The 505,747-nt window shown below is 40.4% G+C and overlaps 3 protein-coding genes and 3 long non-coding RNA genes across 41 annotated transcripts; 3 read left to right on the plus strand and 3 right to left on the minus strand.

The window, feature by feature from the left end:
* Positions 1–2,776: 2,776 nt before the first annotated feature.
* ARID1B (AT-rich interaction domain 1B) lies at positions 2,777–312,620 on the plus strand. Of its 25 annotated transcripts, none has more exons than XM_015858262.3 (22): positions 2,777–4,563; positions 30,867–31,061; positions 76,749–76,889; positions 94,724–94,834; positions 171,177–171,218; positions 214,537–214,780; positions 230,436–230,525; positions 246,662–246,841; positions 253,276–253,603; positions 271,434–271,585; positions 279,430–279,539; positions 280,274–280,432; positions 286,311–286,520; positions 289,973–290,177; positions 296,492–296,630; positions 297,487–297,659; positions 299,393–299,543; positions 300,527–300,643; positions 302,137–302,233; positions 305,623–306,412; positions 307,295–307,425; positions 309,393–312,620. In XM_015858262.3, the coding sequence occupies exons 1-22, from the start codon at positions 2,866–2,868 to the stop codon at positions 311,103–311,105; spliced, it is 7,176 nt and encodes a 2,391-aa protein (XP_015713748.2). In that variant the 5' UTR covers positions 2,777–2,865; the 3' UTR covers positions 311,106–312,620. The 25 variants fall into 25 exon arrangements, with proteins under 25 accessions (XP_015713748.2, XP_015713753.2, XP_085397673.1 ...); XM_015858263.3 differs by having other exon boundaries at positions 2,778–4,563; positions 271,434–271,579; XM_085541553.1 differs by lacking the exon at positions 2,777–4,563 and adding an exon at positions 5,091–5,337.
* Positions 139,710–141,700, minus strand: LOC146761392 (uncharacterized). Its single transcript, XR_014944027.1, has 2 exons — positions 141,435–141,700; positions 139,710–139,865 (listed from the first exon to the last, which is right to left on the minus strand). It is a non-coding gene; the product is annotated as an uncharacterized LOC146761392 (long non-coding RNA).
* Positions 285,086–290,671, minus strand: LOC107311611 (uncharacterized). The gene is made up of 2 exons (XR_001554164.3): positions 290,534–290,671; positions 285,086–285,367 (listed from the first exon to the last, which is right to left on the minus strand). It is a non-coding gene; the product is annotated as an uncharacterized LOC107311611 (long non-coding RNA).
* A 53,321-nt stretch (positions 312,621–365,941) lies between the features above and the next one.
* Positions 365,942–384,593, minus strand: TMEM242 (transmembrane protein 242). 4 transcript variants are annotated; one of them, XM_085543491.1, is made up of 5 exons: positions 384,433–384,593; positions 383,688–383,788; positions 380,230–380,367; positions 369,089–369,201; positions 365,942–367,058 (listed from the first exon to the last, which is right to left on the minus strand). In XM_085543491.1, exons 1-4 carry the CDS (start codon positions 384,542–384,544, stop codon positions 369,118–369,120), a joined length of 435 nt encoding a protein of 144 aa, XP_085399617.1. In that variant the 5' UTR covers positions 384,545–384,593; the 3' UTR covers positions 365,942–367,058; positions 369,089–369,117. The 4 variants fall into 4 exon arrangements, with proteins under 4 accessions (XP_085399617.1, XP_015713757.2, XP_015713758.2 ...); XM_015858271.3 differs by lacking the exon at positions 369,089–369,201; XM_015858272.3 differs by lacking the exon at positions 369,089–369,201 and having other exon boundaries at positions 383,951–384,593.
* Positions 384,594–384,668: 75 nt separating this feature from the next.
* LOC146761393 (uncharacterized) lies at positions 384,669–397,959 on the plus strand. The gene is made up of 4 exons (XR_014944797.1): positions 384,669–385,537; positions 388,619–388,803; positions 394,071–394,159; positions 397,668–397,959. It is a non-coding gene; the product is annotated as an uncharacterized LOC146761393 (long non-coding RNA).
* Positions 397,960–402,905: 4,946 nt separating this feature from the next.
* ZDHHC14 (zDHHC palmitoyltransferase 14) lies at positions 402,906–497,652 on the plus strand. Of its 9 annotated transcripts, none has more exons than XM_085543488.1 (10): positions 402,906–403,239; positions 404,006–404,510; positions 456,886–457,058; positions 465,040–465,198; positions 477,021–477,158; positions 480,965–481,013; positions 484,982–485,084; positions 486,775–486,884; positions 487,698–487,800; positions 496,439–497,652. In XM_085543488.1, the coding sequence occupies exons 2-10, from the start codon at positions 404,260–404,262 to the stop codon at positions 496,793–496,795; spliced, it is 1,443 nt and encodes a 480-aa protein (XP_085399614.1). In that variant the 5' UTR covers positions 402,906–403,239; positions 404,006–404,259; the 3' UTR covers positions 496,796–497,652. The 9 variants fall into 9 exon arrangements, with proteins under 9 accessions (XP_085399614.1, XP_015713811.1, XP_085399615.1 ...); XM_015858325.3 differs by having other exon boundaries at positions 402,945–403,239; positions 496,394–497,652; XM_085543489.1 differs by having other exon boundaries at positions 403,100–403,239; positions 456,886–457,046.
* Positions 497,653–505,747: the final 8,095 nt, after the last annotated feature.

The raw sequence follows: 505,747 nt of genomic DNA on the forward strand, positions 1-505,747 counted from the left end.
AATGCAATCATTTTGCAGTAGGTAATATACATGGCAATTAGCTTTCTTACATTATATTATAATCAATTCATAATTCGTGCATACAAGGAGAGCTTTTGGAAAGGAGGATCTGAATTTAACAAACACTACCACTCATCATCTGGGCAAAGATGGCAAAAGGAATTTCAACATTATTTGTGATGTACAAAACCGAACCATTGCTGCTTTGTGTTGTGCTTCCCGTGCACAGACTGCAGTGCCTTCTGTCTGCTTGAGGGTGTGGCATCTGCCATTGGGGAGGAAAACTGGCATGTGTTGCCTTTTATAGCAGCCTGATTGCATTGTGCTGGGGGCCTCTATTTCAGAGGCTCTTGGTTCCAATCCCGCAGCCGACTTGCTGAAACACATGGAAGGAACAAGAGCAGTACCAACTCCTTGGTTTAAAGCATCACCTTTTTTTTTTGTTGTTGTTTTTCACAGAGAAAACATTTCAAATGAAATCTCTGTTAAACTTTGTGGGTTATTTTCCTGATCATGAGTTGTGGAGAACATTGGGAAGTTCTGAGGTGCTGCCGAGGTGCTGTCAGCAGATGCTATCTGGGTTTAAACGTCTATATTTTTGCTCAGATAAAATGTGTACAAAAGTGTAGTCGATCTTATGTTTTATTTTAGAGCACACGTGTAAATAAACACACACAAGTAGACATCTATATTTGTATTTGCATATGAAAGGCTAGAAAAAAATCAATGTACGCTATTTAATGTGTATAATTAGCGAGCATTTGAATGTAAAAAAGAAGAAAATCCAGGAGAAAATGTCAAAAAGGCTCACTAACAAAGATGTAGTATTCTCTTGGCAAAAGCTGATGAATGATTTGGCATGAATTCATCGTACAGTTCTGTTGTTCTCTCTCCCACAAAGATGATATACCCCATTCGAGCAGTCTGCATAGAACTGCAATCTGTTGTTGTTACCGGCCGTAATGACCCCTGGGTACACACCTGATTCCCCCTGCTAGACTCACTCACCATTTTTGTGCCACTCTTCTTTCTAGTAGCCGTGTAACATCTCGGCACTTGCAAACAGTACCAAAAGAAAGAGAAAAATGCGGTTCTAATGTAAGCGATGTGTTTGATGACCAGTGAGACTTTTCAAACCTGGCTCCATAATGGAGTATTTCTGAGTACTTCTGACTTTTCAGACAGAACTGAAATTAATAAGGGACTGGAACTGCTCTGTTCGCACTGGATCAATAATTATGGCATGGAACTCAATGTCAGGGCATGACGCTTCTGTTCTTTAATGCTTTCACAATGGGAATGATTAAGTCCACCTGCAGTCCACCTGGCCGTGACAGCATCTCCCATGACATGCTGCATTTCTCTCTACCAGAATCATTGAATTTCCTATTTATCTATTGTGAAATTTGAAAATGTGGTGATCATTAACAGCACGCATAGAAATATTCATTTAAAACCGTGTATGTAGGCCCTTACTACAATGAAGACGTTTGCTAACATCTCAGTTTGCTAGCTGCTTCCTTAGCAGAGTATTTGACCTCCAGATGCTTTATTAGTTTAATGTAGTGTGTAATGCTTACTTTTTCTTATGCTTGGGTACCATTTGTATCGGAGTAGTCATACAAAAACACTCCAAAAAAAACCCCCTCCATTCTGAGGGATGGTTTAAAAATGTAGGTCACCAGTAACAGCTTTCCACGTGCTATTTGGATGACATGTTTTGACTTTTGTTCTGGTATCGCACAGTGTCCTGTGCCCACTGGAAACTACATTGTTTGGGGAAACAATTACAAGACTACATGCCTCTCTCTTCTTGATCAGCTCCCATTATCTGCAAATAAGTACAGAGAACATATTGAGAACAGCCCTATATATAAAAGCATCATCAGCGCAAATGACCATTAGAATTTGGAGACAGCTGGGCAATGTGGACAATGGCACCGATGGTACGGCTTCAGAATTTAAGTTACGTTTTATAGCTGTCAGCACTGAAAATACAGATTTCGGGGGGGAGGAATAGGAAAAAAAAGGGGGGGAAGGAGGGGAGAAAAAAGAAAAGAAAAAAAAAAGAAGAAAGAGAAGAGAAAGTCGTGTTTTTCCGCGAAACATCCTGCATCCCCCGCCAGAGGAACGGAACGGAGCTCCTTTCCACACCTCCGAACTCTGCCCGCCGCCTGCGGAGCCCCGAGGCCGCCCGCTCCTTTCCTCCCTTCCCTCGGGACAGCGACCGCGGCCCGACCGCTCCGCCGCCGGCCCCGTCCCCGCAGCGCCGAGCGGGCGCGGGGCATCGCGATCCGCCGCCCCTTGACGCTCCACGTCCCGGAGCGGGCGGCGAGCGCCGGTGCCGGCGGATTCCAGTCCGCGTTTTGCGAGTGCGCGGGGCGCGGAGGGGGCGATGGCTGCCGGGGCTCGCCCGCCCGCCCGCTCGCTGCTGCCATGCTGGGCCAGCGCGGCTGAGGCAGACGTGCGCGTCCCCATATCCGGGTTAGGGAGGAAAGGAGGAAAAAAAAAAAAAGTTTCATTTAAAGCCGAACAAAAAAGTTCCAACATGAAGTCACAGCGCGGCGGCGGGCGCGCACCGTGAGGCGCTGTGCTCCGCTCCGCTCCGCTCGTAGCACTTCTCGGCCGCGGACCGAGAAGGGGATTTGTGCGGCCCGCAGGGACGGCCCGGCCCGGCCGAGCCCTGTCGCCCCGCTCCTCATCCCCCACCCCCCCCTACACCTCCCCCCTCCCCGGCTCACCCCCCTCGCTGAGCGCGGGGGCCGAACTCCCGTCTTGTTGTTTTGTTTTGTTTTTTTTTTGCCCGATTTTTAGTCTTTTCGGTCCCGGCGCCGGTCCCTCCGACCTCGCGATGTGGCGGTGATCATGGCCGCGCAAGTGGCGGCGGCTCCGGCGGGGGCGAACAACGGGCAGGGCAAGGCGCCGGGCCCGCCGGAGCGCGGCCCCGGTGGGGGCCCCTCGGCCGAGCAGCAGCACCCCGCGCCGGCCCGGCGGCAGCACGGCGAGCCGGCCATGGCCCACCGCGCCGCTCCCAACGGCGGCAGCGCGGCCGGCGGCCCCTCCTCGGAGCCGGCGCTGAAGGAGGCCGGCGGCGGCTCCGCGGCGCGCTCCTCGTCGTCCTCGCCGCCTTCCTCCTCCTCCTCCTCCTCCTCCTCCTCCTCCTCCACCCCGGGCTCGGCCATGGAGACGGGGCTGCTCCCCAACCACAAGCTGAAGAGCGTCGGAGGCGATCACCCCGCCGCGCCGCCCCACCACCACCACCGTGCCCACCACCCGCACCACCGTGCCCACCACCACCACCATGCCCACCGCCCGCACCACCGCCACCACGCTCCGCCGCAGCCGCTGAACCCCTTCCCGCCGCCGCCGCCGCAGCAGCCGCCGCCTCAGCACCATCCCGCGCAGAATAGCGGCGGCAGCCTCGGCGGCGGCGGCGGCGGCAACAACAACGGCGGCGGCGGTGGCGGCGCTGCGCAGCCCGGCGCAGACATGGAGCAGCAGCAACATGGAGGAAAAGACGGCGTCCTGGGCGCTCCGGCCGAGCCGCCGCAGCAGCCGCCGCAGCAGATGCTGAATAAAGGCGCCGACGAGGAGGAGATGCCCGGCAAAATGGGCGAGCCCATCGGCGGCCGCTACGAGCACCCCGGCTTGGGACCCCTGGGCGGACAGCAGCAGCCCCAGCAGCCGCCCCCGAGCGCCGGGAGCGGCGGCGGCCTCGGCGGCGGCGGCGGTGGCGGCGGGGGAGGCGGCGGCGGCGGCCCCTCCGCGGTGGGTGTCTCGGAGTTCAACAGCTATTATGGCAACGCTGCCCCCGCCGCCGCCGGCAGCGCTACGGCGAGCCGCGCCGGGCCTTGCTTTGATCAACATGGCGGACAACAAAGCCCCGGGATGGGGATAATGCACCCCGCGGCGGCCCCCAACAGCATGGACCCCCTGCAGAACTCGCACGAAGGGTACCCCAACAGCCAGTACAACCACTACCCGCCCTACGGCCGCGGGCCCGGCGGCGGCGGCGGCACGGGCACGGGCGCGGGCGGCGGCGGCGCGGGAGCCGTGGCGGCGGCGGGAGCCGTGGCGGGCGGCGGCGGCGGCGGAGGCTACGGGGGCTCGGCGGCGGGCTACGGGGTGCTGGGTTCGCCCCGGCAGCCGGGCGGCGGCATGATGATGGGCCCCGGCGGCGGGGCCGGCCTCGGCAAGGCTGCCTCCGGCGCGGCGGCGGCGGCGGCGGCGGCCGGCGGCTTCGCGCGGTTCTCCGGGCAGAACCAGCACCCGTCCGGGGCCACCCCGACCCTCAACCAGCTGCTCACGTCTCCCAGCCCCATGATGCGGAGCTACGGCGGCGGATACCCCGACTACGGCGGCCCCGGCGCCCCGCCGCAGCCCCAGCCCCAGCCCCAGGCGGCGCCGGCCGCCCCGGGCGGCCAGCAGGCAGCGGGCATGGGCATGGGCAAGGACATGGGCGCTCAGTACGGGGCGGCCAGCCCGGCCTGGGCAGCGGCGCAACAAAGGAACCACCCGGCGATGAGCCCCGGCAGCACCGCGCAGCCCATCGGCAGGACGCAGGTAAGCCCCGCGGCGCCCGCTAAGGGGCCCGCGCGCCGCTCGCGGGTCCCCGCGCCGCTTTTTGTTTTCTTTATTTTTATTCAGATTTTATTTGCCCTTTCCCCCCCACACTTCATCCCATCCCCCCCCATCCCCCGCGTGGGTCGCTCCCTCCGCTCGCTGCCCCCTCTCGACACCCGCCGTGCTGCGGGCACGGGCTCCGGCTGGGCCTCACGGCGCCGCGTTGCTGCTGGGAGCAGCGGCCGAGGGCCCGGCCCGGCCGATGGGGCGCCGTGCGGCCGCGCTGTGTGTGTGCGGGTCGGTGCGTTCCCTTGGGGCTTCCCGTGGCGCTTCTCTCTTTTGCTAACAGTTCGGGCTGTATTTTTCTATCCGCACACAGCGAGTTGTCCGCGCTAATTAGTTTGTCTCTAACGCGGAGTTACCGCAGTGCACGCCGCTCAGCGCAGCTCGCCTGTTAGTTTTTTATTCGTGTTTTTTTTTTTTTTTTTTTTTCTTTCTTTTTTTTTTTTCCCCTCTCTCCCTCTGTGGGAAGAGCGCGTGTGTGCGCGTCGCTGTGCGCCTGACTCACGGCGCCGCTCCGGCCCCAGCGCCGCGCTTCGCCCCTCGCATCCGCAGGGGCCGGGCCCGTCCCGGCGGGTCGTGGCCCGGGGGGGGCGTTAAGGCTCGGGGCGCCGCCGAGAGCCGCCCCTCCGCGCTCGTTCCGGCCGGGAACCGCCGCTTGTCGCCGTGGCGGCCGGAGCCCGTAGTCGAGGAGCGGCTCCGCTTCTCCGCAAGGTTTGGAATTTGAATTGTGGAGGTAAACGGGCTGCAACAGTCTCCAGACAGCTGCCTCCGAGTTGACATCTAATCTGCCATCTGATTGGCTCCCTGCTCGCCATTGGGCACTTCGCGCCGCTGATGTAAATAGCAGCGCCGAGCGGCGATGCCGGCACCCACGGCCCCGCCGACACCGAGCGGCCGGGTGGGGGTGGGGGGGTGCGGCTGCGCGGGAGCCAGCGAGGAGGGGGCGGCCGGGGGCGGCCGGGGGCGAGGACGGCTCTCATGCCTTCCTGCCTTCCTGCCCTCTCTCGTCCTCCTCGCTGCCGGCCCCACGCTGGTGTCGGTGGTGGTCGGGCTCCGCGCTAACGGGACGTGCCGGGAAGGCGGCTTTTGAGAGCCGCTCTCGAGTTGCGCGCGTGGAACCTTTTGTGCTCCTCCCGAAGCGCTTCGTTATGCGGGTGTTATGCAAGGGGTGTGAGGGCCGTGCGAAAACAGAATGCCTGCTTTGGTTTTATACGTCTGGATGGGGATTCAAACCCCACCGTAAACTTGAGGCCGTCGGTGTGGGCTCGCTCCTCGCTCAGCCTCCCGCGGCACCCCTCGCCGTGCACTGCGCTGCCGGGAGCGGACGGCGGGCGCCGTACAAAGGAGCGAGCAGAGTGGGGCAGGAGAGCTGCGGGAACGGCGGGAGGAGCCCCGCGTGCTGCTCCGGTGGGAGCCTGCGCTCCGCTCCCCTGCAGGACGGCGAGCGCTGTGAGGCGGAGCAGCGCGCTAGGACGGCGCGCCTCGCTTTTCCCTTCAGCGAGTCCTTGCAGTTACAGAGCTGTTAAATCCGGTAATAGCTTTTAGCAGTGAGCGCCGGCAAGAACGAACGCGGGCGTACATGTTTGGGCGCTCCCACGGCGGGGTGTGCCCGTACAGTGCGTTCTGAAAGCAACAAAACCCGGAGAAAAGACGGGGTGACACTGTGGGGGAGGCGTGGAGCGTGAAAAATAGGAGCAGAAGCCCGGGCTGTGTCTGCCCGCTGCCTACAGGGCTCTCCTTCGGGTCTGTGGGTCTCATTCCGCCTCCTTTATTTCTTCCACGGAAGTGAGATTCCTTTTGAGCGTCGATTTTTCCCTTTCTAATTTTGCCCTGCTATCGGGGTCCCTGGGAGCCACAGGGTAATAAGGCTCCTCGCGTGCACCCTATTGTAATTCATGTAAGGACACCGCGTTTTTTCGCTTGCGTTTGAACACGGGCAGTTTGGAATCCATTGCTTCTAAAGCTGGGAAAATCGTGCTCCGAGAGGCACAGCACGGCACATGGTTCTTCAGAGCGCTATTTCTCATGGCACGAATTGTTAAAAGTATTTTATTTTTATTGGCACGAGAGTAAATTCATTATGTCCTCAGTATGACCCTTAGAAATACTTCCTTATATTTATGGGTTTGTGTCCTCTCTCACAGATCTTTTTTTCCCCTGGTACCGTAAGGAAATAAGATGCAGCTCACAAAGAGCAGACTGCCAAGGGTGCTATTCTTTAATCTTTTTATTTGTCATTTTTTTCTCAAAATAATAGTAATAAAGGCAGCTCGTCACTGTCCTTCATAGTGAGATTTCTCCATCTAAGCATTTGGGTTGAGATAAGAATTTTTCTTAGCTTTCAAATGAACGTTTTTAACATAGAAAATGGGTTGCATCAAATATTAAAAAAACCAAAAGGAAATACTTGCCGTTAGCTTACAGAACACAGTTATTTCTGTGTGCTGCCTTTTAATTCCCAAGCGTCCATCTCCAGGTGCACTTGATCAGTAGGTAGAGAAATGGAGGCTTTTAAGAGAGCAGAAGGTAAGATCCAGTCCAGCAGCTGAGCACGAGGCTTCTCTTAGTTTTTTTTAATAGTCACCTGTGCGTAAGCTGTGTGTGTGTACACGGGCATTAGAATACACTCAGTTGTCATGTGTCTTTGCAAAGCAGGAGATGATTGGCCCCCACGCCTATAGGAACTGCTGAGCTGTGAGCAGAGAGCCGAGATGCTCATGCAGGGGGTTCCTGCCTCAGTGGGCAGCTTGGAGGCCGTGGAAGCCCGTTCTGTGTTTGTACAGCCTGTTAAATTATTCAAGGAAATTTTGCTTCAGTTTCATTTAATCTCCGTTCCGATAGTGAAAGGAAGTGTCAGCTGAAAAAAGAGGCCTCTTGTTTTCAAAGAAACATGCATTTCCAAAGTAGATTGATACTGTTCATGCTGCTGCGTGCTGCAGCTGTGGAGGGGTTTTGTGGTACCAGCGCAATGCCTGGTGACCCCACTATTCAACTTGCTAGTGGACTCCAATAGGACTGTCCTGAGGCTCCTTTCATTCTCCTGCTCTGATCTACACTGCAGCAGCTGAGCACATCGGGCTGTCTATGCCATACGTACCTGTCTATGCCATACATACCTCTCCTCCTTTGTGCACGTGTGTGACGTTTCTGCGCACCTCCACACACACACACACACAACACGTGGGTCTCTCTGGGAATGCCTGCAGGGCACAGGATGCTGACCGGGTGTTGGAGAAAATCTGCTGAGCTGCTCCAAGTTGGTGTGCACATGGCTCAGCCGTCTGGTTTGCAACAGGGAAACTGAGTATGCCCCATTCTGTAGCTCTCTTTGTGCCAGACTGGCTGGGAGCTCTGGTTAAGGGCTGCAGAGCCCCGACCTGTGTGTGTCCGAGGGCCGTTAGCAGCTGGTGGTGTGGCAAATAGATTCTTGATGTCTCAGTGGGAGAGTAAAATGCATTCTTCCCTGTGCTTTTTTGAATAAACAGCTTACTAGACACATAGCCTCCATTTAGAAGCTGCAAATGGTTTTCTCAGTCAGTAGCATCTATATATATATTACGACTATGGATTTGACACGTTGCGGTTTGGTGCTCGGTCCTGGGTTTCTGTAGTAGTGCTTGTGCCTACACGTCAAACAGCGGGACCCTGTGTGCAAGGTACGGTGAGGGAAGAGGGATGCAGGCCTGCCTGCTGTCCTACCAGCTCTGCCATGTGGCGGTTCTGCCACCAAGTTGGCAACAGGCTTTTGGCATTCTGATCCAAATCCACTGGGAGGGAAACTAATGCATTTGATCTGCCGTTATCTCTTCCAGTTACACGTATAAAATAAAATCTTCAAAATTACTCAGCATAGTCTATGAGGTGATTGTGCTTCATGCTGAAATACCGTCTTACCTAAAACTAGATGAAATTCACGCAATGAAAACAAGTTATAGCTGCTGTTAGATCTTTTTCTTCCTTACATTTGCGCCTCAAACGTTTTATCATAGGTACTTGAGATTCCCATTGCTGGTGTGAGGATGGCAGCCGTTTATTTATCGTTGTGTCCTTAGGATTGTACCCGTGTCCTAGCAAGTTACATTTCATTACTTCTTCAAAACGTGCCATTTATCAGGAGGCTTGGAGGATTCTCTGTGGATATGTAAAGCAGTGTTGCCACACTGACTGTGCATGCATGCTCAAGGCTTTCCAATCTCATGTGTTTGTGGTAGCTTTGCTTGCTGGAATGTATTTTAGAATTGTGATTATTAAGGTACTTGGGAAAAAAAAACCTTTTTTTTTTTTTTTTCTTTCAATTTTGGGGCTATTTACACTGTGCTAAATACATGTTTTGGTAGGATTGAATGAGGACTTTAATTAAACTTAAATTAAAAGTATACCTTAGTGGTTTCCGAATTTGTTTTGAAAACCAGTTGTGGAGAAGTGGTATTGAGCAGCATTGTTCTGATATTGTAGAGAGAGGCAAATACATTTAATACATGAAAATCTTGGGGAGACAATCAGATCTGGATAAAATCCATTTTGCCTGTATTAAATGTACTTGTTTTTCTGTAAAGCTGGGAAGTTTCTGTCCATCAGATTTGTCTTTTGGTGATCTGATCGTAATGTTACCCTCTGAATTTCTGCAGTGTGTCCTGCTGCCTAATGGTGCGCATCCTCATTCAGCATTATAGGGCAGGGCTGACACGCTGCTGTGGTGCAGGAGGTGCAGGTGAGCTGGGGGTTGATTTCCTTCTTCCAGTTCTGAAGCTGTGACCCTCTGGGAGCTTGTTGGCTCCAGAAGATCCCATCTGCTTGGGGTGATGTTCCCCAGCTGCCATGGCGTCCTCAGGAGCTGGCTTGTCTCGGGATACCCGAGCAGTACTGGACACAGGAGACCCCTGGTGCTTGCAGAACTGCTCTCAGCTGACTTTGGTTCCTCAGTAACTGTGGGTCCTGCGTGACCCGCTGTGCATGGTGGCACAACATGCTGCTCCGTGTGCAGGGTGGGACATGGGGCCGTGCAATATGTGCTTTCAGGTGGGTGGGCAAACCTCGGTGCACCTGCGGGCTGGGCTAAACAGGGCCTTAGTGCCATGAGAATTAGTGTTGGGTACATGCAGTCTTGCTGCAGTTGCATTCTGTTCTGGGATAATGTCAGCATTACAGGCATTCATGTAGTTTCTGTGTACAGAGGGCTAAAAAAGGCTGAGCGAAGCTGAGGATTGGCCTGTTGTATCAGCACAGGCTCCCCTTCAACCAGGCACTGCTACCTGAAGCGCTGGCATTCCTCATGTTCAGAACCCTACAACAGTACAGTGTCATTTCAGTAAAGCCACTGGATTTCTCACAGGATCTCTAAGCAAAATGAGGTTGAGCACATGCTGGGTGTGGGGCAGGCACTGCAGAGAGTGGCTCCGATGAGTGCAGTGTGAAGACACCCCATGCTGGGCTGTGGGGTGCGTGGGGCTTCCCCTGCCACCAGGCCTGCCTGCTTTCCCACAGACAGACTGCCCTCCTTAAAGGGAGTAGTCCCAGGAGAGAGTGTTTGGGATGTGGTGAACGCACAGCACAAGAATGTGACAAGCAACTTCTCAAAGCAAAGCTGCACTTTATCAGGGGTGCTGCTAATCTTCTGACTGGGAAATTATGAGAAACCGAACCAAGGTGTCCTCCTGTGCCGAGAAAAGAGAAATTCTGCTGACTGTGTCTATAGAAGAAGCTTGTGTTTTCAGCCCTGTCTTGTGGGGGACAACCAAGTGTCTGTTTATACCCCTCCTTATCTTTCAGAAGAGGCAGGGTTTTGTTCACAGATGAGTTTCTATGTCTTGCCTAAGGATTGCATTTCACCTGGGAATTGTCCTTCCTGTGAAGGTGGAGTACGTTTTAGCTGCCCCTATGTACACAGCTTCACCTGGAGGGCCCTTGCATCTATTCGGAACATAGTGTATTGGAGGATCGTTATCCTGACGTTAGTATCAAAACGTCTCATCTATGTGTTGATCAGAACAGATGTGGAATCTGTGTAAAGGTGTTGAGCGTGTGTGGTTTGGAAGAGTACTGATACACAGGGCATTTGTGCTCCTAGTTCATTCTGTGACAACTACTGTGCCACGTTGTGGGGCTGCAGTTTCTGAATGGCAGCAGCCCATTTGTGGGTCTTTGGCTGGCAGCACAGCCCTCCCATTTGGGCTTCCCATTGGGGTGCTGGCTCTGCCCTTGGTCATATCTGGTAGCAGGGAGTCGGTGTGCTGAGATGCTCGCTGCCATGTGGGTGAAGTGTTCAAACACATGATGCATGTGGGGGCCGTGGGTGTCCTGCTGCCTGCCCTCTGTCTGGGTGGGATCTGGAAGTGCCCACTGGTGAGCTGGTACTGGGGTGTCAGCTCTGAGCATCTCCTTGGGCTGCTTTATTTCCAGCCTTTGATTTGGACACAATGTAAATTCTGTCCTTATTTCTTTTTCCTGCATTGCGATTTGAGTTGTGAATATTCTGGATATTTTCTTTAGATGAAACACTGATATCGATACTTGTTTTCGGGTATCACGCTAAATAGCCGTGCCTTTGCGATATGTATAAACTCACCGTGCTGCAGTTACTTGAAATTTCTCCGTCCAGAAGAAGGACCCGCTGAGCACAAGGCGGACCCGGACAAACGCGGGGGGCGGGGCGGGGCGGGGCGCGGCGCTGTGCAGCGGGCGGGGACGGGACTCGAGGCGGCCGCTGCGGTCCGTGTGGGTCCATGTCGGTCCATGTCGGTCCGTGCCCTTCGTCCCTCGGGAGCGCTGCCGGGCGGGTTGCGCTGCTCCTCCTCCGCGGGAGATGAGGCCGCTGTGCGGAGCCGGTTATAAACGCGGTATTTGTGGCGTCTGTACAAGTTTCACGCACGCAGCAAACAAGTTCGCTTGCGCCGAGTCACATGATGAAAATATTTTCCCCCCGGTCGCTGCCAGCAGCGATCTATCGCCGCTCCACCATCGCGCTGCCGGGCTCTCCCCGGCACCCGTGCCCAGGTGACCGCGGCAGGTGCAGGCTGGAGGCGCTGCCCGTTGTCTGCGAGGGGTGCCGCTTCCTCACCTTGAACCTCCCCATACTTCGCACCGTGCTTCGATTGATAGTGCATGTATTTGCTGCAGTCGGGAACCTGTCGTGTATCACCTGCCGACCCCCTCCCTGGCACAGCGGCAGTTTTCCCGCGAGTGAATGCTCAGAGCTGCTATTTCCGTGCTAGCTCTGGAATTTTGTCTTTCTGTGAAATGCTGGTTGTTGTTGTTGTTGAACATGTGGTATGCAAATACAGGGAAGGAGCGCTGCAAAGTATTTTGTTGTGGTTCTTTTAAGTATTAAAAACACATTTTGCTTTTCTAATAAACCCCGTAACCAGACCTTTTAATGTTTTGATATAAATAGCAATTACACTAACTAAGATCCAACCACAGGGAGAAAGAAGACATTTAAAATCATTCAGAAGAAAAATTCCTGTCTTAATTGAGCTCTTCCTTTGACTAGGAGGGACCAATGGCACATCTGTAGCGAGCTCTCCAGTGTTTTGGAGCAGCGTCCTTCAAGTTCTCCACATGTTGCTGTGCTCTCCAGTATTGCAATAGAAAAAAAACCATTCAGCAAATTAGGAAGGGCTCTGAGTGTGCTGCAGCCCACACTGTCAGGAGTGAGGGTGACGGAGCACTGGAACAGGCTGCCCAGGGAGGTGGTGGAGTCTCCTTCTCTGGAGATATTCAAGACCCGCCTGGACGCCTACCTGTGTCACATGGTGTAGGGAGCCTGCTTTGGCAGGGGGGTTGGACTCGATGATCTCTAGAGGTCCCTTCCAACCCCTACAATTCTGTGATTCTGTGATTCTGTGAGTAAGGGCTGCTGAGAGCTTGAGCCTCCCTTAGGCCCTCAACGAGGCTGAGGTTCAGGTGCACAGGTCAGTTGGCTCATAGGATAGGGGTGGGGTTGTACTTACATTGCCCCTGTTCCTCCGTTTAATTCTTCAGGGCCCATTTCTCCTAGTGGAGGGCGGAGGGCCAGAGAGGGCCTGGATGTGCTGCTGGTCAGGAGGCTGTGGGCAGCAGCAGGGCCCACCTGTTCTTCCCTTCTGCTGAGGATGCCACACTGCTTTATGTCAGCTGCGTGGTAGAATACTGTTGCTCAAGGCTTTTCCTGCTTTCTGTTCTGCAGGGAGAGTGAAGTTATTTGTCAGGTACTTTCTTCTGTCACATTTCTTTCCTTACCAAAGTTCTGCTGATCTCTTTTGTCTGAACATTTTGATTTTTTGTTGTTGTTCCTTTGTCTCGTTTGATACTCCTTTTAAAAAGTAATGTTTACTCTGAATTCATCTTTTTCACTTTCTATCCCATCGGGGTGATGGAGAAGCTTCCCATTGGAAGTCTTATCCCATTTTATGGTTGTGTGAGAGCAAGCAATGTGAGCACACATCTCAATAGAGGTGGATTTTGAGTGGCCCTGTTACCCACAGCCACCTGTGACTCCATTCTCCAGGGGATCTCTCACAAATGTTGCTAGGGAAGGTGTGTGCCAGGCAGCTCTCCTGGCAGGTTTTGTGGTTTTGGGGGAAAAAACCCCAAACCCTAATAGGATTAGAACAAATCATACACCTGAAGGTTAGGGCGTAGAAAGAAGCAAGGTGCTGGTGCTGTTTGTCTGTTATTCCCCCATGCCATATTTTCTCAGGGGATGCGGCTCGTTAAGTTGATGAATGAAGCCTGTGTAAAAGTTAGTTAAGGTGCCACTGTTCTCCTAGGAAAATACTTTAATGATTCAGATAGAAGGAGAGGCCAGTTACTCCTTGTGTGGTGGTTTCTAAGTTCTGCTTTGCCCCTAAAATACTGAGCTATATCTTTACAGCACTTGCTGTTTGTTAGAAAGATCTCAGGTTTGACTGGGATAGTTAACTGGCCTTCTGGCTTTTTCAAGCTGAGCCTGACTCATCCTGTTTGCTCCTGCTCTGCGCTCCTGCTTCAGTTTGGCTTTTTTCTTTGCTTTGGGTCGATGCATTCCCTTGAAGTGCTGGAGAAAGGAAAGTAGACACTTTCTGTTTAGGACTGCGGCTGGTCGTGGCGTTGTAACAGAAGATCTAAGCAGTTCTGATTTCAGATGGTGCATTTCCTTTTTAGAAGTCCTTGAACTCACATACGGTTGATCTACTGTAGCAAGTTGCCTCAGACAGGGTGCCAGGAGTAGGTAGAACAGTAATTATTCTTGAAAATAGAAGAGTTATATCTAACTTTTTAGATGAGGGAGAGAATGTAATGTTTATTCGGTTTTTGTTTTTTCTTTTTCCCCTCCAAATACACATCTGATCTAGAGCGTTCAGTGGCACGGTTTGCCCATCACTTTAGATTCATGCTTGGGAATAAGCAAGGAATTTTTCTTTTTAATAGAGTTCAATCTTTAGATACTTATCAGAAGACCCAGTGGATATTCCTCTAAAAGAAGGCTTTTTGTTCCTTTTGACTTTCGAGGATTAGGGGCTGAAAGTAAGAGCAAATAAGCAGATGAAAGGTTGAAGCACATAAGTGTATTGAACAAAACAGGCATGTGCCTTTTGTGTGGATATCAAGCCCGAATTTAGTGGTTTTTTTTTGTTTGTTTTGTTTTGGTTGGTTGGTTTTTTGTTTGTTCGTTTTGTTTTTTTTCCCCCAAAGATGGGAATTGGAGAGAATGTGTTGACTGTAGTGGCTGAACGAGCATTCAATATCTTTGAAAAAGCCAGTGTCCAGGGGTGACGGAGCACTGGAACAGGCTGCCCAGGGGGGGTTGTGGAGTCTCCTTCTCTGGAGATATTCAAGACCCTCCTGGACACCCACCTGTGTGACGTGGTGTAGGGAACCTGCTTTGGCAGGGGGGTTGGTCTCAGTCTCTGGAGGCTCCTTCCAACCCCTACGGTTCTGTGATTCATCTGACTGTATGTACCGCAGGCATTTATACCTGATCTTATTGTTGGGGCTTGTCTTGTCTTAGGTGTAGAGAAACAGTCATTTCTGGGTAAGAATCATCTTGTCTTAAAGCACACATGGCATACAGGTCTGATGAGTTGCACCCTTAATTTCTGCCTTTTCCCACTTGCTGTAAAGAAAGTGTTGGGCACACAGGCTTAGGTGTTGGTGTCAAAGGACGGGTGAAATTAATTCCTTCCACTGTTTGTGGTGTTTTCAAATCATACAGAACCCAGGTTTCTGTTTGGAGTTCTGGACTAACGTTTCCCATCGTCCTGGTAAAAGTGTTGTTTTAATAGCAATTTCTTGTTAAGCTTGCTGAGATACATTTGTTCTTTTTTTGTAATACCTGATTGGAGGTTTTGTTGTTGGTTATTTTTAATGTTGCTTTTCTTATGTTAGTTACATTTTTTCATAAAAAAATTGTCAGCGCTTCTTTCAAAGCATATTTGTAGACAGGAGTCATACTGGCTCATCTGAAAACAGTGGAATGAATTTTCAGAGTAGTTGACCTGAACGCTTAGGGATGCTATTCCTGTGCATAGATGCAGGCTTTGGAAGATGGATCTTATCGTGCAGGTATTGCTCCATGATCCATTGTAAAGCTCTGTGTGGTCACAGTTAGACGGCTCCTTCTCTGCAGGCACTGCCTGTGTTGGTGCTCCTGCTCTCCAGCCCTTCCATCAGAACTCCATTTTTAAGGGATCTTTCTGTTAAAGGGACAACTTATTTGTTTTAAACTTGTGTGGTTTTCTGTTGTGTTTTTTTTTTTTTTTTGCTGTTGTTTTTTTTCGAGCTCTGTATCCTCTGAAAAGTTGAATATTTTCGAAAAAGGCTTTTATAGTTTGAAGTTCAACTGGTGTCATGCCTTTTTAGATGTACTTTCTTCCCTCTCCCATGAATCATGCAATCATAAATGGCCTAGGTTGAAAAGGACTACAATGATCATCTAGTTTCAACCCCCCTGCTATATGCAGGGTTGCCAACTACTAGACCAGGCTGCCCTGAGTGAGGGTAGGAGGAAGCGTGGCCTCCTCAAGGTTGGATGAAATGTTTTAGCTTCTGTAGCAAGGAAGGTGAGAACGGAATTGTCCAAAGAATGGGACTACACTTCTGAAATGCTGACTGTTTAAATTAGGTTTAATATGCTATAAAAGGCATGATTCTAAACAGTTAGATGTGTGAACAGCACCATGTTCTCTACTTGGACCTGATTTCTTACCACTCGCTTTATGTTATGGGAGCCGGAATCAGTATGGGAGAGATCACAGCCATTCTCAAAGCGTTAGTTTACGATGCCTCCGCCAGAAGAATAATCTGTCACCATATAGGATAGTAGAGAGAGAGGCACTTGCAAGGAAGATTAATTGAAGTAATTCATCACTTTGAAATGAAGATGGTTCATCAGACAAAAATAAAAGCTAAGTATTTCATGTGCCTCTATTGGAATTTGATAACCATTTGTTTTGCTACTAAATGTATGTGAACTGGGCACCTAGCGCTTGTCTACAGAAGGAAATTTACCAGTACAACTATGTGCTATAATTATATGCTATAATTATACCAATATAACTCCCTACGGAGACCCTCTTATACCAGAATAAGAGTTTTTGTGGTGTATCTCATTCTGCTTCCAAAGCACGTAGGCTTCAGTGGAAAAGGGTACTCTTACACCGGAGTAAGTTTCCACTCTGAGTTAGTTATATTGATATAATTATGCATTTTCTTTCTTCGGTGTAGACAAGCCCCTAGTGTCTTTTCAGCTTTGAACTTTAGTTAAGAATTTCTTGGTCGTGATAAGTGTCTAAGCATTTTCTTAGTACGATTTTGTGATGGGGGCTTGGGTTTTTAAACCAATTACTTAGGCCAATTAACAGGTTCCTGGGTCGTGGATAACAATAGGATGTGAAAAGGGATCAAAATTCATGTTCCGAGCTGCTTGGATATATCTGCAGCTTTTTCCCCTTCTGTGGTTTTACATGTACTCGTTGTACAGCACAACAGGTGGAGTAGTCTGTGGCTGAATAATGAGTTCTGCGTTGGACACTTTTTGTCTCCTGTTCCTCATTATTCTTTGAGCTCTGTTGTGCTGCGCCTCTAATTGCATGCATCTCTGTGGATCTCTGAAAGTGGCTTCCTTGATGAAGTTGAAAAAAAAATGCTACCAAAAATGTTAATTGTTTGGAGAATTAGTGAAATTTACTGATCTTCACACAAGGCAGATTGGACCATAATTGATGCGCTGGGCACAAGCTGTGCAAGGAGCCCCCCAGACTGGATGCAGAAGAAAAGCAGGGTGTAGCTACTCTTCTGTATGTGATGCATTCCAGGGAAGGGTGGAGATGTCCAGAAGATGTCTGATAGAGTTGGTCTCTCTGTAGAAGCAGGTACATAGAGCTGGGCACTGATGTGGCTACCACTTTGACATTACTCATGTGTTCTGGTTCTCTTCTGCCAGTGTTTCCTTTGCTGCCTTGAACGCAGCTCACTCATCCTCATCTGCACACCTCCCTCAGAACAGAATAATGGAACTCTTCTGATTTAAGCAGTTTCTGCAAACAGCAACGTCAGTGTTTTAGAAGCGTTTTTAAAAATCTTTTTTACTTCTTATGAAATAACTGGTTTGAAAACATACTTTGTTGTTGTGCCCTTAACTTTCTTTTATCAGTATTTCTAGAATGCTGGTAGTGTTATAAATTCCATGTTGTCTCATTATGCCAGAAGTTGAAATTTACGACTTCAAATGAAAAGCAAATTGCAGAAGCAGGAGAAGCCTTAAAATAAAGATGATGTAATAATCACCAAATCATAGAATGGCATGACTGGAAGGGACATGAAGAGGTCATTTAATCCATCCCTCCGCTCCGAGGCAGAATGAGGCAGACGTAAACCGTTCATGACAGATGTTGCTGTATCCTGTTGTCATGCAGTAGTAAAGCGCTGATCAAAAAGCAATGCTGAAAGTTATTTATACATATGTATTTACCTCCTCGAAGCTCAGTGTGAGATGAACTTGGCATAGAATTAGTGTGAGAGGATATGGAGATTCATACAGGATTATTTTAAGTATCTGAGTTGTTTTTCTGGCTTTTGAAAACAATTCTTTCTGTCAGAATAGTCTAATTATGTTTGTGTAGTGTCGAATGTAATACCCATTTCTAAAAATAACTGCTGCTCTGCTTCTCAGGTGTATTTCTTCCTGAAATTGCTCTTGTTCTGTGTTGGCTTTAACTGGTGTCTCATCTCCTTGGGCACTAGGAGATTTACTTTAAAAATGCATAACATTTTCTTTTCATATTTGACAGTACTTCTGGTGTATAATTAGTTTTGGTTTTCCTTTTTTTATTCAATTTCTTGTGTGAAAGAGATGAAGAAAAAACCCCAACAACTTGGGGTGGGAGTGTAATGGGAGTGAAGGGAAAGAGGTGGGCTTAGCTAGAATGCCAGGTTAGATATGAAGTGGATAATGTGGCTTTAAGAAACATTTCTTTATTTTTCTTTGAAGGAAAAATAGGATGTACATTTCAGGATTTTACACATGGTATCTGTATCCCTTTAATCCCAAATTGAAGTTTGTAAATGAGTGTCAGATGAATAACGTCTTTGTAAATTGAACAATACATAAAATTGGAATTGCAGATACCCTGTTGATAAAATGATTCTTCGGGCTTGTTTGCTCTGTGTTTCCTTCCAGTTATATCGTCTGAGAAACATCTGTCTTTGCTGCTAAATGACCTGCTCTGACTAGGCCAAGTGGTTCTGACAGAATGAGCCGTCTCCAGCCCTCATCAGCTGCAGGAGGAGATGGCTGTATGTTGTAGCCTTGGAGAAGGGAGGAAGATTAGATGTAAATACACTAAAATTGCAGTTCCCCTCAGAAACTGCTTACTCAGACACACAGGAGAGATTCTCTGCACATGTACTGCCTCGGTGTTTTGAAAGCAGTCATTTCTTTCTCTGTTTGAGATTTGGTAGTTTTTAGGAAGCTGCACATACTTTATCTTGGGTTGTGGCCGAACGGGACTCGTTAGCTCTGGGTATCCTCTCTGGCAAGCAAAGGGCTTTCTCTGAAGTGCCAATAGGAAATCTGCGTTGGTATTTTCACACGATGGCTGCTGTGGGCTCTCTTAAGGACTGGGAAATAAGAGATGGGCATGGAGATGGACAGAAGCCAAGAGTTTTCAGGCAGACAGAATCTGTAAATAATGGTTTCTGCTTTGGGATGGAGGAGGAAATCCTATCAACATGGTTTATTCAGATTTCCTTCTAAGGTTTTTTTTTAATGACAAATACTGGAGAAGCCTTTTCTGCTTTAATACTTCTCAGACCAGATATGACTTGAGTGTTGATTTTTCATGTAATGGTGTGATATTAAAAGTAGATGATGTTTTGGAAAATACATCATTTTTGTACATACCAGATTTGATTTTTTTATATAATAGGTACGCTAAAACCATGCGTTTAATTTGGATCATCTGGAATCACTTACTGCAGAGTTGTTCATATCTGTGATGAATCCCACTTCCCTGGTTCCACTCTTATCCATACGCACGTGCTGTATGTGTGTGTTTCCTTGTGCTGAGGTGCTCTAAATGATTTTGTAGTCTGCTCGTGGTTGTGAAGGAATCTGTCCCTTCTTGAGAGATGACAAAAAGAGCACTGAGTACCTGGTTTGGATGAGCGGCCTGTGAAGTCACCGGGCTTAAAGCAGAGTTTGGTCTCTCTTAAACCCAGCTCAGATTCCAGAGTAAGCCACAGGGAACTTAATGTTAATATGCAAATATGTTTTTGGAGGTCTGTTCTGCACAGTTCTCTGGAAGAGCTTCTCAAACCTCTGAGAATATTTTAAGTTCGAAACCTGTGAGTTTTGGAGCTGATAATGCTTTCAACCAGCAAAGATTTTTTTCTTTTTTTTCTTCTTTATTTTGCTTACAAAGTATGTTTCAGCAAATACATCTGCATTGATCTAAAGGTCTGTGTTTTGTTGTTTTTGTTTTGTTGTTTTTGTCCTTGAAGAATTCAAAGTTTAAGTCTGTAAACAGATCCATTCAATTTGTGACTTGCCTTGTGCATCTTGGTAGGGCCGCCACATGCGAGTTGTGCTCTTCTTTCAGTTCAGAATTACCCTGTTGCAGGCAGTTCTCCCACCACCACCTTTGAAGGGAAATTTATAACTCCTCTAATATCTGTCCTTTTAATTCTAAAATCCAGATGAAGCGTAATCCCAGGAGTGCCGTTTCCCTGTTGCAATGTAATCTTTTTCAGATGATACATGATTTACTTGGAAACAAATTAGCAGCTATGCATGCCTAAAGAAAGCAATTTAATAAACAAGATTTTTGTAAGACCTAATCAGAATTGTAAAATGATACTTGGGAATCAGTTACATTATACAAAAGAGCTGGTGTGAATTCATGGTTTCCAATCACATTGTTCTCTTAAGTAGCACAGAGGCTTTGACCTTCATTCAGCTGTTTCGTCTGATTTATTACTTAACTATTAAATGTTTTCAATCAATGATGAAAACTTCCGCTCATAACTGTAGTTTGTTCTGGTGATTGATTTTTATTTATTTATTTATTTATTTTTAAGCTACTGAAAAGAGCTATTTCCTTTTCTAATGATTTAAATCACCTGCTGCTGCTGGTGAATGTGTTTGTTCTGCTCCTTCACAGAAAGTTAGTTCCATGCTCCTGATGGTGCCCGCGTTGATGAGGAAGAGGATTATAAATGCAAACTAGTCACAGGCAGGACTGAGCAGAATGGCATTGCTGCAGCCCCGCAGTTAGGGTGCCTGGCCCCAGGCTCGCTGTCTCTGGCTGACCCTTGGACTGAGCTGCTGGCATGTCTGTGCTTGGGACAGGGATTTTGTGGTGTTCCACCAGTGCAATACAGATCCACTGTGGCACAAAAGGTTTTTTAAAAAACAGAACCGGTTAGTTTCCAGGTAATTATTAATGTTTTGTGCTATTTACAACAAGTTTTTCCAGTCTCTGCAGGAAGCAGTTTTAACATAGAAAATATGTTACAGGAGCAAGGAACAGTTTCTTGGCAGTTGGAGAAGTGACAGGGCTTCTGTTATAGAACCGAATTTGCCTTCCAATTATCCCCATCCTAAATATATCCTTTAGGAATTTTGTGTGTATTGGCTCTGGCTAGGGGTTTCCCCCTGTTTTCTTACTTAATTAAAACCATTTCTTACATAATGGTAAAAAAGAAAAGCCTTGAGAAGAGAAAAAGCTAGCTTAATATTTAAGCTACCTACTAAAAGGCTAGAAACAAGTCAGTGCATTATAGTTCTTTTTAACATCTCGGTCTATCAATGCAAGCCAGGCAGCTGATTTTTCTCCTTTTTCTGATCTTCTCTTCCTGGTGTGTCAGTGGAATGTAACTCTGTGGTAACCAATTCTCAGTGGGGGCAGAACTTTCAGAACTTCCTCTAGCTGCAATCGCACCTTACTGCTGTGAACAAGGAGCCGAAACTTACTGCTCTGTTTGCCTGGAAGAGTTCTCCATTCTGTTATCCCATGGTGCCTCTTCATCCCGATATCCTTTCTATTTTGCAAATTTGATATTGGTTTTGTTTGTTTTTCTTTATTTCTTTCATTCATCATGTACCCAGAGATCTGCAAAAAGAGATGGGAATTGCATCATTCTGTTTGTACCAAAGCAACCTGCACTGTGTGCGTGGCAGGGCACTGCAGAGAGCTGTGCCAGGTGATCTTTGGCAGCAGTCAGGGATAAGAGTAGGAGCTTGGGGGAATGTGTTGAGTTTTCTGGAATATCCCCTAGATTCCAGTGTTACCTAGTCTGTTGCTTATCCTGGTGAAGTCCATTGCAAAAGCCAGCCAGAGGTACAGTTCATTTCTGAAGAGCTGTCATTTGCTTTTTTCTAATACTGTAGTCTCAGAGCATGGCCTTCTTACATTTTACATTTGTTTTGTTGAGGAATACTTGAAGCAATCTAGTGCATAAGGTTGAATCGGAGAAGTTGAGGAGCTTATTTTTGGAGTTATCTCAGAAATGGCTGTGTATCTCAAAAGCTTTAATAGTGTCCTGGGTGAAGCTTAAGGTTTGTTTATTTAATAGAGGTTTTCAGAGACCTTTTTCCCTTTTGGAAGTACCTTTCTGAAAGTCCCATAGCCTACCCATTCCTGACTCCTAAGCCTGTTTCTTGTTGACGATAACTGACATCAGCCTCTTCAAAATCTTAGAAATCTTCACATCTTGTTCCTTGTTAAGAGTGCATATAGTACTTGCTATAACGAGAGTGCAAACCCAGTCACAGAAAGGTGAAGTTGTGCCTGTGTTTGCATAGCAGGTCAGCTGCTGAGCCAGGAATAGCAGCCCAGTCTCATGACTCAGTGCCCCAGCCGCTGGCCTGCACAGCCGCCCCACAGCAGCAGCCTTCTCCAGGAATGCAGCCCTATGGGTGAAGACGGGTCTGTGGTGAAGGCAGGAGCCGTGCTTCCAGCTCCTGCAGGGTTTCAGGCCTCCTGGATAAACTAAAATACTAAGGGAGGAAAAAAACAACAACAACGAAATGCTGTACTGGAGGCCCTAGATAAGAAGCTCTGTAAGGTATGGTTTGTTTTGCTCCATTCAGAAGCACAACAACATCTAGCTGAAAATAACTTTCCAGAAGGTTGTGGATGGGGAAGAAGTTCCACGCGTTTCAAAGTCAAACTCTGTTCCATAAACAACCTTGGAGTGGCATGTGATTAAATCTCTTGTATATTCAACAACAAACTCATTTTATGCAACCACAACTATGATAAAATTGAATTAAATGGACCTGCTTCTAAGAAAAGAGACTGAATAGCTGAGTGCTGCATTATTCAATGAATGGAAAACGAGGAGGCTGTCTGAAACTCATAGGAAACGGTTTTAACATTCTATCAGGCTAAAGAGCAATTCGGTGAAATCACTGTATTTGTTTCCCCCCCCCTCCCCCCCACCTCCCCGCCCTCAATTTTTAAATAGCAGTGCTCTTCATACTGTCAGAATTCCGTGTTGTGACACCCCTACTCAAAAGTTATGACAGCAGTGTAATGACAGCTACTGCCTCTTGAGAATCAATCAGGCAATTAATTTTGTAAATGAAATGCTGATTATACAAAGCTTCACATGAGAGGCCCAGTGATTAAAATCAATTTAACAAATTGTTTCAGGTGGGACTTGATTAATAATTTGCCATAAATGCTGAGGATATATGACCAGCATACCTTTCTTGTATGTGTGCTAATATAGAACTATATATAATGCTCAGAGCAGAAGAAACAGCCGGCACCTACCTGCAGTAAGTACTTCTGCCTTCTGACCTACTTGCTACGGGCTGCACATTTTTGTGAGTCCGCTGTTTCCCCCAGTGTTGGTAATGTCACTTTCTCAGCTAGTGCTCTCCCCAGCAATTAAATGCATCTAACCTGTAATTATTATTATTATTTTTACTGATAAGACCAAGTAACTGAGAAAGTCTATTCAAACCCACTTGAATATTTATTAAGCTTAGGAAGATTTTTCCTTAAAATCTGAAGCTGATGTGGATTTATGGTATTTTTTCCCTTCTGTCACTTACAGGACTTTGCTTTTTCCCCTCCTACTCCAGGACATCTCTGCAGGGAGCCTTCCATTCGAGGCTGCTTGCTGTTCCTTGCCTGACAGACACTATTTTTAGTACATCCTTTTCTGTCCATCTAACCCTGTGTTTGTGTAAGAGCTGTACAAAGTAGGTAAGGGAATATTTTTATTTTTTTGAGTTCCAGATGGCAGCACAGCCATCACAGTGAGTGAAGGTGTTTACTTGTCTAGGAAGCTGAGAACCTCATTGCCAGACAAAATAGAAGGAACTGGTATTCTGGGTGGAGTTCTGCTTTTTTTAACCAACAATTTTCTGGGTTTATGAATGGATTTCCTCTTCCCCGTCGAGTTGCAGCGTTGGCTGCTGAGGAGGCCTTAGGGCTGTGATGCGTCCTCTGATGAATCGAGCCTGAAAACTTCAAGATACCGTTTCTCCTGGCTGTCTGCCTTGCTCTCCTGCCAAGGGTTGCGATTTCAATAGTAGAAATGTTAGAATGAGAAGTGTACCCATATCTCATGTGCACTGGTGCCAAAGCTGTTGATTTGGTGCAAGCCCGCCATCTGATGATGGCTTTAAATTCAAATGCTGGACGTGAATGGAAGTGGCTAACACCTGGCCATGAGCTGGCAACAGATGGGACAGGCAGTCGGAAGTGATGGTGTGTTGGGTGGTTGCAGACGGCTTTGCTGAAAGACATCTGTGAAGCCTTGTAGGTTCTGCTGCACTAGAAATTAGTGATATCTTGCTGTAGAGTGCTTTTACAGTAGGAAGTGAGAGCTTCTGTGTGCCTGAAGGAAGGTGGGCTCCATTTAGGAGCATTCCAGGGAGGTGGGTTGAGGGGGGTCAGGGAAGTGGGAAAATAATTCCCAAATCCTTGTAGAACAAGTTGGGAATTAGGAAAGTAGGTTACAGAGCAGGTTGAGGCTGCAGGCATGGTGGGGTAGGATGATGCATCTTCAGTTGACTTGTGAGCAATCAGGGTATTATTACCTGTCTGTCAGTATCTGGCAGTGACAAAATAGAGTTGAAGGGCAGCAATTCTGAGTTGTATAACAGAATCACAGGATCATCAAGGTTGGAAAAGGCCTACAAGATCATCCAGTCCAACCATCCAATCCACATAACCATGTGAACTTGTCAGTGACATGGGATTGTTTTGGTCTTCAGGTGCGATAAACGCGTATAATTACTTTTTGATGTTGTCTTAACCTTTGTTTGCCCTCATAGTGGCAAATTGAGGAGGTTGTTATTCATTAAAAACAGACTTCTTTGCCTTGTTTGTTGAGACTTGTTCTTTCAGTCATCATTTTAGGTTTATCTGTCTACAAAATAATAACCAGAGGATGGTTGTCTCTTTGACCTTTCAGTTTTTAGGTTAAGGGGAGCCGAGAGGAAAGCTGGATAGCAAGCATACCTGTGTCCTTCTTCCTAGCCATGCAGAGACACTCGAGTATGTTAATTTTTCTTGTAAAAGTTGTAGTGGAGAAGTAGTTGATTTTTGGTGGGGTGTAACTTTACTTTTCTCCTCTACCTCTTTTTAATTATGTATTTTCTGTTCTGAGTTTTTGAATTCTTTCTGATGTCTCCCTGCATCTGAAATAGTACGCAGCACCTTGGAGACGATGGCAAATTTTTTGTTAAACGTCTGCTAGTAAATGCTTCTCCATTCACTGGATTTGTCTTGTTCCTTGCTGCATTTGTGCAACTGACTTCTTTTGTTCTAAAGTTTTATTAAGGCACAGTTAGTATGCTTTCTATTTGAAAATGAAACAGGATACATATCTGCCAGTCACCTCTCAGGTTTTAATAAGAACATAAGGCAGATTTTAATAGCGCTCATTCATACTTTTTTAAACACTTGTTTGCATCTTTTTTTAAGTAGTTATTTGAAATACGTAACAAGAGTTGTGTTCTGATACTCAGCTTTTGTTGTGTAAAAATGTTGGCTGAGGAGTCCTTGTACGTGTTCATACAAATGATGGCATTATCTAGGAATGGATTATCTTTTCCCCAGTTGCGACCTCATGCCAGCTGTGTCATTGTATTATGGTGAATACTCGTGATTATCTCTAGCGATAAATTTGTAACTTGGTGCCTGACCTAGAGCTGTGAGCTCCATGCCCATCTTTCTTGGAATGTTGGTAGCTGATTGTCAGCTGTCTTCATTATGAGGTTTCAAAGCGTCAGTATTAAAAAAGCCTCTCTATTATTTATTTATTTTGTAACGCAGAGGCAGAAGCTTTGGCTGTTGATCAGTGAATAAACAAAGAGTTATTGTATTCAGTAGCTCTAGGAGTTTGAGGGCAAGCTTATTTGAAAGTGTTGAGTTTGTGTCAGACACAAATGATGTAGCACTAGTTGTTGGGATGCAGTGTGGCTTATAGGCTCTTTAAGTTGCTGTATTTGCTGTTGTCAGCCAAACCAGTGCTTCTTTCACTTTTATTTGTTTAAACAAAAAATAAAGCACTCCTTCTTTCTGCAGAGTAGTTGCAGCTCATGTGAATACTCTCATCCTGCAGTGAACTGCTGTATCTTCTGAATGTGACCTTTGTAATGTCTCCTGCTCTTCCCTGCCCTAAGACTTCACTGGCGGGGTTCTTTGTGGCATCTTTTAATAGTTAAGTTCTATTTTGGGACTGTGACCAATGTTGTTCATATTTGTAAATATCTTTCAAATGACGATTGTGGCATTAGAAGTGAAACATACAGTGGTAACTCAGTAGTATATTTAATGTGTAATGTGAAAGAAAGTGCCAGTGTGTCTTGATCAACCAGCTGCTGAAGTTACTCTAGTGTGCACCATGCTTTAGATCTGAGCTGAGCTGAGATATCCGGGAAGACGCTGGTTAAATGACAAGAGAGAATAGTAACTTTTTCTTTTATTTTAGAAGAGGTAAAACTGAATCCCCAGATACCTTGCAGAGAAGGAGATATATTTGATGTGTTTTGCCTAGGAGGTGAGTGGAAGTGGTGGTAGTACTGAGTTTACAACTGCAGATACTAATTTTTCCACTTGTGCTTACAGCAGTGATGCTGAGTTGATGCTTTCCTTTGTTCAAAACATTGAAAGAAGGAGCATGTAACAGAAAAGGTTTGTTGGTTACTGTCTGTAGGCAGTGTAGGCTTTTCTTCTTGTCTTACTGGTGGTGCTATTAATCTGAAGAGCAGGAATGAAACCTTGGCCCTGTTGAAATCATTAGTAAACCTTCTGTTGGGTGTTTTAGTGTGCTCACAAGGCACGCAATGGACAAGGTTTCTTATGAAATGCTTTGTTTTTACAAAGCCTGATAGTATGTGTGCAAGTGAATTTGAGAGTGATAAAAGATAGGCACTGCAGTAAAGAAGGTACAAATTATATTACTGCAGTCTGAAGCAAAGAACAAAGTTGAGGTGTTTTGAGGAACTACAGATCTGTGCAAAGCTTAAATGAAATGCAGCAAGTTGAAGAGGAGGTGCAGAGTCAAAGAAAATGCCAAGTCCACTCATGCTTGTAAGGCAGAATATGGCAGTAAAAATTAGGGTGAGCAAACTAAATTGGCAACAGGTTATTGTCAGGGAAATAAGTGGATATTGATGGTTGCAATGGCACTAAAATAATTATATTAAATGCTATATTTTAGTTCTAATTTCTTCTCAGTTTTAAGTAAATGCGTGGAAGATGAGGAGAAAATAAGCATCCGTTCAGGATGATCAAAGTCCAGTGGGATGTAGGAAAATTCAGTGAAGTCATAGCAGCACTCTGTGGGAGTGGGGGAGTTGGTTGTTGATCCCTGGAACGTGCAGAGATTGACGCTTTCATCACGATTCTGTCACCCCAAACTTGTCTTTGAAAGCTTTTGAAGAAGTAAATATTTAAACTTAACAAACGCTAAAGGAACCTTCACGTAGGATTGTAATATGTATTTCTGAAGTAAGAACTCTTAACTTTTCAAAACGTTGTGAGAAAAAGCTCTTTCTGCAAAGGCGAAACTTGAAAAGAATGTTGAAGCTGAAAACTGTGCGTGTGGTAAAGTTAGGAAAAGTTATAATTAAATTTCTCCCTCCACCGTACAGTACACTCAGTACTCAGTGAGCACCATTTCTTTTGTTAAGTGTATGGCTCCAGGTCTTTCTTACCATACGATGTTCTGAAGACAAAATCTGCTCTTTATTGAGAGTTTTGTATGGTATTGATCACTGTCATATTAAATTTTAAAATCACCTCTCCAGTGAAGATGTACTGATTTTTTATTTTTTTATTTTTTTCATGTTTGCAGTTAAGAAACTGAGGCATTACAGTAGGAAGTTTGAGCAGTCTGCCTGTGATCTGCCTGTGGTGGCTGTAGGTCAAATTTTGCTGCAACGTGTAACTTTACAAAACGTCTCCAAATCACATCAAGTACAAAAGTAGTTCAGTTGGTAAATATGAAGCGTTTCTGCATGTTAAATCTGATGACTTCAAGGCAGGGAATGAGGGATGCCTTAAACTGATGTATGTTGAAAATCCGTTGTTTTAGTAATTTGTTCAGCTTTAGGTGAAAACCATGGGAGATGGAGGGTAGGATGCCTCCTCCATAGGGACCATCCAGCGCACGGAGTGACTTGTGTCTTCAGTGGGTTACGTGTAGCAGTTCTCTGATGCTTTGCTCACGCTTAGGTTTCACTCTAGGTTATGTTTTTTTGTGTGTGTGTGTGGTATTTCCAATAATGTGTTCCCCACCTGTGGGCCAGGCCTTCCTGTCTGTGCCTGAGCATGCCCAGGTGTGTACAATGCTGAGTTGGTCTTAGCGTTGCTGTTATGACCGTCTGCCTCCTTGAGCTTCTCAGGACAAGAAAACAAGAGGGCTAAGATGGACCGTCCTTCTCTTCCATGGCTTTGAATCCTGTTACTTAGTAGCAGAGTCTTACTCTTCCACCTAATGATGATGATCCAGAGGACTTTATTATACTACTTCTTACTGTTTACAGGAGACTATGAAGGGAACAAGCAGCATTAGTAGCAAAGGCAGATCTCTCTGGCTTGTCCTGCCCTTTGATTCTGCTGTATCTCTGGCAGTGTCCAGAGCAAGCTCTGAGTGTGCCCAGGTTACTCCTCGCTCAGGTCCTTGTTACTTGCATCTGGTGACTACAGTATGGCACAGGTCACCTACAGGCCCCAGTGACTGGAGCTCTTTCTGAGTTGTTATCTCACCAGAGGAAAGGAGGATAGGCTCTCCAGAGTAGGACAGGGAGGGGTGAGAACTGAAGAGAGACGGAGGGCTGGGGAGAAGAAAGGAGAGAAAAGGGTGGAATGTCAGAGAAGCTCACTCCCAGACCACCTAATGGACAAGCAGAAAACCTCCACTGCTTGGAGGTCACTGGTTCCGGTGGATGAAGACTATCCAGCCTGTATTAATTTAACCTCCTGACCTTGTTTCTCCTCTTCAGCTCTTTCTGCCCCAGTTCTGTCTTCACTGCTTTTTTTTTTTTCTTTCTTTCTTTCTTTTTTTTTTTTTTAAAACTGTTGTCCTTTCTTTGTCTAGTGAATTTCAAGCCACCTCTTTATACCTCTTATCTCCTTTTATCTGGTCTCACTGTGCTCTGCAGCTTGCACTCTGTTTTTCCTCCCCTCCTAAGAAGCCATGAAGTTCAGGGATTCTTACAGGGGGTACATATCTTGTATTTCTCTAAAATCCAGTGTTACCCTGGCAAATTAAAATCCTCTGTCCCAAAGCATGGTATTCAAGTGGTATTTTTAAGTATTTTATGTAAGAACATAAATGATGTATTCTTCTGTGACCTCATTCTAAGACATAGCTGAACAGTTTCAGTTGAATTTTCCAGAGAATTTCAGCCTCAGGCATACATATGGCCTGGAAAATTTCAGCCTAAATGCTTGAAGATTGGCAAGGTTTATGTGCACCTGAAAATAGTCTTCCTAATGGAAAGTATCAAACTGTTTTAGCTGTAATTATCTGCATTGTTTTGTAGTTCTGTTTAAGTATCAGGTGTGGAGCAGAAAATATTACACTCAAAACTAATGAGAATTTGAGTAGATGCTGTTACAGGAAGTGAGACAGAGAAACAGTGTCCAGGGTCAGAAGATGGTTGCAATAAGCAGCACTGTTAGGCTTTGTGAGCATCTTATGAAGGAAACCCAAAACTTTCATTAAGCAAGGATTTATGTGTGAGGAGAGGAATACAACAGGTGATATGCTAGAGTGAACATTAAAACGCAGAAATAAACACACGTTGAGTATATTGGCCTGCAGAAAGGAAATATAACTTGTTCCCTGGGAGCCTATAAGAAGGCATCTCTGGTTCATCTTCCGAGCCCTTACATGGGTCTGTTTTCAGTTCAGAGTCATGAGTGGTGCATGATGGTCAAAGAAAAGCCGAGTGTGTTGCTAGGGATCAGGTGGCCTAAAGTGGTTTGGGAACCATTGATTTTTAAAAGTGTGAAATATAAATAGTAAATTACCCAGGGATGTTTAGTGGTGAAAAATAGAAACTTCAAATCCGGCCACAAAAAAAAAAAAAAGGCCAAATAATAAAGGGAAAATTGCTGAGTAATAGTTAGCCAAAATTAGAACTGAATGTGCAGTTTGCTGTGGTGGCAAAAAAAAAAAAAAAAAAAAAAGAGCAGTCCACTTCTGAAATGAATGGAGCTGTCATATGAGAATGAGGTTACGGTTTCCACCAACGCAGATGTAGTGTGACTGCATTTGGAAAACTGCTTTTTTTGGTCACGTTGCTCACAAATAGGTATTTGTAGAGATGGGGGAAAAGGGTGAAAAAAGCGAGAAGTTTTGAGGTCTTCACTTTCAAGGAAGAAGTAGTAAGAACAACATGTTGTTTGTTGAGTGTGACTAGCTTAGAGGGGATATACCTGTCTGTATTGGGAGGAATTAAGAAACAGTGGCCATATAAACAACGCAGTGCTTCTGCAGTTGAAGAAGTTTGGTGTTTTTTTCTGGTTCAGTTAGTTCTCAGTAATAAAACAGGAGAGTAATTGCACACACTGGTTGACACCCATCTTGAAACTGTTAAGGTGCTTGGTAAGTCTGGCCAAAAAGTCTAAAAATAAAACTTCCCCTCGCCCTCCGTAAGTGATTTCAGTTCGGATTCTCTGAAGTCTATTAAAAAGGCAAATAAACGTCCATGTAAATTGTGGGTTATGACTTACCTTATGATCTGGAAACTTACTAATGCACATGCTAGCGATATGAGAGCACTGAAATACAGCATTCTGTATGCATTGCACTTTTTGGGAAGTTCCTTTTCTTTACGTTTTCCCTTTTCCTCAAGGAAAGCAAACAGACACTTTCACAAGTTTGAATTACTTGCCCATTAGTTATATCTCTCTTGACAGACATTCTTTTATGTATGTTTACACACTGAAGTCAGTGTACAACAGGCTACTTAATTGTTTTGTAAGCTGGAATTTATTGGGTAATTACTAGACCCGTCTTTTTGGATGTGAGAGATAAGGTCTCAATTTGACTCTGTAGTTCATTTTATTTATTTTTAAATGTAACAGAAGTCCCAGACTCACGATTCAGAAACTCATCCAATTAATGGAAGCCATAGTATGGTACTTCGCCTGTTTATATGTCAAATCTGTTTTTGATGTATTTGAAAGAAGGATATAAAAGCATTGAGAAAATGCTTGCATTATTTTGTCGCAGCGAGCATGACTGTTCTGACCTGTTTCTTCCAGCGTTTCTAAACTAGTTTTTTTGCTTGTGTTCGTTAACAGGGCAGCCCAATGGATCCAATGGTCATGAAGAGACCCCAGCTATATGGCATGGGCAATAACCCTCACTCCCAGGCGCAGCAGAGCAGCCCCTACCCCGGGCAGTCCTACGGCCCTCCTGGCCCCCAGCGCTACCCAGTGGGGATGCAGGGACGAGCCCCAGCAGCCATGGGAGGAATGCAGTATCCGCAGCAACAGGTTTGTGGAAGGCTTTTCTCTGCTCCTTTCATTTCTCTGCTTTCAGACTTTGTGGTAGTACCGAGGGGTGCAAGGACAACATTCAGAGATAAGCACGTCTCCTCCAGAAGGAGGGTGAGAGGCTGTTTTAAAAGTAAATATCTTGTGTTGATGGTGGAAATGTTTTCTGAAACTCCATACAGTCACATAAGATCTTAGTGTCTTGCTAGTATCTTTTTGGAGAGAGCAATGTGTCAAACACCATCCATTTTCTTTTTTCTCAGTTGACGTCACGTAGCCTTGTGTATTTACTTTATATATTTTTAATTCTCTCTGGTTCAGGTTTATTTATCTGTAAGATGAAAACCTAGAACTGACATTAGCACAGTGAGGCTAGTGTCCAGAGCATACACATTTATGTCAACATATTTGCATATTGATATCAACAGGTTTTTTTTCTTTTTTCTTTTTTTCCCTTCTTCCTTTTGGTAGCAGTTTTCTTTATGTTTTCCTGTTTTTTTTCCCCTGATCAACTCCCGGAGGTCAGCCTGCTTATTGGGTATCAGAGGACATGAGAATATTCTCCAATTCCAGTGGATATCCTTGTTAAGCTGCTTGGGTTTCACTGCTGATGACTTTTAAAACAAAGTCAGTTACAGTGTTCATAATGTGTATACAAAGTAAAATACAGTAGTTGTCTAGAAAGGAAAGAAATGTATCCAGAAGTGGTGTTGTCAGATTTCTACAGTTTTTTTTATTTAGGGTTGTGAGTGTTGGCAATGGGAGTTACAGACTGTTGTGAGCATTGCGAGCTATTACCTTGATGATGGATGGGAAGCAGCATTTTGTTTTGTGCTACAGAATAACTGCAGATCAGTTTATTTTTATGTCATTTGTTGTCAACTGTAGAGAAGAAAATTATGGAGTCCCAGACAGATAGGTGCTTGACTAATTGTAATTACTACTCACCCTCTTGTACAGGATCTTCATCAAGTGATTAGTTAACTAACAGTTTCAAATAGTTGAGCAAATAGTGCCTTTGTCAACAGTTTCCAGTTTTGATCTTTTCTGTTGTTAAATGTTTTCTTGCGAGGAAGAGGTCGTTTCGTTAAGAAATATCAAATGATAGATTTGGTTGCTATCTGAACACAGCGCAGTATTTTATCAGTCGTACGGGAGGAAAAACTGGAAGAAGACGGTTTTCTGTGTGGCTGCAGCCAAATAAAGTTATTAAAACATATTTTTAATTTTAAAATGAGTTATTCTGTGCTCTGTGGAGATGAGTGTTGAATTTTCACTTCATTTGCTAATTGCTTGATAATTGTAAATTATCCATCAGCAGGCAGTGACCTGGCATAGCGATTGGCTGCCGGCCCTATCTGTCTTCTAACAGCATTAATGTAATTGGCTGAGCAGCGGCACAGTTCTGAGCACTAATGCTCTTTGGGGAAAAAGTGAGAGGATAATTATGACATTGAATTTTTATTGAACGGACATCACCACCTAGGCATGATTTTGTTTTGGACTGCCTCCAAAGACTCGCGTGTTCGGTTTGTGAACCTCTAATGATCTGAATCCAGCTCTTTTCATATTGCTCATACATTACCACCTTTCTACAAAGGATAAAAATGCAGGAATGCAGGTTTGTAAATTGAATTGCCAACTTACCAGCTGAGTGGTAAGTTGTCTTTGGCACAGGATGCCACAGTTTGATTCCTGGCTGGATTTTTACTCCTGTGACATGAATATTAAATAAGGAGAGCCTAGCTATGCTTGTTAAAATCGTCTGCGTAGCACGTGCCTACTTCTAGATGTAATATATACAAAAGAAATAATATTGCAAAAGTTTCTGAAGATGAATCTCAGCACATTTTGAAAACTGTTGTCCTTTAAGGTCTCGCAATGAGTTAATGAAAACCACAAGGGACTTATGAAAAAGTGATTTGTTAAAAAAAAATACTGGGCCCTTAAAATATATCTTTTTATTTATTTTATTTTTTTTAACTGAAGTATCATGCCAAAAGGGCATTGGGTAGGTGGATTATGAGAGCGGAAGTGTCACACTGTAGGAAGGCAGGGAAACATTTATGAGGGAGGTTGTTCTTATTTTAAGCTGTACGTTGCTGTTGCCCAAAGATAGCTGGGGTTGTCAGTTCCGTTTCCTTGGATGAAACTAGCAGGCTCTTTGTTAGGCTGTGAAGATATCTGCATTTTCAAGACTTTTAAAATGTTAGTCTGGCTCTTTGTCAGTCAGTGCCAGTGCTTGAGGTGAGAGCTGTGGAACTTGATGGATTTTAACTTGGAGGCACTGCTGCAGGACAGTGCAAATGGAGAAGCAGATGAAAAACAACACCATAGTGATCCATCTAAAATTAAGGAAATGTTGGGAATGAAGATAATTGCCCAGATGAAGGTAGCTGGTGTATGTCATGCTGCAGCAGGGAATGGTGTATTCCTGTTGGAAGCCTAGTGCTGCAGCCCAGAAGTGCAGGAGAGACTCATGAAGAAGGGAGGCCTCTGGCAAAGAACAATTAAATAGATGAGGAAAAGGTGAAGCGTTGTCAGGTGCAGCCATCCTGTCTGCCTGCAGTATGGGTGTTAGCATAGCCTGCTAACCTGTTGAAAAAGCCATCTCTGCGTAGTGCTGTAAGCATTCTCCTAGGACTTCTTCTTTGTCTCCTAATGGTAGAATCATACAATTGTTAAGGTTGGAGAAGACCGCAAAGGTCATCTACTCCAACTGTCACCTCATCATTACTGTACCCACTAAACTATGTTCTAGGCATGCTCAATACTAAACAAGAAGGTGCAAGCAAGACCCAAATTTCCTTAGAATTCTGTGTCAGGGTGTTGAAGAAAGTGTGGAAAGTATAGGCTATGTTCTATGCAGTGGCTACAAACAGTGCTATGAAGAGAGAAAAAAGATCTTCTAAAGCTTTTCAACTTGGAATGAATCTCTCAGGAGTTAATGAATAGAATCCACATAACAAAACACTGCATTTTTTGCATTATTAATCTAACTAAGGATAAAAGGCTGGTGTGTGTGTGTGTACACATACAGGAAAGAAAAGTAGAGCTGTTACAACGACTTGGTTACCTCTTTCTTCCTAACACTTGACAGCAAGGATCCAGAATGAGCATGTGAAGATGCATGATAGCCTGTTGCAACACAATGCTTAGCAATTTGGAGTGCCACAGGGTTCTGTCAGATGTTAAGGGCACATCCAGTTAATTCAGTATCAGTAAATATGTAAGGCATTTGGACTGATTTCTGTAAAATTGTCTCAATGGCTAAGGAGATTAAAAATGAAATGATTTTCTAAGAGTATGTGCATATAGGCTAGTATAAGAAAGGAAGCTATTACTGGAAGAATAATACATTTTATTTATAGGATACAGACTTGACAGCATGTCTCTCTTTTGGCAGTAGGTGATATTTGTGGTCAATGAATTACTTAACAAATGCGACTTCTTAATGCTATTGGAAAGCGTAGTTTTTCTTTTCTTCCCTCTCTATTCATTGAGTGGAGAGGGGAAGGGGGAGGCAAGGAAGAGCTGGCAGCAAGTTCACCTGTGTCTATGTTGTCGGTTTTCAACATGATAGAAGCACAAGTTGTAACAAGGCCAGAGTTGGCTTCTCAGGGTTTTAAAATGCTGGTTTTGTGTTTAAATCTCAGTATTGCTACCTCATGTACTCTTTCTCCTGTTTTGCATCGGAGGAATGTGGTTTTTAGGATTCACAGCACTCCTTTCCCAGGACATGAGGGAGATAACAGTACAGAGATAACAACAGAAAACAAAAACATCCTTTCAGGTTTAACTTCTAAACTTTAATGTGTTTCTTGGCATTGTAAAGAGGTGATGTGAAAATTAAGAGTGTGCAGGAATACTTAGCACCAGCTTACTGAAGGTGTAGTTTTGCACTGTATTTCGTTCCAGAGTGAATAACAAGGTCTAAGTATAAAGACAGTAATTTCCTTTTCATTCATATTCCCCACCTTTTGTATCTTCAGCCAAGCCAGTTGTGATGCCCTAATTATTTGGCTCTCCATTTTTTAAATTCTGATGCCCTTTGAAAGTGTTTCTGAGCTCCTGTGCTGTGCTTGGGGAAGTTTCCTGACATTTCATAGAAACATTTGCGCTGAGTAAAAATACCAAAGTCTATCTATAAAAAGAAAGGTTTTCAGCTGTCAATAGCAGGTAACACTTCGGTTTGTGCCGAATTTCATTAAGGTTAAAAATCAGCTCCTTGAAATATGAATGGACAGGTTTTGGATGTTTGCAGCAAAGTGTGAAGGCTTGGATTTAAGAATGTGTTTGAAAGAATTGAGTAGCATGGTTGTGTCTGTTTGATCAGATGATTGTTGCCTAATTGATTTTATTTTTGTTTAGGATGCATTAAAAATTCTTGTGTACGTGATGGACTGGAACAACTCAGTGTGTAAATAGGATTGTGCTGCTATAACACATAGTAAATTCCTTTATGAAGGATAGTTGCATGGATTTGTACAATAGCCATTCCTAATAGCTATTTAAAATACAGTATTTCAATACTTCTTCATTTCATTACTGGCTATGTGCTAGTCGGAGAGGTCTGAGCCTGATTGCCCTGAGGGTTGAGCATCAGTCTGTTTTTTCTTTTTCACTGTATAAACACTGTAGAGACAAAGCGTGCTACTTTATTTGTCCTTTCACATTTCTGGTGTTCTTGGTTTGCAGAATGTAAGCCTGTTTTTATTTATTTTTGAGGATGAAGTCTGGAAAACTTGCTGCTGCTTCTTGTTGGTGGTGTTTGGGTTTTTTTTTGATGTCTTATATGACAGGTTTCAACTTGGAGTAACTTTTTTTTTGAAGGTACGGGGAAGTTTTATAAAACCTCCGGGAATGTGCCGCAAGGATTTATTGTAATGGAAACTGCAAGTCAACCAGAACTATAGCAGCACCAATGTGATTACCTCATTTAGGAATGGGTTTACAGTCCTCATATTGGGTAATGTCCCAGATTGGAAATGTCGACTTTACGCCAAGGAAATCAATTGACTGTTGGCTTGGCAGGTAGTTTTAAAGCTAGCAAGCACAAATGTGTTTACTGTTTGGTGGCTGGTTGTATGTGTTACTTTCTGAAATCGTTTTTATTCCTGAAGATTGAAATATGCCAAGAAAATGCGTCTGACTGTTTCGCAGTGAACTGGTAACGTAAATGTAGTGCGTGTGTACAGTGAATGCTAGTCAAGTGATACATTTGTTGTCTTGTGTGTGTAACTGCCTTCATGGGCTAAATGTAAAGAATACTGAATAGATTGCAGTTTTTTGTGCTCCTAAGCAGCTTTTAGCACGGATGATGTCGGTATTGGTTAAGGGAGCAGATATACAATATAAGCAGGATTTTAGTTCCTTAGCCTATTTATTTTGCAGAGATGGAGAATGAACCAATGTGATTGGATATCAAAAACAACCAGCAGAGGACAAAATACTAAGATGCATTGTCTTTTTTGCGGTCTGATAGCTGCATTTCATACATGTACATAAGAAGAGTTTGTAAAGCTTTGATCATCACGTACTTCAGAATGTTCTCCCCCTTTCCCCCCCCCCCCCAAGTATTTTTGTTCAATTTGCTGTAGGTGTGATTATATTGTTTTATTTTGTTTTGCTTTTTCTCTTGGATATTAAGTTGAGGCTCTCATTAATAGCCTATGGGCCTTCTTAGTAATTCCTGGAAAGCAGAGTCTGAAACTCTTAACGGTGAATCTTCTTCCACTATCTTCTATTAATAACACGTAAATATTTTGAGTTCGTAATAATTTCTCGTAGCATTTTTTTCAGGGATGTCTCTGCTGTTCTGTCAGATAAACTGGCAGCAAAAAAAACAACAACTAAAAAACAACTAAATAAAGCGACTCCTTCCTTTAATAAATCGGAGAAAGGAACAAGTAGACAAGAAGTCACAGCTATTTGTCTTCCTTGTAAGGAACGGGGCTTGTAATGATCAGGTGTTAATAATGGCAAAGAACAGTTGGTCTTCTTTATCGTGTAATGAAATGGGGCTTTACAGTTTTAGATTTCAGAAAATGCTAAATACTATTGCCTGTGCAGACTGCAGGAAAATGTTTAGTGTGGTTCTTTCTTTTGGATATACTAAGCCTCATTGACTAAATTGAAAAAAAAGGCTGCCGCTTTAGTTTGCGGCAGCGTAAGGCTTTATGTTGTATTGTCTCCATTAGAATTATCCCTTCCATTGAGTGCGATTCCCTCTGTAGAGGGAGGTGAGCACAGATTACAGATAATCACAGAATCAAATTTGACATAAGTTTCATGTCTTTCTGGTAGCTTAACTCTTCATCTTAATGCTGGTCATCTGAGATTGTTTACCGAAGAAAATCCCTGAAGTAGCGGAATTGCATTATTATGGTAAATAGAAACATTTCAGCAGCTTCTATCATTTCTTTGAAATGGTTCTGAAAAAACATAGGTCGAAAAGTAAAAAAAAGAACTGATCCTTCATCTGCTGATAGACTGCCTGGAAATGAGACAGGGTCAATGCTTTTGTCTGCTCACTTACTGATGTTCAGTAAATGCTAATTTTTACATCTGTCCTGTAGTAAATGGCCGTGTTTCGTCTACATTTATATAGAAAGCGTGTCACAATCATCAGCACACTACGGCAAATAGAAAGATATTTTTGTTACTGCTAAATGATTGTACTTCATGTTGAATACTTAATAGCTGTAATCGCATTTGCTGTTCTGCTTGGAAGTGGGGCCACGAGTGAGGGGAAGAAGCAAAGCCTGTGGGTTGGTCCTTTGAAAACAGTTGCTGTTATGGAAGCAGTGGTTATTTTGTTGTTGAGACATTTGCTTACTGAAAGTATTAACTGTCAGCCTAAATTGGATTTAGAGAGGGAATAAATTTTGGTCATCAGAAGTGAGAGAACAGAGTGGGTGTTTGCTGTTGCACCAGCAAGATACGAAACCATTTACTTGTGAACATTTCATTTTACATGGCAGCACCAGACATGAGTTTATTTACATTTGAAATAAAAAAAGCATTATGCTTTAAGAAGAGTCTGCTGCATTACTCTATTCAACAGCTGCCATGCACAGACTGTGCCAGGAGGAGTAATTAACTGTTACTCTTAATAGTATATTCATAGTAGTTTTCTGTTAATAGTATTCATCAAATAATACACAAATAATCATCAAATAATAGTTTGCATTCCAAACTACCAAAATTTACACCCAAACCCATCACGCACACATGAGGATTTTTGCAACCATACTTTCTGTAGCGTCCCTGGGGGGGCAACTCAGCATTTCTTGGGAAGTCTTGATATAAGTTTCTCAGAAGATAATATCAGTTGCCCATAAATTTGATCTTGGCTTAGAGGATGCAAGGGAGGCAGTAGAATTTCTTTTTTAAAAACAGGGAGTATGTTTCCCACTGCTGAAAACAGGGCTAAAGATAAGAAGGTGGAGCCTGCCTGAAGTCAGTGGGAAGCTTCCTGTGACTTCAGCAGAGCCATTATTTCCTCAGATTCTACATAGTTGGAGTTATTGGGTGAACAGTCTTGGGTTGATAGCAGCATAGGCAGAATCAACCACATAAACACTGCAAACACTTAACCCTGTGTTTCACAATGAAACACAGGTCAGCATCCTTCGCTCTGGTGACTGTGGGATGGAAGCAGGTAACTTTCTTCTTGGGAGAACAGACCTTTCAAAAATACCTGATGTTTCAGGAGTTCAAAATCAAACTCGGTGCTACCAGCTATGCTAGTTTTGCTTTTTTTATAAACTGAAATTTGTTACATTTACCATCAGATAAAAGTATGTTAAAGGCTGTTGTAAATGTACCGTTTTCTTAAGTGTCATGAAAAACTGAAAGCATTTTTCATGCCTTTTTTTTTTGTGTGTCCATTTTAAATAACATGGATCTCATGTTCATGTTAGTATAATCAAAGCTTGCTCATTAACATGCTTCAGTGTTTTATCACCTAAAGCATTAAGCTTTTTGTGGGGACAGCTGAACTATAAAATCTATTATAAAGAAAAAAATCTTCAAAAAGCTTAAACTACTAACATACTCCTTAGGTCACTTTTTCTAAAGCCAATTGTATTGCCTCTTATGATAGTACTAACTAGAGGCATATAAAGATCCTTGTGTAAATACTTTAATCTTTTGGTCTTTCACTGTTTTTCAAGAACAATGAAAGAAGGGTTTAAGAACTTAAGGAATAACTTAAAGCTACAGCTCGTTCCATTTCTGTAGGCTTTTATTCCTCTCTTACCTTGTGTGACCCCATTTTTGGGTGCTTCTCTGGTATTCGGGCTTTTTATTCCTTGCTTTGCTTGGAATAGAAAAACGTGTTAAATGCTCGCATTGTTAAATGCTCACATTCGAGCTGGTAAGTGTTTGATCTCTGAAGCTTATAATGCATTTTGGAGGTGTGGAAAAGGAGTGAGGAGGAAATCAGTGTCTTCTATTTTTTGTGAGCTTGATCCTTTTCCTCTTCTGAGTATTGTTACCTAATGCCTTTTGCATTCATGTGTTAAGAGCAAGCGCATAACATAGTAATTTAGCGAGCGAGCAATATTAAAAAGCATATTTGCATCTTATGTTCAAACATGCCTTTGGGAAAGTGTGTGAATTTGGCTTTGTAGCGTATGTCAAAGGGACAAATTACACTTGGTATTAGTATGTTTCACAAAGCAATGATGAAGAGATTTCTGCTTATTTCTTGGCAAACTGTAATATAGCTTGTCTTTTGAGACACAAATCCAATCAAAATAAACAAGGTTTATATAGCCACTTAGGAAGATGTTGTTTTAATTACAGAAGAGACATTACTTATCTTGAGTCTACGTACATGTTTGTTTTACAGGCCTGAATGCATGCTTTAGAGTACAGGTTAACAAAACTGCCTTGTTCTTTGCACTGGGTCACCTCTATCTCTAAACTCTGTTCTTCTGTGCAAGTGGTGTTCAGTAAAAATAAGGAGGTGAGAATTGATGCCAAAAACACTTCGAATGTGTGTGTGGAGGAAGAAGCATGGAGTTCCTCAGGAAGCATTTCTGCTGCTTGAAGCAGTTCAGGAATGCCACTGTGTCTCTGTGCTCCTGCTCCTGACTTTCTCATCTGGCAGAACAGAATTTGGTGTTTTCTAACTCTTCCAGCTTACTGGAGAGTATTTAAATGATGTGTATTGACTGGCTGATATTTTTTCTCATTGGTTTTGTTTTATTACTGGTTGGCAAAACTGAAGAGTATCAGAGGCCAAAGTATCCCTCCACAGATTTGGGAAGTGTGTACTTAATAGATTTATGGTCCTTTTATGTTTGAAAAGTTGTAGAGAGGAAACTATCGTTTTAAAAATCAGCCTTAAGTTTTGCAGAAAAATATACTTGAGACCTTGTGGAAAACCTTCTTGATGTTAGGAGAGCAGGCAGGTGGTTTTTCAGTCCTTTGGGGTGATGCTGGGAGAAATCCCACATATCCTTCTCAAACGGAAGATTGTTTTATGACCTGAGTAAATGGTGAAGAGTAGATTCAGTAAATGCCAAGTCTGTGTGGATACTTGGCCTTCCTTTTTTCACATTACAGGAGACGTAATGTTTTCTAATGTCACTTTAGGCCCATAACTCAGGAGTTACAAGCGGAATATAACCGCAAAAAGTAATTTAAAAATAACCGGGACAAGATTATATATTCTTTGGGTGTAGGCTTTTCTTTGTTCTTTCTCTTTCTGGTTCTGTCATCTCGTTTTTATCTTTCATATATGTAAGTGTCTATAAATATGCCCCTTTCCTTGGCATGCATTCTGAACCTGTAGAACAAAATAAAAACCTGACTAAATATCACAGCCCGGTGTTCGTATGAGTTGCTGCTTTGTTGTTTTTCTTTAACTGGAGTTGCCTTAGATTTGTAGGAGCTCTGAAACTTCTGCGCTCTGTCAAACTGGTTTAAAAAAAAATAGCCCAGAGGATAAAAATTAGTTATTGTTACGAAACCTTGTTGTAAGGCTGTTGTTTATAAGAACATGGGAAGATGCACACTCCGCGCAGTGTTTTGCTTAGTGTGGAAAACATGTTTTTACTTGAGAAGTATTTCTTATACATGGGCTTGATCTCATGTGTTCAGCTTGCGGCCGTAGGCAGAAATGGTTGTGCCCCAAATCCTTGCATGTAATAAAGTTGTGCCCTCAAGATTTATAAAATATTTGCTGAAAGAAAGGATGAAACCTTTTGGCACTTGTTAATCCTGTAGTAATAAAATGCTATCGATAGCTTTTTACTGAGTTGTGGTTTTACCGAGCACTTTTTATTGTCTGTGAGAGGCAAAATTTCGCTAGATAGTACCGGGAATCTCTGAAGTAGACGGTGCTAAGTCTTAACTAGCGGACTTGGGTGAAAATCAAAAGGGGGAGGGGGCCAGTGGGTAAGTGGTGTCAGCAGCACTAGCACCGATTATGTAAGGAATGATCACCCGCTCTGTGCGCGTGTGTTAATAAAAATGCAGGAGAGCACCTTTCTTGACACAGAGGTTGCTGAAACATCACTGCTGTCTCTTTTTGTAATACTCCTGTGGATGTTTTTGCACAAAGTGGTATCTGTCAGAGCTTGAAATGCTCTTGCGCAGCTCCCTTTGAACAGGTAGCGCAGGACAAGTTCCAGCACATCGTTACCTGACATTGGGCCGCCTACTGCAGGGCTGAGCTGGTGTGCTGAGAGCTTTGCCCGACACTTTGCCATGCGCTTACTGGGCTGCTCATAATTACTGAACTACCATTTTGAATTACAGCTTTCTTCTTTTCTTCCTTCTCTGTTATAGGGAGACAATAGTGGTGGGAAATATCGAGGGTGCTGGAAGAGTTTGTGATTAGCCTGGGGATATTTTTGCACTGAATAATGAGATAAATCTGTACGTTTTCATTGCCATGCTGTCTTTGTTTTTGAAATGCGCTATTTGTTGTTTCCAGTAGTAAGTACTGTTAATCTAGTAATGCACGTGGTGTGGAGTATGTCAAATTACAGATGTTGGGAGTGACGCATCTAAAGGATGCAGTAGGAGTATTATGACTGAGTATTTTTCATCAGAGATACGCTTTATTTGCTATGTTCATGCATTGGGTAAAAGATAGTAGCTAGTGTTGGAATGGTGACTGAATGAAGCGTGGTCTTGTTTTAGCTCAGTTGTGGAGTTCTTTATCTCTGCTGTTATCATCTTGTTTTGCAAATTGAGATATTCAGATTCTGGAACGTGATATTCTGTGAAGATCCTGGTTGTGTTGAAAAAGTAAGAATGAATTGGGTGACAGAGACACCTGAAAGGATGTCCCATAGTTTTTCCTACAGCTGAAGTCAGCATAACTGCTTATTAGAGCGAGGCACAATGGCATATTCGTGTGCCATTACCTTGATGTTTTTTTCTCATCCTTTTTTTTTCCAAGTTACTCTGACCTGGGACAACTTTCTCCATTTAGCTTCAGGTGTGATTAGCCTTGCAAATCTATCAGCTGAGGCAGAGGTTTACTTATTTACCTTTATTGCAATGTTTATATTGTTAGTTACGCTATTTACTTGTGGAGGAAAATATAAGCGAATCCTGAAAGTCTGCAACTAGCTTCTGCACAGAGTTGTGGGCACTTGTTGGTGCTGTGCTTGTTCTCCCCTCTGGGTGAGGAATGGTGATTGCTGGGGGGCAGGGGAGAATAACCCCAGTGCTGCCTGTGAAGCCCTCATTGTGCTGGGGAATGCCACCCCTCGCCCCTTGGTTTCCATAGCTTCAAGTGAAATTTGCCTAAGGTTTTGTGATTCCTGTCAGTTTTGCCTCTGTCACTATGATACAGCCAGTTGCACTGGACTCTTTCTGTGTTAACAGGCAATGGGGTAGAGGTTGCCAGTGCCTAGGCTTCTTGTGGCAAGCTGCTTTGGGGGTTACTTGGTGAAAGCGCCGTGTTTGTTGTTAGCTGATGCATCCCAAAGGGCCACACGTCCCCTTCTGTGTGTGGCAGTCTAGGTAATGTGGTGACAGTAAGCTGTGAGAAAAACATAAGCCTGCCTTACAAGAAATGCATCACCGTGCAAAGATAGAATGGCAGTCATTTTGATGGAGCTGCACCTTGATAGCTATTCAGACAAAGGACTACTGTATGGAGATAAGTGTGGAAGTATAGATCTTAGAGAAAACAATAATCCTTCTCCTGAACAAAGCTGGTGACAGCACGTGCCTGTCTGGACACTGAAGTTCATTCTCTCCATCTGGACTTGGCTCCTTGTCCCATCTTCAGCTGTACTGCTGATGTAGAGTATTACCACGCAGAGTATCGAGGCTGTGACTTCTTATTCCTGGTACAGAAAAGTGGTGGAGTACTTCAGACAGTTTTCAAGGCAGAAGAAATAAGTGGATGAAATCCATGTGGAGGGATTACAGGGCTTTGTAGGAGCTGAACTGCTTTCAAATTGCCCCATCGAGCAGAAAATACACCTAGACAGGCTTTTTCTGACTTAAGGAGAGGAAAGTACAGTTCACACTCTGGAGAACTGGTGGGATTTTGAGAAGATTATGTTCAAGGGACATTCCCGAGTCTCAGAATGTCACATGAAATGGAAGAAAATCAACTTCTCCCCATAGGTAGAAGAAACATAAGCAGCAACCCTAATCCCCATCTTCAAAAGACACTTTTGATGGTCAAGTCTGTCAACTGTTTGGATGAATTCACATCAGTAAGATAGGTTTGTGGTGCTAGCTGTCAGGATGCAGAAGGTTTTTTTTTTTTAAGAGACTTTATCCAATTGGTGTGCTTGAAAAACCTTTTAAGCAGAGCAGAAACCAAGATGAAAGATTCTGGAATTGACCCACTGGTGGGGTGAACCATGCAGCTGAGGAACCGTGGGGGTTTTGGAGAAGCTGGTTATCAACTGTAAAGAGAAGGGAGCTTGCTGGTCTGGGATCCTCCTGGAGGCAAAGGGGCTGTTTGCAGACACCACAGCAGGTGGAAGAACTCCAGACTGGAGCAGAAGGGTGGAGGGTAAAACTAAAGCAAAGGTAGAAAAACGCGCTTTTGCTTTGTGAGCGAAAGTGATCGAGATACTCAGACATGACAGGGAGGGAGAAAACGTACTTAATTGCCTGTACTCTAATGCTGGCAGCCAGGGTAATAAACAAGGGGAGCTGAAATTTCTCATTTGCGATTATAAATTTCATCTACTTGGTATTACTTGAAATCTAGTGGGAAGGTTCACAGGATTGGAATGTTAAAATAAATGGTTATAACCTATTTAGAGAGAATTGAATGAGTAGAAGCGGACGGAAAGTGGTACTCTATATCCAGAGTGATATTATGTATTTCTGAATCACTGAGTACTCAAAAGCAAATGATCTTAAATGTGTCTGAGTTATTGTCCAGGCAGAGAAGGCCTGAGATCAGAGTGCTGGCTGCTAGACACACCTGCAATACAGCAGAAGCTGGATGACCAGAGTTGTGCTGGGGAGGGCAGGGGGAGCAGAGACTGAACCCCTTCTGCTGTCACTATTGAAGCCTTAACTGATTTCTTATAAGAACTGTGTATGTAAAGGCAGGTGACAACTTACCTTGAAATACTGCTTTCAGTGCTGAAGGGCTTAAAGTCAGATGAAGAACTTGATACAGAGCTTCCTTAATTAAGAACCACAGCTTAATTCAACTGTGTTGTATTCAGAAAGATTTGAGCTCAAAAAGGCAAAAATAAATAAATGAAAAAGCAACAATCACGGTTGCGTGTAGATTGGTAGATATATTCTGTACACATGCCAACATGTCTATTAGTTTCAGAGCTTTAGTTACACAAAGATGAGAAATACAAGCTGTTAATGAGCTGAATCAGTTGGGAGAAAGTTTTTTTGTTCAAATTCTATAGGCATCGCTTGGAAATGGCTTAGAAGTATTTTACTAAAAAGAATAATTGAGGAAAAACTTAATTTTTTCCCGCTGTTTCGGTCTCCAGTGTTTGGCAGAACTTAAAAACTGGTAGGAAAAAATACTGTCAGTCCTTGAAGCTATTTCTTGTTTTGTTTAATGATATTTTGAATGTGGATCGAGTTTATTTTAAAGTGGTTTCTTTAGTAATGAAGATCCGTTTTTAAAGAGAGTCAAATTGCTTCAACTATGAATGAGCAGTAATTGTGAATGAAAAAAACGACCTGCTAAGAAATGCTATGTTTACCATTTTTCTAATGTAATAAGTGTGTTAAACTTAAGATCTGAATAAATATTTGTCTTAGTGCATAATTGCTTAAATAAGTGTGTGTGGACACTTAAATGTGTTTTTCTGGTTAGCAAAAAAGCCTGCTGAGCATAGTGGAAAAGCTATAGCTAATAACAAAACAAAATCCAATATTTACCAACCAGTGCTACTAAAGCTTTCTTTAAAAGAGTAACAACAACAAAAAAGGCAAAACGAGATTAGAATATATGACTCATGCCAGATTTTCCTGCTTGCCAATTTAAATAAGGCTGGACTGATACCCAGTACCTTGATTTGAATCAGCACTCTGTGATCTAGGAACTGAACTACAGGTCTCGCTTACAGGATATCTCTTCTGGAAAGCAGTGGCAGAGAAAGCTTTGAAGGTCGTGGTAGATAACCTGTCGAATGCAGGTTTCTTCTTGTGCAATCCTGCAGTTTAAAAGCATTAATATGATATTTGGCTGAGTAAAAGAAAGTGATACTGGAAAACTGAATCTGGTTTTGGGTCCTTCCTAGTGGCTTTTGGAGGTGGAACGTAGACAGAGAGCTACAATGGCTTCAGTGAACTGGGCGACATTGTCCATCATTATGAGATCCCAATAACTAAATATCCGTCTAGTCTGGGAAATGAGTGATTCAGATCTGTTGACCTGAATCTTCATATATCTAAATCTGTGGAACAAGTTTAAAAATAATTATTCAGTCCAGCTTTCAAGCATGGACTTTGCTTTCACAGGCAAGGAAAACACACTGACTGGAAAACTATGGCCACATGCAGGAGCTGTGTGAGGCATGCTGTCTCCTTCAGATATAACAGGATATCTCCATATGATCAAAAATAGCTCCAGAAGACCTGAAAATAAGCTTGGTCTACAAAGTGTGAAGTGATGTATATGTGAAATCACTTTCTTACTACATTATTGCAGTCAGAGTATTCGTTCTTCTCTCTAGTAAATCTCACATTCCAGTAGTGTGGTCAGTTTATTAAATGTGCAACACGCTGTTACGCCTTCAGAAACCAGGAACTTTAATCACTGAAAATAACATAAAGTGGTTCTTAGTTTTACGGAGGAAAAGGGAGTACTTTTTGCGGAGTCTGCCTCTCTATGCCTGTGATGTTTGCCATCAGGCAAGGATTTCATTTTAAAATGCACGTAGATGGTCTGAAAATCCTGGTTAATGGATACACTTTTACTTCTTTTAAAATACTCTAGGCAAATAACAAGAGTTTAGAAGGCATAGAAATGCTGTTTTGTGGCTCGCTTGAAATCATGAGCAGATTAATATCTGCATCATCAAGGAGAAAAAGCAGCTGGATATTCTCTCTGCTTGGTAAGCTGGGGAGAGAAACATACACACAACAAAGGATTAACACAAGTTAACTTTACCAGAGGTGTATTTAAGAATGTACGCAGACATGCGCGTGCTGAGTATTCCTCTGTAGCTGTTCTTATCTGTTGTTGCGTACACTGGAGTAGTTCACTTAATACTGTTTGAGCGACAGTTTACTTTCCAGAGCTGACCACAAGGAAGCAAGTTAAACAAATTCATAGAACTATACAGTAGATTAAACTATGATTTAATCATATCAGTTTAGTCTGGCTCTATTAATAGCTAATAAATGGTTTTATGTTTTTTTAGTGCCTGGGAGCTATGTTACAATATACTCAAGTTATTATTTCAGATAATAACCTCTAGTTTTAGTAGGCAGTGAATAGACAGTTATTACTGTTTTTTACATTAAAAGTAATTCTTCATTTTAGAACTTTTTTTTTTCCCCCAGTATTTTAGAGAATAAATTAAGTGTAATGCTCAGTTTATTACAAATTTACATGTAAGTTTTGTTTTTAGCAGTTCAGTTTTCTTTCAAATGTCTGTAAACCTAATAAAAATGTAACTGTAGTTATATATTTATGATAATTTCATTTGCCTGTGCTTTTAGAGATGCATGTATACTAAATACTAATGAGCAAATGAGGTAACGCATTAGAGCTGGAATATAGAAAGAATCCTGGTAATTAGGATGCTTGGGTACAAATTTTGACTCTGCCGCTGAACTGTTATGCTAATTTATTACAGAATGCATGATACTTGCAAATAAATGATGAAATAGCTACCTGGTGCTGCATATTCAGTAACATTTTATTCAAATAATGTTTACTGAGCAAAAATCATGTTCTCGCAAAACATGGAACTGAAATACAACTTCAGAGCTTGCTGGAATTCTACCACACTCTGTGTGTGCGTCTTGCCTTGAACTCTTCTCAGTCTCAGGTGATGTGATGGTTATAAACGTGCCTTGTTCCTGACAACAGGAACTGGCCCTGTCCAGCACCAAAGTTCTGCATTGGCTTTCAGAGCAGCTTGGTTTTGCTGTGCTGCATTCAAGTTCATCCTTAAAGTCATAGCGGTTAAGGAGGGTGTCTGGAGATGAGCTGGGGAGACCTTGTAAGATGCATGCATGTGCTTGTAATGTGTTAGAGCAGTGTGTGTAACAAGAAGTTTTACGAGGTTTGTTTGGTTAAGTAGTGCCGTTTGTTTTTATGGCTGTTTAAGGAAGGAAAAAACCACAAAACACTCTGAGAAATGAAAGGGTGGTTTGAGCATAAAACTTTCCAATTAGTTGTCAGCAGTAAGTTATTCACGCACCTTTTGAATAGGTGGTAATCCTAAAAGCTGGCAAGCAGAAAACAGTCTTGGAAAGCAGGATAGATAGGAAAACATTGGAGGGAGAGGGAGAGAGGGAGGGAGAGGGCACCTCCTTCAAGCAGTTCTGTTGATTAGTAGAACCCTAAGAACAATTTATCAGGTATTTCTGTCTTATCACCTGATGACGGTTTTGCTACTTTTTGTCTTTAACATTACATTGTAACAGCACTGGCTGTTCTTGGCTCTGCATCAGGCTGGGTGATGCTTTAAATCAGGGATTTGCTGTCACAATTAAATACAGACTGTGTATAGCTCACAAATCCACCTCTTCCATAACCTCGGATATTGATTTATTTGATGGGACAGTTGGGGAATGATTCAGCATTTTCTGTGCAGCCGGCAGTATTTTGAAATCAGTCGTTATTAGCGTTGAAATGATTTATTGCTTCTTATCTTCAAAATCGTTTGGAGTTTGAGGGTGCCTCTGACATTGCATAAATCTCTGGGTAGCGGTGGGTGTTTAAACAAATTTTATGCAGCCTGCTTATTCACTTTAAATTTTCAAAACAAGTGTTCAAAAGCTGCTTCATTCGGAAGGACGGAGCAGAGTTTTCACAGCTCACCAGGCTGAGGATTTAATACCGATGAGCTTCAGAGAGGCTTTTGCCAGGACAAGTGCCTGCATCTTTGCATTCTTACACAGTTTGATGGTTTAGCTTAGGAATAAATTGTAAATGTCAGATCTGAAGAAGGGTTCGTGTGACTGTAAATGTGTGCGTGTGGTTTTTTTCCCAGCTACTTGGGTTAGCCTAGTAAGACATCTCTCCCTACACACGCTTTGCTTTATTTATTCCATGTGTGCTGTTATTTGTTTATTTATGTGTTTATTTTTAAGTATCGTTTGTATTCCGGTCTAAATGTGCTTGGAAATTACCATCTGCTCCCCTGCTATTTAGATAGGGCATACTGCAACCGAGGTGAAGAGCTGTCACATCAAATATTTTCACTGTAGCTTTCACACCTTTGATATCTGGTTATGCGTCTGCAGAGCAGGATGGTTTCCAGGGATTCCTTATTTCCTTTTTAACCCTCCCCTGCCTCCCCCAAGTCTTCGCTGGGTTTTGCTGCCTTTTTCCAGTGAGGATGCATGTCTCTTCCTGCAAGTCTGAGGGTGGCAGATGCTGGGGGCTCCGAGTGCAGCCCCTCTGCTTCTGGTGACAGGCTGAAACTCAGCAGGATAAGCAGGAATAGAAGAACAGAGTGTGTCTGTTTATGGTAAAAAATGTTTATGTGCAAATAAAATATTCTAGATTGGAGTGATGTATGTGGCATTTTTGTTTGTTGGTTTGTTCCCTCCCATCCCCCCCCCCCCTTAATTCTTCTTCCTAAAGTAACATAGAGCTGTTCCATTAAACACCATGTGCTGGATGCGTTGTCTGTAATGCCAAGGTGAGGCTGCTCATGTTTCTTTCAGTTGTGAGTTTTGTTACTCTTCTGAGTTCAAACAGGAGGGGAGGTGGGAATTACTGCCAGCACTAGATTATTATAAAAATGAACAGATCATCTGTATTCATGCTGACAGTCGCTTTGGGTGGAATTGGAATAAGCTGACAGAAGACGGTGTTTGGAAATGAAACATGATGGAGAGCAGTTAGCATAAACTGCCCAATAATTTCTCATAGTCAGGAAAAGAACACCATTAGAAAGCGGGGCTTGTGCCAATAAAAAGGCAGTAAGGTAAATTAATGACCGTACAGTACGGAGCAGTAAGGTCGGAGCGCGTCATCGGTTGTCCTCCTTCCTTCCCACCCCCTGGCTGACTCTGCAGTACCATACTGTGCTTGTAACTATTTAATAGGCACAGACCTGAGAGAAAGTAAGCAGCCGGTGCGTGAGCTCCAACTTGTAGGTATTTTTCTCCTGGACAGAAGAGTTTATTTTTACAGTGTTTTGGTGCTGTGTTTTCCAGATGCTGCACATCTATCTTGTAGGGCCTGCTGGCGCTCTGTCGGTCAGCTTTATTCTGTAGGAGCATAGTGGCCATCCAGTGCTATACCCCTGTGTCCTGAGGCTGCTGTGTCAATGCCATGTGCAGTTGTGTTCAGGGCATTGCTGGAATCTGTGCCCAGAGCGGTTATATATTTGCAGTACCACCTTGAGATTGTTCTTTCACAGGAAAACAAAAGCATTATTCAGCCTCTCTCGGCTGATTAATTCTGTTTTCCTACAAGAGGAACTGAGCGTGGGGAAAACACGTGCCTAACCACTAGAAGCCAGGACTGTTGCCTTAAATCCAATCCTCCTCCTCCCAGCAAGGACTCAGTGCTTGTGGTAATGGAATGGGCTGCAGGGTACATCGGGAGTTGTAGTCTTTCAGTGTTCGGTGCTCTGAAGATTAATAATCTTGCAGCCCTCTGAGGGAGATAAAGAGAAGATGTTCTCTGACAAATTGTTATCTTGTATTTCAGAAATGTGCTTTGAGCACAGAGCGTACCTTCAATTCATCCCTTCAGTTTTTACCTTGATATCCTTAGCAATGGCAATATATTAAACATCCAAGCTTGTCTTCCTCCTTCGTTCCTCCTTGTTTTCTGCCACTGCTGTGGATTGTTTTGGAAACATTTTCACCGACAAGACAGTTGCATCTTTCACAAAACCGCTCTTGAAATACAAAATGTTAGGGGAAAATGTTACGCATGTTGCTCAGTTTTGTAACCGTGCAGACACACGGGGCTCAGATTGGATAAATTACACATCAGCCTTTTATTTCTGAAGGCAATATCCCAGTTGAAGGGTTTCAAAAAACAATTTCTCTCTGGCTTTCAGATCGTTTTTTGCTTTCCTCTGCCTGTGGTTTCGGTAGGCTTTTGTTAGGAAGTTTTTGGGTTGGTTACATTGTCAGGTTTAGTTCAGTTGCTGGAATAAGCTGTCGCTGATGCTGACCCAATGCCCGAGTTCAGGGAGCAGCCAGGAGGTGACCATTGGGCTTCCTTGGCTGCAGGGCTGCGGAGATTTGCTGAGCTTACAGGAAAGCTACAAATTCTTTATTGCTTCTGTGCTTTAAATACATACTTAAAAGCGTCTAGGAATGCATACAAGTACTTGGTACAGTGTAACTTCAGGCTGGTTGGCTGAACCAAAAGCTCTTACAGCCTTATTTGTTTTTCTTAACACCTTTCACATCCATTAAGGCACTTTATAACTTATATGTGTCCATCGACCACTTAAGTGCATCAAAAACTACTGTGTGCTAGGTATGCTGCAGTGTATTTGGAAGAAAGGAAATGGGGGAAAAATATTTAGTAAACTACATCAGTAGAAAATGAACAGGCAAGATGTAATAAATAAAAATAATACAATAACATAATAAAAAACAGGGAGAGCTTGTTCTTTAGCATTTGGAGTAAGGGTCAGGTTCCGTAGCTCTGCCATAGGTTTCAAGGCAAAATCTATCATGTTGTCTTTGGAGGCACTAACACTTGCTTCACCATTATGCTTTGTATTTTGTTATGCATTGCTGAAGATTTTACAGATGAAGGACTAATCATTAACAAAATAATATGAGGATGTTTGTGTTAAGTACGTGTGTGTGCATATAATATTTAATATATCTTGGATATTGGAGTAATTTTTTGTTTCTGAGATTTTCTTATGCGTCTTGTGCTTTGCATGATGCAAAGTACAGTGTGCTCCAGTCACATCGCTGTTGCGTGGCATTTTGATGGCGTTACTAATCTGACTCAGAGTCTGGGTGCTATGGGAAGCAGCTTCCTATACTTTGGACAGCTTTTTCTTCCGTACTGCACACGTTGATTCAGTTTGGATCTCTTGCCTTCCATGTGGATGATGCATAGAGGTACAGTGCCTAATTTGAGTGAAGTTTAACACTTCTTTGCTGAACTGACAGGAGACTTGGCTTTCTTGGTGGGGAAGGAAGGGAGGAGGTTCAGCTTTCTGCTGGTTATGCATGCTGAAATGGCACAGAAAGTTGGAGAGGGAGGTGAGCCTGTGGCACCTGGCAGTCAGATCAGTGTGCTCTGCTGCATTGCCACAGTCTGAACAATTGGAAAGAAGCAGTAACTTTGCTAGTTAAAGTTCAAGTCCTTGTGTAAGGCTGCGGCTGGGTCTGCCAAAGCTGTGCGGTGATGCTGTGTGTTCTTCTGTCCAGAAATTCCATTCTGGACCTAATGAATGTTTAAAAGAAATTGATGTGTTTCTGTTATTTTTTTTTTACGTTCTTACAGAACAGCATTTTGTAAAGTTATTTTGACCGTCCTCAGACCAGATGTATTCAGAAGGACGACGACTGTCTGATAGCTATTATGAAATACATTAGCATGGGACTTTTGTTTGACAGTCCCGTTTCAGAAGCAGTGAGGTCACTGCAGAGTTTTGGCTATAATTTGGCATGTTTTGGCAGGCTGCTATGGAAGTATTCTTTAGATGGGCATTCCTTGCAGTTAGACTAGTAGATTTCCTTTGTGTCGTCTGTGCACTCTCATGTTTCAGTAACTGAAGCAAAACTCAGCTTGCAAACCTGTCTCTGTACAAGAGATCCACTTATAAACTTTCTGCCCCATCTGCCTATTTGAAATGTTTTTCTTTCCTTAATTCTGAGAAGAATCCTTGGAACATTGATCAGAGAAATAAAATAACAAGAGTAAAAATCCTAACAGTTGGCTCACTTGCTGCTGACTTTGTAGATAATTAGTGGCTATTCTACATCGAAAGGATAAACTTTTGACCTCATGCTAAGTGGGCAGGTCCTCCATCAGCACACAGTCTGCTGTCTGTAACAGAAGCAGGCAAATGAAGTTCTTAAAGATCATGTATGTATTCATTTTCTCATCATGCGCAACATGTGCTACCATATTAAGTTTCTCAAGACTGTTGGGAAAGAAAACTTGATTCCTTTTTAATGCATTTCCTAAATAATAATAATGAATCTAAACATCAAGCAGACTGTTATCTGACGTGAATTTGTTGTCATATTCCATATCTGCCTTGGACTACAGCAGAATCGACTTCATAAAATCTCTTCATACTTCTCATTTCTCTCTTTTTAAATGGCACCCCATCAAATGTTGTCCAAAATCTGACTCACTGCTGAAGAAAGTCTTCAAAAAAGACAGATGGAGAAAGCAAATGTTGTTAAAAATGTTGCCTGCAGTATTATAGCTGTGCTAATAGTCATTTTTTTGTCATAATTGGTGCATGGTTTTTTAAAATCTGCTTCTTGTTCCTCACTGTTCCTTAGGGGAGAGGTAGCATATAGCTCTGCAGTACTATTGTTATGGCCATGCTATAGCCAATACGTTGTCGTGGGAATTCTTAGTTAACCAATATAAAATGAGAGATTCCGCATCACAGGAGAACAGATGTAAAACATTTCTTCAAAGAGAGATTGCAGTTTGCCTCCTAGAGCTTTTAGTGTTCTTCTTTTTAAACTGCCAGCCTGGAATGAAATTTGTGGATATCTTTAAACATCTAAAAATTCTTAATTAGAGTATCTCATAGATGTACCCTGCGTGATCTCTTATTAAATTCGCAGTACTGTGGGGAAATGTATGATTGAGATGTAAAGTGTGTATGTGTGTGTGTGGGGGGGGGGTGGAAGTGGTAACACTTTTGTTGTGTTGCATTTAGTTTATTAGTTTCTACAAATTCTGCACATCTGTCTTGCTCTATTGATTTTTAAAAGAACAACAGTAGGATCTTTCTTTTATCCACACAGAGTGTTTTCAGCCAGGAGTATTTCTCCACTGTGATGCTCTTTTCAATTATAAAATAGTACCCTGCTTTTATAGCTGAGCATTAAATAAATTTAAAAATAGGATCAGCGTGACTGAAATAAGATCTTTTTGTCTAGATTTATGTGCGTGCATACAGAAATACTGCATTTCTGAGTATGGGAAGTATTTCAAATCAGAGCCACAGAATCAGAATGTAGATGGATCCCTGCAGTGTGTGTATTTCACTGTTACTTTCCCAGTGACTTCTCTTTCACATAGATTGACATAAAGACAAATATGTACTTTGCTGTAGATATCAAACCCACTATCTCACCTGCAAGGGACTGTAAAATTATCTCTCTTAAAAAGAGGAGACATCAATCTACAAAAAAATTGCATTTTCAAGACAAGGTCTTCCTTATTTCTTTTTTCTTAAGCATATTCAGAAACAAAAAGAAAGATGAAGATTTAAGTCAGTCTGAAGATGGCATCAAATACCAGAAGTCCTTTAATTTTGCTGTGCAGTCATGTAGTGTTTCCACTCTTATCACTGTTTTCCACTCTTATTTGGCCCATACAATAAAGAGACATTTGTTTCATAAGTGTCTGTTCAACTACTCTTTTTTGTTTCTCTTTCTTAAAGAACCAACATCATTGTTTTTTACCACAAATTTAAAAAGATGTGAAGGTTTCTGTGATACCATATTTTATTAAATAATGGGTAGAAGAAGCAGCTTCTAACATTGGGTCTTTTGTGTGGGGAAAAATGTTTAACTTGAAGACGTAGCTAGTGGTTTTAAATTTACAGCTATTCTAGTAAGGGTTTATATAGTCAAGTAACTATGCATAACTGAGGTTTACATAACTGAAGTAACTCAGTGCAAACTTAATAGGCAGTGACTGCCATCTACTCATGGTTTTGTGTGTGTGTGTTTGTTTGTTTTGTCTTGTTGTTTTGTTTTTTTATTAAACAAATGAAGTCTATCAAACCAACTCACCACCTCGCCTACATTTGCAGTACAGCCTAATGCCTGGAACATTTCTTGTGCTGGCTGAATACCTAGGACTGACTTAGTTTTCCAGTGATACCCTTAATCTAGAAAAGGTTTTGTGGCTTAATATTACAGTTTTGTATCAATGAAATAGCATTTTTGAGGTGCAGGCACTGTTGCCTTCTCACTGACTCCATATTCCCGCACCATTGGAGCCGTTTTCTTTCTTTCATACCATGAATGTAAGCAAGGTCACTGGATGGATGGCAGTGGTGACTCTGGTGTGTCTCAGTTGGGTTAGGTATACACTGAGGACAGCCATTCCCTTCTACAGCTGCTCACTGCAGTGGAGCTCTTACTGGCCAAGCCCATTGCACAGACTGGGTTGGGGAGAATACAGGGATGTCTGGATATTGTCCTTACAGCTTGAAATCCTTCTGTGTATAGGTGTCTGTGGATTAGAAGCACCATGTCTGAGTACTGTAACACCTGCTTGGTCAGGAATTCAGGGGATATTCTGGAGGGGGTTTTGAGGCTGTGGAGTGGGAGAAACAGTGGCTTTTGAGGCTTTGTTCTGCTCAGTGCTCACAATTCAGCTGAAATCTCCTCTGTGAAATACCCATGTGTCAGGCTGCGTGATTTCTGATCTGAAAACAGTTTCACCAGTGCCATTCAAGGCTTGCCTTTGATTTCAGAGTATTTTTGGGCAGAGAGGGTGCCAGATACTGTAATGTAATCATAACTTGGTTTCCATCAAGTTTGTGAGAATGATTCCTTCAATTAATGTTACTGAGGTCTAAGTGCTTGAAATCAAGAGAAATGGAGTTAGAACAAACAGGCCTATGATCATTGTGGAGCTGCTGTAGACAGGAATGGCATTTTCCCATGATGAAATTGTAACAGCAAGAAAGTTATGTTCCACTCTGACTCAGTTCATTGTCTGTCTGCGGGTTTACAGAGACACTGTTACACTACTGTGAGGTCTATAAATTTAAGTCACTGTGATTGGTTTTGTGCCACTTGCTGTGTATCATAAGCCCATATTAATTTTATCTGTATTAAGTGCTTATTCATTTTGAATATAGCTGAATTTTACCAAAGTATGATGGTGTACAGCTGTGCATCAGATGGAATGCCCATAAACTGCTGTAAAGATTTGGACAGTTCATTTTCTGCCAGACAACATTTTTTTTTTTTTTTTGGTCAAATTACCTTTGAAAGAAAATTTTTTTTAAGAAGAAATATTTTGGAGTGGAAGGAAGTAGAAAAAAATTTTTTGATGTTGTTTTCAGAACATTTTTTTTGTGATTCTTTTCAGTCATAATGTATAAGTTGTTTGTTCTTGACAATTATGGTCAAATCTAAACATTATTGTTTTTCTAACTTGTTCGGATTTTTTATTTCCTTTTTTTGGGGGGGGTAGGAGGGGAAGACTTTATGTGTTTCTGTGTCTATACCTGGAATTTGTATTCATTTCTGTTTGAAATCTTCCCAAAACTCCCTTTGTAATTTCTGCCATGCTTTCACAATGCACATTAGAAAAACAAAAACAAACAACCCTTGGGAGTTTTCACATCTGCACATCAGACACTGAAATCTGCATCCATCTAACTTCAAATTTGAACTTCTAGGAAAAGTGTTACTTGCATCCCTATTTTTTCAGTTTTGTTGTGTCAGAGATTTCTTTCACCTCTACTCCCATCCCCTATTTGTCATGCACTTCATGTAGCTATGAAGGTATTATTAGTTTTCAGTGTTATTCTTTGCATTTCCTAAGCCTTTGTGAAAGCTCCTGCATTTTTGAATTGGGATTCCTATATCTGTTTGCCAACTTTCTTTAATGTGGTCGAGTGGGGAGAGAGAATGGCAAAAGGAGAGTGGCTCTGCCTACAGCTCATAGGGTTTCTCTACAGTAGCTGTGCTGCATTTCCCTGCTTGTCTGAGGCAAGGCAGGATGTCGTAGATCTGCTAATATGAGCTAATATGAGCATCATCTTCCAACACAGAGCATGGGAATGGATTAGTCTAGAGGGTACAAGAGTAATTCTTTGAGACATTATTTTGAGGAGAACATGGTTTGCAATTCTCCGTCGTATTCAGTACTCTTGTGTTTTGCCACTGGTATTTGTATTTGGATCTTTAAAACAATTTCCTTCCTTTAGATGTTAAAAATAACTTAAAAATACATTTATTCATCTTTGATTCATTCACTCTTAATCTAATCCTTTCAGATGATGTACCGCCTGCTTGTATGAAAAGCAATTAGGAAGCAATTTAGATGGATTTGTTTGGGCTTTTTCCCTGAGTCAGAGAAGCTTTTTTCTTGTATTTTGGTGTCCATAGTTCTGAAATAAATTCTTAGTAATTAACTACAAGAAGAAGGCAGGAGGATAGCAACTGTATGTCTTCAACTGGGAGTTCTGCTAGAATACGAAGTTCTGAGGCAAAACAAATTCAGAAGTAAAAAGACACCACTGGAACAGAGCTTAGTCTGTAGTAAAGCTTACAGAGGTCTTGAAGTGCTTGGAGACATTAAAAAGAAATAAAAGGTGGGAGATTGTAGTGTCGTGCTGGAATTCTTAAGGAAAAAAAAAAGGTTTAGTTTGTTTTTTTTTTACTGAAAATACTTTATTACCATAAAAAGTATTAGATTTTTTTAAAAAGAAAGAAAAACAAAGCAACTTTTAGATAGTGAAGTGCAAATTCTGTTACTTAAAACGTAAATGATGTGTGATTAAATAAATCTTTATAAGCAAAGCATGTTATGAATTGCTGCTCTTTCTGGGTAGTTATTTCTCAGTGGGGAAGAAATTGACACTGACTGAGCTGCAGTTGCTGATCGGGACCCTTGACCCAGCAGCTATTTTGAATGGCTGCCTAATGATAATCTCCCTGCCTTGTTGGGACTATTGTTGCAGAAGTCTGCAGATCCCAGGGAAGTCTTCTAAGTATTTTTATTTATTTATTTATATATGTGTGTGTGCACATATATATATATATATATTTAATTCATAAACATGAAAATAGGAGGGTAACACAAATGACAAAAGGAAAACATGATACCAGAGAAGCTGTGGATGCCCATCCCTGGAGTCTCTCAAGGCCAGGTTGGACTGGGCTCTGGGCAGCCTGAGCTGGTGAAGGGTAGCCTTGCCCATGTCAGAGCGCTGGAACTGGATGGTCTTTTAAGACCTAAGCTGTTCTGTGAGTGTAAAATAAATTGAAAGAGACCATGTCCAGAGAGACCTGCAGTGACAACAGAGCAAAGAGACAAGGAGAGGAGCTGTGTGGGCAGCTTCTATCCCAGCTGTGCCCTGCCTTGATGGGCTGCAGCTGGATGGTGGCATGCAGTGTTCTGGGTCAGGCCAGCACTCTTCAGGCCCAGCAACGGGGATCTTCTGTCTGGGTGTCCATCAGCTGAAGTCTGCAGGAGGAAGATAGACTTCCTTGGCTCCTGTGCCTCTTCTCCATGTTAGCTTGTGGCTGTACCTACCACACTGCCAGACATGCACTGGGGAGGCCGAGTGGCCCCTCATGGAGCAGCCCTGCTGCAGCCATAGATGAGCTGCCTATAGAGAGGGGCCCATGCCCTCTGTGTGCGCTCCCCCAGAGCTCTCTGGCATTCTCAGTTCTTCTTGTTGGGATTTAGGTCGGCATTGTTCGGTGTAACTCCTTTCCCCTTCAAGAAGCACAATAAAAGCCTTGCTTTTGTTAATATTTCTGAGGTGTTTTAGTGCACTGGCGGCAGTGGTTACAAGACTACTGTGTTTTGGCTAACAAATGCAATAAATGTGATGAAAATTCCCCCGTGTTTTACATTTTGCTGCATAACGTGTTTATATAACATGTTAAACACTTCTGTCTAAAGAATAGCTTTCCACAAAGGTAAAACGTATTTTCCATGGTGCCTTTTAGAATTACTGTGGGAAGCGGTAATTCCTCCTCGCTTCTCTTTCTCTCTGTGTATCTAAATCTCCATTTTCCAGTATTTCAAAATACACGTTTCTTTATTCTGCCATCTCCTTTTGAAGTATGGTATTTCAGTGTCTCTGGGTTTTACGAGGTGCGAGGCCTTTGCCCAGAGGATACGGCATTCACAGCACCAGGCGATTGCAAACGCAGTGGGCCGAGCGCGCTGCGTGCGGTTGTGCGAGCGCTAATTTGGCTTTTTGTATTCTTGTCCTGTCCTGTTTGTGGTATTTAATGCTCCAACATCTCTCTGGTTGGGTGAGCCCATATGTCATTCAGATGGGAACCTGTGCGCTGCCATTGGCCTGACATCCAGTCAGCCATGGAGTACAATGATAAAATTATGAAAACTGTGTCTCTGTTCATCGGACCGGGGGAATTTACAAGCGTTTTTTCCTAGATGTGCCTAAACACTGTATGGCCAGACCTTGGCTCACGTGGTGATTTTTTCTGGATTATAAGCCTTGCTAATAGTATGAAAGCTCACTTATGTCTTCCCCAGCCTCCTCCTTCTTTTTCCTCTTTATTTATAGATTCATACTCCTTATAGAGGAAATCAAAAGTCAGCTGCCAGAATTCTTTGATGGTTACAAAATTAGCAGTTTTGTTTATATATTTAAAATAAAAGTGGGGATATTTTTACGACAAGCGTCATTTTGCTGCTGCTTGTTTCTGTCAGTGTATTTAACAGTCAATATGAGAAATGTTATTTATACACTGTTTACTTCACCATTTTTTACAGAGCAGTTCTGTGTGATGATAAAGCCATGTCTGTAAGGTCATGTTTTGCTTCTTGTCTTCCTTCTTGTGGTATGGTACACATTACACATACATAATTCAAACATTAATGTTATTTGACATAAGGGAATAAAACTATTTTCAGCTCATGAAAAAAAATCCCTTTACTATGAACTTGAAAAGCTATTTCTCAAAATCACTGCTGTAAAACTCATAGAAAATTTCTGCTGTAGTGTGGCTTTACTTTCTTGCTTGTGCTCAAATGTTGTGTTAATAATCAATTCAGCTTCTAAAAGTTGCTGATATGCTTGCATATATGTGGCAGTCAAACTGAAGTTGACAATCCTCATGTATTAGCAAGGTATATTGCTTTGATTTTTGTTTCCGTGTACCTTGCTTGCTTTGTGAACCTCATTATTGGTTCAGGTTAGAAATCCATGACCAGAGTGCCAATAATTATCAAGACAGAGTTTGCTGTGCTTTCTTTAAATGAGGAATGAACTGGAAATGGTATTGAATGTCTACTGCAGTATATATGCTGAAATTTCAGGAAAAAAAAATAAAAATCCAACATTGCTTTGTTGCTTATTTCTCAAATAGCGCTTCTGTGATGTTTTCACTCCTTGTATTAAATTATTTAATTCTTGTTCTGGGCTTTCTCCGATACCTCTTGGGCTTGCTGGTAGGAGTGTAATGGTGGCTTTCTTTCACATTCATGATCTGTGAATATTTTAAAACTGAAATCTTTGTTACTGTGCTCTTTGCTGACAGAATCATGTGCTTCTTTGTGAAATGTAAACAACTCCATATCCCTTGCCCCAAGGATATTGCAGCATAAATCCTCAGTTCATACGTTTGCGTGTGCATCACCAGTTGTGCTAGTATTATGGGTACCATTGAGCTCCATAGCACTTTTAGTACGATTAAAACTTAAAAATGTATAGCAGTTTGTTGAATAACATGTAATGAAAATAAGTGAGGATGTGGGTGTCAGAGATGTATAGGAAAGGTTTTAGGTGCAGCTGAGTTCATAGGGCTTCTTTCGAAACCTATGCATTTCAACAGGGATTTGCTTATGATTTTCTTTATGTTGTAAACTTTAATAAATTGTAAGACCTGTGTAGTGACTACTTTGAATTCACTTGTTTTGTGAATCCATCTGTAATGTGCCTTGTGCAGTTCAGCAAAGCGCTGCACTACCTTGTGTGCCTGCCCTGTTGATGTACTGAATTTCTTTCCCACTCCTTTTATATTACTGCACTTGAGAGAATTTTCACTTGCTTGTTGGAACAGAAGCTGAAGGGGATCTTTAGGAAAGCACAGTCAAGCAGACATAATAAATTTTGAAAGGCATAAAAACCTGCCTCCCAATTGAGGGAGGTAAGGATTTACAGTACATCATAGAAGTACTTTTTTTGTTGTTGTTGTTAGAGCAAAAATTTCTGACTTTGCAAAGCTTTTCTTGTAGAAAGCCACTGGAAGAGCCACTCACAATGTTGCAAGTTGCTTTCTTTTTTGACTTGAGGATGAAATAAGATTATTTTCAGATCAGTCACAAGCAACGAAGTGCTTTTAAATTGGTGCCCCTCTTGTACTCAGAACGGTTGCATTGGTTGCTAATTATTTGATTGTATTTCTTTCCTTATGAAAAGATGCGGCGTTAAATCATCTTGTCTTTTCTCAAGTGAGCAGATCCACAGTGAAGCACTCCTCAGGAAGAAGGAAAACATTGGAGCAACTAAACTCACTGCCGTTTTGTTTAAGATGGCATCTATTAGCATTTTCCTTATGCGGGGAGACTGTAAATTTGAGTCATGTTTAAGAGTCCTCAGTTGATAACTAACTTAAAAAGAACAAACAAACAAGAAAAGCTCCCTCAAAACGTTAAGAATGGTTTTTCTTAATCTTTGCCCATTTCTAATCGAAGCGGAGCACAGATATTTTAAGTTTGAAGTCAGCTTCTTTTCATAGATTTATAACTTAAGGATATTCATCAATCGCTAATCAGAACTGTTGAGAGAATTGGATTATAAAGACTTGTAGATCACTTTTAACAACTTAGACTTAATTTATTTTACCTTTCTAACATTCCTGTTCATTTTAAAGAGCTATTATATTTTATCATAAAGCATTCCTGCTTCCACTGCAGAAGTGTATTTATTGCTACTTCTCTGTGGTGACATCATCTTTTCCCATCTATTTTAGATGTAGTAAAACGGATACATTTTGCAGGCGCGGTGCTACTGTATGTGAAGAGATGAAAAAAAAAAAAATGTTGTCATAAACATAAATATATAGATCTGTAGTAGTTTCTTATGCAATAGAGACTTCCCTTACTGCTCTGTTAATGTATTGTAGCACAGAAACGTAGTTGTCTCATCTAAGTAAAAATCTCCAGTTTCACCTTCTAGATCCCCAATTAAAATTCTTCTAAAATTCTTCTAATGTTATTCCTTGATACTCGTATTTTTCTGGACCACCAAAGGCATTCGTGTTTATTGTATTTGTGGATTGGTTCGGTTATTTGGTTGTTATGTTGTCCTTGGTTTTGAACCCCAGTTTTACATGTTTCTTAGCTTTTTGTTCTCCTCAGATATCATGACCTTGGTGAGTAAATAGTAGCACACGTCATAGATTTTTACTTCTATCTGTTCTTTTTTAAATTGTAGCATGTGAAAGACTCTAGATAGTTTTAAACAGAGGAGATTTCATTTCATCTTTTGTTTCACCTATTGAGAGCACAAAAGCTGAAAAACTAGACTGCAAAAAAGCACAGGCTTAGTTGTGTTATTTGTTGGGGTTTTGTTGTTGTTGTTGTTTATTTGTCTTTGTTTTTAAATTGCCGGTGCTCCTATTCCTCTCCCTTTCAATTTGCTGCTCAGTCCTTGCCTCCCCCCAGCTTCTGTGCTGAGTTTTTAAACCACAGGTCAGTTCAGCTCCATGCGTTGTTTAAAATACACTGCAACAGGACTGTTAAATGAAACGATGGTATCAGCATAAAATGCACAGAGTGTATTCGGTCTGAGAGGATGGGAGTGAGCATAGGTTATCAACAAATACTGAAATCAAAGTGAGCTTTCTCTATAGATGTACTTTTTCATAGTGAAATAACAGTGGTTTTGAGCTCCAGTCCCCTTCTCATCACAGAGTAATGATCCCAGTTTACGCTGTTTGTGTTTTCTCCTTTTCTTTCTTCCAACTCCCATAGCACAGCTTTTTCAATCCAGCATTCACTGCACATGTTCCAGTCATGAGGTTACAAAGCTGACATTGCAGTCTCAGCAGAGGTTATCTCTTTAAAATTCCCTAAAATTCCCCTTTGGCACATCCAGTTTGGCAGCTGGGTTTCTGTAGGAAACTGATGGAGCCACCCCCTCCCCTTATGTCCTTTATAAAAATAGAAATCTATTAAATCTCTGGCCAGAAGGGCAGATGGGTAAGTACTCCCTCCAAAACAGACAGTCCTTCTTCCTCAGCTTTTCTCCCTGGTTTTATACTCTCAAAAATGAACTTTACGTATTTCAGAGCCAGCAAAGTAGCGAAAATACCTGCTTTTAAAATTGAAATGCAGCTTGCGTCTTATTGTTCAGAGCATGTGAACTCTGCTCTGAAGCTGTGTACAGCCACTGAGAAATACTGGCCTGTTGTTTGAAATGTTTTGAATAGGTGTGCAGTGTCAAAACCAGAAGCTTGATTTAAACTTACATACTCATTCCTGAACAGTATTGTAGCCAATAAGGGAAAACGTTGCTGAACCAAATGATATCTATATCTTTAACTGCCAACATACAGTGGTGATCGCTGACCTAATAATATACAAAAACTAATTAAAACAGGTATTATCCACTCAGATTTTTAAAGCGGCTTTATTGTCCTGATAAAAATGTCCCTGAAATGCATTCATTGTTTGTTTCTGCTTCTTGCAAGGCAGGAGAGAAGAGTTATGTGTGCGTGTCCCTCCCCTTGGGTGCCATCCTTGGTGAGAGCTGCAGTGACTGCTTTGCTGCATAAAATGGGCTGTATTTTATGGCAGAATGGCTGTGTCTGAGTTTAGGAGACCTGAAAAGCCAGTGTCCTTCCTGAAAGCCAAGAAAAGACATTTCTCCTGTAGCTTAGCTTTGGGCTGCAATGTTCTTGTGGCATGGTATTGCTCTCCTGGGTTCTGGGAGATGTTATGTTGTGCTTGTTTGGAAAGTGAAAATTCTGGATTTAGATGCACAGGATCAGGAGAGCGCAGGAAAACAAAAACCGAGGACTTTGTTGTTCAATAGCAACCAAAACCAGCCCAGCTGGTAGCTGCAGTGCCACTTCTCTTGTGTTGCCTCTGGGTCTATCAGACCATGTTGAGTTGTCTCTGTGCTCTAAGCCAGCAAAGCAGAAGGCTGTCCATAACCTTTCCACTCAAAGCTGTAACTGTGATATTGTGATTTGGTAGAGGATTGGATAAATTCTAGGGCCACGGGAGGCTGATGGGCTGGGAAAAAAAGAAGAAAAGATGACAGCAGGCCCTCTGGAGCTGCAGTTGGGTTAGTCTGATGCCGTAGGCCAAGTGTCTCAATGTCTGCGGTCTCTGATGTGCTGTACAAAAGGTGAACAACCCTTACTGCCTCTTGCTGTCTTTCCAGAAGAGGCAGTCCTGCATTTTGTGGTGCCACCTCTCCTGTCAGGGAACACCTTTCTGCCCTGGGCCACCGTGCAGGCAGGACGTGTTCCTGAGACAGGAACTCAGGCTGTAAGGAGGGTGGGCAGCTCAGGGGCATTTCTGCATCCAGCTGTTTCCTGTGCTGTGGCTTTGAATAGCTCTCTCCTCAGAATGTGTGCTTTTTCCATTACCTCTGGAAGAGTTTACCACCCTGACCATGAGAAGAACTGCAAGAGCAACCTGTATTTTGACTGGTGCTTGGGACTGTGGCCTTACTGTAGGCTCTCCCCATCATTTTGGTGATACATCTTCTGTATGATTTGTGCAGAGTGCTGATTTTTTTTTCTCTGTAGGTTGCCAGGTGTATTTTCTTCTTCTCACTAAGGAATAGTTTTGCTAACGTGGCTCAACCGCATCATCTTGCAGTCAACCTGAAGCTCTTTTCTTTGTATGTTACTCTTCAATGCAGTGAAGTACCTACTTAATAGTTATATTTGCCATTTTTATCATTCCAAGTTTTCCAACCTCTTACTTCTTAAGAACTTGATACTATGTTTGTCATTGGAAACAACTAAAATCATGTTGTCTCTATCTTCCCCTCTGTTCTTGGGAGTTTGTATCTTAAAAAGAAAACAAGTGAACTAGAATTCCTAGAGTAAAGTAAACAGTGCAGGGATTTGCACATTTAAATCGATCTGGATGAAAAAGCGTATTACATCATGTCAGCACTTGCAGTGCAGATCTGTGCAAAGTCATATGGGTTAACATAGATTTCCTTTCCTTACCACGTATGCAGAGAAATGCATTTATGCAACAAACAGAAAGTCACCTCCTGCAGCCTTTTTATTTTTTAATTCTTTTATTTTTTAATAAGCTTCTTTAACATATTCAAAGAATATATGGGGGCATTAAGATTATTTTGGGAGTGAAATGGGGGAAATGTAGAGTGCTCACTGAAATGGTACAGACATCCTTAGTCACCTTATTGAACCAGCTTAGTCTGGGTCCCTTTTGTAGCGAGCAATATAAGACAGAGGATACCTGGGACATTTTGCTATACAAAAGAAAATGAACTACTTGGTTTCCTGCTTGGCTATTACTTTTGATGAAATGCACTGCACCAGCCAGCTCCCACCGTTCCTTATGGTCTAGATGTGTTGGAGTAAAAAGCCAAAGTTGTTTTAGTTTCTTTGTTTTTAACTGAAAAAGTTGCCCTTGATGCAGCTGTTTTGACAGAAGACACTGTTTTGGATGTTGTAGTTTGGAGATGTTGACTGCTCCTGATAAATCTGTTAAAATGTTTAAAAGTACATAATTGGGGCACTTGAGCATAAAACTACAATTATACACTCGTGTATTAATTTCGTTTACGGATAGATGTGACTTCAGCCTGGTCATAAATGAGAAGAAGTATTTTAGTTTTCATGTAAGAATGCATATTGTTGGTGCTCAAAAACAAAAGTAGGTGTTTAGATACTGCCACAAAAAGACCAGACTTGCTTGGGGATTTTTAAGCTTCCAAGAAAGGGAAAGAGCATGTGTAGATACACTGGTGATGCTTGATGTGTTGAAAATATAGTAGATATTGTAAAGATTGACTGATAAAATGTAACATTTGAGTTGAGATTAATTAAGGGGAAAAAAATAAGAGAATTTAGTTAGCTTGGCGCAGTGAATAAATGAACTGGATGGTAGATTCTTAAGTTCGTAAGAGGGCAGTTTTCATTCTGTCAGAACACTTTTGTGAGTGATGTTAGAGTTACAAAGTTTCTTGTTTGTTTTTCTGTTCCATTTTGAGGACAATGTTGCATGAATTGGATTATCTGTAGTCAGATACTTATGTCTAGCAGACTTGCGGTAACAGATAGGAGGAATAATTTGCAGTAATCATCTTATTCTGAGTATAATAAAAATGTAATTATTTAAAGAATTATTATGTGCTATATGGTTTCAACTGTGAATTTATAAGATTGGTGTCTTTGATGTTTCTGTCAGGGTTCTTTTGATGTTTTCCAGTGCTAAGTAATAGGTCAAATTAAATAATAGAAGTAGAATAATTCAAATATCTGAACTCTTTGAGCACAGGGAAGAGGCTGAAAAATTTTCTTTTAAAAATACTTCCAGCAATATTTGAAGTCACAGCTGTATTATAATTGTAAGATACAGCGTTCAGCCCATTATGTAAGTGATCTTATTTAAGAGACTGACTTGTTTTTTGTCTGTTCCCAATAGAAGGGGGAGGAGGGTGGAGAAAAGCACAAAGATGTGCATCTTTGAATCTTCCTCTGAATATGAAGGGTTTGGGATTGAGGCTTTTTTTTTTCTTGCTTTCTTTCTTTTTTTCTTTTTCCCAAGCAAGCAGAAGTACTTCAGAGTTTTTGCCAGTATTGGTAGGAATACTGGTGATAGGGAATAGTACTGTGGGAATGAAATTCTGATCTTAGGTAGTTAATTTATTATCATCCAGCAGAGCATTGTACCGGGCTGATTGAGACTTAATCAAATTTTCTTTTCCAGTTGGTTCAGCCAATCATTTTGTTTGCCTCAGAATTCCTTGCTGTGGGGAATTTGTAGTGTTCAGTTGACAAGTTTGATTTTGATCTTGCTTTAGTGGAGGAACTTGCAGAACTTGGACTGGACAAATAACTACATTTGTCACAGAAATTGCTAAAACTGAATTATAGCTTTGGGACGTTATGTTTTTCATGTTGACCTCCTTTGCTGTGGACACAATTTGGGGATTGATATCCATAATGAGAACAAAAAGAGCTGTAAATCTTTCCTCCTACTGCTTGGACATAGCAAGTTTTTTATGTTTAGAAGGGAGATATCCCATAGAAAAGTGAACTGACAATGACTTGCATAACAACAACCTTCTGCTCCACTGGTTCAGAGCCTGGCCCAGGAGACAGAGCAAACCCAAATGTGTCAATCTCATTAAAAGTGTCTGGGCCAAAACCAGGGGATTCTCTGTTCAACACCAAAACCAGGATGTGTCCTTTGGCTGTGAATTTCATACCAGTACACTAAATTGAGGTATGTGAAGAGCAGCTTCACATCATTGAAACAGAATCTTAGAGTGGTTGAGGTAGAAGAGGGTCTCTGAAGGTCATTTGGTCAGACAGCCCTGCAGGGTCACTTAGAACAGGATGGAGACTCAACAAAGTTTCCTGGGCAACCTGCTGTAGTTCTCAGCAACTCACACAGTAAATATGTATTCCCTGATGTTCAGGGGGAGCCGCCTGTGTATCAGTTTGTGTCAACTACCACTTGCCCTGGCACTGGACATCACTGAAAAGAGACTTACTGTATTGTCTTTACATCTTTGTGTCAGATACTTACGTACACTGATGAGCTGATCTTCTAGCCTTCTCTTCCCCAGACTGAACAGTCTCAAGTAGAGTCTTTTCATAATTCTTATGGCCCACTGTTGGTCTCTTTCTACTACTTCTTTGTCACTTACACTGAGGAGCCCAAAACTGGTGTGATATCACCTGTGATAAATAGATGGAACATGGAATCACAGACTGGTTGAGATAGAAAGAAGCTTCTATGTCTGTTTGGTTCCATCTCTGCTCAAACAGGGCTACTCAGAGCAGAGCGCCCAGAACCATATCCAATTGACTTTTGATATCTGGAAGGGTGAAGATTCTGTAACATCTCTGGACAGCTTGTACCAGTGATCTGTCATCCGCACAGTATAGAAGTGTTTCCCAGAACAGATCTGTGGGTTTTTAATGTTACATTTAACTTCTCAAGGAACTTGGAGCCCCGGGAGGATGGAAATTGAAGTTCTGGAACACTGAAAGTGAGATACTAGAATAAGCAAACACGTCCATCAACATAGATCTGCTCACATGGACCAGGGTGGAGAAGAGGAGTAGAGAGATAATAAACAGCTATAGGAGTGTGAGTGCATGCACTGTGAAGGTCCATGACACCCCATAATCTAGTGAAACTTGACAAGTTTGGGTAAGAAAAGAAGAAGGGCATGAGTTGCTGAAGATTACACTGCATCACTCCCCTGTGGGAAACATTTTATATGCTTCTCTTGCTGTTTTTAAGAGGTACAGTGAAGGGCTCTAAATGATTTCAGATGATTTAGCTCTGATAGCCATTGAACTTCAATATGGTGAGGACAGTATTCATCAAGATGGAGAAGCACGTAAGTGAATTAGAAAGCACTCTCCTTCAATCTTGAAAGAGACGGGAAGAAAGAAAGAAAACTCGAGGGTGTGCAAGATACTGGGGAAGCAGTGGTAAACAGGGCGTGTGTGTTTCTCTTTTCTTCACTGGTGCAATTAAATAATAATATTTGCATCTCTTTCAGCTACCAAGATTGTATGCAAGACAAAATATAGAAAGAAAGAGATTTTTCAGTCTCCGGTACTTGTGTCAGGCCTCCTTATATATGTATAAAAATGGAAAATTACTCATGCAGTTAGATTACCTGCTATTCAGATTCAACACATACCTCTCATTTGCGTTCCTTGCTTTAGAAGGTTTGAATGGCACTGCACAGCTTGTTTGAAGAAAAATTTTGATGCGTGTGTATTTTTTTAAACTCATTTATTTAACCATCATTTATGAAATAGTGGTCAAGCTGTTGCCGCACTACTGCCTGCACAATAAATGGCAAATACAGGATTTGGGAACGAAAGATTGCTGGGTAGTTTGTAGATGCACAAGAAGTTCCACGTGATAAATTATTCTGTATATGATTAGAAATGAGGTTAAACACAAGCTTTTGTGTTTTTCTTTAGCTAATGGCTGACATTTCATAGGTGAGTTTCATGTTATTAATACTGTGAGGGATAAGGTTTCTTGTATGCTTTTTAATGAAGCGCCGTTGGAGTCACTGTAGAGATGAGGAAAGCTGGCACTGGTTGTGGCACTTCTGATGTGCTTTTTTCTGTTGGTTTGTAAAATAGAAACTTAAGCAGATTACATGGTCTCTTTTGTTTTTATCATTAAAAAAAAAAATAGGAAAGAAGGGAAAGCAGAGTATAAGAATAGATATGTGACTCAGTTAAGTGTGTGTGTATATATATATAGGCGCTATGATTTCTCTGTACTTTTAATACAACATACCAAAATAGCTCTTCAGGAAGAAAAAAAAGAAATACTGCCAAGTTTTAATATTCTCTGTGGTATTGGTCTGAAGGGATGGATATAATGATATGGAGTTCTGTTGCTAGAGATTATCATATTTTCTTCTCTTCCTTTAAAAAAAAGGACCAAATGCTGTATTAGTACCAACTAAAGCAGTGTACAAATCAGCAATACCAGTCTCTTAAGTAGGAAAAAAAATCTTCCTGTTGTTTTTAGATTCAGCTGCTGCTTCTCCCTTGAAACTAATTTTAGCTCATCTAAAACGTGCAGATTTTTTTATTATTATTATTTTTGTTTGTTTGCTGTTTTTAGAGGAAGGTGGGAGCAGGAGCTGGTTCTGATAGTGGCATAGATTTAGCATTTACAGCAGAGGTAGTTTTCATCAATTTCTGACAAGGGAATCAAAGTGTTCTTTTTTGGAAGGCGAGATATTGCTTTTCCTTATAAATGATTGACTATTTTGTGGTGGTAGTCTTTATTTATTTGGCTCTCATCGTGAAGAATAGTGAACTTATTCAAAACCTCAGTACATCAAAAATATGTCAATACATAAAACATAAGTACTTTTCCATACTATGGTCTATGCAAAAAACTATGTTAATAAGATGTGAAGGTTGCACAGATAAGAAGTCAGAAAACATAAATGATAAGATTCCAGCGGCCACATTAACTGAGCCACATTTCACATCCTCTGTATTTTATGAAATGCCTTTGACAACATAAATCAGAAATAGAAGGTGCTATATATGTGCAGCATGGCTCAGTTAATGTTGCTTTTGGAACCTTAACTTCCGTATTTTCTGACTGGAGAATTTTTTTAATCATGTAATCTTAGTAGTTTTTTATATTCTCTTGGTTGGGTTTTGTTGTTGTTGTTGTCGTTTTGTATTTTTTTATATAGTTTCTCTTTTTTTTTTTTTTTTGATAGAGAGGAAAATTTGCTGTACTAATAATGGATTAGCTCTTGTTGCTTTTATTTAAACTGCAGTTAAAGATGGTATATAGAAAACACCTCATGACAGGTATGTATTTGATGGCGTGTACATTGCTCTGACAGCTGGTGTAATCACATGCTGCTGTGCACCTTATGAGGAAAAGGGAGCCGTAGACATGTGTTTGAAGTCCTGTCCTTTCTGTCCTGCACATTACAGTAGTGCAGGCTATGACTGCATTGCAGACTGCAGCGCAGTGTGAAGATAGTCGAGCTACCTTTTTAAACTAACTGGCTTGTGTACAAGAAGCATCCTGTCTACAAGAGCATGATCCTCCATGTGACCCATTTCACCCTTCTGCTGAACAAGGTGAATTAACATAGCGTGGATTTTGGTGTAGGCTTCTTCCTATGTCTGAGCTGGTTTGCAGATCGTTGTACTGCACTGCAGTCTTCGACATAGATTTACATTTAATGACTCTGCAAAATCTGCTCCCTTGCATGTTCTGGAGTCAGGATTATTGTGCTGTGACATAAATGTGATTTCTCCCCCTTTGTTTTGTGCTTTTGGGTCAGGGTGCGCCCGTATCAGGCCCAATGTTAATATTTTGAAGTCTCTTAATAAGATTAAGTTCACACAGAAATGTGAAGGCAGGTAGTCTAGGAAAGGCAGTGACGTAGGTGAGTGTTGTAACCAATGTCTTGTCAAAAGGTCAAAGATACAAGCGATAAGTCGTAATAAAATTTGCAGATTGTATGAATAAATACCTTAGCATCAGGGTTTCTGATATATTTCTCATTAATAATCTCAACATTAACACAGCTTTTTACTTGATTTGCTTTTAGATTTATTTATTTATTTATTTGCCATTGTGAGAAAGATGTGTACGTGCTCAAGCACACTGGGGTTGGTGCAGTTCCACAGTGTACTGACCGTGATAGAGTCTTCACTGCCACTGAATGTGTGCTGAAGGATTTTCCTATGCTGCAAGTGTGTTATATTTTCCTCTTACTGTAATGCAGCTAAATGCTCTACTCAAGCCTTGCACTTATGTGAACTTGAAAGTTCTAGGTATGAACTGGATTTTTATAAGTATGTGAAAGGGTAATTTTCCCATATGCCTATTCCTATTCAAATGTAAGGAAAAATGCCTGGTTTAAATGTATGGGGGAAAATTCTTACGTTTTGGTGGATGCTTGACTTTGGGCATTTAAGATTGAGGGGGCAGACGTTGGGAATTGTGTAACAGCTGCTTTATAGTTAATACTGAAATCACCCCTGTAAAATTAAAATAGTTTAAATTATTTTTGAATAATGGTGTTTTCTTGGCTGCATGAATGCACTGCCTCAGTTCTTAGAATTATCAGGTATACCTCCCTGGGAATCCCAATTGCTATACATTTTGTATTTTAATTTCTATGTGATTACAGTGTTACAGTTAATAGGAAAATGGAATGTTACTGATGACTGCTGCTGAAAACAGTACTTATTTCACAGTATTGGAGTTTGTTTCACTGTTTCTCAGCAAAGTATACGTTGTTGCATCAGGTACAGTTGCTACAGTTGCCCTTTCCTCTGACTATCTCCCCTGCCATTGGAGTTACCTTTCTGGAAATGTGGTTTAGTGCCACCCCTTGTTCGGGTTTTTATGTTATGGCTGTATCCCTCAAGACTTCTGAGCTGTTCTGATGCCTGCTTCTGAAGTTGAGCAGGGCCTGCCTTCTGATTTTGAGCACCAGAGAGACTGCAAGTAAAAGAGTTGCAATGGCCAATGCTGCCAGTGCTGTTTCCTTGTTATGCGTATCTCGTGCTGACAGATGAACATTCAGGAGAGACCTGAAGTGGCTTGGTGGAACTTTTTGTCACAGGGAACATATGAAGTCCCTTCCGTTATTGACTGGACCTAGCCATTAGGATGGTTTAAAAGTGCAGTAGCTGCATATTGCTGGTGTTATTAGTGTACCTGTGCTAACACACTAATTCTGTTACATTTTAATTTTAAAAGTTACGATGACTGTAATGTTGTCTAATGATCCTTCTCCTTTGACATTAGCTATGGATTATGCATGCAAAAATTGCTTAAAACTTCCATTATTATCAAGGCATTTCCTGGACAAAGAATGTCTTTCGTAAGACCCCTTCTGCAAGCAAGAATTAAAGATAATGGGATAAGTTATAGGTTTAATTGGATTTCTCTCACCTCTTCATTCTGTCTGCCACTTTTATCCTTCTTTTCTTCTATTCCTTTCTTTCTTGACCATCAGAGTAGCTTAATCACAGTGGTCAGTCGTACTTCTCCCAGAATAATGCTGTTTGTGCTCTGCAAATCAGATAGGTTGGAAAGCAATTATTGCAGTTTCTGTGCTTGCACAGAAATATATTCAAACTCGTTCTCACTGTACTGTCCCAAGAACGTATATCTTACCACAGGTATGCTGAAGCTTCCCAAATCCTGGTCTGCTGTGTTGTGTACATCATAACAGATGTGGGCGTAAGGCAGAAAGGGAGGGAACTATTATTACCTTAAGAAGAAAGATGATGCTTGGGTCATTCACTCCAGGCATTGTAAGTAATTGGCTTCAGATTTGTTTTGTTCTGGGGAGATCTTAATTAAGCTTCTTTATATGCTGTTTAATAAACATTTGTCCATAAGCGGTATCTTGTGATCCACATCAATAAAGCAGGAGGATTAATTTGCATGCTGTTGTTTGTTATTTATTTAAATAGCCACAGAAATTATACTGAGTATTCTGCTAAGGCAGTGATGATGGGTCACTGCACTGTCTGTGTGACATCCAGAGTACCAGGATTACCATGTGTGAGTTTTTTGTTGTTGTTGTTGTTGTATTCTTACAAAGCAAACAAACAAAAACAACACAAAAACCAGCTTAGATTGAAAGAACATGGAGGAAAAATCTAACGTAAGTAACTGATACCTAAGGTCAGAGGAAGAGCCCAGTACCCTCTTTGATACTGCTGTCTGGAAGCAGAACACTCGAGAAAATATTTAAGAACTTGGAGCGGTCCCCCAGCTGTTGGCAGTGAAGGTGTTATTTCCCCTTTCAGGTTACTTAATTTATTACTGAGGTATCCTGCAGGTCAACGTTCCCTTGCTTTTCTCCCTTGCAGGAGAGAAACATGCTTTGCAAAGAGACCGTTAGAACATGGGGATGGCTGCACTGGGTCAGATCAAGGTTTCATGTAGCCTGTATCCCATCTCCAGCAGACGCTTTAATTGGATGCCCGGAGAAGAGTTGGAACAAAGCAAGCATATGATACTTCCCCCAGCACTCTCCAAGCCTTCAGCTGTTTTCAGCTCAGAGTCTTCCTGAGCCAGATGTGGCTCTGTATATTTGGTAACCCTCCGAGGATGTATCTTCTCTGAAATTGTCCAGTCTTTGCTTTAGTCCACATAAACTTTTATCTTTCAAAACATTGTTTGGCAAGGAGTTTAAAATGTCAGCTACTTCTGTGATGAGAGAACCTGCCTGTTTCTCAGTTTGAAGTTTGCTTTTTCTAGCTTCATCTAATGCCTTCTAGTTGTGTTGGATGCAATGACTGTGTAACTTTCCATTATATTCTCATTTCCTGCTGTCTTTTCTAGACTTGAAGGGTTCTAGTTTATGTACCCCTTGTTCCATATCTTTGATCATTCTCACTGCATTTCTCAGAACCTTTGCATTTGGCCCTTTCTAATAAATCTAATAAGTCTGAAGAGAGGGATTCTTCCTTTGGAAGTCCATGTTTGTTAATTAGCATCTTCATTCTTGCTTGTACTGGATAAATGAGCACAAGCCATCAGTTCTTTGCAGCCTTCCACTCCTCAATTTTCTTTTAAAACTGTACTTAATTTCTTGCATACCAAAGCATCTCTGAGTTAGAGGTTACATACCACCATTCATAATTCAGATATTTTGTTCATGAGTCCATTTAGATCTATGGATTGTTTCATCTTTAGCATGACTTACTGTTTGTTCGTCAGTTTGCTCCATGATTAGTTCCATCATACTCAGACATATTCTTAGAGTCACTCATGAAGAGGGATGCCAGTGACTCCCAAGGTTTTTCCATAGTGCATGCAATAAGCTTTTCTCTGAATCTCCTTATATACCTTGATCATCATTTGGCACTTCAGACTCTGAAGGACCTTCTGCTCCTGATGTATTTGAAGAAATGACTCCTTGCTCATTTGTTTCCCTTTCCTAGCTGTTCTTCCAATTCCTTCTGTTCTGCCTTACTACATTTGAACTGCCAGAGTTTATAGGTTGTTGGTTTTTTTTTTTGTTTTGTTTTTTACATTTGGGCTTGGTGTTGACTTATCCAAGGCTGCCTCATTGATTGTGGAAACCAACTATAAGCCATGCTGATGTCCCTTTGCTCTTCTCAGGTCTTTAGTAGGTGGTGAATATTGGTTCTCTGCTTTCCATGTGGTTGTTGTTAAGCAGCTTTGATGCTGCCAGTCAGATTTTATTTCTCCTAGCTGTCTGTTTGAGCTTCCTTTTAACAAGCTTTCTCCTTTTTATGTAGGTAGACTCTTTGAAGTTAAGAACAACAACAGGAGACTCCTGGGTTTTCATTGTTCCTGTAGGGATGCTCAATTTAGCTGTGTTGCGGTCACTGATACATTGTGGTTCTGCAGCTGTAGGCTTGGAACAAGATGATTCCTGCAGCTCAGGACTCAGCCAAAGGCATTGGCTCTTCGTGCGGCCTTTCTTAGCTGCAGCTCTGTGGAACAGCCTTCAGCAGTGATCTGATACTCTGGACTCTGCACTGTATCCCACTTGCCCAGTCTACAGGCAAGAAGTTGAAATCTTCCATTTGTCTATGACCCTTTATAGCACACTGTTGTCAGTGTAGCCATATTCTGTCCATGCCAGGCAGTCCAAACACATGTTCCTCCTGATGAGAACAAACTCCAGACTCTTGCTACTTCAAGAGTTGGAGTTCTGTTTTCCTTTAAGTCTTACTTTGTCATCAGCTGTCTTTCATTTGTATTTGTTTCCTGGGATGACGCAAAAGTGTCTGCTAATTGACTTCATCTATGGGATTTGTCATAGGACTTCTGTTGGTGCTTTAGTCTGAGGCTTGATATTCCAGTTATCCAGTTTCTCTACTACTTTCACCCTTTGTGTAGAAGGCAATTTATTGTTGGGTTTACTACCTGTCACCCTGATCAATCTGCAGCCTGTATGCTTGTTTTCATTATTTCATTCTTCTCATCAGCTTCACTCAATAACCCAGAATCTCCACGTCTTCATTTGCAGTGGCATGGTTCATGCTTTTGAACCATGTAGTCTTCTCAACACATCCCTTCAGTCTACAAATGTTCATTAAAGAAGGTAAATGTGGTAACACAAACATATCTGTAAAGTAGTGCTGAAGGAAACTAATGTGCAAGGAAGAAAAGTGCCAAAGTAGATTTCAAGTGTTGACTTAAGGAGCTAGCAAGATGTAGGACTACCAGCTCCTGGTGAAAGTAGTAGAAACAGATGAAGTTGTGATAGTTCAAAAAAACCAAACAGCTAAACATGTGTTTAAATTTGACTTTATATTATTGTTATTGCCTAGTAAATAGCACTGTATTGTTGAGTGAATATGGTAAGCTAACTTCAGGTAGAGTAGGCATGTGTCTGTGTGTTGAGTAAACAGATTTATCAGAGTATCTGAGACTCAGTGGGAACAAATACGAGATCAAAGCATTTCAGAGGTACTCAGGTATCCGAGATATTTGCTTAGGGCAGAGATGTTCAGGACAAATCGGAGATCTATTTCAGGTGGGAGAAATTCTATGTTGCACGTAGCATTCATGTAAAATATTATAAATAATACTGGTGTCTGTGGGAGAAAACTGATACCTAAATTGGGTAATACAGACAGAATTGGGCTTGTTGCATGTCTGCTCTGTTAAATATCTCAAGAAATGCCAGCTTATAGAAGGCTTACCACCCAACTGCTACAGAAATTCGTATGACAAAATGTAGTTGACTTGGTTTTGTTTATGACTTTAATTTTCAGTGTGTGGGGAGGATTTCTCGGTGTATGATACATGCACCTTTGTCCATTCATAGGACTTTTAATGGTTCATTTTATGCTGTGCTCTTTTTGGTTTGTTTGTTGTTGAACATGACTTATCGTAGTAGATGTAGGAGAAAGAGATTGAACTTTATAGAAACTATGTGTCTTCAAACCATGAGTTTTTCATGTAAAGCTTAAATGCACTTGCACATATGAAGACTACAAACTTGAGGGTTATGGACAAAAAAAAAATAATCACAAAGCCGAGTACTTTCTTGCTTTGGAAAAAATTGGTATTTCTCTTTCAGTGTCTATTTTAAAGTTGTGCCGCTACATCCAGTTCTGATTTTGGGTCATTGCAGCAGAGTGATTCTTCTGTAGATGTGCCTATGGAGAGCAAACATTTAAAATAACTGCCTGCGTATTTTAAGCCTGGGCATTTTGGGATTCTGATGTTCAGAAGGATGGCATTTTCCTTAGAAGTCCTCCCTGAAAAGGGAGACTAGAGAGAGTGCTCTAGCTTGCTCCTCTTGCTCAGGCAGGAGGATCTGAGAGCTTATGTTGGCTGTTGAGTATGAGATCAGCAGGATGGGGGGTGCGGGCTGTAGCTGAGGATATTGCCACCAGGCTCGTTAGCCTACAGATGTAACTGAACTCAGCTTTGTGTCTCTACTCACTGCCTGCTTTGCTTGACTCCCCTAACAGATACCGCCGCAGTATGGTCAGCAAGGCGTGAGTGGCTACTGCCAGCAGGGCCAGCAGCCGTACTACAACCAGCAGCCGCAGCACCTGCCACCCCAGGCACAGTATCTGTCACAGGCCCAGCAGAGATACCAGGCCCAGCAGGTAAGCACTGTCCTGGAGCATGAAACATTCTATGCAAGGTGAACAAAGCCTGCCCGACCTCTTTTCAGGATGATGCTGGTGCAAACAAAATGAAATACTTGGAGTCTCCTTCTCTGGAGATAAATTTAAGACCCGCCTGGATGCCTACCTGTGTGACATGGTGTAGGGAGCCTGCTTTGGCAGGGGGGTTGGACTCGATGATCTCTAGAGGTCCCTTCCAACCCCTACAATTCTGTGATTCTGTGAGTCAGTCAACATCCTTCTGAAAAGTCTCAGAGGATATGCACATGCACACACACTTTCAGGATTTCTTTTATATCACCTTTTTTGAATGTGGCTGATATTTGTACCTCAGAAGCTACTAATTCTGTATTTAAAAACAAGTATGGATCAGATGTTGGTGGACCTCAAGGGTTTTCTTTCGTTTTGTTTTGTTTTCCCCACACAAAACATTTCAAGAGCTCCCGCACCCAATATGGTCAGTGTTATTTTGTTTTTAGTGTTGGTTCATTTTTTAGGACAGATGATTTAAGGGCATTTTGTAGCTGCATTGTCGTGAGAGCTTTCTAAGATATTTTTATAATTGATATTACAGCTTTTACTTTGATTATTTACTTTGCCCAACCTGTTAGTAAAGATGTGTAATTCAATATGCTTTTCAGTTCTCAGATTGTATTTTATGTGCTGGCTATTAAAGTTCATTTTAAATGATTCTGTTTTTAACTAAGATCAGAAGTGATAGTGTCCGAGAGCTTGAGAAATACATGGATGTTAGATACTGAACAAAATGGATGCTTGTAGCTGATAAAGCTGCATGTGTAAGCTAAGTTGTGTGCAGCCTCAGCTCTGTGAATCACATAGAGCTGGCCTGGAAGTGGAATGATGAAGCTAAAGCTTGTTCACCATCCTGGGAAACCTAACAAAAGTGAGCTGTGCTCAAGACTGGTATTAGTGAAAGCATCAGCACTTGCTTCAGATCACTGGGGAATTCTGTCAGGTGTGGATATCAGTTGGGATAATGCTGGTACAGTGTAGAAATCTCGGTTTGGAATAAAAATAGTGTACAAAGTAAACTTAACGAAAGATGTTGTTAGTAGCAGTGATGCAGGAGATTCTTTTGACTTTAAAATTAAGCTGTGCTGATTTCACTGTGTAATTACATGTTAATTTTTCTTCATCTACTTTTTAAAATTCCATTGAGAGTGTTAACATTTTTCATTAAAATGCTGGATCATTTATTGAATAGATTTTTTAATTGTATTTGTGTTATTCTTGTAAATGTCAAATTTTTCCATCTCTAGTTATAGATGAAGTCAGCTTATAGGTATACAGTTATAGGTAACTGACTTCAGAAATTGCACTTGACTTCAATTTTCTCCGTTCTTATTTTGGCATTAAATGCTTGGATTGTCTATAACTTGAAAGTAGTGTTCATAAGCATCTTGGTAAAATCTTAGCAGATGAATGCTTAGTAATACAGCTATGAGGGAGAAGAAACACAGCTCTTCCAGTGTCTACATATCGCAGTCTGTGAAATTGAAATGGGTTTTGCTGCCTTGAACACCTCTTCATATTTTGAATACTGTCAGTTGAATGGATTGAGTATTTTAGTTTAAAAATACAGAGGACATGCTCACTCTGCAGGACTTAGGAAATAACAAGATACTGATTTATCTGCTGATATTCATTCCAATTACTTCTTTTTTGTTGTTGTTGTCATAGCTAATAAAGTGGAAATCTGTAAAGTGGAGGGTATCGTAGAAGAGTGGGAATCATCAGAGGATGATAAAGGCAAAATGGGAGTAAAACCTACCATATATTACAGACTTCAGAGCAATTAGATGAAGAAGAAGTCTGGGAGAGACTCACGGGTAGAAGACAGTAGCCTTGTTGTATCCAAACTACTACTTTGAAGATCTGGTTATCTAAATCCAGGCACCAAGCATGAAACTATGGTCTCAAGATAAACAGACATCTTTGCCTGAATCTGCAGATGCAGATTGTTGGTGAGGAGTAATGTACACAGCCTTGCATTTGGTAACCTTTAGGTCTGGGAATTACACCTGAAATTTTTCATGGCACTGAAGTCAGTACTTTTGATGCTTCACCACCAGTGCTTTTTCTCTGTTGATGATGCATAATAGAGTTACTGTGAAGTACAATATGTAAATTAACCCTAGGATAACAAAATGTTGGGAGTGTATGTCAAGTTTGACTTCTTAAACAAGGACTTCTAAAACTGTGCTTACTTAAGCACATATGCCTCTGCTTACTTATGATTGATTAACTTTTGAAAAATTATTTGAAAATGAGAGTTTAGTTGACTGAAATTTTAGCAAGTGAAATAGGAGTAGACATTCATCGAGTTCTAGGAATTTTAAGGGCAGAGTTCACTGAATTTGATCTTACTGCTGTTCACAACCATCTACTGGGGGTATGGAGTGGAGTATAAAGTTAAATTTACCTCAGAGGTACACATTGGAGGGACTAGGGGCAATGGACATAGGTAGGGAGAAGGGAGGTTTCAGCTCCAGAAGGGATTCTGGGAGATTTTAATATTATTTTTATATATTCTAATTTAAAAATAAACCATAAAACCATGCAATGTCTGTTGCACCAGTTAGCATATCTTGATTTCTGTCCCCACTCTTAAAACACCATTATCTCAATCTTACAAGGACTAGTTCTGTCATCCTTAGTTCTGCTCTTCTTTTTGGCCTGCAAGTGAATTCAGTTCATGTCTTCTGTACTCTGTTAATCATTTCTTTAAAAATCTTGACTTTTGTTGCTTATTGTGCTCAAAATTGTCATTAACAAATACTGCTATTTAATTGAACGGACTCTGAGGAATGTGTGAGTTGATACTTGTAGCCTTGTTGGCCTAGAGAAGAGAAGGAGGCCTCTGGAGACATTTTTGCTATGTAGTGGCTAGTCAGAATCATAGGTAAGCTTCATAATACTGAAACCAAGTATTCTTCCTAGAGAGCGTGGCCTAGAGATCATTCTAATAATAATGAAGAAGTCTCTGGGAGCCTCAGCTGTGGCTCAGTACTTTATTATCCTATGTATTCTACAAGTATGTAGCAAATAACAAGAAAGGTAGTCTTTGCCTCCAAAACATTTACAGCTTAAATATGAAATGTGGCAAGATATGAAGTTATATCAGTAAGGAGGTATAAATAAAAGGACAGTGCTGTTCAAGGTAGCTAGCAACATGGAAGGCATTCATTTAGTTGCTTGGATATTCCTTTTATTCTACTGCTACAGCGGAAAACTGCATTTGAAGACTGTTGGTTCATTATCTATATACCTTGAATGACGGCCAAATGCTCGTTAGATTTAAAATGAGGTATTATTTTCTTTCCTGGTTCTGGAAAATGCTGACTATGCTTCCCTGCCTTCTTGACAAGGGAAATCGTTTTGAAGAGGAAAAACAAACAAACAAACAAAAAAGGGGTATTAACTTAGAAAAAAGAATACAGTCACTGTGGATGATTATTGAAGTTTGGGTGGCACAAAGCAGGTAGCAAAAATTATTTCTCGGGTTTATGGCCAGGGAGACAGAAGATTTGTTTGCTTGTAGATACTGAGGTAGGAGAAAATGCCTAAGAGAAAATCCTTCTCATTCGCTTTTGCTGTCAGGAAAAAATATAGTTGCACACTCTCCTCGAGACTTCTAATATAGATTGACTGAGCTGATTAGAAAATTCAATTACGAAACATTTAAAAAGTCTTAACTGATATTAAGGGGTTCTCATATGTAAATAAGAGTATGTCCTGTGCAATTTGATCAGCTTTCCTGACTCAGTCTGTGTAGGCATCTGTGAAATCCTATTCAGTTCCTTACAGACTGGAAGCTGAACTTGTAATGGGAGCAGTTGTGAGTTGCAGAAGTTTAATGTCCTGTTTTAGGGTAAATAAGCCATTGCCATGACTGCATTCTTTGTGATGGAAGTGTAATTCAACAGGTTTTGCTTCCAGATAACAGAGAGTCCAGACGAGAGAAATGGAACTGCTCAGTAATTTGCCTTCTTTTTCCTATTATAATTTCTGTGTTTTGGAGATTATCAAACTGGAAGTAGGGTTTATTCTGGGTTGATGGTGGGCTTTTATGTGCCACCAGTTTCATTTTATGTGAAATCCTACAGTGTGTTGTATTGACTATTTTATTATGTGAAGAAAACTGATACCAAGTTTCATACAGATAATGTTGTATTTTTGCACTGTTAGAATGTGAGTGAGCTTCTTCAGTCAAGTATAATTCCTAGTGCTGCGCCTTTGAATTGGTTCTCATCTCCATTTCTCACGTATTGTGGATGTATGAGGCCATTGCTCCTTTTCTTTGACTCACTTGGATGCAATATGCAATCTTGTCGATAAAAGTAAACAGATAAAATAATTTCTGGGTCTGCTCCAGCGACTAGTGGCTTCTCATTCTTGAAATAAATATAGAGAGGAAGAAGGAGAATGGAATTTATTTGAACGTTTAAATTGTAAGTTGTTTAGATCTTTGTAAAATGGATTGCTTGGTGGAAGAAAGGAAGTTTCTTAAGGGGTGATTTGATACTAATATTGGCATAGTTTACTACAGAGCTGTATTGTAAGCCAGACTCAGTCATCTCCTCCTCAAATCGGGAGCCTGCTGTGTAAAATCCATTAAAGAAAGAGCTTTATTTTTAAGCATATTTATTGAAGGAGCATCAGATTCATTGATCATTAGATATTGCCAGTAGATGTAGATATCTCCGTGTTTTTAATACTTTTTTTTTTTTATTTTTTTTTTTAACCTTTACTGATCTTTAAAAGAAAAAAAAAAGAGAAGGATGTGTTATACTACTGGAGTGTTGCCCTTGGCATAGTTTTTCATCTTGAAATGGCATATAAATGAATAAACGCATCAGTTGCTTTTGCAGTTCTAAATCTTTTGCCATAACTAGTAGTGATATTTTTTCTCGAGAATGTAATGTAATTGCAAACTTAAACTGTCATCATTAAACATTATTTTGTTAAGATAGTTCGATGTATATTTGGGGTTATTATACTTTCCAAGTAGCTTTGAAACATCCGTGTAATATTTTGTTTTACGTAGCGTGTGTTTGTATTGAGAGAGAATCATACCCTCGAGATTTAATGTGTTATTATATGAGTTGGGAACCTATCATTTTTTTTCTGACAGATAAAGCAGAACTGAAAAAAATAATTACGATCTCAACCTTGTTAAAACAAAAATGATGATTTTATTCTACACCCGTTACTGTTATCCTGAAGTCATCTTTTGTTTAAAGCATTCCTGGAATCTTTCTTCTCACAGATTTCCAGGTTGGGGCAAAATTCTGCTAATCCTTGTTCTCAAAGGCAACTATGAGACTGAAAGGAGAAAAAGGTGTGGCAGATCCTTGATGTGGATCTGGTGCTTGCATCTTTCTGGGGCATTGCTCTTCCTGGTTAAGTGTGCACAAAGAGTTTTTTGTATGTAGTTTTAAACCATTCCCTTGTGGTGACCGTGACTTTTTAAAGAATGCCTTAAAGGAACAGCCAGGTCCTTCAGGCTCCTTTTAAATAAAAGGATAAAATGTTTTATAAACAAGCAAACAAACAAGATGCCCTTGCTAATATATTTCATTTAAATGAGTTTTAAAAGCTGACCCAAACCCTAGAGCTTACAGTGGAAGACCATCTTTCCCATCTGTGGTATCTTAATGTTCACGTCCACCGAACAAGGGGGAGAGGAATCATAGAACTGCAGAATGATTTGGGCTGGAAGGGACTTTAAAGTCCACCCAGTCCCAACCCCTGCCATGGGCAGTGCTGCCCAGGGCCCATCCAACCTGGCCTTGAGCACCTCCAGGGATGGGGCACCACAGCTTCTTTGGGCAGCCTGTGCAGGTGCCTCACTGCCCTCTGAGGAAAGAATTTGCTCTTAACATCTAACCTAAATAGAATAATAGAATGGCCTGGCTTGAAAAGGACTGCAATGATCATGTCGTTTCAACCCCTGCTGTGTGCAGGGTCGTCAACCACCAGACCAGGCTGCCCAGAGCCACATCCAGCCTGGCCTTGAATGTCTGCAGGGATGGGGCATCCACAGCCTCCTTGGGCAACCTGTGCCAATGCGTCACCACCCTCTGTGTGAAAAACTTCCTCCTAATATCTAACCTAAACTTCTGCTGTCTCAGTTTAAGACCATTCCCCCTTGTCCAGTCATTGTTATGTTCTCTTCAGGTCTCCCCTGTCTTACTTTAAAGCCATTCTCCCTTGCCCTATCACTGTTTGCCCATGTACATGCATTAGCACACACGGGCCTTGCTTGGGCACTGCCCCAAAGACCCTCTAGAAGGAAGCTCTATCCTCTGGGGATCAGCAGATCCTTCCAGTGCCCTACAGACAGCTTTCTGCAGTTGGAGAGCAGGGGTCAGAGCAAGATGGGGGCTGCTTTCTCCTGCTGAGGCCTGCAGGTGACAGACGTGTGCAGTTCAGGAGTAACTCTGTGCAGAGAGCCCTGGCTTGGGGCCACTGGGGTGGGAAAGCAGTGCTGCTCTGAAGGCTGAGGAGAGTTAAGAGCGGCCGTACATTGAACATGTCTCCTGTAGGAGCCAGTTGTTCTTCATAAAATGTTTGTTTCGTACTAATAACTGGAATAAATTGATTTGGTTCTGTTCAGGGGGCTCTGAGTGGCCATAAATTTCAGGTCTGTTTCTGAACTGGCAGCTCGGTTTGAGCTGGTCTCAGTCAGCAGCCTGAGACTGTTGTGGGAATGTTCCCTGCGGACATCTGTTTGTAGCGCTGAGTCAGTGCAAGGTGGGACACAGACAGCATTACCCCCATTTGAAACAGTCTTTGAAAATGTGAACAAAATGTGAAACTAATTAATCTGTTTTCATGTCCAAGCTGTATGACTGTCATGAAAACAGAACAAACTGTATTGTGGCAAAATGCGTCAAATTATTGAAGTGATTTTGGTACCATGAGGATGAAGTTTTGTTTTCCAATTTCACGCGAGCTGCTAAAGTTCCTTTAGCAGTGAAATAAGCAGCACATTAATTAATGCTGGCAAGCTGTTTGGGGGTGTAATAGTACAAAAAATGCTGCTGTTGTAAGTTGGGAACAATAGCGTAGCATGCAGATATCGAAATACATTAGTAACACAGATAATTCTCAGTGAGTCCAAATTAAAGCTTTATACCTAAACTCAGTTATTCTTTTTAATAAAATTCCCGCTCTTTTATTAGAAACTGGTGCAGAATTAGCATTCGATGGTACCATAGTTCAGTCTTAACTCCTGCAGAACTTAAACATGGGGCTTACAAGTAACGTGCAGCTGCCCAAAGCGTAAAGGTATAATAAGGATTGTTTGTCCTCCTGTCCTCTAACTCTTGTGTTGTGCTCATGTACTCATTGTGAGTGGCTGCTCTTAGCATTCGTTGTATTATGAACCACAGGAAATCTGGAAAAAAAACACGCCTGTGTGTTAAACTGATGTTTGCTGCCAGCCATATAGGAAGGCATTCTTTGTGAATGTTGGCTATTATAGTTATATGAGAACCCATAAGCAAGCTTAATGTTCGGAAGAGATTGGTGCCTGCCATCCTCAGCAGCAAGTGGCAACTGCTACTTGTGCACCATAAATCCTTCAAGGCTTCCGTTCTCTTCACAGCAGAGGTGTCTAGTGCCTCTTTGCATGCTGTTCTGAAATGCTGGGCTTATTTTCTGTTTAAAAGTAATTATTTTCTTGCCAAGGTAAAGAAGTACAAAGGAGAGGTTATTCCTTTAAACCATTCAACCCCAAATTTGGAGCTTAAGAACTCTTAACTGCTGTTGTATGCACCTTGGTTGGCTTGTACAAGGCAGATTTGAGAGTATGTAGCAAGCAGAGAAATCTCTGACAAGAAAATGGCCAGGTGAAAGTCATCACACATAACTATTCTGTAACTACTGCTCCCAGCTTTTCCAGCCTCCTTTCCGTGGGGCCTGAATTTGGGGTCATGGAAAAAAAAACAACACAGTATGCCTTTTTTTTCTTTTTTAATGAAGACATCTGTCTTGGTACTCTGAGCACTTTGTTGCTAACCTGCTTCAGGGATATCAGACATATCAAAAATCAGGGTACAGCCTTGATTTTTGTATCTGTAATGAAGCTTGGATAGACTTGTGGGGAGGAAGCGAAGGCTTCCAAACTCACACACCAGCATTCAAATCTTGGCTGATAGGCAAGCCACCAATGGCCAGAACCTCTCAAAAAAAAAAGGAGTTTCCCTGCCTTGCTACACGCTGCTGTGGTTTAAAAATAAATAAGTAAATAAATACATAAAGTCAAAAATTTAAGAACTGTGCTTGTACATAAAGTTAATTTATACTTCTTTTTTTTTTTTTTCTTTTTTTTTCTTTCTTAAGTGTGTAATGTTTTCAGAAATGGCAAATGATGTTTGAACTGGTATACATTCAGTGAATGCTTATAGCTGGTCAAAGTCTTTGCCAGCTAGTCTAATTTCTGCTTTTCTAAAGTCTCATCTTGTAAGCATGATGCTGTAGTAACACCAAGTTAGCACTGAGCCTGGGTCTGTTTATCTCTGTGGCTGAGGTTGCTTAATCAGCTCAGGAGTTTGCTGAAACTGTGACTCCTGTTGCGCTACATCTTCTCCCAGCAGTGGGAATAGCTGCTTGTTGTTCATCTGGGGAAAGTGCTGTCTGTTCAGCACTGTTTGTATCATTCAAGGAAGTGTGTCAAAACCCTCTCTTTTTTTGTATCTCGATTTATCATAGGTGTTAATTTTTCAGACTTGGAGAGTTTTTTTGTTTTTTTATAGTTCTAAACCTGGTAAGAATGTATCCCATCTCATTGGCTTTTAAGATGAACTATGTGGAGGCCCTAATCCTGATGAAATTAGTGCGCAGTGTCATCAAGAACCACCGGTAATACGAGCCCCTTCTTTGCTAAAGTGGGAAAAGAGCAAATTGGTCTGGGGGAAGAGGGAAGTCTTAACTCCTGTCTGCCAGTTCTTTGTAAGCAGCCAATTGTTTGCATGCGGTGAGTTTGTAGGTTCAGTGAACAGTAACAAAAAATCTCTGCAGCTCAAAAGCAGCTCCTATTTTTTACCAACTCAAGAAAATGGTATTTATAAGTAAATAATCCCGAACGGGAAGACTTCTTGCCTCAACTACAAACACTGTGTGAAATCTGTCATGGATTCGGTGTGTTCTGTGTAGAAAAGTGTGTTCTGTCTTTTTCAAGGTTACAAATGTGTAAATGTGCTTTTCAGTGTTCTCAGATCAGTTAGTGGCTTGGCTTTGATCCACAGAATGGCAGTAGTGTTGTTGTTACAGTGGTATTGTTTAAAGTTTCTAAATTCTGATTTCTTTCAGTATTTAAATCACAGAAGGTTAATTAAAGCAGTTCTTTATTCTACAACTGCTTGGGAATATTAACCTCACAAAGCCTGCATTAAATCACTGAAGTGATAGAATTGCATTTGCTTTATAAAATAACCTTACGAGAGCAAAGACAAAGCCATTTATAGTTCAGTGCCATTAATTGCTTGGCATTTAGATATTAGTGTAGGAGTCTATTAATTAACTTGATAGTAAAACTCTTGGAATGCAGACCGATTAAAAGAAACTATTTTGTTTTAGGAGATGAGTGATCATAACTAGTGTTGTTCCTCTTACCACTCTCCTTATTATTAAATGAGTATTTTACTCTTATTCTGAGATCAGAATTAATATCCCGGAAGTAACTGTATCTGTACCTTTGAAATTTAGCTGTAAGTTAACCAGAATAGTAGGTTTTTCGAAAGATACCGGATCACATAATAATCATTTAACTTACAATCCATTAACCCAGTGGGTGCTCATAGACAAGTGTGTGTATGCAAATATTTTACAATCTAAGTGCACAAATCTTGTTCTAAGGAAAAAAAAAAATAAAATGAGATGTGATTGAGACAGCCCAGTGAATTAAGTGGTGAAATTGTGAAGTCTGAAAAGTGTTAATAAATCTGTAAGATTTATTTTTCTATGAGTGGTATATATCCTAAATTCTAGTGGTCTTGTAAATTATACCTTATGGTCAGTTGCAATGCAGCAGCGTTCTTTTATGGCCTTTAAATTAACGCACATTATTTTCCTCAGAGGCGGGGAAAATAAGCATGTTACTATTTCCTGGCATAAAACTTACCACCGTATTTCTTCACTGCTTATATTTTCTTTAGTATTCAAATCTGTTTGCTGTATGTACATTCAGTTTTATTTTCTGCATTTTGAGTTGGGATTCTGCTGCTAAGAAGATGTTATCTCAATGTAGGTCGGCATTTATGTTACGTATAGTCACAGGGAAGGAAGTCTTTTCCTGTACTGCCCTTTTACTGCATTTCTGTCCTACCATAGTGCAATTTAGAACAGCTTTTGGAATGCTGTTGCTCAGTAATCAGGCTACGGAAAAGTCCAGCCTCTTCCTCTCACTTCTCCCTGATGGCTGAGTACTCGTCTACAACCTATCTTTTGTGTATGTATTTTTAGATAAAAAATGAAATGTAGGTATAAAGGCTTTATGTTTTCTGGCTCTCTGCCTACGGAGTTCACAAAGGTCTTGCTCTGTAATCTTCATGAAGAAAGAGAGGTTTCTTGTTCCTTTATTTCCTAGAAATCCTTTACCAACATTTAGTGAGTGTCGCAGTTTTGGTTTGATTTGTTTTGTTTTGCACTGATGTGTTGAAGACCAGTGGTCTGGTCACAGAAGAGGTTTAAGTTTTCACTATTTGCTCTCCACACCCTCCCATTCTGAGCTACTCCCAACAGCTGCCCAGTTGGGAATACTTTGTATTGAAAACATTGTGGTTGTGGTGATGGTGTTGAAGGCTTTTCTATCACAAAGATGAAAGAAATAGTTTCCTTGTGTTGGCTTGTACTGTTGTGTTGTGCAATCCATTGAATTGCTTCTGCTGCTGGGTGCTTCCACCTGTAAATGGTTGTTCTCTTTCTCAAACTTTCTGCACACTTTCTATTCATTGGAGTAGAATTGTTCCATGTGGTGGCTGGATTTAATGGTTCCTGTGCTCTTATGGTGCTCTTTTTCCACAGACTGCAGAGCTAGAGAGGACACTAACACAGCTAATGCTCTGCCTCCGGCAGCCCCAAATGTGCCACAGTAACCCCCTCGCATTTCAGCAATTTAAGTTAACCCAGGTAGTAGGGTTGGGCTGAGAAAACCCTCCATGCCAAAATTATGACAGATTTTTCTTCATCTTAATTTCACTTCCATTTCTTAGGATTCTCCTGTTGTTGAACAGTAGTCAAACCTCATGTCAGTCGTTTCTTCTTAGATGCTCTGTGTGGTGGAGTACTAGGGGAAAACCTGATGGGTGTCTGAACTGTTATAGGTGTTGTCTGTAACATAATATAGCTGTATATTTAGGGAAGGAAAACAAACAAAAGAACAAACAAATAACCAAAGCCCCTCATCACTACCTGTTTGATGTGACCACACTGTAATGTTCTGAGTGCTGCTTGCAGCTCCTCCTTACAGTAGCAGGTTTTCATGAGCCTTTGGGTGAAATCTTGGCTCATAAAGATGGCCCTAAAGAAAATGCTGCAAAGATGTTTCTCAGCCTCAAGCACGGAAGTCCTGTCTCTAGGTCCCTTGCTCTGTTTGCCTGGAGGTAGCAGCTGCCCTCAGTGCAGCTTTTCTCTTTATTCCTTAAATTGGCTGCAGGGTTTCAGCACCCAGTAAGCTGCAGGCAGTCTCCTGACCTGGTTTCTGCCAGCCAGCCATATGCTCCCAGAGCCTCCTCCACCCCAGTGGGCATCTGGGTACAGCTCTTGCCCCTCTGGGGCCACCAACTTGGAGGAGATGGCGTTTGAAGTTCTGCTCCATTTCAGCCCTCCATTGCTTTCAGCTCACAGTGCTCCCCTGGGACTGGCAGCCCCCCTCAGTGCCTTTGGGCTGCTGGAGATCTCAGAGCTGTAGGAAGGCAGGGCAGGACACTGAGTGGCACAAGACCTCTACATCATCATGCTCATGTGGTGGTTTGCCCTGAAAGACAGAATAGGACACGTGAGAGCTACCGCTCTCTTTTCTTTGTTCGTTCTTCTTTTAAATATAGCTTTGTCACTTAAAGGATGGGCAGGGAAAGGAAATAGTGGGCGTAGAAAATGGAAGTGTGGTTGCATGGCCTGGCCTTGTAGGGTTTTTTAGGAAAAGTTCAGAAAGCTTTGTAAAAATGGGAAGATTTGTGGAAATAAAACACTTGCTTTACCCCTCACTTCCAAGTTATATTTGTATTTCCCAGATTACATCTTCAGGTTTGCTCTCATCTCTTTATTCACACTTGAATGTTTCATCTGTAGAACAAAGGGAAGCTATACTGGTGGGGTTTTTTTGCCTGTAAATTAAGAATTGACAGCCATTTATCGGCTGCGCAGTGTGAAAGTCACATTTTAATTCAAACATCAAACTTGCATTTTTATTTTTTCATGTGGAATGTTACAAGTGTGGGAGAAGAAAACTAGAGGAAATGTCTTGTTTCTGATTAAATCCACTACTGATATGCTCTGTGATCCGTAGAATGCACCAGTGGGGGAAGGAGAATAGCAAGATAAGGGTTTCAGAGAATGATTTCATCTTTGAGCTCTTCCTGCATCACCAGCTTAATGTGGCTCCTGGAGGCCATATAGACAAGACGTATGCAAAAATGGACTAGAATGTTTAGGAAGAGGGACTCATCTTTCATGTTAGTTGTCTCAGATTACCTGATATGTGACTTAAACTAATCTGTCGAAACAAATAACTTCCTTCCTCTAGGATGAGGGACGCTATTTTTGACCCTGTGCGCATTTTCAGTGTATTCTGCTGGGAAAGAAACCCTCTGTAGATACGTAATCTGAGTTTCTAATAACTTCTTGAGTATTTTGATGGTTTATGGACTTAGCCTTAAATCATGTATTTGCTTAATTAAGGTAACTATAATTTGTAACAGCTAGCAGTTGAGGGAAGAATTACTTTGTTTTATTTTCCCTCCTGTGTCTTGAGACTTAGATTGGTTGTCATTCTGCAGTAACAGGGATCATGAAGGGAAAAAAAAAAACAAAACAAAACGGTATTCCCATTGTATATTATATTTAAATTAGCTTTAAAAGGTGATATAGGAAACAGTAAGTTGTTAGAGTGAAAGTGTTCTCGTCCTTTGTAGACCGTTCCCCACAGGACTGCATTCTGTTACCTGCTTCCATGAACATCAGTGTTGCTTGTGCCCCAGGCATAACATTTTTTCCTGAGTGCATCCTTACCTGCAATGTTCCTCTTAACAGTTTGGCTGCTTTTCTTATGCTGTCAAGCCATGAACAACTTGGGAGTTGATGTCTCAGGTACAAGGATTGAGCTCAAAGTTGGTTGTATAGGGATATACTTCCATTTAGGTAAGGAATATTTTTTTTATTGTAGCTTTTTGAATGAGAGGGTGAAAAGAAAGATAAATGTCTTGGTCTGTATTTAATGACACAGCACACAAAGATAGTTTGCTAAGTGATAACAAGGTGTGTCTTTCTATAGCCATTAACACATAACTTGCCTTTTTTTTCTATTCCATAGTATCCCTTCAGAGATGAGTAAAATGATCTTGTGTAGTAGAGCTGTATATTTATCTTGACTGTTTAACTGGGACCTGACCTCCATTCTCAAGTGGTGTAGGGAAAAAAATGAACGTTTGGTTTCAATTCTGCTGTTGTCACGTTGCTGTAGAATTCAGTGCTCTCATAGTTGAAGTCTTCTAAGGGATAAACTAACTAAAACAAGGATGCAAGCACTAAAATAGTTTTTAATGGACTTTTCAAATGTAAGAGTAGTATATTATTTTCCATAAATAATTTTGCTTCAATTTAACCATCGCGGTACTTACCATCCTGAGTGATCATGTTATCCCTCTGCAATTTGCTGCAACAGAAGCGGATAAAGCCTGAGTGATATTTCTCACTCGGCCTTCCTTTAAATGTGGTTTCCCTAAAACATTAATGATTTTACTATGTTTTCATTACCCATTTAAAAAAAAAATAAAATCGTGCTGTATCATAATTAGATCTTCTTTAGCAGAACTTAAAACAAGAGCATGTTTTCATCTGCATGGCTTTGTGCATTACTAGTGCTGCATTCATTCAATTTTGCAGAGAAAACATGAATGTGGATAGACTTGCTTGTTTTAAACTAAGTCCATGTAGGGATCAGGAGCATGACGCTAGTTTTGCTCATCACAAAGGAAAAGGTTGTCTATCTGTGGTTGGCTCCAGAATGGTTGCTGTGCAGTTGACTTGAGCTGCAATTTAGTGATGGGTAGAAACACCCAACCTTTCCCAGTCCAGTCCTGCTCAATGAACAAAGCTGGGAGGCAGGGATTTAGTCTTTGGCAAGCTTTAAGTTGCGCCTTTTTACAGAGTGGTCATGTGAAGACCCAGCACAGTATGATGTTGGTACCCAGCTACAAGAGTGGGGGAGGTAAGAACAAGGAGCCTTTGATGTCCCTGCAGCCCTGTTTTTTCACTTGAAACCTCTGGGTTAGTGACACTCCATACCAGAATTAAAGACAAAAGGTTTGTAAAATACATACAGTATCAGAGAGCAAGAGCTAAGAAAATACCTTCCTCTTTCTTCCTCAGACTACACCTCATGAGCTCCATGTGCCAGCACAAATTGTAATTGTAGCGCAAGCTAAAAATATACACCCAGGAGGTAAATAACTGGCTCTGTGGATGATAAGCAGTTGGTTATTGTTATTGTCCATAATAATACAATAATTGTTAATGACGGATGTCTGGACAACTTAACCAATATGTAGATTTTAGACTGTGTATACATCGGCATGTTAATTTTTTTTTAGTTTACCTATTTCACAGAATAAAGATATTTTTTTAAAGCAGGTTATACTTCAGATATTCAGAGTACATGTTTATGACTTGCTGATTATTTCTCCAAGCGCCTTTTATAAAATCTGATGGGGGAAACCCTGCTTTTAGTTATTTTACAACTTTGTTGACAGTTTGTGCTATACCAGCTATGATATGATTGGATTTGTGCCAATTTGGGAAGTTCTGAGTGGAAACTTGTAGCCTTCTGTTTATGAAAGCTTGGATTCCTCTGTGTTGTACTCACATACTTGTCTTCTATGGGCGGAAGGGTTTTCTGTGATTCATAAAAAATCACAGCTTTGAAAGATGGTATCGCTGTTGGATGAAATACTGGAAATCAAAGGAAAACAATCAGGGATCTTGGGAGAAGACTGAGCTCTGATATCAGTGGGGGACTTGTGGCCATGTCTGTAGCATACACGTAGCTATATGTTTCCTTTTCCCTTAATTCCCTCCCATCATTTCCTGATAAATCCATCCCTCGACGCTAGAAAGAAATATGACCTATCAAAACGGAAAGTGAGAATGTGCATTTCTTCAGTGATGGACAATTTACCCTAATACCTCTGTCCTTATGTTTTATTTCTTTCTCAAAATCCATTTTATCTATCCAGTAATACACTGTATGTTAACAACATTTCCAACATGAAGAACTGAAGGAAGACTATAGGGATTTTCTCTCTCCTGTTTTTTCAGGGAGAGTGAAATTAAGCACCACATTGGTTATGAAACCAACCTCTTAGGGTAACGTGCTATGATTTAACGGTCACCATGTTTATTATGTAGGTTGACGGTTTTGTTGGACAGCACATATGTATAAACATAGAAAACTGTACACACAATCCCATGCACTCTTCCTCAGGAAGATTCCTGTGCCTCAAACTTAGAGGTACTTACTCTCTTAAGAAAAAAGGAGTAATTGTGTTTCTAGGATGATGTCTCCCAAGCAAATATTCCATTTACCTTTTTTCTTTTTAACCACTTTGTCATTTCTGGATAATTTTTGCTTTTGTTTCTGTTGCTTTTCCTACAAATGGTTCTTGTTTGGTATTTTTTCCATCTGTAAAGAATTAGAGAAGCACACAGAGAGGTAACCTGGGAGCCTGGATCTCGGTGGCGGGGTTTGTTACAGGCATCTGCACAGGAACAACAGCTGTGTGCGTGTGCGCGAGTGCGCGTGTGTTTTGAAATGAGGGGGAAAGCAGAGGTTTGCTCATTTGTTTGCCTATTGTGAAGCTGTCCTGCACCTTTCTCCTCCTTTGTGGCAGGGTGAAGGCTGCTGAATGGTGGCCTTGTGCCGTTTGTTGGTTTTAAACCTCGCCACTAATCCACAGGAACCTGCTGGTGCGCGCAGCAGGAGAGCTGTGTGACAAGTGGAGGTCTGGGCGGAGGGCGTGCGGGGGGTCACAGGGGATAATCATCATTCAGCCATCAGCCTTTGTCACCCCTAAGCCTAATTGTTACCCTCTGCTGGTAACCACATTGAAGTGCTGGCCTTTTAAGTGCTTCTTGATTTGGCTTGGCACAGGCTTGTGGATCGGATCTCTCATCATTGGGTTTACATCCGACCAGCTTTGCCGGGTTTTGTTTTACGAGCCTCCCTGAGTTTTCTGAATCCCTTGAAGTAACTCAGGAGAGCCCAAAGCAATGGAAGGAGCTGAATGGAAGCAGTGTGGCTGTTAACAAATGTCTCTCTTAGCAGCAGGGCTCAAAATGAGGCAGAACACTTTCCTGCTCTGCAAGGCGACTGGTCTGTGCAGGCTGCGTGCGAGCAATAACTTGTGTGGATACGGACACTTGACTGCAAGAGCAGCCTCTGCAAGCAGCATCAGTGTGATCGCACAGTGCAGGTGGGGGTGGCACAGGGAAGGCTCCTTGTCCCACCCTGTCCTCCCTTGCCTGGCCCCTTGCAGGCATTGATGGAAGCATTAGATGCAAAGGGATGACTGGAGCAAATTCACCTCCAGTATGCTTGGGAAGGGGAAAAGAGAATGGAACAACTTAGAAACAACAAAGAAAAAACCTTTAAGGTGTGATATCTTTTTCCAGCAGTCAAGAACTGGTTTTTCAGCTTTCCTTGCCAGTTACCCATGCTGAAGGAGGTATTGCGCTTTCTGTTGTTTTCCTTGCTGAGTTAGTGTAGGGGCTGCTAATGTGAAGTATAGCAGCTACAGTGAAGCCTGAATCTAGGGCTTTGTAATAGGCAAGTACATTGCTCGTCAAGTAAGTTTGTGCTGTGGGATATGGGGTGGGAGAGGGTTGTTTGGCCCCACTGGCCCCTTTGCAGTGGGGCTGGTGCCAGGCCATTACCTAAGACTGCTTGGGCTTGCACGGGGAGGGAAATCCCTCGGTTGCTAGTACAGGTTTTGGAGCGACTTTCAATTAAATATTTCCTTCCAAGCTATTGGATGCAACACATCTCCAGCAGATGTGATCTTTACCACCATTTGATAGGCAACTTTTGAAAGCCATGTCAGTCACAGTGATGGTAAATCCAGGCTTGTTACAGGCATCTGATGACACAGCAGTGCTACAACTTTATTTGCAGACTAGTCCTTCTCCCTCGCTCAGTATTTTATCAGAAGGCTTGGTAACTCATCTAAGAGTAGGATGAAAGTTTTGACTACTTGGTGTTCATTTCTTTTTTGTGGTACAGGGGGTCATTGGCGGAGCAGGTTTGTTGTTGTTGTTTGTTGGCATGTGTTGATCTGTCTACTGGTGGCCTGATTCAATGCCATCTACACATCTGTCTACAAATCTACCACAGGGATTTCTTCAAGAACTCTGTCAGTCGTAGGGGTGCCTATGGATATTTTCCAAGGAGGTTTAACTAGCAAAAACTTGGTGTTTATTTTTTAGCTTTTTAATTGCAGTCGTTATATTTTTACCCTTATTTGAATTTAATTGTAATTACTCAGTCAAGTTAATTGTTACAACTGTTTTTGCAGGACATGTCTCAGGAAGGCTATGGAACCAGATCTCAACCCCCTATGGCCCCAGGAAAGCCTAACCATGAAGACTTGAACCTAATCCAGCAAGAAAGACCATCGAGCTTACCAGTAAGAAGTTAATGTTTTTCTTAGTGTGCGACATTTTTAAATAATAAAGAAGGCTGTTCACAGGCTGATGAGAGCCTGTATATGAGTGGTGGACGTAGCTTAGGGGTTGTGCTGTTCAAAATGTCACTATCCACATCCATGTTTTGTATTTGTGCACGTTGAAATTTGCATAGAGGAAATAGATAGATATTTCTTTTGGGCTTTAGGAATTCTGTACTTGCACAAAACAATCTGATGAGGAGGAGGCTTTTTTCTGTGCCGTTTTCCATGAATTTCAGTGTATTTTGATTTAGAATGCTGACATCATGAGTTATTTGATCCAAACCTTAAGCATAAATAATGAGTTTGACATGTTAATTCTGTGGTGGTCTACTACTACAGACAGAAGTGTAGTAGAGGGAATGGCAGTTATACTCAGACTAGGTTGATTATTTGATTGGGAGATTATTTTGGAGTAACCTTTCTTTGTTTTTGGAGCTCTCTGCTTTCTGCTGTGGGGGAAACAGCACGTGTTAATACACTTTGCAAAGATATTGCAGGTACTTGTGTTATTGAAGGTCTTATTTTACTGTAATTGCCAAAGTACTCCTTGGCTTTGCCTCTGTGTGCTGTTGCTGGTTTGGAGATTTTCTTGTTTGCTGGTAGAGCAACAGCCAGAATTTCAACCAACATGAATATGTTACATTGAGCTTGAAAGGCAGAACTGTTTATATGCTTTGTGACGTTTAGCTCAGAATAATGTACTGCAAACCTATAGAACGTTTCCACCAGATTACTGGGCATTAATTTCCAGGTAGCAGAGAGATTCTTCTGAAAAGTTTACCTACCAAAACACCAAATGTATGTGTGAAGTCTGGCAGTTTGTTGTATACTTTCCCTCTGACACATGGCAATATTGTCAGTTCTTAAAAGTAGGGTAATAAACATCTTCGCAGCATTTAAAGTTATATCTTAGGCCCCCAGGAGAGTACATATGCCACAAATTCTTTACATGATGTTTGAGACATGCCTGCTTCAGGAGAAGCTATGAAAACTGGTGTGAGAAGACCTATCTGTTTACTTTGAACCAGTGTTAATTTGACAGGAAACCTTTTTTAAGACCAGCTTCTCTGAACAGGTCTCAGAAATGAGTGCTGGCAATTACTTTAAAAACAGGAGGCAACTGCTATTTAAACTCTTTAAGCAACAACTATTGAAAAAAAAAAACAAACAGTTTTATTAAAATGGACTTGTTACCTCAATTTCTCATGAGCAGTGTTTATTAGGATAGATAGAACTAGTTATTTATTAAATAATGTTTTAATTTGCCAGTGTTTTTTCTTAAACAATCGTCCTACTTTTAATCCATGTTCTGTCCTACCTCCATCACCATAGTATCTAAGCAGACTGTTGGGTATTATCTGTGTCCCTAAGTGTTCGGTATATTTAGTAGCTCATTATTATTCGAGATATGAGTAAGCTGATGGTATTAACAGTGAATGTTAACCATTTTGGCGGTGTAGCTTATACAGTAGGTTTGTTGTACGTGCTGTTATTCAGAGCCCTCACTTCTGGAAAGCTTACATACCGAGCACCCCAACCTCCATTTGGGTAGGGAGGAAAATGGGAGGAATTATGGCTAGCCAAATTTAAAAACAACTGGAACCCTTCATATATTGAGACATTGTGTTTTTGGTACTGTGAGCAAACTCACTTACTTCCAAAGCAAATGTCTTAGAACTGAGGAATAGTCCATGCATTAAGAGTATGGGGAGAGTGAATGTAACTTGAATACAATACCTATTACTGGGGATAAGGATGGCTTGACCATATAAACAGTATTTTTCCCCATGAGCAAGAGGCCTGCATTCAGTTTTCCGCTGGTTATGAAATTCAGTGATCACTATTCCTCATTTAGTATTCCTAGTTACAGTGTCATTTTGGGATGCTAAATGTGGCTTCTTAAGCTTGTTTTCAAGATAATGCAGTTCTCGAGGGTAGTCAGTAAGTCTTTGTATATTAAAGCTTGAAATGAGAGCAGTGGTGTTACGCTTTTAATAAAATTTGGGTATGTTTTGTTTCATGGTATTCTGATATTTATACAATTTGCCCGTTATCTTTTTATTTCTTAAGGGCATTGTGTAAAATCACAGCAGCTACATAGCAAGCTTATACCAATCTCTAAAAACAACAAAAGAGATGTAATGCTAAATGCTGAATGGTGCTCTCTGATGTGGCTTAGAAAAAAAGAGTTTCCCTTTGATGGGTTTGAAGAGGAGCTGGCCACTTTTTGCAGCACTGAATGCTGACTTGTGTCATCCTTTTAGAGTTTTTTCAGTAGGTTCGTGTCACAGTAAGCACAGCTAAACAGCTCAATGGTTGTTCCGTTTCCTTCACACGTTGTATATAAAAGTCCTGGCATGAACGTTCCCATAAAGTTCAAAGCAGACAAATTTGTAATGTGGGTTGGTAACAAATGGCTACAAACAAAATATGGCTTTATTAGCTACTTCTAATGGCCTGACAGATTCTATACAATGCTTGCTTTCCTTCTCCTAAATGCTCTGATATCTGAAGGGTTTGACCCAGAGGTCTTTTACCATGTGGAGTCACCGAGAGCCCAAATGAAAAGTTGCACAGAATAGTGCTCTGAGCACTTTTGTTGGGGTCACAATTAGAAGGAAATCTCAAGCTTTTGAGAAAACATGGGAGTTAGGTACTCTGTGAAGGAAAGGAAGTAATAAACAGAAACTGTTCCCTATTAGAGTGGAAGAATAAAGGGGGAGAAGCCTGAATGCAATTGTCTGGAGAACAGCTACTACAGAATATATTTACTGAGATTTAAGGGATAATACAAAATACACACTTCTGCTATTGTGGGAAAGATAGAGCAGACTTGTAGGAAAAGCCTTCCAGATGATATATCTGCAAATTTGCTGTTGCAAGAAAGGAGCTTATGTCAGCATTGGCTGTGTGTGTGCGTCTGCAAAGACAAATGCTTTGTTTTGCCGTAATAAGTAATTTGGTCCATGTTCATGTTGCACTGTGTTGGTAGAATGAAGGGCAGAAAATGTGAATGAATTTTATTATTACTGGCATCATTGGGAAAGTCATTTTAGACAGATATTGGGGTTTTTTAGTTTGTTCTGTTTTAATATAGTCCTTTTTTCCCTTCAGTGCTAGTTGTGCTTGTTTGAGGTGTGAGGTCAAATGGCCTACCCAAGGTTGGTAAGCTTTTGAAACCAGTGTTTGTGCTGATTTCTTTTGGTCACTGCCTATAGGTGAGGTCCTACAGCTGCTTGGCTCTGCTGTAAGGTTGGTTGCAGCCCTGCCGTGTGCCCACAGTGTGTGATCTGTGCCTTCTCACATCTTCCACTGTCACTGCTGTGACTCAGGGAACTGATCTAGCTCAGAAATAATTCTTTTTATTTCTGGGTTAGTTTGTGGCTGAATCACTGTGTAACTGATCATGTTCTATGTGATGCTGAAGGCAGAAAGTTGTATCTGAAGTGGAGGGAACTGGTTCTTTCCTAGTTCACTCAGACTTGGAGTGTTCGCACCTTAGTTCTATGCCGTCACTTCTTCACTAGGCTTCATAAGAATTTCCATGTGAAGCAAAACAGTAGCTGGCACAGAGGTAGAATGCTCTTTGTATCTTATGCAGTACTATGAGTTGTTAAGTTTGGTTCTAGTTGGCTCTAGTTTGGTGTACAACCTTCAAAGTAAGGTGGGCCTCAAATAGTACATACTGTTGTTCAGACAGGTAAACCTTTTAAGATGTCTTGTTTCATTATGCTTGGTACTGTGGAAAACTGTACTTCAGCAATTCCTTCCTGACTTTGTTAGCTACTTCACAGTTGTGTTTTACCTCATTTTCAGAGGGCCTGTGTAGGATGTGTAGAGTGCTGGATGTTCATTCTTCTGCGTGGCATACTTTTCTCATTGTAGATTTCAGAAGGCCTCTGTTGAGAACTAGTGGTGTGCTATAAATACAAGACTAGATATACTTGGCTCATGGATCAGCATCATTTTGGATGTATCTTAATAGTTTCTGGCTGTGAGGAAATGCATGGGATGGTTTGGGAATTCACATTCCTCATGTAGCTTCTAGAATACGAAGTAACCTGGAAAATCATCTCCAGTGAGTGGAGAATTCTCGCTGAACAAGTGCTATTGATGGTTGAAGTCTTAAGCCAGGAAAAGAATTCCCAGCATAGTTTGAGAAACTGTAGTTGATAGTTAGGGAATACCTCTTCTCTTTATAGAGGTTAAACTCCTGGGACAAGCGACTCCGGTGACATTCATGAAAAGCTTAGCTCAGTAATCCCTGATCATGGTTGAGGGTGTGGGCACAACCACAGTGTAAATATTAATTAGGACTGTAACCCCTTCAGTAAGGAAAAATGTGTATTAAAGGAGAGAAGGTGTAGCAGCCCTCTCATTTTATAGACAGCGTTGGATTCTTTGCAGGTAAGAAATTAGAAAATTGAAACTTAAGGTGTTTTAAAATTTAGGATGTTGTTTCCAATTTAAGAAAAAAATAAAAAGGAGGTTTGTGTGGAGATGGAAACCTTTAAATGAATTCCTGGTAATTCTTGGGCAGTTCATAGATGTATGTGTAAGTACATAGTAACAGCTCTGTCCTGTAGTTACTTGCTTCTGTGCATGTCTCCATCTGAAAATAACTTGGTTAGAGTATGAACAAGAAGGAAATGCAAGTAATACTTGTGAATTAAATTTTCCATTGTTTTTGCATCAAGTAGGATAGGACTGGTGTGCCTCTTCCCCACTTGCTTTTCTTCTTCTGCAGTGTTGTAAAATAACTGAATGATCTTGTTTTCCTTTGTTTGGGTCAAGAAATTTTAGCTGAAAATTGTTACTCTCTGAAAGAAGATTATTGACTCAACAAGCCTTCAATTTTCAGTGAATAACACTCCCACCCTCTAGCTTCAGGAACATGTGGTGCATGCATTCTATTTTAAAGTACAGACTGTAATTTAAGACTGAGGCAGTTTGATGCCCCACTGAACTTTGTTTAAGCCTGAAATAAAAGGAAAAAAGCTTCAAGTTGCAAAGAAGCGACTAAGCTTTCTCAAATGCTTTTCTTATGCCATTATGCATAGAGTTGGAAAAAGTCGCAGTTTTATCCAAGTCATTTTAATTCTGGATCAAGTGCAGTTGCTAACTTGTCTCTTCATTCCTCTTGTCGTTCCATGTAATAAACCTGTAGCTCAGATAAGTTTTGTGCAACTCGTGTGTACAGAGGTATCGAGTGTATGTATTTCTGAGGTGCAAAGCATTGGTTGGTACTTGTGTTCATACAGATTCTGTATGTGACAACCTGTTTATGGCCTGGAGTGGGTCTGCATAGCAGGTCGGATCCTGTATGAGCCACTGAAGCTCCTCTGGAATAATATCCCCTCTGTGATATCAATGGAAGAACGAATTTACACTTAGTGTTGTAGTATTGAAGATCCTGGCCCACCCAACAGCCATGTATTTTTACATTTGATTTCTGTGTGGTCAGATTTTCATGTAGGTGATCATATGGATTCACTGAGAGAACCAAGTTTTACATTCATTTTCGGGCAAAAGTGTGATTAAAGTAGTGCAGAACAGCCCTGAGCACATGCTGTGTTTGTAGGGGTAAACTGACACGCTGAACCAAAGCTGTTGATTCTTGAACTATTGAACTGTCTTGCTATTCAACTTTGTAATGTGAAAAGAAAGTCCTGTTGTTAATCACTTGTGTTTTGAGCTTTACAGAATTGCTTGGTTTTCCCTGTTAGAATGATGACATTATTTATATTTAAAATGGTGTTAAGGCTGGTACTGATACATTACAACTGATTTTATTAGATACTGTTTAAAAAATAATAATAAATGCTTGGTTATTCCATAAAGTTTCCCATTTTCAGAATACTTTGGAGTGTTTTTAGTACACTTGTAATACAAAATCACTCATTTAGGATCTAGAAAAAATTAGAAATGTGAAAAGGAATACTTAGCTTGACCTCTACGTGAAACTTACTTGGGAAACCTGATAAGGAATTATAGATCCCAGTAGTGGATAATGTTACAAAAACTTGTGTTTAAATAGGCCAATATTGTCTTGGGTGGAATATTAAAGTCTTAGTAGTTTTTTCCTGCAATGTTTTTTGAAGCCATTAGCAATTGCCTCACTGTACTTTGCAGCTCCATATACCAAAATAGTACTAGTGTGGACTTGAGAACTGAAGAAACAAGATTGAATTTGGGTGGTTGAAGCATTTTTCCCCTTTAGCTATTCCCTCTCTGGAGGCTGCTGTCCCCACAGCAGGGGCAACCGACTGTGCTTGTGGTGGCCCCATGCCACTGGAGCCTGCAGCGTGATACAGGGCTTGAGCTGAAGCCCCCCACATTGCTAAAGAATGCAAGACCTGAAACCGCAGCAGTGGAGCTGCTTCTGCATGCACAGCTCACAGATGTGCCTGCTGCAGGGACAGCGACTGCATTTAGCTATCCTTGTAGTCTGCCTCCATTTCCAAGTCAACGCTTTTAGGTTACGCATTTGGGAACCTAGTTCTAAACACGGTTCAGACTTCTGAATTCCTGGAGGATGGTTGAGTTGTTTTTTATTATTATTATTTGGGAAATATATATATATATTTTTTTTTTTGAACATTTTACGCACAATGTGTAGGAACATACAGCATTTAAAAAGGCTCGTAAGCCTCACTACGGGTTTGGCTGTTTGTAAAGTTTGAGTTGATAGCACAGCGTACCATAAATTGCAAAATGTGATATATTCACTGGTCCATATCTTTGTTCATGTCTGTTGGAACCTTGGGGTCCTTTGGCACACGAAGTAAGACAAAAGAGTATTATTTACTCGGATACCATTTCAGGAAGTACTTGAGACACTGTAAATGTTTTCTCTTTCCTTTATTTTTACCTCAAGTATTCCTGTGAGATAGGATATTATTTTTCCCCAGAATGACTCCCTTACATGGGCACAGCAGCCATCCTGAGGGGTGACCTCGATTTCATAATCCTGACTAAAGACAGCACCTCCTTCCAACCAGCAACATCTGAAGCCTAGCAGTAGATGCCTTCTTTTGTCTTCTAGTCTCCACTCCTGCTTGCTTGGGGAGGTGCTGGCTTCCAGTGCTATTATTGCAACTTTCCCTTTTTAAAAGAACACAAAAAAAAAAATAAAAACAAAAACAAAAACAAAAAACCAAGAGCACGATTAACCTTTATTAGAAACTGGCTTCTGAGTGGTCCTGTTGCTGTGTAAGCAGATATCCATGCGGTCACGGCTCATAGCATTAAGCTTAGTCCAGGTTTCAGGATGCTTTGTCTGATTGTTTATGGTCCATCCATAATTGCTAGTGGTTCAGTACCATCATTGCTCAAGTGCGAGGTGTCTGTAGTGTATTGCTTGTTCTGTAGCGCTGTGCTGGAATCACAGTGAAGTCAGGCCTGTAGTGTGGGAGGCTGTTCTGGTTTTCCTTTCCTGAAGTTTGAAACAGTTTCAAAAATCTCTCTCAGATGTTAGATTTCAAGAAAACATCTTCTGTAATGCTTAATTCTCTGCAACCTTCCTTCCCTGGCTAGAGCTGTGTGTTAGATTCACTGTGAAGTCTTCCCTTGAAGAAGACAAATCATGATGGCTTTTGTAGAATCTGTGCATGTGAAAAGTGCTTCTGATGTGTGTTTGTTACATGTAAATAGGTTACCGCTATCAGTTTACCTTGAACAAATATAGGCAGATAAAAACACCAAGCAAAGGCCTTCCTCTTCATTTGTCTTTGTTAACACCATAACTCACCGCATTGGTTTTCCTGAACGCCGTGCAAATTAATATGTGCCATTTCCTCCATAATGCCAATACGGTTCCAGTCTCACAGGGCTTGATAAAACAGGGTCTTGTTTTAATTGGGGATGTAATTTCAGGGGGTGAAGCATCGTACTGGGTTGAAATCAAGATAGAAAAGCTGGCAACATCAGGAAAAGGCTACTTGCAGCGCCCCAGTGTTTAGACTTTTGATCTCTTTCCTTCCAAGCTAACAATTGCAGCTGACCCTTTTAATCATCTCAGCCTATGAAACGAGACCTACTGTGCTAAATTAGAATTAGGGCCTGAATTTTGAGGCACATTTGAAGAACTGCATTAGTATAGGAAAATATGTCATTCTGGATCATTTATTTCACGTCTTAGTTAAGTGGAATGAATTTATAAATGAACATGCTTCTTTTTTCCCCCCTCGACAGAGAAATTCACTTCATAGCGCGTATTCCACCATGTTATTTTAAAGCCATCATTTTGGGAAGTAGTATAAAGATAAGCAAACATGAGAGTATAAGTTGATATGTTTGCATGTAGTAATACTTCATGCATCCGTAAGCTTTAGTACGGTTTGCTGAATGCACAGTTGTGGACCTAGTTAGGAGAACAAAGCTTGTTTCATGTCAGAGCACTAGAAAGCGGGTGCTCGCATTTACATTTATAGTATCATAGATGACAAATCTTGCCAACGCGCGTTGTGCTAAAGGTAATGAAAGATGTTTAAAACAATCTTACTGTTATTTAACTGCAAACGAGAGTGTGACCAGCGCTTGTTTTCAGGAAATATGGGAATAAAGGAACTGCAAGCATAGATTTACTTGTAAAATCACAATAACTTCGTAAGATTATATAGGTAAATGGTGTATGGGTTAAGTGCAGATGTTAGCCTTAGTGAACTAATTCATTATGATATGGAAGAAAGCTTAATTCCAAATGTTACCTTTCCATTTTGACTTTTATAATGAACTAAAAGCCTTACCAGCTTTTCATAGAATACAGCAGTGGAGACAGAAGAAAAACTCCAGATTCTTTCTTTCCCTCGTTTAATTTACAGTCCGTGTCAGGATTTTAATAATAGTGCTTAATGAAAACTTCATAAAAGCTTTGTTGTTTTTTTTTTCCCCTCATCCCCTTTGTTTATTGTATCATTAGATGCTTACATGAAAGTGGGGGAAAAAAACGGGAAGTTGTTCAGTGCAATTTTCAGCACAGTTCTTCAGGATTTATTGAAACAGGGCTATAAAATTTTAGGATCTGTGTTTTGTTTTGTTTTTTTTAATAACATCTCATAGTTGCTGCTCCACTTGGATTGTCTTATAGTCCATTTTTCCTCCGTCTTTGCTCTTTCCCTTTGTTTTGTTTGTGCTTTTAAAGAAGGCTTAGGAAGGCTGCATACACGCCATACTGTTGTTTTTAAATGACTGCTGATTCTTCCGGCATGGCTCGTTAGACATTTTGTCTTGCTGGAAATCACAGTAACAGCCTTTTTGTTCCTATTCTGAGGTATGACAAAGTACAGAATATTTTTGGCTCAGAGTCTTCATCTGCCTCTGGCCAGAGGGCTCTTTGGTGCTCAGTCAGCAGCTGGGAAGTGCAAGTGGCCATTTGGGCTGCCAATGGAGCGATCTTCCTTGTTTGCAAGGAGACAGAGGCTGCATACCAGATCCCATGAAAGGCACATCTTGCATACACTTCAGCTCTTCTGTTTTTACTGGTTAGTTTACAGAAGAACCTGTCAAACAAACAAACCAACCAACAAAAAAACCCCACGTGTGCTTGCTTTTTAATGCCTATTTTCACAGCAGTACAGGCCAGACTGAAATAATCCTGCAGAACCTTTACCTTATTTTTGCCAGAAAAACGAACTTTCACCTCTTGTATAATAATGTTGATTGCTTGACCTCCATTTCCATGGAGATGTGGTCAGAGGGCTGCAGTCAGCTGGCCATGCCGGGTGAGCGCCTTCTTCTGTCATTTACAGTCTGCAGTGACACTACAGGTTTGAAGAGTCATTAAGAGCATCTATAGAGTGATGTTCTTTATTTTTCTCACCACCCACATCCATGTAAAGTGTAATTTGGAAACGAAACACCATCAGCTATATGTTAAAGTTTAAAAAAACAAAACAAAAGCAAACAAGCAAAACCCCAGCCCTATTTATACCTGGTCTTTAAAAAGAATTGTTTTTCTAGCAGTTTAAAACATTATGCGTACCCTTGGTGTGTACCTGAATAGATGGCATGAGCTGAGTTTTGTCAAAAGCTGGATTTTGTAGCCCACAACCCACAACCCACATGCATTTGTGTTCAGCCAAGGCTGATCAGGCCCCTGCTGCTCCTCCAAACTCAGTTGGGTAATTGGTTAGTCTCAAGCACTGCACCCAGCTCAAGCATGTGTGTGTCCCAGCCTTGAAGGGGTGGGTGACAAAAGCCAACAGCAAGCGCTGCCTTGGATTGTGCCTCGGCTGGGAAGAGGGTGGCTTAGCTACTCAGTGTGCTGTGCTCCAGTGGCAAAAAGGAGCAAGCGTGCTCCTTATGGTGCTGTTGGGGATGTGGATGACAGAACAGGGCCCTGTCAGGGAATGTGCCTTTCTGGTGAGGGCAGGAACTTCAGGGTGATGGAGAGGGAAGCAAAGGGGCTGACTGCTGTGTGCCCTGGTTGAGGCGAGCAGCAGCAGCTCCAGGGGAAGCGGGCCCAGGGACAAGAGCTGTGCCACCCCATGAAGGGCAGCAAGGCGTGCTGGCAGCAGCCATAATCAAGCTGGTGGCTGCTGGGCAGCCTGCCCTCCTGCTGCTGGGCTGCAGGGCTGCTCCACGCGTTGATTTCCAAACGTGCAGTTGTGTCGTGCTTGGTCAGAGCGTGCTGATGAGGCAAGAGTGCATAAGTTGTGACAGTCCCTCTGTCTTACTGTTAGTCTGTACTGCTGGGATCTGCGCAGCGGCAAAATCTGAACGCCAGCTTCCTCCTTCCCTGCGACAGTTCTCTCCGAATCGGTCTTGCACGTATCCCTGTTCTTTTAAGCTAGAACAAAAAAGCGAAGGCTACTTTCCTTCTCCCTCTCTGACTCGCCGCTAACCCTCAGGACGGCGGAACGGCCCGCAGAGCCGCCCGGGTATTTTTGTCGCTGGGGCCGCCCGGGCAGGTCCCCTCACCGCTCCGTCTGGCTGCTGGCAGGCTGACATTACAGCCGTGCCTTTGAAGTCGGGCGCACTGTTAGCGTCGCCATGACGACGGGGCGGGTAATGGCCTCCGCTGAGCCGGGCTGGTATGTAGCGCCCGGCAGCAGCAGCAGGAGCGGGCCGCGCCTCGGGGGCCGCGGGGCAGAACCCGGGCGGGCAGCGGAACGGGCCGCGCTGCTGCGGGGTGTCGCGGATTGATAGGCACGGCTCGGTGCGTGTGAACTGCGGGGATAAAGCGCCATTAAACAGGGGGCTCCCCCCCTCTCTTTGGTTTATGCATTATTAACACGAGCTTTCCTGTTTTGCTTGTAACATTTTATAGGCTTTTTCAGACATGTAGTCAGATTTGCTGCTGCTCTTTTATTCTTTAGGGTTAACCCTTTCTCTCCTCCATCTTCAAGTAACTTGGAGGGAAGCCTTGAGCGCTTCCCACAGCTCCCATTTCAAATTGTAACAACTGAAAGAGGCTTTATTTATTTTTTACTTATTTATTTATTCATTTGTAACTGTTTCTTGAAGAATTCTGTGTTTTTGAGGCATTCTAGAACGCAGCACAGCTTGCTGTGCCATCATGTCACTGAAGCAAATACCAAAGTCAGCACGTGAGCTGTGGTACAGCTGCAAAGGTTTTGAGTCAAGGACGTATTGTGGGATCGCGTTTTAATGTGCATGCCCATGTTATCTTCTCCTCTCAGTGGTGTCGGCCCGTTCTCTGCACACACAGAGTTTTGTTAGCAGCCTTACAACGAGGTGCACCTCCAGGACAGATAAATCTGGAACAATCCTGAGGATACAGAGTTTACCCCCATCACCTTCTGCTTTAATGCAGAGCTGCTGAAGTACATCTAGATAGGTAGAAATATTATTATAAACACAAGCTGCGGGCTTTGTTTTGCTTTTCCAGAGCTGTAAAATATAGCTTTCATTTTAGCTTCTAGTAGGAGGCATATATCCAAGTGCCGTCAAGTGCTGTGGATACAGGGATTCAGTCATCCCTGCAGACACAGTCTCTGTATAAAAACTCGAAGGCTAATAAGCAAACATAGCACTGATAATTCCCCCTAACGCCCTTGGTCTTAGGTTTTGCAGTTGTGGATTTGTTGTTCTGAGAGGTACTTACTAGTACCTAAGGAACTTACTTTGTTCCTCTGAATTTAGCACAAATCCTGCTTGCCCAAGCACTTCCAAACACATCTCAGGAAAAGGCAGTCCTCAGTTTTTGTCCCTTTTTGAGGTGATGTTGGTGTAAACGATACCTCCGCCTTCAGTGCTCAGTGTCTCAAAGCACAGCATTGGTTGCCACGTTTGTTGGCATTCAGCTGTGTGAAGCCAGCAGGCAACTTCAATAAATACTGCTGGATGGAAAAATTCAAGCAAAATACATTCCCTAACTCAGGGGGGCAGTGGGAGAGATGAAGGATGGATGGTCAGCCTGGCTCCTCTTCGCCCTCATCCAGCACAAAGCCTGTCCCCACTCTTGGCCTACAGCAGCTGTGGGCTGTGTTGTGGCACAGCTTGGAATTAATGTTTTGAAGTGTTGAAGAATGTGGCAGTAACATGTTTTTAAAAGCTTTTCTTTTATATACATGGGTTTGTTTTTGTTTTGTTTTGTTTTGTTTTAAATCTTTTAAATCTACTCCATGTGGCTATTTTATTGTACAACTGCATACAAAAATTAGGCTGGACTAGATTTGTACTCTCATTTCCAGGTATTGTAAAGATGAAGTTCATCCTTTGAGTTACGTTTTCCTTGAATGTGCAAATTTTAGGAAAACTGTAGAAAACAGTTTACATTCCATTAAGAAGAAATTACTAATTGCTTATAAAACAGGCGTATCTTTATCTGCACAGGGCTTTTCAAAGTTGCTGCTTAATCTTTTTTCTATTTTAATCACTAAACAAACATGTCTCAGCAGTTGCTGCATGTGAAACCAAAACCTGGACGTGGACAAAAAGCAAACACACTATGCTCATTTTCATTAGCATGTCCTATCTCCTAGAACATTTATTTTTTGAACTCCCTGTAAATTGATTTTTCACATGCTTGTGACTGATATTTGAACCATGTGTTTGTAGTGAGTGCTAGGTGCTGGGTCTCCCAACATGAATATATTATGGAAGTGACCTGGCGAATCCATAATGGAGGCTGCGTAGAGATTTCACTTACAGCAATGTTTAAATCCCTTAATTAAACATTAAGACTCGCTCAGATTCTCAAACATGGACTGTTTCAATAAAGAGGATAAACTTTAATTATTTTGGTACTCAGTGTTCTTCTTAGTGCTGTATTTGCAGAAGTCAGAACAACTTAAAATTATTCCTGCCTCAGACTTTTCCAGAGTTCCTAGTATTGTCATTTGCTTTGTTCTCTTAACTCTTTTGGCTAAGACTCTAATTGATACAAGTTTTCATATCTTTGCTGACTTCATGGAACTGTAACAGTTTACCTAAAATTACTTAAATAAAGCTGGATTATTTTTAATTATAATAACTCGCAGTATGGAAAAATGTGTGGACTATATGAGAACAGCATATTGGTTATCTGTAACTGATACTGGCCTTTGAGACCTACTGGTTTGGAGTCAAAAGAACAGACTGGGGAGCCTGTTTAAAAGAGAAATACCATGTGGAATCAAGATCCAGACTTGTGCTTAAAATAATTATTTCCAATCCAGCCAACAAACAACAGCTGTAGTATTACCAAACTGGTGTACGCTTCCCTCTTCTTTCCTCTATCTACTTATTCCTTGAGGTCCCAGTTCTTATGGTGCTCCTCTGCATTAACATCTATTCTGGGCCTGTTTCTTTGGACAGGGTCTGTCTGTCTCTGTGCATGTTATACCTGTAGTGACCAGCAAATGCAGCTCCCATTCATTCTTAACACTTGCAGCCTTCTGGCTGAGCTGTAATTGCACTCTTCAGCGCATGTGGAAGTCCTGCTGCAAACAGTATATTTTCAAACCATTCGTAAATGAAAAAGTCCTTTAGAGGACTTATTGCCTATATTACCTATATAGGTAGTGTCTGTATTCAGACTCCTTAGCCTCCAGCAATTCTTCTAACTAGCTGGAAGCACAGACAAAATGGAGAGGAGAAAGCACTGCTCATTAGCTTACAGTCTGTGGGAAGATTTTTAAGTCTTTTAGGCCAAGATATCTGTTTTCCCATCATTTTTAGCTCACTGCCACTGTGGTTGCATATGCTTATTAGTTCAGGTCTCCTGTCCATTAAAACACCGCAGCTGGTTATTTTTGAACAAATTCTTGCCCTGTTACCAGCAGCAAATATGTTCTGCAAAAACACTTGAGAAAAAACTGTTTCAGAGAGTGTGTTAGGTCTTGAATTTTGGAAAATGCAAGTGCTGTATTGTGAGATTTCTCACCAGTACCATAAAAAATACAGAATTATGTACCAAGTTGAAGCATTTCTTATTACTTCAGGCACTAGACGAAGAGTGAAATTAGCAGGAAGTGCTTGTTGTCTTCAGTGTATGAGTAGATTCTCAAGCTCCTCCGGAGTAGGGATTGAAGTGTTGGAAGTGAAGAGGGCTGCAGATTGCAAGGTTTGTGTAGAAAGGCAAGTGAAAGAAGGTGCTGGGCCTGAAATATTCCTGCTGTTCACTGACTCTTCTGTGTGCGAGTAGTCTGAAACAAAGCATGTAGGAGAAGGATGCGTGAGGGCACCTACAACTGAAATAATGGGGATACTCTTAATTTTTATGGCTTAGAATGCTTGGCAATGTTTCTGTATCAGCTCTGTTAGCCCGTGCGCGTTCTTCTCATCCTTTTGAGGCAGGGGATGTTTAAAATTGGATCCAAGCACAGTGTGTGCTTTGTGAGAGCAAGGGGTTAAAGAGACGTAATTATGCATTCTTCAGGAAGTGCTCTGCAGTCAGCAATACAGCAAGGATTTTATAGAAGCTTTAAAAAAATAAAAAGAAAAGAGATGACGGAGGGAGAATGTGGAGAGAAGGTCAGATCCAAGGATTCTCCTAGGGTTTTCTCATGTTTGCTCTTCCTTTGCGCCTCATTATGCTCTCTCCTGGTAGAAGCAGAAGAAAGCATTATGGCCTGTTGGTTCCTCCTACTGATAATGTACATTTGATCTTTTTGCTTTGTGACAGTGGTGGAGGTGAATTTATGGATTTAGTTTTTGAAGGAGTTCTGAGCCATCCTGGTGCCTGCCATGGTCCTTTGTATATTCCACAGCTCTTTTTTATCGTAAGAAGAGCATTACAGTCCTGTGAACACCGAATGTTTCAACAGACATTATTTTTTGGCTGTGATTTCCCCATTTTTAGAGGATTTGATTTCCAGCAAATCTGTCTACTGGCAACAGTTTGTTTTGCGCTCTTTGGGGGTGATTCAGCTGGATGAATGGGAGTTCTTGCAGTCAGTATTTCACACTGACCTGGCTGGGGAAGGTAAGCTTTCATTACTGATGACTAAGCCTTTGAGGTTCTGTGGTTAAGAATTTTTTTTTTCCTATAGTCCACGACTGTGCTGTTACTCTTCCAGGTGGAACAGGAGGTTGTGGGTTGTTCTGGAATAGTTGAAGCAGCAAAGCTGCACAGTACTCAGAGCAGGCAGGACAGGGCACTCGGGACGTGGGCTGCCTCGCACTCCATCCTGGGAGCCAGCCCGAGCTCTGGTGTGCTGAGTCACACTCAGTGCACCAGATCCTTCCTTCATATTGAACTAACTTGATTTGCAGTTGGATTTCAACATAGCAGGAAGGCCTTTCTGTGTGGTATTTGTGTGTATTTGGTTAAACGGTTGTCTGACAGACTTTCCTTTTTTTTTTTTTCCCTTTTACTTAATGCATTTTTTTCCCCCTCTTTGTGTACTTTTCCCATTTAATTTTATGGGGAGAACTGCAAACAATTAAATGAATAGGATTTCTTGCCTCATCCTTCCCTGAGAAAAAAAGGAAAACCTAACAACCTCCCCAAAACAGCTGCTCTTTCTGGTTAAGGAGCCATAGACTTGCCATTGACCCTTATTGGGTTGGGCCTTCCTTGAGTCCTCCTTTGTGAGGGCAAGGAGAGTTTGTAAGAGTGTGGAGTGCCTGGCAGTGAGAGCTGCTAGGTTAAGTTAGTTGCAAGGAACTTCTGCAGCCTAACATTAGCAGTCGACCCTTAACAACAAAGGGAACTCTTCTTCCCACCCTTGTTAAATGCTGGTTTAAAGCCATCGATTTCTTTCCCCTAGAAAAATAAAAGTTAACTCTCATCTCACGCTCTTCCTCTCCTGTGCCTTTATCATTTTAACACTTCAAAATTCTGAAAAGATTGCTGTGAGGAGGAAGGATAGCCTGATAAGTGTATTTTGTAAAGCTTTTGGTCTTTCAAGGCTTCTCTTATGGTAAGGTTGAACCGTGCCTACATCTTGGATTGAGACGACAGGGGAGTAGTGTGTAATACTTTCTGCTTCCGATAGCTCTTTGTTGATCTAAGAGAGAGCACTTAGAGAGTGGTAGGTCATTTATGTGATTATGAAGAGCACTTGGTTCTCTCTTATTCAAGATGGAAAAATAATAGTTTTTGAATAAGAGGTCGCTGTCAAGATGACATTGAATGTGACTTCCCTTCCCTCTTCATTCCCTCCCCCGCTAAAAGAAAAGCAATGCTGAGCAGTGCTCAGGGTAGGGCTAGATTTTTCTAATTCTTTGTATCTTTTTGCTTTTCTTATGTTCTCGTTTCATTTTATTCCTTACCATTTCCTCTGTGTATTATATTTGTACTTTTTGGTGCCTGGATATTTATGGGAACTAGAAATACAAAAATAAATGTAACGCATGTAAGATTTTATGTGTTGTTATAAGTCTTGTTTTTCCACATGCGGAATTAAGCTGTGAATGTGTGATGTGGTATCTGCTCGGGTGACAGATGTCCATTCCTGAATGATGCTGTGTTCCCTTTGTGCTTTATTTATGGAGTAATTTGCTTCTAAAATAATCTCTTAATCTTTTCCAAACTACATTTCTGTATATGCTCTTTTTACATATGCCATCATTTAGGATAACAGGCTGAAAACTGAAATTACTTCTAAATGCTTCATTTCTAAGCTAATAATAGTGATATAACATTGTCATTTTGGTTTGATGTGTCCATTCAGAAGTAGGTTAAGTGTGTAGTTTGGTTTTGCTTTGGTGTTTTTTGTGCATTTGTTTGCTCTAGCACTGCCATAATGAAATTGTATTTTAATTTCATTCGGTTACCAGATGAAAAGACAACACTAATTTGGCTCTTTTTCATGTTAGTTTTGCTTTTATACCTCAGAAAAGAAGCTGTAACCCCAAATTAGGATGAAATTGCTCAGAGTACAGAACAAAATAGATATTTTATGAAACTGATTAACAGTTACTCTAGGGTTCATTTACTTAAGCAGGTGTTGAACATCTGTAAGTGTTCCATTTCAGCACAGATTTCCTTTTAGTAACATTTATGAAACGTGGTTTAAGCTTGGAGGAGGGCTTTGCGTGAAAGACCTTTTTACTTTCTCTTATTTGCAGCCTAAAATCAGCCTGCATACAGTGTATTGAGATGTTTGTCTGTTGGCACAACAAAGAGAACTCAGCTGTATTTATGAAATTCTGTATGTTGGAAAGCCAGATCAGTTTTGGAGCCAGTCTGGTGAAAGACAGCACTGGGTACTTCCTTACGTTTTCTTTCGGAGCAAATACTTTTGCGTAGCGTATTTTTTGAACAAATGCAGGCATTAGAAATGAAACACAACCTGAATTTCTGATCAAGGCATGTCAGTTAAATGAGAAACGCCAAGAACATTATTGATCTTAGTCAAAAATCAGAAAGTTGCAGGAAATTGTGTACAAGCCTGAAGAACAAGAGTGGTGCCGTTGATGTTGAGTTACTAGACCGTAAAAACTTCTGAAGGCTGGGCTTGGCATCTCACAGACAGTAACTTCACTTTAGTTCAGACTGAGAGTTAGGGTTTTTCTGGATAGCTGTGCTCCGTGTTGTCTTTGTTATGTATGGAATGTTGGTGCTGGCTTCACATGGCTGGTATCGAGCTATGGGCATCGAACAGGCTGCATGTCACTTCTTCCTGGACTGCTGGCTGCGCTGCAGAGGCTGAAATGAGACATCTTGTTTGCAGTATTTCTGGAAATCTGTTTGGTTCCTTAAGGACCTTCCTTCCCAGAAGCTGGCCTTGCCGTGTCAGTGATGGCTGGATCTGTTTGATTTGCGTTGGTGCTAGAGTGCAGCAGGAGTGCAGCAGGATGAGCCTCTCACTTGTATCAGAGCAGGCTTTTGAAGAGGCTCTCTCAGTTGAGCCCCGCTACCAGCCATCAATCTGTTTAAATCAGCTGGCCTGGTGCGCATCTAATTCTTTCTGGATGAAACAAAACTGCAAGAACATGCCCAGGAGCCTTCCTAGCATGCTGTGGGTGCTCAGTCCTAAGACCTATGCCAGGGCCCCAGGGATGGTGTGGGTAGCATCCCCTCCACAGCAAGCGTGGCACGGCCTTCCCTCTGTACCAGAGGTGCAGTCAGGCTGCTGCTCAGCATTTCACCTCGCGTCTGGATCCAAGTCCTTTGAAGTTTTTGAGTGACTTGCCTTGACTTTAATCGGTTTTGTGGCAGGCCCTAATGATTTGGTTGTGATCTGAAAAGGGATGTGTGGAGGCTTTCACAGAATGAGAAAATGTTACTTCTAAAGAGCCGGGTTCAAACAGGCTGATTGGTTCTCGAGTGGAAGTGAGCTCCTTCCTGTCTCCTGAAATCCTTTTGTCCCTTTCAAAAAGGAGTCAGAAAATTAGTACTCATTTCGCAAGTAAGGTCCAGGGTTGGAATTAGTGGAGGAGGTTTAAGTCGTGGGTTGAACAGTGCTGACAAGCAGTGGAGAGATTTGCACAGTACAACTGTGTGTGGATTGCAAAATTGTGTGGTAAGCCCCTCAATCTCATGAGCGGTCGCTTTGTTCACAGTTTTGAAGTGAAAAGGCAGGAGAGAGGAAGGAAATAGCTGTGCTGAACGTTCATTCGCAGTAATGCTGTTCTGAGATAAGTGATGCCATAGGACTAAACATTGTGACATTAAAAATCACAAGTTTGTCTTTAGAGGAGAGGATGAAACGGAAGACGTTTCTCTGCCTTGCTAACCCTGTAACAAGAATACCCCCTCTTTCCGTTCGCTGCATCTCACACATACTTCAGTTTCCTCTTTTCAAGAAAAGCTTCTCAAATTATTTTGTGTGCAACTACATTTTATTAATGTAAGGTATTCCATTTGATCAATAACCAGAAAAGCTTTCCATTCAGCTTCCTTGGAATCCTTTCATGTGAGCTAGGAAATCAATGTATGGCTCTAATGAATGTGGGCAGGTTGGAGCTGCTGAACTTCAGTTTCTTTATTTACTGTATTTTGTTTATGAAATCTTTGTGTCCTCTGAATTAAAAGACCTGTACTTTCTGTTGTAATCACATTCAAACAATCTAACAGTAAATGGTTGGGAACAAAGTGTGGCTCCCTTTGGCCATCGGGCAGAGAGATCGAGTGAAATGTGTATTTACAATTACGTGCAATTGTGTGTGTCTTCCTATAATGTTCTGTCTTTATATTTTTGTTTGTACATGTTCTGAGGCATGGAAGAGTTCCTCTGTATTTGCTCTGGGACTGATTTATTGCAGTGATCATCCTTGTTTTACATCTGTGTAATTGCTTTGAAATCACTGAACTTATGCTGATACAAAATTGCAGGAGTGGTGAATTAGGGTGGCTCTTTTGATGGTGCCTTTTATTCTGGTTGAAATGTTTTACGGATCCAGGTGAGGATGAAATGTTGTACTGAGCTGCAAGACATTTTCCTGATTGGATTCATGCTGCTTATCTGTCAGCACTTCCGTTCTTAGAAGCTGTATTTAATGCAGTTGTTGCTGCGTGCCTTGGAAATGCAAAGGGGAGGGAAGTTAAATCAAGATCCCTTGGTTTTCTAACATTTATGCCCTAGCCGTAGCTAAACTAGCAGGTCCTGCCCTGTGTTTTTTGATGGAGGTATTTTTCCATCCTGCATCTGGAATACAGTGGTGAGATAACTTTAATAACATAAAAAGCCAGAGACCTTTGTTAGACTCCTCTCATTTTCCCCGTGTCTTGAAGTCATGAATTAGCTTGTTAATAGGAAGGTATCAGCAAGTATTATCAGAAGGTGGAGAGGGGCACTCAGAATGAGTAAATGCGCTGTGTGCACAGGAAATGGGGAGTCTGGGCTGTGTTTCTCTTGCCCTTGAACCTTGATGGAAGGAGGCTGGCTGCCAGCACTGAGCCAGCCCTGCCGCCCTGCACATGGCCATGCAGGCCCAGGCTGCATTGCTGGGTGCTGTGGCCTGGTGCTGTGGAGGCCTAGTAGAAGGGCTGCCAGCTCCAGGCAGGGCCTCTGGCTGCTGGGCCCCAGGGGGCTGCTAGGCCAGCCTTCCCCCCTCCGCCAGGCCCAGGAAAGCTGGTGCTGAGTCTCATTGGCAGAATTTATTGTTGGCTCTTGCCGGCGCTTTAGAGACCACTCTGCTTACCCACCTAATAGCCAAATGTGAGCTAATAGTCTGTACAGGCCATTGAAGCCTAAAATCCTTCTAATTCCTTCCTCTAATGAATAATCCTCGATCTCTGTGTGTGCCTTGACTGCAGAAGGGCTGATTATGAAATTCATTGTAAGGAAAACTTGGAACTCATGCTTTCCATGTCTGGGGTTTATAAAGTAAATAATGTCTGTGTATGTACAGTGTACAAAGTATAGCATTTGCATGAAAAGTTAAATATCCCAAAAGATACTCAATGAAAATAAGTGGGATTGTGTTGCTCTTCATTGTTTACTGATGAATTGTTCCTAGTTTAGGGAACAGGCTGGAAGTTCTGTCCACAAAGGTCACTTGTCCTAACCCTGAGGAGAAACATTGGACCTGCTGCTGAGCAAATGTATGGATACCTCTGGAGAGCAAAGCTGGTGAGCATGGGGATTCTGAGCAGGACTTGGGGAGCCCCTTCTCTGATTTCGGAGGGCTTCTGTTCTCCTCTGTGGATTATTCAGAACAGATGTTACCATGGCATGTTTGAAAGTCCAAGAGGATGGTGAATCTGGTTCTTAAGGAATGCTTCTAAGAAACAGTGATTTTCATTTGAGTGTTAGAAATGGGAAGAAATTATCTAAGCAACAAACGTATTGGGATAGAGTTATTGCATAAATTATAATGAGCACCAGAGGACACAGGATGTGCTCATTCCCAAGCTGCATGATTATTTCGTGTTGCGAAGGGTTAGCTTTTCAATTGCAAAGCTTAATCACTTTTCAAATGAATATTTCATAACAGTTATTTTTTCATCAAATATACAACGACATGCTTATTTTGTGCCTCATGTGGTAGACATTAAGTTTCTGCAGCTTTAAATTCCTTTTATTTCCCCTTTCTTGTTTCCAGCCATGGATGGGCTGAAAACTGTTCTTTAATATGACCTGACGAGTGGCCAGTCTTACGGCTAGCAGATAGGAAGAGCCCAGGAAACAACAATTCTTAAGAATTCTAATGTAATTGGTGCTGAGGGCAGCTTTTGTGACTGATATAAAATATTTTAAACTTAATTTAAAATGAAAACACAACTGTTGGAGACCTCTGCTTCTACTGGTAAATGCTGTTCAGTGATACAGCACAGCTGTAGTACTCATTAGCTTTTGTTCCTGGACGATGAAAGTTATAAAAAGACAAGAGGCTGATAACTGTTAGTACAGCAGCATCTTTCTAGAGGAGCTGCACGAAAGGGGTCTATATGATGAAGTGTATCCATCTGTAATGGTCTGTGGGGGTGTTTGAGAATTGTCCTGGTTTAGGGCCTATTTTGGATAGCAAAGCAGTGCTGTGCTTGCTCCACGACATTTCCTTTACACACAGACTGGAGTTTCTGTAGCGGTGTTACGTTGTCTGGTGGCTGCTTTCTAGACCTCCTGAGTGCTTTGGCAGATAGGTGAAAATTAAATAAACTTGTTTTAAATCATACTAATGGGTCGAGCTGGCTCGAAAATAGGAGATATGCAAAGCTGACCTTAAGGCACCCTCACTGCTTTTTTTATTCCTCTATTCAAGAATTCTTTGGTACTCACCTGTCCAGCCTGCTGCTGAAAATGAAAATGTGTTTTTCTTTGAAGTACGCAATAAAAGAAATATTTATAAAAATATCAAGTGTTGTTTTGACTAGACGGAATACTTATTCTTTTTGTCTAGCTATTTTATTCGCATACCTTACAGTGTATTTCATCGTGCACTTTGAAGCGTAGAAAATAAAGTGTTCCTGGTTCTTCCTTCAAAACAGAAAGAATAAAACAGGCTTACTGTATCATTTATATAAGGGATAAGATAGCCTGGAGTGAAGAGTAGTGCAGTGCTCTGCGTCTGCACCCATGTATACTGAAACCAGTGGCCTGAATATAAGACTTGAAGCCCTCAAACCTGCACTCGGTTGGTGTTCTTTATGGAAAGGGGATTTTCCACTGGTCTGTATGGAGCAGTTATGTTTAAAATTGAATTGGATGGTCTATTTGATGGCTGTCATGTCAGAGTTGTCTTCCTGTACTTCCTTGAGTTTTGCCTCCTTCCCCTTCACACACAATGGAGTTAGTCTTTAGACTAGTGCAGAACCTATAAACTCATAGCGAAGTCACTCTGTTCTGTGTTCCTGTAAGTAGGAAGCACGTCCTTCTGTCCACATGGCTGAAGTTGTCAGTGGGACCATCTTAAAAAGCAGTTATGGTTGTTGTTTTTTTTTCTGTTCAGTGCTCAGTTAATATATAAACCTGTGAAAACTGGCTACTTTTTTATTAGTTTGTAGCCCATACTATTAAACTTAGTTGCTATTGGCCTGCTTTAGAAAAACTTCTTTCACTTTTCTGTTATTTTTGAATTGTGTGTTATTTTTGGTGGTGTATATACTTAAACATTTTCTCTATGTGAAATAAGTAACTTTTAGATGCCACAGATGCAAATACTTTTCCAGTCGGGCACACAGGTATCTGATAAAGGCTTAAGAATTACTGTCTCTTTTAGGTTTGCGTTATGTGTTCGATAGTCGTAAGCTCAAGTACATAATGTACCCTTACTGTACATTGTCGTGTAATTAATTCCGGTTTCTTTAGAATTTCAGGTTCCTCAGTGTATAAAACAATCTGTAAAATAGCTGCCCTGCTGTTAGGAATTAGTGTTGTTAGTGCTCTGGTACTGTAAAAAAAAGTAGACAGTAATGTGTATGGCCTAAGAGGTGAGGAGCTGGCCTCACAAGCACTAGTGAATTTCTTCTCACAACAGTTCTGGGAGGTAGGAACTTGTATTATTATGTCTGCTATTACCAGCCCTGCTGAGTATCTATGGGACAAAAAGATGAACTGTTTTGCACAAGGCCAAAGAGGAAGCCTGAGGCAGAGGTGGAATTGTATCGAGATACTTCCCATCCCGATCAGACGCCTGAATCACACGCCTGTGACTGCGATTGTTCGGCTGGCTGTCTTGTGGTGGGTCTGAAAGCCTCATTCTGCCTCAGTGCAATCCTTACCCAGTGTGTGCTTCGTCCTGAATGGAGACACAGTAAAAAATGGTTTTTAGGGGCCCCGGGTTTAAGTGTAGTCTGTTCTTTTATATATATGGCTGCTAAAATTATAGGTAGCCGTGCTTTGTTTCACTGAGTAAGTCAGACTGCTGAACATGCAATATAAGCAAAATAGATATTTTTTTTAATTAATATATTTCCTCCCCAGTGTTTCTGTGGGAGAGAATTCATCATAATAAATGATTAAACTGTCAAAAGAATATTAGCTGCTAGTGGCCAGCTGATCCATTATGTGCCTTCATGTGCTCAGCGTCATTGTGCTCCGCGGCAAGCAGGGGATGCGGCTGTCCGAGGGGAGCACCACAGTGACCATTAGCAGCTGATTAAAAGGGAAGCGTATGCAGCGAGGAGCTGCTCATAAATTGTTGTTCCAGCTGGAGTTTATCTGTGTAACAGGGCTGCCAGCATCCTTATTTGTTCATTTGGCACCTGAAAATGTGTACGTAGTGAAAAGCACTCAGTCATGCTCTGTAATAAATGGCCGCGTACACGCTCACCTTGCATACACTGTGCGTATATGCGCTGCTTATGAGGAGCCCCATCCCTCAGTGAGTCCTGGGAGACCAGCACGCAGAGCAGCTGCATGCAAGCACATATCTTGGCTTGCCCCAAGCTCTGACTGTTCGTGGGCTCAAAGAAGAGGCTTGGTCTTTCCTGTCCAGGCAGTGAGTGATTTGGCTGTGGGGAAATCTGCATGAAGGCTTTGCAGCTCATGGTCAAAGTAGGTTTTCAATCACTAGCTTAAGGCACGCGCTTAATATATGAAGGGCCTTGATGTGGTGCCCTGCTTTGCCACAGACGCTTTTGAACCTCAAAGAAATCTCCTAACGCTCTAGATGATAGAGAACAATAATGTTGAATGATTTTTTTTTCCCTTCATTCAGTATTTGTATTCAGTTTCCCTTTAGACTAAAAAGAAAGGACTGAAAAGTTACATGAAGTGAATTCCAGTCAAAGGTGCTTAACGTATGTGAAGGAAATGAAGCTTAGATTTCAAGCAGTGATCAATGAAGTATAGTATTGTATGATCATTACCAAGCAATAAAGCAGGGAAGGAATTATCACAAGGATGTATGTGCCATTCATCATACCTTTTTAATACCTCTTCTTCTTGCTTGCTTTCTTTTTATTGTCTCCTGTGTTTCATATTCTTTGATCCTATATTTGGTACCAAGTTCCCTCCTCCTTTCTGACATTTTCACCTACTGTTACACAATGCAAGCTCAGAAAGGTACTTATGGGTAGAGAGTCTATATATACTATGTGCTTTAAAACTTTGGATAGAATTAAAATGCCTTACACTTCAGGTTTTGCAAATTTTATGAGGCGTACTGCTGTGCTGCCTTTATTCTGTGTGCTGTCAGAAAGTTAGTAGCTTTGCTGAAGAACAAACGTATTGAAAACAATAAAATGTCAGCATCATATGGTTGCTCTAGATTTGCCGTAAGTGAAAAATTACATGGTGTCAAAACATATTGTACCTTATTTGCTATGGAAGGACAGTGGAGGGATGCATCAGGGTTTCTTTAATTCTGTTTTCCAGCTTTTTCACTGCAGTTCTTAGTGCCAAGATAGCCTAATGTTTATCGCTGTATATCATGTGAAAGTTGTTTGGAGCTGTGTGTGTAAAGAGGCTTGAGAGCTTGAGATGAAAAAACGGATGCTATAATGTCCTTCTATGACCTCATAGGCCAGAATTCCCCAGAGATTTATTTTGGCACGCTTCTCTCAGATCTGATGCCGGTATCGTCCATCATTGGTCAGTATCATGGCAACCCTTCTGCAGAGGCTGTGTAGCTGATAGTCATCAATTTAGGGCTTGCAGCATAATCTTACACAGTGCAAACTATAAGAAACGTGAATTATTCAGCTTTGTTTGACAATGAGTAAATGCACAGACCTGTTCTGAGAAGGAGTGGTGACTCAGCCATATTCGTGAATTGATGTATCAGACTTCAGTGACATCCTCAAATTTGACAGCAGGTGTATTAAGGAGAAAAAACAGTGATTTCTCATTTCTGAGATAAATTAGTAGTTAGAGTTATAACCTAGAAGTTTTTCCTTCTGGTAAATAACATTTAAAAGATATTTACAGCATCATTTCAAATGAACAGAACTTGGAAGAATCTGTCTTGAAATGTGCTTAATTAAGATGCTGAGAAATTTATCTCAGCGCACTGTTGTAGATATTAATCAGCGTAGGTGGAAAATGGGAGCATACGTGATTAGTGATAGTATTTTACCTTTAAACCTTGAAAACTGCTTAAAACGAAACAGTATTAAATCCCTTGTCACTCCCAAACAATATAACACACCATTTTGACTCTCTAATTAACAAGCCTAATTTGTTAATTTCAAAGGGGAACAGAGCAACCTATAAAGGCTCGCAGTACTCTTTTGAAAAGAGCAGCGTGGTATAATTAAAATGATCAAGTGGATCTAATTCTATTTGGGGGGGAGATGTCTTCCCTCGTAAGGTTACTTCAAATTGAATTGGAGTTGGCATATATAGCCTTTAATGAGGTAACATCCCCAGATAAAACATCTGACTTGCTGTTTATTTTAGTCTACGTTTATTTGCAGGCTTTTATAACTAAAAGGGCTCTGGCTAATGGTCCTACCAACCTGAGTGCTGTTTCCAGTTCAACAGTTGGCCTGCTGCATGGCTTTGGGAGAGCATTACGTTCTCAATTGTAAAATTGGTTTATGTACATTTCAGATGCATCCATCACTGTGGCAGTTACGCTCAGATAAAAAGCTGAATGCTGAAGGAATGCTCCCTGTGTCCCATTTTTTTGGGCAGTGAAGGCTTTGAGCAGGGCACATCCTTCTACTGTTGCCTTCACCGAGTCACTGCCTAGTAACCAGAGTGAAGCTTCAGTCAGATTTGGAACAGTCTTTTCTGTAGTAAATTTTTTCCAACCCTATTTTTGGGGGGCTAATGTAAATTTGATTTCTGGTGAACAGCCATCTGACAAAGCGTTGCTGTTCATTTAGGAGCTGATAGTACCTGGCTGGGGGTGGGCTTTGAGGGCTGGCATATTGGCTCCATCTATATGAATTCTCAGCTTATTATTCATTTTCCTTAGTGTGTCACAAAGGAAGCATTAAAGAGACTAGCATTTTAAAGTGAAACATTGGGTGAAAAGGCTGAAGTTTCTCTTGTAAGAAGTCCTCGTGATCAGTGTACTCAGCAGGCTGGCAGGGAGATTGGGGTGAACAGCAGTGTCCCTTTGTTCCCAGGTGGAACTTCACGCCTGCCAACCTGCCCATATACAGGCACCATATTGGTCTGTCTGCTGGTGGAGCAGGTGGGCTGGAACTAAGAGAGCTGAGTCCTGATGAGGCAGCAGCAAGGACGCGACAGAGTCTGCCTTTCTAGCTCAGTGGTTGTTTTGTACAGCGCTAATGCTGCGACTGGTTGGTATCACCTGGGAGAGCAGAGGTTAATGTTTCAAAGGAGGAGGAAGAGCTGTTTGTATGCAAGTGACATTGAAAGGAGATATGAATATTTTAATAGCCATGGTCAAGGCCAGCAGGTTACACTATACGCACGTGTTCCATTTTGGCTGGACCGCTTCTGAGCTGCAGTTGTCTGAATGGTGGAGACGTAGCAGAGGCCTACGTTAACACACACATCATAATGCTCCTTGCTTCCTTTTCACGTGTGCATAGTAAAACTTGCATGAGAAAAGGGGCAAGGAAGAATTTGATACAAAGATAGATGGCCTTTTACTGTAAGCATCTTAGTGAGAGATTGATGCCTGTGGTGTCTGAAAGGGTGGTAAACCAACACTGTGCAGCTGAGATGGGCTGCCAAATGCCTGTCCTTGGAACTGCCAGCATCTCTAAAGGCTTCAGGGTTGTTCCTAATATTTTTGTTTCTGTTGATCTTAAACAACGTTAGCAGCATTTATGACAGAAAACAAATCAAGAGTAAGCATGAAATGGTCCGTTCCTGCTTATGTGCTGTTTTTCTTTCCTAGCTTGTTTTTATTGTATTGCACTCAAGAAAGACACATTTAGCAAAGCAATGATTCTGTCTACAGCATTCTGAAATAATTACTTCCACCGCTCAGTAAAAAGGTGAAATAGGTAGCTCCAGTAAAACAAAAATAAGTGGGAGAATATTAGTAAACATATCTAATGTGCCCGTCTGCATCCATCAGCCACTTATTAGAAGCCTTGATGTCCAGCGTTTTCCGAATTATTCATGTAAAATGTTTGAAAGGAAAAGGACAACAGTTGAACGGAGATGGAAAGTGCAAATTGTGAGACAGAAAAGTATTTTAAAAAAGCATATAAATTAGAGATAATGTGTAGTGGATTTATAATACAGTTATAGATGTGTAATTCAGTGTAATGTAATTAGTTGTGCATTCTGTATTTTTTTCCATTTATTGCGTGCAAATGGATGTAGATAATAACAAAAGTAACGTTCAGAACTCTACTACTTAACAGCGTAAAGCCTGCATGTGGTGGTAGGAAAAATGTGGTGTAAAAAAGTGGATTACGCAAATGTTGGAAATCTTTTTTTGTTTCTTTAACATGTCTGGCAACTACTGAGCCAACTGTGTGGAAGCCTTTACCCTCCTAGGTCAGATTCCAGCAATGTCTTGTTGCTTTTATAGAATAATGCCATACGGCAAACTGACTCAGCTTTAAGCTCCGCATATGGTCCCGAGGGGAGAAATTACCCATCCAAATGATGGGTGGATGGCAGGCAGGCAAGTTGGGATGTAGCTGCAGCGTGCTCATACTCTGTTTCACTAGGGTTGCAAACATTCAAAGCAGCTACTCAGTGTGTTTGAATTTGATCCTAATAACAGTAAGGAGCATAAGGGGACTAGAAATAAAATAAGAACAATAGCTATTTATCTTTACACTGCTTCTGTGAAGTACTTTTGATACGTTAAAGAGAATGAATGTATTTTGGCATGGTTTATTTCATTTTCCAGAGTGAATCTGGTGAGTGAGTGAGAATCAAATGCAATTATAATAGACTAGTTCTCTTTCCCAAATAAAGTTTGGTTTGCTCATATTAACTCAGATGTCAGTAGTTGCGTAGCTCACATGAGTCAAAGTCAGTTTACAGCAGCAAGGAATTGGACTTTATTTTCTCGTACTCAAGATTTTCTTGGGAATCTACACAGCTGTGAAGAATTACAGTTGAATTTTAGTCTACGTTAAATGAGTAGGCTAGCGGAAAGTGAATTTACATCTTCTGTGCTTTTAAAAGAGACAGGATGTAAATCATGAGCATTAAAAGATGTGTTCTGTTTAGGAGATGTTTGGGGGGAAAAATCTGTTGATTTCACGTTTCTGTAATACAGATTTTAACTGCTGTGAAATCATGAGTCAAGCCTGTAGTGTTGTTGGATCAGTTTGTTAGCTGAAGCACATACATGGTGTACATGGTGTCTGCTCTGCAGTCTCAGTGTTCAAACACCATTGCTTGTCCTGCCCATAGGTTTATTTAAAAATAACTATTGGACCTTCTACATGTATGCTTACAATTTGGGTGAGTAAACAAGGAGATTGTTGGGCTATGGGCTACTAGGCTTCAGCCAGCAGCAGTCAATGCAGGACTGCTGTGGGAGACAGGGCTGAAGCCTTAGTTGCAATCTGTTCATCACCAAGAAGGTGATGAAGGTTTATCATCATTCTTCATCACCAGATGATGATGAAGCTCCTCCAGGAGAGCTGCCATTTGCTCTCCTCTGTCTAATTGGGGTGGCTTTTCCCTCTCTATTTTATCCTCTGTAGCCCTGCACTCACGTCTCATTCCCTGTGGTAAACCTTCATGAGGCCACGAGACAGACTGTGCTTGGTTTCCTCCTGTCGCAGGCACAGCTACAGCTTCCAACTGGTCTCAGCTTTGGGGAGCAGTTTATTGTAGAAATGATAGGTTGTTTTGTTTTAATTGCAAGTGTTTTAATTTCCCGCTCGTCCAGTTTTGATTGTTATAACCAGGCATAGTGACAAGTGAAATCCTTGGTTTTAGTTGCACAGATAGCAACGTTGACTCCTCCCAAAATCTTGGAAAGTGTAAAAGCTGCAGAGCACTGTCTATACTATTTCAGGTTTCTAAGAATTTCTCTGCGTGTGACAGTAGTGCTGAAATACTGGAGTTTGCATCATCCAAATCTACTGCAGGACAATAAATAACGTGCTATTTATATTACCTTGGTTTTTAGCTAGAAAAAGGCTTTTTGTGTGTTACATGTGACATGGCAAATCCTAGAACTAACTGAGAATGAAGATATTTCAGTTTGCAAAGGTTTGTACAGAAATGGGATGTTTGGAGATATTACAGGGAGTAGCACAGGTTTTAGTGCAACCTGAGCTGTTACTGTGTTCATAGTCTTGATGTAGTAGCTGAACCATGCTGGGAACTTGGTGAATAAGTGGATCTAACTGGAAAAAAAATTAAAGATGATACATCTGGACAGAGTTTCTGTTCTCACTGTTTATGAAGGTAACAAATGTTTCCCAAATTTCATTTGCTGCAATTGCTGCAAAATGAGCAGATTTCTGAAATAATTTCATTGTGTGCAAAATAGATTTTTAAGTGATTCTGTTCAGGCTGTGATAATCATTTAATACCCTTTTCCCACCCCTGCTGATTGCTGTTTAGTTCTTGCAAGCGCTAATGGTATTTATTATTGCAACTGCAAAGTTTTCAGGTTCTGTCTGCATCTGTTCTTGAACAGACCTCCTGTATCATCCGTACTTGTTCTTCCTTTGAGAAAAAAAAAATACTCAGTTCTCCAGTTTCAGTATAGCACTAGCTTGAAGTAGTGTATTTTCTGCTTACTGAAGTAAGGCTAAAAGCTGATAAGAGAAGTCTTTAAAATCCTATTTTAGACAGAGTACTAGATTATATGCTTGAAAGGAAGTGAATAGGTATCTTTTACTGATGACAACCAGGACAGATGGAATTCACTTTCTGGGCTAACCTAGCTTTTCAGGTTGCATTCAAAACGCATTGCACTTGCAGTCATTCACATATCCCTGACCAAATCCGTGCAAGGGAAAATAATTTGTATAAAAAGTGACAATAAGAAGTTACTGTTTATGTATATGTATATGTATGTATGTATGTATGTATGCATATATATATATATATATATGTGATATTAAGTATTTATTTTTCTCCTTTTCATTTTCTTGAATTTGACTTCATTTACTGCTTCAGCTTGAGTCACTGGTACCTGAGAACATTCTAGACTGATGTGTGCTTTTGATTATTCCATTTAAATTTAAACTGATAGTGGAGGGAGAGGAGCGGGGCTGTCTGTATAAATTGCAGAATGAGACAGACGAATTGGGTAGTTCTGGTGTAAGATCTGCATTGAATATCTGCATGTTTTAACTTCCGAGCACCTTAGAGTTCTGTTAGCTTACTGGATGCTTTTGCATCTTCAGAGAGTGCTTATTTTGCATTTATCCAATGGTCACCATGTCCAATGGGGGCATTCTGACTTCTTCCTCTCCCACCCTGAAAGCAGATTTGTAGTATCAGAGCTTTTGGTCTGCATGTTCATATTTTCAGTCGTGAGAAGCTGTGAGATAAAAGCCAGTTCTAGCTGGATTCAACAGCAGCTGGGAGAGAGGAGTGAGAAATGTGAGAGAAAGCCTTGCAGACACCAAGGTCAGCACAGAATGAGGGCAGACAGGAGGTGCTCCAGGCACTCCCTACAGCCTGATGTCTTTTGGTGGGTGGTGGGTCTACCCTATTTCTATTCTACCTTACACGACTTATTACTTCCCTATTTTCAAGGTGTTTACACAAATGCTGAGCAGTTGTCAGATCTCCATCAGATGACTTTACATAAAGTCTTTTGTTTCCTGTTAGTAGAAGGCTTGTTTATTACTAGTACTAGTGTTTGCCTTTTGTGCAAGCGTTATGGCTGTTGGCTAAATCACGGACACAATGTTCTAGTCCCTTACTCATGAGTTTTCTGAGTTGGTGCTTCATGTGGATACCTCGTACCTTTGTCCCACTGTTACCATGAGGAATGTGGAATAGCTTCTGCTGACTTCCAGAACTGAGTTCTTTGCAACAGTTATGGTTAGCTAGGAATATATTTTCATGTAAAATGACTTCCTAGCAGTAGGGCACCTTTAAAGGTGTTTCCAGTGCATATGGTTTACATTCAGCTGACCACAGATTTCAGTTTGAGTGCCTGAAGAGTTGTGGTGTTTCTTAAGCATATCAGGAATCCCTGCCTTGACATTTGCAAGCTCAGTGCTACTCAAAGGATCTTCCTCACCTTGAAGTACAGATTGCATAAACACCCTGCCTTGCTCTGCAGAGTAGTAGTGTCTATGCAGGTACGCCAAACAGGAGTCTGGGAACATCTTTCCTGAACTGGGTTGCTTCTCTGTACTGGACAAATTTGAACCTTCCTGTTCCAAGAAAGGAATCAATAGAATCAAATTAGGTAATTATCTGTTTGAAAATATACTTGTTCAGATGGTAATGTGTTTGGAAGAGCCAAGAAAAAAAAACAACCTAATTTGCCTGTCTCCTAAATGGAAGTCATGTGGTCTTAAGCACTGTCCGTATTTCCATTGGCACAGTATGTAACTTGGCTCTTGAACTTGTTTATGGATGCAGAAAGGTGAAGGGCCAGGACTGCCAGTAAAGTCATTTTCTTTATTTTGACACTTGGGAAGAAAGGAGTTGTGAACACTGTTTAATTTCAATGAAAAGACCATCTTTCGGTGCTGTGTTGTCTTCTTAAAGAAGAGCTCTGACACCATCCTGTGTGGATAGGCCCCATAAGGCCAATTTAACTAGAATAGCTGAATCTACTTCACTTCCCTTAGGCTGAAAAAAGAAAGGCAGTATTAGTATGAAAATTAGAAAAGCAAAACAAAACACCTAAATTCACTGTCTCTGAGGATTGGTCTGTGTGTATATTGTATGAAATCTTGTTAGTGCTGACACTTGGCTATGTGAATACTTTATGTGAACATTGTGCAGAGGCCAGCAGCTGACTTTCGTGTCCTGTAGGTTGGTACATTTTAGCTGTTCTCTTCAAACTTAAATTTTTAAGACAGGAGGAGGAGCATTACTGTCCTCGAGTCTTCTGGCCATTGTTTTTACTGTGCAGCTAAAAAGGTTTGTAAGAGTTGGATGTAATCCACATAGCTTCTTTGTCATCCTCGGGCTCTGTATTTTTAGACCATGGTTGTCTGTACATTCCATTCAGTCAGTATCATTGAGAGGTAGGGCACCAGTGGAAACCTTCTCACCAGTTACTTTTTTCTTCAGTCTTCCATCTGTGGAAGGACCCTTTTTATTATTGCCAGCAAAACATTGTGAACATGCACTACCAGTTGCTGTGTCATTTGTGTTTCAAGGTTTTAAGCTGTAGAGTATTTCTGGAGTGAAGAGCTGTAGGCAAGAGTTTGTCTCCCATTTAGCATATGGTTTCATTAAATTACGGATTCATTCATTAGATTACAGATTTACCATCAGAAAAGGTAGGGCTGTTGGGTCACTACTAATATTCTTCAGTTTGGAAATAAAAATGACAACAAGGAGAAAGAAATCTGAGATTTCTGAGTTGTGACAATGTACGTAACAAAATTTAAGCTTAAGGAATGTGAGGAAACACATGTTTTCATGAAGACAATATAAACCTTAGAAGCAGCAGAAGTAAATCTTTGAAGTGTAATTGCAAGGCAGTCTTATCCCACTTAATTGATATTTAAGCATTGGGTAACGTGGATCTTTGCCATTTAACTGACATTAATGACCTCAGTTAACTTTTGGTTTTGAGCTTTTTATTTTATTGCCCTAGTTTATTTGCTTTATGTTAATTTCACTTTAGTGCTTGGATTCTTGTAAAATAGGTTTTTTCTCTCTCCAAAAACAAACATCAAACATCCAGAATATCTGTTTTGTTTTAATATTTAAACATTTACACACATCCTGGGCATAATTTTACATGCATTTTATAGCATGAAAAAGCGAACCATACTGATTGTAAATCTTAAACATCTGCATTGCAAACTAAAACCGTACTTTTGCTGTGCACCTTGCTTTTTCTGAGTTTTTCTTCTCATCATACTTTAAATACTCAATTTTTTTGTTAAATAATTGCTGGTGTTGCTTTTGGCCATCACACGCCTTTTTTATTATCTTATTCCTTTAAACCTTTTCTCTCCATCTGTTCCTCGGCATTGATCCCTTCTTTGGAATAAACAAACCTTAAAACAGATTTTTTTTGCACACAGTTCTGTTGCTGATGGAGTTGTGCAATTGCAGTGAGCAGCTTGCAGCAGCTGAGGATGCTTCTAGTTGGGCTGAGCGGCCTATTCAGCGTCTGGACCCTCCCTGGTCCCACATGGAGACACACCGAGTTACCATGAGGCAACTGAGGGCAAGAACTTGTGACTGGTTCCCAATCTGTAGTCCCCACTGGCAAAAGATTGACCCCTAACATGAGTTTGTATTTCAGTTTTTCTGTATAGCAATCCAGATATTTACTTTTTCTGGTTTCAGCAAGGTTTAGGATTGCCCCAGTATTTTAAGTAGCTGAGAAAGTGTTCACTACAAAGGAAATGGATGCACACAAAGCCTGTTCAATCAGGTTAGCTGGCTCAAAACAGCAGTAACATCCTGGTGCCTTGCTTTGTTCAAGGAAAACGGTGGTCCAAAGTTTGCTAGGAACTAAACACAACCTCATTTGTTCTGTATTTATCCAGTCAACATCTTCTCTGTTGGTTGAGGTGATCCGTCAGTGACAGCAATTGTGGTTGAATTGCTGATGATGCAATTGTATTTTTATATTACCTGTTCCTCACCTTTAGTTTTTGGAGCTTTGCTTCTGCTGATAATATGTATGGATTTTTGTATGTAGCTGTAGCTGTCAGCCACAGTGACCTACAGCAGGAGAGAGGACATCAGAGCGCTGCCACTGCTCATTTAACATATGGGTTAGGTTATGATGGAATATCACATGAAGTTGCCACACAATGGAGCAGCTTTAGTACTGCCTAAAGAGATTTCATTATCTGTCATTTCTCCTTCTTTCCTAGTGCAAGCTTCTGCAAGCTTAGTCTATTACTGAAAACGACATAAAAGCCTGTTTTGAACCACTTAGACAGCCAGGCATGAGGACATCACGTTCAGACATGCTGTACTAGCTGCTGCAGCAGAAGAGTGGTAGGAACCAGGGACCACTGTAGGCAGCTTCACAAACTGGTTGAGCTCCATCTTAAATCTGATATCCTTCTTGCACCTGCTCTGCTCTGTTTGGATAGCTGCTCCAATATTTGCCAAAACTGTCTTCTGTGTTTTTGCTTTTCTTTCCCTGCATTTGTCTTTGAAGTAGACTCGACTGAGCTGTCTGCAGCCTTCACTGTGAGCTATTGTCTGTCAGCACTAATTAGGCCTCTGTAACAAGAATTAGAGAGCATCTGGACTTCGAACATTGTAAGTGATGCAACTGTGTGGGTCAGTTCTGGATGTTTGATGTGTCAGTGGCAGAGAACTACTATCTTTTATGTTGTTGCTCAGTTCTTTCGTCATGAAAGCTGCGTGTCCCTCCTCTGCCGCATTTGTTGGCTGTGTTTCTTAGTGTTGCTGTCAGACGTAACTAGGTCAGTGTACTACAAACAAACATTACAGGGCATGAAATGTGGACAGACAGCAGTCTCCAGCACTTACAGACAATCACTTGCACCACAAAAGAAAAAGGAAAAAAAAAAACACAATCAAAAATAAGGAGAACCCACCCCAAACTCTTCCATTTGAAGTTATTTGCTTAGCAGTCCTCATGAATTCCTCTGTTGCAAAATTAGAAAGAAAAAAAAGAGAGAGAGAGAGAGAATGGCCAACAACTACAAATAATGTGTCTTGAAAGCACCCATGTCTTTGGATACTTTGCATCAGGAAATACATATGCAGAGCAATGAGGTGATGAAAAGTTTGGGGAGAAGACAGCTGTTCAAATCTTATGCTTTTGTTTTTAGGTGATGAGCACTTTATTCTGTTCAGAACAACTCCTGAAAGACTTTATAAATGCTGCATTTTCAAACGTCGTTTCCATATGCTTTACATGTCTCTGAGTGTATTTGTGCCCACACTGGCTTTCATGGCTATGAGAAATATTCAGATGTTGATTTAAACTTAGCAATATTTAAGCTCAATAAAACATAGTTTTAAATAGATAATAAATACACATTTTTGTGTGGGAATATAGCAGATCTATTAAATCTCCCTTCAAGTGTTCCTTCTGGTTGTGAACATACCCTGAGACATCAAGTTGCTATAAATTCCTTTTTCTTCTTTACCTTGAATTGTTTTCCTAACTGAGCAATAGGTTTTATTTTTCAGGAGATACCTTGTAAGATTCTGTATCAGTGTTTCAGTAATTTGCTGAAGCAGCGTTGATCTGTCTCCAGAAGGGCTGGTTCTGTTTAAAGAGTTCGTCACTCATTGCCTAAGTAAATCCATAGTCTTGTTTCCTATGTACTGAAGACAGTTAATTTTTGGAGAACGCGTCCAAAGGAAGTTATAATTAGTCTGAATATGCATTAACTGATTGGGAACTGTATTTTTGGGATCTTTGTGGGCAGAAATGGAGCACTGATGTGGAGAATTCTTGGTTGTTAGAAGGTTGGGTTGGAGTTCTAACAGAAATTTATGTGTGGAGGTAAAAATTAATGTTGATACTTCTCACAAGTATGCAAGTGTAACTTGGATAAGCAATATCTTCAATCCTTTGTTTGCTCAAAGGTAGATGGCTTTTTTTGAGTTGCAAGACTTTTTCTTAGGTGAAGCAGCTTTGGTTAGGTTGGATGTGCCTTTCTGTGATGCTCATTCACAGAGTGAGAGACAGAGAATTTACATACCAGGCTGGCAAACTGCAGCATTTTTCTTCTAAATATTGTTCACGTTTCTGCTTGTGAGAAACAGAAGTGAACTGTGAAGGCTCACATGATGTACTATGAGAGAAATTATATATATGGATGTATAATGCCTGGTTGGTTATAGCATCCCTACAAATACATGCAAAGGCTGCTGTCATCTCCACTGAGCTTTTACCTGGCTATACAGCAATGTGTTGAGAGTTTCTTAAGTAATTGTGATGTGATTTCCCTATTTTGTACTGCTGTGTGTAAGTGTAGCATGTACTTGAATGTGGCACAGCCACTGGGAATGTTATTTTCTCTGACAGTTAATAGGTATTTTCCCTTTAGTCAGTTTTCTATTTCTGAGATTTTACAACATTTTTAAGTTTCACGAATACAAATAGCAACAACAGAAACTTGTCAGAGTTCTTGGACAAGTTGGAACACTTTGTCTCAGGTATACTACCAAATAACTAAACACGTATTTGATGGTGTCTGGTTCATACAGAAGTGCCAATTTCTGCTCAGTAGAGCTGAGGTACTCAGTTTTAAATCATCTGTAACTTTTATATGTAGGGACACCCCAGGAGAAAATAAGTTAGCATGAGCCCATCTCCACAGTTTCTTTGCCTGCCACAGTGCAAGGCCCTTCCGCACAGCAGGCCAGCATGGGGCCTTCACAATGGGTGCCCATTTGTCGGTGCTGGTGGAAGCTGGCTTGGAGGGCTGCTGATCTGTTTGTTCCAGCTTTGGGGCTCAGAGACTGTGGGGCTTGGCTGTGGGCCTGTGGCCTTTCTATTAGATCTGCAAAGAAGCATCATGTCAAATGCTTGCAGCCCAGTCAAGGGGCTGGTGCAACAGCCCCACGGTGCTGTGCTGACACAGAGCCAGTGTCTCCCATTGTAACTGGGCTTTTGTGCCTTCTCTGACAACTGTCTTTTCACAGTTAAAGTGATTGCTGCAGACAGGAAAAATTATTACTGTGTTGCTTGGAAAGGAATTGTAAAGCCCAGAGATATTTTGCTCACACAACATTACACAATTAGCTGCTGGAACATCGTGGTGGCACTGACAACCATGAGACCTTCTTCCTTCAGCTGCAAGAGGTATAGCACTTCACAGACTCTCATCCTGTTGGGAGATTTCAGTCAGCTGGATGTCTGTTGGGAAAATGACATGGTGAGCTGAAAGCGATCCAGGAGACTCCTGGAGACCATCAGCAATAACTTTCTGGTTCAGGTACTAGACAGATCAGCCAGAGGTGAAGCACTGCTGGACCTGATGCTCACCAGTGTGGAGGAGGTCATTAAAGACATAAAGATCAGAGGCAGCCTGAGCTGCAGCAACCAAGCCCTGGTTGACTTCTTGACCTCAAGGAATGTGGACCTGGCAAAGAGCAGAGTCAGGACCATGAACTGGGAGAGCAAACTTCAGGCTGTTTAAGGAATTATTGGATGAGATCTTCTGAGAAGCTGCACTCAGAGACCAAGGAGTGGAGGAAAGCTGGATACTCAGAGATACCTTTCTGAGAGCTCAAGAGCTGTCTGTCCCCCAGTACAGGAAAACAGGCAGAGGAGGCAGGAAGTCACCACAGCTTGATAAGGTGACCTGCTGGTCAAACTGAAGGAAAAGAAGGGCAGTTACAGGCAGTGGAAACAAGGAGGTGTCACCTGAGAAGAATATAGGGATGCTATCAGGACATGCAGAGATGGGATTAGGAAAACCAAGGCATAGAGAGAACTGAACCTGGTGAGGGTTGTTAAAATCAAGAAGGGGTTCTATAGGTACATTGGTCAGAAGAGACAGGCCAAAGAGAGTATACCTCCTCTGATAAATGAGAAAGGAGAACTGGCTACAGCCGATATGGAGAAGGCTGAGGGACTCAATTTGTGCTTTGCTTCAGTTTTCACTCGCAGCCAGGGTTATATTTCTCACATCCCTGGAAGTCTTGGTGGGGTACTGGGGAAGTGCCGGTTGAGTTTACCAGAGTCTCAGACCGATGATGGGCCTAAATTGCAACAAACACCTTTGGGGTAGTCCAGAAGCGAACTGGACACACTGCTGCTGCTTGATTTGATTCCCCAGTTGATGCCTGACATGACGTTGAGTGCGTATGACATGTTAGAAGATGCAGGACACAGCAATTTAAACTGACATAGAAGATGCAGCATAAACAAAAACAAACAAAGACTGCTCAGAGCTGTGTCATAAGCTTTATACACCAAAGGTTTGTGGCAGAAAGTTGTAGGGGCTACCAGAAAAGCAATCTCATGTTCAAAACCATCTTCATTTGAACCGAGAGGTAGCTCATCTTCACAGATGAATTGCTTTAAAACTGTATTTAGATGAATATGTATACAAAGACACAGAGTAAATGGATTTTGTTCTCTCTTTTTGTGGTGAGATCGCTCTTGAGAAAGTATATTTTAAATTAATCATTGTATTGAAGTCATCAGAAAGGAAGATTCAACTGCACAAAAAAACATAAGTGGAACAAGCAATTCAGAATCTGAGAGCAAGCTAGGTAAGGAAAATCATGTTCACTGAACTCCATTTTTTTAATAGCACTACAATGAGCCCAGCTCTGATTTGTTTGAAATGCGGAAATCTACCTGAAGTAGCTACACTGAAGTCAAGACTTATATGAACAGTTACGCTCTCAGTACCTTAAGTACACTGTGGAAACGCGGATAGATGAAAGTGAATGTTAGATAAAATTGGATTTGGCATAGTAAATTTATATAGACTTTTTAGGTCTGTGCTATTTCTGTGGGATGCTGTTCTGTTTTGAATCTAATTTTAGTGTGGAGAACTCATTTGATTTCCTTTTTCACATCCATATGTGCTCATATGGTGAATTTATAGTCTTTTTACTAGGTTTTCATTATGTTAACTCTAATTATTATAGCGCTGTTGAAGCAATGCCATAGTTCATATTGAGATATAAGTTCTTCTGTTTAGTCAGTGAAAGTATTTTTATTTTTAGTTAAACATTACATTATCAGGAATGATGAGTTGAAAACGGTGTTGTTTTTTATTAATGGAAACGGATGCCGGAGGAAGGCGTGGGTCCAGTTTTTTTTTCTAGATGAATCAAATAATTAAGGATGTACTAAAATTTACTGAAATTTAAACCCAGCTCTTAAATAGAATTAACATGCTCTGCAGATGTTGAGAGACACTATTTAAGTGATAGAGAATTTAAAAACAGCTGCAAATAACATCTTCAAAGTACATGGCCCTCTCTTCCCTACTGCTGTTTTGATGGCTCACATTACAGCTTTTCATACAGGTGTATGATGCCTTCCTGCTTGGGTCTTTCTGTGATGGACATCCATATTCCTTCTTGTTGTTCTCTTCTGTCTTTAGGTTGAGACTGGAGTGAGAGCTGCAGCTCTGACAGTGTGCTTGACTTAGATCTCAAAGCTAAGGATTGCATTTCAAGTGCTCATTGAAATGTGGTGTTCTGTGGAGAGTCTGTTACAACAAGTGCGGGATGTATACAAATGCACTCACGTGTTTCTCTGAAAATACTGGCTGCCTTTTTTCTCCTTCTGTGATCTTGGTGTTGCCCTTCCAGAGATGTCAGGTCTCACTGTGCAAAATGCCATGTCCAGGCCTCACAGATCTTCCAAGAGACAACAAAATGGGAAGCAGCCCTCACAGAAGCACACAGAGGTGGGATCAGCATGGAGAAGGGGTGGGTGCCTGTGTGTGGAGAGGACAAGGGAGGATGGCAGCGTTTGGGGCTTTGAGGGAGGAACTTCTGGGAAGAGGTTGAGTTGAAATCAAACAGCAGAAAAAAAGCTTGTATAGAACAAAAGGAGGGTGAAAATGTCGGTGAGGACATGGAAAGTCATTGTGAAAGCGTGCTTGCTGATGAATGAGAGTTGTGAAGTGAGGTGCTAGCTGATTAGGTTGCCTGGTAATTTTATTTGTTCTTCATGTTTCAGGAGAATATATCGCCTGTCTGTTGTGAGGACTCCTGTACAATTTCTTTCTAATATTGGATAATTCTTCTTTGTGGTCTCTGGCCTCACAGATATATCTGTGAAATCTCTCCCAACTGTATTGCTGCTGGTGCTTGCATTCTGGCGTTTTTATTGAATCGTTTTGTGACTTGCCGTAAACAGGCCACGTGGTATGATGGTAATAATGTCCAAGTGCTGCCTGTGCCAGAACTCCTGTCACACGGAGCATAATGAAGGCAGGTTTTAATAAGGAAGTGGCAATGCGCTGGCAGACTGTGTCAAGATAGTGTGTGTCACATATTTTATAGCGGTGTTTTGATACCCCAGCGGTCTGTGTGTTTGTATATTTTTATAGCTAAACACTGGGATAAGCTATAGACGAGCATTCCTATTTAGGGTACTTCTGGGCCACCACAGCAATCTTTTTTGGCCTTGCAGTTGCTTCTTCCTCAGCAATATATGAAAGAAAAAAAGTCTTTATCATCAGCTTTGCTTTTGCAGTGAAGAATTAGGTGCAAGGAAATGAAACATAATTGCATAATTTGCTGGACAGGCTTTGACCTGAGCTTAAAGGTTTAAATGACTAGAAAAAAAACCTGTGTGTGTTTGTTTTTTAATTAAAAACATGCGAATGGAACATATATCCTCTACTGCTGCATAATCAACAAAATATGCTTAGCCTGAAGTGCAGTAGAACATAAATGGATGAACAGAAAGAGAAACATCAGCTCTTGCAAAGAAGTCACTGAGGGCTTCTGTTGTTTCTTGTGTAAAAGGAAACTGGTACAGTAGAAATAGATTAATTTTTATTCCGAGGCTGATCTTTTTACCATTCAGAACTTTTTAACAGGATCCTTTTGTGTTGGCAGCTTGCCTCTGAGGAAGGACAAATAGAATAAAGTCGGATGTATCGTTATAACATGAATTAAAAAACAAAATTTATTTTGTCTGCAGAAGCATGGGCAACCATATTCTGTTCTTGAAATAATACATGTAATTCAGGTTGTACGATGTCAAGTTTGCTTGAAATGTTTTCTTAGTTTGTTTCCCTGTGCTCTTCTCTCACCCACTTCCTTCACCTTCCACCTCTTTTCCCACCCCCTGCAAAAAGGGGAAGAGAGAGCAGGAGGAAGAGACTGAAAATAAGTTTCTGCTATGTCAGACATGCTCCCTATCCACGTGGATCTTTAAGCTGGACTCATGTAAGGCCAGAGAAGATCCTTTCACTTGGATCTGCACATAGTACACTGTGTTCATGCAGAACATGGAGCTTCTTGAGTTCATTGCTGTGACTGGAAGATGGCTCCATTACTTTGGGACTTTTTGCTCACTTCCAGCTTAAATGCAGCTCTGATTGGGAGTTAATTCTCATTTCTTCTTGTGCCTTTCTCTTATTTAACTTATCTTCCCTGTTGTATTTATTTCCTGATGTATTTGCCAGACATGATTTTAATTTAGGTAGTTCATTTCACTGTAAGTTTTTTTTCACGGGTATGCTTCATTTGTAACAAGCGAGGTACATAAAAAATAGCAGCCTAATTTTTCTGCGGATTAGGAGTAGCTCTCTGTACAGTAATAGTTTTGGAAACCATTCGAAGCACAACATCCATTATTTCAGAGCCGCTCAACTTCTGACATCCTTTTTGCTGTCCATGGTTATTATGTTGTTATTTATAGCATCTGAATTCCAAACTGTTAAAATTTATTATACCTTGAGAAGTCATGTGGATTAAATGTGAAGAAATATATTTTTATATATATAATCTTTTCTCTTCCCCTGCAGTGATACTGTGCACGCCAATTGTATCACCGGAGACCCAAGATTTTGCCTCTTAGGTTTTCAGAGTACATACAGTGTCACATACACAGGTCTGGCACACCAGTATCAAAAGTACATTTTGACCTCCTCCTTTTTTTTATTATTTCATTAGAGTACCTTCATATAAATAGGAAATAGTTTCCTGGTGTTACGTTGCTTTATAGATAATTTTCATGAATTACCTAAAACAGAAATTTCATTGACCTGAAGAGGAAAGCAGATTCTATTTTTTCAGAAAAACTAAGCACTGCAATTCACAAGTTCAAGCTCAGGATAGTGACCTGGCTGCTCTGATTCTTGGCCTTTGAGGTAAACGGCTGGTTTATGTCTTCTGATCTTGTGGTTTCTGGTTTCATACAGCTGTGAGAGCATCCCACAGATGCTTTTTTTTGTCTTAATGCGGGCAAGACCATTTCTAATTCCAAACTCTCTTTGTCTGCTACAGTGAGCTGCTTAACTAAGCTGTTCTTATCTTGGGAATTTAGTCTTCCTCATTTCATGTGAGCAAATGCTTGATGAAGGACTCTTCCAGCCTTCCTACAATAGTGTTTTATGTCTTAACAGCTGGAAGTATGAAGATGAGTGCAAACAACCAATAGCTTAACTTCAACCCAAGCTTTGAAGGTCATTGTAGAGAGGGGATTCAGTGGCTCAAAGGTCTTTGTGTGGCAGGATAGATTTTAGGCTATGTTTTGTTTGTCTTGGCTTCCTGACTTTTTTTCCTGCTGACACAGTTCTGCTAAGTCCTTCTGAGCCATGTAGCTTCATAAACGGATGTGGAACCTAAAATCCTGGATTTACACTGTTTTATGCTTTGTGAGGAATGGTTCCCTTGGTATGTGAAGACTTCTCGGCTCATGACAATTGGTCCATCTCTCAGTAAAGAAGCCTTTTCCTCAGGACTAGACAGCCCTAACATTGGAAACAGTTCCTCTCTGCCTGGTTAAGGTCTGTTGTGACAGATACTGCATTTGTAACTAAGGAACACATATTGGCTCTGAGCATGCGAGGCTGAGGGAGTGGAATTTCTTACTCCTGTCCTTGATGGCAGGATCATGTGAAATGAACAAGCATTTCTAGCTCATTTTAAAGAGGATCTTGTTTGTGTGGTGATAGATAAAATCACCCCTATGTGCTCTCTTTCAGTTCTTTTGGCCTACCTTGCAAGCCACAAGAATGTTTCTTCTCTCACGTAACTGTGAAGGTGACCTTCCTTTTGCAGGTACCTTTTCCGGGGAGGTGGAAGAAATCCCAGGAGCTGCTGCAGACTGTTCCAGGCCATGTCCTTGCTGGGCAGCGTGGTCCTGTGCCCGTTTTGCAGTTTCTACACGGGGTGTTTTTGAATTCTGCCTAACTGCCGCTGTGCAACACGTAGCCAGGCTGTTTGCTTCCACTGCCAGGGCCCCTCCTCACATCCACCATGTCTGAAGGTGCTTTTTCACTTACTGGCAAAAGCATCTCAGTCCATAGGGATGCTTGTAGCAAATAATGAGATCATACCCATGTAGAAACAGTTGGATGTTTTAAAGGCTCTTACAAGATTGCCAGGGTGAATCCCCTGCCGCCATGTCAGAGAACTCAAGCTACTTTTGTGCCCCCACTGAACCACACCACCAGTTCTCATTTCTTACAAGACCCCTTTGGGCACTCTGCCCAAAACGTCATGGAGCTTAGATTTAAAGGCTAAAATGTTGTGCTGGGAGGGAAGGCCACAGTAGGTCTTTACCTGAAAGTCTCATTGACCACTTCTGACTGTGTGAACATGCATGGGGATTTCTCCTGGACCTCTCCACTTACACCCTTTATAAATGTAATGATGGGCTTGAAAACAGATAAACTTCTGTTACCTGGAGATCTTTACAGCACATAGCCCACATGAGCATTCACTTTTTGCATTCCTATTCCTTTCCCTTCCCTCTGCTACCTGACAGTTCTTTGGAAACTCCTGCATTGCAGTGGGATCAGAATCCACATTGGCACGGAGCGTGCCCTGTCCCACAGGCACAGGGAGGAACCATGGGGGATGACATATTGATGTGCCAGACAGGAACAGTGACAGGGTGCATCTGGACCTGCTGTGGGAGAGTTCCTGTGAGCTGTGCATATCAAAGGTCTGAAATTGCTATATATATCCTTTCTTTTCCTCATGAAATCGCTCTTCGTTGTTTCCAGTTATTTTCAGGGAAGTTTCGCCATGCTCAGGTTTTAAGTTCGGGCAAATCTATCATCGATGGTTAAAAAGTTGGACTGATTTTAAAACAAGGTTCCCTCTTGTTCAGAAACACGCCGTCCCATTTATTCTTAACATGCCCAGCCATGTTCATAAGCTTTGCTCATGTTCTTCTAAATGAAAATGTCACACTTCCTTTTCCAGCAAACTTGTGAAACTGGTCAAACTAGCCTGACACAGCAGCATAATACTGCACTCGATTCTTTGGCTTTGTAGACAAAATGCAACCCTTACAATGCCTGTGTCTGGCTCCAGTAGATTAAAGCCTGTGCTTTCTTGTAGGATAAATGATGTGGAAATCTAACTCACCTTGATGTGTCCTTTCTGTTTTTTTTCTTTCTCTATTTTCCTCTCTCCCTCTCTTCTTTTTCCACTGCCCCTATCTCTTTTGAAAATAGTGGAGAGAAGTTCAAAGCGATGAGGCTCGCTGTTCCGCCTTGTGGAGTGAATACGGAGTGATAGCTGGGGGAGTGGGGAGAGACGAACATGGCTGAAGTGCTGACGTTGAGATGGTGGCTCTCTCTTCCCTAGGCTTTTTGAGCCTGCAAAAGATGGGAGGAGATAGCTCATTTGAAGGGGGGGAAATCTAACATGGGTCACTTGAAAGCCGGCGTGTTGTGGAGTAGTTTAGGATCTTCAGATCTGCTGCATTCTTACTAGTGCTATTTACACAATTTTCCTTTTTGACTGCATAGCCCAGGAAGGTGAAGGTCAGAGGAGTGATTACCATCTGCAGCCCCCTCATTTCCCATTTATAAGACAGAACAGCTTCTGGGTTTTGGAAGCTGACTCCAAACCACTTCCAACCATATCTAATGAATTTCTTTATAACTCGCCTGTTGTCTTCCACTCTCTCCAGCATACTTTCTCAATGCGCCTTTATGTTCCCCTTTGTCCTTGTCCGCCCAGCAATATGTACCTGATGTGCTCGTTTCTGTAGTGCAGCAGTAAGCTGGAAACAAGTATTAATGATGCAATGATAAAATGAGCTGAGATGTCACTTCTAATTACAAATATCCTATGCAATGTAAATGCTCAAGAATGTTAGAAATTGCTTACTTAGCTGAAGTTCATAGGAGTATAAGCATTAATGTTAACCGTGTTAAAGAAATGGAGGCAGGGAAGAAGTAAAAATAAACATGCAGTTCTGAGGTCAGAATCTAGAACAAGTTGCACAAAACAGCAGCATCTTCTTACATGCGGTGGTCAAAACAGTGATGGCAGTGATGCTTTTAATTGCCCAATTTACAAAGTGAAGAATGACCATGACAAATAGCTTCTGGGATTATGCAGCTTACTGTAGATACCTTCCTCTTGTACATAAAAACAACAAAAAAGCGGTTTTCTGCCTAGTTCCAGGCTATTTAAAAAAAAAAAAGAAAAAGAAAGAAAGAAAAAAAGGTGGGTAGATATAAAGAGTATTGAATTGCAAATATGGTACATTCATGTATTTGAAGTTTATGCAAAAAATAATGCTGTATTCTCCCCTTTATTTTCACTTCGGGGTAATAGTAAATAAGAAATCAGGCCTTCAGTCCTATGTTGTAGTTCATGAAAATTTATAAAAGCTAAATACTGTTTCTTGCTGTTTGTTTCATGTTCCCAGAGCTGGTTTGTTTATCCCCAGGAAGAGGTGGGAGTGTCTCTAGGGATGCTGGCCTCACAGCCTGAGTCTGGGAACAAATTCATCTAACACAGCACTCCGAAATTAAAAGAAGAGTTACTGGTTGGTGGTTATGGAAATCTGTTTTGGTAACGTTACACCACAAAATCCAAAAGTAATTTGGAAATAACATGGGCAGGTGCAATAGTGCTAATATTCAGGGTATCTGACGTTTCCTATTGTGTGAGCTCGGTTTAAGCTGCTTACAGAGGTATTTTTTTTAAGCATCAAAAATTTCAAATCAACAGCTCAGCTTTTCTTAAAAATGACTTTAAAGAAAAATCTGTTTAGACATGGTATTTTTAAAAAGCCAGACATAACAACAACAAACCCCACAACCCCGTCTCTTCAATTCTCCAAATGTCATTTTTTTCAGCAAAAGATGTAAAACAAGAACAGAAAAAAACACCTCTGTGCCTGTGGTCAGTGCACGGGACAGAGCGCTTACCGTTGCTGTGAATTTGCCTGTAAGGTGTGTTGGTTCATGCCAGCGCTGCTGCTGAATTCCTCATAGAGGCTCTGAGCACGACCCTTCTGTGCGAGCAGCCGCGGGCCTGCGGATAGAGAATGCTCCTACAGCGGGGCTGAGGAGCAAGGCCTGAGCTGAGCATGAGGCTGCAGGGAGGGCAGGAAGGGCGGCAGCTGGCAGGAGGAAGGGGCAGAGGTAGGAGAAAGAAAGCCAAGATCTGATGAGCGGCCGAGGATGTGAGCAAATAGGAGGCAACGGGGAAATAAGACCTTATCTGAGTTGATATCAGCAACCTTGACTTTCATGTCTTAACTTCTGATCCTGTTCTGGTAACCTAATGCAGTGTTCTAACAGACAGGGCTCTGTGTATGTGTGGGCAGCCTATTTCATGAAGTACATATTGGGCATCCATGGCCTCCAGTCGTATTCTGAACAGTTGCGATGCATCTTGATTTGTGATTTTGTGTTTTTTGAGAAGGAAGACTTTAGAGAAATAATCTGACTTACGTGTCTGAGATTTTCCCTTATGAGAGGGGATCAGCAGCATCTTTCTATTGTAGAACTTTCTATTGTAGAACTTCAGGTTTGTTTGGTGTGTCTGTGGTGTTGCTTGTGAAGTGATGTAGTGGCTTGAGTTGCAGTGAATGTGGATATCAAGATGCTTTTTGGAGATGGGAAAGCTCTGTTAAATGTGATTATTAGACTTACTGGTACCTCTTCCCAAGCAAGTTATGAATCCTACTTTATACCACACTTCTCCAGCTTTCAGTATGACTTTGGCACATAAAGAATCCTTTTGTAAAAGAGGTAGGATTTCACACTGGCTTTTTTTCCTTTCTTCCAAATGTTAATATAGTTCCTTTCACCTCTTAATAAAGAATTTAAATATCTTAACCATTCTGCTGATAGGCTGTTATTCACACTAGGAGCCAAAATAATCTGCGCTCCTGAAAGCTCACAGAAGCAAATAAATACTTTTATCAGGAATGAGTTTGGACTTGAGAGTTGACTGCTGTCTGTGCTAACACCTGTTATGTCGTGCAAAGGGAGAAAACCTGATCAATTTTGACTACAGCCTTTTATGCAGCAAAAAATGTTCTGCCTTTTTACAGTTTTTCTTCTCTTTTACCCTTAAAGTACCTGAGTTTAAAGGGGATATCTGAATGTCTCTCCATGGAGACTTAAAACAGCCTTTGTGCAGGTATGTTGAGCAGTGTTAATAACAATGGTTCCTGGCAATTGTGAGGTGGGATCTGACCAATTTTAGTAAAATGGTGGCACTGAACCCACAGAGCTTGCTTTTGAAATAGTGTTTCAGTTGGAAGTGAATTGAAGTGATGTTTTATGAACAGTTTCACACCTTGCTATAAATGATAGACAGCTGCTAGAGGAGGTAATAATCTGTCTTCATGTTTGATGCCTTCTTTTATCAGGCTGAGGCTTTTGACTGAGTCAGATCTATTGATTAGCATTAGTTTACTACCCAGGCAGCCTGCTTTGCATGGAAATGTCATGGGCTGGGGATAGTAAATGCATGCCAAGCAAGAGCTTGAACTCTGTCTAATGCTGCCTGGCAAATTACATGTTTGCGGAATGTTTAGTGAGGGTAATAGCTTTGCAACCCCAAAAATGTTAAATGGGGTCATTTTTATCTCCTGTGAACAAATATTGGGGGAGTAAATAACAGGGTCACATGGAAGATATCCTGTGCTTCTCTTTGCGTTATGGAGTATAAGTATATGCAGTGACAGCGTGGCTGGAAGACCAGAAAGTTTGGGCTGAAATCTGCTTCACAGCAACGGTTGTGTGTATGGTAGAAAGAATGAAAATGGAAGAGTGGGAGGAGGAAGGTGATCTGCATCATTACTAGTAATGAAATTAAGCTGCCTCTTCAGGAAAAAAAAATAGTTGTAAATGAAAGAACACAGAAACAACTTGGGGAGACAAGAATTTGGTTGAATGCAGTGTTGATCTAAAATACTGGGGGGCTTGTTTTGATATTCCTGTTGTGCTTGCAGGGTTCCAGGTGCAACCCTGTATACATGTATGGTCACTTTGAAAGCAGAAGCTTCAATCTAGTGCTGCTCAGTAATTATGTTAACTGCATTGATGGAAGTTAGCAGAATGCTAATTGTAACCTTGGGGAGGAGGAAAATACTCTGGATATATTTAGCAAAACTTTCACCAATGCAGTATTTTACATTAATTTTAACATTTTGAAATATATGTATTAAAAATCAGAACTTTTAAAACCAAAATCGGAAAAGAACAAACTCTGGATATTTTACTGTCAGAAAGGCTGTAGTGTTAAGGTTAATAGTTTGATTTAATCTCATGCTCTTCTACTTCATTGTAATTGTGTATTTTCAGGCAGCTCCCCCCCCACACACACTGTGCTCCCTTTATGTGCTTTCATGTGTTTCTCTAGCTTCTGTTTCCATACAAGGTTAATACTTCTCCATACCGTTCTGAACCTTCACAGATTGAATCAATGCCTAATGCATGCTTTTTCTGCCACTTACAAATAAAACTAACGTTTCTTTTAACACTGTAATTTCTTTTATGCTGTAGAAAATATGTTTTGTTTAGCCGGTCATTACAAAAGACTTAGGATGCACAGTAGGTGATAATCATTCCTTGAAGTTTCTGGTATTCTCATTCCACATACACCCCTTCAAATAGCAGCATTACTATTAGAAACAATTCAGAATATAATTTGGGTTCAAAAGAAAAGAAAAGGGGGGGGGGCAGGCAATTTAATGTAAGGATATTGTTTATTTTAAAGTCTCAGCATCCTGTGGGTGTGTGGTTTTTCTGTTTGAGCAGTGTTTTTAGCCATTTCTGAGAACAATGCTGCGTGTTGCACAAACATGTCGTGATTGCTTATAAAAAAAGGTTGCTTTATTTCATACTTAATTTTAAACAATAAAGGACATAGTGTTGTTTAACTCACAGATAACATCATCTGAGAAAGGTGGCTATTAATTCCGAAGACCGAATGTGATCGAAATAGGAGAGGAAATGTTGTGGGGGGGGAGCATCTCATGATGGTTTGTGAAAGAAGCTGCAGCCTAGTCTGTATATCTGTGGAGAAAACAATCTGCAAATGCAGAAATTTGCTAACAGTTTGAAAGTGGAGCTAATGTGTGGCATGCCTTGGCAAGCTCTATCTTGCCAATTTTTCTTCATCCCCTCAAGCATATGCCTTGCTTGCATAACCGGTTTGTAGCCACATGGATTCAGCGTTCCATGCTGCACGGAGGCTGTGCAAATTTATTGCTAATACTAAAAGAACATTCATGTGAGGCTGTTGTGAACAGCAAACGAGATCTAAAAACTCTCAGGTATTACTTCTTAAAATAAACAGATGACCTGGTGAGCACTGCATGTGTATGTCACATGGCTCTGCACACCCCAGTACTGCACTCCATAGGAGGAGGGGAGATCTCTTTGTTATGAGCAAAATCCCCCTGCATGAACTACCCCTAAATGGTCTTCAGCTTGGCCAGAATGTAGAAGGCCATAGAGCCCCAGAACGTTCTGTTAATACTTTTCCAGATGCCAGTAGAAGCCTTTCTTTCCAGCAGTGCCACTATCTTGCCTGAATAAAATGAAATTTTAGTTCCATGAAAGAAAATGTTACCAGTGTTCTTAGCAGCTGTGAGAATTGTGCTATGCTGATTAGATGTGACACACGGAAGAAAAACTGCTCGAGCAAGTACAGCTGCCTCTGGCCCTGGCCTTGGGAGGAGATGTAAAACTGAAGTCAGGCCACCTGTAGTCAGGATGGGTTCCATAGCAAACCAGCAGCAGAAGAAAGGAGGTTGTCCCAGCTTGCGGCTGTGATTTCTGTGCAGCCGCTCCCCCGGCTCAGCCTGCAGACCAGAGCTTCTCCCGCACCTGGCAGGACAAGAACTATTCCGATAGCCCTTTCTCATTGTGTTACAAACAGCAGTAGGCTGCATAAACTGAAGGATTTTCAGACTGTTCTTTGAAGTGCCATTAGACTCTGGTTTGTTTGTGCTCTGTTTGTTTTGATTTTGTTTTCTGGCTGGAAAATGCTAAGTGTCAGCATGCTGCTAGTTGTGAGATGCTCAGAAGATGTGCACTGAAGTGCAATTGGTAGCCTCTGCAGAATGGCAAAGGACAGCTGAAGTATGGATTATATAGGAAGCTATTCATCTTCCTTCAGAATACAATACGCAATCAGGAATTTTTCTGAAAGTTGAGTAAATGTGCTTACTGTATGGTCAAGAAGGAAAGGCCAGTACGGGTTCAAAAGGCAAATATAATAGCAAGGGGATTCGGTATTCTTACAGAAGATTATACTGTTACATATTACAGCACTCGAGTATCTCAAAGATTAAAGCTTATTTTATTACATTCAATACAGAGTATATGTGACTTACCACCAGTCTGTAAAAGTCTCTTTAGAAATGTAGTTTAGTCGTGTCGCAAAGAAAGCATCAGGCTTGTACATGAATCTTCAAGGAGATTCCTCCTTTCTCTCCCCAGCCTCGAACCACTGAACTGCTCCTGCCAGTGGAGGATGGGTGGATTCTGTCCCATCATTGTTTTTTCAGCTAGGCTTAAATCCAGAGGGCAATGCAAAAAAGCACTTAATGAGCTGGGAATTTTTTGTTTTTTACTATTATTATTTTTGTAATATTTAATTGCAGAAACTTAACTGGATTTTAACATTTAGCATCTTATTACTTACTATATGTGTAATGGTGAGTGATCTCCTGAGCTCTGGTTCCATGGACATGGAGATTTTTCAGACAGATTTCACATGTAACTTCTGACAAATGTAATAAGATGTTCATTTTTTGCTGATTTGACTAAAAGGAAGGCATGGAAAGAGCAAACAAGTGGAGGGAGAGGGGGGGGTGAAAGAGATGAACGATGCTCTCTTATGAACCAAAACACAGTTAAATGGATGTACTCCTGTGTGAATTAAGTTCTGTTTATTAAAATCTAGGAAAGGAAAATGTTGCATGGAGTCAAAGTGTGTCCTTTTGCTGCTCCCACTTGCTTGCATCCTGGTTTATTTCCATGGTCGCGGTGTTGTTTCCTAGCAGGAGACCAAATAGAAGCATGGCCGCTCTTCCCAGATCAGTCTGAAGTCCTAAACTGCTGCCCAATTCCGCACAACATGCATGCAGCACCCACCCTCCTGTCCACGTGAATAACCATGTATTTCAGATGCAGCCCAGCTTCCCGTCAGTTTAGTTAAAGCAGCTCGTGCAAATGTATCTAAACCAGGCGCGTGGATAAGCGTGTGCATGTGTGAAAATGAAAAATCTTGTCTGTGCGCAGCTAATCCTCAGTGGTGGGGGACTGAGCACGATTGCTGGTCGTTTTTCTGTGAGAAATAATCAGTGGTGTTTCCCTATAGGCCATTTTCCAAATGCTGGGGAAGAAAGGAAACATCATATTCCTTTCCCCACTGTCTCTTCTTTTCTAGCATATTGTTATTGCTGCTGCTAACAAGTACAAATAACAGTGTTACATTATTTGGCTGCTTTGGCTTTTTAGGAAATCTACAAATGATGGATAATCTCTGTTCTTCGGTATTAAAAAGTAACCAACAATAAGAAAAATCCAAACCCCGAAGAAGCAAACAAAGCATTCAGCCTGGTTACCTGCTAATTGCTCTCTGTTTTTTCTACAGCCTGCAGAAGGCCCCAAGGCTAACATGCCACTTACCAGAGCTGGCTTTCAACTTGCAATATATCTTACAAGCCTGTCTTCCTATTCTCTTTTCATTTTCTTGCCTCTTTGCTGATGCAACACAACTGCTGAGCTTCTTTGGGGGCTGTGGTTGGGGAGACACCATATGAGATTTTTGTTTTGTTTTTAAGGTAGTCTGTTTTGTTGTTGCTTTTTTCGTAAAGTTACCAGAGTAAGGAATAAAAGCTGACAGCTCAGATCTAACATGGCTATTCTGTTAATTCCAAAGACAAACAGCTATCCAATAGCCTGTCATTTTGCATGGAAACATAAATATTTAGTGCTCTTCTGAGTGGAATTAAGTATATAACTTCTAATGTATTACTGCTTCTGGGAATATCTTTCCTCTACCAAATGCTGTTGAAAAGTGAATATGAGTAAGTTGCAATTTTCCATTAAGCTCGTCTCTCCGTTTCCCTTATTTCATTCATGGGCTGTTGAATTGGGTGCCGTGTGCTGGTCACTGAAGTGCATCAGCTGGGGAGCATGAAATGAAAACTGGATCATTAGCAGAACTTTCCCTTCTTTAGCTCTTCTGGGTGTTCGTGTAAAATGGGAATGGGGGTAAAAGGAACTTTCATCAGGCTTGATTCACTAAAACCTTGTAAGTGTCCAAGTACCATCCATCAGGAGAAGAGGCTCTGTGTGTGTATGCAGAAAACTGGAGGACACGGAAAACTCTGACTGCATCTTGCAAAACCGCATTCAATTACTTTAATACATTCCAAAGCAAAAAACAAACAAACAAACCAAAAAAGCAGTGCAGGTGTTAAGAGATTTAGTTACATGCGTGTTTTGCATCTCATTCTGAGGTTTTCTTAAAGAGCTTTAGTGAACTGTACGATCAATTTCTCCTGTTTTTACAACCAAAGGAGGACTCAATTATATGGAGTCTTTCGTAGTAGCTGGATATACTTTTTTTTTCCTTCTGTTATGCAAACAAAAACTGTTTTTACACAAGTTTACACTAAGACCAGAACACACAAACTCAACAAAAAAGAGCAGTGTTTACTTGCTGATATTTGCAAAATGCAGGAGGTTTAAGACAGCCATCCCTGTTTTACCCTATGGAAGTGCGCTGTGGAGCGCTGTGCTGAAACAGGCACACACGGCAAGCTACAGCTCATTATTACATATGGTGCTGTCTACACTGTTAGAACCATGGATCTCAATTTGCTTGCTTGTGGTTTTGAGATTTTGCTTTTGTGACACACAAGTCTGGATAGTTTTTCAGTAAGGGAACGGGGACTTACATGATTATTGCTAAGAAAGAACAAAAGTTATAGTTCCATAGAAGCGAAGGTTTGTACATCATGTTAACTGAGATCTGTGGAAGAGAACTACATCGAGGGGCATGTGGTATATATACACAAAGCTATTTTACCAGGAACGTAATGTTCTCTGTTCTTTGCGTTCTGGCTGATGTCAGAATTTGCATTGAAGCACGGATGCAACAAGGCTAGGGAGCAAAATCTAATCGGGCCAAATGGAGCTGATTCCCATAACTGAGACTCAGAAAGGCTTTATTTGTAATGTTAATGTCAGCTGCCTCTTGTGAAGACAAGTAAATTATGTGCCCAGTACAACAAAGATGATTTTCCACTGCAAGGTAGTTTGTAAGATCCAAAGCCAAATTCTTTGTAAATCTGCTACACCTTTGCTGTCACCATCCTTCTCTACCTAAAATAACTTCCAACTCATGTAGTGCTTTGAACAGTAGCTTCTGTTAAAGAATTGCATGAAGAAATTATTTTTATACACACATATATATATAGATACATAGCTGCTAATGCTGTGGAGGTGAGAAGACATCTGCCTGATAGCTCTGAGCTGTCATAGCTGGCTTTGAATTAACACTGTTTCAGTAGTAGAAGTTGCCATGTATTTTACTTCTGTTTTGAAGAGTTTGTCTTCATTATTATCCCAAGAACTCTGACCACATCATGCAGTAGTTACTTGACCAATTTAAAATGGGATTAGACTTGTTGCCTTCATATTCAGCAAGCCTCATGGAAGACAAGCAACATGAGGAAAAGCCAGAGCAAGTTGTCCTTTCCTGCTGCTTAACATGAGCTATCAACTGAAAAAGCTATTGTAGTTGTTCCTGATAAAACTGTAACATGGGGGAGGAGGGAGTCGAGATGAAAGAAAAAATGATGGCTGTTAACTTTATAATGACTTGCTCATTGCTTCAGCCTATCTCAAGTGATAGAATGATAAACCTTTTTCTTTTGGGGGGATGTAGATGGCTTTGATTTGCCTGCATTTACTTTTTCTTCAAGATTAAAGAAAAGAAATGTCTCTTGAAAAGGGACGAAATACTGGCAGTCATTCCCAAATTTCTGCTGATACCTTAAGAGTGATTTACCTCACCTTACAAGTAATGCTGACTACATGTTTTAAGAATTAGGTACATCAACACATGGTAAACTGTATTCCACATTTAGTCAGTAAGGTAAGTGCAAATTAGAGAATGTAACAAGTTAAAATAATTACTCACTTCTTCTCTTAAGGCAAAGGGTGAGAAAATGTTGTTTTATCTCGAATACCAAAGTGACTTAACCTTTCAAAGTATGTTTTCCAATATGGAAAACCTGGCTTTTCAGGAAGAGTCTTCCTGTACACAGACTGTGTCCAACAGTGCCTTTTAGGACAATATAATGTTCACTTGCCATCCCCCCCCCCACACACAAATGGCATGTGTTTTGGGCACTCTTAGCTCGCAATAGCAACAGCAGAGTGTCGTGGCATCAGTCATCAGTTTCGCTGTTTGCAGTTTGTTGCTCTGGCCCATCTTAGTAACAAAAATAAGTGGCAGTAGCAGGAACTGTGCAGCACTGGAAAACCTCTGATTCCAGCTTGAGATCTTCACAGGAACATGTACCCTGCTTGTCAAAGATGCATTTATATGTATATGTACACATACATATATGTGTTGCATCTGTATTTGGGTGACTGGCTTGTAGGGGATCTTTCTGGGGAAAGGATGTCTACTGCTTTTGGATTCACATTTGCATTCTGATACTAAATGTGTGCATGGAAAATCGTATGCTGAGGTGCCATTTCAGAAACACCTGCAAATTCCAGGTACCTTCTAAAGCAAGGTAGCACACTGAAAGGAAATGAGAGTTCTTTCTATCGAATGTCCAGTTAAGCTGTAGATGTCTGCTGCAGAATGTTGCAGATGCTGGAAACAAATATGTGGGATCAAAATAAATACTGGACAAATTGGTGGAAGAAAACTTTCATCAGATATTACTTAGTGCAAAGGTGTGACCTCTGGTTCAGAAAGTCTTGAGTCAAAAATCACTAAAGATAGGAAATATATCTGAAATGGATGAATATAGCTGAATAAACCACACTTCAAGCTTGGTGGGTGGCTGAAGTTGTGAGTGAACCCATATGCATGCAATGAAAGCCAGAAAAATGTATTCCCTCAGCAGTATCTGCAGAGGAACAAAACAAACATGACCCCTGGTTTAGGTTGCTCTGCCCAGTATTGCGGATTACTTGCTTGAGCTGCAGAGAAGAGGGGCTCTGTAAATTAAGTTTGCTCAGGTTGCGCATGCTCTCCCGCTCTGCCTAGAACTCCCAAGTAGCGATTTCTTGGTGCGAACTCTTCCCACCCCGCAGAGATCTGTGAAGGATCCGTGCTCTGTTTTCTGAGTCGCTCCTTCAGTGAAATGTCAGTATCATCCTTAACGTTCTGGATTGCTCATCTATTACAGCCAGCGTCCACCTACCCTCTCTGCTATTTTTATAAAGAAACCAATGGTCTTCATCATGGCTATATCATTTTGGCCAAAAGGAAGAGTAGAGATCAGGATCTTACAAGGAACCATTATTTACTTTCTAGGACGAAGTAAATTCTAGGACATGAGCTAAGTTTTTCCCTAAGGCAGTGTCACAACTCCGCTTGAGTCCCAGGGGTTTCTGTGTTCATGTTTTCATCCAGGGGTCTGAGGCTTCCTTTATTTCCTGCATGTTTTGTAATCAAGACAAAAATTATATCAAGAGGACTCCAGCAGCTTTCTGGATCTGTGACTAGAATATCTTAGTGCTTGGTGTTCTGAACTCAGGGGCTGTCACTGGTTAAATGATGTGGTAAGGATAGGGTCAGTTACAAAAGGCACATGATGACCCAAGCGTGTTTCACCACAACTCAGGCAACACCAGCAGATTTTCTTCCTCAAGTTGTAGAGATATTACCCAGATTTTATTTTTTTTTTTCATATATTTACCAAGCAATACACACTGTTGGAGCCTCAGTGACTGATGCCAGTTTTGGGTTAGCAGAGCTTCCATCTCTCATGGACTTTTCGGCCTTCCGTTAGGTTAATGGTATTTGGTGAGAACTGCAACTTGGAGCTTACATGAGGAGGTATCTGAAAGGAGAAGAGTAGTTTACTCACAGCCTATTCTGTTTGTGAGCCGTGTTACTGTCACAAACCATCCTGCTATTTCTCTCCTAGGAGTGCCTTAGAAAAAAAAATGCTCGATTAGGAATGGAAGAGGAGGAGCAGCCACCATCAGTGGTTGTAGCAGTATGCAGGGCACGTGGAGGGGGTCATGTTTGTCTTCTTCCACTGCAGATACTGCTGAGATAATAAAATTCTTGGTCTTTCTGTGCTCACATTTGGTTTCACTCACAATGAGAATGTACACATAGGCAGTATGTATACAAGAACAGTTACCTGTAACTGTAAAATACGCAATTAAGAACAATTATTGAAAAATTTTATGCTTGAGCATTTTCAAACAAAAGCCATGTTTATGAAAGGTTGTGGGGAACCTAATGAAAGATATTTCATTCTAATGGAATAAATTAGCTTTGTTACAGGTTTCTTGTTTCAGAAATTGGTCCCACTGTGCTATGGAGCATGCAGAGCTCTGTTTGTAAATCTCCTGATGCGTGGTGAAAGATGAGAACTTCAGTAGGTTGTTGAATCACCAAGCCGAGGCTTCTTCGGCTTTGCTCGTATCCATTTGGGTGCCTAACTTCTGTACAGTGATCATGAATTCTCACTGCTGTCTGCATCTGCTACAATGGATTTCTTTTCAGAAAGACCCTCTTAGAGAATCTGTGTAGTCCATATGAAGATTTTTCTTGTATACAGCAGATTGCTGCGATCAGCAAGTAAATGGCTTGTTTGTGTTTTGGAGTGTTTCCCCCCTGATGTGAACACTGATGATGGCATTATTTAAAAGGGTGGGGGGAGGTGGGAGGAGAGAGGGGAAGAAAATAACCAGGACCGGTGGCAGTTCATCACAAAGTTAGGCTCTTAAATTTTAAGAGTACAAGATTGTAGTCTCCTAACCTATCTACTTCTTTACTGCACATAATTAATTGCTGAAGAACTCTGAGGTGCTTAAACTGAGTTATAAATAATGCATTTCAGTATTGTTCTCATGTTTCTTCTTTACCAGTGCCTTCACGGAATGTAGATTTTCAGTGTTCTGTGTGGTGAAGCAATTATCTTGGCTATTTTTTTTTTTCCTTCAGGAATGGTTGCCTGGTAGTTACCTAGGTAGCTCCTCCACTAGAAGCACAATGGCTTTCAAACATTTTTCTTCTGATAAGGGTAGCATTTGGAGGACTGCATTAACTGGCTTAGTCTTCTGTTTCAATCTTGCTTTATCAAGTTGATGATATTGGGACTGACGCTTTGCTAATGACAATTTCATTTAGTGGTAAAAGGAAGGGGCTGGAAGGCAGCACTCATCTAATCATGCAGGCATTTGTCTGCATTGGCTCCTTTCACGTGTTCTGTATTTTCCTAAGTTTTAAGAGGATTGGACCAGTATGTCAAATATTTATGCATATATACCTTATTTTCTCTCTCAAGTGTTCATTCCAAAGCATGGGAAGAGATGTGAATAATTCCTGGGAGGCAACAGAGTCTTAGAACTTTTATTTAAAAGGAATTCTCTTTGTTTCAGAGCTTTGTGATGGTGTGTTAAATGTTCAACCTTGAGATTCTGTGACTCCGTGATTGTACGTTGCTATTGGATTTTGGAAGATGTAGTTGCCAGCAAGGGAATTTTCTTTTCTAGAGCTTTGGAAACCTGATTTTCAAGGAAAGCGGGGTCCCTTTCTGTTTAACAGGCACTGAAGATGGGATGGCATTTATTTCTCCATCGGTTGTTTTTTATTGTTGAGTTTTTTTAAGCTTTCCATCTTGTAATGCTCTTGTTGGCAGTTACAGATAGTCATACATACAAAGAATTAGTGTTTTCATTTGAAAGGGTTGTAAGGCAATACAGACTATGTAATAGGTGGCTGCCTTTCCTCATATAAACAGGCCATTTGCTTTCTGTGAGCTGTAATGCAAGATTTTTAGTTGTTATTGACTTGTTTCAGTACAAGACTGAAAAAAAAGCATCTTCTGTCCTATTTTAAAAAGTCACATCTGCTGCTTACAAGTTACTGTGGCTGAGTTTATTCTTGTCCCTGTTAAAGTTCTGATGAAGTGTAGGTATTCTTTTCAAAAGACGGTGGATGTTCTTTTGTGATTTTTCCCCTACCTCAGAGTATGAGATTTTTTTTTTTACTCTGTGTTTTTCTGTTCCTGAAGCCGTCCTGGGTTTTGGTTTTGTTTTTCCCTAGCCCTCAATGCTGGCCGTTAGTTCAGATAGTCTGAGAGAGCCTGCAGAGACATATAAAGTGACAGATCATTCTTGTAGTGCTTCCCACAGCTGCTGGGGGTAAAACAAGTAGGGTGGATGGGATTGGGCAGTGTGCCTGTAAGGGCTGGCCATCAAAGAGCACCATTCTAAGCAAGACAAGTATGAGATATTTAATTTGGGCTTTTCAAGCAATTTAGAAGGTCAAGGTAACCCTTAGATTTCTCGAAGGAATTTCAGCTTTGTTAGATGATTAAAAAAGTACACGGTGGTGGCTAGTTTTACCTTGCGTTGGCCTTCCTGAACGGCAGCTCGCAGCTGGCCCTTGCTAGCCACCGTCCCTGGCTGCGGGAACGCTGGGTCAGCATTCCCAAAGGAAGCATGCAAAATTGTCTCCTGCAGTCTGCGAGCCCAAAGGCCTCTTAACAGCAAGGAGCTGTAGTACTCTTTAGCCACTGCAGCATATTTCTCCCTGCACAGATGACCTAGAGGAAGCCAGATAAGGCCTACGGGTCCCATCAGGGGGCAGGTTCCCATTTTCTGGTGAGCGTGGCAGCCGGCATGGCCGCCGGCAGCGTCCCAGATGGGCTGAGGCAGAGGCAGGAGCCCGCCTCCTCTGGGAGACCTCGGCTGCCTGCTCCCTGCGCCTCTTGGCTTGGGAAGCTGCTGAAGGGTTTTCATTTCAGGGCAGAGGGGAACAGATGAGGACAGAACAGGGACTGGATTTTTCTTTCTTTGATAATTTGAAAACAAAAACAACACCAAAAAAAAAAAAAAAAAAAAAAAAGGAAAAGCTCTTCAAGCCTCAGCATTCCAGTGCTTGTAGGGGGGCATTTTTTAGCTCTTGTAAAATGGAGGGGGAGGGATGTGAAAATAATCATCTAAGTACCTATTTACAGGTTCAGGAGCTGCACAAGACAGAATCCGAAGTCATTTCCAAAAAGCTCCAGGTTTTGTAAAGCTTTTCATTTTCCTTGTTCTGAGCCCAAACTCAGGATTTTTGAGTGCTTCCACTCGGTGGTAACATTGACTCCAGTTTTGGCAGCAGGCAAGAAACATGATTATTTTGGGCATTTCTCAAGAATCTTTTTTTCCGCTATTTCTAATACAAGACTTTAGAGTCACCCCTGTGCCTTGCCCGAGCTCATAGAAAAGTTCATTTCAAATGGTGGGAAAACAGCCCTGGTCCAGCTACAAGTAACAAGGGCATCCGATGATTGCGGCGAGGTACACGCGCAGTCCTTAACCAGTCTGCCTTCCCTCCTCTTTAAAGCAGAGGAGGTATTCTTTTCTTGAATTCCTTTGTGGGAAAACGTGCATTAAGTGTGATTAATATGGCCAAAGGTTTTGGGTCAGTCCCGACAATTTGTAAATGAGGGCTTTGTTTTCTGTGGGGTGGGGGTTGTTTATATTAACCTTTTCCACAGTAATAACTGGAACCAGTCTAAGTAACAAAATCAAGTGGAGCTTTGAATGTATTTTTTTTTCCACGTAATTGTCATGTGGTTTCTGTGGCATTGGACACCATCACCCAATAAATACATCCCTTTCTAATCACTTTGTATTGAACATTAAGTAATTACGGCAGTATTTGGATGCGTAGTAGTAGTTGTAAGGTGGTTTTTTGCTGTTTCAGAGGTAGCACCGGAATCTTCAAACCCAGGTCAAATGTGGATACATGGTGGCCTGATTTTCAGAGAAGTGAACTTAATTGAAAATGCGAGTGCTGATCATTTCTGAAAATCAGGCCAAATTATTTCGGTGACTACGTATGAGCGCAGGTATCTGATAGCAGACAGTCCTGCTTGAGCATCGGTAACGTTAACGCTTGTATGCGGGAATCAATGCTGTGCTTGTCCATCGCCATCTCAAGTGCCAAACATGAGTGAAATTAATTTGTTACGGTGTGCGCACAGGAAAAACGTTTGGACACTTTAATGTCCCGTGGCTGTTTAGTTTTAAAGTTTTACCTGACACTTTTAGTATCGGAACAAAGAGCAGCAAACGTTACTTTCATCTCCCACCTTTGCCTATTAGAGTCAATTAATACTTTATTTACTGGACCTAACAGGCGGCTTCCTGTGCGCCTTATCTACCCTTCGTTCTTCTGTCCTGGTCGGAACGGCGCAGCTCCCCCCGTTCGGTGTGTGTTTATCAGGGCTCCGTAGGGCGGCTCACGTTGCTGTCTCCGAGCCCCTGACCCCCGCACGGCGCAGGACGCAGCCGGCGGAGCCTCCCCGCGCGGGCCCCCCGGCCTCCCCGCCCCGCCGGGCGCTCGCTCCCCCTTCTCCTCTTTCCCGGAGTTAATCGCTGGGCAGCACGAGGATTTATCTATTTTTACGGGTTGCCAGGGCCGGGCTCCGCGCGAGGGCTCGGCAACTGGGACGGAGAAACGCCGGCCCCCGGCCCGCCGCGCTCATCCCGTCGCAGCGCTATCGGGCTGGAGATGTGCCGGCCGCAATGCCCGGCGTTAACCGTTTGCCTCTCAGCGCCGTGCGGCGGGGACGGTTTTCGGGGGGAAAAGCCTTAGAGCGACACGACTGGTGGCGGCGGGGCGTTCCCCCCCGCGTCGGCACAGCGAAAAGGGACTTTGGGCCGAGGCGGGAGCGCGGGGCCTCGCGGTACAAAGGCCGCATTTAAACGACGCCCGCCGCAAACCGGACGGCGATTGCGACACGGCGGGCAGCGCCGGGCCGGGCCCTTCCCGGCAGGCCCCGCGCCGCCCCACCCCTCCCCCGCGCCCCCCGAGGCTCCGCTGCGGCGCGGCCTCTCCTCCCCCCGCCGCCGCGCTCCCCTCCCCCGCACGTAGGCGCTTGGAAGGCAGGAAAAAAAAATCCCTCTCCTCTCCCGGCCCGACTAGAAAATCAGCCTTGTTTCCTCAGAAACCGCAGCTGCTGCGAGCGGCGAACACGTCAGGCGGCCCTCCGGCACGCACAGATGTGCCTTTGTGCAGCCGGCCCTGAGCCGCCCCTCGCAGCGCTGTGCCCGGGCACTGACGGGCCGCTCCCGCCCCGCGCGGCTCCAGCGGGGGCTGCGGAGCCACGGGGCTGACAGTGCCGGCAACTCGGAAACTGGAGCCGGGGCGGCGGGACGAGCCCGGGGTACCGCTGCCCTCGGGGGTCCCGCCGACCCCGGGAAGGCTTGAAATAAAGCGCTGCCTTAACACTGAGGCCCCACGCCGGTTTCGCCCCCACTCTCGCCGCTTCGCCCCTTCCTCGCGCTCCCCCTCGCTCCTTTAACACGACTTTTGGGGCTGGACGTAGTTCTGCTGTCGCGAGTCGCGACTCGCTCTGCGTAATTAAAACGAGCGGCCGATTGCAGCGCGGGGATGGAAAGCAGGCCGGGGGAGGGGGGGAGAGAGGAAGCGGCTGGGCCGCGCTGCTGAGGCAGACAAAAACAGGGCTGGTCGCAACGCGGGGGAGGGGCGCTTGGGCCGCCATTGGAGCGAGGCGAGAGGAGAGCGGGCGCAGCTGCGGGAGCGGGCGCGGGGCGGCAGTTGTGCGCGGAGCGAAGCGGCCATTGCTCTGTCGGGCGGCCGCGCGGGAAGCGCAGCTCGGGGCCTTCAGTTACACACAAACGAGGAGAGCAAAGCAGCTCCCCCCCACACACACACACTCTTCCCCCCCCCCAAGCTCGTGTTGTTTACTTCCCTCTCTTAACAATGGCTTTACAGAACTGTTAGACATTATTTTGGTACTTCCTGCAAATCTGCCCGTGATGGCTCACTCGGAAAAATATTTCTTCACTTTAATGAAATCTGGTGTATCCCAGAGAGTGCGAGTTGTGCACAGAAAGCCCGGTTGCATGTGATGGTTCTGACAGTTCAGTTGTGAGGTGGCACAAGTGACCTTTCCTGCTTACAAAAAAAATTAAGTCCGGTTCTTCCTTTCCCAGAGCCTGCCAGGAATAAGCTCCTACCATCCCTATAACCACAGCCAGTGGCTTATTTCCCGGGCACTGACGGGCCGCTCTGACACGTGGCTGGTGTCCCTTCATGGCGTTGACGAGGAGACCTGTGCTTTCACCTGGCCTGCTGTCACCTCCCCACCCTCGGTGTGGCAGGGCACCCCGCTCCCAACTCAAGGTGCCTCATCATGCACCTCATTAGGCCCCGCACTGCCACGGGTGTTTGTTGGGCTCATTTGTTTCTTTGTGAGTGGAAATAAAGGATCTCTGCGTTTTGGACACTGGCACAGCTCTTGCTTTCAGGAAGCCATTGTTTGCTGGTAGAGAAATAAGTTTTCAAGTCGATCTCTGCCACATAGACATCTTATTTTTCCCTCCAGTAAACCTGAACACCAGGTAGAAAACACTGGGGTCTTTCCTTTTCTTACTCCCCATGTGCTTCCCTGCCCCCAGTCATGTAATATGTAGGAGGGACGCAAGCAGTGACAGGGCAGGTACTGATTAGCTGCTGTCAGTCTGCACAGATTAACGCCTATTTTTAGGTTTTTGAACCTCTTGAGTAATAGTAGTTAAATTGGCACAGGTTAATAAGTTGGGGTCCGCAGAGCCTCTTAACTGTTCGCTGTGAAATGTGAATTAAAGAGACAGTCCCAGTTTCTCGGAGCAATGAGAGAGGTTTACGTGCCTGACATGTACTGCCTGTCTGCGTTTGTGTGCATGTGTTCGTACACAGCACGCATAGGGCTGGAAAACAAAAACTGAAATCAGACACTTTGGGCATGCAGACGCAAACACACACGGAGTTAGAGGCTCCCCACAGAATACGCCACTGGTGAAACATTTTCTCTGCTCATCTTTACATATATGTGGCATTTCACAATGAAGCTTCATCTACATTTCTTCTTGCTTTTTTCTCCCCTTCCCCCCCAATCCCCCCCCTCCAACCCCCCCGTTATATCATTACACTGTAACACTGACACCCACTGGTAAAAGTTGATCTGAGATCATGGGTGTAAACCGAGCTTGTTGATGAAAGGACAGCTATTATTCCTGAACAAAAAAATAAGGACGGAAGAATTGCTCCTTTCCTTCTCCCTTCGAAAAAGGCTGTGGAATTAAGGCCATTCATTTTTATGTGGTTTTATTTTGTGAGGAGTAGGTGTGTGGGCACCACAGATGTAAGAGAGGAGGCCTCAGTATTTTTCTCTAAAAATGCAAGAGATTAGTGCACTAACTAGAAGCAGTTTTCCTGTATGTTTTGGGACAGACAACAGGGTGGCATAGAGGAGAGAAGAAAAAAAAATAATCATATGTTAGTGGCTGTGTTTAACACCATTTCCCAGGGAAAACAACTTGAAGGAAAACAGAAATAATAGCCACGCAAGCAATATATTTGTGCAGGCACTGACCTGATTGTATCAAAGCAGAGATGAATGCCAGTGCTGTGCAAGTCTTATTTCGTCTGTTAGCCATTTAATTCCAAGTTGTCAGTGGTCTTGAAAGCCACTTGTGTTGGAGAAACAAGGCTCATTTTATTGAAATCCACCACTGCACCAAAATCTGGTTTGCAGTTCCATAGCCCTGCCTAGCACAAGAACAATACCGTGCAATTACACTGTTTTGGGCTCTGAAATAGGCTTTCTTCCAAAGCGGCCTCCCCTTATATTGTGAGATGTGTTCCTGTTAATGCAGTGATTGATTGAAAATCTTCCCGTGTTTACGCAGTTTGAGCGGCAGTAGCTTGGATTTCCCCTCTGCTCTAAAATTGTATCTAGTGGAGATGCCGGGGACAGCTGTTTGTAAACTCTGAGCGGGACATCAGAGGTGAGCTGGGGCAGAAGCTGTCAGTGTCGTAAATGCAGTGGTACCTTCTTTGTTCAGCGAGGAAGGGGAACCTCAGCAGAACTACGTACAGAAAGAAACAAAATGGACTCCACAGAGCTCGAACGTTAGAAGAGACCTGCCAGGGCTGTGCAGTTCAGGAATTAGAACTCCAGCCTTTCACCTTTGAGATTACAGTTCAAGCTTTTCTTTAGGTTCCAAGCAAAATGAGCTTAAATAATTATAAAAACCAGCCTCCAGGGTTGCAAACTAACTGTTAACAATTGGTGCAGATGCTGTAATTGGAAAGCAGTTCGTTGGGAGAAATTGCAGGAAGAACTGTTGGTCAGATTGTTGCTGTATCTTAGTCTGTTCCATTAACCTGTGTGAGAAGAAACCTTCACAAAAATGACTGTTGAAGTTTAAGATTTATGCAACGTTCTCATGCTTGAACATGTACCAATGCACAAGATATTGCCTTATGTGCACGCTGCCATCCAGAAATGCTAAGTTTAGAAAGCTGCGTGAGGCTGTTAGCAATTGATTTGTTTTGCTGCTTTACCTTGAATAATAGTACAAGCATGAATAGGGGGGTTACGTAGAAATCGAGGCAAGCCGGAAAAAAAACGCTTGTATCCTGTAATTATCCAGAAACACCCTTGTAGACCCAGAACAAAACTCACCAACAGGCACAGAGCACAATGAAGAGTCAGAGTTTGTGAGGAGGTGGAGTGTCAGTAGCCTGCCACGGCCTCTCTCCTCTGCTCTGTCCCTCAGCGTCACGCTTGTTCTGCCAGCATGAAGGAACGGCAGCAAACAAATGAGAAAGAAGGGAGGTGGGAGCAGGAAAAACAGCATTTTTAGTTCCTATTACAGCATTCAAATAAAACATCGAAAATGCTATAAACTGTTTTATAGTCGTTGTTTATGGACTTGAGAATTTTTAATATTTGAATGTAACTAAATTCTGAAGCCAAGGTTCTGCAATTAATCAGGCTTTTATAAGCGAGCTGCTGTTGGCTAGAGGTAACTTCAGGAAGAATTTCATTTCTTTGTTTTGTGGGCATATCGAAGATGTGAAATGCTGAAGTGTTGTGCAGGGTCGCGCATTGTGCGCTCGCTCGCTTGGCTGAGCAAAAGTCCCAATTTGTGCAAGTAGTTCAGGCATTTGGGAAACCTAATTGTTTGATTCATGTATGCAAATTCAGGCTTTGTGTATGTGAATTGTGGAACGTGTGTTTTTGGAGGACGTGTTTTCAGCGCCGTGTTCAGTTTTCCCTACTAGAGTGAATAGAGAACTTGAGTAAAATGGAGTAAGAACACAAACAGTTTGTCCGTTTATCTAGGCTCTTATTATGCTGGGCCCTGCTTAGGGCTGAAGTGACTCCTAGGAATGTTTTTATTTTTGCCTGCCCCATTGAAATGTTCAGCACGGGGCCGGGCTGAAGCTGAGAGCTTTTTTTTTTGCGTTCATTTCTGAGGCAGCGTTTCGCTGTTCAGAGCACAGAGGAGTTATGGCAGCGACTGGAGTACTTGCTTTCCTTCCCAGTAAACTCCTAAATCCTGATACGAGAAGGGTCAAAAACTGGCCAGCTGTGACATCTGAATATTTTTTAAAGCAGTTAATCCAGCCAAAGTACTTATCAATCTTTGTACCTTGTGGGGAGGCGACGAGGGTGCAGCTTAAAACAATTGAAGAAAAAAGCTCAGATCACTGGCAGAAATAATTCAGTGCCTCTGAGTCCCGTTGCGCAGATTTACCCTTTCAAGTTAGAGTGTGAAATACGGAGCACGGCCCAGGGGATGCCTCCTGTGTGACTCTCTGGCAGGTGTGTTGATACTTTGTTGTGGAAACCATCCCTTCCAAACCTGCGCCCTCGGTCTGACGATGCCCAGATGATGCCCGAGTGAATTTCCCAGATGCTGTCGGCATTAGCCACCCTCTATATATGGTCAGATATTGATACGGAGGAGCGGACCGTTGGGAAGAGCTTGCTGCTGGGTGGTGAGGTTGGGATTGCCTTCTCAGGGCTGGTGACATCGCTGCTGGCGGTTGCCTGGGCCGCGTTCCCTGTGGTTTACAATGACGCATCCGCCTTGATTCTCGGTCACCTCACAGTCCTGTATCAGGCATCTTTTTAGGGCGTTCTAATGATCTTCAAAGAAATACGGTTCGGCCTTTTTTGTGTGAAGGTGGAGGCTTCTCTTGCTTTTAATTGCTATTCGTCTTCCTTCTTATCTGTTCCGATTTTTCTTTTCAAATGAAATGCAAAGGGTCATTTTGGTGTTAACCAGTTTTCTCAGAATCACACTTTGGAAAGTTCTGATTTATCGGTCCTACAAGAGAAAGTGGAGAGAGGGGGCATGGGGGCGTAATAAAGAACCACTTTCTTTTCCTGACTCAGAATTAGGTTGTGAGCAAGTAGAACCTCGTATGATCCAGAAAGAAAATTAATAAGAACATAAGTTTTATTTAGGGTAGGTCCTCTGGTGACAAGTTTTGCCTCAGTGTGATTTTTTTTGTGTATTCGTTTTAATTCTCAAGAAGTACATTTTCTTATTCCTTTTTTTTCCTTCCAGATAAAGCAAAAGGGAAAACCGAGGCAGTGCTTGTAGGGCAGGAGTTGAAAGTACTGCAGAGATTGTGCTAAATTACAAAAAGATGCTTAAGAAGGTGTTCTTTTCCTGTTATTTTTGAGATTCAGCTGGGTTGTGTAAGTCACCCATTCCATTAGAAGCAGGAATAAAGAATTTAATTTACAGTTGGAATCGGTTGTGAGATGCAGCAAAGGTTTTGAAGTTAAAGCCACGTTTCTGAAGCAGAGCGCTCTCTACATTGTGTTACCTCCGCGCCTAAAAAAGTCTTTTTAACCCGCATACCCAAAATAATGTTGTCTAAGGTGCAGGGAAGCTTTTTCTCCTGAGCACAATAGGAATGTGTTGAATCTTTTGAAAACAGTTTCTGTTTTTCAAACACCTTTTCTTTTTCAGCATAGATAATTAACGCCTTCTTCACAGTGCTGGGTGCCCTTGATACATCTGTTACCTTTGACAGATCCTTTCTGTTTGCCACCTCTTCCTAACATGCTTCCAATATTTTCAGCACAAAATAGCTTAGCGTCTTTGATGTTGGGTGTATACTGGCTCAATTAAATGAGAAAGCTACTGACAGAATGGTGCAGAGTCGAAACTTAAAGCTTTGTTTCTGTGAAGATTTTGTCCTTGGTCACTTATCTCCAGTTATTGCTGCAAACAGTTGAGGCCTCGCACAGGCGAGGCTGTTGTTTCAGACGTGCGGTTTTACCTAGGACTTGTATTCACCCTCACATTTCTAGGTGGTGTGTACAGATGTCCAGAGAGGCAGGTTGGGGAGCAGGGAGTGCAGCTCTTGCAGCCTTACGAAGCAGAGGCCCTCCCTGCGGGTGAGGGTGGCACTGAAACATGCCTTGGGGGAACTTTATGGGATTCCTAAAAACATGTCGGCACCGCAGCTGTTCATGGCCACCCCCTGGGTGCTGGTGGAGGGCATCTCCTGTTTGCACAGAGCAACCTGACTGAGTCTGAAAAGGGTTGTTGGGGCGTGTTTGGGTGCGGAGTGGAACCTCCCGCCTTGCAGGGTGAGGCAGCTGTGCTTTAACCATTTCTGGTGCTTTCTATGGCTTGTTGCTCTGCAGGCTGATGGTGTCATCGTGCATGTACAGGCTGCCCGTATGTACCTGTGCAGTGGGCTTTGGGAGCTGAGGCTTTTGTGGTTCACAGTTTTAGAAGTGCTGAATTAAAAGGAAGTAACGGGATTCAACAAAGAGTAAGAAATACAAACGGGTTAGCAAAGAAGCAGATGCAATACCTTAAAAAAGGCTTAACGCTTGCAGTAATTGATACTGCTCGTGTCATATGGCACTGTGACAGTTTTCAGGATTTTCCACATATCAGAATGCTTTCAGGTGAAAGGTTGGATTTTATGTTTAATAACATCTACTACCCTTTTCTTAAGATAATTTAAATAGCGACTGCTCCTGGATTTCAATCTGAGTACAAAAATCATTTTGATCTCTACACTGTCAAACAAATAAATATCAAAAGGTAGCATTCCGTGCAGTTGCACTGTTTCGTGCAGTATTCTGCTCTGTGAGAACTAATTGCATGTTACATATCTTTGCATATACACGAAAAACGGTGTCTGACCAAAAAAAAAAAAAAAAAAGGAAAAGATTTGAACTGTAAATATGCTAATAACAGATTCCGTGTGTGTGGGTATGGCTGTGTATGTACCTTGACTGTTACATCTTCCAACTGCAAGCGCGGGTGGATGTGTTACTGCCGTGAATTTGCTGCTCATCAGCTGTCTGTGGTAACTGTGGAGCAATAAGTGACCGCAGGACTGGGAGGGAGAAGAGCACGCTCACAGATAGTCCTCATAGGTCCCCTGCAGCCACTTGGGAGCGTGCACAGATTGTACATGTACACAATCTCTGCTGTCTATCCGGCATTTGTAATGGCTGTTACCCAGTGCTGATCTCTGTCTCTTTCTGTCTTTTTGAGGTGACAGGAATTGTCTCATTCCCCTGTGATCCATATTTTTTTCTTCTCTCCAGTTACTTCTGATAGATACAGTGCTGTGGTAAATATCATATCCCACAAGGCTGATGGCTATTGCTTTTAGTCAGCTAATATCTAGAGTCTGTTTTTTTGCTTCTTAGGGGTTGGCCTTGTTCCCAGGATTCTGCAAAATATTTGCACTGGGAGACTGAAACAGCAGGTTAGTCAGTGTCATGGCCAAGAAAGTGTATTAGTCGCAATGCTGAAGATGTGAATGATTTTGATTTTAGTTTTGATTGGCTTTTTTTTTTTTTCTTTTAATTTATTATTGTACACCGGCTTCCACAAAAAACCTTGACATTTAAAAACAAAAACAAAACAAAAAGGTTTCAAAATAGGAGGAGGGCAGATCTGCTCCACTGTGTGGCTTTGAAGAACATGAGGCATCATTGTGCTTTATCTCTAACGCCGGCTGACCAAGCACAGAGCTGCTTCAGCGAGCTGTGTCCTTGAGCCACTGTGTTGTCTGTACATGCTAATAAGGAGAATGAGGAGAATTAATAAGCAAGTTTAAAATGCAGCATACTTTCTGAAAAACCTTTCAGACCTTTTTAGCACAGAATAGCACACAGTTGCTCTGTCGTTTAGAAAGAGACCATTTTGTTGTTTAATGTGCATTTCTGGCGGTAGACATTGCGGCTGCAGAAATTTGAACGCTGATCTTTATCATTTTTAGGCTTGGTGAACCAGGAGATAAATGATTGATCCCACAAAGAACGGGCAAAAGAGAAAGGGCAAGCTTAAGAAAAAGTAGGTGTGAGATTTAAAGAATAATTTTCCTGAACTGGGTCAGGTTTTATCCAATTTTTGCACAGGTCAGACTGTAAGGACATGGCATTTGCTTAACCAAAGGGCCTTGACTAAGTAGTTTCAATGGACTTTGTATGAAAATTGAGGAAATCTCATCTCTCCTTAATTCATGGGGTTGATACTGTGCGACCGTCCTGGCTTTGTTTCAGACACAGATACAGGGTTACAGCAAACGTGTCTTTGTACATTTGTTTCAGGGACTGCTCAGGGAACGGGCCCATCCTCCCTTATGCCAGGAACCTATCTTAAAATACGTGCATGATAATTATGAAAAATAAACTTGTGGCAGTTAGCAGAGGAAAGGGGAAGGAAAGGCTGTCTCAGTTACCAGTGTTTATTACTGCACAGTCCTGCGTGTGTTTGAAGCAGTGTACACCTCAGTGAGTCCTTGAAGAACTGCCAAAAACTAGTGTGGGTCCTACAGGTTTGTTCCTGCTCCTGTGAGAAGCTTGGCGACCATATTTTACAACTGTTGAATCCTAAATTGCTTTAAAAGGCAGGCAACAAATGCAGACGTTACAGCTATGCAGGCTGGATTTCTGAAAGATATGAACGGCTGTAGCAGTATTCATCTTTGAGAGAATCTTCTAATGACTTTCAGAAACAAAAGCAGGATTTTATGTGTGTCCCTGTTGTTTAAAAAAAGGTGAGATCAGGAGGGGATTCCACAGTAATTCAGGAGACAACCCTGTGTCTCCTCCTCCTGTTACGATTTTGTTGTCACGGGAAGAGTCCTTGCTGATCTGCTTGATCTCTACAATACAGTGAATAGAAAAATATTACAAAATACCATTTACATGCACATTTATTTTGTTTTGAACACATTTTAGAAGTGCCAGAGGCATGCCTTTATAGTAAGCAGACACTTGGCAAAACCCCTCTAGGTATCAGAGAGGCCACGAGCTATAATTTTTCTAGAGTAATAGTGTCAGAAAAATGACAGTAGAAAGCAGTGAAATTTGCAGCCAGCTGGGCAAATTCTCATCTGTGCCCAGCAGAAACTGCAAGTGCGTTCTGTGTAGAGTATTTTGGCGGGCTCGGGGTGGCACCAGCCTGCATGTTCCTTGCTGTAACGAGTAGTGACGTGGTTGGGCTCGGGCTCTTCAGAGAGACTGAAAACAGCTCTAAGTGTGCCTTGGACCAGCAGGTTTTGCCTGGGCAGATGAATGTAGGTTGAAGATCCTTTACAGCAGTAACAGTAACAAGATACTGTATGGGAATCCACATATGCCTGAAATGTCTGTTAGTGCTCATTTTCAGGTTTCAGAAGGAAAAAAGAATACAGAGAGGAATTCTTTGACCCACATTTTCTGTGTTAGTTATTTTGTCCACAAGCACTTGCCACTTCACATTCTCTTGTTTGTATAACAGTGAGTATTAAGCTTAGCCGTCATTCTTTTTTTGTTAATGCCATTCCACTTCCTGTGGCTCTTACTCAGTTTCTACTAATCCTAACTCAAACAGAGCCTTGATGGGTTAGAAGGGAGTTGGAGAGAATCGAGGTGCAAATCACTGCTGAGTTTGGCTCCGAAGATGGCCATGTTGTTGTAATTCCTTGTGTCATCTAATCACAAGGCTGTAGAACTGTTTCAGAGCGGTATTTTGTTTAGCATTGCTCCTCAAGGTTTTGGTCTGTTACAAATCCTTTTCTCTGTGCATGATTTATTTTAAATCATGATGCAGTGCAGTTTCTCAGACTGAGGACACTGTGAGTCCTGTAAGAGCAAAATAAAAATACTTAATGTCATTTATTTGAATAAAAAGAGACTCGAGGCTGCTCTCAACTTGCTGTAGGGTACTCCAGGTATATTCATGCTCATGTGATCCTAGAGGATCTCTATCAATTCAACAAGTTCTTCCATCTTGTAATTAGCAAGTGTTAGATGCTACTGTTTTCTGCTCTGAACACCTAGAATGTTACATAAGCACTAGTGGACTTGGCCACATCTGTCCTGGTCACCCATTGCAGACACTGGGTGGATTGTGCAGGTGGGATGCTGGTCATGTATGCGGGTTGGGCTGCTCTGAAAATGATTCCTTCTATTTTATGATGTTGGCCCACAACGTCAGAGATGAATGTTGATGGGTGTGAGACAGCAAAGGATGAACTTTTACACCAATATTCCGCTACGTTTTGTTGCCACGTGACAGACAGCAGCAGAGGGGCAGTCTGACAAAATGGCATTTGACATGGAAGTGTGTATGAAATAAAGGTGTGCCGCTGAATTCCTCCATGCAGAACAGATGACACCCATTGGCATTCATTGGCACTTTCTGAAGATATATGGAGACCAAACAGTGAATGTGAGCACAGTGAGGCAGTGGGTGGTGCATTTCAGCAGTGGGGTCTGTGACGGTGGGTCATTTCCACTCCTGCAGATGTTTATGAGCATGGTGTGCAGGCTCTTGGTCAGCACTGTTGAAAATGCATAGCTCACGGTGATGCTTGTTGAAAAATAGAGAATTTGCTCTTTCAAATAGTGTTATTGTGCTTTTTGTATCGTTTCCATAACAGGAGGTAATACTTCTGGAGCGATCTAGTGAAATACTTGTACGTCTACATAATATACATTTTGAATGTATATAATGTAGATATATTTTAGAAATACACATATGTATGCAAATATAAAACTGACGGGAAGCTTCTCTTGTTAAGTGCTGGAAGAGCTGTGGTACTGCCCAGAGCAGCTCTCTGCTCCCTGGGGTTGGCTATGGGAGGAGTGGGATACCCAGGCAGGACAGGGATGGTCCAGTAGTTAGATACTCCTGCTTGAATATGAGGCAGGCTGGCAAACGCATGTGACTGTAGCACTGACAGAAGCGGACCATGTGGAGCTGTTGGATGGTGTTCAGCAAAGGTCTGCACCTTCGCTGCAGCACCAGGTGAAGTGTTTTGGTATCTGGTGCAGGCACATGGAACCAGCTGCGCATCATTTGGGAACCGAGCCCACTTTTTTTTTTTACAATGCAGTGAAATGTTTCACCATACAAGGAAAACAACCCTTCTCCCAGGATTGTGTATTTACATATTTACAGTCAGGTAACTCAAATGGGAAATGTTTAACTGCCACAAATAAGTCTTTAATCAGAAGTTCTTAATGACTGATTCTCTGGAAACAATAATGAATCTGTAGTTTGTTGGTATGATTTCTTTTATTATTATTTTTGAACAAAAATGATATATTTCGGAGAAGATTAAGAGAAAAGATGGTACTTAGTTAATTCTTAGGGGCACATTTTCTGTTCCTTCTGGTAATGTGGGTGTTGCTTGAAGTACACTGCGATTCCCACTAGAGGGGGGTCCTCTCAAGCTGGGTTGTAACGCATTTTGTGGGTTGTTTGTTTGTTTGTTTTATTTTGTTTTCCTGAAACTCGGCATGTGAAAAACATTGCAGTGTTCCACACAGCTTGTTTCAATGCTTTACGTTGTGTATCTTACGGTGTCAGCAGTTACTTGTCTCACTGCATTTTATATGGAGGCGAAAACCAAAATGAACGGATCAGTGTGGTAATACCGGAGTAAACATAGTAGTAACTAAGAATACAGAGGGTGTTTTATTGCACCATCCTCAACATGAGATTTTATCGCAGAAATGGTGTTATTGCTCTTGGAAAAACAGAAGTGGTATTATCAGGCTGTTCAATAACAGTTTTTGTTAGAATTACCATCTATACCAGTAGCTGCACTCTGAACCATTTTATTGTCTCTGTGAGCCTTACATTCCCGAGCATTAAAGACAAAAAATCCAATCTATAAAAGAGAGCACAGAAACACAGACTTGTGTTCTGCTGTTTGATGCCAGCTTGTTCCTCTTCACAACCCCCTGGTGAAAGGAAGAGACCCGACTTTGGTAAACTTGCTGTGTTAATTTTTGCATTTTAAACCATTTGCTCATCATTGAGCGATCAGGAGCTTGATTAGCACAGCCCATGTGCTGACAGCGTCACTTCCCTGTGTGGTGACATCTCCATCCAGTGAGGTGTCCTCCCCACAGCTTGGACAAAGTGTGAATACCCAAGAAAGACCACTTGGGTTGATCTTTGCAGGAGTTTTGTGCCATCTGTGCTGTGTTCCAACAGCACAGAGTGGAGCAGCTCTGGGGAGTTTCTGTGAGCCATTGGCCCAGCTGAGGCTGCAGGAGGAGCAGGGGAGAAGGGAAGGACTGCAGGGCAAAGGAAACAGAATGAGCTGGGGTCATCAGCGTAGCTGGATACAAGGAGGGACCCAAGAAGGAGCCATTGGCACAGGGAAGGCTCCAGTTTCACTAGTGAGTCTCCATGATAAAAAAAATTGGAACCAGTGCAGTAGGGTGGCATAATATGAAGAACAGCACAGTATGGGGTAGAGATAACTGAGTAGATACTGAACGAGGTTGTTCAAGTTTTCCTGTGTATGTAGTTACTGTAGTAAGATGTTATACCAAAGCAGCCCGGTGACACTGAACACTTGGTTTAGATAGGTATCATGTTAACTCTAGGTGGACTGCTTCTGACACTGCAATTACCTTTTTTTCAGGAGCAACTTTGAGGAACTGAATTGGGCGTAGTACACAAACAGGCGGTCATTCTGCTACTTGCAATCCAGTGTCTGATTATTCTCTTTTTGGCCCTGGGCAAGTCACTTAACCCTCTGTTTCTTCATCTGTAAAATATATTATGGATATTTATCAGTCTCACCAGGACTGATTGTTTAATATTTATAAAGTGCCTAAAGGATTAGAAGCTTAATATAAGTAGCTATTACATATCATTTCAGATTGGTTTTATTTACTTGGATGGGTTTTTTTCCGCCTCCTATTCAGTGAGATCTTGTTTTGTAGCCTCTTACTGCCTTTCCTAATCAGTTGGACAGGTCACAATTAGGCAACTTCAGGTTTATTTTCTTCTTTTTATTCTTAGTTCCTATAAATGCTTCTCTTCTTCTCCTCCCCCCCACTCCCTTTTCCTCCCTTTTCTAATTTAGAGATGAAGAGATACCATATGTTACTAGATCATGACATAAATATATTTAAGTGCTGCCATCATTGTTAGTTTATCAGCCTTTCCATTATAAACCCTCTTGTTCAGGGGTTTATAACTCTGGCATTATAATGTGCTTGGGGCTGAAACTTGACATTCATTTTTTCTGTCTTGATTTGCTTTAAATCCTTCACTCTTCTTAAGTTAAACTGGAGATTAGATACATTAGTTATAGTTATACTAGTTATATAAATTATAATGCAGCAGTAGGCATTTTAAATAGGATGTAAATCAGAGAAATAGAGAATTTCCTAGTTGTTAAACTATAAGCCTGGGAGTAGAAATCTGGGATCCTTTTCCTGAGTCACGTCCCTTGTTTGGCACATGACTGCTAAGAAATTATTTAACCTCTTTCTGCCTCGCTCTGCTTTCTGCATATTGGGATGATGACATTTTCCTGCCTCACTGGTGTATTGGGAAGCTTAATTAATTAGAATTTGTAAAAGCACTGAGGTTCTCAGGTGAAAGGTGCTGAAGTGTGAAGTATTTTTAAGGAGACTAATGAAAAATCAGTGTGCCTGTTTTTCTGCATCTGTTGTCCCAGATTAATGCATATCAGCTCTTGGAACAGTGGCTACATGGCAACCAGCAAGGTGTGTTGGATTTGGGGCACCGTTAGGTCACCTCACAGCTTGTGGTCCTCAAGCTTTCAGACACTTGCTGTAACGTGCTCCTGGGTAGTCTTAGCCTCGGAGCAGTTCATCTTCATGAATGCTTCAGTTCTTAAAGAATTTGCTTTGCTGAAGGCAGGGAAGGAGCCCGCGAGTGAGGCCTGGGCCAGTGAGCTTCCAACTGGAGCAGTTCCACTCAGTGCTGATGCAGGTGCACTAGGCCTTGTCAGGTGGTAATGTGAAGAGCTCAGCTGTTGCCAGTCTTTAATTTTAGAGGGAGTTGTCACAGCAGGTGGTGCAGGTTGTGCTCAGGCAGCTTTTTGGTGTAACCAGAAGGCACTTGGAGAGAAGTGTTCCTGTTGCACTTCGTTACGTGTTGGGGTACTGACAGATAGGTTGAGTTTCTGTTTCCTCTCTTTTGAGGTTTTGTTAGCAGCTGCTAATTCAGCATATCCTGCTCTATGTAGACCTTCCTTGGGCTCATCCAAGCTGATGTCTTTTGTGGAAAACTCTGCTCTGCCTGGACTACGGTGCTGTGCTCAGGAGAGGTTGCTGGTAGTGGCTACGTTTGAAATGATCTTTTTCCTTATAATTGCAGGTTGAAGTCTTGGCCTCCGAGGATGCTACATTTGGACACAAGGTCTGTAGTTCAATGCAGTTTTGCTCTGTAGGTCCCGTCTTTTTTAATTGCTGGATGTGGTGTCAAGGAAGATGGCAGTTTTTAGTCTAAGAATTGAGAATCCTGTGTCTTATATCCACTGGTCTGAAGACCTTCCCCTAGGTGTGGCGTTGTAAGGCAGACACGTTGGCTCTGTTACTCTGTATAGAACACTTGTGTAGATACTACCTGGGGAAGGCCATGTGGAAACAGGGAACTTTTAAGTTGTCTTGTTGCTGGGTTTGTTTGCATTCCATAGATTTGCACTCAAAAATCCCAGCTGTTACCTGCTTTGAAGTCTGTTGAGTAAGCCTCTTTGTTCACGGTCCTTTTTCACAGTGCATCGCAAATGGAAAGTAGAGTGTTGAACAGCTGGATCACCCTGTGTGCAGTTGTAGATCAGTGTATGGCATACAGCACGCGTGTTGGAGAGAACACTTGAAACCTGCTCTGCGAAGTGGGTGGGCAGTACCGTAGTTATTGCCTGAATTTCTTTGGCCAGTGAGCCTCATGGCAACAAGTGTGGTTTTAATTGAATGTTATTAGCAGATGATTTTAGGAAAAGGCAGATTGTGTGTAGGCAATATCTGTTTAACTAGGAAGAGAGTGGGTATGGGAAGGGAAGGAGGAGATGAGAGAAACAGTAGGCTAAAGCATGACATCGAAGAGTTTCCTGCTGCCGAATGTCCCCATGCTGTGGTACTACAGCAGGTGAGAAAATAACAATGCTGTTACTTAATGTCAAGGTGGAAAAAAAAATAAGCAAAAAATGAAATAAATTTTCCAAGTTTTTACAAGAATACTGTAGACAAAATTAACCCACGGGGGGAAAAAAAACAAAAAGCTGTAAAAGCATTTAAATATTTATGGTGCCAGAATTTAGAGTTGTGTCTGTACTGCACTTTTTATGTTGATATGTGATGAAGTGATTTAAAAGAATTATTATGAACTGCGCTGCTCTGGTATTATTTGAAGTATTTAACATATAATATTCTGCAGCATTTTCTGGTTTTTGTTTTATTTTTTATTATTATTTAATACTCAGCATGCACACAGAATATTTGTTGAATATTTAATAAACCTCGAGAGTCAGCACTTGTGCAGTTATCTCCACAGTCTTTCGTACTAAGTGGGTAAACAGCAGTATTACTGGAGGTGATTGTAGCCAGTGACTCCTAAAACTGGAACACTGTGGATGGGGCTTCTTGCTGGATTTTGTTTTGGTTTTTTTTTGGTTAAACTTGCAGGGTGTTTTTCAATCTTCCAGTTGTCTTCATTGTTTGAAGCTGTTTCTTACTACCAAAGGCAATAAGAATGTTCTGTTGCTAAGCTTTAGTTTTACAAAACCAAACCAATCCTATTGCTGACTCTTGACATCATCTTCCGGAGTCCCAAGGAAATCATCTGTGCGATTCAGTTTCAGAACCAACTGGGTCATTTTACTCTCTTAAGGAAGTATTCTTACACTCTGTAATAAACTAGATATATCTAGGAACTTTGTCTATTTATTTTTTTCTTCTAAAACAAGAAAAAGGTCAATGTATCATTCCAAATTCATTAATCTTGGAATTTATCTTAGCTCTCTACTTAGGCATTCTGTGAAAGCCTCCTCTCCCTTAAAAAACACTTCCTCTACTGTCTGTCACAAGGAGACATCAGCATTAGTAACTCTGTTATGTTGGTATGCCCACGGAGAATGCATATAAACACAATTTTTAAAAGAAAAAAATATTTTTTTAAGTCAGGAGACAAATTAGTATGGAAGATGTCATGCAGCATAGCTGAGGAATATGTAAGGCCCTAGTTTGCATTTAATAACTCTTTCTTTGATACAAGCTTTTAGCCTGGATTTCTTTTCCAGGTCTAACATAGGCAGTTGGGGGGCTTATCTTGACAGTTTTGAGTGGAGCATCTGTCCCAGCAGCTAACATTAAAAGTCCAGTCTGTATGCACATGCAGAAACATTGTTTGTGGCAGAGGATGTCTGATCTCTTGACTATACTCATTCCACCAATCTATGAATGCTTATAACTTAGTTTTAGGGATGTCAATAGGCTGTGTTTCCTGTAGATGTTGGGATACCATGTTTGAAAAGGAGTATTTCTGAAATGCAGAAAGAGCTTACAACGTTATCTTTTAGTCTTACATTTTCCTTCACTGCTTGCTGGCAGTGAATGGGGCCATTTCCCAGGAACACATGCTGGATGAGACAGCACAACATTGTTCAGCCTCACCGTAGTTGTTGGCTGCGAAGGGAAGATCTGGATGACGTAGTCTTTTGAGCCATCGATAATCAGGAGGATAAGCACGCGTAGAAATCGGCTACAGGGTGTATTTGATGTAGGGTATGTGTTTTGATTGGACAGAATAGTCTTTTATTTTTGCAAAGAAAATTGAAACAAAAGCTATTGTTTCGCACTGTAAATAAGCCCAGGGAAGAGGTACCTTGAATTGCCAAGCCTTGTTTTCACTCTGTAAACACAGAACAGGTGCAAACTGCAGTCCGCTAGTAATCGTCCTTCAGAACGTTCCCTCCATCTCACCATTTTAATAAGAAAGCAATCTTCCCAAAACAAAGGTAGAATATAAGGCATTGATTGGACCCTTTTTCTTCTGTGCATAAGGAAGTTCAGTACTCTTTTACAGATCACAGAAGTTTAAGCTATGGAAATAAAAAGTGATGTTTGCTAAGTATGAATATGCACAAATTTGGTAGTGTTGCTGTCCTTTGGTTGGATGGTAGAGAAGTTTTGGTTTGGTTTGGTTTTTTGTTTTGCTAATTTTGGTAAGCTGTCAGCTTGCCGTAGTAGCATTTTTGAAGGTGGCATATGGGGTGTTTGGTTTTACTTATACACGCATCTTTTGTGTGTGTTTGTACGCACGCGTGTATCCTAAAGAAAAAAAAACTCCAGCTTTTGGCTGATCTTTCAATATTTAAAATGGTTGTGATGTTTGTAGTTGTTGATGCAGAGATGTGGGTGAAATGACCACCCAGCAAATCAAGAGCAGCTGATGGGTGATGTGGGACAGACAACTGCCAGTTGTGCACAGCGCATCCAATCCTGCTGAGTATAAGCTTACGTATACAGTGTGTTCCTTTGGAACTGTACTTGTGGAGAACCTCATATAGAGTGACTGGATAGAGCGGTGTCTGCCTGAGTCTGCAGTCAGCACACAAGAATGCATTTACAAGTTGGAAGTTCTTTCAGCCCTGTTAATCTTATTAAAGCCTAATGATGACATGTAAAATACTAACAGTACCAATTTATTTTGTGCTGATTTTAGCTGGAATAGGAAGATAGATTTTGGCAGATGGGACCAGCACTCCCAGATGGTGGAGAAAATTAGGAGGGGTATGAAGACATGAAAAAGGATTAAGGTGTGTAGAGCAGTAATAGGAGGTGAAAGGTTTAACCATTTTGAGTGATGCTGATTTTAAACACCAAGGCAGTGAACAAATAAAAGTAATGGTGTCTGTCTGAGGTTTTTAAATCCCAGGAGATTTAGATGCTCAATTATTGTTAGAATTGAACTTACTACTCTGAAAGGTTGGTTACTGTGTAAAGATTTAACCAATGTTCTGTTGCTGCGTGAGGTTGGTGTTTGTTGGCATTATGGTGTAGAAATCAGTGGTAAATACTTCAGATAGGTTGAAAACTGCGTTTGGCCCTGTGAAGAGAATGAGATGCTTGGCTTCTTTCCTTTTTGTGCTCGATTTTCCATCCCCAAGTCCCCTCCCTTCCCCAGGGCCCGTGCTGCCAACTCCAACCTGACCCAAATACAGTGGTGGAGGTGGCTGCACCCGGCGGAGCAGGCCGGGATCTGCTCGCCCACGCAGCCGTCTGGTGGCAGCCATTGGGTGCCGTGCACTCAGGGCCAGCCGCGTGGTGCTCACACAGACCTGTGCTCGTGGCAACTGGCGGCTGCGTGTCGGTGGGGAAAAAGACGCTTGTGTCCCCACAGTGGGGGGGCTCGCTTAGAACAGGGCTCTCCTGCTCGGGAGCCAGCTTTAATCCTCCCATTGTGTGTACTTTTAAGCTGTGTTGTGATGTAATTGGCTTAATCATTACTATTATGTCGCTTTGCACAAGTAAAGATTGTAATTTGACATATGGAAATAAACGGCAACTGGATTAGTGATGTGCAGGTGTCACTTGGAAATGGGGCAGGCGAGAGCCCCACGGTGTTTGGCAGGGGTGCTGGTAGCTCACCAAAGCACGTTCCCACAGCGCAGTGCTTGGTATTGAGAACAGCCGCACCTGGGGGCCGTGTTGCTGGTGCTGAGGGACCGATGCTCAGCCCCGAGGAATGTGCTCGCTGCTGGGTGACCTTGTGTTTCCTTGGGGAGGAGAAGTACAGCAGGAAGGATTACTCTTCGGTGGGGGAATCAGAGCGTTGCAGCTCTGGTAAAGAAGTGCCTTGGGGGTGGCGTTTCTGGTGCGGCTCTGTCAGCCCAGTGGAGCTTCCGGTGGTGTTGGTGGAAGCGGCCGCGGTGTTGTTTTGTGGCACAGCGTGAAGTGGTGACCTCATCGCCGTAACTTAATCATTCTGCAACTTATTGACGGAGTCTATGCCTAAGACTTTGTAAATGTCTGCCGCTGGGTTGCGTCTTTTTTTTTTAATGCTCTTTCTCTGACACAGGATATAGGGTTTTAAGAATCGATGGTGCTCGGGACTAAAATCTCTTTTTCCTCCCACCCCTGCTGCTTTTACTCAAGCTTACTAAGGTTTTGTTTTGCTTTAGTTCACCTTGCAACTGCTGCTTTATTCCAGTACTCAGTGCATTACAGTGCATTTCTGCAGCCTGCTTGCTTTCACACTCCAGGTACTAGAAGTTCAGATCCTGAGAGAAAACACAGCTGCACGGTGTAGCTGTGTGTCTGCTCCCTGATTTGAAGTGTAGGACACCAAAGAGAATACATTTGGTGGCTGAGTCTGAGTTATGACTGTGCAAATCCAGAAGGAAACTGTTCTGACGGTATCCATAATACGGAAGCCTTGAGCTGCGAGATGGAGTAGAGATGCCATTTGAGAAAACATCTTCTCAGGAGGCTGTTGTGTTTGTTAATTGTATTTTTTGGAGATGTTTATTAGGTTGATTGGCACAAAATAATACTTCTTGGAAAGCAGGAGGAGAGAAGCCACGCAAGAAGAAAAGTAAGCATAAAAATTGTTTTCTTTTAATGTATGCCTTTTTAAAACGGCTTTCTTTTGTTGGAGGCTCTCATAGCCTCTGCTTCTGCCATCTGGTGGTTGCTTACAACAGTTGCATCTTCAAAGTCAAGTAAAATTGTTCTGAAGTTAATCCTGTTCAGGAAGAGGATGTTTTCAAGTGTCTGAATTAGCTCTGTCTTGATATGTTGACACTTGGAATGCGTATGTGTGTCTTTAGTATGTAGGAATGTATAGAGAAATGAGCCCTAATTTAGATCCGTGCACTGTTGACTTAGGAATCTGGAGGGTTATAAATAAGTTCTTGGATTTGCTGCAGCTTAAAAAGAATAGATATTCATATTAGCCTCCAGTAACTTCTGTTTCACTGCTCAGAGCAGAATTAGGATTACATGTTTCACCGGCTCTGTTGTTGCTGTTTTCTTTGTGGAGTTGTTTTATCTGAGGTGTTCAGAGACGTCTAAAAGGATTTTCCAGCCTTCTTTCTTTGAGTCGTTTTTAAAGCTGTGTTTTAGGATTGCTGAAGTCTTCTGAGTGCCTTCTGTGCTGGCTGTTTGCTAAGAGCAGCGAGGAAGGCATTCTTTTGATGTGCTCTTTTAGGGTTCTCAGCAGGGCTTAGGGACGCCGCACAGATGTGTTGGAGCATTTTTGCACTAGTGAGTAGCAGCGACTTTAGCATGTTTTGCCTGGGCCTATTCAGATCACTGCTTGGTATTCAGGACAAGCAAACACAGAACTGAACAGCTGTGATAATGTTTTAGAAGAATTTCACCTACGTAACCAATAGTTCTTTACATTGGGTAATTTCAGTTTCAGCAAATCTAATTTTCTGATTAGTTTTATAGAAATTAAGAGGCAATACCAGCAGATTAGATGGGCGGAGAGGAACTTGGAGCTCTAGTTGTACTCTGGCTCTGTCCTGAGGGCTGCTGAGTAGTGTATCTGACCACCTGTAGGATGACATCAGACCAGGAGTGTGGTGCCCCATCAAAACCTACTCCCCAAGCACCTGCTGGTCACAGTGCCCTCCCAGCTCCTTCCTACTTGTACTGCTGGACTTCCCTCCAGTGACCCAAAGTGCTGGTAAATACATGTTTAATGCACTTTTCAGTGTGAAGCAGCTTGTGGTGCTAGACAAATAAATACTGCAGGCCTCAGGGTTAGGCTTGGGGACTGGGCCTGGGGAGCAGTTGTTTCCAGAGTTGTTGAGCATTGTGGAGGGCTGGTGTGAGCAGAGGGGGGAATGTCACATCTGCCTCTCAGCCCTTGAAACTTGCAGGCTCACAGTTCCCAGTCAGATGGGATCAGCAAGTGCAGCCTTTAATCACAGAATTGTAGGGGTTGGAAGGGACCTCTAGAGATCATCGAGTCCAACCCCCCTGCCAAAGCAGGCTCCCTACACCATGTTGCTCAGGTAGGCGTCCAGGTGGGTCTTGAATATCTCCAGAGAAGGAGACTCTACCAAATAATAATACTGGTTTTGTGATGGCAGCACACATCAGCTTGAGGATCTGATGGAACTCTCCATTTCACACCAATTGCTACGATGCAGTATGAATTACCACACACACACACACAGAATTATTTTCTCAGTCTTTCTTTTGTTGCCCTATTCTTGTAATTGGCGATGGTGCCGAGGCCTTGCAGCCCTGCATTTCTGTGTAGGTTAGCCAGTATCAGGCTCAGCCTTCTGTTAATGGTTGTCTCCAGCTGAACTTCAGGCTGTTAAAGTGTAACCAGGATGCTGTTCTGCAGTGCTGTGGGTCCTTTACAGTTCTGTGTGGCCCGTTTGATTTATACAGTTGTTTTGAACTTGGAGGGCATATCAGATTTGCTGAGAACTCATCTGACAACTGGAACGCAGCGGCTGCTTGTAAATACCTGCACATTTTAAGTGTTTAGGCAGGTGGTCTCTTTGTTTGGGGGTGGGAAGAGGGCAGGACCGAAGGCTTGCAAATAGTTTGCTGTTCTTTCTTGATTGGGAGAGCAGGTTAGACCTGCTTTCTTTTTCTGCTGCAAGTTGTACCTGGCTGTGCAACTGGTGCGACCAGAACCACCGCCTGGGGCCAGAGCCCCACCTAGCGCAGGAAGCAGGAGCCCATTCACACTGCGCCTCAAAACAACGACAACAAAGGAACCGCAGCTTTTCAAATTTCCCTCCTGTTTATTCCTTTGCTTTTTTGGATATTACTTCTTTCTAACAACACAAGCCAGGAATGCACACGTAGAACAACACTGAGCTTTTTGCAGCGTGGCTGCTTAAACACCGCGTGGTCAGCTTGTTAGAACTAATGCTGGTTTGAAGAATGGAAATTGAAGGGGAAAACGAGAAAGTTGTTGGGCAGAAGGGGCCTTAGTTCCCTTTTTTTTTCTGAGGCAGGGTGAGGTGTGTACCATGCATGGCTTCAGACCGTGCTTTGTGAGAAAAAGTGGGTTTCAAGGGGAAAAAAAACAAGGCCAGTAGCCTAGAAGCTGGGGATTTACTGGATGCACACATCTATTGCAAAAGGGTTATCTTGTAACTTGAAATCCTCAATTATTCAGTTCTTTTCCTTTTTTTTTTTTTTTTTTTTTAAGGGAATTCTTCGTATGAGATGAGTTTTCTATTGAATTGGGGATTTTGATGGATAATTGTGTTGGATTAGAATGACACCGGAAAATTTTGTTTTTCAAGGTCATTTCTTCGATTTTTCTCTGTGAGCAGTTAATTATTCTGTATCATATTTTAGGAGGAAGATGAAAATTACATGTGGTTTTGGCATAATTTCTGTACTATCCCAGTGCTTTTAATCGCTTAATATGATGCGCACACAACTGTGATATATTTCTAGTGCAGTGGTGTTGTGATTCTATTACAGAGTCCCTGGTATTACCTGGAATGGAAAGCAGACAGATTTATAATCTCTGCTGTAAAACTTGCCTTAATGTTTTAATCTGGAGCAAAACAAGCACCACAGCTCAGCGTCAGTGTAACGTGACTGTTTTCATTCCACCAGCTGATTCCCTTCCCCTCCCCCCCACCTTCTCTCTTTTTCAAGATCTATTTGAATCTTCCCGAGCCTTCTGTGATACGTTCTTGCAGCGCTATTCCTTGTGTCAGAACAGATGTACTGATTACCTCGTAAATGTAACCTATATCTGAGGCAGTTTTACAGCTCTAATCCTTGTGCAAGGGTTGTGCTCTGGTGGAGGGATACACGCCCTCAAAGTGCTTGTGAGAACAACGCAGAATACATACTAATTTAAAAATTAATAAAGAGATTTTGAGGAATGTGTAGCTGCTGTTTATGAAGGAAAGCAGTGAAGTGAATCGTGTGGAACTGGCTTTTGTAGCATCTAAGTGACTTAATATCATTATAACACATATGATTGCGTGCAGAAGCTTTACAGTAGTATAGCTGTGAGTGGTTATTATAATATGGTTATTAACTCCTAGTTTTTAGCTCTGGTTTGTGCAGAATGCTGCCAAGGTCAGAGTTGTTAAGCTGCCCCAAATAGTGCTGAGGAAGGAGTTATGTGAGCTAAAGCCTGCGTTTGTTTTGTTTTAAGCAATTCTATTATATATATGTGTGTGTGTGTGTTTTACCAGCTGCATTATGGAAGAGGATCTTGAAGGAGAAATACAGGGATTCCAGGCTTGGAAATGGCATGAAATTAAGGGAATTAAATAGCATTAGAATTGGTTTCCATGGTGGAACAAATGTGACAGATATTGATGATATTCTTTGGATCCTGGGTGCTACCAGGCTTAGTTATACAAAGGTTTGAAAGCGAGAAGTTGTAGTTTAAACTTGATACAGTGAGCAAGGGAAAGCTAATGGAGCACATTAAAAATGCAAGCTGACCTAGATATACAGCTGAATGGTGCCATGTGGTGTGCAGCTCTGTCTGGAAGGCTGCAGTGTCTTGTTGACCAGAGAAAATGTTAAAAAAAAAAAAAAAAAATTAGCTGAAAATACAGCAAGGGTTACAAATACAAAGGGAAGGTTTAAGAACTGGGCCTTTCTATTCTGGTTTACGTGTGATGTCAGGGAAAAAGCATTGTTAGGGCTTTTTACTATGAAAGCTGCTATTGATTTCTGTTAAGTGTATGCCATGTGTGTTTAAAAAATAATCTACAGAAATTATTTCCAGGGAATGATTAATGTGTGTGTCCCATTGCCACGAGCGTGTGTACTTTCTGCTCTCTTCTATCTAGACTATGTGTACGCAGAATCCTGAAAGATGCAAGAAAAACAAGTACCATGTTAGGTGCTGGTTGATTACAGCTAAGTGCTGAAATTCTTTCTTTCTGGAATACAGTGATGTTCAGTATGTGAAAGGAAAGCAGAATCAGAATTAGTTCTGCAGTACTTTTAATTTCGTATTAACTTTGGAAACTATTGAAGAGATGTCAAAGTATCAGAAAATGTTAATATGATTATTTTTTTTTTAGATAATGAATATTAAAATAGCTTTTAGCTGCTGTTTGAAACTTGATGGGAAGTCATTCCTTTGGTATTTAGACAGCTTCAACTGCAAATGATTACCTTAGCTTATTGATAAATAGCAAATAAAGGTTATAGAGAAAAGGCTGACCTTCCCTCCCCACTCCCCTTTGCATTCGTCTTCCTCAGCCTGCACTGGAACTGCATGAATGCAAGCAGAGATGATTGGGATAGTACGTATTTTTGTAAGATTAGAAGGTTTAAAACGGAGATATATTTTTTTTTCTAGCTCTGTAAGTTATAACGTGTTTTCAGTTGGAACAATAATAATAAAAAAGGCTTGCGTGTACCTGTGATGCATTTGATTCCTCCCTGCAGTGACTCATTGTGGATCTCTCTTACAGCTAAGTGCTTGTTCCTTGTGATCAGAGGAAAATGCTACACACCTTCTGCTTCGTGCCTATTAAATTCAAGTTTCTATTGTAGGCAGCATTACACAGCTATCCTGGAGAATTAAAGGAGGGGAAAAAAAAATCAAGAACAGTAACTGAATTGGAAATTTCAAAAGCCACATTGTTCCCCCTCAGCCCTAATATTGATTTCTGCTGCATTTCTGTTTACGTGCTTTCTTCTTCCAAATTTACAAAGTGTTCTTCATTCTTGTCCAGAAGAACCTTTTTTTCCTACCCTGTTGAAATTAGTGAACGTAATGATGACTGTTTTTCTTCTCTCCAGTGGAACCTGAATGATGGATACCAGCCATTTTAATCTCATTATATTAAACAGAGCATATAGTTCCTTTATGCAGACTGGTATTTCTAGCTGAAGAGGGGACTGTTTTCTCCTTTTTGTTACCTTTTTCCCCCTCGACTGTTTCGCTCCCTTGGGGAATGATCTGGAGAACAAAGTGTCCATGTTCCCTGAAATAGAAATAGAACGATCCATTCATTATTTAGTGATCTATTTCTGTTTGGCAAAGTTAAGCACACGCTTAACTTCAGGTCTGTGATTAAATCTCACTGACTTCAGTCTGACTTAAATGCTTCGCAAAACTGTGGCTTTTATTCCCATGTCCCCATCGCACCATTGCTCTTTTTTCTTTTTTTTTTTTTTTTTCCCTTTTCCCCTCCTCTGCCACGCTGCAAGTTGACTATGCTTAGTGTCAGCAGTTTATGTTCTGCATGTTTAATGAAGGCCACGGCTCAGCTCAGCGTAGCCCTTCCCCTTACGCTAACAGAATTTTGATAAATGAGATTTCCTTGCGTGGAAAGCAGAGAATGGGCTTTGACAGGAAAAGGCAGGGCATGAAATCAGCAGGTGTCAGGGTGTGCAAATTACCGCCGTTTTAAAACAAAAACAAAATAAAGAGTTTGCTATGACCAGCCGCCTTCAAAACGTATATTGTGCTATGAAGCACAAAGGAAGATGTAAGTAACATCCTAGCAAAGCAAAAGCAAATTTGCTAAGCAGTAATCCGAATCAACGCATTTCTGCCTTCATTTTGCTCCATATTCCCCGTGCCTGCCTCCTTAATAGTCAGAGTATGCTGTACAAGCAATTGGATGGCAGTAATCATTGCTGAATTTAGCACGTGGAAATCCATTTTGTGTCATATATCCCACATTGATCTAAACTATTAGATATTTTCTGTTTTGTGCCCACTCCGGTTTTTGATTGTGGTAGATTAACTAGTAGGACCGGTAAAAAGAAACAGCCAGCAGATATTACTAGAAACCTGTTCAACAAAGGTAGATTCCTGTTGTCCTTCTTCCTTTTTTGCTTCTGCTTTCATTTTCCTGATACCACAAACTGCATCCCCCTACCCCGCCCCGCAGTTCGTTTGGTCTTTCTCCTTCATGCAGATTTATCTCGTTCCGTGACTGATCTGTGGTAGTCAGAGTCTATTGCTGTGTAATTGGAAAATAAATAAATAAATCTGGTGGTGTGCTTGCGTGTGCCAGTGAGGCACTGCATTGTTTGAGTAACGCAGACCTCTTTCCTGGAGATTATAATCTGACACGAATGATTGAGGGCCAGAACCGGATACCACGGACCTAAAGCTGGAGCTATTTTATTACCTTATGTAACATTTCATAAAAGTTTCTGCAGCTGGTGTGGATTAGGGATGAATTGTTTTTATTGGAGAGATAAAGAGAAGGGACAGTTGGTTTGCTTATAATAATTAATAAATAGCACAGTTAATTACTGTGCTGGCTCGCCAGTATGCTCAGAGGTTAATTTAAATCAATTTGTGCTCATTTCTATTAAAACACTCGGAACTGTATTTTTACACAAATACATGAATGTATATATGCAGAGCTGTGTATTTCCGTACACATATCTGTGTATAATTTTAACCTGTGCGTTTATATTTAACCTTATAGTTTCCTTTTTTTGGCAGGATTTTTGAATGGACTGAAAGCAGGGATAATTGCTGATCTCATCTTGTTTTCTCTGGCTGGTTCATGCCATACTGGACCCTCCCATAAGGTACACAGGGAGTTTCTCAGGGTCTTCAGCTTGCTGCCCTGTTCTGATGGGGGCCTACGCAGATGTGGGGCCCCCAGCAAGAGAGGTTTCTTTTTTAACAAAAACTCAGTCTCCCTCCTGTCTAAGCCACAGTAGCTGAGGCCAAAGCTTTCTCTCTTCTCCTGAGAACCACAGGTTTCCTGCAGGCTGCCAGGCAGAACCACATCTTCAGTCCAGGAGAGAAGCATTTCACAAGTCTGCAGTGTGTTCTTTTTGCAGGGATCCCTGGAATATCAGATTACCTTGTGATATAATTGCAAGTAATTAAGAACAATATTACATGCTGTCATCTGGTGCCTTTTCTCATTTTTTCCTGCTGTAGCTATTGCTCATCATTTCTTTACTGAGCACAGGGCAGAGTTGAGGCCTGTGGGACACCCCCCAGGCCCTGCCCAGCCCCAAGGTACTCAGTGCTCTGTGTGGGCAGCATTCAGCCATTGTGAGGAGGCAGGGATTTGTCTCGCATTGTTGAGCCAGTCAGATGCTTTTGTTACTACTTTGCAGAGCTTGCACTTCTGATTATTATTATTTTATTTTTTAGGAGGATTTCTGACCTGTTGGTTTCTTACATCCTTAGCTGACCATTTTTTCCTCTTTGTAGGCTTCCGTGGTTTTTATCTGATGAGTGGCTAGCATATCTAGCTCATGTCAGTGCTTTGGGCCTTCATTTTCTTCTTCAAACAGCCTCAAAGCTGTGTGCTCATACTTAGCCAAAAAACCAGCAGCTCTCAGTCAGAGGGATTTTTCAAATGCCAAAAGTTATGGGGATCCAGAAGTCTTTCTAGACTTGGGGCCACAGCAGGCCAAATTTGAAACAGACCTTTGGTGAGGCCCAGGTGATTGCTGTGCTTACAAGAAAAGAAAAATTAGCATTCTGTTTTTTTCTACTGGCTCATATTTAAGGTAACAAAAAAAGCTTCTGCAATCTGCACAGACTTCCAGATCTTTCTCCTGGTTAAAAATGTCTCTTCTTATTTTAGTCTTTCACTTCCAGTTTTACTCTGCAAAGCTATTTGAGTCCAGTGTGTTCTAATTTAGAAGTGAAAGATGGCTTTTGCTACACTGAAATACGTGTGATCAAATGAGTGCAGTCTCCTTGCATACCTCAGCAGGCTTGGTCAGTCTCACTCAGGGCTTGTTTCCCTTAAGGCTCATTTCTTCTGCAGGTTTTGGTAAGGAGGTGTGAGGTACAGAGAAGGGCTGGCTGATGTTTGATACAAGTCTGTCGTCTTGATCTTTGATTTACGCCCTTATCTAGGTGTAGTATTTCTTATGCATCAGTATTTTACTGATGTAAAGGAAAGAGCTGTGAAATAATATGTTTTCCCAAATTTAATTTTTCAAATGCCAACAAGCTTTGTACATTCTGGGACATGCAACCTCAATCACAGAGAGTCTGAGTGAGCCACTTGCCTATGTAAATTGATCAAACACCAGTCAGTGGATTGAAGAGTACATATTTGCATATGTACACTTGTATATGACACTTGGACTAAAAGAGAGAGTGGATTTGCTTTGCTGGAAAGACATTTAGTGAAAGTGAACGTGACTGTTTTGACATCTGGGCTAATCAATTTAAGAGCAGGTTGCCTTGTTTCTGTAATTGTTCTTGCCCCCTTCTCGTTTTATTGTCAAAAAGTGTATATAAAAAAAGGAAGAGGCACCTCCAAATAACGAGGAAAACAGTTTTAAATCAATGTTGTCTGTTAGAGCTCTCCACTGTATACTGTAGAACTTGGAAAAGCTGAGTTGGTTTCTGTCAGTTTTCTGACTTTGTTATATGTATATCCAAAATTTTCATGCTTCCATTGGGAAAGTCTTAGAAAAGGCTTAGGTGTATAAGTTCTTTCTGAGTATTTGTAGAGCTGTATATTTGCAACCTAAAGTAACCCAATCTAAGATTTTTTTGTATACTTTGAGTTCATTTTGTACGCACCGGTATGGTGGATGGCAGCAGTATTAAATTCTAAAGTGAAAATAAAGAAGCTCATGAGATTGTCGCTGTAGATTGCCTGCAGAGCTGCTTGTTGCTTATGTGTCATTGCTGAGCTTAAACAAGTAGCGCAGTCAATTTAGGAGGAGCATTTTGGGTGCCAGCCCCGAGAGTTTCAGAAAGGCCATGCAGTGTTTTGGTGTGTGTCTTGATCTCAAAGCTGGCACCTACTATAGAGGTGTAGGGAAGAAAGGCTCTCAGTTTCAAGGCATTGTGCAACAACTGAAAGGTGGCTTCTTTTAAATGCAGTTTGAATGTGAGTTTGGTGTTTGGAGTATATTCAAAATCAGCACGTAGTATTTCTGGGTTTCAAAATGCTTTACTTTATAATAATTATTATAAATATCTCTAGAACATTCCCATCAAGGAAGTACTGCTAAAGGGCTTACAAATGGTTTATGTTCTTAAATGAATATCATCTTGCAAATCAGAAAGCAAGCGATATTTTAAAAGGAGGTTTTAAAAGGGGCCTGTGTTATTATTTTTATTCCATAGCTGTATATCATCTTCGCTAACTCAAAAATGTTTGATTACACGTGGAACCAGCCTGTGAGGGAATTATAAGGTAACCCATATGATGAGCAGGCATCTAATTCCAAAATATTATCATCCAAAATAACATCATCAGGGCTTTGGGATGTCTTTCAGAGAAGAGTTAGTGAGCAGTTCTTAACAGTTTCATCCAGAGAAAGCATTTGTTGTGACAGTTCCCCAAATGCAGTTACCTTATTGATCTTCCTATTTCAGTTAATGTCGTTATAGAAGAAAACAATAGTAATTTTGCTAAAATTTCTTTAAGATTATACAATTTATTAAATAATATGAATTTTGAAAGCTCTAGATAGCCAAAAATTATATCATTTCCTTGATAATGAAATAACCCTGTGTCTGCTTTCCCATTTCGTTCATGCGCGTGTAGAAAGGGGATGAGAAGGTCTATGTGTGGGATTGATTGCTTGGCATGTATTTAGAGCAATTCTTGTGATAAGGGGAGCTCTAATCCTGTTTTGGAAACCATCTAAGTTTTTTCTTAAAATCTTCTGAGCTGTAACTAAAGTGTGTAGTGTTTCATCCTTCAGTAGGACCTCAAAACAACTTGATTTTGTCTTGGATGGAAATTGCTGTTAATTTTGAGGCATTGGTATCCCCATGTCGTAGGTGTGGTTGTGCTGAAAGAGCTATGGAAAAAATGAGGCATCTTTTCTGGTAATGGTAGAATACAGCTAGCTCAAAAGTCCTTCTAAATAGCAGAAGGATCCTGTTGTTTCCAACCTTCTCATATTTGAGGATTTGGGGGCTGGAACAGAACTGCGTGTTTTGCCTGCTCTGCCCCTCTCCTCCCAGAGTAAGGAGGAGCAGAAACGTTAGCTTAATTCACAGTGGGAAAACAAAATCTTAGCAGAGGAATTTATACTCCCAGCTTTGCCTCGCTGGTTCTGTTTCACTCCGGGAAAGCAATGGCTGAGTGTTGCAACGACGTTACATCTATGCAATTTATCAAAGCTTATGGGAATTTTACTTGGGTTACAGAAGGCTCATTAGTTGTCAAGTCAATTGAACATAGGTCATAATTATTACACTATTAGAGTATTCTTGAAAAAGATAAATAAGCATTACGGTTGTAAAATCTGTTAGAATAAAAGGAAGAAAAGTATTTTAATAAAAACGTCAGTATTTTAACATTTCTCAAGTCTATGAAACAAATGCAAACCTGACTTTCAAATAAATTATAGCGCTACAACGATCATAAAAGTTCAGTGATAAAGAGATACTGCTGTCTCACTTGTTATACATAAGCCAGTGCAGTTGTGAAGCAGGCAGCGTGTTTCTTTTGTGTTTCTCTACAACCATCCATAGTGAGGACATGAAGAGTTTGTGCCTGGGAGAGAATTGCTGTGTTATTAAACACCTTTGCAAATCCATATGCTTTACTAGTCTTTAAGTTCTAGTGTGAATCATAGGTTATAATTCTCTAATGAACACTTCAAAGAGTACATCTTCCCATCAGCTCCTGGATTCATTTTTCTTGCTTTCTCTGCAGACCAGTCTTTAGCACTCAAACACCATAGTGGTGCTTATTACCACAACAGTGTTCTGAGAAGCAAAGACTCATACAGGATTCCCTGGCATTGCTGCGGAGCTGAGATGGGTGATACACTCTCCACTCCTCCTTTCCCCCACCCCCACCCAAGCTTGCTTCTCTGACTACAGTACTGCATAGCTTATGTCTCTCTGTTTTTATAGTCTGGCAGACAGGCATTGTCCAAAAGTACGAGAATGTATCTCATAATGTGCAAGGCAGCTGCAACATGTCACATTTGCACTTTCTAAACCTCAACACAGAAATTCCCTTGCTGGATAGAAATTTGCATGCATCTTGAAGGCATTAAAATGCTGCGTCCCTAGGAAATAGAGGTGGAACTTGATCTATTTGTTGCTTTCAGAATCATGGTCTTGGATGAAAGGAAACATGGCTTCCAAAGTTCAGTTGTTGGTTGTCCAAATAATAGAGATTTGGAAACTTATTTTTAAGGAGTTTTTCATTCCAGCTGTTGTTGGAAGGATTTCCATAGCATGCTTGCTGTCTGTCTGAAGTTCTTGCCTTAGAAGCTACTATTTCCAGAGCCTTTATTATTTCAGATTCTTCTTATTATTATCTATTATTTATATTTATTATTTATTTGCTCATGGCTTGGGAAGTTGTCATGAGGTGATTTAACCCTTTATCAGAAATATGACATACGATGATGGCATTAAGTAGGTGACACGCGGAGCTTAGGGTAACATGGTGATGATGTAATGAGCCTCCTTTTGTGCACTTCTTACAGTGAGCCAACATCAGTCAGTGTAACGCAGTGTTGGTGAGTGTGAGTTCTGTGGTTTGGAGGCTCTGTGTGTTTTTTAGATCAGGTGCCTACCGGGAGGTGTTTTGACAAATGTTATGGCACAAGTGCAGGGTGTTACCACCCTTAGCTACTGACGGCGGAAAGCTGCCAAACTTATGACAGATGGAGATATGCTGCAGTAGTCCAGAGAATCACAAATCAGAGCTTGAAACATGGATTTGTTTTGGGTTCGAGCACATCAGGGGCACATTTTCATTCTCTTCTAGTGATTTTTCTGTAAAAGCAGCAAAGTGATGAGGTAGATAAGTAGAACTGCCCAAAACTGTCCCAGCTGGATCTGTCCTAACTTTTGTGAGGCACAGGAACGGGGCTGCTTGCACCTCAAAATACCTCATTGGCTCATAAGAAAACTTCCTGTCATGAGCTACCAAATCCCACACTTTTTTTTCCCCACATACGTCTATTTAGTGATTCTTCTGACATGCTTCTGCAAAACTGTATTTGGTCTCTTAGTGGGTTTCTTCGCAGCGAAGTTGTTAATTTCATAAAACTGAATGTTGATCTTCAGGTTATCAGGAAGATGAAAGGAAAAACAGGAACAGAGAAGGTGCCTTTCTTTGCACAGAGGGATGTGAAGGGCAGTGTTGGCAAAGCTTGTTGGGTGATGCTCTGCTTTTCTTACATGAGAGAAATGAAGAGACCTCTTCTCAGTAGCAATTGAACACATTTTATGAGCAGTAAATACACCGTAGAAATAAAAAGCAATGTCTGTGGGCCTTTATCAAGGTTCCTGTAACAGCATCTAACTCAGGTGGGTTGGTTTTTTTGACATAACACATTATTAACTAGTTCACTGGGTTTCATACAGAAGAGAAGTGAAATCAGCAATCACAGAGAGGGGAAAATATATATATGTATTTTAAGTTTTCTGTCAGTTCAAAGCCAATTTTTAATGGCTTTGTTTTTTCCTTTTTTTTTTTTTTTTTTAAATTTTTCATTGATTGGCTTCTCCCCAGGTCTCATCATTTTCAGTGAATCTGTTGAGAGTAGCATAGTGCCTGACATAAGGGGTAATAAGTTGGAGCCTGAAAGAATCATCTCCCTATTTGTATAAAAGTAAGCAGACTTGGAGATGTAACAGAGTAACGCTGGGACTTCAAAAAAAAAAAACAGTGAGAATTGTGTTTGTATAGCAACCCTATGCTTATTTTTAAGCAAAAATGAGAATAAGAAGAACTTGAGATGATAGGAGTTGGAACGGTACAGCTTGTATGCCTTTTGCTCTTCAGCACTTAGCAGAAGAGACAGGCATCGGCCCTGGGAGGCTCCTCGGTGGCACAAAAGAAAGAAGCAGATCTGAAAGCTGAGTAATTGCCTCATCTTCATGGACACTCATCTCCATCGAGGGGGAGGAATCAGAGAATCCTCCACCAGCATTTCCATAATGTCAGACAGCTGCAAGCCTCTTCGCCCCCCCCCCCCCTCCTCCCCCACTCTTGCTGTGCACTGTAGCTGCAGCAGGCTGTGTATGGCAAGGTGTTGCTCTATAGGTTGGGCTTTATGGAAGATGCATGTGTGGTAAGGAGGGTCTTTGTCCTAAAAATACACAAGCTTTTGTTCTTCGCTCCCTGGTGTTGCAGCAGTAGTTCAGTACCAAACTGTTTGCCTGGCTTCCCCGCATGGCAGTGCTGGCACGCAGAGCTGTATGATGAGACATTGCACAAGATGAGATGTTCTTTAAAAAAAGAAAAAAAAGTCCTTGTCTTATTCAGCTCTATTTTGGGAAGCAGCAACGGGGCTGTCACCACTGATCAAGTGTATTTGCTGCAGTTCTGTAGGTTACAAAGAAGTTGCAACAAGGTAAGGGGGAGTTCTGAATGTTATTTTTAACCTCTTTTCCCCCCATAACTAGGGGTAGAAAATGAAGCAGTGAAGGCTATATTCATATTACAGCATTGTGCTCTAGCTGAACTATAGGTGGAAGCAACTCCTTCCCTTTTGACTGAAACAACCCTGGGCAGCCTGATGCAGTAGGTGGCAACCCTGCCCACCAGCAGTGGGTTGGAACTGTATGATTAAGGTCCCTTCCATCTCAAACCATTCTGTGGTTCCATGAAACAGGTACATGACTTGCCTAAACCTTGCTTCTAGAAAGTCTTTTCCTTGTTTAGATGCACTTAACCTTATAGTAGTAGAACTGGTGGTTACACTTAATCTTGTGCAGGCAGCAGGAACACACTGCACTGCACAGCTTTAAGTCTCCTTGCCCTTTTTTTTCCAGCAGCATTTCATTCTGCATTTGGTAAATGACAGGTAAATCATCTAAATATGCACAATCAAAATGTGCTACCACTGATGCCAACAGCATGCATTTAATAAATCTCACCTAGAATTTCAAAGAAGAGATTCTGGCCATTGGATTCCAGGCAGCTTTCCCCACCTTTGCAACACATTTGAAAATTTCAGCTGTCCCGAGGAAGTATTATCAAAAACTCTTCTGAATGCATGCCCTGATTTCCCTGAGTTCTTTATGTGCTTGAAGCTTCCTTCCACCCAGGGGACCCTGGGCCGCGTGGGGCTGGCAGAGAGCAATGCCAAAGAGCACACATGGGGTTTGGGCAGTGCCACCCCACTGCCATGGCTATGAGTGTTGACGCACCCATTGGCTCATACTGAGCACACAGCAATTTGATGTTAATTTACTCATGTTTATTTGTTTAACAAATGAAGCATTTGTTTTATGTTCTAAGCTAGGTGTTTTAAACAGGCAACAAATAAAAATGATGCTTTGTGGGCATCTTGCTAGCACAGGAAAACAGGAGGCTACTGTCTGCAGTAAGCAGTGCCATCTAAAGCAGTGCCTAGCCGTGTTAGATCTACTAAAACCTTTATACTTAAAGGAAAAGAAATGCTGCTTGCTCTAACATGAAATGTAAAAGTTTTCACCTCAAGCAACAAACCCATCTGTCAAAGCTAGTCTGTAAAGCAGAGCCCGCCTGGATGATCTGAAGGGCAGAAAATAGGCGCTCTGTGTTACAAGCTTGCATTTGTTAGCAGACAGCGTTTTGGTAATTTTTATCAACCTGCGTGGCCCTCCTTTAAGGGAAACCACATGAGTTGTGTGTGTATGTGCTGCGAAGTTTAGCCCTGAAAAATAAGTTTTAAAAGGCAGAGGGAAATGGAGACCTGCCAAGCTTGTTGGCTGGAGTCATGGACAAGAGCAAGGCCTGTCTGAACTGCCACTCAGTTTTTATTCTGCGAGTTTGCAGGGTTGGTGATTAGAGTGGCTTTCGCCCAATTATGCTGTGATTATTCCGCTGCACTGTAATTGACTGGGGAGATATGCTAATACCTGTCATTTGGGATGATAAAAGATGAGCGGAGGACGCAATGCATTATTTAGCTGGCTGTGTGATAGATGAGGGATGCGCAGAGTGCTTTAATTGCTGAGAAGAGAGGTTAAGCTGAACGAACGGATGAATTAGAAATGAGGTTTTTTATGGCTTGTGGAAAAGTGAAATAAAGGAAAATGTGCTTTAAAACTGTAGCAGCTGATAGAAGGAAACACAACACGACGAGATCTTCCACCCAGCTTGCTTCCTTCATTTAAATATATAAGACAAAGCACAGTTAGTGTTCAGTAAATAATATTAGTAGTAATGATTAGAAATCTCTAAGAGTTCATATCCTTGCAAAAAAAAAAAAAAAAAAAGAGGAAAAAAAAGAAAAGAAAAAACAACCAAAAAATGTTGTTAAAGAGCTGTTTTTATCTGAGGTGATTTTTGGTAATTTGGAACCATTTCAGTTTCTCCTGCAGTTCCTTATTTCTGAGGGCTGCCATAGCACTGCTGAATACTGTGTTTTGTGCACACAGGTCTGATTCGGATTTACATAAACAAATAACATTGCGCACACATATATGTATGTGCACATGTAAAATCTCTTGGGTATATGTGCTATGCAGTTAATAAGTGCACACAGAGGAGTGAGATAAAATGAATATTCATAATGAGCGGAGGAGTGCAGCAATACAATTAGCAAGAGTATACAAATAACTCACGAGTGATAAAGCTCTTACCCTTTGGGTGGGAAGGTCATTAGGAACTGAATCTTCCTCTAAAAAAAAATTACCTTGTGAAAAACAGGGAACTGTAGCAATTATTTTGTTTGTGGCATTCTTTCCATGTAGAAGGCCGGGATGCAGGCTCATGATTTAGAAAAACATTTGTATTCCATTCTACGAATGCATGTGGTGCAATACAGGGTTTTGAGAAGGGCTTCAAATTTGCAGCCTTGTGTGTGCATCTTGTTAGCAGACACTTCGTCATCATCATCCAAAATGCAGTCAAAAGAATGACTTCCTAAGTTCCATGGAGATGGATGGAGGCTCTGTAGAAGCAGTGAGGCTTCCAGTACTGGGGGGGGGGGGGGGGGGAATCTTAAAAAGTATATTCATGGAAAATGTAACCCCATAATTAACCCATTGTGTTTCAGTAGTGATGTTCTAAGAAATATAAGGCATGTGATACTTCATAAAGTGGAGCATTGTGCCCATGGAGATGGGTGCCAATGTTAGATGGACTCATTGCTCTGCTGCTGAGGCAGAGACTGCGGGGCCTGGTCTCCCCTCCCCTCCTCCAGGTGCAATCATCACCTCGTCTTCTACTTTCTACAGTTCACCAAAATTCCTTTATGGCTGCTTTTGATCATCTTAGTCAGGGATTGGCAACTTACTTTACAGCTGTGCAGCCTATTGTTAACTTAATTTTCTTTTTTTTGTTAAGTTGATTTTAAAAGAGCAGTTTATAAGGCAGTGTGCCGCTTTTATGGAGCGATTTATATTGCTATGTGCTGCTTAATATAATTTTTGTAAAATGACCACTCGGATTTCGAAACGCGAGCGCTTCTGGTTGCGCCTTGGCTCCTTTCCATTAGTTGAATGGATGCAGCTCTCAGGAAAGCTGTGTATCTTTGAAGAAAGAAGTAGTAAAACGTTCTAATGTTATTGTTTTATGGAGTGTTATATAGAAAAATCTAACTTTTTAAAATCCCTTATTAGCCATTTTTAAAGATGTTATAAGAGAAAGTTTATTCTACACGACTTGGTTTGTAATAGCATGTGTAATGTAAGCAGGGCCTTTTTCATCCAGAAAGCGTTGCCTGAGGCACAGTGCCCGGCCATTGGGAGCGCCGCAGCAGAGCTGTCTGAAAGCAGGGCCTGCTCAGGATCTGGCAGCTTCTAACACAGTAAATAACGCTTTGGGGGTGGGGGAGGCTGAATCCTTTTGCCCTTTTTGTGGGTTTGCGGTCTTTCACGTTGGCTGTAGCAGCCTGGGTAGCTGTGGGGCCCCATCCTGCTCCCCTGTCAGTTGTGCCTGCAGCCCCTGAGGTGACCCTGTCTGTGTGTAGTGAGAGGTTTGTGTGCTTCCCCATCACTGTGTGGAGATATAACTGGGCAGGGCTTCTAATTTTCCTTGCCACCCCAAATTTGGTGAGAAGCATTATTTTCACTTGCTGCATTATGCTGTGTTCAAAGCATCAGAGGACTTGCAGCATGTTATAACTGTGAAGTTAGCATGCGCTATAAAGGATTTTCATACTGACTGAACAGTAACTTTTAACTTACACAATAAAACAAGAATCATGGTACAGCAGCAAAGCTGCAAATGACAAATTTTTCAGTACCCAGCTCTGCCAATTAAAAGATGTGTCACTGTTACATGTGTAGGCTGCTCTGAAAGTAGTGCCTCTTGCATTATTATGTTGGCCCATGATGTCAGAGACAGGTGTTGGTGATATGGTAGTAGAGGCTGAGTCTTCCCACCAATATCTCATCACAGTTTGTTGTCTGTTGTGACAGATGGCAGCAGAAGGGTAGTCTGGCAAATGGCATCGGACATGAAAATGCATATGAAGTAAAGGTGTGGAACAGAATTTCACCTTGCAGTAAAACATAGCATTCATTGACACTTGCTGAACACTGATGGAGACCAAACAGTGGATGTGAGCACAGTGAGGCAGTAGGGGATACATTTCAGTGGTGGCTGCAGGTAACGTTAAAGACAAGTCATGTTCCAGATGGACATGAAGATTTTTGAGTGTAGCATGCAGGCTCTTGTTCATCGCTGACAAAAATGCACAGCTGATGGTGATGATTGTTGGAAAAATAGCATTTTGTAGCTGGAATTTGCTCTATCAGATAGAACTATTGCGAGGTACCTACCACAAGTATGGATGGGTAGTTAAACTAGAAACAAAGAATACTTGAACTAAACACCTTGCTTGTGATGAGCTGAAATTAATTATAGGAAAGAACATGATGTTAGTTCATAATAGTCTTTGTTGTTTTTGCAGTACATTATTAGGTCAACTGGAAAACGTTAGTCCTATGTTGTTGCCTTGCATAGTGTTATTTCTCTACATTTAAGTATCTATAATTCAGATTCCATGGCAAAAATAACTTCGTTTCTGATAGAAGATGAAACATGTTTGACTGACGTTGGAAGTAAGCAATAAGAAACTTTTAACAGTTCTATCAATCAAAACAGTGGTTTTATTTCTTGTGTTATTAGTTCCCAGGGCTTTGCTGCGGTACATGGGAGATAATTTCTTACTGTAGGCTTTTCTTACTGTGCACTAGATATACTTCTGGGGTGGGCGGTGAAAGCTGTACATTTTATTTTGTTTTCAGTGTTTCAGTCATAAGGTTTTGATGATCTCAGCTTGTTCCTTTAGTAGTTATGTCTGGGTATGATCTGAGGAATCTTCAGAACTCACTAAGGCAATAAGAAACAGAGGTCATGAGAGAACAGAGTAATTTTTTAGGCTTAAAAACATTGGAGGAATGGGGAGGGAGCAGGGCTGATCTTATAATACTTTATAAAAGCAAACCAACAGCAAGTCTTGAGAATTTCAAAGCATCTTTTCCTTTTCATCGTTTTCCATCAGGGCTCTATATACATTTTATGGCACGGCTGTAGGCTCCATTTGTGAAGTGCATTCCGAATTATGTGAGTTATACTTGCATTTGTTTTTGATCCCTAGATCAATCCCAGTTGTGGGAGTTTATTCAAGCCTCTAGTGAGTGAAATGCAGGACAAGGAAGCTGGAACTGCTTTGATTATGCCTAGGTAGCTAATTAGAAGAGGTAGCAGTGCCATCCGGAAGAAGTTATGTAGGAACCACTGGGTACAGAACTGGAGAGAGCACTTTCTGTGAGTCATCTAATGAACATGGACTTTGTGTAGGTTTTTCTTTCAAGAGAGGGGGAATTCCTCACCCACCCTTTTTTTTTTTTTTCCTTCTTTTTTTTTTTTTTTTTCCTTTAATAATTCCAAAAAGCTTTGGCTCAGATCCGTCCTATTTTGAATTGGAAATTATTTAGCTATATTAAAATGGACAGTGCTGTGTCGAAAGCCAGACTCACAATTCCAGATCCTTGGTTTGCAGAACAGGAGCACTGCATTCTGGACCCCTTCTCCTACATGGTTCTGTTGATCCTTTCGTATAGTTCCAACCATGTTTACCACATAGCATAGACTACAAAGTGTAATCAAAGTAATTTCAGTAGAGTAGGTTTTTCTACATATTTTAAAGCGTATAAAGCGTATAATGTGAATGTTGAGATTTTTAAGCACAATAGAACTTTCTCATGTCAGTGTCCAGCTGTTTCTCCATTCTTAATTTCTTGTTAAAGTGAACTTGAATTCTACTGGAGATTGGAAGCCGATGTTTGCCTCTTCTCATTACTAACCAAAGCCAACCAAATGTTAGTCTGACATTATACTAGAATTTATGGTTTTGTTAATGTAATGCTGTGAAACGTATATAAGTGAAAACAGAAGGATTTCCATACCTGCAATGGAAAAGGGCTTTTGAGTTTGCAGAAAGACAAAACCAGTATACAGTGTAAAACACCAAATCCAAGGTTTGGGCCAGATATGTTATACTTTAGGAACCGATATACAGAGAGAGTGAAAAATTACTATTTGCCTGAGTTAAACATACTTCAGAGGTTACTCAGTGGTTTGGTATGTAGTGAATAACGTTTCTCAGAAGTAGTTGCTGAGTCATGGTACAAAGTTGGTATGTTGGTGGGGGATTGAAGGGGAATTTGAACACGCTGTATTTGCAGCTTGGAAAAATGTTCCTGCAATTCTCACCAGACAGCCTCTGGTGAACAGAAAATGCTGTTGTTTGGAGGTCTGAAATTCTGAGTTCTCATTTATTTTAAATGTTTCATTGGTAATAAAACACTTTCTAGTAGTCTAAATGAGATGTAATGAATTTGATTTTAGGGGGAAGGGAATTTATTTCTGTGGTTGTTGCTTAATCAACATCTATTCTGCCACTTCACATCAGTTTCTGTTCTTTCCAAGTGAATTAGTTCTTTGGGCAGCATGTTAAAAGGAAGTGTATTGTTCTTGGCAGGGCGCTTGAATTTCTAATTACCAGATTCCTGCCTTAATTGCAATTACCTGGACACCCAGGCAGGGTGAACTTTTGGAAAAGAATGTAATTAGTGCAGAAGAAACCTTGCTGCCAACTGTTTGTCCGGATGTCTACACGAAGGAGAGCCATGATAAGTTCACATCTCCACAGACAAGCTGTCAATCCGCAGAGAAGATGCCCAAGTGCTATACAAGCTTGTTGTAACATGTATGATGGCTGCATGGCTTCAGACCTGGAGTGGAGAAAAAGGAAACAATTTTCTATTCTCTTCCCACCTCGACTGAAGAACCAAGGGGGACTTGTATGCGGGCAGTGTCTGTGGTTTCTCTGTTGTGTGGGCTCAACAATATGGTTCATCAGGTGCACAATTTGTTTAAATAAATGGCTATAGTAAATTGTTGTCTGCGTGAGATAAACAAGGTGCACACAGAGTAATTTAATTCCAGTAAAAACAAATTAGGTCATTTCTTTCCGATAATGCTTGTAGCGTGCCATTCTTTGCATGCGACTACAAAAGCAAAATGTTACCAGCCCCCAAGAAAAAACACAAAGCCAAACGTAAGAGCAGAAATGATAGTATGGGTGTTTCTGAGTACAGGTTGTATCCTGATTGTAAGCTGCAATTGCTTGGCTTAAGGGCCTGCAGACCCTTGTATTGTATATTGTTACGCACCAGGGCTTGAGTGGTTTAGGGAGGTGATTTATCCATTTTTGTTAATTTAGAAATAAAAACAAACAATAATGTGCTTGATTCCTGTGAGATCAGTGTTGGATGGGCTGTGGAGGTTGTAGTGAGCCAGTGTCACTTACTGTTGGACTGAAAATAAGAGAAGGCATCAGATGAGTGCCTTCTGTTTTTATAGAGAAGAGTTATAAAGCTGCTTTGTTCTTTCAGAGAAGTGGTTAAGAGCACTTCAAATGAGTTGCTCAAATGCTAGGCTCCCCAAGCTCCTATAACGTGAAGGGGTTGTTATGGGAGGAGTGGTGGTGTAAAACTATTGCAACTGCTTTTAAACAGTGCAGGGGTGGAGAAAGTGGGTTGATAGAGCAAAATGTGTGGTTACCTGGTTTAAATTCAATCACCGTGTTCAAATCGCTAACGAGTACATCAATATGGCTTTTATTAACAGAAGGTTTCCTGTCACATATGGAACGGTTGGCAGCAAGGCCTTATTCTCAGCCAGCCCAGTCACATATACAAAACCCATTCAATTAGATTCCAGTGTTTGTTGCCCATTCCTCTGTTTTGCCAAAACAGGAGTGAAAATGGTAAATGATTAAGGAGATAATTCATGAGATTCAAGGTCAGTGAGCCTGCTGGGCGGGTTCAGGGCATTTTATGTAACTTCTAAGGTATTTATATGTGAATAGGAGGTGCTTTGGAAAGTTGGGATGTTGCATTGTTTTCATTATCTCTCTGCTCCCAGTCTGAATTTGCTCTTACTGTTCTTTCTTTCTTTCTTTCTTTCTCCCTGAGACTATGTCTAGAAAAAAAAAGAAGCATATTAGAAAGGTGTTGGGTTGGATTTTTTTTGTCTCTCTCTCTTTTAGTCACAAATTTATAAGCTTCATGTTCTAGAAGATAACAGGAAGTAATACTTGTGCACAAGGAGAACGTTTAAGAATAAGTTTTCAGATTTTCAGCTACTGATGCTGAAACTATGGATAAGTTCTTTTTTTGGGGGGGCTTCTTGGAATGTCAAAGGTTTCCTACAGGATCTCAATCATCATTCCGTTTGAAAAGTCTTAGCAAGAATTACAGTTAACAAACACTTAATATCAAACACCGGATAAACTGTATTTCCAGTTTTTTAAATGGTCAGGGAGGGAAAATGTAAGTGTGTAAAAGACAGGTATAAAAAAAGAAGGCATCTTGTCACTATGGAATTTCTTCTATGTCTTTATGTTTTGTTCTTATAACTGTAACACTGAAAGAGTTGCATGTGCAGCTACAGCTACCCTTTCTTGTTGTTACATGCAATCTGCATTTACTAGATTTACTACCTCTAAAGATTGGGATCAACCAGGCTGTTCACTGTAGCATTGCCCGATTGCTTCATGAAGGCTTTTGGGCAGTGAAGATCTTCATAAGAGTCACTTTATTTATTTTTTATTTATTTTTAGCTTGCATGTTTGGTGGTAGGAAGGGGCATAATTCTCTTTGTTTCTCCCATCTTTCATTAGGAACAAACACACACTATCTTTGATATTCTTCGTTGTTCATATTTCTGTGCCTTTATTGCATCTCCTCTTGTACTGCTAAATCTACTTCCTCATGCATTTCTTATATTAAAAAAAAGAAAAGAAAAATAAACCACACATTGTGAATTTCACTGTTGAGGACCACTGCAAAAAAATATTTGTAATGTGTGTCTGTTTTAATGTCTGCCAGGAAATGGATGGATAAAGCAGCAGTACTTGTAAGTGATAATTTTGTTCTTTCCTATAAAGGTAAATTAGGGCACAGATTCAAAACAGTAAAAATGGAATGACATCTGGGTGGTCTTTTACTTTTTAGTATGTCAAGTCTTAATATTTCCAGCTAGATTCACCAGGTGTGCATTATTGAAGTTCTAAGATACAGCAAAAGCTTGTTAGCAATCAAGTAGTGAATCCTTTCCACTTCCCAGTTGCTAAAAGTGATAGAAAGGCCATATCGTCTGAGAATGAGCTGGGATTGTTTGTTCGGGGATGATTGCTGGTTCTGCACCTAGGCTAAAATAAATCTCTAACGTTTGTATCTGTGTGCTGCTGAAGTGAGCAGGGTGGACATTATGATTTGCACTTTGCTTCCTTTTGTTTTGAATTCAAAGGCCACCCCTAATTGATGGAGGTTTCCTTTACGATGCACTTATTCTCAAATCCATCATGCAGTGCTTGTGCTGCCCCTTGTCTTCATGGATGCACTGGTCTTTGACCCAGAACTGGTAAATGAACCCTGCAGGAAAATCATTAGAGAATTGGAATGGTTGTGGTGGAGGGACCAAGGGTCAAACCATTACCTCCCCGCAGGACCGTCGACTTAAATTGGACTTCTTGCTTTTCTGAAGCAGGTCAAGTGTCAGGGACAGCTGGAGTGGTCAGATACAAACCAATACAGATCATGGATACAGCTCAGGGTTTTTTTGTTGGTGGTTTTTGTCTTTTTTCTAGCTTAAAAAATTAAGGTAGGTGAAACAGACCTCAGCTTCTCTCCTCTTTCTGCCCTTTAAAAAGTAGAATTAAATTCCTGAGTAGTCAACAGGAGCCCACGCTGTGACACTAATGTGCTGTTTGTGATCTTTTGGCACATTCATAATTTCTTAGAGTGGCTGGTTCACCTTTTTAGTCTGTCCTTGCCGTTTTCTTTGGAAAAACAACAAATGATATTTGGTAACAAGAAAATACCTCCATAATTTTTGTAAGAAATATACCTCTGCTCCTTTTTCACTTTCTCAATTGTTCTTTGCATAATTTTTTCACTCTTAAACTCAACAGGAATTTAAAACGACCTTTTCCAGAGTGTACGTAATAAATATTTTCTGTGTCCAGAGAAAAAACTCCCCAGTAGAGCGTATACGGCAATGAAATATAACATTTAACACGAGGAAGTATTTAATGATTTCATTTATAAATCTGTAGCCCTTGAAATGTGTTGTATTTTTTTCTACCAGCAAAATTCAAAGCATGGTAAACTTAAAAGTAAAACAAGCATAAAATACTAAAAGTGTCAAAAAGCTCTGAGTGTCACACTACTGAAATGTGACCACAAACACTGAAGAACAAACCAGTTTGTACCAGAGATAGAAAAAAAAAAATAAGAAGAAAAAAAGGGAAAAGAAAGGAATAAAAAGAAGATTAATCTGTAAGACCTGAAGTTCTTTTCACTGACTTCAAAGTGCTCTCTCTGCAGCCATGAGCTGCTGTGCAGGATGATTCAGAGCCCGCACTGGGTTCCTGCCTTCAATAGCTCCTGCAGAGGGGAAATTTCCCTCTGCTGATTAGAAAGTGGTCCCTGTGTGCCTGCAATTACCGGGTGGAGAGAGATCCTGCGCTTATGCTCTGGACTTGGGAGGCTGAAGCCACTCCCATACTTCTTGTGTATGGGGTTCTTCCCTTCTGGAATAATGTATGAGGCAGGAAAGAATTAGCACTACCGCGCATCTGAGTTAGTGGACCAAAACCTAGCTCTTGTGTTGAAATCAGTGGCAGACTGATTTCTAGAGACGTAAACACGTCTTGATCAGAGGAGATGAATGACTTGCAGCGTGACTGACAGGTAAATGCTTTAAAATATTAATGAGGAAAAAATCAAGGAAAAAATGTAGGTGCTGTTTCATTAGGGTATCCCACCCAGCCCTGAGAGGCACATGCTTGAGACCTGCAAGACAGAGAGATGCAGGGCTCAGCTGTGGCCGTGCCAATCCTGGCCACGCATTCCTGCCATGTGCCTTCACAGCAGGGCTGTACTCTCAGCAAGGGCTCCTCGTTAAGGCTAGTGCCTTTGAATATTATGAGCTTTTTTTCCCCTTAGATTACACATTCATCTTTTGTTATGTGGAGGGTTCTTGTAGTTATGGCTAATCATTAAGAAGGCAAAGAGAAAATCTGAGTGACTAGGAGACTGTGGGTTCAAGCCCCAGCTAGGCCAGGCCTGCAACCAGCGGTGCTATGGGCACAGTCATGCAAGAGCTGCCTTGGGGAGCTGTGCCCTGGGAGCAGGGCAGTGCTGGAGGGCTTGGGGCAGGATTCTGGGGAGCCTTTGAAGAGAAGGGTCTGGGAATGAAAGAGCATCTCTGTTTCCATGCTTGCAGAAAGGATTACAGCGCATCCTGTGCTCTGGCAGCACCTTGTCTGGTGATAGAGGGAGGCTAAGAAATAACCAGCTGGAATCAATTATCTTTTATTCCAGCTTCTTTCACTTCCAGCAGCTCTCTTCTCTCCAGCAGACTAGAGCTGAGAGTACACAATTGCCGGTGTGCAGAAAGAAATCTGCTGTTGTAACACCTCCGGTATTGTGTCTGGTGGAAGCCAGCTTTAAAGGGTAAGCAATCTGGAAAATAGCTCCTCGCACCGCAGCGTGTGGGAGGGCAAGGCCTGCCCCGCTCGGGTGGGCCGGAGTGACTGCTGGGGGAGTGCGGAGCTGCTTGGAGTGCTGGTGGGAGGAGGGCGGCCTGCCGGCAGGCTGTGAAAGTAAATATGGAGAATTTCCACTTGCAGGAGCTGCTCTGGCTTTTGATGTTTATGATGATGAATGGTGTGTAATGAACGGCCGCACAGCTGAGAGGAGCAGTTCTTTGAACGCGGCTTTTCCGTTGTAACACATTGGTACTAACAGCCCAGCTTCCTTTGATAGGAGACAGTGGGGCAGGAAGCAAGCTGGAAGGAAAATTATTTTCCTCAGCTCCTCTCAGAAAGTGTACGGAGCATCAAGCCTTTATCTTGTCAGTCGTGCAATTTGTTTTGAAAGGTGAGGATTTGAGATAGCACAGGTGGTAGTATCAGTCACGTTGGTCAAATTTTAGCCTGCTGGTACGATAGTTGTGCCTGTTTCATTATGTCCAGGGAAGATGAAGCACATGTTAGCGTTTGGTGCTATGCACAGAGGAAGCAGTGCTCTGGTTTCCCCAGCAGGTGGGTAATTATGACCTCTAGCACTTCCTGTGCTGGAAGGGACTGTGACCGAGTGGAGCTCTGCCTGTTGTTGGGTATCCCAAGCTACCTGCTCTGTAACCCTTGAGCAGACAGGCAGTGCATACAGCCTGTTATTTTACGTAATGGTGCTATTTCCAAAGCTGTGAACTTTTAGGCTTTCTTCAAGTCTTCAGAATTATATCCCAGTATAATAAATAGAAAATAAATATTCTCAAGACAGCACTGCGGACATCCACATTTAACATAATATTCTGAGAAGCTCTAAGTATGCATCTTAAAATCAGTATGCATTACATTACAGCATTAATTTATTTAAATTATATCTAGTTTTTACACACATCTTTCTGTTCAGCCTTGTAAGTGTGTATATATACAGACAGGTATGTATGTATGTATATGGAAGAGTTAAGATGCTTTCACCTGGTTCTTTGTTGCCTTCTGACAGGAGACGAAGGACTAGCGTTTGAAACATTAAGAACTTTTAGCTTCCCTCTTTGCATGTTCATAACCCTAGAATTATGGATGCTGTCCTCTCTCTGCTTTAAAATTGAGCAACAAAAGAAAGTTAACACTAAATGTCATTTTATAATTGCAGTAATGATCACACAGCTGTGCTTTCCTCGTTTTATAATGCACGTCAGGATCAGTTTAGGAGCTCAGCCTCATTTCCTGCCCAGACGTAATTCGAGTGACCATTATTACAGTAAGAAAGTTCTTCTCGTTCATTATGGCTGAAGTCAGACGAATGCCTGGGCAGTGTGAGGAAGGTTGCTGCACTTCTGGGCTGACTCTTAGCTTTCAGTCAGTTTGGGAAGCATGCATATGGGTGTATGGACAGTGTGGCTATAGGAAGCTCAGCCATTTGTGCCTCCGTGTGCCTGAAAAATAGTAATAGAATAAAAACCAACTTGGTTGTGTTATTCTTTCATGAGTTAAGAAATGTTTTCATTATTTATGAGTATGTGAAATTCTGAGGAGGAGCTATTACACTTAAATGAACCTGTGAGCAGCCCATAGAAAAGCAAGTGCCTACAGCGCTAATAATGAGAACTGACAAGGCAATCCTGCTGTGTTTATTTATGACCTTCTGCCTTTGTTAGCTCTTGTGAGAAATTCCTTTCTAACCATAACAATATTGCTGGAGTTTGGCACTGTGCTGAGAAATCCTACGGAGCCCTGAGGCCCACTAACTGGCAGTGGTACAGCTCCTAACAGATTGGCACTATGGTTGAAATGTTCATACGTTGTTTTTTTCCTTTATTTATTTCTTTACTTAATTCATAAAATTGTTGGTTTTTTTTCCTTTAGAACATTCGTTCAGTCTGACAAGCCCATTCAGAATTATTTCAGGACTTTATGGAGATCTCAAATTACTGATGTGGGTTTTTTTCCCCATTTCTGGTGGTCTGTCTGGTGAATAGCTCAGAAGATGAAAAACTTCATTTGGTAGTTCATCAATTAGATCTCGGAAGTCATGAGATGGATGGTGTTGTGTTTTGTTTTTACAGAATGACGTCAGCGTAGAAATGATGCCTCTATCTATAGTCTTTACTATGTGGAAGAGCATGAATGGAGGACTGGAGTGAGTGCTGCAACTGAGTAGCATGGAACTCACAAGGCACATGAAAAACTAAGAGCCATACTCTTCTCAGACCATCACATGATGTTCTTGGCTCCCTCTCCAACTTCCTGTCACACACGTGCCCCCATTGACCACTCAGCCCTGTTCCCTAAGCTGTATTATAGTGCTCAAATAGATTTGAAAGTTAGAGCATCAGCAAGAGATAGGGCGGCAGCCTGAAGTTCTTGCAGGGCTGAATGAAGTCTGTCCTTCCTTCATCTTGCAACAACTCGGATGTGGCTGTGGACAAGAACAGTCATTCAGCAGTTTACTGTATGCAACATGGGGGTTTCCAAGTGGAAACACCAACAGAGGAAGGGAAATGACCGCTGCCTTACAAGGCCCTGGTGGGCCGTCTTTTGGAAGAGTTTCCAGTGCAGCCTGTTATTTCCACTTTGACACAGTAGCTGGCATGTTATTTCCTGTGTATGAGCGCCTTCAAAATTCATTGAGGCTAGAATAGAGATCGGATGGGAAGAAGTCCTCTGTTACTCTGTTTGAAAATATTTCATACTAGTAACTTCCAGATGTGGGCTTTGTGGTACTACAGTGGTGCTTGCTGGAGGAAACCACAGCAGTTCTGCAGCCTGGAAGATGTGTTGGAGAACTGCCATGACAGGTCAAGGGCTGGGTAACGTGCAGTATCCACTCATGGCAAGTCCATGGAGCAGCAGCCACATTGTGTCTGATGCAATACAGTGCACATCCTACTCTTGCTTTCTTGGAGTGTTTTCATTGCATGTTTATTAGAACTACAGTACTCCTCCCTCAAGCCAACAAAAATTCTGGAGGAGCAATCTAATTGGAAGCTTTATCTAGAAGATCTGAGGCCCCCTGTATTTCCTATGAGGAGAACAAGCTGCAACTTTCCAGCATGCTGAGACAATCAAAAACTCAGAAAAACCTGTCTTCTGCAATTCACTGTGGAAGTCTTTTCTTTCTGTAATCTACTAATTAAGAAACTGTAGTAATTGGTATATGGCTTTTTCTGTAGTCTGCAGTCTGTATGGTTTAAGGCATCTGTGGGGACTTTCCATTTTTTCTCTTCAGTTGTTGGAATTTACAAACCTGCTGCTGGAGAGGGGTTAGCTTAATGCACTCAAAGATCAGGACGATGATTGTGTTATCTTAGCCTCAAGAAAAACCTTTCCACACCCAAAACAAAGTTTGTACACCATTGCTTGGACAGCATGCTTAACAGGAGTTGGGATGGGGGGGATATTGGCATTTGAGATTTTTTTCTTATAGCTTAATTGAAGGAAGCATGACAAGCTGTCCTTCCTACTGGTGTAATCGGGATACCATTTCAAAAGAAATCTGAGGCCGAGACACCTTTCTTAGATTTCAAAAGCCTTTTGAAATTTATACAGAGGTTTCTGAAACAGAAGTTTTACCCAAGTCTGTTAAAGCCATATCATCTCAAAATATCATGTTCCCTTGCAGCTCAATTATTTTGCACAATAGTGTGCCCAGCCAGTACTGAATTACTGTGAGGAGATGTGAACTCTGGAATTTGGGGTGATTAGTGAATCTAGTTCTAGCTAGTGTGTGTGAGAAAAGAACTGAAGGTTTATTTTCTGCTTTATTACTGCCTTGGATTTCATTTCCCATCTTTTTCCCAGGTTACTTGGAATTGAAAAGGTAGGAGGGGTGAGTGAACAGCTCTTGAAGCATAATCATTTGATTTTGCTGCTATGGCCCATAAACCTCAGAAAGGAGAAAGCAGTTTGTGTACACATGGGTGTGGGCGAAGCAAAGCAGTCAGAATAATCACAGCCTTGTTTGTTTGCGCTTTACTGGATGTTGAACTGTGCACTGCTGGAGTCGTGCTAGGTTCAAAAAAATGAAAGAAAACCCAAGAGGGAGGAGGATGAGAGAGTCCTGCATGATTCTGGAGTGGCAAATGTAGCTGAATTTATTGCAGCAAACATTGTGGCACTCGTTCCTGTTCGCTCCCCCAGTATAACAGCGTATCTGGGTTTCTTAAATACGGCTTTGTTCGTGCTGTTCTTTGGGGCAAGTCTCCTTACTTGATCTCTTACAAAACAGGTATTTCTAACATATGCCTCTATTCCAGGCATATACGTTTTTCTCTTTCTTTTAGCATGTGATTAAGGAGAAAGAGATAGAAAGTTATTGAGGCACCTGTGTTCTTGAAGTTTAAGATGTGTCTGTGACTTGTTTACCACCTCATGTAATTGTGGTATTTGGTTACACAGATTTGTGGGGGAGAGAGAGAAGCAGCACAATATGATGCATGCACAATCCCTGAGCTAATGAAAAACTGTGTTTTGTAGGTCTTTATTCTCACGCTAACCTGCTGGGGCATCTCCTTTATCAAACCATGCCTGCCTCAGAGGGTATTAATATGCCAAATGAAAGACAAGCACTGTAGAACGAGAGCTTTGAAAGCTTAGGTGTACTGATTCATTGGTTGGTTTTGCCCTTTCTTGTGGTCTGTGTGTAGCTTTGGGCTATCAGAACAACTAGTTATCAACTTGCCTAGTTTACTGTGGGAAGAAAAGATCTGTTTCCAGTGATGAGAAGGCAACTGGTTGTTGGTCCAACACTTTTTCTGTTTTTTCCACTCCAGGCACAAAATCAAGTAGTATTGTAGATGAAAACTTTTGTTAGCAGCCTGCCTGATGCCTTCTGAATGCAGTATGGGGTAATCTGAGAAGCACATATGGAAAGCCATTAGCTTTTAATTGCAAGATGGATGTGTTGAAACTCAGTAGGAAACAGTAGTAGTAAACAGTGAGGTATGTTGAACTGTGTGAGATTGTGTGGCTATAATTAAAGAGCTTCTCCTACATGAGTTACTCTTCATAGACCAGTTGAGAACCTCTGCACTGCAATCAAGTGTAGACATACTGCATCACAGACATATTGTGAATTTTACCACATTCCATTTTATGGTATCCTGAAGAGATGTTTGCTTCTTGCTTGAGCTGCACCCGTGAAATCTCAGGTTTTTGAACATGTTGCTCAGGCCTGCTTCTGACTGCACGTGTACTGCGTTTCCACAAGTATGGAAGCTGAAATAAACGCAGTAAAGGGAGTAAGGAGTAATTTCTAGTTTATACTGCTGCTGCTCCTGCTGAAGTTGTAGGTGTTTTTCGAACCTACTGACCCATGCATTCTTTTTGGAATGTCTTGTTCTTCTCTTACCCTCTTGACCAAATTTGTATTTGTCCATCTTGTGATTCAATACTCCTCCTCTTGCATACTTGGTCAGATTTCTTTCAAAATTGGTTACAAAAACAGAAAAAAGTAGGCAATGTGAGAGGAAGAAGGTGGTGTGATGTGTTTTCCTTGTGGCTTTGTGGCACTCAATTCAGCGTAGACTGACTGTTGCAGTCAGAAACACATCAAGAGGAGCAGATTGGACCGACCAGCAGTGAGTTGTCTGATGGCCATGCAAATTCTAAGCGTCCTGAAGAAATGAAAAAGGATGGTGGTCTCCAAAATAGTTGGCTCTTGAGAGCTTGAAAGGTTCTAGACTAACGTGTATTTACCTTCAATCTTATTCCTTTCTGTTTTATGCTGCTGATTCAGTCTGTCTTCTCCTCAGGGAAGTAGCATGTTGTCTGGAAAATGGCTGTATTCCAAAGAGGTCCAACAGAAGGAGGTTCTTTTGTTTTATTTCATTGCTCTCTAAATGAGAAAACTTACCTTTAGTGGAAGGGATTTCACATTTGTGTTATTATTGACAGCGAGGAAACTGACTGAGTAGTAGTATGAGCAAGACTAGATTTTCTTTGGTTGCTGTTGGGCAAATACAACTTTTCTTCCCTAGACTCGGGGGCAGTTTGTTGTGTTTTCCTTTGGTTTGGTTGTTTTAAATGTTGATAGTTTATATGCTGTAGCTGCAAGAGTTGTTGGCGGAGAATTTTTCTTTGCTACGGTACTGAGGAAACAAATGGCTCCTAAGGGTTCCTGGCTTTCTGTTTTATTCCCAGAAATTCTACGTGCTAAGCATTCTGCTTCGGAGGTAAACAGTGAAGTTTGTATCCTGAGAGATGCAATGGTACTGTTTTCCTGTTCTGGAGATTTACTGTTTACTTCCGACATAAAAAAGTATTGCTGCCACACAAGCTCTGTGTCTTACCTGTTTACAGTCTTTGCTAGACTTTGTCAGTGTACTCTAATAGCACATGGGTCATTAGTATTTATTGTTTTATGCACGGGAGTCCATGTTTGTGAAGTATCAACTTTTTTATGCCATTAGGAGATTTCTTGATGCAGCTTGAGACCCGGGACTCCCCTTCCCATTACCTGTCGGGGAATTGCAGGCCATGTAACGACTGGCATTCAGCTCTGTCAGCAAGGAGCAGAGCTGTTGGTTTTTTCATGTGTTTTTTGAGGCTACTGAGTCAGTTTTGAATTTCTAGTTCTCCTAAGTTGTTTCTGTTGTAGAGCTCTTGTCTGGACTAGCAAGTAAGATCCCATAGTGGAGCAAGTGCAAGCACAGAAGTATACCTATATCTGTCATAGCAACTTCTAATCTCATGTCTGACAGGTATGGATTTATCTGATTAGATCGCAGTGGTGTGGTTCTTGATGGATTTGTGTGGGTTTGGATGTGCTGGAACCACAAGGTTATAAACCAGTCATATGTCATCTGAAAAAACTGAGAGAAATTATCAACATAGTTTAAAATAGCTGAAAATATGCAAACATAAGCTTTGTCCTGAATATACACGGTGTTATGCTAGGATTAATTCCTTGAAAAATAATGGACTTCTTGAAATCTTAATGCTTTTCCTAAAAACAATGTTTTCTGTACAGCTTTAATCCGAGGGTTGTTTTTTTTTTTAAGACTGGGGATGAATTTCATATCCAAATGAAAAGAAAGAACTGTCCGAAGTAGTCACTTGCTTAGTGATTAGCAAAGTGATTAGTGAGCTGTGACTTGAATCTGGTTTTGCAGGTTGTCTTTTTGTGGATAATTTCTTGAATACCGATGTGATTCCAGAATCCCACCAGTTTAGAAGACAGAAGGCAGAGCTCTGGCACTGCATTATTTGCTTATACTTTTTCTCAGTTGTTTGAGCCTTTTAGGAGAGATTTTGCATCCTAGGTGGCTTACCAGTGTCACTTCTCGGGGGAGTTATTGGGTGCTGATAGGAGCTCTTTCCACAAACATCAGTAACTGGGAAAGAAGGTACTGATGCTGAAGAAGCACGTGAGGTCCTTTCCTTACTCATGTCTCAGTAAGCACCAGTGTCTAAGGATGTGCGTGAAGCAGGACTGCTGTGCCTGGCTGAGGTCTGCAGCATCTTAGTGTGGGAGGAGGCAGCGGGGGCTGCTGGGCACAAAGGGGTTTCCCTGGCACTCCCAGTGCCTGCGCCTTCTCCCAATGGAGGCTGTTAGCTCAGTGTTGTCTAGACAATGTGACCAGCAGGTCCTTTGGAAGGCTTCTTGAAACGTGCTATTATAGGCCGCTTTGTGATGAAAAGAGGCCTTACAAATATCTTCAAATTTAAGCAGCGCCATTGTGGGATTTTTCTTTGTGTGCGGGTGTGTGTTTGTCAGCCAAATCATTTGTTCAAAGTTAATCTCAGTTACAGAGTGTATTGTTCGCAATCCCCCACGGTCCCAAAACAATAGCAGAATGGATGTCTACTTGAATGTATATTTACATACTTAAATGTAAAATATGTTGTTGTGTATATATAATTTCACTTTCAAAGTGGTGATTTGTTTTGAGGAGATGGATATTTCCTGCGGGATTCTGTCTCGTCAGCAGTGCTGTCCTCCAGCCCAACAGTCCAGCATGGAGATCCGAGCCAGGTGGCAGCAGCTCTGACCCCACAGGCAGCCCTCTGGTACAGCTCTGTGCTGGGATCTGTGCTGCTATGAAACTGAGGGTTGGCAGGCCGTGATCCTCAGCTTATTTGAGACCATGGGGGCTGTGCGTTTTTACTTGTAGTATCTGCAGAATACCTTGGCTTTCCTTCTGCTCCCTCCCAGGAAGTTGAGGTAGTTCCCAGGTTGTACACACTGTGTAGGAACCCCCCCAGACCATAGCAACCTGTCAGTGAATTTAGCTATCATTTAGCAGCATAGGACCTTACTTTGTGAGGTGATGCTCAGTGTCTGCTGGATCTGTTGTACACTTCTCTGTTTCGCTGACCTCGCAGAAGGTTCTCATCATTTTTCAGCTGTAGGTATCAAGCAGGGGATTCCTTTAGTAAAGTCTCATTTATGTTTTATGGCTGCTGGGACACTCTTGAGCAAAACCAGCAGCTGCACAAGATGTTGGCAGTGTACATTTTTTTGCTTCACAGCGAGTGCTCTTTTCCTGTCACGCTGTGTAAAATCATGGTGTTGTTCCTTCTTACTGTAGTCTCCTTTTTGCTGTTTATTGAATCTAGGACTATTTCTTGGGTAAGTTACCGTATTGTATTATTACATGGAACTTTCTGTGTTTTCCTTGTGCTCTGCTTGTCAGTAACTTTGGGTTAACTTCCTTCTACTCCTTACTGGCTGCGTTACCAGTGAGTAAATTGGTGTGCTGTTGCAAGTGGCTCTCTTGTCAGGCTGATAAGATCACACCACCAGGAAGGCATCGCATTATAATCCTGAGCACAATGAGATCCTGTTCATTTTAGCTCTTGTACTTGTCACAAGGACAAGAATAAAGGTTGTGTATGGGTGGAAGGTGAGGCTAGAAGTGAAGATAGTGGAAGATAAAGCACTTATCTGAAAGAGAGAAATCCTGCGCTGGGACATTATGGTTTCTAATCAAAGTATTATCTAGAAATGAACTTTGAAAGCTGGTTGGGATGTCCTGATTAATACAGAGCATAACACTGAGAATACAGAATGTTGGTAAGGGTTTGTGACAGAGCGGGGTAGAAAATATGTCCTCTATTTTTCCTTAGATTCGATGTCAACGTTTGAAAATACAGTCATATCAACAGGCAAAAGTACTAAGATTATTCTACAAGAAATAGGTCTGTATAACAAGTGGTTTCTGGTAATTCCAGACTTGCTATATTTTACTCTAAGAAACTAGTGCTTTCTAGATAGAACCTCTGAAAAGAGGAAAATTTAAGACTTGCCTTAGGGTACAGGGACTTCAGCCCCTTAAAAGAATCCCTGCAATTACCTTACCTGCCAACTTTCCAAGAAGATAAATGGAGGCACTGTAGCTTGAAGGTGCCTTGGTTTGAATGAGATGCAGTAAGTAAGGTCTCTCTGTTCTTTACAGGAATCATAGATCTGATAGTACTTATAAAAGAAGAATAGAGTTGGTGCCCTGCTGACTAAATTGTCCTCTAGAGGAGTATTAGTTACAGAGCTTCTTTGTTAACTAGGCTGTATGGTTAAACCACTGTGAATTTCTCTTATTAGCAGGCTTTTTAATAGCTTTACATATGGACATGCTAAGTAAATGCAGGTATATCTGTATAATTTACGCATATGATGTGTACGTGTACAATGCCTTCTATGTAAATAAAAGTTTGTGAAGTGGAAATTGCACAATTTCATTACTGTTCTGCTACACTAAAGAAAAACACAAGCATTAAAATACTGATAATAGGAGAACAGTAAGCCAACCTCTGCTCTTTTGGTCTGGGTGCTTCCCATAAAGTCTTTCTTCTTCTCTTTAATTTCCCAATTAGCTCTTGTGCATAACAGAGGTGTTTCTAAAGCCTTTGTATGCTGGAAATTCCCCAGTTGCTCGCCTGTTTGTACTTGTACCTTGAAAGATGAAGTAAGCCTATGAAGTGCCTGTTTGTAAAGAGTACACAATAATGGTTTGCAAACCATCCTGGACAGAATGGCTGATAATTTTCATTTACCCCGTGGCAACACAAAGTAAATGTTGCATAGTATAGCCCAGGCACTTAAATGGACAGCAGACCTTTCGTACGGTCCTGGGAGCAACCTTATTATCAGCTGTCACAGTTGATGTGATCAATACCGTTGCTATGATAACCTCCTCGGCAGAGGAGCTGGATGGATGTTGACGTGCTCTCCCCAGCCACAAAAGGACATCCTGCTGCACGCGTGCATGCAGCACAACAGGGCCTGTGTTCATTGCAGGAGGGTGGCACAGCCCCGTGCTGGCGTCCTGTGAGCTTCCTTCTTTCTTTTCTGCTTTTATGAATGAGTTGCGTCAGGTTTGCAAGGAAATCCCTTGAAGGCATGCACTTGAGGAAATGCCTGGGACGTGTCAGTCACTCCACCCCCACAGGAGATTAGCAAAATGAGAAGTCATAATGCGACCTGATGGAAAAATGAACTTAGTTCTTGTCCCCACGTTCTTCCACACGCACACTCAGCGTGTCAGGAAGGTGCTGGGGGGCAACTGTCAAGTTGTGCCTTGATCTCTGCTTGGCTGATAATTTCATTGCGGACACTTCTAACTGCTTCATGGTTTTTCTCATTTTGGTTTGTTTGTTTTTCATGTACTTTGCGGCTTACCGAAGCAAATGAAAGCTTTAATCCAAACACCATTTAGAAAACTTAGTTATTCTAAACACAAAGCCATATGTTTTCTATATCTTTTATCAGCTGGGTGCCTATCTACTTTTTTTACACAGAATTTGTATTTGTTCTGAATAGGCCCTTTTTTGCTGCATTTGGCTTTTGGAGTTTGATTATATGCTTTTCAGCAGCGTTTGTTTTATCAGCACTTCCTGCAGCATTCGTTCCACATTATGGCAGCAGAGATTTGGTTCCTTTTAAAAGAATACCGTGTGATGTATGGAAAAGAAGTAATTGCTTACCTGTTTGTCAGATGAGTTCTACCGCGAACACTTCCGGCGTCACTCTGTGTAGTATCAAGCAGTGTTATTTCTTGTTTACGTTTTCTGCAGTAAACAGATTCAAAAAGGAAACAGTGAAAATAGTTTATTTGCCAGCATCACATCACAATCAAATTTCCATTTATAGGGACTTGGAACTGTTCTCTGGTGAATGCTGAGTTCACACATAAATTAAGTTTGAAAACTTCAGCCTTTGTTTTCCGTATGCCTAATGAAATACAAGTACAATTTTGTGCTGGTCAGAAAAAGCAAAATTAACTCGTAGTGAGATTTGTGCCTGGAGTGTTGTGTTTAATGCACATTTGGGAGTAGGGGCTGTGAGGTGTCCTGTAGAGAGCTAAGTTGGGCCAGTTGTTTTTATGTACACCTTTATGCATGAGGAGGAATAACATGTAACATTCTAGGTGGCTTTTTATGAATGTTACTGGTGCTTGAAGTGCTAATCCTACTATTTCCGTGCCTTGGAAGACTGACTGTCTATTAGGGGAGGCTAGCTGTGAGCCTCTTGTGATGGAGATCAGGCAGCATTCTTACTGTGAATGCACCACTTTGACTTTTGTCCAAGTTCTGTAATTTCTAAAAATAACTTTATTTTTGTTATGAAAATTAGACAGCAGTTAGTCCTTGCTTCTTGAGTGAGCTCTTTGCCCAGGCAGAGCTCAGCTGTCTTTGTGTTCCTCAGATGCCTGGCCCCGTTGTCTCCAGAGGAAATGCTGGCATGAGTCAGACAAATGAAATCACTGTCAACCAGAGTAGCATGCTCTGTGTCATCCCAATTATTTGAAGCCCCAAAGGTCAATTCATGACTTGTTTTATATGTGAAATAGCTCTCTGCCTTAATTCACTAATAGAAATAGCAGTGTGCTCCTTGGCTTGTGTCTTGCCAAGTAGTGACAGAAGCACAGCTACTTTTATCGTGCGATCTTCTTGTCATGCTTAGGAATTAACATTCTTTCCTGAAAGTTAGAGGACACGTCACAGCATTCCTGTTTTTTCACATCTGATTTTACAGTGATTTAAAACCAAACTACTCCCACAGATCCAAAGGTCTGTGTAACCAGCTTTATGAGATATGCCCAGCAACTTGTAGTTAGAATTCGGAAGTGCATTGACCAGTGGAGGAAATTCCTCATCAAAAACATTGAAAAATACAACAGTTTTAAGTGAAATGGAGCAGCTGTTTTGCAGTACACTCAGATAAAATTGGAGAGAAACTTTGAACTGGGTGCTGGTCAAACTTGTGTTGAATGGAAATACAGAAGCAGCCTTCCTTACTCTCAGGTGGCAGATGGGTTGTGGGTTGCTGGTGAGGGCAGGGCGTTGTTGTTTTCCCTCGCCTGCAAAGTGAAGGAGCTCAACGCAAATATTATGAGGGCTGCGTATTTTATACTCTTCTTCTGTCATTTTGATGATGGTTTAAAGAGTGAAGTATATAAACTGTGATTCTAATGGGAACAATCCCAAACATGAAATACCGTGTGGAAGTGAAATTGATAACTCATTTTTATTAGCCTTCATAGGCTCGGGTAGAATTTGTGGGATTAATTCTGAAAGCATAATCCAGATGGAAAAGGTTAAATTCAGTGCTGAGGGAATTTGGTTCCGATTCATTTGTTACCGTTGCTTGTTCGTTTTCTCATAAGAATTAGAGATTAAATGGAGAATTGTGCATACTATCCTAATTTACTGACATCATTTAACTACATGAACCAGCACTAAAGAAAACCTCTTAGTTTTCTACTGTAGTAAGTAAACAAGGAGACGTGGTCACCATGCTAGTTTTTATGTCTTATGGTTTGTGTATTAGTTCTGGCAACTAATGTACTTCTTCCATTTTTCCTCAGGATTTGTCTGGATCCATTGATGATTTGCCGACTGGAACTGAAGCAACACTGAGCTCAGCTGTTAGTGCATCAGGCTCTACAAGTAGCCAAGGGGAGCAGAGCAACCCTGCACAGTCTCCATTCTCCCCTCATGCTTCACCACATCTCTCTGGCATCCCCGGGGGCCCATCACCTTCCCCTGTAGGCTCTCCTGTTGGAAGCAACCAGTCTAGGTCTGGTCCCATTTCTCCAGCAAGTATTCCAGGTAAGCTTGTTCTAACAAATACAGTTAATAGATGTATAATTATATACTAAAAATACTTCTAGGTGGATAGTTCATAATTCTAGGAGAATTCTGTGTTTTTAGTGTCATCTTCTCTTAAGAACTGCATAAATAAATAAGGGATCATTTCAGCTTCCAAGTCTGTCCTCAGAGCTCTCAAAATTCTGAACTTGACTCCACGAGTGTTTTTGTTAAGTGTCTTTTTCATGGCCCAGTTCAGACAACTAATACTATTTTTATGTGTTTGGTTCACATGTCATTTATCTATCACATATTTACAGGATCCCTTTTCTGTTTTTACTGTGTATTTTTGTTGTCTTTTGCTCTTGGAGTTGTATGATGACTTGTGACCCTTAGCACACGGCGTAGATTTTTCAGCTTTGTGTTATGAAAGTGGAATTTAGGAAATGAGTGTGAAATTTCTTATGAGATTTTAATTAATATTTGCAAAGATCAACACATTACTAGGAATCCAGCCCCAGTAGTACTTTAAATGATGGTGTTTGCCACTCAATCTCCTTTGACACTGTTGGTACGATATCACCTGTGTATATTCAGAAAATTGTGAAAATTTTCTAAGGTACTCAAGAAAAACAAAAAGGATATTTGGTATTTCACATGGATTTGTTCTCTTTCTGATTCTCAATTCTTTTATTGTTTTCTGACATTCAGAATGCTAGAGAAACTCCAGGTAGTTGGACAGTTCTGGCATTACTCTGAGGTGACATCAGTTGCTGACAAAAGCACAACAAATCAGTATGAAGCTCAGTTAAAAGGAAGAGAAATTGCCACGTTTTATCGTTAGATGTGCTGTAGACCAAACGCAAGTTAAGATGCAGTGAGCAGTATGTGTTTTGGTATTCCATACAGAGGTTAAACCAGGGAAATGTACATGCCTATCTGTATACGGAGGTCAAACTAGATAAGCAAAGGCAAGTAAGCTCAGTGCACTCATGCTGGTTGCATCTGAAATGAGTGTGTCAAACCCTGATGCAGCATGCATGCCCTGTAGTCATTTCTTTTTCCCTCCAGTCTCTCTTGCTGGCAGCATGTGCTCAGGTGGGGCAGGAACAGCAGGAAAAGAGACAAGACAGAAGCCTCTGCATTACAGGCAGGATGGTGACCTTGTATTTGTTGTGCATCTCCCACTGTGCAGTATAGAAACCCTTCCCTGTTACTAAGTGAAGTCAAACAGTCCACCTAGCTGGAAAGGTAGCTGCTCCCACAGTCTAAGCCAATCCTTGCTCTTCATAGTCAGGACCCTCTTAGGTGGCTTTACGGGAAATCTTGACTTCCTTCCTGTCCTTAGTTTGTAAACTGAGGTTCTGATTTCTTGGAATGCTCTCAGCTTGATTCAGTTTTGACTATCTCTGGACAGTCAGATTTGGGCAAATAAATTGATTGATATTTTAGCTGCCTGATTGCTGAGTAGAAGAGGAGCATTGTGAAGGTGAAAATAGCTTTGTTGTAGCCATGACAGAAAAGGGTGTGAGCAGGATGATTTGTAATAACTTTTATCAAACCAGTTAATTTCTTTGGGGTAAAAATAGAAGAGGTGTGGGCTGGAAGGTCAGAATCAAAGTCACTTCTCTTCATCTGAGCCCAGATTTTAGTTTCTATTGCTGACCTAATGATAAGTGTTAGCTCTTCATAGAAACTGTGTCACCAGTTTGAATGCAAATTTTCTAGTCTGTTGTAGTAACACAAAAGACATCTTAGGAAGTATTTTTATGAACGGCACTAAATCAAAATTACCTGTCACTGATCCTCTGTCTTGGGTAACCTTCCTCCCTATATGTTTTGATAAAGGTGAGCTCTCAGTTGTCAGCTAGGACACTGTTGTCTTCTGAGGAAAACCAGGCAGCTTCGTTAGTTCTGTTGCTTTTCTCAAGCTACAAAATAGAATGAGTAAAACTGCTATTTAAAACCCAGTGACTAGTGGGATGCTGCTGGATGCTCGGGTTTCCAGGCCAAGTGAACTCCACTGCGCTCATCGTTTCTCCCCATTTACCTAACTGCTCTCCCACCATTGTGCTTCATTACTAGGATTTTTTATGCTTCTTCATCTGCTGTATTCACAGGACACTGGCAAAAAGCAATACAGAGCTTGTTTGCATTTCGCTGGGCTGCTTGCAGTGGTCAGGTTGTGGCTGTTTTTGAATGTACACTGTGTAATCTAGCGTCTCTCCTTTAATAATTTTGTTCCACTCCTATTTTCCTCTTTCTTCTCACCCTACCCTTGTTTGTTCTGACCTCATTCCTCTCCTATTACCTCCTGCAATGTTGTGCCACAGCTTCTCCGTGTGACATAGATTGGCTCTTTCAATCATTCTCTCTCCAGCAAGTCATTGTAAAATGAGCAGCTGTTGTGTTGCTGATAGCTATGGCTTGGGAAAGCCAAAATGTTGCAGGGGGTTCTTGGTGGGAAGGTCTTTAAAATAAAGGTGTTGCTTTCCCAGGGTTTACTGGAAGAGCAGCATCCTTTTCCTGATGCCTCCTTCATTGCAACAAAATTGACGACTAATTTAACATCAAAAGGGCAAGAAAACAGACAGCCCCTTATTAAACCTCCCAAATGGCTGATTCGGTTCCACTGCCTGTTTAAGCTGCCCACTACAAATCTGTCTTGCCGTACTGCTTTCTGTCACGTTGTGAATTTCATGGGAATGGACTGGCACAGGCAACACTGGCATTGGCACATCTCTATCTCAGTGGGCATTTCCTTCCTGTACTCTGAAATACCAGACAGATACTTCATGCAGTAAGTGGCACGCGTATACGGCTTTTGTCTCCTTTTCCATTACTGGAATATAAACCTCTAAGAGCAGAAAAAGTAACTTTGGCTTGTTTTGTTTTGAGAGAGTTTTACCTCGAAAGGGTTAACACTTCTCTTTCTGACACACTTCTGTTTTAGGACTGAAATCTTACTCCTTTACAATTTTTAATGATGTAAAATGGTATTCTGATGTCCTCATAAGTGATTCACTATTCCGCTTTGCCAGAATTCCTGATCTCTTTATTTTGTAGCCATCTTCATAATTAGGGTTCGTGTTCTTCCAAAAAAACAAGATGTGATGCCCTGTACTGCTTTAGGTCTCTTTAGCCGTGCCTGATTCAACCCTAAACCATTAGTGGAAGCTGACACAGCACATCATCAAAATGCACCGCTGTTGCCAGAAGACCTAGTGGATGTTAATTTCACTTCATTTTATTTTTTTATTTTAGCTTCCTGCCCAACCATTCCGGTTTACCTACAAAGCAAAAATGTAAATACACTAAACTCCACTTTCTCCCCCTCTCACATCCCCAGTTTTGATCTCGGTGGCCAAAGGCTTTTGTCAGCTCTTTCTCCCTTGTGGTGTAAGCAGCAAACATTTTTAATATTAAGAGTTGTGCTGAAGATTGCTGATAAGCCAGGGATCGCTTAACATGTGACGGATGAGCAGATTTTGTGTGAGTTAATAGATTATATTATTTTTAAACCTCTGCAGTAATTTTTATTTGTCTAGAAAATAAGAGTATGCTATACTAATAATCAACAGCAAGTGCTACCTTCAGAAATTACAGTGCATAAGTATTTTTTTTACATACATCAGTATCTTGACGTACACTTTCAATATATTTTAGGTTACTGTTGAGCTTATTTTCACTCTGCAAAGCATAACTGCTCTGCAGTTTTTACTGTTAAAATTATACCAATGTCATCTTTTATAAAGGAGTTGGAATTTTCAGGAAGAAGTCCATGTGTGGATACTCTCACTTAGGAATGCCATTGTCAATCTTCTTGATTTATACTGACCAGTGGTCAGCACCCTCCTCTGATTAAAATTACCCCAGCTCCTTAATTCTGGTAATTATATATAAGGCAGTGGGTGTGTTCCATTCTGCGATCAGCTCTCTTCAAACCGGGGGTTTTTCCTTCCTAAAGTGCTCAGAATTACAGTAGCACTACAGGAGAAAATGGAGGAAAAGGGATATGGGAGTGTCCAGAGAGTGCTTTAACAAGAATTCTTCTTTCAGTGTATGTGTAAGTCGGTATGTGGGCAGACTAATGGTGTAAATGGTCACAGAAGAAAAAAAAGTTATGGTTAAACTATTGTAGTCTTAAAGTTAGTGCTAAAATCGGAGTGGGGCAGTGGTTTATTTCATGCTATGTAAAAGGAGAAACCATAGGTTTGTACTGTTTGCAGGAGGGGCTGCAGCAAGACAAGTTGATAGCACCGGTTGTGCTTTAAACAAGAATCTGGAAAATTTTGTCTTGGCACGGAGCTATTCCACATGCTTGCTCCATTGACCGCCACTCCTGGTATATCATAGAGCACGGACCCTTTTCAAAGATTGAGGGAGAGAAGAGTACCATACAAAAGTGCATTTGTAATGCTGAAGTTTTACAGATACCTCCACATAATTGCAAAACAAGAAAGAGGATTAAATCCTTTTGAAATGGACATGGTCCCCCTGTCTAGAAGGATTATTTTAACACATACATCAATATTTTCCCTCTCGGCTTCTCCGGAGGCAAAAACCTTGCAACAAGCTGTTGCAAGGAAGATGCATGCTGTTCGTTGGCATCCACACCAGGAAAAATACAAAACAAAAAATGCCATTGACGTAGCTGTGTTCTTAATCACTGCTGCTGCACGAAGTATCTATTCAGCAGTTTTGCAAATCTAAAATGCTTACGAATGAAATACATGAACGGCTCATATAAAAATCACTTAAACCTCTTTCTTTGAAGAGTTTTGACAATATTTCTGATTTTTCCTTCTTTGTTTTTTTTTTTTAGGAGGAAGCAAAATAGGTTAATTGTAGGCCCCTCTTTCTGGAGGAAATTTTGATTCTGGGATATGAAGCAGCTGACTTATGTTGTCTATTAGAATTCAGCCTGGGTCACCACTGATTAACAATCTGTTGTCCCAGGGCATTGTGAAATAAGCAAATAGTCTCAGTGAAGTTTCCTGAGGAGAGCCCATGCTCCAGAAGGCGCTATGAGAGCTGCTCTCCTGCTGCAGCCTGGCCAGAGAGATCAGGGAGGGAGGGGGGCCTCTCTGCAGAGGTGTTCTTCCCAGAACAGGTGCAGGAAATGAAACAAGACACAGACATGCTGTTCAAGTTCCTCCTGTTGTATTTTCTTTACGACAGAGGGTATTGTATTCCAGAACCACCAACCTGCTGTTTTTCATCATCTTGGAGTTAAGCTTTGGATAGAAAATCAACAAACAAAAAGATTACCAAACCCATCATGCCCTGGGTGGTGGCTTTTAGGGATAGTTTTTATTTTTCTTATTTTGTTATGTTTTCATTTGTTTAATACCCCACCTATCAGCATTTGTATTTCATAGTCAGACATCTCAGTGTTGGGTTATAATCACTATGCGAGAGAGTAATGATAAACCAAGGCCCCATCGATGGATCATGCTACAGACCCACGGGGCACAGCATCCAGCACCCTACAAACCCTTCATGTGAACGTGTCCCCAAGGGCCGCGCATCCCATGGCCGTGCTTTGTCCCTTGTGCTGTTTGTCTCTCTTTGGCCCTGGTGGGGCTGTTTCCACTACCCTGGCCATGTGCCCTGGCAGGGGCAGGCTGCCTCCTGCAGCCCCATTCGTGCTGTGCTTATGCATATCCACGTGGAGAAAGGTGGCTGTTGAATCTGAATTAAAATCTTTGCATAATTATGCATGTGTTCTGGTTCACAAAGTAAAATAATACCATTCTTAGCAGAACTGATAGAATTTGACAGGTAAACTTGGTTTTAATTTTGGATGCATACTTTAAGGCCATCATTGGTTTATTTTTGTTTAATTTAATGTACATGCATTTATTTTTTTGTGAGACCCACTTAGATTTTTGTCAAGAGATTTAAGATAATATGTATTGGGCTCTTAAAGTTTGATTTTTTTCTTTTTCTGTGGTTGTTAATTGACTACACGTAGATCCTCTTTACCTCTTTTCCTGTGTTGCAAATAGTGCCTTGAGTACTATCATAAGTGAACAAGTTGTCTTTCACTGCCTCACCCGTTGCAATATTTAGCAGTGACTGATGAATAAATGGGAAAAGCCTCTCACGTTTTGTTCATGTTCACAGACAGTTGTTATGCTCAGGTAAAATGCAGCATAAATGCAGTCTGCCCTGTGGTGAGGTGGGTTTCTAGAGCTTTTGGTGTTGGTGCGGACAGTGTATTGCTGCCCTCAGACGTATGTACAGCAACCTTTATCCTTCAGTGTCAGGGTCAGAACTGCCTGTACGGGTACATGGCACAGCCCTCCTTAGAGAAGGAACCTCAGCAACAGCAAAGGCAGCTTGAGTTACTATCAGCTACAGAAGAGAGGTTTAGCTTCAAAAGGAGAACATTGCCAATACTTGCGGGTAATATTTTAAAAAGATTAATGAAAAGCAAGGCATTCTCTCTCTAGGGACAGAGTTTGTGCAGGTTGAGCTGTGGAGAGCTTCAAACAGCTCTGTAAGAGCTCCACCCTGCAGGTAGATGCTGAGCATGAAATGCCAAGTGGGCCTTCACAAAGTAAACAGAGAACATCAGCGGTCCGTGAGTGCAAACATTCCTGTTTGCTCCCCATCTCCAGATAGCAGTGGACTCAAATTATTGTGATGTGTTGATTGATTACAGCAGTTAAGTTTCTTAGTAATCAGTTTCATCACTTATTCTCAATTCACACTTGCACCTTTGATTTCTCTTCCACAACAGGGTGATGTGGGTTGTCGTTGACTAATGAAGAACAGAATTGGTTTCGGCATGAGACAAACGGAATGCCGACACCAATCCCAAAATGCATTAATCTTTAATAATCCACATCTGCATGTTTATAAATGATAGAACCAGGGGTTGCTAATGCTGATCGTCCTCCTTCCAAACAGAAAGTGACACAGCAGCAGTGGCTGCGGGCTGGGTGCTCGGCTGCCAGCCGCCTGCCTGACCTTGCAGAACCACAGGGAAGTTGTGAGCTGTTGAGATGCATGATGAGTTGCTTCCATTTTGGTGTGCAGAGCTCCTTGCTGCTGGGCAGGCCAAAGTGTGGCAGGATGGATCTTGTCTGTGGGGAGAGCAGCCCCAGCATTGGTGGAGGCAGGTTGCCTCCAGGTGCCTTCAGTCTTTGTGCGCGCACATCGCCATTTTCTTCCCCAAGAGCAGCGCTGGCTGTGCAGCGTGCATTTTAATGCAGAAGGAAGAAGTACAGATCAGCCGAGGAGGGTTTTTTTCCTTTCGAGGGCAGCATTAATGAGAGCGCATGCATTTTACTACTAAAATGCCTGTTAATCACAGGTGATGGAGTAGTACAAGAGGTAGCAGGCAGGCCTAGCAAAACAGCTCATTGCCGCATACCAGCTCTGCTCTACTTTCCACCTACCTGCCTGAACTTGAGAGGCTCGGGAGCAGGGAGGAGTGAAACGCATCAGAGCCAACACCACCAGATGATTAATATTGATCTTGAACAGTTCTTACACGGAGCTGGGTCAAGGAAAAAGGAATACAGATAAGAAACAGCAATTTCATTTCCTATTTACCTTTTCTTTGATATCTTGCATGATTTTACACTGGAAATACTATAAATGAAAGTTGAGAAACAGTTCTGTTAAAATTTGGCAATATTAAAATTAGGAGTGAAGGTTTCTATCAGATGGCAGGTACTGGAAGTGTATGTCTGCTACATATCTCCTGCTTCTCAGGCTCTACAAGAAGCAGACGCTACTATGAGGAATGGTTTGGAGAAGAATTCTCTTTGTAGTTATGGCTGCAGTGCAAAGAATGAACACTGATAATGGAAAATTATTTCTTTGGGAACTTGGATTTATTTCCCAAATTGAATTATTATGTTTTTAAGTTTCAGGTGCGTGACAAGATAGGTTTCATTTCTGGAAGAAATGAGCAAAATATAGTGAGGAAATGTACCCTGTCCTTTGTTGAGAGCTTTTGGTTATTTAGCACTTGTATCAATAGCAATTTAATATTCTGGTTAATTGACATTTTATAAAGAAATTGAGAGTGTTTTTTTTCTAGCTGAAGCATATGCTTTTTGCATTAACAAACACGTAATGTCACATCCCGAGTAATTACCAATGACTAAATCCAAGCAGTCGTTCAGTCTAAATGCAAGCTAAGCTATCATTTTTGTGAAAGACTTAAAGGGACAGCGTAAAAAATACAGTATGTTTACAGGATTTGGATCATTCGCTGAAGAACACAAGCACTTTTTCTTGATGTTTTACACAAATTTCAGAGAAAAGGACACCCCAAAAATCCTGGGGTCTACAGAGATGGGAGAGAATGTACTTGGCAAGCTGCTGCCTTTGCCCATGTGGCCCCTCCTGCCCCAATTTGCTCCTTGCTCTGGAGGGAGGTGGTGGCACAGAGTGCAAAACATGTGGTGGGGCAGTTGAATGAGACTTGGGGAAAAAAATGAAGTCAGTGGCTGAGCTTTGAAGAGGTTTCTCTAGTGAGGAGCAGTGAGTGAGTGGGGAAAAAAGGAGCGAGCGCCTCATCTAATCTTTCTCATGGGGACCCAAGTGGACAAATTGGCAACCCTGTTCACAGCCCTCCCCCTCTCTCCTTTGTACCGTAAGAACTGCTAATCGGATCCATGCTGCTGCAACTGTGGTTAGTTATTAACAGAATAAAAGCAGATTTCTTCAAAAGAACGGGTTGGGGAAAACGGCTATACAAAATTGCAAGGTTGTTAGAATCTTAAATGCACAGCGGTCGATTTTTTCCTATTCTGAATTATACGATGAATACAGTCTTTCATCTGTCACTGTGCCCGTTTCTTCAGAAGGCAGCCAAACATTAAGCTTCTCAAACAAAAAAAAAAGTGTTTGAAAGAGGAAAAATATTGGGGAGGTGGAAGAATAGGGAAACGAGGAGGAGAAATCAGGTTTTGTTTTTATTAATTTGGCCTAGTGAGAGAAATAGGAGTTTGCTGCTGCTATTCAGCTCCCTCGCCTCAGCCTCCATCACCCACCATTTCTGAATGCAGGGATTAGGGAAGACTTAACTGGTTGCTATCCTGGGCTGTGCGGTTCTGGATTGGCCTCCAGCAGAAACATAGTGTGCTGCGAGCTCTCCTGAGCTTAATGGAAATAATGCATCAAATGAGTGTGGAGTTAGGCAGAAAGGTGAGAGCCGAAAGAATTTGATCCCCTGAAATGAAACTTCTCATAACTGTAAAGCGAAATAAAAGGGCGAGGGTGGGTGTTATTGAGGATAGGGAAGCCGTGATCCCTGGGTTTAGGCTGACTTATGCCTTCACTTATATAAATAAATAAATGCGCTGTCCTTAATTTTGCGGGGCTCTAGTGCCTTCCTGGTTTGCAGCAGGATTTGGGGATTTGTTGGAGAGGAATCCTTGTTGTTGGGCAGACAGGTGCACTCTGTGGCACACTTAAAATCCGTTTGTGTTTGGATGAATCACGCTCTTCTGAAAATTTCCATCGACAGCCAACTTTGGGCTTCTGGCCAAAATCTCAGGGAAAAATAATCTGTGATGCAGCAGGACGGTGCTCCGGTCCAAACGCCAAGGTAGCTGCTGGACAGGACACAGATGAAATGGGGCCTGTTGCCACTGCTGCTGCTGCTCCCCTCCCTCCCAAGCAAAAGATGCCTTTGCTTGTAGGGCAGTATGTGCTTTCCTGCAACTTGGCACTCAGCACGTTGTCAGCTCAGGCAGTGCTAACAATCATTTCACTTCATACTAGGGTGTTTCTTACATGTCTTCATACCTTGAGTACTCAGGGGTTACACGGCCTGAGAATAGTACTTGGATGTCCGGTTTGCCAGATGCCATCTTCTGCCACTTACTTCTCTCTCCTTATGTTTTTTCCTGTAATAAAACACAAAGGTCCATAATACAATGAATTATTCTGTAGTGAGGGTGACATTTGGATGGTGTTCCATAAGTAATACCTTGGGACCACACGCTGAATAATGAGGATGAAACAAGATATCAAATAGCTACCTCATCCTGTCAGTGTCATCTTTGTTTTAGAATTGAATGTTATATCGTGTCAAACAAGTAGCTTCTGATATTGAAATAAAGATGTTTATGCCATTGCATATATGCAAAGTAAAATTGGAGCTGAGGTTCAGAAGGCCACCTTAACTCAGTGTTGCACATTTTTAAATGCAGATTTTAGAAGAATTTAGATCTGTGGTTACAGTGACCTTGTGGAACGTGCTCAGAACCCAATTCTTGATATTGTTGCACATAATACAAATAAGCAAGGTAATGTAGAGAGTAAATTCTAAGGATAGAAGTCAGAAAATTGTGCATTTAAAGAACAGGACTTTTTGGGTGATTTTATTTTGCGTGGCTTGTGTGTGATACTGGTGTATGTTACCTTGTCCAGTGTCTTTGGAGAATGATGCGTTTGTAAAGAGACACTATGGCAAATCAGGACCTGGCCTAATAGTATCTTCAGTAACTTAGCAGTGCAGAGCATCCATAGATTTGGCTTGACAGTACTCACACTGAAAGCATCTTTGCATCACTGCAGAAGAGCAAAGCAACTGCTTGTGGTCTCACTTTTAGAAAGCAGTGCATCCTGTGGCCAAAACCATCCCAAGGCTGGAGGGCCCTGGGCTTGTCTGAACTTTCAGGTCTCAGAAAATGCCTGAGTGAGAAGGCGGCAGAGAATTACCAGAGCTGCTATTGCTTGCAAGGGCTGTTAGCTGCAGGGCCAGTAGGCTTGGTTCACACACTCAGAGGCCTGCATTGCCCTCTGAGGTGGTCAGCAATGCCCCAGCTGTTTGGGTAGCCAGAGTATGGGCCTGAAAATCTGAATGGGACCCTGTGCTGCTAGCTTTCCAAAGTATCTCTTACCGTGTGGAAATGAGGAGAGTGTTAATGTTTCGTGCATCTTAATTTGAGGGATATTCAGACAACCATTGTTTATTATTCAGATGAGTAAGTTGCTTTAAAAATACTGCTGGTACAACAGGAAGCTTGGTTACAATGCATAAATTAAGGGAGAAAATAATCTTTCTTCTTTAGGGGTCATAGGCTTTGTAAGATGAAAGAGATAACACAAACCACATGACCAGCCTGCCTTTATGCTGCCCATAGAAGAACTTCTTTCCTTTGGGGTCATTTGCACCTCACTTCCAATTTCCTGAAAAGCCCGTTTAAAACAATCCCATACAGAAGCCTATTTATGATCTTTCAATTCTGATGTAGGGATCTGAAATCGAGTGTCCCTTCCGGCCTTTGAGCCTCTGCTGTCACATTAACTGTGATATAATCCCATTATTTTATCAGATTTCATCTTAGTACTCACTAGGTTTCCTGGACCTCATTATTCCTAAGAGGAAGTTGTTTCAAATTCCAGTAATGGTCTGATTATCATCCTAAACGCTGTGTTCTTTTTCTTCCCTGATATTTAGCCACAGATATATTTTTAAAACAAAGTCACAACATTGCAGCTTTACTTTTTGCTGTGCTAAATAATATGCATTCCTTTGGTCTCCTGTCATGCGCATAGATATTCTCAGTTCCCATTCCAGTTAGTGTTAGGCCTTTTTGGTTTGCACAGAATCACCAGGGTTGGGAAAGACCTCCAAGTTCATCTGGTCCAAGTTTTGTGTGCTTGGAGGCTCATTAGCAGCACACTGGTTTCCTTACCTCTACTGGAAATAATTCTAGTTCATCCTACTAATAGATTTGCTTGATTCAGCGTCACAGCAAATGTTTACTTGTAACCATCAATAAATATGCTCAGGTTTTTTATGTTTGCCTTTTCCCATTTCTAATTGAATATCCTATAGCTTTTCAGTTAGAAAGTGCCTCTTTCTGATCCGTAAGTACAGATTTTTGCATTTTTGTTACTCCAACATCAAACTTGTTCCAGTTTCCTAGGCAGTATTTTGGCCATCTATTGTATTGACTACACTTGCCTATTTTGTAGTTAACCAATGTCGCTAATACAGTTCTAGGGCTTAATTCCTAAATTAGATTGAGAATTGCCCCAAAGACAGCCCACAAGACCTTTAACTACTGACTTTCCTGCAGCCCGAGCCTGTTGTTCCCCTTCCAGCACAGTCTGTTTCTGTGATCAGTCCCCCTGATCCCCATTTCCCAGTTCCTCACGCATCTTGAAATTCCTGTACTGATATCCATCCTTTCCTCCTTAACCAGTAATTTCCCAGGGGGAACCTGTTATCACTGAAGTGCTTTCTTGATTCAATTGTTCAGGCACAATTCCGTGAGGTATTGTCCAGAGCAGTACAGAGTACCGCTGCTGAGCATCCTCCAGTGTCATTACAATGATGGAAGCAGAGAGCCCTCAGCATGTTTCAAAACGTTACTGATTTGGGCAGTAATTCATCACAAGGACCCCTCCTCAGCAGGATATCAAAGGTCTGCTCTTTCTTGCTATGTTGGCTCTAAGGAATTTACTTTTTACACTTTAACTGCAGATTTCATGGCTATAGTCATAATGCAATCATCATTTAGTACTTTTCACGGACCACCTTTTTCCAGGAGTACAATGCAGTCTCTTCTATTTCAAGCATAGGTTTTTAAAGTCTCATACAAAATGTTTAAAAGCATTTCTAATGTGAATTCAGAAATAGAAAAACAGCTTAAAACTGGGTTATTAAGTAGTTTAGATTCTCTCACCTCTTTAACTGACTTTGTTTAAAAAATGTATATATATATATAGATACATAAGATAAGCTCCTGGCTCCAACAACTAATTTTAAGATAGCTATATACATTCTGAAATCATTTATCACCACTCTTATGTTAAATCTAGGTAAATGAACAAGTGTGGCATTGCGTATCCTTTTAACATGCATTTGCTGTGATTTTGCATAATGAAGATACTATGAAATAAATGTTGTGTTTGCTTTGAGTAAGTTTTAGCAGGTGGGTTATCTCACCACTGTGGCAACAGCACTATACAAAAAATGGGAAAAGGTCATTCCTGTTTTAACTTGTGTCTCTGTGTTATAGGGTCAAAGGAGGCAGTAGTCTGTCAGTGAAAAAGAAAATGTATTGTTTTTTAATTCTCTTAAAAAGCTGTAGAATTCATGTTTAAAAAGAAAAGAGGTTGTTTTCTTTTGTAGAAGTTTTCCTTCCCTAATAAAATACAAAAGTCTGTTCATGTATTATTTAAAGCAACTTCCAAGGATACCAACTACAATACTAGTTGAAAGGAGGGAGGATTAATATCATTTAAAGGAAAGAAATGAAAAATCTTTAAGGTCATTTCTTCTCTTGACAAAGAAACTTAAAAAGCGTGGCAGACAGGATCTTCAAAGGTTTTTAAAGTCCTGTCATCCTCTTCCAATCAATAGGAGTTAGATACCCAAATTAAGAGTTCAGTTCAAGCCTTCAAAGGTATTTAGGTGCTTAACATCCTTTTACCTTTCACATCACTTCTAAGGATAAAATGGCAGGTTCTCTGAAAAAAAAATGTTGTGCAATGCTTGGCATGTCCAGCATCTGGATATTTTGTAGCAGCCCCCGATAGTTAGCATAACCGCCACTTCTGTTGTGTTTTCTTTTGTGAAATAATAAAACTTTGGCCTCTGGTTTCTTTCAATTAAGGAAAAAAAAAAAGAAAAGAAGGTCAAAATGAAAACTTTAAAAAGTGAACTGAAAAAGAGCATGAATATTTACAGAGGCTGTAGACAATTTCAGTGAATTTGCAGAACAGCTGGGTGTGTATTCCAGCGGTTGCAGATGGAAATGATTACTCTAATGATTTCTCTGTAGTATGTCATATATGCTCCTCTCTTGAGCTTGACTTTCCCTGTTGGTGCTTGCACATCTGCATGTGTAGGATAGGGTTCCTGCCACGTAATTGAACTTACTACCAATGTAAAAAAATGAAAACTTGCTATAAATGTATTTGGAGTGTGTTGCCTAGTATAGATCTTATTATATTAATGCCTCCCAGGGTTGGACAAGCCACCACTGGGCAGGATCCCCCTGGGAGCTGTGAGGTGCAGTCAGGAGTGCCTCTGCCAGTAATATTAAGTATTCTAAAAATCTTCAGTGGTTCTAAGGGAAAAAGATGAAGAAAACATAGTAGAGATTTTCTCTCAGCGCTCTCCCTGGTAGCGGTGCCGTGGGCATGGCAGCAGCAGTGCATTTCCTGGTCCACAGACACATCAGCCGGGCAGTGGTTACACAGCCACATTTCATGGGTTTTCCTTTTGTTCACTAACTGCACCTTGCTCTTTTCTTTGGTGTCAGTGTGCAGGCTGGCCATAGGTGGTGGCCAGGACACTGGAAGCAAGCCCGGTAGGGCAGGCATGGCCCCTTTCCTCAGTTCACTTCCAGCTTCAGGCCTTCATAGCTCTAAAGAAAGAGCAACCCCTGCTGGCTCTTCTTCAGCTGGTCTCCCAGCTCCAGTTATAACCACAGGAACCTCGCCTCAGCCATTAAAAAAGGGTGGCTGCTAAGCACGAGGAAATGATTCTCAGCAGGCACAAATCTATTTCATGTGTTTTTATTCTTTCCATTTCTTTTAAACGGAAAACAATCTGAGCAGTTTCTGAGGATGAGGGATATAAATCTGTCTGCTGCTATTTATAACATGCTCGTCACTGCAGTGGCTAAGTGCTTAAAATATATATTTGTTGCCTAACCTGAGGTGGTCTTCAAGTGGCTTTGGCTATTGAAAGCAGCCGCATCTCAAATCAGGATCCCAGGAGCCATCCTGCTCCCAGTCTTCCCCCTGCCCAGGCTGCAGCAAGATGGATACTGGGTGAGATAGCACTGTCGGTGTGGGGGCCACAGAAGCAGGGTTCGATGAAGACCCAAAGAGGTGACTGCAGTCTCTTTCACTAGGGCAGTGAGCACCACATTAAGCACCAGGTAGACATATTGAAAGGGGAGATTTAGTGTCCTTCATCTCACAGACAGCACTGTGGGTACCATTCTTTCTCTATGGGTGGATGGACATCCATGGGTAAACTGTGAGTGTCTTCTGAACAAGGCCATAGAAATGAGTCTGTCTGTTCTGGGTGGATATTTCAGTAAACAAATATATTTCCTTTGCCTTTATCTGAATAATAAGATGCTCCTTTTCTGTCTGATCCCTTTCAAATATGCTTCACATTCACCAGATGCACCTGTGTGTTGTTACTCTTTATTCCCAAGTTCTACGTGGACATTCACATAATATTAAAACCACTGATTCACTGAAATACTTTTTAAACTGTTGTTAGTCATTTTCGTATTGACTGAATTTTGGGTTGGTAATATTGTTGGCAGCAGGCCATGTCTGCCTGGCAGGAGGCCAGTTTAAACTCGGCAGGATGAGCCCTATTGTTCAGCAGACTTGAATTTTCTTAAACTCTCTAACAGAAATATGTGTCAGGAGATTTGCAGCTATAAATTGGATCATGTCGGTGAGGTTGGGAACTTGCTCAATACAAAATTGTACATTTCACCATGCCTGTTGCTTAATATGTTTATGCGTGTTTTCTCCTTGGGTTTCTAGAAGAAAGAAAGAGTAAAGTGTCCTGAAAAAAGCCAGACCTGTAAGACTCTGTCTTCAGTTCGTACAGCTGGTACTTCGTTGTTGAGCGGTTCAAAATGCATCTAGACTTCATTTAGTGCACTGTAATGTTAAAAGCAAGTCTATTTTCCCTTTTTCTCTCTGTGTGTTACAGGCAGTCAGATGCCACCGCAGCCTCCTGGCAGCCAGTCAGAATCCAGCTCCCACCCTGCTTTGAGCCAGTCACCAATGCCACAGGACCGAGGTTTGTTAGGTGTTTGGGGTCTTTTTTATAGTTGGTGCCAAATGTAGCTTTCATTTCAAATTGCACATTAACAGTGTGAGATTTGCTGGTATTTATGTTCCTTTACCCAGTGAAAATAATGGCAATCCTTATCGTCTGATTGTTTTCTTCTATGGGCAAAGAGCAGTTGAATATCAGGTTTTACCAAAACACAATTGGAAGCAAGGCTTTCTTAAAATACAGTGAATACTTAAGAGTATAAAATGAGTTTGCTGTAGATGCATGATTTATGTCCTAGAAAATTCACCTTTTTGTTGTCTGTCTTGTAATTGAGATCTATAGAAAGTATTGTAGAACTAGTAGTAGCTGCAAGCACTGTGGTTTGATCCTGTTCTTATAATTCTCTAATGTCTTTGCACGGTCATGATAGCTAGTCCTCTAGGCCAGTTCTAGAAATAAAAATATCTTTAAACATGAAGGGAAATCAGCTATTTAGGTCAAATGGTTCAAGGATTTGAAATTTCCAAAGAAAAACCTTGCAGGCAACAGCACCGTTCTAAAGTGTTACTTCCTAGTAAGAGCTCACCAAAATAAACAGAGGGTTATTTTCTCTTAATATCACTGTTTATAAACTTCAAACCTTTTTCCTTTTGCCTTCTTCCTTCCTAGCTCATGAAAAGAGAATTATCACAGCTTTCTCATATGGCCATATGATTAACTGCTGTAAACTGGGCATCTTGTCCATGCAGTGGTTAACATGTGCCAACAATAAGCTTGCAAAACAGACACATGATAACTGTGATAAACATGGAGTTATTTATGAAATGCCCCTCCTAAAATGTCTTGCTACCAGAAATATTCCAAGTAGCACCATATGGGGATGCCATAAATACTAGAAGTTTTCTCACAGTGAAGCAAGTTGAACTCACAGAATGACAAATTTCTGGGACAGCATCCAGGAAGAACTAAGAAGATTCGCAAATAGGAGGAAAGAGTCCTGATTTTTGCTGTTACTCTGTGTTGGATGTCACCTCCTCCAGGAGTGCTGATTAATGAGAACACTGAATAGAAAATTCCACACTCAACTCATTTGCTTTATTTCATTTTCAGGTCATTCTTCATACGCGGTTATTAGTGCAGGAACTGATTTTGCCCTTAAAATTGTTTTAGAGCAACGTGTACAGTTAGTGGAAATAGAATGACCTCAGTACTCGATGCAAATGTGTTATGTTTTGTAGGACAGAATGTCACAAGGCAGTGGGAGTGGATCAGCTTGAGGCTTTGAAGACCCAAGCACTTTAGAAAGATGCGTGCGTTTCTTGGCATGATTGGGTCTTGGCACAAAATGTGTTGCTGTTCAGTAATAGTGAGGAACAGCGTTGTGTTCTTCACCTGGTTCTGGTGGATGGGTTAGGTGTATCTGACAAAGCTGTAAAGTTCGGCTGAACTTTGTGATTGCTGTTACAGAACAAAACTGGGTGTTGGCTGTACAGTTGGAGAAGACAGAAAAGATAGCTACCGTAACTGGGAAGTCAATCAAGTAAATAACAGTGAAGGAAAATAAAATTTACAGGTTGATACAGTCTTGTATCAGTCATCTTTGGGGGGGGAAGGATTCTGGGTATGTCCTTAGAGGAAATTTTTGTACCTTTCATATGTAAAATCAGGTGTATTACATATGATCCTTGTGACCCAGCTTGTACAAGAAATCTATTTGTTTCATGCAAAAGATATGAAATTTGTAACTAGCTAGCTCATATTGATTTTGCAGAACGTGTTCCCCAAAGCTTCTTTCTGTAAAGTCTGTGCTGTGCGCACATAAACATGCGTGCATTCCCTTTTGCGCCCTGTCATTGATTAGAGGCTCCTTTGAAATGGAAAACTTCACCTTTTAAAAAGGCTGTTACATTAGTTGATTCCTTTGCTTGCTTGAACTGGTTTCCACTGAACTTGAAGAAAGGAAGGAGGGGGAGTGATGGAGACTCAAAGGAAAGGTGCTTGTCATTTACTGATAAAAACCTGAGCAGAAAATCGTTTCTGCTAAGGACATCTGATCCATAGGCATCTGTTACAGTAATTTAAACTCGTGGCTTACTGATATACTTTCTACCAAAAAGAGAAAAAAAAAAATAAAAGAAAATGAAAACAAAAAGCCTAGAGACCCTCCATATGATAAGGTAAAGTCGTTTGGTTTAGTACTTTGTATAACATTTCTTTCCTTATTTAGAGATAACTGAATGAGCTAATCGTTTCCTGAATAGAATCCTTTGCTCTCATTACTTATCTTATTTATCGGCTATTGTGAAATTTGATTATCAGGTGGAGTCTGAGCTGTAGCACTTCTGGATGCTAAACCTCTACTTTAAACCGTTAGGTTTACACACCTTTATTTTATTATTTAAGTATTTGATTATATTTTGTCCTACTTTCCATGGTTACTCAGCACCCAGCTGGGATCTTTTATGTTTGCCTGCCTAAGGCTATACATCCCTGTCATACAGTGCACTATGAATCAGTGAATGTATTTTAACATGTGCATTCTGTGTGAGGGAAGGAGGAGGAGTGGTAACATACATATATATGTATAGTAATAAGAATTTCTTGGGAGTCTGGACTGAATTTTCTGTTCTCTTCCACGTATTTATTATATAGCTTGTTTTATGCTCTTCATAATGATAACATAATGCTTACATATAAAAATTGATCTAAAATTTTTCGTGTTGGGTCAAGTTAGTTTAGATCTGGAACATGCTGCTGTAGGAATCCTAGTTCTCATGACAGTAGCAGTTTCCAGTCACTGATATTTGATGTCCAGTAAACAAAACTTGTTCACTTCTACCAACATCCTTTATCTATGTAAGCAGTAAGAAATTCTTAGTATTTTTGTGTATAACCTACATCTCAACTCACAAGTCTTTGAATGGACTGATACTTGAAGTAAGTCCCATATAACTTAACTGTTGGGAGTTGGAGAGCTGTGGAGATGGAAGGAGCAGGCTGTGCTGGATGGGAGTCAGGCATCTCTTGGAGAGGCTGGTGAGCACTGCCAGCTCACCTACTTGTGCATTTAACTGCTTCTGAATCCCAGCAGCTACCATTACTTAGGGATAATGTGAAAATCTGGTCAAAAGCAGAGTTTTTATTTTTGAATTTCATGAAGTCGAAGCCCTTTATAAACTTTAGTTACAGAAACTACAGGTAAGGAAGCAGTGATACCTCAGTTGTCATATCAACTTGGAGAATTGTTTATTGAAGTATGTAGGTCACTCCAAAAGTAATGCCTCCTATTTATTTCCATGGAAACTACAACAGATGCAAAGAGCACAGGAATGCTATTTGATAGAGCAAATTCTCAGCTACAAAACACTGTTTTTTAGTATAGTCTCTATCATTAGCTAGTATTTTTACCAGCAATAAACAAGAGCTTGCATGCTGCACTTGTAATAGTCCGCACCAGTGGAGGTGACCTGCTCTTTCACTGTTGCTGTGGTGGCATTGATGTTAAGAAAATATTGCCCAGTCTATTTTCCTTCAGCCTAAACAGATGGAAGTCAGAAGGTGCCATATCTGAACTATGTGGTGGGTGTGGTAGGATAGTCCAGCCAAGATTGCCGGCGTGCTTCACAATCTTCAAACTAGCACGAGGGCCTGGTGTTACTGTGTCATAAGAGAAAGGTTGTCTCCTTCTCTGTCCTGACTCTGGAAGGTTGAGCCTTCGGGAAGTTGGCCTCATGCTGTAGCACTGAGAGTTGATGGTTTGTCCAAGTTCCAAGAAATCCAGAATAGTCACCTCTTTCCTATCCCAAAAAACAGCCTGAATTGCTTTACCTGCTTAAAGCTGCATCTTGAACTTTTACTTTGATGTGGAATTCACATCACCACGCCATGGACTGCTGTTTTGATTGTGGCTCACAGTGGTGACACCTCATCGCACCACTGGTGATGATGCAATCCAGCATACTGCCATCTGGCACACAGCAGCAGAATGTGATGGAATACTGGTGGGAAGGTTCAGCCTCTAGTGCCCTATCACCAGCATCCACCCCTGACATCCCGGGCCAACAAAAGAAAAATAGGAGGCATTACTTTTGGAGCAACCCTTCATAAGTAGTCACTTGAGTTCCTTGTTTTTGACTGTACCGACCTATGTCATCTGTTTGGGCTTTGAAAGCTACAGTTTGATAGTGTCTTCAGTAGCCAAAACTGCTTTGTGGGCTAAAAGAGTATGGATGAAATAGAAACTAGCATTTCTAAATTATGGTGCTGAACTAGTTTTTTTCCTGAAGCTCTTAGGTGAAAAAGAATTCTTCCATCCTGACCATTAGCTTATACTCACACTCCGATGCTTGCAGGCCAATGGAGATGCATATTGGCAGTCACAGATGGAAACACTAACAGAAGAAAACATGTCCCAATAGTGTTGAAACAGACACATTCACACCTGGAGAACTGAATGATTCCATACCTAGTTTAGGGAAAGCTTCACAAATGTACCAATTTAAAGTAACATTTTTCATACTTGCATGTGTACACATCATGTTTCAGTCTTACATTAAAACAGTGAATTGGGAGCTCCTGAAAACCATTGAATTTAATGGAAACAGTTAATGACTTCGTGTTATTACTCCGGCAAGCACCCTCATAATGGGGATACTTAAAGAAGCCTTATTTATTAGTGCAAATGTATATGGGTCAGAATTAATTTTTAAAAAATCTTTAATTGTTTTCCCCTTATAATTTTCACAGCGGTATGTAGTTAAATATTCATGATAATGCTGATGATATGCTAAAGGTCTGAAATAGATCTGGAGCCTCAAAATCAACACAGGTTATTTAACCCTTTTCATCTAATGCACCGTTGGGGACTTGCTCAGTGAAATCCCAGAGCACTGGAATAATTAGAAGATAGTAATGAGGATTTAATTAGTCCTTGAGATATACTGAAATAGGACCACTGAGAACTTTTCTGTTTGGACATGGATTGCAAGCAGAATTGATGCCGTTGCAGCTGCTGTGATGTGCTGGAAAATGTATTCCATTGCTGGAGGCAGTTTCATGGCACCATTCTGTGCTTGTCAGATCTGTGTAGAAAGTGCCCAGAGTAAGCACCTCCAAAATTGTTGAATAGTAGCCTTCCCCCACTCCATCACTTCCTCACAGTACCTTTTGGGGTTTTTTTTCTTTTTGTTTTTTTTCTTTTTTTTTTTTTCTTTTTTTTTTTTTTTTTTGGCCATCCTTTCCATTCCTTCTTTCTGTTGTTGACATGATGCAGCTTGTGAGGATTGTTGTACAGTTATATGCTCTATTAAAAATCTATCACAAACATGGATGGGGGAGTAAGAAACTACAGGCTGGTAGGAGCACAAACGTTATACTAAGCAAAACTAGAATATTTTTTATACAAATGCTTGTAAGCTTTATCCTTAGATCTAGACCTTATTTCGTATTAGATCTTCAGTGGAGTGATATTTATCAGTAGCTATGATGTAGTAAATTTAAATAGCTTTTTTGGCAGCTGAGATGTTATCCAGGAAGAGGTAGTAACAGATGGGATGCGATCAGGCATTTTGATGTTCTCTTTGTGCTTCCCTATAAACGATGAGTAGCAACTGAATTTCTGTAACTACAATTTCCTAATTTGCCCATTAGATTTCCTATAGGTTTTTTTTATCCCCTTTAACTGTTTTGTGGGCATGTTTATATGTACATGGTTATCACATAAATTCCACCATCGTATATTTTCTTCTAACAAAACATAAACATTTTTGCTTGCATGGAGGATGCAAAATACCAGTCTGGTATTTTGCCCCAATTCCTGATCAGGTTTTCATTTTATTACTGCCATTTGATGTAGAGATTCTTTTCCCCGAAATCTATTTTCTTCTTTAAAAAAGAAACCCGAAGGAAGAAAATAGATCAAACTATTATTATTACAACAGGAAAGTTACTACAAATTGCTTTTAGATCTTAAGAAGACTTTTTCCCTAAGAATACATTTTTTGCTCTCATCTGGGGATTTGGGATCTATTCAGAGCACTGAGGAGCTAGAGAATAAAATGATTCTTGTCATTAAAATTCTTCTGCTTGCCATGTTAACGATGACACCACTTAAGGTTAAATCAGACTTGGTAATAAGTTTACTTGACATAGACTGAAGTGTTTCAGGCTCTTAAAGAAAGGTGCTTGAGACATGCACTGAGTGCAAAGCCACAGGTATGTTTGAGTGCCTCTTTTTGCACGTAGTGTTCTCCAAGTGGGTCAGCGCAGGGAAGCCGAGTTCCAGCTGGTATGTAGGAACATTCTGGCAGACTGGGAGAAAATCTCGTGCCCAAAAAACTAGAGCTAGGAGAATTGTGCCCTGAACAGCCAGAAGAGTGCTTCACGTTAGGAGGAAAAGCAGGCTGCAGTTGAAGCTGTCACACGTCTTTAGAAGGAATTATTTCATTACAAGGTTAGCTGTGTAAAACATCTCTTTAATTACAAATGACGTGACAGGCCAAATCAGCACTCCCATCCCCACTTCTGCTAAGGGGTGCACAGAAACATACAGAGTAGATCTCTCTCTGAAGGCCACTCACTGAGCCGTGAGTTTCAGTGTCTCAAAAAGTTATGTTCTCAGTTCAGCGAGCAATAAATTTATCAACAGTCTTCAAAAGGATCTGGCCATCATAGTTGGTTTTTTTTTTGTTTGTTTGTTTGTTTTTACTGCTGTTCTTTATTTTTTAGTTTGATTGTAAACATTGATGCCTTAAGTTGGATATAAAAATGTAATTTAATTTTCCTTTGATTCAAAAAGTTGTGTTGGTCTGATGAGCAGGGTTTGGTGGTTTTGTTTGTTTGTTTGTTTTTACTGTAAACACACAATTCTTCCTTGCTATTTTTGTTGCAGTAGCACCCAGGAGCCCCATTTTTGTACCTGTTTTAATGTACTGTGCCATCGTGCAGCAGAAAGCTTACAATACATCTGCCTTACGATGACTAATGGAGATCTTTCAAATAAAAGGTTACTGATTCTCACAGTGAGCTATGGGAGAGAATAGTTTAGTGCCAGTTTGTCTAGTGTGCACTGGAGGAAGGCACACATTTCTTGCTTGAAAAGTATTTGAAATTATACAAGTTATATATATGTGCCAAACTAGGTTAATTCTTAAAGGAATCACTTGCCATTTGAGGATGTTGGTTGTAGTCTATACTTGGATTTCAGGCATACACCAGCCAGAGTCAGCTTGGGGTTGATCTGATTAGTTGTGGCGTGCACTAAATATGCAGCAGCGTTGGCCATCTGCACGAAAAGCTGCAAGAGGATGGGTATGATTTACATGTGATAAGCCACTCTGGGAGAAAGCAAAACTGCAGAAGTAGTATTCGAAGGAGATAATATCTGTACAATCAAAACCCGGAGTCAGGTCTCTGAAGTAAATTTTGTATACTAGCAGCTGGTCATTGCTTTCTTCTTGCTGATGTTAAATCTTGTTATACTTGGAGATGATCTTTATTTCATTTTTTAAACTAAATTGGAGATTCTCTTTTTGAGTTTAGGGAGTAGAATTGAATCATTCTGAGGGAGTTTATGCAGTTGCTGGCACAGAGACTTCTCAATAGAAAAGTTTCCACTGACTTCATTTGATAGAGTTCAGATTCCCTGCCTCTGGGCTTAGGGACTGAAATAAGCTGCAAGCAGTCATTGATGGAGAACTTGACAAAGTGTCACTCAATGTTCCAGTCACCAGGTTCGCTGTGAAGTTGTGAGTGCAGTCCCTGTCCCAGGGACAGCTTCCCATCACAGCATATAAATTCCAAGCTCAGGCTGCTCAATGGCGTCATCACTTCAAGGACGCTCTGCTCCCTCAGCAACTAAGTTAACCTTTTTATGAAGCTTCTCTAAAAATAAAGAACTTCTGATCTAAGGTCCTTTATGCCTTTTAAAGTTCACATGTAGGGCAGTGAGATGAAATCTATATTGTAATGTGTGTATTAATAGCTAGAACTAGATAGTTCTTTCCATCCCAAAGGATCCCAAAAGGCTGCAGAATAAACACTCATCAGGGAACAGCTGCAAATCAAGGCAGGGAAGAATCAGTTGAATCATAACTCATGGTAAAATAAAACTGAGACAAAGACATTTGGGACTGAGGACAACATGCTGATTTTGTATTTTTGAAAAATATTATGATTTATTTTACTAGCATACAAGACAGAAATGAGACATTGTGTATATTTTAGTTCTGTCCACAGCATCCGTATATATCCCGTGGTATTCAGTGTATTTACTTCACAAAAAGGAAGATCTGAGTTGAGCTGTGGAACCTTTGAACAGGAGTCTCAGGGGAGGTTAAATTTTTCAAACCTGAAATTTAGACCATTAAGCCTGCAGGCCTTGCGCATTACACATTGAAAAATGCTGTTCCTTCTTTGCTCTCCTCCGTGATTTTCATAAGCATGCATGTTATTAGGGAAACTTAGACAAATGTTGATTGTACAAAGCAGGCAGGCTCCTCAGGTTTTTCACGTTGCTGCTCAGATTAATTCCAGCAGCCCAAGCTACCCAATGAAACTGAGGATTTGCTTCAAGTCCAGATGGGGATGGAGGAGGAGCTGGAAGGGTGGTGCTTTTGTACTGCAGTTCACGATTACCCTGAGTTTCCAAGCACCATAGTAAAAGCATCTTGCAGAAGACGTACTTCAGTAATAAATTATGTGTAAGATAGTAGATGAGCAATGTGTCTTTGCTCTGTTTATCAACTCCTCCACAAATGTATTTCCTTCTCTGCACTTAAAATTTACATCAGAGAACATTAGGCAAGGTTTGCATTAGGAAAGGTTAGTTGTTTCTTCTCTAGCTACCATATGGGTAATCCGTCTGATTCTTCCACAGATTCTAATTTATCAGTAATAGATTATATGCATTCCAAGGTTAGACAGTAGCCGAGGGAGGTTTAGGGGTGGGAAAAATTTAAAAATTATTGCATGCTATACATAGAGAGGGTTTTGTAATATCAGAGAGCGAGAGGGGAGAGATTCAGCCAGTTAACCTAATAGCACAGCTGGTAAAACACTAGGGGGTCTGGGTTAAAACCTTAGCTAGGTCATTAGTTTCCATCTTCCCCAAAGCTATTCGCATTGTAAAGAGAAGCAGTCAGACAAATAAACAGTAAAGAGACTGTGAGATAGATAGTATGGCATAATAAGAAATTTTTTAAAAGTAAGTAAAGCCAAGCCAGTGCTTTTTCTTAAATAGAATATCAGTACTTCGGTGAAAAGGAGAAATAACCCCAGTACTCTTTGCGGGAAGCTGTGATTTTGCTAAAGTGATGCTTTCCATAATATGTACGGAAAATAACCATCTTTGTGGAATAGCTGAGAGGAAACGTGGCAGTCATTCTGCAGATACTGGCTGATCCCAATGTGTCCAGGTACCATAGAGAAGCCACGTAGCTGTTCTGGTCCAGAGAACCTCAGATGTTTTTATGAGAAGGGAAAGAAGTTGTTTCCTGAAGAAACTACTCAGTGTGGAAATCAAGATTTTGTTCACAGTAAATCAGGACATTGCAATGAAAAGACGTTTGGGATTCTTTATAAAATAGGTTGTGATGGGGGAAAGATGTGAGGATTTTAAAATCTTTTCTAGCTTTTATGAAAGTAGAACAACAAACAATCAAGAAAATTGTTAGCCTTGTTGTTTGAGGCTGAAGAATAAGTACTGAAATTTCTCCTGTGTCGGTGTCTGTTTGCATTCTTTAATACTGCTGCCCTTCAGTTGAATGAGTTGCTTTCCACCAGAAGTGTTCACTCAGTAGCTGGGGTACTAGCAGAGGAGCAATGTAGTCATTACCTGTGTATTACCCATGTCAGTGTTGCTGCTTGGAACTTGGCTAACAGTCCCGTACCAGAGCCATCCAAAGATATTTTATTGGTGGCATGCTGTAACTCAGCTGTGCTAAATGGGGTCAAAGTCTTGTTTGCCATCTGTTTGTGAAGGTGTTTTATCGTTGTTGGTTTTTTTAATCAGCCTATTAACAGGACAGAAATACTGAGAATTAGTATTTACATCATCTAAATGAGGTTCCACTGCACAAGCTAATCTCACCCCATTGTGCACGTTACTAAGCAGTAGGTTCCAGGCACGACAAGTGTAGGTTTCATATGTGGTGTTGCTAGTACCTTGTTTTAATAAGGCTGTCTTCAAGAAAGGGAGAATAAGAGCTGAGAAAAGTATCTCATCTTTAATGTGAAGAAATTTTTTACCTGCTTGCTCTGGAGGCCAGTTATGCCATCCATGTGATTACACTGGATTTACTTGGGCTGAATTCTGGTACACTGGTCAAACCTTTTCCGGCTTTTTCATTGCTGTTATTTGTTTAGGCTGGAATACGACTTTTTACTGCTTGGATTTTTTTTTCTGTTGTCTAAGTGTCCCTCACTGTGTCCGTTCCAGTGACCACTCACTCATAGCGGTGCCATCATCTGTTTGTGCAGACAACTGGTTTTGTATTCAGGGTCCTGGTATCTTTGTAACAAATTCTTTTTGTTACTGAAACTCTTTGTTAGTGTTTGAAATATGCCCCATTGGATGTTTCGTGATGGTGTTCTCAGGTGTGGACCTGTTTGTCTGAGTGCTAACCCAGACATGGTTCACCAGTCCGAAGACCTCCACAGCTGGGGTGCCATTTGAGGTGGGCATGTTAAGGTGTTTCAAGCTAGGTGTGTATTCCTGAACATCCTGCCTTGTTGACAGTTTGTTGCATTTTATTTTATTCATTGCACAGAAGAGTCTTTCTTGTTTGTTCAGCTCCCTCCTAAGTTCCAATGTAGAGTTGTTTATCTACGGACAATCTGCAGTTAGTAGTTGCTGCTTTAGATCATCTCAATTCTGTTGTAGTCTCTGATGGAAATCCTGGGATAGTGAATTCAACCCATATGGCTGCCTGAGGAAGGAATGTCTACCAGAAACTATGTCATGGGTGTGCAAACATTTACTCTCTTTTTCTCCAGGGTACTGGACTGTACCTTGTTAACATGTCAAACATCAGAAATTTGTGTGATTTCTTCCCTGCGCTTCCTGAAAGTTTTTCCTCATAGATAGCAAAAAACAGCTCTCTTTTTACACTTAGTTCTTTTGAGCTGTCTTGTAGGAATATTGACGAATGGAAAATACATACATGTTTCTTCTTTTCTCACTCCATGATTTCCAGAGTGATAAGCAAGTCTAGCTCCTTCTTTAGAGTCTGCCCTTGAACAAGAGGAGCTTTCCTGTTCCCTACCCTGAAGAATTGCTGAATGGTTTTTTTGGTCCAATACTCTTCCACCAGCCATTCCTTTCTAAAAAGACCATTAGCCTGGTGTATTTTTTCTCACATAAGCTCTTATTTTTTTTTTTTTTTTTTTGTAAAGTACCACGGCAAGTTGTATCTTTCCTTATCTTTTATTTATCAAATGTGTAATTTAATGATGACCTGCTGTTGCTGTAAACACCAAATTTTTTTTGAGCTTAAAATGATTAAGTGTTCTGCGTGTTTTCAGGTTTGATTCATTCATAAAAATCAATGAAGTACTCCTGGCTAAATCAAAAGACCTCTCATCGACTGTGGGTTAAGTGTGTGCCAGTAGATAGTTACTGTCTATCAGCTGATATGCAATAACTCCTTACTTTGCAGTCACTCCCTTTGTATTTGAGCTCCTGCTTTCCTGGAAGGGTTTTTTCATATTCAAACCAAGATGAAAATATCGGGAGAATGCATTTCAGACTTTAAAGCATCAGCCAGCACATTGTGTAGGGTATTATTGTGGTTAAAGGTAAAGAGATAATATTCAGCAAATTTTTTGTATTGGTCATTGTGCAGATGGAATTGAGAGCTTTGGTTCGTGATTCTCTTTTAAATAAGTGTATGCATAAGGAAAAAAAAAAAAGATTTTAGGTGGTTTACAAAGGCATCATATGTTATATTAGCTGTAAGGTGTTAGTAATGTAAGTTACAATGGGAAGTTCATGTTTGGCTTTTTATCAAGGGAGAAAAAACACTTTCATCACAGATAGAATAATTGTTACTTATTTTGTATTATATCCCCGTGTTTTGCTACAAAAGAAAAAAATATGATGCCGCCAGACTTTTTGGAATATTTGCGTGTGTGCTGTGTTGGAATGTGGGAGCACGTGGTCGTTGTAGTAGTGAGCTAATTGTTAATAGTATGCTACTGTCACTAAAAAAATGTATGAAGATGATGTTACAATTTCAATTGGGTTTCAATAAAAGAGATCATTCTTCAGCTGTATAAATATAGTACAAAAATAGCAAAAACACAAGAGTACTTTTGGAAGGCTCAGTATATTCATCTATTCCTGAAATAGCTTAGTTTGCTGAATTCCACTCAAGTGTTTTCTCAGTAAGTAATCTCTTGTTGTGATGGCAAGTAAAGCATCATCTGTACCTCTTTTATCACTAATATTAGAGGAAGGGTGTAGGTTTGTTCAGTGATGATCATGTTGTCATTGCAATTTTTAAAGTCTTAACTCACGGCTGTTTCCTAGCAATTTATTTAGAAAAAAAGCAACAACAAAAAACCACCCTGTTGTCATAGGGGCTGACATGTCAGATGCAGACTGGCTGTTTAATCATTCCACTGTCTTTACTCCAGTGCATTTCTAATGCAATCCTACTTCCCTTTTTTACAAAAGCAAGCTTTATCTTACATCTAATTTTCTGGAAAGAAAATTTATTTCTGTTTGTATCGGTTATAAAATGAAGTTGAACACTGGGGAAAATGTGTGTAAATAAAGAAAAATGAATGCATGCCAGCTGCTCCCTTTCGTTTCTGATCAAATTTATAGAATTGATGTTGTTTTCTCTTTCTGATGAAAGCATGTTAATGTCTTGACAAGGAAACCTCTTCCTCTCTAAGGCATCTGAACGTTCTGCAAATGCTTGAAGCACTTCAGACTTACGTACTGATCTCTGAAAGATGCAAGCTGCTCTCACTGAGATAGATAAGGTTAAACTCATCTTTGTTTTAAGGGAATTTCCATCACATTGAGACCTGATCTCACCACCTTCTCCATATCACAGCTGTAGTTGAAATGACTCCTTTCTGGAAAGAAGTTGGAACATATCCTATTTTAAAGCTATGTTTCAACACACCATACAGACAATAATAGAAGATAGTATGGCACAGATATTCTTCCTACATATCAGACTTCCTTCTTCCTTAATTTTTGTTCATGCTTAGGATATGGCAAAGCCAACATTATTTGGGAGCAATCTGACACCCTTTGGGGTGATGGCATTGGTGCTTCATGTCAGAAGCTGTTAAGCAGTCTGTTCATTTCTTGAGTTAAGCCAAAACCCAGAGCTTACCTGCTGCACGTCTGTTGTAACATCTGTGTAAACTGAAGTCAGAAGATGAGTTCAGCTACTGTCACGCAGTTATCTTCACTGTGTAATTTCTGGCATGGTCCAGGGCATGGTTTTGTCCAGTGCTGATGAGCGCTCCAAGTGCCACAGCCCAGGCATGGGTGTGGCAGCACAAGGGAATGCTACAAGAGATGTGGGTAAGATTGCCAAAACAGTAGGAAGGGTTAGCTGGATGAACACAAGTGTCCCACACCGCTCTATGCCAGGGAATGGTCCTGGCATGTTTTATTCACATGGTGAATACCATGCTGTACACATGGCCAGACAGTTCATCACCACAGCATCAGAAACAGATAAGAAACTTCCCAAAGAAGGGATCATTTGGGTGGAAATATTCGTTTCACTTCTTGCTCCAGTCCGCTTAGGAGCTGCTCTGACAGCAGCAGATCTGGCCAAAACTGTTGTCCATGTTCTCTACTAAACTCAATAACCAGCAATTCCTCAGCATCATGACTGGAAATCATTACAACTCATGCAAGCAGCGGCTTGTTAACATGTCATCTACCTTTGTGGTGTTAAGGAAAGTATGGCCTGTGATAAAAACTGGGCTGAAAACTCTTTGTGTCTAGAACAATGTTTGCAGAGTTGTCTAGAGATTAAAAGGCCCATGATGAACGGAAGACCCTCAGTTCTCACTAGATGCAGGTCTGAGTTTGCCATCTTTGCAATAAAAAACTTAGTGTGACCGGTACAAAATGTTTCATTTAAATGGATCCCACGAGTGTGATATATATGGGTGTATGTGTGTGTCTGGAATGCAAGCATTTATTTCACACAGACGTACGATTGTATTAGGTTTTTAAATTAGTTACAGTACTGTCAGAAGCAGACAGAGACTTTGTAATAAGATTTGTGTGAGAGTGGAACTAGTTTAAAAATAGAGGGGTCTGTCTCAAAATCTAGCTAAATGGAGAATTTCTTATGAGCTTTTCTTGCACCAGGTTGGGTTTCCCAGCCAATATCTGCTAGATCTTGAGCTACCATTCCTCATTCAGTTACTCAGCTTGCTGCATCCCAGTGCATGCGGTCGGGCTTCCTCCAGAGCAGGTGTCAAGCAAGGACTTAATAGTTCTAGTCTGATCAAGTCAGCTGCCTTAAAGCCCCCACAAGGGTCAGGATAACTCTGTGCATATTCTGCTAAAACTTACAGTTAGAGTTTTAGGATGTTATGGGCTGAACTGTTTATAGTTTGAAAGAACTGGGAACCAGGGAGTGTGAGACCATCTTAGTGCTTGTTTTTTTCTTTACAACCTACTGCATTGAGCTTATTGTCTCTTCGATGGGGTTTTGGCGGATAGAGAAATACATTACGGATCAAAGATTTATTGAGGGCTCAAAAGCTTTTTATATTTCTTTGGAGTCAAAGCCTGATTCCTAGTCATGCACTCACTGCTTTTCATTTGTACAACTGTCTATTCCCATTCATAAAGCGCTTTGCTGCTGGTTTACATACAGGGAAGAGGCAATGTGGAGAAATTGGTAAAAATGCATTTCAGCCCTCCACAGTCACAAAGCTGCATGCCTGGACAAGCCAGGAGGCTGCCAAAAGGCAGATTTGCTCCTGCACATTTTCCTGCCTGGCAGCAGTGCGTCGTATCTCATGCATCCCCAGGCAAGGGTGAGCTGCTGGCTGCTGCACCCACTGTCAGGAGGCTGTTGTGGTGCCACCTGCAGCCTCAGTATTGTCCCTCAGTATAGCCAGATTTTGCTCCACAGTAATAGATGAAATTTAATGTGTGTAGAGAACAGAAAACAGTCTTCCTCAAATCAGAAAATAATTTGCTGTCTTTCTAGTACATCCTCTTCAGCACTGAAAGCAGTACTAAAACATCTCAGAGCAAAGTATTACAAAACCAGCATCCCTCTGTATGTGGTTAGTGGGCAGGATTTTGCAGCATTATTCTCATTTAATGAAAGCTTAAAAAAGAAAAAAACTTAACAACAACAAAAAAAAAAAACATAAAACCTTTCTTCTACCTCCCATTTAATAGGCTTGGTTCTATTTCTTTATATGAAGCCTCCAAATTTTATAGCATTTTACTAGATCTCTTTCTGCAGCTTTTGAACCTTAAGTTAAATTGAGATTAATTAATACATGTATGAAAGGGGAAAAAGAGAGAAGTCAGCACAGACGTACTGGTGACAGAGTGATAGAAGGACCCAGAGCACAGATGAGAACCAAAGTGACCTTTTTTTGTCTCTGGCTTGTTTGGCTAGTCTAAGCATAAAGGGAAATTCAAGCTCCTGAGAGTGTGCAGACTATAGGAGTATTTACAGTGGGCTTTTATATGCCAAATGTGTACGTTTTAGTAGCAACATATAATTTTGGAAGTCGTAATACTTCTACAGTCCATCATCAGGCAAATTCATGGCTATTTTTTAGTTAGTCCAGATGATTGCCATTAATGTTTTTTTTTCTAAGGATCATTTTAGTTTTAAAATCAGCGGCCATTTTAACTAAGCATGACTCCCCATCTTTCTTTTCCAAGTGAAAGCCTGTGAACCTTCTATGCAGGTGGTGGATTTTGAGACAGCTTTGCTGACTTTAAGGTGCCTTTACTTCTCTTATGTGAACAATACCAGTTTTCCAGGTATCTTTAGTATGCAAAAAGATAAGGAAGTTTTGGTGTTTTTTGTTTGTTTGTGTTTTTTTGGGGGTTGGTTGGTTTTTATGTTGAATGTCAGAGATTTCTTAAATAAAGAACAGTAATCTGTATATAAATTTTCCTTTGATGCTTTTTTTCCCTTCAGGTTTTATGGCAGGCATACAGAGGAACCCCCAAATGTCACAGTATGGACCTCAACAAACTGGACCTTCCATGTCACCACACCCCTCACCTGGTGGCCAAGTGCATCCTGGAATTGGTAGCTTTCAGCAGAGTAATTCAAGTGGTACTTATGGGCCTCAGATGAGCCAGTATGGACCACAAGGTAAAATTCTTGTTAATACATCTATATATATACACAGCCATCTATATATATGTAAATTTAAAAATGTATATGTATTGCATATGTAAATAAGCAAATAGACAGGTATGTGACTTCTTGAAATAAAAAAGACATAGATAACCCACACACAAACACCCACATGTCCTCCTCTAAAAAAATTACAGATGAAACTAGTTCAGAGGTGGAGCTACACCTTGTGGAAGAGGTTGCTTTTATTATTGGCACTTTCGTGTAAAAATAGTGATCATATATTGGGCAAGGAAAGTAAAAATCTGTTGGATGGCCAGAATCATTGTTCAGGAGGCCAAGGATGTGTTATCTGCAGTGACGCTGAGTTTGGCCAAGCATGGAAGAAGGGTCACAACTCTGATCTCAAAATTGGACTTACATTCTTAGATGGAATCCCAAAGCCAGTGTGAGATTGCAGAGTGACTGCAAGGGTTAAAGTCTCCTAACAAGCATAATGATACAGTGGCTACTGTGGGAATATAATACTGAGCACTCATGCATACGGTTTGTGAATTTTAACCAACCTTTCTGACTGAGAAAGACGGTTCCTTTTATTATGCCATTTGACAGAACTGTTGGAGAACTAAAACAAAAATAGGAGTAACAGTTTCTGCCCCTGGACATTCAATGCATACAACCTTGAACTTGTCTGTTGTTTTGTCTTTAATGGATAACCTTTATAAAGCATGCATGTGTTTAGGGGTTTAATGAACTTAAAGTCAGAGTATATGAAGGACAGTATTTCTTTAAACATACATCAATAAGCTCTTCTATTTCAGCACTTCCTACTAATGCTTTCTTACTTAAAATCCTCAAAAAGGATTGGAGCCAGCTGTGGGAAATTCTGTAAGGGCTCATTGGCTTGCACACGCTAGCAAGGATGGTTATTTTAGTCTCCAGGGTTTCTGAGAACTAGTTCTGTTGTTTGTTTGAAGGGAGTCTTGCTGCCCTATGCAGTGTTCCTTTCTTTTTCATCTCTGGGTCACATTTGTTTTAGTTGTCTGAGCACAGGGCTACAAGCCAAGATCTCCTGCTTTGTAATTTTGGCTCTGCCTTTTACTCCATCTTTCAGCCTAGGCAAGTAGATTCGTTTCTCCGCTTTGCTTTCCTTAACTGTAAGGAGCTAGTAATGCCTTATAGCCATGTGTGAAGATTAATTACCTAACTCCAGTTGACTGGCGCTTTCCTTTTATTTGAAAAGCATTTTGTGGCCATAAAATGCTGTCCAAGTACTTATTTTTATCTGCACAGAGAGCAACTAGCTTAACTGGTAAAAATCCAGTGGATTTATGATGTGCTATCCTGACTTCCAGCTGTACTGCTGCTGCTGAGATTCCAAACCATGGGAATAGTGGGTGTCAAGTGCAGTAAAACATTAGCCATCCACACTGATTGAGTGGGGAAGTTTTTGTACTAAATCAATGCATTTAAGTAACATGCCGAATACTACTTTATTTTTTGTTTGAGTTCAGCAGTTCTTTCCCTCTCACTGTAGATGAAAGTGCCTATGTAATGATTTTATGGGTCGCGGTCAGGAAGAAACAGCTATTAAAAAGTGAACTTAAGGGGCAGGAAGAAAATGAGCATCATTGTCATTAACAGGCCATTTCAGAGGGGTCTGCTGAATAGTGTGATGGATGAAAAACATGTTCTTCTGCCAGCTCTCAGAGAGTACTGGTGATCCCATGCACTGGTCATGATAAAATTAGCGCCCTGCAGTATTTAAGCTCCACAGGTAACAAATAGAGCAGAAGGATACTGCTTTTTCACTGGGCTAATGTGACCATTAATAACATACTGGGATGAATACGGTGATATTTCAAAGTCATGTATTTACTTGGATTTAAGATTTTAATGGCGTTTTTCATTTTTTATGAAAGTAATCTGTAATTGCATCTCTTAACATACCGTCTTACAAAGCACAATTACATGCCAGCAATGATGAATATATAATAATGTTACTCCATTTGCCTTTTATTGCCGAAATAACAAATATATTAAAAATCACCTGGGATGCAAACTAGTTCTTACATTATTAAACTACAGTAATTGTCAAGGATTCATTTGCTTTTCTCACTTTGTTCACATAAGCCTTCCTCTAGAATATTGTTAAGCAGTGGCTACAGTGGACAGGACCGCTTGCATTTTTGTATTTGTTGAATTATTCTGTGACATTAAGCTTACATGTGGAGTTTAAACATAGCCTAAATATTATGTTTCACTGCATGCTCAATGCTGTAAGCCTTTGCTCAAGGCCAGTAGTGTCTTTCTTTGCAATGGAACTACTCACTGTGGTAAAGATTACACTGGTATTTTTGGGCTGGAGGAATTAGCCCAGAGTTTGCAGGAGCAGAATGATCCATCGAATGCATATAGTTGATTTGTTTTTCATATGTTTACGTGACACTTACAGATCTGTAAGAGTAAAACGTATTTGTCCAGGAAACAATTCCGTACTGGGGACCTGGGGCAATGCTGCGAAAGCATTTCCCAGAAAAATATAAAATGATGTTGGCTGCACATTTCTGTATGTCTGTGATATAAACCAGGAGCATACAGCACAGAACAGTAATTTTAGTTTTTTGTTAACCCCTGGCATTTTCCTGTCCTCAAGAATAAAGAGAAAGAGAGTGAGCTTAGGAGCTGTTTTTGAAGCAGTCTTTCTGTTTTGTATTTGGGAAACATCTAACTGGTGAGCTAACAAAGCAACTCTGGTCTGTGACCCAAGCATGGAAGTGCAGAATGGCCCTTAAGCGCTCTCTCTGGAGAACAGTCAGCTGCATTCAGTTGGGTCTTTTAAGACTGGGGCAGAGAAAAACTCGCTGCAAATCACCAAAAGGTGTCAGAAACACATCCTAAATCCCTAACTTTTCCTACTGAATTCAGCAGTAACACTTCTGTTTGAGTATAACAGAAAGTTGAACTACTACTGAATACATTTGAACCCCAACCCCAACACTTCACAGAAAGTTAAACCCCGTCATGTTTGTAGAAAAGATAAGTGTTTGTGCTTTATAACCCTTAACGTTGGAATTAAACTTGTTTCGCAGAAGCACTCTGGTGTCTTGCTCCCCTGATTTCAGGAGTCTAGGTTTTAAATGGTAGCACCTTAAGGATGAGATCCCCTAAGTGTGCTGAGAGTCTGGGCCTCAAGAGTCCAGTCCCACCTGTGCTACAGTATGTGGGGTGAAGAAGTGAAGAATTAAATACTAACCATGCCTACTAAATGAGAGTTTCAGAGGAATTCAGTACAATGTATTTAAATCATCTGTATCTGCAAGGGGGGGAAGGGGGAAGGGGATGACTTAATGGATGACTTAATGGTTAAGTGAACATGTAAACAATTTTAAAATGTCTTTAAGATAATATTTTTAATACCACAAATCTGACCTGTGTCCCTAAAGCAGAGAATAAAACTAGCAAGCAGTTCTCACATTTCCTTCTTTTTGGCTTGCTTAGAAATGGCAAGGCATCAGAGCACTTTGTTCAGCAAACGTGGACAAAATGGACTGAAGTTCAGCAGTAAGCATGAACATCTGTCTTTGGCAGGTTGTTAGTAGGTTTTTTATATTACATCCTTGCAACACTTGTTGGGTTTTGGTTTTTTTTTTCCCCTGATTCCAGTTACCATTGTTGTTTTTTTTTCTAATGGATTTGAGACACCATGTCTGTGGGTACAGTTCTGCTCTGCCTGGGGGGAGCTGGAATCAAAAATCCCTTGGATACGGAGGGGAGGAGTTGTTCAGTGGTATTGTGCAGCCGCTGCTGCCAGGCCTGTACCCACTTGAAAAGTGTGGGCTCTTGGACTTGGCTGCCTGACACGTCCAGCTGATGTGGGCTGGCCTAGCATCTGCTGCATTCATTGTGTTTAATGCTGCATCCATCTGTTTTCTGTCAAAGCCAGTGCCAACAAATTACTAATCTATTAGAGAAACACGGAAATAAGATTGCACTCCTCATTCCTGGCAATTCCTCTTGTATTTCGCTTGGCTTTTATTTTGCCTTTTTTTGTGATCAGGGAAAGGTATACGAATAGCGAGTACTTGAGGGATTGAGGAAACGCTTAGGAAAAAAGTACATGGATACATGAAAAAACATTGGAACTTGTTTTCCACACTGAGAAAATAGCACTTCCCTGTTCTCTTGGACGTGTATCCCTGGAGATGAATGATTAGGAGCTATTTTAACTCAGCCACATATTTTTGTGGAGAAGATTCCACTGTTGGTTTTTTTTTTGTTTTTTTTTTTTTTTTTCCTGTGTTGTGCTTATGCTGGAGAAGCCAAAACATGAAAGAAGAGATTTTTTTTGTCCCAATTCAAAATAGCATCAAAACAGTAATAGTATTTAGCATTGGTGCTTGCTTCTCCAAGTGTGCTGCTGAACCATACTTTGTAGAGCCGAACTGACAAAACAAATTGGCTTTATGTAAATGGGACTGACAGTAGCTCCCAGTGATTATGGATATCAGGTCTGCTAGTGCAGGGAGTGAATTCGCTTCACTTTGGAAGCAGTGTTTCTAATAGCACGTCCATAAGTGTGCTATCTGGCTGGGTGCAGTCCTTGAGCCTACATGCACTCCATCTTGCTGCATTGCCCTTTTTCTGCAGAGAGAACTGGAAAACAAGCAACGTCTGAGTTCTGTGTTGCAGTTTTAACGCTGAGCAGAGGAACATGAAACCAGTGAGCCCTTCAGTTACTGGGCACAGCTGCTGGGTTGGAGGTGTGGCTGGAATAGGTCTCAGCAGATGAAACTGTGGCTGCGAGCTGTGGCTCTCTGAATGGAAAATGGTCAGTAGGCAGCAGCCTCCGAGCCTGGAGGAGGGGGAGGAGAAATGACAGGGCGGTCTGAAGGCAGCAAACAGCTGAGTCTGAAGCCTTTCATCCCTGTTAAACCACGTATCAGGGATCCTTCTGTGAAAAAGCCGCATGCACAATTTGGGTTTCTAAAACAGAAGTGAAGTATTGTTCCATTTCCTTGGAAAGCATAGGTCACACATGTTTTTGCTGAAAAGAACTTGTACCAGAGTGAGTCAGTTGCTGGGTGGGGAGGAGGGGAGAATTCGCCAAAGCACAGCAGCAGGAGCGTATGAATTAATTATGCGTGTGTTCAAATGCCAAATGCATATATTTACTTTAAATATAAACAGGAGTTGCATGCCAGCAACTCCTCTGCCTGGTAGCTCCGGCCTGAGGAGAGATGAGGCTGATTTCCACGCTCAGGAAGTCTGTTGCCTGCTGCCTTCACATGAGCGTGGGAATAGCTGGGAGCACTCAGGAAACTGCTCAGCAGCATCCCGCAGGGGGGAATGGGTCGTGTTTCCACTAAGCTGGATGAGATGGAAATAAAGACAAGTCAGAACTGATGACTGAAGCAGTGTAATACAATCCATTTCTTAAAATACTTTTCAGTCATATCTATGCTTTTTTTTTTTTTTTTTTTTCCCTTTCTCATGCTGTTCGAGTTTGTTTCTAAAGCAGAATGCCAAACACTGCTTTTTCTTAGCTTTCAATACTTAGGAAAGTCAGTATTCACATTATTTAAGCTGCTGCTGCGAGTGGTGAAGTTTGTTTCTGTAACAATAGAGATTGGGCTCAAGCAGGTTTTCATGTCATCCTCCATAGTGGAGTACCTGTTTATATGATCAGCTTTGAGATATTGATGATTACTTTTATAACACTGCCTTTCCCAGAAGAGGTGCGCAGCGAGCTAACCCACCTCCTGGTGGCAGAGCCAGGCTTTGCACTTAACAGGGTAGGGAGAAAGAGGGAATGTTTCTAGGGGTTTGGCAAGTGGTCAATCTGAAGTATCTCTGGCAGAAACGGACAGAATGACTAGGTGCAAGGATCCAATGAGAATAACCCATTGCAGAAATTGCAGGAAGATGAAGAATGAGAACACGAAATTACAAAAATACAGTTCTCTCTTGAGCTTTTGTAATGGGTTCTTACAAGCCACACATCTCTGCTGCACAAAGCATTTTTTACTTTGTGCTGTGTTGTTAAACCTCTGGAGGCTGTGGTGTTCTGTAGTTGCTGTTATCCCATGACGTTTATTAAGCAGAAAATGCTTGAGGGTACATGAAAGCCGGGGTCATGGGATAATTCAGGCTGGAAGGGCGCTCAGGAGATTTTCTAGGCCAACCTTGTATTCAAATTAGGGTCAGACATAAGATCAGAGCAGGTTACTCCGTGCTTTATCCTGCTCTTGAAAGCCATCAAGGAGGAAGTCTGAACAACCTCTTTGGGTTGCTTGTTCCGTTGCGTGCCTGTCCTCACAGTGAAGAAGCTGTCCTGTGTGGTTCACTTCAATTCACATGTGTAACTTTTACATCTACTATCTTCCTTAATAGAAATAGTTGCTCAAAAGTTTAATGCTATTCTCTGTATTTTTTATCATTTTGTTTAGGAAACTACTCCAGACCACCAACATACAGTGGCGTTCCCAACACAAGCTACAGTGGCCCTGGACCCGGCATGGGTATAAATGCCAACAGCCAGATGCATGGACAGGGCCCAAGCCAGCCCTGCGGTACCATGCCCCTCGGACGGATGCCATCAGCTGGGATGCAGAGCAGACCATTTCCTGGAAACATGAGCAGCATGACCCCCAACTCTCCTGGCATGTCTCAGCAGGGAGGCCCTGGGATGGGCCCACCCATGCCAACTGTGAACCGTAAGGCACAGGAGGCAGCTGCTGCAGTGATGCAGGCTGCTGCAAACTCCGCTCAAAGCAGGTATGCAACCAGGTGAAAGGAGCTGAAATGAATGGCAATGTTTTTCTCGCCATTTCTGAAGTAACTGCTGTAGAGGTGCATGCATATGCATTTATAAATGTCCTGTCTGTGCCCAACTCTGGGAGGAGTAGGTGTATGGGAAGAACACTTTTCTTTAAATGCAAGGGGAAAGCATGCTATTGTGCAGTTGAATTAACCTCTCAAAAAACAGCTGTGACAGTTAAAATGACAACGACTTCCATGTTGGTTCTTGGCACAGTGGGCTTACAGAAAACCCACAAGGTTATGGTGACATAAGGAGTTGAAAACAAGTCCTGTAACAACCTGAAATTGATGAGCTGTGTTTTTGTATTTGATCTCTGGTGGGGAGAGGTCAGCATTTCCTCTGTAGTTACCTGGAGTTGGTCACTGCCATTTATGCTTCCATAAAAGAGAGCCCATACTTTTAGTCTTCTGGAGATTGGAGCCACCATCTGGCTTCTGGTCTCCCTTTCACACAGCATTAACTGCATGTTGCTGCTTGTGCATGGATTTTGGCAAAGGCATTTTTCTGTCCATGGCTATTCTTAAGATGACTGAATACTTGTGAAATCATATTTTCTGGGAAATTTTTCAGATGAAGTAATTTCCGCATTTCACTGGAATGAAATAATTCTTGGTGTATTTTTTATCTTTTTTTTTTTTTTCCCCCCCATTAAGAGAAGTTCCATTACATTTGAGAATTACACAAAGCTGGTTCCATTGTTCTGGTATAGAGGGCCTACATGAAAGGTGGGGAGAGACTTTTTATAAGGTTTTTTTAATAGTTTTGGAGGTAGCAACAGCATGAGGAGAAGTGGCATTAAAATGGAAAAGATGGATTTAGACTAGATATTAGAAATTCTTTACTCTGAGGGTGGTGAGACACTGGAACTGGTTGTCCAGAGAGGTCATGAATGCCCCCTCCCTGTAAGCATTCAAGGTCAGATGGGACGGGGCTCTAAGCAACCTGGTCTAGAGGGAGGTGTCCCTGCCTATAGCAGAGGATTGTAACTAGATGATCTTAAAGGTCCCTTCCAACTCAAACCGTTTTATGTTTCTGTGATTTATCAATCAAGGCTGCTGTTTTTGGACACAGGAAAACAGGAGTTTATGTGATTCTAGGACACAATGTAGAAACAAGAATAGGAAGCTAATGTGTGCCCCTATCTGTTGCTTTCTTGTTTTGTAAGTTTGGAAGGCAGGTGGCTTCCACTGATAAGCAATAGCAAACTTCTAAAGTGCTAACAGTAAATTGAGCATACCTCGTATTCTTCTTCAGTAAGCATCACGCTCCCTTAAAAGAGACACTGCGCCTGTAGATACCTGTGAAGCAAAAGGTATCTTTGGCTCATGTTGGCTCTTTCAGTGAATCTGCCTAGTCGAGTTTACAGAACTCTGCTTCTGGACGGCCTGTTAGGCTGCAAACTGATAGGTCAGGCAGGAAGGAATAAATGGGCCATCACTTCAGCTGCAGGGAAGCGTTCTCTATAATCACATGATGAAAGGAAAAGGACACGTCTTTACAAGACTTGGTTTGTTCTAAGTGTAAGGTGTTCAGTTGTGATTCAGCTTACACGGAGCGTAGCGTGTGGTGTTTGATCAAAAACTAAATTAACAGATCACTGCACCTATCTCATATCTTCATCCCACATCAGTTTTGTAAAGATGTTTTTGGATTCTAGCGTTGTCTGGGCAAAAATGCACCATGATGAGCCGTGTCATCACATAATGCCCATTCCAGTGATCCAGCACTTGTTAGTGGACTGCAGTCATCAAATATCTATTGCAAATACTGGCAAAAGGGTTATTTGTAAACTGCAAATTGAGTGAAGTCCCTCCGATGCCACAAGCTTGTAGATACAATGTTTTCTCCTTGATTTCTAGTCAAATGTAGGGGAGAAAGCAATAAAGGCGTCAGCTGCTCCTGGAAGTCCTTCTTCCATTGTCTCTGGAAGGAATGTACTTGACAGCAATCCATATTTCTGATACTGAGTAAATCCGAAGAGGATGTTTTTTGTTCTGCTTTAGGCCACTATACAATATGTTGTTTGCTTACTCCAGCCAGTCTGGAGCTGGCAGATGCCCCATGTTTTCTTCACAGCATCCCAATGATAACTATGCTCAGATTCCCTCGAGGCAACTGCCTGACCAGTACAGACAGGTGGTCATGTAAACTGGACATGCTACGCATGGACTTCACCATCTTCATGTTGCTTCAGTTGCTGGTTTCCTAGGAAATGTCTGATATCCAACCTACTGCTGCCTTCATGGTTATCGACAAGTTTTAATCGCCAGTATTTTATAGCTGCTTTTATTTGTGTGACTTTTTTTTTCATTAATAACATTGTTCAAATATGTGCACGTAAAAAACTGAAAAGCAAAACAAAAAATTAGAACAGAAATCTACTGGTTCTTTGCTTTAGAAAGCAAAAATCAGTGAAATGGGGAAAACTTGCACCATACTATTTGCTTGTATTGGAAAGATGTCTAGTTTTATATGCCAAAAAACATGTCTTGTGTTGATAAGATTCAGCTGTGAAGTTCACAAACTGATGAGATGTTACTACCATAAAACATACCCATCTATGTACACTTGAGGGGAAGATTAAATGATTGTGTCTGAGTGATGGTTACACTGCAGTATTTCTGTACAAGTTGGTTGTGATCCCTTTCAGGGTCAAGCTGTTGAATCAGTAGCCAAGTATCAATAAGGGAAAGTAGTTTATCTTCAGCTGCTAATCCACAAATCTATCCTATACCAACACAGGATTCTCATGTAGACACAGAAAGCTGGTTTACCTCTGCATTGCCAAGCCACATTAAGTGGCTGGGTAGAATGGATTTAAATGGCATGCATCAGAATGAAATCACTTTCACTGGAGCTGAAAATCACTGTTATTTAACCAGGGCTAAATGGTCAAGATGTGCGTCAACTGGTTGTACCTAAGGTATCATTCTCTGCAGGCTGCCACCAATTTAATTAGGGAAGATAAAAACATGAAAATAGAAGCAGTGGCTGTGGAAGATAGTAGGTTTACACCATTTGAGTTACCCTTTGACCTCATCAGAAGATCAGTTGTATGTTAAGCTTGGATTGCTTCCTGCAGCTACAGAATACCTTTCGTGTAGCCTAAAATCTTACAATGTACTAGTATACACAGGCTAGCATTTCCAAATGAGATTTCACTTATCAGGCTAAAAGAAGTCTTTCTTTCAGAAATCTCTTTGTTGAACCATTACTATCTGTGGCATCACGGTGCCAAAGATACTTAGGCTCAGTCTAGCTAACAGTTTACATCAGGAAATGCAAAATAAATAATACACTGTGTTTAAATTCTTATTTTTCAAGAAGACAGACGAACTGTAAGGTAGTGTTTTCCATATTGTATCTGTCTTAGTCACAACACACGTTGACTGATAAGGACTGTATGCTGAAAGCATAATATATCCACTGAACTCCAAGGAGAGACTTTTGTTAGCTTATGTGAGCACTGCCCAGAACACCAGGGCTGGTTCTGCTGCTGGAGGTTATGGCTCAGTAGAGATCTTTGAAGACTAGATGGTATCAAAATAAATATCAAAAAAAATCAAAATACCATCAAAAAATGTTCTTGCAACAATAGATGTATTTATAGCAATAGATATTTTTGTGTGTACAGATCTGCAACACAGCGAGTCTTCGGTAAAAATAAGCAATTTTAAGCAAACAAGATAGCATTTTCCCTGCTAATGGGGATGTGAAAGGCAGCGAAATTATCCTATATCTTAACTAAATTTGAGCCAGTTTTGAGTTCCTCACTTTGTGGATACCCATCTTTAAACTTTTGGGGACTTTGTGTTCACTGTCTGTGAGCTTTTGTTTTACTACAACAGTGCAGACTTCAGAGAATGATTAGGTTAACACTTGAAGTCAGTAGAAATTTTTGGAGCTATACGCTTGTCATCATCATTTTCACTATCTGTCGCCAGCAAGGAGTGTCATTCAGAGCATGTTTTCTTAGCGGTTGACGATGTGACAGTTGCATATGGAAATACAGAAACATAATTGTGAAACAGCAGTGCAGCTTTAGGGAGTTCTGTACTAGCTTACACATTCAACTAGATGGGTAAATGAACCTTTTGCTGGTGCAGCTATCAGTTACCAGTGCCTGAACTAAATGAAGTTTTGATGTGCCTACAAGAGGAGCAATCCTGTCTTTGAATGAAGTATCTGTGAACTCAGTGTGCTCTGCCTTAATATGCTTCTTGGGATTGCATATTCCAATTTTGTAAATTAAAGCAATTTTTTAATTTTTTTTTTAAGATCAAATTTAGAATTCAATTTCATTGATTTTAGAGGATACAATTTAGACAGAATAGTTTATTAAACTGAGGGATTGGGACTAAGCTTGGATATTTGCAACCTCCGGCCATTTAAAATCCTGGTCTCCAAGCTGCTAAATCTGAGGCACATACTTACATTATTGTTTGCTGCTTCCTGTGCCACCTGAGAGATGGTGTTCAGTTTCTGTAGTAATGTATGGTGTAACATTGCTTTGACATATTTTTAGGCACTTTAAAATGTGGTTCTGTCGTAACTGCTCAGCAGCTGTTTCAGCATAATGTGAGCAAAGTGGGTTACAGAGGGGTGAGTAATCATAGGCAATACACATACGTGTGTGTGTTTTCTGTGATTCTGAAACATAAAAACTCTGAAGTTCCAGGGTAGCTGTAGGGAAGCAAAATTTATAGCTTTCAGAGTTTTAGTTCACCTGTTGCTTTCCCAGACAAATCCTTAGAAATATAAAAGCCTGGAGAGTCTGCTACTCTGAGGCTTCCAGAGGCACAGGACTGGCTCTGACTTGAGCTGTTCTCCCAAATTCAGGAAGAACAAAAGCTTTAGGATCATACTAGCTACAATCTGTAGAGAGCTTGCATCGTAAGGGAAGAGGTATTTGGGGCTTTCTCATAAGGAGTGTGTGCAGCTGTGTATGAGAATAGGTTTTATATCCATCTTTTTATAAAATGAAACCTTAATATATTTAAGTTGCTGGTAAATATACAGATGAAGTATATTGAGTTAAGAATATTTTTTCTCCAGTGAAAAAGATAGGCTGTTTTGTCCTTTGTTAACTGATAATCAAGCCCATAGTTTCTACATTTGCTAGAGAATGACTAGTTCCCAGTACATGTTCAGGTCAGTGAAAATAGCTACTACAGCCTCATCATGGTGAAGTTAAAAGAATATGGGTTAAGTTTGCCTATAACTGTCCCTAAACTGATCTGAAACAGCTACGATGATATTAGAGGATTTCTGTTGTACAGGGAAACGTTTAAAACTAGCATAAATGAGATAAAACACATATTTTATGTTTTCTTTTTAGCCTGTGTGTGTGCGTATGCGTATTCACATTTGCACGCATACAGAGACTAACCTTCCATCAGCGTTTCTCTACTGCTGTGTATGTATAATTCATACTCCATGTTGCTGGTGCCAGCAAAGCACTTTTTCCATATTATTTTCTCCAGTAGCAGGGTAATGCAGCACTTCTGATGGACTAGGAGGTACTGGTGAGGAAATATAGTAATGGACGTGGTGCATTAAAATGTCAAAAGGAAAAAGAACGAGGCAGAAATTGCGAATAAATTTTTTAAAAAGAATAATAATATAAATAAAAGACCGAACTCTTTCAGGTATTTTACATCCTAGATCCTGTCAACTCCTATGCAGCGTTTTCCAGTCTAGCCTTTTTGATCTTGATACTTTGGGTTTAAAATTCTAATTGTGATTTTAAAAAGCTGTAGTTATGTAGCAGGAAGGCTTGAAGTGCTACAGTAAAACTTCGTGTCTTTAATCCCTGGAGAGAGCATATATTTTCTATTGTTTTCTCTCTTCCCCTTAAACTCTGAGGTGCTGTTCTCTGCTGGGAAGTGCAGTGGAGTGCAGGAAGGTTAAGTACTCATTCAGGTCTCTTTGCTTATTCAAACCAGGCTACTTCTAGATGAAAGGCTGCCAACTGTGAAATCCCCAAAGTAAACGAGGCTGAGATAGGACTGGGAGGCATAATTGGAGCCAATGCTGGGGTGCGTTATCTGTTGCCTTTGAAATAAGCCCCTAGCAGAAAGGCTCTTTCTGCCCAGTCTTTTATTTAGCATTCCTATACAGTTACCTAGAAGGAAGATTCACTCCTGTTCAAATTCAGCCAGTTCCCAATTCTCAAGTCTCAAAATGTGGGTTATTTCTCCCCAACACCTCACCCTTCCAAAGAGCTCTGAAGTCTTTTAGGGATCCTGACAGATCACAGTGAAATGAGCCCTTGCTTTCCGTACGGTTTCAGCTGGATGAAGCAGTGGTGCTTCTTGGCTAGAGTGACTGCATGGTGATGCTGTGAGCTCTGCGTAGCTGCCGTGCTCACGCCACCTGAGTCTGGCTACATTTCAGCAGCCAGCAGAATATTTTCTTCCAATGCCAAGTTTGTGAGATCTGAGAGATTAAAGTCCAGATATCAACGGTTCCTTTAATTGCAATTTCTGAGGGGGTCATTAACCGGTATTGACATTTTTTCTTCAAAGAATCCTGTGCCTCTTCCCTCATACTGAGAAATAGTCATTTGTATTAAGCTGGTGGGTTTTTTGTTTGGTTGGTTGTTGTTTTTTGTGTTTGTTTATTTTTTTAAGGGACTTCTTTTCTTCATGTTTTCCTTTTCAGAACAGGATTTTTTTCTGAAATGTATTAGGAGGAGTGAAGTACAACTTACCTTGTGTGCATTTGCTGCATGAAAAGAAGAGCTGGAAACTACTCTTTCACTGTTATTATTATTGTTATTTATTTTAACGGAGATGCATTTTGTAGATCAGTTCGAAACTGCTGATAAAATTCGGTAAGGATAGGAAGAGTCTTTACATGCTGAGCTCACCAAAGCCATTTCTTGTGGGAGTCTGAGAGAAACATGTTTTTATCTGGAATTTTGTTTGACTAGAAGGTAAATCCATCATTTTGGAGCCCTGGATGTCACCATGTTGCAAAGCTCATGCAGGCAACCAGTGATTTGGGAATATGTTTTTTTTTTCTTTTTTGGTTTCTCATCAATCAAGTGGACTGCTGTGTGCTGTTCATGCCATTAGAGGTTAACCAGAGACCTCAAGCCCTACTCCTTTCCTCCCCTGGAAAGTAACAGTTCTTAATTTGTGGAAGGAGGGCTGATTTTCAGAATCACAAATGAGAGTTTTCGGTCATCTGAAGACTATTCTAATTTGATTATTATTGTGTCGTGATTATTTTTTGCTTGATTTGGTTATTTAGGAGAGCTGTCCGGCTCTCCTAAGAAGTAGTACTGTTTTGCAACAAAGTTGTGCAGTAGTTTATTGACATTCTGCCTTAGAATCCAGATGCTACATAGGAATTCTGAACTTCAAAATGTGATCTTTATGGTGGTAAGAGTGCAGCACTTCATTAATTGATGGGTTTTTTTTTTCAATATAAAAATAAAGAACAAAGGAGGACTTCAGATTGAGTGCTCGTTTTAGGCTGGCAAGGAATGTTTAAGGTTAAAAAGCCAGATTTTCACTTTTGTTTATTGGCCAGAAGATCTACTAGTTTAAATAGCTGAAGTAGACAGAAGAAAACAGGAGAATAGCCATCTGTTTCATGGGACTCATGAAGAAAGCCAGTGCCATGACCGCCGTGTGTGATTTGGCGTGTATATTGCTAAAAGTACAGGACTGTGACTGAACAGACTTGGATTCTTGTGAAAGTGAGAGACATAAAAAATGTCAGGCAGATTTTGGCTTTTACAGCAGTTTTAAGCTTTTGTGCTGTTTTACAATAGTGATAGTTGAGAGAAAATTAAATAATTTTAGCAGTTCTGCATGGGGAAATATGAATGGAAAAAGCCCTTAACTCTAGTAATGGAGCTCAGATGGGAGCATCTGTTCTAACAGGACATATAAGTAACATTCTAAGAGCCATTTTAAACAGTAACAGTGGTTTGTTGTTTGTTTTTTTTAATGAGAGCCACCGCTGCCTCTAACACATTAATTAAATACCTGTTGCAGTTGTCACGGTAGGTTTCAGGCATCTCCTGAGCCAAAAATGAAGAAAAGAGCCAGCTGAAACTATACTGACATATGCACCACTCTGCTGCTGTGAAACTGTCTGGAGTGCCAAAATGCCGAGACTGACGGTAATAGTGGTAGTAATAATATTGATAAACATGTAATAGCTCCAGGCTATTGGGCAAAGATAGGTAAGTGAAAATGTGTCTGCTGGGAAATCCCTTTGGAGAACTTCCTCTCCATGCTGCTGCACATGCACAGTTGCGTTCAGCATGCTGTCAGCCAGATGACATTTACTATGAAAAGATACATTGAGGAGCTGCCATGAAATGATCAGGATTTTATTAGATTTTCAGCTGATTGCCAGCACAGTGAGCTCAGTGGAGCTGAGTGGTGCTCAAAAGCAGCGCGAGAATGTGACTGAGCATTGCAAGGAGGGAGGTGAGAGGCAGCGAGAGAATTGCATCCCCAGATGAAAGAGCAGGGAGCACTGGAGTCAGGCCACACCCAAGGAAATTGGATCGATGAGATACACACTGTCCTTTGCTTCCTGCAGCTTTTTAGCACCACACTTTGGTGACCTCTGGGCTATGAGTGTACTGGGAACATACTTACCCACTTTCAAGTCATCATTCTAGGAGAGAGTTCATAGGGCCTTCCGACTTTTTAATAAAGCTATTTATAACGTGCACAAAAATAGAAGGTACATAGTGAGAGAGTCATATGAGTCATTCCTAACTTTGCTATCAAGTCACACCAGGCTAAAGCACCCTTTGCAGTCCTCTCATTCAGCTTGGCTGCATTATGCTGTACAGGACAATTATTATTTATTTTTTTTTCTAGAAACCCAGTTAATACATGCTTTTGCTTGCTGTACACATCCCTCTTTTACCCAACAGACACTCCTCTTGGACTCAGAAACTTATCTCCTTTTAGTGCTGAGATATTCTATCTGATGGGGACGGCGTGCCAGCCACTGCCCTGAGAGCTGCTGTTTAAATCTGCATTGTCAGGCAGGTAGGCAGGGGTCACTAAGGGCAGAGCTTCAGTGGGATTACAAGCCATTTAACTTGGCCCACTTTGCAGTTGTCCTGTGTTTTCTGTCACACAGGATTATATTGCATTTATCTAGCACAGGTTGCACTGACTACAGAGGACTTAAGCTGTTCTTATACAAATAAATTCAAGTGTGGAGGTCTGACTGCAATTGTAAGAATACTGTCTAATAGAGGCATTTCAGGGAATCTCTCTAGGTTTGAAGGCTAGTGATCAAATGCTGTGGTCACTGTGAAATTTGCACCACAAGGACTTTAATTAATGCAGAAGGAACTTATAAAAACAAAGGGGAATATCTGCTAAATTAAACATAATAATTTTTAGAAAAAGAATATCACATTATTTCTCTTAAAATCCTTCATGACTTTCAAGCACACACTAATATGAGGTATGGGATCATATCAGAGGATCACAGAATTATAGGGGTTGGAAGGGACTTCAAGAGATCCTCAAGTTCAGCCCCCCTGCTAAAACAGATTCCCTGCAGCAGGTTGCACAGGTAGGCATTCATGCAGGTTTTGAATGTCTCCATAGAAGGAGACTCCACAACCTCTCTGGGCAACCTGTTCCTGTGCTCCATTACTCTTACTTTAAAGAAGTTCTTCCACGTGTTAGTACAGAACTTCCTATGTTCAACTTTGACCTATTGCTACACACCACCAAGAAGAGCCTGGCCTCCTCCATTTGCCTCCACCTCTCTTTAGATATTTATAAACATTTATCGGATCCCCTCTCAGTCTTCTGCTTCCCAGGCTGAACAGACCCAGGTTACTCAGCTTTTCCTCATATCAGAGATGCTCCAGGCCCTTTATCATCTTTGTGGCCCTGCACTGGACTCCTTCTAGGAGATTCCTGTCTTTTTTGAACTGGGGAGCCAAGAACTAAATACAGTAGTCTAAATGTGGCCTCACCAGTGCAGAGCAGAGGGGGCGGATCACCTCCCTTGGCCTGCTGAATGAAGTTAAGGATTTATTTCTGCAGGCTTGTGCTGTTTTTCTCCTTGTATTCAACTACTTTATTATTCTTTTTGCCTTATTTTAGATCACTACTAATCTTGTATTTCTTCCTCAGTTTTTGTTGTCTATAAAATGGGATAGAGACATTTATAATGATTTCAACCTGCGTTCAGCGCTACAGATGTTGTGTGGCCATGTTGTATTAGCACCAGCATTCATGAATTACATATGCCTATAGTGTTGCTCTTCCCATGTTTGGTGTTGGGCACATGTTTTCATTGCAAAAATATTTAACATGATGATAATAGCACAAGGTTTTGTGTCTGCTTTTCTGGGGGGCTGAGCAGGCTGATAGGAGCAATTGATTTTTGAGTTTCTCCTCTCTCCTTGGTAGATTTTTAGTAAAATATATGTAATGGTGATGATGCTAAAGGCACAAGTATTTATGTAATCAGAAGAAAAAATGGGTGTATTTAGAAAAGCAATTTATGTTATTCTTCCATAAAAGTATGCCATGTAATAATCTTTAGATCAGTCAGACCAACAGAACAGGCAGTGTACTTGGTCAGATTGCAGTGGATTGCAAGGTGATGTGCACTATCGTGTAATTATGATGCTAGAAAATTATTCCCCATTTCAGCATTGCCTCTTGGGCCTGGTTGATGCACAGAACAGTCCAGTGCTCAATCTGTGTGCTGAGTGTCAGCAGACACACACACACAGACCACAAATCTGGATGATTTTTCATTTTTGTTTCATGGTTTTTTTCAGCATCATGTGCATTGCAGGGCCTTGGCTGCTCTTCCCACACATGCACGCACATAGGTGTAACATTCTCTTTCCCCTTCTGAAAAATGGATTTCATCAAAGGCTTCATGGCAGAGCGAACACCTGCCACATCACCATGGTAGCTTGTCTAAAACTTGGTTACTGTGAATCGTGAGCTTCCCTGCCCAACAAAGGGAGGAAATGGAAATTCAGGTTAGCACATCGATAGCAGTAGCTAACATGTGAGGGAGGTACTTTGCCTGCATACATAGCAATTTTGAATTTGTGTTATTTGCATGGGAATTGCCTTTAATGCCTTCTTGTAGTTTTTCAAGCCAGTATTTGGATTTTGTGTGTACTGGCCTTTACTAACAGTGATGACTCACTGATGAACTTCCCATCAGAGCAAAACAAGTGATGTTGCTGTGTACTTTCCCTTGCTTTCTTCTCCCTCCTCCAGTTCTCCCATGTCCGCTGATGACAGAAACGATTTCTCCAGGGAAGCTCATAGTATTATAGTACTAAGGAAAACCCATAACAAAAGATCATATGTATCTTCATGCACATGTTTATGTGTGAATTCTCCAGGGAGAAGGCATTTGCAGGTCTCAGTTCTGAATTACTCTCATTATAATAATCCATTTGGTGTCAAAGTATGACAGATTATAAGTGCTTAAGGCTAGTCCCAGCTCAAGACAGATTTAAATAAAGTACTTCTGGTTATTGTGCAGGTCAGTGTGTTTAAATAACAACCCCCCAAATCATATTCTGACATTTAAAAGAGAGAGGAAATACTGTCATGCTGCAGACCTGGCACAGATAAGCACAGGGCAATTTGGTCAGTGTGCTGTGATTTGTGAGTGCAGGCTAACGCAGTCATTTTCACAGTTTGCAGTCAGGTAGCCACCTTAGCAGTGTGTCAGCATTAGAAAAAAAAAAACACATTCCTTTTAAAATGTTTACACAAATTGCTCCCCGGAGATGCTACAGTGCATTTACTGCAAAACTGATGTAGGTTAAAGATCTGCAGTGAGAATGGCAAACTTCCACAAGCTCCTGTTGTGGGCCTTTTTTAAATGTCCTCCACCAGCCCATCGCTCCAGTGGTCAGGTCGTGGTGATGGGATAATTTTTCAGGTCCGATCCCTAGGGCTGGATACCTGGGAGAAATCCCTGCCTTAATGGAAGACATCATGAAGCAGAATGCAGAAGCATCTGGATAATAATAGGTGCAAGCTTGCGACTACCAGGATATGTGTGACACTGTGACAGTTCTTGCTGACCTGAGCGCACACCTGCAGATCTCCCTGGTGTTGTCCCCTGCCTGCCCGTCATGGAGGCTGGGACAAGAATCACTCATCCTCATTTTCACCATCCATTCCCTGCTCTGCCAAAGCACTGTCAGCTTCACAGAGACCACAGCCATATCTTTCCAACCCTCCATGGCTGCAGAAGCAATTCCGGCCCCCATGTTCCTCCAGCACCTCTCTTCTGTCACATGCTGCCAGCTTGGGTCTTGCTGTGCTGGGGTCCCAAGCTGTGGAGCTGCAGGAAGGCACACCTCTTAGCACCTGGCTTTTGAGATTCCGCTCTGAACCCTTCTTGTCCTGTGGGCAGACCTGTCTGAGAGGCCCTACATCTGCTGGAGGACCCTCTCCTGCATTCACTCTGGGAATGACAGTTCTCTGTCAGAGACTGTTCCTCTTTCTGTGACTCCATTTCTTCTTCTTCTGGTGCATCCACCACCCTCCCCTCCCTAACAGCCTTTTGGCGTCTCATAACAACACTCCCAATCCTCGTGGTTCATTCTTCTTTTCCTGCCTACTCTGTTTCCATCTTCTGTGTTCCAAACTCCTTGCCTCCAGCCCACCTAAACCCTCCACCTCTCAGGCCTTCAGCTGTACCCTACATATCTTTAGTGCTTGACATCCCTTGTATTCTGGCTGCCGCAGGGCGTGTTTCAGGAGCTGGATCGGTTTTTCTGACTGCGTGAAGGGCTTTGCTCCACTCTTACAGGTTTAGATTGAGAGGAGAGTGCAGAGTTCCTAATTCATGCCAGAAAATTTACATAAAGTCAGAGAACTTGATCCCTCTGCTCACAGCAAAATCTTGGGCTTGGATGTTTTTCCATGCCAAAAGTTGTGTCTTCATTTCTTCTGAGAAACCTAGTCCACTTTCATTGTTGTGCACAACTAAACCAGACTCACCTCTGAATTTCATTTTGTAGTCAATTGTCTGTTCAAATCTGAGGAAGACAGCAATAAAAACTTTCATCAGATGGCAGCTCTGAGGGGGACCTAAATCACATGCCAGCAAGTACACAACACAAGGTCTCAGCACTGCGGAGTGACTTCTTTGTAGCAGTCATAGACAACACAGTAACCTACTGGTGACTTCAGATCCAATTAAAGAAAGACATCTCCATATAAGAGACACTGCTTAGCAGCTGTGATCACTTGTGTGCTTCTTTGTACTGTCAGTGCTCTTTTTTCTCTTTATTTCTTTGTTCTGCTTTTTAATGATGACCAGATCTTGCATGTCATCCCCTCTTTTCAAATATGTGGACTTCTGCATTAGCTCAGAAGACACAATTAGATCTGATGCTACTTATTTTGCAGAGAAAAGAGATTACATGCAAATTAAGCTTTGTGTAGATTGCAGATGAAGGAAAACAAAAGAGCAGAACATGACCTTCTTAAAAGGGAATGTTTTTAATTTGACCAGTTTCATTTTGGACCTGATAGTGGATCAGACCATCAACAGCTCAGTGAAGGTATAGTTTAGGATCACAGGGTCCTTCATGCTGGAAAGGACTTCAGTACATCTCTGGTCTGATCTCTTCTTCACTGCAGGCTCACATGAGAGTTCAGAATTTTTTCCATTTGGATCTTGAAAACTTCTAGGGACAGAGAGACCTCACCAGATTATTTATTTCACTGGAAAAATGGTTTCCTTACATCCAGCCTGCTCTTCTCGCATGTAAGCTATTGCCTGTTGGCTTGCATCCTCCCACCCTGCCCCACTCTGAACAACACATCTCTGTCTTCTTGCTGACCTGTTATAGGTGCTGGGGAACTGCTGTTAGGTCTCCCAAAGCCATATCTTCTTGAGGTACCTCAGCCCCTCCAGAGCAAATACTCCATCCATCTTAAGGACTCTCTGTGAACATTACTCCAGTTAATCATTCTCTCCCATACTGGGGGTCCTAAATAGGATGTGATACCCTAGATGCTAATGAATGCTGACTGAAGGAGGTGATCATTTTGCTCAGTCTCTGGTTGTGCTCCAGGTCACACAGCCCAGGATGTTGTTTGCTCTCTTTGCTGCCAGGGCACACTACTGGCTCCTGCTCAGCACCCTGTGTGCCAGCACCCCTAGAGCCTTTTCAGCAAAGCTGCTCCACCCAGTCAAGCCCCAGCCACTTTGCTGCAGGAGCCTCACTCTTCTCTGCATAGTGTACCTGTTATTGAATTTCATAAGGTTCCCATCAGCACTTTCCTGTAGCCTTTCTGGGTCTCCCTGGGTGGCACACGTTTCCTTGAGCATATCAACTGGCTCTGACATTATGCTAGGGCTGTAAATTAGTGCATTCTCAACAGAGTAGTAAGCAGATTCCTCCCCTTCCCATTTATAATCTCTTCCATTTGCAGAATACTTGGAGCTGTGCTTGTAACAGCAGGGCAGAACAAAGATGTATGCTTAAGTGTAGTGTTTAAACTGATAGCATAATCCTAAATTTGTATTACCTAGCCGTTTTTTCTTCTAAATGCAGAAAAATATATGGTCTGGAATCACTGTATAAGACAAGTTACAGCTGGAAAATATCTGACAGGTCATCTGGTTCATATATAACACAGGATTTCTCTTATCACAGCGTTTTCTGATGTGTTGTGTTGTGTGTGTGCACGCGTGCATACATGTCAGGTACCGGAATTTCATTCTCTCCCTTGGAGGGCAACTGCATCTCACCATTAAGACGCTTTTCGTCCTACTCAACATAAATGTTTCTTTTCTTTATTTCTTATTATTCCTAATTATCACTTGTTTCATCTGCAAGCAACTCAACTACTGGTGTTTGTATGGTAAATATGGGCTCTGAGTAATGTGATCTAGCTGTAGGCGTCCATATTCATTGGGGGGGAGTTGTACTAGATGGCCTTTAAAGGTCCCTTCCAACTCAGATGATTCTATGATTCTATGATACTGTGAAATCATATACTTAACTGTAGTAAGTAAGCCATAGAATTCATAGGCAGTCACTTGAATTTTTGCCATTAGATGTCACTACATGTACAGAAGACAGTTTTTGAAAGTATTTATTTTTGTTTAGCGTCCCAGAAAAATGGGGGAGGGAATTTGGAGATGTAGGAGAGAGTATAGTAGTATGTTTTTGAGATAACTACTTCTTAAATAGTACATCGGATATTCCTTTACTTAAAAGCAGCACAGAAGGAAACATAAGATTTTTGACTTAACTCCAACAACCAACAGATGATGCTGTGACCTTAAGCATATATAAATATGTTTAGCAGCTGCTATGTAACATATTTATAAGTGTTTAGTGACCTGGAGGTTAATCAAAATGAATTTGGTGATCTCAGCTCAGTTCTTAATGGACTCCACTTCATATTACAGCACTGATGCAGCACAATTTGTCACAGTCGGCAATCTTTACTCAAAGGAGGCCCACTGTGGAATGAGAATTAAAGGCTGAAGTAATACCTGATTATTTCTCCCTTAGGAAACTTTCCATTCCAGGCCATCATAGAGCAGAATAATATGTGTAGAAGTTCCATACTGCACACTGCATTTAATCTCAGAATAAAACAACTTTTACAGGATGTGACCTTTCGAAGTTGCTGAGTTAACTCCTGCATACTCTAGGTTCGTGCTTTCATGGAGAGGGGGAAAGAGCAGAGTTGTGCAAGGATAGTTCTGAGTCCGTCACTTGCTGGGCTCTTTCCAGATACAGAGTGGTACCCCTTCTAAGTATGACATTACGTGGGAGGATGACAAGGAAAGGCATTGCCTGTCTAGATAAAATTTTAAAATGGCATTCTGCCATTCAGAGCTTTCAAGGTGCAGGAGCAATTTTGTAGACTTTGGTTGTTTTCTTGCTGTCCTGGTCAAAGCTAGTATATCCCTTTCATTTAATTTCCACTGTGTCTCAATTGGAAATAGTATCCTACTTTTTGATTTAAAGCTGTTGTGCAGCAGAGTGCTTTCATGAACTACAATTGAGATTGATGTCCAAAGTGGGTAACATGAAATAGGTTGTACCTCAGTTTGAGACAATGAACAGACCCACAGCTTAGAAGATATACATGCTATCGGACATAATAGTGTCGAAATATTAGTAGATGGAGACCAGTTTCAGCCTACCTGCAAGGTACAAGACTCCTGTGTATTTTTTAAGCAAATGAAGGACTTTGGAGAGGCAGATACCTGTAGAGATGTCTGTCTTTTCCAGAATCCCATCTTCACTCCATAAAAGAACCCTTTAAGATGTATTATTCCTTTTTTAAAATGTAAAAATGCACATATACACTTTCTTCATCTTCGTTCATAACTTTGCCCAGTAATGGGAAGAATCTCACTTATCCAGCATGGAAAGAACTTTTCAATTCACAAGCATTTATTGAGATACAGAATTTTTTTACTAAATTAAAAGGGGGAGGAGGGTGTTAAGATACAATATTTACATAATAAAAGCTTGCTTGTATGACTGAAATCTCTTAAAGCTGTTGCCAAATGGTCCTGCTCTTCTCTTTTCCCTTTGTAATTTTCCCTTGGAGCATTGTACCACTGTGCATTTTAAATCTTTTCCCTCTGCTATGCATTACCAGCTTCATCGGGGAAATGACATTGTATGGCAGTTGTCTCCTTCATATCAAAAGAAAGCCTTTGCCTCTTCGCAAGAGTGAAGAAAAGTTTGTCTTCAGAGAGCAAAGGACAGAACTGACTTGGAAAAATATGCTTTATTTAGATAACACGCTCTCTTTTCCTTTGAAGAAATTCACAGTGTGTCATGAAAAATTAGGCCAAATATTGCTTTAATGGTCTTCCTCCTCTTCCTCATAAAAAAAAGCTGATTTCAACCAATTATGTTAAGAATCTGCCATGAGTTTTGGGATGACAAGAAGCCGTTGAAGTTATTCAAGGTTGTTGGCTTGGGTTTTTGTATGTTTTGATTGAAATAGTTTTGAAAGATTTGACCTAAACAGCATGTGCAACAAAATGGACATTTTGTCCAATGCTGCAGTCACGTCTTTGGTCACATTAATGGTATTTGATAAGTAACTACAACTTTGTGCCCAAAATCAATACTGGAAACAGGAACATCTGTTGCATGATTAAAAAAAAGAAACACAAAGCAAAAACATCCACACACAAAGTCTGTTTTGAAGGAAAAGCAAAGCAGGAAGTTAGATTTAAATGATTTCATTGGGACTTCTGTGAATGCTACTTTTGGTCATGAATCACATTCAAGACATATGCTCGCGTGCAGTTGGTTTTGAACCCTGACTCTGGAAGTGTTTACAGGAAACAAGGTGTGTTTGATAATGTCAGACAAACAAATCTGAAACAGATTCCATGGAACTTATTTTTCTCCTGGTCATTTCCCTGTGTTCCAAGCTGTGGTAGGTGAGGTCTTGTATTACATGGTCAAATTTTTTGTTCACTGTGAAATTTCTTTGTGCCAAACCTAGGCAAGATAAATAACATGACCTGTACTTTTGTGCTGATAGATTGTGACTATAAAAACATATTTTTATATTTTCAATTTCTTGAAATTTGTGTTCCATCCAGTTCTGTCTTACATGTACAGTAACTGATTCAAGACTAATAGCTCCCCATGTAGGTAAGGTGAACTAATTGCATGCCTTCTACTTAGCTATTTGCAAACATTAGGAGATGTACTTTTTGACAAACCATAGCATATTCTGCAATGAGGTACGTAACGAGACACTCTGTGTGTGCTTTTTCTTTTTGTAGGCAAGGCAATTTTCCTGCCATGAATCAGAGTGGTATTATGGGTTCCAGCTCCCCCTACACTCAGCCGATGAACAACAGCTCGGGCTTGATGAACCCACAGGCTCCTCCATACAGCATGGCACCTAACATGGTGAACAGTTCAACAGGTAATGGTGGGTAACCTTTCAGGAGTGGCCTTCCTCCAAAAATCTATTTAAAGTTATCAGCCCTGAGCTGATGGCAGAGGATGGCATTTTTTATTTGATTCACCCCCATCTGGGGTAGTTTGGAGTGATTCGAAACTAGGCTAAGATAGTCACTTTTTTTTGTACCAGAACACATACATTTTTCATGAAGTCCTTTTGCACAGCATGTAGATGAGGACAATGTTTTGAAAGTTACAGCAGCACTCGGACCCGGTTTGACATAGGTGTTGACTCGCAAGTAAATGTGCATTTCTGTGCGTGTCTGCAAGAGAGGGATAGAGAAGAAAAACCTCATCTTTGAAGAGGCTGCTATTTGCTTTTCAGTGTCTTTCTTCCTAAGGTTGCAATTTCAGATATTTAATGTGATGCTGGTTTAAAGAAACAATGTGCACCTGCTCTGACTCGAAGACGCTGTAAGTTGGACACTTAAAATAATTACTCTGTTCTGGAAAAATAGGCCATATTTACTGTGTTCCCTGAACTTGTATAACTGTCTATAGGGTTTCTTCATTTACTTATTTAAACATCAGTGTTGAAATTTAATCATAGCTTCCTTCTGCAAACAAAGCATATTTAACATAGCTGTTGGGTTTATCTTTCACATTGTGACTTGTGAATTTGGAGTTCCGTGCAGATTTGTGTGCAAGTTCAAAGACAAGTGAATACAATTCTGTGCAAATACGCTTTATAATCCATATTCAGCTTGACATCCTAACAATTATCTTCCAGTCTCCAGTAAAGACCAGTTGTTTCACTTGGAGGGTTCAGGTGTGGTTTCAGTACTCTAAAGTGGATCTTCCAAAATACTTAGTGCGATCATGAAGGTTTTGCGCATGCTTTAACTGATTGCATTAGATCTTTTTGAAAACTGTGTTTAGTGTTTTGTTTTGTTTTTCTGGGGGGGAAGTTGAATTTCTACTTTTTGCTTTTGTTTAGTTTATTTCTTTCTTTAAAGATGCCTTAATATTTAAATTGTATCTTACTGCTTAGCCTGTTTCATTCCTACATCTTTTGCCTTCTTCTCTGCTTTCCCTTCTTGTCAATTTTATGTCCCCCTGATTCTCAGGCAGAAAATGAGCATGTGAAATTCTAGTGTCCAGTATGACCAGAGCATTTCTTTGCTGTATATAGGAGCCCCTGAGATACTTAGGAGTGTCTTATCTTTCCAGAGTACTCTTGCAGTTTGTTAGCTGAAGAAACTGAGTAGAAGTTGTACATCAGTAAGTGTTAAAAATATATATATTAAATAAAAAAAAAGAAAAAGAAAAAAAACCCTTTAAAAAAAAAAAAAAGGAAAAGAAAAAACCAAAAACAGGCCTTTTCCAGTCTGTCTGAAAGCTCTTGGTTAATCCAGACAGCACACTTCTACCATCCGAATGAAGAGGGAAAAGCTATTGAAAAGACCATTAGATAATAGCTTGCTCTTCCCCCACCAGAGCTGTCCCAGGTAATATTATGTTTTGTTTGTGTAGTTATGTGTTTTGTCTGGCTTGCTGAAATAAAATTACTTCTGAGCATTGAAACTGTGCTATAAATTCTGTTTTGCTATTAGCAGAAGTAATTTTTCCCCCTTTTCCTTCGGCCCCCAGAGCTGCAAAAATAACCAACAGCAAACAGATGGCACAGTGCCCTGCCTAAGAAGATTTATGTATTCCTAAGGAATAACCAGTTTAAAGGAAGATTCACAGAGGTTTTTTTGTTCAGATAATTCAGCCATTCGTTATTTCATACAGTGGAAATCTGTTCAATGCAAGGCCATTTATCCTAGCAGTCTTTTGTATGGGGTAGTCATACTCTTTTTATTGTGTTATGCATTCTGAAATATTGGATTTTTAATAATTTAAACATTTATCAGGGTTTTTTTTTTTCTTCTGCCAGTGCATTTGTGAGGTTTTCTTTTGTTCCACTTTTATTAATTCAAAGGTTACCCAATAGAAAGTAAGCACAAGATGAACTGGAGGAGCTCAGCGCACCTCTTTTCCTCTGTGTGTGAGCATCCAGATTATACTCTGTCACTTTTGCAGCCACCAATAGCACACAGAATGCATTGGTGCAGGGGAAGAAAGAGAAAATGGGGCATGACTACACTACTGGGGCACATGCAGTGGGAATACTGCCATTACCCATGTGCTGACACGTTCTGCCTGGGCCAAAGAAATGAAGGGCTGAGCTTAAGATAAGTTTCAATACCACACTTCAGATAGATTTGGCTTGAGCTGGGGGGCACTGCTGGGTCTGCTCTCATCCAGGTACTGCATGCAATGAGGTGAACATAAAGATGGTGCCTGTATACAGGTTAAAAATTGTATTATCTGTGACACAAAGAGCAACTCCACTGCCTGGCTACTGAGCCTTTCTCCCACTAGTATAAAGCCATGTCAGTCAGAAAAAAACAGGGTTCAGTCAGTGTGTAGGGCCAAAAAAAAGCAATTAAGTAGCTGCTGATGGAGTCAAGTGAGAGGGTTGACTTGCTGGCATGCACCGAGCATGGATACCTGTTGTTTCAATTACAGGTCAATGCAAAAATAAGGTAAGCAACAGGGAGCGATTGCTTTCTTGTTGGTTTTCTGGGTTTTGAGAGTGCAGTTGCCTGTTTTGGGGATGGAAGGTAGATTTTGATTTATTTATTATAGTGAAATGCAGTTGTAGGTTTTGCTCTGTGAAGTAGAAGAAGATGAGAATATTGTTTGGAATTGTTTTTAAATGGTTGCAGAGCTTCCATACAGCTGCATATAGCATTTCTTCCCACCTGTTTTTATTAGTGTTTGTAACTCCTTATTACCAGTTGTTGGTGTTTTTGTTGTTTGGTTTTTTTTTTTTTAATTATTTTGCTGTCTTTTTGTTTGTTCGTTTGTTTTAATATAACAATCAAAAGGAATATCGTGTTGCAGTTCTGCATCCTGATATTTCAGGAGCAGCTGTTGGTCAAACAGCACAGCAGCAGGTTTTGCTGATACGGAGCAGTTTCAGAGCATGGAAATTATGAGGTTAATGTAGCTCAGCCCATCTAGTTGAGCATCCCACCCATAACACCTAAAGCTTCAAGCCAAGATCCCTTCACAATTACAGAACAAACTGCCATACAAAAAAAAAAAAAAAAAAAAAAAAGTGGTAGAAACCTCCACTGTCCTTGTGTTTTATGAGGATTCACATTCCCATATTTATTTTACATCCTTTTCCCCTCAATTTTTCTAATTCAGGCTTTAAAAAAATATATTATAAGGGAACTTACAAATCCAAGATCAATTGAAAAAAAAGTCATGCTGTGAACCATGGTAATTCAAGTGAAAACTAGCTTGAAAGAGAAGTACTATGCAGTCCGCATCTCATGGATTTCAATATTGTACTCATACCCTCTTCTACCACTGCAAGGTGAACAAAACAGTCCAAAGGTGTTCATCTCCTCACTGCCACCACCTCCGCTGTACTGAAACCTTTCATTTTTCTGAGTTTTGTTATTCCCAACGAATCTCTAATGTAGGAATACTTAACATAACACATGATCTTCTAGAAAAAGTTATTTGCGCTGAAGAAATTAAAAGGATGCTCTTAAAAGTAGATCGAACACTTACATTTTCATATATAATATGTTTTTGACTTTGTGTTTGTTTGGCTGGACCTGTGAGAGCGAAAGCAATTATATTTATAAATGTGAAGCATTTTTTACAGGCGTAAATTGTTTTTTTCTGTTTTGTAGCTTGGTTGGTTTTCATTTTTCAGGCTAATGAAGACCTCCATTTATTTTCCTTTTTCTTTCTTTTTTGCCCTAATGTATGCCTTCATGTGAGCAATTATTTAAAACCCACTTAAATAAAATTTTCAGAGGGCATCAGCAGTTGGCAACACCTGAAGTAATGCATCCCCTGGACTCCAAACAGGCGATGAACATAACCGGGTGGTCAGCATGACTGCAAATCAGCCAGCTCTTGGAGTTCATTTCCCTACTTCCCCAGCCACGTGCCCGGATCACCCCACAGTCAGAAGGTTGGGTAGGCACGTGGAAAGCGCAGGGCTGACATCCTGGCTGCCCAAATGCCTGTCTCAGAAAACAGAGCCCAAGTGTCCCAGGCTGCGCTTTGACCCACAGGGGAATGGCCATTCATGGGAGGATATGAGGCAATGCTGTTGTCCCTGTTCTGTTTTTTTGTGGGTATTAAAGCAGTGGGGATTCTTTTGCCAGCTTCACATGAGTCATACATTTTCTGCTTTTCTTTTTTCTTGTTCTTTTTTTTTCTTTTTCTTTTTGGAGGGAGAGCGGTAGGGGCAGGAGGGAGGGAGGAATGTCTTACAAAGGATGTAATATTCTGTTTTGTAGAGTGTGATTTGTTATTGCGCTAGCAATAAAGAGAAAAACAATGTTTGTGTATTGCTGCTCTTACAGTATTTCATCATCTTCTGGGACTGATAGCACAGCCTTTAGCAAAAAAAGAATACTTTGCTGCAGTTTCACTCATGTCAATATATGCCTTTGAGTACATTAAATTCAGTGTGGAATAGTTAATTCAGGACCTTGACCCATACTTGCTTTTTGAAACCATGCTAGCTCTTAAATTCTTATAATAAGCCAGAGGCTAGTACTTGAAACCTATTCACAGTACACTACAGCACTTTCTGAGTCAAGGTTTTCCTCTTACCCTCTTCTCTGAAATGTTTTCTCTTTCGGTCTGCACTTCACACACAGAATTATCAGCGCCCATGTAGAAAGAGAGCGTGTCTTAATTTAGCAGTTTCGTGACAATAACAGTATTTCGCTGCTCAGAAAGGGTCAAAACAATGTTCTGGCTGTACTGCTCTGCTGAAAAGTGAAGGAGTGTCTGTTTGCAAATCACTGGAGAGTACATTTGCAAGAAGTTATGAAACAGCATTTCAGCAGTAGATGGAAAGTAGCTGTGGAAACATGTTAGGTAAAAGCTATAGGGAGACCTTACTGTTTGGTAGTCAAGCCCCTGCAGTTCTCCTCTTTAAGGTAGAAGCAAATTACATTCATGAAGCAAGTCGTTTAGAACACAAAGTGAAAAAGAATTTGGAAAGCTTCATTTGTCTTTTGTTCGTAATTGTCTCCAGCTCCTGATAGTTGGAGACCAAATTATATATGCATATGCCACACAACAAGTAATCTGCAGTGCACGAATTGAGTTGGTGTTTTTATAATCCCAAATAGAACTAATACAGTCAGGATGTGTTTTCTTATAGCCTAGAGTTCTTGCCCTTTACATGAGATCTTATTTGAAACCTCATTGGAAAAGAGATTTTGTAAAGGAGCTCTGGTGGAAATAGGGCTGCCAGGAATAGGCCGAAATATTTTGTTCTTTGTAACAGAAAAGTAACGCACCAGTGTCATAACAGGGAGAGACCAGCAGAGAATTTGGCCGTGCTGAATTCCAGTGAAGAAGCACGATTTTTAATGTTACTTTGTTTGACCTTTCTAAAATTGCTTTAGAGGGGAAGGGTCATTTTTGGTTTGCTTTTAACTAAAACTGAGATGTCTTCTTCAGTGCTTTCACAGCGTGAAATGTGTTAAAAAGGATTTCATATAACAGTTTTGCATCCCAGTTCGAAACCAGACTGTGGCATATATTTGACTGTTTTGTATGTGTATTTAAAAATGTATCTGAAAGAAAAGTAACTTTTTTAAAACTCTAGAACTCAAAACTAAAATGTTTTAAGCTGCCATCCTTCACTCCGTAATACCCCAGTTCTTCAAGCACTATAAGGGCAAAATGCATGCAAATCACACAGTTAGTGGATGCTGGCTTCCCAGTATAATATTGCTTGGCTGTTTTGTTGAGGTTTTGCACACATACATAAAAATAACAGCATTTTTAGCTGATCCCAATAAATTTTCTCTGCAGCTGCATCACTTGAAAAAGCTTTTTGTTCCAATTCTTGAAATCTTAAGTATTGAAAGTAAATTTTTTTTAAAAATCTTGATTGTGATTTATGTGTAGTGATGACTTTAAGGATTTGACTGGGCTACAAATGTACTGTAAAAAAAAGCAAGAAATTGTGCCCATGAAAAACACCGGCCGTTCAAAGATGAATATTGAGCATACAGTTGTAAACTCACATGGCACATGGCTGGGTAGGTTTTTTTGGCAGACCCGTAGTCTCAACCTGCAGTGATGCTAAAGATATTAGCAAATTAGCACTGCAAAGCTTGCCAGCGTATTCACCAGAGTCCTGCTCATGCTCTCACTGCTGTAATTAAAACTAATTATTTTCTAAAACATAGTAATACATGAATATGTGCAATAATCATTTTGTAGTGGGCAATCTGTGAAGCATTTTAAAGCTTCTTTTCCCCCTCCTCTCTTTGGCTTGCTATGCAGCATGCCTGCTGCCTAGTGTGAGCCAGCATTGTCATTTTGCAGAGGCACACCAGTCTGGTAGTGATCACATTCTGATTTTCTCCCTTTTTTTTTTTTCTTTTTTTTTTTTTAATAAATTATTCTTTGCTGATTCTTAAAATTTGTGAGTTTGGGACATGTATTTTTTTCCTTTTTCATTGTTCTATAGGTTATTCGAGCCTATCTTTTTATTTATCTCAGATCCCTCTTTGAAAGCAGGGCATGAGGAGAGGAAGAAAAAGAGGGAGAGGGAGGGAAGACAATCCAGTCTTTCACAAATGCTGAGTACATGGGGTTATTGTTGTTGGTTTGGGTTTTTTTTGTTGGTTTTTTTTTCAGAAAAGAAGTGCCTGGTGTCTTGCTGTTGTTCTTTGGTTATTTGCATTGATTCAGTGCCATGGCACGTCCTAGCACCTGCACTGCCCAGTATTTTCTGTGTATTTATCTGAATGTTTCTTACTGCATCTTTCTAGAAATCCAGGAAGCCAGCAGCAATAACACTATGCTTAGCACTTGAAATGAAAAAAACAAAACCTTAAGCGCCTCACACCCCTAAGAAGTAACTACTTTCCACTGTCAGAGCAAGACATTCATGTGTTCGTTACAGTTCCACCTCATTTTGGCACAACTTGAATGCCACTTCTCCAGCAGAGCAGAGTTTGCAGCTCATAATTCTTTAGTTCAGGCTCACAAGGCTGAGTGATGCACTCTGAGGATAGGGACAGTGATTATCTCATGGACACTTGTTTTAATACAGAATTATAATTGGGAAATTAGTAGGACAAGCAGAAATGGTTTTAAGTTGAAAGTGTGAAGATTTAGGTTGGATGTTAGGGGGAAGTTCTTTACTAGGAGAGTGGTTAGGCCCTGGAACAGGCTGCCCAGGGAGGTTGTGGATGCCCCGTCCTTGGAGGTGTTCAAGGCCAGGTTGGACGGGGCCCTGGGCAACCTGATCTAGTAAAGGTGTATGTTTGGTGGCCCTGCCAGGCAGGGGGGTTGGAACTACATGATCCTTGAGGTCCCTTCCAACCCGGGTCATTCTGTGATTCTGTGAAATTCAGCCTTTGCCTCAGATCAAAATTGCAAGCAAATTCTGCATTGTTTTTGTCTGTGTTAGTCTATTGCTAAAGGAAAAGCGGAGTAGTTAGTAGAGTAGATTGTTGCTCTGGTAAAACATAGTGGTCAGATCCATGGACAGCTGCAGACCACCAGTGGTGTGAAAAATGATTTTCTGCATAAAGTGTTTTTTATTGCTGTTGTGTGGCGCTTGCATTCTTTCCTTGTTCATTTCTTTTGTTTCCTCGCTTCAACTGAAGAGGTGTCCAAGTTTCCGAATGCCAGAATGAAAGGACAGAGGTGGGATAACCTCTGCTTCACATGTCACCACAGTCTGGCAGCGGGAAGCATTTTTTCCTAGCAAGCCAAACACAGTCATGCTTAACTGTTTCTCCTGTTTTCGATTAGCACCTATGGGTCTTGCAGATATGATGACATCTGGTGAGTCCAAACTACCCCTTCCTCTCAAAGCAGATGGCAAAGAAGAAGGAGCCCCTCAACCTGAGAGCAAGTCAAAGGTATTTACCACTCCGCACGTGGTGTTGGTTGAGCCCGCAGGAGTCTGCTGTGTTGTTGTCTGTCTTCTGGTTTTGGCCTACCCACTTCTGTTCTTTCCTGCATGCGTTTCCATTCACGTGCAATTTCTTTGTTTGTTTCTTTTTTTTTTTTTTCCTTTTTTCCTTCATTGTGTGGATCTGAAAGTTACTAGTTCTTACGGCATTTTAACTTGCGGGGGCAAAGCTACCCAAGCCAAAAGTTGCGTGGGGATTCAGCTGTGCCATGTGGGTGGGGAAGAAGGGTCTTGCCTGATTTCAATACTTGCAGCCATTTTTCTCTGCCTTCGGTTATGGCTTCCTGTTTTGGCCGGCTCAGCAGCAGCAGCATACTTTAATATTTTGCTTTCTTGCCTTATTTGATAAAATAAGGTGAACAGCTTGTTTTTCTTTCTTTCATAAGGGGAAACCCATGCTTAGCATTCCATGTGAGCTTGAAATAAGCATGGTGGCTTAGTGACTTTAGCCAAGCATCCAGCAAACTTTCCAAATTATACTAATTAACAATGTTGTTTTAATACTTTATATATATACATAAATATATTTATATGTGTGTGTTTTCTGTATGTGTCTCTCTGTTTATATATATTTTATATATAAAAAATCGGTCACTCTGTTAAACTGGATGTAATTTTTTTGTTTTTAATACAGTTTTCCCTGCCTTTGTCATATTATTTTTTTTTATTCCTCTACCACAGGATAGCTACAGCTCTCAGGGTATTTCTCAGCCCCCAACCCCAGGCAACCTGCCAGTCCCTTCCCCAATGTCCCCAAGCTCTGCTAGCATCTCCTCATTTCATGGAGATGAAAGTGATAGCATTAGCAGCCCAGGCTGGCCAAAGACTCCATCAAGCCCTGTAAGTGGCTCTGATTTTTTTGGTTTTTGTTTATTTTTTTGTAATTAATTCTATTATAATGCTTGCTTGTTTGTTTTATAAATTCCTTTTCTTCATTATTTATCCACTAAACAGTTTTCTTTCTTTATAACACTGGGTACAAATTCTGCTCTTGGACACATGGCTGTAAGTTCCACCGCCTGGCTTCAGTGGGGCCTGAGCATGCTTATCCAAGGGCAAAATTTGTCCCAACAGTACTTGGAAATAAGAAAGAGTAAAATCGCGTGCATCATGCAAATGTGCTGTCTGGTAATAAAGCAGTTGTTGTGAAGAAAACATCCTGTAATGCATCAGCTTCCAAGCATGCCGACTGTGTTGTTAAGGACAATTCCATTTCTGTTCCTGGGCCCAAACTCCTTCACACAACTGATTTCACTCTGGTTGCTGCACTTGTCATTGCTAGTGTTATTTAAGAGGGGGAAGGGAACAACAAAAAAAGCAAAAAGCAAAAAAAAAACAACCACACAACAAAAGCTAAGATACAGCAACATTTGAATTGTAGCCTTAGCGCCACAAAAAAGCTGCCATGTGTATTTTTGAAGCATTTTTAATTTGGAATTGTGTATTTGGAAATACGATGATTGAGTTCTCAGGGCACAATCTAAAACAAAATTGTTTCTGATTTGCTTCATTCAGTTGTTTTGAAATCACCCAGATTGTGGGTAGGAAAAGAAATGATTTGTGTAAGTTTTTAGAGAACTATTTTTAGGTGAATCATGTTTAGTCATTCTAGTCCAGGAAAAACCTGAGAGAGATGCATGGAGCTAAAATATAAGCGGCATGTATTTATATACGCGTGTAGAAATATCTGTGTACATGTATATGCGTAGAGAAAAAAAAGAGAATGCAGAATATGTGGCCTTTGGGGAGCAAGTGTCCACTTGGCCATTTTTGCTTTGTTTTTGCATTTTTTTTTAATCAGGAAAATGTTTGTTGTTCCTCTTCTTTCTACTAAAAATAATAATTATAGTTTCTCACTTGAGAAAAATGTTGCAACAGATTTTTGTGAGGAATATCAAGTTTTTTTCTGCCATTGTTAACATGCACTTAAAATACCAACAATTCCTTGGTAACAACTTAATTTTTATGAAGTTTTATGTTGAAGGGTGTGTCTTGGAAAATAGAGGAAGGCCGATTGGAGGAAAGACATTACCAAATGCCCTGAGCAGAGGGGCAGCATGGCATGAAGTGCACCACCTGGATGTTTTGATGTTTATTTGGCAGCAACTTTGAGTCTCAGAAGGCAGCTGATGTTACTTGTTCTCACAAAATCTCATCTTGTTCTTAACAGCATTTGTAAGAGGGCGGGATGCAAAAAAATGGGGTTAGTTTTGTTTACGTAGTAATGTTTTGACCATCGCTTGTCTGGAGGAAAACATGAAGGCTACTGCATAAGTTGTCTAACCCATCAAATTCTTCTACAGCACATTCCTGAGCTCACTGTATGAACTACATAATAAATCCTAGAGCCACCATGGAGCCTTTTTCCATGTAAATATAGCAAGTATACCGTTGGAAAAAACAAATAGACAAAGTTTGTGCTTTCAATGTAAAACTTTCTCTTCTGAATGCCCTTCTGTTCAAGTGCTGCTACATCTTTAGCTTGACTTACCTTCTTGGTGCACAGGTTGGGATAAATACAGTGCTTTAGAGTGATGGAAAAATAAGTGCTGTAAATTAGCCGATCTCTCTTTACCTATGAAAGCCAGTGTATTGGATAACTTCATCGACCTTAACAGCAGCCTGACATAGACTGGAAGATTGATTGCAGTCGTTTTGTTACACTTGGAAACAGACCAGCTTTGTTCATTAAGTCCCAAAGTTGCTTCTTGTGCTACAAGTTCTTCTTTCCAGCAGAGGGTAAAAGCAAGGGTGAATGGTCTCCTGGTGTACCTGTGATCCTACAGAGTGAGTCCTCTCTTTGAGTAGTTCTGTGTGGAACTGAGGCATGTGTAGAGAAGGAATTGTTCACCATTAGATTGTAAGGGCTCTTAAGTGTTGAGATAGAAGCTCGCATTTCCTGTGTGAATTTTATATGTAGCCTGTGTCCCTTACAGTGGCTAAGTGTCTAACATTCTTTCAAAGAGAATTTGAAAATGAGAATGCACTGTGCATGGTCACTGCAATGTGAGTAAAACAGTAGGTTATGAAAATCCCATTAAGTGCAGTTCACTGTTTGTAGTTACATGTGAATATGGCAGTAGAGACACCTGAGTAGCACAGTGTCTCTGCGGTGCTATCTTTGAGGGGTCTGCAGAGTCCTTCAGGATGTGTCTTGGCAGAGGATTGTGTGCAACAGCCTCTGCCTGAGATTGGCCTACAGCAGGTTTTGCTGCCTGTGTATGCACGTTGTTCTGTAGTGAAGAGGACTGTGTAGTGTTTGTAAATGCTTCCTTGAAGTGGGGGAAGTGAACTGCAGATAGTTCTGTAAATGCAGGTAGCTTGGGAGATGTGCAGAAACAACTGCCACTGCCTTAATGTGAAAATTGCAGATTAAGAAATTTTTGTTGCTCTGAAGGATTAAGTAGCTTCACCATGCCACAGTCTGTATTAAAGCTGCACAACTTTAATGAGGGACAGGTGTATTGAAAATAAAGTATGGGGTTAGGCAAATTTAACGGGGGAATTGGCTTTGGCATCTACATTCTTTGTTGTTGTTGGGTTTTTGTTGTTGTTTTGTTGTGGGTTTTTTTATCATCCATTTAAAGATGGGTAGTAACATCTGTAGAATGATGGGAATTGAGGGCAGAGTAGGATACAGCTAAGTTAATGAAGGAATATACAACAAGATTGCACCAGTGTTTTTTACCACCAAAATTGTGAACAAAACATTTGTGGAAGAAAAATTCATGATCTTTTTTCTTCCAGCATTGCCTTGCTTGGACTCACTTCAGCTAAGGATCTGTTAATGGCATCATCTTGTAATAAACCTGTATTTTCTGGGAGTTAACATTGACCTATAGGCAGATCTAGGCTTCCAGCTAAATGCACCCTTGTTGGTCTGAAGTTTGTGTGTAGACTAGTTTGCACACATCTGTCATTTTTATATGTTTACATTTATTAAAGAAGGAGCAGAGAAAAAGATCTTTACTCTTGAGGAATAACATTTTTCCCACCAGTGCATTCTTCTAAAGTTAACATTTCATTTTAGAAGAAAATTGTGCCCATTTTACAAAGCCTGACAACCTGAAAGCTAACACAGTAAGAAACACTTCTTACCTTCTGTAAGCTGTGAAAAGTTTTCAGATTATACTGTCATTTTAGAGCCTGCTGCCACATTGCTGAATAGCAGCATTATTTGAGACATACAGTGGAAGAACCCAGAATGAAAAATTCTATACTCATTTCCTTTCTGCTCTGAGTCTGATTTGAAGAAGAGAATCTTACCGTATAAAAACCAAAACATAAAACTGGTAAATCTGAATGTCCTTTATGGTGAGCTACCATAAATTTGAAATAGAAACTTCCTTGTTGCCTTGCATGTTAAAATAGAAGGGCATACAGTATTTCCTGGGTAAAAGATGAAATTTCCTACCCTGATTTTTACTGGAGTTCCATGGCTTCCTAAGTGTGAATTAAAATTACTGATAATGCCGATGGACAGTAAAGTAGATTTGTTATTACTGCAGTTGGTAGAGGAGTAGCATTGGTTTTCTCTGCTGAAAATCATCTGTCTGCCGACGTTACAAAATCATACTAGCTGCAATATGACTTGCCTACTGCCCTCACTACACCCTCCTCCAAAAAAAAAAAAATCTTTGACAAAGTATATTTATTGAAAAAAGTTAATTCTCTTAAACAACTGAATACATGGCAAGTGATGTTTTGAGAAAGGTGGTTGCCATTACAGGACCAATTTGTGCTTCCACTGCATATTCAAAATCTGCAGGACATGTCAGAATATTCTCCTGACAGCCTCTTAATATTAGTAAAACTAATTCAGCCTTGACTTTACTAGGATTTGTAATACAACTGAATCTGACTGAAGTAATTTCAAGGCAGTGTCTTGTTTCTAAGTGAAGAAGGTAATATTATCTGACTGTAGAAAGGACTACTGCAAGAGAGTTGCAATATCAGGAAGTAAAGCAAAAAACTTTACGGGAGGCTATTTATTTAATTAAAGTGAATATCCATTCACTGGAAAGAACAGCAATGGCTCATGGAACTGTTGGATCACACTCTCTTGGCTTCATGTTCTTTTTCTCCTGGCTCTCCTCCAGTATTGCCAAGTTTCAGCTGGAGGGAGATACAGAGCCTGTCATATTTTCCAGGCTAATGTGCAAGATGAATGGTGGCAATGCTTTTAAAATCGTTGGCAGTGGAATGCTACTATGCTGCATCTTTCATGGTGTCAAGTGCCAGCGTTCACCATCACAGTGTGGGGGCATGTACAAGTGGCTGGTGCTGTAGCACCCATGGGGTACTTCTAGAGTCTTGTTTAGAAGTGTTCGACTAGAATTAAGGTGTTGTTTCCTTTAGAGCAGTACTGTCTCCTGTTCAAAGTAAGGAAAGGCAAAGGAGGAAAAGAGTGATTGACTAGATGATTTTGACGCGCCTACTGCAGTCAATAAGCAAGTTTAGGATTTTACTATACAAAGAGTATGTTTCCCTTCATCTATTTGGCTCCTTTCCTAAAGCTTTATATCAGTCTTTCTCTCTTGTGTTTAATTCTAAGCCACTCCATCTTCCAGTGCAGGGCAAATCACTTCACCCTGTGCAAGTGGGAGGGTCTGCCATCAGAGGTAACAGCTTCTCTCTGCTGTCCGATCAGGGGCCTTAGACGGTGTGTGGTCCATCCACACATGGCACACAGCCCAGCTTTCAGTTGCAAAAAGAGGATATGGTGAGAAGTTACGTGTTCCAGCTTGTGTAGGAGCCTCAGTGCTTTCTCTGTCCCTAGAAAAAAGAAGAAAAGGTTGTCGAGATAGCCTGAGCTTTTGTTAGCTGTCATCAGAATAGCAGCAAGAGAAAGGGTTCAGGCCTGCACTTTTGCTCTTTCCACTTCTTTCACTTTTCTTGATGGTACTTCAGTTCTGATTGCTGTGAATCCCATTTTTGCTCAGGTCACAATGCACATTCTCTTCCCAAGGCAAGATATGTGAAATGACCATCTTCTGTTGTCTTTTAAGTGAGGAGAGTGTTACCTACTCCTGAGCATTTTTGACTCAGGCAGCTGATTCACGGTTCTCAAAGAGCAGTGCCACCAATGTCCTTGTACTGTAGGCACTCTTAATCATCTTTCTCTAGGCCAGCAATGATATGAACAGACAGTAAAGCATCACCATTTATGACTCTCTAAATTGGGTACCACTCCCCAGTGTACTAGATTTTTGTACTTCGTGTATTAGGCTATCTTTGTGCTATTGCTGTTCCGTTGAAACACTTCTAGGTCTTCTAGCCCTTTTTAGGGTAGAAAGAAAGAGCGTTGATCAGTTGGTTTTAGTTTATGCTGTGTGGGACAAACTTATTTTCAATTTTGCTTAAATTACTGCTTGCAAAGCACTTTGAGATAAGTGGATGAGAAGCACTATGTGAGAGATACCTGTTATTAAAATGAAATGAGGCAACATCAGAAACTTGCCTTCTGGGATCCAAAGTTCAAATTGGTTAAAGAAACATGAGAATGGGGAGTTTGGGCCCTTTTAATTAAAAAGCTGAATTTTCAGTATATGGACAGAATGTACTGTTTGTGCCTGAACTAGTAGCCTTCATTCCTGACTGTTGTGTGATAGCTTTAGTTTGTTTGACATCTTCTCTTTTTCAATGTTGTGAGTTTCTTACTTTCTTCTCCCTCCCCTTCCCACCCTTCCCCCAACTCTTGTTTCTTTTTGCCATGCAGAAATCAAGTTCCACTACCACAACTGGAGAGAAGATCACAAAAGTCTATGAACTTGGAAATGAACCAGAGCGCAAGATGTGGGTAGACCGGTATCTGACATTCATGGAGGAGAGGGGCACGCCTGTGGCTAGTCTGCCAGCTGTGGGCAAGAAGCCTTTGGACCTGTTCAGGCTGTACGTCTGCGTCAAAGAGATTGGAGGTTTAGCGCAGGTGAGAGGTGCCTCACAGCAAATTTTCGGAGAAGTCAGATCACCATTTTCTAGAATATTTCCTGCTGGTTAGACAATCACTTTTACAGCCCTGAAAACAGAATTAAGTAGAGTTTGATCATATTTGTGCTTTTATATTTGTCTGGAGTTCATCTTGGGCTGCATGATTGCTCTAAAAGTCTGCAGTTTGAAAGAAAATCGATCATTGGTGTGGACAGTTCATTGTTGTTGCAGGTTCAGGGTATTCCAGTAATACTGCTAAGAGAAGGGGAAAGGAAAAGGCCATTGCATCAAATTCACATGTAGAAAGCAGATGATAGAGCTTTAAGGAAATAGCTGGAAGAAAAGAGATTTAGAAACCAACCTTCCCAGATAGATGTACTGCCTCTGGGGCAAATCATTTCATTTCTCCAGAGAAGTGGTAGACTGATTCTTGAAAATGTAGTCCTTCATCCCAAGTCTTTTATTTTCATTTGTCTCTATACAGTGCACTTGTGTTTTAGACACAGACTGTGCTTTTCCTGTCTTTGGAAAACACAGGATACTTTGGTTTACAGTACAAATATAATCATTACAAAGAAAAGATGAATTTCTTAGTTGAGAAGAAGGGGAACGAAAGTAGGAAGAGCTGAGAATAAAAAAGTGCTACATTAGAATAGAGAATGTACAGTATCTGTGACCTTGTTCTCCCTGAGCACACTTGCTATGCCACAGATGGAAGAAGATTTCGTTTGTGGTTCTCACCAGTTAACTGGAACTTTAGCAAAGGAATGCGTGGAAATGACATACATAGGGTTCTGTATGACTGACCTCCACAGAGCAAAACAATGTTTCCTTGTCTGGCAATATCAAAAGTTAGTGAATTTTTGGTATCTGCAAATTTAGGTTTTGTATTTGATATTAGCTCTCCTTTCCTAGTGCTTACAAAGACAAAGCATCGTTTTCATCTACAGGGTCAGTCTGGCCAGGTGCTAGAAGCTACTGTGATATGCTGAGATCTTTATTTTCTGTGAATTCAAGAGCATTTCTGCATATTCAATGCTTTGCAAATCTAGGACTTAAAGATAGGGGTATAGATAGATATCTATGCAGTATTTAATATTTAAATATATATCATTTTACAATAATTAGAAAATATTATCTCAAAAATATAGCAAGTCAAATTAGCTCCTTAGAAAATGAGCACATTTTAATGATCTGTCTGGTTAGCTCAAGAAAGAAACTTCCAACATTAATTAATACCATTATTACTGCTGTTATTAATAGTACGCTTCACAACACAGGACTTGACTGCTGAATTAAATCACTGACCCAAGTCCAGAAATGTTAGCTATTCCTGTTATTAGAGGAAGGCAGAGAAACCTAATACACTTCACCTCGCCTGTTGTTAAATGCTATATATGGGCAAGAGATGGTATCCTGACATTTTTAGTGATCAGCTCATGCCCCCCAGCATCATAAAGATTTGATTACTTTTAGCTGAGAAACTTTATTACAGGTAAATCGTATCATGCAGCTGCTCTGCCTCATACAGCCTGATTGTGCCCACAGCATGACTCTTAGAATGAAAAATAAAGCAGGGGGGACAAATGGGGTGTTCTAGAGAGTTGTTAGTGTTTGCTTATTACATGGAAATTTGTTTTATTTTGGGGCACTCAGTGTTAATTTGCAATGACAGACATAATATGCTTTGCCAAAGAGTAGATGCTGTTCACTTAGACTGGTTTTTGAAGGATCTCAAGTTACAAAATTGTGTGCTACGGAACTGATAAGAATTGACACTGAAAGTAAGGTCTCCTGGTTTTGCTGGTATGCCCACATGAATGATCACTACGTTTATCTGTTTGGGCCTACTGTGAGGCAGAGTGCTTTGCTTGATGAGATTTATTTAAATGCTTCTGAGTGACACTCTCCTAAAAAGTTGTTACTCCAGCTGCTACGCTGCACATCTCCTGATTCTGCCCAGAGAGTGACAGGGAACGTCGCTGTGCAGCAGCAGTACATGCTCTCCAAATACGTGCTTTTGATGGGGTCCCAACATGAGCAGACCAGCTGCTGGCAGCCTTCTTTTAAATGGCAATGCAGTGGGCATTTAGGCTTGTATATTTCTGTTTGCATTATGCAGTGTGTTCATTATGTACCACTTAGCTGTACGTCAGTAGGCACAAAGGGCTGTCTAGCTGGATTTCAAGCCTTGGCAGGGGCAATTTATGGAAAATATCTTCTTTAACTCTTGGGTTCTTGCGGGATCTACCAGAGAAATAAAAACACTTTGCGTAACCATGCCAATCTGCCTGCTATTTAATCCTCAGAAGTCTGGCAGCAGTACTGATGTTATTAAATACAGAGAGAAATTTAAGAAATATTTCTTTTGCTAGCAGAAGGGCATAGGAACTGTATAACTAATGATAATCTTTGTGGCTAGTGAAGTTAAGTTGGAATCATAAAATCTCAGGCCTCAGGACAAGTACAAAGCATCATGGCACGCAAGAATCAGGATTCTTCCTCAACAAAGGCCCAGATGCTCAAAGCCCATTTATGTCAGTGTTCCCTCCCATCCTTGGACCATACCTAACAATTGCACAACTGGTCGAATGAACTTCAGAGCATCAGATGGTACAGCAAAAACAATACCCTGTCTGATGCAGGTGCATGAGCCAGTGGCAACATCCAGGATGATAAAAGAACTAAGCTGTTACTACAGATCAGCTGTGTTTGAGGAACTCAGGAAGAGGATCTTTGGATATTCTCAGCCTTGCATTGCAAACAAGACTCACAGCAGAGTTGTGCAGTCAGCACTGCAGTACAGGGTGTTGCTGGACTAGCCCTGTGTGTTTGAAGTCTGCCAAAATTAATTAAAGGGCCTCGCTCCACTCTGCATCTCATCTAGCCAAAGGATCATTGATCTGTCCCTGCAAGACGCTGTGAAGTGAAAGGACTCAAACCAGGAATTATAGGCTAAACTGTCTGACAGCTGGTAGCTATTCTGGAGAAAAAAATATTTTTCATATCAGTGCTCAAACGCTTAAATTGCAGAATAATGCTGTTATTGCTTTTTAAATTAGTTTTCAGAAGCTGCTTTTTAATTAGAATGGGGTGGGTGTGGGTGGGTGTCAGAGTGAGAGTGAGTGTGCATTTGCTTGGAGATAAATTGCTAACTGAAGAGCAGAGGCCCTGGAAGAGTGCAAAGCATTTAAAAGATGCACCATGCAGAAGACTTTGTACAAGCAAAGCTTTTTATGTAGCTATCAGCAGGTTCCTTAATGGTTTTATAACTGTAAATGCTGTCTATGCATTACTGCATGTGGGCGTAATGAGCATTAGTTAGAAGAGGAAAATAAAAAAAGTAAACCAAGATGTTAAGTACTTTTTTTTTATTTTTTTTTTCTGTCTCCTTACTTTTAAACAAACCACTTTGCTGCAAACCAATGATTCTGCCATTTATTGTGCTAGGTTAATAAAAACAAGAAGTGGCGTGAGCTTGCAACAACATTGAACGTTGGCACTTCGAGCAGTGCAGCCAGCTCCCTGAAAAAACAGTATATTCAGTACTTGTTTGCCTTCGAGTGCAAGATCGAGAGAGGGGAGGAGCCCCCTCCAGAAGTGTTCAGCACTGGAGATACTAAGAAACAACCTAAGATTCAGCCGCCATCTCCTGGTAAGTGAAAAAAATGCAGCCTCTTACACAACCATTTTTTAAACGCAGATGATATTCACTAGGTTGCAGTTTATATCTTCAGAAGCGTGTCTTGCTAATATTAGACAGACTGTAAGAACAAATACATTGTTTTTAAACTTTATCTAGCTCCTGAACTGAGTCAGATCAGATATGTGAACCACAGTTATATATCTGATCGCTGCTCAAGATGTGTCTGCCAACATACCCTTTAAGGTTCAAAAGAGTTACGTTGTTTTAGTCAAAATGAAGGAATTCTCAAGGATGTGCTTGTGCTGTGTGAGGTGAGGCAGCCAGCACTAGGATTGTCCACTTATCTAAAGATGAGATCCTCTTACCTGCACATCGATTACCACGACTCTGAAGCTGCATTTTCAGCGTGGCTGTTGTTCAGCACAACTTCAGTTGGAGGCAGGATGGCAGATGCTGGGCTAATGAGTGGATCTCAGATGGTTGCTCTGATGTGGCTTGTGTTGAATGTATGGCAGATGGAGAGAGCTGAGAGCGTGGTGTATCCCCACTGCCAGACATTGTAGTCTGGAGGCACACGCTCTTTCTTCTATTGTTGTTAATCCTGTATGCCAGATAAGTTGTTAGCATTACTGTTTTCATCTTTGTAAAATCAAAACTGGAAGTGATTAATTTTGGCTGATCTTTTTACTCGTACGGTGTGATGTTTGGAACCACACAGTTTTCTTTCTAAATCAATTTAATTTAAGACTCAAAAGATTTGATAGCCATGAGTGATATTCAAGGAAAAATCTTCAGCAGCAACAAATTTAAGCACTTAAGAAAAGGTGTAGTAAGTATTATTCTATTACACTGACATCTGGACTGGATTTGCTGGTTATTGGACTTTTCTGAGCAACAGAATAATTCTGCTAATACTTACCTTCAGAAGTACTGTTAGGCAGATCACCTTGTGTTAATGCCAGGAGAACGTAATTCCTGGAATGTTTACAGCAGTTCCCTGTGGAAGGCAATAACAGAAAAGTATTTGATAACTTCTGTTATTTCACTTCACTGGTAGAAAATGGGAAGTTGAGAGTCAGGGACGCAGCAACCTCTCCAGGTGGTTTGCAGGCTTCATTTTGTACTACTGCTGGTGATAAGGGTTAGATCTTTTTCTGTATTTTTCAGCATAAGGATTTGGGAAAGTGTTTAGTTAAAATCTTCCTAGCTACATTTCCTTGTGTAAATCCATAAATAATTCCTCTCCCTCATTAACATTTAGGCTTATCAGGTACCCCAGTGCTGATTGCCTAATACATAAGTAGGTGACTTTGTAAAGTGAGTTTAGAAGATGGAGAAGTACACTCAGTAGAAGAAGTGAAACCTGTAGCCCAAATGTTTATCGGTCTGAAATGTGCATAGCATATCTAGAATATTTCCCAGTGCAAAAATTAGAAGGTGTTGTGTTTCCCTGTCATTCCCGAAAAGACAATTGAGGCTGACAAAGGAGGGTGAGGAGAAAATTCATCTCTTTCTAAAACTGAGCAGCAGTACTGAAAATGAAAGGATGCTGTGCTTTGCTGTATCTGCCCTTGCCCATCCCCCTCCAGCACAGCTCCCAGCAGTTTGTTCAGGGACAATCACTGTGAATCAGCTGAAGTTTGAGTTAAAGAATCCTTATTTAACTACACAGACAGGAAACAAAGAAACAGAAATACCAGATGTAGCATTTTACTGAGTCCTTTGTATCAGGGCACTAGGGATGAAAATGACAAAGTCTGAGTTTAAATTTATCATAACATTGAAGGAAGCTGCCTATGAGGGGAACTGAAACTATTTTTCTAAAATAAAAACACAGCAGGACATAGAAACTAGTAGAGGAGGAAGCAAGCAAAGATCTCAAGATTTGTTTTGTTGGCTAGAAAAGAACTCGTGTCACTGAATGGACTGCACTTCTCTACAGAGAAAGGCTTTCCCAGTGTGTTTCAGCTTCAGTACATGAAATCCCGCTGAGGTATAGATGCTGCAGAGAGTACAGGCCTGTTCTCTCTAATACTCAGCTTCTTTTCTCGCTCCTTTTCCTTCAGTATATGCCAACATTAGCTGCACAAAAGAAGTAGAGTTGTGGATCTATTTTAGATAATCTGTTACTCTTTGGCATTCAGAGGAAAGAGGAGCCCAATACAACAAGAAACAGTAGCCTCAGAGGGTCCTTGCTGTAACCATTCACGTCTGTTGTGCAGCTAGCTCAGAGTAGGCAGAGCAGCTTTGAAGCTAAATCCATGTGCAGAGAGCCAGCGGCAGTGTTAGTGCTTTGGGCATTTTGGTTTTAAAAAAAAAGAAGGAGGGAGAATTGCCTCAGAGAGGGGCTGTTGTATTTTGTTAGTTGTACAGCTGATGCTACGAGATCTGGGTCATGAGAGTTTAAGAACCAGCTGATCTTCATAACGTTTTTGAAAATAAATATTTCAGATGCTCTGTGATGAGCAACCTTCTTGGTACAGAGGAGAATCAAGTCCCCACTTAGTGTAGGTGCTCAGGAAGGTACAAGCAGAAGCACAGGGTCAGAGCAAGTCGGTTCTTTTGGATGTCCCTCGTTCAAAGGGTGGCTGTGTGGCTGCCTCAACTACCCTTTGAATGTGGGGCATTAGAGTGGGCACGCTAGGAAACACAGTGTGACAACTGGAGCAAGCGGGTCCCAGTGGGAGGACCCTGCCCCCTCAGGGGAAAGATGTGATGTGCAAGTTGAACTTAGGGGACTGCAATGCAGTGGTCTGGGTTCATGTGTTAGTTCTTGTAGCACTATGGTTGGGATTTCCCATCACTACTGAGAGCTGCAGATGTACTGTAAATCTTTGGCTGCAGTTAGCTTAGTGTGTGTGACTCAAAAAATGCAGACTGAGGTATTTACCCTGTGCCAAAGGAGCAGGATGGGCACTAAGGCACAGCTGGGAGGGATGCTCCTGAGTAACACACAGCTGCCGGCCCTGATGTCAGCAGAGACTGAGTCACAATAGACCTGGAGAACATGTGCCTGTTCTGGGAGGAGAGCAAGGGAGCGTTTCCTTGGCAGCAGAGAAACAAGACTTGGGGAGGGGACAGCGGGGGGGGACGCGGCACTCCACAGCCGTTTGATGAACGCCTCTGTAACCAAACCCATCTGTCTTGGCTGACTGACTGAAGTGCTATTCTTAGCAGACAGGTGATGTCATGCAGCGACGAGGCCAGCCAGGGAATCCCCACGGAAGATGGATGGGTGAGGGGTTGGAGGAGGAGGGCAGGCAGAGGCACCCCGCTCCCGCCGGGGGTGGGGGGGTGAGGGGGATTGGGCTACACCATAGCCAGTGCACCCAGCAGGCCAGAGTGGGGCACTGGGTTTGTGCCGTGTAAATTATCCTCCCAGCGTGGCAGCTGGCTGCTGGGCTGGAGAGTGTGAATGTGCTTAACCTTCAGTAACCTTTCCATTGTTTACTTTAGAGTATACATTTGTAGCTTCTGGCAAAAGGTAGGGATATCCTAGAGAGCATGTCAGGCCTCATATTAATGGCATTTCAAGAGGTTGCTGGGTTGTGTTTTTTTTTCTTTTTTTCCTAGAGGAAAAAAATTGCTGGCAAGAAAACGCTTCTTTTAATGATTTTTGGTTTGGTTTTTTTGTTTGGTTTTTTTTTTCTGTGTCTTTTTGTTCTGGTAAATAAAGGGTATTTCCTGAAAGCAGCTTTGCAGGCTTTGCAAGAAAAAGGCCAAGCAGTGCTGTGATTCTGCCATTGAGTGAGCTGAGTGTAGGACGTCACTTCTCACTGATGGCCTCTGTTTGTGCCACAGTCTTCAGTCAGACTCAGACTCCGTGTTGTTTTTTTTTCTTGGTCTTCATTACAACTGTATATGAGGTCTTTAAAATAATAAACCAACCTTTGCAGTAGCCACTGAAGAAAAAAAGGAGTGTGATTCCCATTCTACTAGGTTGTAGATGAGCTACTCAGTGGCCTATGAGCATATGACATATATATATATTTGTCCTCACTTTGGCTCTTCGTGGTGGTTGATGACCTAATCCAGAGATTAGCAGTCCCTTCTCCGTAGTATTGTGCCTGACCCAACAGAGGCCTACAGCAAAGTACGTTAACTAAACAGTACCAGAAACTTTGCACCTTTTATAAATAGTATTTGCCTTCAATTTTTCATATGTTTAAAAGCAGTCATTTAGAAAAGAGTCAAGGTGGAAGGGAACAGCTATAACTACCGCCCAGCAGATAGAAAGGTAGCTTGCCGGTTCCCAGTTGGATATCTTCTTATTGTTCTTAAAACTTTCCTTGTAAAAAAGGCATCTAAAAATTACGTTTTTATTTGTAGGAAAGATTCTGTATATTCACACAGCTCATAAATAGTGAGGAATATTTTACTTGTTTTATTTAGATTTACTTTAGATATGAATTAATTTCTTTGCTGAGGTAGAATAGGGAAGAACTTAATTGCTGCTTAAAAGCCAATCATCAGAGAAATGTGCAGGGAGATGCAATATCATTTTTTTACAGCAAGTATATGGGTAGACTAAGATGTTTTCTTACATGGTTCTAATATAACAAGATGATGGTGTGTGACAACTCAGAAATGCTTTCAAGCTTTTTAGAAGTAATCCAGCATTGTGTTTAAAGTGCAGGAGACCTTAGGATACAAAAAGGCAGGAAAATGATCCTGTCTCACCCAGGGGTCAAAATACAAAAGGCTCATTTTATGTGAACGTGATGATTTTCTTTATTGTTTTACATGTATGTTTTATTACTGCACCAAAGCCCTCAGTCAAATGTAGCTTTAGCTGTTACACATGTTGTTGTAACTGTGTCAGTGCTAACAAAGAGCTTTTCTTGAACTCTTTTTGAACCTCATTACAATGTGAGTATAATCCAAACACACCTTAGAAAGTTAAGAACAGGAACAGTGTGGTCTACAAAATGTGCATTTTACATATGCTGTTGCTACTGAGACTGATTTCCAGATAGTGGAACATGTGTTACAGATATAAATGAAACACATAAAACGGGTGTTCTTCAGTTAAAAACAAGCTCTGCCTGTCAGGGTGATGTGTGTTCTAGGATTCTGAGGCAATTATAAACTACTCTCTCTTTCACATAGAGAAGAACAGCCCCTATGCTGCTTCCAGTTTTTCCTCTAACAGTAATTTCTAAAGTTTTGTTAATTGTTGGACAACAATAGTAAGGTACTTAAAAATGATAACACAAAGGTATCCTACAAGTTCTCTTCTACGAGTAAGAATTCCTGTTTCAGGCACCAAAGCAGACAAGGGCAAACTGATGCAAAGCTTAGGCAATGTTACCAATGCCCATCTACCACCTTCTAAATCAGAAAAATGCCACATCATATGTCAGAAGACCTTTTCAGTATTCGTATGAAAATAGAAACTGCACTGTCTACTTTAAAAGACTATTCTGAATGTAATCTATCATTAGCTTACATGATATATTCATTTAATGTCCTTATTACTGCTCAGTCTCTTTAGAGTAGAACATTACATGCTTCTCTCCATTCATCGTCACATCAAAAATGTAGCTATTTTCAGCTTGGGATATTCTATGATTCTATTCGCCATGGTTAAGGAGGACAGTAGTGCAGGTACTCTATTGCTGTCTGAGATCTCAACATAAAAATTTTTGCAGAACTGACCTGCTCTTGTTACACATGCTCTACAGTCATCCTAACTGCATTTTGTTAAGTTGTCCATTGCTATTATTACAGTGCTATGCTTTCTTCTTAACCCAGATGGCCTAAATTTCTTGAGTTCGGTCTTTTGCCACATTGTCTCAAAGATGGCATAGCGTAACGTTGTGCCCCTAACCATTAGCCACGTTTCATCTCAGAAACGTCTTCCTTTTAGTAGTAAATTAGATTATGTTCTTATATTAATACAGTGGTTTAAATTTGTAGGAAAAGCTCCTGGCTGAAATTTGCTTTATAAATATCAGTATTGTGGCAGTGATTATATATATAAAGAAGCTGTGCCAAAGAACAGCTTTTCATTTACTCTGTTGTAAACTATAGACAATTAACTTTGTACCTCTGACCTCTGATTTAAATGATCCTTCATCTAGATGATTTCTATTTGTGTTGCTTCAGGCAGTGGTTTAAATTCATGATTCTAGGAAAGATGATGGCTATTACCTCACAGCATATCCTGATCTCAGAGGATTTTATGGAGGTTACAAAGTATTGAGATGCATGGTGTAAGCAGGCTCATGAGGGAAACAACCAGTTTCTCTCGCTGATTATTATTATTTCTGCAGTAATTTGGCTACTGCCTTCTAATATTTCCTTTTTCTCTAATCTTCCAGCTAATTCTGGTTCCTTGCAAGGCCCACAGACTCCGCAGTCTACTGGCAGTAATTCCATGACAGAAGTGCCAGGCGATCTGAAGCCTCCAACACCAGCATCAACACCTCACGGACAGATGACACCTATGCAGGGTGGCAGGTATGAAATGGGCTTTGCTTCATTTTCTCTTATGCTGTTGCTCTACAGCAGTTAAAGCCAGTCTTTCCCAACTATACAGGCACTCATCTGATTCTGTGGTGAGCCAACCCAGTCTTAGAAGTGGCAGAAAATCATCTTTTTCTGGAGGGAAGAGAAGGAAGGGGAGGAAGGATTAGGAGCTACATTAGCAGAGAAGAATCAAACGAGCACTAGTGCAAGCTAGAGCATGTGAATATGTGAAGATTGGGGTGGGAGGTTGAACCCAGTAGCAGCATGTTAGAATGCAGCCTTCCTTCTTGGGTGCACAGATTGAGAGTATTATCTCTATTATGTTAGTATTGTATGAGAGTATTATCTCTAATATGTTAGTATTACACTAACAGTGAGATAGCGGAGGATTCAGCTGGATGGACCAAGAGATCCCTTTCAGAAATGATGTTAGGAAGGTAATCAAGTAGTTGTTTAGTCTGTAGGGGGAGAGCAAGGGAAAGCTTGGTAAATTTGAAAGGTAATACATATGAAACTGATAAAAAGTAATGCTAATTTGACACAGCATATGAAGCTTTTGTGTTTGTGAGGAACACAGCTTTGTGAAATTTCCTAAAAGTTTAGATTTTTACATGGCTAATAGGAACATACACAGGTGAAAAACCCTGATTGTTAAGGTAAGTATCCAGATAAGCTTGGGAAAATGAAAGGGTGGATTTTTTAATGATTGTGAAAGTTGTTTGCTTCTTCCTCAGATGTATCCTGTGCCGATCACTGACAAATGCAGCAGTGTTTTATAGTCTGGTCTGTTTTCACAGCTCTTATGAATACACGATGATGGTAATGCCTCCTTTTTCTCATCTGCTAGAAACAGCGCAGTTAGCGTGCATGATCCCTTTTCTGATGTAAGTGATTCAGCATTCCCGAAGCGAAACTCCATGACGCCAAATGCACCATACCAGCAGGGAATAAACATGCCAGATATGATGGGGAGGATGCCATACGAGCCGAATAAAGATCCTTTTGGTGGAATGAGAAAAGGTATTTTCTTTGTATCATCTTCTTCCCTACTGACATAGATGTTATCAGGACACCTTAGTCATCAGAATGAGCTGTACATGTAGCTGATTCTGCTGTTGACAAAGTGGTGTTCTTGTAGCAAAAAGGGAGATGCAGTGCAATTGTTTCATTCTACCCTGGTCATATTTTCCCTTCTCAGGGTCATGCTGTGTATTTGAGGCTTAACTGATTCCTAAAACTGCTTCTAGGAGCAAATTTCAGGAACAATGGCATAAATTGCTAGGGATAGATTTTATGCAATGCAGTATGCTTTATGAATATGGGTAGCAACTCTGCATGTCAGATGCTGAACTTCGATGTTAGAAGATGAATCTGTGAAGAAACAGGCCTGACTGTGGAAGAGCTGAACAGTGTGTGCAACTGAGCAAGTCTCCTAATGCTCTCTGTCTTAATTTACATATTTTTCAACATAGGAAAGCTTAACTCTCTTCTCATTTGGACACCCCCTGACAAAAGGTTTAAAACACACCATTTGTAGAAAGCAAAAACCAAATCTAATGTCAGGCCTGACTCGTGTCCCTTGGGGCAATTAACTTACAGATATTTATGTGGATATTGTAAATTGTGCTTAAAGTGAATCAATCTTGTATACCGTGTATGTAGGAAAGGGTGAAGTCAGAACTTCAGCAGGACTCACAGTGGCTGCAAAGAGAGGAGCAGATGAAGGAGGTGAAATTGAGAAGTGGAAATTGAAAGAGAGCAAAAGGGAGAAACAGGAAGAAGTCCAGAAATCAAAGGAAGAAGGAAACATACCAGATGAGACCAGACCAGATTAGAGTAGACTGAACTAGACTAGACTTAGAACAGTTCATTTGGAAGGGACCTACCAAGGTCGAGCTGCCTCATATGTGTTGCAGTGAGGAGATAGTTTAAGACAGCCAGCTATTCTGATACAATTATTTTAAATCTTTCCTTTAAATCATGTTACCTGGATTGTAGTCACTAGTACAACACGTTTGGAATAAGAGGAAGGTCCTCTCTGTCTTAGATTCATTTTAATTATTGCATCCACATGAGATTAAGTGTGTTTATTGCACTTTGTCGTATGTATCATATTTACCTTAAGTCAAAAAAGAAATGTCTGTTTAGTATCTACAAGTAAGGACTAAAGAATAGAGTCACTTTCTGTCTGCTTGGAGAACTATGTGAAATATAGTATTGTATGTGCCTTTTCTTGGACCTTTCAAATATGCCCATCCTGCTCAAGAAGCTACCTTAGGATACAGTAACCTTTCTGTAAGCAAGTCTATATAGAGAGAGTGCTTTATGGGAAAAAGAAGAGCCTGATTCCTGCGGATTTATAATCCAATCCAAACTATGAGACTTAAGTTTATCTGTTTTGTAAGGTTTATGTTTGAATTCATATTTAGCATTCTTGGGGGTGAAAAGAGCAAGAGCAAGTTCATCTTCAGCTATAAAGACCTCAGGGAAGAAGCTGCCTCAGTGCCTGATGAGCTTGGTTTGGTATGATAAGATTATTCTCTTCACTTGCAGCTCCTATATATTATTATAACCATCATCGTGGTAGTGGTAGTACTTCATGAGTTTTCATCAGGCCCTGGAGAGCTTGTCAGACACAGCTAATTCTCCTTGGCAGTGTTAGAGATCTGAACATTATTTTAAAATATATCATTTAATAGAAAGATATCTTCAAACACCCAGAATAATATATTTAATTTCCTTTGCTGTTGCAGTGCCTGGAAGCAATGAGCCTTTCATGACCCCTGGACAAATGCCTAACAGTGGAATACAGGATATGTATAACCAGAGTCCATCTGGAGCAATGTCCAACATGAGCATGAGCCAGCGACAGCAGTTCTCTTATGGAAGTGGCTATGACAGGAGGTGAGTTTTTCTTCAGGAAAAAGCGAAGACCGTTAGTGAAAACCATCATCTCCCTTCTCATTTTCCCATCTCACATTGTAGAGAACATGGCAGCCTGTATTTCCTACAGCATCATACTAAGTCACTGGGAGTTAAACCATTAGTAATGACTGCATCTAGCTGTTCACAGGAATTAATAAGGAGGAATTGTTAAACCTTCTAAGTCACTTAAGCTGCAGCAGATCAGCAAGTGGGTGTGTTTGACAGCTGCCTGCAGCTGGCTGCTGTGCTGGGCTGTGGCAGCAAGTAGCACTCAAGTCGTCTTGCAGTGTTTTCACCTAAACAGTTGTTGGTGGGCTTTTTCTGGAAAACAAAATGCACAGCCTTTGTTTGGTTTGTGGTCTGTTAGTGAATTATCTTTGGAGAGTCTGGAGTCTGTTGTCTGAGCTGTAGGGGCGCTAGTATTTCAGTGTGTCTGTCAGGACCCTCAGAAGTTTGCCTTCCGTGAAGTAAGCAGAAATAAATTTGGTTCTCTTTGTTTATCCTGGGAAAGCCTTTGGAATTAAAAAGGAAAAAAAAAAAAAAAAAAGGAATAGTGAAACATCTGACAACTGAACACTGTTATAGCAAGCAGAGACGATGGAGAATGTTTGAATTATATTAAGTATTTGAGTAGTTTTTGCATCTCTGGCAATATTCCCACTTTTACTTTCATTAGCTTGTGTACTCTAGCTTCCCTTTTTTTTTTCCTGGTGGCAGCCAAAGTTATGCAGTGTGAGTCTTTTAAGTGCAGCAGTGGAGCAGAGTTTTTTCTCATAGTCCGAAGCAGTAGGTGTGTGGAGTGACACAACTGTAACGTTGCTCAACAGGTCATATGCTGGGAAGTCTGATTGAAGTGGAAGATGATAAGTCAAGAGAATGTTTTCTTTAAGGGATATGTTTTGTTGCCAATTTTGGAGAATAAGTACTTTTTACGGAATGGGGTTTCCTTTGTCATTTTTTAGGTCGGATCATGGGCTGGGTCCTGAAGGCAGTATGGGACCACCTGGTCAAAGCAACATGGTGCCTTCAAACAGTGACCCAAGCATGTACTCTCCTAATCGTTACCCTGGCCAGCAAAGGTGAACATTGATTTCTCTGTTTGTAACATCTTCAATAACCAGCTAATGAGTGCTAGCAGACTCTGTGAGGTCACGTAGAATATGCGACCTCTTGGTGTTGCTTATGCTTTGCCTGCTCTTACTTAGGTTTTTACCATTGGTTCAGTTTCTGGAGAGTAACAGAGGCCTGGGAAAATTGGTTGACTTTGTGTAGCTATAGAATCACAGGTGTTAGAAAAGGAGCATGCATACTACCTTGTGCATCTCCTTGCCTATGCTGAACTGAATGTACAGGCCAGAGTTCTTCAGTGTAGCACTGAATGACACCCATTCTGAAGCTTCCATAGTTTCTCTTGGGTTATTGTTATCCTGTTCCTAACCAAACTAACATTTAGAAAGTGTTTCCTTTTATATATGTATATAAAATATATACTTTGCCCAGTTTCATCTAACTGCACATCCAATCTTGGATGATTGTAAGCAATTCCTGTCAGGTGTGTGGTCTGTTTAACTGTTGTTAGGTATTTTCTCTCCATCTACATCAACATTTTAGGAGATACTGAAAAACTGTTGCTTTCACTCTCATCTCTGCTCTTGGAAAAGCCATGTCTCATCAGTTCATTTAACATATCAGGTTCCCTAATCCTATTTTGTTTCTCAGACTCTCTGTGGTATATTATTTCCATTATTATACTCAAATTGATAAGTTCTTACTGGTTATGTACAGTGTGTAATTACTGGTCTGCAAGACAGCATTAATGTTATAGTCTTAAGACTTTCCAAGTACTTCATTTCCGCAAACGAATTTTTATTGAGATGTGCTAAAAATGCTGAAGTTGCACTGCAGTGCCCCTCAGAGGTTATAAGGGGCCGCAGGTAAGTTTCCAAGTACAGCTCAGCTCTGCCTCTTGTGTATGCCTCATTATGTAGCTTTAGTTAAAAAATTACATGAATCTTAGCAAAATTGTAAAAGCACTGCTTTTACTCGGTAAAGATGTGTTTAAATGCTACGTATTATAGTGTATCACAGTTTAGAATCTTAGAATTTCTCTTCAAATTAGCAGTTAGGCATTGATTGTGTACTTAACATATACGCCTATACATTTATTACATTCTTAGTCCAGAAAGTAGTCTTCTTGTAAACCTACACTGTAAAAAAAATAGAATCTTGACATGCTCAGCCTTTGAACTATATACATCAGGAATTTATCCTGCTATGACTGGTTCCTAGTGTCACTGCAGCTGCCTTTCTTACCTCTTTGCTGACCGTACACTATTCCCATTCCTAATACTACTCCTAAATCTCTCCACTGCATCTTTATTGCTTCTCTTTCCTTTATCTGCTTTGCCTTCTTCCTTCTCTTGGTGGTCTCTGGACCCTCCCACACCATGTCTTCACCTTGATTCCAGATGGCGAGTATCTTCAAGGTGCAAGATTGTGAGAGCAGCGTCCTTTCACTGTTGTCTTAGAAACTCCAGCAGCTCTAAGTGTTGATTTGAATGCTTCATTTTAGGCACGAACCATATGGGCAGCAGTATCCAGGACAAGGACCTCCCTCAGGACAGCCACCATATGGAGGACATCAACCTGGAATGTATCCACAGCAGCAGGTAGGAGAAAGGAAAACAGCCATATTCATAGTTGTGGTTTTTTTTAAGAAATGCCACTCAAAAATTCTGTATACACTCAAAACTTTGTTGATGAGATATATGTCTTGTAGCACAGAGGAGCACTGTAATTTGGGTCAGAATCACAGCCCATAAGGATAAGCAGCATATATGCTTCTATTGGAGATTATGTTCATTACACCTGGAAGGACATATACTTTAACAGAAGTTCTAGAAGTTTTGTGGCTTTGAATGTGTATCAAATGAATGTCTCAAGCTTATAATCAGCACAGGGGGAAAATATAATTAATAGACTAGTAAAGTGGTGCTGCCTCACCTTCAGAGGCAAATTGGAAAATATTGCTTGACTGGCAGATGGACTCAAATTATGTCACGTAGCCAGGGAACCCAACAGAAAACCAGAACAGTGTAAAACAAGCAGTACTCACAGTTATTTAGAATGCTGTGGTGGGTCACCTGAGTTACTTATCTTTAATATATATCAGATGGCATTTTCCCTGTGTCTTCTCTCTAGCAGTCGTTACAAATACATGAGAAAAATGTTTTATTATTAATCATATTTTAAATATTTGTACTTTTCAGTCTCTGTTTATAAAATCTTTGTAAATACAGATGATACTAATAATTAAGGTTTTTGTAAGATGTATCATTACTGCTTTGTGGGTAAAATAACATCTTGTAAGTTAATGACAAAATTCCACTTGCTTCAACAAGGTTGTAGTTTCATTCTGCATGTTATGAAGTCAGTTCTAGTCACACAGTAATTGAAGCTAGCTTCCAAAATAGAAGGCATTTCCTTGTGATATAATTACAAAAATACACCCGTTTTCAGCTATTTACAGATAGTTGTTTTCTGTCGGGGATAGCATTCCACTTCTCTGAGACAGTGGTCAGCTGCTGGAACGGGCTGCCCAGGGAGGTGGTGGGATCACTTCCCCTGGAGGTGCTCAAGAAACGTTTAGTTGTCGTACTGAGGGCTATGGTGTAGTGGGAAATATTGGTGACAGGAGGATGGTTGGACTGGATGATCTTAGGGCCCTTTTCCAACCTCGATGATGCTATGATTCACTAGGAAATTCAGACTTGAAAAAAAAAAGAAAAAAATGGAGATCTTAGGTTACACTGTACTAAAAATGTGTACAAAGTTTGATTTCATGCTGAATCATAGGATTTCTGAGATAGTGTAATCAAGAAACTGCTTTGTTGTTCTTCATGATGAACATATATGTCAAGGTGATTTAGTGGGGAAATAGAGAAGATTCATTATAGAAGAGTTTGTGATATTCCATGCTAAAATATGTAGGTTGTATGTGAACTACATATTCATTAAAGCAAGGAGGCAACTGGAATTTGTGAAAATATACATTGTGCCCTGTCTCTGTTGTTGTTTATATGCTTAGGTGTGAAGAGCATATAATGGCTCTTGAATGCATAATGCATTCAAGTATGAATGCAAAATAACATAGAAGAGTGAATCCTGGCCTTGTCCCCCTCTCCCCCCTCCACCCCTCTCAAAGAGGGGGCACCCACTCCCAGAGCATTCCCCTTTTCCATTTTCCACCTAGCTAAAGACCAGGTTGCCCTGACCATATGCTTTCAGTTTCCTAGGTTTCACCCTGTAGTGGTTCAGGAATGTGAAAAATAACCCTTTCGGAGTTTTATCCATAGCCTGAAGGCTAGGGAATGACTGCAAAGGAGGTGCTTTGTGCATGAACCCCTGGGGCTAATAAAGCACTTTGAGCCAGGTTTTTCAATTCTTGTATGAATGCTTACAGGCCACGAGTTATTACGCAGCAGGTTACCAGTGTTAGTGTGCTTTTGTCTTCTGTAAGGTCTCACAACTCCCCTTTCCCAGTGGGGAGAAACACATTGTGCAGCCTTGGACACTTGCTGAACCCTTACACAGGAGTGGGAATTGAGGTGCATCACTGTCCTCAGTACTTGGTTGCCATTAAGCGTCTAGCCACTGCATAGACGAGAACTCTGAACTGCCTTGAGAAAGGCACATGCTTCATTCCCAGGTGTCTGCTTTAAGCATGTGGAATCCCTGTAGCAAAACAAGCACCTTCTTTTTAGGTGCGGCAACTACTGAGTCAGTTCTTAATGTATGAGTTGGCCCAAAGCGTGGAATTTACCACAGCAAGTAGTTTATGTAAGACTGAAAATAGGTTTTTCTTGAGTAGCCAGGCAGCTCTATAGCAGGTTAAAAATACATATACTTTCAAGCAATTCAGCAGTTGCAGTTTTATGTGCACCAAATTTGGAAGATGAGTTTATGAATCCCCGAGCCGTTTTAACTGACCCATATAGAATACATACAGAATTTTATCTATATGTAGATATAGATACCTTGGGAACCATAACTTTGAATTTAACACACATCATATATTCAGAAACTGCCAATTTAATTCAAATGTTTTTTGCTTGAGAGCACTCGGTGTAGTTTGAACTGTGCATCAGACTCCCTGAGGATATAAGCACCCCTCAAACTTTACCACTTACTTTCTTCCTCAAAACACAACCCATCTTTTTTTGTCTTGCTGTCTTAAATTCAGACAAGCTTGTATGATTTATAAGCAGCTCAGCTCCCCTGACTATATAACAGCTTACCTCACACAGTGTTCCCCAATTGAGAAGGTGAAAAACAAGAAGGAAACGTTGCTTCATTCATTACTGATCAGCAGCATAAGAACCTGCATGAGGCAGAATAGGACATTTCGATGTGAGCAGTTGCTACAATGATCTCACAATAAATTAAATGTGATTAGGATGGTTTGGGAAGGAGGGCTGGTAGCCCAAGCAGGACTGTGCTTCAGAAAATTATGCAAAGGCAGGGGAACGTTTTCTCCTACTAGTAAATATATTGTGTGTTTCTTATGCTCTGTCATAATATCCAGCATTCAGACATGCATGCTTGCAGCGTATCTTGATATTTTAAGAGTTTGTCCCTGGAAGAGATTAAATCATTGATTGGTTTTGACTTTTTTAAAGATTTGTCTTCTTAGCAGGCTAAGCATAAAAAAGGAATGAAAATATGTTGTTGGTGAGGAATGTTGCCTTTTCATGCATGTCTTAAGTGGCCAATGGAATTTCATCTGACAGACAGGATAGGAAAGGGAAAGGGGGGAAAGCAAGAGCAAGCATAAGAAAATTTAGCCCAGGGATAAGTTTCCTTTTAAAATTAAGTTACAAATGCAGCACAACAGAGGCTAAAACAGAAAGCCTCGATCACAGCGCTGTGTGTCTGACTGGAATCAGCACAAGCCCTCCAGAACTAGGAGCCTTCAGCTTTTTAGATGAGCTCACAGCCAATCTCTATTATTGTGTATGTAGTAAAAGTGACAAAGTTTATTTCTGATTTTTCTTTTCAGAACTATAAGCGACACATGGATGGCATGTATGGGCCTCCAGCCAAACGCCACGAAGGGGATATGTATAACATGCAGTATGGCAACCAGCAACAAGAAATGTATAACCAGTACAGCAATGCTTACTCTGGGCCTGATAGGAGGCCTATGCAGGGACAATATCCGTATCCGTATAACAGGGAGAGGATGCAGGGCCCAGGACAAATGCAGCAGCATGGAATACCTCCCCAGATGATTGGTGGCCCCATGCAGTCATCATCCTCCAGTGAAGGTCCTCAGCAGAACATGTGGCCAACACGAAACGATATGCCTTACCCTTACCAGAATAGGCAAGGTCCAGGAGGCCCTGCACAGGCCCCACCGTATCCAGGGATGAATCGCACTGATGATATGATGGTACCTGACCAGAGGATAAACCACGAGAGTCAGTGGCCTTCTCATGTCAACCAACGTCAGCCTTCTTATATGTCATCTTCAGCCTCCATGCAGCCTATCACTAGGCCTCCTCAGTCATCCTACCAGACACCACCCTCTATGCCAAATCACATCTCTAGAGCTCCAAGTCCAGCATCTTTCCAGCGCTCTTTGGAAAACCGTATGTCTCCAAGCAAGTCTCCTTTCCTACCCTCCATGAAGATGCAAAAGGTTATACCCACAGTTCCAGTGTCACAGGTCACAGGACCTCCACCCCAACCACCACCGATTAGGCGAGAAATTACCTTCCCCCCAGGCTCTGTAGAAGCGTCACAACCAGTCTTAAAACCAAGGCGAAAGATTACCTCAAAAGATATTGGTAAGTACAGAAACAAAAGCGAAATGCTTTTGGGAGCAAGGTTGGGAGAAAGGATCTTTGATTTTTGTTTTCCTTTACTTGTTAAGACTGCTTTGACAAGTAATTAACTTTGGTAGCTATTATGTGTTCACTAAAAATGCAATAGAATATGAATCAGTGAGGATGACAAATCTCATACCAGCAAGTTCAACACCATATGAAATCAGTTTTCTGTATGGAGACCTGAGTTCTCAAAAAGTGCAATATTACATTAAAAGTAAAGCTTGTCTGGGCTTCCAAATGCTATTTGTTGAAAGATCCACCAGAATGTCTGTTAAATCACTGGTGCAGTGTTTAGGTGAGCAAAGATTTCCACATTCTTGTTCCATGGAAGCTTACAACAGAGCTATTGCTCTGTGCCCTTACAGTGTCTGCCTAAGTAAGGCGGAATAGCCCGTTTTTTCATGCCATATTATTTGCCACTTCTGTTTCTCTCCAAATTCTTTCCTAAGTATCTTCTTATCTTGAATTCCTGTTATATTTCACACGTTCCAGTTCCCATAGCTCAGGTTCCCATATTCATGACAGAATATTCTACTTGCATTTATGTATTGTTTGTTATAGCCAGCTTCTTAAAAGTTTGTAAGATGATTTCTGCAGCAGGGTCAAGAAGAATGGCCCCATTAAAATGCTCTCCAGAATTAGCACTAAGTAAGAGAGAAAAACATAACGGAGCTAAGTGGTGAAACCAGGGTCTTAAGTGTTTCAGTAATTATTCAGTAACTATTTCCTATATATTTTGCATCCTCAGAACATCACAGTTTATTCTTTCAAAACATCGCAAGTCTTCAACTCTCATAGGTTGCACTAATACTGTTTTATGCTTATCTTTTCTTTCTCCAGTAACTCCTGAGGCCTGGAGAGTGATGATGTCTCTTAAATCTGGTCTTTTGGCTGAAAGTACCTGGGCGCTAGACACTATTAATATTCTTCTATATGATGATAGCACTGTTGCTACTTTCAACCTCTCTCAGGTAGGTGGGAAAGCAGAGTACCTCTAAGCTTTCCAAGGAAAGAAAACACTAAGAAAATAGATATGAAAATGCTGAAGTCTCTTAAAATATGTTAACGTAAGTCAGAATATTGCAAAACTTCAATTTGTAATTTGATAACAGTGAGTAACAAAATGTACTTAAGGGTGGAATTGGGGAAATAATAAGCTTAAAAGGAGAGCAGCTTTTGTGGAAAGGGATACATAGGAATGTAAGAGTGTTAACACTGACAGAAGACTAATGTGTAAATTCACATTTGTTGTTGAACAAGGATAATCCCAGAAAATAGCATTGTTAGTAATTTCGCCTAAAAAACATTCCAAAAAAGTCATTGCAGAATGATGTTAGATTTGAGACTGTCGTTCAGTTGCTATTTGTCTTATTCACTAGTCCTTATACTCGGCTGTGAGATATTTTGTTGGGGTTTTTTTGTTCCTTCTACCCACAAAGTAAGCTTGTACAAAACTAGTAGGTTTATCAAACAATTAAAAGGCTAAAATCCACTGTCTGCACACAGGATAGTAGCATACAGTTTAACAGTGTATGCTTTTGCCTCTCTCCCTCCCAGCATTTTTCAGCCCTGCTCTACCTATCAGCCTGTTAGATGGTTGTTATAGATGGCGTTCTGGTAATGCCATCTAATGGAGTTTCTCTGCTCCACTCACTCCCTGGCTACTAATAGTGTAACTCATCTTTTTTAAAATATAATGACCTTTTTTTTTTAAAAAAAAAAAAAAAAAAAAAGGCACAGATTATACGTTTCATCCCACCTAACTTTAGAACTAGGGATATCTGTAGCATAATTCATCTCATCCTAAAGTAGAGATCTAAAATAGGTCAGATGAATCATACCCTGGAAATGGCCTTGAAAAGATCACTGATAATAAAAAGAATCTAGATGATTAGGTTAGGCTTGTAACTGTTGCAGGTGTTTGGAATTAAGGGAGATGAATCTCCTGAATTCTGTAGAGACTGCATTAATACACCTTGTGCAAATTGCACAGAATACCAGATCATTTTAGATTTTAGAGGTTGCTTTTGCTTTGAACTTGATTTCTAGTGTCAGTCAGGACTCCATATGACAATCGATAATTCCCACTGTTTATAAGCATCTGTTTGTTCTCATTTCTTTGGGATTTTTGGCAATGGTAAGAATACAGAATGGGCGAAAGGATGCATTTTGCAAAATATCTATTAGCCCACAATTAAAACAACCATTAAAAGGCAGACAATTGGGCTGAATGTATCATATCAGTAAAGAGATTTTAATAATAAAGCAACTGAGGGTAAATTAGTATCGAGTCCAACTACTGCCTTTCTGTGAGAAAGTGATTACCAGTTAATTAAGAGGATTAAAGCTAAATGAAAACTGTTTCTGAAGGATGACTTACACCACTGGGCTCTAATGACAATTTTGAAATACCATCAGGCAAAAAGAGAGTCATACCAGTAGAGATGGATTACTAATCTGGGATATCAGTACCTCGAACCTGAACTGCGTATTCTAACAGAACAGATGGTTTTAGAGACTGAGAGACAAAGGAAGAGATAAAGAATTGTCAACTTCCAGAGTCTAATAAATGTACAATTCAGAAAAGCAAAGAGGCTTAGAAACTTCAGTACTCTGAAGAAACAATAAAGTATATTAGGCACATCCCACGATGGAACAGCTAGGCTAAAAAGTAGCTAAGGTGCTAGTGCATAAGAAGAAAAGTACTGTACTTTTCATAGCTGTTAGGTTTTAAGCAAATGGAATCGTGGTGGTCTGGTGTTACATACTGATTGGACAGACAGTAGAAAAATTTCATTTGATTAGCTTCTGCCATGCAGGGACCTAGCCACAAGTCCACAGCAAAAGGCAGGAAGTTGTACACTTTAGTGTTCCGTATGAAATTTCATGCAGTCAAAAATATTTGGTTTTTATGTTGTTTTTTTTTTTCTCCCCTTAGTTGTCTGGATTTCTTGAGCTTTTAGTAGAATATTTTAGAAAATGCCTGATTGACATTTTTGGAATCCTCATGGAATATGAAGTGGGAGATCCAGGTCACAAAGCACTTGATCACAAATCAGCCAAGAAAGATGATAGCCAGTCCTTGGCAGAGGATACTGGAAAAGAGGAGAGTGACGAATGTATTGACTGTTTCGATGAAGAGGAGGAGGAGGGGGAGGATGAAAACGTAGAAGGAGAAGAAAAGAGCATTGTTTTTTCCACTCCTGGTGCCATTGCTGATCCAAGTGAAAGGCCAAAACAAGCCAGTAAATTTGACAAGCTGCCAATAAAGATTGTAAAGAAAAATAATCTATTTGTTGTTGACCGATCTGACAAACTTGGACGCGTTCAGGAATTTGATAGTGGACTTCTCCACTGGCAGCTTGGTGGTGGCGACACAACTGAGCATATCCAGACTCACTTTGAAAGCAAGATGGAGATTCCTCCGCGCAGGAAAGCCCCTCCTCCCTCAAACTCTCCAAGCAAAAAGAAAGACCTCGAGGGGAAAGGTGAATCTGAGGAACAACAAGAAAAAAGTATAACAGCAACCATTGATGATGTCCTCTCAGCTCGGCCGGGAGCATTGCCTGAAGACTCAAACTCTGGTTCCCAAACAGAGAGCAGTAAATTTCCCTTTGGGATCCATCAAGCCAAAAGCCACCGGAATATTAAACTGCTAGAGGATGAGCCAAGGAGCCGGGATGAGACTCCTCTATGCACCATAACTCACTGGCAAGACTCCTTGGCCAAACGCTGCATCTGTGTGTCAAATATCGTCCGTAGCTTGTCTTTTGTGCCTGGCAACGACACTGAAATGTCCAAACATCCAGGCTTGGTGCTGATCCTGGGAAAGCTGATCCTTCTTCACCATGAGCATCCAGAAAGAAAGCGAGCGCCGCAGACTTATGAGAAGGACGAAGAGGAGGACAAAGGAGTGGCCTGCAGCAAGGATGAGTGGTGGTGGGACTGCCTCGAAGTCTTGAGGGATAATACATTGGTCACATTAGCCAACATTTCTGGGCAGCTAGACTTGTCTGCTTACACAGAAAGCATCTGTTTGCCAATTTTGGATGGCTTGCTGCACTGGATGGTGTGCCCATCTGCAGAGGCACAGGATCCTTTTCCAACCGTGGGGCCCAACTCAGTTCTTTCGCCTCAGAGACTTGTGCTGGAGACCCTGTGTAAGCTCAGTATCCAGGACAATAATGTGGACCTTATCTTGGCCACCCCCCCATTCAGTCGTCAGGAGAAACTCTACGCTACTTTAGTTAGGTACGTTGGAGACCGCAAAAACCCGGTCTGCCGAGAAATGTCCATGGCGCTCTTATCGAACCTTGCCCAGGGGGACACATTAGCAGCAAGGGCAATAGCTGTGCAGAAGGGAAGCATCGGAAACTTGATAAGCTTCCTGGAGGATGGGGTCACTATGGCCCAGTACCAGCAGAGCCAGCATAACCTCATGCACATGCAGCCTCCGCCTCTGGAGCCGCCTAGCGTAGACATGATGTGCAGGGCAGCCAAGGCCTTGCTGGCCATGGCTAGAGTGGACGAGAACCGCTCAGAGTTCCTTTTGCACGAGGGTCGTTTGCTGGATATCTCAATATCTGCTGTCCTGAACTCTCTGGTCGCATCTGTCATCTGTGATGTACTTTTTCAGATCGGGCAGTTATGACATAAGTGAGAAGCCAAGCATGTGTGAGTGGAGATTAGAGGGTCACATATAACTGGCTGTTTTCTGTTCTTGTTTATCCAACGTAGGAAGAAGGTTAAAAAAAAAAAAGAAAAAAAGAAAAAAAAAAAGAAAAAAAAAGATTCTTTGCTCCTCTGCCCCATTCACTATTTACCAATTGGAAATTAAAGAAATTATTAATTTGAACAGTTACGAAATTAATATTTGCTGTCTATGTGTATAAGTACATCCTTTTATTTTATTTTATTTTTTTTTAACCAAAGTTGCTGTCTAGTAAGTTCAAAGGTCACACTTTTGTTTTTTTTCCATAGATTATCCTTTTTGATGTTCTTTTCCATGTTTGTATTGCATCTTTTTTGGGAAGCGATCTAGTGACTTTTAAAAGAAACAGAAATGTTACGGCAACCCATTGTACGATGGAAAGAATCTCACCGCTTTGAAACAGAAAGGTGGAAAGTAACCAACGTACCAAGTTCCTGTGTGTTTTATTTTTTCAAATAAGGAGAAAAAAAACAAAAAAAAAAAATTAAAAAAAAAAACCTTGTATACCATGACCCAAAGCTCTGTGCAATAGAAGATTCTAGTGATGTAGGTGTAGGGGATCAAGGAGGGCGTCAGTCAGTAGTCAGAATACAAAACGATGCCGGTTTCTCCTTGGGAGAAATGGTAACATTAGGCTAGGAGCAAAACAAAACAAAAAGCTGAAGTGGAAAGATTTTGAAACAAAAACCTAACGACAAACATCAATTGCTTCCTCACCACCAGAACTGTCTTGTCTACATCTGGTGTTTTTTTTTTTTGACCTTCCACAACGACGACAGTTCTTCACGATTCCTTTGATCATTTTTTAAGATATTTTTTTATTGCCTGAGGGCCGTGATGTATATAGAAGTTGTACATTAAACATACCCTCTTTTTTTTTTTTTTTTTTTTTTTTTTTTTTTAAAGTACAAAGTTTTTAGTTTCTTTTTTTTCATGACGTGGTATCTACAAAGTGATGGTAGAATTATTTTTTTTTCTTTCATTTGGGCCATATCTCCAACAAAAGTAATTTAAAAAAGGAAAAAAAAAAAAAAAAAAGAAAAAAAAAAGAAAAACCCAACACAGAAAATCAACAACTGAGGGTAATGTACAAGTTTCTGTATGTATAAAGTCATGCTCTATTTCGGGAGAGCAGCCGATCACAATTTGCTTTATAAATCAAGGTGTGGAAATGGTTACGTATGGATTGATTTAAGAAAATGGTTACCAGTCTACAGACAAAAAAAAACATATACAGGAAAAAAAAAAAAAAAAAAAAAAAAAAGGAAGAAACACAACTTCAAAGATTTTTCAGTGACAAGAATCTGCATTTGTATTTCAAGATAATGTAGTTAAAAAAGAGAAAACTTGATGTAAATTCCTCCTTTTCCTCTGGCTTAATGAATTTCATTTATTCAGTATAAAATCTTTATATGTTCCACATGTTAAGAATAAATGTACATTAAATCTTGTTAAGCACTGTGATGGGTGTTCTTGAATAATGTTCTAGTTGCAATGTGGGATATCAGAAAGCAAACTGATTACAAGAAAGAGCAGCGATGATTATTCTCTTTCCCCTACTTTATTATTATGACCTTCAGAAATATTACTCTGTTGTTCAAGTATTGCAGCGACTCGATCTCCTTTTAGAAGAACCTTCTCACAGCACAGAGAAGTGTTTTTAATTATTATTTATAGAACCACGGAGCCTCAAAGGGGAAGACATGGCTGGCAAATGATAGTTCTGACTATGCAGATATCCAGTCTCAGTGCTGTGTCTGGGGGTGGGCTGAAGGTGGACGTTAGAAAAAGTAACGGAAGGTTTTGTTAAAGCAATAACCAACTTGAAGAAACTGATCTGTATTCACTACCTGTAATTCTCTCTGTTGGTTAAAGGTGCAAATACCCCCGTGATGTGGGTATTTAGAATAAACACCCACCCGCTTCTCCGCACTGTATGTGTCATTGCATACTTACATGGCCTCTCATCCTGGGATTTCCCCGTTAAAGTGGATCAGGCTTTAAGAGAGAACATCCATCGCTGTAATTGGTGGGAGACGGCCATTGCAGTTTCAGGAGCTATCTGGTTTCACGTACATCCACTCTCACCTGGTGATACCTTGTTGCTGAATGCTGTTCAAGCACTAATTTTTGCTGTTTCACCCTGGATCATTGACTTTGTCAGCATGACCATAAAAAGCTAATAATAATCAATTTCCCTGGAATTGCCACATAATTACGCTGTTAGTGGACATCCTCCTCCCCTCTCCAATTGCAATGCAGAGGTGCTTGAAAATTACAACCCCCAGTGGCACGCTGCCCATCCTGTTCATATGGATTGCTGTAACATTCATGTATATACAAGAGTTTCCGAGACAGCTGAAGTACACAGTTATCGGGCAAGATTGAAACGTGACTCCCTGGTGTCACGAGAAGTGATTCTGCTTTCTAGCATTCCTTACTCAGAAATCTCTCCCCTCCCACACCACTGCTGCAGCAGTCTTTCTTCCCTTGCATAACAATGTACCCAGAAATACATGGCAAATTATAACTCGCTTGTATCTCTTCATCGCAGAAGGAGTCATGTTTCAGGGATGATTTTTACTGCTTAATATGAGGCAGTGTAGAAGTAGTATCCCGTACTAAGCCTGTTTCTTACTAGCATTTTACTGCTTGATAGTACCCCATGGATACAGGAAAGCTGTTGGATAAACCCTCTGCAGGGCTGTACTCACATCTCTCTTCTCAAGGACATCTCGTGCCTCCTCTTCTGCATTCAGACCCAGAGTCCTCCAGAGGAAGGTACACCTGTGGCAAAGCACTGAGCTGTCACAGCCAGAGCCTCAGTGGTATTCAGAGCTGCTCTGAGCACAGTTTAACAATGTGGTGGGAAGAATAAAAAGAAATCATCTAGCCGCATGATGTCCACGTGTATGTAACATTGCTGCTGCTTTTCTAGGTGGACCAAGTAATAGAACTAGCTGGGGAACTGGAAACGCTGAGAGGAAGGGGTTACTAACACAGACACTGCCTGAAAGTGGCTTATATAATAGAAACAGTAAATTATCGAAATTGCTGGTTAATATTACAACGCATTTGTCAGAAGAAAGGTGAAGCGTGAGAACTCTGGTCCACTCTGTTGTCTCTGTGTGTTTTCACCTTTCCCACTAATCTTTTCTCAAGCCTTTGGAGAAGACCTGCTCATGGAACTTGTGAACTTAACTGTGTTCTGGCTGAAACCTGAGCAGGTTAGAGCTCCTGTTGGTACTGCTCCTGCAAGAGGGATTTAGTGTTTTCAGCTTTAAAAAATCTATACGTTTGTGCTGGTGCAATCATTGGCTATGTACAGCGAAACTCAGAAGTCTGAGAATGAATGAGAGGGTGCAGTATTTGAAATTGTAAACCCACAATGAGTAATGGAGGGGAAATGGACCTGTTAGTATTTTAGGCAATAGTCAGTGTTTAACTGTATCAATCAGCTACCTGTTGCTGGGCATGATCAAGCAACTGATTGCTTATAGATTAAAACAGCGGCAACAAGATACATGGAACCCCTGTATCTTTCTGACCTTTAGTATTGCATTGGGAACTAAGAGATGACTGTCCCTTTTGGCAGGAAAACAGGTTTTTGTTTAGCAGAGGTCTGGTTGATGGATAGACTTGTTGATCTGGAAGGTTTTTTTCCCAACCTAAATGATTCTATGATTCTGCAACTCCCTACAATATCCTCAAAAATAAGTAAATAAATAAAAACATGCTCAGAAACACCATGTTTTGAACTACGCAAAAGGAATGATGCAGGAGAAAAATTGATCCACATTTAAAAGCCATTATTGTAACCTTTTGTCACAGTGCTTTACTCAGCTATTTAATTCTGAAGCTGCTGCTCATTGTTAATTGGTACCAAAGAAGAGACTGCCCAGTGTGTCCTCCTTCTTCAGTGTAAAAGAGGAGGAGCCGTAGATGTCTGTAGTGCCAATGTCTGAGGCAGCATGGAGTTGAACTGGAAGTCAGTGCTAAAGTGAGGTGGCACACAGGGAGCCTGGTCAGCCTTACAATGAGCTGTACTGCATGCTGGTTTATTTGCAAGTAGTAGTATTGGTGTATTTGAAGAACCAGTGCACGCCTGCTGCCTAAGTGCCGTAATAGCACTATTACAATCACAGAATTCAGTTTGTATTTTAAATGGGAGAACCATCTCAAATTTTGAAAGAAGAATTCTCCAGGGAGAGGCAGTGACTTCTATTCTTATCACCACCAAAATGGTGCTACCATACATGGGGAAACCACACACAGCTGCACACAGCAGTCCCCGCTCCAAGCAGTTTGTGTTCCAAAGTCATGAATATAAGAAACTGCAGGTAGAGATATGGGGGAAAATGGGGGAAAAAAAAGCAACAGTGAACTTAAAATATGGGAATCACATACAGAGTGAAATTACGAAGATCTGGAATTAAAGTCCCATACTGCCTGTGAGGTTTGCTTTCCCTGGATAATTTGTGACATTTCTGGGGGCTCCCCAACTTCCTTTTCCTCATCATGAAATCTAACACTTCCCATGCCCAATTGCTTTCCTCCTATCCATCACAAGGATATTTTTAAGGATGGTTGTATCTGAAGGGAGAGAGGAAGAGGAGGGAGGACGTGGCCATTTGGAGAAAAGGAAGTGGAGTACGAAAACCAAGCTGAAGGAAGAGCATCGCTGTGTCCCAGCTGCATTGCTCAGTTTTCACATTTGGGTCATTCCAAAGAAACAAATAAACCAAGCTAGAGGAATTGGGCATTTCATTGGCAGTTGGTATAAAGAAAAATAAAGTAAAAAGAGATTTTAAATGGCAGAAGGAGAAGGGAAAGGGAACCAGAAGGAAAATAGAAGTCTCCCCAGGCTGTTAAATTTAACTTTTCTTTAATTACATTTCCATCTAACTTTCAATTACATTTAATTTTCAAATCCCTAGGAGTGCAGGAATGGGGAAGGATTAATACTGACTTTGTTGTTGGATTCACATTCACGTGTTTGTTTGTGCACCGTCAGAAAAGTGTTTTCAAAGTTTGTCCTTCCTTTCTGTAACTGTGGCTGCAGACATTTTGGACTGCATATGAGATTTAACCAGCTCCATGTCTGAGTGGGTCGGTTTCTGCTTCCAGCTATTTATTGTAACAGACGTCTGGAATGTATTTCATTTCAGCACTGTTGTACAGTGTAAAAACTGTGGGTTTTTACTTCACATTGTTTTTTCAACTGACCTAAACTAATGAGATGAAGAGGGAAGATCTTCACCAAATGCCTTCAGCAGAGCTACAACATCTTGCCCTGCATTTGTTAATGTATTCAGTCTGTCATTATTTCTAGTATATATTGCATCTCCATTAATTAAGGATAGTTATTTACATTGAAAGGTGATGGGGTGGAATTGCCTTGCTGGCAGAGCGAATCCCAAATGGCTCAGGCATCTCCGCAATGTTTATCCATGTCTGAAAAGAGACTCCTGAAGGACAAACATTCTGACTTCTGCTCCACTGCAGAGTATTTTAAGAAGGCCAGTCTATATATAATCATGCCAGGACAAAGAGAGATTATCTAACACAGAAAACTGATGGACATGATAGAAAATGCTTACTCCACGATGCAGCTCTACTCCACTTGCAGCAAATTGCTTCTCAGTTTTATGCACATATTTGCAACGGAGAAGAACAAAGAAAAATAACTGAATCTAGTACCTTTTGTGTTCTTTATAACACAGAACTGTGAAGTCAACTACTAAATCTCTCTTTGTCTAAGACAATTTGCAAAGAAACAGCGTTCCATTTGTTTATCACCACTACTAAAGTTTACAGTGAATTCTTCACCAAGGATTCCTTTAGGTTTTTGGTTTTCATATGAAACACAAAGTGCCGTAAGGAAGAAACAGTGAGCAAGAAGTATCAAGACTGGTGTACAGCAAGGCTTCTTCAGCAGAACTGGCTTTATACCTTGTGCATGCTGCTAAGGAAGATTGAGTTGGGTTAACAACCCATTTGTTATTGATATCTTGTAGTCATCCACAAAAGTCTACCTATTGCAATCCGAGTGCTTTGTATAGTCATGCATGTTTCACTGGCACATCTAACTGAGCACTGCAGGAGTAGTGCTCCCTTTTCATTCCTTTTCTTGCCTAACATTTACTCCCTAAGTCACTCATGTAGCTTTCTTTCCCTTCCCCTGTGCATTAGTGTCAAATGCTGCTCTTTTAAGTAACTGAATTGCCTGGAGTTTGTCTGTTATTGATACCTTTTGGTATACAGAAGGATTTGCTCATTGTGCTGGATGTTATAACCAGTTCTTGAGACAGCAGCATCTCCTGCGGGTTCTAACCCTGCAGGAAAAAAGTGACTACAGTCATTCCCCAGCACTAGCAGTGTGAAGGTGGTTGAGATCTGTCAAGGAGAGATAAAGAAGCAGCATCTTTGTCATACATCTTCCACTCCTACACCGCTTCAAAAGATGGGCGTGTTACTTATTTGCAGTGAGCAGGAATAACCCCAACCTTTCCAGTCAGAAATTATACTCTCCTCAGCCTTTCTGTTGTACAGGGTCTTCTAAGTAAATAGCTTTCTTTGAATTTCCATAAAACTGCCAGTTTAAAAGCACTTAAGTGCTTGACCGTTGTACGCCATGAAAATAACATTATGGTTCCTGTGTCAACTCTGCCACGGCTTGTTCTGTGCCCCATGTGGCAAACCCATATCTATCAGCCCGACATATTCCTGCCTTTCTCCATGTGCATCCCTTGCCTGGACAAGGCAGCCCACAGAGCAAGGCACCAACTGATGGGCTGTCAGTGGAGAGAGATTTTCTGTGTGGAGCATGAAGAGGAAAATATTCCCGTATGTAAAACATACACAAAGATCAAATCCATTAAATACTTTCATTTATACTGAAAACTGTAAAGTTCAAATATGCCCTGAGCCACTGTGCTCATTTCTACCAGTAGGAGAGACAGTCCATAGTAAGGCACAAGCGTTGCTGGTGGCATCATTTTGACTTGACAGAGGCCACAACTAGAGGCACAGCCCAAATGGCTGGAATCAGATTTAGCATTCCCAGCCACATGATATGCCACTCACCCCCTATAGAAGCCAGGGAAGGTATGCTGGCCTACACAAGCAACAGAGCTTACCCTGTGTGTGGAGTTGGGAAACATCTGTTTGCTCATACTGGGCCCCCACCCGCATGATTTGCTTCACTCTACAGGAGAGGCTGGTGATGCCTTGCAGTAACTGCAAATAGAGCACAGGTGCTTACACTGAAGGTGTTCTCCTGTGTCCTGCTTTCCTTTGTCTGCAGTTAGAACCTTTCTTTTTATGAGGCCAACCACTTTGGTACGTTCTGGCCCCAGTCCTGAAATAAATCTCTGAGCGTATAACTTTCCCTACCTTTGAACCCCTGAAGTTACACAGCATAATGGAATTGAGCATTACATTTATTCACATAGAAATAGCAGGCATTTTCTTCCATAAGCTTGTTTTCTCCAGCTGCAGTCAGAATGGTCTCCTGGCTGAGACCATATCTGAGTGAGAGGGTTGCTGTCCCCACCCCACTCCTGCAAACAAGACAGCTGCTGCTCGTGGTGCTGTTTCTAAACCCAGTTAGGGCAGAATGAGTTAAGCACTCGATGCATTCAGGTGTTGGGTTTGCTTGTTTTTGTCACTCAGGACATTTTGACAGCTGCCATGACCGTACACTCAGAAAGTTGCTCTCAGGGCTGGCAGCAGGGGCAGCTGTGTGGCACCAGGGCAGCGTGTGACCTGAAGGACTCTCTCTGGGGAGCCCCAGTGATGCGCAGTGTGCATTTTCCCCTTAAGACTATGGTCAATAATTCATATTCATAATTCAATTATCATAAGCTTAAATTCATTGTTTGAAATAGTACTTGGGTTTAACGCTATTTCAATACATCTTTATTATTTGAAATCAATTCATAAAACCCTTTACATCTACTACTTACATTAGCCTTAATTCGAAGTCTTAGCTGAATCAATATTTAGTAGGTTTCAGCAGTCTGTCCAAGTCTATTTGCATAGGGAAAATATTGCTTGCACCACTGTGTTTGAGGCACGAGCACCAGCAGAGCCTCTGGGGGCTACCAGGACAGGGGTGACAGGCCCCAGGTTATCCATTGTGCCGCTGCTGGGCTCTGCCAGCACACACACCCCCACAACACACCTCCTAGCTGCTTATTGTACAGCTCTGATCCACCTTTTTAATCAAATTTCATCCCTGAAAAGTCAATACTATTTTATTTTATGCAGAACAGAATCAAGTTAAAGGGAATGTTTGTTCACAGCAGCTCATAATGGGGAGGCAAGTATAAAAACATACATATATCTTGGAGTGATTTTTTTTTCCTATCACAGGAGACCTCTGTTTATGACCGAAGCTTTTTTCATTAGTCTTTGTGAACCCTGCAATTAACACACTATGTCAAACTTTAGCACATAGAAGATCAGGTTGTTCTAATTTTTAAGAATTCCTTTATGTCATAAATGTAAGAAGTATGAGTCTTTGACTGAAAGAACCACTTAAGAACCATCCTGAAACCATTACAACTGGAAGTCTTACCTCATGTTTGTGAGTGTCTGATATTACATAATGCTTTACAGTCTTTTCAGTGCATAATGATACATTCTAGACACTCCTTTTCATTCTCACGGACTCAAATGTTGACAGAAACATCTCCTGTAGTTCCAGAGCTCTTCGGCTGATAAGGGAAAAGCAACAGGTAACATCCATTGTGTTATACCTAAGATCAAACAGTGATTTTGCCATAGTAAATTATGGAGAACATAAACAGCACAAGCTGTCATTCCTAATTAGCTGTTAGGCAGGGGCATTTACTACAGTCAGTATCAGCATTATCACCTGTAGCAGAAAGGTGAAGTCACGGCCTGAAACAGTGATTGAGCACCTGGTGGAAAGGCAGGAGCAGCCCAGTGGAGCTCAGGTGCATGCAATACCTCTGAGTGATCAGATGGGATAAAGCCAGGATCCACCCCTTTCCAGATGCCATTTAAGGGCTGGCAGTGGAGACTAGCATATCTCTCTGAGGTTCTTTATATAGTTGAGGCCTTCTGATGGTAAGTAGCTGTTTTCTTTTGTTTCTCTGTTAATTGCTTTTGTATTTGAGCATGTTATTCTTTGCTGTAGCCTGGGTTCTTGCAGCTCTGCAGTTATTGCTGTGTTTTCCTTTGTGTAATGGACCTGAAGGTAAGTCCAAGTTTAAGAATAAATTATGTTATTGTGTTTTCATTGTTTTTAATGCTTTATTTCCATTTCAGTGCTGTTTTGAAAGTTGATTAGCAATGACTACTTCACCCTTTAACTGTATGGTTACAAGCAAAGTGTTGTTGTGTTTTGATATTCCTATGGTGCAAAGCATTGGGTGGTCTCAGGATAAGTTATCAAGCAAATCTTTATTTTTAACTTTGTTTACTAAAAATAAAATGATACACATGCAGCAACATTTACCATCTATAATAGTAAAAATATATAAAAACCAGCTGGAATAATAAGCATCTTTATAATTATTCCCAGGTCTAGGAGTAGGTGGAAAAAGTAGGCTGGCTGCTTTCTGTCTAAATGCTCTCCTCAGCAACTTAATCTGGGAGAGCATGAACAAGCACTGATCAGCCTTCACATACCATGTGGAGACTCTGCAGAACTGGATGCTTTTGGCCTTAGGTCTCTGTATGTACTGGTCATCCATATTACACTGTTAGTGGGCAGTCAAAAGGTTTATAGTGCTCTGAGCTCCTCTTTTCCCTTCTTCAGCCTGAAGGAAGGTTGATAAGAGTCTAAAGGATTCCTGAGGTACGTGCTAGGCTGTGGCTTGCTGACTATTCATGGATGTGCCTGTGTGTGCTTGTACAGTACTACTGTCACTGTTCAATTAAATGTGTTAACTGAAAGCAGCCTGGCATGGCACTCACCCTGAAGGCCATGGGTTCTTTGGACTGGAGTGAGATAATGCATCTGTCATGTTAAGGGAACCTTCTGTATTTCATCAGTTTCTCATGAAGAAAGAGAAGGCTGAATCTAACAAACCTGAGCTGAGCAACACTTGGCAGAAATGCTGACCAAGCTTCTAGCACAGAGATATTGATAACTGAGGTTTTTATAACAGCAAGAAAAAACAGTCTGATTTTTACCTTCTCATATTCTAGAGTGCTTTCAAATTCTGAAGCAAGTCTTGTTCAAGGTAGAAAACTGCTGTACTAAGGTAGAGGTTGCAAAGCTTTTTAAGATCTCTGCTTTCAGTACTACCGGAAGAATGATAACTACTATTTTGAGCGAAGGTAAAGCAAATGAACTTTGCAATGGTCTGAATAGAATGTGCTATTGGCAAGGCATTGTTATTTTTCTAGGAGGTTCCCATCAGCTGTGTGCAGAGCAGCAGGTAATCAGCTGTCCTTCTGCTTCACCTGGAGCAGTGTTAAGGGTTCAGAGCTTTACAGCCATTTGCTGGCAGAGACCCTCTGTCTCATTGGCACAGTAACTCAGGTCTTGCTTGCCCCATGTTTCAGTATTGCTTACATACGGCTGCAAAATTAATCAGTAGCCAATGACTGCACTGGAGTAATGCTAAAATGTGCAGTATGCCATTTCAGAGCTGCTGCCCTTTAGGTAGAGCCATAGGGACTCACCCTCACTATCACTGCTTACATGGAGACCACTGCACACGCATCTCCATGCTGGGCTGGGAGCTGTGGGAAGGCAGCTACATGCAGACCGAAAAGTAATGCTGCGGTAGGTTGGGGCGAACTTGGGTTGGCAATGGGTGCATTCTACAGCCGTGTATCTGTGGGCTGAATTCAGGCTTATTTTGAAATTCAGTATTTATTTTAAGTACTTAATGAGTTCAACTAATATGCAAAAATGTTAAATAAATATTCTTGGCACTTGTGTTCTATCCTCCTGCCCACAGCTGGTTGCTGTGGCCTCTAAGCGCCTTTAGTCATCCTGGCTTTAGGAAGTATTTCCCCATTTGTGTCACTTTCAAATGCATGATGTGGCATAATAGAACAGCCAGGTCATGACTGTTTTGTTGTTTTGGTTTTTTGGTTTTTTTTTTTTACTATTTTGGACTTGTTCTTCAAGCAGGCTTTTTTAGAATGCATTGAAAGCACTTGTTTCTGCCTTCTTACTTCTGGCTCATTGTCATTGAAATTCAAACGCATTCTTCATTTGATAGCATGCTTACATACAAAATGGTAGCACAATGAAGGGGAAAAACCTCTTTGAACCTCCTCCAAGAGGTGAGAACTTGTAATTATTGTTGCTTTCATTTTGAAAAAGTCTCAAAAAAGAATGTAAAAGGAGACACTAAATCCAAAAGACTTATTTTTTCTTACAGCATAGGAATAGGTTTTCAAAGTCTTTGTCTTCAGCTAAGCAATACATGATGTTTGAGTAACTAGAAGTATAAATAATAAACATTTTGTAGTTCTGATTTTGAAATAGCATTTCCTTCAACATTGCTTTGAAGTGTGGATAGTCCCATCCCCCATGGCTGCCTCCTCCCCCTGAATCTTTTTCAGATCTCACAGAACGTTCCTCTAATTCCCTAGAGACGCTTTTGGTTCATTGAAGATTCCAGCTAAAGTAAATAAAGATGTTTTAGCTGAGTTTCTGGAATAGCACTATATTAAAATTGTACATGGTTCAGTTTTCCAGTCTTTCGCTGCTCTGTTATTTTAAGCTTCGAAGTTCAGTATACTGAAGACCTATTCATGATTTATAGCTCGACTGAGTATTTCTTTTCCCTTATTTAAGTTCTCGGGCAAGTAGAAGAGGCAGATGCTTTAAGCAGTGTGTATACATAGGTAGTACTTGTGAAAGCAACCCCAGGCACGGTATCCAAGCCTGACCACTATGTTAGCAGTTTTCCCTTCTAGAAAGCCCATCTGGAAGGAGCTGGGCCTTTTAGAAGGTCAGCTGCAGTGAAACAGATGGCAGCTAAAAGGTGTTGTGGAAACCTTTTGTGGAGGTTGAGCCTCAGTATTTATCTACAGATCAAGTCACTTCATGGGAGATATTCTACTAACCTGTAAGTGTGCTTCAGGTTGTGATAGTGAAGAGTCAGTCTGTAGACTAAATGGGAGTTCTTGCATCTGTTTTTCCTGGATTTTCAGAGTTTGTCAACTGTGTGACAACATGGGAATGGGGCACAGAGGAGGGAGGAGGTTATGAGATGTGAACTCCTGTTGTTCAGAAGTGAGGTTCCAATCATAAAGTTCTTGATTCTTGCTAGTAGGGCAGATGCCTGCGTAAAGCCCCATTTGAGTTAATGGGATTCTGTGTCGGTCGATGAACCTGCATTTGTACATCAATATCATGAGATCAGAGTCTGACATTTCTCCTTGGAAAAAGGTACTCTGGGCTATTAAACACCCTCAGCCACCCAGGCCCAATGACCTGTGCTTTCCAGTGCCCATGTGAATACAAGCAAACTGACCTTTATTTGCTGGATTAGAAATGATTTGAAAGAGGGTTTTTTTTTATTTAAAAGTGTCAGGTTAAAAAGGCTTTTAAGAGAAGTGCTACAGGAAAGAGCAAATCCATAGAATATTAGCATTACTGATTAGTTTAAGACATCAAGTAGAATAATCCATTATTTTAATTAGTTTTCCAAATTGCTGGCAAAAATAGCAGAGGTGCTGTCTGTGGAGAGGCAAATGCTTCCTTTTAATTGTTTTGCATTTTGCTCTGAACTTTAATGGGTATATTCTTGTAACAATAAGAACACTGTTTTTATTCCTGCACTTATGTTAAGGAAGTTCACATGAAAGAACAAGGCACCTGGGAACTCAGAGTTTTGCTTTGACAAATGACTGCATTGACCGTGTTGACAAACACTGGCTGTACTGACAAATGGCCAGAGCACAGCTGTTCTCACCAGCAATGCTGACTCCAGCCATCACTACTGCTACCCACTGACTGCCTGTTGCTGCCCCTTCCCCGCTGCCCCACTGGGGAGGTTTGTGACCTCTCCCTTGTCTGCTGCAGGTAAAACAAGACAGGAAAAATCATGCTGCATATTTCAACTGCTTACTGATTTTACCCAAACCAATGGGTGTCTTACCCTAACAGGCCTCAGGGACCTCCTGGGTTGAATGAGAGAGGAGGCAGAACATGGAAAAGTGAGGGACGGGGAAGTCAAACAGCTTTTTCTTTTTTGTTATAAAAATATATGGTCATAACTATGGAAGTGTCCATATGCAAGGAGTACTTTGCTCGAAAAAGAAACAAATGCTGGAATTGCCTGGTGTTGTGCAAAGTAACTGTTATGTGGCTAAGACTGGTCTTGATGTAATTCGTCTGTGAAGTTTCCAAATGGCTGCTTTGCGATAAAGCAAATGATGTAGGGAAAAGTCTTTTGGTATGTATTTGTGCATTCATGTATTCACCAAATGAAAGCCAGCTATTCCATGGATTCTCTCTGTTTAAATATAGTGGTGTAGTTTTAAGGTTTGAATTTTAGACTCTCAAAAAATTACAGATTTTCATCAGTAAATGGCTCTCATGTTATGTAAGTGTTGGTTTGGATGTAGATGTTACCCTGTGGATTTCAGAAAGATGGGGAGTAGAGAGAAGAGAGGGAGAAAAAATTGCTGTCTGGGGGAAGGGGGAGGCAGATTTAAGATACCGAGGATGGCACACAGCTAATATAGAAGGAGATAGAGAAGTGAAAGCATGCATGAGAGGGAAGCTCGTTTAACGTTGATCCTGTTGATTCTCCCCTGTATTTAATCTGAGGAGCACTGGCTTTTTCCTGTGCTGTTTAGTGCAAGGTCAGTGATTACTAAAGCACTGTGAAGCTTTTGCTTGGTTGCCATCCCCCTCCCATCTTCTACACTCTGAACTCTGGTCTGCTTAGGTCTCCTTCCAACCCTGTTCGTCCATTTCATGCTTTTGTGCCTATAGGTGATTTCAGTCCCTCACAGATAGCATGCAGACAGTAAAATTTCTCTTCCCATTTTTGCTTACTTTGTTTGGGCCTTCTGACAGTGCTTTGAAACAAATAGGAACAGTATAGATCATTATAAATCCTGAAAACAAAGCATGTCAGAAATTAAATCAATGCAAATAGTCTTTCTGTGGGAATAACTCTCCTCACCCCAAAGCAATTTTCAGCTTTTCTTTCTATTTATCGATCTCTTCCTTACACCATTAATTTGCACTGTCATAATGTCCTGTTATTCTCATGCTGTGTTTTTGACCTGATTTAGGATAGTATTCTGAGACTGTGAATACAGATAACAGGATCTATACACATGCATATCATACTGGGATATGATACCAAAGAATGGGACTTATTCCTGAAGCTGCTTGCTGTGGTGTGTAACAGATTGATAAATCTTGCTTCATTTCTTTTAAGCTTTGTCAGTATTGGGGCTTTCAATGCTACAATTACTTCAGTGCAGTGTGAATTTCCCTCACGTTCTGGGCCCTGTAGGATCAAAGGGTAAATATCCACATATTATTGCTGGACAGCAAAATACCATGCACATCTTGGGCAGGTTTAAATAGTAAGTGGCAGCCTTTCCTGTTTCTTTTTCTTTTTTTTTTTTTCACAAGTTGTAACTGACCTGCATCTATAGGCACATGTATCTTCCAATCTGTTCTACCCTTGTGGTGACAACAGTGCTTATCTTTTTCCTTTCATGTTATCAATGTTAGTTAACCAAATACTTAAAAATGTAAGCATGTTTCTAAGCATATATAGCATATCATTACTCTGAAAATGATTTCACAGAACATTCATAATGTGTGGTATCACAAAAGCTCCACTGAGATAGTGTTAGAGAGGTTTTGCATTGCATCAATTTGAGGAGGAATGGGAGTCAAAGGAATGGAAAAGCAATAAGGAAACAAGAGGCTGAGCTTAGAGACTACAGCTAGATTAGCCTTGTGAATGGCTGGATGGAGAATATTGTGCTTTTCTTATTTGAAAGAATAATCTGAAAACAGCTTTAAACCTCCAGTGATATAAAATAATATCGGCAGTAGACAATAGGAAATGGGAATTCGCTGATTAGTATTACACAAATGCACTACTTTCTGTTTGAAGAAGTTCCAGAAGAGCTCTGATGGCAAAATGGTCTCAGGTCACTTATCAAGGGATGGACATGGCAATTCCAAATGGTTCCTGATACAGTACTCATGAATATGAGGAAATACTGTTCGTAAGAATTCATGGCTTCTGTTGTTCATTTGCACCCTATTCAGGTCTCAAATCTGTTAATGCAGCTCCAGGAAATATCTAATTTCAGATGTCTGACTGCATTGAGCTTTGCACTTGACTAATCAAGTCAAATATTGTCTGCTAATCAGATTTACAGATGTGAAACTGTCATCATGTAGGGGTAGGCCACATAAACATGGAGAGAGATTCAGATAGTTGCCCAGCAGTATCTGAAATTACAACCTGACTGAGAGAGACGAGTGCAAGATTCCTAGTTTTCAAATGCACTGATACAAGGATTGAATTACTCACATTTCCTTCCACATACTGTTCTTCAGATAACTGGTACTTTAAAAGCCTGTTCCTTGGAAAAATATCTTCATGTAGTTCCTATACTTGAATGCTCTGTACTTCAGTGTATGCTCAGAATTGGAGGCAAGAATGAGAAACTGTTTGTGAAAGTAGTGGAGGGTTAAAAATTGAGAGGCTGTGAAAGAAGTGGCCCTCCAGGATAAACTTCCTCTTGTAGTGTTTGCACACAGATATATCATTTACACTGGTACTGACCAGCATCTGAATTTATATATATATATCATATATGTATTTTACAGATAATCTGGGAGTTGTGTGTGACAATATGATAATCGATTCCCATCTAGATACTTCCATGCTTCTCTTCCTAACCGCATCTCAGAAAAAAATGGTGATTTTTCTGCAAAGAGAACTCATTTTGGTTAGCTACTTTGGACACTTAGAGTTTGGTCTACAGATGATGCAGTCGTACAAAAATAGTATTAACACATTTTGGAAAAAAATTAAAACACATTGAGCTTAAAATATTTACTGAAACATCCATAAATGGTTTAGGGCAAAGTATGCTGATTCAGACTCCATTTATAGTTGCCTTTGATCATTCTACTGTGTGATCAGACATATGTTTTAATAGCTACTCATTACTACAAATCACATATGCAGTGGAGGGGAGCAACGTTGCCTTCCTACTCCATGTGCATCACAAGGTGATCATAAGGATGCTGATCTAGGAGAACAAATGTCATGGGATCTGTGAAGCAAGTGCCCTCCTCAGTGAGCAGAGCTGTTAGGCTTGGTTCCAGGTAAAACACACTTCTAGAAAATGTTCCTTGGCTTAGCCATGGTTCTGCTTTGTGGACAAACCTTACAGGTGTGATAGAATTAAAGACACCTCATCTGTGTGTGTCAAAGGCTTGAAGGGTGTAACTGTTCTGTGGCTGCCGCCTGATACAGCCCACAGTGTTTTTTCTCATTCACTACAAAGTTGATTTTCCCAGAGTGGGAGAGAGCCCTCACTCTTAGAACTACTGGTAGTATTTTGAAAGTGAAGTTGTCCAGCACATGGCATCAGCAGCTCAGGAAGCTAATGGTGAGCAGGGGTGAGGGCCTGCTAGTGCAGAGAGGTCAAAACACATTCCCTTTGCACTCCTTCTTCAAGGCTAGCTTACTCCTGGCATGGCATGCAGTAGAACAGACATGTTATGTGCTGAAAGTTTGTTCTTCTGCAGAATTTGTGCAGTTCTTCCTTTTGTTTGTTTTTTTCCTCTGGAATAGTTCAAACAGAACCTGTGCTTTACTCTGTGACAACCTTTTATGGAGTACTGGCTTTTTTTTTTATATATATAATAGGAAATTTAATCTACTGAGATCTGAGACATTTCAGCATCTCCTCCAGGAAATGTATAAATTGCAAGTTTAATTGAGAAAGACTGATCCCTGGAATTATTATGACTAATTACATTTCTCCTTTCATAATTACCAGACTCTGACATATTTTGCACATTAGGTGTTTGCCCTCAGTTCCAATGTTTAAAAAAAAAAAAAGAAAAAAAAAGGGGGGGGGGGGAAACTACACAAAAAATAAGAATTAAGAGTGTATTTGATGTTTCCCATGGTATAATTATTTGCTAGGCATTTATAACTATAATTTTGTTTTAAGTCTGGAGAGATCTGTAGTCAATTGACTATTGTGTTGTAGCCAAATATGACAACCCTATGTCATTTCTCCACAGTATTACTGGTCCAATAATTTTGCAATCTGTATGTTTTTTTTTCCTGCACGGTTTTAGATAGCATTTTTTTTTCCTGCACAGCATTTAGATAGGTGTGTTTAAAAAGACTGATCACCCTTAAAGGGGAAAATAAAGCAAAACAACTGTTCTGCATTTAAAAAGTTGCAGTTATATAACATCAAAATCAAAGATGTAACCTTGGCCCAGTAGTGACAGACTTAGACCTGAGTGAACATATAAAAGCACCACAATTTTGTGCAGTGTTTGTCAGTGCTCTGAACCGTGCAGCCTGACAACCTAACAGGATTTGTTTTAGGCAACACCTTGACTTTTCCCCTTTCCCTCTGTAGGTCTACAGCCTTGAGAAGAAACACCTACTACTTATTATCTTAATATGAACAATGAGTGGGTCAGCTGCAGTCTGTAACAAGCACTGATTCTGTAGCCTTTCCCTTTAACCAGCTGTAATTGGAATGGAGAACTTGGTCAGGTGGAAGTAACCTTGCTAACTTAGTGAATTTAACCCAGTGAGCTCAGCATTTGTGGGGAGATTTTACCTCTTTACTGAAAAGCTGGAGAGGAGCTGTGAACACCATAGTTCAGAGTTAGTGTTTGGGGCTGGGGAGAGGTGGGCAGCACACATACATGTGCTGTGGGGCTGATGGCTGTCCCTAGAGCTAGGCAGGGGCACTGGGGCTGTTGCTCCTGCCTGTGTGCCAACACTGTGGGCTGTTATGAATCCAGCAGTGGGGAAGGGAAAATGTGCTGCTTTACCTCCTTGAGTGAGGAAAATGACAAGAGCAAGCAGGAGGCAACCAACCTGGTCCAGCAGTTTCTTATTTGAAAGTTTAGGCTAGGGGAGCAGCACCTAAAACTGGGGCTAATCCAGATTGAAGAACTTGTGTCAGATGCAAAGAGGTGGATAGGGCATTGCTCCTTTTCTGGTTTAAGGAGCAGGTGCTTCTATTAAAGCTAGCAAATAGCTGATTGAAAACAAGCTGTGATGCTTTTTAACTTAGTGTTATAGCTTAGACCTCCTTGGCCTCATGAAGAAGTCAGAAGTTTCTGTGAGTTCAAAAAGCAATTAGCCAGATTCCTGCAAGAGGCATTTGTGATGCTACCTCTGGCTCTCCAAGTACCTGTGTTGTTACATTCTGCCCTAGGCAACTGCCATTAAGCGATAACATTGTATGCTAGATGGATTTCTCTGATGTTCTCTCAGTGCTGCTCCTCTTAAGGTGCAATTGTAGCCTGCAGTTCAGATACACGATTGCAGTGCGATAGTAACTACAATCTCACAGGGTCTGACATAGGCTGCTGGGCCCATCAGGGATCCTACGTAATATCTGGCAGCAGAAAGCTCCTACCTACAGGGGCTGCAGTTAAACCTACACTCTGTAGTTTGCCTGAGTAAGTTCAGTAGGCAGGTCTGCCCCAGGAGGGCAGAGCCATCTTAGGCTTCTGCCAGAGCCTGCAGCTGAGGGTTGTGGCCTGCCATGATGGCATGGGTTGAGCTGATGTGGGAGGGATGCTCTGCAGTAATCCTTGACAAAGAGCTGCATACAGACAAATGCTGCAAAAAACCCACCAAGGTGCTGCAACTGGCTTTGTTGGATCTGTCAGCTCCCCTGAACATGTGTGGTCTGTATGAGAGCTCCTTATGGCAAAGGCAGTTAGCAATTGTTTCTGTGATAACTTGTAAAATTTTGATTGCTTCAGGAAAAGGGCTAAATCTTAAGATTATGCAGGGTTGTTTTTGTTGGTTTTGCTGACTTTAATGTATGTTTTCTTTGTATGTTAGAGTATTCCACAGGGGAAAAATGTCAGTTGGCTTGTTCCTAGATCCAGGTGTGTCTTAACTATCTGCTGACCCTTCCATGCTTGCAGTTCTGACATAATTTTCTTTGCCATACAATACTGAGGAACAGGTTATTACTGGCTGTAGGTCAAACAGAAGAAGCGCTCATGCTTTCAGTTCTCTTGCACATTATCAGTTTTCATCTGATTCTTTTGAGAATCCGTAATGTAAAAATTTGCTTGGTTGATTTTAACCTCATGAGCTGATATGTAACTTGAGAGAGAAACTGTGCCTCAGTAGCTACTATATATCTTTCTCTGCAGAATGATACTGATTTGCCATAGTGGATTTTAGAAGAGTCTCTTAGTTAATAAAACATTTAGATACATCTTAGTAGTAATCTCACAGGCTCAAAGTCTGAGAGAAGACAAGTTCTTAAGGGAAAGATTTACCTGGCCAAGGATAAGCACATTACTAAATATACAATACAAACAGATTTTCCAAGAAAGGCAGTAATTGTTGAGCTGATCATATCTATGATTCTGCAGCATTTCTGTATTAGGGGAAAATATGCTTTGGCTGTTGCCGCACAAAGCTGAATGTTCCCATTTCCCTTGTCACTTTCCCTGATGCAGGGTCCAAGCCATCAGTCAGGCATATCACCTTGGGCACCTCCTTCATTCCAATCTTCCTGCATCTAAAATAACAATAACCTACCCACAGGATATTTGGCTGATCCATACAAATGTGTTATTACTTGCTCGGTATTTATTTTCTTATTGTAAAAGAGGTGACATTAAGTTTACGGTGTTTGGTGATAATTTGTGCAACTAATTAAAAGTCGGGGTAGGTTATATGGCTTTTTGAAATGCTTAATCAGTCACCCAAATGCTACCTCCATTCATGGAAACAAATAGCTTCTGATAATTTATGCTTAAAAAGAATAAAAAGCCCAAAGAAGTTAAGTGTCAACCTAATGTTAACTTTCAGAACAAAACAGTTTGCTGAAACCAGGATGCAATTAAAACATACTGTTTTATGGAGTCCTTTATAGCATGATAGTTTTTATAGGTCTATGTCTGTGTTTTTTGGAGGGTGAGCCACAGTTCAGCTTTGCCCAGGAAATAACAAATGGTATTAAAAGCACATCAAAAGTGCAGATGTTTTCAAGAGCAAAGTGTAGGGGGCTGTTAACAGGGGGCATGGAGCAGAGTGAGGTGAACAAATTCTGAATTGATTAAGGAGGCGGTTTCTCCCATCTGGGGGCCTTCAGAGTACTCCAGTATGTTCATTCCTCATGTGTCCTGGCTCATCCAAGATGTCCTTGCACTGACAAGGTGTGGTTTTGCAGTACAGCTGTCACAAAGCTGGGCTCTTGCACTTTTCACTCACTGCCTTTAATAGTAAAAATAATTATCAGCTCTGCTTCTCAAGAGATGCATAAGAATAGCCATAAATCGGATAATGCTAATAAATATGAAAATCACACAAGTCGTATGCCTTATGATTCCTTTTTATTTTTCCCCTTTAATACATATCACTTACTCATGCAGGAAGCCAGTGTTTTCTGTAGATTTATACTTTTGGTATATGCTTTTCTTGATGGGACCCCTGCAGGAACAAAAGAGCTTGGGAATGAAATTCAACATGGTGCTGTAGCTCGATACAGTATAACTGTGTTGGGAAGTGTCAGTGGTTGCTGTCAAGCAAGCTGGAGCTGTTAAGCGAGGCTATGTTCTCTAGGCCATGACAGCTCTAAATAAAGGTGGGCTGAACAGCCCTAGTTCTAGCTAAAAGGAAGGTTCTACAAATCCCATCATATAAATGAAGTATCTGGAAAGAATTCCCTTTGCGAGCAAGAGGCTCTGTGTTAGGACCTGATTCACGTTTAGGCTGTGTATCATGAGGATTTTCCCAATGATAGGTAGACATACTATGTGTTTGAAGAGAGGAAAGGAGATTTGGTGGGGCACAGAACAAGCTGGGTAGAGTAACTTAACAGTTGAGAGTGTTTGTATGGTTTATGTTTGGCATAGAGATTTGTGTGTATGTTCTATTAGCAAAGCACTAGAAAACATACCTGACTGTACTACTCCTCTCTCCCTTTTTTCAGAAGGGTTTCTTGATTTCCCTTAGCTGCCAGCACTAACATGTATGTCCCTTAGCTGGGCAGTATGTACAAATACAAGCAATTGTGTAAACTTTCAGACAAAGTGTACTGAAATAATTTGTGTTGAAATTAATTGGAAACATGTTTGCTGCTATAATAATTGCTCAGTGTGAGATTCTGGAGAAGCCCAAAATCTTTGTGCAGGATATAAAGCCTTTCCAAACTTTCTCTGCAAATAAAGCTTACTGGATACAGGCACTGTTTATATTTGAGGCCCTTTGTAAAGAAAAGATGAAAAGAAAAGGAGTGCAATTCTGAAGTTCTGAAGGAGAACACTTTATTTTGCATTTGAGGTAATTAGAGAAACTTAAGTATATGATGACACTCCTTTTCACTTCAGTTTCTAAGCCGGAGCACAGATATAATTGTCAGGGCTTTAAGAATAAAGAGTCCAATTTCAGAAATCCACTTACTAAATAATATGCAGGGGAAAAAAAAGTCACTTTCAGTTTCTTGGCTTTCTGGAATTTTTTTTTTTTTTCCTGTCAGTTCAGGTATGTTAGAGCAGCATCTAAACAGGTGGCTTACAATGACCACCTACACCTCAGTGAACACCTCAAGTGGCAATTAATGAGGTGATCAAAACCCATGAGAAGACTTGTTCCTTTTAATTTCCATCATTCATGTTGTATGGTAACCTAACATTACTATGCTAATAGCACGGACTGCACTGCAACATACAGCAGTAGGAAGGCAGAGGACAGCAGGAACAGAGCACACTAAAGCCAGTTTGTAAAAGACTACTGGGACTGAGCAGGTGTCAGTGTTACATGAAGTTCCCTTCTTGTAGCAAATTTACTCTCTCCAGATTTTTCACTTTCTCTTGAATTTTGTCCTTCATTTTTATTGGAAAGTGTATCACAGAGAAAAGGGCCAACATGGAAAAGGCAAAGTACATGCGTTAAAGCAGGTGTGGTAGGGTATTGCAACAGCATAAATGTGAGCTCGTTAACTATGAAAGTTTTCCTACTTTTAAATCCTCTTGATGTTACAATTTTTACACTTCCTGATGAGCTGAACCTTCTTCAAACACCAAGAAAAAGAATGACATATAACAACACAGTGGCACAGCAGTGCTAATGGCTGGCTTGTCCTGAGGGTGTGTGCCACTGCTCAGATGAAAATGTATGTATAAATGCATACAGATTGACCCATCTAAGAGTCAAATTAGAAAAGGATGATGCCATGAATAGGGAAAAAAGTAATGTTCATTACTAAGTACTTGAAGTTGATGCTGTTTCTTAATCTCATGTTGTAAGGATAAGGAAGGAGCTGTCTGCTCCACTGGAAATTTCATACATCCTTTTCTAAAAACATCAGATCAGCTGTTGTTAAAGACTTGTTTCACAAGCCTGAAGATTCAGTGATGAACGATTTGGAAAATGTTTGTTTTCTTCTAGGATTTTGTATTCATGTTTTCATTCAATTATTTGTCTTCTTTAATTCCCTAATCTAGTCAAATCATAATAATTTAAAATGTTTGTATATATTTTAACAATAGCAAAGAAACATTCTTTTCTTGTGAGGGAAACGCCATCGCTAACATTCTTCTCATAGGAACAAATAGCAAGGGATAAATTACAGCAGCTATAGATCAGTTTTGGTTTTGATAATTTAATACACTTTTCATGGATCACTCTCTCTGTTTGGCATCCTCATAGCGACTCAGTTGGCATGCAGCTTTGCAATCAATCTCATCTCTTTCCTTCACCTTCTCTTCTTCCCGACATCATGCACTTAAAAAGGAGTTTAGTTTCCAAGAAGTGTTTTGCCAGGTGCACAATCCAAAGACTCGTCTTCTAAGTCACTAATATTCTTGTGATCCCTTTTGTGCAGGTTAACAGTTATTTCACTTCTATATTATATGGACAGAACATTGAAGATTATCGTAGGGTTAACTCTGTGTGGTTATGCTGATGAGCTAATTTAATCCCTTGGAAGGGGGATAATGGGGTAATAAAGCACTAAGGGATAATCTTAATCATGTCTTTCTGGTAGTCTGACAATCGCATCCTCTTCTAAAGCAGTTTCCTGTGAAGCCACTGAAGTAAAAATGCCTGTAGTCGTCAACTGCACAGATGAAGTGTCCATGGCTGTGTCAGTCACTTTAATGAGTCACAGGAGGAGGGAAAGTGGAGGAACAAATTAAAAACAACAGTATTTTTCTTCCCCACCTCCCCCCCGACAGAAGAAAGTGAGAATAGTTGCAATTTCATTTGCTTTTAAAGCACAGCACTTGGGTAATAAACGTCCCCTGCAAATGTGCTGAGCAAACACCTCCGCATTCATCAATATGCGGGAGCTGTTTATTGCCTCATAAACTTGGAAGCAAGTGATATTGTCTCTTAAATCAATGGCTGCATGGACATACTAGGCACCGTAGGAGAACAGTACATCCAGACTCTGCTGATACTTAAATTAATGGCTCTAGTAATGACTGAAATGTGCTTCGTCACTATGAAAAAGTTAGACATAGATTAAAAGTGTGCCTTGGACACAACATATATATGTTGCAGTAGGGATGTGTGTTTGTGTGTCACATTACAGTTTTTATTACTTTGGCATAAAAGCCAGATATTTTGTGTTGCTTTGATTTAATTCTGGGTTGGGCTGCCAGTTCCAGCCAGGCTTACATATGAGCCCATCTTCTAAATCTGTAGGGAAGATGACTTGGCCTGTGGAACAGATAGCTTTACCAACTTCAAACCAGATTAAAGAGCCAATAAGAAGCTGATTTCTATGGTATCGCTGATCTGAAAATGATTTAGAAACACTGAGGAATTAGTTGATGCTGCACTGTTGGCTTCTCATCTACAGAGGGTCTCAACATTGTATTTTTTTTTTAATCTGAAAGGAAGAGAATAGTGCAGCTGGAAGGCATTGCTTCTGGTCTGAAACTGCTAGTGTTCAAAGTTGAAAGTCAGTGTAGGAAGAGATGTGACAAGGATCACAGAAGGGCTGGCTGATCAAGTGCTGTGTTTCTGTGTGCTGTCGATGTCTATACTGCAACAAGGAGTAATTGTTTCTTAAGCAAGCGTAACTTTTACAGCAGTGAAATGTGAGTTACGCTTCATGTGAACAAATCACCTGACTGCATAACATGGGTCCCAGGTAATGTGAATAGCTGAAAAGCTGGCAGTGTTGCCCATGTTGTTGGGGGAAGCTAGTTTAGCAGCAGCATCAGTAGGTTTACATGATTTCTCAAGGCAACCATTCATGCTGCTAATGCATCCTCCCTTTAGCAGAGGAATAGTACAAGGATACTGAAGGAATAAGCATTCCTTCTTCACCCCTCCTCATCTTTTACCTCCAGTGGCATATAAAAACTATTGAAGCAGTTTGCACTTTAGTGGATGTTTCCCACCTGCAGATTGCTCTGGCCAGACCCTGTTTTCTACATCTAGAGGTAGAATACTATAAAACACTGTGGCTGCAAGAATAGGACTTTATTGGAAATCACCTATACATACTTGTTTCTGGAGGGTCTTTTTTTCTGCATAAACTATATTTCAAAAGACCAGTCTGTAAGAACTTCTAATTTTGTATGCAGCAACATACCACTACTAATGTGCCAGGAGGGTGCTGTATGAAGTCTTTGCAAAGCTTGTGAACAATCCCAATTTTAATCTTCTAATCTCAAGTTATTTTTGAATTAGCCCACTCCATTGGAGCATGAAGATTGTTTACTAATTAGTAAAAATAACTGTTGCTTTTGTTCAGGTAGCTTAAGATCTGAGCAGGCTTTTTTCCAAACTGTGTGAAGTGAAAACTTGATTTCCATTAGCTCCGAAAGGTAAATATTTTGCTAAACCTCAGACCTCTCATAAAACAACAGCTTTAAAAATGGAACAAACAATTGTATTTCCTGGGTGAAGTCCCCAGCAGCCCAATTCGGTTTTCAGAATTTTTTAAATGACATCATTACTGGCATTCGAGCAGTGCTCAGAAAGGGTGTAAATCAGCTGAATAGCTTTATACCACCCTCTTCCATATTGTTGAGATGTACTAGTGAACAGAAAATTAAGCATGCATATGTAACATAACACAGTAGCAATGAAGTGTAGCGTAATTTCAGGCTGCATCTGCAAAAGCTGTGCATCACTGAGCACTGGCTTAATAGCCCTCTGTGTGTGGTTCTGTTGTAGCCTGGCTGGAGGACAAGTTGTGTGTTGATTTAGCATGTTGCTGGAGTTCATCGATTAAACTAAGGGAAATCCTGAGAAAGGGCAGGAGGAATACGAAGCAGCCTGGATGTATTAACAGGACGGTGTCTAGACAGCTTTGTGAAACAATAACTGAGATGGAATTTAAGTTGTAGATGTTTAAAGGATGTAAATGTTAAAGAGAAAGGATTGTCTTATTGTAAAGCATTAGGAGTAAGCGAATATGCTCCTGGAATTAGCAGGTGACTTGTCCACTGGGAGTTTAAACTAGTTTTTACAGGGAAATAAGAAATTAATATCAAACACAGTCCTCTGTTATTGGGATTTGCTTTTGGAGATCTAACATATTTTCCTCTTGCTGCCTATCGGAGAGTTTAAATAGGGCTTTATTAGTGCTTTCTCAATACAGATGAGAAAATAATTTAATAGGTTGCTATTACCTAGTGAAGCAGCAACTTAATATTTGTATTTCTGCTTGGAGAAGCACCACGAAGTTTCTAAGAGGTAGAATATGGCTTTTTCCCACAAGCAGTTGCTACTGGTGTTGCCTCCTCAACCTGGAGAAGGCAGTCTCCAAATAGACCTCATGTGTAGCACCTTTCTTATGCAGAATAAGAGCCACAAGTGCTGCATTTTTTTAAGATGTACAAAAAGTTCATGACTTTTTTTTTGGGGGTGGGGGAGTGGGTGTTACAGGAGGCAAGCAGATTTTTAAAGGTAACACAGTGAGCTTTGACAGCATCATGTCAGGTGTCCAGGACAAGTACAGAATACTACTTCTTCCACAGATGAATCAAGTCCAGCTGTATCTGTCAGGGCCCTCAGTTCAGCCCATTGCTAGAAACAGCACCTGGCTTGCTTAGAGTGGCTCAGAGCTGTTATCTACCTCATCTGCAGCCTATGGTAATTTTGATCCTCTTCTGTTCCTTTCCCATTCCAGTCTGGATCATTTCTCCCCTACTCTCCTGTCTCTAGTTCTTCCATGATTTTGATGTGCCTGTAGTTTCTCCACTACTCCTGCCCTAATATGCATCAGCTTTGAGGTTTTTCTCCTCTGGTGTTTTAACCCACGTAAATTAGATGCAAACTCAAAGACTGCATTCAGCCAGCTCCCTTTGGGTTAGAAAACAGCTGCTTTTAGCCCTGCAGCAGCTAAAAGGAAGTACTGACTTTGACTTTGGTGGGGCCAGGTTTTCAAGTTCATACTTCTTGCATTTCTTAACTGCCATGAAATCAGGAAATTATTGGATCCCCAAGCAATACAGTTACCCTGATTTGTGCCATGCAAACATCTTGCGTGGTTATGAGACCTGCTTGGCTGTTCAGGTCTATCAGAATGCTTTGGCAGGCTTTCTGTAAAGTTAATGAAAGTTAGATAAATAAGGAGTCGGTATGTACCCAAATATTGTGTCTCAACATATCTGTGTATTTAGCCAGAAATAAGCTGGCCACGTTTCTGTCTCATTTCTAATTTCTAAATGCTGGCATGCGAAGTATAATCAAGGTATTCCTTTTAACAGGATTGATTTGAGGCTAAATGGAGCTCTGTATTCCTTGCAGCCTCAGGCCCTTCAAAAATGAAGGAACATTGAAATGGGGGATAAAAATAGTAGCACTGTCAGAAAACCGTCACGTTTTCTGTTCTTCTCCCTTGTTCTTCATGGAAATCTTGCCTCCCTTCCCTTCCTTTCATAACTGATAGTACCTTATCCTTCCTCATGCTTGAAGGTTTTTGAAGGCAGTTCAGCTCTTTTCACTTCATTCTCGATGCCTGATTTCTTGTTTCTGTGGCCATAAGTAAAATCAACTTTATTCGAACCTTGTGGGATTTGGGTGCAGGGATTAAGGGGGAAGCTTATGGGTGCTCAGTATAAAAAAAAACAACAACAAAAAGTGGCTGTAACATGAGTGGAGTTAGGACAGCAGGAGAGAATTAAGCAAAAATGGTTTTTCTTTTGGCTAAGAACACTGAAAGAAAGAGGATGAAAAATAACACCTGAGGGAAGAAAGCAGAATATAAGAAACAAGAAAAGGAAGGAGATGTATATAAACTTTGACTACAGTCCCCACTTCTATCACAAGAAGTGGTTGAACTTTAAATGGGAAAGAGATGCAGAGGGAATAAAGGAAGAAAGAAGCAGGGAAATAAAAGGCTGTTTCATTGCATTATGTTAAGGAATTTAGTGGAAAATTTACATACATGAGATCCACATGAGATATTAGTTGTATATAAAATATGAAAGATTTGAGTATTTGTGTAACCCACACCATATATAACTTTGTCCCTTATTCAATACAGCTCTGGCTTAATTCCCATGAAGACAAGAAAAACTGCATATTTTATTCAAGATAAGCCTAAACTCCCACTAGATTACTCAAGGTGCATTGGTTGAATATTCTGTAATAACTGTTAAGAATTTGCCTTGATTGAATGCCAGAGGCCTTTTAAAAGCTTCTCAGTGATTTATTTATTTTAGAACATCAGGCAATAGGGCTGCTCCAGAATAATGCCTCCTATTTTATTGTGTTGGCCAATTATGTCAGAGGTGGATGTTGGTGGGTTCCAATTCTAGTGCTGTACAACCGATATTCGGTTCCATTTTGTTGTTGTGTGACAGATGGCAGCAGAGAGGCAGTATAACAGAAGGCATCTGACATGGAAGTGAGTGTTAAACAAAGGTGTGTCATTGAATTCCCCCACACAGAAAAAAATACTCTTGTAGCCCTGGGAGGGAAGAGTTTACTCCTCTTCCACCTAGCAGCACCTTTTATCCCAGTGTTTCCTTTGGCAGTCAGTCTGCTTACCAAACTTCCACCATCACTGAAGAAGATGACAATTTCACTACTACAGGGTGTTCCCAGCCTTATGCTGCCATTGAAAAGCCCTGTGCAAAGCTGCTGCCCTGGTTTCCTATATGCTCCCATCCAGCTTTTGTTCCATGAGATAAAAGGCTGAGCATGAGATCTGATAATCCTGGGGAGTACCTATTGCACTAATATAGAATTGAAGTTCTTTGTGTTCTCGTCCAATCAAGCACAAAAAATACAGAGCATTTTCATCCTTGTAGCAGTTCTGGTCTCTCCTTTACCTGAAAACTTACTGTGGGTATCCTTTCCCAGCAGTCTATCTTTGCACATGCTCTGTGTCTGTCATACAAAAAACATGCCATAAACAATTTGTTAGTTGTAGTTATTCTGTGCAAAAAGTCACAATTACAACAAAAGTAAATGAAACTGATAGCAGAATATATACACCAAATAAGGGATTCCATAAGACAGTTCGTACACTAAGCCTCATTCTCATCTCAGCTCAAGCTTTGCAAATAAATTACCTACTGGTCACCTAATATTCATTTCAACATCTGTATGGTTTGAGGACCACTCTGCATTCAGTATTTCTCTCTTGTTCCCAAGTGAAATGGGGGTGTCAATTTTCCCCACCGGTCAGTAGCTGTCTACCTAGACAATTTGTATTCTTGGTCCTTCTACAGATCAGAGTTTTCACTTTCAGTTGAGCAGAAGGGAAGTTTTTCAATGGGCAGCAAAAGAGATAAGAAATCTTCTAATAAAGATTTCATTTCTCACTGAAATAAACATCCACACAGTCAGGAAGCAGGCTGAAGGCATACAGTCAGCAGATAAATTCTCCAGCTCTACTTTCCTTATCCCATCTCTGCAGCACAATGCATTGAGTTGTCATCTGCTATTTGCGTATTCATTCTAATTCTTTCTGCCTTGTTATTCTGTCAATTTCTTAATCTATTTACACTGACTTTATTTTCAGTGTCTATTGTGACAGCAAATCCTAGAATTGCCTTGGGTGTTGTCTGAAAATGGCCATTATCAAATCATAATGCCTACCCAGATGAGGAACTGTAAAGGCCCCAGGCATCGGTAGGAGTCTTTAGCAGCTGCCTGCAGTTTAGACCTGCATATCAATTTCAACCTTAAATGATCTGCTGCTGTATTATAAGGTGAATAGGAACTGGGGGTATTAAATTTTGGATTAGTGGTTCAGCCAAAACATTCACCTTTCCTTCTCCTCTCTTTTTCTTTCTCCCTCTCTTTTTCATATTAATAAACTTGCTATCTCCATCTTTTGTTGGTAAACTATATAAAAATGCAAATGATCCAGAATCCAATTAATTTCTGGAAGGTTGCAGCTGTTTTGGGCACTATTCACAAAGACATGTGGCGTGCGTGCGTTCGTGTGAGTGTATATGCATGTGTATGCATCTGACTGCTAAGAAAATCAGGCCTTATTATTGAAGCCTTGACTCTCAAAATTTGAGCTATTGTTTGTTGCCAGCACTGATGCAAACAGATAATTTCCAAATTGTATCCCATGTTTATTAAAGTGGTAGAAAATGTGGCTAATTTCAGACAAAGCTAAGAGAAGGTGGAGCTTGAGAGCTGAAATAGGAGATCTGGGAAATCTGTTTCTATTACAACAAATAAAAGTTTATCTAATATCTCAAAAAGCATTAATTACTGTGAGGCACAGGTGAACACATTGTGGGTTTCCTCATTGGTGTTGTCATTCTTCATTGTATTGCTCTACTGCTGTGAGTAGTTTGGCTTCATTTCATGTTTTGTTGGTTCAGTGTGGTTTGGTTTTTTTGCTCGTGTCTGATGTGTAGTTATGAAATTGAGACCATCCTGGGGATATTTATCATTACCCCAATTCAGGCTTGAAACAGAAATTTATTTAGATCAGGCAATTTGAGGTAATGTCTATAATTGTTCCTGTTACTGGTTGTGCTTGGGCAACACTTTCAGGACTAGTTATTCATCCACATTATTACATTAAGAACCTGTGTTCGTGGCTGCATCTGGGACAACAAATATTACAGCACACAAAACTACCAACACTGTGAACATGTAGATCTTGATTTCCTGTGTGTCTGCCCCTTGTAATAATATTATCCGTGAGCAACAAAGTCAGCTGTGTCTGATTTTCTGTGATTTGTCTTCCTCTGTTCCTTTTTGCCTTCTCTGCTATTTAATATGGGTCAAACGTGTATCTGCCAGTGGGATATTAATGATCTCTCTCCTACCTAGTGGAACTCAAAGTAGCTTAATATCTAGGAGATCTCTCCCCCTGTGTCCTTTTACCTACTTTTTTATTTAAGTTGACTAATTGTACAAAATTTTTGCAAAGGAATGGAGCTATGGTTGATGACAGCATGATCACATATCAGACTGAAATGAGGATGACTTCTTTAGTTGTAAATAACCTGGGAATCTTAATTCATTTCTTCTTAAAACAAGGTTTTGCTATTTTTCTTATGGATTTGCTAGAGGAGCACAGGTCTTGCTGACTATGGGAGCTGATCTTGCAAATGCTGTTTGTTTTTTTTTTTTTTCTTGTGCTGCACTCACTCTGAAATTTTAGCCACTGTGGAAATCTGTGGAATGTTTAAGGTACATAGGAAAGATGTATGTTGAACAAGCCCTCCTCAATTTGTTAAAGTCAGCAATTTCAGCAACAAGTCCATACAAGGCTAAATTTAAACTTGTACTGAAAGCTTGTGTCAGGTCAATGCACTATTTAAATCCCCCTTGGACTCCAAAAATAGAATTCCAAAGCAGAATTGAAAGCCTTGAGATGTGGCTTCTAGTACAAGGAAGTATTTTATAAGGAGAAGATGATTTTTGCCAAGGTTGTGATACTTTTTCTAAATACAGTCTAGGAAGTGTTGATCCATAGAGGCAACAACTAGCACAGTTTCACAGAGCATGGCATTTCATTGAATAATGTGCTGAGGTGCCTTGATTAATAAGAACAGGCTTCTCTATGGGCAATAAACCCAAGGCTGCTCTCTCCCTGGAAAATAGCCAGAGCTTTTGATCAGATAAGCTAGGTTTTTAAGTTTCATATTTTACAGTGAGAGCTTTTCTTCTTTTGGCTTTGTTGTAACTGATAATGCAGAGATAATGCATATTGGGAGCACTGATAACAGAAAGAATAAGCAGATCTATAGCAAGAAAAATGGAAGAGAGGCTCCCATCTCAAGCACTGTTCTGGAAAGACTGAGCAGAGAGATATCTTGATAAGGTTATGTGTGGATCAGCAATAACTGCATGTCTTGCTGCCAAAGCAGCACTGTAGCTGCTTTAGAGCTTTGCAGGTGATCTTGCCATTACATAATAAATCAGTGTGGCAGACACTGGGCATAGTCCTTCTGCAGGGTGCTTTATTTCCACTGTACTTGCAGAAGTCTCTCTGTAGAAAGAGTAGAATCATAGAATCACCCAGGCTGGAAAAGACCTTAAAGATCATGGAGTCCAACCATGACCTAACCTATCCTAACTAACAACCTTCCAATAAATCATGTCCCTGAGCACCACATCCAAACGGTTTTTAAATGCATCCAGGGATGGTTACTCAACCTGCCTCCATGGGGAACTTATTCCAGTGCTTAACAACCCTTTCTGTAAAGAAGTTTTTCCTGATATCCAACCTAAGTTTACCCTGGTGCAACGTGGGGCCGTTTCCCCTTATCCTGTCACCACTGAGAAAAGACCAACCCTGCTCTTGCTGTAAACACCTGTCAGGTATTGGAAGAGAGCAATAAGTCTCCCCTCAGCCTCCCTTTGCCCAGACTAAAGAGCCCCAGTTCCTTCAGTCTCTCCTCATAGGGCACATTCTCTAAGCCCTTCACAAGACTCATTGCCCTTCTTTGGACCTGCCCCAGCACCTCCATGTCTTTTCTGTACTGAGATGCCCAAAACTGAACACTGTGCTCAAGGTGAGGCCTCACCAATGCCTTGTACAGTGGCAGGATGACTTCCCTAGTCCTGCTCACACCATTCCTGATACAAGCCAGGATGCCATTGGCCTTCTTGTCCACCTGGGCACACTGCTGGCTCATATTCAGCTGACTGTCCATCAGCACACCAAGGTTACTTTCCATCAGGCAGCTTTCCAGTCGCTCCTCCCCAAGCCTGTGGGGTTGCCTGGGATTGTTGTGACCAAAATGTAGGACCTGACACTTGGCCTGTTGAAACTCATACAGTTTACTTTGGCCCATTAATCCAGTTTATCCAGGTCCCTCTGTAGTGCCTTTCTCCCCTCAGGCAGATCAACACTCCCTCCCAACTTGATGTTGTCTGCAAATTTAAGGAGGGTACTCTCAATCCCCTCATCAATATTGTTAATAAAAATGTTAAATAGAAGTAGTTGGGTTCAGGTAATTTCTTCATTCAGGAGTTGTGAGAAACACCAAAGTGTTTCCAAAGTGACAGCTCTGGTAGACAGTATGACAGAAAGCAAACTGCCTTGCTGCTTGCCACAGTATGGTGTACGAAAATTATTTCATGGATATATGCAGTTTGCAGGGTCTTATAACCAAGAGGGTCCCGCGAGTAAAGAATAATCATTTAGAAAAGTATAAATGTCAGTTCTATCCAGTGATGTCATAGAATCACAGAATCATTAAGGTTGGGGAGACCACTAATGAGTCTAGTCCAACCATCAGCAGCAATGTATCTGAATGTCTTCTATATAGCCCCTGCATCTCAGCCTCCTTTCTTTTTTCCCAGCTGGATTCATTATCTGAAGTCATTTGGATTTCATTATAGTGAGTGCAATATAAATATTTCTTTAAGAAGGAGGCTGCACTGGAACATTTTGGGAGAGCCTGACAAATAGTTGTAGATCACTAGGAGAAAACGAACTGTTATAACTCACAGGAAGGTAATAGTGAAAAGTATCTCTCCAGTATAAGAAATGACTTGTTAAAGTAATCAAACAAAATAAGAGATTGATTGATGTGAGTTAAGGAGTTTCACGTATTTCTTAAAGGGCCTAATTCTGCTTTTAATTGACTTCTGCTGGCTACCAGTTATCTGTATTGACATAAGGTTTGAGAAACCTACCACCTCTGTCATGTAACGTGTGTTACTTCTCTTTCATCTTAGACAGCCAATCATATTTTGGATAACACAGATGGGGCAATCTGTTAGAAGATAAGATCATATTAAGAGCCATCACTAGAAAGACCAAAGGCCTATCTAGCCCAGCACCTATCTCTACTTCTCTGATGCTTCTTCTTGCTGCTCTAGCAGCCTTCAGCTATGCCCAGTTCAAAGGACTTTCTTTAGATGTCTCTGCAGGGGAGGTGCCTGATCATCTTCATGGCCTTCCTTTGGAGCTGCTCCAGAATTTCCGTATCCTTCTTGTGCTGGGGACCCCAGAAATGGATGCAGTACTCCAGGAAAGGTCTCATGAGAGCAGACTATATAGGGGCAGAATCACCTCCATCAGTCTGCTGGTCACACTTCTCTTGACACAGCCAAAGATGCAGTTGGCTTTCTGGGTTGCAGTCTTTCATCAACTGGCACTCCCAAATCCTTCCCCTTTTCCAGGGGTAAGTGTGCCAACATCCCCTGAGGCAATTGATGATAAAATTTTCTTAGAAGCTCTGCAGCTTCAGTTGCGATTCTTGCTTTCCTCTGAAACATTCTATTTTACCTGCATTGTTTTGGAAGATGGAGACATTCAGCACAAAGAGAGGTTGAGTGGTACATTTCTATTGCAGCACAGTGGTTATTTGTTTTGTTCTCAACATGTTTCCAAACAATTTCTAACATCTGGTTTTCCTTCTTGACTTCTATTAAGCATTGGCTTGAAATTTTCATAGGACTATCTCCTATGAACCTAGATCTGTCTCCTAAGTGGTAATGATCAACTCCATCACATTTATCAACTTCGTGTGGAGCTGGAGCTGCTCTTTCAGTGTGCATTGTTCTCCATTTTTCTATGTTGAATTTCACCTGCCATTTAATTTCTTGGCCACTTGGTTTCATAAGGTTCATTTGTAGGATTTTTTGGTCACTGCTTGTCCTTGTTATCTTGCTGTTATCATCAAACTTCTGTAACTCACTACTTGCCCATTTCCCCAAATGATTTATGAATGCATTAACTGTCTCAGGTGCCAGCTTAGATCTCACAGGAACTTGAAGGGTGGAACACACACCATTGCAAAGACTATCCATTTGTTTTTTGTCTATTTGCCTTATCTTTTAACTACTTACTCATGCAGCCATCTTTCCTTTTTTTCCATCACCACTTAGTTTTCTTTAAAAACTTTTGTGAAGGATTTTGTCCAATTCCTTTGGAAGTTCAAGTAGATTGTGACAGCTGAATTAACATCAGCTGTGTACGCATTGATATCTCTAGAGAGCTCCAGTGAATTTGGAAGGTAGGATTCTTCTTTATAAAAGCAACGCTGACTTTTTCCCAAATGAATTCAAGTTATTGCTAGTCCTTCCTTAGGCTAATACTGATTTTCTCAGTAGGTGAACATAATGTCTTCAAAGTTATTCCAACAAATGTTACTTCAACCTTTATCTGAGAAGGAGGGTAGTATGTTAGTTAATATATATGCTTTCTCCACGCTGAACCCAGTACTATTTACTGTGTTGCAGACCACTCGAGGAAGAATAGATGAGACAGATATTGGTTGTATAGCAGTAGAGGTTGAATCTTCCCACCAGTGTTCCCTTATGTTATGTTGCCATGTGACAGATGGTAGTAGAGGGGCAGGCAGTCTGATAAAGTGGTGTCTTAAATTGAACTATACAGGAAGCAAGTGTTTGTCACTGAATTTCTCCATGAGGAAGAAACTGAATCCACTAACGTTCATCATTTGCTGAGAGTTGGTGGAGACCAAACAGTGGATGTGAGCACAGTAAGGTGATGGGTGGTGTGTTTCAGCAGAGACAATAGCAACATGAAAGACAAGCCACATTCTGTATGGTCATGCAAGTTTTTGAGTGCGGCATGTGTGCTCTTGTTCATCGCTGACCAAAATGCACAGCTAATGGTGGTGACTGCTGAAAAAAGTGTTTTGTAGTTGAGAAATGTTTCATTGTTGTACTAATGGATGTGGTTTAGTGGGTGATGTTGGTGACAGGTAGACAGTTGGACTGGATGATCTTGGAGATCTTTTCCAACCTTGGTGATTCAATGCGTCTGTTGCTGTGCTCTTAGTATCTGACGTAATGGAAATAAATAGGAGTTACTTCTGCTGACCCATGTACCAGAATGAATGAATGGAGATATTTACTATAGAAATGACAGCTTAGTATCATGTGCTTTGGTGATTCCTTATTAGGGCTGCAGTCCAGAATGATGATCATCTCGAAAGTTCAAGTGACTTCTGTTATCACTTAGTTTAACAATAGGACTGTAGTGTAACAGGTGAAGTAAAAATCTACCTAAAATGCTCATTTGCAGTCTGTGCACTCTGTTACGGTAAATATTTGAGTGCTTAACAACTACTGTCACTTTATCTATTTTCTTCATATATTGTGCACGTAATGTAAAGTGGAAATAACCTATTGATTTGCTATGATACAAAGTTTAGCATTAGTTAAACCTACCTAACTGCTAGTTAAATTTAGTTAAATCTAACTATTAGTTATATCTAGTTAAATCATTTCATTCAGCCTGGTAGGAAAGACATAGGAATAGTGGTGAAAAACAACAAAAACAAAAGGACAGTATTGAGAGTTGCTTTTTTATTGTGTGTGTGTACCTTATTTATGTGCCACCTACTTCTAGGGCATAGATTCATTTGCCATTTCAGTGTTCTAGCATGTTTAGCTTTTTCCCCTCCTCACAAAGGAGCTAAACATAGATTTACTTAAAATTCTAGGGAAAGAGGCAGTCCTTGCCCTAGACACAATTGTTCTCTTGATTTTGATAGCATTACCACTAGCATTAAATGTAATTTACTTTATCTGATGACAGTTTGCTGAACAAGATCTTAAGTTTTAATAGGATCAGGACATAGATAGTAAGCAGAGAGAAGAGAAAAGCATTGTGGGTGGAAATCATCCCACCCCATTACCCCTTTCTTAACTAAGAACAAACTGAGCACAAAGAAGAGATTGCGTGGTCTCCAGGAGGTGGGCCAAGTTAGAGGGCAGCAGTGCGTCCAGTCTCCAGGCTGGAACAGTTTGACACCCTGCTGTATTTCTCCTGGTGCTTTGTTGCCCTGTTGTAGTACAGTTGTGAACTCATTACTCAGATATATGCTTCTCTCTATTCACCATTGCACTCCTAATTACCCTCTAGTTTATGATAGCTAGTACAGGCTCATGCAGTTTCTGAGATTACCTATTCCATAAGCCATCCACTCTTTGCACAGCAGAACCTTTTTTTTATGTATCTCATACTATCATGGGCAAATTTCATAGTACGATAAAGCCCTTCACCAATCAAAGCATCTAGTGTTAGAGGAGAAATTGGTTTCTCATTCAGAGTTATGGGACTATTATGACCTCCCACATTACTGCTGGTTCATTTGCAATCAGCTTTTTCATTATCTTTCAGCTACACAGGACCAGAATTATGTTAATTGCCCATTAACTACAGTTGGGTGATTCATTTATTCTTTTAATTTAGAGTATCGAAAATGGATCTAACCTCTATTTTGCTTTTAAAACTTTCTGATACAATGTGTGCCATTGCAGAGGTGAAAGTAAAAACAAGATACCGAGAAAACCTTGTCCTTCATAGTGTATGGTGTCTCCATGGACAGCATAAGAACCTGTATTTCTTGCCTCTCTCTGTGAGATGTTCTGCAAATAATGACAGATAAGTTAATCAGGAGAGTTCATTTCCTTTTATCTCCTTCTCTACTGGAGTGGATTTTCCTCGGTGTGCTGAAGTTTCTTAATTTTGTTTTTCACATTGTATTTTCTGACTCTTAAATCAGCTGTTCTTCATGGCTTAAATCACCCTCTACCTAGAAAAAAAAATGGATAAGATTTCCGCATGTCAAGCTTATTGAACATCTGTGGAGTTTGCTGCAGGTGGGTTGTGTGGCAAGTGTCGTCCACAGTATAATTCCAAGACTGTTTTTTCCCAGTGTTGGGATTCCTGAGCTTTGTATTCATTTGTGGGGAAAAAGGGGGATAATTGAATATTTTTATTTCAAATGTTTCTTCCTTGAATATTTCAGGATTGTGGACTGGGAGTGTTTTCATCCTTATTATCTATAACAGATTGTAATTTAATTTCAGTTTTCCCCTGTAGCAAAATGTAGGTGTTTATGATAATTGTTGAAGGCAGAGTTCTCTGTGGAAGTGTAGCTTCAGTCCTACAAATACTTAAGTATAACTTTACTCAAGTGAATTAGCCTAATTGATATGACTCTAGCACTTACATGAATGAATGTATCATTTAGAAGGATGAACATATTCATCCTTAACTAATTGCAGTCTTGGAAAGAATAACTTTCTACGCTTTCCCAATAGACTATTTGTATGATCATAGAAATGCCTAGGAAATTTAACCAAGGATCCAGACATGACTTTGTTCAATACTGTACAGGTAAGTAAGAAAGAATGCAAGCAGACCCTCTGTACTTCAAGTATATTAAGAGAAAGAATGTGATGGAACAGGCAAAAGGGTTTTGGGAGCAGGTGGAGCACAGGGTGAGTGTGGGTACTTTTACCCCTGTGCACTGGGAAATAGCTGAGAGGGCTCTCCAGAGTGCCTAAATGGAAGGATAAAGAACAGTCTGAAAGTGGGTTTGTGGGAAGCCATGTGTCCATGTAGGGATGGAGTCATTAAGGCAACTGGAAGGCTTGGGGGACGTATAAGGAACTCTGAATTGCAGCAGGAAGGAAAAGCAAAGGTCACAGTGGATCACATTGATATTTTAGTGTAGGCAGAGCAAGATTTCTTGACAGAGCTTTCATTGGACCAGTTGGAACTGGAAAAATTGGATGAGATTTGGGGGGCATGAGTGCACCAGAAGGACTGAAAAAAAAGTTGACATCTGAGCATGTCAATTTCTTTCTTTCTTAACCAGAGTTCTCATGGAAGTAAAAAAAGTAGTGCTGGAGGATGAAAGAAACAAGTAGTATTTTCCTTTATCATGTTGCAGCAATTTAAAACTACTTCTGTAATTACTGGATTAAAAATACAAAACATTTTAAATAGCAAAATGCAGTAACATTTTTTGTGTTGCAATAACAATTTTTTTTTGAGCTGCGTAGACAAACGTGTTTATGAAACGCATCTAAATTCCACAAATTATAATAACAAGTTTTGTCTTCTGTATCTGTCACCCTTTTTTCCTCCTTTTTCCAGTACTTTGGTTTACTTTCTTTTTCTTTCTGCGTGTTATTGTTGCCCATCTTCCTCTGACATCTTTTTTTCCAATTAACTCCTAGTTTTCCTTCTCTACCCATCCTCAGGCTCTGATTTTGTACAAGATCATTCAAACTGAAATCAGTGGTGTTTTTGATATATGGACAAATTTAGTGCTACAGGTTTAGGAATAAAATATCACTGACCTGGATATTAAACCTTAGTGTTTCAACAGATCTCCTTCTGTCTTAGAAACACCAGCAGTGTGTAAACCTTTATTATTCTGAATGCCGAAGGGTAGCATACACAGCCAATTGAATTTTTGAGGGTTTTTCACATCAATATCTTATCAGAAAGACACAGAGCAGAAATCCATTTCATGCTGTATTCTCATCTCCACAGGTTGCACTGTGATTCATGTTTTATCGTGATTTTGCAGTATGGCAAAAACCACAAGATCAGTAAATTTGATAGTCGGTGTTGCAAAACCATACATCAAATTCACTGATTTGTTCTCTAGTCAGTCAGATTCTACCCATTACCATGAATTCCATCTATGGAAAGCAGGTGTGACAGAGTGAAAAATCTCACACGGTTATGGGTGTGCTCCTGACGTCCAGAGGTTAATTCAGCATCTTAAAACATGGCTGTTGGTTTCAGCAGTCCCTTTGACTTCTGTTTATGTAGTAACCCTTCCCCAGACCTTTTTGATCTCCTAATCACAGTTGTCATCTTGGAGAGGGTGTCAGCCTTGTAGATTAGCGGTCTGTGTGCTGTGACTGGAACATCCAAACTGCCTGCCTGTCTTCCAGCATCTTTATATTGGGTGGCACCGACCTGTTTGTGAAGTTAAGTGCTATCACATTGGAAAAACATAAATTCAGACAAATGGACAGCTAGAAGAAAAAAAGACCACAGGCAAGCAGAGTAGCTCAGCGTGACTCAGTCTCTATACATAGACTGATTTCTTCCAGGTACCATATACTAATGCAACCAGATGAAATGACTGAAAGAATGAAACTGCAAAGGTGAATTGTGGTAAAATAACTGGTTTAAGGAATCGTATTAATTATCTTCCTGCACCCCTTTTTTACAAAACACAGGAGCCTCAGGCATGTATCTGCTGGGACACGCATTGTCTCATTGATTTTACACACACACACGTACACAGTGTTCAACACCTTCTTATTTGAGGTCCCCCTCACTGATTGGGATTGATTTAGACACTCCTAATTTGTCTGTATTTAATCAATATCATAATACTCCTTGCATTCTAAAATATGCAGAATGCAAGATATAGATAGAGTTCATGTCAACTTTGCTTCTGGAATATTAATTATTTCATTGCTGACACTTCTCATTTAAATACATAATCTTAAATCTTGACTTAACTCTTTTAATATGGTACTTTTCCATATTTTATTAAGTATTCAGGGTTGGACGGCTGGATGATGAGTTCATCTACCTATGAACTAATTAGACAAGAGATGTCTGATATTCCTAGCTCTTGTAAAAGATACGGCAGAAAGCATTTTTTTAGAGGTGTAATCATTTTTTTTTTTCCACATACGAATGCTACCCTCTGCTGGATAACTGGTACATTACAGCTTAATATTCAGCACTACTCTTGAGCGACTTCTCCCGGGCTGACTGCAGTTGACAATAGCATGGGTTTACCATTCCTTGCTCTGAATGCCAGCAGCAGCGGTTACCCAAGCTGCCCTCCTTACAAAGATACGGCATCTGAGAAGTACCTCTGACTTCTCTGCAAGGCCAACAAAGCATGAGATGGTTACCTCTCATGAGGGTTGCTAAATTTGATCCTGTAGCTGGCAAGTAACATGGCTGCCTGCATTTTTCTTCCTAGAAGCAAGTATTTGCTGTGCCCAAGCAGTGGCCTGGGAGAAGAACCGCTACATAGTGGTGACATGTCCCTTCTTACCTTCATCTCAGCCATGCAGTGTCAGAACAAGCTGATCCAAATGCTTGCTTTCCTGCATCTGGTGTTTACTTGCACTGAAGGGACAGACTTGGACCTGAATCCACTTCTAGTTTTCATTCTTCTCCCTTAGAATATTTCCAGTCTGTCCTCTTGGCAGCCTGCTCTTTTGAGGGCGGATGTCTAGTCTGGAAGGAAGGAGATGAGTGGACTTGGATATAAGATTAACCAGCCATTGGAATCTCTGTCGCTGACACACAAAGATTTCAACGTTCCTGATTTAAGTCTAAAAAGATGACATGTTAGTTGTGGTTTAGAGGGTAAGAATAGAGTACAGCCATGAGAGAATGTAACGTAACATAACCAATATGCCAAAAAAGTCAGAAGAAAGTGTAATTTATGCCAAGTTGTACTACCTTGATGGGTAAGACCAGCTGAATATGTTAACAAGTGATACCTCTATAAGTTCCTGGTGCCATCTGCTATAATTTAATGTATAATTATGACTTTTGTATTGAATACTAAAGGATGGTTTAAAAACCTGAAGAACGTATCTCAGAATTAGTTATTTCTATTGATCCCAATTATGTTTCATAGAGTCCTGTTGGGTTTTTTCTTCCTTTCTTCTTTTAATAAAGGAACATTTCAATCTGCTTTACAGACTTCATAAGCAGAAAGTCTCTAGTGTCATCAGCCACACTAAACCTCCTGCTGCAATATGTATTTCTCATGGTGGGCATAAATAAGTCAGGTTATTTTCTATTTAAGAACTCATAACACATAAGGGTACAAAATTCTGGTTTGTATTTTGAAATGAAAGTTTAGTTTCTGTTTTTGCTGTACCCACAGAGCAGTCAGCTTTCTTGCAGGACTCAGACCTGATATTGAATCAGCCCAAGTTCTTTTGGTTTTCCCCAAAGCCCATGTGATGTTTGTCACCAGAAAATGCACAAAACGTGGCAGATGCATGTTTGTAAATAAAAAGAAATGAGGATCAAGCCACAGGAAAAATATGCTCTATAAATGGTAGATAAAGGGAATTATTTCTGCTTCCCTTCTAGCTTTGTTATTATTTTTAAGTGCTGTTGTTATTGTTGTCAAAGTTTTTGTTATCCTTTGATTTATCAAAGTATTGGAACATAACTACTTACACCACTCAAGAATGACTAACTCTTGTAAATGATCGGTAGATTCAAAAACTGAGGGATTACTTCTATGGTATAAAATATGCTTTTCAGGCCTTTAAACTGTAACTTAAATTACTGTGAACATTTCATAGTGTTTTGAGCTGTGGTAAATCTTGAGCCTTATTTGTTTATCTTCAAATAAGAATCGCATGCTGCATTGTAATATTTTGTTGCCAACAGTATAAAGATACTCTGGAACCTCAAGTACACATCAGGTAAAGAAGTATATTCCACAACACCCTCAAAATTTAGTAACGCAGTTGATTGATGAAAATAATAAAAAGTAATAGACGTGCTACATTAATACAGGGCTATAATGGGATCAAGAATGACAAAGTGTTTTTAATAAAATATTAGAGGAAGTTAGAACAGGAAACTTAGTTTTGTTTAGTGCTCAGATTTTCTGAGGGGAAAAATGGGATTAATTTTATTTGAAAGTGTGCTTTCATATGTGTTTGCTATGGATATATTCATAGCCTTTTAGCACAGACATTTGATTTCACACCTAGCCTGAAAACAAGCAGATGAAGAATTTTTTTTTAATTCCAAGGCAAAATATGTATTAGTATTAAAGTCAGGCCAGCTTATACAAGTAGAGGATCTCATCACTTTTATAATATTCTCCTGTTCTGCTCCCTTTTTTGTTAAAATATTTCTTGAAGCAATGTTTTGTTTTTTTTAATTGTGAAAGATAAATATACTGATAACAAGAAATTATCAGATTTCAGTACAAATGGGCAAAATGAATACGTTGAGGCTAGAAATTAGAAGACAAATTCCAGTTATGAGGAAAGCCCATTGGAACAGCCTTTCCCAAACGAGTGAGAATAGCGAAAACAGAGGCAACAAAAATCCCTGATTTAAGAAATATGGAATAAAATGTGGCGCTTGCTAACACAGTGTCTTGAGAACCCAGGAGGTTCCTTCCACTGCTGTGTTCTTAGAAACAGCATGTAGTTGTAGTTGTCTGTAAATAGCCCTGAAAACTTGCTGAGAGAAAGGCAGTTCTAACATTTAATCTTGGAACTGTGTTTCTTAAAGTTTCCCTCCACATAATTTTCCATATCTAGCCACCTCTCTTAACAGAGCAATATTAGAACAGCTTTCTGGCATCTGTGGACCTTGGTATCCATCCTCAGAACCACGACTTAGACAGCTGAATTACATAGACCATAGCATCTGACAGTATGTATGTATAATCTCATTACAGAAGTTTTCTTTAAAATGACTTGAGCTGTTTGCTCCTATTGGTCACTATTTCAATGTCAGAAGAGAGCAGATTCCTTAGATCTGTGTGGAATGGCGTCCTGTGACTGAATTGAGCATTCTTCCTTTGGATTTCCTGATCCTCTTTGAGTCTCAGTAGTGCTGTTGGAACCCACTTTTGGAACCTTATCTATCAGTTCTCCTTTTTCATAGTGTAAAGTATAAAAGAACTAATGAGCTGCCTTTTTGGTCTTGGAAGGTCCTAGCAGAGATGTCCCCAGGTGTGATGCAGAATAATCTCTTGCCCTGAAACTTACATCAGCTGCAAAACCTTGATTTGGATATTCGTTTCCTCCTGTGGCCCATTTTATGGTGGCTGCAAGAAAGATAGTAGGATGGAGCCTATCTTTATATCATCTTTCTTTTTCCCCATCTGCATTCTAACAGATTTGAGCAGGCCTAAAGGTCACTCTGCATGTAGCCACAGTAGCTTTTTAAAAATCTTTGAATGTTAATCCAGCTCTGTACTGCTTTACATTTGCATATTTGCTTAATCAGAAGTGTGTAAGGTCAGCACAGGAGCTTCATTAAGATATTCATGGCTAAAATTGCTCTCCTCATCACTTCCCTTACAACTCTCAGCCAAGCTCTGCATAGGTTGCAGACCTCCCTTGTGCTCCTGCTGGGAGTGGCAGCAGGGATGAAAACAGATGCATAAACAAGTGGGGTGGCTGGAATCTTCCAGCAAACAGGGGGGCTGAGAGAGTTTGTGTTGTGCTGGCCATGTTTTAGTTTGTGCTGGTTTAGCTCTTGAGAAAATCACAATGAAACCTATTTAAGAAAGTAAAAGAACAAATTTGCAAAGCTAAGGTATGCAGGTATTTGGGGGAACAAGTTGTGTTGTAGAAATCTTAACTGTTAGACAGTAACGCAAGAAAAGAGTGATCACTGTTCTGGGAAGCCTGTTCTATACTCATCACCTTCTGGTGAAGAACATTTTCCTAACAGCCAGCCTGACCTTCCCCTGACACAGCCCCATGCCATTCCCTCAGGCCCTGTTGCTGTTACAAAAGAGCAGAGGTCAGCGCTGCCCCTGTGCTGTAGGAGCTGCAGCTGCCATGAGGCCTCCCTTCAACCTCCTCTGGGCTGGGCAAACAAACCCAGGGACCTCAGCCGCTCCTCATACATCTTACCGTTTTGGCCTTTCACCACCTTTGTAGCACTCCTTTAGACACTGCAAAGGACACAGATGGTGGCTTTTCTAAAGATGCTGGTCTTACTGGGAAAGGGGGGGTGTGGGGGGGTGTTCCGTTAATCCATGTTTTTCACCCACTGTGAATATCCATTTCTTTTTTATTCTGCTGTTTCTACCCTTGTTTTTGTTACCAGCCACAGGTGCCAGAGCCTAACTGCTTAAACATTTGATTTCAGAAATAAGAGAATTTAGAAGGGTGGGGGGGATGAAATGGTAAAAGACATATTAAAGGAGACAATTGTCTGCCTATTTTAGGAAAATTAAAACTTAGAAAATGTCAGGAACCAGTTCTGCTGCAGTGTATGTTTGACCTCTTTTACTTCTACCTATCATATGGGAGTAATGCACCCCATACGTTCCATTTGGCTGGCAGGACAACAAATAGCATTCTGAGATGCTTCCCTTACTTGTTTTACTGTTAATCACACACATTGACTTTTATCACATGATACAAAATAGCAGAAAAGCTATTTCAGGGCAAGTGCAAGTAGTATTGTATATATATTTCATACTCAAATTTTTCCTTACCACATTATAACCAACCCATTTCTTTTGTGACAGCTTGGAGCTATTAAAGCCAGCTAAGGCTTTCAACTTTATATTTCAAAATGAATAGGTGCTCCAGGGGTTACAGCTACTGCCCATTAGGGATACTGCAGAGGCTATTTTGTGAGGATGTTTAAATACTATTTTGTCAAAGTAGGAAAACGCCAGTAGAAGCTTTCAATTCAGATTTTAAGAGGATGCTACAAGGCACTGTGGAGGTAATGTAAGAAAACTTGTAATTCCCATTAGTAGAGTTAAGAGGAATTACGGAACATACATGTAGAAAGCTGAACATCTGCTACGGATGAGAAGGCTTTTTAAATGGAAAGTGTAATAATGCTAACAGATTGCCAGCAGGATGATAAAAATAAAAAGTAAAAGTTAATTCCAAGCATTGTACTCCAAGATGAGACTCTAGTGCTCATCCCATAATACTTTGGTCAGATTTATTTTTCAAAATGACTTTCTAATAATTAATTACTGTGCTTCTGCCACTGTCACGTCTTTCTCTCCTCCTTACCGCTAGCTCTTGTTCAGTTCATCCTTATGTTTCAGTATATCAAGCTTTCCTTTCAGTGATAATTCGTTGACTACAGAAGTTTTGGTAAATAGCGATTAAAGCCTTCAGAATTTAGCTCAGTGTAAATGTGCAGAACTGTAATGAGTTTTCCTGTTTGTTATGGCCATGATTTTTACAGTCAAAGGCTCCATCCAGATCTATCTTCGCTAAAGTCATTGTTTGCTCAGCATTTCATTGCTGCTCAAAAACAGTTCCAGTCTCTGCCCTACCATGAATTCTGTGCCAGCGCAGGGAACTGGGGTGCTCTTGATCGGGGAAACAGAGCAGCTGGGAAATAAAAGTGGGGGGAAACCGTTTTTTGGTTTGAATCTTCTCTGACTGGCTCTCAACACAACTGATGCTGGTAGCTCAGCAGAGGCAATGACTAAATGTCATTCATGAAGAGGAGGCTTGGGGGCTGCTTTTCCCTGCAGCCATATCCCCTTTAACTAATGTCCTTTTAAAGCTAGTAGGAGTTTTAATAAGGATTAAGCAAATGGTTCATGGCTGGCACCTCACTAGAGCAGTAATGAGTACAACTCATACAACTCCATTCTGACCCAAACAATCTCATTCGTCATAATCTGAACTTGGAAGTGGTCTGTTTCCTTAGGATTTAAAGCAACATGTAATAGGAAAAGTCATTGTTCTGGAGTGATTTTTTCCTTGAAAACATTTGTGCTGAAGTTCTTGCAAACAATCTGTGTGTTCATCATTATTGCATTCAATCTGCTTTTGTGATTTGGTCTTGAATTTGAGGAGCCAAAGACTACCTGTGAGTGCAGCCTTGTGGTGATCCAAACACTGCCTCACCTCTACCTGTGAGTTGCTGCAAGTTCTCTGCATCTGAGTGAGGCAGATCGGATGAGTTGTGCCTATAACAGGATCTAAATTTATGAACCTTGATTTTTTTTGGCTGAAGAGTTACTTTATAATGATGAATTATCAACAGATAATATATTTTGCCCCTCAGTTTCTTTGACTACAACAATATTATTTATTGTGCATTTCAGGGATCTCTGGTGATCTACAAGGCATCATGAAATATGGCCAAAAATAGTTTTTAGAGGATAAATAGGTAAAAATGGAAGTTCAACTGTGGGGTGCTTTTTAATTTCTTTTATAATTGGTTTTAGATGCAAACCCCAGTACCCTTCACACAAGAGGCTTCTCTATTAAAAACCACAGTCAATGGTGCCATAAGCTGCTTGTGTAATAAAGGATTTTCAGGAACGTGTCTTTAGTTTAATGGCAATGGAGCTTACAACAGCTCAGGTTCTGGCAACTCACAGAATTTTCTGCCTGTCTAGAGCTCAGCAAGGAAGACGGTTCTGAAATAGAAATCTTTTGATCTTAAAATGACAAGATCTGAATAGTAAAACCCCCTCTCGTAAGAAACACAGGCTGTAATTATGGCACATCTATTATTTAAAATGTTCTTGAAAATTCGCATTAAAGCTGTTCGAAACAAACTACAGCATTAGGTCAGGAAGTGGTCTGTAACACAGAATTTTTTAAATTAATTTCAGACTTTACTCAAGCATTTGCTTGCAGTAATTGTCATTCAATATGCAGAGTGTATGGTCTGAATGGGTCGATCCTTTCCCTGTAAAAATAGATTCTAATTTATTCTGTTTTACTTTACAGAAGATCCTATATGTGTGCAAATTTTCTGGAGAGGCTCAGGTCCTTCCTTTCCTAATCCCTCTCCAACGTGGACAGCTGAGCTACGTTTGTGCCTGACTGTGAGTGAGTCTGGCAACACAAATAGCTGTGTTAGCCACAGCTATTATAAAGAAAATTCTGCAATGTAACCATCTTGCAGCCAACATCAAATAATCCAGGAAAACAAGTGAGCTGGAGCTTAGTCATATTTGTTAATTAATGCGTGATGATTTCCAACTAAAATTAATTTAGTGATGGAGTAAAGCATATGGAATAATGCTTAAGCTTACATCAAAGGCAAATATTGAATACATTAAGATACATTATCTCTACTCTTTCTGGAGTACATTATGTTCTATTAAGATGTGATGTTCTGAATTTCTGCCTGGGCTTCTCTGAGAATTTGTGTGATGGTTCACAAATGCGTTCCCCAGTGCCCTTCTCTCCAGCACTCTTCCAATTCAGCTCTCTTTTTTTTTTTTTTTTGTTTCAGATGAAGCATTAACACTCATTATCTGGCAGCAGAATAAAAAAGAAAACAAAACAAAACCAAAAAGACCCAACAACACTTTTTCTTTTTTTTTTTTTTAAGATGACACATCTTTCTTGGGTGACACTTCTGATGTTATCAATAGAAAAAGCCTTCAAAGAAAATGAGTATCAAGCCTGAAACATTACATAATGCTGAGTTGAAAGACAAAGTGTTTTCTGGAATTCTAAATTTTTTTAAGCAGCTGCCTTTAAGTGAACACAGCCATCACTGTTATAAAATATTCAAAGCCTCATACATATCAAACAGACAGAGTTACTAGGGCAAACAATCTCATGTATCAGTTAAACAAACATTTGGAATTTTTCCTAAACCCGCTCTGGGTCTTTAAACTGCTTCTAGTTTTAGTAGAATTTATCTAGTATCCATTTGTTTTCTGGTTTTTGTCTTTTTTTAAGGCAGTTTCCAACTTTGCAGGACCCTGCTGTCTTTCTGGCAGAGCAGATTGGCATGCAGTCCTGGAAGCCCGAGATTAAAGGACTTCTCCATGTTAGGTCATTAGCCATTCCACTCACTGTACCATGGCTCATTTTCCCATTCCTAATTGATCACTTCATTGATCAGACATTATGGAGATGGCTTAGTAACCTAAGCTTTAGCTTTGAAATGCAGTAGAGATTGCAATTACCTGAAAGTCTTCAAGGGTGCCTGCAATTTTCAGACAGTTGGAGACTCAGCTAATCAAAGATTCCGGCTAACGCAAAGGAGAGGGAAGAGCTGTTTCAGCTGTGCTCCCTAGGGCCAACAGAGATCCAGAGAGAGCACACAAATATGCCTATAAAAATTTTCCATGCCAAAGCAGGATGCTAGTGCTAGGAAATGTGGCATCCCCTGTTCTGAAGATAGGTCAGTGTATCTCAGCACTTGCTGAGCTGTTAGAGTCATCAGAGTTTGAGGGTTAGAGTCATCAGAGTTTGAAATGGTGCTCACATGGCTGTTCTGCCTCTTGGATTCAAACGTTCTGCTTGTCCCCACATGTACTGTTGGTCTTGCTGGGTCTTGAAACGTAGAGGGGCCTAGGAGTGTTTGCAGTTTGGAAAGCTGAGGAGACTATTTGCTCATGTGTAGAAACTGTCTGGATCCTGTGTCTTTTCCTCTTGGAATATTTTCCAGGGCAAAAACTTAAAGGCAGCCTCAAACCAACTGAATATAATGGCCAATTGGGACTGAGGGAGTGACTGGGACTGAGGTGACAGAGCAGACGTGCTGCTCTTGTAGTTATTATTAATCTCTCACAGATGTCTTTCTTTTCAGTTTAGGTGAACGTGTCATTAAAAACTGGGGTGTTTACTATTTTCTCTGGTATTACAGCTCCTACCAAGTAATGTATTCTTCACTATATGCTAATTATTCTCCCACTGCTTGCTAATATACGTTATGCTACGGGTCATCATCTACTCTGAAGGTTGGTTTTCAGTGGTGTGCACATTGTGATATAGAGGATAAGAGATTTCTCTTTGAAGGCAGTTTATAAATCTTATTGGGCTCCTTCATGATGAAAGGCACTACAGATATATAAGAGATCAAAGCTGTGTAAAGATCAGTCATGTTTGTTTGCATGAGCTTTCTCTTTCTGTTCCTTCTGAGGATTCTGAGCTTCAAAGTTTCAGCTTTAAAGAATCTCAAAAGAACCCTGCAAAAGAAACCCTAACAACCCATCACATTGCAGCTGGTTTGAGGTCAGGCCAGCCAAGTGCCATACAATTCTGACCCAGACTCACACCCTTTTCTTCAATGATGTTCTGTCTACCAGTGATAGCTGGCTCAGAGAAAACTTGTGGTGTTTTTAATGATGGTGAGGACCCAGAGCAGTATGTTTTGGAAAGGAGGAATGTTGCTTAACAGTAAAGGGGGAAGAGAAGTTTAACTCAAAACGTAAGTGCTTCTATTGCAACTCTTCAGTCTGCTAGCAATATTATTGTGATTTGTGAGTACACATTAGCAGTTAGCCTAAAAACATATGCAGTTAATTATACTGTTTCTGGTATGGTTTGCTTTTTAAAATCAATTTATTTATTTTTTAGGTGCGCCTCACATTGAAATTATGAATTCTTAAACATTTTATTTAAGTGCAAAGAATGCTGCTTTCAATGTCTGTAGGAATTGGTAGCATGAATCTAGTGCATTCATTGAAAAGAAATGGCTGCATGCCATGTCCTTTGATATCAGGGTACTGTTTAGCATAAAGTGGTCTGTGATATGTGAGCTTTTATTTTTCAGCTGAACAACTGCAAATTATTTTTTTTGCAACCTCGAGTGTTCTCATGAATGTCATCAAAATAAACATGTGACCCACAAAAATACCTTTTAAATTAGAAGCATACTGTGGACACGCAGAACATACAGATAGACATATTACATAATGTAATAAGCCAAAATTAAAAATAATTTTTAGAAAATCAACAACAAGAAGAGGATGTGACCCTGAGTGCCCAGTCTAAAAATACTTCTCCTTTAAAGAGCTGCAAATGGTGTGGGTCAATATTATTTCATAGAATCACAGAATCACAAGGGTCTACAAGGTCATTTAGTCCAACCGTCCTCTCATTACCGTAGCTACAACAAACCACTAAACCATATCTCATAGCTCCTCATCCAGATGTTGGAAATCCATTGGTTAACTATCACTACGAGCATCCAAAATCCACATATCTAAATTCACTTATCTTATTTTCCTCATTCTGTTTAAAGCAAAAGGAATCTAAATTAAAGGAGAAGTACTAAGAACTGGTATGGACCTATGTGGGTCTCTGTAGAATAATTTAGTATGAAAGTGATGAGCCAGGCCCAGATATATGAGTGAATCCCAGACTTTCTGCATATTATACATATGCTACTCTGGAGATAAGTCAGAGCAAACAATAAAGAAGCTGTGTAGTGAAGCATAGTAGAGAACAATAACCTCTCTGATACACTTTATCAACGTAAAGTCATAGTCCAACAGCCAAGGGAAAGTACAGGAACTGGGGACCAGGCGAGTTAAATCAGTTGCTATGGCTTGCAAGACCTCCAGGGCCTTATGGACAAGAAGAAAGTAAATTAAGTCCAGCGGTACAGGATTAAAAAGAATTCAGTCTTTTCTTTTTAAGGATAACAGAGGAAATGTTTCCTTACTAGAAGAATCCATCCAACCATGAAAGCAAATGTTTCCAATCTTTGTTATTTGCTGTATTTCTTTATTTAATTTTAAGGAAAAAGCACAAACTAAGAGCAAAGCAGGAAACATAAAGTCCCAGCTTAGGACGGTAGGTGCTGGTTATCAACTTAAACAGGAGAGAAACAAACAGCACATATGTATCTGTTGTGCTTGGCCTATTGGCTGTACAAACCAATGACTGCTGCTTCCCTGTCAGGAGGGGGGGAGACTTGCACTGCTGTGTAGGTGCTAAGCACAGAGGCAGGTCATGGGTTCAATTAGGACACACAAGGCTGCTCCAAAAAGGTTTATGTCCCCTCCTTGCTCTATCAGTGTGCCAAAAAAAATGTTTTCATGATTTCACCTTACTCTCCAGTGTCACTTGCTCAGTTAAGTACTGGTACGGGGCACTGTAATCAATGCTGGCATTCAAAAAATAAACGCATGTCTTACCATAACCTGCTAAAGGCAGTTCTGCCTTCTCACAGTTGTTATTTCACAGTCTAGGGCTAGAACTGTTCCCATACCCAATACCCAAAGAGTTTGTTGTTAAATGCCCCCTCCCTGCTTTGCTGACAATCAGGAACACACATCAAACTGGAGGGAAAGCAGGATTCCCAGCTGCCAGACTGATGTACAACTGAACCGTTCTCACGAGTCTCCAATAATAGCAAAACTTCTTTCATATAAATGTGTTCAACCACGCATAAAAGGATGATTTTTGGACATGGAGGATTAAAACTTTCTCTTGCACTTTCAGTATTACAGTGTACAAAAGCCGATTTCTCTGCTTCCTTCCAGAATTCCAGGTTTAATCTGTGAGTATGCTTGACTAAAGTCTCTTCAAATAGCTTTATTTAGATGTGAAAGGAAAAACAACTTGTCTCGTGTGCTCTGGTCTAAGCTTCTGTTGCTCAGCGCCCATGAATTGCATTGCGTATAGGGAGATAATGTCAATTCTGTGCCTTCTAACGTTTGTGAAAAATGTCACCCTGCTTAATAGGTTGATTAAAACTCTATATGCTTCAGAAAATAAATACGGTTGTTTATCATACTTGCCCAAGATAATGACAGTAAGGAAGGCTGAAATAGCTGTATGATTTCCTCTCTTCTGCATCCAGGGACATTCAGCACACAGATGGTGTTCCACATAAAGGATCGAGTTAACCGTTAAACATTTTTTCTTCCCATTAGCTAAATTAACAATATGCCCCTGCTATTAACGAAATAGACAAATCACAGAAAACTTGTCAGCTTAATCCTGACTGCTAAAACAGACCATTTGCCCAGATGGGATTGTTTCCTGGCCTATCAGGCTCAAAACATCTAGAAATTTTGCAGTCATCAGCCCAGACACTGGCAGTGTTGATTCAGCTCTTCAGCCTTAATTGATTTGCAGGCATTTAGCTCTCCAGAGATTTTTGAGTGGCAGCTTAAATATTGAAAGCTACTCTTCTCTGTGTGTATGCTAGGTCACCTGAATTTTCAGAAGTGATGAGCTCTGAGGGGCCTGGTTTAAGTCAGCAGATGTCATTGGTGACAAAAATCACAGCAAAAGCCCCTGAGACACTTCTGCCAGAGCGGGCAGTGGAGCAAATAAAGCAAGCATTTCCAGATTGTTTTCATTTGTCACCTTCTGCAGCAAAGGCGCTGTTGCTGACCTTGGGGCTGGAGGTATTGTGGAGGCTTCCACCCTAACAACAAGAAGGGAGCTGTGCCTGCACATCACTGCTTCCTGCATAGCTGTGCATATTCTGGTCTCTTCATCTCCAGTTTCCCACATCTTATTTTGCTTCTATGAAATGACATAGTAAGAAGGGAGCTCATGTAATAGTATTAGCCTATAGGCTAGTTTTAGCAATGCACATGACCTCTGCTATTTGTATAACTAATTGTGATCAGAAAGTTAGTGAAAAACACTATAGCCTGCTCAATCCCATCAATAGCCAGAGCAATGGCTGCTCTGAAAGTAGTGCCTCCTACTTATCATGTTGGCCCTAGGCTTCAAAGGCAGATGTTGGTGCTATGGCAGTAGAGGTTGAAGCTTCCCATCAATATTCTATCACTTGTTTTTGCTGCGTGACAAATGGTGTCTTATACAGAAGTACATATGAACTGTATCACTGAATTCCTCACTGTGGAAAAATATGGCACCCACTGACATTCATCAGCACTTGCCAAATGTTTATGGTGACCAAACAGTGAACGTGAGCACAGTGAGGTAGCGGGTGATGTGTTTCAGCAGTGGTGACAGTGTCAGTGGGCCATCTCCACTTGTTCAGATTGTTACAAGAGCAGGCTCTTGCTCACTGCTGGCAAAAATGCATGACTAATTGTGATGACTGTGTTGACAAACAGTGTTTTTTAGCTGAGAAATTGCACTATCAAACTGTGTTATTGTACTCTTTGTATCTGTTGTAGTTTCCATGGAAATAATCAAGGAATCATAATTTTTTAGAGTAACTCATGTACATTACCCACTTCTATTTGCAGGGCTGCAAGCATGTCATTCTGTAGTGTAATGCTTTGCACAAGAAAAGCTGATAATGAACCTCCTCTTCCATGTTTTATTCTCAAAAGGTAAGATATTTTAAAAATAAATGAGAAATTGAGTAGTCAATGGACCCATCAACTTTTTTGGTCCAGTCTCTACTTGCAGAATGTAAGTCTTGAAACTTGATTTATTTATTCATTTAATTATTGTCTGTAGCTGTTTGTAGCTTTATTTGCTCAGTTGTACTAAGTGCATACAGTAAGGTATCTAGCTACTACTGATATACCATGTGCTTTATGCTTCTATCTGTACAGAGAATGGCACATTTTCTAGAGTTTTGTTGCGATTTAGGGTAACTGTGCTAAATATTTTCATAAAAAGAGCAGCATCCCAAAGTCAACAGAATTTTCACCTAGTGAAAAAGAGCTGCACAGTGCAAAGATTGAAATTCTTGTGGATTTCAACATGAGATTTGATTTACTTTTAAATTACGATTCTACTCTTCTATATGAGCGTTTATCTAGAGAAAACTCATTTCCAGCCAGAAGCACACAGTAAAGCTTGGAATAATAAGATGATCTATGAATTTCTCGTTCTTGGAAGATGTTTTGTGCAAAGCCCTTTATCCTAACACTGGTTACTAGATCATTCTATACTTGCCCTGTATATGTGATTCTCTTTTAAAGATTTGTTTGCAAATTTCACTAGGTTCTACTTTTTATTTTTATTAATGTAATCTGATAAGGCTGTACAACTTGGGGCACCTCCGGATTTAATTCATACTGTGTGCTATCTGGGAAATTTTTTGTCATATATTCAGATTGATCCAGTGGTTAACTATTACCAGACATGACAGCTCTCTTCTGCCAGGACTAATACTCATTCAGCCCTCAGAACTCGAAAGCACTAGAAAACTACTCATTTTTCTTAAGGATTACTCCTGAACTGTGTTCTTACACAGTCGCTGTGCTGATGGGAGGTAAGCAAGAGTGACACTTTTCACAGGCAGCTGGCACAGTTCAGATGATTTGTAAAATTCCAAGACCAGTCATTCACTGTAGCACAAAGTCATTCTCTGAGCACTCCTGTCTTTCTCCATTGATGGTACAGGGAGCTTGGATGACTAATTCAGATGAGATTTTACCGAAAGTTATTTAATACAGATAAACCCAAGTCACTTGATTCCCACTTTAAAAAGTAAAGTTGGTCAGCTGTAAGGGCATTATAAGACTTGCGTTTATTGAATTTAGTTCAGTACCTGATCAGTTTTAATGGCACGGCTGCATGTTAAACTTGATGACTTAGCACTAATATGCATAAGCACAGGCAGTAAAGGCATCCGTGTGCACACAAACAGAACTATGGAAATAGTACCATTGTTCATGTGCATAGGACAGCGGTATTCACCACAATTGATTTAATATTGGATTACAAGCATCAAACTATGGAAAGGATGTCATCCATTATACTTCAATTGTGTTAAAGATATTATTCTAGTGCTGTCATATTTCATAGGAAAAGCACATTTCTCTATTATTCATCTGACATTTAAAGGTTTTTCTTTTTTCTTTTTTTTAAAATTCTTTCCTAGAAATATAAAGATTTAATCACAAAAGACAAGTTCTAAGCAGACTATTAAATCTGGCAGCTCTTAATTGGACTGTGTGGAACTGATTAAAAAAAAAACAACAAACCAAAAACCCTGATAACTGAGCATTTACTCCACAAAGAATTGTTCACTGATACTAATTTTTTTTTATTGTTGTTTATTTAATTCTGCAATTTTACAGATCTACAGTTCTGCAAATACAGTGTTTGAGTACGACATTATTCTTCCTACTTTACGCCCATGCCTTATGAGATTACTGCAGTGTGGGAAAATGACACATTGCTTCTCCCGATAGAAGAGCCACAGGAAACACTGAAAAATGCCCCCCAGAAAACACACACATTGTTGGCTGAAAATATCTGTTGCATAGGTCAGACTGGACATAATGCTATTTTATATATTTTTCACTTATATTTTATATATTTTTCACTTACAATATTCATACAAATATTTTATACAAGCTGTTAGATTCACAATTGTGGGATGCAATAAAAAAGCTGAAAAAAGAGTGCACTTCATTGAGATCTCCACTGCTGCTCTGCAGAGGAACTCAGAAGGTCATTACCTCTGTATTTGATGGTTTAAACTTTCCAATCAGACAAAAGCAGCTTGGCTTAGACACTTTCTTTGATACAACTTGAAATACCTCCTTTATTTTAGAAGAGTGCACTGTAACCTTTATCTTCAGGCCCACTGATGGACCTTTGATAATTCTCTTGATGTTTACATTCCTAATGATGCATGTAAATGGCACTGAAAGCACTGTTCCTTGTTTCCTAGAGAAATTCCCTAAAATCACTCTTGAGAGGCAGGATGGGGTAAAAGTTTATTAAGATTTTGTCCTCATATTTATGATTAAAGTTTTTTTTTTATTTAAGTCTTCATAACTTACAGTCTTTTTTCAAGTTGGAACCAACTTACCTCAGAAGGTTCATTTTCTCACAAACCAACCAAACCAAGCACGCTGAAGAAATAAAGTATAAATTATTATTTTAATTCTCTTGCCACTAAGATGTTAACCAGTGTCCCCAGGTTCAGTGAACTCCATCGGTAAGTTCTCAGTCTGATTTTTTTTTCTCTTTTATCCAGATGAGAAATTTCTTCTGCTTCTGCTCCCATTCTTGCTGAAAGAGCCATCTCCAAATGCTTCTGATTCTTTCACTTTGATTTAAGTAAGTCTTCCCATTCAACAGTAGAATCACTATTTTTCGGAATTGCTGGAAACATTGACTGCATTTTAGTTCGGAACTCTTTCATCTATAAAAGAGGTTAAGAAATAAAAGTAGTCAACTATTAATAAGAGGCTTATTCCACATAGCTGTTTGAGGTAAAGAACATGTAAAAAGGCCTTAAAAATGCCAGCAAAGTAAGACATACCCTCTAATTATACTGGCTCCTCTATCCCCACATCTAAAGAATCACACAGGGGTGTCTAACTTGGACCACTTGTCTGAATGATTCACTACCATAACATGAGCTATTGTGTGAATATCTATGTAAATATATATAAGTAATTTTCTGTTTGGTGTAAAATTACTTCAATAGAATGCAGCCATATTTTCAATGCAGTGCCTTATTCTGCACTTTATAGAGATTAAAGGTCTGTTATAATAGGTCTGTTAGAGGATTTTAGAACAACATTCAAGAAAATGTTTGCTTGGACAGTTTTGGTTTATCCAACAATATAGATACAGGAGATTAAAGAAAATGTTATTAAAATTTATATATTAATAGGTAGGAAAAGAAAATGCATAGTTATACATAGGACCATGCTTTTCTTCCTTTATCGGTAAATTAAAATGTGTGCTATGAAGAAGAAAGATGGCTGTCTTTATATTTGGTATATTAATGCATTAAAACCAAATCGATATTTATGGTAACCATTTTATCACCAATGGCTGATTCTATTGTCCTGACAGGCCAGAACTGAGAGTTATTTTCATTAAAAATCACTTCTATTTGATGTTACTGTTCAGACTTAATGGATTCTCTTCTTCCAATATTTTTACATACGAGGGCTCCTCCAAAAGTAATATCTTCTATTTTATTATGCTGGTCCACGATGCTCAAAGCAAGCTTGACTGGAAAATAAAATACTACAAATCTATTCTGAAAGAAAGAAAAAAAAGTTTCTAGAAAGCACTAAAACTGCTATCAAATGTAGGTTTAAGAGTACTCAGACTTTTCTCAGAATGCTAGTTTATGTTCTGCAGGTAAAAGCAACTCATTTTCTGGAAAAGCAATTTTCCTTTAGCAAACAGACAGAATGTGAAATACTTAATGCCTTTTTTTGTTCATTCTCAAGTCCCTGTGATAAATTTCTTCTGCCTTATCTCCTCAGATTCTGATGCTTATTTGTAAAATCACATTACAAGCAATGCCAAACCTAAGGCCATCACTTCACTCTTGTAAGCATTTGTATTTGTTTTCATGACTGCCTTCTGTACAAAATATTTTTAATTGCAGTTCATGGGTTTGACTGTTTTACTTTTTTCTCCAGACTTTCTTCTTTTCTGATTCCCATGCTGGACAGTGAGCTACTTTAATAAATTGTAATACTAAGCTGATCACAACTGTGAATTGACTTTTCAACATTATGCCTTAGGTTGTCAGCTATTTAGGAAAGGTGTTCTCTACAGTGACTGGCATGAGCCTAAGAATACCTGGTGTCTTCTCGAGGTGTCTGATTGGGGTCAATTTGTTCACAATACAAATCCCACAGCTACAATTACTTGAAGTTTTCATTTCTATGCAACTTAAAAATCCTGCATCCTACTATTTCTCTCCACAATAGTTTTTGAGTAATACATTAAGCAATGTAACTGGTAATACATGCAGACTTTTATTCTTTTTCTCTCTCTTCTCAGTAAGAAAGTGCAATATTTTTTTCACTAGAGCTTCAAATAGCATTTCTGAGGTATTTCTTTCTCATCTGCACCACTAATACCATCAGCTTTTGAGTTTCTTCCTCCATTTCCAAGTTCTGCTAGTTACATAAACTCAATGTATTTTCAAATCCTGGCCACTGTCCTCCCATTACTCAAAGCTCCTTTACAGCTCCCTAGCCACACTGCCTAAAGACATGGAGCAGACTTCAAAAATGCCTTTCTCTGACGGAGTGGGACCAGTGTATATAGACATAAGTCATGATGGAAACTGCAACACAGTTCCTTCCCTCCCAGCGTCAGCATCTGCTGCTTGTGAATCCTTCTAGTATCAAATTTTAGGCTGTGACTTCTCTCAGTCATTGACCATGCACTCTGTACCTTGGCTGTTGATTGACCGACCTGTATTTAGTATAAATTTGGCCTCCAAACTAATTCATGCTGGCAAAACACTTGTTCTTGATTGCATTTGGTTGGTAGCATTGTCCCAGGCCTACCACAACCTCAGAGGATCCCTGTAGGGAAGGTAAACTTTTTTCAGTAAAGATACAAATGAGGTATCCTTCTGTGAACTGGATTTCCTGGTATCAAGTCAGCCTTGTGCACTGGAGTGAGCTTCTTGTGAAGATCACTAACCTGGCTTTATATCATATGGATACCACACCATGATTAAGGAGGGAAACCCCGCAATTCAGAACCCATGTCTTGCCTTGCCTTTTTTTCAGAGATAAACTGCTTGTAGAAGTCTCTTCTCCTCTCCCCAACCCAGAAATCACCTGTATTTCTTCCAGATTCCATAATACACACGCCAGTGGTCTCAAATCAACAAGCATTAATTTAGTTAGAAAAGGTAATATGCCTACGTACTAAATACCAGAACGTTCAGAAATAATTTATTGTAGTAGCAGCTTATTTATGATTGTCAGGCACACTGACCCTGGGGCAGTCGGCTCAACTGTGATGTCTCCAATTAATAGTATAGTGAACCAAGCGCTAAAAGCTGAATGTATTCTACCTCTTTTGGCTGCCTTCAGGATCGCAGACCACTCTCTCAAACCCTGCTTCTGAACCCGGTGGCACATAAACAATTTGCAGCACATTTCTTGGTTTAACATTCCAGCATTCTCTGTTCCTGGAGGCAACTCTCAGAAGTGAATTTCACTCAAGTGATTTTTTTCTTATTTTTAATCACAGGCATTGCAAAGCTTGATACTGTTTTTTCTTGCCAAATAAATTACAGTAACTGTTCCACCTTTGACTGTCAGGCTTCTTTCTAAAAGGGTATCATCTACCTTGCTGCATTAAATAATCTGTAATAGCTACAGATCACTGTTATTTTCTTATCTTAACCTAATGATCCTGCCTCAGGTGGCAAAAATATGGGGACCTAAAAGCATCTTCCAGTTAATAATGTCTTTTTAATGTACATCGTTGACAGAATGTCGCACAAAAATTGGGATAGCACTATTACAGAGAGCACTTACGTGGCCGTTCATATTAAAATGAATGGAAGAGAGGCTTAAAAAAGTCTATTTGAATCCTAGAATGAAAATTTTGCAAAGAAATGTTTTCTTTAATGTCTGACATTCATAATAGGCCAACCCAGATTCTAGAAATTATTAGTTTCCTATTTTAGTACCTTGTACATTATCTTCCAAGTGAAATGAGGTTAGATCCCCTGAACTGGAATAATGACTGAGAGCACAACACAGCGTGTCCAGGCCTTACATTCTCATCAGCCACCTTTCACCTCACAAGGAACCAAGATGAGACAGGCTGCCTTAGATTTAAGAGCATCTGAGAGGATTGTTCTTGCTACCTTTTCCCAAATCTCGAAGTGATTGCTGTTGCTCTTGGTAGCAAACGCTTACCAAGGTCTGAGTACAGAAATAGCAGGTTATTTGTGGAAAACAGCATGCACTGAACCCTTACAGCACTCCAAGAGCAGAGCAGACAGCCTGCTGGCTGAAGGCAATTCTCTGACTGCCACAGTAAATGGAGTGCTTGTTGCAGGTCACCTTGCGCCAGCCTGCACACTGACCTCTACAGTAAGCACAGAAATTAGTGCTCTGGTTCACATTCTTGGATCTTACACTTCACTGGTAAAGGTGTTCAGGTTACTCAGAATCCATGCATCTCTCACTGGTAAGGCACCTGCTCTACATCATGAGCACGTCGCAGTTCACTTCAGTGTAATTTCTGTGCGAATGGCACTTAGCTCCCAGTATTGGGATTCTTAACTGGTAGCTTGGAAGTTTGTTTCTACACCTCTGTAGTAAGAGGAAGAAGATGAAAAATAAAAGAGGTGTTTAGTTATTTGTGCTCAATGGGAAAAAGTGACTTTCATTTATATACACGAGGGTAGTAGTCTTGTAAACTACAGTCTTAAAAAACAGTTACTTCTTTATACTTAGAGCAATATGAGTATGCCTTAACATTCCGTGGATAACCAAGATGATCTCTCTGAAATAGAAGGCCAAGAGCTTAAGTTGTTCCAGGGACGATATCTCAAAGCAGACAATGTTAACGTTTCAGTCTCAAGCCTGTACCTATTGATTTCAGTGATGCTGCACCAGACTTCCAAACAAAACCAATGGCACAGAGTTCAGATGACACCATCTTGTTGCAAAAGGCTTTCATGTGATGCAGAAAAATTGAGTGATTTTTTTAAAAGCCACTGAGGAACATTCAATTTATTTCTGCAGTCTTACTTTCTAATCTGGGTTCCTGAAAAGGACATCCACACGATTAGTCTTTTATGGCATGTTACTCATTTCTCCTTAGTCATCCTGCACAATTTGAAACACTAATGTAATCTACAATTTAAAACAGTTAAATATATAAATGTATGAAGCATGCTAGTTAATGGACCCAAAGCATCAGGATGAGTGTTCCCACTGCACAAGCTCTCATGCTCTGTAATTTGGATTTCCGAATTGAATGAAAAACCTTAATTGTCTGCAAGTAGGTAGAAAATCTGTCAAAAGATAACCTGAGTCATTCTTTCCTCTGTATGACCAGGAATTCCCAGTATGCGTTATCCAGAAATGACAGCAATGGTTGAGAAAAGCAGACAGTGAGAATCAAAGCCTCAGCCTTAAGCAAGTCACAAGCCTTGATGCCCACAATGGGACTGAATTGTGTGCAGGCCACACACTGGAGCTCTTTCTGTATAGAGTCAGGATGTGGACAACCAAGCACTTTCAGGTAAGCAGAGCAACCTGCATGAGGACAGGAGTACATGATGAGCACGGCCATGTTGCCACACTTGAAGATGCCATGGTACTGAGATGCAACATAAAAACTTACAACAATCAAGTAAGCTTTTATTTAGATTTTAGTCATACATTTGTAGTTTGCATTACACAGAGCCACAGAGTGTGCTGATCCACTTGTTCACTTCCAGAAACCCGCAACTGCTCCAGAGGCAACATTCAACCAAAGACTGAGTGTTGTTTTATTCTATCATGGAATCACAGAATGCTTTAGGTTGAAAGGCACCTTAAAGCCCACCCAGTTCCAACCCCCTGCTGTGGGCAGGGCTGCCCCTCACCAACTCAGGCTGCCCAGGGCCCCATCCAACCTGGTCTCAAGCTGCTCCAGGGATGGGACACCCCAGCTTCTCTGGACAGCCTATGTCAATGCCTCATCACCCTCCGAGTGAAGAATTTCTGCCTAAGATGTAACTTAAACTTCCCCATATTTAGTCTGAAGTAATTTTGCCTTGTCCTACCATTATTCCATTGTGTAAAAAGTCAGTCAGTCTCCCTCCTGTTTATAAGCTGCCTTCAAGAACTGGAAGGCCTATCTAACTTCCCAACAGTTTGATGGCAGCTGACATTGACAAGTCTCTTCCGAGACACTGAAATAATTCCCCAAGAGAGCTATAGTTACCATCTTCTTATACTCTTGAAATGCTTCCTTACAGATTTCCCTAAAGATAGTGCAGATGTAGCAGCTTTCCACTAAGAAAAGGATGATCTTATTCTTCAAATAAGTATTCTGCTTTATCAAGTACGAACAAAGTTCACAGGTTTCTTGTATATATCTTCTACTCCTTGTGTAAAATAAAAGCAGTACATATGTGTGAAGGCAAGTCTTCTCCACACCAAAGTAATTAGGTAATACAAGCAGTACAGACAATATGTGTATAAACAGAAGGAGGAAGTGTTAATTTGTACTGGTACTAAATCTTCCTTGAATTTAAATAAGCATTGAGGAAGTAAAATGATGTTAAAAAACTGAGCACGTTTGAATTATTTTGAATTATAAAGAAATAGGAAATAAAAGATTATTTTATTATGCAGTCAAGTATGTATAATAAATCAAGCATGGTAAGGAACAGAAACATCGTGAATAGACTTAAATAAAACTAAAGTTAAAAGATAATAGCAATAAAAACATCTAAGAATGATTCTCAGATGATCCTAGAATGATTCTAGAGGATACAATGCTTTTGTAGCAGCATTTGGACATCTACAAAATAGCATAAAAAATTTAGCTTCCGCAAAATGTCAGTATTTGATTGAGATCTGTACATCTTAGTATTATTTATGGATGGCAAACAATTGTGACGACTATGTCTCTGTAATTGCATTTTATTTTTTAAAATCATCCATCCTTAGACCCAGTCCTCATTTGTATTTATAATGTACTTGTGAGTACAGTCTCAAAAATAATATCAAGTATCTCCCAAAATAGATGGGGTGATGTTAGCACTGTTTTGCTTGGAATGAGTATTCCAAGGCAGATTTCCTCTAGATAAAAGAACCTGGCATTGGACTTGTCCTTACCAACAAAACCATAGCAAGCATATAATCTCTGTATTGCTTTTAATTGCCTTGGATGTCTCTACACAGCTGTGCAATTGTATTAGATTGCTAATATTTTAAAGGTTAAGATCGATGAAAAAGAGGATATTTCATCAGGAGTCACCATAAAAATGATAACTAATATTTTGTATCTGTATTAGTCACAAATTACTAGTTCTCAGTATTTTTTTTTCAGCTTTCCATAGAACAGATATACGAGTAACAAACCTACATATGAATCATCCTGGCCCTCTTCCCTTGGGAGAACAAATGCTTTCATTTCTGAGGAAATTTATTGAGGGCATAAAGAGCAAAAGGGCTCTTAAAGCATAATTTATCTTGCTTGTTAATTGTTCCATGGCTCAGTGTGACAGTGCTGAAACACTGTTATGCTTTTAAAAGAAGGCTCACAATCCCTGTTATGTAAAAATAATAATAATTCAAAAGAACAAGAAGCATTCATAGATAGGTTTTAATATCCGTCAAGTACTCTGCAGCTGCAAATTTTTAATGTAAAGAAAAGCTGCTTATCTAAAGGGAGGATTTACAACTTAACTGCAACTTCTAGAAAACTGTGAAACATTTTCGAAGGATTTGGTCCTGTTGACAAACAGCAATCAAAGTGTAAGCAAACTGGAATTCAGCTTAATAGGATTATCGACGTCAGTTATTCCTGTGAAATAAGCACACTGAATGCAAAACAAGTTTAAACAACATAATGCTGACAGTCAGCTACATGGGAATCAGAGTCTGCAACTCCCTGAAGTCAGCAGGTTGAGGATTAAGAAGAACGAAACACTTGGGGATAGAGGGATGGGTCAGGAAGACCTTTTCAAAGAACAGGGAATAATTTATATCACAAAGGTAGACCCTATGCATTTCACTCATCAAATAAAGCAAGGGATCACCATGGTGTGTATCTTGCTTGTACAGACAGGCTATGCTTCTGCCTTTCAAAAAACACCAGTTTAAGCAGCAAAGGAAACAGCAAGAGACAGACCAGATAAATCACTCCAACTGCAGCCCTGCTTTGCTTTAGGCTTTTAATTTATTATTTTACTATAACTTTAGCTTAATTAAAGATCAAAATGAAGTAGTATCACAGAAATAAAACAATGGAACTTGGGCCTTGTTCAGAGACAAAATAATATATTTCCAGGACTATGCTGTGACCATAAATTTCTTCAAGTATTGCAACTGCAGGTCCCCTTTAATCCTCGCAGACACAGCTCTCTCATCACTGTAAATGGCAGTGCTCTATGTGCTTTCAAGGACATACCTGAGACTAGAACTGCCTAAGTGCCACAAAGTTTAGACAATTTATCATCAGAAAATAATTTATAAAGGACTAATTTCTGATCACTTCCCTCTTACCGCTGATAACCCAATGCTTATAAATACATTGTCTGGGCAGCTAGTAACACAGGAGGAGGAATCACAGCTCTACCAGATGTGACCAAAGATCTGAACATGAAATAACTTCTTATATTTAATGAAATGAAAAATACGCCAAACCCATTATTTTCTACAAAATTATTTTCAGCACCTCTGTGTTATCCATCAGGATACAGTCAGCTCGCTGTACCAGGAGTCTAAAAGATAATGCCATGATATGAAAGTTATTAGGTAGAAAATATACTTGTTGTTCAAAGTTATATGTCAAGTGTTAGGCCCGTGTTTAGTAATACATACATTCTTCTGTTCTGTGAAGTGCCTCACAGTGGGAGGCTGCAGGCGTGTCTGAGTGAACACTGGAGTTCAGACCAGGAAAGTGCTTTGGTTGTGAATCTCCCAGTCGTGCATATCAGGCATGAGCTGACCAGTCTCAGAACACCCCAAATGGATGTCTTTAGGGTGAAACAAAACTGGACATGTCTTCTATGCACATCTAGCATACTCCAGCTGCAAGCAGGCATTCACATCATGGGACAAGGCTAGAGTCAGCTCAAATTTAAAATATCCCCTGGAATGTTTGTAGGTATTAGAGCCTGTGGCCCAAACTGCTTCATTGGCCCAGCGCTGTTGGTCAGTGACACTTGCTGATACATCATCATCAAGTCATCATCATCATCAAAGATGGACTGCTTTCCTAAGAGTTCATTGGAAATTAGTTAAAAAGTCACATGCTAGTGACATGCTAATGAAATGTTTACAACATCTGGATAATTTCTGCATGGGGCCCAATATACGTGAAAAGAGAAAACCATCCTAGGTTCTGAAATTGAAGATTTCTCTTTTACATTAATAAAAAATAGGATTTAAACCACTATCAAACCAAGTCCTCACTGACCCGTCACTTTTTATTATAGGGACAGGAGCTCACTGAAATTTAGTAGGGATTATTACTTAGCAGCCTATTCGAAGATGACAACAGTGACAACTGCAGCCAAGGGATATTAACAACCCATCCTGAGACTGCATAAAATTTTTTATATCCCTTACCAAGACATAAAGATCAGTTGCTTACTACCACTCCTGAGTTTTCATACTAGCATAAAAATCGGTAGGCTTACCACCCTTATCAATAAAGCCATTTGAGAGCTGGAAGGAGGCATTGTGACAGCACTGTTTAAAGAACACTTTGAATGTAGTGGCGTTCTCTCCCTCTGCCAGCAGATGTAGCTGCAGTGCAGAACAAACTACAAACACATCCCCAAGCCCTTTGGCCAGGTGTGTGAGGCTCACATGCCCTGCCCTCTCACACCAAGCCCTATGGGGAGTCTGCTTTGTGCAGGTGGGTATAGCAGATAGGTGTCTGAAAATATAGACGGTTTTTTTTTTCTTAAAAAGAAAACACAACAACTACAAATCCCATCGAAGCAGTCCCATTGCTGGGTTTAGCTTTGTCCTTTCTGGTGTGTGGAAGATGCTCACCACCTCTTCCTATGCAGGCAGCTATGAAAGGTCTCACAGCAGGCACACTGACAAGCATTCATTCACACCAGTTCAGCACTGCACTGTTTCAAACCAGAGTGTGGCCAAAGTGAGCAGGGTTCAAAGGGCATGGAACACACTATTGGCTGCACCTCTCCAAATGTACTGCCCAGCTTTGCCTTTCTCCTCCTTTAGAGTCAAAGCAAGCTGTGGTGTGCATGACCTTCAGCAGTTCACATGGGTTCATCAGTCAGGGGCGGAACTGCTCAGTAGCACAGCTGACTAGCCAAACATTGCTGTGAGATCTTCGAGCCATCACATCTGATTTTCCACTGTGGCTTCTTACCATGTTTTACACCCTGAAACAGTACTAGGCATTAAACAACACAGCAGCTTGGTTTCACTTGACTCAGAGCACTCCTCCAGACTGTAAGTGAAAGTCAGTCCTCTGTTCACTGAGAACATGCCAAGACAACCACAAGGACAGAGCTGGCAATGGATTTGAGAGCACAGTAGAATTAATGTACTTTTATGTGTGACAGATGAAACTTTTTTGTTTGCTAAATGAAACATCTGTGGTGTTTACAATTAAAACTTTATAATGCCTAACAATACTGAAGCACCATATGAGCTGTTGACAACATTGTTATCAATATTACCAGCAGCTCTTAAATGAAGTCAGTGCCCAGCTGAGAGAGGTCAGCAGAAGGAGTAGACCACTAATTAGCACACCCCAGAGGCAGCTGGCTATTGTTGAAGGCAGTAAGCTGAAGGAGCAGGGCAGCAAGCTCTTCTCCTTGTTCAGCTGCCAAAAGTTTAGTTATTAAGATCACAAAAATTGAAGGCATCAAGATGAATTGAGGTTTCTCTAAGGTCACATATAAAACAGCACTTTCAAAAATTAATGTTTGCTTTAAAGTCAGAGCTTTCAGATATATATACAGTGTGTTTAGCTTGAAACTGAAACTTCAAATTCTTCACATCTGTGGTATGGGGAACCTGCAATTGTCACTGAGTGATGGTTTTCACAGAATTAAACTACACTGAAGAATCAAGATATTTGTATTCAGGTAAGCCTACAAAAGATTCTTCTCAAGTTGTTCAACTTAAAATGTTCATTTGAAAATGTTGAGATTAACATAGAATCTGCAGTAGCTTTTGTGGTCTAAAAGTTAACATATGAAGAAATTTTATTTTACTGTAACTCTAATAAATATTTTCACACAGAATGAAAATTATTTTTTGTGACTAACTAACAACAATTAGTTTCAACAAATGTATCTTGTGTGTCCCTAAAAGTTAGCATTGGAATTGACTGATTGTTAGTATATTATTGTTCTTACAGAAGCAGAGACAAAGAATTTTCAAAGTTATTGTGCTTCTCTGAAATGGGAAAGCCCTTTCTCAAGATAAGCATATACCTAGGAATCCAGAACTAATGATGTGCCAGACAGCTTGTAACACTTAACCTCAGGTGCTCATGAAGATGATACTTCATGCACAAAAGTAACACCTTGAGATAGTATTTCCTCCTGTTATGTTAAAGCAGCATTCAAAGTGTCAACGACAATAAAAAATGGCTTGTTATTTAGAATTATATTTCTAGAGTCCCTTTTATCTGGTCAGAATATTTAATCTTTTACACACTTCTGATATTGTACTTCTGGTAATTTTAAACACATATTTAACATATTCAATAAAATGGGACAAAGAAATATTTGGCAGAACCTTAAAAATCTAAATTTGCATTTATGCTGTAATGAGTAGCACTATTTTATGAGTCTCCTTCTCCCCACTGGAATTTAAATCTATAGCAGAAGCAATAAATATGTCAGTGAAAAGCAAGAGGGAAAGAGGGCTGCTCAAAATTATTTGCAGCACCAGCCTCTTGACAGAAATCTACTTCTTTCAGTGTCTGCAGTTCCAGCTGTGCTGTGTTGTGGAACAAACACATTCTACATAAAGAAACCAATATCAAAAGGTGTTTGCAAGAGCATCTTAAGATGCAGTTTGCTGTATCTCCTTTCAAGACTGATGCAACACAGAATATAATAAAGAATGACTTTCTGATGATAAATGCTTAGCTAGTTGCACTGCTGCTGTGCCCTTAACAATACGAGATCCTGCTGTCAGACTGAGACATTTCCTGGGCTTAGCCACTTCAAGCTTGTGTTCTTCTTCCCTGTCATACAGTCTCAGTGAAAGCAGCCTCACAAGAAAACCAAGCTACTGTGGGTCTGGGTCAGCATTTTCCACATAGACAAAATTTAAGCTTACTGACAAACAGTTAACATAAGTTGCTACAAGGGTCATACTGTCCTTCAGCAGGACCAGAAGTACTCTGAGTGAAAACAAGAATCAGCAGCATGGTGTGAAGTGAATCCTTTTGGCTGATGATTTAAGTGACAGTAAATTCAGCAGATGGCTACAGCTTAGCACAGAGAGAGTATAAATTGGTGTGCTTGCTCTTCTCATTTTTCTGTTATTCCACTACAGCCTGACAAGCAGGACTTGAGTACAAACAAAATGCATTATAGCTGCACCTTATGTTGTGTTTTCCCTTATTGGCTCTTACCGAGAATCAACATTAGAAACCAAGGAATTTGTGCATGCTGGGACCAGTATGGTAACTGTTGAGTCATGGCCTGAATCACTGATAGAACACCTGGGGAAATAACCCAGTCAGCCCTTGGAGCACAGGTGAAGGCAATTCAGCTGTATGACTGGAAGAGGTGGAGCTTGGCTGCACCTCTCTTAGACCTCATTTAAGGGCTGACTGCCACTGGGGAAGTGTCTCTGGTTGGAGATCCTTTCCTTGTGGAGTTTCTGTTGTGAGCCTAGTTCTTCAGAGATGGGTGAGTGCTTCTTATTTTGTGATACCTTTCTATTGCACTAGTCCCTTTGCCATGACACCTTTTCTGTCGCTATTCCATCGCACTGATCTTTTTGATTGTCACAGGACCCAGATGGCTAACTCACAGGATTTACTAGCAGAGTGGACAAGTGAGAACTTGAATTAAGGTATTAATGAGAATAGCGTTAAGGTGGAGCAATATATTGCTGCTTTTAGTGTTGGGAGATTGTGAAATGCTCTGCTGGAAATAGAAGTAATTTTTCACAGATGCTAAGGAAAGTTTATTCACTCCCACCCTTTAAAAGGAAATGGAGCTCTGCCATCTACAGAGTGTTTCTTCTGTCATGGTTCACTACCAGGGGCAAACCAAAATGTTTACATGAACTCCAGTGTTCACACTGAACACAGTGAAATACTGGAACACAAGCACTTTATTAAGGATAGCCTTTGCCCATTGGGGCATACAGATGCTTCCTAAATTTCTTTGCCTTGATGAGGCACATCGTGGAACATCACTCTGTTACGCACAAATCCTCTAACTTCCATCCCTTTGCACCTTACAGAAATGCCCTAGAAAGAAAGCTGTCTTCATCCCTATTTTTCTTGCGTCCTCAATGTCCTGATGTAGAAAATAGAACTTGGACAGACAGAAAGCTATAAGGAAAGGATTTGGGGGTAGCCTTCAATTCAATAAGCAAAGGATGCAGAAAGTTTGCAACCACTATTTTAGTCTCTAGAGTAGAACACTGACTCTTTTTTGAAGAATTTGACATGTGTGCAAATAAGCACAAGCAGGACAGAACTGTTCTTCCCCTTAAACTGTCTTCTCCACAACATCCCATTTATAAATGATGCAAAAATTACTTTCCAGTCTACACAGCCCTCTGTTTAGTCACTGTATGTGCTGGTAATCAAGGGTACTGCCAGGTTGAAGTAGTACAGAATATGATGAATAAATCTGGAAATAAAAATACAGTATTTGGAGGATTGTATTTTCTACTCACACTGTGAACACCCAGAGCCTTCCAGATGGCAAAACTTAGTAATCCAACTCCACACCATGCATACAGAGAGCCCCATCCTAGGGCACGTAAGGCCAGTGATGAGCCACTCTCAGGTAATGCAGCTGTAGCAGTAATACCCTAGAAACAAAAACAGACTGGTCAAGACCAAGTGAACAATAATTGGATAAAAAGGAAAATAGAAATAAAAAAGATAACTTATTACTCTAGAGTTTTTCTTCTCTTGCCAGTTTATGTTGTGAGGCAACAGAAACTCATGTTATGGATGCCAGCAGACCCAAAGCGCCAAGCAAGTGGATGTATAAGCTGCTTTCTCCCCAGGAACAGCTTTCATGACTGCCAGTAGCACCAGGGGAGTTTTTAATACCTAAAGATGCTGAAATGAACAGTTTAATGGGCACAAGAATCTGATAGTTATCCCACCACTCAAAAGCTGCAAGTGAATCAAAACAAAGACATCTGCATTGGAACGTAATCCTTTTACAGAACTGATCTTGGTACAATTTCTTCAGGGGTGGTGTGAGTGGGCATGACTGCTGGCCTGTAAGTCTTTGTCTAAAAGTCTAAGTTGCTGTAATAGTAGGTTAGGAAACTGGAGGAATCTGCGCATCTTTCAGCTTGATGTGGAATGTAACAGTGACTGAGACCAACTTTGGGAAGCTGCAACTCTGATGGAGTTCTAGAAGCTGTTTAGGAAAGTTTTGAAGAGAACAAATAGCAACATTAAGCCTCGTTTCCCTGCAGAGTTCACTAAGTGGCAACAAAGATTGCACTGCTCCATTTTCACGCTTCCCATTTTTATCAAAAATAACAGTGGGTGTTTTTTGAGATTCTGTTGCTTGAGTCTTCCATGAGATGTGTTGTGAATGTATGAAACACTTGAGAAAGTCATCTCAGGCCATGAGGAATGGAGTCTCAATCACAAAACAGAGTCCCAGCCACAATAAAAGCTTTGTCACAGCACATCAATATAGGGTGCAGCTATGAAGGGCACGAACACATGGTGGCTCACATCAGTCAGTTCACACCAAGTGCTTGCTGCTAGCCAGCCATTCTTGGATGGCAAAGCCCCCTGCACCGTACTTAGCTGTTACAGGGCAGCTTTAGTCTCTTTCAACTTCTTTCTTTGATGTAACTAAATGCATGTACGTGTCTATTAGAATGTTATTTGGGCAGTGAAAAAGCATCAGTAGTTGTTGGATTTTTTCCTCCCAATTTTATATTCATCAAAATGTTAAAATGATCCTCAGACAGCGCTTAGTATTAACATTTGTCTTTTGGATGTAGTTCTGGGCAGTTACTCAAGGACAAACACCAGCATGCAAAGGACTCAACTAAAATCCATTTTATTCCTCATTTGTTCTTATTTGGACATCCCGAAGTGGAAACTGTTAATACTGTTCATTAAGTATGTATATATACACAGGCACACACAATAGATCTCTAACCACACCATTAAACTGAGTTTTACTGTTTCCTTCCTGCGGCTAATGAACTTTCCTAACTCTTTCAGTAGAGATTGTACCGAGTAGATTTAAAAATGCTGATGATTTCTGACATTTTCCTGCTTCAACAGCCTATACATATACAGCGTAGAACTTCCATTTGGAAGATGGAAAAAGAACGGACAAAAATATCCTCTACAAAGAATCTTTAAATAGGAGTCATTATCTGTGAAAACTGCTGGCAAAAATAACTCAACCACTATTTAAATGCCGGATTGTCTCAAGAAAAAAAAAGAAGTGCTATGTGGAAGTGGTTGATTTGGTTTCACTGACAGCAGTCAAAAAGTGTTCTGTTCCAAGCTGATTCCTGAGGGATGTCAAGTATAAAGACAGGGATTTCTGTAAACTATTTGTTATAAGATTATCCAATATGCTGTTCAGAGAGCATCAAAAAAGCTGATTAAGAAATGCTAAAAAATTAAGAGGACAACAGTAGAATACTATGACAGCATGGGGGAAAAAGGTGCAACTAAGAACATTTTTAGGAGAACAGTTTTAATCATGAGCCTGTTATTGTAGACCTTGTATTCTCTTTGTTACTGCTCCAATACTGTAAAAAACAAAACAAACCTATTTGAGTTGAAAAAATGTGCCATTGAACAATGCTCAAATCAGAAGAAAAGGCCAGGAGAATACAGGACAGGATTTGCTGGTTTGTTACTCAAAATATACACTTCACACTTAATGTATTTTATTTTTGGAGGACATGGGAGGAAATGAGAAAGGCCTCAATTTTCCAACTGCCTCCTTGTGAACAAGAATGTGTCTGAAAGGAAGCTGTGCCTAAAATACATACATTCAGCTTCATCAGTTGATTGTTTTCAGTGCATTCACTGTTTCATATGGCCTAAGCCACAGTAAAACTAAATTCTGGTAAAACTGGACATTTCTCACAAGAAGGCTGTTGCACTTGAGTACTTAAATTTAATGCACATTCCCCCTTCCCAAAAGATGTTTTAAATGCAAGTCTCTGCAGAGTTTCATCATGAAACATGATTATGTATTCTCAGTTCTGAGTAAATTTGGGCTCTGGTTCTACAAATACTTCCTTTTACTTAATTTCAATTACATGGAAGTTCATTTGCAGCTTTATCTCTGTCCAGTAACATTGATGCTGTTCTGTAAGACTACTCTTGTCATATGGTCTGAAACCAATCATGAAGCCAAGATGACATGATGCTACATCTTCTCCATTAAACTGCTATTTATTTTTTTCTCTAATTCAACTATTTGAACTGGTCACAGACTGCATTGGGTTTGTTTCTTGTTTCTGTTCTGACTTGCATGCTGCATTTTCATGGACACAAAAGGTGACACAAGCCAGCAAAGATGCTGAAAGAAGGGGACTTGCATTTCTCCCCAGCATGAATTCTGGGATGGCTGGAGTACTACTTTCACCAGCAATGCTGGCTTATGTTTGCTTGAAGTATCTGTCAAACTATGGCCTCATCCTAAATGGAAAAAATGTTATTTAGGGGTTGAGTGTCTAATATGGATGCAATTACCCTTAGTTACTTATTATTCTTCTATTACTAAAATAATGTGATATTTTAATAACAGCCAATGACCTGTAGTAACTATAAATTTAAGTAATCTTTACCTGTTTGGTGGTAAGATCTCAGACAACCCCAAAAGGCAGTTATGTAATTCACAAAGTCTAGCCTTCCCCTTTGCAATCTCTCACCTATCACACCTTTACAAGAAGTATCATTTCCTTTCTACACTTTGCAGTGCTTAAGTTGAGCAACCCAGAAATCATACTCTATTCCTAGCAAACGTTTGATCCTACTCCTACTGACTTGAAGTCTGGTGCTCTGGCTGTCAACTTTGTATAGCCAAACTGTAAGTATATCAGCATTACTACAAAGCACTTTATGCATTGTTGTGTTTTATTTCCTGTGCATTGCAACTGGAAAACAGTTTAAATGAACAAACCTTACTGAACCATTTTGGGTTCTTCTTTTTTGCCATGGCAAGTGTGGTACCAAAACCTGCTATCATTCCCGCTGTAGCAACTGTACCTAGGAAAATTCCACCTGCCAAGAAAAGTTTAAGACATAAAAATTAATATCTTGTTTCCTAGAGGGAGGAAAAAAAGAAAAACAAACCTATTTTGGAAGCAACACCTGAAAAAGGAAGGTCTGTCAGCATATGCTGAGGGGAAAGGAACAGTTGTCCAAATTATTTATATGAACTACCTGTGGTAAGGAGGAAAACATATCTTGAAACGGAGCCTTTTGGAACCAAATAGCAGTAATCTATTTGCAAACTGCACAAAGCAGAAGTCACCCACATCCCAGGATGCCTTTCCACAGCACTTCCAAATTTCCATGCTCACTTTGCAGCCTCTTTCACTCCAGAATCAAGATGCTAAAATCAGCTCTGCGTTACAAGATGTGCTTCTCCTTCCGCACCACTGGTGACAGCCATCTGAAAACCTGCCTCAGAAGTCCATTCTATAAGTAACATGTTCTCTCTGGCACTGTCAGCTTTATGTTCTAATGTTTTTTTCCAAGAAGAACAACCCCGAGGCTACGACTGAGCACCCTCCATCTGGGACAGCGTCCCCCGGCTCCCGCATCCCGTACATCCCCAGCGCTCCCTCTCAAATCTCGGCCAAGCACGCCCCACGTGCTGCCTCCCGAAGGGGAGGGGAGGAGAGGAAAGGCGCTTCCTGCACCTTTGATGAGGAACAGCTCGTCCTGGGAAGCCGAAGAGCTCCCACGGCCCCGGGAAAGGGGAGTTCCCAGCGCGGGATCCAGCGGAGCCGGGGCGTGCGGGGAACCCCCCATGGCCGGGCTGCGGGAGGACGCGGCGACACCAGCACCCAACCCGGAAGGAAAAGAAGCGGGGCAGGGACGCACGGCTGCCCTTCCTCTTCCATCTTCTTCTCCTCCTCCTCCTGGGTCGCGCAGCCGCTGTGGGCTCCGTGGGGTAACCCAGGACGTCTGTCAGGGGGATGAATGCACGGGAACCACAGCCTCTAGTAGAAGGTGGCTATTATAGTGCATTCGGAAGGGATCTCTGTGTAAATCTCAGTGACAGCGTCATGGAATTCACTCAGCGAAACTAGAATCTTTGCTCGCAATGAATTTCATTGAGCTGTCATGACGGATGTCGTCGCTTTCAAATCCGTTTTGAGGTTTCCAGATTGTATGTCCCGTTTTAAGCCCGGTGGCGGTGTCACTGTGTCAGTGAGTGCTGCTTCCCACAGCAGTGTGGGTGACTGACGTACAGCTCGGATCCGGCACCGCACCGAGGGAGGAAAACACGCAGCTAAACACAGCACAAGCGCTTCTTCCGCACTTTCCTTCTTTGAACCGCTTCGTGATGGATTATAGCGCGTATCTAGGGGCCTGATTGCAGGGGACTGGGTTGCTAGGCAAAAAATCGGTATTTTGGGAAACTTACTGATGGTGGTACTTCTGCAAACCAATCCGAAGCCGTTTCCTCGCAATGCATGTGCTGTGCCAGTGGAACAGTGTTTCACACAGCAAAGCAGCAGTTGTCATGGAAGAGAAATGCTCTGCCATGCAGCTGAATCATCAGCCCCAGCTCCGTTTTTCTGTCTTGAGAGCACCTCAGTGTCAGTCTTCCTCCATTGGGAGAAAGAACCTCAAGATCCCATATTTGAAAGGGACCTTGGTGTGCTGATGGACAGTCAGCTGAATATGAGCCAGCAGTGTGCCCAGGTGGACAAGAAGGCCAATGGCATCCTGGCTTGTATCAGGAACTGTGTGGTGAGCAGCACTAGGGAAGTCATCCTGCCACTGTACAAGGCATTGGTGAGGCCTCACCTTGAGCACAGTGTTCAGTTTTGGGCACCTCAGTACAGAAAAGACATGGAGGTGCTGGGGCAGGTCCAGAGAAGGGCAACGAGTCTTGTGAAGGGCTTGGAGAATGTGCCCTATGAGGAGAAACTGAAGGAACTGGGGCTGTTTAGTCTGGGCAAAGGGAGGCTGAGGGGAGATTTACTGCTCTCTTCCAATACCTGACAGGTGCTTACAGCGAGAGCAGGGTTGGTCTTTTCTCACTGGTGACAGGTGACAGGATGAGGGGAAATGGCCTCAAGTTGCACCAGAGTAAGTTTAGGTTGGATATCAGGAAAAACTACTTAAGTAGTTAAGCACTGGAATAGGCTCCTCAGGGAGGTGGTTGAGTCACCATCCCTGGATGTGTTTAAAAACCGTTTGGATGTGGTACTCGGGGACATGGTTTAGCAGTGGTTTGTTAGGGTAGTATGGTTAGGTTGTGGTTGGATTCTGTGTTATTTAAGGTCTTTTTGAATCTGAGCAATTCTATGAGCCTATGATTCTGTGTGTTTTGGAGTAGCATCAGCACTGTAGTTCTTTCTGATTCCAGCATAAATAATAAAACCTCTTGGAAAAGGTGGCCTTGGAATTTCAAACAGCAGGGTGACAGCATTAAGGGAGGATATACTACTTTTTGTTTTATCCGAAGGCTGCAGCAAATAGGATATAAATACAGGGCCTTGGGCAGCCTAATCTAGTGGGTGGTAATACTGCCTGTAGCAGGAAGGTTGGAACTCAGTGGTCTTTAGGTTCACTTCCAGCCTATGAATCTATGCTATGATTCTAAATTCTATACATTAATATTTAGATGTTATTAGTATGCACAAAGCTAAAACAACAGCATGCATACATTTTGATTGTAAATTGTGCCAAGACCACTGCTGTATCTGCAAGAGGAATCATTGAGCTGTGAGAGATGGTAACTTGTTTTTTGTCTTTGATGATAAAATCCTAGATTTTCTTCTCAGGATAGTTTTTTGAGCTCACATCAATCAAGAAGTCACCACTTTCTTTCAAATCTCCAGGACTAGGAAGAAAGAGATGAGAAAAAGGAATAGCAATGTTATTTAATCTTTATTTGAACAGTGCCAAGAATCTACATTTAAGAGAGTCAGATAAGATCTGTCTCTATTAATCATTCACAGAGACTTAAAGTAGGGCATAAAACCTATGAAATCCACTCTGTCTTTCTGAGGAACTTAAAATTTTCAGTGTTATAAAACAAATTGGCTTGCTTTAAAAGAGAGAAAGAGAGAGATGTTCAGCAAAATTGTGTCCATTAAGATTGTTATATAACTTAATATAATGTAATTCTTTCAAGTACAATTTACACGAGAGCTCTGCATTTTCTCTTCTCCCTTCTCTGTCACTGTTACAGTAGGCAAGCAAACAGAGCGATCTACATATAGCTACACAGAAACAACCAGCTATCTTCTTTAAAATTCAGTTATTTCTTCCAAAAAGTTGGCCTTTTTTTTCGAAACACCAATTTTAATGATCAAATATTCAAAGCTTCTTAAAATGAGGCCATGAAAATGTGTGTGCAAGTAAGTAGGTTATGGTACTGTTGAAATGTTCATTACTTGTACTAGTTTAATTTGACTACGCATAGGAATTTGGACAGAATTATTAAACTGTGAGTGCTGAGTTTAGGCACTGTGTGCATGCTTACTTTGTGTTGAGGTTTGCAGCAGTCAGGATGTGGAATTTCATGGCAAAGCAGCTGTGGCTGGTAGACTGCCCTTCAGTGGGGCCCTTCTTTTGTTAAAAAGAAAAAAGAAATTTAAGAAAACTAGAAAAGTAACAGGTTTCCATAAACACATTCCCTAAGCTTGTTTGTTTTAATAATCATCACGAATATGTGGTATTCCTTACTCAAGAAATACAATCACCGTGTGCATACTTCTTAACATAATGCTGACCTGTGTTTTTCCTGCTCCACGTCTTCTTACAAGCAGACAGCTAAGTGCAGGACTGCAGAGAATGCTGGCAATCCACAGTGAAGTTGCACTTAAGGACCACGGTTGAAATCAGATCTTTAAAGGAGAAAGGGCCAGTTTCTAAGTGCACTTGGGCATAATAAATATGTTTCCTGAGTTATCCAGGTGTCTCATAGCATGTATCCAGAGTAGTCTTCAGTGCCACTGTAGAGATGGTTGGCAGATGAAGTGCAGCATCAGTTTAGGAGATAGAAAATCCAATTCAAAATATACAGGAGGTTGATTTGAATACTTGTTAAAATGACATGTTCAGTTAACAGAATTTGATTATGTAAAAGAATTTGGGAGAGCCAAGTGCTGTTTTTGGAAGGAGATAAAATAAAGCATTTGAGCTGTTCTTTAGCTCTTGGGAGAGCTGGGTTTTACTCTTTCATTGAGTTGGATCATTGCCTGTATTTCTGAAGGCTTTGATATTTGAAAGTACAGGGTACCCATAGCTCTGCGTACATACAGAGACATGGGGAAGCTGCTTAAGTATTTCAGAACAAATTTCTGGTCTGTTGGACAAGAAAAAGAAGCATTCTAAAGCTATGATTTTGTTTCTAACAGTACTGTCTGACTTTATGATAGTAAACTGCTTACTGCTGTGCCTCTTAAGAATCTGGTGTATGAAATTCCATACTGGGAGTCAATTCTCAGATCTTTTCTAGAAAAGTTACATGAGTAATGATTTCTAGAATTTGGCCACAGAAATACTGACAAGATCAGTGATCATCTGTCAGACACAAGAACAATTATAGTAAGAGCTTTGCATCTGAAAAACAGAAGACATTTTAAAACTATTGATTGAGGTAGCTTCAAAGATTTATGTGAGGGGTGTTTTTCCATTTAGAGAAGAGGAAGTGAAGAAATCAATCAGTTTGCACAGTTTTGTTTTACGTTTTTTTCTGTGTAAGCACAGGCTTGGATGATGGATCTCTGGATGCCCAGTCATCTCTTATAGCCCAGGTCCACCTTTCTATTTTAACATTTACTGCAGCAGAAGATAAAATTATTCTCTGACTCTCTTTTTTCTTTTTTTTCTTTCTGTCCACTTTTCCATTTGTTTATTCAGTAGGTGATGCTTGACATGGGACAAGAATAGCTGTGTCTGAACGTTACACTGACACCACAGCTTTGTAAGGTCAGAGCCTGGCCACAGTTCAGAAGAGGCAGAAGTTCCATTGGCAGTGTGGCCAGAGTTCCAGTTGTAAATCCCAAATGAGCACTCATACTTGAAGACACTAGGCCTAGACAGAGGTGAGTTTCAGAGATGTTATCATGCATCGAGGCTGTCAGGTGCTGTGGACTGTGTTCTCATGGCTCTGCAGAGATCGGAGCTCCTGAGGAGCACTGACTGACATTTGTGGGGCAGCTGCAGGAGACTGCATGTTTCTGTGGGTTGCTTCTGAGGATGTTGGAGGGGTTTCCTGAATTTAAATGTATCTACTTATTTAATAATCTTAGCTCTTACTAGATTTCATGTTTGATTACCTTCTCAGTGGTTGAAGTATTCTCTCTGTATAAGTAAAATATATTTGCATCTCTTTGGCTGTGCTCACATTCCTTCCTTAACTAGAGAGGCAGATACTAGATCTCTTCCCAAAGCCTGTGATAGTTTATTTATGTGATTGTTCTGTTTTTTTACTAGATATTCTGTCCCTAAGGATTTCAGTCAGTATTTCATTGTAGAATAGTACTCCATCACCTTTTCACAGTTATTTTGCTCTACTAGAAACACCTTTAACATGATCCAGAGAAAATGTATTTCTGACAAAGTTTAAAAAAACTAACAGCAAAGGTAAAAACAGTGGTACTACGGTGCCCTTAAATTATGGCCTGGGACTTCAGAATCAGCCAGTCTGCCTGGATGTCTGACTTGAGACTGCAGAGGTGGTCTTGAACCACCAGTTAGATTATAATATTGTCAGCTGGTAAAAGCCTGCCTGTAAGCAGGATTTTCTACAGAGAAAATGTGTTCATGTCTCAGATGGGCTGAATTGGAAACTTCCAAATTCACAGTTGGCAGAACAGAAGCCTCTTGATGACGGTCCAGAGCATAGAATTGTCTACCTCATTTGTCTCCTGCTGTGGGCTTCATGAGATGACTCTTCGTCCATAGCTCAAACAGGTCCTCAAGGCTGTTCTCCGTGAGCACAGCTGGGCTCAGATCAGGTTGCACACAGAGGCTGTGCTGTCTCATTTCTGCATTTTGCAGAGCTGTCTGTTTAAAGCCAGACCTGGTCTGAACTCATGGCTGACTCTGTTTTGAAGAGGAGGTCATTTATTATGGGGTCCTTTTCGCTCTTCTATTGGACTGGGGACCTCCTGAACTTTTCCTCAGCCCAAGTGATGTGGTACAGTTGGGAAGATTCCCCCATGAATCCAGTGTGAATTAGTCAGAGAGTCTGGGTAAGTGTGATGTCAAACATGGTTCGTTTTTGACTGACTCAGATTGAAATCACCAAGTTACAATGGCTCCCGGCAGCGGAGAGAAATATTACTAGCATGGGCCAGCACTCAGCTGTAGGAGCATCTTCAGCATCATTTTTAGAAGCTGCACTGTTGGAAGCCCGATTGGGCCAGGAGGAGAGCTGCGGTGCCCAGCCCTTTCCACTGGGTGTCCTCATGAGGCCAACTACACTGGTCTGGAGAGCTTCAGCAATGGCTTGCATTGCAAAACACTGGCAAAATAAATGGCACTAGTATTTTATTTATCGTTGGGAGTTGGCCAGTATAAAATCGACTAAGATATAGTACGTCACCTACTTGAGAAATCCAGCCATGAAATTAATTAGCATGAATACGAAGTGTATATTTCTCTTAATCAGCTCCAGAGACGAGTGTGTCCAAAGGCCCTTCTTGCAGTCATTCACAGAGCTTAATTGCTATAGTTAATATTACAATTAAAAAAGACCTGGAAGGACAGCTGAATATTATTATCATGATGAATGATAATTATCACTTTGTGCAGATGGATGATAAACATTTCTAATTAAATTACTCTTGTAGCGTAAATGAATTGTATGATCTGGATAAAGCACTTCTGATTTAACATTTAGGATATTTCTAAGGGCATTAGGTTTGTGCCGTAATTCCAGTCTGCTGGTCAACCTGTCTTTTAAAAATACCCAGTTGTTCAATGGACATAGCTGCATACTGCAGTTTTCTGCAGTGAAGAAGTTCTGCAAGAAAAGAATAGTTCATGCATAGTAGGAGAATAAAATAAACCGTGCACCTGACATAATATCTTAGTTCTTTTTGCTGGGTAATTCATCATGTAACTGTTGTGTTTTACTCCTATATTATTTTCTTCTCTGAGGATTTTTGCAAGACACAAACCATTAAGCTAATACTCTACAAATGGGAAAGCTCATTAAGAGCTCTTGGTAAGGGGGTGAGATGGGTGATGAAGGTGCCAGTCATTAAGGTTTGAGAGAGAAGGAACTGTGAAATCTGTTAGGAATGATTACTCTACATGCAGTCTGTCTGTGCTCTGTAAAGACCCAGTTGATTTTGTATACCTCACATTCCTTTCTCATCAGTAAGAGCTGCAGTGAGTAATACAAACTGCACTTCATGCAGTGGATTACAGTCAATGACTCTCAGATGACCAGTAGCTCCATGGCTTAGTATATACAGCTTATTTGTTAGGTGTTGACAGCAGCAGTCCTTTCTACCAGGCCCTGTTAGACGTTCTCTTAGAGTTTCTAAAGCAATGGCCCTTGACTGCAACAGGCAATTTTTGAAGGCTGTAAGTGGGAGACAGATGGCCACTTTCTGTCAAAAGATAATGGGAATTTTGTGCCAAAACCCTCTCTGTGCCTATGGAAGGTTATCCTTGAGATTTTCTGCATGCATGCCTACTTGTGTAGGCAGTACATTAGTGCATACTGTATATATCAAAATTTGGCACTGCCGTATCTCTCTAAACATCACATTAATCTATCTGTCTGTCACCATGGTAACAAGGCTCCCTATTGATGACCAAAGAAGAGCTGAACCATTATGACTAAATGTGCATGGTTAAAAAGAAAAAAAACGAGAGTGAAAGTAAACTCACTGTGTGTGAGCTACAGGGACACCATGGGCAATGTATGGTAGAAAATGGGCCATGTACTGTTTCCTACGAAGTATTTTTATTCGTGCATGAACATCTGACATAAAGCCTACTGCAAAAAACAATCCTCAAATCTGATCTTTGCTTGCCCACGTCTTTTTATTACATTTTTTTAAGAACTCAATTTTAAAAATGTGTGTTTTATTTAGGAGAAGTTACATGTTCTGTGGTACATATTTGTCCCCAAGGGTGGAAAGATGAAATGAATAACTTAAAGATTCAAAGTACAAAGCATACCAGAGATGTTTCTCAATATTTCGCTGCACATATTCTCTTCCTCTCTCACTTCCACACTTGCAACATTGCCAAAGTGGAATGCACGTATTCATTAAAGGATCGATGTCTAACTGAGCACTCTTAGTTGGACCTGGGATTTTTTGAGAACCATAATGCTGTGGAAACTCTGACATGAATTACTGAACCTCATAAATCATCCTTAGACAATGAATTTCCATTTTTTATTACAGTGGCGCCATGCATGCTATTAATGGTAGACTCGAGTCTATAATTCTATTAGACTATAAAGAGGTCTTTGGTTTTAGACCAGAAATAAAGCTTAAAACTAACCACTGTCTTCTCTTCTCTTTCTGTGTTCATTGGGCAGTGCTTTTTGTTCTCTGGAATATATTTTTGTCCTGCTGTGGATTTTCTTTTCTAAGCTCCTCTGCTTTGGTCACAAAGTTAACACTAATAAGAACTACAAAGTAGATAAAACGAGGGACTGGAGGAAGAAACAGGAATATTTAATTTTAGAAGTGCTTTGCTATGTTCACAGAGCTGAAAGTATGATTAATTTTTTTACAGCTCTTTCCTATCTGGTTTAAGCTATGGCCCTGATCTTACAACAGGCTGCTAATACGTGGTATGTGAAGTTGTGCCACATGCACATGCACACATGCTGGATTTATGCATATCAAGCAGATTTTATGACATCTGGTGTCATACTGTGCTGGCAAGGGTATTTTGCTCTGCTAGAGGGTATCTGAACCCCTGGAAGGTCAGCTAGACCTATTTGGCAAAACAGAGACACAGATGTTACCAACCTGCCAAGGGTTTCTGATTCACAGCTGACATTTAAAATGCTTTCAGCTGAGTAAAAAGGAGGGAACAAATATATAAACGTCTTCAGGTGACTCCTTGAAAAGACAGAAAGGAATACTGCAAAAACAGAAGATTCATTTTGGAGTTTATAACATCAGGGCTGTGACATTCATTATTCTAAGTGACAGAGATGTGACAAAATGATCTGGTCTCAGATGCCTTAAATGGGGGGGGGGGGGGGGGAGGGCACTTGATATATATAACAGCAGTTGGAGAGCATAGAAGCAGCACCTGGCCATGCAGATGATGACCACCTGTGATGCACACCATAACATCATTTGCCTTTGTTCCAGCCACCTCCATCACTGAATACAGCAGGCCTTCCAAAACAGCAAAGAGCTGCAGCCACAAAAAAGGATTTCTTGGAGCTCTTGTAGTTAGCTTAGCTTTCTAAAACGTTAAGAAGTTTGTTATCAGTACAATGCATTCTGTTTTTCTGTGTGGTAAAACAGCAGTGTAATTCATTCCTCTCACAAAATGAATTCAAGTTTAGTATACAAATTATTTTACAGTGCAATTGAATGTAGTTCCTAAGGATGGGAAGAGCTTTGATTTTTAATTACAAAATTATGTATTTTAGTAACTTTTTAAATAAAGCATGAAAGTCAAAACATAAAAGCTTACCCTGTTAAAAATATATCATTCTCTCTCTAACTTAGTATTGAAAACAGCATAAAAAAGCCCTAAAACATTAAGTATTTTTAATGATTTGTAGAAATTAAAAATTCTCTTTTTTTTCTCTCTAAATTAAATTCTGCATGATCTGCATTTTCTCTTCGATTAATTCCTTTCTCTCTTAAAAGCTCTTGAAATCTAAAAACTTGCTTTTAGGAAAAAGTGTCACTGCAATAAAAACTTGGTTCAAATCCGGACCTAGCACAAGAAGGTTATGTCCTTGCCAGCTGTATTTCTGTCTTCAAGCTGTCCACTAACTATGCCCTCTCAGTAGATATGGGAGAAATCTCAGTTTCTATAGAGGACATGCTTCTACACTGCCCGTACATCTGGCTACTTTTCATATAAGATGGAGCACATTCAACCCCATTTCAGTTCTCAGCCACTCAGCAGAAACAAAGCATTTCGTGATCAAAGATTTTATTCAAAAGACACGGTGCTGCTCTTTTTATACTTGGTTTTTGGCCAGCTGGCACTCTTGCTGCAGCATTCCTATGTTTTCAGCTGTCACATGTTGATGCCCTTCTCAAAAATTTAATTTCATCCACATGCTAAGTGAATTGTACTCCAAAAACACATGGAAGCTCATTTCAGGTAAATGTTCAGCCTGAGAGCTTGTGATGTCTTCCAGGCATGTGTTGGATTTCAGAACCCATCCCACCTGGAAGAGAAACCTCTGCTTCAACAGCATCTACCAGAGCTGCAAGCAACATGTTCTAGGTAGGTACCAGATGAGGGCTTGGAGTGCTCTCTGTGTTTCTTTCCCTGATCTCAGCTCCAGCACTGGTTTCCTTGAGCAAGATGGTGATGGGCTGCCTCTGTCTGGATGGGATATGGCCCAAGCAGTGAGATGTAATCCACCTGCTTGAGAAAGTGTGGTTTTTGTTTGTGTATGCGCCTTTGGCGCTGCCCTGTGCAAAGAGCACTCCTGAATCAGCCATCTGCTCAGACAGAGGAGCGGAGTTTGGTTCTGAGGATTAAGGAGATGGAGGGTTGTACAATTGCAGTAGATTGGTAAAAAGGAGCAATAAGAGTGCTTTTCTTGACTTCAGAAGGAGGTGGGAAAAAGAAGTGGGAGGGCTGGGGATGGAGGTGGTCCTTTTGTGTAAAGAGGAACAGAGAAGCCTTGCTTTTGTCTTCTGAGGAGATGCAAAGGGAGGAAATTTGTGCTTTTTTTGGCTATGCATAGAGAAAAATCCTGCTCTCTGAGCACTGGTGTGAATGGACATTAATTAAAGCATTATCTTTCTGACCCTACAAACCCAAGCACTGCCTGTGAGGCTGTGCCCTTGCTGACACCCACGTGCCTGCTGTCCCAGTGCTGTGGATTGCTTGAAGACAGCAGCAGTGCTGAGATGGATGCAGAGATACTGAAAACCGTAATCTTATAGGAATAATTCACACTGAAGGGCTCACCACCTCCTTAATACAGAGAGAGGTGTATCAGGTCATAGGATTTTTGCAGAGGGTAGGCATTAGCATCCTCTGTATCTTAGCAGGCTACATGGGCAGCAAGCTGAGGGCATGGCCCCTTGCAACACTGCGCATGTGCAGCTTGGCTGGGCAGGGGCACTTCGTTTGAGATTAAAAACTTCAGTGTCTGAAATAAACATAGGTTCCCTGGCCTTGCAGAAGCCCAGGTTCTGCAAGGGGGAGAGTGTGCCAGCTACCCACTTTGGATGAATGAAGAGCTGAAAATTACAGTGATAGCTTTTCTCTAAGTATAATTAAAGAACCATACAGAGACAGCCTGTGGGAATGTGAATCTCATCTTTTGCTCCCCACACTGGGGAAATCCAAACAAGGAAAAGAACTGACAGTATTTTCAGTGTTGCTGGATGTATGGGAAATCACAGCTTGAACCACTGATTAATCAGCTGAGGCAAGTGTTGGGTCAGCTGCGGGAGCACAGGTGAGAGTAATCTAGCTGTGCTCCCAGAAGGGGTGGACTTCGACTCCACCTCCTCTGAGACCTCATTTAAGGGCTGACCACCACTGAGGCAGCATCTTTTGGAGACTGCTCCCTAGTGGAGACTGCCTCAGCTTTCTGGTCAAGGCATCGACATTGGTGAGTTTTCTTTTGCTAATAACCTTTAATTATTTACCACCATCTTGGTCAATGCTTTTACAATTAGCCACCCTTACACTGGAGAAGATTATAGAGGTATACAGGCTTTGGAGAATGGCTTTGAAGATCTTGACTTGCAAACAGCCCCACCTCAGATTTGTCAAAGCTGAACTGTACCAGCTGCCTCCTGAATATGCATGGAGGCCCAGATTGCCAGTGCTGAACGGCAGGTGCTAACTCATACAGACAGGCCTCTCACTTGTGGTTTCCTGTAGCCAAGAATTCCTGATTATCCGCTGCTCATATCAGATACAGAGCAGAGCGTGGTGCTACATGGAAAGTTAGTCTCCAAGATGCAAAACCTCTTAAGTCATAGAGTATTCACTGCTGTCTTTGAAATAGTAAAAAAAAAAACAACAGATAAATTCATGCAAATCTAGACGTTTCAGCAATATGTTAAGGGATGACATCTAGAGATGGCTTACCTGGCCCTGGCAGGCTGGAAAAGGCCTGACTTGCTGTTATAATTTCCTGAGCTGTTGCACGAGCAGCAGATATGGTCGCTCTTACAGCAAGCAAAACAGCAGGTAGGAATTGTTCACAGTGTATGCTGTGGAGAGGTTACCAGTGTGCGTTAGTCTTATTCTGAGCATCATGTTGTGGTTAGGTATCGTGGTTAGAGGCAGACAATTGATGAGTGTTCTGCACAGTGCCTAATAAGGCTGTGGTATGCAGACTAAAAATGTAGAAGATGACTTTTGCGCTAAAATATGCTTTTCTCCATGTGAAAAAGGATAAAGAGGAAGCCAGTCTGCTCAGGGAAGCCCTAGTTTTGATCTGAGTGCTGAAAACTAGACTGCACCGGTTGGTCTGCATGACAGTCACCAAAACAATAAAAGGAGGCCAAAGTAGGTTCTCATAAATCCCCATCTCATAAATCTTTGTGCCACTGGCAATTTTCCTACTGTTAGTATTCCTCTGTGGAGAAATCGGTTGCAGTTACCATGAAAGTGGAGAAATGCAGGTATTTACAGATGATTTCCCTTGACAGGATGCTATTTTTGAGTAAGGTAATCCTAAAAATCCATGTACAGTTTATGTCACAAACAGCAGGTCCTTATTTTTTCCCCTCCATATATCACCATCCTCAGCTCTAAGAATCCATTTGAAACTTCAGCCATTGACTTTATTGAGTGCCCATCATCTTGAAGGGACCCAGAGTTGATGCTGTTTGCTTGAAGGTCTCAGGCTTCTTGCTATTTGTATTTGGATACTTCCTTCTTCTATGTATACACAGTTTATAAATTTATTCCTGTAAATATCTATCAAATCATCACAAAGTTATATCAAAGTTCAAGTGAGACCCTATTTACTAGTAACTGATGTTCTTCCAGCTCAGATACTCGCACAAGCATTCCTCTTCTGTTGTTCTCCCCTCTAATGTTGCTGAGGTTCTGTGGGCACTCAGAGTGTCTGACTTGATGCACACGGAGCGGGTTAGAAGGCAAGTCTGCGCGTACCCTGCTGTAGTTCACAGAATAGTTTTGGGTTGGAAGGGACCTTAAATATCATTTAGTTAGAGACTCTGGTTACTGGTAAGCACTTCAGTTGCTTTTCTATCTAACCTGAGTTTAAAATTTTCCCCCAAGCTCTTTTTTTTTTTTTTTTTAAATGAAGCTAAGATATATATTTTTTCCTGCTATATTCCTGTTAGTATTCTATACCTACCGTTCTTTAAAGCAAATAAAACATACTGATTTATAAAGCTCCAATGACTAATCTTTGCATATTATTTATGGCATGAATAATTTCCTGCAGCATTCTGAATGAATTTCTTGGATTTTCTGGTTACAGTTTTATTGGTTTAATATGTGATTATGCTACAGGCTGCGATTTGCTCATCAGAAGCCATTTATATGAATGTTATTAGATTACAGGAAGCTAATTCTACAACAATTCAGATTTATGATCTCATTCTTGTATTTTGGTGTTGAAAGCATATGTTCTAAAGACTTTGCAAGTCACTCTCAGAATCTTGGTCAAAATCTTGTCTTAACTATGCAAATAATTACAAAGATTTACCATTCCTTTTTGTTTGTTTGTTTGTTTGTTTTCCCTTTCCTTCCATGTAAAAATAATTAACGGATAATATTCTTACAGGAAAAAATAGAAATGAAGCCCACTCGGGTATATCTGAAGAATGCAAACTTCTGAGAACACTTACAAGTGAGCCACCACATTAACTGGTATGAAACGAACTTTATGAGTTTAAAAGCACAGTTTCCCTCTACAGATGTTGCACTCGCTAGCAGTATAAGTAATTGCTTGTGCTCTGATACCATAAATGTACACATAGCCGAGCTTTTGAGAAGAGCAAAGCTCATCCACGTAAAAGTATTCACAGAAATATGGGTATGATCACTACAGTAAATAAATGAACGTAGAAGAAAAATGTGTCTGCTTTGTACATCTGACCACACTTGTATATCACTGGTGACACATTTCTGTTGTCAGTCTTCTTTTCTCTACTGCAGTGTTGTCAGCCATATGATCCATGAGTCACATCTAGTCCTTTGTTTACAGGAGTCATTGAATATTCAGATTCTAGAGTATACATTGCCAAGTAAATGAAATAAGTTTCTTATCTTTTCTGCAGGCAGAAGGGAAGGAACCTAGGCTTTCTAAATAGGACATTAATTCTGTCCTTGATGTGCTGCACCCCTGAGTCTGTCATGGCTTATTGTCCTGAAAACAATAGCTCTCAGAGGTGCAAAATGACCTGCTCTTCCTTACTGGTTTTGCTCATTGTTTTATGGTCCAAAAAGGACTGAGTATAAAAACTGAGAATTTACTATTTTCTAGAGGAAATTATATGCAGCAGGAGAGGGAGGGTGTGGAAGGGACACAAAAACAAACTGAAGGCAGGAAAAGGAGTTTGGGAAAGAAAAGAAGAGAGCAAGAGAGAAGCAATGATATAATGTTAAATCTTCCCATTTAATGATGTTGAATTTTGACAATGAAGCATTAAAGAGATTTTGAAAAGCAGTTAGCTCTGTTTTCAGACGGCCTAGTTAAGTGTGCAATGATGCAGATAGCCTCCCACTGGGATTTTCAGAAGTCTCTAATGGCCTAATTCCTACAGGAAAACTATTATGTACTTCATGTTACTCCACATAAACACATCATGGATGCTTTCCTCTGACAGCAATGGCTGCTTGAAGTATGTAGTCCAAAACAGTGTTAACAGCCCACGACTGTAATTACAATGAAGTCTTCTCACAAAACGAGCGTCATGCTCCTCTGTGAGCTGGGTGACAGCCTTTTCTTGTGCTCTACTGCAGAAAATGAGCTCCTGCTTTTCCACAGTGCTGCAAGAGGCTGTTTGCTGTGACAGCAGAGAAGAGAAAGGAATCCATGTACAGAGGTGGTGGGTGGATATGAGATAAACTTGAGCATATTTTAGGCTAAAGGAGCTGGGCTTGTTCAGAAAAGAGGAGGCTCTAGGGAGACCTCATTGTGGCCTGGCAATACTTAAAATGAGCTTACAATCAGAAAGGTGATAAAATTTGTACATGTTGTGATAGTGATAGGACAAGGAGAGGTGAATTTAAGCTGAAAAAGGGGAGATTTAGATTAGATTTTATGGGCAAATTGGCAGAAGACTTGGAAGGTGATGATCTTTAAGGCCTCTTCTGACCCATGCCATTCTATGATTCAATGTTTGCAGTTATTCTTTCATCTGCTAAGAGCTGGGTCCCTTCTGTAGCCCACAGTAAGAGAGAAAAAAAAAATTAAAAAGAATCTATGAAAGCCATATTGTTTTGAGCGGGAGATGTTATTTAAAGAACTCTAACTCAAAGCATTTTTACTATTTTAATAAGTTCATTAAAATAATTGCCATTGACAGCATCCTTCTAATTACGTGAGCATCTGCAGGGTTGTAATACATTGCTGGGGTTACTTTTGTTTGTTTTGTTTCCTATGAAAACGGACTTGCACAACAATTTAAAGTGTCAGTGAGACTTCCCTACTATTTCTGAGGAAAGACTTTGGAAATTGCCTGGCTAAATAGGAAAGATGGCAGCAGTTTCAAGTAGAATTAAATTCTTAAAGGTTTCCTGAAAATCAATGAAAGAGGGGGGGGAAAAAAAAAGCTTATTGCCAACACTGTGGGAAGAACTCGGTCACTATATATTGCTCTCCCCAGGAAGCCTTAATAAGAAAGCTTGAGCTTATTTAACAGTTCATCACTACCCATTGGGAGAAGGTTCTGCTCCCAATTCCTTTTCTGCCTTCAAGCTATTTGTTTGTCTCTTCTTACTTTATGCCAGCTCTTGCACCTAGCTGATGCCTCTGTGAGCAGATCTGGGTGAGCCTGAAGTTCAGTGGCAGCCCAGCCAAATCTAACTAACTGCTGGCTGCGGACATGCAGCCTGCCCCTTAGTTTTCCTCTTTCACTTTCCTTTTGCTGGCCAATGTGTTCTTCCTGGCCCTCCCTTGTGATGCTTTGTCATGTCCTTTGCTGAATTGTTCTAGCGTGTTAACTGCAGAAAATGAACTGGTGTGCACTGAATACTAAAATGGGAGGAGCTGTTGACTTCTTTTAAGGGTAAAAGTCCTTACAGAGAGATGCTGATAAACTAGATGACTGGGCAATCACCAACCAGTTGAAGTTTAAGCGGAGCAAGTGCTGGATTCTGCTTCTGGGATGGAGCATGGATATATATATACTGACTGGGGGATGAGAGCCTGGAGCAGCCCCATGGAAAGGGATATGGGGGTTGTGGCTGAAAACAAGTTGAATATGTAGTCAGAGGAGTGCTCGGGCAGCCAAAAGAAAGCAGATGGGTATGACCTGTGATCACATGCTTATTTCTCTGAAACACTAAGCTCATTTCCTGTATGTAACGTAGGGGGGAAAAAAAAGTGGCTTTAAAGAGGGAGTTTACTGTATGAAAAGGAATGGTTTGGTGAACTGGGATTAGGACAAAGCTGTACGAACCACTCTTTAACTAAGAATCAGGAATACAGCCATATTACAGACCTTTGCTGTATAGAAATTTCTGTACGGTACCAGACAATAATGTGGTGCTGCTCTGCATCAAGTCATGAAGAATGCAGGGCTCTTCACATGCAAGCAAAACAACAAACAAACTGTAATTCACTGCACTGTTCAGACAGTGTATGATTACTATGGCAGGATTTAAGACTGAGGAAAGTTGTTTCTTGGCTTTCACAAGGGAATGTTTTACATGCTCCAGGATTGACAACATTGGAAATATTTTTTTCCTCAATTAACTCCACTATTTTTGGCACTTTCCTTTGGTTTGCGTGTGATCTATAAGAACTTTCCAGAGTCAATAATTTTTTATTCTTTCCTTTGCCCAAGTTAGAGCAAGCAGGAGTGTTAAGTAGGTGAAAATACCACGGTGATGATACTTGTGTATGGTGTTTTTTTCTTTTCCGTTTTCTTTTTAATTGAAATTGTAAGATTTTATGGCCATACCTCCTTAACTTTGGAAGTAGTGACTGAAGAGGGATACATATCCAATTCTGAAAACTTCTGGATTTCAATTGCATCTTTAAGTAGAGTTCTAGTCTCACTTCTACCCAAAGCAGTGAAGCCATATGTTAAGAAGCCAAATTTGTGTTCATGTACTTTGATAATGCTTATACCATAGTCAAGCTGATCCTGTAATCAAGTGTGGTAACAAATGTTCTACGTGTTGTCTCAGCAATTGAGCTTCCATGTTGTTTTAAGACTTGCCCTTATGATGCCTCCAGACTTCAGACAGAGTAACAGATAGTAACTTTCAGGGGTAACAGCTCACCTGTTAGTATTTTCCTAACAAAAAAGATAATATACAAGATATTGTGTGTGAATTCTAACAAGTGCTTTCAAGAGTAATGTTGAATTGTGTGAAATATTGAGTGTATAGAGTATTTTTGCAGTGGCGTTTTAAAAGCAGCTTTAAAAAAGGTGTCGATAACATTCGCAAAGCAACACCAATAATATTTTGAGTTCCAGTGCAGGACTGATAGTGATTAGGCACTAGAACTGTGTGAAAAATACCACGTGTAGTGCTGGGTGACCTTGATAGAGTCAAAGTACGTTGGCTGTTGAAAATAAAAGTTTGAGTTTCACTCTGAGTTTTTTAGTATTATTTGTTTGGGCACTCCTATTTTTTGTTTAGTATTTCTCTCTGTTAACATGACTGACAATCATTTTACAACCTCATTGTATCAAACAAAAAGAACCAGGGGAAATACCGTGGAGTAAAACAGCAGCTTGAACGAGGTGCTGGCATTGTTTAACAAATGCTTTGTTTCTGAAGAGTATTTCTGAAATTAGCCTGAGTGCTACCAATGAAGATAAGCTGACAATGACATTTTCCCATAAACTGTTCTGTTTTTCTGGATGTCTGAAATATTTCGTAATCTCAGGAGAGAACAGTGCCATTACACATCTTACAGTCATTAATATCATCAGGGGCTGATATGCCCAGGGATGTGGTGAACTTACCATCCATGGAGGTGTTGGAGAGCCGTGTGGACGTGGCACTGAGGGACGTGGTCAGTGGGTGTGGTGTGGGTGGGCAGTTGAACTTGGTGATATTAGAGGTCTTTTCCAGCTTTCATGATTCATTGATTTCTATAGTGATTCTTTCAGATCAACAAAATGGATGGTGGACTCAGCAGGAGGGTACCAGGTTGCTTGAGATATCAAAGTAAGTATCTCCTCCAAAGGAAGAGCAAGTATCCATTACTGGTCAATCTATTCCGAAGTTCCTTTGGTATCAGTCAGCGTTTATGGAGAAATAATTAGTTTATTGTAGTAACCTGAAGGGATGAATACACCACTGTAAAACTAGAAGTTATGAAGACAGAAAACACACCACCTATATACTAGAATTCCGCTGCATCCTCACGTACATCACAACATCCAACCACAAGAGACGCAAGCTGACTGCAATGTGTCCTCATTCATCTGGAAACCCAACCAGCCCGCTGTGTGCTGTGGGAGCGCCAGGGCTGGTTCCCAAGCTGCTCCACTCTCCTTTTGTGAGCGGCAGAACTCTGTAAACGACACTCCCGTTAAAGTTGCTACAGCCGCGCACAGCGGGCGGATCAGAGGGCAGCCCCCTCCTCACCACACATCACCAACGCTCCCGCGGCCGCCCTGCCGCCCCGCCCCCTGCCTCGGGCTGTGCTCGCACGGCACGCTGGGACACGTAGTCCCTTCTTCGCCCCAACCTTCTACGGAGCCTCCCGGCGGAAGGGGGCGGCAAAACTACGACTCCCAGAGGGAGAAGGGGCGCGCCCCGAGCCCGCCCGGGGAAGGAGGGCGTTCCCGTTGGGTCGGGCCGCGTGGGCAGGGCTTGTCGCTGCCTATCGCTCCCCCGCACAACTCGTTTGCCTTCGGCCCGGGAGCTCGGGCCGGGAGGACGAGAGCGGAGCGGACGGCGGCCATCGCCCGGGGCTCGGCGTCGCGCGCCCGTGGCGCTCGCGTGGGCGAGGGGAGGCGAGGGCTGAAAGGGCCGCTGGGAGCGGGCCCTAAGGGAGCGAGGAGCGGGAACCGCCTGCCCCCCGGCCGGGGAGGGGCGGCCCGAGGGCGGCGGGGTGCGCTACGTGCGGTCCCCGCTCGCCGTGCGGTCCCCGCTCGCCGCTTCCCGCCGGAGATGAGGAGGCGGCCGCCGCTGCCTCCGGGTCTGGCTGCGGGGGATAAGCCTGGGTAAAGGCTCCACCGATATCTTTTAACGGAGGCGGGGGTGAAGCGAGCTCCCGGCGCGCGGAGGGGGCTCCGGGCAGGGCGAGGGCCGGGGTCCGGGAGGATGGTAAGGGGCCGGCGGGGTCCCGGCACGGTTCTCGCCCTCCGCCCCTCTGCCGCTCAGCCCCGCCGCCTCCCCGCGTGCGCGGGGCCGAGGCGGCGGCGGGGACCTGTTGTGCCGGGGGAGGCGGGGGCTACGGCGGCCGGCGCCGCCCGGGGCGCGGGGCGGGGACGCGGTTCCGCTCGGCGCCGCGGCGGAGAGGGGGCGATGAGGCGCTGCCGCCCGGCTGCCCGGCGGCCGCCCGCCCGGCCCCGGCCCTGAGCCAGCGGCCGCCGGGAGGGAGCTGGAGCAGCGCCGCGAGCGCCGCTTGCTTTTTCTTTCTTTAATGATTTGTTACGAGCGTCTCTCGGGGGAGCGTTTTAGCGGTGGTCATTTTTAGCAGTGAAATCTGCTGCGCGAAGGAGGATTATACCAAATCGCTATGAATGATAGACTCGATTGCTAAACCTTGCCTTGGCCAACCTCCTGACCCGCGGAGAGAGCTCTCGGGGTGTGCGTGGGAAGGAAGAAACACCCTCCCCTTCCAAAATAAACTCGGAGAAGAAAAAGACTGATCCTTTTCTCTTAAATTTTATTTTTGGACAGCTGAACTGCTTTATAATTTTCTTTTTTTTTTTTTTTCTTTTTTTTTCTTTTTGGTCTCGTTTTGTCATAATTTGCTTTACAAAGTATTCCCCTACGTGATGGTTTTGTAACTGGTGGAGGAAGGAAGGACCCCTCGGAAGCGTTTGTGATATGACAGCTTTGGTTCCCGAAGAATTAACCCGTGTGTGCATAGTGCCCCTATTGCTGCTCTGGTAGCAGAACTCATTTGTTTTAACTGGGACTGGAGGAGAGGGCTGCCTCGTTCAGCAGGAGCCTTGCACAGATTTATATCGCGTGTACTTCTTGGTGGGGTTCTCCCCACACGGTACTCTCTCTTGATGACACCTGGAGGTGGCAGTGGGCCCATGAAAGACTGCGAATACAGTCAGATCAGCACACACAGCTCTTCGTCTCCCATGGAGTCTCCCCATAAGAAAAAGAAGCCAGCTCCCAAGAGAAAATGGGAGGTTTTTCCTGGAAGGAACAAATTCTTCTGCAATGGGAGGATCATGATGGCTCGGCAGACCGGAGTCTTCTACCTGACTCTCGTGCTCATCCTGGTCACCAGTGGGCTGTTCTTTGCATTTGAGTAAGTGACATTTAAGTCTTTGTATCTTGACACTTTGCCTGTTATTATTTATCGTCCGTCTGAAAGCGGTACGAGGGTGTTTATCCAGATGTCACAGAAGGTGTTGGCTGACATCGGCTAATGTCGATTTATGTAACTGAAAATATCATCCGGTAAGATGCTGAGGGTTACGTGCTGCTCTTGTGCTCTGTAGAAAGCCGAGGTTTGAGGCTGAGCGTGGTAGGGCTCTTGTGCTGCAGATTTCCAGCTCCTGTTGCAGGAGGAGTGTACAACAACAGGTTTGGGACATCAAGACGTGAGATAGTTTCTTGTCTGCCGCTTGTTCTTCTGAGAATCAAAACTGATAGAAAAATTCTGACCCATTGTCACAGAGCAAAGCGCAAGAGAAGCGGTATCTTTCAGTAGCTCATAAATGAGTCTGCTTTTATTTTTTCCTCTTGAAATCATTTAACAGCTCGGGGACAGGATTTCCAGGTTAGCAAGTGAGAGGCAGAGCTGTACAGTCCTCTCCATACACAGCTGTCAGCCAGTATTGTAACAGTGTTACTTTCAGTCTGTGGTGGTAACAACATGCTGGGAGTTTGATCTTACTGAAACCTATGTTTGTTTTGGATTTATTTTGTAAGCAGGCTTCTGGTGTCCTCCTAGGGAGTTTTCCTGTGTTTCTGTGAATCTTCAGGAATCCTTCCCATTTCTGTCAAGTGAACACGCAGCAATAGCACATCCAAAATGCTGATTATTATTTTTGCACATATGTTGGGATGGCATAATTTAGCATGCACAATGATAAAGAATTAGGTACGTGGTATGTGAAATGCCATTCTTTTTTTTTTTATCCTGAAGCTGAGTGCAAAGGTGCTCCCCCTGCTAAAACACTGCAAGAATTACTGAATTCCTTTGACTTTACCAGTCCTTCTGCAACTGTTAAAACAACTGTAGCTTCATTTGTGGTTTGTGGCAGGAAAACATGGTGTCTTCTAAAGAACGTAGTGATGTTAATAAACTCTAAATTGTGCCAGTTAAACATACATCTTCTTAATGAACTAGTAACATTTGAGAAGGTAAAAATGCTCAGCTTGTGACCAAGGGCTAAATGTATATATATGAACTCTGTGGATGAATTGTTTTCTGTGAGTTTTGGATGGGATTTGTTCATTGTAAATCTTCTGCAGGCATTGTGGAACTTCTTGAGCATCCTTTAAGTAGTTGCAATAACATGGTTGATGTTGTGTACACTTACTGTAAGTGCGCTTACTTTCCTATTTTTAAGTAGGTATCAGATGTGCCTGCTTGATGTTACTGCATAAGGAGTGGGTGCTGCTCTCTCTTGTTTGGTGTGGTTGTGCCCCATTTTAGATACGAGGGCTGACACCTGCCTCTGTGCAGTCTCATCATTGTCAGTGAACCCTCTGAGGGGAAGTTCTGGACTTTGGTGAATACCAGAATGTAAAATTTAAGATCAGAACTGTAATGCTTTATGGTCCTGGTTGTAGAACTTAGTTGTTGAACAACTGCTTCCAGCTTTTTAATATATGTTTTAACAGTTGGATCCTACAGAGATAAATATTCTCTGCAGTTGTATGACTCAGAACTGTTAATGCAGGAAGAGCTGGTGGCTCACCTGATTTCATTACTGCTGTGGGTTACGCACACTGTTGGGGTCAGACACCACCACTGTGTCTTAGAGCTGTTTTTGCAGTGTAGCTTTATGTGAAGAACCATGCTTGATGTTAGAGTATGGCAGTTTGGTATGAAATTGCTAGTCTTGAAGCAAAGACAAATCTTCGACTTGTTATAGTTATGCCAAATTATCTGTGTGTTTGCTCCTCTTTGGTCGTTCTTGCATTACATGCATTCTCATTTTAAAGAAATGAGCTAAGTGAAGAGAGTATGGCAATGATAGTTAATTTTTGATGCAATAAGTTAGGCTTGAAATTATGCCTTGTCCTCTGAAGACTAAATCAAAACCAACCCCACCCAGCACCTCTCCAGCCTTAAGACTGAGAAGCGTTCAGCCTGCTTGTGGTGTTAGAACTAGGACAGGTAGGTAACCTCACAGAGGAAAAAGGGAGCTTCTTATTTAGACAGCGTTATTCTGAAGCAGTTTCTAGTCGTATCACTTGTTAGAAGCCTGAGGTTGTTATTTAGTGATCAGTTGAGAACATCTTGAGTTAAATGTCACTTCTGTTACTTGAATGATTTGATTAGGAAGCAGCTACTCAGCCAGCAGTCTGCAGAATGAGATGGAAATGTGCTTCACTCCTTTGTGTACACGTGGACCCAAGTGATGTCTCAGTAGACCTATGCCTTACTTATGTGAACTGTTGGGTGAAGCTGTCATTGAAGAGAAAGATGCAGTGTATATTCTTGTGATTGATCTTCTTGCTACTGTCGGAAGGAGTTATTTTACTCACATTTTGGAAACTGGAAAATACATGCTAACTTTCAAAGTCATTCCCCATTTGCAAGCTGTGAATGGGGAGAGCAGGAAAGAGGTGAATATGACAGCTTATTTCTGAGGAAGTGTTGTGCTGGCACAAACACTTGATCCTTTATCCTTTTGGTTTCATTTGTTCCTCTAACATCATTTTCTCGTACCTCTTGTTTTACTCTGACACCCATTCATCCTGAGCTGTCTCATGTGCTTTTGACTTGTTGCCAGGGTAGAAATGCATTTCTCTGAATCAACAAATTGTAGCTTTCCAAAAGCAAACACACGTAATACATCTTGACCTGTATAGCTTTTGACACGTAACCATGCCTTTGAAATCTTCACGTTTCTTCATGTTTGTGCTTCTGTGCTTTTTCCCTTCTTGCTTTTTTCCAAGCTCCTGCCTTGTTATTTTTATTCCTTTTTCTCTGTTGGTATTTCTCTCAAATATTCCAAGTATGTCACAACTTCTTCCTTTTATCATTTCACTCTTTTTCATTTTCAAAGAGGTAAAGCCAGAATGTGCTTTAAAGGAAACCAACAAATAAATAGAAATCTTCCAGCATGGCAAGCTTTCAAACTGTTAAAATATAATTGCTGCCCATGCCCCCTTCTGAAGGAAGAGAATGCAAATAAGCAGTTTCATTTGTGTAACTTGTGTCTATTAATTGTAATGTGGTACACTGCAAGTACTTTTGGAACCCAAGAGAGATGCTGTGCGATTGTGGCACTCCTAAAACATACATGTTTCAAAATGCTCAAGATTAGGCATCGCAATTTGCTTGTCTTCAAATTTAGAGTATGTTATTTTATCTTGAAATTACAATTCCTAACTCTATCAGCATGATGCTTTGTTGTTTTTCTTTTCCAATTTGGGCTTTTTGTTCTACTTCCCCTTGCCTTGTGCCACTATGCAGAGGTATGTTTTTATAGGAAACTAGTTGGTGTTCATATGGAAGTATCTGTATGACCAGCTTGGAAAACAAGTTCATTTCCCTAGAGCAATGGCAACATCAGTAACCAAAGGGCAGATAGTATTGCTGTGCCAGGCCCATCCAACCACTGTATTTACATTTATGTAAAGTCCTTTTTTGGTGCAATAAAAGCAGGTGAAATTAAGACACTTCGTATTCACTGCTTTTATTCAGGTAGGTATGTGCTTTTATTCAGGTAGGTATGCAGCAAGAGGAAAGAACCCATCGTACTTGGGGTCACTTGGGATACTTATTTATTTTATTGGAGTAAAGCAAAATGGAGGCTGAGTGGCCTATTTAATACAGTAGGATGTGTAAAACAGACATCTTATTGAATGGCAAATCTCATGTGGATGCAGAAGCTTGATGAGCTTGGAGCTGCAGTAGATGGGCTTTGCTGCCAGGAGCACCCCTGGCTGCCAGCACAGCTCCTTTGTGGAGCAGGCACAGGAGGGAACATGCCCATCCCCAGGCTGCTTCATTTGAAGTTTCCAGTCACAGGTGGATGTAAGTGAAGATGCCGTTCAGGCACAGTCTGGTTTTCTCCTGTCAGCTCGGTTGCAGGGTCAGTAGTTCTGGGAGGAGGCTGGAGCAGATGGCTGGGTGCCGGCAGGGCTAAGGCAGCGCCGCTCTCTTCTCTGTAAATGTGAGCCAGAGCCCCATCACTTCTGATATAATGTGACACTTGCACTGATTCAACCAACTAGAGATTTTCTGAGCTAGTTAAAACTTGATTTTTGTAAGCATTTGTGTAATGGAACTGTTTTCCCAAAGACAGATGCTGGAAAATTATTTAAACCGAGATTGAGTATGTGCATATGTGTGTACAAATCATTGCTTCCTATCTGCTCGTATGGTTGCTGGCAACCTCTCTCAGGCCTCCCACTTTGAAAGCCAGTGTGAGTGGAGGACATCCGTGAGTCACGCTTTCTGATGCGCTGTAGATGGTTCAATATTGAATTTCTATAGCACATGCTATGGTAAAGTGGTGCCACTTGCTGCTGCTCTCTGTGATGAGCCTCAGTGTGCAAACACTGATGTTAGCAAGCTGAGTGCTTTCACCAGGGTATCCACGAGCATCTTCATCTTGTGGCAGGCTTTCTGCTCTCAAGAGGTGAATTCTTAGTGCGAAGTTGTATTCCAAGGAGGCAGAATGTCTTTCATCTCATAACCCCCCTTTATTTCTCTTCCTCTGCTTCTAAGATGAGTAGGTTACTTGCATCCTATGATGACCATGTCCTTCAACTGAGTGTTGCTGCATGCTACTGATAGCGATTTCAGCTGTTAAGGTGACTGTAAGTTTGCAGAGCACTTCCTGATGAAGATGTCAAAATGGCTTTAAAGTGAAAATTGATATAAATTAAAATGACTGTTCAGTGGAAAACTCCATCCTTTCCTCTATGGAAGGCAGTAGGTGCTTTATAGTGCATAGTGGCAACTTTTCCCCTACTTCTTTTTTTTCTCTGAGTTCTTTTATTTATAAAAATTGTTGTTAAAATGCAAACAGATCAATATTTATTTGTCCCTTTGCCACGTTAGTGAAAAAGATGTGAAATGTAATAAACCTAATCTTTGGGGTTAATTTCTTTTACTTAGTATGTGTGTGTATATATACATATCTACCAAATGATACGGCACGTTCATAATGCATTCTGACCAGATGTTGTTTATTCTTCATGCTTAATTTACCATGAAAATGTTACCTGTCAGAATCAAATATCTTTCAGAACCAAAGTGTATTTAATACTTGTTTTCCTTGGCAAGTGACTTTCCTTTCCTTGGTCATAAGGAGCTTCCTTAGTTGAGCTGTTTCTCATGGATCTGTGCAAGTATATTCCCTGTAGTTACTCCCTGCCAAAAGTGAGTGGTTCTGTTCTAGCCTGTCTTAGAGCAGCACTTCACTGGGTAGGTATATTTGTTTAAGCTTTTAAATCTGCTTTGAATGAATTAAATGATATAAACCAAAATCCTTTTACCCAGAAAAGCACTAACAGCATTTTATATTAGGTCATGCACTTCTGTGTTTCAAGGCTCAGTCTTCTTATCTGGAAGTGGAAAATTATTCTTCATTTTTTCAGACTAAGGTTCGGTGAGGATAACCAAAGGATAACCTCTCCTATTTTTGAAAGATGTACCTTTAGTTCCTCTGAAACTGCAGAGGTATTTTATGGTTTTATAACACTTCAAATACTTTTCCTTAAAATTTCACCTTTATTTATTTATTTTGCATGCTTTGGATGACCTCATGCTATTCTGTGGAGAAATCAAACTTTAAAAGACCAAAAATTATGTTTAAGGTACTTCTTTCTCACTTACAGTTCTACTTGCATTTCAGCTTCATCTTCTCCTCTTTCTTTCCCCCCCACACTTTGTGGGAGTGGAAGGATGTGAAAATAGAAAGTATAACTGCGTGTAGGAAGTGATGTTGGCTGTGAAGATGGAATGTACCCTAAGGACCCTGGGGAACTCTCTGTATTGCTTGGGATTGTTCATGTATGTGCATCTATGGTGTAAAATGGGAAGGTTTGTGGTCCTTTTATGCCTGATGCCATTTTTCCTCCACAGTGGCCTAATGGGGGATAGTACGCTACTCTTGTTGTAGTTCTTTGATTGCTGTAGAGAGTTGTAAATTTGATTCTTGATACCTATTCCAGAGTGATGAGCAGGTGACTTCAAAAGTTTAGTTAATTTCCTTACCTTTAAACATGGTGTGGAAATACTAAGTCACAGCCCGAAACAGTGATTGCGCACCTGGCAGGGCCAACCCAGGGGAGCTCAGGTGCATGCAGTGCACCTGAGTGACTGGAAGGGGTGGAGTCAGGAGCCAGCGCTTTCCAGACCTCATTTAAAGGCTGGCAGTGGAGGTGAGGGCATCTCTTGCTGGAGATTCCTGCCAATGTGAGACCTTCCAGGGGTAAGCAGCTGTTTTCCTTCATTTCTGCACCTGTGGCTGTTGCTTTTGGGCTAGTTCTCATGTGCTGTAACACATGAGAAGAGTTTGCCACCCTGCTAATAAAATCCCATTATAGCTTTACATGTGTCTTTAAATCTCTGTTGCTGGTGGGTAATATTTCTATGCGTTTTCAGACGCATATATGAGATTTATATGAGATTAGACATGTTTGATCAAAAATCTCTCTCAATCTGTTAAATTTGAGGTTCTTGTCAGTGTAGTCTGTATGGTTTGCCTGATTTGTTTTGGTTTTCTCTGAGTGGGAGCTGTTGCCCCTTTATGTTAACAAATGTGTTGTGGAGGTATAAAACGCATCTTCTAGAGGCTAAAATTGAGGGGGTCATGTTAGGTTTACATTACTGGAAAAACTTCTTCAAAATGTTTCTTGAAAGTAGCTTCTTGGGAATAATAATATTTTCAGTGTTCTTTTACTTACTTTTAAATTTGGACTCATGGTGGGGAAAAAAGTCTGTAGTGCTACATGATTTATTTTCTGTAAGATGTGTTATGTTACTATTTTGTGAATATACTTTCTGTTTTGTAAGAAATGCTATATGCGATTAGCTTGCCTTTGGTTGACTAAGAAGTTATCTTTTAGAATGAGTTGGTATTAGTCCTAGAACAAAACTGTTCCTTTCACCCCTTTTTTGAGCAGAAAAAGAAATTGTAATGTCTGAGCTTATTTGTAGATTCCATAGAAACTGACATGAAGTTCAAACTGGATGCTTTAAAATATAAATACCCTTCTAATGACTAAGTTATAGCATTCAGGTAGTTAGCATATAAGCAAGGCCTTTTAATGTTCCCTTTTGTACGGTAAGGGTCTATATTGTAGAAGAGCTTTAAACTGTTCGCCTGAGCATCCAAATGTGAGCAAGTAATAATGAAAAAGAGAAGAAGATGACTGCAGTGGAAAGTTGAGAATATTTTTAACTTTCTTAGCTACGTGATTGTTTCAAAATAGTTAAGAAGTAATTAACAGCAACAAAAAAGAACTGCTACCAAAAACTGGCTTGAAATACCAGGGCTTTAAAAATGCTTAAAAAAGTAATATTAACATAATCTAGGAAATTTCTGTTACCCTGATTGATGGCTACTGAAGTGAGGCTGTGGTACTTGATGCTCACTGATGTTCCAGGCTGCCTATAGGGATTTGTGCATCACAGTGCTGCTCATCTTCCTTCTATTGAAGCTGATGGAAAAATCCCCTGAAGTGAGATAGAATGGCTGAAGTTATATTAAACTTAGAAAAGACCGTCTGTAATTATACAGAGCTTAATACAAAAAAAAGCCCTGTAAAGTGGTTGAACTCTTTACAAATCAAAAAGATGAAGATGGAGCCAAGGTGTAACGGCCAAAAAGAATTTTCTTTGTATTTTTCACGTCGTTGAAATGTTAACGGTTATTAGCATAAAAACTCAGAGCACTTCTTAGTCCAAATAATCAGATGGAAACCAAAGCATTTTGGACTTTCAGTTTTGTTCTAGACAGCCTTTCCCTTACTCAGTTGTACGTATTCCTACTGGAAGAAGCTTTGATCCCCTGGAGATCCTGTTTATACTGCTGTCATTAGGCAAAGGGTGCTTTGTGCTTAGATGCCTGACCATGGGATTTCAACAGTGTGCGGGGCTGCGTGTTTTGCCTAGTTCAGTTGCATCACTCCAACTGCTGGGGTGATGGTGAGCTGTAGGGCTATATGAATATTTGGCTTCTGGGTTTGTTATTGCTTCCTTTTCATTAGTGTCTACTGGGTTTATTCACGTTATTGTGGGATGGTGGCTAATGAGGTCTTACATAATGAGCTTGGCTAATGAGATCACAGCTGTTTTTGTTTTCCACTCCTGCCCTCCTCTTAAGTTGGTTACTGCAATGAATACCACTAGCACACATTTGTTGTGGTGAATGTGCAGTTAGCTTCGCTTCTAATTTAAGTTTTACTCTTTTAATGAAAATACTTTGCAAAGCAGGGAATTCAACAGAATACTGAGAATTAACTTGAAAACTGAGAAGTAAAAACATAAGCAAAATCTTCGGTTTGTGAGTTTCATGTTAAATGCAGTTAAGTTACATTGTCTGCATTGAGTTTATATACTTGATACAATAGATATGGGTTTTCTTTTATTAGTATATGTTTGTTATGTGTTTATATACACATGTCCATGAGAATGGAAAAGTAGGTAAAAGATGTACCGGTGCTTGCTATTATTTTAGTATAGTCACTCAGGATATTACTAGGAGATGTGAATGTAGATTAAACAACATTGGCAGAGGGTTGAACTCGGCAGTTGTGTTTTCAGGTTCCATTAGAAAAGTAACAGAAATGAGACTGTATAAAACTTTCATTTCTGATTGCAATAAATTTTACGTTCCCTCCTGGCTGATATCCAGGAAGCCCAAAGGATAGCAGGCCTATTTGCGTGTGTTCAGTAAGCCCACTGGTTGTGAATGGTACTATCTAAGGACAGAAGCAAGCATAAGAAAGTACTTCAGTTGTGCTGGTGTGCTTATTTGTGCTCATGATGTGGGTTTTCATGATGTAACTATCTGCCTGTTTTTCTTAGTAAACGATGTCTTGTTGACAAAAAGGTCTTTATAGTGTGGAAGAGTTAAACTTTTGTCTCAGTTGGAACTATATAGAGCAGTTAAAAGCATGCACGAAAAAGAAAAAGCTATAGAGTGGTGATGGCTTGCATCAGTATTGCAGCTGATATTTTCTTGTGTATATGGGTTATTCAGGACTGCTGCTGGTAATGCATCTATATAGTGACAAAATACAACTTCTAAGATACTTCAGCGTTGGATAGGACTTGAACTCTCTCCTGCACCCAGTATGCACTGTGTGTGACCATTGCACATAAAATAAACGCTTTAAGGATTGGCTTATGCTGTGTGAAGAGTGTATTCTCTTCTTGTTTTCTTGTTAAGTTGCTTTGGAGTAAAAGGGGGCTCAGGGATATTATTGTTGTGTAAGTAACTGACTGACTGTAGGAGGGGGAGTTAAACAAAAAAAAAATCCACCAAACAAGAAAAACATGAGTAGTTTTTTTCGTTTGATGGGTGGGTTCAGTGTTTTGTTTTTACGTTGCTGTTTTTGTGTTTGCAGACTCTGAGCATGGCAAGATTGTGGAGTTACTTAAACCTATGTGCTGCAACTCTGAGGAGCCTCCACCATGCTTTGAGCAGAGAGTTCAGAGTGGGTTGTCTTCAGGGGTTGGTTCCTACCTCAACCATTCTATCATCTGTGATAATTCTGAGCTCTCATTCCTGTAAGACAGCAGAAGACATATGTGGGAAGATAATTTTAATGTTGTTTTAGTGGCCCACTTATTGCATGCTTGCTTCAAGAGAACTTACTTCAGCATTACATTGTCTTAAGATTTGAACTTTAAGCCTCAGTCCAATAGCATTTAGAATAGAAATAGCCATAGTGTTTTTATTGTGGTTTTTTTTTTTTAACCCCATCATTCCTTATCTTTGAATATTGCTTTTTCAGCTCAAAGCACATTTTCCAAGGCTTCTGTTGTTTTGTTGTTGTTGCTTTTTTTTCCCAAGCTTTCTTTCACTTGTCTTCTGTACCTCATTAGATTTTGCCTTCTACCGTCCATCTGGCTTGTTCTGAATTGTATTGGTGTCTTATCAGTTGAACAGAAGTATCAAATTTAAAACCAATTTCACTCATGAAGAATATCCCTGTATGCAGCAGTTGTTGCAGTGATCTGTGATGTGTTCATAGTTTGTCTGTGCCTTGCTTAAATTTTGTGATCTCCTGTCTAACCTCTCTAGCCACTTGCTGGCTTTCTCTGGCCTCATAGTGTAGTTGCTATAGAAGAGGTAGGGAGGCAGTACAGGTGAAGGTTAAATACAGTGGTTTTTGCCTTTGTCTTGAGAGGGGGATACATGCACAGATTTCTTCCTATGAGTAACTGTGACTTATACTGCATTTGCCTATATCATTGTGAGTTATTGTGCAGCTGTGTAGAATGGAGTCTTTCTCCTTGTGCTTGGACCAGGTCAAAAAGTTGTTCCCATCCTGCACGTTCAGCATCTTCCTGCTGAACTGCTGCAGCTTCAGATTGTCTTGCACCTTAAGAGATACCATGCTTTAGCTTCTGTGGTCTTAGACAGAAAAGGTCAAATGGTTTGTCTGAATAGTTGTCGTTTTGTTATCATTGGGAAGGGATACCACCTTACTTGCCAGATTATTCCAAACTCCCTTTAAACCCTGATTTGCTTAAAAAAGAGTAAATAATTGCAGTAAGGCAGGTATCCATTTCTGGATTACAGAGTGGGAATAAAATTATAAGAGAAGAAGATGTAAATGAAGCAGTGCATGTTCTGTTTTGGTGCAGTACATCTGAACCTCTGCATCCTGAAGCCAAAGGCATATCTCTCTATACCATGTACTGAACTACTTTTTTTTTCCAAGTGAACTTCATGCTTGTAGGCACATCTGCTTTTTTTAATGGGGACAGGGTTGCATTCTTACCATTTCTGAATTCAAGCAAAATTTTAGAGCACATCATAGGAACATTCCTCCAGTTTAACAGATTCAGTTGCAGTGAGACCAACCTAACGATCATAGGTTGCTGAAAAAGGATGGAGCTGTCTCTTCCTTTTTCCTAGACCTTAGCTGTTTCACTTGCCTGATTCTGCTCTTTACCCCACCCAACAGTGAACCAGTTCAGGGAGTTCCCTTCTTGCAGAAAGCTGATCTGTCTCTCTTCTGCCTACACAAAGAAAAGCTGTATACTGGTTTATGACCCTGAGTTGACACCCTGAAAAGTCAGAAGCACGTTATTCCTAGTGTAGAGAAGTGGGGAAGTGAGGAGGAGGAGATTGCCAAATCGCCTTAGCTGTGGTTTGCAACTGTACCCCATCCTGAGGAACCTTGCTGTTTAGTCCTGGTTTGTTATTTGGCATCTGTGAGAGTGCACACAGCACCTCTCTAGGCTGTTGGTTGTCCATAGTCTGTAGAGACTGTAAGAGTTTGGACATCTTAACTGCATTTTATTTTTGAAGGAGACTGAATCACGGTGCAATTTGTGTTTGTTAACTATCTTTTAAATAGCACACTAAGAGTTTTTTAGTTGTTTACATCTTATTTCTATTCTTGTCTAAAATAGCCATTATTCTCAATTCTGTAGCACAACACAGAGGCAGTAAGTGATACGATTCTTCTTGCATCCCTATCTGTGTAGCCTTCCAATTCAGTTCCCCGCAGCCAGACTGTGGAGCCAATGTATTGCCTCGCTTCAGTAAGAGAACTTAAGAGCTCCCAGAGAGCTTCACCTGCTTTTGTGTGAGAATAGCTGAGTTAGCTACACATCTACTACACTAAAGAAGGAAAGGAGTATTCTCATAATTCTTTTAATTTCTGCCACGCTTCAGCTGAGATGGCAATTTCCCCAGGTTATTTGCTTGTTTCTTCATAGTTCCTTTCAGCTGCATACTTGGATGTTTTATGTTTTCTTTGGTGTTGTAAATGTTGAAAGTTTCAGCGTAGTAGGATACAGGAAGAATTATAAAGCAGTTAATGGAAAACCGAGTGGTTTGCTTGCAAGAGACAGTTGAATATCTCTATTCAACATATGACAGAAGAATTGGCCTTTGAAATTATATGGTTAGGTAAGACACCTAAAACTAATCAGAGCAGAAGGAATCGTCTTCCTTCAGAGCTGAAGACGAGGAAGAAGCTGTGTACTGAAATGTGACAGAGATGAATCTAATTCAATATAAGACCTTGAGAGGATAATCGTTCTTCTACAAGGCATGGCACTAAGAAGGCTCTCTTTTCTTTAGCTTAGGCTGGAGAGGCTGAAGTGTTCCAGTCACCACTGTGAGCGTTCACATTCAAAGTAAAAGATGCTTTTGCTCTGACATAATAAGCCATAGACTCTTTGACTATGTTGCACATTGGTTTTTAATGCCATTTGTTGGAGGCAGGAATGTTGTTTCCAATACTTGAGTAAATCGAAACAAGTGTGCTGGGGCAGAAAGGCATTTCAGAGGAAAGTGCGCAGAGATTGAGTGGGATAAGAATTTTGCTTTTTTGTTCAGCTTGCACTCAAGGAGTTTGGGAAACAGTCAGTTGGCTGTGAAGGAGGAAAAACAGCCTGATATAAGAGAGGCAGCTGACGGGTTTGGATCTTAGTAGGTGAAACTGTTGTGTACCAATATCCAACTTGACTGAAAGATAAACATGCCCTTCCCAATACACATACCTTTCTGTTATTACCTCCTAGAAAACTTTAACCAACAGTTTGAGTTGCTAAATGGTAAACTGGAGGTGCAGTATTGCCTAGTGGTTGCTTATTCTTGGCAAAAGTAAGTTTATTTTCTATTCTGAAACGTCTTTTCTAAACACTTGTTGGCGCTAGTCCTTGTTACAGCAAAGAAATGCTATTTGTGGAAGGAGAACATTAGTTCATCACTTCTTAAGTCTATGGAAAGAAATTAACTGAAGTGACATCTGTTGCAAAGGTAATTCATTGTCAAAATAAGCTGTCAAGTTGCACTTAATTGCAAGTATTCTTTGATCACAAAATAAAGGTCCAAGACTTGGGGAGCATGGAAATTTGCCCCTGAGGGTTGATCTCTACTGATAAATGTTGTGTTATGCTTCCAGAATGAATGCATCTCTAGTCCAGCTATGCTTGCCTTCATATTTTGAATAATGAGAAGTGTGAAACAATTTCTTCACATTTCACAAATTTCTGAAGATTTTTCAGTGCAAGGAGAAAACTTTGAAGGGAAAAAGTAAGGAGTGGGCAGAAACTGAAGTGTCTGCTGTTCTGTTTGCTTCTGGAAATTAATTTCAGTTACTCTAGGGACAGGTGCACATCTATAAGGAAACTCATATAACTTTTGGCATACATATGGGCTTTTTAAGTTATTACCAATATATCCAGTACTGTTGGACTGTGCAGGAGGATAATTCAATTATACAGCACCCTGAAATGCTAATATATATTGTAACCTACCAACACTTAATTAGGTAGGGGCTGAAAATGAAAAATCAATATGTAAGTAATAGAGTTGTGCATAAGAAAGAAGACATTACTATAAGATACAAATGAAGAATCAGTGAAAAGCTAATATATTAATGGGGAAAACAAAATGTTTCCAAAGTAATGCCTGAATGCAACCTCTCTGGTACTCATTATGGTGTAAAAAGTGTCTCAGTAAAAGAGGAGTATAGGCCGACAGTTTGTAAGATTAAGTGAAAGATGTTTTTGTTATTGTTTGTGATATTGTTTTAATGACTAAAATGCAAATACTGCCTGGTTTTTAAAACTGCATGTTAAAGTGACTTATGTAATAATGTTGCATGTGTACAATATTGTATGTATGATGCACTGTGTATTAAAGGATGAGATAACTGTTTAAAGGCATGATCCAGTCAAATAAAATGAGATGGTAAAAGACATTCTAAAGACATGTTATTACAGAAAGGCAGAAGTGCCAGATCAGATTTGGCTCCCAAATGTGCGTTGTGTTTGTAGGAAGTAGTATGTGTAAGAATTCTCTGTGGTCCAAGCCTTGTAGAATTGTTTTTAGCACATGGAAGTTGAGAGTGGGGCTGACATATTTTCATTGCCAGTTGAGTTGAAGCATGAGGAGTTGATTAAAATAGACGTGGTTTTAAAATTTATAACTTGTATTAGTGTTTTCTAGTACTACTGGCTTTCTGGATAGGGAGAAGAGCATATATCTGATGGAGATCCTGCCAAAGAAAGGTTAAATAGGTCCTTTTAACTCTTTGTTATGGGTTATGGGCATTAGTTATGCGATACTGATGTGGTTCCTGGGGATAAACTAGGACTGCCAGTGTATCAGCACATATTTAAGAATGCAAGGAGTTAACAGCATAATACATTGATCTTTATTGCTTTTTCTCATCCTTGAATCTAGTTTTTTCATAAGTTTGTGTGTATATATGTAAAAAATACAAGTTTATTTTAAGAGGAGGTCAGAAATGACTGCTGTTAAGGATGGTGATAAATGATGGTGCTGTAAAGTTTCAAAATGTTTGTGGTCTAGGAATGGTTTTCTGTTTTCTTACCGTTCCTAATTTCTCTTGTGCTAATGTATCATAATGATGAAACTCTGTGGCTTGTGCCAAAGATGTCCTGATAAGGGGTGGATCCAGAAGAGAGGCTTGTGGATTACATACTGATGAGACAGTGGATTACTCTGCATCTTTAGTATACACAGGCAGGAGTACGCAGACCTTTGTCTTTCACTCTTAATTCCGAGTGCATTTCTTTGACCTTGTGTTCCTTAAGATACAGGAGTGCACACATTTTCTGTGCAGCTCACCAGATGGAATGTGACTGTTCAAGCTCCATCTCATGATGGGATAAAAACATAAATGCAAAATAAATATAATTTGACTTCTGGTAGTTTACAGTGTATAGTACAAACATGGTATTATTTGCAGAACAATAGGCAAGTTTGATTTCAAGTTACCTGACTCTGTTAGAAAATCCAGTATTAGCTTAGAGTTTACTAAAGTTATTGAAGAAAGGTATAAAGAGAGGGTGAAAAAAAACAACACAAATACTAAAACCATTTTAACGAATGAAATGATGGATATTAGCATGTTTGTTGGTAGATGACAGAGGGGTCTTGAATTTTATTCTTAAACTGGTGGGGGTTTCTTTTGAAGGTGAGGGCAGCTTGTTGCTGTCATATATTATGGTTCTAAATTTATTTTCTGTTGGTAAGATGACTCCACCTTCTGATAGCTGTGTTGGCTGAAATGGAGTAAAGTTCATTTGCTGGTGGAAGCAATGAAGGAGGTCAGCTTAGTTCTCCAGTGACAACATTGGTCTAGCATGTGTGTGGGGGGAAAAAAGACTATAAACAACTCCAAGTAATGTTTAACAGTATGTGGTAGTTATAAAAAGACCAGGTGCTGATAACACATCTCAGAGGTCTGTGGTCAAGCATATACACCACAGGCATGCTGTGGGATCGTTTTTGCTTCAGTGAAGATTTTCCTCAGCTGTGTTAAGTCCTAAGAACTAGATTTTACTAAACAGCTGGCAGGATGGAGATGCAAAACAACTTTACCTTTGCTGTTTGTTATTACTAATTACATTATTGCAGTATGGCTGGAATAAGTTTGGGGTTCTCTTTCTGTGTTCTTTTGTGTGGAGCTTTTAAAATTTGTTTTACAGTAGAATTGGCACAGGTTTATTCCTTAGCTAGTTATCAAGTCTGCCTGAAACGTGTGGTTTACTTTTCTTGGGGGGCTGGGGAGGTGGGGGAGGGGAAATAAAACCTGTGCTCTGAAGGTTATGATGTCCAGACTTCCTTCTGACTGGTGGGAGTGAATGTGTTTCTCAACTCCTGAACCTTCATGTATAATACTGTGCTACTGCCTGCCCATGTTTAAAGCAGGGACCCTCAGGATGATGGGCAGGTTTCAGCAGCAGAGGAAATGAAAGAGAACCATAGACAGCCTAAGGTGGCTGCATGCAATCTCATCTTGTGCTGGCAGGTTCCACTTAAATTTTTCTTGTGGCAAAAACATTGAGAAACAAACCTTTCTCTTTTTAATAACAATTTGAAAGGGGCTGTCTTGTTCTTATGGCGAGGTATCAATGAAATTTAATCACTATTTGTGACTTGCTTTGAAATGGGAATGTGGCTTCTGGGAGAGCTTGAAACCAGTCTTCATCTCTTTCTTGAGATCTCATGCTGTGTGTGTGTGTGTGTACAGCTATCTCACCACTTTAATAAAGGAATACCTGTAGACTGGAATTTGATGCATGAGTGAATCGTTTCAAAGAAGGGAAGGATTACTGAAAGCACAGCCTCAGTAATATGTATTTTGGCAGGGCTGGGGAAGTACATCCTTTCCTAATAGAACTTGAAATGTAGTTGTTCTAGAAATATAGTTTTGCAACACAATTCATACTAGAAATTGAAGACCAACTTGGAAGTCTTGTTTTACTGTGGCCAAATATATCTGTGCATAGTACTTTAAGATGGTATCTTCCCAGTTCCTTTTTCACAGTCATTCTTTAAGTTGTTCTTCAGAAACTGTTTTCAAAAGTTAGCAGGGCCAACCTAGTCAAGTGCCACTCATCAGAATAGTAAATTTCTCCTTGCAGTGTTGCTTGGTTAGATGCAGGATAGCAGTTTGGCAAATTATTTGTGATCTGCATTGTCAGAAACAACAAAAATAGTGGTGTAAAGAGGAATCTGTTGGAGATTATTGGAATTCTCTTTCAGTATTGCTGAATTATGATCGACATGGCATTAAGAACCTATTCAGAGACTACATTGGATAAAGTCATGCTTTTCACACTTAAGTGCAGTTCTCTTAAACAACTGAACTGAAATTTTAACATATTTTAAAGAGATTACAGGCAACATTTATGATGTATACAAACTAAGTTAAATGTTGTTAGTGTCAGCATGAAACATGCCAGTTCAATCTACAGTAATGTACTTTATTACATGAACATATGCTTGTTTCTATTGCTTTTGCAGGAGAATTGCCTCATTCTTTACAGCTCTTAGGATTGGGGTGTTGTATAAGGGCTGTGCTGTGAAGGATGCTGTCTTCCCTTGAGTATTGCTTGCCTTCAGTAGGTGATAAATTAGCTCGTTAAACTGAGAAATGGCATGAACTTGTGAATTTAAAGTTTCTGAACCCCTTCCCTTCTGTATTTCTTAAAATAAGAGAACTTGTCAAAGAAACTGCCAGTTTAACTCATTAGAATTTCTTCCTTCTCTTCCCCTTCCCTCCTACTACCCCATGAACTTCAGAGAAGTCATGGCTCATGCACTTTACAACATCCTGAAGGGAGGTTGTGATGAGGAGGGGCTTGACCTCTTCTGCCAGGCAACAAACAGGACCCAAGGAAATGGCCACAAGTTGTATCAGATGAGGTTTAGACTGGACATAAGAAGGAACTTTTTTTTTTTCAGAGTGGTCATGCACTGGAATAGCCTGCCCAGGGAGGTGGTGGAGTCACCATCCCTGACAGTGTTCAAGAAGAGCCTGGATAGGGAGCTAGGAGATATGGTTTAGGGGTTTTCTGTAGGCATGGTAAGGGGAGGACAGTTGGACTAGATGATCTTATAGGTCCTTTCCAACCTTGTGATTCTATGATTCTTGAAAAGTTGGAAGTTCTTTTATGAACCATGCTGAAAGAATCACGATGATTGTCATTGGGTATGTAAAAGGATGATGTTAAATACATTATTGTTTGAGATGTGGCAGGAAGTTCTGACTTGCAGAAGTAGCAGCAGGGAAATACTCAGGTTAGATGCTCGATGCTAGAGAGAAAGAACCCTTTCCAAGTATAAGGATAGATACAAACTGAATAAAATCTCCACATAGATTATGGAGTTGTCATCATTAATTTTCTGTAAAGCAAGCTAAACAAAGCTATCTGAGGTGGCTCTGATGTAGTTCTGAGGTTATTTTCTTGGAGAAAGGTGACTTCAAAGGTTGCTGGGTTAGTATTACTCAAGACTCCATCTATAAAATGCTAGAAGAGTATTAGCTTGTTCCTTATTGAGTCTTAATAATATGGCATTTTTGGATGTAGGGAGACAGGAACACATGGGGGGCTTTGAGGAAAATGTAGTATGTCAATTCCTGCATACCAGCTGTTAAGATGCATATGCAGTGTTACAAAGGACTTTTTAACTTCTCAAGGGAGGGGGAGGACTACTGGCTACTCTAAAATATTTTGAAAAGGAAGCTAAAACCTTGAGCTTAGAGTTGTCATAAACAATTTATGTGGGAGTAAGTCAACTTAAAAATATTCACTGATGTCCTAAGAAAGGTAATTAATGAAGAACTATGTGAAAAATTTACAAGGTTATCAAACTGACCAGATGATGTTTTCCAGTCCTGCTGCATGCGAAAAACAATTTGTTTTGTTTTCATACAAATTAACTATTTAAATATATTTATCTTCCTAGCAGGAAAAATCATACTGCTGCAGCAAACTGTTTGTTGCCTACTAAGATAATACATCAATCCATTTTCTGCAGATGCAGAAGACTTTTGTAAACAAATGGTACTGAACTTGTGGGCTTCATTTTTCCCAGAGGAAAGATGTCAGTTGTGAAATATCTAGTCACAGTACAGAAGGATTGAACCTGCACGTTTCCCCTTCAAGAAGAATGGCAGATGGGAACAGTTTGCTGGTACTTGCAATTTCTCTATTAGATGGGGTAGATTAGATTAAGTAAGCGGAGAATGGTGTTTAGTTCCTGCCTATCTGATTTTTCAGGTAGTCCATGCATAGTTCCAGAGTTGCTGTCTGTGTGCTTACCAGTTGTTTTGACATGTAGCAGCAAAGTGGCTATTGGTTGCAGACATCTGCTGCTGCAAGAGAATTTGCATCAGTTCTACTATTGCCTGTGTGGTCCAGCACCTTAAATATATCGAACCAAAAATAAAGATGGGACTTAACACCTGAAAAACTCGGAAAAAGCTTAGTGTGGTTCATGGAATACACTGAGCTCGGAATGTGGGCTTTTTAACTGCAGTATGTATTAAGATCTTCCAGTAAGTTTTGGGAGCACTGCTGAGGGAGAGATCAAAACCAAGGTGTGTGAAGCTGTGAATATTTGTTTTGGCTTATGTCAAACAGCCTTGGAGGCCGGTCTTCTAATGGTCGTTTGAAGTACTGAACGTCTGAATTACAATGAACTGTTACTTAGAATTATGTGGTTTTTTTTTAACATGTCTGGGCAGGTTTAAGAATCTGACGTTAAGGTTGGAATGACAATAAATAATGGTAACCTCAATTTTACAAGGCAGCTGTGGGTTAGGGGAGTACAAGCAAAGAAGGCGTTTGTGGAGGGGGGAAAAAAGAAGACTAGGAATGGCCATTGACTGGGAGGATGGTAGGCTGGTCCTTGATGGCAAAAAGAGGGCTAGCTTCTTTCTTTAACTGCTGGAGTGTCTTTGAGACAAGTTGTCAGAGTTCTTATGGGAAATAACCTCTTAAACTGCTGTCTGAGCAAGTAGGCATTGAGAGGACACGTCTGATCTTCTGTCATGACTGTAATTATTATACACGATTTTCATGATCTAATGGTGATTTGGACAGCTGAGCTATCACCAGGGTGTCTTTTTTTGCAAAGATCTTTGAGATTTCAGGTTTCTCCTGTGTAGTTAAGTTTCTGCATTCAGTACTGTTGACAGGCTCTTCAGCACTGAATAAGTGGAAGAGGTCAGATGTTTGCTTAATTGGAGTTAACTTGTGAGTTGTTTTCCAGCATGTGGAGTCCTGCTCTTCAGCCATACTTTTATTCTGTTCCTTTGTTAGCAAAGGAGAAAGCTTTCAGAATACATTGAGAACAGGCTAGTTCACACAGGCCAGTCTTGAAAGGAGTTTTAATTCTTTACGTAGAGAATGGGGTTGGTGAGACTCACCAGGAACGCTCGTGGTTTCAGATCTTGTGTCTCTACTCTCAGACCCCAGCAAAGGGTGTACATCAGAATGGAGGAGAAAAGTGGGGTTTTTTTTTTGGGGGGGTGTGGGTGCTGAATTATTTACATCTGTATGTCTCTGTTACTTTGTGGCTATTGTGTAGTTTTATACTGTGGGAAAAGAATGGTATTTCATATTAAAGGAGCTGTATGGGAGTTGTACAGAGCTGAAACTTCAAACATGAAGCCTTTCATAATTGATTGCTAAAAATCTACAAGAAAGGAATGGGTTATAGCTGCCTGGTCTTTACCCCACTGTACTCTAACTTCTGGTAAAGACCAGAAATGCATGGTATCTACTGTTATCTTTTCTCAGTTTTCATATTTGGTGTGTAATTAATTGTAGGCTTCGCAGAGGTAATGTGTAGGAGCAGGAAAATTCTGCTGTGTGTGCTAAAGGAATTGAATAGTATCTGTTGTTACCATGACCACCTTCTGTTGAGTCTTTCTAAGAATTTATAATTTTTACCTGAAAATGTGATGCAAATCAATACTGTAATTAGCACATGAATGTATTTGAAAGTTACCAAGTGAAGGGATGTTGCTGTTGTTTTCCAGACATATTTCCTTTGCTACAGTTTGCTTACAAAGGTATATTTTCTACAGCTTTGTTAATAACAAAGAAAGATTGTTGTCACAAAGATCAGAAAATAACATACGAAGGAAAATATAAAGCATTTTAATATAAATTTCTCATAGTGGTTTATTTTTTAATTCAGCATTAGCTTTGCGTTGAGTTTGTGTACTTTGCTGAGAGAATGTTGTATGTATTCAATGTTCCACTTTTTCTTCTACTGATGAATTGAAACTCATACTATTCAAATGCATGGCACAAAATATTTCAGATTTTCTGAGATTCTATGAATATTTAGTGACAAATTCACAAAACTAGAAATATTTGGTACTGTTAAGGCTACCTAAAAAGAAAGAGGAGGGGAGGCAGGGACACGACACCAATGAAGTAGATTAATGAAGTAGATTAAAAAAAACAAAAACCTGCAGTGTAGAAAATTATGTAGTACTCTTTTTTTTTTTTTGTACAGAGGTCTTCTGAAGTGTACAACTTGAGATGATGAGTATATAAGTTCTAGGATGAAATCTCCCTGTATTTAAGGTATTTTGGTCTACTTTAAACTGGTAGGCAGTTGTTTGTTAAAACCTATTTCTGTATATACTCTGCTTTTTTAATGCAAGATTTAAATAACCACCATAAAACTGACTAGCATGTGATGTAGAGCATGTTTTGGTTCGCTTCGAGTCAGTTTTATTTATTCTGCTTTATTAACTGTGTTTTCACATTGCTTTATTTTAACTTCAGTTTCTGTTTTAGGAGTGAATAATGTGATCGGTAAAATTCATGGAAAATCTTCTGTGTCTTTTCACAGTGACAGATTTATGTCTTCATTATTTCAGATAAAAAAAAAATGTAGTCACCAGTATAGCTATTTAATCTTCTTCTTTTGACAGCCCTTGTGTATTATATGTGAGGTTTGCCAGTAGTGCATAGCTTGATTCTGGAGGCCAACTAACAGCACTGGGCTGGTTTGGACACTGACAACACTGTTTGTTCTCCTTCGATTATCATTAAATGTTCTCTGAAACATTTATTTAAAAAAAAAACAACAAAACGGACTTTCTTTTTTACAGTAATATCAAAATTATAAAGTATAGCATCACTTAAATGTTACCCAGTTTTGTTTTCTGTGAAAACTGCAAAGATTTCCTTGGGTCTTGTAGATATTTGCAAAAAGAGGCATTTTTGTCCTTTGATGTAGGACAGAAGGTTATGAAACCAACATGTGGTGGTTATTTTTATTATAATGTATCATTGCAAAACTCAAGTTGTTGGTTAGGTTTCTAGTGTGTAATTACTGTCACGTTCAAGGCAGAACCATGGACCTTTTGCTGAGGATGTTCTTGCCTTCTTCTGAAATCCTGTATTGATCTCACCTAACTTTGTTTTGTGTTAAATAGCTTTTTGTATGTTGCCAAAGTTATATATACTTGGATGCGGAAGCTTTCTGATACTCCATCTACGATACAGTCCTTGCTGAGTTCCTGGGGAATGCACATTAAAATACATAAAATTCTGCTGGATTTATTTTTTCCTGTGAAAGTATGAAGTAAAACTTTCCTCCAGGTTTTTCTTTGAGATTTTTTTTTACACTGATTTGGTTGTGTTGCGGCTCTCATGAAGTCACAATGTGAGCCAGATCAATTCAGGGAGTTCTCTTGTATAAATCTGTGTGGGTTGGTGGTGGTGGTACTTAAGCATGGTCCGAAACGAAGCAGAATAGGTACCTGCAGAACATTTGGATAATACGATCAGCCTTAGCTTTTAGTATACTTGCAGCATGGCTTTCAAATGCCTGAACTCTATGTAGGTTGTCCCATTGCTTTTGTAGTCAGTCTTTGAGGAGAACTTGGCTGGCTCTATTGTGTGGATATTCTTTAAATTGATTTGAGTCTTCCTTTCTAGCAGATAATGAGGATTATATTAAATCAGCTTTGAAATCTCCTTTGCCAATGCTCAAGCATCTTGCTTCCTTACCAGTGGAGGAATAAATAGACTGCTCATTATAGATTTTATTTTTTGATGCTAGTTAATTAGTAGCATGTTTGCTCCTCGTATCCTAATGTACCTCTTGTAAAAGGTTTCCAGGATGAGGCTCCTAAACCAAAGCAAATTCTCACAGCTGTTTAGTTTACCTTGTTCTTCCAGCATCTTTTGATGTCACAGTCCATACTGCTTTCAATTCTGTGTCACAGATGAGATAACCCAAAGGTAAAATACATAGAACTAAAGAGAGGATGAGAATGGTTCCCTTCAAAACCTCAACAGAACAACCAAGGTACCTTAATGAGTTACAACTGCAAGTAAATGAAGTCATGGATGATGCAAAATACCATGAAGGCTGTTGCTGTTCTTGTATATGAACTACTGTCACCACATCTGCCAATGCAGCGCTTAACCTCAAGTGCCTAAGCTGATGTCCTGGCCTCACCAATATTGTCTTATGGTTTGGTAACTGTCAGCTCGGGCTTAGCTTGATTAAACAAAGCACCATCTCCTCTTGGCACTTCCTCTTTCATCACTACTTAGCAGTAAAATGTACTTCCTACAGGTTTCTGGCTTGTTGATGGTCACTGTAAGTCATATGTCACAAATACAGTTCTCCAATCTGTATTTTCTTATATGTGATGGCAGTATGACAGCAGGCAGGTTTGATGTTGCATACGTGCAAAGGTAAACACAGAGGTAATGAGTGCTTTGTTTCTGTGGCCCATAGCTGTCTTGCTGTTTGCATAGTAGTTTACCTTGGGTGCCTGTCAGAAGCCTGCTGGGATTTAGTTTTCTATAGATGAAGGGTTTGTAAAATGCCTGCTGTAAACCCATGGAAAGGTACACAGAAAATGTCTTTATGGAAGGCATTCTCTACATTTTGCAGAATAGTGCTTCTTTGAACACCTGGGTGGGCATATCTATGTTTGGACATGAAAGAAGACTCAGCTTATGGCTGTTTTGACTGCTGTTTGCAGATCCTGTCATCTGGTTGCAGATTCTTGTGCAGTCCTGTCCTGAGTTAATCAGTAGCGCCGAGACAGGACTGAAGGAAGTTAAAGCAAACCTAGTAGAATATCAAGTGGATAAAGCAATCTTGTGGAGCAGCTGGTAACATTTCCGGGTTTTCTAAAACGACTTAAGGTACTTTGAGTGTGAAAAGCCTACATCCTTGGGTTCTTCTGAGTACTATAGTTATAAAAATCCACTCTTGGGTACTTGCTTATGTGAAAAAGCAAATACTTTACATTGTTGTAGTAAGCAGAGATGCAAACAGCTCCTGCTGAAGTAGGAATGGCTCCAGTTTCTTTTTGGGGGCATGTCAGTCATTTCTAGAGAGTAAGTGAAGAATGGTTTCCTTTGGTAATCCTTTATTTCAGAAATGTTTAGTATTGTCATCAACTCCTTGCAGTGCAAGGAGTTACCTACATTAAACTTAACGAATTCAGCAGAAATTGTATCTGTATTTCCTAAATTTCACAATAAATGAAACTACATTAGTTTTTATATATTTAATCAACTTGCTTTTTTAATTATTAACAGGATTTCAATTCTTTACAATACACGTGATCCAAGGAAACATTTCTTCCAAAAGTTTTGATTTATTTTCTTAGTCTTTTTGGATGTTTCTTTATATGAAGTCTAAGTTATTTGACATTTGTGCCTTAGACCTTGGTAATTGTGCAACTGACTAGGTGAGCAATCCTGTGGCCATTGCAAAGACTGTGTTGGTGGCCGTAGACAGTAACTACTGTAGCTGACTGGCACAGAGTATTTTCTTGGAATTTATAATTGCCTTTTTTTTATAGGAATTGTGCAGTGTGAGTCCTTTTTCTGATCATTCTTTCATGCGTTTGCCTGAAGTGCTCAATCTCCAGATTGCCACAAGAATGCTGAAAGCTTGCATGTGTTATAATATACAGTTAATATACAGATTGCTGTTGTGTGTTTGTGTGTGCTTTTTTTATGCTACAGTTTACTGGCATTGAGCTCTGTAGAGGATAGAGAAATTGACAAATTTGTTTTCAGCAAATGTACATTATCAACTTAACCCGAACAGGATTCTCATACCTTTCTCTTTAGCACAATTGTTTGTGCTTTGGGTGTCTTCAGATACCTAAGTTCCTGGCTGTGAAGCATTGAGATCTCTTTAAGTCCCACTACTTCTACAGAGTAACAAAACTAACTGTTATGTCTTGTAATAAAATTGATTTGTGAGATTCAAGTACAAGTAGGCTCTGCACAGACATTCAGATATTTGGCATCCTGCTGGAATCAGGCACCAGGTTTGAAAGGGTATTTAAGATAATAAGTACTCTAAATCACTTTTAGGCCCAACAATCACTTTTTTTTTTTCCCTGAAGAAACTTAAGCTTTGACAGAAACATATATATAGTACTCTATATCACAGAGAATACCTTGGAAGAGTAATTGCTTCAAAAAAAGATTTAAACTAGATATTAGAAAATCTTTACCATGAGGGTGGTGAGATACTGGGATAAATTGCTCCTGTTGTGGATGACCCTTCCCTGGAAGCATTCAAGGCCAGGCTGGGTGGTGTTGTGAGCAACCTGGTCTAGTGGGAGGTGTCCCTGCCTGTAGCAGGGGGTTGGAACTAGATGATTGGCAGTGTCCCTTCGAGCCTAGACCATTTCATGATGTGAAACTTCTCTAGCTTAAGTTTTTCATATTGTTCTATGAAAGTGTTGTTTGTTTGTTTTATTTTTAATCTGTGTTTCTGCTGTGTGAAATTATAGTACTTGGCATTTCCCACACTAATGTGTACTGAAAAAGAAGTCATGTTTAAGTGGCATGCCTTGCTGCTTCACATTTTCTTGTGAGAGCTGGTCAGTCAGTTTTTGTGTTCTTTACTACTGTGCTAGGCACATTTAATACAGCTTTGAACTTGGTGCATTTTCCATTCTTCACAGAATCATAGAATGGCCTGGATTGAAAAGGACCACAATGATTATTGATTTTCAACCCACCTGCTATGTGCAGGGTTGCCAACCTCCAGACCAGGCTGCGCAGAGCCACATCCAGCCTGGCCTTGAATGCCTCCAGGAGTGGGGCATCTGCAACTTCCTTGGGCAACCTGTTCCAGTGTGTCACCACCCTCTGTGTGAAAAACTTCCTCCTAATATCTAACCTAAGCTTCCTCTGTCTCAGTTTAAAGCCATTCCCCCTTGTCCTATCACTATTCATCCTCATAAACAGCATTTCCACCTCCTGTTTAAACATTCCCTTCACATACTGGGAGGCCACAGTGATATCTCCCAGAGTCTTCTCTGAGCTAGACAATCCTATTTCCCTCAACCTTTCTTCACAGGAGAGGTGCTCTAGCATTAGGTTTTCATGGGCTTGCTTTTCCAGCCTGTCCAGGTCCCTCTGGATGGTTTCCCTTCCTTCCAGTGTATCAACTGCATCATTCAGTGTGGTGATTCATTAGGCTGCTGTTTGACATGATCACATTGAAGGGCAAAATTGCTTTCAGTGTGTAGGTTTTGATACTCATGACTCTAGTTTTGTGTGTGCTGTCTTCCCCCCAGCCTGTGGTTAAAATTTCAGCCTTTCTTATGTGAGCCTCTTATTTTTAGTTTGGTGACCTACATTTTTTATTTTTTTTTTGTCCAAGTATATATTTGAGGAGCTTGGAACTACCAGCTATATCATTGACTTGACTTTAGAATTTAATTACAGAGTACCACACAGTGTTACACTGAGAGCTGAACTGCATTCCTACCCTTCCCAGCTTTCTTACAGTGAATCACTTCAAAATCAGAGTTTCTATTGATGGTGGCTAATTATTTTTATTTTGGTTCAGCTGAAGAACTGGAATTTAGGTCTGAAAAGGTGCTATGTTCTCTCAGGTGACATTGAATTCATGGTAATTTTTTTGTTGATTTTTGTTGATTTTTGGCTAAATCATAATGTGTATGCGTAAGGCTGGCTAAGGATCCCAGGCATTTTGCACATTGTTTCTGGAAATGCACTTGACATTTGTTGACTTTGGAAAGCTTGATTTTGAAATGTTATTTGGGCCTAGTTTTATTCATGCTTGAGTAACTCTGGAAATAGCTGATGGAACCTGTAACATTACTGGAACAGTAATGTTAAATGGTGCAGAGTAGGCTTTACAACTTTATTTTGACAAGGTATTTGTTAGTTTGGAAAGGAATAGTCTGTGCCGGGGGGGGTGGGGGGGGGGAAAGAAGGATCAACGTTTGTACACAATGGTAAATCTTTGCTGTGGACAGTCCATAACTTATGTGCCACTGAGGAAAAGGAGCATGAAATTTCCTTGGAATGAGTAGGGTAGTGTGGGAGCTGTTCATTGGAGTCTGAGTGTCAGAAAGGTCATGGGAAGAGATTTGTAAAATTTTCATAATTCTAGAAATAACTCCTTCAGCATCCTGAAAGAAACTTGAGCATTTAGAAAGGGCCCGTCATCCATCTGGTACCATCCTGTGGGCCGGCTCGCTGTGGTGGAGGCTGCGCCCAGCTGGGCCCACGTGCTGCTGTGTCGCATTTCCTCCTGGTGGGTGGGACATGTGAGTTCTGTGCATAGCAGACAATGCTCCTTCCCTCTGCTGCTTCTCTTTCTTCTTTTGATTGTGCTTCTTGCTATGCAAGCTGCCTCTGTACTTCAGAGACTGTGTGTTAATCCTGCTGTTAATTAAGTTCTGAGAAATTTTTCCCAGCAGGGTTTTTTTTTTTAGCTGGTAAGATGCTAAGTGTTATTCTCACGTAGAGCATCCTACTGTAACGTGCTGTGCTTTTGGGCAAAGCCCAGCATATTTAAGATACCAGAAAAACAAGATATTCAGCAGTCTTTTAATTAGTATTTTTCTCCTTCGTAGGTAGGCATATTGTTGTAAAACAACTGTTTTGTTGCTCCAAGTATCTTCTGTCTCTATTCAGTATACATGTGGCCCCTTCTTGTCCCTACTTCTAAATGCACGGTCTTTTCCCAAGTTGTTTTCCTAGTATCTTTTTTCAAGCTGCTATTCTTAAACTAGAATCATTCTATGATTAAAGATAAGAAAATGAAGTAGATTCCAGAGATTTTTCCTGGCTTAAGTGCATCAAGATACAGAATACTCAGCTACTTGTTACAAATTTATGGACTGCCTTTGAAAAATGGAGCTTTAGAAGAGATTAGTATGTGGGAATCAATATTCTGCTTTGCTCAGTCTTTCTCCACTCCCCTAAGAGTTAAACCAGTTGTTATCAGCATTAATTCAAGTGATAGCAAAGAATAAAAGTGTCTTTGTCCTAAAAGAATAGCAGCAGGAATAATTTAGTTTCTTTTCTTTAAATTGAAGCGTATGGTATTTTAGTATGGGAAAAGATACAGCAAAATTGAAGCAAACTGATTTCAAGTTGAAAGCTTTGTGCACAAGATTCACTGCAAAGAAAAGAAGCTGCCTGCAAAAATTGCCTGTATTTTTTTTTTTTTCTTTTTATGGCTGTGCTGTATATAAGTCTATAGAGTAATGTGTGTCTGGTGTCAGATAAATGAGCCCTTGCTATGTAATTTGTAGGTCAATATAAATCTTTCAGGGGAGGATTTGACTGCAGTAGGCAACGCTACTGTAAATAAATCCTCTAACAAGTTCCAGATCAGCATTGTGTAGGTCTCTTCCTGACAGATATTTTTAATTAGTTTTTTGGGTAAGACCTTATTGTTGGCTGGTGTAACAAGGTGGGCCGATACTGGAGTTAATTCAGGAGCCTCCTTAGGTCTTTTCTTGCTGTTTTCATGGTTGGAAAAAGACCGGCATATAACAAGTTTTAAAAATACCCTTTTGTCTGTGATGGGAAACTGTTATATGATGTGTGCAAAAAATAAGAGTTTTTAAGTAAAGGTGTAAAGATTTAGAAATGTAATTTAAAATGGAAAGCCATCAAGGCTGCATTTCACCAAGATATTTCAGAGGTTTTTAGTGAAGTCATTTGAAAATAAAGATCACGGTAAAGAACAACTTCACTTCTCAGTATGTGTTAAAGTGTGTGTGGGGAGGTTGGTTGTTTTGTATGTTACATAGTATTACATTTATGTTTTGAATTATGCCTGCTTTGGCAGTCCTTTCATCCATCTGCTTCCAGTTTCCTCTTCTACTTGATGCAGTGTGCCATTTTTACCCTTCTGTTTTTATATACAATGTGCAGCCAGGCAATTTTGTTTGTCTTGCTTAGTGCATTGTTTCTGGTATTTGATGCTTTGTAGGAAAAGATTGGCACAAATTTAGTAACGCCTTATCTGAAGGACTGCTTTATAGAGGAGGTGTAAAATTACAATCATGTGTTAATGCTGGATATGTTCTCACATAGATGGCAGCTTGAGTTGTAATGGTACCTTGATATCCCTAGACTAATGAAAAAGGTACTGAAAAATGGCAATTCTTTGGCTGAATTAGAGAGCCCTGGAAGTGCTGTGTAATGGTTTTCTTGATGACTCACAGTGCATTTATTTTTAGCCAAGAGAAAAAGATAGCACAACCTGGTGGTGTTTTGGAAAGCTGTAATAATAAACCCCAATGTTTGTTCTGGAACACATAGCTTCTTATTCCAAAGTAAAAATGCTTTTAAATTCTGATTAATGAATGTAATTTCTTTTACATTTGATCTTTGTAGTAATCCATCTTCTATATTTCCATCTGTTTTGAAGATGGATGTTGTTATGGGACAAGTCTTCAGTGGACTTCTTAAAGCCCAAAGAAGAATATGACTTAGGTAACTTGTAGAATCATGCCATCAGTTCTGCTTCTTTTTACTTGCATGAAAGTTGTTATGTAGCAAACTTACTGTTTTAAAAGGGACCTCTGGAAATCAAGTCCCACTCCCCTGCTAAAGGAGGTTCCCTATGGGAGGTTGCATAGGAAAGTATCCAGGTATGTTTTGAATACCTACAGAGGAGACTCTTGGAAGCTTGTTCCATTACTCTGTCACCCTCACAGTAAAGAACTTCATACGGAACTTTCTGTGTTGCAGTTCATTCTGTCATTGTATGTTGCTGAAAAAAGCCTGGCCCCATCCATTTGATGCCTGTCCTTTAGATGTGTCCCAGTCCCAGGTCTCTCAGCCTTTCCTTATAATGGAGATGCTCCAGGCCCCTAAGCAACTTTGAGATCAGAACTGGACCAAGTACTCATATGTGGCCTCACCAGGGCAGAAGAGGGGGGAAGTGGTAATTCTGGCCATTTCCTCGAAGCTAAGATTTACACATGCAACCACTTTGGAAGAGTTCAGAGATGTGATTTTTAACTCATGTTTTGCATAGGGAGATGGTTATTGTTGCAAAAAGTCTGTTTTGATTCCCTATTTTGCCAAGGCAGCTGGCCTGTTATGAGGATTGCTGAATGTGGTTGTCAGGATGTTCTGTAATCTTGGTCGTCACCTGTGAAAGATTCATCAAAATTAACACATAGCTGAGAAGCTCTTCAAGAGTTGATGATGTTTAGCTTAACATACTATGTTGTGCTTTATTTGGGGTACATTTTTTGAATCTGGTGTGTGGTTGTCAGCTTTTCTAATTGTGTTGCTTTTACTGTGATGTAATGTGTTGAGAGTGAAAGTGTTGTTTATATTTAGCATGTTTTTCTGAGCTGTCTCTAGGAATACCAGGAGCAGAAATAACATTTTGAAGTGGTTTTGAGGAAGCAAAGTAAAAAACTGAAGAAAAGTCATTACTTAATATCACATTGCTTTAAAACGGTGACTGCTATTACAGCTAGATCTGTTCAATTAGACGTGAGATAGCATCTCACTTGTACTTGTTGGGGGGAAAAACAAAAATAACTTAAAATGCTGTTAGTATTTTATAGTGATTGTCAGTTGGGGGGTGAATTTCATGCTCAGTGAGAGAATATCAAAATAAGTGACTGTAAGGAAGTCATTCAAAGCCTTTACAAAGATTGAATGTGAAAATAAATGTCAAAAGAGCAGGATGGAGAGAAAAGAGTAATGAACCAACTAGGTATAGAGGAAAAGCATAAGATCTTGCTTTGAAAAAGTAAGGCTGCGGTTTATTCAATTAGCTGAAATTGTCTAATGTTAGATTACTTTTACCAGAAGAAAAAGACCTTTCTAATCCACTCCCACAGCTGTGAACATGGTACTTTTCTCTCCTGTACTCCAGCTTTGGAGCCAGTCCCTGGTTTGTCCCAATTCACTAATATGGCAGGAAGTGACTTTCCCAGTATGTCTGGATCATAGGGCGCTCCTAGGGAACTCTGGCACAGACACACATTGGGCCTTGCATAGTGTACCAGTGAGACTGTACAGCTGCCGAGCATGTGCTCAGAGTGGAATAAGTTAATCTGTAACAGGCTTCTGTATGTTTGTCTATATTTGTTACCATAAAGCAGTCATTTTCTAAATGCAGCCTACATTCAAGTTCTAATTTTGCCTATGTTGATGCTGTATTGCTGGGCATAGAGTCATAGAACAACCCAGATTAGAAAGGATGCCAAAAGACCATATGTTCTGCCCTTTTGTATAGAGAGGCAGCCTAGCTGACATTACCTAGGTGAGACTAGAAAGCAGCCTTTATTTGCTCCGTGGATATTAGGAAAAATTTATTCTCAGAAGCATTGATAACTCATTGGAATAGGCTGCTCAGGGAAGTGCTGTTCAAGAAACCCTGAGGTTTCTTGTCCTTGGTGGTATGCAAGAAACGTATAGTGACACTGAGGGACTTGGTGTCACTATGTTTAGGATGGGTTGATGGTTGGACTTGATGTTCTTAGAGGTCTTTTCCAACCTTAATGACTCTGACTTAGCACCTTGCCCAATCACATCTTGAAAACTTGCCTTGGTGGTGATTCTACCGTGTCCTTGAAGATGTTATTAAAGTAATGGGTTGTTATCAATGGGAAAAAAAAATCAGTGTAACCTCTCCAAGTTCAGCTTGTACTTATTGCACTGTCTTTTTGTGACTCCTTAGAATCATAGAATCACCCAGGTTGGAAAAGACCATAAAGATCATTGAGTCCAACCCATGACCTAACCATACTACCCTAACAACCCTCATGTCCTTGAGCACCACATCCAAACAGTTTTTAAATACATCCACGGATGGTGCCTCGAAAACCTCCCTGGGGAGCCTATTCCAGTGCTTTCTGTAAAGAAGTGTTTCCTAACGTCCAACCTAAACTTACCCTAGCACATCTTGAGGCCATTTCCCCTCATCCTGTCACTTGTCACCAGTGAGAAGAGACCAACTCTGCTCTCGCTGTAAGCACCTTTCAGATATTGGAAGAGGGCAATAAGGTCTCCCCTCAGCCTTCTTTTCCCCAGACTAAACAGCCCCAGTTCCTTCAGTCTCTCCTTATAGGGCATATTCTCCAGGCCCTTCACAAGCCTTGTTGCCCTTTTTTGGACCTGCTCCAGCACCTCAGTGTCCTTTCTGAACTGAGGTGCCCAAAACTGAACACAGCACTCAAGGTGAAGGCTCAACAATGCTGAGTACAGGCACAGGATTCCTTCCCTAGTCCTGCTCACCACACCATTCATTCCATTCTTCCCTGGCACCGAGGTGAGACTGGTAGGTCTGTAACTCCCAGGATCATCTTGTGAACAGAAGAGCCTCTTTCTGGTTGCCCTTAAGTGCCTGAACACTTTGAGATGACTCTAGAGTGTTGTCTTCTTCAGGGTGGAAAGACTGAACTCCATCAGTATTTCCCCACGGTGCAGGTTCTTCAGCCCTTTGATCATCTCTGTGGCCATTCTTTGGACACTTCATACCTTTTTTCAGTTGTGGGAACCAGAACTGGATACAATACTCCTGTGTGTGGGACCTGGCTTTCTAGCCTTCATATTTTGCACAATTACGTCAGTATGCTTATTGTAACTTCTGAATCCCTTGAATGGGTTTGTAACAAAGTGTGGAAATCCTCTCTCAAGAAGCTTTCCCTTTAAAATATTAATATAACTGTCAGAGCTCCTGGTTGAACTCTTTTCTCTTTTTTAAGGCATGTCCTTCAGTTAGTCCAGATATTAATGTTGGTTTTCTATAAATTAAGTTATTTAGGTGAGAGTATTTCTTAGGCTTAAACTAAAGGTATATAAATGCACAGTTTTAACGTTATCCTTGCACATTTTTTGGAGGCAACGATTTATTCTTTATTCAACTTAATCATCATTAAGATTGCTATTTAATATCACTGTTTTTTTCTGTTCATCAAGATATACTTTTTATGACCACAAAATGCTATTCTAAGTATCTGTAATCAAGTCGAGCATTTTCCTGACTCCTTCCTTTATGTACTGTATATCAGAAATACTGATGCTTTTAATTGTCAGTTTTGAGGTACTTTACAAGATACATTGTTTTTAATAATCTTTGGCTCGGTTTGCACTATATATAGCTCTTTCTTGGTTATTATTGCCTGTAATCACTTAGTAATGAAAAAATATTATTCTTTATATTTTTTTTTCTTCTGTATGAAACTGGATTTCAACAGCTGTTTCTAATGATGTTCATTTCTGTCCATTTAAATAAACTTATAGCAGATTTTTTAATAAATTAGGATTCTGTAGCGTAGCAGTAATCGAGGATCAGTAATCTGCCTTAAAAGAAAAGTACTAATTTGAAACAAGATTGTTGAAGCAGACTGTCAAATATATGGTCAGGGCTTTTACACTGACTTTTTCATGACTTAGGTGTGGAAATCTGAAATTGCAAAAGCAACTGTTGTTAAAATGTGATTGTGTAAGAAATAATAATAGATGATGATCTTTTGAAACTTCTCTTTCCTGATTCTCTGGTAAGCTCATGGCAGTGTCTTTTAATGTGTTGTTTTCCTGATGTGAGCATCTGTTACGATTTAGGTGAGGCACAAATTTCTGGCAAGTTTGAGCAACATAAAGTTTTGAGATAGTGTGTATGTCTTTGAAAGGAGGTGTGATTTGGAACTGTGCAGTGTGAGTGGTAAATCTGGATAGGACATGGAATTCCTTTGTTAGATTATATAGTGACAAATCCACATTAACAGAGGTCAGTGTATTTCAACATAGCTAAGGAGCAAATGGAATAGTAATGGTGTGAGATAGGACTCTTGTGGCCCCATTTCTATTTTGGGTGCCTTATGTGGTGGTCAGTACCATTTTCAATATTCGTCCTTTTTTCAGCTCTTTTTAAATCCTTGTTCTGTACCCACTAGAGAGCATCTGAGTGTTTAAAGTCTTGTGAATAGAAAGATACTGTGTACGAATACCAAAACTGGCAGTTACTTCAGTGCTTTAGTTCATGTCTGTTTATCTGAAATGCTTCTGAAGCTCTTTACTGAAAGGTTCTCTCAGAGATGAGTGGTTAGTTGTTTGTGAGGTGTCAGCTGAACGGTCTGACTGTATCACAACAGAGAAGGAAGGAAAACATTTCTGCTGTTTGGGTTATTTGAAATAAGAATGATGTATTCCTTCCTATTTCCTCAGATACACCATCTGCAGTTTCACATCTTGTTATCTGTGGTTGCACTTCATGAACTCAACAATTTTAAATATGTGAATAGCAAAACTCTTTCTCTCCCAAGTAGTCAACAACAGTAAGTGTTCGATTCAGAGTAGCATATGACCACAGTGTTTTGCTAGCCTGATGCTAGCTCAGCAATGTGAACACACACGGGGGCGAACACAGGCACCTGAGAGCACAGATGGGGCACATTGAAAGTAACTGTAGCAGACGTATTTGTAAGTTATCTATTTTTTAGTTCTATTTTTTTTTTGTCTAGTTCCAGTGAAGTGCTTTTTATAACCTGTGCTAGAGCTTTGGTGTCGTCTTTCTCAGGCTTTTAGGAAATTGGCTGTATTTCTGAAAAGATTTTTCATGTCTACTGAAGCAAATGATTCACTTCTAAGAAGCTGCAAATTAGATGCAGTGTACAGTAAAAGCTGGTTTGCCTATGATGGAAAAATGGGACTCTGATATGCGAAACTATAAAAGTTGAATTTCTTTTTCTGGCTTCAGAGTCATACAAATACCGTTCTGAGGCTTAATTAAAACTCAGCCTGTGTAGTGCAGCCTCCTTCCAACTATGTGAAATTGTGAATACAAAACTGTTAAAAGAAACACTGAATATAAAGAGGAAAGTCCTGTTTTCAGAATGACAGAAATGGGCAGATTTTAGGGGTTTACTGATACTCGCTTGAAGTTGGATTCTAAAGTGCAAAAAGTCACTTCTGCAGAATCACATACTGCCAGTTAGTAAGTCTTCACTCTTAAATGAGGTGTACAGGACTTCTGCTTCATTGTAATTGTCCTGCTTACCTCCTGTACGGCTCTTATTATGCCACATGACAGCTGCCATCACTTCTACCAGTTGGTGAATTTGAGAGTTCAGAATGAAAAAGGCTGATTAAAGAAGAGATGCTTAACTAGTGATCTCTATCAGATCATTTAACAGTGGTTGCATCACAGCCCATCCTGTGAGCTCTATGAGAGGAAATGTCTGTTCTTCGTCCTTTTTCCCTAACCTTCCCAAGGGACTTTGATTATAGGAATTCATCTGAAATGTAGATGCCCAAATTCATTGCAGTGTTCCAGTATCACCGGTGCCATGCATTGGTCTTTGTGTCATTTCCCTGCTCGGCTGTCATCACATTTGCTGCCTTCATGGCCACATTGTCATTGATGGCCCAGAGGCATCCTGTACTCTCAATCACTGTCATTTCTAGCTCATGAGTCACTGCAGCATGGCAGAATTTTTTTCATTGCTCTCTGTGTGAGTTACCCCAGTCTCTGTAATAATTAATTTCCCTATGCTCTAGTATCTGGTCCACTGGAACGTTCTGTGCACTAGAAACACTTGGGTTACATGCTCCAATTTTACTTTATCAGTGAAACTGCTCTTGAGCTCTACAAGTATCATTGCTCAGGCATAATAATTCACCTTACACTGTCGTCATTATTTTCTCCCTAGCAAGTGTTTTACCCCTCCCCCCACTACTGTTGTACTTTTCTTAACTGAAGTCCAGAAAGACTAAATGGGGACTGTATTTGCTTCATCTAGATGCTTTTTTCTCATTTGAGGTAAATATTGAGTACAACATTGTAGTCTATCGTTGTTTACTTTCTATTTTTTGTGGTTATTTCTTTAAAAAAAAACATCTTAAAGCATTTTAATAGAATTTAAACCAAATTTGTGCTTTTTATTTGTCTAAATTTCATAAATCCAATTAACTGCTTCTTCTAGTCATATGGTAGCTAATGTCATAGTTTTATTATAAGATCTTCCTACATTATTTTTGCTTTAACATGCTGCTTTTTTAGCATTTGCTTTTTATTTTCTGTTACCTCCTTCCTACTGTCTAAAACCAGATTTTAATTAACATTGCTTCTTTGCTAGAGCAGTCCTTTTTCATTGAGGAAGTCTTTGGCTGTCAGAAGTGCTGCGGTTGACACTAGTCTTTGTTCTAACCTATTTGTTGCAAAAGTGGTCTTTCCTAGATGATATTTTAGTTCTATTAGTGTGAGCCCTTAGCAGTTCTGTACATACAACATTTTAAACAATCATTTCCCTGAATGACTCTGATTAAAATTAATTCTCCTTTATCCAGGGAATCCTTATTTCTAGTTAATAGCATGTTCCTAATAACTTAGGTGTCTGATAGTCCTTGTCCCCCTGCTTTCCTGAATACCATATACACTTCAGCTTTGACTTAGATATTCTAGTATCTCTAAAGTCTTTTTATTGTGAATTTTGTCCTGACCCAATATTTCTATTTTTTCCATTTTCTTGCGTTCAAGTCATTCAGTCTGACTCCTGAATGAGCTGGTTCAGGTTCAGCTTTTTCATGAATTGCTATTTTGACTACAGCTCCCATCAGCATCAGGATGACTTCTTGTGCTCTCATTGCAGAATTCTTCAGCCCTCTGTTGTTTCCCTGCCTGTCTTGGGAATGAAAACCAAAAACTCCTTGGGGCCCTTAGAATCTAGAATTCCAAAAATCTTGCAAGCTACTGATTTCATGTGAAAAGAGATCTATGTTTCAACTTGTATGCATAGGGTGTTTCTGTACTTAATACCTAATTGCTGTTTAAAAACATCTTTGCTTTGGTCTACCAAATTACAGAAATTAGCTGTTGCTGAAAAGGACTACATCTTATTTGAAAGAACTTCTGAGTGGATTGGTGATTTACCTATAGGGTACAAAGCTGCTTCAACTTGCTTAAAATCCTGCATTTAATTAAGATGATGCAACTCTAAGCACAGGTGAGACCTCATTAAAATCCACAGTGCAGTTGACATCATGTTTCCATTCTCTATTGTAAAACCAAGGAAAAAAAAGAGCGTCAGAAAAATTGTTACTGAAGTTGAAATAATTTACAAAGCTTGCAGAAATTTTATTGTCTATTTATGAAGCATATTTTTTTATACTTGATTAAGAGGACAGTACTTGCTGATCATATTCATTGTATTGACCAAATTCACTTAATGTCATGTCACTTAATAAAACAGTAGTGGCGGTATGCAGATAGCCAGAGAATCTTGATAGCAAAGGATTGTCTCTCTTGAATGTTTGCATTTGTTCAGGGATCTTACTTTCCTTGTTTTGAAGCTTGAGGCTGTGTGAGGACATATATTTTTGTATGGCATTCATCATTCTCTGCAATGTCACTTTTTTCTCTTCTTCTTTTCCATTTAAGACCTTGTCATTGATTGCACAGTCACAGAGTGAGCTTGAGGGCAGAGAGGGAAATGTACTTTTCTGTCGCTCAGAATTTGCTTTTGTTGGAGACGGAAGAGGTGCTGAAAGGAACAAAAATGAAGCATTCAGGGCTGCATTGAATATGTCTTCAAAAAAACCCAAAAACCACACGATTTTTCTCTTTTCATTATAGGTTTATAGCACTGGGATAACGTTCTTCCCTGCCAGATCGGGATCATTAAAACTGTAAAATTATGACATCTTCATGTATAAAGAGCCTCTGAAGCGTAGTCATCTCTTTAGCTGTTTCTCTGTTGAGCAGAAAGAATGGCCCCCTGGTTGGAGACTGCACTGTTGGAGCACAGAAGTGTGTGTCAGGTGCTGAGGTAGGCTTGCCAGCTAACTAGGAAGGAAAAAAAAGTTTGAATTTTTCTTTATAAGAATTGCTTTTCAGGATGTTTCCCTAGAGAACTGTCTTGTAATCTCTTGACAATTTCATCTTGCCCTCAACAAGTCAGTTTTTAAAGGCTGCCATCCACGTGCTGTAGCTGATGAGCACAGGGGTTAGAAAGGTGTCGCTTGGGACTCTCATGTGCTAGCTGGGGAGACTGATATCTTCACACACAGTGAAGTCGTTTGTGCAGTGGGCTGTGAAGTAAGGTTTGGATCGTTTTCTTAGTCATTCCAATCTTAGTGTGCAGAAAGTATTGCTTTATAAATAATTTTAATAGGCTTTGTTAATATCTGCTTTTTTCCTCTGGACGCTTAGGCTGGATAGTTTGCTTCTTCCAGGTACAGTGTTTATCTGGAAGTGCTTCAGGGAATCGTAGCTGTACTTTATAATGTTGCCGCACAGCAAGTAATACATTGTAGTAAGGCTATAGTTGGTCCTGTAGTGTGTCTCAAATTGGAGTTGCCTCAGTATTTCAGTTTCTTTGCTGTAGGTATGTTTACAGTTTTCACGAAAATAAATTCAGATCTTTGAAGAGATCATTCTCAAATAAGAAACAGGCAAAACTAAAAGAACAAAAGCCAAATTTATTATTTTTGTTTATTTTTTTTTTAAGCCATGTAACTTCCTGCTCCAGTGCATTTTCTGCTCTTCATTTTTTCCTTGTGAGGCTATCAGTCAGGACTGTTTCCTAGTTCACTGTGTAGCTGCAAAAACATAAGTGTCAGCACAAGGGAGGGGTGGAAATGACTGGGCTGAATGAGAGGAAAAGGAGCTTAAGCTGGCACTGTCAACAGAATTCCTCACTGTCAGTGTGCGGGTGGAGGAAATTGCTTTGCTCTGTAGGGACTGCATTTGCTCTTCATGGTGGCAAACAGTTAGAATTTGATTGCTTCAAGGCTCAGATATTGTAATTCAGTAATTTCTGGACTTTTTTTTTTTTTAATGAAGATAACTTCTTGGAATATGTATGTTTTTCAAGATCATTCATTTTACACAAAAAGAAAATAATTACAGTATCTCAAGAAACATTTCCCCCCACACCTCCCTTCCTCCCCCTGAACTTACATGATTTCTGTAGAACTTGTCCAAAATGTTTGACAGACATATGCTGACTGTATTCGGAAAGAAACTATTGCTAACATATCTGTCAACTGCGAATTTCTATTTAATACATTTGCAAACCTTTTGAGGTTTTTGAGCCTCTCTTTAGGAGGGGCTGAAACACTTCTGGTTCCATGTATTTTCCTTCTATTTTGTAAGCACAGTATTTTTTCTGAGACAATTAATAATCAGCATAGTAACATATGGACTTAAGTTCTCCTTTTTTGTTCTGATTGTATTGTGCAAGCCAAGCTGTATACCCTGTAAGCCATTATTTGTATCTCAGTATTGCCTGGAGATTCTGTCTGATCTGCTTGTTGCTCAGGCAGTGTTTTTGTACAGCAGAGTCCAAAGCAATGATCAAGATAAATTGACTGAAAAAACAAACAAAAAAAAAAGCAAAAGAACAATTGTGTCAAACTCCATATGATTATGGTTATCCTGTCTCACGTCTTGGATATTAAGTATATCACTGTATAAAAGTGAAGGAAATCTATCTGTTCAAGGTCATGTAATGGTTTCCTGGCTGACTGGAGAAGAAAACATAGATTCCTGGTCCTGTTCTATCCTCTGAACTGCTTCTGACCTTTCTTGTAATAGGCTTCTCTTAAGTTGATCCATCTCTCTTCTGAGAAAAAATTAATATTAGTTTATCAACCAAAACTGAAGTCCAAAGCCTACAATCTCCACCCTTCAAGAGAGACAAAAGAAGCAAAAATGGATATTGTATTTAGCAACAGTCAGAGGACAGAGTATTGTTTGTGCAATACTTTTGGGGTCTCCAGAGATTCTTTTCTAAGAACAGAAAAGCTGAGGAAGTGGACTTGTTGGCATGGTGTTGAAGCAGCTGTAGGGGATTGGCTGAACTACAAGCATCTGAGTACAGAGTAGGTCAAAAAATAAGGAATGCTGCTTTGTTGTTGTGAAATATATAGCTTTAGCTATTTTTAGCATGAGTGGTATAATGTGATACACAAAATAGAGATGATTGCAATGTAGGATGTGCACAGGAAGCATGCAAACAAATGGATTTAAAGCCATATACTTGCAATACGTTTAAAAGTTTATTTCTGTAATTTAGGCAGTTTCTTGTAGCAGTTTGACTACAACAGACTACCTCCAGCCAGCTGTGCTTCCAACGCTTTGGTCTACACTTTGCTTGCTCTTATTGGCTTTCCTTAGCATGGAGAATTTTCTTTTTCTGGGTCTCAAGAGCACGTCCATAATTTGATGTTCCACTCCTGAGTATTCCAGTTACCACAGTTATATGTATATGCTTGTTTCCAGAAAATGGAGAGAAGTGAGTTAGTAAAGGATGAATTAATAAATCTTTCTCAAATGGTACACTTAATTGGCATCTAGGTCCCATTGCAGTCTGTAGTAATTATGTGCCTAGACACTGTTTATCTGAAACTGGGACCTTATCCCACTTCAGGGCAGGCTTGGAGAGTGAATGTTTACATCTCTTAGATTACTGATCCAAATGCAGCTGAAGATGCTGTGAATAATTATTACTGCTAGGGAGGATCAACACAGTGCATTGACTGTAAAAAGTGAAATTTGTGCTGTCCTGGGGATGTTCACAGAGTTGTTCATACTCATCTGTGCAGTCATGAGTCTGAAACATGGGCCTGGAACTCATGGTTAGTAGATGTGGACCAAGTGCAGGCCTCATATGCATTAATGACTATGAATTTTAGTTTCAGGATAGTTGTTATTGAAATTCTTGTTGGGAATAGGACGTGAAGTTGAGTTATATCAGCAGCTTGGCTTTTAGCACACTGCTTGTAATTCTGAGATATTACAATATCTTGTAATACTGCTTGTAACTTTTCTGAATAGAAAATTGCACTCTCTGCTCTTGCACGTTTACTTCAGTTCCCCCTCCATCCCCAGTAGTTTCTGCATGTTTTAGGCAGTTTAATAGATGGTTAGTATGTATTTTAACATAGATGATACTCATGCTGTTTTGCAATCCAGGACAAAATGCGGAGTTTAGAATTGTGATTAGCATATATTTGAAATATTAATTTCTCACCAGATCAGTGTGTGGTTTAGGATCATGTCTGTTATTTTTAAGCCTTGTAATCTTTAGTTCTTTTTTCACCCTTTCAACAAAATCTTATTAGAATCTTTTGTCCTCTAATAAGAAGCTTTGACTCAGTAGACAGAATAGAAATGTATCTGACACGTTGTCAAGCAGGAGAAAAGCATGGAAGTGGTCCAGGACTGAGGAATAATTTGGTTGATCACTTTAAGAAAGATTTGAAATTAGAAAACAAAACAAAAAACACAAATTCAGTACTCGGTTAATCAGATAAGAAGCTCATTTGCCTTGTGCTGCCTTTGGGTTTAGATTTGGGAGTATATCGGCAGCGATGATATTAATTTTTCAATGTGTTCATCATACCAGTGAACATTTGAGTGCTTGATACTCTAGGATAATTACACTAGGTAACATAGTATTATTTAATCAATATGAAAAATGAAGTTTTGTTATCAAGTGTAAGAGGGCAGAAAAATTGCTCTTGGAGGAATAAGTGCACATAATATTATTGAAACTTATAGTGTGAAGTTTAGTGGACCTGAAATTAAATTTCCAGCTGTGTTTTGATTTAAGATTATTTGCATGACACTCCATCCTTCCTCACTCTTCTTTGGTTCAGTTTTTTTTCCTCTTCAGACAAAGCAGAGTATTGGGATAAGAATATCTCTGTTGCAAAGCAGAATATTTTCCTGTGCTTTGTGAGAGAAGGTTTTATTTTACACTTGCAAAAAAACAGAAATTTTGAAATAGAAATTTGTATGCTTTGCTTAATCACATAATTGTGGGAGTTTGCTTAGTGCTTGTATGCACTAAAAATTATATATCCTGTCACTTTTGACATACAACACTTACTGTGTTTCACAAAACTGTTTTGTTTATGCATTAGTGGCCTCGATTTTCGTATGGGTTTTGCTTTCAAATGACAGCCCTTAGTAACTGCTATGTAGATCTTATTAAAAATGGAATTGAATAGCAATTTGTATGTTTTGGTGGGCACTGTTTGGAAGGCATCAAGTAAATATGAAGTCATCCTAAGATGACTTTCTACCTAGGAAAGCTGTCAAAGTATGAGGTGCAGTGCCTGACCTCACCTAATATTTGTAGTCAGGCTTGTGGAGGTGCAAGAAGGAAGGAGCAGGATCTTGCTGAGTGATTACTGTGAATTAAATTAATGAAATAACAATGTTAATATAAATCAACTGATTAATTCTTTAATAATTAGTCATTAATGGTTGTGAATAATTAATTTTATTGAATTACCATCACACTTTTTATGCTTACAAGCAAGTCATATGTTTGTAGTACTTTTTTCTCCAAACTTGCAAACCGTGGAGAATGGACTTATCAGAAGCAGGTCTAGAGGAAAACAGTGATGACTGCAGAAAATTCCTGAGCTGTGACAGTTCTGGTTAGGATCAGAGTCTGCTGCTTTGACTGTGGGGGAGGCTGGAGTAAAGGTATGGCATCATATGGTATGGTATGGTATGGATGAAAGCAGATCACTGGGAAAAGAGAGTACTTTTGAGGCCAGTACTTGTAAGACTCTGTGGTTTTTGTTGTCAGATGTCCCATTTCTATCTGACTGTTTATGAATGTGCTAAAGTGGAGCCTGAGAGTTATAGGTGTGTTTGTGTGGTTGAGGCTGTTTGGGAGAAGTGTTTGCACGGCAGCAGCATCAAAAACTGGGTGGGCAACAGTGTGTGTATTGGTCAGTGGCAAGTCAGAGAGCAAATCTCGTGTTCCCTTGTACATTCTAGGAACAATGGAGCAGCTGAGATTTGCTGTTTTTCAAAGCTGGCTTTCCTTAGGAGTAGAGATTATGTTATATGTTACTTAAAAATAATCTACTACATGTCAGTATGAGTAGTGGCAAAACATTGCCATTCAGTGGATTTTGGGGTTGTAATGTATAGACAGTAACAGGTTATGCAATTAAAATGTTAAAGAGGTTGAAATTTCCAGTTGCAATGGATATGATAGTAAAGACCTTCCTCACTTTGCATTACCTTCTTGGCAGTTTGACAAAAGTAAGTGGGTATTAAATTGAAGAAGTAACTTATTCTTCAGAGAAAGGGTAGTAGTCTGTTATTTTTCTGTGCTACTTCTTCACATGTACATGGAAAATTTGGGTTTTGTAACTACTGAACGGAATTGCAGTAACAACTCAACTGGGAAAATGTTAATGCTAGAAAGTAAAGAAATCCATAGGAAATTATTTAAGTACTTGAGTGCATGAGAATTATAAACATAAGGTTGAGAAACAGTTCAAAAGCTGGACATTTCTTCGGATCTTATATATGCATCGGCAGCCAAAATATTTAGCTTCTGTACATCAGCTACCAATAAAGCACCTGTGGTTCCTAAGTGACTGATGTCCTCATGAAGAAAATCATTCTCCTAAATGTGGCTTTTTTTTTTTTTTTTTTTTGCTGTTGAACTTTCCACAGAACCTTCTGTGATGTCAATTATTTTGATTATCTACTCTAAAAACCATTTCTTTTATAGCTTGAATGTATTTTTCCATTGTATGTTTTTCTTGATTTACTGTGGTTATGAGAAAATATACTAGAAAATGTTTCCTGTATTGAAGCTTCATAACTTGTGATGAATTATGCTAGTGTCCAGGAAGGGAATATGGGATGAAAGATTTCAGTTAGTGGTTTTTGTCAGGAAACGTCTGTTTTTTATGTACTTTTGAAACTGTAGAGGAAAGTGTGATGTGGTAAAGCCACCAATTTTAAATCTGATTGCGCTTATTTAGGGTTTGTAAGAGCATATTTAACACAAAAGTCTTTATAGGGCATTTTATGTCTTTAAATGGCTATCTTTAAACAAAGCTGAAAAATTCAGATGATAAATATTTCCATACTCAGTGTAATCTTCCTTTCTTCCACGCATTTCTGGAGATAATGAACTACAATGAGATTGCTAACACTGGTGACTTAGAAGCAATTTTGCAAGGTATGGTGTTTCTTAGTTTTAATGTCTGGGCTCACATTACTTACGCCCAAATCTCAGTTGTAATTCAAAACAATAAAAGACTGTTACTGGTTTAAATTACATTGCTAGCTAAAGTAATTGCAGCCTTATATATAGGTGAAGCACTGCGTGCATTACTTCTTCCATAAAAGGAAAGACTTGCCTCAAACTGATTTTTGCAACGTATTCATATCTAAACTGACTCATTATGGCACTGCTTTGCCATAATGCTCCAGTTAGGGGGATTTTTTTCTCTGAATCTGAAGTGGCTTGCAGTATACTAGTGTGTTTGCCCGCTGAGCACTTAGTCTGGGGTAAGAGAATAGCAGTAATGCTGTGAGCAGGCAGTGGGAAAAACAGAGGATGCTGTTTCAGGTGTCTCTGAAGCACTTCAAATGCCAAGCTGCTGGAGTTGGTACAAATATGCTTCTAATAACTGTTAGAAGGAATCACTGAGCAGTAACAATGCTGCTTATGGGAAAAGTCGAGGTTGAAACTCTTCTTCTTATTGTGCTCCTCCTTGTTCTGTGCTCTCAATTGCTTTATTTATAACAATGCATTGAGTACTTCTGATATGTGTTATGGGCAGGATTGTCAGTCCTCTACTTTTTAATTTTGTGAATAATGGAGCCCCAGGAAGTGCTGTATCTTAGCTCTGTTTTCCAGTGAAGTGCAAAAGCTTCTATTTTAGTGCATTTCACTGAGTAGTTGAAGTTTTAATACATTTTTCCCTGTCTTTTAGACTACAGTTATTTTTTGTGTTTTATGCAGAAGACTTGCAGTATGCAGAACTGAGAGAGGGAAAAAGACAGTTAAAAATAAAATAGAAATCCCTGTAAGACGCTGGTTCTGATGTTAATGGAAATTGTCTGGGATTTCATTTTATGGGTGACTCACCAATGCAGTTGAATGTATCTGAAAATGGAAGTTCAACTCATCCTGCCTTTTGTGTGTTTCCACCTGCTGATTGGCGCTCATTTCATCATGTGGTAATGTTGAAAAATAGCAGGAAATAATGTGGTGTTTTATTTTGTTTTTCCTGGAAGAGGAAGGAGCTGAGAGCAATTCCTTTGTTCAAAATAACCTTTCTTGGCCTGTTCAGTTCCTGTTGAAGGGAAGTGATAGTAGAGTGTGGCCACAGGATTGCACTGAAAGGTCTTCACCCTCTAGGAAGAGTTAAGCTTTGTATCTCTGTCTTCTAGGCATTACAGATTGTGCCAGGCAAATGCCAAGTACTACATGTTGACAGCTCAGTACCTAATGTCTTGTAGCAGCTTGCTTGCAGAAGTTTTCATTTCCAAGGGATCCAGTAGAAAACCACCTGGAAGTTTGTTTTCCTTCGGGGGCCAGTGTTTGTGACACAAGGCACTTCCCGTTCTTTGGCCTGGTCTTCATTTCTTCTTAGATGTACTTAGGATTAAGCAGATGGTTTAATCCACAAATCACAACAGGAAATAATAAGAAATAATAAGGAAGTTAATATGGAGCATAACAGGAAAAAAAGTTCAATATGAGCTGTTTGAAACCAATTGTGAGCTTGTGTCTGTAGTAGAACTTGTTAGTCAGTACTTTTCTGATTTTACTTTACTTTAACTGTTGTATATCTGCTATGATAGACCCGTAAGACCTTTACTTGTAGAGGAAGCACTGTCTTATACAGTGTCATAAGCTGTACTGGTTGCTTAGCTTCATCCAAACTCCTCCATTGAAATTCAGCCAGTGTCAGTCTGATTTAATTGGTAGTGCGCTGTATTTAAATAGAATCAGTGCTGCTTACAGTTCTAGTGAAGAGTTGGTGGTTTGAGCAAGGGGGAGTGAGGTCCCTGCAGTCTTTCACTCTCAGAAATTGCCTATGTTTTGACATTGGTATTAAAGATCAAACTGTCAGGTTTTTATATGGACTTGGAAGACTGGCTGTTGAGCTTTTGCTGTTCAGGATAACATTATTCTTATTTTTCTCAGTAGATTTGAGAGAACTTCTAATATAGTTAATTTTTGAGGTTTAAGTTCATGCTGTCATGCAATCTGCATGATTTAATCATATTGATCTTTATTAAGTAATTTATATAAGTGCTTTAGAGGCTGTGATGCTTATATATATTATATAATTACTATTATTCTGTGTGCGATCCCACTTAATAACTAATAATTAGCATTAAAATTAAGTGGAGTAACCCCCAAGCAATATAACAAAGAGAAACTGAGGTATATCCAGTGTCTTAGAATATAGAACAAATAGCAGTGCATTCAAGCTAAGTTAAATGCTTCTTGTTTGAAACCATCCAATATATTTGTGTATTCGTGATTAGGGTAAATAACTTTTTGAAACTGATTAATCCTTCTGAAATGAAGGAATATATGATGAGTTGACCAGAGAAGCTGTGGAGTCTCCTTCCTGGAGATCTTCAAAGCCACACAGACATGATCCTGGGCAGCATGCTCTGGGTGTTCCTACTTGGGCAGGGGTTGAGCTCCATCATACCCTTCTGACCTCAACCAGTGATTCTGCAAAATGAAATAATTTTAAGCGTATTTCACATCCTACTGAAGCTAGTCCCTGGCTTCTCTTAATCTTTTCGAGATTCAAATAGGAATTGTAAAGGTTGCACAGAAGTATCAGACAGATGGAGGAAACTAATGGGGAACTTCTCTAGCTAATCTTGTTGTGCATTTCATGTAACGCTGCTTGGACTAACCTATACTCAATTTATATCACTTTTTCTGTGTGCCAAGAGCATGCTTGTGAAGAATTAAACATAAACTGGTTCATGCACAGGAAATCGTTTCCCACTAATGCTTTCTTCTTGTGTGTCTCTTCAGAGTTTATTCACCTTAACATTAAAATAAGGTCCTCAAAAAAGGTGGTTATGATGCTGGAGTTGAAAGCATGAGCATCCCAGAAAATACTGACTGAAGGCCTCATACTTTCAAACTTTGATAAACCTTGGATTTCTAATCTGTTAAGAAAAATTTTCCTGTTCTTCCTCATTTCTAGGAATAACAATGTAGGGAGATGGTATGAAGTTAACTCTCCTTTAGATGGGGTAGTTCTATGTATTTAGTGTTTTAAGATAGCTTTGACATTTTCTGTAGTAAATTATTTTGGCAATCCTCTTACCTATTATTTGCATTTGATTTTACTTACTGTCTTGACTGTTAACAATGTCTATACCAACATGTTTTGTTTTCTACATAAATACACAGTTCTTGTTGCTTAGCTTAAACTTGGAGGGCAGAGAAAAAAGGGAGAGAGTGGAAAGATGAACTTCTTAATGCTTGTTAGCAGCCAGTGTGTTAGCATAAATGCAGCCTTCACAGCACAGGTGTGGAAATTCTTGTGTAATGTCACCCAGTCATCTCATGCAGAGCCTCTCTATAGAGGAATTCTTGGGTTCCGTCAGATCCTTGAGAATGCTAACAGGCCCTAATGGTTTTGATAAGCCAAACCTTGGGTCCCTCATCTATCTCCATGGTCTCAAGAGTTCAACTTAAGCTCAGACTGGGGCTTTTAGTCCTGCTGGCATGTTTGTCAGAGAAGTACTTGTCTCCAGCTCAGCCACAGTCATGCTTGTGCCTGGCCATGAAGCCCCCTTGATCCAGACCTCAGCCCGCTTCCTGGCCTGACTGCAGCTCAGCTTCATCACTGTGATCCTGCTGACAGCTACTGGACCTTGTCAAAGCTGGTGAAAAACAAGGCAAAAGAAATAAACCTCCAAACCCTATAGCAGTATTTATTTCACACTGATCATTCTTTGTCTCCATTTGTCTTCCTAAAGTCTTTGTAAGGGGATGGCCTTCAAGGTTTTCTGTACCCTTATATTTTGCCTATCCTCAAATCTTCTGCTGTCTCTCTGTGTTGTGGTTTGCATGCACATCTTCAGCTGCTTTGAAATTGTCATTAGAAAACTAGATTATAAACCAGTTTTGTTCTCCTAATCCAGAGCCTGGATGTGCTTTTGATCTAACTATATAGGTGTTCAGTTGTCATCTGAAAGTTGAAAGAGATGAATATTCCAAAAGAGGCAGCAGAGTCTGAATGAAAACATCACTGACTGCTGCTGATATTGAAGTCTCCTTTCTCTATTGCAGCTTCCCTTTCCTGGTGTATTTTTTACCTGCCTAATGCTAACAGCCCATGCACGTGAGACCCTTCCAGGAGCATATGTGATTTGTCAGAGACAGATTTCAACAAGATGGTATCATTTTCTTACATCCTAGTAAACTAACTTGGCTCACAAAAGAAGTTGACAAAGATTTGTGATGGCATTGGGTCAGAAGTTTAGGACCAGGTGTCTTAGAGCAGTGATGCAGTGGATGTAAAAGGGGGGTGAATTTCAGAGAAGCTATGAGTAAGAGTGGAAGGACAAGAAAATGCTTTGGGTTAATGTAAGGCAAACAACGTGGTCTCAGTTTGTAACATATGAAACAGAACAGCACCCACACACTAATAACTACCATTGTGCTAAATAGGCAGCACTTGCTAAAACAGTTTCAATTGATGTAGGAAAATGGTCAGTTAGTAATTTATTTTCATGGTGGTTCTACTATACTTAGTATATTATGCTCTTCTTGGGGTGCGTATTTTTTTAATATCCATTCCAAAGAGTTTGGTGTCAGTGAAAAACTTTGCATATAGCATCATTGGTCTTACCAGTCAAGCTTATGGATCTCTTATTTTTTAATTAGTGTAATTGTGATGGCTATATCTTTGCATATTATCTGTATTTTTTTGCTCTGCCAGCTTAGCAGATGGTGTGCAAGACCTCATTTCTCAGATACAAAACCTATCAGTGAGTAATAATGACTGCCTGAGAAATGTTCAGGAAGGTCTTTGTTTCAAGGATAGACCTGAATTAGGCCTCTTTTGGTTTTCCCCTTTTCTAGTGAAAGAGCTTGAAGATGATGAGATTTTCAGTGTACGCTCACTTCAATACAGTTACTACAAGTATTTATCTGCTCATCTTGGTAGCCACAGGGAGCGTGGTTATCCAGTTAAGAGGGCTGCTGGTGGATGAGAATTACTTTTGTTGCTCTTCTGTATCCTTCATTCACAGGCATGATACTTGATAATTATCTCTTAAATGCCAGTATGTTTTTATTTTTATCTAGCTGTGACAGACGAGTCTTCCAGCAGATTTTATTTCCCTCCTACACTCACGCAAACTTTCACATGATGCTTCAGAAAAGGATCTGAGAAGCCAGGCAGAACCCAGGGCTGATTTGTTTAAAGCCTTAATTAAAAACCTTATTAAATAAATTGAAAGTTGAGGTTGTATTACTGGTTGCTATGTGCAAACCAAACATTGTTCTCTGAGGAAGCTATTTCCACAATAGGATTTTTAGTGAGATCTCTTGTCTCGTAATATGTCCTCAAAATGTATATTATGAAATAGCCTGTCAGTAGTTGTTTTATGCTATCTCTACTGATACTGTTAAGGCTAGTTGTTTCCCTGAGTCAAAGAGATAAAGTAATGTCTAAGATGTAAAGTTCACATCTGTTAAGGACCAATAGATGATGAAATGTGTGACCAGCAGGTTGAGGGAGGTGATTCTGCCACTCTGCTCTTGTGAGACTACCTCTGGAGTATTGTGTCAAATTCTGGAGCCGCCAATGCAAGAAGAACGTGGAGTTGTTGGAGTGGATCCAGGGAAGGGCCATGAAGATAATCATATCAGAGAGCTGAAGTGCCTCCCCTATGAGGGACAGGCTGATAGATGGGGTTCTTCAGCCTGGAGAAGAAGCTGCTTAAAAGAGACCTTATAAGGCTTTCCAGTACATGAAGGGGGGACCTAAAGGAAAGCTGGGGAGGAATTTTTTGTAAGGATATGTAGTGACAGGACAAGGGGAAATGGTTTTAAACTGGAAGAGGGTAGATTTAGACTTGATATTAGGAAGAAATTCTTTACACTCAGCAACACTCCCTCCGAACTCGGTATCGTCTCTAAACTTAATGAGGTTGCACTCAGTCCCCTTGTCCAGATCATCAGTAAATATATTAAACAGGGTTAGCCCCAATACTGGCCCTTGGGAATATCATTCATGACTGGTCTCCAGCTGGATTTAACTCCATTCACCACCATTGTCTGGGTCTGGGTGTCTGGCTATTTTTTTTTCACCCAGCAAAGAGTACACTAGTCCAAGCCCTGGGCTGTCAGCTTTTTCAGGATAATGCGGTGTGAGAAGTCAGGAGCCTTACTGAAGTCTAAATAAACTACAGCCACAGACTTTCCTTCATCCTGGTCAAAGAAAGTGATCAATTTGGTCACAAGCAGCACCTGAATTTCATGAACCCATGCTGGCTACGTCCGATGGTTGTCTTGCACGTTAACTCTCATCTGTTCTTGTATTTGTTCACAGATGGCTATTAGCACCAAAGGTCAAATCTTTGGTCTTTTTTATAGATATGACTTGGAATCATATCAGTAGTATGTAAAATTCAGGGTGTTAACACTCTGAAAACACACTTAAGGGGAGCAGATTGTCTTACCATTTGGTGAAAAGCGTACAGAGCTATGGGAATGTTCTGTCATTGTTGATGGACCGTAGTTTCAGCAAGACATAGACATTTTCTGTTGTAGTGAAGTCATCCCTTAACATCAAAGCAGGGCTTTTACAGTGTTTTAGCGTGGGAATTGGTTCCTTCTACCAATTCTGTATGAGGCAATGGGTAAAACAAAACACTACTGTTGTGATGGCTTTTCAGTTTCCATTCTTTGTATATCACTGAGATGCTTAAGTGTAAGTTGCTTAGGTGGAAGATACTGCTTTTCTTAGGTCAGTATCTAAACTGTATTGCACCTACTGTGCTACCCTGTGATTACCTCCTGGTGCATTTCATACACATACAGATCTTGTTTGGTCAACAGACTTCAGCACAGTTGCAGTTTCTCTGGTATGCGTAATGAATTATGCAATAGAAGAATAATAGCACTACTATATTTAGTTTTCATTAATGTACAAGGTCCCTCTAATCCTTCTGAAGATATGCTGCAAGAGCATATTTGTACTCTTGTCTGAGCATATTACAGTAGTTTTGGCTTCAGTGATCTTTTGTGGCAAGAAATAAATTGAGCAGCACAATGTTTGTGTGCTCTGAAAGCTTCTGTTTGGTTGTTCTTTCTGACTGGGTTCTCCGACATTAAGGAAATGAGGCCTACAGATAACAGCTGTATTGCTGCTTCCTTCAGCTCTGATTTCAGGGATCCAGTTCTTGAAAATGGGTTTCTGAAAAGTGTGCATTTTGTGTTTAAACGCTCTTCTCTGTCTTGTCTGTGAAGTCTGGGCTCTGCATTCTTATTGTTTTTCTTCAGCGCCACTAGGCTTTTTAATTTTTTTAATTTTTTTTTTTGTGAAGTGTTATGCCTGTAACAGTACATTTGTATAGGTTGAAAGTATGATCTGTCACAGGGGTGACATGATGTGCTTTGTAATGCATTTTGCTGCATCCATTAAATACACTGTGTTCGATGAGATAGCCAAATTTATTGAATAGGGTTGTGCAGGGCAATCAACACTCGGTATGATGTAGCTGCTAGGAGAAGCATTTCCATTCCATTCCCATCCCATCAGCTGATGTGATAACAGTGGAGTTGACACTGTCATCGCTTCCTCAGAGTTAACATCCCAGTGAGGGTAACACATGGTGTAAAAGCTGGCACATCCGAATCATCATTTAAGGCAGCCTGCAGAAATAAGAAAGATTGTGTTAATTAAACTGTATTGATACCTAGAAACTGTAGACAAAGCCATAAGGCCTAGAACTTACTGGTTTAAGGCTTATGTTTTGACTTCTCATGCAAGCATCAGAAGTACTTCAAGCAGTCTGTGTTTTGCCCACTGTGTAATGGAAGAGCTATGGAGAGTGTTTTCAGTCTGTGTTTTCTGAGGTGACCCTACAGAGCTTATTACAATGATTCAGATTAACCAGTAATACACTGTGCAACATCTAAGTATTCATATAACTATTTTGCACAACCATAATGAGGTATTTGTATTTCGTGTTCCTTAGATTCCAGTGCTTCTGCCCTTTCTGGTCTTATTACATGTGAAATATAGAGGAAAATCACTGACTATGTTGTAATCCTAAAGCCTGCCATTATATTGTAAACCTGGTAACTATAGAGCTGGTGCTGGTAAAGAGCTGTCAATGCTGCCCTAGACCAGCAGTGCACTGCTATAATTAACTGATTTTGTGAACAAGTAAATATTTTTATTCAGCTGCAAAAAATGGATTTAGAGAATCAGTAGGCCTTGAGACACCATCCAGTGTATAATATAATACTGATACATTGTAGAGCTGCTAGAGGATTGTGCCACAGGTTCTTAAGCGCTTTCTTTTTGATGAACTACATTTTCACTTCATAGATTAATGTCATTAGCGTAGATCATTTCCTCGTGTTAACAGCGTTAGTTTTCATTGCAGAATGCTTTTAGGTTACTCTTCCCCCTCCATATTTTCTTCATGTAAGTGGGCAGTAGGTGAATAAATATGTGAGCTCAACATATCCAAAATATTACGCATTATTGAAATCGCTGTTTTGCTGTTCAGAGCTCTATGTTGCTACATAGGTTGAGAAATTTCAGAAGTGTCATGAGCACGTAAAGAAGAAATTTCAGCTTTCATAAATCCAAGAAATTTACCTGCTTGAGAAAGTGAATTCTTGATACACATTTATAATGGTAAACAGTTTTTGAGAAAAATTTGAATTATTTGTTGATTGTTTAATATGTTTTTTTTTTTTTCCTTTTCCAGCTGTCCATATTTATCAGAGAAGATTACACCTGCTATACCTGCAATTGGTGGGATACTTTTCTTTTTCGTGATGGGGACCCTGCTGCGTACTAGTTTCAGTGATCCTGGTGTCCTCCCACGTGCAACACCAGATGAAGCAGCAGATCTAGAGAGACAAATAGGTAACACTGAAGGTCTGTTTTCTCCTCGCTTTCCTCCCAAGGGTTTATGTGCTGTGTGAAGGTGATGTGCTGCTCTGTTCCTGGGAGAAGTTACTCCTGTCTTTCCGCAGTAATTAATTCTGGAGTTGCCGTGTCCAATGACACTGCAGTGATTACTGTGGAAAGGTGGTCAATCAAGTCTTCCAAAAGACAGTAAACAAAATGCTGGCCCTGAAGAGTGGTAGTTATTATTGTGAATGCTTTTCAGCAAATACTGAAAAACTCTCATGATAGTGTGCAAGAGAATTTTTGAGGTGTTTCTGACAAGAAAGCTGATGTTGCAAAGTTTATAAAGTTGTGTGTCTTTTAAAGTAATGTATCCTCACAGTTTAAAAGAATTTAATTAGATTATTAATTATATTGTGAAAGGATCAGATAAACTTATATTAATGTACAGTGTTGCAGTTAGATAAAGTCCAGGCAAGGCTGTACTTCAGTAACTAATAGTGTGTATTTTTTTTATCTGTTTAAAGCTGATGCAATTAAAGGAGAGTGAGCAATGTTATAATGATTTCTCAAGACAATTGTCAACTAAGTTCTAATTGTGGAATTTCTACAGCTACAGATGAACTAATAGCATATGCTATCTAGATAAGAAAACATGGGATAAATTTGCAGAACTACTTCATAAACGCTATTTGCTTATTTTTGTACTAAGCAAGTAAAGCTTAGTAACAGCTACTTATATCTACTTCAAAACGATAGCCGGTGGAAATAATTTGTTCTGAAGCTGAAAGACCTTCACTCATATAATTGAAAAGCAATGTAACAGGCGTATGCAAGCACAGGACATGTACCCATATGGTCCTGAAAGTTTCTCTACTGCTGTGTTTAGTGCTGTCTGAAGATTGTGTACCATGACGAATAATGCTGTAAAAGCTAAAGCTTTTGTTGCCAACACTCCTGCATCTATAATATATGAATTTGAGGGGTTTACTTCAGAAAAGTTTTTGGCTGGTTCTTGAGGATAATATTCTACACAACGCTTTAGTGAAACAGACTGAAGGGCAAAGTCATTGGTTTGGATATACTATATTATGGAGTAGGGTTGATTTGGTGTATATATGGAGCAGAAGTTTTGGCTTAATTTCCTCAGAAAGCAGCTGTGATTGGTATGAGTATGTCACCATGCCGGTGAATGGAAATAATAAGAGAATTCTAGTCACATCAACATTGCATTTGTTTGCTTGAACTTGAATGCAGACATGATGTAGACATCCTGAAACTATGCCTTCCACTTAAGAAATCTGTCAGACAAAGGAATGTTCTTAAGGTGAAACTAAAAAAAAGCTGATGACTTGAAATTGTTAATTGGGACCTTTTTGAATCTTGAACTCAGAGGAGGGGTAACAAATTTGTTTTTAATGTTGTCACTACAGCGAGATCATTTTATTCCACCAGGTTTGGAGTGTTCCGAGCACAGCTGTTACAGTATACAAAGTCATACAGTATAAAGGTGTCTGCATAAACAGAATTTAGTGTGCTTCAGTGAAGCGAAGTTAATGCATTTGCTATGTACTATGTGCAGCAGCTATTACTTGTCTACATTTCTTTAAATATATTTCTTGGCTAAAGTAGGACCTCATGGTTGGTTAGAAGCCGTCTGCAATCACGTCATGGTACCTCTTACTGCTGGTCTTCAGTTTTGATTCTTCTTTGATGAAAAGTACTGAGAGTAATTTAGTACCCCCTATAATGTGAGATCCTTATAAGGAGCTCTATGTGATGAAAAATACATTAGATGAGGGAAACCATCTTAATTCCGATTAAAGTAATAATAACCATAGCATTGCTTCCCCTGCTGAAAAACAAGTGTGCTGTATAAAAGCAAGCTATTTGCAGTTTAGAAGAGAAAGTCAGGTCTGGTCCTTTGAAATTGGATCGCCAACGCTGATGGCTGACAGTCTAACTATAGAAAAATATTGACTATAATTTCTTAAGCTGATTCAAAAATAATAAAATAAAATCTTCCTGGAGAATGGGAGACTTTCACACCTGCATTTGAGAGGAACAGAGAGGAGAATAAGAAAAGCTGGAAAGAGCAGCAGTATCTAGGTGGTATCCTATGTTATCTGCCATCTCTGCAGGAGTTTTATTTGTCATTCTTTGAATTTCTTGAGACCTCTAAAGAAACTGAAATGGATTTTAATCCATTAATGATGGTGCTGCTGGAATTTATTAGCTGACTATCTGTCGGAAATAATAATAATGGTGCAGATGAGGGGGAAAAATAAATTCAGAACAAAAACTTTGTATAATCTGTACTTTTTATGTAAAACAGCTCATCTTTTTAATGGAAATGCACCTTCTCAGTAATTGCATATAAATATAATGATGATGGTCTGCAAAAAGAGATTGTAAACCAGTTGTTGAAGTGTAGCTATTAGGATTTCGCTATCTTGCTGTGACAGGTTTTTTTCAGGACTATATCCAGCTACTTTGTGAAATGCATGAGCATTTTGTAGAATGTGTTTTAAATACGCTTTTGTTAAGGGATTTCCCCAGTTTAATCACAGCAAGTGAATACTTCAAGGTTTATATCTAGTATCCTATATGCAGTTCTTATTGGTATCTATGATTTTTGAATTGGCTTTGGTGTAAAAGTCACTTTAGAGATTTTATGATGTGCAATATAATTATTTATTTTTATAGAGTGACAGAAATACGAACAGGCTATGAATATTATCTGGAAGTTATTGTCCCTATTTAAAGGATGAAGTATCTTGAATGCTTTCTAGTTGGCTCAAAAAAATGGCTTAGATGTGTTATTTTCATAATCCTGTTCCTATAAGCTTGAAAGAGCTTATAAAGATGCAACAAGAATCCAAAAGGAGAAGATGAATGTTCCATGAGTAATATAAACCTAGGCAGATAAGGCAAACGGCAGCGTTCTAACCATGCACTTCTTATGGGGGACTTGACACAGAAACAGGTCACCATGGTTTGCTCCAAGAAGTTCTTTTGCTTCTTGGTGTGTCTCTGTTCCAGTTGTGGGAGCATGGTGGTCATGTAGAGGATTTTCTATTCAAATATTATACAGATGAGATTTGGGGTTTTCTGTCCCACAAATAAAACAGCCAATGGCTTCTGCTTCAGGCATTCTTCAAGCTCAGAAGATTCCTGGAGTTCTCCATTGCTTCAGGGTTTGATTTAAATTTGGATCCTTATTGTAGTGCTTCTAGCTATCAATAGCTTTTGTTTCCTTTCGGCTCTGTTCACGTATTTTTACTGCTTTTTGCTTATGTAGTTCCCTCAGGCATAGGACTGGAATTGTTTCCCAGGTTATTAATAAGGTTTAATTTATTACTTACTTTTATTCTGGAGGTTTTCTTTGTCTCCGAATGTGGGGTACCAGATTGACAGTCATACATGGTGCTGCATGCTTTAAACAATGTTCTTAAAATCTAGTAGAAGTATGTGTTTGTGTGCCAACTAAATCTTTCAGAAAGCTCTTGTGCTGTCAGTGATTTGTTGAAAGAAAGAAGCATACAATTACATTTGTTTCTGGAAGTGAGGATACGTTTCACACAAAACCCTAGACTTAAGGGTGGTGATACAGTTCTACTCTTACGAAAGTAGTGTACAGCGTTTTCCAAAGTCAAGGCAGTAACACTTCTATCCTAAAGTATGAGTAGTACTTGGTCAGTATTTTTTGTCAGCTATCAGATAGAGAGGTATGTGTGGAATGCAGTTAGTGGCTGCTACTGGTTGCCCAAGCCAGGTTCCCAGTACTGTTTGTCCCTGAAATTACTGTTGGGAAACAAAAAGATGTTACTTAAGTTCTTATCACTTAAAAAAATAATAATAAATTGAAAAAGTCCTTTTCTTGTATCCCCCAATTGTTAAGCATATAGCTTGAATTTAAGTAGTTAAACACTGAGAGTGCTTTTCTTAGAGGAAGCTTATATTCTTATGGGGTTTTTGTTATTGTTCTTCAGATGTTATAGGTCATACATGAAGATTTTTCATTGCATTATCTGTTTCTCTCAGCAGGAAACATTAGAAGTACTCAGTGATTAATTTTGCTATTCATATTGTTTGAAGATGGAAATTGCATCACAGTGGCAGAACTTGCATGATACGGTCTTGATAAGTTTGTGTAATGATGACATGGAGAGACCTTCTAGAAGGGGGTTTGTTCCTAGTATCAATTGGATAATTGACCAAAAATAGCAAATGCTTGAGTGGAAGGATCCTGGAGATATGCATACAGAATTCCAGGCTTTGTCTCATCTAAACACCACCACCAATTAAAAGAGAATAAAATAATTTGAGCGAAGTGGAATACGTTATTGTATTAGTTAAGAGACTGTGCTGTTTCTCCTTTAAATATGTGAAGCAGGTTTTCTTGAAGCAAGTCAGGGAGCTTGGTCCTACAAGGAAGTGGATTGTGTCTTTTGTGGCTTTTATCTAAAATAAAAAACCTGGAACCCTGTCTGTTGCATGAACTCTTAATGCTGCAGTACAGAAGTTGTTGTAATATATGTCTCAGCAAAGTATCAGAAAGGCTGGATGGCAACTCCATTAGTGGGAGAATTCTATGCTTATTTTGTAAAATAGCTTGCCTTACTGTTACTGGGTTGGGAAAGAAAAATGTAGAAAAGCAATGGTCAAACAGATTTATTTGGGTAGGGTAGTTCTGTGAAAGTTAATCTTCTTATGCCTTAAAAGGAATTGCATATATTTCAAGATTGGCTTGCATTAGAACTCCAGTATGAGCAGTCCAACTGAAGCTAAGTAAAGCATGAAAATTAGGGAGACCAGGACAAGGCAGGTACAAGGCATGTTTAGCGCATTCAAGATAGGTAAGCTTGATTAAATCCAAGCACTTTTGATTTTACTCTCTTATTTGCTCCCAGAAAAAAACCAAAAAGGCTAATAAGCAGAATGACTGAGATCAGGTTTGATTATTCAACTTAAGATTGTGGGGAAAATTCTGACTGTTTCAAATCAGCAGGACAGTTTTCATTTTATTTAGTTTGCATCAGCTTTTGCGCTTGGATTTTGAGATTAATTTTCTTCATTTGGAGAGCTGGGATTGGCTGTCCCTGTGAACTTGAACTTCACTGCACTGGTTTGGAAGGAAATCCTCTTAGGAAAAACAGTGTTGTAAATGGAACAGGATGGCCAGTAGTCTCCCTTTTGCACTAGAGGCAAGGAAAGTTGCCTTTGAGATTCTGCCAAAGCATGTTAAAATAATAAGACAAAGGAGGGTACTTATCAAACTAAGGAAATAATGTTGCTTTATTGTTTTTTAATTGTTGTGCATTTTTTATGAATAAGTATTTCATTAAGGAAAAAGAAATCATTTTTTCTAAATGATCTTGATTGTGATTTGAATGTCATTTTCTTTCAATGGTTGTACATATTCAATACCTAGGCTTTTCTAGGAGGAAAAGCTTTTAAATGTTGGTGAGATTAAATTCAGTGCATTTCTAAGCAGTGTTGAAAGCTACAATTGAGAAACTCAACTATAAATATCAAATAGAAATCATTGGTTTATTAATGAACTGGTAGTATGAACTTGTATGTTTTGGGTTCAGAACTTTCTTTACTCTTATGATCAAAAATGGACATAACACTGCGTTTTGTAAGCTCTATGAACTTATATAAAGACTAAGAGTATTACAAGCCTGCTGGTGATTATCTCAATGAAAGTACAATCTGTTGAAGCATATTTGCCTTTTTCATTGATAGCAAGTAAAATCAGCAATAGAGGGATTTTCATAAACACAACTTCATATTGTTTTCTCCCCTAAATTTTCTTCCCTAATAGTACTGTATTGCCTTATGTGGATTGGTGCTACTAAGATGCTATTTCACTGTTTCCCAGTATTTACTAACATGTTACGTAGAGGGAAAATAATGCTGTAAGTATGAGAATCAACCCCAGAATTACAAGAAACTGTTTCCTGTTTGGATGTAGGAATTGGCCACGTCTCTGTTAAGCATTGAACAGCATAAGCACGATGGTGCTACGCCCTCAGAAAAGCCTATTTTCAGCTTAGTTCTGAAAAAGAAAAGAAAGCACACAAAAATAGTTTCTCAATATAACCTGGAAATACTAAGTCATTCCTTTTGACCTCATAAATCCTCATACCTGCTTGTATGCTTCAAAATCCATCATTTACGTAGTAAGTTCCTTTTTAGCAGCATAATCATAAAAATAGCTCTGAAACTTAAGATAACATCTATATTACATCTTCAACAACTTCTATTATGTAGTTATGCTTCAACATGTAAATAAATACACCAGTAACTTACATGCAGTACTTGTTTAGTCTTAAATACTGTGATAAGTAGTACTGACCTTGAGATCAAAATTGGTATTATTGATTGGTATGGGAGCCACACAGTAACCTCTGCTTTCATGGTCATAGGATCTGGCTGAGCATTCCAGGAACAGTGCAGGGGCTCGTTGCGGTTCAATACAACCAAGCATCTGGCAGGGTCTAACAAGCTGCTTCTAAACAACTGTTTCTTTAATAACCATTACTTCTTTCCCATATGGGATGCTTAGGATCCTCACATTTTGATTCCTTCATTTGCATCTATTGCACCCCTTCCTCCACTTTCTTTCCCAGGAGACTCAGAGGCCCACTTGTTTCAGTGCTCAAGTTTGCGGTGATGTTCCATAGATACTTCTACTGATTCATGCTCAGGGAGTGAGTGAGCAGGTTGCAGATGAGAGATTCCTGAACTAGATTTGCTAATTCTGTTATTGCACCTTTACTATCAAGTCTACAATGATGCTATTTTGAATGCCTTCCTAAGTAGAAAGCATTCTGGTTCCCACCTCCCCCTACACCAACACTTTGTAGTTTGCAGGCTGTGCAGATATGCCTGCAGACTTCACAGAAATGGCACCTGGAGTGATATTTGTAATAACTTGACCTCAAACACAAGTCGTGGATCTTGTAGTCATCCAGTAATGCTTGCCCAGCACAAACATAATAGGGACAACTTAAACATAGTTGTGAGGGTGACCCTGACTTCAAAATGCAGTTGCTTTCATGTATGGGGGAAAAAAAAATTATTTCCCTACTGATTTTCCTGTTCTGCGTCTCTGAAAGTAATAAAAACATTATTTTTGTCACTTCTGTGGTCTGTTTTGTTGTGATTTCAGAAGAACCAATAAACTGACGAGAAGGTACTGCTCATGCATGTTCACCTTTTGGAGTATAGCTCAGTTTGGGAGAATGTGAAGAACAAAATCTAACTGAAGTAAATGTGTAGGTTCTGTACTAGATTGAGCCTACATTTCCTGTTATTTCCGCTTTCAAGACTAAAATGTTAGCTTATTTGAAGCAATTTCCTGTTTAAAAGGTAGCTTTTCTTAGTTTCTCTTGACAAATGCTGTAGAAGTGCTACAAACTTCTTGTTATTACAGAGTTAAAAATAATTAAAAAAAAAAAAGAATTTCTTAAGTCAGTTTGTCCTGATGGAGGCTTTTGAAATTGTCATCTGAAATGTTTTCCCTTTTTATATGAGTCGATGGTCAGTCTGCTTTCATGTTCAGAGATGAGCATCTATCTTCCTTACATCAAACTTGTCTTTGGATTGGACTGAATAAACTCTGTTGGAAACATTTATTTATGTTTTCATCATACTGTGCAACTAGCTGTCGTTGTTTGTAATGTATTCTCCACAAACTGCTTGGGGGTATGAGATTGTAAGACTTTGGGGATCAAGGTGGTTCTCAGCATCTGCAACTTTATTTTGGGCATTGTTTTCTTAAAAAATTCAAATTAGTTGGTTGTAGATGCTATTTGTAATTATAATTCTTGCTATCTCTAAGAGCACTTATTTCAGGAGAATGAGAACGGTAGAAGCCAGTTTAAGTGTATTACCATGAGGCTGATAAAAACTTGTTACTGTAGTTTGCCATCAAGAATGGTTGAGTACATGCAGCATAGCTCAAGTGCAGAACCTAATGTATTGTTTCCCTGTTTAGATATTGCAAATGGCTCCAGTTCAGGAGGATACCGTCCCCCTCCCAGAACAAAAGAAGTGATCATCAATGGACAGACAGTGAAACTAAAATATTGTTTTACTTGCAAGATTTTCCGCCCACCTCGTGCCTCACATTGCAGCCTTTGTGATAACTGCGTAGGTGAGTAAAAAAAAAATATACATATGGCATATGTTCAGCTTGTTAACTTACATGCTATGAACACTTAAGAAATCAGAGAGAAAAGAAGTGATCAGAGTTAGTGACAGGGTTACTCATGAGGACAATTGCTGTGTTCATCCTTTTTCCTACAAGCTCTGATAAACATTAAGAATTTCAGAAGGCAGAAGGTGAGTAGATTTGACCTAATACAGAAGTTGTTGCTAAGATAGACACATGTGCCTTTCCTATCCTGCTTTGCTAAACAAAGAAGCACCCAAACCAAGTGAGACCACATGGTGTCTGCGATGAAATTGGCGCAGATGGGCCAACCTTTAAAGGAGTCTCAGCATTGTTTCCTTCTCCAAGCTAAATTGCAGCCAAGGAGCTGCTTCTCTCATTAATTTCTGACGAGCTTTGAAAGGCATAGTTCCAAAAGCTAGGATCACACAGGGGAATGCACGCTTTAGGTAATTCCCTGCCTTAGCACAGGTTTAGGGTTAGAAACTTTTGAAGTCAGAATCAGTAACAAATTACAGAGAAATACTATTTGGAGAGCAAGTAGATGGTATCAGTACCTATGGTTATTTTGTGGTGGTAGGGTTGTTTTTTGTTTTTCTTTTTTTTCCTCTGAACACCTTTTTCATGACTGATTTGTTTGGAGGGCAGGCAAGGTGATTAAGATACGCATGGATTTAAAAACAAACTAAAAACCTCACCAATCAAATCTGAGTAGTTTTACAGTTAATTAGATCCCATTTAGAGTTCAGCACAGCTGATTAGCATACTGTTGAGCCTGGATCTTATGCATTCAAGAAAATAATGTAGCGAGATGTCTCCAGCTGAGAAATGTAATTGCAGCATTCAGCACTGATATTTTTAGATATAAAGCAGTCACTGGAAGTATCGTAGTTTCATATGTAGATGATACTCATATAATGAGCACACTTACACGACAGTGAGAAGTGTAGCCTTTTGGCCCTGTGCCATTAGTTGGAAGCTGTAGATGGTTCCCTGGGTAAATAAGCATTCCTGACGTATTAGGGTTGCATAAATTCTGTCAAAGCTATTGAATGTAGCAAGGATGTTGCAGTTGACTCATCTTCATGAAAGTATTTTATGAAATGTATAGCTTGGATGTTGCAGTGTGATGCTGTTGTCACAGATCTGACAATGTGAAAACACAGTTGTAGTACATTAAAAAATGTAAATATTTGAAAAATAAATAAAAGGTGGGGACTGTTACCCTCATCAAGAGAGTGTGTAAATAAGAGCAACTTGTACAAATACATCTTGAAACCTATTTAAAAAATAGTGTTTTGGCTTTTTAAAATAAACTCCAATGAAGAATTTATTTACAGATTGTCTGTACTCTGCTTGTGTCCTTTTAATACCAAACTTGTGAAGCCTACGGTGAAAAGAATTAGTGATGGGAGAGGGAACTTAAAAACAATCACTGTCTTCCGATTATGTCTGTACTGAAGCAATAGTTGTTAATCTGTCTGAATGTATATCAGAAAAGGGACAGAGTGAGCATCTTTTACAAGCAGTAGTTGTATCCTATTTGTTGTTTTTTTTTTGTTGTTGTTGTTTTGTGAGAGTATTGTGTTTTAAAGTTACTTGATTTCAAATAATTCATTTGTTGGAGTGAATTTGCTGCAGTTTTCCCCATCAACATTTAGAGTGGGAACTGTGATGGCTGCTCCAAAAGTAATGCTAATTAGTTAGAAGACAGCATTTCTCTTGCAACATGGTAACAACAGTACCTGTACCGGTTTAAAGAGTGTGAATTGCATTACCAGTGGTGGCTGGACTGCCCTACCACACCCACCAAGTAGTCTAGAGTAGTACCTTCTAACTTTTGTCTGTTCAGGACTGCTTGGCAACATCTTCCTTGCAACAGTGCTGTCATAGCAGCTTGTGAACCAGTGTGACATGCAGGCTTTTGTTCATCACTGGTGAAATTGCATAGCTAATGATGGTGACTTAATTGAAAAGGTCTTTTGTAGCTGGGAATTAGCTCTTTCAAATAGTGTTGTTTTGCTCTGTGCATCTGTTCTTGTTGCTGGGGAAATAAATAGGAGGCATTACTTTTGGAGTGACCTACATACAATTAACTATGACTTTTGAGAGTATGTTACTTTTGGTTTTAGTTAAAGCATCTTCATACATGTGTTCATGTGCATTTGATTCAATAAGAGAAAACCTGTTAGTATTTGTAGCTAATTTTCTGTGCAAACTACATGTCAGGAAAGTTGGATTGCTCATGTACTCTAAAAAACTAATGGCGCAAGAGTGTATAGTTAATCAGAATATGTTATGCACTAATAAGCTCCTACAAGTTAGTGTTGTCTATATGATGATGATTTTAGTGAATAAATCGTACGATAGCTTTGAGTGTTCTTGAGTCACAATTTTGTGGGGTTTTTTTTACTGTAACTAAAGCAATGCAAAAATACTCATGTGTCACATGGATGTGAAAGGTTACAATTGTACAGTTATATACTTGACAGATAAACAGAGGTTATGTAAATAGAAAGAGAGTTAATAATAAATACTCACCGATGTTGAGGCTCACTGTAAAACTCCACACAGGAGTGATCTCTGGAAAGTACAGAGACTATAGGATAGAAGAATGGAGTTCTTCTTAAAATCAGCACACACTATAAAGAAGAAACAACTTAGTACTTTTGCATGAAGATGTTATGATACTGGGTTGATGAATGCAGAGTGATAGAGAAGCTCTTTCATTTGTTATTTTCCATTGATTCTTTTCATCTTGTAAGGAATCTTTAGTATTTTTAATATTTGAGTACTTGTAAAACTTAGCCATGTTTTCCCATTACATTTGGTTATTAGTAAGCATATCTGTTAATTTTTGATCTTGTTTCTGATATTCACTTCATGATTTTTTCCATAGATGGCTATGTAGCTTAGTTAAACAAAAGCACGAGTTTCCAAAGCTACCTAATTAGTGTTCTATATATAGTATCAATTTCAAACTCCTTTAGCTCTACAATGTTTTCATAATATTATCCAGAAGAACTTGGATTTTCATACAAATGCAGTTTGTTGCATTATGGGAGAATGCCTTCAGAAATTTTGTGAAATAAGTTTCCCACAGACAAACATCTTGGGTTTATTTCTGTCTTGCTTTCTTTAACTGCCTTTGTGAATGGCAGCTAGAAGTCAGCCCCTTAAGGGCCGTGTACCATGTGTTGCTTTAAAATGTAAACAAATTTAAAGTAAAGGAATTGCCACAGCCATCATGAATTCTCAGCCTGGGCTGGTTATTGTTGAGTTTTGAGAACAGGTTTTAAATGCAGTATGTGATGCTGTACTATTGATGCTATGATGCCAGTGGTCAAACTTGATTCGGAACTGACTTTTAAAATATATCTTTAGTCATTTCAACACTGAATCTCTACTTTCTTGATGAATATTTTTATATTTCTATAATAAAAGATGAATAAGAGGCAATCCACTATTTCCAGACAGTTTACCTAAATATAGTATAAAATGACTAAGAAAAAACAGTGAATAATGATTAGCCAGCAGTAAATCAACTTAGTCCGGTGAACTAAATGTCTAAGGTCTTCTTTGTGTTCACATGTCACAGTTTAGTCTATCAAGTAAAGTAACTGGTTTAGACGAAGACAAAAAAGCAGCATGCTGGGAAATGAGGGACACTGTTTTTATTCCTCAAAGAGAATTTGGCTTTTTTTACTTCTTAAAAACGTGTTGTAAATTCGTATGTGATTGAAGGATAAAGATAGCTTTCCTTGTTAGGTTCTTTCAATTCAAAGGATTGGAAGCTCAAATTTTTGAAGGTAGCTTGGATTAGGATTACTAGGAAAGTAGCTTGTTGGGTCTTTTTGTTTTTTGGGTTATTTTGGTTTTTTGTTTTGCTTTCCAGAAATCCATGATGAGCATGAGAATGGCATGCTTAGCTGTATAGATGTTTCAGTTGGTGCAGCAGCCTGTTTCCTGCCATGGCCAGAGTGGATCCCCTGGGAAGAAGGGAAGAAGAGGGCAAGCATGCAGTGATACTTCCTGCAGAATGTTCTCACGCTCTCAGAAGTTTTCAGTGTAGCTCTTCCTGAACCCTGGAGGGTTAACACTTTGTTTTCCATAGTTCTTGATGGATCTTAGGTGGCCATGTTTATCAGTACTATAGGTGCTTTTGGTTTTGGTAGGGGGTAGGATTCTTCTTGCTTGCAGGAATGGTTGCTATTCTGTAGATCCTAAGTATGAGGCCAAGTGTCAAGATTTTATTAGGTTGACAGGGAATTGTTTTTCCGGTTCTTGTTCTTCCATGTAAATAGGTTGGGTGTTACATGAAGATACCGTTGAGTCTAGAAAATTGGAAGATTGTGTTTGTTTTTGAGCTTAGTTTATTATCTTATGACTTATTAAACTCTATATTATACAGTTATCATGGAGTATTAATTCCTTTATATCCAACTGTAAAACTATGTGTGTTGCTTTTTGAGAATGTTGATGAAAGGGCATTCTGATTTTAAATTTTCATTAGCTTGTGTTTCTCTTAGTGACTAGCCATTACAGTGGGAGCATCTTAGTGGGGTGCGGAAAAGAGAAAGATCCTTGGTAACACAGAGAAACAAAATCAAGTTTTTTTTACTTGAAATCAAATCGTAATAAAATTGCTGGTCCTTGAGGAATCAAGACCACATTTGAATATGTTACATCAGTGATAATTACATTATCATTTTTAATCCAATATTGGGAAGCTAAGAGTGATTTCTATTAGTAAACTCCTTGAACACATGAAGAAGTCTTTGATTAAAAATTAGTCAAATATAATGCAGGTTGGCCTAGGGCACTGAGGATATTTCAGTGGTTTTGGTGAGTAGGATCAGTGAGCATCTAAGGAAGACAAAGCAGTGCATTTGGGATAAGCAAGAGAAGTAGGTTTTTTTTTAAAACAAACCCAGAAAAAAATGCTATATTAGAAACAAATAGGCAATTACATTCTGGTTAAGTGGTTGCTTTCTTTAAGCATTCTACCTGGGCAATAGATGTAATCTTGTGTCTGATCCTGTCCACACTGCATTGATGTATAGTTTTGAAAATACAATGTGTCATGTACCCAGCGGTATTCCAAACAGCAGATTTTTTTTAAAAAATCACTATTATAAAAAGTAGTTTCCCTTTTTAAGCACCGGTGTTGCAAATCTGTTTTCTTCCAGTGGGGAATTGCTGACTGAAACACAAGTAATATCTAACACACGAAAAACAAGACAAAAAAAGCATTACCAGTGAGGTCTGGGAGCAGCTCTTTGCTGTACTCATTCCAGACCCCACTATCTTCCAACCTGGAAAACACTAGTGGGAAGTGGTGCTGTCTGTTTGGTTTTAGTAACGCTGATACTGTGTCTGAGAGTCATTTGCCCATGACTTTCAGGTCCTAAACAACATGTGTTTATGTAATGCCAGAACTTCTTTTTGCTTGTGTTCAATTCTGTACCACTCTTCCTTTGTTACCTTATTGTCTCTTCTTTTACCTTTATGTCCTTTCTTGACCTTTGCCTGATTCTTTTCTTACATTGTCTGGGTTTAGAAAGGCTATGAGATGCTCCTGTGAAAAGAGTAAATTTTCACTTAATTTGTGTAATTGAACTGATAAAACCCTAGCACTAGATCTCTTAGAAAGTGACTTTCTAACTTTTAACATTTGAAACTACAAGGCTAGCTGCTTTTTTTTTTTTTTTTTTTTTTCTCTCTCGTTTTCATATGTGAGTCACCATCTCTGCAGATATCCAAGGAACATTTAGATGTGATACAAGGGATGTGGTTTAGTGGGAAATGGTGGTGGTAGATGGACCAGATGATCTTGAAGATCTTTTCCAATCTCGATGATTTTATGTGAGAATTGGCTTTGGCTCTTTTTGTAGATGTGCTACCTTTTCAAAGTACCTTAGGGGAGACAGAGCATGCAGCTATACTTCCAAATGTTAAGTATTATTTGTTTATTGATTGTTACATCTGTATACCAGATGTACGTCAGTATATCAGAGAAACTACTAGGAGAAAATACAAAGGAATGTCATTAGAAACCTAAATAAATGACTCAGTATTTACAACTGGTGTGATTACATTTTGAAAGGTGATTAAGAATGGTGGCTAAGGTGTTTTGAGCTTTCCTCCTTCATGTTTGAGTGTGTCTGGCAGTTGTGTGTTTCCTAATGTTTTTTATGTATATGTATATATACATGTACAGTATGCATAACATACCTTTTCCTGTATGCTCTTTCTGCCTACCGGGGAACAGTCATTCTGAACAGCTGCTGTTGCCTTTGAAAATGTCACTATTATCGTGCATGCTGTCAATGGGATTTGTTGTTCGTTACTCAGTTTTGATTAGTGGAGGTAGTAGTGAAGTGAGCTGTGGAACAATAAAGTTTAATTACTATGATTGAATGTTTTCCTAATAAATCTAATAACAAAATTAAGTACGTTCATTTTCTTTTTGAGAACAACATTAGTCTGTCACTGCTGGAGGTGACTGACATGAGAAACGTTGATGTTGCAACTGATTTTCTTAAAAATGCAGCCAAATAGCTAAACTTCCTAGGAGAGTACCTATATGATTGTAAGAGTAGAATGTGTCAAGTATCCCTTGTATTTGCATGTCTGAATGTTTGGTGTAGGTATGCATGTGCAATATTATTTTGTTAATGGAGACTGGTTTTTCACGGCCTTAAACTGCTGCTTCAATTTGCATCGTCTTGTAAAGATTAGCTCAGTGTCTAGAGTGCAGTCTGATGTAAACCTTTAGTACATGTTTCCTGAATGTAAGCCTAAGGCTAGAAGCCTCGTTCTGTTCCATTTGGATTTCTTGGAGGGTGTGGGGGTGCTTTGATTTGGGTTCAGAGTATAAATGTACTAGAGTTTGGTGGCTTAAGGGATCCATTGTGCATTGTCCCTAACAGATGTTCTAAAATAACATCAGCATGCATATAAATGTAAGTTGCAACTTGCAATAAGCCTTTTGTTATTCGTCCTTTGTTGTTGTTGTTTTTAATCATAAATGTATCTTCTGATTTCAAATTAATAGTGAAGACATTGTAAGGGGAATTACTGTCTCACAGGTAAATGTTATGCACGTTAAGTGATGCAAATAGATCCATGTTCTTGATTGCTATTACCAGTTCATGGCGAGTTTCATCAGCTTTTTTCAATACTAATAATTTTCTTAGGAATGATAACATCTGAGTTAGTGGAACCAAACATCTGAGCTAAGGATGATTTTATGAATAAGCTATAAAGAACAGATGCAATTTTTTTTTTTTATTAGTTATGCTAATGTGAGGAATTCTGAACTGACTGTAAAGGATTTAATGCTGTGGTTATATTTGCTTTTTCCATGCGTATGTGGTTCAGGCTGTGGGACTGAGTCATTGTCTTAGGATTAAAAAAAAAACCTTTTTGTAATTAAATATATATATATGTATATATATATCCTTTTTATAGGATTTTTTAAAACTAACTTTGTTTTCCTTTGCATTTCAAGAGAAAACAAATTCTGATAATACCCTTTTGTCTTATCTTACAAAATACCAAGTCGAGAAGTCTGAATAGATGACGTCATATCATGGCATCATAGTCCTACAAAGACCTTTAATTGTCATTACAGCAAATATACGCTGCAGATGTGTTAGTATCTCTACGTAATTGCTCAGTGTGCATCCAGAATAATGGATCTGTGGTTCAATCTTGTCCTGCTTCTATCAAAAATAATTTCAATTAATGCAATTAATGCTGGGCCCAGTTACTTGAGACGGAATATGTGTATGACTGAACAGCGGGCTGATGGATATTCGCCATCTTGGTCTGTGTGTTTTCATGTGTTAAGTATTTAAAAGCACAGTAAACATTCTGTGAATGCCCTAGATTTGTGTCTTCTCCATGTAATGCTTTTAGTTGAATGAGTTGGGGGAATCAGACAGTAAATTCTGACTTGAGCTCACTGGAATGTGCAATTTATGTGGTATAGATGACTTTGTACCTGTAGATCTGTTGTCATGTTAAGCTTTAGAAAATATATGTTGGTATGCAGTTATTCAGTTGAGCAAATGCTAAAGGAAGAAGTTCAAAAATATGAGGGCTCTTCCAGAAGTAATGTTTCCTATTTTATTCTGTTGGCCCACAACATCAGAGGCAGATAGAGGTGGTACAGCAGTAGATGTTGAACCTTTCTTCAGTATCCTATTATATATTGTTCTTATGCCACAGGTGGCAGTAGAGACGCAGTTTGACAAGCAGTGTCCTGTGTAGAAGTGCATGGGAAGCAAAGGTGCTTAAATGAACTCCTCCATGAAGAAAAAATGGCACCCACTGAGTGCCATTCGCCTGACATTCATCAGCACTTGCTAGATGTTGGTGGAGACCAGACAGTGGATGTGTGCATAGTAAGACAGTGGGTGGTGCAAAAGACAAATCATATTCTGTTGGCTATGCTGATGAGTGCAGCACCTAAGCTCTTGTTCATGTGGACAAAAATGCATAGCCGATGGTGGAGAGTCTGTTGAAGAATAGCTGAAAAGTTGCTCTATCGGTTAACGTTATTGTGCTCTTATATCTGCAGTAGTTTCCATGGAAATAAATAGAAGGCAAATGTTTTAGGGAAAGGAAGTGAGAGAAGTGTCTAAAGTAGGATATAACTTGTGTGTTCCATGTCACCCATGTTGCATTTATTGAGTTTTAATGAGACAGCTGAGTCATGCCAGCAGCTCCCTGCTTATAAAGCATCTGAGCTTCCTCTGTGTTTTTCCTCACTTGTGTGGTTCTTTCCTTTGTGCCCTTTCACACATACCTTAGTAACGTTAAGCCTCTGGTAAGCCATTTTTACTCACTAAGCAACCAGTAAAGTAACTCCTTTCTGCCTTTTCAGTCAGCTGACCTGGTTCAACAACAGTTAGACATGGAAAGAAAGATTCAGGATGAGATGGCTGGAAGGGCAGCATCTGCTCACCTTATAAATTTTATGTGGTTTTTTAGTTCTTTTTGTTTGTACCAGCTTTTATCCTCAGATTCAGAAAAGTATATAGAAACTTTTATTCAACAGAAAGTTACCCTGCTTGAAGTTAGTCTGACTTGATGAACCAGCATTATTCCCTCCCAGGGCGAAACATACAATGGTCTTGATCTGTGGAAGGAAAGCCATGAACACACAGGCTTGTTCACAGGATTGACAGGAGAGAAGCAGGACCGATCTTTTTCATCAGTAGTTCTCTATTATAGGCTGTTATGGAAGTAACACCATCCCACATACTGATGCAGGTACTTGGCTTAATTTGCTTAAAGTTGAGTGCAGGAGGATGGTCTTTTACCTCTTAGTACGTAGGTTATGTTCATAGACAGACTCCATACCTTTTAGCTTCCCTTGTTGACAGTCTGAAGAGTGTTTATGTTTTAGTCAGCATTGCTAGGAGTTTCAGCTTAGTATGTGGCTCCTTTTTCTGTAACTGACTGTATTCTAATCTCTTGCTATTTAGGATGCTGTTTTGTGACCTTACAGCATAAATGTAATAACCCTCTGTGTTTTATGACTGTCTGGGAAAAATGAGGCCCAGTTTATTCATAACTCACATAAACCCTATAAAACTTATCTTGCTTTTTTAAAGACTTGCTTCAAATGTAACACTGTATCAGGTTTTTTCCAACTAGTCTTTTCAGTCTGTTTCTGCTTTTTTGACATCCTGGGTAGTTACTTGGCTTCACAGTGGTTACTAAGGTATTTCCCAAGAAAGCATATCCTTTCAGCTTATACAGAAATGGACAGAGAGAAAGGGAGAGGAGGAGCAAGTAACAGTCAGTCTCTATTAGGGAATGGGCTGATGTTTGTATGTATTTGTGTGTGCCTGTTTGTAGATGTGTCTTTATTTGTATTTACGTGCCTGCATTTATCTGAATTTACCAAATATGTGTCTACATGGATCTAAATAGTGTTTGGTAGCTGGAAACTGAGCTTAATATCAGTAGAATTTGATTCCTGCTTTGTGAGCATAGAAAATAATGAATGTGTTTGCGTGCAATTCACTTTCCAAAGACATGTCTTGATTTTACATATATACTTTTTATTTCTGAAGCGTTGAGGTACAAAACCACCCTAGGATTATGCTTTTTAGAAGTCTGTATAACAGTATTTTTCTTTGTGGTATTATTTGCTCACGCGTTATGTTAGCCACCCATAAAATGAAGTAGCATTTTTCAGACCATAAGGACTCATTCACACACACAAATGTGAAAATCAGCATTGTTCAAATACAGTAGCTATTTGTTCCAGGGATACAAGTGTATATCACTGAATAAAAGGTAATATTGCCCACTCTTTTAGATACTAGAAGTATTTCATGCTTGGTATACTTAGTAATCTTGCTAAATCAAAGTGTTCCTGTGTCATATCCTAAGAAATTCAACAGCTTCACCTTTAATAGCTCCATCTGAAACAGATTTATGGCAGAAACATGTGGTCCAAACAGCTGTCATGCAAAAGCATTAAAAAGAAAAAAACCAAGTCTAGTGAACTCAGAAATCTGCTTTGCATGATGTTTTTTTGTTGGTTTTTTTTTTTTCCCTTCCTCTTAATGGAGATAATCCTTAATACATCCTTCAAGGAAAACCTCTCACGTAGATCTTTAACATAAAGCCATAGTTAAAATAAACTGGTATGTTTGAACAGATGTGCCTGTTTAGCGTACAGCTTAAGGACTTGAAATTTATAGCTTAACTTTCCGGGGCAATTCCAAATAGTTTGTTATCGTACGTCAGCGGAGGCATGAAAGGCACAGAAAACAAAACAGGATTTGGATGAGAATCAGAGACTGAGAGTCATTCGGCCTGAGAGCATCTGCCTTGTGTTATGAACTTGGATTTCATTACAAATTGAAAATTCTGTCATTATGTTGGCATAATCTCTCCAGTTCCAAAAGGCCATTCAGTTTCCTGACAGTAGCTCCATTTTCATTACCCATGTTTTGGGACAAGGAGGCTCCCTTGCTGCCAGGGATGCGGAGCTCACTGGTCCAACTGCCTTTTTCCAGCATGGGGATTTTCCCCCAATGTTTTCTGGGACTCTCCTTATTGAACTGCTCTGGACTCTTCCTGTCCTATTAACACTTTAATCTCTCAGTGAAATAAAGGAAGTAGGGTTGGTTTAGTAAAGTATAAACAAATTTTACCAGGTTTTTTGAATCTTAATGCCTGGAAAATGGTTTGTGTGAATGGTTTTTACTGTTTTGAGTGGTTTTGCATGGCACTATCAACTGTAAGTGGGGAAATAAGTGGACTGGAATGGAAAATACATAGAGTAAAGTGATACAAGAAAATGAGAGTATGAATATTTCATTTTGCCTAATGGATGAGATGATATTGGGTGTGAAAGTCAGATATGTGATTATGAGAGATGTAAATACAAAAACTCCAATTCTGAGTGGAAACATCACTGGAAGAAAATATCTTGCCTTGGAAAAAGTGGAATTAAGTTGGTGCTGCTCCATCTAGCAGTGGATAAATACCAGCTTATTGGTTTGTTTGACTTCATAATTTACCAAACAATGCTGCAAGGTTAACAGGGGCTCTCCTCAACCGTGCTTGAATTTCTTTAAAAGCTGTAAGGTTTCATTTAAAAGTTCCTTTTTCTTTTCTATTCTTTTCCCCTCCTACATAAGAGTTTCTCTGGGGTTACTTAGCAAATGCCAGTTAAATCTTGAGTTTTAATGCAGTGTTCAGAGAGCTTTTTTCCAAGTAAACAGTATTTTATTAATTGTTTTCCATTTTTTTTCTTCTGCCTCTCATTTCAGAACGGTTTGATCACCACTGTCCCTGGGTAGGCAACTGTGTGGGGAAAAGAAACTACAGATTTTTTTATATGTTTATTTTATCTCTGTCCTTTCTGACAGTCTTTATATTTGCATTCGTTATCACCCACGTCATTCTTCGTAAGTATGCTGGTGAAATCAGATTACGTATGTAGCCATTTGCTTGAGTTTTTTACTTTTAATTTAATCTTTTGATCATTCAGGGTTTGTTTATTTATTTATTTATTTGCCTCTTCTCTGAAGCTTCACAGCCCTCAGCAACTCCCATTCTGGTCTCCAGCAGACCCTGGTCATGGTAGTCATTGATTTTAGCATTGATTTTTCCTTAACACAGTGTTAATTTTCTTGATTTTAATCATTTTGTAGGCAGCTTATTGGAAAAGCAGCACACATAACTAAGTTAGCATCATTTTCCCAAAGAGCCTTTGTTCTTAGATTGGAGCTGTTTTACACTTTTTTGTTGTTTACATCTTTCTTGACCCTATTTTTACCATGCTACTTTCATTTGCATAGACATTCTGCGAATGACTACTTTGTAATGTAGCGAATCAGTGATATATAGGAACATGAATATTCATAAGTTTGAATTTTATTTGTATTCTAGATTGGGTTTAAAGATCGGATATTTTCAAGACTTGGGTGGGGTTTTTTTTTGTTGTTATTTTTCGTTCCCCTGAGCATATTACAAATTGTGTTAGCTCCTATGTGATGATCCAATTTGCGTTGATAAGCTATGAGTTATCTTTAAAGAATTTCTATATATTGTAGGGGGTTTTAGATCCATTCTCATTAGGAAATGTAAAAATGTTTTGCTAGTTATATAGGATAGTGCTTTGAACAGTACTTTTTCAGTCATTTTGAAATGTGATTTTTAAATATATTCTTTATTGCAAGCCTGATGTAAGTAATAATTGTCATTTATAATTCTTCTATAAAGCTGATTTGATAATGGCGGTATGTAGAGAATGTTTAACTGGAAAATATGCCAGATTGTTTTCAGTTTCCTAAGTTACTTATACTGTGCAGGGATAAAAGTTTGAAAAACAAACTGCTGCTCTTATTGCTCATTCATTAAAGAGTGGTAAAAGTACTGAGTGGCTGTCTGAGATGTAGCCTTAGAGCCAGGAGCACTGACTTTGGGGAGTCTGGGTCAAGTTGTTCTCACTGCCAGACAAAGCAGTTTTAATATCAGTTGAAAGAGCAGAGAAAAGACACCCCTATTGGTTTAAAAGGGAAGATTTACTATTGGAAAGAAGACACTTTCCATTAATATTCAAATCCTCAAAATTTATTTGGGCATATATGAGCATATTCATGCACAGAAGGCAGCAGTGTGTTTTCTGCCATCTTACTCCATTAGAATTCAGTAGTTATAGATGTGATTGGTCTGACAATGCAAAGCTGCTCTTGAAACGAACCTACCTTTATTTCCCATAGACAACAAAGCTTTTTTGCAGTTTCCAGCATGTGAAGTACTGGTATTATGCTAGTACTTCAACATTTGTGTGTCAAGTGGATTTATCCAGTAGATTTTAACTTCACAGTGTCTGTATCTAATTCTATGTGAATTAGACAAAGATCAGAGAAATTATTTGTGCCTCCGTGTGGCTGAGAAACACTACAGCTTTGTGTAGGTGTTACAGATAATGTACACTAAAATTTTAAATGCTGACTTGTCTAAGTGAATCAGCTGTAAAACGTTTTCTCACTGTGGAGTTTTATCTGCCTTGAATGAGATAGGAAAAACCTCCCTAATTCTATGATCCTCAAAGGCAATGGCAGTAGGTATGAACTGTGAGTAGCTCCTTGATGTTTTACTATATCTAAGCTTGAAGCTCAGCTTTCAAATTTGCTTAAGATTGTCTTTACTGTGTCCAGAAAATTCTTCACAAACGTGGTCCCTCAACTCCTTGCCTACCATGCTTCTGGAAGCCCTCCTGTTTGTCTTCCTAATAGTTACCAATCAACCATGTGCTGCTTAGCAGTTACAGCCCTCGAGCTGATGCAGAACATTAAGCAGCAGGCTCAGTTGCTTAATCTGAAATCTCTGCAGTTTGCACAAAGTGATTTGGTAACACACTGAGTGTGTTAACTCACATTCAGTCGGCCTGGATGAAGTCTTGAGACCTGGGGCTGCTTTTCTCTGCAGTGTTTCAGAGGTCACTCAGAGATATTTCCACATGTCCTGGCAAAATCCTGGATTCCAGAGAAAAATCATTCTGGCTTTAGTCAAATCCTGTTCTTAGCCTCTTCCAGAGATGATTTTTGCAGGATTACTGTCCCATCAGCAACACTTAATTTTACATAGCTTGTATTATTTTGAGTGCCTTCTTACAATATTATTTTAAGAAGGAACTGAGGTGTTTGTTAGCAATGTGGAGGCATTTATATATTTTTTTTAATGTCAGTATGCATTTAATAGTTCATCCTGGTAGGAAGTGGGAAGTTCCTTCTCAAACCTCATTGATTACATAGGAAACAATATTATTTTAAAATCTCTTTATATGAATCCATTTCTAACATATCTTAGAAGCTGCCATTTTTCTAGTTTTTGGTGAACCTGGGATGATTAGAAATGAGATGCAGTGAACTTCTTATTTGCTTGTGGCCTTACTTTTGAGGCATCCCATTGAAATTTCTCCCTTCCAGGATTAAGAATCTTTGCACGCAGTATTAAATACGATAAACTGACTTTGTCAGTCAGATACTTGAAAGATATATGCTGCAAAATTTTCTTCCGCTTCCCCAAACTTTTCAGCACTAGTGTCTATCTACAGATTTTTTCACCTGTTTGAGTTACCATTATTTCAGCTGTGTGTTGCAGTAAGTAACCTTTCCCTTCTGATATGTTGGGAACTACTTGGAAGAGTGTGACTAGCTGTAGGGAGTAAAGATCACACCTACCTGCTGCCATTGCCATTAAGGGTCTTAAAAGCAATAAGAACATAGGGGGATGCTCCAATAGTCTTGTGCCTTAAGGTTAAGGCTATTAGTCTGCAAAGGTTTTGGAGACACAAGGTAAGTAACTTTCCCTTTTTAATGGTGAACAGTAACACTGACTGCACAGGTCTTGCGAAACAGCTGTGTGTGTATAAATATCCACACACTGGATTTTTGTTTTAAGGACATCTGAATTAATCAGGATTTTTCAGTTTTCATACAGACTTCAGATGAATTTATCTGAAAGGAAAAATTTCAATCTGATGCATTTAAATAATTTAAATTGCACAGTAATATGCAAAAAAGTGTGTGTCTTATCTGATACTTTCTAGAGACTAATTCACTTTTGTGTATTTAGCTTCATATTTATCAGCCAATTGCCAAATTGCCCTATTTGGTGAATATCTAATGATTATAGAGCTGAAGTAGATGCCTCTCCATCTGTAGTTCATTTGTGCATTCAGTTCCGGAGCTCTTTCTGGCTGGTATATATTCTCTTATTTTCCCAGAGGCAATTAGCATCTATTAGAAAAACCTTATATGCAGGTGCAGTAGGAACAGGATTATAGTCTGGACAACTTTATTTCCAGAATAAAGTGAAAATTGGGGTTTATGATGTAAATTTTCCAAGTTGAGAAGTCGCTTTTGAAAACCATATTTCAAAAGAAAAAGTAGGTTGTGTTACTTTTTTTTTAAACATATTAGGTCTGAAAAGAACAGTGATAGTCAGAAATTTTGTTCAAGGGAAAGTACGAATGTGTTAATTTGGTATTACTGAGAAAACATCCTGCAGATGTTACCCTGATAATATAACCTGAGGTTTCTTCTTTCTGATGTTGCTGCTGAGTAACATAATCTCAGATTCATATTAGAAAGCTTTATCCTATGACTGTTTGATTGCTCTTCAAATACTGTGTGCAACATGGTGAAAACAGCCTTTAGTCCACTTTCTTACTGAATTGGTAATTTGGGTTCTGTTCCTACAGGTTCTCAACAAGCAGGGTTCCTCAATGCCCTGAAGGACAGTCCTGCAAGATATCCTTTCAGTGAAAGATTTTAGACCTTTGCCACACAGTCTGAGATGTGTATCTGTGTTCTTGTTTTTGTTGGTTATGCATACTTGGGATTGTATCAACTAATCTTTTCATCACTTCCTGCCCAACAGGATTTCTCACCATGTACCGGAGGTAGGAAAGGGACTAGCTGATTTGGGTTTGTTTGGTTTCTGATTTTGTGAAGCAGTTGTGGAGCGCTCTTAATGAAGGTTTGCAGTTTTCATGTGTGATAGAAATACATTCTGTTTATTTGTAATGTAATTCATGATTACACCTCACATTGTTCCCATGCTATGGTTTCATTTAAAATATCGAACAATTTCTCACAATAGAAATGATCTGAAATGGCCCATTCTTGTCAGGATAGAAAAAACAGATTGTGAAACAACTGAAGTCATAATCTGTCCCCGAAGAGTTCAGTTCCTAGAAATATTCTTACATCAACTTGCTCTTTTTTAGATGAGTATTTTCAAATGTCAACTTCAGTTATATATATGAAAATATACATATATAAAAATATACATATGTATACATGGGGGACTGCTATTCTGTAAATGTTGTTTCAGGTAAGTTTTCTGTGTACTTTCTACTCAGTGAGAATAGAAAATGCCTCCTGATTCCACATCAAAGCAGCTAATGTATCAGAGAAGTGGGAAGCCAATGAAACTTCTCTAATTTCTTTCTTACATTTCTATATAGATTCCTTAAGTTTCTCACTTGTTACATACACATTTTGAATGATAAATGCCAGAAACAAGTGCAAACAAGCAGTTTGCGCCTCTGACAAAGCTGTTACAATTATTCCCTGTACTTGTGTCAAGGAAACCTCTTCTGGCCCTTGTGCATCATACAGTTTACTCTTTTTTGACAATAGATTACTAAGCATAAACTCCCTTCCTGTGTGCTCAGTCATTCATGACTGTACCTAAAGGCAGAGTTCTCTTTCCTGGTAGTTTTTCCAAGTGTCAAATTATCCATAATCTGTAAGTACGGTTGTCTGTAGAGTATGTTCATCACATAGAGCCACTGAGCTGCAAACTCTTTTAAGCAAAACCACTGTTCAGATTTTATTTTGATAGAAAACCACAAATAAACTATTCTGAATAGCACAACAGTAGTTTCCAAACAAAACTATTACAATTACTCCATACAAAAGATTATTTCAATTTATTCACTTTTTTTCAAACTGAGAACAGCTTTCAATTGTCCTTAAATCAGAATGTAATTGACTACACATTTGAGAATGCCCATACAGGAACAATTGGCTTCTCATTCATAATTTGTTATAAGGATAGTGCCAATTTGAAGGGTTCTGTCACGTATCTTGTAGAAGTACCCTGGTTTGATAGTGACATGTTGGACAATTTGATAACTTGATTGCAATTAATAACAATAAAGAACTGTCTGAATGGTTGGGTGTTGCTTTGTGTAGGCCAGTCCATTCAGGCACAGACAACATTGCTACATCTATACTGCCAACAAATCTAAATGAGATACCTGATTGTGCTAATATATGTGCTCGGTTATCTGACGAGCTTGCAGAGAGCTTCCCTCTGTTTCGGGCCTTTCCTGACCTGGTGGTTCTTCCTCTTGGTGCATAGAATTTGCTGAGCAGTGCCCATCATCTGTGTACAGCCCTTAATATTTCAGGCCTCTCAAAGCCTGGTTATGTTCACATGGATTGTGCCTAATGTTTTCAGCTTGTTTTACACCTTCTGAAACCCCTGCTAACCACAGTCTACTTTTATATCCATTCTTAAATATTCTACTTGCTTTAGCTATGGTTGTTGCACAACCAAGACTAATATCCTATCTTGTGTTGGTGTGACTCTCCACATTGTTTGAAGAGATAACAGCAGTTAGAACATGCTGTTCAGCAGTACACTTTGGAATTTGACTACTGTTGAAGCAGATTGAGTCATGAAGTTCTGTACTGGTTTTTTAGCCACTTTAAAGTTATACAGGCAATTTCTGTTTTTCTCAGTTGATTTTGTCAAAGCAGACTTGCAGTACAAAATTCTTACTGTTAATTGATATTAGAATATTTCATTGCAATTCCATATGTCTGTCCATGCTTTTTCAAGCCCATGTCTCTGTGTAATGGTGAGCTGTCATTTTTCTATTGATAGGTTCAATGATAAGGGTGTTGTTTGTATCTTTTAAGCCTGTGTCCTTGTTCTGGAATATTTTGAGTTACTGTTGTCTTGGAAACTGACTTCTCTAAAGGTTAGCATACAGTTAGTATACGGATTATTTTTATCCTGTTCTTTTCCAATTGTTGTCGTCTTCCTGATTTATTCTAGTTTTCTAGAATCCAAAGCCTTTTCTTCTTCTGGTTTGTGCTCCCTAAAAAAAAATAACTGTTGAGATGTTGCAGAAAATAGCCTTTTAGAGTTCATGGCTATTGTATGTAAATGAAACCAAATATAAATTTAAGAACTATAGGCAGGAAGCTGCATACAGAACATTACATTTTTTTTACTTGAGTGTATAGACTTTAGAAGCGGTGTTGCTGTCTTATTGCTGGGATGGTGACTCCTTTAGAGTTAGAGGAATTATATAAACTTTGGTAACTGTGTGACACTGGGTGTTGGTTTACTTTCCTGGAGACCAGCCTCCAGTAGCTTGAAATCAAATAAAGAAAAGAAGTAAGATTAGTATGATTAGAAGTCAGTCTGATAGTGTAGCCTGTATTTTAACATTTATACTAAACTTAGCAAAGTAATTCTATGCTTCTTGTCTATACTGCTCCCGCTGGGAGAAATTGAAAACATAAAGGTTACTCTTGCACTGAAAAAACACTCAGTGCATACAGTTTAAACTAAATCAAGGTTGGAGCAGTTCATTGATTCATTAATGAATTTAATTAGCCAGCAATCAATGTACTGTATTCAGGATCAGTACTAGTAATAGAAAGGGTAAACACCTAAAAAAAAACCCTAACATTTAAGAAATGTTAATAAACACATATATGCATTTAAATACCTTTCTTTAATGAAACCAGTAGAAGTTTCAGCAGTCCTTTCTAGTCCTAAGGCTGAGGGGTTTTTCACTTGCACTTACCCCTCTGAAGGTGTGGGTACTCTTGTGAATGTGTACTTATGCTGCTTCCTACAATACACATGTGAGAAAGTGCCCACAAGTTCGCATATGTGTGTGCCTTGGGTGTGAGTCTATGTGTGCTGCACCCTGTTCTGCCAACCTGCTGTCTGGATGCTCTGCCTGTTCTTGGCAGTTGCTGACAGAGTGACTTCTGCCTGCATCAAACCAAGCAATGCTGCTCTTTCTTCTTAAAGAGCTTTTCTGCCATTTTTTGCAATTCTCATTTATTCAGATTGGTGTTTCCTTCGAACAGTCTTTTAGTATTTCCTCAGCTTCTGTATAATAGCAGCATAGTCATTTGTGGGTTGATAAAAATTCTTCCTTAACATGAATAGTTTGAGGCTAATACTATACAGGTCTGTGAACTTAAGCATACCCATATCCAAGCCTACCCTAACTGAGGATGGGAGAGTTGGAGTTCTTTATGCTGCAGAAGAAAGGCTCTTATTGTGGTCTTACAGGAGCTGAAGGGAATCTGTAACAAAGATGAAGAGAGGAGAAGAGGCACCTGTATTAACATGAGATACCTGTGTGACAGCATTTTCAGAGTGAACGTGTAAATTCTAATTTCAGCAGTTGAGATCAGAGCCACTCAGTAATTTTTGGCCACCTTCAGTACATAGACCTTTAAACGTTTTCTTGTTGTGATGATGCTATATGAACTGTACAGCAAAGCATATTGACAATAAGTCTGGTGGTTTTTGGGACCTTTGAAGTAACCGGAAGATCTCAATGGAGTTGTGGCCTTGTAAGTTGACTACCCAGAACTCTCTAATTTTAACTATTTGTTATTGGATATGTTACCCGCTTTTCTTATTTGCATGTATTTCCTTGACATTCAATTACTGTGCTGGAAGCTGTGGTGTGCTTTTTCTCCGTATGGTCCATTGTGGGCCTCTCAGGTTTTCACACGTATTTGATCAGCTCCAATCAAACAACAAATGAAGATGTAAGTTCATAGTTTCTACATACATGTTTTTCTGTAGTAGTAAGATAATTAAAATTCATTGTGTGGCTTTTTTCTGTATTTCTTAGAGCAGTCACAGGTGCATAGTTATGTGAATGCCAAAGTAGGAAAGAAGGAGTAAATTGGTCACATTTGATTTGAAATATCAGAAGAGCTCTTATGGACTGTAGCTGTGAACTCGAGGATGTTCTAGTTATATGGTGTGTCCGTTATGATTTACACCCACAGGACCTGTATATTGAAAAAGGAAAATACCAGAAGAGAGAAGGCAAAGAAACAAGAATTATTTCGTACATTTTAAGTCAGTAGAAAATTTACCCGGAGTCCTAAATACCATTTGACTTGAAAATTTATTACTGTAAAAAGTTTCAGAGTATGATGAATTCTCAAAATTTTCACCTTTTATCATATTTTTTTCTAGTTTTCTTGCCACTCTGAGGTCAGAAACCTCTGGTGAGGATTATGTCACTAACTCAAAGGTCATACAATTACAGGGTGGCCTGGGTTCAAAAGGACCATAATGATCATGTAGTTCCAACCCCTCCCCGTGATATGCAGGGCCGCCAGCCACCAGACCAGGCTGCCCTGAGCCATGTCAACTTTCTCATTTCTAGTTGTTCTGCTTTGTGCAAGGTTTTCTGTTGTTTTGGTGTAAAGCTACATTTAGCCATGTGAAGGCTTTTATGTTTTTCACTAACAAACAAGTGGGAGATAGGAAATGAATGAAAGGGGAAAATAAAGCTAGTTAGCTAATGTTAGAAAACGTTGGAATTTAGCAGATACTCCAAAAAATTACTGCAAGATTAAAATTATTATCGTTTTCTGTTGTACCTTTTTAATAGGTATTTTTTAATATAAAAGTACTATCTTAGAGATTGTCAAATATATGCTTTAAGGCAACAGTTGCAATTATAAACTGGGAAAACCACTTCCAAAACAGGAAAAACTTACTGATCAGGCTTGGAATGTGCCTCTGTAAGCGTTCGAACAAGAAGCCCTCACATCTCTTTTGGCCTGTTAAAAATCAAATAGCAGGGAACTGCAGCAGTATAGCACAAATTAAAGCACATGTTTTCAGCTGAATGCAGTAAGGCATTTATTTACTCAGGCTCTCAAGCACCTCACAAACAGCAAAATAAGGTTACCTAAAAAAAAGACCCATAGTATGGGCTAAAAGGCAGTTATGACTGCAATTGCTTTAATGACTGCAATTGCTTCATAATATTTTAGAGCCATTTGTGGGCTTTAAGGGAAAATAATGCTATGCGGCATAGCTTGGAAGTTACCCAAGAGTATGGGAAGCAAGTGCTTTATTGCTGGCTAAAACGGTATGTTGCACTTGAACCTCTTCTGTGGAACAGGCTGTAATACCTGTAAAATTTAGCTTTGACCATCATGCAAGAAAATGTTTAGAGCTGATATTCCTACTGTGGTTGTATTTTCCCTTTGAGATTTTTGACTGTCTCCATCTATGGAGGTAGATCTTGTGCTTACTTGTAAGTTTGTAGTTTCCAGCTTTCATAATGGCCCAAAACTGTTAGGGAAGTGCAGTCTTGGGATTTCTCTGGTCTGCCTCTGTGAGCAGCATGCTACTGTTTTGGGAACCCTTAATTTGCTTCAGTCATTTTCTGTATTGAATTACATCTGATGCAGCTTGTTCCTATCTCTTCAGATTAAAGGATCGTGGTCAAATAAAAGAGGTAAAGAAAACTATAATCCATACAGTTATGGCAACATCTTTACTAATTGCTGTGCTGCACTCTGTGGGCCCCTCTCTCCAAGGTAAGATTATGAGAAGTATTGTTAATGTGAGTGAAGGCACAATTAATGATTGACTGGAAAAATATTCTTTCAGATTTCTTGAGTTTACTCAACAAATAATGTTTTCTTGTCCTTTAAAGGCATTAATTGAATAGCAAGTTAGTAAACTGTGGTCAAACTAAGTTAGTGATTGGATCCTCTAAAATATGTGGATTTAAGGTTGATTTCTGAAATTAAAATAGAATTACTATTCTTTGAACCTTTACCACTGCAGTTAAAAAACTGCTGCCAGTAAAAAAATATTTGTAATTAAACGTTGCATGATGAGCTATTGGAAGTTAATTAAACTCTTATATATCTAATGCATGTGACCTGAGTTAAAAAAGTACAAAAAAAAAATACAAAATAGTATTTCTGGACTTGGGCATTTAATTTAGAGGTGTAAAAATGGAAAAACGAAAGACCCTTCGAAATAGGCCCTGATTCAGAGCGTACTAGTACTTTGTTTTCACACCTGTAGTTTAATATGCATATTTTCATAGTACTGGTCAACTCTCAGTCAGCTTCTAAGTCTTTTGTCCCTGTTAAGCCTACAGAGAAGTAGCAGTACAAATAACTACATGGAAGGTGGTATTATAAGGAAGCAGTAACTTCACTGATAGTTAGAAAAAAAGTCTTGTGCTTACTCAGTTGATTAAAAAGTGACATTTGAAGACACTGGTAATACATTAATGTCTGTTGACTGCTGTAAAATCTCTTTCCTTTTTGTTTAGAAACGTAATTAGTGAACAGAAGTATTTTTAACTATTTTTCTTTATTTTGATTGTTCCATAGCTTAATTGACAGAAGAGGATTTATACAACCAGATACGCCACAATTAGCAGGACCGTCAAATGGCATTACTATGTATGGGGCCACACAATCTCAGAGCAACATGGTAGGAATCATCCCATAGTGTTGTTCATCAAGATTCCTGTGAATGTTTTCCTTCTCCACTTTCATGTGAACTAATCAAGTAATAACTAACAGGATACAGCTGACACTGGGTGGAATGACTTCTTTATTAGCAGTAAAGAAAGAAGAACTTTGTAATGTATGTTTCACATGGTATGATAGTTAATGCTTGTGGATTTTGAAAAAGAGAGGCCTTTCTTTGCTGTTGGTTTATCGACTATACTGGTGTTTGACTTGTACTGTTGACATGTTCTATATTTTGAACTGGAATATTCAAGTATTGTGGACTTGTTCTGGTTCATTGATTTCCAGCTGATTGTTATTTGGTGTAGCACTTTCTGTGTATTTGTTTCCTTCTTTGCTTGTACACTGCAGTTTTGCATAGACTAATATGTTTTTAAAAGCAAAGATGAACAAAGAGGAGTCTCTAAGGGACAAGTGTAATGGAGGGAGAGCAGGAGGACAGCGAGCTTCCAATGGACAAAATATGGCAACTGGATTGTTACAGCAAAACTTTAAAACATATTTTGAAACTGTGCCAATAGTTCTTACTGTTTGTTATTTTGGTTGTTTGTTTTTTTTTTTGCTGGTAGCAATGATTGTCATAATGGAATATAGGATTTCCAGTGTGAAGAAGTGAATAACTCAGAGATCTTTTTCCAAAGGCGAACACCTTACATATGTGCCTGCTTTTGAGTTGTTTTCCACATACCTTGAATTTTAAGATTTTGTCAGAGAAGCTGTGAGTTATGTACACTCTGCCAACAAAGGGGAGGCCACAAAAAGCCTTCCACTGTAACTCTCCCCAAACAGATTAGTTCCAGCATTGCTGATAAGCTGGTATAAAATTATTGCTCTAGTTCCTATGCTTTTTCTTCTTGTTGAGTATTAAGTGAAGGATTAGTTGTTCTCCTTTATGAAGAAATGTATTAGAATCACATTAAGTCTGAATTTTCTGTGAGATTCTGTTGTGCAGAACAAAGTAATGCTCTGTGGAAATTTTACTCAAAAAAATTTAACCCTGAAAAGGTGGAGTTACTAAAGGAGGGAAAGGAAAGCAATACTCAAAGATAGCCCAAGTTCTTTCAGGGATTGCCTAAACCTTCTGACTTTGTGAGGATGTTTCTTATTTATGGTCATAAGCCCTGAATAGGTTCTTTGCATTAAACTGTGTTAACATCATAGGAATTGAAGTCGCATTCTTAGAAGCCATTGTATGAGATGTTAATGAGGAAATCTTGTATCAGTCTGATAGAAGGTTGGCCGAATTTGTCTGCAGAAATGGTGATGCCTGTTGTAGTATTGCTTTAAGTCAAACAGGTAGCTGTTACGATTTTAAAGTATAATACCTGTAAATACACAAATGCATTTTTTCAAGGATTTGAGCTCCTTACATCCTAGAACATCTCATTATCTGAGCCAGGACAGGTTTAGGTTCTTTAACAGTTATCAAGGTCACTTTGAAATGTACTGCTTTCATTCCTGAAAATGATCTCACAGAAGAAGCTTTGAATATGTAACAGGGTCATATTTTGTATGGAGGAATCTCTTTGAGACACTGATGCCATTTTATCTCAGTGTATTATTCCTGGTCTGTATCCAAGACCAGTTGGATCCTACTGTCAGCTGGCTGTAAGCATTAAAATTTCTCTAGCATTTTGCTGCAAGCTTTTAAAGATCTGATTAGTTTCCTTGTCTCTAGCACTGTTTTTTTTTCTTCCCTATTCATAATCTTTCCTTCTTTCCTCAATTGTTTGGGACGCAGGAAATTATAAATTCATTTCCTTCCTGCAGCAGTGCAGTGAGATATAACTTCTTAACTGTTCTTGCTTCGTGTTTTGCTTTTACTGCGTTCTGAAGTTGCGGACCTTGAACCTTTGTTCTTCTTTGTCTTATTTAATGTCACACAAAGCATCAAACAACAAAACCAGTTTTCTGAATTCAAAGACCTCATCCACATATCAGACTCACTAAAATAAATTCTAATTCATCTTACTACTGGCTTAGTTGCCTTCAGCCATTTTACGTGGCTTCAAGATTTCCCATTGCAATCTAAATATAACAAGATTAATTAAGACGTCATCATTCTGTTTAAAACTTTTCCCATGAAGTGACTTGTAATGCTTTTCCCAGTGTTACGTAACCAGTCTCTCTCGTCCCAGTATGCAGTCTTAGTTTCTTCAGAAGTTTGGGGGCAGCAGTGCTGGGAATACCAACCATTTGCTTGGTCTCCTAAAAGACTGTTGTAATTTTCTGAATGAAAGGCAGTGTAGTACAGTTTATGGTAGAGGACAAACAAGGCACTTGACATTCCATTTATTTTAGAGAAGGAATCACTACAAAATTCTCTAGAATTCCTTTTATTCAGAGTTCAGAAGTGAACAGCAGAATTTGCTTTGGTGACTGTAGGTTTTCAGTAATTGACTGACTCAAGCCCAAGACTGCAGTGGATGTGGAACAGGAGAAGGAAGGTCTTTGTGGAAGAAAAGATTTTATTATTATTATCGTTATTTTTAATCCACTCACTGACAGAGCTCAGGCAATACACAAAATATGATTCTGCCTTCCCTGCTGGAATATTACATATCTCTTGGGAATAAAGGCAGAGACCTACAGTGAAAAATGTAATCTTGGAGCTAAGGTGGGTAGGCCTCAAAGAAGCATCTGTTTTGAAGTATGTGAAGCTGCAGCTTGTATTAGTATACTTTCAAGAAGGGAGAAATAAAGTGATATTCCTTGAATTAAAACATATCTAGATCATATTTGTGATCCATAAATACTGTTTAAGTAGGCAGAGTTCTAGCCATTTTTATGTCACCAAGGATAACTATGCTATTCTAGCAAGTTGACTGTAGGAAATCAGTTATCAGAAGTCTGAAGTGTGTTCTAGTACAGTTTTATAGCAAGAATCCTTTTATTTTTTTCCAGAATGCATTACATCTTATGTCTATATTGAGTCTTATGTTGTAGATGTTATAATAAATCCACAGAATGTGCTAAAATGTCTCTTGCCAATTGATATTGACGAAAAAAATTAATGACAACTTTCTCTTTTGCTTTTACTCTTTTTTTTTTTCCTGGTTCCATCCTCTTCCTCACGTACCTTACCCACTAACTGGTACCTTTATATATGTCACCTAATCCAACTAACCTCTGGTCATTTTTTAAATCTCTCTAGGGTGCTTAGTATTTGCTTTCGTTTGTTCTAATGCATTCCTAGGAGAGATCATTGTTTCTGCATTTAAGTTAAGAAACAAATATCAATCTACATTTAAACTTGACAGACACATGTTTTCAGTGCAATACATTATCTCTTAGTCAGGATACCATCTGTGGGGTGCTGTTTTGGTATTTAAAAGTTTTTGTGGTGATTTTGCCTTTTGAGACATGGAGTACTTCATATAAGATCTGCTCTGTTTTTGTTATTGACTCTATTTGTCACAATCTCAGAAAGTCAGGAGTCTTGTTATTGTCAGTGCTTCAAAGGACTGTAATATGATTTCATTTTATTTTATTTTTTAGGTCTTTATATAAAAAGAGCGTTTTATCCTATTCTGTTCTTACTTGCCTGCCTTATGTTAGTAAGATACGAAGCTATGCTCTCTTTTCTGAAGGCCAGTAACATGTGTAATTCTGTTTTCTGAAACATTCCTAGTGCTTTTGATCTCTTTTTTAATATAATTTTAAATGAATCTGGTAAATTCATTAGCCAACTTCTTAATAAACTTATCCACTTGACAGGCATGATTGCTTGGAGCTAATGATGTGTAGATCTGATATTTCCGTAGTATTTCTCTATTAATTTTATTGCTAATTTTCTTCACAAGCTCTTCATTAGTTTCATTGCCCAAGTATTTCTCTTTCCAAGGAAGTGGAGGGATTGCGTAAAATTCAGCATCTTAACCATTATGAAAACATTTCTTTGTAGGGTTTATTTTCTTGGTACTATGGAAAATTTCTTAATTCTTAAACCCATAGCTACTACTACATGAATCTGCTCTTCTGCAGTATTTAGCTTTATCTTAAAAGCCATTGTCCATTGTAAAGAAGCACAGAATCCATCTCACTCCATGCACTTTTTTTTTCCTAAAGAGGAACTTGCTGTGTTTACTTCTACTGTTATGTCTTTAGGAATTCTGTAATGCCTTATTGAAGTGCTACATTTTACTTCTGTCTGCCTTTGTATCAGGACAGGTTCATTTTTTCAAAGATGCTTAGAAAGCTTATTCTCCAGCATTCTAGGTATCTCTCTGTCAGTGCTTAGGTAGCTGCTTGTTATCCAGACTCCATTATATCAATACTCCATTTCCTCAATGCAAGTTCAGTAGTTAAAGGGTTTGTTTCTTTTGTTCTATTACAGTGTATGTGCTATTTATGATTACCTGTGAAATGTGCAGCGAGTCCTCTCCTGAATGTTCATAGCTGTATTTCTAGTACTGATCTGCAAAAAGGATTCCAGCTGATCCAGGGAATGTTTACTCTGACTTTTTCTATTGCTCTTTCCCCTTCATTTTTCATATTCTCATTATTAGGGGGTAAATTTTATTGCTACTATGACAACACAAAAATCAGCAAGGATTGGGGCCCCACTTTGCTCAGAGTTTTACAGGTGTGTTCCCTTGTGTATTTACTGTAGTACTGTGATTTTTCATGGTTTCAGACAGAATTTAGGGGTCTTACCTAGTCATCAGAACTGCAGCCAAGCCGAGCAATATCAGAGTGCATAGACTAGACTTCTTGCAGAGGTTTTGCTTTTAGACTTCCCCCTAGTATGTTCTAACCATTCCTGGGCATTCAGTCCATGAGAAGAAGCTGTTAACTAGTCTTGAAGTAAAATCCCTGAAGAGAGGAGAAGCCCCCCATTTATGTCAGAGCAGTCTCACTCTGCTGACCACTCTGTTGCACTGCACTTCTTGGTAGTGGAGCTGTCTGCTGTGTGCTGTGCTCGTGGCTCAGCTGCTGCACAGTGCCATGGTGCTGGCTGTGGAATCCTACAGCCCTTGTGAACAGTTACACAGCTCCATCCCTCAGCTCTTTGCTCATGTATCATATCTACATAGTACGGTATTTCAGCATCTTTTCTGTTCTGCCTGGCACTGTCACTCAGAATTGTCAGATGTCTGCACTTTTTGTTTCTACTTCATAGATGCTCAGATAATTCAACCCATTTTTCCTTCATCTTTGAGGACTGTAAAAATTCTTTAATGTTACCAGCGTTAGAACAATTTTAACCTAGTTCGTTTTAAATTCAAAGTAATTTATCTCTGCGTTGGCATTAGAACTGTGAAAACAATGCTGCCATGTACAGGAGATTTGTTAACATGTATGTGTTATGTAGCTTAGGAAAAATGCTGATTTTCTAGAGAAAATTAAGTCTGTTGTTTCAGGCAAAGTTTATTTGTATTTAATTTGTGAAATAAACTCAGAGTTTTAGATTGTCTGATTTGCTTTGGTTAGTGCCTTTTACTGTAAAAATAAACAGTGATGACTGAAATTTTTTATGTGTATATATATTGAAGTTCTTTACTTATAGAATTTATTAAACTTGTCCTACCTTTGGAATGTGCTGTTCCTCTGAAACAGTGGAAATTGCAAGTAGAAAATAAAAACAGTAGACCTGAAGTAAGAAGGTATTGGTGGAATAATTTCTACGGTAGATTTTTAACTATTTAGATTTCAGAGCTTGGCTTCTTTCTTTCTAGTGACTTAACCAGTAGACCTTTGCCCATAGATTTCATTTAGTTAAGGGTGCAATATTGAATCAAGGGGTAAAAAATATGCCAGCCCTATAAGCAAATCTGATTTCTTTGTTTAGTTTACTATTAGTCTGCTGGTGTAGTATGTGCTGCTTCTATCATGTTTTTGAGAGCTTCGTTTAATCCATCTACCTAGTCGCTTTTGAAAGCTGGTCACAGCCTTTTTGTTGTACATGAGATGTTTCATGATAATTGCTGCTCATTTAAAACAAACAAAAAACACAGAGGGGAAAAAAATAAAGCCTGAAATCCTGTGTCTGAGTAAGATCAGAGTGCATGGAAAATGAAGAGATGGACAGACAGCACCTGAGAAAGTTCTCCAGCATTCTGTTCAGTGGAGCTTTATGATGATGCTTTGTCTTTTTGGTGTTGATTCAGTTGAGATGAGGTAGAGTTCAGTAAAAAAGAAAATTAATTCAGACCGTACAAAGAGTTCAAGTAAATTACCTCCAGCTATTTTAAGACTGTGAACTTGTATTGCCTCAACATATTAAATAACGATGTGCTTTTGAAGATCTATACTAAAGCTTCACTAAAGCAATAAGTCAGCTGCTAAAATTGTTTGTTTTCAATGTACCCATTAGCTATAGGTGTTCCTTTATTTAACGTGCTTTTTAGTTACTGTTTTTCAGATAGAATTTTCCAGAGATTTTGTTTGTCCTTTCTGAAGTTTGAAGAGTTGGCTAACAGATTTTTAAGGTCTACATAGGAAGGTTGGTTCAAGGGCTGTAGTTTCATTTAAATGAGCAGAATTGCGTAACAGCATATTGATCAAGAATGAGTTATTCACAGTGAATTAGTAATTGAAAGCATGACTTAAAAAGTGCTGAACAATTTTCTCCTCAGAAAGGTACTTAGACAAGCTTTGGCTTTAAGCCTATGAGTAATACCCCTGAAATTATTTAGGACTGCTTAAATGGTTCAGCTGGAGCTGTTCATCATTATGTAGGGGGGGAAAATTGCCTGCAATTTGTACAAACTCAGTTTACATAACAGCCAGTTCATTTGTCTTTCTGAAAGATCAAGTATGGGATAGTATAAGGATCAGACTTCTGCCTGTCAAAAAGTGTTTGGTGTCAGAGTCCTGAACTACTTAGCCATGTTTAATGTATGTGCTTATCTCCTGAGACTGAGTAGTCAGCTTGCAAGCTTTTTGAATATGGTGGCATGAGTATCCATCGTCTTGTAGCATCGGAGGACCTGAAAATATCTGAGGAACCACTCATAGTAATGGTTTTCATCATATACTAGTGGAAGCAGAAGTCCTTCTGTGAGATTGCATCACAGTGGCTTACTAAACATGAATGGGATTTTTTTGTGAACTGCTGCAACATCAGTAACAATGATTGAGACTGGAAATATCTTGAACAGATGTTGGGTTTGTAATGTCTTTCAGTAATTTGACGTAGATTGAAGGAGTTAGTCATAAAGAAGAACATCTTTCTCTAACAGAATCCTTTGATTAAGAATAAACAGGCATGTCTTACCTCAGGGGATATATATATATAAATTGGTATGTATTTATATAAGCAAGATATTTTATATGTGTATATAAAGTTTAAAAAAAAAAAAGAAAGAAAAAAAAAGGAGAAAATAGAAAAAAAAAATAGAAATAATAAAATATCTTGCTTCCAAATTCTCTTTACTGCAATGAATTCCTACTGCTAAAAATTGACTGTAGCATTTCTCTTGCACAACAGAACAGCAGTGAGGCAAATGAATCAAGCAGGGTTTTGAAAATCCACAGATGTTATAATTGATGAATTAAAACCTATTGTCTTTAGAAGCTCTCAAAATCATTCCAGTTAATGTTAAATAAATCTAATTTGGCAGTAGGTCTGCTGGCTCCTTAGTGAGCTGAAACACCAGCCTGTGTTGTCATCTCAAGGAATGAATGACAATGTTGTATCGGCAGTGGTTGGGAACGATGTAGTGCCAAAAGTGTTCCTAGTAATATTCACTGGACTTAATTGGATTTATATAATGCTGAATTTGTCTTGCTACTGTGGAAGTGCTTGCCAGAAAACTTGTTTGCTAGCTTGATTCATTATATTATCAAAATTAAAGTGATTAAGAAGCAGCCTAAAAATTGTGGAAGTTGTTTTTTTCTGTCAATTAATGTATTGACAGTGCTGCCTTATTTGCACGCATCTTCCTGAGTAAGAATATACTTATTAAATTGGAAAATAAAGTGTGATCACAAAGGCTATGCTGATGCCTATATTTACATTAAATCATCGTCAGCATCCAAAAAATGTGTTGCACTTTAGTTCTTACTCATAAAGATCAGTAAAATAAAAGACACTTGTCTACTGTTTATGAACATGGAATAGAGTTTGAATTAGCGTTTGGACTCCTCTGAACTGCCATGGACGGCCAGCTACTCAAGGGTGAAATGAGCAGAGTGGAAGTGATGTACCTGTCTGCTTCTGTCGCTTCCAACCAGGCAGGTTTGGAGTGTCCTGTGCAGCGAGCTACACAAGGAATGTTCAGCTTGGTTTTCCAAGTGGCTTTAAACAGGTCTAAGAAAGTATTTGTATTACAGTACTTACAAAATACTATTTAGGAGATAACAAAAAAAAAAACCAAACTTAACACATAAGTGGAAATATTTATCATAATTTACTTTGATAATAATCCAAAGCCCTGACTTAGTTACGCATGCAGTTGGGTTTTTGGATGGCTAACCATGGAAAGATACTAATGTCTCTCTTCTTTTCTCTTTACATCCCATCCTTTCCCATACTGTTTGTCCATATTCTCTTTTTTTTTTTGGTCTGTTTTGTTTGCCTTATAATTTTACACCTTTCCATTCTGCAGTGTGACCAAGATCAGTGCATTCAGAGCACTAAATTCGTTTTGCAGGCTGCTGCCACCCCGCTACTACAGAGTGAGCCCAGCATAAATAGCGAAGAGCTACCTTTACCAGGAAAGACTTCTATCAGTGGGCCTTGTGCAACTCTAACTCTAGGGCAACCAACACCACCATCTTCCATGCCAAATCTCACATCAGACACAGGTTTGACAGACATGATACCCTTGAAAGAGGAGCACGAAGGTCATCAGTTTCTTACTCCTGAAGAAGCTCCTTCACCCCCTGGGATGCTGCCGAGCGGAAGTCCTATTACACACAGCCATACGATGCACGTCCTGAGTCTAGCCAGCCAGGATTCTTTGCATGAAGACTCAGTACGTGGTCTTGTGAAGCTTAGCTCAGTTTGAACAGCTTCTTTGAACACTGCACCTTTTCTTGGTGTCTATACAAGTCTTTACTTAGCAGGAATGACACCACAGTACCACTGTAAGACTTTGTAACATGGCTATAATGGAAACTTTATTGCATTATGAAATCTACTAAAAACAAAAACAACGTGTTTTTTTTTCAGTGGAGCTATGGCATTTTTTTTGACCAGGTTGATAATGGATATGCTTTGATGGTGACCACATCTCTTTTTTTTATGGAAAAAACAGAAATGATCAACATTCTTGTTTCCTGCAGTTTGGGTACAGCAAGTTGGAATTCAGCCTGTAACAAAGACCATGTTCAGTACGAAAGAGAGATTCTTGGATGTAAGTGTCATGCTCTGTGTTCTATGCTCTTGTAATACACACTTGTTAAGGCTTACCACACTTGTGGCCAGAATGGTCTGCACTTATGTTATGCTACTAATATTTGAGATAGAGAAATTACCATTCCGTTTGTTAATGCAAAAAAACAAAAAAAAGACTACAGATACGGATTTGCATGCCACGCTACAGTATGTGTTACAGTGGTGTTGGTATTAAGAGGAAGTGCTGCTTTTTTATTTGTGACTTTCAAAGTGCTGTTTCATTTAAAGACAGTGCAACAAACAAATTAATGGACTGTATTTTTTTTTTTCAATTTATTAAAGTTTATTTTAATTTTTTCAGTGGTGCCTAGAAGATGGGGAGTTACTGATTTGACCATGTTGCATATCATTTAACCTTCTGTTTTAAGTGTTTAGAATGAGATATTGTGTTGTGCCATACTACAAGATTCTTCCACTCCCTAATGTGATACAATTACCTGTGGACATCCAATAAAATGACATCCTCTATTTCTTGGGCATGTGTACAGTTATCCTTGTACAGTTTTTCTGGGGAAAGATGGGAAGATTATGATTTACTGACATAGTTTGTGAAGGATATAACTGGAATATGTTAATGAAACCAGAGATATGGAGGAAGAGCTGATTATGATAAGTTTTGCTTCAGCATCTTTTATGGCTTTGTTTGAGATGTGTATTTGTTCCTGTCACAAGTCTGTATTCGGAAATGGGAGAGTTTGTGTCTGCTTGGACTGCAATTCTATGTTTCTTATCTGGCTAAAGGGTGAGGGGGCTTATGATTAAAGACAAAGAGGCAGCGAAGTAATCATATACTGTAGCTACCGCCTGGCCATAATGCTTCAGTTGTTTGTTTTCTAGTATTTTAAATGGAAGTGTTGATTTTGGACCATTCATTTCTTTGTTTTATGTTTTGTTTGTTTGTTTAAGTAAAGAGCAATTAAAAGGTTAAGAAGATTATTTGTTTTGATGATAGCTGAATACAACTTTAAATAAGATGATAGCTGATTGGCTTTAATACTGTATCTGCTATGCTTTTCAGGATATGGGACCTGGATTCTTCCTTTCCCAGGACAAAGTGATTTCAGAATGTAGTTTATCTTAGGTGATTATGGCATTAAAATGTTCGCTAGTTCAGAAAGGTAGCAGCTTTATATTGTTCACTCATGGTTGTTCTCTGACACTAAGCTAAAAAAACAGTTTTTATTTTCATTCTCGACTGTGAGGATAATGAACCTGCAGAAAACCAGCCACCCATGCTGCTGAAGCATCGAACAGTGTTATTGACAAAAACTCTTTTCCTCTAAGATTTCACAAGCAATCTGTTTCTGTAATTAATTGTGCTAACTTCAAGTGGTTCAGCAAGTGGAACATATCAACACTTTTTGACTGTAACTGCAGTAGGAGGTGCACCAGTGGACCTCTAGGAGAGAAGTCTGTCCCAGCCATTTTAGCCAACTTCCGAACCCATTTTTGAAGCAGGCGCAGTCTCAAGTTCTTCCTATAAACCAAACTGCAGTGGCTGACTTGTTCATGTTGGCTGGTCTCCCTGTAAGCCTCAGGTATCTACATTTATTTCTGTGTATGCTCTTGAAAATGAGTCATGATCCTCATTGTCTTGATTTCACCTTTTGCTGATGTGGCTTCACACATGAGAAGCCACATCAGTGTCTGGATTAAAGCAGATAATTGACTGAGTGTTGGCGATGCTTGTCTTGTGGGCCCGGGTAAAGAATCCCTGCTTTGAGTTTGTAGAACAGTACTTGACTGAATCATCATCTCATAGAGTCTGTCGTTAGTCAGCTATGGATGCGTTGCCCACGATACAGAAGGACAAGTCAGATATTTATTGCGTGTTATATTTACTTTCCACTCAGCACTAATGATGGGGACCTCTGTTTCTAGCAAATGCTTCTTTTCAAATTTGTTTTAAAAGCCCTGAGGGATTTCATGTTTCCAAGAATACCAGCTTTGTGACAACACTTGTATGTCACTGCTACCAGGGAATAGTGCAGTAAGCTGCACATCAGCTCTGAGTGCACAACAAGGTCTGTGTTGGTTTTAACATGAAACAGCTGGAAAAAGAGCAGTAGTATTAGCATATTTGTGCTGCTTTTCATATGAAACTTTTCACCATTTTTTTAGAAAACACTATTTCTTTGTGTATAACTGAGGTATAAGAACAAACTAACAACGTTGGAACAGATGTTCTGGTGATGTATTTGCTCACGACTGTTTATTTTTTAAGATGACAGCCTCATGGTTTCCAGCATGCCGCTTTTGTTTCTTTGGTTTTTTGTTTGATACTTCACAGTAAATTAAATGCTAATTTGTCTGTCTAGATACGTGTATCGCCCTATTGCAACTTTTGTCGACCTTGTCATCTTGGTCTTTTTGAATGACAGCATCTCTAACCACCCTGACACAATTGCCTTGTGAGGACATCTGCTGGAATATTTTGGAATTAAGTCTGTTAACCCAAAAGATGTGGTACTTGCAGCCTTTGATTGACAGCAGGCAGTGATTTAGCAGCAGGTCGATCGAAGAGGTGCCTCTATGAGGATTCTGGGGCCATTCTCTTTACCTCCATCTCCTTACCTCCATTGGAACTTGAGTATGCACCGGGAATGAGTCAGCAGAGTAACTACTCATCATCTATTCTACAGATTTTATTTTGTCGTTTTATTTTTAACGAACTATGATTACAGAACATTCACACCAGATATTCAAAGTGATAAATCTAGTCAATATCACAGGGGGAAGTTTCTTCATTTATTTTCCTGTGTGTGTTTATTTTTTTTAATTTCTTTGACAATTGCTGTACTAATATTAAATGGTTCCAATGTTCACATGAATTATAAATGTGACCTCAAAGCAAAAGTCAATATTTTCAAAAAGTTTTCTTTTTTGTTTATTAATCGAAAATCTTTGTATGTGTAGAAGCTGGTTAGTTTATCTGATAAAAGCTATTTATTCTGATTTGTTTTTCTTTAACATTTTTTTCCTCCTAGATGTTATTGAGCATATGGAGAATGAAGCTGTGCTTCATAAAGTGTTCTTAAAGGCTCTTTATTGTGATTTCTCAAAGACGTTTCTGTTTGAAGAAGGAGTTTTATATATTCATACATGTTTGCCAGTAATGTAATAAATGTCAAATTTATATTGCATTTTTATATGTCAGTGCATCCCTTTATCAGATTGTCATCTCTTCTTGTTAATAGATGGTGCAGGCAGATATATTTCCATATGAAGTTATTGGCGCAGGTGTGTCTACATAAAGTGGTTAATACATTCATTGACATTAGTTTTCTAGATGGAAGATAAGCTGCTCTGCAGTTACTTTAGTGAATGATCCTAGAAGAAGAGAACTGATCTCATAAACAGAAGACCTGTGTGGAACACATGCTACAAGGGAGAATACTAACTTGTTATGCTGCTGAGACTTCTTATTTGTTCAAATATACGTAGGTCACTTTGAAACTTGAGTACAGCTCTACCAAAAAGGACCTTGGGGGTACTGGTGGATGGCAGGCTGGATATGAGCCAGCAGTGTGCACTTGCAGCCCAGAAAGCCAACTGTATCCTAAGCCATGAAAAGAAGCGTGGCCAGCAGGACCAGTGAGGTGATCCTGCCCCTCTGTGATGGTGAGACCTAACCTGGAGTACTGCATCCAGATGTGTAGTCTTCAGTACAGAAGAGACATGGACCTGTGGGTGTGCATCCAGAGGAAGGGCACAGAAATAATCCACGGGATGGAGCACCTTTCCTGCAAGGACAGGCTAAGAGAGCTGGAGTTGTTCAGCTTGGAGAAGATTCTGGGAAGACCTGAGAGCAGCCTTTCAGTATCTGAAGGGAGACTATAAGAAGGAAGGGGAGAGACTCTTTACCAGGGTCTGTTGTAATAGGACAGGGAAAATGCTTTCAAACTAAAAGAGGGAGATTTAGTTTGGACACAAGGGAGAAGTTTTTTACACTTAGGGTCATGAGGCACTAGAACAGGCTGCCACAGATGCGCTGCCTGGAGATGTTCAAGGTCAGGAGAAAGAGGTTTTGAGCAACCTGATCTAGCTGTGGATTTCCCTGTTCCTTGCAGGGGAGTTGAACTAGATGACCTTTAAAGGTCCCTTCCAACTCAAATGATTCTATGGTTGCATGAAACTAATGCCTTCTCTTTATTTCTATGGAAACTACAACAGATACAAAGAGTTCAGTAACAGTTTTTGATAGAGCAAATTTTCAGCTACAAAACTATTCTTGGAACGCCTCCATGAGCTATGTATTTTTGCCAGGGATGGCCAAGAGGCTGTTATGAGCGTGGCCTGCAATCTGCACCAGTGGATGTGTCCCAGTGTCACCACTGCTGGAATGCACCACACCACTCACCACCTTGCTCTGCTTACATCCACTGTTTGGTCTCCATTAAGGTTCAGGAAGTGTCAACGGGTGCCATTTTTTTAAATTATATGGAGGAATTCAGTGACACACCTTTGCTTCATATGCACCTGCGTGTCAGACACCATCTGTCAAGCTGCCCGTCTGCTGCCATCTGTCAACAGCAGCATGTAACGGGACCTTGGTGGAAAGGTTCAACCTGTGCTGCTATACCAACACCATCTGCCTCTGAAGTCTTATCAGTCTCTGAAGGCTGATGTAATAAAGTAGGATGCATTACTTTTGAAGCAGCCCTCGTATATAGTGGGTGCAGTATTTCTTGGTAAGTAATTCATTGTCTGATGTTCAAAATATGAAATGAAGAAGCGTATCTGCAGAAGTTACAAAGCTGAGCTTCTTTTTGTCTTTTAGTTCCCAAGATCAGTACAGCTTGAAGAATTCAGCAACATATGGAGGGATCTGATCCTTCCTTTGGTTCTTTTCTGGTGTAAATTTTTTTGCATGAAATATCTGTATGTATTTGTTGTTCCCCAACCCCTTGTTATCAGTGGTTCTCAGAAGAACATGAGCGTGGTGTGTTCTGGCTCGGACCAGCCTGACGGTTTTAAAGTTCAGTTGCCGCCCCAATGATGTTTTTCCCAGCCAAAGTGAAATGAGCCAGCATATATTTCGAAATGTGTTCCAAATATTCTGTAGGTATGAATGGAGCACGTCACAGGTTGTTTAGGTTATGTTTAGTTGTTTAAACTGGAATTGCTTCTGAAAACTAAGGAAAACTAAGTTCACTGTAGTTTAAATCTTCCCAAACCTGGAGCTGGTTACTGCTGCTGAGAGTTACTTGTGTAGGAGTTAAATGTTAGAAATACAAAAGGGCACAAAAGGACTGTTGCAAAACAGCTTGGCCAGGTGATCTGTGATGTGAGAAGTGTTAGAGCCTTTCTTTGGCTCATTTCAGAAGTACCAAATACTCTCCCAGACTGTACACAATTGGGAAAAGGATGTGAATTCGACATGCTAAACATACTGTTTGGCAACAAAAATATAAGGTCATAGGATCATAGAATGGTTGGTTTGGAAGTATCATCAAGCTCCAGCCACCCTGCTACAAGCAGAGCCACAGACCTCCATATCTAATATTAGACCAGGCTGCCCGTGGCCTCAACCTGACCTTGAACACATCCATGGATGGGGCATTCTCAACCTCTCTGGGCAGCCCGTGCCAGCGCCTCAGCACTCAGTAAAAAACTTCCCCCTGACATCTAATCTAGATCTCCTAAAACTACCCATGTAGAAAGTTGATTTACCTCATGTTCATAAACTCTCTGCTGAAGTGAATGGTGGTTTTATTTTTACATGCTATTTATGCTGTATCTCAGATTGCTATGTTCATATGGTCATTTTCATATTAATAAGGTCAATTTTTATTATAGTTACCCTTTAAGAAGGAAACAAAGTTAAATGCTGCTGTTCTGTAGCTACATGACAAGCAGCTGTTGCTAATATTCTCTGACTTGAATATTTTTTCTCATACCAAAGATCAGAATCTTCTCCCATTCCTAAATATATATATTGTAACATTTTGTACCATGTTTTCTTCATTATTTAATTGTCCTAAAGCCAGTTTATAGTATTAAATTGGTGAGGGGAAAAAAAAAAAAAAAGAAAAAGAAAAAAAAGAAAAACTAAAACGTACTTGCATCACAAACCATTACAGCACAATAGCAATAAAATGAGTGCAGATTATGGGAGAGAAGCTGATCCAGATTCCAGGTTTAAATATTTGAAAGGCTTTAAAAAAATATTGTATTTTTAAGTGGTAATGGTAAATCCCTTTGAAGAAATTAAAGCATATGTTATTTATATGTTATTCTTAACCTACGGCAAGTTTATTCCTCTCTTATCCAGTACAATGTACTTAATAGTCAGTTGCTCTGATTTTGAGTTCTTGACATAAAAATTGGTAACCTGATGTCTGTGGACTGGATCCAGACGTTGAGTCTAATTGCATCTGCTTCCTACATGCTTCCACCAGCTGCAGCTGATGTTAGCATCAGTAGTTAGTAGTACCAGTGCATGACAGATACATTGCATATATGTTAGAAGGAAAAGAGAGAGGTTGCTGCAAAGAGCCCGTTACGTGATCCACAATGACTGCAAGCTAAGCAGGCAGATAGCCCACACAAATTCTGTCCCGTTAGCACTTTATCTTCTGCTCCTGGTTAGCTGTTGACCCAGCATGCTCTTCACATTATTAGTTATCGGTGCATGCACATCTGCATTGCGGATGCTTGTTCATACTCAGAATGATGTACTGAAATAAGTAACCAGTCTCAAAACATAAGGGAATTTCTCTTGCTTTCTTTCTGAAGCTGTTTTTTCCTGGATTACCTTACAAAATGAAAATATAAAGGAAACCCAAGGCATTGCTGCGTTCTGGGTCTGAGGTGCTCTCCTGAACTCACGGAGCCAGGCAGTGTTTTGCTTCATTAATTTCAATGGTATCTCTTTTTCTATTGGACAGTATGATCAGTCAGTTCTGCCCTGAGAGAGGAGCAGGAAATGTTCCAAGGTTTCTTCTGCATTGCCTGAGCTGCTCAGTTACCTCTGTGAGTTGTCATGCATTTTCTTCTAGGTGGCAGTAACCAGTTCCCAGTGTTTGTCTGTCCTGCTTTGCTTCTGGATGTCAGTGTGAGCAGATGCTCTACTAAGAAGTTTCTTCTAAGCAACATTTAGACAAGTTCCTCTTTCTAGTTGCATCTTTAGAGGAGGAATCAGTTCTAAATGTGGTTTTAGAGTCAAAGAGTGTGACGTGTGTAGCCTTCAGCTGGGCCTCAGATGTCACATTTCCTATTTCACAGGATTTTATATGCTTGTGTTTGTATGTTTTTTGTTGTTTTTTCTTTTCCCAGCATTTGTGGGTCTTTATTATAATTTCCTTAACAAACAGGAGTTCACAGGTACAGCAAAGATGCAGTTACATTTATGACAACGTCAGCAGATAAATTTTAACTTTCTTGTAACGCATGAACCAAACAAAGGTTTCCCACTGTTGTAGGATTTTCAAAGAACAGGGATTCGATTCATGTGGGAAAAGAGCTGCTACAAATTTCTGTTTTGTTTTTTAAATAGTCCTTTTCTCTTTGCGCAGGCTCACCTTTGTCACTTGTCACCACTGCTCCAATCAGTGTTTGTAATCACTTCCTAAACTGGAGGCACCCACCTTGAGTCTGAGCTAGGTGATGGGAGAATGTATTGTCCTTGCTTCAAGGCCTCCCATATTATGGCAGGGGGTTGTTGTGTTCTGGGTACCACGCTCTACGCTTTGGGCTTCCAGGGTCCACAAGGTTATTACTGTCAGGATGCACTCTCTCACACACACGCAAGTTCAGCATGATTGTGTAAGTTGATTTTTCCTTAGAAAAACCATCTGAGCAATCAATTTTCTTGATGCTTTGCTTTCCTGTCTGTGCAATTGTGCGGTATTTCAGCCATATGCAGCTAATGCTGATATCTAACTTTCTTTTCTACTCTTCAGAAAATTTTCCCTGGAAAGGAGCTGCTCTTGTACTTCTGCAGCTCTGCAGTCTGCCTCAGCTTGAACTTGAGTAATTCCTTGCACTGACTGGAAAGCCCGCTGAAAGCTTGAAGATAGCAACTTACTTTCTCTAAGTGGTTTGGTGGACAGCTCGTCCTATGAATGATTTAGTACCTGTCTTTCCAAAAGGGATGAATTTAGGTTGTGTGTTCTATAATTCAGTGAATTCTTAGTGCTCGAGTGAACGCATACACAAAAAGAAATTATTCACCCAGTTTTGTAGCAAATCTATCACTTGCACATTTTTTTCCTTCCACCAGTGGTCCTATGTTCAATTATATCTGCACCAAGAACTAGAAAGCAATGGGAACAAGAAGAGCAAAATCATGTTTAAATGTACTGTTATGTTGGAGCATGTAAAGCTTACAGGATAGGAAAAAAAAAGAAATGCTGTGAAGTTTTTATCTTCTTCTATAATGAGTGTTGTTTTTCAATGAAGTGCTGGTCCAGTAGAGGAGAAAACGTATTGGTTTTTTTCTTGTAAAAATGTTGAACGTATCTTTACTGCAAACAACCGTGTGTTTATTGCATCATCCTAAGAGGTGTGGTACTCCATTTGTTTATGTAAATGTTTATTTACTGATTTTTAGTTACTAGCT

This window comes from Coturnix japonica, chromosome 3 (genome assembly GCF_054131305.1).
Source record: "Coturnix japonica strain WE chromosome 3, WE-NBRP24, whole genome shotgun sequence".
In the NCBI taxonomy this organism is placed as follows: domain Eukaryota; kingdom Metazoa; phylum Chordata; class Aves; order Galliformes; family Phasianidae; genus Coturnix; species Coturnix japonica.

Bases quoted from the DNA above. Each gene is read 5' to 3' on its own strand.
- ARID1B (XM_015858262.3), top strand. From the start codon at position 2,866: ATGGCCGCGCAAGTGGCGGCGGCTCCGGCGGGGGCGAACAACGGGCAG. The intron at 94,835-171,176 runs GTAAGAAGTTAA...TTATAATTGCAG, and splicing joins AAAGACCATCGAGCTTACCA to GTTGAAGTCTTGGCCTCCGA. The intron at 271,586-279,429 runs GTGGGTAACCTT...GTTTTCGATTAG, and splicing joins GAACAGTTCAACAGGTAATG to CACCTATGGGTCTTGCAGAT.
- TMEM242 (XM_015858271.3), bottom strand. From the start codon at position 384,544: ATGGGGGGTTCCCCGCACGCCCCGGCTCCGCTGGATCCCGCGCTGGGA. The intron at 380,368-383,687 runs GTTTGTTCATTT...TTTTGTTTCTAG, and splicing joins ACCCAAAATGGTTCAGTAAG to GGTATTACTGCTACAGCTGC. The intron at 367,059-380,229 runs GTGAGTAGAAAA...CCTCTTTTATAG, and splicing joins AGGCTCTGGGTGTTCACAGT to ATGAAAGAGTTCCGAACTAA.
- ZDHHC14 (XM_015858325.3), top strand. From the start codon at position 404,260: ATGACACCTGGAGGTGGCAGTGGGCCCATGAAAGACTGCGAATACAGT. The intron at 457,059-465,039 runs GTCTGTTTTCTC...TTCCCTGTTTAG, and splicing joins ACAAATAGGTAACACTGAAG to ATATTGCAAATGGCTCCAGT. The intron at 486,885-487,697 runs GTAAGATTATGA...ATTGTTCCATAG, and splicing joins TGTGGGCCCCTCTCTCCAAG to CTTAATTGACAGAAGAGGAT.